This window comes from Lepisma saccharinum, chromosome 21, assembly GCF_977018435.1.
Source record: "Lepisma saccharinum chromosome 21, izLepSacc3.1, whole genome shotgun sequence".
In the NCBI taxonomy this organism is placed as follows: Eukaryota; Metazoa; Arthropoda; class Insecta; order Zygentoma; family Lepismatidae; genus Lepisma; species Lepisma saccharinum.
In genome coordinates this window covers 4,446,111-5,022,826 of record NC_139249.1, presented here as the reverse complement: position 1 = coordinate 5,022,826, position 576,716 = coordinate 4,446,111, and the positions used below count along the sequence as shown (strand labels likewise).

Genomic DNA, 576,716 nt, shown 5'->3' with positions numbered 1-576,716 from the left:
CGTATGTAAATACATATTTTGCGAATTTTCATTTTAAATACATAAAATCGCTCGTTGACTTCATCTACCTCGAAATCCTCCAAGGAAAAATGTTTATTCTCCTCACCTCTTTCATATCGAGAGTGCAAGGTTTGTTTTGTCTTTGAAAACGCTCGCTGGCAGACTTCTGGCACCTCGCCTACGATCCTATCGGGAGAAAATAGCTGTAAGTAGCTGGGGCTGGCTACAGCTAATGATAGCAAGGCTTTTTAATGAAGCAATGCAGCTATTGTGGCCAGAAGACATAAAATTTGACAATGTTCTTCTCTTGACAGATGCTGCAGCTTACATGCAGTGGTCTTGCCGTTAGCTACCCCAAAATGGTGCACGTTACATGTGTGGCGCATGCGTTGCATAGAATATGTGAAAAGATAAGAGCTCTTTATCCCAATGTCGATAAACTGGTTTCAAATGGGAAGAAAGTTTTTATCAAGTCGCCTAGAAGAATAGACATTTTTAAACAAAAATGTCCTGAGGTTCCCCTTCCCCCTACACCTGTAGTTACGCGATGCAGATGTTATGCCCAGAACTTTGAAAAAAAATGTATCTGTTGTAAATGATCTCGACAAAGAAGAATTCTGCAAGATCTGTTGATGGAGCCCTCCTTAAAAGTCGAATTGGCATACATCTCAACAAACCTGTCCATTCTCTCTAATTCCATATGAAAGCTTGAATCGTCCGCGAACACTTTGGCTGCTTCCATTGGTGAAGTCCGTATAGTAGAAACGAAACTGAAAGAACTCACTGGATCTAAATGTCTAAATGTACAGAATTTTTTGGGAAAAGGTTTTCAAACATTGTGCCAAATTGCATGTGTTTTGGAAGGAGGTGAAGTAGAGGAAGAGGAAGCTTTGGAAAACTTCAGCGTTAGTGACATTTCGTGCTTCAAATATGCAAGAATTGTTTCTTGTGACGTGGAGCCATCTTTCTCACAATATAAGATGCTTTTTAGAGATAATCGTCACAGATTTACAATGGAGAATTTGGAAAGAACTATGGTGATCCACTGCAACTCTTCCAAAAAATAGCTCGCTAAGAGGTAATCATTTAGAAACTAATTTCAGGTGTTTAAAATGCATGTTATACTTTGTTTTTGTTACCAAATGTTTTTATTTTTGTCACATATTTTCCTGTTTTTATCACATATTTTCAACATTTATGACACATAAAAAATAAATATTTCTGAGTTTTTAGCACATAAAGTTCCGTTCCCTAGTTATCATCTTAAAACTTTAGCATGAAACTCAATTCTGCATTTTTCTCCCATAATAAATTTCTTTAGTCAGAGTTTCAGTTTAAAATAAGTGTACGTATTTGGTTTGTTTATTAAAATTCTGATCTCCGGGAAATGTCTCAAATTCGTTTTTGTTATTTTTCACATTCGTACTTAACTATTCTGCATTGCTAAGGATTCTTTAAGGTGGGATTTCGCTTTTTTCACGAAAATAGTTTCAATTTTCCACATATCGACTAACTATTCTTCGTTGCTTTTTCGCTTGCATTACACACAATATGGCGGGCAATCTTGACTAGCGTTGTCTATCATCAGTGGGTATGCAGTGTTCCCAACCTTCTTCACCAAAAAATACCTACTTTCGTGTTACTGATTTTGTATTTTTTTCCGGGTTCGAAAACCCCACGAAACCATGCACAGATAGCCCGAACCATACACACGTAGCCCCACACACCATTTACAGCAAACCATTCGAATAGCCCCACAAACCATGCATGGCAAGGTTAGGTTAGGTAAGGCAAACATAGTTAAAATTGTCATCCTGTTGCTAAACAACGGTGTGGTGTGAAACACTGACCAAGGGTTACATCATCAAATGCACAGAACATTTGGTTCACATAGTGGAAGGTAATGGAGGCAAGAGCTTTTGTGCATCGGAGAGACATTAATGTCGAAAAATACATGATTTACCGGCCGAATAAATTGAACGAAGGGAGAAAACACTTCCACGACCTTTCAAAAGTCGACAGAAACTCAGTTCTGTAAGTACTTTCATTAATTGATGTCAATCGGCCGAACACCTCTAACTCGTTTATTTCGTCACTTTTTACAATCGTACTTACCTATTGTGCATTGCAAAACAGTCTTTAAGGTGAAATATTGCTTTTCTGATGTTTTGTGACGAAAATAATGTCAGTAATAGCCCCACGAACCATTCACGGCAAGGTTAGGTTAGGCAAACATAGTAATATCGTGAAAAACACATGATTTACTGCTCCAGCAGATTCTACGATGACAGAAAATATCTCCACGAAGATCCAAATGCTAGAAAAACTCATTCCAGTAAGTACTTTCTAGTGTAAAAATGAAGAAATCTGTTCAGCCGATAGGCAACTTTTACCGGTAAAACATTAATAGGAACACCATAAGCAGGTAGGAACAGGCCTGTGAACAAAGGGGAGGGGCCAAGAATGTCCCCTTCAAACCATGAAATATTTTAATGTGAACCTATATAAATTTATGGAACATACCACTGTCAATTTTCCAGATTTTGCAAGAATTTTGATTTTGTCCTTGCATAAATAGATGAGTTGTTTTTGGAGGTAGGAAGGCTCTGGAAGTCTGCAATATATGGTAATTTTAGTTTTATCACCATTGATGCAAGGCTATTGGACATCCTGATATAGTCAGGACAGTCCATTCTTTTTAACTAGGGTTACCAGACGTCCGGCTTTTCCCGGACATATCCTACATTTTAGCCTTATGTCCGGCGTGTCCTATATTTTGAGCGTCGCATAATATTAATTAGGGAAATACGTAACAGAAAAAAATCATGCAAATTACAAGTCTATGGACTGCGCTTCCAAACTCAATAGGGAAATTTATTTTGATTCAGTCATTGCACAAAAAGAAGAAAGTTTGTCCTGCTATTAAACAAACTGAAAAATGGAAGCAATTAATGAACAAAGTCTTGGGACCACTTTCTGATAATGTCACTGTTCAATGCCTGTGCAGAATCTCTTGCCTTAGGGATTATACTGATGGAACAAGGTGTTGCCATTCTTATTCAATATAATTTGATTGTAAAGCAGGGGTATTTTTAAATTATTAATGGTAATATGTTTACCGCACTTGGGACATGATTTTTTAGCGGTCACACGCTTACCAGGTACGCAGGTACGACAGTGCCTTTGGAAATTTTTAGTTGAAACGCCAGTTTCACAAGTGGGACAAATTTTTACCGATTGCATCTTGTTGAAAAAAATAATATTTGTGGGGTATGTTATTTTATATATATAGTACAATGCCACAAAATAAATGCTGTGTTTATCTTGTGTAGTAGTTATGCTGTCTAATGTGTTTCTATTTGTCTTCTGTAGTATCGGTGGTGGATATGTATGTGTCTTGTGTTGCAGTGGTGCTGTCTAGTATGTTTGTGTAGTAGTTGTGCTGTCTAGTATGTTTGTTTTGCGTAGTAGTAATTTGTTTGTGTTTGTCTTGTGTAGTAGTTGTGGTGTGTTTGTGTTTATATTGTGTTATAGTTGTGATGTGTTTGTGTATGTCTTGTGTAGTAGTTGTGCTCTCTAATGTGTTTGTGTTTGTCTTCTGTAGTAGTTCCTCCATTCATATTGGGGGTTAGGCGTAGAGCTGACAACTCTGCACTGTAAAAAGCCATGTCAAGAATCAGCAATATAAGGCCATGGATGTTCCCAAGGTAAAATATTCCGGAGGTAAAATAGTCCCCCGTTCGGATCTCCGGGTGGGGACTACTTTGGGAGGTCCCTGGACTAAGGATAAGATCTACGTTAGGAATAAGGATATTAAATTAGGCACCTGGAATGTTCTGAGTCTTTACCGGCCTGGGGCATTTCAGTGTACAGTTAATGAGATAGTTAAGTATAAATTAGATGTAGTAGCTGTCCAGGAAGTTAGGTGGCCAGGAGAAGGGAATTGTAAAACTAAAAATTATACTTTTTTCTATGGTGGTACTGAAAATCATAATTTTGGAACAGGCTTTTTCATAAATAATAGAATTATCTCGGCTCTTAAAACAGTAGAATTTATTAACGATAGGATATCATATGCAGTTTTACAGGGTAGGTGGTGTAAAATTATTTTAATAAACATACATGCACCAACGGAAGATAAAGATGATAATACTAAAGATGATTTTTATACAGAGTTAGAACAGGTCTTTGATAAATTTTCTCAGTATGATATGAAAATTCTGTTAGGTGACTGTAATGCACAGATTGGCAAAGAAGAGACATTTAAACCCACGATTGGTAAAGAAAGTCTTCATGAATTAAGTAATGATAATGGTATAAGATTGATTACTTTTGCAACCTCAAAGAATTTAATTGTGAAAAGTACCACTTTTAAACATAAAGATATCCATAAATATACCTGGTCTTCTCCAGATGGTAAAACTCATAATCAGATAGATCATATTCTCATTGATAAGAGAAGGCATACTAGTATAATTGACGTTCGTACACATAGAGGTGCTGACTGTGCCAGTGACCATAATTTAGTAATTGCTAAATTAAGAGAAAGACTCTCAGTGATAAATCATAAGCAACAAAATCTAAAAGTTCTAAAATTTGATACAGGAAAGTTTACTGATGAAAGAATTAAGAAAGATTACCAAATTAAACTGTCAAATAGATTTGATGTTTTGCAGGATTTAAATGATGATGAAAATATAAATGAAACAGACGTAAATAAGAATTGGGAGCACATACGTAATGCAATAGAATCAGCAGCTATAGAAAGTATAGGATACCATAAACCGAGAAAAAGTAAGCCATGGTTTGATAATGAATGTCATAATCTAATAGAAATAAGAAATCAGGCTAGACTTAGGTGGTTAAATAACTCTGATGATACAAATCTAAACAATTATAATAGAATAAAGCGAGAAGTTAACCGCACATTTAGAAGTAAAAAAAGAGATTACTTGAAAAGCAAAATTAACGAAATTGAAACAAACAGCAAAAATAAAAATATCAGAGATTTATATAAAGGTGTAAATGAGTTTAGAAAGGGGTGGCAACCTAAAGTAAACTTGATAAAAGATAAAGACGGTGATTTTCTAGCTGACCCAAGCGATATTCTAAATAGATGGAAGAACTACTTTAATGACCTTTTAAATGTCCATGTAGGAGATAAATCAGAAGTAAATGAAGTCCACACAGCAGAACCTTTAGTTCCAGAACCTAACTTGACTGAAGTTAAAGATGCTATTAAAAGGCTAAAGAATAACAAAGCACCTGGCATTGATTTAATACCAGCTGAGTTAATTAAATATGGTGGAAATTCATTAATATGTCAAATTCATAAATTAATTTGTTTAATATGGAATAAAGAAGAAATCCCTCAACAGTGGAAAGAATCCATAATTGTTCCTGTGTTTAAAAAAGGTGATAAAATGAACTGCAATAATTACCGTGGAATTTCTCTACTCTCAACAACATATAAAATATTATCTAACATTCTTTTAACAAGACTAACCCCATATGCTAATGAAATTATAGGTGATTATCAATGTGGATTTAAACGCAACAGATCAACTACAGATCAAATTTTTCACATCAGACAGACACTTGAAAAAAAGTGGGAATATAATCAAAATGTCCATCAGCTATTCATTGATTTCAAAAAAGCATATGATTCGGTCAAAAGAGATAAATTATATAATATATTAGTAGAGTTTGGAATACCTAAGAAGCTTGTTAGTATGATAAAAATATGCACCAGTGAAACAGAAAGTAAAATTCGTGTGGGTATTAATATGTCTGACAAATTTACAATTCATGATGGGTTAAAACAAGGAGATGCATTATCTCCATTGCTCTTTAATTTTGCCTTAGAATATGCTGTTAGGAAGGTAAACGAAACTAAAGAAGGACTAAAATTAAATGGTGTGACTCAGTTGTTAGCATATGCAGATGATGTAGACTTACTGGGGGATGATGTGAATACAATTAAGAATAATGCTAAAATATTTTTCAAAACTGCTAAAGAGATAGGTTTGGAAGTTAACAAAGAGAAAACTAAATATATGCTTACAGGCCGAAACCAAGTGTTAGATAATAATCAAAATCTAATTATTGATAACAACTCGTTTGAAACAGTTTCCAAATTCAAATACTTAGGAGTAATATTAACAAATGAAAATTATATTAAAGAGGAAATAAAAAGTAGGCTTAATTCAGGAAATGCATGTTACTTCTCTCTTCATAAACTTTTGTCTTCTCGTTTAATATCTAAGAAACTAAAAGTTAAAATATACAAAACAGTAATTTTGCCTGTAGTATTATATGGGTGTGAAACTTGGTCCCTTACATTGAAAGAGGAACATAAATTGAGAGTATTTGAAAATAGGATCCTTAGGAAAATATTTGGACCTAAAAGGGACGAGGAGACAGGTGAGTGGAGAAGGTTACATAATTTAGAACTACATAATTTATATTCATGTCCAGACATTATTAGAATAATTAAATCAAGAAGACTTAGGTGGGCAGGCCATGTGGCACGAATGGGAGAGGAAAGAGGAGTTTACAGGATTCTTGTTGGGAAACCTGATGGTAAGAGACCAGTAGGAAGGCCAAGACGAAGATGGAGGGACAACGTTGAGATGGACCTAAGGGAAATCGGTAGGGATGGAAAAGAGTATATAGATCTTGCACAAGATAGGGACAGATGGAAGGCCTGTGTTGCTGCAGCCATGAACCTTCGGGTTTAAGAAGGCTATAGAGTTAGTTAGTTAGTTAAGCAGGGGTATAGAGAACAAAGTTATTCAGGGTGTCTACCAGTCAAGAAAGTCATGGAAGTCAAGAAAAAGTAAACAATCAACAAGTAGGTCAAGAAGTCACTAAAAAGGCAATAAGTTATTCTTGTGGTCAAGAATTTTTGCTATTGATTGGTTGATTTTGTTTATTTTACTTCACTTTTTTCTGTCCCATTGGCTAGTCGCGAAGATGAGGATGAATGATGGTAAGATAGGAGGGATGAATGGATAGTCATAAATATATAGGGGCAACCGACACAAACCCCACATAAGGTTATACTGGCTGTAAGTCCAGACGCCAAAGCCTCGCTTGTCTGCCAAACACAGTTCAGGATGCATTAATGCGAAATAGAAGATCTAATTCTCTTCTTAAATTCAGCTTCAGTTTTCATCTTAACTGGCCTTTTGGTAGGGATTTTCATTAAATAAATTATTATTTTCTTAATTACTAATTTCCAACTTTACCAAAGTAGGATCTAGAAAAGTCCAAAAAAAAGTCAAGATTTCTGGATGTATTATTTTGGTAGACACCCTGTTATTGAACTAAAAACTACCAAAGGTGAAACCATTTTAAATTACAGTAATTGCTGAATATTTGTTTGCTATTACAGGTCATAATTCAAATGTTGAGAGAGTACTTTCATTACCATCAGCACAACAGACTCACGAGAGGATTATTTTTTCATAAAGTCTGTAAAATGTTTGGTATTGGTCCCTATAATTTCAACGAGTTTGACTGTCCACTCTAACATCAATATATAGTTTGACTAAACCTGAAATTTTTATAAAAATTGTCTCCTCTGAGAAGTACCACTTACATCAAGTAGTAAGAGGTGAATTAATTAGTATGATTGCAAGATTTGAAATTTGCATTTAAACATTCGTTGGGAAATATTTTTTTAAAAAGTGAAAAGTGTCATATTTCAACTACTTCCTAACGTGTTCTATAGAAATATGTATTATTTATTGAGAATGTGTTACATCCTACATTTTGACTTAATGTCCTACATTTTGGGACAGCATGTCCTACATTTCCCTTACAGCGATCTGGTAACCCTATTTCTAACACCTGTCCTGACTTTTTCGAACTGCAGTCATGATGCTAAAGTGCCCTGGGTTCATTGATTAATTCACATTCTCACATGTTTTTTTTAGTATAAGATTCATTGTTAATGCATGTAATTTATTATTTTCAAAACATTGAATGGCCCAAGTTCCAGTTTTTTAATTCCGAATTTATCATGTTGCACAGGGATTTTTTACATGGTGTGATTTCAAATTATGTCTGTTAACGCATACTTCAGAGTCTTAGTGATTACTTACTGCACGTTTTCTGGATGATTTTTTCCTTCCATGTACTCCTATGATTGTTTGTTTGCAAGCAGCCATTCGTTTATTCTTGTCTTGAATATGGCTAAGGAAAATGAATCTAGAATTACTTCTTAGCTATAAAGGCTCATTTTGGTATTATTAAGCTTATTAATTTATTGCAAATTGATGAAACCAGATGTAATTTGTTTCAGTAAAGTATTTTAAGAATTCACAATACAATTTGACATTTGAAGACTGTGGTGTTGATTTAAAGTAATAGTTATGGGCTGTAGCTACATTAGTATCATAGTATAATCTGTATATGTGTGTTATTGGGGGAGGTAATTACTTATTCAACCAGCATTCTTCTTTTTTATCTTCTACAAGCAGCTTTTCTTCAGGAAATCTAGTTCCATTGCTTGATTCCTTCCTCTAACTGTCAGGATGGTGAGAGTCTATGGCACTACACATACCTTTCCATTCACGTGGGACCAAGTTGCACAAGGTTTCTGGCAGAGATACCCCAATCCTCAGAGGTATGTGTAATTATGGTAATTGAACTGTAACGTTGATGGAGATCTCACATCAAATGAACACCTGCTGCATGGCCAAGACGTATCAGATTGCTATAAGCAAAAATTAGGATACGCCATTCCAAAATGTAGGACACAGTTACATTTACAGTGTATATATTACTGAGAAATATTAGAAAATTTTAAAATGACGTATTTTCAATTCTAAAATTATATTTTAAATGAGTACTTGGGTACGAAATTTCCCAACTAATTAGGTAGGGGTGTACGGGATAGAACATCTTTGGTTGGGACAGGACCAAGGTGAAATATAAAAAATCAGGAGTCCAAGATTGGAAATGATCACAATTTCTAGATAAAGTCTCGAAGTTTTTGGTATTTGGAAATATTCAAGATTGAATTCTAAACTCCATTTTTTTTTTGGTGAATTTCTTGCGAATAACACAATTTTACACCTGCCAACTGTTTGCTTATACTATTCTAAAACACTTGCAATTCCTGTGTATTAACAATTGTTGTCAACAATGGAGAATCAGGGATAAAGTGTCCGCTCCACTCTTACAACAACAAAATTTTGTTATCCATTGTTTTGGAATCAGAAAATGAAAACACATCTTGTGTTGTTTGACAGTTAACATCATTGTAAGCATACTGTATTTTATGTAGCTCGTGTACTGTCTTATATTATTAAAAAAGTAAATTTTTACAATTTTAAGTCCATTTAACTCCATATTTTTGTGAAAATTACTAATCGTTTCCTGCTAATTTCCAACCTTTCAATAACTGTATGTTTGATCAGGATTGAGGGATCATTTTTTAGTATTATTCTCTTTTACTTCCAGTAAGCATGTGCTGACAGAAGACACTGTTATGCGGGAAGTTAGAGGTAACAAACTGATTTCCAAGAGGCTCTTGACTAAGACGAACAGAGTGCCTAAGTGGGGGGAGTGTTTTGTAAGTTCTCGCAATGTGAAGATTGTGGAGGAGTCGATCGTGGATCCAAAAGAGAAAGTGCTCGTAACATACACAAGGAACATAGGGTACACGCGAGTTATGGTAAGTAGCTTTATTCAGTCACGTAAATTTTGTGGAGCATGCAGAGAAATTCTTGATAGGCGTGCATTGTTTGTCATGCATCATTATAATGCAGTACAATTTACTTATGAAGTATTTTTTTCCCCAGGGTGAATACTTCTACAATAATATATTTCTATAGAGAAATTTTTGGAAGTTAGGGCATAATCTATCTTTTCAAATTTCTGTTTAATGGACACACATTAAATGTGCAAATTAAACACTACAGGTGGTGCCAAAAAATCTATTCACTAACAGCTGATAATTCACATAATTTTCTGACTTTTTCATGTTTAATCAATTTGAAACAATGAATGGAGTCAGACTAAGCTTTGAACATAGGAAATTTATCCTAAAGTGCTAATGGAAGTTTGAATATGAAGTTGAACTGCAAATACAGTTTAGGAGAGAATTTCAAGCAGATCCAACTACGTGACTTGACTATCAGTGGAATTGAAGCAGATTGAACTGTTCAGCATGTCAACAAGAAATGTTCCGGAAGACCGCAGACATTGACAAAACCCATAAAGAAAGAAAAGTTGATGGAAACGTATCACCAGAGTTCAAGGAAATCTGTGTGTGGCAAATAAGTTGCCTTCATCAATTAATCCAATCATCATTAACCCTCATTATTACAATTAGCCCAAAATTGCAGAAATGCAACTTAAAAATGGCAAAATTAAAGTTTCCAAATATAAATACATCTGCTATGCAGTGTGTCCACATTGTAACTGACAGTTTTTAAATAGTTATTACATTTCAACAAACCGAGCTTTTTGTTAACAAAGCATTGCAAAAGCAATAGTACATTTGTGAGTTTGGTTCAGCAAATTTTCATTCATTTAAAATTAGCGGCGACGGCGCTAGTGTCACTCAAACATAAATGGCGTAAGCACACATAGCCCATGGAAGTTAATACAGGAGGCAAACAGGCATCTAAGAATTCCAAAGCCCACTGTTCATGAAGTTGTGCTCAAAAGTTTACGTTAGTATGCATACAAGGTGCAGTTGTTGCAAGCAGTTAAGCCAGATGACAAGCCGAATAGACATTTATTTTCCATTGATATTCTGCAAAAGATTGGTGTTCCCCTCTAGACTTCTTTGTTTGGAGGTACATCAAAGGCATGGTGTTTTCTGGCCAAAAGATAGATGATCTTCAAGAACTGGAGGACCATATTCGGAATGCTCTTGCTTCTGTAACCCCTCAGATACTACAGAACACGTGGAGCGAGATTGAATACAGGCTGGACATTCTCCGTGCAACAAACTGCTTTCAATAAAATTTGGTGAGTTTGCCTTCAAAATGTGTTTTTGTTTCTAGCTACTCCTCACCATATTAAAATAACACACTTTTAAAAACTGTTAGTCCCACTCCGGACACACTGTATATTCCAAGATAATGTACCTTCATCTGGAGCAGGAATCGCAAAATGTGATTTCAGCTGTCTGTTGTTGCACCTTGGACTTTCTACTTAAGTTTAACATAGTTGATGGTTCTTGATCTTCCACTGTTGTTCAACACTTGATTCCTATTCATAATCATCTAGGCTATGTACCCAACAGTGCACTACACCTTTCAGTGCTATCCTTATTACATCTGAATACTGTACATGCACAGTGCAACAATCAACCATCCATGCATGTGCATGATCCTACAATATTTTGTAATGGAGAGAATATATATATATATATATATATATATGGATAAAAGCAAGGAGGGCCAAAAGGGCTAAGTAAAAATCAAAGAAGGTAAAAGGAAACACTCACCGGACAGTAGAAAAATTCAAAATGTTCGCTAATTTCATAGCATCATCGGTGTGAGGAGAAATAGATGGAACCGGTTCCGTCTATTTCTCCTTACACCGATGATGCTATGAAATTAGCGAAAATTTTGAATTTTTCTACTGTCCGGTGAGTGTTTCCTTTTACCTTCTTTGATTTTTTTATATATATATATATATATATATATATTCAACCCAGTTGTTCTAAAGGGTGTACATTGCCTCTTAAACTTGGATGTGTTCCAAATGCCACAGGACACTTTCTCTTTGTACTGATTAACCTGTTTATTTTCATTGACTTAATAATTATCGAAAAAGACACATATGTAATTGTCAAATATGAGAATTAACAATTTTAGTCAATACAAAGGAAAAGTGTAGTTTTGATTTGTGCTACAATATACGTAGTTCCAGACAATACATTTTTGTCCCTTTTCCTTTATGTAATATTCAGTCTTATTTACATTAGGTACATTATTGAACCCATGAAATTTTTTATGTTAAGAATTTAAATCACAGTCCATATGTTTCATGTAAGATTGCGATATTCACAAGACAGCAAGCTTAATGTATTTTTCATACTGGAAATAATTTTGTCAGATTGTATTTACACAAATTTCACAGGATGCCTCATTTTCCTTTTTCTTTGAAAACATACTGCAACTCTGGTAATGTTCCAGATATTTATTTCTGTATTGTGACATGAGCAGAGCTTGCAATTTAATGACTTAAAAGAATATATTAAAAAATGACTTTAAAATTATAAAATTACTTGATATTTGTATGTAGCTTGAATTTTTCACAAGTAACCTACTTTGTTTGAATTGTTTTGTTAGTGAATTTTAAATCAGAATAAAATACAGGGTGAGTCAAAAGTCAGGTTACATAGGAAGTTTTCTTTGTCTGTTTTGTGCAGTTTCATGGTACATGGATCGGTTGCCATGGCCACCGAAGTCTCCAGACCTGAGATCAATGGATCACTTTTGTTTTCCTACTCAGTTAAGATTCAGAACATCCAGCATCTGAAGGAACACATTGTGCAATGTTCAGACATGATTGTGCCAGACGTTCTGCAAAAGGTTCTGGAGAACTGGAAACTTCACGTGCACAAATGCATTGATGTTCAAGGAGTACAGCCCCTGGCCATATTATTAGACGCACCACAATTTTTTTTTAAAAAATAAGAGTTTTGAAGTGGAAAATTATACAAAATTGAACATTGGTTATGTGAAAAGTTTCATGAACGTTATTTGAACCCTGGCAAATACGAGTAATACGTACAAAGCACTATCTTGCACAACATTGATAACAATAGTAATAGTAATAATAATACAAAGTAATGTAATTCGACACAGAGGACACTTTTAACAGTTCCCTTAGTTTTCCAATTAAAAGTTTTGCATTAGGGTTCTTTGTGGCTGAACTTTGATTATCGTAATGAACAATATGAAAAGAGGAGGTACTGTTATTACAAACAATACCACCAACACCAAACATCATTGTTATTGAACAAATATGCCGCAGTTCAATTCAAGCTGAGTTGAGAGGAGGACGTCTTGCGAATAGTGAATCGTATTTGTGCTAAATTTTTCAGTGATTTTGTTTTTGTACACTGCCAGTATATATTTTTAATTTAATTATCAACATTAGGGAGTCGTGGGTAATAAAAAGTGACTTGACACCGAGAAAGATTGCTGAAATTAAGACACTAATAAAGACTAAAATGTTCTCTAATCGAGAGATTTCTCGAAGATCTGATGTGTCTGAAGTATCTGTGAATCAAATAAAGAAGAAAATTGAATATGGTGGACAGTGTGAACCACAAAGGAAGGACAGATGTGTGCATAAAATAATTTTTGCTCCAAGATCCTTACGCTGTTTGAAGAACATTTGCCTCACGAATAGATTTGCAAGTACAAAGGAACTTAAAGATAAACTTGAATAGAGTGGTGTTCGGACATCTGAAAGAACAGTAAGGCGTAGGCTCTCTGATATGAACCTGAAGGCACTCGGACATGATAAGAAGCCAAAATTAACCCCTACTATGATTTGTAAACGTTTTCGTTGGGCAAAAACTCACAAAGAAAAAAGATTTGAACTTTTGTATATCTATTTGCTTTAGTGGAGAGTGCATGTTTGAAATCTTGGAGAATAAATTTGAGTTTGTGAGAAGACGTCCAGGTGAAAAATACAATCCTGATTGTGTTGGGCAGCCTGTCAAACATCCGATAAAAGTTATGATTTGGTCAGTCGTTAGTGGCAAAGGTAAATGACGTCTGTATTTGGTTCAAGGAACAATGAGGGAAGAACAGTATAGGGAAGTGCTTAGAAGAAAGTTGCAACCTCAAGTAAGAGAATGGTTCCCAAATGGAGAACCGTTCATATTCATGCAGGATGGAGCCTCATGCCATACTGCCAAATCAATGAAACAGTTTCTACAGTGTGAAAATGTCCCTCTTTGCCCTGGCCAGGAAACTCTCCAGATATGAACCCAATTGAAAATGTTTAGTACCTAGTGAGAAAAGAAGTGGCAAAGCAAACGATTACGACGAGAATTGGCCTAATTGAAAAAATAATTGAAGTGTGGAATCACCATCCTCATATAAAAGAGACAGTGCAAACATGCGTTGATAGTATGCCAAGACGAATCCAAGCACTGATAAAGGCCAAAGGCAGCTCAACCAAATATTAAAATTGACTTCCAGTCATATGTATTGTAATATTCAAGAAACACAGGAAGACATTATATTTGTAATTATTAATGTATCAAGTAATTGTGTTTCTTGTTAAGGTTCACATGCAATCAATGTAATATTTCATGTAATAAAATGAAAAACAAAAAAATAGAGAATAACAAAAAATTTAGGCGAGATAACAACATATCCTTAAAATTTTGCCTAAAACTTGGAGGTGCGTCTAATAATTTGGCCAGGGGCTGTACACGCTGAAGATATACTATAATCCCTATTTAACCTGATGTTTGACTCCCTCTCTGTAACATAATTATAGTGTCCCTTATTTTTGATTGTTTCTCACATTCCAGAGCATTATAGAGAAAGTAGTCTACAAGGTACACGACAAGAACTCAAACTGGACATGTGCCGAGAGAACAGCGTGGATTGATTCTCAGGTGTTCGGCTTTGGTCGAGCCATTCAAGCATTTGGTCTTGACAGATTCCGCAAGAATTGCCACAAGATGGTCACAGGCTTTAGCTACGTATTACATAAAATGTTCCCTCCAGACGGAGCTTCCCAGGCGATGCCGGTGACGGACAAGAAAGAGATGTTGAAAGATGCTGCAAGGGAAACCGCAAAGAAGGCCACGGAGTTGGCTCTTTCCAAGTCAAAGACTGGCACCATATATGCAGCTTGTCAGTCCTGATCTAGTCACATAGTGTTAAATGCATCTTTGTTAATCATAATCATTACTAAAACAAGTCCATGATTTTTCATGTTCTCGTTTACTGCAATTTTAATTCCGTAGTATAATTTACTTGCATTTTTTTATGTAAATAGAAAGTATAGTTTTTATTTCATTTCTACACATTCTATATAACGCCAGCAGCCAAGTAGCTTCCAGCTATGGCAGTATAGAAGAGTGAATGTAACTATTAATATAAAATTAATATTTTCATCTGTAGTGCAATAATAGTGTGCAACAAGAATAATTAGTTACATAACTCTTGTTAGCAGAGAAATTTCCAGTTATCAATCAAGACACTAAGAATGTTCTGCTGGGGTACAAAGATTTTTCTTTTCCAGGGGACTTGGTTGTGAGTAACAGATGTGTAATTGTTGTTGTGTAAATGTAGAATGATTTTGATGCTGTTCTTTGAGCAGGTATCAATTAATTTATTTTGTAATATCTCTCGATATAAAATGCCATTTATTGTAACTTTCATACAAGTTTATTCAGTTATTGCATATTGTTACACATGTTAATGTAGAACTAATAACAAATGAATAAAGACTTAACGTAGAAGTTGTAATATAAAGCACTTTTTTACTTCAGTATTTACTTCCTGTTACATGTGTATGCGTAAGTTATGCTGAATAATTTCATAATACGTATATCAATATATATTTACATAAGATATAGAATTTAGTATTATGTATATAATATAGAAGTTGTAATATTTAAAATTCTGCGGTTAAGACTAAAAAAAGGACAAAATAATTAGACAACAAGAATATCTTGCAAACTCGGCACATTTCTAGATGGTAAGACCAAATAACTTAGATGTTCCAAATTCTGGTTGATAAAACTTTGCACAGAGAGGAAACAATCCTTGGAATATTCTCTCTGTGAGATCTGATTAACATGTTGGGGACACAGGCAAGAATTCTATAATTTTTACTGTTCCATTACACTTAGGGTGACCAGACGTCCTCTTTTATCCGGACATGTCTTCCTTTTTCGGTGTCTGTCCGGCGTCCGGGCGGATTTCTGAAAAATCGGAAAATGTCCTCCTTTTTGGACCATTGTCAATATACTGCTCATGAAATTGTTCCACGCATAACGATCACCACTTGTTATTTTACGTCCAAAAACCTCACTTGGCTTGTTAAGTATTCGAGCAATGCTCACTGATCATCATCTGCGATCCGAACCACGAACACTTTACACGAATCAGTCATCAGATTCCAACTCCTCGTTGCTTTGCCCGCTGAACGCGTAGATACTGGATGCGTCCCAGATGCAAGCGGAAACGTATATAGCCTATTTCTAATCTGTGCGCATATAGCGTGTGTGCATTTAGTCTGTGCATTAACCTTGTTTACGAGTGCAGTTTTTCATTCGCCGCAAGTTTTATCTGTGATACACGTGGGTCATACGAGCGATACAGAAAAATGTGGTGAGAATTTTCTTTTCATGAAATGCCGAAGCGAAAGTGTAAATTCACTAACGATCTCTGAAGAAAATATCCTGCTTTTAAGGAAGGAAGAAACAAATATGAAGCTGAATGTAAGATATGCACTGCTGGAACTTACGTCTCAGTAGCAAACAAAGGTAGGTACATGTAATAATTCAAGTAGATAAATACGTAGTAAGAACACATGTTTGCATATGGAAAGTAATAGTCATGTTTCCAACATTGCAACCATTCATTACATTAAAATGTATTATCAAATAAAGCAAATTAAACACGACGTACTGAAAACTAAACCAAAATTTAAAATTATCGTTACAAGGGCTAGATTTAGTAGTGTTTACAATTTTAGATTGTTTGAGATTTAGTAGTGTTTATAATTGTAGATTGTTGGGTTTGGAGTGTTAGGTGTGATAAATCATTTGCAAGGTTTTTTTTTGGTTTTTTCTATAGTGTGTGCATACAGCTAAATTTTAAGAATAAATGGTGGAAGTACTTTAGGATGAAATAGCCTATATCTGTTGTTTGTTGTTTTCATACACTGAGACACATTTCATATTGCAAAAAGCATCGAAATCGATCCAAAAAAATAGTGATGGAACGAAATTGCAATTATTATTAATCATAATACTATTCATTACATAGTACTTCATTGAGTAGCTATCATAAATAGGGTCAGGGAATTGACAAATCATCTTTTTTTCTGGGCGTTGAAGAGAATACTAAACATGAAACTAGTCTGTTTCACTTCAGTCAGAACCAGAAAATATTGTTTTTATTTTGCATTTTCTGCCCTTTTGGTTTTTAGTCCATTTTTGCAGTATTATTCCTGTTTTTGTTGCATTTTTAGTATCATTTTTTTCTCCCAGTTGTTTCAAGAATTTTAAATGCATTTGCTAGCATACCTTACATAAATTACCGGTAACAGTTAGATATAGCGAAAATACATTTCTTGAAATTTACAGGAGAAAAGACGGGAAAGTACTTATGGAATTGAGTTCCTGTGCACTTTTGGAAGCTGGGAATAGTGTTTTTTCCATTCCTGCAATTTATTCGGCCGGTAAATAATGTAATTTTCGACATTCATGTATCTCTGTTGCACGATAGCTTGTGCCACCATTACCGTGGAATACGTGAATCAAATGTTCCGTGCCTTCGATTATGTAACCCCCTGTCAGTGTAGCAACCACGCAGTAGTTTTACAAGATGACGTGTGAGCATTTTTTTTTTTCCAATTTAATTTTCTGTTTGCCTAACCTAACTGAACCTAACCTAACCTTCCGTGAATGGTTTGTGGATCAATTTTAGCCTAAAAACCATTATTTTTCAGTTAATAAGTGTTAGTGTAGCAACCACACAGTAGTTTTACAAGATAACGTGCGAGTTTTTTTGCCTAACCTAACCTTCCGTGAATGGTTTGTGGATCAATTTTCGCTTAAAAAAACCTTTGTGAATAGTTTGTGCGGCAATTATCGGTTCATAAGTTTGGTAACACTGCATATCAGCTGACAATAGACAGCGTGAATCAAGATTTGAAAAAAAAAGTAATCCCAAGTTGAAAAATGTTTCACTATGCATATGAGGTAAGTACAAATGAAATTAATTTGAAAATAAACGAGTTAAATGTGTTTTCGCTATATCTAACTAGAACCAAATTACCACACATGGTCATCTTATTAGCAAGTATGCCATTAATCATAAATATGGTCAATTCAAGAGGGCACTATTATTTTTAGGCCATGATTGTGAAGCGATTTTACAATACCGGGAGTTTCTCCAATTTGTTTCAAATTCGACATACTCACTACTTTTGCTCTCCTAATCACGAATCTGCAGTTAAAATTTGGCGGTCACGCGTACAAATTGCAAAATAACCGAAATTAAGTGGTCTGTGATCAGCACAATTGCTCACGAAGCAAAACTGTATTTTCAGGTTGTGACTGACTACTGTCATGCAAGGCCCATTCTGAATGGAGGTGAATGACTTGTGGAGTATTTAAAATAACCTTGAAGTAAAATTATAGAAAATTACATTAGCACTTAACTGCTTTTTTCCCCTTTGCTTTCATAGTTTAAACCATGAAACTGATTTTATCAAATTATTCAACTACTCTTGTAATTTGTGAAAAATCAAGCTTTCATTGTTCAGGGGTGGTCTTTTTTTTTTACATTTTTTACGTCATCAACTTCCGAGCCCTAATATTAAAATATTTTGTTACAGGTAGTCAAGATTTGGAACATCATATTGCATCCCATAAACACAAGAAAAGCCTTCAGTGTTCCAGTTCATCAACTCCACTGGAAAAGATATTTCTTCAACAAGAGTCTACTTCAGCGCTAGCTCATCGTGTACTTGCAGCCGAGGGAGGTCTAGCATTTCATACAGTTAGGCACCATTTTAGCTACAGATCTATGGATTGTACACCAAAATTAAATCAAGTTATATACAGTGATTCAGATATTGCAAAGAAAGTATCGACAGGAAGAACAAAAACTCAGTGTATTATAAATAATGTTATTGCTCCACATTCCTTAGATGTAACTATTCAGTGTTTGAAGGGAATTTCTTGTTTTGGAGTATCAACTGATGGAAGTAACCATGGGTGTATGAAAATGTTTCCTATTCTAATACAGTACTACAATTACAAAGTGGGTGGCATCAAAAGAAAAGTAATTGAACTAAAGACAACTCCAAATGAGAAAGCTGAAACCATAACAAGTTATGTTAAGGAAACATTAGAAAATCTAGGTTTGTCAGATAAGTGTGTAGCTTTTGCAGGGGACAATACAAATACTAATTTTGGAGGAGTCAATCGAAGAGAAGGGAAGAATATTTACAGCAACCTAAAGAAATCACTAAATGAGAATCTATTAGGTGTGGGTTGTCCAGCTCATATTTTACACAATGCTGTACAGCATGGAGCTGATAATTTATCAATAGACATAGAGTGTATAATCTTGAAAATGTACAATTATTTTTCAATTTATACTGTTAGAACAGAGGAGCTAAAGTCTTTCTGCGAGTTTGTTGATATTAATTACAAGCAATTGCTGTCCCATTCCAAAACAAGGTGGTTGTCACTTTTCCCTGCCATTGAAAGAGTGCTGGAAATGTTCACGGCATTAAAATCGTATTTCTTGTCACAACCTAAGCCACCTGAAATTTTAATTCAGTTCTTTGAAAACAGGTTAAGTAAAGCTTATTTGTTGCATTTACATTCAATTATGGGCATATTCCATTCTAAAATCCAAGAATTGGAAAAAGAGCAAAATTCTGTGCTTGAGATTATAGACATTCTTAGTTATGTTTGTCAGGTGTTGACGAATAGATTAGAAGGTAGCTTTCTTTGTTTAAAGGTAAGAGAAATTATTGAAAGTGCTGAAAAAGATGGGTTTGTTAAAGAGGTAGAACAATTCATGAAGGATGCTATGTTGCTGTATGAGTCTTGTGTTGAATACATACAAAAGTGGTCACAAAGTTTTGATGAGTTTAAGTGTTTTAAGTGGATGAATTTAACAAATCTGAAGTACAGTGATGTTGAAGAATGTATGAAATACTTAGGTAAAAAAGGTAAAGTGTTCCCCTGTGCATAGCACCACGCCATGAAGGCGTATAGGGGGTGTGGGGGTAACGCCCCACACTTTCTTGATCCGGTCGTGAGTGGGGGTGATGTGATCAGCATCACGCCCCTGACCGCCTTTACCCCCCAGGGTTTCCCCCAGGTACCCATGTTATTCGACGCTGGGTAGGTGCCGGGGCCGCTTTCACCGTTAGAAAAGTTCCCGGATTTGAACCGGCCGGGGGATCGAACCCGGGACCTTTAGCATGGTAGTCAGACGCGTTACCGACTGAGCCACCGCGGCCTCATGAAATACTTAGGGTCCAAAGCAATTCACATTGACGATGTTAAATGTTTTGACCAATTTTGTAACTTGAAGCAGTTTGTTAGTGGTAATCCTGAATTACAAAATATGAGCTGTAATGAGAAATGGACCACATATTTCCAATCAAGCAAGTCTTCTGACTGCCATTCTGAACTTCTAAAGATAGCAGAATATTTCTTTTCGATACCTGGACATAATGCAAATGTGGAGAGAATTTTCTCACTAATATCAACACAATGGACAGATGAAAGGAACAGGTTGAGTGTAGATTCTGTAAAGGGGCTTATCATGATTCAATACAATTTCAAAGAATATTCTTGTATTGACTTCTACGATTATCTTTTAAAAACTCCAAAGTTGTTGGAAAAAATCAGATCATCTGATAAGTATGTGTAAGCAAACTGTAGGTAAGATTTTTATAGTGATTAAATTAAGATTAATGACAAATATCTTTGCATTTTTTGTGGTGTCCTCTTTTTTTGTGATTTGTCCTCCTTTTTCACCATGTCTGTCCTCTTTTTTTTAATGTATGCATCTGGTCACCCTAATTACACTTCATGTAGCTTTACAGAAAAAATAAACATCTTGGCAATATGTACATTATAGTGTTAATACTACTGTCGATAGTGCGACTCTAGTTTAGTATATTTTACTCACAAGGTGTTTACCAGACTGGAAATCCTGGAAGAGTCAGAGAATTTACTTTTTTTTGGTAATGTTGGTGAAAAATCACTTTTTTCTGGAAAAAATAAGGTTTATCATAATCGAGTGCAGCAGGTGCGGCTCGTGCATTATTTTCCTGGGGGTTCACCGAAGTCATATGACACATATTCAGTTTCCGCAAATAGGCTTTCTTTGCGAAACAAAGAGATCCGGGGGGAGGGGAGGGGACTTAAAAGATTGGTTCATAATTTTTTCATAGAATGATATTTGATAGTAGAGGTGTGCGAATAAATTTAGAGCTAAAACTAAGTACAATAAATTGTGCCTCTATGAAAGAAATTTTGGGTTTTATTAGAGAATCGTGCACGTCCTCAGGATTTGTTCCAGGGATGGGAAGCAAGATCATTTTATTTTCCAGAGGAGACAAATTAGGCACATTCTTCCAATAGTGTTGTTCTCTCAAAAAACACTCCTTCAGTCCCTGCAACACCTTTGTAACAATTATCATAAATTACTGTGACTGAAATGAAATTATATGTGGATAATAAATAGTTTTAGGTTGACATTAATTTTCCAGGCAGGTGTGGCCCCTTTTCCCCCTCAGACGTCCATGTCTGCAATTATAAAATGACTAATCACAATGGTCCTACACTTATTAAAGGGAAATGACAACCAATGGCATGTGCGTACTAGAAACCTGAGACCTTTCACTGAAACGCTACAGCTTTTTTTTTTTCTTTCTTCAAATTTGGAGTTGGTCGATCAGCACACACATTATCTCTAATTTTCTTTCAACATACGAGATAGTTTGTTTCCGTTAATTGTATGCATTTTAGCGGTCATTTCTTACCTGCGCCGACAGCAACACCTACACTGCATCAAATGACGTAACATAGTCCATCCTTTGGAGCATCAATACTTTGCAACAACTATCCAATCACTTCGAAAACTAACAAACTTGAAACATTGACCCCAACAGAGTTTGTCACATCTTTTCTTGTCTAAGATCGCGCCATTTTTTTTACTTTCACATATCCGAACTGTTTCCATCTTTAAGGAAAAAGTCTGAATGCATGCACGAGTTATTTTAGTAATGTATTTATTTTATTTTAATTCATCGTGTCTAATTCCAGCTTTCATTCATTTCTACTCATCCTTCTCTGCCACAATTTTGCGTTTATGCCAAGAAGTTCGGCACAAAAATTATTCCACAGAGAAGATTGAATATGTAACGAATGTGCTTCAAACTTGAACCTGACAGGGCAAGAAGGGTCCCACTCACAGCGAGGACGGTGCCTTCTGCTGCGGCTTCTGAGAGAGCACGAACTGCGCATGACCGTTTGTTGGAGATCGAGGTTCCTCAACATCCTCTTCCATGTATATTGCCCTTATAGCTACCCCGAGCTTCTGCCCGAACCTTCACTATGGCAGGGGTTCTCCTGTGGGGGTTCAGCTGAGAGTCTGCACTAGGGCAGCTGACTCGAGGTTTCTCTTTCTCAGCAAAATAATTTGCCGTGTTCACTGATCCTGTGCGCTATATATCCAACTGCGCCTGGTGTACAGTAAAACTAGGTTTTTAAACAAACAATAATAATAATAATAGGAAAAAGTAAGAAAATTTAAATTTGTCGTGGACAGATTGTGATATGCTAAGGTATTAGTTGTTGTAGTAGAAATTCTATATAGTACTGTATGAAAAGGAGATCATGTTTTGAACTTTCAATCATGTGCTACTACAGTACATCAGTAGTAAGGCAAAGTAAAAGGTCAAGTTCCCCATGCCATGAATGCACATTTACGGAATGTGGGGGTAAGGGCCCACACATTTTCCATCTTTACTATTTTGGAGGTGATGCAATCAGTACTATGCTCCGCCCACCTTTATGCCCCAGGTTTCCGTTGATTTGAGAGACTTTGTTCTTATATTTCGAAATACTGGGCCAAAGGTGGCAGGGGGTTATTACCCCCACCAACACCCCCTTGGGCGTGCCACTGCTCAAGGCCTACACTAATCTAGGGTGAACAGACATCTTGGTTTACACCTAGAGGTCCTGTACATTTAAGAAACTTAATTGTCTCAGTTTGTGACTCAGAAATGAAATATGAAAAACTTTTCTGAGTAATTTGATTTTATCTGATCAATGTTGTCGAATTGCTTTATGCACAAGATTAGGACTAGAATACTTTCATTGTATTTAATAGTGTTCAACAATTGAGAACTTTTTGTTTGTGTGTGTGCATCAGGTAGATTTTCTCTTTGTATTATTATAAGATTCTAGATCTCATATCTGTATGATGGGTGTGGTTCAATAACTATTATTTTAGCTGGCAAAGATGACATTACCAGAAGCTGAAATCCACTGAAAGCTTGCATGACAATATGGGAAAGTGGAAACCATGACAAAATGTACTCAAATGGGTTACTTCAAAAACAGTTTGACAAAAGTTAAGTGCCGGCCTCTGTGGCAGAGTGGTTAGCACATCGCGCTATGATGCCAGGGTCCCAGGTTCGAATCCTGGCCTGGGCATGGATGTTTGTGAGGGTTATACGTCAAAACATCGACGTAAAAACATCGACAACAAAAACATCGCCTACATTTCATCGACAGCACAAAACATCGACAGTACAAAACATCGACAACAAAAACATCGACAGTACAAAACATCGACGACAAAAACATCGACGGCAAAAACATCGAAGGCAAAAACATCGACGGTAAAAACATCGACAGCAAAAACATCGACGGTAAAAACATCGACACCAAAAACATCGACACCAAAAGAATCGACACCAAAAGAATCGACGGGAAAAACATCGACAGCAAAAACATCGACACCAAAAACATCGACGCCAAAAACATCGACAGCAAAAACAGACACCAAAAACATCGACACCAAAAACATCGACACCAAAAGAATCGACGGCAAAAACATAGACACCAAAACCATCGACGCCAAAAACATCGACGGCAAAAACATCGACACCAAAAACCGCTATTTTTTTGTCATTAAAACTGTTAATTTATAATGCAGTCATGTTTTATTATTATTGGAGGAAGGCGGAAAGTAGGAGGAGCAGAGTAGAAAGATGGGGGTGAGTAATAGGGTGGAAAGTAGATCGGTGCTAAAACTTCAACTCGCCCAGTTGAAATTTATATCTTGATTCGCTTCATGAATAGGATTTAGTGTTATGATAATAGCATCATGAAGCTACAGCTCTTCTTTGTTTCGACCAAACATGCCTACATTGGTCGATCTTGTTTTTAGATTTCTTATCAGCCATGGTTGTTGTGCAAGAGCGGTATTTTCATTGATTCGATAATTTCGGGCTGCACGCGCACCTTCTGACATCAAAACAATATTATTATTAGCACCTGATTCTTGCCCCAAAGCTCAAACAATGGAATCGTAAACAATGCGAAGTGTCATGTTTCCTTCTGCTGCTTTTAACTTCATAGACGGGATAGTTGTATGCTCGTTATATTGTGGATGTGGAAGAAATGTTCCTTTATGACTATGGTACGAACCGACTGAGGGCCCCTTTGCTTTACCTCCCCCGCCCACCTTCACACAGCAGACCCCTTGTGACAGCGACTGGACAGAAGCCTTCAAAACATCGTCTCTCACAAACATCAGGGTTTATCTGTAACTGATATCAATTCTACCAGTCACACCAGAAGGGTTTCTAGAATTTTTGTCACAAATGTAGATTGTGCATGAAGGGTTTTTAACAAACAACGTGTTTTATTTTTTAAAATACACAGCCTTATATGAACTTAAGAAAATAAGGAGAATAATTTAGCTGTAATTTTTTCTTAGTAGTTTGTGTTAGACATAAATATACAGGTTGTCGCCATACACATAGGCGGATCTAGAACTTGTTTCTGAAATGATGTCCTCCTGCATCCACATATTTATAAGAAATTTTCACTAACACGTATCAGTTCCTCTTTCGAAATTGCTTCAATTTATTTCTTCATATTTTCTTTCAATTCTTCTGATATATGGCTTCCGGTATAAAACTCGCCACGATGACGTTAGAAATATGTCTTTCTTGTGCAAGGCGTCTGAGAGATTTCTGAGGAGTATGTTTCAATCATGTTCCAACGTTGTCTATTTTATCCTCAGTAAGCACGTGCCGTTTTACCTTAACAAGAGCAGACCCCATTTTCCTAAATTTGTTCACAAGTAACAGATCACTGTCTCTGTGTGAAACAGAAACATCTGGTAATTCTGCTGCAATACGCATTCTAACTTCACTACAAGAATTCGTAATGACGTAAGAGTCATATATAAAAATTCCTTGTTTAAAATTGTACGGATAGCGTGGCATTATTAGATTGCAGAAAGAACTGGTAATACATAAACTAAAACAAAACAATCTAAAACACTTGTTAACAATTTAACACTTCACAAACACGTGCAAACTGGACAACAGCTGTTTGGATACTGAAGCACGGACGTGTCCAATGTCAAGGTCAGCATACAGTTGTGGGTTTAAATGCCGGCAGATGTGCTCTTACTTTCCGACGCGCTAGCCGCCGCCCAACGGCCACCTCGGCCGTGAAAGGCAGTGTATACGTATATCCTTATCACTAAAAATTCCGAGAGAGAGAAATACGACGTTATGAAATCAAGGAGTTAACAAACTATGAATTAGAAATATTAAAATTGAGTTCCACACCTAGGTAGTCTGGCAATAAGACTGTTGCCTTGTAACCAAGTGTACCCGTGTTCGATCCCTGGTGGGGGTACATTTCATTAAGTGGCTCGAATTCCACTATAAAATACTGCAATTTGTGCAAGAGTCAGCACGCTTGGGCAAGTTAATGCTCTTCGGAGTCTTAGGAGTATGCCTACATTCCCCAAGCGTGCTGATTTTTGCACCGTATTGCAGTATTTAGTTGGCTGGATTTATATTAACCTCATTTCTGAGGTCAGAAAATAATTTGTGCACTGTCATAGTAGGCCATTTCGATTCCAGCATGTGAAAGCAGAAGAGCTACATGTGAAGAGAATATTAAAATTATGATTTATTAATTTCTAAATTAAAGGAAAGCTTTATTAAGGACACTAAGTGATGTGTTAATTGGATTTGGCCGTTTCAGTTCAGAAAGTTCCGAATTTATGAACTACGGAAAGCTACAATCCTACGCCGCTCACTACTGTTGTGATATGGAAGGGAATTAGCAATAAGAACCCTTCAGCAACTGCTTGCAATGGTTGAAACGTTCAAAATTGCCTTTAACGAACTTTATAAGCTTTGTGTTATTCATCAACAGTTAAATGCAGTGGAGGCGATTGGGTTACAAAACTTTGGTGGGGGGACAAACAATTTACTTTCTCTTCGTACATACGATTTAGCATAATGCGGGGGCAAAAGCGGCAAAAAGTGTGGGGGGCATCTGCACCCCCATTCCAACCTAATCGCCGCCACTGCACTAATCGAGAATCGAAAAGTTGTTCCATCCCATAAAAATAATATCCAGGACTATTTTGTTAAATAACTGTTACATTTGAGGGAATAAATACAGCACTCAACCTCCAGTTACCAATCCCATTACGAAGGTAACCCATGATTTGCTGCAAAGTAGAAAAATGTTCTTTCACATTTAACTAGAGGCGGAGATTATGGGGACGTGGAGGGACAGTTGCACCATCTCATACATTTTGCCACATTTTCTCTCGCACTATGCTAAACCTTATGTACCAAGGGAAAGTAAACTGTCCTTGTCCTCCCCCTCCCCCTCCCCCAGTTTTGGAAACCAATCGCCGCCACATTTAGACATAATTTTGCCACGTATTATCTATTTTTTTGTTTGACGAGGAATTTCTCTATCCACGTTCATGGGTGTAACTTGTAATCTAACTTTAGGGGGTCACAATCGAACTTGCCGCTCAACTTTTTTGGGGAGGATGAAAAAGTTTTCTAGGCCATAAAAATAGCGTCCAAGATTATTTCTATTTTGTGAAACAACTGTCACATTTGTGAAATCATAAAAATTGCTCCTCTGGCCCGAAGAGGTCAATAAAAGTACCATTGACTTGTACATTTTAATAAACCTGAAAATTTTAGACGGCCAATGCCCCCCTTGCTTCCGCCATTCTCATTTGCGAAAGCAGTCCTCTTCTATTGCCTTCACTTCAGTTACTTTTGTATTTGAGACTATTTCCTGATGTCAAATATTTACGGAAAGAATTTATGACTGTCGTAGCATTCGCACAGCAAGCCCATCTTGTTACAGATAGGATCTTTAAAGGAATAAGTTTCTATCCTGCATCTCTTAAGATGCTTTCGAAGATACCATGCCTTGTTGGACTACTTGCAATTAAGCTATATATGTATTGCATTATTAAAAAAAGATCACACTGTTTAAATTATATGTGACTTTAAATTAATCTCTCAGGTTCAGATTCAAAACAACTACACATAATTTATTAATTTCCAAGTATGAGCCATTTATTCGCCAGCCATATTAAGCTACACAGCTCACAACTTACAGCTAACGTATAAAGTATGTGTGAGTGTAATTACAAGAAATTTCCTAGAAAACGGAGTGGAATAGTTCAATTATATAAAAAGTAATACAAGCAACCCATTCTCCCGTAGTTGCTTGGACATGTATCGACTTAAAAATAGGTAACATTCTTTTAGAGTTTAATATTATAACTGCAATAAGATTACATTGCATTTCTAAGTAAAGGATTAGGGGAGACAGTCGGCCACCTTTGCCTCCCGTGCGCACGCCTATGAAAATGAAGCTTAAAGGTTCGTTAGGTGTTGAACGTTCTCCTACTTATAAAAAAATATTTTCGCACCTGTTACACCTATTCCTAATAATGGTGATTCAATTTTTGTAGCAAGTTTGGTGAGTTATGATTGGCCAAATGGAAGTTTGTTAATGGAAAATATTGAGTGAGAAAACTTCTAGTTTTTCCTATTTTTGGTCGAAATGCGTCTAACCTACTATATAAATCTTGGGGAGAAGGGAGCCAGAGATGTTTTGTCCCCTAGCCCGCCTGGAACGCCGTCCCTGATGAGGTGGACATAAGGGAATAAGAGCGAATATTCTGAGGGAAAGTAACTCACTAGATGGACAGTTTGATTCAGATGGTCATTGATACCCATCACTGTAACATTTGTAAGAGTGCAGTGAAAAATTTAAAAATACTTTCAATCACCAATTACTTTATTTGCAAAAGAAACTAATTTTTCCAATTGTCTCTGCAAGAAACGCAGTGTTACCCTGTAATCAATGGGTCACGGGTTCGATACCCAGTGAAAGCACATGGTGGTTCAGATCCTATTTTAAACTTTGGGTCCAGTCCCGATTAACTTCTCTGTGCATAAAGAGGACTTAAAACTATTATTATTAATATTATTTTATGGGTGCACATGTAACATTGAAATTTTCGGTATTTGGAATGTTATTTATTTTGTCCTGTATATTTATTTTTAGAAACTGAAATATGCAATTCGTAGTTTTATACAATATCAATTGTTTGCAAATATATTTATAACAAAAAACAATATATATATTTAATCGTAATAATTGAGGATTTGGTGTGTTAGACCTTTAATTTAACTTATATCAAGATCCCGGTCTCTGGCACCGTGGGCGATCAACAAGAAAATTTTTCTCGTGTGACCCACGAAGGGTTAATCGGAACTGAACCTATAGTTTAAAGAATCCATACCACTGTGCCACTTTCCTCCACCGGGAATCGAACCTCGGACACCTTGATTCAAATACAACAGCGGTACTGATACACAGTGAAGGCGCTTCGTCGTGCGACACCCGGGGAAAATGTCTGGAGAGGAAGGGGGCAAGACAATATTGCAAGGGGGCAGTTATATTACTTGCACACGGTGTGTACCAGTGCATGAACCGAAAGAAAGTCACTACAGAAAAGTCAAGTTGTATATTGGTCCTTTCGGTCTCCTGCGTCTAATAAACAAGAAATAACAATAGTCGGTGGTCTTTTCATGTTTCACACGGAGGAGCCTTCCTTTCCCTTTCCCCCGACCACAAACGCTGCCGGCGAGAAGTGATAAATGGTTACCAGAAACTAAACAATCACGTTCACTGCGCAATCTCATTGTTTGTAATTTAATCAATAATAATAATAATAATAATAATAATAATAATAATAATAACGTCTTTATTGAGAGGGCGTGTTTCGGCCTCGCGGAACGTTCTTAAAACAATGACCATTATACATTGGTAGCACGGTAGCACTATAAGTTGGCAACTTGAGTTGGCTCATTACACATTGTTCGTTTCACTGAAACACTTTATAATTTAGGGTAGCCCATCTCAAAATATTCGGGATTAGATATGAATTTATTAGTGTGGAAAACTTTGTCAAAAAATGATTTTCCCGTCGATGTTTTTGCCGTCGATGTTCTTGCCGTCGATGTTTTTACCGTCGATGTTTTTACCGTCGATGTTTTTGCCGTCGATGTTTTTGCCGTCGGTGTTTTTACCGTCGATGTTTTTGATGTCGATGTTTTTACCGTCGATGTTTTTGCCGTCGATGTTTTTGATGTCGATGTTTTTACGGTCGATGTTTTTGATGTCGATGTTTTTGGCGTCGATGTTTTTACCGTCGATGTTTTTGATGTCGATGTTTTTGCCGTCGATGTTTTTACCGTCGATGTTTTGCCGTCGATGTTTTTGCCGTCGATGTTTTTGATGTCGATGTTTTGGCCGTCGATGTTTTTGATGTCGATGTTTTTGCCGTCGATGTTTTTACCGTCGATGTTTTTGCCGTCGATGTTTTTGGCGTCGATGTTTTTACCGTCGATGTTTTTGATGTCGATGTTTTTACCGTCGATGTTTTTACCGTCGATGTTTTTGGCGTCGATGTTTTTACCGTCGATGTTTTTGATGTCGATGTTTTTACCGTCGATGTTTTTACCGTCGATGTTTTTGCCGTCGATGTTTTTGCCGTCGATGTTTTTGCCGTCGATGTTTTTACCATCGATGTTTTTGCCGTCGATGTTTTTGGTGTCGATGTTTTTGATGTCGATGTTTTTGCCGTCGATGTTTTGTACTGTCGATGTTTTGTACTGTCGATGTTTTGTACTGTCGATGTTTTGTACCGTCGATGTTTTGTTGGCGATGTTTTGTCGGCGATGATTTGACGCTACACCGTTTGTGAGTGTCCATTCATCATCATCACTCATCCCCATCTTCGCAAATTAGCCAAAAGTGGCACAAAGAGCGAAGTAAAATAAAGGAAATCATAATAATAAATCATAACAAATGTTAAGTATGAAGGAGGAGCAGGATGCCTATTCACAGTCCAGTACCGACGAAAACATTGAGCAATTCAGTGCCATGATTCTGACAACTGATGAGTGTCTTATCGATGAAGTAGCAAGTCACTTGCACGTTAGTCCCTCATGTTGTGGTGTAAGTCTTCGGATTTCAGCTCCTGGTATACCTTCCCACTTTAAACAGTATATCCAGTCCCGATTAGCCTTTCTGTAAACATCAATTCAAACACAAAAACCAGATCACAGATCCCTGTTCTTCTTTGGTGTAAATGAAGATTGGCACGGTCATGCAACAACAAAAGAAGGAAATAAGATGAGTGCTGAAGATCAAACATGCAATAAAGCAATGAAAATGAATAATCTGTTGACGCATGTGCAGAAACCTGTATGGTCAACCTAAAGAAATGTGCAGTAATAGTGGAGATAATCATAGATTGGCCCTCATGTGTAGAAGATTTCCCTAAGTTTCCAGCATCTTGAATTTGAGTTGTCCATCTATTGAGGAACATTCCTAGAGAATCTTTTCTGTAGCATGTAATTCTAAGCTAGAGCAAAATTTTAGAACCAAAAGAACCTCCGCAGAACCACCTGTTGTGTGCATCATACTCATGTGGGTACATGTGAGTTGAACAGACAGGGGGGAAGATGCGGAAAGGGTCTTTTGTTTGTGATGGTTCTACATATGTTGTCTCCTGCCTGAGCTTATCATTTTGATTGATGGGAAGAAACCGAACAAGATGTTTTTAAAAAATTGAATCTTAATTTTTTCAATTTCAAAATGGGTCGAATAGAACGTACAGTCCAAAGCTCAGAGTACAAAAAATAGGAGGGCAGGGATGGTATCAAGAGTAGACTTGGCAGTCTTTCGTCTCATAGGTGAGAAAGTTTACTGAGTACCAGTACCTTCTACTGAGTCTCGTCTCGATACAGGGCGGTGTGCAGTACCTGGAGCACACCCATATCCATATGGGGCCTGTAAAAAAAGTTGTTCTCTGCGCCCTTCCCCGGTGTATTGATGCGGTGTGAGGGATTTTTTTTTGTTCGAGACTGAATTTATTTTTAATCCTGACTTTCGGGACGGAAAATGTTAGAAATTTCCCGACAATGTGGAAATTTCGAAATATATACGCCATTTCCTTATTTTTCATTTATTTTTGTGGAATAAAAATAAGAACTAATAATTTTCCAATAACCACTTTTAAACATGACAATGTGGAATTTCCTTGATCGTGTACAAGGCGTTTAAAAGTCGGGAAATCATTTTCCAAAGTCGGGATTGGAACGGGGATTCCCCCCCCCCCCCGGCTTCCGGTACCGGGTGATCGATTGATTGAGTTGATGTTTTTAGTCCGCTTTATGCACAGGAAGGCTAATCGGGACTGGACCTCCAGTTTAAAGTTGTATCCGAACCACTATGTACCTCCGCAAGATATCGAACCCGGGACCCCTTGATTACAAGGCGACGACGTTACCACTGTGCCATCGGGGAGGCCCGACTTCCGGTACTGAGTTAGGATCTAGCACACCGCTACTGGAAACAGAAGCAATGAATTTCTACCGAAATAATTAAAAGTTTCACTTGATATGCGGAGACTTTACTGTGATGCTTATATTTTCAAGACAGACATTTATGTCACGTACACTCACCTCAATTATTACTCCACATATTCTTTATACAGCATATTTGCAGAAGATAGAATTTCATTTACAGGTGTATCAATATACGCTGTATAAAATACACCTTATTAATAACGTCGTTGACCCTGTACTTGTTGAGCCCACGTTCAACAGTTCCGATTTTCGTCCGTACAGAAAGAAAGAGGGATGAGAAACTTTTATCACCGATACTGTCACTCAGTCACTGTATACAGCTGGTACTGTCAAGGTTGAGGTACGTGGTAGTTTTGGCACAATTATATTTATATTATAATTAATTAAAGTAGCATATTGTTTGCCGATGAAAGTCAAATTGATCAGGGTCGTAGTTGTGCCAATGAAAGGGGGGAAATGGATTATTCTGTAGTACACGTATTTTGTATCAACTCGCTGCGTTTTGCACTATTATTTAATGAAATAATAATTTAGTAAATGGTCTTATTGTCATCAAAAGTTTCATTTTAAGAAACGTTTCCAGTAGTGTCATAAATTTTTCCAGATTTGTGAAATAATGGTAACTTGAACGTCGGCAGGACAGTCCTTTTTCTTTTCTTTTGAGGGTCATGTCCTGCGGTTTACGACGCTACACCAAAATATCAATATGTCCTATTTTTCAACAGCGTCCTGCGGAATGTCATGCAAAATATCCGGACGAATTTTTTACCTCTGAAACTGTTCATACCCTTTATTGTTAGTTTGCAAAGAAATAATTGCAGTTCTAAAACTTGTTGGGTAAAACCTATCGGTACTCATCTGGGCCCAAGTTCCATTTGTTTTATTGCCATTTCTTCATGCTACAAATGCAATATTTACATGGTTCGATTTCGATGTACGTCTGTTAGCACAGACTGCGCAGTCTTAGCGTTTACTTAAGGTTTTTTTCAATATATGCTTTCGTGGTTAGGTTCCCTTAGCATTAAAATAAAGTCCCTAAATGTATTCTACTAAGGTTCTGATTTAGTTCTACATTCATTCCCACGCTTCTACGATATTTACTGTCGCTTGTCGACTGAGAATATATTGTCCATGAGAAATGCGTAAGGTAATTTTCAAGTTTTTTTTTTCAACATAAATAACTTTTTTTGGTACTAATTTACTATCCTTCGGACACATTTATTTATTTTTACAGAAGAAACTACTTACCGTAATTAGTTCCTGTAGCATTGTTGAACATCGGGAAGGTGTTTTGTGTGATGTGGGAATGTTTCATAGATGAAATTCATGTTGTTTGTTGAAAATTAATTCTCCGACGGAGATAGCGGTTGGCGCGTACATCTTGCTACACCATCACGTTCGTACACCATCACCTTCGTACACCGTCGTGACGCGTCGTGATTGTGTTTTGTTGGTATCCAGTGTTTCGAACTGTCTGCGTTTGCGACGAGAGTTAGAACGGTGGAACGGGAGGTAGAAGGATGGCGTGTGGTGGGTGTGTGGTCAAGTTTGTTCCGGGCGTGGAGAACCATGTGCAGTTTTTGGTTGAACACGGGGTAGTTAAGAGAGGAAAGGAATGTCCAAAATGTGGCAGTGAATGTAAGCTACTCGTTAGAAAGAATGGGATGTGGGTATATGCGTGTTCAAAGAGAGTGCAGGAACGTGGCAAGTTACGGTTTAAAAAAGTTCCGTGTAGATTTCAAGAATCAGCGAGATTGGGTACTAGCTAGTACCTAACGCTAGCCCCACGAACCATTGGCACGTGGATAGGTTAGTAGGGCCACGCAAAGGTTTCAATAGTGAAAAATATAGCCCCACGAACCATTGGCGCTAGCCCCACGAACCATTGGCGCTAGCCCCACGAACCATTGGCGCTAGCCCCACGAACCATTGGCACGTGGATAGGTTAGTAGGACCACGCAAAGGTTTCAATAGTGAAAAATATAGCCCCACGAACCATTGGCGCTAGCCCCACGGACCATTGGCGCTAGCCCCACGAACCATCGGCGCGTGGATAGGTTAGTAGGGCCACGCAAAGGTTTCAATAGTGAAAAAGATAGCCCCACGAACGATTGGCGCTAGCCCCACGGACCATTGGCGCTAGCCCCACGAACCATTGGCACGTGGATAGGTTAGTAGGGCCACGCAAAGGTTTCAATAGTGAAAAAGATAACCCCACGAACGATTGGCGCTAGCCCCACGGACCATTGGCGCTAGCCCCACGAACCATTGGCGCGTGGATAGGTTAGTAGGGCCACGGAAAGGTTTCAATAGTTAAAAATTGGTTTCGAAAAAAAAAATCGTAAATAGATGTGATTAAGTTTGTCGACGGGCATTTCTTGGGTTCCGAAGGTTGAAACACTGCATAACAATTGAAAATCGAGAAAAAACAAGGCCGATGCGTCATTCCTACGCGTTATTATTTACGAAGGTGTCCGCGCCATGTTGTGTGTGAGGCAAACGGAAAGGTAGGAGGAAGAAGTAGTCGTAATGTGAAAAATTGCTCTTACTTTCATCAAAACAACGTCAATACACGTTCAGGAATGTTCCGCGAAGCAGATACGTAAGTTCGAATGTCAAAAATTTGGCAAAAGAGATGCCGGACGCGCAATTATGTAGGAAGGTGTATTCGCGATATTGTGTCTCAGTGAAGGAAAAACAAGACGTTCTGCTAATGTGAAAAATTGCAATTAATTTCATCAAAACAACGTTAATACACCTTCAGGAATGTTCCGCGAAGCAGATACGTAAGTATGAATGTCAAAAATTGACGAAACCAAAAAAATAGAGGTGTCCGAAGGATAGTAAATTTTTACCGGTTCATTATTATTATCATCATTTCTTTTAAAGATATACACACTGAAGCATTTGTATTTTTGACATTTATTGTCTCTTTTCTTCCGCTTTAAACTAATCGCTGCGATGATGATAATGATGATTGCATAAAACGATAAGGGGAACCCCACAAAACTTTCTTAGTGCCATCGACATGGATGTAAGGAAACTTTCAAACCAATGGGACAAGCGACACGGGATGTTCACACTGTCACACTAGTGACACACACTTCCAGACTGTAAAATAGCATTCATTGCATATGAGGGTCCAAACAGCAAAAGATACGTTCATTTTTCATATTCGCGTGCTACTTGTTACTTCAGTCGGAAAGCTCCTTAAAGGAAGGGTGCTGAGACCGAAACGACGCGCTACAAGGGGAGTTCCAATTAAGTGACAAGCGACATGGTGCCTTCAGTCTATTGGCAAGCGTTCGCTGCTAATTGTGCAAACAACAGATAGGTGACACGATAAGCCACATGTGTCGCTTGTGCGTCGCTGAAACTGGGCCATTTCCTCAATAGTTTGCAACATGTTGCCGTGTTCTGTTGTTCGCGCATGCGCGATGCAATGAGTGTCTTGCTTTAGGGAGATTATGCACCAAAGCGACAAGCGGCACGCAACACTTATTGCTTGAGGATTTCACCAACCGAACGCTGGCCTGTGCTTCCCGTCATGCTGCTACGATGTGAAATGTTGCTCTTGATTGGCTCGTTTCCAAGCAACATGTGTCGCTTCGGTATGAAAGTTGCCTTGGACCAAAGGACCCATGTCACTTTGGTGTGAAATCCTCGTATCGTTTGTCGCGTGTCGCTTTGGTGTAAAATCTCCTTGAGGAAACTGTGCAGTCAGAGCTTGTGTCCCTACTGTTCGAAAGGCTGCATTGATTACGAACTGCTCGCTTCCAAGCGACACTTGTTGTTTGTCGCCTCGGTATGAAATATCTCGCAGGATACTATTTATATTCTAATAACATAGAAAAATAAAACTGTAGTACACAATCCAACATCTGACGTCCGGAATCACTTTGCGATGTTTCTTCTTGTGTTACGCATGCTATTTATTTATTAATTTTATTTTACTTTTCTTTCCAAATTAATGCCATTTCGTGACTGCAAATCACTACACAAATATAACTGTTTCCATCATTTCAAGACAAATAAATCTATACAATATATTCCAAAAACCAACTAAGCCACATTACTTTCATAAAAAATTAGCACCCGTACTGATCGCACTGCCATGTATGTTTTCATCCATCTGGGGAACTAGTTTCTTGGGTCGTTTTCCACACTACGTTATTCAAGGCGCTGTACTACAGCTGTGGCAAGATACAAATATATTCTCAGTATTGATTAATATTTTAATATTTCACAATGCATGGATGCTTTATATTGAGAAAGTAAGGAAACACAAAAATAAATCAGTAAGAACGAGAGAGGTAGAAAGGTTAATCCATAAAATTATAAAAGATAAGCAAAAGGAGGAATGAAAGGAAAATATACAAGAAAGGAAGACCTTTGTGGCGGAGTGGTCAAGGGTCCTGGGGGTCGAATCCTGGCATGGGCATTGATGTTTTTGTGAGTCCATTCATGAATTTATAAATTTCTTCATTCATATTCATTGTTGCAATTAGCCAAAAGCAACAGAAAGGTGACGTTAAATAACAAAAATCAAATGAAATCAAGAAGAAATCAGATTAAGGAGAATTGTGTTATATACTCCTAACAAAAATTTTGGAATATTGTTTTGTTAGACAATAGTGATAGACATGGCCTTGAAATGGTATCTATGGCCAACACATGGTATCTATCTGGTGGACGTTCTTGTCTTTTCGCCGACATATGCCACTGTGCCTGTCTTCTATTGCATAACATAATAATATTTCAAATTTCTTGTGCTTATATAACAATATTCCAAACTTTTTTTTGAGGAGTGTATTTCAGGAGTCATGTAAGCAGCATGAAATTTTTCTTTGCCAGAGAGGGGAGGAGGCACTTGACCCTGTGCTCTTTTAGTTATAGCTGCAATATCCCCTCCCCCCTCCCCGTATGCATCCATGGATGTCCTAGTTTTTGTTTCAATAAAATCTGGTCACCCTACTTGAACGACATAAATTAGTCTCAGTAAATGTTCCACAAATGTAGGTAGTAATCAAAGAATCATCAGTATATTCACAAGGGAAGCAGGGTAAATTCACCTACTTCTTATATGTTAGAAAGCTGACGTCTGTGGCAAAGTGGTTAGCACCACGTACTACGAAGCCAGGGGTCCCAGGTTCGAATCCCGTCCTGGGTATGGGTGTTCTTTGTGAGTGTCCCTGTCCATCATATATCACTCATCGTCATTGTCGCGATTAGCCAAAAGTGGCAGAAATGCAACGCTTAATAACAAAAGTCAAATCAGTATGTTAAAAAGTAACAAAATTACTATCACTATCAAACCTAACACTCCTAACCTGACTAGAATGTAAAATTAATTTATATAAATACCTTGAAATATATGGTTCCAACTTAAGACCTTCACCTCTACGTTAAGCATGCAACATGTAGCAATAACAGAAAATAACATGTCATAGGTGAATCACTGACGTCACCAATCATAGCACATGAAATTGCTAATTACTAGCTTATAACGCATCTCTGCATTTTGAAAACGACAAACATTCATATGAAACAATCTTCCCAATCCATTTAAATTTTCAACTTTCTCCAGAGTGCATATTCGAAGAATAACATTGTGACATCACAACTGATACTGCATAAAATTGCTAATTTTTCAGTTATAAGGCATTTCTGTGAGCTGAAAATTGCGACAGACCTTCATGTGAGACACAATCTTCGTAAACCATGCACAATTTTCCACTTTCTCGAGAATGTAGGGAGTGTCACCAACACCATCTTTGCAATTGTTCCAGAACCTTGGATAGAATAGTATGTCGAATGGCTTCATTGTGTGTTTCCTATCAGCATTGTTGTTGTTGCAGCAAGAAACTTGATATTTCAAGTATCATAGAAGTGCTTAAAAAATTTATAATTTCTAGATCTCACTATATATTTCAAAGTTAAATTATGGTTATGAAAGACTTTGTTGAAATTTATTTTGTATTGCAGATGGTCTGAAACCCGTAAGCAATAGGATGTGGTGATATTTCATATTTACAAGAGCCACCTTCAGGATCTCAATGGACATAGCAAAATCTCTTTTTGGTTCCAGGCCTCATGAAGGCTATGGTGGCAAGGAAGACTATAATGTAAGTTTGATAACTTGACAAATCTTACACTGAGAATGTAAATGTTCTATGTCCAATTTTTCATTTTGTCAGGAGAGCCCTTTAAAGTTTGACATGATATATTTATCGAACCTTTGTCACCATTGCGCTATAAAGTTTGTGTCGTTGCAAAGGCTGATATGTTTCGTTAGGTACTAACGAAAGTTAACTAAGTTGTGTGTTTGAATTACAGTTCATTGTTGATATTCTGTCATCTAAGCAGAAAGAACTAGTGCATCATTAACTTATCTTCTAACCATTGAAAGTATTCCATAGAAATCCTGGAAATTACTATTAGCACTGTAGATTATTTTATGTTTAATGCAAGACAAATTTATATCTAACTTTCTGAAATTTATAGGTATGTTTAAATAACTATCCAGTCAGGTTTAGTTATTTCCATTTTGAACAATGGAAAGTTATTTAAAAATACCTGGAAAAGCTAAAGAATTTAGTTTGTCGAAATGAGTGTGAACGGAAGTTGTGTTAAAAGCATCAGTTAGAAGATAGAGCTTAGGTTACGAAGAGATGGTGTTGAGTTATATAATTGCTTTGCTTGATTAGTTTATTTCTGTTACAGGAGAAGGTTGACACAGCCCTCTCGGAAGATGAAGGGGAGAATTATATGCCAGAGATCTCAGAGGGCATAAGTGTCCTTGCAGATGGCATAGCCCCTACGCCTGGTGGGCCCTTCTCCGCCCTCACTCCTTCCATGTGGCCACAGGATATTCTTAGCAAATTGGGCCAGCCAGAAGATCCGAATGCACAGCCTGATTATAGGTAAATACACAAGTAATTAGGAATAGGCATTGGGTGTGTTCCATGCATCCATGTGATGGATTTGACAAGGAAAAAGGGGGAGGAAAGAAATACAGCATCAAAGGACTCCGTAGCATGGAGCACAGGTAGATAGAGGAATTCATGCTTACACAGAGTTGTCTACTTGAACAGTGTAATTCTATGTTTTTAGATCTGAAATATGGGAGGAAAGAAGAAAAGGTAAAATGTATTTTAATTGGCTCACGGCACCTCATATCCACAACAGCGAAGTCCTTCATCCCGGACATTCTTGTAGACGGAAAACCCATTTCACTATCACTTTCGGTCAAAGACCTGGGAATTGTTGTGGACGAAAACCTCACCTGGAGTGACCATGTGAAGGCCATATGCAAAAAATCTTACGCAGCTTAACACTCACTGTACCGCCTAAAAACATCTTACCACAAGAGGTAAAGAAAACACTTGTGGAATCGCTAGTTTTGTCGCAAATAGACTACTGCGACTTGACGTATGTTGACCCCAACGGTGAACTAGTAAGACGTCTACAGCGAATACAAAATGCATGTGTACGTTTATTTATAACACCAAACATTTTGACCACCTTACCCCGGCTTTCAAAGACCTAGGCTGGTTCAACCTTTCAACACACCGTCGCTTCCACGCTCTTACAGCGCTCTACAAAATAGTGCATTCAAGAGAACCCCACTACCTACTTTCACGATTTCAACCCCTAAGCGCAGCACACACCTTTGCTACCCGTTCACGAAACAACTCCCTGCTCACCATCCCCTCCCACAAGACAGCGTTTTACGGAAATTCCTTCACTGTCACTGCCACCAGAGCGTGGAACGACCTCCCTAATGACATAAGAAACTCTTCTTGTCTCGGCAATTTCAAATTAAGAAAGCATCTTCTGGAGGCAACTTACCAGTACTGAAAACAAGGAAAGAAAATAAAAGGAAACCTTTTTTGATCTAAATTCGTAGAACAAACACCGAACGACTTTTCTGTATTTTAGGTATTTTTGTTATGTGTGTGTTCATGCTGTATGTGCATTTTTTACATTTCTTACAGCATATATGTATATTTTTGTGTTTTGTCTTTTTTCTTTTTGTGTTTTTCTCTTTGTGTTTTATATTTTCTTTGGTATTTAGATGTTTTATATTTTGCAAACTGTTTGATATTTCAACTAAATTTGTAAAATGTGAAGTAGAGATGGTTAAGTGTAAGAACAGGCTTGTGCCTTAACTTCGCCATCCAAAAGAAGTAAATAAATAAATAAATATGTGTAAGTTTACAGTTTCTAAAGAAAGAAATATTTGTGAAGTCCATGGTTATGCAAAGATTCAAGAAAATGACAAATTTATCATATTTAAATCCATGTCTCATACAGTCAAGAAAAAGATCGTGTCATTAAAACACACCAATAATTGAGGTATAAGGGGTGACCTTTCGAAAAGGCAGCCAAATGTCAACCTCACTTCTGCATAGTGCACCCCAGTAAGTGCAGTCCTGCAGGACAGTGAGGATCTGCCATGTGAACATGGTCAGTATAATTCTCTGTAGGGCTGTGTTTTGTCCATATATGCGCTGAGCTTTCAACTAGGTAAGGAGATTTTAGTATTAATTTTAGCTATGGTAAGGGGCTGGACCCCGTTGAATGTGACGGTTGCAAATAGCCGGAGTGTTGACAAACTCACAATTTTAATTTCAATCAATCATTGATGCCAATAATTCTATAATTTATATTATTTCATAGCAGACGAGCTAAGTAATGGTAAATATCAAGAAGTAATCCACTATGCCAAGTTGTTTTTCAGAACAGGATGCAAGTTCTAGAAATACAAGTCACTGACAACAACTCCTTTATTGTACCTTTTCATACTTCTGGTAATCACATCAATTCTATTTATAGGTTTGATGAGTTTGGCTTCAGAGTTGAAGAAGAAGATGGACCTGAGCAAAATTCAAACAAACTGCTTGGAATTCCATTTGTGGAAGATCCTCAACATAGGTATGTAGCTATGAATTGCTTGAGAAAGTAAAAGAAAGGGACTCTTGAGTATGAAGAAGAAAATAGTGGCTGCATATGCATGCCGTGCTCCAACAAGTACTGTGTATAGATTCCATGCACCTTGTACAAGGGATATTTTTTTTTCAACCTCCGATAGGGTATGAAATCAAAATCACAGTGAATAGCAAAATTGGTTTATTGGCAAAAGTTACGTACATGTATAATCTACTTTTCAACGTAATCACCAAGAAGATTCAGACATTTATCGTACTGATGCACCAGCTTTCCAATACCCTCTGCAAAAAAGGTGCTGCCTGTCTGTTGAGCCAGGTCTGCACAGTGCCCCCGAAGCTCCTCATTGGTGTGGAAGCGCACTCCTCCCAACCACTTCTTCATCTCCAGGAAAAGGTGGAAGTCACTCGACACCAGGTCTGGGGTGTAGGGAGGGTGACCAAACACTTCCCAATGAAATCGTTGAAGGTGTTGGGTTGACGCAGCAACCTGCTGTCGGGCATTGTCATGAAGCAAGACAATGTCTGAAGACAGCATGCTGCTCTGTTTGTTCTCGATGGCTCTGTGTAGTCTGTGCATGCAATGTGTCACAGTATTCAGTCACATTAATTATGCCCCTCTGCCTGTAGAAATCGTATCACACTACGGACCTCGCACTTGGGGGGAGAGTCGATTGTAGCAGACATCTCTACAGGCCCGTCGCTCAGCTTCAACTGAAGCGTTGGCCTTGGCAGTGGTCATGGTAGTGGCAGGGTGGACGCCAATCACGCTGCGTGACGCCTCGCTTCCTAGTGCTTCACAGGCCACCTAGCGGCACCACCGGAGGTTGAAAAAAAATAGCCCTCGTATATTGTTGTTAACATTATAATTCTCTGACATTTGTCGTTTTTGCTTGACTATGTACAAATTAAGTAGTATGTTAGTGTAAATATATAAAATTCTTGGCCCTGCTCATCAATGCACATGTAGATGCTGTAAGCATGATTTTTTGTAAGCTTGCTCTTGCAACATTGTTTTGCTTCTGAAAATGATAAGAAAAAAAGATGTATGTTATCCGCATGCTAAGTGTTATAAAAAGCAGTAACTTCAGTCATTGTTTTGTATTTACACTGTCACTGTCATTTTCAGTGACTGAAATGTGACAGACTGAATCTTGAAACCACTGGGTGGTACCCGCAAAGAGTGGCCAGTACTGAGTTGAGAGAAAGTGTAAAAATGTACATGTACTTTGGAGCATGCGTAACTTATGCATTACTTTCTCCATCCAGGTACAAGTGTTAATTCCTTTTGTAAATTGCAGACTTCAGTGGGTTGCCCATTTGGAGTTCAGCCACAACAAGGAAGTTTGTGATTTGACATGGGACAAAGTGGAGGTTCGTTTACCACGCACGGAGAAGTTAAGGTCGATGGTGAGAGCTGGCATTCCTCACTCCCTACGTCCTCAGATGTGGATGAGATTGTCAGGTAATCATACAATTACTGTAAGCAGTTCAACCTGATTTTTAGCTTTGTGCCTTTTCGTCAATTTTTCCATTCAATTATATAGAATGTTTATAAACAGGGAACTGATTTACATGTAATAAAAATGTGCTTAATATGTAGATATTTTAGTTATTTTGTTATTTTTATCAAAATATGGAGATAAATATGGACTTAAAATTGTAAAATTTACCTTTTTAATAATTTAAGACATAACACGAGCTACATAAAATACAGTCTCCTCATTTTCTATTACCATGACTGTCTTCAAGAGAAACCAGAAGCGAATCCTGTACATCTGCCACAAAATCGTTGCTTTTGCTGCTGATGTAAAATTGAAAATATATATGTATTATTATTTTTTGGATGACAGAAAACTTGTAATTATGACAATTGAAGGCTATAAAAACGGTCGTAAACTTTAATTTGTTTAACATCGTTTCGGACTTTGTCAGTTATTCGCAACCCAACTCTTCAGTCACATGGGGAAATGTATAGTTATTGTGCAAACATAGAGTATATGTTAAGAAATGTTCTGAAATATGTAAATAATATGTAAAAATAACTAAAATATGGGCCAAAATCTAGTATATGTACAAATATGGAAATTCAAAACTGAATTTTTGGAGTGTACATGCCATGGTGTGCAAAGATAATACAAAATACAACTGATTTGAGCTTCATACGTAAATACGTAAATATGTTCCCTGTTTATAAATATTGGATTGGTAATATAATCAGTAATTTTACTTATTAGGGGAGACCGGGGTAATTAGAACAGGAAACAGCCTGTAGAAGTTCCACTGTAAATTACTCAGAAAGTTACTGATGGATTTTTTTAAAAAATTCTACTATTTAAAAGGACATCTTTTGTATATTTTTGAAAAAAATAATGACCATACCTGCATTGCAAATACTCGTCCAAAAAAAAATTGTCATGACACCATAAAATTGTTCCAATTACCCCATTTGGGGTTAATGGAACATAAGTTAGAAATTTCAACTGAATAGCTTTAGATTGCTGTTGGGGTAATGAGAACATCATATATAAATGTCCCATTTACCCTGCAAATTTGAACACAATAGCTCTTACTTCTTCTGGAGTTATCAATGCTTGTTTAAATAAAATCCCAAGTTAACGTCTTTTTTCATAAAGTTCAATTCCCAGCTGTGAAGCAAACATGTATGAATGAAAATCAGTGTTCTATGATTTATTTGAAAGGTTACAGGCCATTCTACAATGTAGTAAAGAAAAAACTTCTAATAGTTACATGTACAATCTAGTATACCCAAGCGAAATCAAGCAAATTACGCAATGTTCTAATAACCCCTTTGCAGAAATTTTTGGGGTAATAAGAACTTTGCTTATAAAAACCAGGCAAATTGCCCATAGACAACCAAACTCACATGAAAAGATGTGTGCCCTTATGTTTTATTATGGGGGTGAAGAAAATTTTGCAAGGGTTCTTTCATTCACATCCAGTATATGCAGAAGCAGAGAAACACCAAGCATGTGTCACATCATTTTTTGCAGGTGTATAATAAAAGTAAAATAAAACTTACTTTTGTGTAGTTATTCCAATAACAAATTTTCTGCATGTAGGTTTAGTGTAGGTACATAGGTATGAAATGTTATTACACCAGTCTTTTCGTTTTAAATTATTCTACATTAACATGTTCCAATAACCCCATGTTCTAATTACCCCGGTCTCCCCTAGTTGGCCAGTGACAGAAAATCTCCCTACATTTTTAACAATAGTAATATATTGCTGATAAAGTTTACTGATAAGAACGAATATTTTTGGACTGATTCAATATATATTAGGAATGAGACAAATTAACCTTTAGTTTACACTAGGGTTTCAGGCATACACTTTTGCATTTGGATTTGATCATTTACTTCCTGTGAAAGTCCTTTGCAGTTCCACTCAGATTAAATCAAACATCAATATTCTATGACAAACAGTTCTCATTTGATAAGAGTTGTTTATATGTATCGTCATATTTGAAATGCACTTTTGAATTCAAATAGATTTATTCAAGATAGATAAAACCAGCTTTCAACAAACATTCAATACTTGCATTGTAAAGTATATATGTAAAGAAAAAGAGAAAAAACGATGCCGTAGTGGCAACAACATCACCTTGTAATCAAGGGGTCGCATGTTTGATACCCGGTGAAGGCACATGGTGGTTTGGATCCCACTGCAAACTGTAGGTTCAGTCCCAATTAGCCTACCTGTGCATAAAATGGACTTAAAACTCAAACTCGAAAAATATAACAGGAATAAAATATCAAGAGCTGTTTGGGAGTAGAGGCACGTACAGCTGGTCCCAGAAGGAGGTAGTTAGCATTTAAAGGTTCATCGGTACTCTGCCGATATATCAGTGTGTTGGTTTATTGATAACATTGCTGATAGTTTTAACGATCCAATATTTCTAAAAAATAGTTTTATCCTTTTGCCAATTTTCCATTATTAACTATGAAAGCGTAATTTGTGTATGCTGGTTTTGCAAATTGAATATCTAAATGCACAGTTCCTTTTCCTAAGGAAAACCCTATTTCAATTACTAAGTTATTACATACATTACATTCATTATGTTCTTCATGCTATTTTATAGTGGAACTTTTTTTAGTATTAAATTTTTACATCTGTCCATACTTACAATATATACTGATATACCAATATCAGCTCATACTAACACAGCACGTATTAACTTGTCCCATCCATACCATAAAATATTCGGTACCACCTTTATAGATTCAGTATCATGGAAGTATATCATAATTGTATCTGAGTTCAATATCAATTCTCCAATCATGAATTGAAAAACTACTGAATTATGCTTTCTTTTCATTAGGAGCCTTGCAGAAGAAGATATCGTCAGAAATTTCGTATAAAGACATTGTGAAAGCTTCCAGTAATGATGCTTTAATGACTTCAAAGCAAATTGAAAAAGATTTATTAAGGACCATGCCTGGAAATGCTTGCTTCAGTAACCTGAATAGTACTGGAATCCCAAGACTAAGAAGGGTTCTTCGAGGTTTGGCATGGTTATATCCAGATATCGGGTACGTATAGATATTTCATTCAGTATCAGATATGCCAGTGTTGCTGGTGAAATAAGTAGAAAAATAACCTGGTTTGTTGGGTGTAATTGCCATGCCTGCAAATGATCATGTTGATTCAGCATGTCACTATGTTTGAGAAATGTCTCATTTTTTCCATCTGAAGCCATCCACCCTGGAGACCCGGAAGAGGGGGGGGGGGGTTGATTTTTGCAGCAATGTACCTGCATGGACTGGCTCTTGTGTTTCACCCAGCCTTTACCAAAAAGGGTACCTGGGGGATAAGGTGATCGAAGCATGGTGCAGATTGCATACCTCCATATGCCTTTGCAGCAAGTTGCCATGTACAGTGGGTAGCTTTATATTTTTACCCAATTATATATATATTATTACTTTTTTGCCATTTTTGTCTAATCATGAAATTATGAAAACCAAGAATTGGGGTATATCCATGGGCGTCCGAAAGGGGTGCAAGGGAGGGCCGTGGCCCCCCCCTGGAAAATGAAATTCAACCAAAAATTATGTATTTCACACAAAAAATTTCATTTTAGCCACAACAATATGTGTTAATTATTGCATGAACACCATAAATTCAAATTTAAGCAATGTTTTTTTAGGGAACAACACTCTTTTGGGGGAAAATGTGACTTGTTTGCCCCCCCTGGAAAAAATACCTTACTTGCCCCTCCCTGGAAAAAAATCCTGCGGACGTCCATGGGTATATCGGTGTAATAACATTTTATTTCGGGTTCCACTTGACTCACAAATCTTGCTTAAAGTTAGTGTAATAAATGTAGGAGAATAATGTGCAATAACTACCATATTTACGCATGTATAGTGCGCGTATAATGCACACCATGGTTTTTGATGGGTAAAAGTGACAAAAAATTATCTCTCATACATAATGCGCAAAACAATCCAGTTTCAAGAAATGGCTTTCTTAGTTGTAGGTTGTAAAGCTGTTGCTATGCTGATCAAGAGTAAATGACATCATACCTATTCAATTGCACATTCCTTCTTTTTCAAGATATATACTTTTTCTCTCCGTGACTAATGTAACATTTATTCATGACCTTTCAAATAGCAGTCAGCACAACAAGATTTCTCCCATTAAGAAATTTACACACTCCATGTATATCATATTATTTGGCCAGTAATACATTTTAATTTTTATTATCTTTTTCCTTATGTTTTCTTTCATCCAAAGTAGCATAAAAATCAGAACGTTTCTTCAGGTTTTGATGAACTTATTTCAACCGCATTTCACATTAGTGTCGTTATCTTGTATGGAATACTGTTTCCATATTCAGAAACTGCAGGATTCAAGCTTTACAATGATATATAACATGATAGTGTTCCGTAAACATGAAAAATCAATGCGAGTGTCCCAAAATCATGGAACGACCCTGTATGGTTTCATGTTGGCTGTCTGAATTATTCCGTGCATAATACACACCACAATTTTTGGAAATTTTGGAAAAAAGTGCGCATTATACATGAGTAAATACGGTATTACCAAAATATGGTAAAATAATTATTTCATTTGTACTTACATCAAAATGTGGTAGGGTTGATAAGCAATGTGCACCAGTAAGTAAACAACGTTATCTGTTTGTTTATAGTATTTTTTGTAATTGAATGTAATCACGTTGGATGTATATGGTTGCAGATATTGCCAGGGCACTGGAATGATGGCTGCTTCATTATTGTTGCTGTTGGAAGAAGAGGATGCCTTTTGGATGATGTGTACCATTGTGGAAGATCTCTTACCAGCTTCATATTATTCTTCAACTTTGATAGGTATGCCAGTGCCAGAAATAAACATGGCATTAACTATGCTATACCTGCCGCAAAATTAGTTTGGTATTTACGCTTGTAAAGCACGTGTTGAAATCGGGTGTACGTACTGTGGGAGGGTGTGTTGCTGGTATGCGAGCCAATCAAAATCTTCCCAGTGCTTCACCCAAGCCCTGGTTACCTAGCAACAGAAAACGTTTATCTCGGTGTTGCCGCTTATCGGGCGATTCTTCCTGCGATCAGATTTCATGTTGTTGGGAGAGGACGTGTTGTTTGTTTGTTGCGTTGCGTTGCTGTGATATTTTAACTGGTCCGTTTGTTTAGTGTTTATTGAATTTAGAGTATTCTTTGTTGTATATGGCGTGTTGTTTTAGTGGGTTATTTTTTGTACATAATTTTCTGTGTTCTGCTTGAGTGTGTCGTGAGCTTGTGTGAAGAATGTCAAGCACAGGAGGCAATATTCGAGATGACAATGTACCAAAGAGGCCATGCACTAAAAGAAAAAGGAATTCTTCTCAAAGGACAAACGCGGGAGATGGTTTGTTCTGAGCGCAAATAATGTCCAATCATTTCTGTAAATAAAAGTTGGGAAACTACGCGTTTCATTGAAAGATTCGGCATTTTTTCAAGGTGGGGAAACATCTTTAAGGACAGTCATAAAATATCTGGGATTCTCATACAAAAAATAAAAATAAAATAATGGGCGCAAAATAAAGTAAAGTATGGAGGCATATGGTGATGTGGAGGTAGAGCTCCACACATTCTCGACCTTGACCTAGGCCATATTATGGAGGTGATGCAGTGATGTGCTTCACCAACCGCCTTTACCGCAGGTTTGCCCCAGGCATTCACTTGGGCTGAGTCGACCCCAGAGCCGCTCGGGATATTTGAAAAAGTTCCACAAACCACCGCGGGTCTCACGCGTGAAAGTCAGACGCTCCACCAACTGGACTTTTGTGCAATTCAGTTGCAGTATAATTGAAAGACGGGCAGATTTTAACGGCAACCTCGGAAAGAAATGATTATTGAAAAGGTAACCTGTAAACAATGCTCGTTTCGTTAATTCGTTCATGTTGTAAGGGAAATGGAAATGAAGAAAGGAAACAATAACACATTCATCATTGTTGTCATCATTGTTCCGTTTTCCTCGAAAAACAATAACACATTTCATCATTGTTGTTCCTTTTCATAACACGTTTTCCTCAACACATCGTCAGACGGCTACACTCCGTTCCGTACAGTACCGCATGATATGGCAACACCGTGACGCGTGTTCCTTCAGCTCTCAATACCAAACTAATTTTGCGGCAGGTTTAGTAAACAAATTTCCACTTTTTCTGCAACTTTACGAAATGAGTGATATTTACTAAATCTATGTTTTAGATTATGAAAATGCATAACACAATGTTCTTGAGTGACACGCCAAGGTTTCACTGAAGCACATTATTTTTTTACTAACAGTGGGATGAAGCCAAATGTTTAGCACTGTCGCCTGTGGTGCAAGCTATTCTGGGTCTGATTCTGACACCAGGTTCGTTGGGTGATGATGTGTTGACAGAGCTTTGTGCCCCATTGCTACAGTTTGTCTCACCTGGGTCTGATAATTTTGTTGTTCCGCAATTTTCTTCTTGGTACTGATCAACATCAGAATTTTGGAGCTCCGGAAGGGGGATCAAAGCCAGAACCACTTGCACTAATGTCAAAAGTTGTAACCAATTTCGATTAGCTTCAGTTCTTTTATGTATATGCAATGCTACGTAATGAAAAATAAATGTAAATTTGGAAAGTTTTGCTCAATTTTCAGCATATCCTGCTTACACATAAGTATTGTGTAGTATTTTTACAGACCTGGCCAGTATTGTTAATACATTTCTGATATACCGTTAGTATAATTGTACTCTCTTTTTTTGCATTATTTTTAGTGCCGTAACCTAAAAATGATCTTGGATGGTGTGCAGCTGTATCAGTAATCTTAACACTATACGCAAGATGAGTATTTTAGTCCAAAAAATACTCGTTACAAGTCCTGCAGTAAATAAAACATTTAATATGATGATACAAGTTGGTCCAAGGTTTGGGTCCTCACATTAGAATCATCATTTATACTCATAGTTGCAATTAGCCTAAAGAAGATAAAAAGAAACATAAAAGTATTACCTATGTGAAGTTTCGTGTTCCGTATTTCACTACCATCTCTGCTCCAGATGCCGTACCCGTAATGAATGAAGGCAGTGAGCCTTCAAAATTACGTAATTGGAAAAAGCTATCCATTTGTTCAATGTGGAAACACGAAACTTCATGTAGGTAATACTTAAACTGCTTTTACCTCATCCATCATCAACCACCTATTTAGAAAAAAATCATTTTGGTACATACGTTTGTACATGTTTCTAGATATCAAAACCAGTGTTCAAAATTTTCCTGTCCTTGGTTCTGCTGGGGTGGCCATTTTTCCAACATGGCACATGGCTTTTTTTTTTTTTGCTCATGTAACAGTTCACAGCATTCTTAATATCTCCAAAACCATTAGAGCTAGAGACCTGAATAAAATTCATTTCGTAGCTAATGAAGTATACTTTCTATGATATTCAACTATGCTTTGCTCAAAATTGCATCCTAAGTATGAAAATTATGGTGGAAATTTGGGTAACATTAGTTAAAAAATTGGATTTTTAAGCTAAATTTTTTTAATAAAGGGGTTTAGTGTAAGGGTTGAATATTTTTATGTGTAGACCTAATTGCAGAGTGTCTGCAAATCAAATATCAGTGCTTAGAAATGCTTTTCTCAGCATGGGTTCAAACATGGTACCAAATAAATCAAACCTTTTGTAATGAGATTTCACAGATCTTCAATTATCATACCTTGTGATTTCAATTTCTGGTAAGTCAAGTATTGATTTCAATTTCTGGTAAGTCAAGTATTAAAATCCTATGTTGTTATATTTTCTGATGCTTTTTTAACCCATCTTTAAAAAAGAAAAGGATTTGTTATTCTAGGTGTGCATATAGCTTAACCTTGCTCTGCAATGTCACAAATTAGGTCTCATAAACTGCCTCACCTCATATTGACCAAACGAGTTGTCTAAAAGTTGAGATTTTGTGCTATGAGTTAGGTTCATACAGGGCTTCCTTTATGTCAAATTCAGAATTTTTCATGAGGACCCATCTGAGGTATTTAACCCCAGAAACTATTAAAATTACATAAACTACCATTTATTTGTAGAATCCTGCAGGTAGGTCTACAAATGAAAAAAAAATTCGAGACTTAGACTAGACCCCTTCATTAAAAAAACCCTGGCTTAAAAATCCAATTTTTTAACTATTGTTACCTAAATTTCCACCATAATTTTCATACTTAGAATGCAATTTTGAGCAAGACATACTTGAATATCATAGATAGTATACTTCATTAGCTACGAAATGAATTTTATTCAGGTCTCTAGCTCTAATGGTTTTGGAGATATTAAGGATTCTGTGAACTGCTACATGAGCAAAAAAAGCCATGCACCATGTTGGAAAAATGGCCACCCCAGGATAGCCAAGGACAGGGATTTTTTTTGAACATTGGTTTTGATATCTAGAAACATGTAGGAGCGTATGTTCTAAAAATGACATTTTTCTAAAATGGTCATGGAACCACCATTGCATGATTTGGTATGGAATGACAGTGTAGAAATATTGCAAGGAAGCCATGCTATTGGTAGGAATATTGGATCACTGAAATTATCATACCCTTTATGAAGATATTGATACAGTATGTTGTTAGCATCAAGTAATTACTGTCTGGTAATTAAATCCACTTTACTTATTTGTACTTTGACATATGAGGTGTTAACTGTATTATACTTGAAATTCTTACTGTTCCATTGTTTTATTTCAGGGATCCAGGCAGATCAGAGAGTCCTGAGGACACTGATTTGCAACTACCTCCCCGATGTTGATTTGGTGCTGAAGGAGCATGATATTGAATTATCTCTGATAACTCTCCATTGGTTCCTAACACTGTTTGCGTCTGTTGTTCATATGAAGATTCTTCTTAGAATATGGGACCTGTTCTTCTTCGATGGATCAATGGTGCTTTTCCAAGTGACTCTAGGAATGTTGAAAATAAAAGGTACAGTGTGATAATATTTATTTTTTGTTCGACTTGACACATTGTGCTTGTGTTTGTATTAAGGTTTTGTTTTTTCTCTTTGTTAACTGTTTTGCTTCATTATTATATGTCAGGAATGGAAGTGCACTGACCCCCATCTTCAGGGATATCGGTATTAAAAAAAGAATCAATTTGAATTAAAGTGTAAATCAACAACCCTGAGACCTTCTGTAAACAAACCATCTCACCGATTCGATGTATCACTCCGCGTCAGACCTTCCCGCACGCCATGTTGAAAGTGGCACTACTTTCTTGCTGTTCACATGATTATTATAGAAAATAACCAATGTTATAAAATATCATTATGTTATATCTAAGCTCATTGAAAGTTACTATGCATATTCCTACAAAATGTTTTAGAGTATTCAAATTGGTCTACTTACGCAAGTGAGTATGTATTCTTATGTGAACGACGTTTCGGAAGCTTTACTGCTTCCTTCCTCAGGTTGTCGTTTTCGGCTCGGAATATCAAGCCACGTCAGAGAAGTGTCATATAAGGATACTGGGTGAAAGGTTTGGGTTAAAAACACTTCATAGTGCTTGAAATATACAGAATTAAAACTCCCTTTGTTAAAAACCCTTAAAACTCACAAGAAAACATGTTAAAACCACCGCTCTGGTAAACTGGAGTTAACTAACTAACTCCAGTTTACCAGAGCGGTGGTTTTAACATGTTTTCTGGAGTTAACTAAACTGGAGTTAACTAACTAACTCCAGTTTACCAGAGCGGTGGTTTTAACATGTTTTCTGGAGTTAACTAAACTGGAGTTAACTAACTCCAGTTTACCAGAGCGGTGGTTTTAACATGTTTTCTGGAGTTAACTAAACTGGAGTTAACTAACTAACTCCAGTTTACCAGAGCGGTGGTTTTAACATGTTTTCTGGAGTTAACTAAACTGGAGTTAACTAACTAACTCCAGTTTACCAGAGCGGTGGTTTTAACATGTTTTCTGGAGTTAACTAAACTGGAGTTAACTAACTAACTCCAGTTTACCAGAGCGGTGGTTTTAACATGTTTTCTGGAGTTAACTAACTCCAGTTTACCAGAGCGGTGGTTTTAACATGTTTTCTTGTGAGTTTTAAGGGTTTTTAACAAAGGGAGTTTTAATTCTGTATATTTCAAGCACTATGAAGTGTTTTTAACCCAAACCTTTCACCCAGTATCCTTATATGACACTTCTCTGACGTGGCTTGATATTCCGAGCCGAAAACGACAACCTGAGGAAGGGAGCAGTAAAGCTTCCGAAACGTCGTTCACATAAGAATACATACTCACTTGCGTAAGTAGACCAATTTGAATACTCTAACATATTTTTGTTTATTGTTAGTGAGTAACACGCACGTAACCAATATGTTACTACAAAATGTTCACATTTATCTTGCCTTGCTATGTCACCAAGTTATTTTACAAAGTGCACTATATTTGGCGGAACAAAAATCGTTATTAGGATGCTTGTCAAAGTTTCCAACCGCAATAAATTTACGAACTTTCTTTGTCTTGTTTTGATCATCATCATCAATATATTTATTGGACTTAGAGCATTGCATATGGCTGTTTATGCCAATTATATATTTTATTTACATAAGCTACAATTTACATAAAATCTACAAACAAATTTCAAATACACTCCTATCTGTATCAAACCTTAGAATATACATTACCATGTTATATTATTTTGTCTAAAAAAATGCAAGTAAAATATATTCAATTCGCATGCAAGAAAGAAGCCAAATTTATGGGAAATGATTACTGGTGCAAGGAGTTAACCATAAAGGTGAAGCAATAAGTAAAAAAGAAAGAGCATTGGGTTTAAATTGAGACGTCATTTGCGGCAGCGTATCCCATACTACAAATTGGCCGTTGTTTTACCTTACGTAATGAATCCTGTAACAACGCTGGATTTTCGTGTGGATTATTTTACTTCTATGAGTTTGCAATGCTTTCTGCATGCATGTGTGTTTCTTTACAGAAGCTCTCAGGGTTGGTGATTTGAACTTTAGTTGCTGATTCTGATGATGAGGTATCCAATGTTTTGGTTCTGTGATATTGCACAACTGAAATTAATCAATACTCTATATCAAATCAAACAGTCAGTCATCTTATCACTTTTGGTCTCCATTTTCACATTTAGGCAAGTCAATCATGGATATATTTTTTATTGAAACCAATAAAGCATCAACATACTAATAATGTCCTAATTAGACATCCATTAGGAAACATTAAGTGCAAAACTTGGATTATACTATCCCTTTTTTATCACTTTATGCAATCCAAAAGCCTTGAAAATATATACCAAATAAACTTTATCTCATTTAGTAATAAAGAAAATGAAAATTAAAAAATGACAATGAAATTTATCATTGTCCTTGCTGAATAAAAATACTTTTATTATTGTGTGTTTACAGAACCTGAGTTCAAAGAACTGGAGAACTCTGCGCAGATATTTAATGCTTTGTCAGACATTCCAGGAGATATAGAGGATGTTGATAATCTTCTTGAGGTAAGTAACCAGTTGATAAGTGAAAGCTGTTTTTCATTGGTCGAGTAAATGTGCATAATATTCACTCCAGCACTTGTCCAGGTACCCTGAGGCAGTACCACTACCAACATAACAGTATTAACTGCTACTAGTTGTACTGATACTTCTCTACAGGCCAGTTATTCTATGTGATAGGGATGGGACAAATTAATCAGTAACCTATCGGTATCAGCGATATAGGCACAACGGTGTATCGGTAAAATTACTAGGGCTGAGCTGGAAAGTATCGGTTGGAATTCATCTACCAATACTTTTCCGGCATTTTGGTCTTTCACGGGGTGCAGTTATTCTGGAAATTTTGCAAAATGCAAACTTTATTTTCATTTTGCACCAATTTTGCATGAAAAACTATATTTTGTGATTATATAATATCTATTTTAATATTCTGAATCAATTCTTGAACGTTCTGAAGGAAAATTTCTTGGTAAATTGATGCATGGTAGTTGAGGTAAATAATTACACCAATATTGATCAATATTTTGATCAAATTTTAATTATTGCAAATTTCAAGTATCGATGTCAGCGGTAATCTGTAGGAGTATTGGCATCGGTACAGTTCAAAGTGGTATTCAGCTCAGCCCTAAAAATTATCAATTATTTTACGGATCCGATATATATATATAAAGTATATAAAGTAAAATACTGACCATCTTTCATGGATTTGTGGAGTTTTAGTATTAATAATTTTTAAAATTTGCACCAAACTTATTTCTTCCAATAGTGGTACCTTGAATCTTTCTGGGGTACTCTGTGCATCAGTGTCTGTGATTGAAATTCGACCGATATTTTCTGGTATTAGCTTAATTGTAGAGATTTCTATTATTGTTATTGTGGCACTTATATGGTTTCTTAAACACAGTATTTCCACTGTTTCAGTAATGAATGACATTGAGACATGTCCTTTTCAAGTGATAACATGAATGTTTACATGTTGTTTTTTATTCTTAATAAACATGCCAATTTATTTTTCAGGTTTCTTTCCAAGTTGCATCATCATTGAATGAGGTCGTGATCGAAACCCACAGACGCCGGCATTTGGCTTATCTCATGGCGGATCAAGGGGCTCTAGTCGGCAATCCAGAAGCAGTTCCTAATTTGCCAAAGCAACATCTCAGCAGGTTGGGAAAGACATTGTTAAAAAACATATTGAGTATATTTAGATATTTATTTGGCTGTATGGTGTTTCCTAAACATAAAGATTGCAAAAGCTCAAAATAGTGCATCTGCTTTCATGCATTTATTTTAAATTTTTGCTTCCTTGATCTTAATACATCAATGCAAATTCATCTTGATGTTTTGTAAGACTGCTTTTACCATATGTATATTGCTAATTTTGTGGAGAATGGAATTTTACTGCATGAAATACTGGTAATAGAAAGAAAAGAATGGCTTGCATTTTGTCTGCTTGGTTTGGAATTCACTTAATCTGGTACGAATTTTTTTTGTAGAGTTAGGCACAGGGTGTTACATATTACATATTGTGCATGTATCAGTTTGCCTGAAGCTTTATTACTGTGCTACCAGCTTTGTTGTATTAGTTCCGTGACTCTATGCTTTTGGTAGCTTTGTATGAGAGAAATCTGCTATATTGCTCAATCTTGATCGCTTTGCTTATTTTTTGAAGTTCCGTACTGTAGCCCCGTCTAGTTTTTTATTCTCTTTGCACTCACATAACTAGTAGCTTACGAAGTGGAGCACCAAGTAGTCTACTTCTTTGATTTGGTGTCTGCACCATTTGCACTGTGTTCTTGAGTGGTGTGGTGTATGGTCACATGGTATTTGCTAATCAATCAAATGAACTTTGAAAACAGCAGACAGGCATTTGTTGAATCTTCTGAACCCGAACCCCTCTATTCTTGTATACAGCTTCTACTTTGTTGAACACAATTCCCTTGCACCAGCCTGACACTGGGATGCACGTGCACTACGCCTGGTGTCAAAAAGTGCAACAAACTAGACGGGGCTTGCAGTGGCGTATTATCCCATGAAACCTGGTTTACTGCCGGTAAACCAACTTTTTCATATATACTATAATAATAGCCAGGAAATTTGAAGTTTTCGGATTTCTGTTTTACTTGCATGCTTACATTGGTGTTTCATTTATATCTAATTAATATATAATAAATATATACAATAAATAAAAATTGTTGCAGTAAACCAGGTCAAATTTTCAGAATACGCCACTGTGGGCTTGTGATAGTATTTTTTATTGTGGAAATAAATTTGGTATACCCAGAAAAAAATTGCTACGGAACATTAGTCAGCAACTCATATTAATATGTAATAGCATGTGGTTTATGTATACCTAATGTTTTTTTATAAGTCTAGAGTTAATTCAAATAAGAACAAAAAAATTTTAGTCCTGAAATAGATGCAATAACATTGAAAGACATACCTGAACATGATTGATTGAATTGAAATTCTGTGTACATCAGCACTTAGGAAGTGAATTCTTGTTATTATTCATAATTACTGGGGCTTGGCTGATACCCCTTTGAACTGACTCCCACCTCTACCGAAACTGATGCTTGAACATTGTTACAGTTCAAAGTAGTTCAGAGTACGTTTAAATTTTAGGTTAGGTTAGGTTCTGCTTCTTTTTTCTGTCCATCTCTCGACCAGCCCTGATGATGGATGACTCTGGGATGGGGTCTGAAAAAAAATATTGATATATTTATTACTTTTATTAATTCTTCTTGCATTATTTAGGGCATTGAGTACAATGATTAAGATTATATGTATACCCTGTACCAGTTATCTGTGGAGCAAGGCTGTGCATAGGGGCAGAGGAGGAGAGGGAAGGAATCAAGTGGGCAAATCGAAGCAGTACACACTACTGGGAAGGCTGGTAACTGCAGTCACTTTCCCACCTCCACGCAATCCCATTCCTCTCACATGTTCATTGCTGAAGCCGTCTCACGTCACCACTTCGTCTGCTCCAGAGATAGCTGAAACAGAGTGTAGACAATTTTGTATAAGATTCTTTAACAGTGTATAATTGTGGAATTAACAATTTGAAACTTTACATTAGTATATGCAACTTTGTATGCATATTTTAACTTTTCAAAGATGTGTACAGTATTTGTTGATTTCTGTTTTCTGTAGCTTATTCTTCATTAATTTGCTTATTGTGCATGTTTTGCTTTTAAAATAGCTATGTATATGCAGCTTTGCAAATGTAATAATACATTTTTCAATAAGGAGTGGTGTATTTTGGGCTTGTTAGTGCACTGTCTGTCATATAAGCTTCATGTTGCACATGTTACAGCATGCTTTAAAAATTTCTGCTTTGCTTTTAAATAAAATATGTTAAGAATTGAAGGCTTATTTTATTTCTCTGGGTAATTTCAGTCTCTTCATTCTATGCACTTTCATTTCAAAATAATAAATGCCTGTCTGTGTCAGTTATGCTTAACAAGTACTATATTGTCTTTTTCTGGTAACATTTCAGCACTTCACATGGTACTTTTTTGAAAATTGGTAATTGACATTTTATATAACGATACTGTTATGTTCACAGGTTAACATCATAACAACAGTAATTGTAATTAAAATACAGCTATGTATTAATATTATGTATTCATAATTATTACCCTCATTAACATAGTTATTAGGGCTGAACCGAAATCGATACTTAAATAAAATAATTAAAATTCCTAAAAATATTAATTAATATTAGTGGGCGAGTTTTCCACTCTAATTATATGCATCAATTTACCAACATATTTGTTTTCAGATATTTGAGAATTTCATCACAATATTAAATTACATGCTATCACAAAATTCAGTTTTTTTGCACAAAACTGGTTCTAAATAAAAGGAAATTCGAATTTTGCATAATTTGCAAGATAATGAGATTCTGTGAAAATGCCATGTGGCATTTTGAAGTGGTCCGTGAGAATCAAAATGCTGGAAAAGTATCGATAAATATATTCCAATCTATACTTTCTGATACCGATACATCGGCATCGGCTCAGCCCTAATTAAAATGCATGTTATATAATCATAAAATATATTTTCTCATGTTATATTGGTACAAAATCAATGCAAACTTCAAATTTTGCATAACTCCCAGGATAGGCTCCTCATTGGCCACGTGGCATTTTTGCGGACCCTGGAAATGATCAAAATGCCAGAGAAGTATTGCCCAGTATTGGCAAATAAAATCCCACTGATTCTTTTTCGATACCTATACCAATTATATTGGCAAGTACCGATGCATTAGTATTTGCTCAAATCTAATTAGGAAGGATTATTACCTAAGGTATTGGTTTCCCCCTATAGCTCTTCATTGTACTGATTTGTGTTCTTGCTATAAACCTTGAGACATACATAAAGAAACTTCTTTCCTGGAGAGAGCCATTCAAAGTTTGTTATATGTCTACTTACGCTCAGATAGGCTCATCAGTACTGGACATACAGTTTTAAGTGGAATCCAAACCTCTGTGCCATGTACCTTCACTGGGAATCGAACCCTGGATTTCAAGGTGATAGCTTTACCATTACGCCATCAGGATCAAAAGTTTACAATATGTTCTGGCAGCATATAATCAGAATTCTCGGTAGCTTCAGTCCCGATTAATCTCTCTTAGCATAAAGGTGACAAACAAAATATTTTGGACTGGCATTTCAATATGTGCACTTCCCCAACGACATACTACTGTTACAGTGTTTCCAGGATTTTTCGACTCCACAAAAAAAAAAAATTATGCTGATTGCAAGATACCCAGACATAAGAGATGGTGATATGTAGAGGCACATATTTTTGGTAAATTAAAAAGCAAAATTTCGGTACAAAAACAAGAGTCAATTTTTATCAAAAACTGTATATAAAATGACATTTTGGTTTAGAAATTGTGAATATAATCGTAAATTTGATTTAAAAACTGCACTTATTACACAAAATAAATATATTCCTTCTTATAGCACATTTATGTAGTTACAAGAGTATTAAGTTTATTCCTGTATAAAGGGGTCAATTTTTGATTCTCAAATATTTACAGCAGAATTAATCAATTTTTCTTGAATTGCATAATTTGCAGGATAATTCAAACTTTAGAAAGTATGATATTGGTAAATAAACTTTAAATTTCGTGTTTAATTTAAGTCTATTTCGGATTTTACAGTTCATTTCGTGACAAAACAGGGTAGGAAAATGCACCTCTCAACTTTCAGAAACCTAAGAAATGGATATTACAGCATGTTATTTCACATTTCGTGTTTTCGTCAAAAACGAAATATGCATGCTTCTAGTGATACGTAATTATATCCAATGGTCAGGGGCGTAAATAACACCCCCGCCATTTTATAACCAAACATTTTATTTTTACAACTGCAAACAAACTGGGAAAATCAAATCACTAGGAAAGTAGAAATTGAAATCCCAGATTAGAAGAAATCCTTCATTAGATGAATAATTCAAGTCATTGATTACATCATCGAAGGATAGTCGACAGGCAAGAAAATTGTGCTTTTCTTCCCTGCTTCAGATATTCTAGTAAATCAAGTAAGCAGTAGATTTCAGAGTTTGAAACAAATCAAAGAAAGCTTCACCTTTTCAAGCCCCACTGCCCTAACGGGAAAAAAAAACGACGAACAGTGGAATCTGCTACTAATTTCTTGGATAAATATGAAGAAAATTCACCTTGCACTGTAGTTACAGAAATAGTTTGTTTTCGGGATGTAGTATCAACTGAAATCGAAAGATGAAACAGTCGAACATCAGCAAAGTTGCAGAATTCCTCTTGATAGAAATCAATATTCTGGCTAGTAGCATTCCTGACATATGCACTGCTTATATGCTGTATTTGGCCCTACCTGTGATGTCTTAATCAGCTGAGAGGTCGTCTTCCAAGCTAAAATTGATCAAAGATTACTTGAAAAGCACAACGACAAGAGTGAGATTGAGTGGACTGGCGATGTTAAACATTGAAAGCAATAGGGCTCGAAAACTGGACTTGACCAAACTAGAACAAGGATTTGCTTCCATCAAAAAACGCAGGGGACTTGTAATGGACATTTAACAATATCATAATTTTTGTAGTAACAGTGAATTTTCATAGAATAATTATAGTATGTAATTTTTTAGTTTGTCTGTTGTCTTAACCTTCCGTACTAGTTTTTACATTGATTCGAATTACATGAATGTATTTTCATATTTGTATATACCTAATATAAATGTAGGCATGAAAGAAAGCTTTTTTAACAGCTGAAAGTTGCAGGGGGGCAAAGAGCATGTTAGTTACGCTACTGCCAAGGGTTCATGCTTTTTTTGTTCCTTAAAAGTACCAATAGGACAGATTAATATACTGAAAAGAAGTACTCACTTATCCATGAAACTATTTAATTAATAATGGAACATTGTAAACCAGTTTCTTGATAAGTACATTTTTTGAGTTTATTGATTTGCTACTGCATCTTTTTTTCCTGAAACACAAGACAGATTGGTATCAGGAGTGCCCACAGGGGATGATATTGGTGCAGACCGTGCCATCAAAACTTTTGGGAGGGGGATCCTTGCTTAAAATAACATAAAATATTGTATTTATAAGTATATATATAAAAAAAGGTAAAGTGCTCCCCTGCGCTTAGCACCACGCCATGAAGGCGTATAGGGGGTGTGGGGGTAACGCCCCACACTTTCTTGATCCGGTCGTGAGTGGGGGTGATGTGATCAGCATCAAGCCCCTGACCGCCTTTACCCCCCAGCGTTTCCCCCAGGTACCCATGTTATTCGACGCTGGGTGGACGCCGGGGCCGCTTCCAACGTTAGAAAAGTTCCCGGATTTGAACCGGCCGGGGATCGAACCCGGGACCTTTAGCATGGTAGTCAGACGCGTTACCGACTGAGCCACCACTTATATATTTATAAGTATATATTTTTCTAAAATATATATGAAAGAAAGTTAACACCTTGGCACCATGCTGTGGTGTGTGCAATGAGGGAAGGGGAACCAGAATATATTTCCGTAGTAATTCATTTAAGTTAGTTGGTTCCAAGTCACTTTTGCTGCTAGGTGTACCATGTCTAATCTGTTAGATGAAGAAAACTAAAACTTAATGGGGGCTAAAGAAGCTTAAAAGATGTGACTTTCAGTAATGGGGTAGCAGTAGACTCGGTGTCGTAATTAAATACTTTATGGCAGTGGTTTCTAAAGTGTGCATCATGGTGCCTTTGGGTGCCGTGGCTGGCTTACAGGGGTGCAGCGAAATGTTCCAATATTTTCACTGATATGACACTTACTTGTTAGTCTACACAGTGTTATAGATATTATTGTTCCAAATATGTGCTTATTTAGTACTTTTTACATGTAAAATGTTTCTGAATTAGAAATGTGTTTATTTTTTAACTTAAGGGGAGCAACCTAACCACCCTTAGTACTGCAAGTGTTAGATAGGCTTACATTCTGGCTTGAAACACTAAGGGTGCCGTGAAATATAAGAGTTTGGGAACCCTTGCTTTATGGGGATTATGACAATGTGAAGGGGGTGGGGGGCCTGGCTGGTATGGACAAGTATTGACATATCAGCATAAAATTCCTATAATTCTCTGAATGTTAGTCACGATTTTTCTAACATGAGCATGCAGTGTTAGTTGGATGTTGAACTAATTGTTAATTGCACATTTTTTTTTCTCCTGAAGAGAAGAGAAGAGGTGCTCTCTCAATATGTAGTGTTAGAATAAGTATAGTTCAATGCATTAGGCAACGGATAATGCCCACTTAACATTGAATGCTAATAAAATTCCTGATAATATTAACCAATCTGATATTTCTGTAAATACCCTGAAATTTATTGCAAATATGACATAGTACGAGGGGGTGCTGAAAAGTTCGTAGCCCAACCCAGAAGGAGTGCACGTGGAATGATGAAACTTTACAGATTTAAAGAATATATCTTGGTATGTACACATGCAAATTTTCATATTAATAACGGAATTGTTATTGTGCTTTTCAAGCCCCTGAAGTGATCATGTGTGCCCAGCCAGCTAATTTCACAAACATCGAGATCAGAGCTGTCATCAAATTTTTGTACCACCAAGGAAAGTTGCCGAAGCAAATTCATGAGAAAATCAGTGGAACACTACGGGACTCTCCTCCATCATATGTAGTGGTGAAGAAGTGGGTGGCACAGTTTAAACGTGGCAATTTTTCAACAGATGAAGCTCCACGTGCAGGAAGACCAAAAACAGTGACTGTCCCCAAAATCTTGGATGAAATTCATGACCTATTTCTTGAAAATAGCAGAATCTCAGCAAAACGTGTGGCAGAGATTTTGGGCATTTCTCGGGAACGCGTTGGTACCATAATTCATAATGACTTGGACATGCGCAAGCTCTCGACAAAATGGGTTCCCAAAAATCTGTCAGCAGATCAGAAGTGTGAAAGAGTGAGGACATCAAGGGAAGTCATTGCCAATTTTGAACGCAATGCTGACCAATTTCTATCACGAATATTAACCATGGATGAAACGTGGTTGTACCACTATGATCCTGAAACGAAACAACAGTCAATGGAGTGGCGGCACTCAGGTTCCCCTCGCCCCAAGAAGTTCAAAAGGCAGAAGTCTGCTGGGAAAGTGTTTGCAACATTGTTCTGGGATAAGGATGGAGTCGTACTCATAGACTATCTGCCCAAGGGTCAGACATTTAATGCAGAGTATTACTCTGCATTACTCACAACATTGAAAGACAAATTGAAAGTGCAACGCCGCGGAAAAATGAAAAAAGGAATTCTGATCCTGCAGAACAATGCCCCTGTCCATCGAGCACTGCAAACACAACTGACATTGCATGATCTAGGGTTCCAATGTCTAGATCATCCCCCTTATTCCCCTGATCTAGCTACGTCAGACTATTACCTCTTCCCCGAACTCAAACAACACTTGAAAGGACGCCATTTTGGATCTGATAAGGCGGTGATCGGAACAGTGGTGTGTGGAACAGCCTTCAGAATTTTTTTCACTGGTCTGCAAAAATTGGAGCACCGTGCAAGGAAGTGTATTGAACGTCGGGGGGAGTATGTAGAATAACTGTAAAATGTCATCATTCCACGTGCACTCCTTCTGGGTTGGGCTACGAACTTTTCAGCACCCCCTCGTACAGTTTCCTACGTGTGTCCTCAAAAGTATAGTGGTATAGATGTTCGTATCTCACTTTAAAGGGGAGCTCGAGTCCCGAATAATCTCTCTTAGCATAAAGTGGACTTAAACAAAATATTTTGGACTGGCATTTTAATATGTGTCCCTCACCATTTGTTGTTGTTATTTTTACCTGTAGACGCCAAATGAAGAAATCTAAATCTATGATACAACTTCTGCTATTTGGTGATGAAGCTACGGAAGAGGACATCAAATCAAAAAATATTAGGCAAACAGGTAAGAAAATTATTATGGATTATATAATCACTACATTGTCCTTTTTTAATGACTGAGGCTACAGCAGTATGATTTAAATGATCGCCAATATATTGGTAACTGTCGGAAACTGCTTCTTGGCTTGTGTCATACTTTTCTCCATTCTGAAATGAATACATGAAAAGGGAGAAAGATTTTGACACAATTTATAAAATCCTCATGGTTCCTTGCAGTTACGTAGTAGGTAGGAAAGTTGGATTTAAAATCATTTGCTTAATTGTCAGGATTCAATACCTGCTTGATTTCACTGAATGCATTACAATATTGGTTATTATTTCTGAGCAAAGTGAAATTCAATTAAACTAGCCTTTTGCAAATTCTTCATATTTGGTATGCTCTTTTGATTTTTACCTCCAGTGAATATTTTTTTACAAATGTGTAATTTGTGTGCTCCTTTTGTATTGCATAGTGTATATCCATGAAATTCACATCCTAATAATTTCTTAATACCCTCAAATGATGAAGTAAATATTTAATTTTTAAACATCTAAGATTTCATAAGTTTTTCAAGATAAAGAGAACTAGATTTTTATGTATAAATAATAGTCCATCTCTGCTAAAATAGATGATGTTATTTATGGTAGGGGTATGAAATATTTGCCAATACAATTAAATTACCAATATAAATTTGACTGGTAATTTTTCAGTAATTTCACCAATATACTGATGTCCCTATTAATTTGTCCCTTTCCAAAAATATGAAACTGTGTTAACATGGGCATTTAAAATAAAGAACCCAGTCCCAGTTAGCCTATGTGAGCATAGACTCGACTTTTTTGGCAACCTGTGAATTTCCGTGGCAAAAGGTAAGTCAACTTGAAATAACAATTTTTAGGCTTTTAGAAAGTAATCCAAAAATTACAAAATAGTTAACACTTGATATTTGTATTTTTGTTATTTAACTTTGCTCTTCTGCTACTTTTGTTTAATCTTGGCGATGAGGATGAGTGATGATATGATGAAATTGAATGTCCAAAACCAGGCTGGGTCTTGAAAGTGGGAACTTTGGTGGCACATGGGAAGTCGACCACTGAACAGTCACAGATTGAGCAACAAATTTAATTTTGACTAGGAACTTGAAAATTTATTTCTGAAACATCATTTAATAGACAAGCACAGGAATAGAATAAGAAAAAGTGCCAGAAGGGTGGATAAACAGGAGTATGAGACGTAGGAGACAGTAAATACCACAAATGAGATATTAAACCAATATTTCATGAGCGAGCCGCATGATCATGGAGAAGAGGCACAGACAGAACATCGCAGTGTAGCCAGAAAGTAGATAGTAGACAGGCGTTGATGAAAAGGTGCTTATACCAGTGTATACTGCATTTTGATTGTAGGTTGGGTTTGGGAGGGCTGGGAAGGGGGTGGGGACATTGGGTAGCCCGTTGGGCTCGCAGTTTCATTAATACCAGTCTACTTTCTGGCTACACTGCGATGTACTGTCTGTGTCTCTTCTCCATGATCATGCGGCTCGCTCACGAAATATTGGTTTAATATTTCATTTGTGGTAAGTGTTTACTGTCTCCTACCTCTCATATTTTTTTTATTTAATAGACAAAGATCTACAAATACCCTGTGATATTATACAAGAGGAACTTGGTGATATTAGGGAGTACAAGCCATATGAACAGAAAAACATGTTTTCCATTAAATGTTTTATTTTTATGTACATTTCATATGTAGCCAAATCATTTATATTACGGACATTTACGATTTATCTAATTTGTTTATTTCAGAGATATTGGTTGACTTGCGAGAAGCTATTTTGCAAGTAGCAAGGCACTTCATGTCTGTAGATCCGAAGCATGCCAAGGTATCTCTTGTGGCAGACTATAGCATGGAGAGCCACGGTCACGACCACGAGAACTATGTAAATGTATCTCGGAATCGTAAAAGACGTGCAAAAGCATTGTTAGGTGAGTTCTATGAATAAAAAATTTCCTTGACGATTGTGTTTTTTCTAAAAAGATGGAGTGTTTTTTATTTTTATTTTGTCAAACTGTTTTTTGAAAACATTTGATTAGTAGAGCAAATAATATATGCATTTTAGTTATGTGTAATTGAAATTAGAATTTTTTTATGAGAGGGTGGGGGGGTTGAGGTGGGCATGTAGGTCAAGAAAAGAAAAGGAAATTACACAGAAAGGTGGATAAATAAAAATGGAAAGAAACAGTTATGAAATATTGTATTGGTGCACTTTTGGATTCTTATCCTAAATTTTTAAGTTCAATAATGCACAGAAAGGCTAATCAGGACTGGACTTAGGGAGGAAATTTTCGTGATACTATTTCTAATTATAATTTAATTTAATATAATTCATCTTATGTAATAATATGCACCTCTCTTTTTAGTTTAAATTAGTTAGAAGTGGGATCCGAACCACTATATGCCTCCGTCAGGGATTGAACCTTGATTACAAGATGATGATGTTAGCAAACATTCAAACATGACCAATACTGGAGCCTCCCCCATGGCGCAGTGGTAGCGTCATTGCCTTGTAATCGAGGGGTCTCAGGTTTGATATCCTGTGGAGGCACAAGTGGTTCGGATCCCACTTTAAACTGTAGGTTCAGTCCCGATTAGTCTTACTGTGCATAAAGTGAACTTAACACAGGAACTCAAACCAAACCAAACCAAACCAATGACCAATACAGCATTGTGAGATTTAGACTCGCGTGTTTAAAAAACTACTGTATACTGTAGATCATATTTCATAAAGAAGGGGTTTCATATTTTCAAAGCAGCACAAACACAGTTAGCTTTAATTCCAGTAAGAATACAGTTCATTGGTTAAATATATGTGAAGAAATGTCATGCAGTCAATGTTAGACTGATTTAAATACAATTAGGTTATGTCAGAAATTTATCAACTTTGTGTACTAACTTTTCTTCTTTCTTTTGGGTAACTGGTAGGTGCCTTTCACATACCGCTTGTTCTAAAATGAGACAATATTCTTAGAAATTAACTGAAAATATTTGACTTACATAGAGTTTTCTAACAGAACATTTGGCCTGATTAATTTCAGATTTTGAACGTCATGATGATGATGAGTTGGGTTTTAGGAAGAATGACATCATTACCATCGTCAGTCAGAAGGATGAGCATTGCTGGGTCGGTGAACTGAATGGATTAAGAGGTAAATATAATTGCCATTAATACAGGAAGTGAGTTCGAATTTAATTATACATACATTCACATACTACAGGGATGAGCAAAACCATAGTTTGCGGACATTATACGTAGGCAACACTACATTGCCTGGTGCCATGTTTTAACCTCTATATGGAAGAACACTTTATGTAAACCCAGAAATATTTACTAACCTAGATTCTACTTACCCATTTTCAGCTTGACCCAATTTGTTTTCTATTAGAGCTAGAGCTCATATCAGCATGGCTGCTGTGCGTTGGTAGCTCATTTAAAGTACATGTAGTTTCATGGATTGAGGATGTGAATTGGCCTTCGTCTTTCCATGATCTTTTCAATTTGTGCCTTGAGTTATTCTGCACACTCCAAAACCTAACACATTCAGTGACCTCAACCAATGAATAACACAAGCATGCCAGAGAATAATGTACAATGGTCAGTGTTAGTTTTTTTAATCAACACCAGTGGTGCATATGGCAAACCATTTGCAAGACATGCTGTTTAAAAATTATTAGTTAGTTCCAAGTGCTGGTAACTTCTATTGAGGATAAATTTTCCTTGTTTGTGGTTCATTTATTCATCAGAATGTTAATAACAAATGGTTCCCATTTTTTGCTTAACACGTTAACTGCCATGTTGGTCATAATGACCAAAACATGTGGCTTGATTTGCTTGATTTTGTTGTTCCTAGTGTGCCGTCTGTCACGAGTATAGCAATGATGCGCGTAAGACATGACCGACAAGGCAGAGTAGTCGAGTGCAGAGTAAAATTTTTTTTGACTGTTCTTTTTTTTTTTCCTTTTTCTTTCTTTCTTTCTTTCTTTCTTTCTTTCTTTCTTCAGGAAAGAAAGCAAAATTTTCGAATTTGTGAAATAAAGTCCAATAACCACTTTGGCATAGGAGAAAAAATTGTTGAAGCCACCCTTGCAGTTAACATGTTAATGTTAAAGATTTCACACTAAAGCAACAAGCGACATGCATGTCTCTTGAGGATTTCACCAATCCATTTTTAGGCTTGTGCAACACGTCATGTTACGGTGTGAAACATTGCTGTGGATTGGTTCATTCTCAAGTGACATATGTGGCATGTTACTTTGGTGTGAAATCTCCCCTATATACTGCTAATGTAGCTGGACTGAGAGCATTTGTCACATTGACAATTTGCCAACTTCTTTGGCAGGGTGGTTAGCACAGTGTGCTATGATGCCAGGGTTCCTGGGTTCAAATCCTGGCCTGGGCTTGGATTGATTGATCGATTGAGTTGGTATTTTTAAGTCCACTTTATGCACAGTAAGGCTAATCAGGACTGGACGTACAGTTTTAAAGTGGAATCCGAACCACTATGTGCCTCCATCGAGAATCGAACCTGGGACCCCTTGATTACAAGGTGACGACGCTACCACTGTGCCAGTGGGAAGGCTACCTGGGCTTGGATGTTCTTTGTGAGTGGCCCTTTATCAATTTCATCATATCGTCACGAATCCTTACCTTCGCAATTAGTCAAAAGTAAAGCAAAGTAAAATAAACAAAATTAAATCAAGTCACATTGACAATTTAAATGTTTGATTACATAAACGTATGCCATTAATGTCTGCTCTTAAGCCAGACAAAAGTGGCCGTGAGGGATAACGTGCAACTACATGTCATCCAATGAAAAGGAACCTTAGAGGATATTGGCTCTGCTATTGTATTGTTGTCTTTCAAAGGTAATATGATTCTTTATAATTCAGCATAAAGTATGTCACACTCTTGAGTTCTACTTTGTTGGATTGAATGTCGGAAACATTTAATGTGAAGTATTTGATGTCAAATTAATTTTTATATTTTAGCTGCTAACTGCAATTTTTTTTTTTCCATAGGATGGTTTCCTGCTAAGTTTGTTGAATTGCTGGATGAAAGAAGCAAGCAATACTCATGTGCAGGAGATGACAGTGTATCTGAGGCAGTGACTGATCTCGTTCGAGGAACCTTATGCCCTGCTGTGAAGCAAGTTTTAGAGCATGGCATGAAAAGACCTAACTTTTTAGGTAAGTTGCACAGTCTGCTTCTCGCAGGTTAGTCAGTAGGAAACACACGATCTCACCCAGGAATTGGATTGCTCGTGATCACCAATCCTCTGGAACCAGAACTAAAAACCACTCTGGAACCAGAACCTAAGAACCAATTATTAATATCATCTGAACAAAATAAAAGTCTGAGACTGAAATTACATTTTTCAAAACTTTATTTGCCATGGTATGAATGTGTACTGATTCATACTAGTATAAAAGTAATCTAATTTACTCCTAAGAATATATATTTACAATGACACCTCGATTTTACGTTCTTTAGGGGACCAAGCTGAAAAAATTTAAAATGTAAAATTGAGGAAAATTTTACAATATTTTACTGTGTTGAGATCATCAAGATTGGATGTATAATGTGCGAAAATGTAAAATCCAGGAACGTAAAGTTGAGGTTCCACTGTATATGATATTAAAAAACTACACTATGTGTTAGAAAGTCATTGGTTTCAACTCTGAAACGAACTCCTCATGGAAAAGATAGTACAGATGGGTATATATATATGGCAGCAGGAGGCTTCTCAGATCATTCGCTGATAAAATGACAGACAGGAAATAGCTCAACATGTTTGAAAGAGGGATCATAGTACGCTGCTCCATAGGAGGCATGAGTATATGTAGCATAGCTGATGCCCGACAGGTCTCTAAATCAACTGTAGCCTTTGTCATCAAGAAGTGGAAGGAAAATGGACCCTGCAGCAATGCACCACGAAGTGGAAGACCCACAAAATTGGATGACTCGGACAGGAGAGTGCTGAAGGGGGAGATTCGGAAAAACAGGACCCGTCTGATGCATTCGATTGTACAACCTTGGTGACAATGAAGTTCGACCAGAAAGGAATACGTGATTAAATGCACAGAGACATAGGCGGTGGAATGGGTGACCCGCAGAAGTGACGCATGTGTGTAAGAGGCGGCGTATGAGCAGGCAAGAATCGTGATCCCAGCATGTTGCACCCAAGGTCACGTAAAGAACGAAAACGGGGAACTATACACGTGACATTGAACTTCGACCAGGCACCAGACCCATACGGTAAATTCCAGATAGTGGCACATTCGACGGAAGCATGACGTCACGGACACGATAAGGGAGTCCGCCGTATATAAGCACGTGCTGTGCACCGAGGAACCGCAGTGCATCATCACCATGGCCAGGGGCAAACCTATTGACAACACCGTGAGGAGAAGAGTGGTGGAGTTGCAACAGGATGGACTCAGTGAACGGGAAATAGGGCGCCAACTGAACTTACCCAAGTCAACTGTCCACTGCATCATCAAACACCACCAAAATACGGGTACTACAGAGCCAGGTAAGGCCCCCGGTCGAAAACGCCTGCTGAGCGTGCGTAACCTACGGATATTTAGGCGCTATATCCAGACCAACAATCATGTTTCTGTGGCCGAATTACGACTGTGGACTCGAGAACGCTTTCACATTGAAGTGTCAACCAGAACCATTCGCCGTTACCTACAGCGATGTGGTTACCGAGTGTACAAGGTGAAACGTAAACCCTTCCTTTCCATGTTGAACAAAGGCAATCGACTACGGTGGGCACGAATGTACCGGGGATGGACATTTCGGCAGTGGAACAGGGTTTTGTGGACGGACGAATCCGTTTTCAATGTTGTGTACGGGGAAAATACGGAAAACAGTCATTTGTCGGAAGGAGGAACAGAATGAAGCAAAATGTTATGCACGTCGGGTACAGAAACCTGCGTCAGTGATGGTATGGGGATGCATGACGGCATCTGGGGTTGGCCCACTACACGTCTGTGAGGGCATTGTGAATGCACACGCCTATACACGCATACTGGAGCGGCATCTTCCCACAGTGCGAAGGCACATGTTCCACAGGCGGCGTCTCATCTTTCAACACGACAATGCCAGTCCTCATACAGCGCGGCTGACAAGAAAATGGTTGACTCGCCATCACGTGCGAACTCTGCCATGGCCACCATCGAGTTCCGACCTCTCGCCCATTGAGAATGTGTGGCGCGTTCTTAAGCTACGTGTGCAACAGAGGGGACCCACGACAGTGGCTGCTCTTATCGCCTGCCTGCAGGAGGAATGGCACCGCATCGATGTGGAATACCTTGAACGACTCGTCCGCAGCATGCCCCGACTCATTGCCACAGTTATTCCCCGATGGGGCGGCGTCACACCATGGTAAACAGGATCCCCTCTAACAGTGGTCGAACTTCAATGTCACGTGTAGATGGACGAAAATGTTTTATTTTGTGTGGACACCATACATTGCTGCGTTGCAGCGGAAATTTATGTTTTCCTTTGTTCCATGTAGCCTGCTGAATAAAATATGTTCAGCATATGCATGTGTTCTCCTTCTTTCACAACGCACTCCTATATTTGTGACTGGTCGAACTTCATTGTCACTAAGGTTGTAGAACAGTTTCAAAGTGCGACCAATTTGAGTGTTTTGACCAAGACACTTCACAAGGAGGCGCATGCGCTCGGTTATCATGGTTGAGCCACTGCTCACAAACCCCTGATAACAAAAAAACATAAACGGCAGAGACTACTCTGGTGTAAAGAGCAGAAAAACCGGACGGTGGAGTAATGGCGGAAGGTCCCATGGAGCGATGAATCATGCTTCACACTGTTTCGATCAGATGGGAGAGTGTGGGTATGGCGATTCTATTGAAACTAAGAATGTGTGTTCCAGGACAATAATGCGACTTGTCATGTTTACAGGGCGAGCATGGAGTGGTATGCAGAAAATAATGTCACCCGACTGGATTGGCCTGCTCAGAGCCCTGACCTCAACCCTGTCGAACACCTATGGGACGAACTGGAGCGCCGATTGAGGTTGCGATCGCCTCGCCCTTCTACACTTCCAAGGTTGGTGACTGCTGCAGGAGGAATGGCGGAATATTCCACTCGGTGTACTACACGACCTTGTGGACAGTTTACCACGATGAGTGGCTGCTGTTAACACTGCCACAGGCAGACCGACCTCCTATTGATTGCAAGAAAACTGATGGTATCCGCTGACATGCGGTGTCCAATGACTTTCTTCCACATAGTGTACTTATGTTGGATGACAGCAACATTCTTGTTAAACAGCATGATAAAAGATACTCTTTAAAATTCTGTCCAAGCTTTCGGCTCCATCCTGGAGTCATCGTCAGGGCTGGCCGAGAGACAGAAAGGAAGAAGTGGCCGAAGTTCCAATATCGGAACTTGGGACAGACTTTTAAAGTGCCTTTTACCATGCTGTTTATTTGTTTTATGTGATTTTTAACAGGAAAGTATCATTATATTTTTCTAGAGATGAACCTTAGGCTGAATCATCCAATACATGTTTTCTCTTGAAGGTGGTCCTTGTCATCCATGGCTTTTCATTGAAGAGGCAGCCACGAAAGAAGTGGAGAGAGATTTTGATTCTGTTTACAGCCGATTGGTGCTTTGCAAAACCTATCGATTAGATGAAGATGGAAAAGTTCTCACACCAGAAGAGGTGATTTTTTAAAAATTCTTAAATTTTTGTGAAAAAGTAACCATTTACCATATTAACTCATGTATAATGTGCACTTTTTTCCAAAATTTTTGCCACCAAAAAATGTGGTGCGTATTATGCACGGAATAATTCGGACAGCCAACATGAAACCGTACAGGCCTCCCCGATGGCGCAGTGGTAGCGTCGTCGCCTTGTAATCAAGGGATTCCAGGTTCGATTCCCAGTGGAGGCACATAGTGGTTCGGGTCCCACTTTAAACTGTAGGTCCAGTCTCGATTAGCCTTACTGTGCATAAAGTGGACTTAAAACAACAAATCAATCCAATGTAACCGTACAGGGTCATTCCATGATTTTCTGACACCTGCATTGATTTTTCATGTTGACGGAACCCCTATCATGTTATATATCATTGTAAAGCTTAAATCCTGCAGTTTCTGAGTATGGCAATAGTATTCCAGTCATAATAGTGACAGTAATGTGAAATGCGGTTAAAAAGAGCACATCACAAAATGAAGAAACATTCTAATTTTTGTGGTACTTTGGATGAAAGAAAAGATAAGGAAAAAGAAAACAATAATTAAAATGCATTACTGGCCAAATAATATTATATATATGGAGTGTGAATGTCTTAATGGAAGAAATATTGTGCTCCTAAATACTTGTTTGAGGATTCTGAATGTGCCTTCTATAAATGCTACGTTAGTCATGGAAAAATTATAGATTTTAAGTTTTGTTTAGAAAAAGTAAAGGGGAAATGAGCAAAACCATGTATAAAAGTTTAAAGGCAGTGTCCACAATTTTTTACTTTGTAATGTAATGTTCTGGAAAACCAAGAAAAGCAGTGCCGTTCTGGTGGAATTTGGGAATTCACCTCCCGTCACATGGGATACGCATCAGTGGTATTTGTTGAGCGAGAAATAATATAAAATAACTTCTTGAGCACTGCAAAGTTAATTTTGATCTCACTTTCTACTATTACAGAATAAATAAGGTGGTTAAAGAGTGTAAGATTTGGGATGCTAAACACAGTGGAGGGAGAGGGGGGGAAATGGTGTGGGTTGGTGACTTGTTGTCGACACTAGAATATTCTCCTCTTGGTCCACATTGCAACAGGTGACTCATTGAATAGATATGATGTCATTCACTCTTGATCGGCATAGCAACAGCTTTACAACCAACTAAGAATGCCATTTCTTGAAACTGGATTGTACTGCGCATTATATACGAGATATAGTTGTTTATCACTTTTCCCCATCAAAAACCTGGGTGTGCATTATACACACACGTGCATTATACATGCGTAAGTACGGTAATTATTTAAACTTTTTCAGATTTTTATAAACAGCTTTCTGTTACATTGTGAATAATGTAGAAAATATATTGTAAAATCATATAGCCAGATGAAAGCTTCATAATTAAAACTTACAGTAAAGAATTTTGCATCAGTAGCAGTTAATTCTGTCTGTTATTATTTTTTTTTATGTATAAGGAATTTATCATTGAATTGTTAATACTTTTTCATTTTATTCTAGTTGCTGTACAGGTGTGTGCAAGCAGTTAACCTAAGTCATGACAATGCACATGTTCAAATGGATGTAAAACTACGCAGCCTTATCTGCCTTGGACTTAATGAACAGGTGCTTCACTTGTGGTTAGAAGTGCTTTGCTCCTGTATTGAAGTTGTTCACAAATGGTAAGAGAGAATGCTGAAGGTTGTAATATATTAGATATGTGTTTACCATTGGGATTTTTTTGGTGGGGACCCCAAATAACATTGTCCCCCCAAGAAAAAAACATTACTTCAGTTTGAAGTTGTCATGGTTATGCAATAGTAACATAAATTGAAGGATACTTGTCAGTAAAATAGATGTGATTAAGGACCTTGGAGTTACCATTGATTGTGAGTTGAACTTTAATGAGCATTTAAATTAAATCACCAAAAAATCTCAATTTTTGATGGGAAACTTCATCAGAATGAAGAAATAAAGGCAACTTCAATATATTTATCTTTCTTTGAATAACACTTATTCGTCCATCTCTACAATAGACCTCCCAAATTGGGTTTCAAACGAAATTCCGAAGTAATAAAAAGTGTGCAAAGAACTTTGATTTAAATGGATTCATATAGAAAACAATATTATTTTATTCAGCATAGAGTCCATAATACAATGTCAGAAACCATACTTGTATCAATACAAGTTTTAGTAGACATTTCTTGTCTCTAGTCAGTAAGTTGGTTCAATATTATAATCCTATGTTTGATTAAAAACTGATATTGTATATTAACAATGTATCCAGATCATTAAAGCTATCTTTTTGTCTCTATACATGATACTGAATCTATTGGAACCATTAACTTATGCCAGATTAATTTATGGTTTAGATTTTATATGATACTGTATACTTTAATTGTATACTGTATCTTTTATTGTCTGGAGTATTTTTCCCATGTTGTATAAAGGATCTACCCTCTTGTCATGTGTCACTTAGCTGTGAAAGCTCCTAAAGAAAATCCTGCTAAATTATATGTACCAAAATATCAAGTCAAAAAACTGTAGGACATTAGTAGCAAGGTTTTGCATACTAGATATTTGAAATACACTTGCCATCATTATTGCAGGTATCATCCGTGGAGCTTCATCAACAGCCCAGGCTGGGTGCAGATCAAATGTGAACTTAGGATTCTTTCCCAGTTTGCCTTCAACCTGAATCCTGATTGGGAGTTGCCAGCCAAGAAGGAGCAATCACAGCCACTAAAAGATGGTGTGAGGGACATGCTTGTGAAGCACCACCTCTTTAGTTGGGATCTGTGATACCGTAGCAGCTCATTGATACAATATTTCACTTGCTGTGAATGGAAGTATTTTAAAAAATGTGGTCAACTTCCCAGAAACCCAGTGTTTTACCAGAATTTATTTCAGAATGAAACTGCCCAGTACCTTTTTATTATGTCAATAAGTTTTAACATATTTACCAAGACCCTTTTATATTAAATTGTTACATATGTATTATATGTAAAATTATATATTATTTTACTGTTTCTTCCTTTTGTTTATAAATGGAATTTTTTTTTTTTTAAATGCATTTATGAAATTGTATTTATTTCAATAATGTTTTAGTAGGTGAAAGGGAACTCTTAGAAATGTAGTATTTTTATATTAATGAATAATTTATTGAGCTATTTATGCTGTGCAGTGTGTCAATGTTGTTGTTTGTGAGGAACATTGTTGTTAACAAGTGTAAGTATTATAAATATATGTAATGTATGCATGAATCATATGATTTAAAGTGCATTATATTAATGCTGATGGAAATTAAATAAGTGAGGTGAAGGTTATGTTGAGAAGTTATAGAAATGTATTGTACTATTGCAACTTTTATTTTTATAGAGCAGCTTTTAAGTTTAATTTCTTGTTTTAATACAGACTGTTTTGTGTCAGGGATCATGTGATATCTTCCATATTGTTAGAACAACTTTTATACATAATTTGAAAATATTAATTGTAAAATGTGCAAACAGGATACCTTGCTTTAATAATATGATTGTCAACACTTTAAAAAATGAATTCTAAAACCAATGATGCTTTTCTCCATCATTCTGTTATGTGATACATGTAGCAAATTACAGTCATGTGTTCGATGAACTTTTTTGACAGGATTGTCTTCATTTTTATTCCCTTGTTTTTGCATAATGTGAAAATTTTTGTAGTTCTTAATGAAGAAAAGGAAAGAAATTTTACATTGTCCCTTATAGCCCTCAAATTGCCTCATTTTTTGTGTGAAAAGACATCCATAACTTTTTGTGTGTGTGTTTTAATACCAATATAGGGGCAGGTGTACAGTATGCGTGTGTGTGTGTATATAAAGTGAAAGTCGTCAGTTGGTTGAAAAGTGTCTCTGGGAGTGGGTGATTTGGAATTGAAAAGAGATGTGAGGTTAGTTCATATTCTGAAAGAAAGGTAATTTAGAATCTCTGAAAATATGTTCTGAAATATACACTGCTGTTTGTGAAAATTGCAGCACCAAGAAGGATACATGTGATTGAAATGAACTTTATACCACATATTAGGTACATGACAATACACAAATGATTAGGATTACAGAATTGTACATGATCTCTGACCTTGAGAATTCAGTATGGTGTGAAGCTCCTACGTGCTGCAAACAGAGCCTCTACACGTCGTGGCATGGAATCAAAGAGGGCCTGGACATGTTCCTGGGGAATCCCCTCCACGCAGTTTGTATGCGAGTCCACAAAGCATCAACAGTGGTTGCTGGAGGACCGTGACGAACAAGTTGCCGACCAACCATATCCCAGACATGTTTGGGGCCTCCCCGATGGCGCAGTGGTAGCGTCTTCGCCTTGTAATCAAGGGGTCCCGGGTTCGATACCCGGTGGAGGCACAAGTGGTTCGGATCCCACTTTAAACTGTAGGCCCAGTCCCGATTAGCCTTACTGTGCATAAAGTGGACTTAAAACAACAAATCAACCAACCAACCAACCCAGACATGTTTGATGGGCGACATGTCAGACGAACTTGCAGGCCAGGGAAGCAGTGGTACCCGTCGTTTTTTTGAAGCCTGCTTGCACATTCCTCGCCACATGTGGCCACTGAAATATGACATGTGGAGTTGCCTGAAGCAGGAGCAGTACCTCGGGCTCTAAAACCTCCCTGGTTTAGCGGTTGCTGTTCAGATTGCCTTCAATACATAAGAGGCGAGATCGCATGTTGCATCCAATGGCGCCCCAAACCATCACACTTGGCATTTGTCCGCTATGCCGCTCAACAATGCAGGCTGCCTGATTGCGGTCACCACTGTAGCGGCTAACATGTATACGGCCATCACTGTAGAACAAGTTGAAGCGGGACTCGTCCGAAAATACTACATTTTGCCACTCAGCACGGCAGTGACGGTGTTCACGTGCCCATTGCAGTCTGAGGCATTTGTGGTTTCTTATGGAAGCCAATGCAATGGCATTCATGCCACCAGTTCAGCCTGCAGCAGACGGCGTTGAACTATCGACACAGACAGGCCCACAGCCATTGAAGTGCTCCAGTGTTGAGTCAATACTGTGGATGAAGCTGTATGGTTGGTTACAGGTGGTCATCCAGTGCTGTGGTCACATTGCGTGGTCCAGCACCTGCCCATCGCTGTGTACAACTCTCTTCTATCCAATGGTTTCACACACGCATCACTGTCATAGCAGCATGCCCTGCACGAGCCGAAATGTTACGGTATGACAAACCTGCTTCCTGGAGACCGCTCATTCTGCCCTGTTCAAACTCGCTCACATGCTGATATTGCACCCTTTGACGTTCATGAGGCATACCATCACTTGCTTTCACGTTTCCACTTCGTTTGACGGCTCTTCACTGACTGAGCTTGGCGTAACACTGACCTTTCCGGTCACACAAGAGAGGGCGCTGCTGGGCCTACGTATACGCCATCTCTCTGCAATCTTAATCACGTATTGCTGGTATACTGTTCTACACATCCTCCGAGCTTAGATTCATTCGGGCCTTTCTTTCTGGGTGTTGCAATTTTCACAAACAGCAGTGTACATCAGCCTTTCTGTAACACAAATTACTTTCTTTATTTTGAAGATTTACATTGAAGCTGATAGTTCTGTTTCTGTTTGGCATGCCTCTATTTGTAATCAAGAGCTCCTGTATTTGATTCTTGGTATTGTGATATCACACACTTCAGTAGTTCATATCCTAAATCATAGATTGCTATCTTTAATAAGGCAAACCTAAGAAGAAAGGAAAATGATGAACTAGTTAACAATATAAGAACTGTTTATAATGTTTTTGTGGGTAGAAATTTTCTATGTACATAAACATTACCTGTAATTAAGGGTGGTATTTAATAGAGTCTGTGAGTTACGCGAGTAAGATGTTTGTTCTATCTGTTTTTATTATTTTACGTTACTTTTCTACTTCTTGGGTTAGTCATGGTGATGAGGATGAATAATGAACTAATGAAATGAATGATGCTTTAAGGCGAAGAAGAGTGACAGTTTCGCACAAGGTATGCATTTATTTCAATATCGTGGGAATGAGCACCGCTATTGAAAAAAGCAAAACATTGGACAAGAGAGAGAGAGTATGAATTCCTCATGTTGCAAGTACAAGCGGTTTTTTAAGTTGATTATTAAGCTAAAGCTAGATATGACCTGTAAAAAATATGATGAATAATTATTTATAGACTCCCATGCCTTATGGACAAACAACTTCAAGTTATGGCTAAATCAAATGGAAGTTTTAACTTTTCCTAACACAAGCAAAATCTTCAACCTGTCCTGTTCCCGCTGATGTGTTTTTCTACACCATCGGAAGTTTGATATTCCCAAGGGAACAAGCAAAACAATACTCTCATAAGCGTAATGCTAAGTTTTCTCCTCCTCCTACAACCATCCAGCGCACAGACCTCTTTCCCCAGCGGTGGGTGAGAAGCAGTTTTGGGTTCTCGTGACTGGCTGGACATAGAAAATGTTCCTCTTGCCCTTAACCAAGATTCGAATCTGAAACCCTCCGACTCCATAGTGTGCTACACTGACCACTCTCCTGCACAAGCCAGAAGTTCAATGTTTTTTGTATTAACTTATTGTAGAACAATTCCTCATTCAACTTGATAAAGAAAATATTGTAAATTTAACCCTCATAACTACATGTTACTACCATATTAAATATGCGGAAGTTATATGAACGCTCCTGGCATTCATTCTGTATTATGTATAGGCAGTGCTTTTTTTCTGGCGGTTCACAACGGTATGCCATACCAGTATCTTTTTTACAGGTGATAATTTCTGAACATAATACCACAATATTTTGAGTAGTTCTTATGATGAACAGAATAAGAATAACAAAACAAATTGAAGAGTACCAGAACTTTTCTACCCCCCCCCCCCCCCAAACAATAGTACCGTGTGTAGGTTTGTACATATTTCAAGTGACCAGAAAATGCACACACACATTAATATGCCAAGGAAAAAGTACAGAGTGATCTCAAAAGTCCCATTACCCCCTACCGCGTGTCCACATCATCATAGATGGTCGCATTGTATTAATGTGAGATCAAGGCAGAGGACAACTCGGAGGTAGTGTGACTATTTGTTATGATTTAGTCCCGAGTGTCTGTGTGTACACCATCGTTTTCATAACAGAGTATGATTCTCTGCCATGTACGATGGGAAATTCTCCTCTACATTGCTGGCGTGATGATTTAGATGTAGATCCTGCAACAATAAGAAACAACAATTCATTAACATCTATGTAATACATAGGGGGTAATGGGACTTTGTGATCACTCTGTACTTATTTTAGCCACAAATCAAAGAAGTAGGCTTAATAGTCACTGTCCTCATGAATTAAACATCAATAATGGGCAAGTTCACCACATTTGGATATCGTTACTGCATTAAACTAAAAACCATCCAGGGGGGTCCCTCGTATCATAGTGGTAGTGCCATTGCCTTGTAATCAAGGAGTTTGGGGTTTGATAATTAATCGGTGGAAGCACATAGTGGTTTGGATCTCATTTTAAACCGTAAGTCCAATCTAGATTTGACTATCTCTGCATAAGGTGGACTTAAAACTCAAACAAACCAAACTATCCAGTTACAGACAGATCAACATATGAAATAGCTCTGACAGCACACTTAGTGGCTGTTAGTAAAACTGTGTAAACTGGACTGTTGCCAAGCACAGAATCGCCAAGTTGCTAGGCGAATGGTACCAGTAAACTAACTAACTAACTCCCTAGCCTTCCTAAACCCGAAGGTTCATGGCTGCAGCAACACAGGCCTTCCATCTTTCCCTATCTTGAGCAAGTTCTATATATTCTTTTCCATCCCTACCGATTTCCCTTAGGTCCATCTCAACGTTGTCCCTCCATCTTCGTCTTGGCCTTCCTACAGGTCTCTTACCATCAGGTTTCCCAACAACAATCCTGTAAACTCCTCTTTCCTCTCCCATTCGTGCCACATGGCCTGCCCACCTAAGTACCACCAATGGTACCAGTGGCCACTGAAATTAATAAAGTAGTAATGAACAGAAATGTCGTTAAAGTAACTACTGTTTTTTGGTATGGTAATATAGATTTGTTATTTGCTGACATGAAACACAACAAAATTTAGGTTGTTGTAATGTAATTAATTTCCGGTAACCTTGGAAAAAATATTGCAATCTACGTAAGTTAAATATGTTTTCCATACGACCTTCCAGACCTTGTGAGGCTATTGAACGACTACTGACACTGACATGTCGCAAAATGTGATTCTAGTTGCAAAATGAGGCATCTCATTTAGTAGCACATACTACGTGTGGAATCTGTATTTTTTTTTAGTGTTTTCTTTATTACCTGGTGAAGGTGGGGAGGAGGTTAACTTGCACCATACTGCACAACTGTAATGCACACCATATAATAGTTAAGTTCGTTCAAAGTTCACAGTTGAATATCTTTATCATCATTTCCTCTCTAGATTTTATGTACAGATGGCATATAACTTTAACAACATGACCATTTTGCTAATTTAAAAGTAAATGTTGTATTTTTAATTTCAGAGGTACACATGCCTTTTTAAACAAATGTTAAGTAATTCCAGAATTTTTTGTTCTTTTTTGGATATTCTATGTAATGTTACATATTTCAGCGAAATTAATTCAACATTTCTTTAAACTTTTGCATGTGGAAAAAGTTGTAAGAATTGTAATGTGCTTGTGGTAGTGTTTTATATATTGTAAAATTCCATTGTTGAAATGTGTCTGTATATACATGATTAATAGACATTTCTAATGTAAATTGCGATATTCTTTGTAAATACATTACTGGAAGCAAAAATGTGTCACATTTTATTCCTTTGATTAAACAACACAAGATTTGAGTTCAGTAAAGTATTTTAAACATGCACGAATGAAGTGAATTGGTTCTCAGCTTTACTTGAAGTATATTTGTAAAAATCTATTCCTGCTAGAAAAACAAATCCTCCCCTTTCCACATATCATCATATCCTTTGCTGTTTCCAATCTCTGTCTGGGTTAACACAAAAGTCAAGCCACTCTACCAGTAGCGTACACAGGATTTCATCAAGAGGGGATGGTTATATCTAAAACTTTCTCCAAATTCACATTACCATTATTTTATTATACTTTAATTAAATAGTACTCATAATTAATTAATAATACTTATAATTAATTAATTAGTTGAATTGCTACTAATAATACTACTAATACCAATAGTACTATTAAGTAGTACAGATCTACATAAATATAGTATTTATGAAAGCAATAAAACGAAATTAATTTCTAGTAATTCGATTTTTAACAAATTCTAGAACATTTTTTCTTTCTTACAAAAATAATTGTCTACTCAACGAGATGAGACATTTTAAGTATGAAGAAAATCCATAAAAACAAGAAAATATATTAAAATAAATAGAAATAATCAAAGTACGGAACTCATCCAAGAAGCTGCGGGGGTCTGGTCAGTAGGGCATCTGACAATCATGCTGGAGATCTGGATTCGATTCCCGGAGTTGGTTGGAATTTTTCCGGCTTTGTCGCCGCATAAATATCTCCGATAATTCACATCTGGATTGTCTCACTATTGTTACCAACAAAACATTTTACAATAGTTAAGCTTATTGTCGTTTGAATTAACAAATTCAAACATGTCGCGGGAAGGTAGACTGATGACTGTGTTATTCTTGTCGGCCTAGCCTTTGTCTATACATTAGCCGCTTTCAACGAACCAAGAACTTTCTTTAGTTAATGCTCATTGTTCACACATAAAAAAATACATGATCATTGAACATTGTTGCAGCCGAGATACAAAACAACTTTTTTGCTCTTTAAAATCATAGTTGCCCTTATATATTATTTTCAAGAATTCGTGTTTATTTTCAAGGCATTCACTCTTAATGATGCATGTTTGGAATGCTGTGCTTTTCTCCGTGTTGCATAGGAATAATAATTCATATTATTATATTATTAGTAATAGTAGTAGTAGTACTGTCGCAGGTCCTTGACAGTGATAAATTGGTCATTTTTATTTTTTCCACAGCATTTTTTATATTATTTCAAAAGCTCAAGGGGGGGTTAAACCCCGTAAACACCCCCTTGTGTACGCCACTGCACTCCACCTTCCTTCCACCAGTCCTCTCGTTTTCACTGTCCAAACCTGCTCTCTCATCATGCACTACACTATTCGATCTTTCCACAGGTTCCTTGCTCTTCTCATTGGCTTTTTTTTTACCCCATTTATGTGCAGTGGAAAGCCAAGTCATGCTAGACGTCCTTCTGGCCCAATCTTCTTCTTATGCCCTAAGGATGCATTTCAGCCCCCCACCCCCCAAAGACTTATAATCCAATATATATATAGCCCCAATCCCACGACTCACTTCGACACAAATGTTCTCCATGAAGGAAGCCCCGGAGGTGAAAAATGCACGATTACGACCCCCCATGAAATCGTCTCAAAAGGCCGAGAAAATTCAAAAATCGCTCAATTAGCCCTTCCTTAAGGGTGAAAATGCCCTTTTCTCACGTCCTTAGCAACCGTTGCCACGGACATTTTTTTGCAGCACACATTGTTTCCTTCAATTCTTAATTGTCGAGATACATTATATTTCTCACAGATCAATAGCACACAGATGAATGAACTCCTGGCTTTGAAAAGGTGCCTGAAACAAGGGTGACATCTACATAATAAGGAGTTTCAGCCCAGATACAATTACATTATACTCAATGCGTAAATATCTACATCGTGCTTGTTTTAACTAAATGTTTAAGGGGTATAATGACATGCAATTCCTTAGAGCTTGCCGTGCCTGTTGTTGTCCATGGAAACGGACATTGCTAGGGAACTTAAAGAAAGTTTATTTTCACCCCGGAAGCTACTGTAAGGGAATTATGCTAGACTTTTCGAATTTCAAAATACGAGCATCAGCATTTATTACAGAGGCAAGGTAGGGATTTGAGGGGAATGACGGAAAACAGTTATTATCCAATTACGTTCAAAAATGTGAAAATAACAAAATATGTAAATATTGAATTTTCAATTTAGTCGCTATTCAATTCGTTTATGCAAAATATCCAACTACTTATCTTGAAATGGTTATTACTTACTCAGTTCATTATTCAGAAAATATACAATAATATTTTGAATATTTGTACCTTATTAGAGCCCATACACACATAAAGTTACTTTCTAAACTTTACAAATTAGTGAACTTGTACAGATGTTCCCCATCATCCAATACAACATGCAGACATTTTCAAAGTCATTAAGGTCATTGAGGAACCCCATCTATAACGTGATTCCACCCACAACGTGGCCGAAGGTCATGCATGCGAGCGTGCATACAAGACGTGGCCAACGTATTAACTCCAAAATATGCGTTTACACAAAGAATGCGAAAACTATCTTGTCTGGAATGTCTAAAATTTGTAAATTATATGTTCTTTCCCTATAAAAATGTGTTTTATGTGCTAAAGAAAACATTATATATTTTTATGGGAAACAAGACTTTGCAGATTACATTGTAATGATATGTTCGGCATTCCTACCACGTATGGTTTACATCTGAAGCAAGCAAGAGAAATGTTTTATATATAAATCCTCTTACTACTTGTTTCTGGCTTGTTTATGTTAGATTAGATAGGATTGGGCTAAGTTGTATTACGTTGTATTAGACTAGGTTTATAGTTAATGTAGAGTTAATGTGAAGTTATGCTGGCATTTAATTCAATTATAAGTCATCGTACGTATCCTGATAGACAAAAGCAATCTGTTTATCCTGAGCTAGGATATTAATTGAAATTGGTATTAAATAAGGCTCAGTAACACCTACATCCATTATGTCAGTAAACTGTCCTTCATGATCACAGGTAGGCAGGCTTCTTATGCAGACGAACTACCTTCTTACACTTGTATCTCTGGCTGTGGCTGTAAATTGGAGTAGGAAATTAGTTACAGATATGATATTCTTTTCTTCAATATCGTATCGAAGATTTAGCTAACGCATTTGAACTTTGAACTTACACACGACTATCAATACTATCAAGAGTAGCATCAAAAAAATAATAACAAAATGAAAAATGTTGAACTTCGTGAACATGCCTATTATTAAAGGTAAAATGGAAATCGGAAATTCTTCTTTAATGTATCGAAGTAGGGCATAGCATTATTGAGGGATTGCAGTGAACTACTGTTCTGCAAAGGAAAGGTGTAGTTGTAGCTACTTTGTCTAGCGTTGTCAACCCAAGCAGGAGCAAATGCTAGTAAATAGGCAGCAATTGATGAGCAGATTAACACAAATCGTATTACTTACAACTTTCTTGCGCAACTTGACTGGAGTACAGAACAGTCGTGGCTTTTGAGCGAATACGATCAAGCTGTATTCAGAATTATGAATCGTCGTGGACATGTTATCAAAACATCGATTTGCTTGATTGATTTGTTTCTTTTTACTTCGCTTTTCTGCCACTTTTGGCTAATCGCGAAGATGAGGATGAGAGATGATATGATGAAATTGATGAAGGGACAATTACAAGAAACACCCATGTCAAGGATGGGATTCGAACTCGGAACCCATGACGTCGCAGCATGTTGTGATAACCACTCCGCCATCTAGGTCGACTTGAAAATATTGATAACAGTTTGTGTTTCTTGTTTTAGAAATGGCAAGAAATGCCATTAATGGCGTCACTCCTCTGTCATTGGCTGGGGTTGGTGTTCACGCTGGAGAGAAGGACAGGGTCAGGAGGTAAGTAAAATCATGCTTTTGTTTCCTGCAGCAAACCTTATAAATACAAAAAAAAAAAATGTTAGTGAAATCCATGTGATACGTAGATTCCTTGACGTTTCTGTGTACCTTGAGCTTTATCCTTGCTTTTTTAGTTCGTCTATCCTCATAGGTAGTTTTTCTCCATGATTATTCAGCTCCTGTATGTCATACGCAACATCACCAATGAAGAGAAACGACTTGTTGAACACTTCACCGTGAAGTTGTATCTTGTACCATGAAACTCTCATGAAAAAGATTGACAGCTGTTTCGCATTTAATGTGGGACATATTTTAATTCAAAAACCTATAGATATGCTTGTACTGTCCTTTTAAGAAATCATTTTGCAATCTACTGTAATACAATTGGAATTAGGGAAATCAAAAACACATAAATCTGCACTGCTCAAAAACAGCTAATAACTAATTAATAATAAATAATAACAGCAGATATTACCTAACAATAATTTGTACACAAGTTTAATATCAGACTTGTTTCTCCTTTCAGTAAGCTATTCCATTTTTGCATTACCCGTTATATATTTATATTCGTATTACATAAAGTGCGGGGTGCTCGAAAGTAATGCCGTTTTAACCTCGTGTTTAATAAGCATAACACTTCTGTCAGTCACTTATTTTTGTGCCTTCTTACGTATCAGCATCAATTCTTTGATCGGGTGAAGTAAAGACATTTACTTTCCTAAAATAGATATTCCAAAAACAATTTCTGAGTTAAGATTAACTTGAGACAACATAAACACGAGGAAAAATATTTCTCAGTGTATCGACCAGGTGAGTTCTTGGAAGTTTTTCGAGTTTGCATCAACAAATACCTGCATGGAATATTAATGTAAATGCTCCTTGTAGATATTTGGAGAAAATTGTTTAATCGTTTGTCTCCAAGTAACCTTGCAATTGTACTTTATGGGAGAAAATACAAATATATTTTTAACAGGGATTTCGGTGCATTTTTGTTTCAGGTACGAAGAGATCGTGTGCGTGCTGTTAGGCGAAGAAGCGAACCCAAACTGCTTCGACGCAAGTGCAGAGGTGTACCCGCTGCACACGGTGGTCAGCCTGCTGTCGGAGAAGGTTGTGCGGAAGCTGATCAAGAGGGGAGCTAAGGTGAACGTCCGGGGGTACGGGTTGAACATGCCAATGCATCTGGCCGCTGCCTTGGGTGTGGATAACCTGGTCCACGCCTTGATGACGTCGCCTGACATCGTGGCGGTGATCAACCAGTGCGACGCCGACGGAAACACCCCCGTCCAAATCCCCGCCGTCAACGGACGCTATACTATCCTGGAGCAGCTGATCCCCAAGGACGCCGATCTCTCCATGAAGGATTCCAGCGGCATGACCTTGGCCGACGTCATATTCAACTACGTCCCTAGACCCGTGAAGCTGTTCGTCCACGTCTTCAACGGCTGCCTCAACTGCAACGACCTTCCGATTCGCCACAAGGCGTTCTGCGTTTCCTTGGACTTCAGCATTCTGGTGCCCGATCCGCATCAGGCCAATCAGATGACGGTGATTCAAGCGATCGTCAGCTCCAACTGCAAGGAAGATGCGAGCATCGTCATGAAGCATCCTCTCGTGCTGTCGTTCCTGTACTTGAAATGGAGGAAACTGAAGTATTGCTTCTTCACGTTCTTCAGCCTCTACTTGCTGTACGTCCTCGCGTACTCCAGCTACATCTTCCTCCAGTTCTACGATCTCAAGGGAAACAGCACCACCCACGTGCAAAAGCTGTTCATGAACGATTGCACCTTGGAATCTACCGCCATTGCCGCGAGGATCATCACCAACGTCAGCATCTCGTTCATCTTCCTCTACGCCTCCATGCTCCTGGTGTTCTTCCCCGCGTTCTACCTGAAGGAGTTCGAACCGTGGATGTTCCTGTGCACGTCCACGCTCGCGCTCACAACCGTCAACTCCGGTTTCAGGGTCGAGGGAAGTGAGTGGGTCGCTCACACGGTGGCCGTCTCCGTGCTGCTGGCTTGGCTCGAGTTGATGCACCTCCTCGGTCGCTTCCCAAACATCGGCTATTACTCCCTGGTGTTCTGCACGGTGGTGAAGAACATGCTGAGGGTTCTGATGACCTTCCTCTGCCTCATCCTCGGCTTCTTCTTCAGCTTCTTCATTCTCTTCGTGGACCTGAACGACTTCAAGGACCCGTTCTGCTCGTTCGCGAAGACCGTCGTGATGATGTTGGGCGAGTACGAGTACCTTAACGTCTTCAACCACCGGGAGACCTACGTGCCCCTCACAAGCAGGATAATCTTCGTGTCGTTCGTCCTCCTGGCATCGCTGGCACTCATAAACCTCCAGCATCTTGGCCTCCATCATGAGGACGCGGTTGGAGACCGTCACGGGGAAGTCGTCGGCAGATCTCTCGGAGGAGCCCTTCTGCCCGGAAGACAAATCGGAGCTCATCTTCGACAGTAAGAACGTGGACGGTCCCAGACTGCAGTCGGGTGACGAGCTGCTCAAGATGGTGATCCACAACATGCAAGACGCCAAGACCATGATCGACGAGTTCATAGTTCCAGAAGACGAGGAGCGAGAGGATCTCGATGACAAACTTGAAGACATCGAAGAACTGAACGCCAGGCTGGAGAGAAAGTTTTCCACCACCATGAAGGACATGAAGAGGGCCGAGATACAAGTCAATAAGATGAGACTCGACCACATGGGGGTGCTTGACTAAACTTACAAATAATGAAATTAAGAAATGTTTTGCTTCCAGACTATTGAGTGCCTGCAATTATCTTGTAAATTTTCGCAACAACGCAAAACAATCAATCCAGCAGAGTGAAAGATCCTTCCATTTTGACTTGTATACAAATCACGGTGACAGTGAAGCAGATTGCAAATTCCACTGGAATTCTAAAACATTTAGTTTACATATGTTGAAAATGACTAAAACAAATAAAAAGTTGCAGGTTTATTGACTTTAAGAGTAATATTAACTCTGTTTCAAGGTATTGAACTGTATTATTCATTTTCATGTGGCAGTAGTAGTTCAAACTCTGTAATATAAATAAATTTATTGTAAAACTTGCAAATGCTTTTGTGAACTAATGTTATGTGATAAGTCTGTGTTGTATACATGTAGGCAAAGTAGACAACTCAACAAGGTTTATTGGACTTACAGCTTTACAGGTGGCTGTTTATGCCCATCATACATTATAAAGTACATAAGATACATTTTTAGTATAAATTTTACACACAAAGTTCATAAACGCTCTTAAATACAATTTTATATAACTACATCAACTCAGTCAGTAACAGAAATATATTATAATTTTATATCAGCTTTTCTCAAAAAAGAAAGTATAACATATCCAATTCTAACATCTGGAGCATACAACATTGAAGTCATATTAATGGGGAAAGGAACATTAATTTTTGACAATGTTTTGTATAAAGTCTCTCTTCTCTCTGAGTGAATTGGACATTCCAAAATAATATGATGAGCATCACCCCTTAAATCACCACAGTCACAATTCGGAGATTTTAAAATGTGTATTTTAAATAAATGATGATATGTTCTCGCGTGACCACTTCTTAGTCTATTTATTAAAACAATTGCATTTCTTGAACCTTTACAATTATAAAACCAAGGTTTTTTCCTTGTGTAATCAACATAACGGCGATAACTTTCACCAACACTTGCTAATGCATTTTTACACCATAAGTTCCATTCTTCAAAAATTTTCTTCTTAACCCTCGGCAAAAGATCTGTGTAATGCAATGATAACTGGATTGTTTCATTCATCTGAGCAGCTTGTTTAGCATATCTGTCTGCTTGTTCATTTCCGTAAATATTAATGTGTGATTTTACCCACACATAATGAACTACTTTTCCATTGCTAATTAAGCTATTAGTTGCATGAATACAATTGATGATATATGGTGATATTTTAAATAAATATTTATAATTAGATTGTATTGCTTGTAAACCACTTTACGAATCAACAAGTATTAGAAATTTCTGTTCAGGAACTGTACCAATATAAATCAAAGCTTGATATACTGCATATATTTCTGCTGTAAATATGGATGCCTCCACTGGTAACCTAAACATTTTTGATATATTTCTTTCAGTATCATAAAGAGCTGCTCCTACTCCACTTTCAGTTTTAGACCCATCTGTATATATGTGACTCGCGTACTTTCGACTTGGCCTTTGGCCACGTCTTGTACGCTCGCATGCGTGACCTTCGGCCACGTTGTGGGCGCAATCACGTTATAGATGGGGTTCCTCAATGACCTTAATGACTTTGAAAATGTCTGCATGTTGTATTGGATGATGGGGAACATCTGTACAAGTTCACTAATTTGTAAAGTTTAGAAAGTAACTATATGTGTGTATGGGCTCTAATAAGGTACAAATATTCAAAATATTATTGTATATTTTCTGAATAATGAACTGAGTAAGTAATAACCATTTCAAGATAAGTAGTTGGATGTTTTGCATAAACGAATTGAATAGAGACTAGATTGAAAATTCAATATTTACATATTTTGTTATTTTCACATTTTTGAACGTAATTGGATAATAACTGTTTTCCGTCATTCCCCTCAAATCCCTACCTTGCCTCTGTAATAAATGCTGATGCTCGTATTTTGAAATTTGAAAAGTCTAGCATAATTCCCTTACAGTAGCTTCCGGGGTGAAAATAAACTTTCTTTAAGTTCCCTAGCAATGTCCGTTTCCATGGACAACAACAGGCACGGCAAGCTCTAAGGAATTGCATGTCATTATACCCCCTAAACATTTAGTTAAAACAAGCACGATGTAGATATTTACGCATTGAGTATAACGTAATTGTATCTGGGCTGAAACTCCTTATTATGTAGATGTCACCCTTATTTCAGGCACCTTTTCAAAGCCAGGAGTTCATTCATCTGTGTGCTATTGATCTGTGAGAAATATAATGTATCTCGACAATTAAGAATTGAAGGAAACCAGAGGCGTGGCGTGCATGTAGCCGCTGTTACCGCAGGTAACACCAAAATATAAAGAATTGAAGAACCCGTTACATAATTTAGAAGTACATAATTTGTATTCATGTCCAGATATTATTAGAATAATTAAATCAAGAAGACTTAGGTGAGCAGGCCATGTGGCACGAATGGGAGAGGAAAGAGGAGTTTACAGGATTCTTGTTGGGAAACCTGATGGTAAGAGACCTGTAGGAAGGCCAAGACGAAGATGGAGGGACAACGTTGAGATGGACCTAAGGGAAATCGGTAGGGATGGAAAAGAGTATATAGAACTTGCTCAAGATAGGGAAAGATGGAAGGCCTGTGTTGCTGCAGCCATGAACCTTCGGGTTTAAGAAGGCTAGAGAGTTAGTTAGTTAGTTAGAAGAACCCGTCTTAAAATATTATTACGTACATAAACTGGTAATATTGTCCTAAAGTAAACATTGCAGACTGACATTTTTTCTGACACCGGCAAAAGCGAAAAGAGGACTGATCCGGTACCCTCCACAGGCAACATGAGGAAGGGGCCCTGAGCCCACCCAAGGAAGACTTTCCGTCGCGGCAAAGACTGTTACGGCGGGAGGAGGAGGCGGGTTAATGGCATTCCGTTTAGCCGGCGCAGTTGCCGGTGATCCTTACCGGAAACATACCAGTGTTGCCATATTCAATTGACAGAAAAGAGCTAAGTCGCCTAATCGGGTCTATCTTACTCTGAAGGTGTCCAGTCACACTGGGGAACGATGGCGCAGTGGTAGCGTCGCCGCCTTATAATCAAGAGATTCCGGGTTCGATACCCGGTGGAGGCACAAGTGGTTCGGATCCAACTTTAAACTGTCCCGATTAGCATTACTGTTCATGAAGTGGACTTAAATCGCCAAATCAAAATTTAAAAAAATCAAATCACTCTGGGGCAAAAGCAAACTACCAAGTGATATTTTGTATTTACACTAAATATCAGCGATTATGAAAGTCCTCTTTGTCCTTCTTCGACATCATGGGCGAGAAGGAGAGGAGAGGGATGGGTATGGTCAAGGGGTCCGCTGTCCTTCTAAAAATGTCAACCTAAAATTCTATATTTCACACATAAAATATTATTTCAGTTACAGGAATTTGTGATAATAATTGTTGATAATACTGATTGAGATTGACATACGTTGTCGCAGGAATGCAATAATTTCGGATTGAAGCAATGTTTCTGAGGTGGTAGAACTGTTTTTGTGTGAAAACAATACTTACAAGCATAATTTCCCGATTGTTATCTTAGCACGCTCTGAAGTGTCAGGTGTCGTAGGTTCGAATCCTCAGCAAGAAATGGTTATTTCAATGTTCGTTGTTATTATTTTACTTACATAATTATAAAAATTAATAATTACATACACAAAGAAATAATAATTTTATTTCAATAATTCACCATGCATCCTCATCGTCACGATTATCCTATAAAGCGAAAGCCTTAAAGGTAGCAAGGGACGTAAAATATACGAAATAGTAGTGGTGTCAGAAATGAGATTTCAGTGGATTTAGCGAAACATGGGAGTGGGAGTAGTTAGGAAACAGATGAAGACTACATCTACTCTACATACGTCTTATTTGAAACGAAGCCCGACCCTGTGGCCGAGTGGTTAGCACATCGCGCTGCGACGCCAAGGGTCCCGGGTTCGAATCCCGGTCGGGCTTGGTTGTTTGTGAATGTCCATTCATCAATTTCATCCTTTCATCACTCATCACTCATCCCAAATAAGCCAAGAGGCACAAAACGCGAAGTAAAATAAACTAAATCAATCAATTATTTGAAACGAAAAGTTTCGCGATTTGGGCAAATCTGGTTTCAAAAGAACTAAGATGGCAACATTAGTAGAACTGGACTTCTTGCAGGTTCCGAGGGAAATATTGGGGAATGGCCGATGCTGGAGGGGAGGGGGCAAGGAGGGTGCTTCACGTGTTACAAAAGTAAACAACGGTTTGTGGGAGGGACTGTGCAGTGGGAGTTTTGTGACTGGTGTCTTTCGTCTTTATGTTGTTTTCGGGCATTGTCAATTAATTAATGAAGCTTGCTCCGAGTTCCGAGATGGCGGGTTCATCCTATCTGGACAGTATGTGTAATCGTGCGATAGAAGATATTTTGAAGCAATCTTTCGGTTCGTTATTTTGCAGAAAAAATTGAAATTGTGGCGAAAGGTAGGCCAAAGCCTATTTTGAACGATTTAAAAACCAAGTCGTCTGCTGGATATGACCGACATTTCAATGTTTCGTGGTATAACGACTATCCGTGGTTATGTGGATGTGTGCAGTTGTCGAAACTCTTTTGTTGGCCATGTACTCTATTTTCGGGTGAAAAAAAAACGTGTCGAATTTAGATGTGGATAACATGGACCATGACCATGACGCACCCAAAAATTCAAATTCAACAAATTCAAATGAAAAACTTCTCTTTATGACAGCATCATAGAAAATTTTTGATTTGATTTGATTGATTTTGCTTCGCTTGTGCCACTTTTGGTTAATTTGCGAAGATGGGGATGAGTGATGATATGATTAAATTGATGAATAGACATCACAAACGCCCATGCCCAAGCTAGGTTTCGAACCCGGGATCCCAGCATCATATAACAATTTTCAAAGTCGGATTGATCTGCTCTATAAGTAGCCTTCGATGTTTCTGTAAGTATCAAATTACGTATTATTGTGTCAACAACCAATGTTTGCGATTTCACTTAAGTCCAGGCGCGGAGCGTCCATGTAAGCCATGTAAGCCGGGCTTACAGTTTAATACATCCAGTAAAATGTATGTAATTATGTGGCAAAATTCGTAAACAAGTTAAAAGTTCAACTTGGGTCGACACCAGTGTTCAAGATCCTGTTTGTTAGAGATTGCAACACTTCAGCACTAGGCGGCACAGCACATGGGAACTCCCGCCTTTTGCCTGTGGGAAGCTGTAAGCCTTCTGAATTTTGCCTTACAAGTTGCTGACCGCGAGCGAGCAATGCCTACCCTCCTTCTCTCTGCCTACCCTATCTGCGTAGTGATGGGTCGTTCGTGAACGAGTCGTTCAAAAGTAACGACTCTCTCTTGTGAGCGGTGAACGACTCGTTCACCAGAATTGAACGACACGTTCAAAGAGTCGTATGTGTGCCACGACTCCTCCGCCCGCCAAGCAACTATTATTCCATTATTCCCTCTCCTTTCCACGAATTTTGCGAGGAAGGCGCATGCGCAAGTGTATACTCGCCTGGCGGCCGGAATTTTTGAAAGAAAGCAAGTCGATTCTGCGGGCAGCAAATGGGGACTGGAGAGGAGAGGGAGGAGGGGGTCCTCTCTGTTCCTTTTCCCGTAAAGCTGGCTGAAACGTGCCGTGTACGATGAGAGGGGAAGGAGCATGCTCGCGAGTCGACTCTTTCCTTCGTTCAAAGAGTCGTGGCACACCTTAGCGACTCTTTGAACGAAGGAAAGAGTCGACTCGCGAGCTCGCGAGCTCGCGACTCGCGAGTGTTGTTTGCAGAGAGAGAGCGCGCAACCTCAGCCCATGACGGGCAGCGAAGAACAGCCAACAAATTTGTCCTGTAGTTTCAAGTTCGGCCAAACCATTAGCGCTAAAATTACAAGAAATTAAATGTTAGTAAAAAATATTAGGGGAGTCTTGTAAAAATTTTGAGAAGGTGTTAGGCACAGACCTCTTGATTACAATATTCCGATTAGCCTTTATGTGCAGATAGGATAGTCGGGACTGGACCTACAGTTTAAAGGAGGATCCGAACCTCCACTTTGTATTGAACACGGTACCCCTTGATTACCGGCGACGTTATCACTACGCCATCGGGGAGACCCGATTAGCCTATTGGAGCATAAAAGTGGACTTTAAACATTGTCTGACAAAATCGTTTTCATATGACGTGAAATATTTCATTAACATTAACGTGTAAATATTTTACTAATGAAAACAGCATTAAAGAATAAATATAGAAGTTTAATCATAAATCTCATCGTACATGATACTGCAAAAAAACTTTTATTGAATGACTGCAGAATTAGGAACAACTACGTAAGATGGACATGGGTCATGTTCACGAGTGATATAAACAGCTGTTGGCCATCTGCGGTGAGCCTACGTGTTAAGGTGTTTTACTAGTAGATAGCAACATTAAAAAAAATACATACGTATAATTTGGCCCGCTTTATAGAAATTCGATCATACATTATGATATTGGCAGAAACTTATATTGAATGACTGTAGAACAACAAAAAGCTATGGATATGGGATGGACATGGATAATGTTCAAGAACGATATATATTTCTTAAACACAGCTGTTAGCCATCCGCGGAGAGCGAGCGGGTGGATCCTACTTTAAACTGTAGATCCAGTCTGCTGGCGAGACTGCCGCCGCCGCGCCTTGTGTAAGAGAGCTCGCGACTCGCGAGCGAACGATGAGTGAGCAGAAGAGTCGCTAAAGCGAGCGAGTCGTTAAGGTGCTCCACGACTCTTCGTGCCGTCTCGAGAGTCGTGAACGATGAGTGAGCAGAAGAGTCGCTAAGGCGAGCGAGTCGTTAAGGTGCTTAATGACTCTTCGTGCCGTCTCGAGAGTCGTGAACGAATGATGGGGAAAGAGTCGTGGGACTGTGCTGTGACTCTTCGTGCTGTTTCAAGAGTCGTGAACGAGCGATGATGTGTCGCAGCGCAGATCTGGAATGCATTTTGTTGACTCGCTTTCTCACATTTGTTGCGATATTAAAACCAGTGATCGAATGAAAAAAAAGGAAGAATATGTAAATGCACGTTATTACTAATAAAAGGTTGATATAATTATATAGCATTTCTGTGTATGCTATCGTACTGCATAATTTGCATTATCCGCAGCATGAAATGTAAACTGAAACAAGATACAAATATAGAAAATCTCACTCATGAGGCAGAGTAATGAAAACAAGTATGTGCAATAAATTTTGTTTGTGTGTGTGTGTGTGTTTACTGTTTACACATATATGTATATCCATACACATACAGAATCGTATTTGTATTTTTCTTATTTTATGCCGCTTTTCTTCAAATTTTAAGTAATCGCGACGATGAGGATGATGCGTGATGATACAGATGAAGGGACACTCGTAAAGAATATCCTTGACCAGACCGGGACTAGAACCCGGGAACTTCTGTGGCAAGATCAAATGTCGATTACTTCAGAATCTTGGCCATCTAGTCGGCTACACGCACACACATATACACAAAAATGAAATACAATTTATTAATCTTGAAGGACGTACGTTGTGTTCGTTTACTTAAATACAATCATCTGCTTCAACACCTCCTACCCCCTTCCCCCTCTTCAGGCATGTGTTTCGAGAAAAAGAAGCTTGGCGACTCTTTTGAACGACTCATTTGAACGACTCTTCTCAGTGAGCGAGCGCTCATGAGTCGACTCGCACAAATGAACGGCTTGAACCCATCACTATATCTGCGTGGAGAAGAGCGGGCCAGAACCCTAGGTCTGTAAACCTTCGGTCAGAGGCTTACAGCAGCGTTGCAAACCTCATGTTTAGAAAAAATGTTGTTCAGGGACGTCCGCAGTATTTCTTTCCACCCGTATTTGTTCCAGGGGGTGGGGGTAAACTAGGCATTTTCCCCCTTAATAGAGTTGCCTCCTCAAAAGATACTAATTCAATTTGAAGTTTAACATTTTTCTGCAATGCCCTTACAATAATTAACATAATTTGTTAATTCCAGGAAGGGCCTCCCCTCCTTACCCTTACCGAACATCGATTGTGACGTTTATACTCTGAAATTATGCTACATGCTACTATATTGTTCTAGGCTCTATATATTATTTATATTAATTTATAAAGAAAACAATAATTTATTATTTTCCTAAGACTAGTTTCAAGTTCAATTTATGCATCTATTTTAGAGTTTTAAAATTGCATTATTAATTAGCTACATACTATAGTTAAGTAAAATATGGAATTTCTTCCGTATAATATAAATTAGAATGGTTCAACCAACGGGATGGGTTCGACGTTAACGTGAAAAGATTGAGAAAATTCAACCCCCACGAACAGCGGCCCTCTTGTTTTATTATATCTCCGACCATCTCCGACTGTCCAACGACTTCTTAAACTTGTGCGAGATTTAGCACCATTATGCTTGGGTGGCATCACTGGCTAACCGTGAATACGGTCCAGCGAGACACCGATTGCCCCGCAAGAGGAGGGAGCCACAGCGTTGTCGGGTTTTAGCCAGGAAACAGTGGAAACTGGCCAGATGTGCATTCTGTAGTAAGGCGATCTTGATATTGATGGCGTTTTAGCAACTTACATTGTTCAAGACCACACTTGACAAAGACCAATAAGCACATCCCCCTGAAGGAAAGATCAGAAAGCTAGCAACACAGCACCACCTCCTGTCCTCACTTCAAGAACTGTATGCAGTGCACTCAGTCAAAGTGTAGCAGACGACTTTCTAAGTCTCTATCGTAACTGCAGCATCTGCAGCATCTGGCAACTATGTATGAAGAGGTGGTTGCAAAGGAAATTTGAGACGGTGGTGTTTCAAGGAGGTTTTTTTTACAGGAAAAGGGAATTTTGAAGCAAATAAATTAACAGGAATGGGAAAAAGAGAAACACCTAAAATGAGCAAAAAACGAGAAAATGATAAAATATAATGATATATACATTAATGTGCTTAACGCTTGTTTTTGCTTGTAGGATTAGTATATACATGGGAAATATTAAGATCTCTGATTTTAATTTGAACTCTGCTTGTAGTAATTGAGCTAAATAGTGCAAAAAGTTGTTTTTCTTTAAGTTAAATGTTTGATGAAAACTTAAGATTGAACCAGTTTTACAAATTATCATATCAAATGTGAACGAAATATCATTAATTAATTACATAGTCCGTAATTTAAACACTCTCCGAAAATGCACGGAAAGCTTATTTATGGTCTGTCTCTCTTTTACACTCCCCTTAGAAATCACTTACATCTCCTTTGATAGAAATTTCTGGATAAACTTCTACAATTAGTGAGCATTTATTTTATATTTTATTTTTGAATTTATTTTTTCTTTCTCACTTTACGAATTATAGGGAATTTTAAGGCCAGAGAGGGAATTTATTTATTTCCAAAAGGGATATTTCACTCTGAGTCCGGAATATCACTGCTTTGGGCAGTGGCTGCTTTTGGGTTTGGTTTGTTTCCCCTTTCTCCCCTTTCTTGTTGTGTGCATCGTTAACTTCTCGTGCTTTTTTTTTTTTTTTTTTTTTTTTTGCGAATTCCATCTATTGAAAAGTGGGCGGTGTGGTGCAGTTGTCCCTGTACTGTGGTGTGATACGAAGTGCATTATGGAAGAAAATGAGTGTGATTGTGTGGTGGAGAACTTGTTGAAGACGCCGTTTTCCAGCAAGGATTTTGCTGCAAAGAAGAAACTTGTGGATGTAGGTAGGTCCACTCCTTCTCTAGCAGGCATGGTAACGGAAACAAAAAATAAAGTGCGCCGGTTTTGTGACTCATGGTACGAAGCTGATACTTGGTTATGTGGTTGTAAAAAGTATTCAGCACTTTTCTGTTGGCCCTGCCTTCTCTTTTCAACAGAAAAAACTGCTTGGACAACAAAAGGTGTCGGCGACGCTAATAATTATCATTTATTAAAGAAAAGACATGAGATCTCCGTAGCACACGTAAATTCAAAGATTGCGTTGTTGAAATTTGGAACTACGCGAATTGAAGATTGTTTAAACCTTGCCTTCAAATTAAACCGAGAGAAACACAACGAAAAAGTCAAAGCAAACAGATACATCGTTGGTTGTTTAATCGACACTGCTTGTTTTTTGGCGGAACAAGAACTCCCTTTCAGAGGTCATTTGGAGGGTTCAGATTCAAACAATAGGTAATTACGTAGAAATGCTTCATTATAGGGCAAGCTATGATGAAAAACTACGTCATCATTTGGAATCATCTACAGTTTTTGCTGGCACTTCTCACGATATCCAAAATGAGTTGATTGACGCAATTGCAGCTTTGATGATGAACAAAATAAAAAGTGAAGTGAAAGAAGCATTATTTGTGTCTGTCATCGAAGATGAAACAGTAGACGCCTCTCAGAAATCCCAACTTTCATCGGTGCTACGTTATGTAACTTCAAATGGTAACGTAGAGGAGCGGTTCATAGGTTTTAAGGATGTCAGTGGGGATCGCACGGCTGCTGCCCTGGCAGACCATGTTTTTGGTGTAATAAATTACTTCCAGTGTGGCGAGAAATTAGTCGCTCAAACCTATGATGCAGCAGCTGTCATGGCTGGAGAACACAATGGTTTGCAAAAGTTGATAAGAGACAGGTATAAGACAGCGCTGTTTGTCCATTGCTATGCTCACAAGTTAAACTTAGTTCTCAAACAATCTGTGGAGGGCATCAAAGAATGTAAAGTATTTTTTGAAACTTTGTCGGCTTTTGCAGCATTCTTTTCTAAATCTTCAAAGAGGAAAGCAGCGCTGGACAAAATGGTAAGCAGACGTCTGCCATCAGTTGCTCCTACTCGATGGCTCTACGCAGAGAGATTGGTTGAAGTTGTTTCCCAGTTGAAAACAGATCTAATTAATTTCTTTGAATCAGTGATACAGAACCAAGAGCAGTGGGATGGAGAAACGCGTCTCTCTTCTCGTGGATATTTTGCTACTCTCCATGATTTTGATTTCAATTTTATGTTAATTGTATTTTCGGCCATTCTTCCACCAGCTAAAATACTTTTCGAAATTTTGCAAACCAGAGTGAATGACATCGGCTACTGTACTCGAAAAGTACAAGAATATCAAAGTTTCTTGAGTACTAAGAGGGAAGACTTTGAAAAAGTGTGGTCCGAAAGCGACAGTGCCAGGTTGGGAGAAGAACACTTAAAGGTGCCAAGAAAAAGACAGAGAATTGTTCTCATCAGTAATGAGAGGAAAGCTTCTTATCGAAGACTTTACTATGAAATTATTGACACAATGAAAGTCCAATTAGCCAACAGATTCTCCGATATCCAGAAACTAGAATTGCTCTCCTTGCTAGATTTTGATAATTTTCAAAATTATTCTCTGAAATTTCCAATAAATGCTTACGAATCATTATTGAAATCATATGGACGATATTTTGATCCTCTAATTTTGAAAACCGAACTTACTGCTATTTATTCGTCGCAGGAGTTTTTGAAACCTTCAGTGTTAGACCTCCATAAATATTTAATTTCAACAAACCTGTGCAATGCTCTTCCTGAAACAACAAAGCTTTCTGCCTTAATTTTAACCATACCTGCAACTAGTGCATCTGTTGAAAGAACATTCTCTGCCTTGAAGAGGATACACACCTACCTGCGCAGCACACAGACCCAGGAGAGACTTACTAAGCTATCGCTGATGGCAATAGAGAGAACTCTCTTGAAGGATTTAAAGAAGAGCCCTACCTTCCATGATGCTGTGATTGACATATTTGCCGAAAAAAATCGCCGCCTGGATTTGAACTACAAGTTGTAATGGAACAGTACCATGTAAGAGGTATGTTTATTTTAAAATTCATTTAGATAAGAGGTTCTGAATCGAACTATTTTCGTTCTATATTTTATCTAACTTTGCGTTTTTTTTATTGTTAGGTTACTCATAGTGATAGGAATAAGACTGGCGTAATTATTAGTTCTCCTCTCAATGTATTCGATACCTGGTGGAGGCACATAGTGGTTCGGATCCCACTTTAAACTGTAGGTCCAATCCCGATTAGCCTTAATGTGCATAAAGTTGACTTAAAACACCAAATCAACCAACCATTCCTCTCAATGTAGAAGAACACAGCCTAGCAATGAAAACACCACGCTCATGGATGTTTCCAGAACTTTTAATCTGGTGTAGCGTCACTTTGTTTTTAAGGGGTGTAAGGTTAAATTTAGTGCAAAAATTAGGCTTTTCTGAACAATTCTAGGGAACTGAAAAATGGAAAAGGGGGGGGGATCCTTATGCCAGCCCTGAAAAATGGAAAAGGGGGGGGGATCAATATGCCAGCCCCAAAATAAGCACAACGGGAAATAGCCTTCATCATGCTAGGCTTACACTGTTGGAAAGCTCACGCTCCGCCACTGCTTAAGTCCTTATGTCAACATTTTTTTTCCTGATTAATAACTTTACCAAAATCTAGTATTGAATTGCATACGTACCAGATTAATATTATATGAACTACTTGGAAGACATTGGGGGGGGGGGGAGCATGAGGTGGGGAGGCGCCCAAGACTCCCTTAAATGTCCTACTGATAACCGGTAACACTTTTAAAAATCCACGCCACGCCACTGAAGGAAACAATGTGTGCAAATGAAATGCCCGTGGCAACGGTTGTTAAGGACGTGAAAAAAGGGCATTTTCACCCTTAAGGAAGGGCCGATTGAGCGATTTTTGAATTTTCTCGGCCTTTTGGGACGATTTCATTGGGGGTCGTAATCGGGCATTTTTCGCCTCCGGGGCTTCCTTCATGGAAAACATTTATGTCAGTGAGTGGTGGGATTGGGGCTATATACATTTTACTCGCGTACTTTCGACGTGGCCTTTGGCCACGTCTTGTACGCTTGTATACGTGACCTTCGGCCACGTTGTGGGCGTAATCATATTATAGATAGGGTAAAATGTCTGCATGTTGTATTGGATGAAGGGGAACAAGTGTATAAGTTTGCTAATTTGAAAAGTTTAAAAAGTAACTTTATGTGTGTATGGGCTCTAATAAGGTACAAATATTCAAAATAGTATTGTCTAACTTCTTAATAATAAAGTGAGTAAGTAAGTAATAACTGTTTAAAGAAAATTAGTTGGATGTGTTGCATAAATGAATTCAATAGCGATTCTAAATTTGTAAATGCAATATTTGAGTTTTTTGTCATTTTCACATTTTTAAACGTAATTGGATAATAATTGTTTTCCTTCATTCCCCTAAAATTCCTACCTTGCCTCTGTAATACATTCTGATGCTTGTATTTTGAAATACGAAAAGTCTTACATAATTCCCTTACAGTAGTTTCCGGGGTGAAAATAAACTTTCTTTAAGTTCCCTAGCAATGTCCGTTTCCATGGACAACAACAGGCACGGCAAGCTCTAAGGAATTGCATGTCATTATACCCCTTAAACATTTAGTTAAAACAAGCACGATGTAGATATTTACTCATTGAGTATAACAATATATACGTAATTGTATCTGGGCTGAAACTCCTTATTATGTAGATGTCACCCTTGTTTCAGGCACCTTTTCAAAGTCATGAGTTCATTCATCTGTGTGCTATTGATCTGTGAGAAATATAATGTATCTCGACAATTAAGAATTGAAGGAAACAATGTGTGCTGCAAAAAATGTCCGTGGCAACGGTTGCTAAGGACGTGAGAAAAGGGCATTTTCACCCTTAAGGAAGGGCTAATTGAGGGATTTTTGAATTTTCTCGGACTTTTGGGACGATTTCATGGGGGGTCGTAATCGGGCGTTTTTCGCCTCCGGGGCTTCCTTCATGGAGAACATTTATGTCAGTGAGTGAGTGAGTGGTGGGATTGGGGCTATATATATATTGGACTCGCGCACTTTCGACGTGGCCTGTGGCCACGTCTCGTGCGCTCGCCGACGTGGTTCGCTTATTTGGAAAGTTTTGAACGTAAATTTATGTGTGTATGCGCTGTAATATGTACAAATAATCAAAATATTATTGGTTTCTTTGTTAATAATAAGCTGGGTAAGTAATAACAGTTTCAGGATAGTTAGTTAGATGTTTTATGTAAACGAAAGTAACATTTTACTTCTGTAGTGAGTTTTACATTTTTTAACATAATTGAAATAAAGAAATGTTTTCCTTCATTCTTCGCAAATTTCTATCTCTCCTCTGCAATGAATTCTGATGCTCACATTTTAAAATTCGAAAACTCTAATACTGTGCACAAAGTGGACTTAAAACACCAAATCAATCAATCAATCAATCAATCGAAAACTCTAGCATAATTCCCTTACAGTATCATTCGGGGTGAAAATAAACTTTCTTTAAGTTCCCTAGCAACGTCCGTTTCCATGGTGAACAACAAGCACGGCAAGCTCTAAGGAATTGCATGTCATTATACCCCCTAAACATTTAGTTAAAACAAGCACGATGTAGATATTTACGCATTGAGTATAACAATATATATACGTAATTGTATCTGGGCTGAAACTCCTTATTATGTAGATGTCACCCTTGTTTCAGGCACCTTTTCAAAACTAGGAGTTGATTCATCTGTGTGTTACTTATCTGTGAGAAATATAATGTAGCTGGACAATTAAGAATTGAAGGAAACAATGTGTGCAAAAGAAATGCCCGTGGCAACGGTTGCTAAGGACGTGAGAAAAGGGCATTTTCACCCTTAAGGAAGGGCCGATTGAGCGATTTTTGAATTTTCTCGGCCTTTTGGGACGATTTCATGGGGGGTCGTAATCGGGCATTTTTCGCCTCCGGGGCTTCCTTCACGGAGAACATTTATGTCAGTGAGTCAGTGAGTGAGTGGTGGGATTGGGGCTTTATATATATTGGATTATATTATTATTATTATTATTATTACTAAAAGTAAATAATGAAAAATATATTCGTTTAGCCTTTGTTGTAGGCTATAATTTCCTCTGAACTTATCGGAAGACAAGGATTATATTGGGATCATACAGGTTTGAAGAACAGGAAGGACGTATTTAGGGGTCCGGACTCCCCCACCCACTCGAAAGACTTATTAAGTACGAAAATTAAATGATGTAATTATACTCGTTTAGCATTTGTTGTATAATTTCCTCTCAACTTATTGGAAGACAAGGATTATATTGGGATAATACTGCTTTGAAGGACTTATTTAAGGGGGTGTCCAGGGGTCCTAACCCTCCAAAAGACTTACCAAGTACTAAAATTAAGTAATGAAAATATTAGCATTTGTTGCGTAATCAATGGTTATTAATTTCCTCTGAACTTTTTAGAAGGCAAGGATTATATTGGGATCATATGGTTTTGAAAGACATTACAAAGAAGATTTATGTGCACTACTACTAAAAATAATATGCATAAAATATTAATCCGAAACTTACTTTTCTCCAACTATATGTAACATGATTTTTGTTATTCGATAAATATTCAATTATTCATGTATTTGACATTTCATTGCCAGGGCACTTGTTTTTATGTAAATTATTTCGATCTTAACTACAGGTAAGCTATATAATGAATATGCGCTGTTATATCTCTATTCTTAAATAGTGTTTTACCTATTTCTGTAATAATAATATAATATTAATTTATGTATTATAATTAGTATTAATTTGATTTAATAATTTTAATTGAAACATTAATTATTATTGCTATTATTATTGTTACTACCCTTCCCACCCGAAACATATTTTTAGAACCTCAATTTATTCTATCCTGCATCTTCCATTACCCCTGACCTCTTTTCAGGGGCAATTCCTGATGAACTTTCTACAGTTCATTTACACTTATTTCCAGTTTTCTACTTTTTAGGGGTTTAAGGGTTTAATGTACGTTATAAAATTATGAGCGCAATGTACGTACATTTGACTAGGTTTGCTATCACTTGCTTGCTCCAGCTGCCGCCCAAGACGACAGTCGTCCTGCTGTTGAGGAAGCTCGATCTTCCACCTAACAGCAGGATGGGCGAGGGGTGTGGGTTGCTCGGTTAAATGGCCAGCGAGGAAGCATCGAGAGTTTCCTCATTCAGTGATGCCAATCCTAGCATTATGGTTCTAAACCTAGCATAAATTGAACTTCGTTGGCACCTAGCACCCTGTGTTTGGCAAAATGCTCTAAACACGCATCCTTGGGAGAGAGAAATTTGTACTGCTCTAGCAGACTTGTTTCAAACGGCAGAAAGTATGCTAACTATAGGGCAAGCTTTTACAATCTCATCCCAGTCCATCCTCTTGTTTTAATCTTTTCTTTATCCTCCCCGATTAGGAAATAAACATTTTATGAAAGGAAGTTGGTAGAAAGTTGGAGATCACAAATAAAGCATACAGGCTGCTGTCCCCAATCATCAAATTTTCTCAAACTTTGTCAAGCACACAATACTGAAGCCATTTCATTGGTTAAACCATTGTAATTGATTTGATGGGCAAAATTCTCAATGTTGCTTAACTGTAGTAAATTATGGATAACCCAAGTTCCACAATTCCAAAATAGCTGCATAAATTGAACTTAAAACTACGTAGTTAGTTGCATTTAGCATTATTTAAAAGTTGAAGCAGCAATTTTTCTTATCAGGATGTTTGCAATGCTCTCCTGAATACACAGGACAACATGCAAGGAGGACCCCACAAACTTCGAACCACAGATAGACAGACGTATTTGCAGTCGAACCAATCAGCTTGGTTCACTCAAAAGTTCGAGGTTGTTTTAGAAACAAGTGGTGGAGTGTCTGAATTTTTGTAAGCTAACTAGGCCCATACCCAGGTTTTTTTTTATTCTTTTAGTGGGGACAGAGTCGAAATGTTGGTAGAGTGTTAGACGCGACAAAGGTGCCATGGTAGTATTGCAGCTGGACACAATTGCAGAGTTAGAAAAATTCAACTAACAGGTAGACACCCCCCCCCCCCTTCTTCTTTTTCCGATCAGCAACACAATCACTTACAGACCAAGGCCGTCACACAGAATACAGTTTGGTGCTTCTTGTTTACACTCAATTCTTGGAAGTATTTGAATAGTGCTGCATTCTGCAAATTACCATGTTTTCAAATTTCCTTTAATTTTCTTATACCAGTATCATTGACCAGCCATGATAATTCTATGTTTAGAAAATAATATATTTATGAATTTAGTCATGTGCCATTGTTCTTCAATCATGAGTTGCGTATTCTCCCATGCCATATGGTTTGCCACTGATGAAACAACTTTTTCACATGTATAGAAATTGCAGCAAAATTTGAAGTTGTCGGACTTCTGTTTTTGTTTTACTTGCATGCCTGCATTGGTGTCTTATTTCCATTATATATAATAAATATATACAATAAATAAGAATGTTGCGGTAAACCAGTTAAAATTTTCAATACGCCACTGCTTGTATCCATACATTTCTATAAGATATCATTCTCAACTGTCCTCTTCTGTATACCCCTTCAATTTCCAAGTTATTTGACACTTTCAACTCCTCCTTTTATCCCGGCCTTTTACCTTGGAATATTTCTTCCTCCATTTGTTATTGCTTGTCAGTTTCGACACTGAATTTTATTCCGAATCTTTGGGTTTTCTTATTTCAATTATCAATATTTTTCTGTACCCTACTACATTGTTTTCCCATTTTTACAAACTCATCAGTAAACAATCATTCTTCCCCAGTTAATTACTAACATTGTGATCATCATGAAGCACAATGGGCGAGGAGTAGAAAAAAAAAGTAATATATCTATGTGTATCTGTGTGTGTGTGTGTGTGCACGCATATGTATTTATCATACTCATTTATGATTTATGCCATTACAAAGGAAAACTCCAAATTTTCTCTCACTACAATAGTTTCAATAAATTTCTATGAGAATATTCCTGGTAACATGCCTATGTAACTGCAATGATATTGGATCTGATTCCATGATTTGGAGAAGGCTTGGTCCCTTGAAAAATGTAAAATCTAGTTTCAACTGTGCTAATTGATTTATTTATTGTACCGGGCCTCCCCGATGGCGCAGTGGTAGCGTCGTCGCCTTGTAATCAAGGGGTCCCGGGTTCGATACCCGCTTGAGGCACATAGTAGTTCGGATCCCACTTTAAACTGTAGGTCCAGTCCCAATTAGCCTTACTGTGCATAAAGTGGACTTAAAACAACAAATCAATCAATCAATCAATTATTTATTGTACTTTGCTTCTCTGTGCCACCAGTGGCGGCAATTAGGAGGGCAGTTGACCCCCACTTTTGCCCCCGCACGATGCTAAATCTTATCCTATGATCTTATCTACAAAGGGAAATATACTGCCTTTCCCCCCTGGTTTTGGAACCCAATCGCCGCCACTGTGTACCACTATTGGCTAATGGACATTTCCACTCAATTTTTTTTACAACAATTTTAAAAACTACACCCTGGAAAAATGACCCCTGCAAGTTCTCGCGTTTCTCTGCGTTCAGTTTAAGGCAGAAACGAGACTTCCAAAGTTGGGAGGCTAGCGTTGCGCTGAAAACACGCCGCCGCCATGTTACTACGTCACTCCTTAGGGAGAGCTCGTTTGTCGTCTGCTTCGAGCGTCCAGTTCCGGATGGGTAGCCCACGGTGAGCGAACACGTGCAGCAGTTTTACAAATCTGTACCGATTTAAATAATGGAAGAAGGAGCGATAGGAGAAAGGAAGCTCTGCTTTGTAATGATCATTTTTCTATGAAATATCCGTGCTGCTCACGTGCAAGATAAATAAAAGGGTTCAGCTGCGTGTGCGTTCTCTGGCCATGCGAAAAATATTGCTTATACAATTGGTTACTGACCAGACATTCAAAAATATTTTTTAAATTTAGATTACGGTAAATATCGATAAATATATGTAGTGCAAAATAAGAATTTTCACTTTATTTATAAAGCCTATTTAACTTTCTTTTCCATAAAGCAATTTCAGTTTGTGTTCCATTTCTGTTGCGCAAATTATGATCAAATATTTTTGTGCAGATAAGAGAAAATACACTGAGAAGATTACATTAGTTGCACAATACATATCTATACTTAGTTTATGTATAATTATTACAAGGAAATAATGTGTATAACCATGGGCGTATTTAAGGGGGATCCAACGGGTCCAACCCCCCCTCCTTTTTTGGTTCACTAAAATTACCAGTTTCCTTGTTCTATCCTCTTGTTCATAAAAAATTCCTTCGGACTTATTTCATTCTCTTAAATTAGAGACGTATAGGACGTGATACGGATGGGAAGGAAATTTCGTAATTCAACACATCAGATGGGACTGCAGACTTTATCTGCAATTTCCTGATAGTTTCGGAATTTCTGCGATAAGAAACTGCATTGAGACTGTCAAATCAGTTATTCCCCCCCCCTCGAATCATATTAAAGAAATTTGGTTCTTAAAAACATAGCGACACAAAATGAACAGAAAAGTACCAATACTAAGTAGCGTGACTACAAACACACAACTTTGTCGGGTCCAACATCCCCTCCCCCCATGCTCCCCAACAAGCTTCCGGCCAGCAGTGTCCTGGATTTTCACTTACGAAATAAAGCAACCCTAATCATACCAAAAGTTGATCCATCCCTTCCCCCCGTGAACTATATATACGCCCATGTGTATAACAATATCCCATACTGAAATAGTACGATATAATTATTTTGAATTTTGTACTGCGAAAAAAGCCGCCCCATCTCGTTACCCCGAACGCATTAATTGGTTGGTTCACAACTTCACCAGGATCCTATCGGGACGAGACATGGCAGCCTTGGTCTCGTTCTCGTTGAGAGTTGTAAATGTCTCATTGACAGTCTCGTCTTAATTTATAAACATCCGTCTCGGTTTGGGAGGGCAATTCGCGTTCTCGTCTCAAGTCTAGAAAAATATAGAATTAACAACGTATGCAAAGGCTTATCATTATAAATACAAAAAAAAAACCTTTTTTTTTTACTCCTAGTTTCGACGGTACAGCCCTCGAAAACTAAATATTATCCTGCTTATATATGCAAACCAAACTGCAGGTTCAGAATTACCAGGAATGAACTGGCGTTGTAATTATTATACACAAAATTCATGATTTATCTGAGGAAGTCGCATGTTCCAGGTTTGACTCTCGACCTGGGTATGACTGTTTCCTTGTGAGTGACATTTCATTGAACTGGAAATTGTTACATGGGAGGATGTTTGCTCGAGACTTTTGGCACAGCTAGGGGGATGCTTCTATTGTTAATGTTAGTGTTGCTCACGAGACGAGACATTTTCCGTCTCGTCTCATAAAAGGAGATGGAACAAGTAAATGTTTTCGAAATGAGATGGGTCAGAAGAAAAAGTTCGTCTCTTATCATGGCAGTTTGGGTGATACTTAGATTGTGCAGTTGGTGGTAGTGTGTGTGGGGAGGGGGGTGTACTCCTGCACCCCGACTTCGAATACTGCTTGTAGTTATTCATCTTCATTGTAGCGATTAGCCAAAACTGGGAAGAAATGTGATGTTAGAGATGATACATAATAAATTAACCATGCGTTCTCATCGTTGCGGTTAAACAAAGTGAACGGAAAAGCGACGTAAAAGTAGGCTAAATACAAAAATTTGCAATATATATATTAACTGAAGAAAACTGTCATTTACTGCAGGAAATTAAAAAACTCAACGTACCTTTTTATACCGTATCACCTCTTATATTGCAGAAATTGGCGTGTAAACCAGTGTGTTCTAAAAGTATTATCTTAAAATTTGTGAAGAAAATATTATGACGAAAGTAATTGTAATTCCAGAAAAGGCATTCCTATAACATTACGTTCTTGCCAGTCAGAACTAACCTATGTATTAGCAATGAACAAGGCTGTTCACGTGTTCAGCCATTGACTGTTACAAGGTTTGCTTTGTCACCCTAATGGGAAAACCCTCTACCGAGTGGCTGAATTATAGTAAATACTACTATACTGCTAGGGCATAATTCATCTCCAAGAAATGGAGCACAGATTTTTGCACTGGAAGTTGTAAGATACTTGTTTTACACAGTAACAAGTGAATATGCTGTCGCTTCCGCGGCTAATCCTAAGTTGACAGGACGAGCAGAAGCCCCGCCTCCTTGCATTTCTAACTGATGACGCCAGAGGACCTCCTGTCTGTGGAGAGGACGTTTTCAAATCCGTGACAGTAGGTGAATTTCAGCGGTGTTTGAAGGAGTGTTTCTCGAGAACCGAAACAAATATCGCCGAGATATTTTGCACATCTCATGTTTATGTCATTATCTGTAAAATGAATGGATTTAAAACGTTTTTCATGTCAAAGTGGAAATGTCCATTGCGAAGATGAGGAGGAGTATGATGAAATTGACGAAGGACCACTCACAAATAATTAAAAAATAATTATTAATAATAAAATAATTATTAATAATAAAATAATTAAATAATTACAAACACGAACTTATCACCCCATGGCCAGGCCGGGATTCGAACACAGGACGGAAAATTGTAAATTATTATTGCGTGTTTTTAATAACGAATGCACAAGTTTCCTAACTACTGATTGTGATAGTTCTTCATGCAAGTCAATAAAATTTTTATTGTTCAATTTAGGGTTGTGCGGGATCCGAAAAATCTTTACCGGGATGGGAAAAAAACTGTATTCCCTTCCCCATTCCGACTTCGGCAAATTATTTGCCGACTTTTGGGAGATCCCGATCAAATTAATTAATTAATTCTCGATGTTTTCTGAACTAGAAGTGTCCAAAATATTTTGCAAATGACAGTTTTGTTATTATTATTATTATTATTATTCCAGTACTCCAAAAGCAATGATTGTGTGCTCTACAATGTCGGGAATTTTCGAACATTTTCGAAAAAGTGTCATTTCCCTTCGCCGTCCACTCAAATTGTACATTGTGAAATGAGATATTCCATTCACCACTTCTTTTTCGTTTCATGTAAAATGAATTGAAATAATAATTATTGTAGGATCAGAAAGTTAATAGCCACATTTCCATTTCAGTTTCAAATACATTAACACATGTTTGTGTTTCTCTACCCCACTAACAATATGTTCAATAGTGGACGAATTGCATTACTGCAAAAGAGGGAAAGTTTGATTTGATTTGTGTAATGCCGTAGACCTTTTATCTTGTTCTTGAATAATAAAATAGTTTCTTTAATTATAGGTAAGTGAATATCGATTTAGTATATCATTCTTAAGCTATATTAATTACTACATAAATCATGAATATATTGGTCTGAAGCATGTTCCGCATTTCATTCGGAATTTCGATTTCGAATGAACTGTAGATTGCTACCCCTTGAATATTGCATGAATTGCATAAGACTTTAGTTGCAACAATTTATAAGCATCCTATTTCTGTAGCCAGAGGCTACTATGTTGATGGAGTGTAATTCCACGTATTAAAAATGGGCAGATTGAAAATATCGCATATAATGTACGAATGGATACAAACGGGTCCACCAAACCCAGAATTTTCCAAAGTACAAATTTAGAGCCAAAATGATCATAAATTGAACCTTTGTGAAAAATGTTAAGGAAATTTGGGGGGGGGGGAAATCACCACCTTTTCATGGATTCAGACTCATTTTGGTCAAGGTTTGTTTTCTTCGTTAGGAGTCACCACAAAGTACTTCATAATTAGATTATATCAGTTCATTATGAATATTTTAATCCACCCTCATGTCTAGACGTTTACATTTTATGTGTGGAGTATGACACACGTAATGCTGGAATGTGCTGCACAGAAAAAAATCCCTTCTCAATCCTGAAATTTGCTGGTGATCTGTTCATCTTTCCATTTGCTTAAATTTCATTGGTAGGTAATGTAAATCAAAATTATTTGTATAAAATAGGTACATCTGCCAAAAGATCAATCATTGAAAGAGAATTTCACTACTATAGCCTGACTATGTCTTGAAACCTAAGCTCACATAGTTTCGCAAGTTATATTTTCTAGCAGCTAATGTTAACATAGTATTGAAGATCAGTATGCATAGAATAACTGTAATTTCAGAACAGTGGAATATTTTATGTAGGCCTATCTGTCCAAATTTAACATTAAAAAAATGTGCATATTCAAATGGGAATTTTGTATACTTTTTCAGTTGCAAACTAATTTTATCTATGGTGCAAAATGAAGTTTCCTACACATAGTTATAAATAAATAAAAATAATAGGTAACATTATAGTATAAGGGAAATTGATTTCTTCAAATTTACAGGAGAAAGTACTTACGGAAATCATTTTCTGTAGCGTTGTGGAAGTTTGTGAATCTAGTTTTGATCCATTTTAATGTGAAAACATGTCAATTTCTGTGAAAATCTGTGTCCAACACGCTGTTTCTGCTGCCTTTCTGCACGAGAGTACAATGTTCCGTGTGTTAAGATGACGCAACACCATAGTCAGTGTTTCAGCCTCGCCGTGTTTTCACTAGAACATGACGTGTCGAGTAATAGGTAACATTATAGTATAAGGGAAATTGATTTCTTCAAATTTACAGGAGAAAGTACTTATGGAAATCATTTTCTGTAGCGTTGTGGAAGTTCGTGAATCTAGTTTTGATCCATTTTAATGCGAAAACATGTCAATTTCTGCGAAAATCTGTGTCCAACACGCTGTTTCTGCTGCCTTTCTGCACGAGAGTACAATGTTCCGTGTGTTAAGATGACGCAACACCATAGTCAGTGTTTCAGCCTCGCCGTGTTTTCACTAGAACATGACGTGTCGAGTATTTTTTTTTTAACTATGCATGCCTAACCTAACCTAACCTTACCTTAAGGAAAATGGTTTTTGGGGCTAACGTCAATGGTTTGCGACGTATTAGCATAATTTCAAATCCGGGCACGAAAGTAGGTATTTTCCGGTGAACGAGGTTGCAACACTGCATAAATCGACAAAACACTCGCACAACGCACCATGAACCAGTACGCTATCGCCCGCCATAATGTGTTACAAAATCGAAATAACAGTAAGTTCTCGTAAATGTAAGAAATAGACATTATCTTAGAAATGCATTATTTCACCTTAGGAAATGTTCCGCATTCCTAAATAGTACGTTAGCAATGTAAAAAATATGATTTATAGGTGTTTCCCTTATACTATAATAGTACCAGATAATATATTGGAGAAAGTAAGGTTTTTTTTATTTACAATACACTTTCAAAATAACAGAAATGCTTTCACTCCTAAATAATAAATAAATGAGGTAGCATGACAAAACTGCTCAGGACTGTGGGAAGTACTAATGCAAGTGGCAGCGTTGACACCACAAGATCGAATGTTATATTTTTACCTAAATATAAACACAAGATTTCCAGATGTCAGCATCATTTACACTTTTTACTTGTGTTCCACTTCTAGAGTTACCTGTACCATTGTGCATTGTTGATATGTATTTCTGACCATATAGTCTTGGTTCTTTCAAAGTATACTTGCTTGTCACAAGTTATGTTATATCTTGTAAAGTAAATTAACAATAACCGCAATTTAATCATCTCTTTGTAGGTCGCAGGAGAAATGACCAAAGATGTTAAAAAATGTGAAGAAACTAACATTAAGAAATATCATAAAGTCCATCTCAGAACAGGTAAATATTTACGATACTGAAAATGTTGCCACATAGGATGGATTGCTGTGGGAAGGGGGGAGAGAGAAAGTTACATATAAGCAGGGTTTGAAAAAAAAACCACCTGGGCCCAGGTGGGTTTAATATTTTTTTTCTGGTTTCATTGGGTTTTGTCGAGCTTTTATAAATAAAATGTGAATACATAAAATAATTTACATTTGTAATTGTTGCTCAACCTACCCAATGCACTCGCTGCCCGGCACACTAACTAGCAGACCACAACAAACTGCTAAACCATAGTAATGTTTATTTTTTTATCCTTTATTCTCTTGCGATTTCCTGGTTACCTGTGTGGATAGCAAGTTTGTATGTTTGAATTGATATTAGCAGATGTATCAATAATGGTATATGATACATTGCGACTTTTGTCAGAAGCATCAAGAGATCAATTGCAGGTGTGTACTATTATCTTCAGTCACAAGCATAATAAAATAGGGATAGTATAGATAGTATACATAGTATTCCCCAATAGTAGATCGAAAGAAACTGACTTCAGATCAGATCTGAGTTCAGTGACTTTTAATTATTAGAATATATTCAATAGAAAGAATCTTTTCAACTTTTGGAATAAAGTATGCAATAGACTCAGGGTAGATAAGGCCGTAAAGATGGTGAAGGTATATAGGTTTATATGTTCAAATGATAGAGAATCTCAAAATATTGATTGGTAAGGTAGGTATATGCGACCGCCAGAAACAGAACTGATTTTTTTTTAATACTAAATTTTGTGATCGATAAATCAATCTGTTGTGTTTTTTTTTCAAGAAATATGCTGTTATGTAGAACGCAATAGTTGTGTTATTGTAATAATATAGTAATCATGTAATTCTATGCTATTTGGTATACAAACTGCAGAAACAAATGTATTCAACATTGAGCAAACATAAATACGTTGCTGTTCAACATACATATTGGAATCTTTTGTCTTAAGTACCTGCTTAATATAGGCCAAGAATCTAAAATGCAATCTTCATTAGTATACACCTCTATGACGTTCCTTCATTTCAGAAATCATTGAAATACCAAAGTTAATGAAAAAACCCACTGGGTTTTAAAATGTTATTTTTTTTTTGGGGCCCACCTTGACGAACCCTATATATAAGTAAAAATAGCTAAGTGGTTAAAACATTAAAAATGTTATGGCATCAGAAAGTCTGAATGACTGGATGGAAAGTGACAAAGGGACATTCACAAAGCCATAGCCATTGACAGATTGTGATCGAGCCCCCAACATGCTGTTTGTATAAAGTATATTTTTGCTACTCTAGCCAAAATAATATTAGAAAACTGCTGGATTACTAAGAGTGCATGTAAGACTTTAGTTTAATTCTTCACGGAATGTAATGTTGCAATTCATAGTTTGGGAAATGAGAGATGTGGCAGTAAATAAATACATAGAAACTTTGTACAGTAAGTACTAATGTAATACGAGACTTACGTAAAATTGCACTTACTTATTAACTGTACGTAGCTGTCACAAGACTTTTTTTATTTGAAAAGCGTGATTTCAGTTTGTTTTTATATTATTTTACGAAGTTACACTTAAGCAATTTATAAATTCGACTTAAGTAACTCGGGGGGGGGTTACTGTACTCACTTTTCTGTGATGCTGTTTTTTTGTTTTTCCAGCTTCGCGGAGTTGTGAGTACTGAGGTTCTCTGTAATGTTGCAAGTTTAGTGCATTTTGTAGTGTATGAACAGTACATATACTACAGACTCATTTAATAGTCTCAGTGCAATCACCTCCTAAGATTGTTACCAATTAGGTGGGAAATGAGATGGAAGCTTCCAAAGAAAGCATAACTTTGCCAGTGGGGACCAAAATATGAGTATCTTTATTATAGAAGCATTTTTCCTGCATGCAAAATTGTAAAAACCTCTAATCTTTAAATTCATGATCAAGTACTCCACTAGTTTCCTCTAACTGGTTGGGAAATTGTGAATTTTTCCTGTCCCAAATGTCGGTATTTAAAAAAAAATTCATCTCGACCAAAAAAATTCTGTCTCGCAAACATCTAGTCTGTAGTAATTCTTGGATATTCTGAAGCAAAACTGGTGGTACTAATCTGATATTCCCCGGACAGATTTGTTCATTTTTACAGAAGAAACTACTTATGGTAATAAGTTCCTGTAGCATTGTCTAACATCTGGAAGGTGTTTTGTGTGATGTAACGGATTTCTTCAAATTTAAAAGTTTGGGGCTCATTTGGGGGCAGGTGACTCCGGCCAATTTCTAACATGCCTTTAACAGGGACTCTATAGATAAAGCTGGGGAGTTGGAGTGTAGCGGAGTGGAGGCGGGGCCACGTTAGCAGTTGGGGGCGGTAGGTCAATTACCCCAGGAGCGGAGCCCGGAATCGATGGGAAATTTGGACTCAAAACTTTCAAACAAAAATATATTTTTTGTTTAAATTTCCCACCGATTCCAGGACAAAAAACGTGAATACACCTTAAAGAATGTTCCGCGAAGCAGATAGGTAAGTACAAATGTCAAAAATTGACAAAACGAAGAAGTTATAGGTGTCCGGGGAATATCAGATTTTTACCAAACTGGTAAATTGATGCTTGTAATTGAATTGAAATACCCACAAATATTAATCAATATTTTGAACTAATTTGTATATTACATTTTTCAAACATCAGTCTGGGCAGAAGCACCTACTTAAGATAAATTTTGGGGCGCAAGATCCGTATAAACAATACTTTGTTTGTGTAAATATACACAAATTGTGTCTTCTACGTGAATTTGGGGAGGGGGAGAAAGTCCCTTGCCCCCACAAAGTATGCGTATCAGTTCAAAGTGGTATTGACTTAGCTCTAGACTAAATATATATTAAATATTTTCTTTTAAAATAAAATGTATAATATTTTACATGCAATCAAAATATATTATTTTTTCAGGTGCTACAGTTTTGTAATACACTTGAAGAGCCTGATGTATGTATCAGTAAACCAGATAATGTGTTAAAGGTGATTGGTGATGTCTCCTTTCAAATATGTAAACTCTCGGCATCTTCAAAAGGGAGGGACACGCAAAGGACTGTCTCTCATTTCAGGAAGGTGGTCATGGACATCATTAATTTTCTCAAAACGTCAAAGGTAAGATTTAAGTGTGCATCTCCTTAAGAATTTGTAAGTCAGCATCAGCATATTTTTAGTTGTTACTTATGCATCCAAAAATATATTTTAAATAAGGAATATAGTTTCAACTGTGTGTATCGAGGTCTGCAGCTTTAAGTCATACATTGTGAAGACCAAATTTATTGTGCTGCTGTAATTTCTGTGCATTTTCCTATGCTATATGGGCCTCCCCGATGACACAGTGGTACGTCGTCGCCTTGTAATCAAGGGGTCCCGGGTTCGATACCCGGTGGAGGCACAAGTGGTTCGGATCCCACTTTAAATTGTAGGTCCAGTCCCAATTAGCCTCACTGTGCATAAAGTGGACTTAAAACAACATATCATTCATTCATATTATTCCTATGCTATATGCTGTGGCATAATTCTCTTCTGCTTTTTTGAAAATAAAACCACTTTTTTGTGTGTTGTGCTAATAAAGATTATATGGAAATAAAACATGGTGTTCAAAATGAAATGCTCTGGTTGAAGCGATATAGAAATCTGTGCACTTCGAATGGAGCTATGCTTGATTAATGAAATAATCCAATTCTTTTTTATTGTATCACATATTTCTTTCACCGTTGGTTTCAAGTACACTTTTCTTCACTGATGGACTAATTGCAACTGGGCATGCAGTTTAAAGTGGTTTCTAAACCACTAAACTGAGCCTTTTACGGGAATTGAACCCAGAACTTCTTGATTACAAGGCAGTATCATTAGTCACTATATTATCAGAGAGGCTGACACATGCTACTTGCCTTGCCAGGATTCTTTACATATCTCAATGAATTAGAGATACTGGTATATTTTGAATTCATATTGATATATATATATATTGAAATGGATTTGTTAATCATGAAGAAAATATTTTGTTTATATGTGGTATTTACATTTTTATTAGTAAAAGATGTAGTGAAACTTAGTATTTCCATGATGACGTATAAGTTATAGAATTTTTTTCCACAAATTATTTATTTTTTCATCTTTCTACAGAAGTGCATTGATAATTCAGAAGAGAAAGTATTATTGAAGGAGCTGTTTACCACACTGCTTCAATCCCTTTCCAAGGTTCTACAAGCATTGGATAATGCCGAGGTGGTTCAAATAGAACAGGAAATTGAACAGTGCCAGAAGTCTCTGTGGCAAATTCAAAATGACACACTTTCACCACAGATCATCAGCGAGTTAAAGGTATGGTAAGTTTATGCACAGGGTGGCTACTCACCGGGAATTCCTTGAATTATTGGCTCCGGGAATTCTGCTTGAATTTTTCTCTGCAGACTTGAAAAATTGCAACTTTTGTTAATCCAAATCCCACTGAATTTATGCATATTTATTAGGGATGGGCCGATATGAAATTTTGGCCGATACCGATAAAGTACCGATATAAAATTAACCGATATTCTACCGATCCGATATAAAATTAGAAATGGTCCTTGAAGAACCTGAAATGTTCATTGATCTCTTTAATAAATATGTGTTTCGAGGTGACTGCAGTGCAAAAGAAGTTCAATATTTAGACAATTACTTTTTTAAAAAGTAAGGCATCGAGATTATCCTTAAAAATTACAACAAAATGGCAGAATTTTGCACTAAATATAAGATATTTATCGATATATCGGATCGGTAAAATAATCGGTAATTTTACCGATAAACCGATACACTGATATGCCTATATCAGTCGATACCGATAGAGTACTGATTAATTGGTCCCATCCCTAATTTTTATTAATATCCTAAGGCAAGTTGTTTACAGTTTAGCTTTTATTTTTATCGAGGAAGGAAAGAATAGAAATCTGCATCGAAAATAAAACAGAATTCTCTCAGACTGTTTGCTTTGTTAGTGTCATTTGCAGATAGATGGAAGATATTGCAGATATATCTTCAAGTTGATTGGGTAAATTTGAAATTCTTATACAATTAACAATTTTTCGTAGATTACTATATCTTGTAATATTTGTGACTTGTGTTTCCAGATGCATTTCTAGTCCCAGTGAGTTTAATTAGAATTTTTTGATATGTTGGTATCACACAGCCTCTTTTGTTGTTAATATATTTGTGTTGGTGAGAGGTGGTAATATGTAAGGTTCAAATAGAGAAAATGTCTGCTTGTACCGTTGAATTTTTTCAAAGTTTGCCTTGAAAACTGGGAATTATACTTGAATTTTATCATGGTCTTGGAGTGGCACCCTGATACACTCTATAGTGCATACTAGACAGTACATAAACTTTACTAAACACATGTCAGTTGAAGGTAAGAGCCTTGCAGTACTTCATGCTTTCCTGTTGTTTGGCATTGTGAGAAATTTATTGTATTTAAGAAGCTAACATACCTGCATTTGTGTGCGCCATTTGTTTCTTTTTGGTGTTCAGAGACAAGTACTCAGAAGTTGCTTTTCATAGTGATTCATAGGAATAAAATTGATTCTGTGACCTATTTTCATTAAAAGAAATAATGAAAGTGTATCCTTAGATTATGAGTTTCTTTTCTTGACAATTTAGCATTCTTGTGAAATGTGCTGATTTTAAAATATGCTTCGCTGGCTCTGTGGCTGAGCTTCAAGTGGTTGACTTTTGATCTCACCACTGAAGTTCCCAGGTTCAAGTCCTGGCATGTGTGCTAATCAATTTCATCTACGTAGCTGTCCTCCAGGACAGAGTGGTTATCGCGCGTGCTGCTATGCCAGGGGTTCTGGCCCAGCCTGGGCATGGCTGTTCTTGGTGGGTGTCCCAGGGCCGCCGTTAGGAAGCGCGAGGCCCTGTGCGACCTATACCCGCGAGGCCCTTATATTTTGAAAAATGTAAATGTATACACCTTCAATTCCTTGTAAAATTCTACATTAAATTCAAAATGGTTATTAATATTGCATAATTATTACCCCACCTTCAACACAAGGATTTCCCTTGAGCCACCAACGAAATTTGGCAGTGTGTTGAGGACATGAAGACAAATAGCTTTCTGTAATTAATAAATTTTTGCTACTTCAGGACCTGTTTCGGCTTTCTATCAGCCCTCGGAAAAACACATTTTATCTTGTACGTATGTAGCAATGCACTACAGATTCATCGTTGCAAACATACATAAAAACTGCGCTAGTCTAGTCGGTCGAGCGTCTGACTGCCATGCGAGAGACCCGGTTTTGATTCTCAGGGTGGGTGATCTAAGATTGGAATTTTTCTGGCCTTGTCCCCACATAAAGCTGCTCTGGGGCCCCACCTAGCCTGAAATAAATGGGCACCTGGGGGCAGCGAGATGCTCAATTCACGTACTGTTGCTTATCGTTCTTTAGTGACTCGCTAAGTTATATTAATATCCTGAGGGCGACCCTTTCCTATCTATCCGTAGCATACTAAAGATTTCGTAGTTTTCCGGTAGAAAAAGGCGATTCGTTACTGCAAACATATAGGATAAAAATGCCGATTTTTGATGATCTGTAAAGTCGAAATGAAATCTCATCGACTTTACACCAACAAAACGTTATCAAGAAAAGTCGTTCACATTGATGTCCTCTTCATGCTGTGAAAGGTTGTCGGTGGTTCGCAGCAACAGCCTGTGTATGTAAGTACGTATATATCAATACACAAATATAAATATTTGTGTGTTACTTAAAATCTTTACCAATGCTCTAGGTGCAGTGGGGAGGAGGGTGCGAGAGAATGGTATTCCCCAGCTAAGTCCCTTTGCTTATGCAACAAATTCCCCCCAACTACCCCCAAGACTCGAACAAAATCCCCCACCTAACACTTTCTACTAGGAACGCTATTCTTTACACGTGTGTTGAAGAAGTATAAATATTTGGTATTAAATAATTGAGGGAAATTCTTTTAGAGAGCACAATGTAGATTACCTCTCAGATAAAATGTATCCCTCACGTCATGAATCCCAGAGGTCGCCATCCCCTCCTACCCAAGACCAATGGCGTTCACCCACATCATGTCATAATCCTCATAAAGCATTAAATTATGACAGCGTAACTATTACGTAACTGAAATCACTTCGCTTTACACTTTAATCTGCCTTCCCCCGAAATTCATAATTCCGTTCACCTAACAAACTAAATATGTTTGCATCTGGTAGTAAAAGTGACTTGAAACCAGCTAAAGTAAATGGATTACTAAGGATATACATTCTGATTCCCTTCTCCCCCACCTCATTGCACATATTGCAGCATGGTGCCAACTTGTAAACTTTTTTTACGTATTACAATATTACATATATTTAAGAAAAATGTATACTGTTGAATTTTATATTATTTTAGGAAAAAAAATCACCCCCAAATACGCATATTTGATAATGTGGTCCTCGCCATTATCAGCCCACCTCTGTGTGTGCCCTGGTCAATCCCATAATTGAAGTCAAATTTTGACGCTACATAACTTTCTGTCAATAATCTGGCGAGGGAGGAGAACCCATTGTGCTATTTGAGAAATTTCCAATGTGAGGAATTTCAGTTAACTGCTCCTGAAGCATTGGGACATAATAAAAATTAGAACTTACATTTGCTCCCCTAAGAGCAAAACATTAGCAACCACAGGACAAGGTTCTTCGACCTCTACTTTCCCCCGAAGCAGGCGGAAATCAGGTCAACTTTGACCAACGGGGGATAGAGAAACCAGAGAAGCAATTCACCCTCATCCACTCTTCAAATACCACCCGGGGGTTAGCCTTTTTGTGGTTCATTGGCATAGTGGTAAAATCCGCAATATCTGCAAATCCCCGCCCCTTCCTTGGTACTCAAGAAAGTAGGAATAAAAGTATCTCCAAATCTTTATTTCTATTTAGCTGCGGATCCGTTCACACAAAAGACAAAATGCCGACCGGTACAAGTTTCCCTGTCATGGTCTATCCTCTTCTTGACATCCTCAAATTTGGGGCCTGGGAGCTCGGTTTCAACACAAAGAATCACAAGGAAACTCTTATCGAACAATACAGTAGAGTTTATGACAGGGGATCGGTGCAAGGTTGGGACCACAAACAAGGAACTCCACTGTTGGTGCTGAAATTTTCTTTTCACAACAGGCTCGCTGTCCCCGTTTTCGATTTCGGTTTCCTTTTCTATAGTATTACTGCAAATAAAGCTGTATTCCTAATGTAGCTTCTCCTTTTATTTTATCTATTCTAATGTAATCAATCTTTCACGAGAAATGAATGTGAATAAAGGTGTCAAAAATATTAAATATCTCGAAGCATGGGGCCCCTCAAAGTGTGAGGCCCTGTGCGGTGGCACGCATCGCACACCCCTAATGGCAGCCCTGGGGTGTCCTTTCATCATATCATCACTCATCGTCATCTTCGCGATTAGCCAAAAGTGGCAGAAAAGCTAAGTAAAATAACAAAACTACAAATACAAGTTTAAAATATTCTTTAAATTGAACAAAATCTTATTTAACCTTCTGATGAGCATTTATTGAAAATTAACATTGTCACTGGAACATGCTTATGATTATTAGATGCTATCGAATATGTTAATTTTGCATTTCTATTTTTTCTTATTTTATGATGCTTTTTTGTTTCCTCAGAATAATTGCAACAATGTGGATTAATGATTAGATGAAATTGATGGACACTCCCAAAGCAACATGCACTGAAAAGGTTAAGTTAAAAATGACATACATTAGGCTAAAATGATGAAAAGCATAATTTCATGATCACATTGGTGTATATACCATGTACCATGTCACATAATATAATAATTAATTTCAACTTCGCTTTAGCTGGTGCTAAATCAATATCCATACTGATGCCAATACTCTTATCAATTCCAACCAATACTGAGATGCTTGAAGGTTTTAACAAGTAAAAGTTCTTCAAAATATTGAATAATGTTAGTATGCAAATATTGCACTCCAATTACATGCATCCATTTACCAAGAGTTCTTGCTGTTAAGCATTGAAGAATTACATCAGAATATTAAAATACTTGTTATGTAATCATAAAATCCAGTTTTCACACAAAGTGGTGCAAAATGAAAAGGAAACTTAGACTTTTGCATAATTTACAAGACAATAATTAGACACCCAGGTCCAGCCTAGCACTCAAATCCAGTAACTTTGGCCCCAAGATCGAAAGTCGATCACTTAAGATACTTAGCCACTTTTCTGGTATTTCTGAGTATTAGGACTACTAATCAAAGTGTTTTTTGTGGTTGTTGAACACACATGACATGAAATATTAGGCTTAGTCAATAAATAACAAGGCAGAGGATATTTCACAGTACTTACGTAAAGAACTTCAGAAGTATTGTCCGCCACTGTTTAATGCATTTATCCCATTGTGACACCAGTCGCAAAATGGCATGCTCGTAGAACTCCTTTGGGTGCTGTTGGAACCAATTGTGCATGTCATCGTCCGATTGAAACCGTTGTCCCCTGCAGTGCTTTTTTGAGCTCACCAAAGATGTGGAAGTCATACAGGGACAGATCTGGACTATAGGGGGGGGGTGGCTCAGGACTTCCCACTTGAATTTTTTCAGACATTCCTTTGATGCGTAGGCTGTGTGTGGTTTAGCGTTGTCGTGCAATAGGACGACACCACGAGAAAGGTGACCGGGACATTTCGATTAGATTACTTTCCTGAGCTTCGTTAGCGTTTCATAATACCGTAGCTCCATGCTCCAGGAAGTCGACGAGGAGCGGTCTCTTGCGATCGATGAAGAATGAAAGCACTAGTGTGGAGGATCTTGAACTTTTTTGGTGGAGGGGAATCTGCGTGCTTCCACTGACAACTTTGCCGTTTCGACCCAGGCACAAAGTGGTGGCACCAACTTTCGTCGCCGGATATATCCTTTCCATTCGTCGATGGATTTCACGACCCCCTACACCTTCTGCTGTCAAAAAGCGCACAAGACCCCGCTGCTCCTCTTTGGATGCCTCCATTATGCATCGCAGTCAAACACGGAATTACTGGACACGGCCGCTGCTCGGTTAGGAGCCTTTACGCAGACACGTAATGCCATCTAGCGGGAAAACGTGCACGAATCAGTTTCGTCACACCTGCACCTCCATTTCAGGCCTGTCGACCCATTTCTAACTACCATAGTTTTGGTGTAATATCCTCTCCCTCGTTATTTATTGACTCAACCTCATATCACTTTCTGAATTGTTATTTTCTTGTTATGTACTATGTAAATTTTATCTTAATCCTGTTTCTTTATTCCAGGAGTTTGTGCTGCATCTATCACGCTGTGTCAAACTTCTGCAAAAGCGAATAAAAGACTTGTCATGTAGGAGTCACAGGAACAGTTTAATGTTGTGCCTAAGCCAAGTCCGGAAATGCATGTGTCTGCTGAGCACGGCTTTGAAGGGAGAGAGGAAGGATCATATGGGCCTCCAAAGCAAGGTCATTAGGCTTTTAAATGCTTGCATAAAATTTTCACTGAGTAGCTTATTTTTTAATTCATAAGCATGGTTTTTGTGAAGATTTCAATTAATTACATCAGTGCTATCAATTTGATAACTCACTTAATTGCTGTTTGCTTTTAAACATAAATGATTTAATGAACTTTCCAGCAAACACAAGATTTCTAGAATACCGTTGATTGGATTAACCAAAATATTCACATAAAGTATGTCGCCTTTATGTTAAATTGGTTACCATTATCATTTGCACATATTTTAGTGCAAATCTTCCGTGCTCAGCATGAAACGGTCTATCATTTACAAAGAAGAGTTTCCCAACTTTATGGCAGAGTGGTTAGCACATTGTGCTACAATGCTAGGGATCCCAGTTGGGCATGAGTGTTCTTTGCATGTTTCATCATACAGGGTGGTGCATATTGTATCTACCAACTTCAAATGACAAAGGAAACATGGTGAGTGCTTGTAGTAACTTTATATGGCTATGAAATCAAAATGTACAGATAGGCATTTAATACAGTGCACAATATGGATAATACAGACATCAGTACATCTTGAAAACAACGTTCTCTAAATGTCCTTCTGCTTGGATGCACTGATGATGCTTGGTGATGCGGGAAGGCTTTCATGATGCACATCTCAACATGTCCTGTGGAATAGTGCGTATTTTGCAGCTTCTGATGGTTCACAACATTACCCGTGGCTCTCCACTGTCGAACCCACCTCAGAATACTGTGTGTCTCTGGAACAGTTGCATGACGATCTTCATTGTTCCGCCACAGTTCCTGGTGCTTGTTTGGATGAAGGCTTCCACCACCGCAATCCGTGTCTGCACTGTCCAACACACTATGGTATACTATTTGCCCGACTCCAAAGTTTCCACGGATGTAGATATGCCACACATGTGCACGTGCGTTCTGGCTTGGTTGCCAACTCAAATTGGTAGATACAATATGCACCACACTGTATTATCACTCGTCGGAATTAGCAAAAAGTGGCAGAAAGGGAAGAAGAGCAAGTTTTCCAGGTCTAATATTTATAATAGTAATTTTTATTCTGGAGAAATATTACGAGGGATAGTCAGAAAAGAAGTTTCCCTAGTCTGCCATCTGCAGAGAGTTTTATTCTGGCGAAAGAACATGACAGGAGCAGAAAGAGTTGCATTACACTATTTTTCCACATAGTCCTCAGTGACATTCAGGCACTTGTTACAACACCATTAAGCCTTGTTTCCATGATATGAAAAACTCAATATGCTGACCAAGGCAGTAATTTATTTTATTATAAAACATAAACTAAATGTAACGTTTCAACCTTCTAGCAAGGTCTTCTTCAGACTCTGCACCAAGTACAAATGTTGAAGACCTTGCTAGAAGGTTGAAACGTTACGTTTAGTTTATGTTTTATAATAAAATAAATTACTGCCTTGGTCAGCGTATTGAGTTTTTCAGGCACTTGTTGTATCGCTTTACAAGTTTCAAGAAATCCTGTTTGTTAAACTGCATATCCTGGTTATGGATAAAGTTGCATATACCAACTTCCACTTCTGTTGTGGTGAAATGCTTTCCTCCCAGTGCCTTCTTCAGAACAGGTAAAAAGTTGATGTCTCTGGGTGCAAGCCAAGACTGTAGGGCAGGAGGGTTCAGGCACTCCCAACCGATTGTGGTAAGATGGTTGACCGTTGCTGCCACCGTGTGGGGTGTCGCGTTGTTCTCCAAGAGCAAGATGTCAGAATCCACCAGCCAGTTTGACGTAGTGAACAACAGCTTGCGCTTCAACCTTTGTTCATAAATGCAACGCACCTGTGTTCTTGATGCCGGCCGGTCACACACTTCACAACCCTTCCTGTCTTCAAGACACAGTAGGCTGGCAAGGAAAAGGTCATGCATCGGACAACAAAAGAAGGACGATGCCCATATAACCACGACATATTAGCAACCCAATATCTCCACGCTTTCTAGAAATACAGATACTGGAATCTTTATTTCTGACTGTTCCTCGTGTAATAACAAGCGGCAATCCTCCACAATGGAAAGTGTGGCAGCACCACCTGTCATGCCCAAGCGGGACACAGAGGTCTGCCATTTATATCTGTATGTGTCATTGGCCAGGATGGTCATTAAGGGAAACAACTTTTCTTAATGCTTTTTTTTGTTTCTTTGATGATGTAAGACATCAAATATCAGGTGTGGGGAGAAATTGATTTTGCAATTAAATGATTATCTCATGTGAAATTATGAATGTGTTAAAGCAAACACTGGTACATTGATATAGTGGAGTTCCAGTAACCCTTAGATGTCCAAGCTGTTTTCCTGGGTGTTTGTGCGAGTGCCTTGCATGTTTTCAGCAGGAAGCTTAAAATTCTCCAATGTTTTAAATAAAATTTAATATCTTTGAAACAATAGAGTTAGTTACAAATCATAGCTTGTTTTGATCAGTAATCAGCAATTTTTCTTTGCCAAGTAGAAGAAGAAGAAAACAAACTTTTATTGTGAAATTTTGAACTCGATCGGCCCCAACGGAGGCATCACTGCAACATGATAGTTGACAACAGTACAATCATGTTGCTACATACGTGTTCCACTCACGCTGCAAAAATTAGGCAGTTGTTATTGATACTTTCAGAGAAGAAAAAAATTCCATAGTACTTCAATATCCCTCGTGTGTAACCAAAAGTTGTCTTTTTTTTTTTTTTTTTTTTAAATTACAGCCAGAATAATATTTCACTTCACTAATTACTAACAGCATACATCAAGGCTCACTTAACAATCCAAACTTGTATCTCCCAACATTATCTGAGATGCAGTATGTTCATAAAGTATCATACTACATGAAGATGCTGCTTGGTACAAGTATGTACCAGCTGGACATTTAAGGGTTAATATGTACTCGGAACTGTTTTGAATTGTTACAATTTCCAAGTATCGGTACCAGTGGTAATAGGTATCATCACTGGTATCTATTCCAAGTGGTATCGGCTCAGCTGTAGTAGAAAAAAGATCTATTTTTGTCATATTACTTGCATTAACAACAGAATTCCCTATTTCGTAGGAAACGAAGCGGTATGTTCTTGGATGCATTCATACCTGCCTTGAAGAAATTAAATTTGTACTAAACCAAGATCTTCCCGAAGACGAAAAGGAAGTACTTGACTTCGGTCACTTTGTGCATGGAATGGATTCAGTACTTGATTATTTGGCTACGTTCTGTGACAAGCCAGATGTTCTGGACATCATACAAACCCAAACGGAAGAGATTTTGTGTCAGGCAATGTCGCTAGCTCATGTAGCCATTTCCACGGACTCACAAGCCATATCTGCTAGTTGCCAAAAGGTAAAGTAAAAGATGTATTACTGTTTTCCATGTAGCCGCAGCCATAATAGAGCTAACGATCTTAATGAGAAGTGATTGCTGTTGTGGCTGTGACTGCTGATTTTCTGTTATTAGTTTGTAATTGAGATCAGTGCTTGAAATTAGTAGTCTCAAGTTCCAAAATGCATTTTTTTTGGCACCCACCTGAAGTTGCATTGTAATCAAGAGGTCTCAGGTTCAATACCCAGTGGATGCATATCAACCTGCATCCCACTTTACCTACCCCACAAATGGGTATTTATTACAAATTCCATATTAACTGCCTGAAGTTGACTATTTGTACTCTAGAACAGTATACTTTTCCAATGCAAATTATAAATGTGGTAAAATTTGGTGTTGCAAAAAGGAAAGTGGTAGCTGGTCTTCAGAATGACTGAGTAAGCTTAACTATGATAATTCTGAATGAGTAATTTCATGTTTGATGGCCCAGCAATGGTAGTTCAACAATTTTCAAACATCTAGTATGTTTGTGTTGTTATCCTGTTTATAAATTTTCATTTTTATCACACATGCTAATTTTTGCTGTTTCAAAGCTTTGCAGAAATTGTAATTAACAGGTTTTGGAATTTTATGTTCACTGACTATATTTGTGCCTGTTTTAGTGTAAGTTCCTACTTTCATTATAATTTGTACATTAGAATAAATTAAGTTAGACTTGGCAAAAATAAATCCAAGTTATGCCTATGGTTCTGTCCATTAACTTCCTGTGTAGTAGAAAGACCTTGAGCATTTAAACAGACATTATAATTTTATTTAACTGGCTTAGTGGCCAAGTGCGTTAAGTGGATGACTTTTTGTCTTGTCACTGAATTTCCAGGCTCAAGCCTCAGCCTGGACGTGGGTGTTTATTTTTCAGTGTCCCTTCATCAATTTCATCTGATCACCACTCATTTTCAATCATTCAGCTGGTTCCAATTAGACAGTGGTAAGCTGTTGCAAGAAGTGCCAAAATGCCTTGTGATATGTAAACCAAAGCTGTCAAGTTGTGCTATGCTGGGTGGTCTATTGGCTGACTAGCCAAAACATGTGTGTACCATCAGTATAAATTTCCCAATTTTAGTTTCTTAACTAAACTAAACTAATCTCCATTGTGCAGCAACACTCCAAGGGCCACGGCCTGCCAGAGCAGATTTTTCATTGGGTGACGCATGGTCAGTGAATTGAGTCCCAACGCCGCTGTTTTATGGTTTTCAATACCGGAGCCTGTCACTTCTTCTTATCAAGCTCCTCCCAAATTATTCTCTGCCTCCCTGATGGCGTAGTGGTAACATCGTCGTCATATAATCAAGGGGTCCCGGGTTCGGTACCTGGTGAAGGCACATGGCATGGTGGTTCGGATCCCACTTTAAACTGTAGGTCCAGTCCCGATTAACCTTTCTGTGCAAAAAGTGGACTTAAAACAACAAATCAATCAATCAACCAAATTATCCTCACAATGCTGGGTCAATTCTAAAAATTTGGGGACTCCCACTGGGAATTAAACCTGGGACCACTCACACCAAAGGCAAAACTGCTTAACATTTCGCTATGCAGGAGCCTTCATTTCTTAATACACCACTGTAATACTAACTTTCTTTAACACTACATACATGTTGCAGAAGACCACTAAATATCCGCTAGTATTTTACATAACTCAGAGATCACACAGGCTTCAGAAAAGTAATGGCAGATTATATTTAAACAGATGCTTTCCATGACTAGTACATTGGTATCAACTAAGCTCTACATGTGTAAGATATATATATATAATTGCTACATACTGTAATTTTTTCTCCAGACCCTACGAGAATTCCAGACTTTGAAGACAGTTGTTGAAAAGAATGCTGTTGAAATGTTGCAACTTCAGGTTCAAATACTTTCAGATGCTTTGACTACCCTAGAGAAGAACGTCAATACATCATTATTGAGATTAGTAGTCCAGGTACGAAACTTGTTTCACCTTTGATTATTATTGGAAAATGTGGTATTTCACATCACATGTCTTCCACATATTAAAAACTGAGACAGTCGCAACATATAGCTGTTTCTGTGTCCTAATTTTCAGATCGATCTAAATTCTTCTTTAAGGATGGGAGAATAGAATAAACGTGGAAAAGATTAAAAAAGATTATAGATGCTGCGTAACTGTTTCACAGAGTTCAGTTATCCTGGAAATTGTGCAAATTTGTCCCAAAATTGTGAAAATTGTATTTTGTGGTTTCATAAGAGGTATTTTAATATTCTGATGTAATTCATGAATATTTTGTATCAAAACTGATAAATTGATGCTTATCGTTGGAATGGAATATTCACCCACTAATATTAATCAATATTTTGAACAACTTTTAATTAAAGGGCTCGTGTGTAAAATAATGGTAAATGACATTTTGATCATTTCTGAGTTCATTAAGAAAAAAAGGTTATTAGAAGCTATGCTGTAGATAAATTGTTTTCGGGTTATGTTTACCAATTTCAGAAGGCTTCACTGAATTCAATGCAAATGGTATGACATGGCAATTTCACTCGAAAATTGAAGGATGGCACATTTTACTTTGTAACTCAAAAATGACCAAAATATCACTTACCATGTTTTACATCCGAGCCCTTCAATTGTTACAATTTCCATGCATTAGTATCAGTAACGGTAAGAGTATGGCCAAAAATTTCTTATCAGTTATTCCTGATTTCTAGCAGTGGTCAAATTTTATTGGATTGGAACCCACCTTTGACTAAAGCTATCTGTGTATAAATTCGAATTAAAACGAACTTTACTGCAAATTTTTACCTTTCTACAAATTTTCTCACTTTACACAGCTACTTTAACCTTGAGCTATTTATTCTGGTGGGGTATAAGGTTTTGTACAAGGCACGTACTGAAAGTTGCGAGCCTTATTCAATTACTCTTGGACCTTGATCATTTCGGTTGAACCAACACCTACGGCAGATACCTACGGCACAGCTGGCGCATGTGCACTTTCGCTGCCAGAGCTTTCAGTAGGAGAAAAATGGCATCTACGGACAGTTTGTTTCGTCAGTGTGCTGTCGTGAAATTTCTTGTTAGTGAAAAAGTTTGAGCTGCAGAAATTATCAGCATTTACAGAACTTCTATGGAGATGCCTGCCTCGGTTACAGCACAGTGAAAAGGTGGGTAAAACATTTTAGAGATGGTAACACAGATATTGTTGATAAGCCTCTTAGTGGCAGACCGAAAACAGCTTTCACGCACAACAACATGGATAGGATTGACAGCCTTATTCAAAGTTACAGGAGGACAACTGTACAAGAAATTGCACATTATCTGAACATTGGACACAGTGCTTTACAGGACATCATATAGGCTCTTGGTTATCACAAACACAATGTAATTTTGCATCATGACAATGCCCGTCCCCATACAGCTGGCCTTACAGTACAGAAAATTGAAAAGATGGGCTGGGAGCTAATTCCTCAACCTCCCTACATCCCAGACCTAGTGCCGTCAATTCTTTGCTCCGTTGAAGAACAGCATTCTGGGTACAAAGTTTGACAATGATAACGAGGTAAAGAGTGAGGTTCATCGGTGATTACATCGTGCCGAAACGGACTTCTACAAGAGCGACATTTTCCAGCTGCCGTTACGGTGGCGCAAATGTGTGGACTGATCTGGATGTTAAGTGGAAAAGTAACAACAAGGTCCAAATTATGTATTACCATAGGCAGATTAAAAATAGTGGTTTCTGACTTAGAGTAATATCACTTGGCTCATTATTTTCAGTACATACCTTGTATAAAATCACATAATAATGAACTCTTACTTTGAATTCAGTTTTAACTTTGTATCTTCTCTCTGCAGGTGTTTGCTGATCCAGCCGCTCCTCTGAGGCAGCTAGTGTCGATGTGTACAGATGATGCCACTCTTAAAAAGAGGTGTAGGGAAGATTTGAAGGAAATGATTGCATCCTATGACTTGCAAATGGATCGTATAATGCAAATTGGCATGTTTGCTATTGCATGCTCCAGTGACGAACAAAGTAAGTTTGAGATGAAGTACATCTTTGTATGTTAGTGGTCCCGACCTTGCCTTATTAATAGAGGCACATACCTATTTTTGGTGAATAAAAAAGCAAAATTTCGATGCAAAAACAGTCAACTGTAGGTTCAAAAGCTATAAATAATTTGGTGCTATAGCGGTGAAAAATTGGATGAAAAGCAAACTTGGAATCAACTTATCTGGCACAAAAACCAGACAACGGTAAAAACAAAGAAGCAATACTTGGTGATGGTTTCTTTTCAGGATAGGATGTAGGTTGTATGTATTTCAGCATTTTTTTAAAAAATAAAATCCTAACATTCATACATATTTTGGTTAATGAGTGATACAGTAGTAAACAAATTTAGAGAGCTGATGTAATCTCTTCTCCACAAAACTGTTTTTTGTTATTGATCTATTAATTTCGGTGGCCACTGCTGCCATCCTCATTGGAACCTACTGTGCTGTTGCTTGTACATGCCCCAAACAAGGGTTTCATAAAACATTAAAATGCTGATCAAGACAAAATTTATTGTACATGATGGCTCAATAAGTCACTTAACACCCTCAGTACAAGGCACTGCGGCATGGAATTTGAAATTGGCGATGACCAATCGTTATCTGGCTAAGGGGGAACCACATTGACGCCACCCACACGGTCGGCGGCCATCTTGATGTCCGCCATCTTGAATTCAACTTCAGAATTTTAAATGGGAAGGGGGTCGTGCGACATATCAAAATGGGCTAGAATTTCACGAGAAATGCAATGGTGAAGGTTTTTTCGACGTATCTTTAACCAGTAAAAAGTTATGGATGAATTCTTGTACCAATTTGCTCCTTTTCGAGGTGTTAGAAAAATGCCTTAAAATTTGTTTAGCGCTTTGGTAATGCATCGAGATCAAAGTGACGTCTATGGAGAGACGTTCGCATGCCATTGCACATTATTTTAATCGGATACATCCATGAAGAGCTGTGCATTATGAATGGTTGTCGCGAACAATTTACAGTGTGAGGCTTCCATTGAATTAAAAGTCCTTCACAATGCATTACCGAAGCGCTAAACAAATTTTAAGGCATTTTTCTAACACCTCGAAAAGGAGCAAATTGGTACAAGAATTCATCCATAACTTTTTACTGGTTAAAGATACGTCGAAAAAACCTTCACCATTGCATTTCTCGTGAAATTCTAGCCCATTTTGATATGTCGCACGACCCCCTTCCCATTTAAAATTCTGAAGTTGAATTCAAGATGGCGGACATCAAGATGGCCGCCGACCGTGTGGGTGGCGTCAATGTGGTTCCCCCTTGGCCTGATAACGATTGGTCATCACCATTTCCATGTTGCGCGCTGCAGTGGCCTTGTACTGAGGGTGTTAAGTGACTTATTGAGCCACCCTGTATAAGAAATATACACTAAACATGTAACGTTTTCACCCTCTAAGAGGGTCTTCTTCAGACGTGTTACAGTGTTACCAACTGTTTAATATCCTATAATAGGAAGTTTAAGTTTTGAAATAAAAACACCTAAGTTCAAATGTTGCACAATAAATGTGTTAAATTTCAGATTCAGACCTTCATGATCCACGTGTTGTAGAGCATGCTCTGAAACCAGAATTCCTCGATTCGAATCTTCAAAGTTCCCTCATCGTATCATTGTTTGTATACTTCCATTTTATTTTTATCACAAAATTTGCCTGTTGCATTTTGACCAGGTGATGCATGGCCCCTGTATAGTTTCTGAAGTAGAAATCAGGTGACTTTTCTTTACTGTCTATACACAAGGGGTGTGTTCCGAAAGTCATAACGAATCGAACGAAAGTAACTGGGCTCGTGAACTTGGTGAAACCAGTTATTTTACAGACTTGTGGGACGTTCTAGACGAAAGCGCAGGCGCAGCATTTTGTTTATAAAAATTTTCCGCATGGCATCCAGCTGAAGGCATTTCCTTCTGATAGAAATAAACTCTACTGCGGATACTGTTACTCATTTTAATCACATTGTAAGAACAGCTGAGGCACTCTCATCATTGTGCATGTTGCTTCATAATGCTCTCTGTTAAAATTATAATATAATTCCCGAACTAGTGCACTTTGAAGCCATCATCCACCCGCGGTGTCTGCAGAGAGCAGACGATTCTCACTGAACAAACCAGCTTCCTGGCTCGTGCGTTTGGTGAATCTCGTTCTTGCACGAGACGCACGGAATGCGACTTTTGGGACAGCATAGTGAACCTCACGAAATGCATGGATGCACTTATGGAACGGCCAGTTGCCCTAACTCGTTTAACGCATTAAACTCGGGCAACTTTCGGAACGGGCCCAAGGTTCAAGCAGTACATTACCATGTGAGATAGTTTTTAAAGATTATATTTATTACTTTGGTATGCTACATTGTAATTTTTCTTCTCTTTCAGGAGTACTTGGAATAAAGTGCTGTCTTGCTAGCCTAGAATCATTGGAACCAGAGTTGGTACCCTCATTAGTAGCATACTACCTTGATCCCAAAAGTTCAGCTAACCAGTCTCATTTCCAGTTTCTTTACAACCACTGGAAGCAAGAAATAAAGAACTTACAAAGCTTCTTGGAGCAAGTCATAGATCCTGCTGCTTTTGCTCAGGTATGATAGAAAAATACCAATAGAAAATTAGGGGGTGACTTATACATGCTTTTTTAATTTTAACTCCTTTCATCTTCCTAAACTGAAGACATGAGTTTGATGTCAAGAAAATGTTGTTTGTGTTTTATCTTTACCATGCTTTTTCTGTCCCAGTCATTTTAACATGTGGATATTAATACAGGGTGGTCCTAGGAAATTGTTATGAAATACGAAAGAAAATAATTGATATTAGAACTGACACATAGCTATAGGATATTTTTTCTAAGCTGTCAAATTTACTTGACTTATGATTAGTGATACACTACAATCTGTGTCTATGTCTTAAACACTACAAGACGTAAATTCTGGCTGGCTCTTTGGTCAAATTTTCATCTTATAATCGAAGTTCCTGGGTTTGAATCCCAGCCTGGACATGGGAATTATTTGGGAGTGTCCTTCATCATCTTCATCTTTAATCTAATCATGACTCATTCTCATCAGCACGATTGGCCACAAGTAGCAGAAAAGCAACCTAAAATATCTAAAATACACATACAATCAAGCAAATTACCTTCATTGATATCAATATGTATATCTGCAGGCACTCCTAGCACCAGGTTATCATTTTCAAATCCCCAATATCTTGTAGCTGCCAGGAGAAAAACTTGCTTTTGAGATACCCCTAAATAAAAAAGTCTGGGGCTGTCACATCTTCAGATCTGGAGAACTGGCTGGCCAAGGGACATCCTTAGATCTTGAGATCAGTTGATCCAGAATGAACTGTCTCAATTTTGCCATCGCCCGACCCTGTGGTCGAGTGGTTAGCACACCGTGCTGCGATGCCAAGGGTCCCGGGTTCGAATCCCGGTCGGGCTTGGTTGTTTGTGAATGTCCATTCATCAAATTTCATCATTTCATCACTCATCCCCATCTTCGCAAATTAGCCAAGAGGCACAAAACGCGAAGTAAAATAAACTAAATCAATCAATCTATCAATTTTGCCATCGTGGCATGGGTTGTGTGAGCTCCAGCCTCATCTTGCTGCAATCATGTGTGGAGAATGGATTTTTCTTGCAGGCATGGCACATGGTTGTCAAATGCGTTTTTCCTGTAGGCCTTAACAACCTGAATACGCATTTGCACGGACGACTCATGGCATACTCGTGTAAGACAGGTGGGCTCTGGGGTTGTCACTTGTTATTGTACTATTTCCCAAGGACCGCTCTGTATTTGTAAGATTGAAATGATGAAGTAGTGGCTTGAAATAACTTTCCGCTACCAGCTGGTTTTATTCCAGAATTTGGAAAATCTGTTAATTTTACAAGAAATTTCTGTAAGAATGGGTTCCTTAATGTTATGTAAGAATTGATCAATATAATGATTATCTTGTAAATGAACATTCTTTTGTTTACAATCATTTCTGTAACTACAGTACACACAAAGCCTTATACAGTGGAACCACAATTTTACATTCCCGTATTTTACATTTTCCTGCATTTAAAGTTTTTTCATCTTCAACCCCTGAAAAATCTAGGTTCTTCTGCATATAACTTATGTGGTGCAACAGGCCAAGTCCTGCCAACTGCCTTTTATTGGATGATGAATGGTCAGTGGCGCGAGTCCCATTGCTTCTGTCTTTCTGTTACTTCTTTTCAAGTTGCTTCCCAATTGTCCTCATGATGCTGGGTCAACACTGTTAACCATTCAGGTTTACAGGATCTCTGTCATATGTGTGGAAATGTAAAACGTATGCAAGTGGTGTCTGGTTCTATACCAATGGTAGGGATTAACGGCTCAGTGGCCAATCACTAGAGACATGTTCATATTTCATGTTTTTCAAAGGCCGAGGTACATTTTCCTACAATATTTTGTCACAAAATGATGTGAAATGAACTGCAAAATGCGAAATAACCTCTTAACATGAAATTTAGAGTTTAATTACTGACACGACATTTTGTGAAGTCTGAATTATCCTGTGAGTTGTGCAAAATTAAGGAAACTTGATTAATTCTGCTGTAAATATTTGTAAAACAAAAGTGGACTTCTTTACACAGGAATAAACTTAATATTCTGATAAGGGGCTCCCCCGATGGCATAGTGGTAGCATCATTGCCTTGTAATCAGGTGGTCTTGGGTTTGATACCCGGTGGAGGCACATAGTGGTAGGTCCAGTGCCGATTAGCCTTACTGTGCATAAAGTAGACTTAAAGTTACCAACTCAAAAACACCATATTTAATATTCTGATAGTACGTAAATGTGCTATTTGAAAGGAAATGTTTATTTTGTGTATCAAGTATAGATTTTAAATCAGTTTAGGATTATATTCACCATTTTAACAGCGAAATGCCATTTTATATACTGCTTTTGATCTCGAAATGTGCCCAGATTTTGTACCGAAATCTTGACCATTTATTCACCATACCCTACCGTCACATTAGGTGGTTGACTTTTGATCTCGCCACTGAAGTTCTCTGCTTCGAATCCCTGCCTGGGCATGGGTGTTATTTGTAGATGTCCTTCATCACTCATCCCCATCGTCATTTAGTCAAGTGACAGATATGTGATGTAAAACAACAAAAAATGCAGAATACAAATATCCCTGGTGGGGCTCCAAATTTAAGTGTTGACCTTGTAGTTGAGCACAATGATGGAACCTCTCAAAAGAAACTGCAACAGGCCCCGGTCTACAAGACCAGGAACAGTGGCAACAGGAGTCAATGTGCTGACCAGACTTCCCCCAATGAAAACCTTTTTGGCAGGTCTTTTCCTTCATCGTGCTCTTGCCCCATGGAGTCGTGTTTTGTTGATAGTACTTTTATTTCTTCTAATTGTTGGTATTTTTTCTGTGTAGGTAACTCATGAAGAGGCATATAAAATAGTTGCATCATTGAAGGCAAAGTTGTTCAATCAGAGTGAGGAATCAACAAGAAACGTAGTCCTTAGCGTTGTGAACAGAGCTAAGAGATTGATGTCTCTCGTCACCTACAGCGTAGAACAAATGGAAAATGATAACGATGCTCTTTTGCTTCTTGAGAAGGATTTGAAATTCGGTAAGCATTTATTGTTACATACGCTTAGTCTATCTACAGTAAGTGATAGCATTGTGACTAAGTAAAAAGTTTATTGAAAAATTATGACCCTGGCTTCCTCGGTGATGTAATGGGAAAGCTGTTGTCTTGTAATGAAGGGGTGCTGGTTTTGATTTCCAATGGACTTATAAACAAACTCAGACACTCGAAAAATAATGACTCGTTTAGGGATCAAACCTGGGTGTTCAGCACACATTCTGCAAGTTTAGTGGAACCCTGATTTTATGTTCCCGGATTTTACATTGTCCAACATTATACATTCAAACTTGATGGTCCCAACATAGTAAAATGTCATAACATTTTCCTCGATTTTACATTTTCCTGCATTTTAAGTTTTTTTTAGCTTGGTCCCCTGAAAAATGTAACATCGAGGTTCCACTGTACTTCTCTTACACATTTTTTTATGCAACTTTTCAGTTATAATTAAGACTGACCTCACAACTTCGAACTGATGCTGATGCGAATGCTTGAAAAGTTGTAGAATATTTATAAATGTTAATAACTAAGAATTCAGTTCTTTTTTATTATTGGAACAACTTCATGCTCAGGTATTTTAATCAGAACTGGACCTACAGTTTAAAGTGAAATACAGGCAGACCACTATGCAATGAGTCCTCCTCCAGGGTATGGGTGGTTAAATTGCAGTCAATACTTATACAGGGTATTGGCCAATACCAATGCTTCAGATTACTTCTCTTATGTAGTTAATTTATTTTTATTTCAGTTGAATTATTATTATTTTTTTTTCGTGTTCTTAGTTAGAAGTCAAAACCACGCTTTTATAACTTGCTTACATAAAATAAATAAATTTTAAAATTTACTGTACCTTCTTCATAACATTAACGTAGTGTAGCATTTAACACTCACTGAATATTCAAGGTATCACAAAGTCTATTCTCATTGGGGCCACATAGTGATTCCACTTTCAATTGGAAGTCCAGTCCCGATTATCCAATCTATGAATAAGGTTGAATTTAATCAAACACTTTACTATTATACACATGCATTGTCTTTACATATCCATGCATCTGTTTATTTAATTCAATTAATTTCGGTGACCTCTATTACCATCTATATCGGAACTTGTAGTAGTTCGCTTCAAGGGCTTTTGGCCTGCACTGTTATGCTACACTAAATGCACGGCCGTGAAAATAGGCGGCTGGGCAGAATTGTGCTTGTGTCACATATGGGAATAGCAAAGCGAGAGCAGAACAAAAGTAACTGGTTCCCATGCAGTGTGTGGCAACAGCAACCGAGCTGCATTGCCTAGTTCGAATGCCAGACCAACCTCTCTCTGGGGCACTTTCGAGTCCCATTCGATACAGAGCTGGTGATCATGTGCATTGAAAGTTTGTTACAGCCCCAGAAATGAAGTTCCACGTCTACACGTTGGACTGTTCTTAAACTTCAACACACGGGATTGTGCTCCGACAGCACGAACTTCTGCCATCGACCTAATTTCATGGCCATGCATTTTGGTGTGCTGCTGTTGCTGGATTGCCTGATGTGTCATCTAGAGCTGCTTCGTTTTACTTTCTCAAGTAGCGGAAGCCAAATGTGGTTGATTGTCCTTCACAATATATAGTTCATGGGGGAAGTGTATTTTAATTTAATTGAATTAAATAAGCAGGTACGAAGATATGTAAGTATGTTGCATGTGTATATTAATATCTTACCGCATCTAAAGTCCCGTAATATGAATTAATCAAATACTTTGTTATTCTTTTGTTTACAGCAACTGAAGAATGTTTAGCTGCTATCTCGCTTTCACCAGAGCAGGTGGAACCTCTGAAGGCTCGGAGACGAGTGCTTGAAAGGTGTGAGCTGATGGTGAGCATGTTGAAGAAAATTGAGCAGAAACTTATTGAAGACACAATTCTGGAGGAGGAAGCCCAGTCTTCGGAAGTTAACGTTACCTTCTGTCAAGATGCTGTTAAAAAAGAAGGTAAGTTAGGAAGAAAATTTATTGCTTTAGCTATCTTGTATTGTATTTGTATCCTGCCTCTTTTGCTTAATTGCGATGAGAAAAGATGATATGATGAAATTGATAGAGGCACTCTCACAAAAAAAAAAAAAAACCACATGCATACTGGGATTTGAATGTGTGAACTTCACTTGCAAGATTGGAAGTTGACACTTAAATAAGGTTGGTCAATGAGGTGGCATCTAACTTGTAATATACTGGAATGATGTATAGAAGAAACATCACTAAAGGTATTAAGTGGAAAATTGAATTCGTTACCCTTAGCAATTATATTCTCCTTCATGGTTGAATCTGAATCTGAGATCATCAGATATACAATGATTTTGAGACATTAGATCATGATAGATTTTTTGATTGATTTTGCTTTATTTTACTTTGCTTTTGTGTCACTTTTGGCTAATTTGCAAAGATGGTGATGAGTGATGTGATGAAATTGATGAATGAACACTCACAAACATCCATGCCCAGGCCAGGATTCGAACCCGGGACTCCTTGTGTCATAGGGCAATGTGCTAACCACTCTGCCACGGTGATCGGCTACATTCGATCATGAATATATTGAGGTGGCTAATCACTGGGAATTCTGCATGAATTATTGGCTGCAGAAAGTCTGTGTGAATTCTTTGTGAATTTTTCTCTGTAGACATGACAAATTGCAACTTTCTTATTCCAAATCCCATTGAATTTATACATATTTATAAATTCCCTGAGACACAGCAGCAGGGTGCAGTTAACCCCTTCCTCTTAAATCATGCAGTTGTCACCATCCATGCATTATGCTGCACTTTTTTATGTTGGTGTGTTTTCTCTACTATGTGTATCATGAAATTAGTATAACAAACATGCCATTATACATTTTTTGTACTGTTGCTAGCCTAAATTTAAAATCTGCAGTGATATGGTAGAATCTGCCAAATATTAGAATGTATTGCATAGCTATTCATGATGTTACCAGTTGAATCTCTAGGAAGGTCCGTGTTAGTTGTAAGAAATGGCTTGCAATACCAACCACACCAAAGTAAGACATGCACAGTCCGATAATTAAATAATGAGCCTGAGTTTATGTTGACCCACGTGTGCATTCTATGGAGCAGCGAGTGAACATCAAGTTTCGTGAAAGACATTCTGAAAACTGCTTGTGGGAATAAACATTTGTAGATTTCCATTGTTGTGGAGGACGAAACAGAGCATTTTCACTGCGGTCCTACGAAGCAACAAATTCCAGCCAAATTTGCCAAGAGGCAAGAAAAGGCAGCTCCTCAAGTCAAAGGTGACAATGAATTATTTTTTACGACAGCAAACGCATTATTCATCATGTATTTGTTTCAGAGGATGAAACTGTAATTAGCTATTATTATCGTAGTGCTCTGAATGATTATGAAAGAGAACTGACCATGTCCGACCTCAGTATCCTGAACCGGGCAGTTGGTTCATGCTCCACGATAATGCACGGTGCCAGCGAGCAGTGGTTGTCTATGTGTTCCTAGTCCAAAAAACAAGTGTGTGTGTTGAATCATCCTCTCTACTGTGAATTTTTCCTGTTCCCGAAAGTGAAGGTGCTGCTGAACACAGGAACATCCAACAGTTTGTTACGTCCAATCTTCAAGTCATACCACATGAAGACTTGCAGATGTCGTTCCAATCGTTAGTCAACCATGCCAATTGCTGTATTGATGCAGGAGGGATGCACTTTGAGTAATAAACAGGGAATGTTCAAATATTTTCATTCCTTTTCATATGATAACGACTGTCTCATTACTTAATTGTTGGACTGTGCATTATGTGGCTTTGTCTTGGTTATTTTTATACTAAATTCTCTAAGTTGAATGCTCTAACTGTTGAAAATTTGGAGCTAAAATTTCTATAGGAGTTGGAGGTATTAGAGATCTATCCTGGTATGTGTTGATTTGAGGCTTTGTGCTGTGTTCAAGTTAAGATCAAACATGTTCTTGATACCAGAACCAATTTGTTTTAAAAATACTCTTCTGCTTGTTGATGCATGGAAGATTTTTCTTTCGTGATGTTTGCATGTAATTATTATTATTGGATGTTATTTGTACTAAAATAATAATAATTTTGAAGATAGAATTCCATTCTTATCATTCTTATGGGCGATTTCAACCTTCACATAAAATGGTCATCGTCGAACTCTGGCCTATGCACAGACAATGATGACAGATGGTTTTTTGATCATTATATCAAAGCGATTGGACTTCATCAGTTTGTAGACTTCCCCACAAGACGCACAGAAACTCTCGACCTGTTGCTGTCTTCGTATACAAAGGTCAAGGCCAAGCCTGGTGAGCAATTCATCGCCTCGGACCACACCCCCGTGCATGCCGAATTCCAAGTCCCTGGAAAAGCCCCCAGGCCCTCCCCCTCCTCCAGACCTGTCTACAACTGGAAAAGAGTCAACTGGGAGCAGCTTTCTCTTGTCACCAGACTTGTACCGTGGACAATGATGGACCCCCTCCCAGCGGAAGAAGCAGTGGATTTCCTCGTGGACTGTGTGCAAGCCATAATTAAAGATCACGTGCCCCTAAGGAAAACAAGAACATCCCGATTCCCATCGTGGTATAGTGAAGAGACTAAACTTACACTAAAGAACAAAAAGAATGCGTGGATCCTGTGGAAACAAGTCCCAAACGTTCATACACGGAACACTTTTACTCAATTAAGAAAACATAGCAAAAACTTAATGCAAAGAGACTATAATAATTACATTCAAACTGTGACGGAAAGTGCTGCTAAAAACCCCAAAATGTTCTGGAAGCTAATTAACTCACGCCGACAACACGACCGTATTCCCGCTCAAGTTTCCTGGAACGATAAGTCTGCTACAAAGAAGGAGCGCACATCACTTTTTAACTCGTATTTTCACAGCAACTTTGCAAATAATACCGCTACTGCACTGCCTGAAGTCAAGCCCATCACTCCTTACACACTCTCTCAAATCTCAACTAACTGCAATGAAGTCCACGAACTATTAAAATCTCTTTCATGTTCTAAAGCTAACGCTCCTAATGATATCCCTGCCATATTTCTACAACGATTAGCCCATATTCTATCCAAACCAATCAGCATAATCTTTAACAAATGTTTTTCCGAGGGTGTATTTCCTCTTGCATGGAAGCAAGCAAATATAGTTCCTATATTCAAGCACGGAAACAAAACTCACGTTACTTCTTATCGTCCGATTTCCTTACTTCCTGCACTTGCACTACTAGCCGAAAAAATAATTTCCAATCGTATCCTTGCGCATGCTACTCCGTTCCTCTCTCCCACTCAACACGGTTTTCTTCCTCGTGCTTCATGTGACACAAACCTTGCTTGTTTGCTCACCAACGCGTTTAACTGCCTGAGTGCCAAGCAAGACATGGATGTCGTTTACTTAGATTTTTCTAAAGCGTTTGACTCTGTCCCTCATACAAAACTCATCCATAAACTTTCAAACAGATTCAACATTCACGGACCTCTTCTTAAATTACTCTCTTCTTATTTGCACAATAGAAAGCAAAAGGTTATCATATCTGGTTGCTCTTCGTCATGGCTCCCTGTAGTTTCCGGTGTGCCTCAAGGAAGTTCTCTAGGGCCCCTGTGTTTCACTCTTTTCATGGACGATATTCATGAATATATTTCTCCAGAATGCTCAATTTTATTGTATGCTGATGACTGTAAGTTATTTAGAAACATCGCTTCAGTTGAAGACACTTGTTCCATGCAAGACAATCTCACACACATTGAACGCTGATGCCAAGACTGGAATCTGAAAATAAATCCCGAGAAATCTGTTTTTATGAGGTTTACCCTCAAATCCAATTTTACAGCACCATCCTATAGATTATGCAACAAAATCATCCCGTTCGTACAACAGCACAAAGATCTTGGAGTCATTTTCGACAGCAAACTCACTTTCAGCCACCACATAGATTACATAACTTCGAGAGCCATGAAAACGCTTGGGCTAATTTACAGATTTACAGATATCACACATGTTTCTGCCCTCAAAACCTACTTTACATCGTGCGTCGTACCTATTCTTGAATATGGTTCCTGTATTTGGTCAATGGCCTGTGATAGCAATATAAAGATAACGAACAAAGTGGTAAATTTCTTTATCAGAATAGTCAAACATAGATGCCCAGCCCTTGCAAACTTTTCCAAACATGAAATTCTATCCACTCTTCAAATTCACGATCCGTCCCTTCGCCGTCAAGTTTCAGATCTAACTTTTCTTTTCAAAATCATGAATGGACAACTTTTCACTAACAAACTCTTGCCACATCTTCACATCCGGATCCCACGTACCAACAGAAAATGCAACAACTTCTTTTATACAAAAACCTCAAGGCTATCCCTAGAACAAAGGTCATTTCTCTATAGGCTACAAACAAGGTACAATACACTAATTGATCCTCCAGGCTTCCATCTATCTAAGCAGGCTTTCAGAAATGCGTGCATCAAGCAGCTGAAGAAAAATTAATATTTGTTATACCCTTGATATTGTTTTATTATTATTGTTTAATTTTTATTATTTTTATTGTATTATTCTTGTTACATATGTGTGCGTGCTTCTCATTTGTTAATTTCTATTTTTCTCGCTGTTGATATCCTGATTTAAAATGGATTCTTTCTGTATTCAGGATTTCTCAAATAAATAAAAAAAAAAAATATCATGTTTTTTTTCTGTTTTAATATATTAATTTTCACTGTACTTAGCTGTCTATGAACAGGATGAAGTTTTATTTTAATTTTTTGTTTGGTTTCAGGTGAATCTTACATTAAACTAGAAAAGCTCAATTTTCCAGATAGTATCAGTGATCTGCCAATAGATGAGCCTACTTTGGAAAGTCCTGTAATAGATAATCAGAATTCTTCTTCAGGTGAGCATAGTTTTCAGTTACTGTAAAATGTAACAATTGGGAATTCTGAATTTAGGGTGAAATATACTAAAATCCACACGATGCTGTCTTTAAGGATGTGTTGCTCGCTTCTCCATCCTACACCTGGTACACACGATTTGCATTGTTCATACATTCCACATTACAATGCACTGCCACTTTCCAATTGTATATTTCGGATTTTTGTGCTGGTCCTGCATTCTTGTGGAAACAAAAGTAGTTGCAGTGATTTATGCTCCAACCCTCGTATGTAACAAGATGGATTTTTAGGTGTGTGCAAGATGACAGAGACTTCTGGCTGAACAACAAATATAAATTATATATTCATGATTCATGCTACGTCAGAGGTCCCTGGTTCGAATCCCAGCCTGGGCATGGATGTTTGTGAATGTCTCTTCATCAATATCATCACTCATCCTCATCTTTGCGATTAGCCAACAAGTGGCAGAAAAGCGAAGTAAAAACGAAATCAATCAATACACTCATGATTCATGGTATTGCACAGAAACAAAATTTAAAATTACACTAAAAACCCATTCATAGTTTGGTGCTGTAAGTGGAGTCAAAGAATTGTATAGGTATTTGTTATTGTCTAATTAATTACAAAGGTCCACGGTCTTCATTAACATAAGTTACAGCATGTAGGATGCAAATGGTAGCCTGTCTGTCGCTGCTTAATTTGCTTCCGGTTGGTGCTGGTCCTGACTTCACCTTCCTGGTAGTGCTGGAGGATGTTGTTTGTTAGGTTGCTGTGCTCTTGATTGGCGGTAGTTCCGATTGCAGCCATCTGTCAGCACTGGTGTGGGTAGATTGTCAAGTTGGTTGGAAAAAATGGTCTTTTCCCCCAAAGTGTTTCAAATCAGTGAAAATACATGGGTTGGCACTATTTTTTTTTTGTTCTACAGCTTTCCTTTATATCTCTACTGTAAAAAGAAACTCATATCTAAATTTAAAATACACCTTACAACGTGGAATTCATAGCTAGACATAAACAGTGATATATTTTTTAAAAAAACTGCTTTTTTGAATGAGCAGTTTCTTCTGAGTGTTATCCTCATGTTTCAGTCAGCTTTTTTTTTGGGAGGGGGGATAATTCCTAGGGAATCATGTTTACATGAACCTTAAAGATTTGCCATGAGCTTTTTTTAAATCACTATGGTGATTTGCTACTTACATTATATTGCAAGAGGCTTAACAAGACAGATGTTATTACTTACGTCAAATTTTGAAATTTCGTATTTACGCGTTGCACATTTCAATGGTTATATCCTATTAATTTTGGAAACACCTCTGTCTTCATTCAATAAGGGTACGGCGTCACTGCTTTGTTTGTTCCCAGGCAGCGATGGTTGCAATTTCTCCCGTTCAGCGGTGCTGGTGTGTGTATCCTGGTTTGTGTTGTCTGCTGTGCTTTCTGTTGTCAGATGGCGCTGCCGGGTGGTGGTTGGGGGGGCAGGGTCGTGCTGCTTGGTGCGATGCAGTTCCTGTTCCCCGTGTGGCTGGAGGGGGTCGAGTATGCACACTGCATCTTTTCTTTTTCTGGTCTGGGATCTTTTTGAAGATGGTGTGCCTGTCCATTATCCAGGTTCAGTGCTGGTTTCTGTTGGATGATAGCATGGGTTTCTTTGACAGTGTTCTCTATGACAGAGCCGGTTGGGTGAAGTATGGATGTGGAGAAGATGGTGTGGTTTGTGAAGTGGAGTTGTTGAGAAAGACCTGATTTTGGTGTGTCTTCTTTGGCATCTTTTACATGTTCATCAATCCATTCTCGAACAGTGAGGATGGTTCTCCCAATGTAGATGTTGTGGCATTGGCATGTGGCCTTGTAGACACCACGGGATGCAAGTTTGGGTAGTGCTCTTCCGATTTGGGAAATAGGTTTGTTTGCCAGTCGGATGTTGAAGGGTTTGAGGGCCTTGGCAAATTTGCCTGATGTGGTGGGGTGGTATGGAAAAGTGATCTATTTAGGTTTGGGATTTTGGTTCGGGTTATCTCTGTCTCGTGGGTGTCCAAGCTGGGCTTTTGCACACCACATGTATAGCTGGCATTCGGTGTAACCATTGTTTAGTCCTATTTCAGTTGTGCATGCTATTTCATCTTGCAGGTCGTCTTCTGTGCAGCTGTGTGTGAAGGCTCTTCTGTAGAAGTTCATCCATACTCCAGCTTTCTGTTTTGGTGGGTGGTTGGATTTGGCATGATGTGCTGGGTGCCTGAACCTGGTTTGTTGTACACGGACATGATGAATTTGTCTTGGTGTCATTGGATGCTTAGGTCGAGAAAGTTGACATGGTAATTTTCTTCCCTTTGTGAAAAAATGGCTGTCTCAACTTTCTTGACTTAAGCATCCAATGCCACCAAGACAAATTCATCATGTCCGTGTACAACAAACCAGGTTCAGGCACCCAGCACATCATGCCAAATCCAACCACCCACCAAAACAGAAAGCTGGAGTATGGATGAACTTCTACAGAAGAGCCTTCACACACAGCTGCACAGAAGACGACCTGCAAGATGAAATAGCATGCACAACTGAAATAGGACTAAACAATGGTTACACCGAATGCCAGCTATACATGTGGTGTGCAAAAGCCCAGCTTGGACACCCACGAGACAGAGATAACCCAAACTAAAATCCCAAACCGAAATAGATCACTTTTCCATACCACCCCACCACATCAGGCAAATTTGCCAAGGCCCTCAAACCCTTCAACATCCGACTGGCAAACAAACCTATTTCCCAAATCGGAAGAGCACTACCCAAACTTGCATCCCGTGGTGTCTACAAGGCAGTAGCGGCTCGTGCCTAAAATAACAGGTGAAGAAGTATATTTATAGGCAATGAAAACAAATAGTAAGTGCCAGTGCCCCCCCCCCCCATTTAAAACGTCTTTTTTGTCTTCATCCGTCCATCTGGAAAATGGTGTCTGCAACAAATTACACACTAAGTCATTTACTGGGTTCATTGTAGAAATAACAGCTCAACACATGAACACAACACACGATAGGAAACGCGAAACACACACGCGGAACAAGATCTCGCGAGAACGCGAAGATTTTGCCACAAGCACTGGATGCGATGTTTTCTCCGACGAGAGAACTGATTCACGTAGAGGGCGACACCATGTTCAAGGCCAACGCTAGGTGACGTCACCGTTGCCATGACAACCGGCTAAGTCTTCCGCACCCTGGCGAGGTTTGCTCTTCGACGAACTCACGTGCGTAGCGCAGAGCGGCGTAATTTGAGTATTATCGCGTACGTTCTGCTGAGAAATAGTTTAATTTAACAAGCAAATGAAAAATGACAATATTAATTTGAAAATTAGGTGAAAACATCTGCACTTGTTGCACTTGGCCAGCCGCCACTGCTACAAGGCCACATGCCAATGCCACAACATCTACATTGGGAGAACCATCCGCACTGTTCGAGAATGGACTGATGAACATGTAAAAGATGCCAAAAAAGACACACCAAAATCAGGTCTTTCTCAACAACTCCACTTCACAAACCACACCATCTTCTCCACATCCATACTTCACCCAACCGGCTCTGTCATAGAGAACACTGTCAAAGAAACCCATGCTATCATCCAACAGAAACCAGCACTGAACCTGGATAATGGACAGGCACACCATCTTCAAAAAGATCCGAGACCAGAAAAAGAAAAGATGCAGTGCACATACTCGACCCCCCTCCAGCCACATGGGGAACAGGAACTGCATCGCATCGAGCAGCACGGCCCTGCCCCCAACCACCACCCGGCAGCGCCATCTGACAACAGAAAGCACAGCAGAGGATGCAAACCAGGATACACATGCCAGCACCGCTGAACGAGAGAAATTGCAATTACCGCTGCCTGGGAACAAACAAAGCAGTGACGCTGTACCCTTCGAAATTAATAGGATATAACCAAAATTGTGCCATGCGGAAATACGAAATAACAAAATGTCACGTAAGTAATTTTAAACCGCATCCATCATGAACAGATGTTATTATTTGCATTTTTTATTTATTCTAGTTTGTAGCAAATACATTCTAAAGATTGTATGTTTTTCTAGGTCATCATGAGGCAGTTTTCATGAATATATACCACACACCTAAATCTCAGGATCCCATTGAAGAAGTAATAGAAAACAATGCTTATGATCTTACTCCATACATCACTAAAAGTAAAGCGTATATTTCTGGGAGAAGTATTCTTTACAAAACTCCAAACCGCACTGTTAACAAGCAGCAGCTGGTAGATGTTTCTGACGACAAAAGTTCTGCTGATAATCCTGAAGATACCCTCAAGAGTGACGATGTGGAACCTGACTCAGTCTCGAGTTGTAGTGAAACGTCAACAATTAACAGTTCAATGGGTCTTCAAGTTACAGGTGAGTTAGTGATTTTTTTTTTTAATTGCATGCCTCTTATTGTTTGTGTTAACTGAAATGCCTGATCGAAAATGATCTAGAAGATTGGGCAAGTCCAGATGAACTACAGATTTCCAGTATGTCTCTGATAATACCATTACTGATAATTGGAGCATTATTGCTTAAATTTAAAATCATCAATAACTAACTATACCTCCAGAGTGACTTTAACCTGCAGAAATGTTAGAGTATTAATTTTGGAAGAAATTGTTAATATAATTGCTCTAAGGGTAAACAGATAATGTTCTCAGCAGATCCGTATTGCATTTAGCCATCTTGTGGCTGAGTGTATTCAATGTTCAACTTACATGCCAAAGGTTTTGGGTTGCAGTCTCACTTGGACATTGGTCGTACTTTGTGTATTCCCTTGTCATTTTCATCTAATCACCATCTACCTTAATTTTCCCTAGGGATGGGACAGATTAATCAGTACTCTATTGTTTGATTGAGTTGGTCTTTAAGTCCACTTCATGCACAGAAAGGCTAATCTGGACTGGACCTACAGTTTAAAGTGGGATCCGAACCAGTATGTGCCTCCACCGGATATCAAACCCAGGACCCCTCGATTACAAGGCGACGATGCTACTACACCATCGGGGAGGCCAGTACTCTATTATTGGCTGACATAGGGATATCAGTAAAATTACAGATATTCTTACCAATCTAATATATCTGTAAATATCTTACAATTTTGTGCAACATTGTACCATTTTATAAGTTTTGTGGATATTAACATAATTACCATTGTCTACTTTTTTGTTTAAAGTAAATGTCTTAATATGCAGCTTCTTGTGCATTGTGAGAGCTTGGTAATGGGTAGTACACATTTACTAAGGAAGAGCTGTTGTGGTCTAGTGGTAGGATATCTGACTGCAACATGGGAGATCAGGGTTCGATTCTCGGGTTGGGTTATCTAAGGTCTGAATTGTTCTGGCCTTGTCCCTACATAAAGCAGCTCCAGGGCTCACCCAGCCTCAAATCAGTGAGTATCTTGGGGGTAAAGGCAGCCAGAGGGTGGTGTTGATCACACCACCTGCAGATCAAGAATGTGTTGTTCCCTATCCCCACACGTGCCTTCATGGCATGCGGAACTTTATATCAGATTGATTATTGATATCAGTAAGTTTTGTATCGGCACTTGATCGGTAGCGGCCAAATTTTCATATTGGCCCATCCGTAATTTTCCCAATTTGCCTAAAATGGCAGAATAGCAATGAGTGTGCCACTCATAATTACCTCCTTTCACTCTGTTACTTTCAGCTATTCTAGAGGAACTGACCTCACTCAGCAACACACTATTGTCAAGTTGTTCGGTTGGTGGAGAGAGTGCTTTGAAGGCACGTGCAGAGAATAACAGCATGGAAGAGGAAAGATCATTTTCAGCTGAGACGAAAGAGATGTCGTGCAATGAAGGCAACAGATCAGAAATTAGGTTAGGTGACACAAGCAGATCTAGGAGATACAATGGTACGTCCCCATGTAATATGTCACTGCCGTCCATCGGAAGCGGCATATGGGGTAGCACTCTTCGGACCCTTTCCAATTTCTCCTTGAGCTCGGCGAGCAATTGCATTTACACCCCGGAAAGATTGATGGATATAGAGGTAGTGAAGGACAGAATCCGGAACCTCAAGACCCAACAAGCCATAACTGAATGAGGTCCTGCGTAGAAATTTCAGCAAAATGCAGGCTCAACCTGGGTCTCGGACATTCTCTACCAAGCCAGCCCTGGTTTTGCTATTTCTGTTTTACCTGTGTGGAAGTGTGTTCACCAAGAATCCAACCTGGGTCTCCTTGATTACAGCTGCTACACTTTCCGGGAGGTCCCTGTGTCTGGAACACAATACTAATTAATATATTGTTTATTGGTAGATTTATGACAGTTTTACTTGTCTGATATTTTTATAAATAGCCTATGACGAGAGTTGAGTAAGTTACTAAAAATAAAACATAACTATTATCCTTAATTTGTTTATGTACTTAGGACATTTATTTAGATAAGTACACACTTACTCTGTAGTGGAAGTTTTCTTACTGTGACTTACATGCACAAGTTTAAAACACAGCAAAGCTTCTTTTGCAAATAGATTTAGGTTTAGCAAATAAATGTTCATATTTCCGAATTTATGAAGGTAAAGTAAATAAAATGATGCAAACTTAGGAAGTGTAATTAGAATTACTCTTGTAATTACGATATCATATTACTAATGAAAGCACCAAAAAAGTAATGCATTACTTGTGTTATGCTACTTCCCAATTCTGCCATTTTAATTCTGATGAATCATCATCATCCTTCACAGTTTCCAGTCTCTGGCTGGGTCGACATTGCAGTTGATCATATCTTTCTGATATTCTTTAACTGCACGCCTCGGCTACGGCTACTTATTTAACGTGCCTGACGTCAGTCTGGATCTACATTACATTGGTAATGTCAAACCCACAAAAAACAATTAAACAAATAAGCAAAAGGCAATCATTAAGAACCTATTTACCTTTTGTCCCAGGGTAAGTGCCATCAGTTGGAGCCCAAGAGATTACATAGGGTAGAACGAATCACACTACAGGGTTAGTTCTATATATATACTGTAATTTCTATAAAAGAGCACATGCATAAACATTACATCATTGCCCCTTTCACTCATACTTTCACTCTCGCATTCATTTCTCGGCAATCCAAAATACATTAGTAATTAATACAATAATAGTTCGGCGGCATGTTTACAGTTAGCTACATTAATTTAAACAGTTCTTAATTTGACATTTACTTTTGCATTTACGAAAAAACATGTTCCGGTCGGAGCTTAACCTGCACTGTAAAAACACTACTCCTTTTATGTTGTTGTTGTTGAATGAATGTTAATCTATATATTGTTAATTTTGAGGTTAACGAGGATCACTGATATATAATTATGTTGACAATTTATAGCGTCGTACAATCTGAATATTAAATACTTTGGATGAATGGATAATTGAACGCTGTACGGTTTTACATGTTAAGATTATAGTTGATGCAATTTAATCACCGTAATAAGCAATGTCTGTTCGAGATTTTTTATGTAATTAAAGCGAGTTCATTGGATGTCACGACGGGGCGAACGAAGCTTATCCATTTTCACGTCCATTCCGGCTTACCTTTGTCGGCTCTGACTGAAGTCCTCGTGGTGAAGTCGTGGATGTTTGCGGCGTGGTCAATAGATGGCTTCCGGGCGATAAGATAGGATCTCCGCATCTTCAAGGTGGCAACTGGGTCGGACGCCCCCCAGCAGGGCCTTTCTCTGTCTCTACTCCATATTGATAGTACACAGACACGTGCGAAATAACACAACACGGAACGGTGCGACACAAAGCGGATACTTTCGCGGGTGGTTCTCGAAAGATTGACGATGATAACACGTCGAAGAAAATCTGAGTAAAAACTGGTGGTTTCCCTTCTCTGCGCGTCTATTTATTTGCTATTCAAAAGGTCTGTTACGGTACCCTCTCTGTCCAAGCGTTGCTAAATTGTCATCAAATCGTAGGCTCTTGTCCTGCTATCTTCGCCCGTATATTTGGAGTTCTTTGACCCTTCTCGAGCAGCACCTCGAGTAGAGGTTAGCCAAAGACCAGGCCCATTGTAACCTGCACGTTCGTTCCGAAGACAGTGCCAGGGAGTCTGTAGCTATTGTTATCCAGTCTAGCTGTTTAACCTTTAATATCGGGCTTAATTTATCTCCTATCAAATTCTGCTTTGGGGATTTCGTCGATGATAATCTGCTGCTGGGCTGTCTTTAATTTCAGTTGAATCTGACCATTGGTAACAAAGTTGTATTTTTATATTTCTTTACCCGAGGCTCGGCCTCTTCTCTCGGGAAACAGGCTAGTCCTTCGCACTCTGCCGTCCAAGTCCCGGTGAACAGCAACAATCCAATGCATATTATTGCTTATTACGATGATTAATTGATTTACCTGATAATTAGCAAGATTTTATCGTTATAACATTCCCCTCTCCTTACACATGAATTTTTTCTGAGCTTAAGACTATACGCGAAGGAGAAATTCATCAAAACACAATTACTAATTAACGTTAAATCTTGCCTAATTGTTACACATAGGCGCTCGAATAGGGACTCGAACCCTGGAATATATAGTTGTCTCTTTCTACAGACTAAATTGCACTTTTCAATTAATTTACATTATTACATTTAACATTAACCAAACATAAAATTGCAGGATTACTCAACATTCATTTTCAGTTCTTGACTCTGTAACATTGGTCATTTAAACAAACACCTTGCTAACACTTATGAGAATTATCCTATTATGTATGCATATACATATGTAAACTTACTACATTCACACTCTAAGTTATGATGAAAATTCACTCTTTGAGATATAGTTCAGAATTATTGAGTTAATACATAAAATATTTCTTATCATCAATTCAAACCTTTTAAAATACATGTTTCTTTACTAAATAATATCTATTCTGGGTAATAAGAATATAAATAATACGTTATTAATGTTGGCATTAACATAACATGATATATACTCAGATATTGATATGTATATAGATATATATATATATATATAAGTTCTCAGTTTTTTGAATATTAATAATAATAATATCATAATTGTGTTAAATTATTTACACTAGTATGCGGAATAATTTACAAGTTTAAAGGCTCGACTGGTAATCTGGCGCGTTGGGATTGAGTCCCCTACTCGTTGATGGTTGAGGCCATTGTTCGTCAGTCTCTTGCTTCTCATTGTTGTAGGCGGTTCTTACTAAATGAATAGCTTGTGTTCTGCCTTCTTTCATACGATTGTCTTCCTCCTCGCGTGAAAATCGTATGTCGCCACGCCCTCGGTAACCTGCGTTTGTGTTCTGTCCGCCTCCACGGTAGTTTCCTCGATTCGAGCGTTTGGTATCCCTGTCTCGCTGTCTTGGAGGACTGTACTGCGATTGTTCTTGTCGATTGAATTGTTGTCGACGTCCATTGTATGTATTCCGTGTAGTCGCCATTTGCACTCGTGGAAAATTTTCTCCTTTCTTCCTATCAAAATTATTATTCGCTCTTCTGCTTGATTGATCTTCCCATCGATGTTTTTCGTTCTCCTTCAGCAAATCCATGTCTTCAAGGATAAGCGACATTCGGTCAAAATTTTCTAACACATCTCCTGTAAGCTGTCTCTGTACGTAGCTCGGGTACATAGCTCTGATAGCCATGAGGATTTCTATCACTTCGGTTCCGGGCTTAAGCGAACGGAATTCATTCACCCTCTGCCAGAAAAACTGTTTGTATGTGAGCCTTCCGTTGATGTCGTACCGCTTGTTTCTTAACTGGGTAACCTTCCTCTCTACCAATGATCTGCACTGAAATTGTTCAATGAAAGCTTTTTCGAAGGTGCTAAAGGTCTTGAACGCTGGTACCTGGTGGTCTAACCAAATGCGTGCGGAACCGCGAAGAAGTTTCTGGATGAGCTTCAGGTGATCCTCTTCGTGAATCCCATATAAAATGCAATCTCTTTTGAATTCTTGAAGAAACGTGGATGGCAAAGTTTCTGTCTTCTCTTGGTCGAAAATCATAAAGTTGTCCAGTGAAAACTTCGAGAAGATGGCACGCCTGCCTATTTCCGAGGTGGCTACACTGGTCTGTACCACGGAGTGGACTCGCGAGCAACTGCTATCTTGCTCCATGACGTCATCGCCTGTGGCTTGACTCCCCGATCGAGATGGCTGCTGCGCTAATGTCGCCAGGGGCGTTGTTTCTCGCTGGTCTTCCTCGTTCCTCGTTCGTGGTGACGTAATAACGATTGAAGAAGTCTCTCTCTGCATCGTTTCTTTGATTCGTGTGACGTCTTGGCGTAAGTCTTGCGTCATGTTTTTTATCTTCCTCCATTGCTGTTCTTCCGAGGTCATCTTTGTTTCGATTTGTCCAAATCTTTCTTCCACCATTCTGGAATCCGCTGCAAGTCGACGATCAACCATTCGGAATTCCTCTTCTATTCTCTTTTCTACGTCATTCTTCTTTTCTTCTATCTTCTCTCCCAGGTGTGCCAGGTGTTCATGGATCTGCCTGACTTCAGTTTCCACCGTTTTTTCCAGGTTCTCAATGTCTTTCGAGTTATCACGATGTCTTTCAACACACTCTTCTTGGGCTTTTTCTATTTTCTCATCATTCTTTTTTAATGCTTGTAGAAACTGATCCATCATCTCTCGGTGTTGTTGTTCTTTCTCTCTTCTTCGCAATTCTTTTTGCTTTTCTTTTTCTTCTTCTTCCAATTTCCTCTTCCTTTCTTTCTCCTCTTTTCGACGTTCTTTCTCTTGTTCTTCCAATTTTCTCTTCTCCTCTTTCTCTTCTTCTTCCAATTTTCTCTTCCTTTCTTTCTCCTCTTTTCGACGTTCTTTCTCTTGTTCTTCCAATTTTCTCTTCTCCTCTTTCTCTTCTTCTTCCAATTTTCTCTTCCTTTCTTTCTCCTCTTTTCGACGTTCTTTCTCTTGTTCTTCCAATTTTCTCTTCTCCTCTTTCTCTTCTTCTTCCAATTTTCTCTTCCTTTCTTTCTCCTCTTTTCGACGTTCTTTCTCTTCTTCTTGTTGCTTCATCATCGTAGTGAAGAGCGCCATTATCGCTTGAACATCCATGGTGCCTTGGGTTGGTAACACTGCCGTTGGCTGCTCACTTTCGGGGATAACGGTATTCTCCGGAGCACGGTTGCTTTCTCCTCCCTGGTCGCCTTCCAGTAACGTCACTTCCTCTCCTTCCTTTGGATTGTCCATTTCTTCAATCTTCTTCCTTTGTCGAGTTATTCTCTCCATCACCCTTCTCCTCAGTCGTTATTCTCTCTCTCTTCTTCCTTAGATTCGATGCGTTCTCGCAGCGAGATATAAATTTCTCTTTTCCTTTTCATAAATAGACCCTACGGGGTTTTGCGTCTCCCCCCTTACCATCCTCGATCGATGCTTTATCCTTATCGCCGCATAAAAATCCAAAATCTCTCGCTATGTAAATTACTTTAACCATTGTTACTTCACGCCCCCTATATATATTGCACAAACAATTAAATACTCAATTCACATGCTAACTATGCGTAAATACACTTAAATACTCTAAACTAGAAAATTACTGATTATAGCAACACAAAGAACTAAACGCTTCATACTCTAGGCGTCCTGCGTGGTATTTTTTTTAACTGCAATAAGTGATTAATATTTGATTTTCTACCTCTATCAATCTCTTGGTTCCTGTCGAAGGCATATAGGCACATAGCTCTATAACTGAATAATTATGGCACAATAAACTCATTTTTGCGACTATTAATAACTTCCTTCCAACTATCGACACTTATTTAAACTTCGGGCCTACTCGGGCCTAATTATCGCATATTCGGGCCTACTCGGACCTACACGTCGAATGTTCGGAATTACTCGTCGAATATACATGTCACATGTTCGGAATTACTCGTCGAACCTACTTGCCCCATGTTCGGGCTTACTCGTCGAACCTACATGTCGCATGTTCGGGCGCCATCTTTTAACTGTACGCCTCGGCTACGGCTACTTATTTAACGTGCCTGACGTCAGTCTGGATCTACATTACATTGGTAATGTCAAACCCACAAAAAACAATTAAACAAATAAGCAAAAGGCAATCATTAAGAACCTATTTACCTTTTGTCCCAGGGTAAGTGCCATCAGTTGGAGCCCAAGAGATTACATAGGGTAGAACGAATCACACTACAGGGTTAGTTCTATATATATACTGTAATTTCTATAAAAGAGCACATGCATAAACATTACATCATTGCCCCTTTCACTCATACTTTCACTCTCGCATTCATTTCTCGGCAATCCAAAATACATTAGTAATTAATACAATAATAGTTCGGCGGCATGTTTACAGTTAGCTACATTAATTTAAACAGTTCTTAATTTGACATTTACTTTTGCATTTACGAAAAAACATGTTCCGGTCGGAGCTTAACCTGCACTGTAAAAACACTACTCCTTTTATGTTGTTGTTGTTGAATGAATGTTAATCTATATATTGTTAATTTTGAGGTTAACGAGGATCACTGATATATAATTATGTTGACAATTTATAGCGTCGTACAATCTGAATATTAAATACTTTGGATGAATGGATAATTGAACGCTGTACGGTTTTACATGTTAAGATTATAGTTGATGCAATTTAATCACCGTAATAAGCAATGTCTGTTCGAGATTTTTTATGTAATTAAAGCGAGTTCATTGGATGTCACGACGGGGCGAACGAAGCTTATCCATTTTCACGTCCATTCCGGCTTACCTTTGTCGGCTCTGACTGAAGTCCTCGTGGTGAAGTCGTGGATGTTTGCGGCGTGGTCAATAGATGGCTTCCGGGCGATAAGATAGGATCTCCGCATCTTCAAGGTGGCAACTGGGTCGGACGCCCCCCAGCAGGGCCTTTCTCTGTCTCTACTCCATATTGATAGTACACAGACACGTGCGAAATAACACAACACGGAACGGTGCGACACAAAGCGGATACTTTCGCGGGTGGTTCTCGAAAGATTGACGATGATAACACGTCGAAGAAAATCTGAGTAAAACTGGTGGTTTCCCTTCTCTGCGCGTCTATTTATTTGCTATTCAAAAGGTCTGTTACGGTACCCTCTCTGTCCAAGCGTTGCTAAATTGTCATCAAATCGTAGGCTCTTGTCCTGCTATCTTCGCCCGTATATTTGGAGTTCTTTGACCCTTCTCGAGCAGCACCTCGAGTAGAGGTTAGCCAAAGACCAGGCCCATTGTAACCTGCACGTTCGTTCCGAAGACAGTGCCAGGGAGTCTGTAGCTATTGTTATCCAGTCTAGCTGTTTAACCTTTAATATCGGGCTTAATTTATCTCCTATCAAATTCTGCTTTGGGGATTTTGTCGATGATAATCTGCTGCTGGGCTGTCTTTAATTTCAGTTGAATCTGACCATTGGTAACAAAGTTGTATTTTTATATTTCTTTACCCGAGGCTCGGCCTCTTCTCTCGGGAAACAGGCTAGTCCTTCGCACTCTGCCGTCCAAGTCCCGGTGAACAGCAACAATCCAATGCATATTATTGCTTATTACGATGATTAATTGATTTACCTGATAATTAGCAAGATTTTATCGTTATAATTCCATCGCTTCTCTCCTTCCACTGTGTTTCACAGAATTTCAATTACCATACTTTGAGTCCCGATTAGCATGTCAGAGCATAAAAGTCAACTTATGACAAACTTCTTTTTCTTTCATTACCTGCTCTTGCCTTGCTCTCACCTTCTGCACCGTATATCCTCTGAAGTTGTGTTGGTCCATCTGTTCTGTCTTGCTGCTTCAGCTGTTCCATTTTCTGTTGAATCTTCTCATTCCTTATAAGCAGGAGTTGGAAGTTGTTTAAAAGTCATCTTTCTTCCTGAGCTTTGACGGCAATGATAAACAATGGTAGTCTATTTCTCTTCATTTAGAAACGGAAAATGCTGTTTTTATTTTGCATTTTGGGGGGCTTAATTGCCATTTGTCACTAATTTTGAGTAGGGCTGAGCAATGCCACTTTGAACCGATGCCCTATCTCATTCCCACTGATACTGATGCTTGAAAATTGTACTCCCTCTGTCCCATAATTATAGTCCGGTATGCCAAAATGGTAGTACGGGAATGACAGACGAAGAGGCAGATGGAAAGCACAATTTGTACTGATCCTTGAGTAATAAAGTTGTATGACTCATTCCCGTGTTTCATGTTCTTCTTCTGTATACACCAATGTCACAGATTGAATATCAGGCAATTATTATGAGACAACAAACAAACGTGTACCGGACAATAATTATGGGACAGAGGGAGTAATAATTATAAACATCAACTTACCAAGAGTTTGTTTTCTTCTTTCAAATTCAAGAATTACATCAGAATATTAAAATACCCATTATGTTATAACAAAATTATTTTTTCTCATTACTGATGTGAACTAAATGAAAACTATTTTGAATTTTGCATAATTTCTAGGATAATTAGGCTCCATGAAAGTGTTGTCAATTATTTCACAATTACATAAGTCTATTAAGCTATTGAGGTCGCCGCAGTAGCTCAGTAGTTAGGGTGTCTGACTACCATGCGAGAGACCCAGGTTCAATCCCAGCAGAGGAGAACTGGGATTTTTTCCACCTGTTCAAGTGGCTCCGGTGCCCACCCAGTGTCGTATTAAGTAGGTACCTGGAGGAAATGTGGCCAGGGGCATGGTGCTGATCACATCACCCCCACTTTCAGCCAAGATAAAGAAAGTGTGGGGTCCTAACCCCCACACCCCCTGTATGCCTTCATGACATGGTGAAAAGCATAGGGGAGCACTTTACTTTAATTAAGCTATTGATAATATCTAGGTAACGGTAAAAGCAAACCACACAAAAATTCACATCAATGCTCTAGAAGGAATTCTAAGCTGGTGTAATTTTTCAGATTTTGGAATATCACAGTGATTTTTTGAAAGGAGAGGAAAATTTGAAAACAGCTGAAAAGATTTTCTCGGGTAATCGACCAGGTGAGTTGTGGAAAAGATTCCAAGCTTTCGAGAGCTAACGTCACTCTCATCTTCAGGGTAGAAGTGCAGTTCTGAGCATCAACCTGGGAAAGATGGCAGACCAATCGGGTGGCGTGTCTGCTGAATGCATGCTTCTGGTTAACTACCGCTAACCAAGCTGGTTCCAGTTCGAGTCCCATGTCGCAATTGAGATTATCTTTTTCTTCATGAATGGCAATTGCTTCCTTGATGATGAAGTCCCAGTAGTTTGAAGATTTGGCTATTATTTCTGTGTTGCTGAAATCTGGTCTATGTCCCTTGTTGATTGAATGTTCTACTAGTCTCGACTTTTCAGGATGGAAATACTTGATGTAGCTTTGGTGTTCTTTACAGTACTGTTCTATTGTCCTACTCGTCTGCCCAATGTATGCTTTCCCACATTTGCAGATAATATGGTATACTTCCGCAGTTTGAGTCCAAACTTGCCCTTGGGGTTTGCATAGTAAGCTTCTGATCTTTCGAGGTGGTTTGTGAATAGTTTTTATGCTATGTTTCTTGAGATTTCAGCTTCTTATTCTGGAGATATTTCAGATTTAAGGAAGGATGGCTATCTTCTGGTTAGCTTTGTCCGGGTTCCCTGGAGTGTCCCCTGATGTGCTGGTCTTCTTGCACAGTACTCGTTTTAATTTGTTCTGTTTGAAAGCCGTGCAAAGATGCTGTATTTCTTCTGATAGATGCTCCGCATCACTGATGGAGGTGGCCCGTTGAAATAAAGTAGAGAGTACTTTAGCTCGTTGAGACGGGTAGTGAAAACTGTTGGCATTGAGATATAGATCAGTGTGATATGATTTCCGGTATAGATTGTGTCCCAAGGTTTCCATCTGGCTTGCGTTTGATGAGAATGTCCAGGAACGGAAGGCTGTTATTCTTCTCATTCTCAATGGTGAACTTGATATTTGGGTGTAGATTGTTTAGGTGGTCCAGGAATGGCTGAAGAGTGTCTTTTCCGTGCGTTCAGACGATCAAGGTGTCGTCGACGTATCTGTAGAAGGTGGCAGGTTTCAACGAGCTGTGTGCAGCACTTCGTGCTCCAAGTTTCCCATAAAAAAATTGGCTATGGCAGGCGAGAGTGGGGAGCCCATTGCTACATCGTCGGTTTGTTCATAGTACTGTCCACTGTAGCTGACGTAGGTAGATGTCAATGTGTGTTTGAACAGACTGATGATTTCTGGTATGAAGTGGCATTCTAGATTCCAGTGAATCTTGAAGTTCCACTTTGGTAAAGAGTGACACTACGTCGAAGCTGACTAAGATGTAATCTGTGATGTTCTTATCTGCTGCAGCGCCATGATGAATTCTGCAGAGTTTTTCACATGGTTTTCACATTTCCCTATGAGTGGTTGAAGCTGGGCTGTCAGGAATTTGGCAAGTCTATACATTGGGCATCCGATGGTGCTGAGGATCGGTCTTAATGACACTGCAGTCTTATGTATTTTGGGGAGTCTGTATAGTCGTAGCGATATTGTTCCGGCCGGTGTCAATTTGTCCTGAATCGGTTTCGGAGAGGATGTTTTCTTCAAAAGTGCTCTGGTCTTCCTTTCAACCTGCTTCTGTGGGGTCTCCGGGGAGTTTTCTGTATGTAGAGTCTGCTAGAAGTTCTGAAATTTTCTTGTTGTAGTCTGTGGTGTCTGGAGAATTACTGTTGCGTTCCCTTTCTCTGCTGGTAGTATGAGGATGTCCTTATCTTCTTTTAGTGCCTCGAGTGCCGCATTCTCTGCTGGTGAAATGTTGGGTCTCTGTGAAACTGCCATTTTTAGGGCCACATATGTTTCTCAGCATATGTCTTGAGCAGTCAGGTCAGGAAGATCTTTTACGGTCTGTTCGATACTGCTGATTATGTTCCTGAGGGGGATACTTCTTGGTGCTGCACCGAAATTTAAACCTTTCGAAAGGGTAGATATTGTCGCTTCGTCAAATGTCCTATTCGTTAGGTTGACCATGGTTCGGTTAGTGTCCTGGCTGGCTGTTTCTAGATGGTGAATTTCCTTTTGTTTTGCTGTAGTCTGGTTCATTTGTAGTTCCATGCGGGCTCTGGTTGTGGAGTCAATTCATTCCCAGTCCATCGGAGATACAGAAGATGCAATTTCCAGGTGGATGCCTAGTAGGTAGATTCCTGTCAGCATGCTCAAGTTCCTGGTGTGTGGAGTGTATCCTTTCCCATCCTACTGGTTGTGATGTTCTTGATGGGGTATTTTAATGTAGCGAAGATCGGGATGACGTTCTTGTCTCTGCATCAAAGTAAGAAAGCTAAGCTAGAGAGTAGTTTCGCTTTCTTGATCCGTAAGTCCTCTAATCTACGGATGTGATATAGCATTTCCTCCCCATAGAGCTACTTGAAGTAAGACTTGAAGTTTTCCTGGCAACAAATGATGAAAAGATTTTCTCAGGTCGATAGCTCTTACCTGCTCGATAGCCCAGGAATCACTGGAATCTAGAATGCCACTTCATACCAGAAATCATCAGTCTGTTCAAACACACATTGACATCTACCTACGTCAGCTACAGTGGACAGTACTATGAACAAACCGACGATGTAGCAATGGGCTCCCCACTCTCGCCTGCCATAGCCAATTTTTTTATGGGAAACTTGGAGCACGAAGTGCTGCACACAGCTCGTTGAAACCTGCCACCTTCTACAGATACGTCGACGACACCTTGATCGTCTGAACGCACGGAAAAGACACTCTTCAACCATTCCTAGACCACCTAAACAATCTACACCCAAATATCAAGTTCACCATTGAGAATGAGAAGAATAACAGCCTTCCGTTCCTGGACATTCTCATCAAACGCAAGCCAGATGGAAACCTTGGGACACAATCTATACCGGAAATCATATCACACTGATCTATATCTCAATGCCAACAGTTTTCATTACCCGTCTCAACGAGCTAAAGTACTCTCTACTTTATTTCACCGGGCCACTTCCATCAGCGACGCGGAGCATCTATCAGAAGAAATACAGCATCTCCTCACAGCTTTCAAACAGAACAGGTACTCGAACCACAACATCAATAAATCATTAAAATTAGTACTGACCAAGAAGACCAGCACATCAGGGGACACGGACAAGCCAGGGAACTCAGACAAAGCTGACCAGAAGATAGCCATCCTTCCTTAAATTGGAAATCTCTCCGGAATTATAAGCAGAATTCTCAAGAACATAACATAAAAACCATTCAGAAACGACTTCCGAAGATCAGAAGCCTACTACGTAACCCCAAGGACAAGTTAGGACTCAAAACACCTGGAGTGTACCGTATTACCTGCAGAGGCAGGAAAGCATACATTGAGCAGACGAATAGGACAATAGAACAGCACAGTAAGAAACACCAAAGCTACATCAAGTATTTCCATCCTGAAAAGTCAGGACTAGCAGAACTTCAATCAACAAGGGACATAGACCAGATTTCAGCAACACAGAAGTGATAGCCAAAACTTGAAACTATTGGGACTTCTTCATGAAGGAAGGAATAGCCAGCCATTCATGAAGAAAAAGATAATCTTAATCGCGACACAGGGCTCGAACTGGAACCAGCTTGGTTAGCGATAGTTAACCAGAAGTGTGCATGCAGCAGACATGCCACCTGATTGGTCCGCCATCTTCACAGGGTTGCCTCTCTCCATGAACATATATACACTGGGTTGACACTGAAAACTGCACTTCTACCCTGAAGATGAGAGTGACGTTAGCTCTCAAAAGCTTGGAATCTTTTCCACAACACCTGCTTGATAGTCCGAGAAAATCTTTTCATCATTCGTCGCCGGGAAAGCTTCAAGTCGCACTTGAAAACAGCTGTCCTGGTGGGGTGGGGGCCAAAGCTCCAGCTGACACTTAACAAAATATCTTTTAGGCTATTCCAAAGTTGGTATTTATATATTGTTGTAAGTAACTGCAATTTCTGCACTGAATTAAATTAAATATAAATTATCTGAGTTAAAATTATGGTAAGTTATGTGAATAACAAACTAGGTTTCACAAATAAATGCATTATTTATTTCACTTGGAGCAGCAATATTGGCACAAAATCGTTCATATTATACATACATGAAGGGAAAATCGAAGTACATTACAACACAGAAATGCATTGATGAAGTCATATTCAATACCTCTAGCAATCTCATACTGAGGAGAGATCTCGTTTCAGTCAGATTTGATTATATGCAGAAGCCCCTGGAAGACTTATTATTTACACTTATTTGAATCTCTTGTCAACAACAATGGTAAGTTATGTGTTAACTTGCCAAATGAAGTAATACTGAGCTGTGATAAAATTGTCATGGTTTTTGCAGTTCAAGTTCCATAGTTTTTTGTACAGTCATGGACACCTTTGGGTTGTAACTATCCCGTTGAAACTGCTTGAGATTGTTACACTCCAGAAGTGGCTGTGACTGTACCATCACTTCGTTTTTTCCCAAATACTTTTGATTAGCATGTGTATCGATGCATCTGCTAACATAGTTTAAAAATTAAGTTAACGAGTAAAATTAATAATTTTCTTCTTAAAATGTGCCATAATTTGAGTAGGGTTGTTAAAGGTACAGGAATTCATAAATTCTATTGGGTTCTGTAAGAGGACCAGAACCTTTCTTTCTTGCACGATTAAAATTTGGTTCAAGTTGCATATTGTTTCATTTTAATACCAAACTTGGACTGTATTTAGATTGTACCGGAAAATAGGTTCAGGGACTGAACTGAAATACTTTACAGATAGAAAAGTTTTTTTTTTTTTTATTGTCCAGAACCCATTTACCCTTGCTGGTTCTCTCTCCCAGACTGGAATTGAATTTATTTCATATTCCTGAACCTTTAACTTCCATGAATTTGAGACTATCAGTATAAAATGATTCAAGGGTCTATATTTAAGGGCAAATTTGAGAATAACAGGTGATATTACAGGATCCCTTTGTCATGTGAGCAGGACAAAAGTGGGGGAACAGTGAGTAGGTCTGTAGCTATGGGCCCCAAGGCAAGAAAGTGCCAAACGATAAAAAAAAATGTCAATTTTGTACATAAAATATTTAGTAATGCTCGCCTCACGAGAGAGAGAGAGTTTCAACCAAGGGCACAGATAATAGTATGAAAATTGTCAATCGCTCTTTTTATTCTATAATTTTATATCCAGTATTGTTTTAATAAATGGAAGCAAAGCAGATGTCCTCTACTCATTGACATATTTATTTAAATGCATGATCACCACATGAAGCTTCAGGATAGGATAGATTAGGCACAGATAAGATGGTTCTGAAAGACTGCCAGTAAGAGCTTACAATGCACACGGAGTGGGAATAAGGCCAAGGGGGAGTGTTAGGAGAAGAAGACAAGATTGGAACACCGTGGAAAGAGAGTAGTGGTCGAAGACCAGGAAAAAAATGGAGTGTCTTGACTTCTATACTGACCCAGCCAGAGGCAGGAAACGGTGAAAGATGATGATCATCACATTGTGGAAAACATACTATTACTTGTGGTGCTTGGTGTACAAGGTACCAAGTAATACCTAACATGGGCTCAACTCTGGGAAGCCAGAATCAAAAAGTTTTCTATTCCATAAAAATATCATCCAGGATTATTTTGATATCAAATTTGTGAAATAATAAAAAAAATACTTATTACTTTGCTTCCCAGGTCCGAAGAGGTTAACAAAAGTATAGGTAACGGCTGACGAGATGGCCTCCGTGAGTTTTTGCCGAAGTAGTAAGGGTTTTCTACTATTTGGTGCAGGGGAGAGCGGTGGACTGTCGTCTGCACCACCCCTCAAATCCCTTTATCTCCCTTCATGCGGGGGTCCTACTCCTGAGCATTCACCTATACCACCAACTTGTAAATTTTAATAAACCTGCATTTTTTTTTTTTAGGGATCATTGTGTACCCCCTTGCCCCCACAAAGTTATGCCTATGATATCTAATAGCATGTGTAGGGGATTTGAAAATCAGAAATTTTCAAAATCTGAAATAAATGTTTGATGCTTGTGAAGATGCGTGTTTTGGAGATAGTAATTATTTATTTCAATTATAAAATAATACTTCACTGGAGAATGCTTTAAAGGACATAAGCATAATTTTTACAATGTTGTTCTAGTAAAAAAAATACAATTGCAATAATGATTCTGTGTATGCCATAATTGTTTGTTCTATTGAGTAACCATGCAGCCGAGATAAAATAGGCCAAATACGCACCTTGAATTTTTTGTTGCAGGACAATTTTGTCTTAATTAGCAAACTTTGCAACATCTAAGAGGGAAGAGGTTTGAGGCTAGATTTATTTATTTTTTTGCTGAGGATTCCCTACAGAGTTGGGCATGTTGGTATGTGACTATTAAAAGGAGAATACCATTTATGTACATTTTGCAGGGGGGCGCCAAATTATTTCTCACACCCAGGTCTACATATCTCTAACTTTGATTCTTTTTGGGATTTTCAGATATGCTTTTATAAGTATTGCTTTGAAGTTCACAAATATTACCTCAATGGAAATGTATTATTTCCAGATATATTCGATATACTTTGGAAAAAAAAAAGTTAAGTCAAATAACTAACAATGGACAGTTTACTTAGGACTCCACCTGGAAAAAAAGACTTAACAGCTAAGTTAGGTAGTTGAGTTATGACATCACCCAGTACCTAGTTTTCATCTAGAGATCCCCGTATCCCAAGTGATATCTTCAGGATGCTTAACTATCCTGGTTTTAAGTTTAATTAATATGCCTTGATTTAAAGTAATGTTAGTTTAGATAGTGAAGGGTAGTGAAAACTAACTTCATCTTTCCCGCTCAGAAGTTCTTTAATATATTATATCAAACAGACGCACCTAGTGCAGTTGATTCATTCATCTGTTAAATATGTTTTTCAAGTATGAGTAGGACATGGACTCTAAAACACTTTAATTTGATTTAACATTATGTAAGATTGCAGCTATATGGAATAAATACATCTAGATTATTATACAGGGCAATTCAAAATGGTTCATTTGATTATAAATGACTATCTTGTGTGTTTATGAAGATACAGCACTGAATAAAGGAAACTGTCCAGAGTTTTGTTTACATACCTTACAAATGTTCTCTGACTCCCCATTGTTAAATGTACATCTAAACGATAATCTAATTCCTGCCACCGGCTCCAGAGCACTAGGAATGCGAATCTTGAGTTTGTGTAGTGTTGCGGGCAATGGTAGCACATACACAGACAGCATCCTTAACATACCATACACGTAAAAGTTTTCTTTATTCCATGAGCATGTAATCGCACATATCTTCATAAAACATAAAATATATAGTCATTCATAATCACATCAATCAATTTGAATTGCCCTCTCAGAATATAAGTTCAGAAATAATTTTAAAATAATCAATTTTAATTTGATTTTTTGTAATCCTTTTTTTTAATAAAATATTCTAAGCTTACAGTGCTCCATGTCCTCCCCCCCCCCTGGACAATCTAGTCCCCTTCAACAGACATTTAACCTGCAACCAGTGTAAAGCCAATATTATTTTACCATTTCGAAAGTAAGAAACCTTGAAAAGTACACACGTGAAATATGCAATGCATAAAATTCTATATATTTGAAGATTATTATTAAATACTAAAAACTATGAAGCTTAGATGAATAATGGCGTTTATATCATAGTGTATTGCTTGCTTATGTTCAAAACTCCAATCTACGTCGCAAATTGATACAATTGAAAGTTTTCTACTACACTCAGAGGTGCCAGATCGACTTACCTTTCATCTACTCACCTTGGAATGCACCAGAATAAATTCAACTACCGAAAAATTGCATGTTAAGCCCCTATCAAACGGAACTGGATTTCTAGTAGGAATGCCCTAGTTAGCGCTTATCTGTGAGTGTGCAAAGGAGCGCTTTTGTTTGTGGTTTCCGAGTGTTATTCCAGCAATGTATAACGTATACAGCATGAAAGGTGCGTTGAGTTACACCATCTATGCTGAGTGCACGGTGTTTACATTTGAAACAACTAAAATATTCTTCCATACGTGTACAGTAAACGTTGTAAAGTAATAACGTTTTATACGAAACGTTATTCCTCTCGGTTGACAAGTTATCGGTTTTTAAAAATGTGAAGTGATACATTGTTTACATCTCGCGCGGCCGCCATTACAACTTCCCTCGTATGGGAACAAAAGTCTATCGACAAGTACGCTGATAAGTATCGTGTGAGGCGAAAACTAGCAAATTGGTACCAAGTCCAGCGCCAACTAGGGCATACCTACTGGAAATCCAGTTCCGTGTGATGCGGGCTTTAATTTCAAGGTAACGTTTCATCCTTAATTGAAGTCCACTCAAGTTACACCTGAGCTTGCATATAATCAAACTTGACTGCTTTCCGATAATAAAAAAATAATAATTTGTACGTAGGAAAAACAACGTAAGAAACATCACAATGAGCAACCAGTACCCACGAGAAAAAAAACGCAGAACATTCATTGGTCACAAGAATCACAGGCTCGTTTCCTTTTTCGTTCCTTTCCTTACCAGTTGTAATTCGTATGACGTCATTTTACGAATGTATTTACATGAACTGTGTACATTACATACGTATAAAGGAAGAAAACGATCATAAATAAACATTTTGTTCTTTCCAAGGCTTTTCTACGTGCGCCTTAGAGGAATGTTTCGACTAGAATCAAAGTTCTTGTTTACGTCTTGTAGGTGTCCGTTTTGTCTTGCAAATGGCGTCGTGACGCCATTGCTTAGCCGGTATGTTGAGCGGTAGGAGAAGTGGCGGGATGCAGATGGCTTCCATCGGCAGAGGATCCTTCTGAAAGCCCTTTGGAGCTCTTTGGACGTGAAGGCGTAAATGAAAGGGTTGATGCAGCTGTTGAAGTAGCCCAACCAGAAGATCACAGCAAAAAGAGTCTCTGGCGCATCACAAGATTTGCCACAGGATTTGCAGATCGTCTCTGAAATATACAAGAAAACAAATGATCGCTTGGCATACATTTCTTCCCTGCTTTTTCTGCGGTTACATATATAAACTTGGGGCAAGACCTGTCTCAAATCAAATGATTGTGTATTCAAAAGGTCACATAAAAATAAAAACGTAATTATTTGAAACGCGCAAGGTCGTTCGCAGGATCTTTTTTCAGGGTAGGGTAGCCTTTCGCCTCTGCAAAACGTCTCCTGTGTGTCTCCAAGGAATATTTGAACTGGAATCCTAGCAGGGTTGGCAATTTAAAAAAAAAAAAACAAAAAAAAACAACAGGGTTTTTGTTTTAAACAGGAACCGAAAAAAAAACATGTTTTAAACGAATAAAACATAATGCCAAGACGACTTATTTTCTAAGAATAATGATGAAAAATAATATCTTAATCATCCAAGGATGGACTGTGTTCTTATTATAAAGTAAACGCTTGACTAACTTCCTAAAATACATATTTATGTTAGTCTTAAATCTCGCATGTTAGTTGTTCGAGGATTCCACAGTTGCCAGGCCCAACTCAGACCACTCTGTTTTTTTAAACAATATATATTTTATCGTGAATGCAACTAAATATTGACATTAACAAGTGTGCAATATGTTAAGTAAGGAACAAAACTGTTTCATCCACATAGTATTTATTCAATTTTAAAAATGTTTTAATTTTAATATAGTTGATTTCAGCGCCGTCATCAGGAAGTAGCAGAATTACAAATCACCGCCCTTTGGAGGTATGTATCGTTTCCCAAAGAGAGATAAATGTGTAGTTCAACAATTTTCCGATGATGACGCTGGAATAAACTATATTAAAATGACACTTTTAACATGGAGGTTTTCAATCTTATTCTATCGGACGTAAACAATCATTAGTTCAGCCATTTCCCGACGATGGCGCTGGAATCAAATATATTAAAATTGCGCTCTTAACATGAGCTTTCCAATCTTTTTCTATGGGACGTAATTAATCTGCAGTTCGGCCATTTCCCGACGATGGCGGGAATCAGGGTTGGCAATTTTTTAAAAAAAAAACATTTTTGTTTTAAACATGTTTTTAATGTTTTAAACAAGAACTGAAAACACATGTTTTAAACAAATAAAACGTTTAAAACATAATGCCAAGATTATTTATTTTTTGAGAATAATGTTTAATTAGGAATCTGTTAATAATCTAAGGAAGGACTATGTTCGTAGTTATAAAGTAATCGCTTGACTAACTTCTTAAAATTTACTTATTTTTGTTAATCTTAAAAGTCAAATCTCGCATGTAGGCTGTTCAAGAAGCTTCAAGTAATGCACAGTTGCCAAGCCCACTCTATCCATGTGGAAGCTACTCTGTTTTTCGGAATCCGACATTTTTTTCGTGAATACAACAAAATATTGACATTAACAAACACTTGTAAAAGAAACATACCCAGACGTTTTAAGGATGTCCACGGGTACTCAACACGATATGTTTCTTTGTTAACAGATTATACATTTTCAGCCAGCCACTCGACAGATTTTTGTGCATAATAAACAAAATGACACGGAATGAATGAAAATACAAAGTTACAAAACGCAAATAACCACAAACTATCAAACATCAGTATCAAAATGTTTTATAAACAAGTCTGAATAAAACAAGTTTAAAACACATTGTTTTAAATGTTTTAAACATTTGTACAGTTTAAACAGGGATCCGAACCACTATGTGCCTCCACCGGGTATCGTCCTGCGTAGGGATGTGACGAAGCTAAAAATTTACCGATGCCGATATTTAACCGATTCCGATACATAAGATTATTAAACAGAAATGGGATGTTATTTTGTGCATGACAAAAATAAATTTGGTATGTACATTTCTATTGCATATCATATGTATATACATATATATTCTCAAGAGATGCGAATGTACATTTGCATCTACAAAATGTTATGTAAACCTTTAAGAAGAACATGGATTCTCAAAAGATTAAACATTAGTACACAAGCAGTTCTTTGAAATGCAAAATGAATTCCTGTTCTGCCAGGTTCAACTTCAGAAACACGAGATTTGGAAGCACTTCAGGAAGTAACCTACTTCTCTTATCTCAAATCTGTTCAGCAACACTGAACACTCAATCACTGAATACTGATGCAGCAGGTATGACCAAGTATTTTCTCAGGACTTGCTTCAGGTTTGAATATTCATTTTTGAATTTCCAATACAACAGCAGATCCTGGTTCAGCAATGTACTGTTTTATTTCCGATTTATAGTTAGGTTGATCCTCTGAATGAGTGTGCAATAATTTTATTACAAAAACTCTACAATAATGACGAATCATAACCTAATTTTCAATAAATCTTACAAAGCTAGAATATAAAACTTATTAGAAGGTAAAACTCTAGTATAATCGGTACCGGTTTAAATATCGGATTTTTGCCGATGCCGATGTGTCAATTTCGGCCGATTTTCATACATCTGTAATCGGCTTCGGCACATCCCTAGTCCTGCGTAATGATTTGCAACAGCTTAGACTAGTTTTTATTTGACAAGTGACGAAATTGTTCATAATATCTTGTATAATTACAGTGATAACAATCTTAGTCAACGTATTTTGTTTTCTTTACGGGATCAGAGTAAGGGAACCAGAGGAATTTTTACTATGAACCGTATAATTTACATTTCGAAATGAGAACAACACAATCGTTCTTGTTTATGGACATGCACAGAGAAAGTGAAGCGAGTCACCAAGAAAATGTTTTTTTTTTTGTATCCCCCTCTACATTTTTTTCGATTTTCGCATTTCTCAGGATATTTTTTTTGTTTTTACTCTCATGTTGATCATTTCTTTTAACTTCCTTTTAACTAATATCTTCCTCTTTTATTTCTATTTTTCTCACTTCGTTGTTCTTTCTTTTCCTTCCTATCCCTGTATCCTACTTTTATTTCTCTTCTCGCTTACTTCCTCTCTTTCACTTTATTTCTTCTCTCTCTTGTATTTATTTGTTCTCAATACTCTTTCTCCCTCTCTCTACTAGAAACGGAGGCAGGAGGGTAAAAAGATAATTATAGGGAGCGAGGGATAGAGAGGGAAGGGGATACTGTGAGAAGAGGTAGACGAAAAAAGAGAAGGGAATAGAGACAGAAGAGAACGAGGTGAGAGGTGGAGGAGAGGAGAGTAGATTTGAAAAGTGAAGGTGATAGTGAGAGAGAGAGAGAGAGAGAGAGAGAGAGAGAAGTATGGAGTGAAAGAAGGAGGAGAGAAGAGTGGATTTGAAAAGTGAAGGTAATAGAGAGAGAGAGAGAGAGGGAACTATGGAGTGAAAGAAGGAGAGGAGAGAAGAAGATAGACAAGAAATGTCGAGAGTAAAGAAAGAAGAAGTACATATACAGAGAAAGTGAAGCGAGTTACCTGTTCCTTCTCTACTTTGGAACCAAGAAAATTGTTTTTTTTTGTATTAGAATGACAGGAAAAAGGAAGTAGATGGGGGGAGATGATTCTTTCCCTCCCCCCTCCTCGGCCTCCTTTAAAATCATTTCTATCTTACGGCGACCATAAATATGACGTCAAGTTTTTTGGTGCCGTTGGACAGCAGAAGACGCACCTAGACCGAGAGAACGAATCCAAACCAGAACGGGGAACTGGAAGAACTAGTTCCAAAACTACCCTGCCGATTATATCTAAGTCGTTCGTTTTTATTATTATTATTATTATCATTATCTGAATTCTCTGCGGCAATGTTACACTACGATTGAAACCTTAATGTTTTAGCAGCATCACACGATTTTCATGAAACTTGCTGCCTGCGTTCGGCTTGCAGCTTCACTCCCATTGTACATTTATAGTAGTCCTGCAGTTCGTTTCTTTATACAGCATATTTGCAGATGATACAATTAAACCTACAAGTGTATCAATATGCGCTGTATATAACACACCTTAACTTCATTGTCCGTACAGCCAATGGCAAAGATAATAGTAGGCAAATTGTCCATCGCTATTTTCATTCTAGTTCCTGTGGTGTTTTAAAATATGGAATTCTGTTGATGTAAAGCAGATATTATCCTTTGCTTATTGAAGTTTTCATTTTATTTTATGACCACCACAGTGGAAAACAGACAATCAAAATTGTAGTGAACAATTCGTCTACTGCTACTTTTTCCGTTGGGTGTACAGTGGGATGTATGGGTATTACCGTGCAAATTGTCCATCACGTTGTTCGTGCACTTTATTTGACCCAATAAGAGCTTCAAGAAAAGAAAACTCAAAACAAGCCGTTGACAAATTCTGCACCAACATACATAAAACTCTATCGCTTAAAAACACATAGGATGTAAAAGAAAAATTAATGAAAATAATCATGGACAATTTGCAATGTAATACTCATGGATCCCACTGTACATTGGATTCGTTCGTTAGCACATGCGCGCTTCAAGAGAAGTATTTTATTCAGGAACTCCGCGCTTGTCCCAAGTGTCCCTCCCAGAGGTAAGGGTTAACAATTGAATATCGCGACCCGTGCAGGAACATTGGCAAATAGAGGAAAGAGCTAATTTAGGAAGAAAGATAATTAGCTCCCTTAATTCATTTAGAACGAGGGAAAAGAAAGGGAGCCTTGCAATACCACGATGATTGTGTTTTTGTTCGTTTCCGCGTAAACAATTGTTTGAAAAGGGAGAAGACAAAAGAGAAGTGAGATGCTTTTATTCCGAATGCAAACAGGTTTTTGGTTACTAAGGCAAACATTTCATTCGGCGCAATTTCCAGGGAGTTAATTTGAACCTGAGTGTTGACAGAAGTGGATGGAGACATATTTGGCCAGTTGCGGGCGGGTAATGGCGTACAAGCGCACAAATAAAAGGGGTCGCTGAGTCGGGTCCTTAGCAGGGTTTACAATTACCTGGGAACATATACGAACCTGTTTCAGTCAGAAATGCCTACGTGCTTTTATTTATTTATTTATTATCGCCTTGTTTTAAAGACCGTACAAAGCCTTTTCTTCCACTTAACCATACACATAAAATTATACATTATTGTATTAAATACAAAGTACATTGTCATTTCACATATAACCACACCAGGGGCGTATATTCCAGGCTATTTAGGCTATCTGCGAAGCCTGAAGCCTAGAAAGAAAAATACTGAAGAGAAATCTCTTAGAAACTGTGTGAATTAAGCTGATTAAGAAGATAATGGCGATTCTGAAGTTGGTAACCTGAAATCTTATGAGTTGGCCACCTGTATTCATAGGAGTTGGCCACCTGTATTCATAGGAGTTGGCAACCTGAATTCATAGGAGTTGGCAACCTGAATTCATAGGAGTTGGCAACCTGAATTCATAGGAGTTGGCAACCTGAATTCATAGGAGTTGGCAACCTGTTTTTTTATAAGTTTGCAACCTGTTTTTTTATTGTTTTTTTATAAGTTTGCAACCTGACTACAGTTGGGATGGTAACGTGGCTTCCTTGAAGACGTCAAGAATGAGTCTAGTCTTCTCCCTTCCTTCATAGTCAAGGACCAGGCGTCATAGTGACATACCCCAGGTCGTAGACTCAGCATACACCACTGGACCACACACAGATTATACTCGTACACACAAGTCTTAACGCGCTGAATATAGCACACAGAATACAAAATATACGGTACACAAAATAAGAAATATGTAACCTGTAACAATCCTTTTCTAAAATTCAAATAAATTCACTTTGTACAGTCTTGGACACAGCTGGCTTGTAACGACCCTATTGAAGAAGCAGTAAAGCAAGCCATGCATGTCTGACCACCAAGCGCCTTGTGACTAGACAACCCAAACATCATTGCAATTTTGCGGCTTGTATACCAGTCACGGGTATACATCTCTGTAAATTGAATAGAGATGCCAAAGAGAAATACGAGATGAAGATTGTCGATCGTAATGTCTCGTGTTCTCGACATGGAATAATACACGGTCCACGTTACGTTCCATTATTTAATGTTGTTTGGGAATGAACCTGACGGACTAGGTTTATATTTTCAATCCTTGCATTACAGTAAATTCCATATTTTACAATTATATTAATGCTTTGAACGAAAATAATGCCCAGAAAAACATCGAACACACGTTCACATCATTCTTCTCACACACATGCACGTGAAAACAAACACACAAAGCTAAGTTTTAACTTCCAAGTGAATGTCCAAATAACAGTAAATGGAGAAGCACGATGTGCGAAACATGGGATTTTTCACAGAAAGAATGCGTCTATTTGTGACATACGTGGTTTCTATTAATAAACAATGAAACAATTATGAGAGAAATTAACATGCATTTTCGTCTTCAGGTGCTGAGGAAGGAAACAGACTGACTGGAAAATAGAAAGCATGGTGCTGTTGATAGGCTGTTGGTTAGCGTACAGAGCTTTCATCAGTGAGGTCTAGGTTCGATCCCCACCAAGGACATTTATTTTTATTCTTTTCTATTAGTGAAGAAGTATGTAATGTTGTTTTCTAGGCTTTTTGACGAAAGGATACGCATCAAATTTGTTCGTTTAATATGTATTTTCATTCTTCTAATAAGTTCTCTATCGCAAGGGGATATAGAGATTCTCTATCTAGGCGATGGATATCTTCTCAATGGTTACGTAGCTGCGATTCTCCAGTCCCTTACACCCACTTGTCTTATTTATTTACTTCATTTCATATCTAACGAAAACACACAGATATAGTTAGAACAAGAAACACACCTCGCGTCGAAGGTTCCAGACTCGAGTTCTGGCTTTTTTATGCGAGGGTGATTATTCTTGTGTGTTTGTTTATCATATTTGTCAAAAAAGTATTCCTCATTATTGCTGTGATTAACCTAGGGAGAGACGAAAGCGACTGAAATAACAAAAGTACAGAAAAGGCAAGACACATCTGCCTAGGCATGTTATACCTTGGGAATTAGCAATCTGAAAATTAACTTGCGTTTCAGTCCACTACTTGCGAAAGAGTTTCGTGTTGTCTCGTTTGGAGTGTTGGTTATCGTGTCGGACCAGCATGCGGGCAACCCGAGTTCGAGCCCAGCGGATGGCAAGTTTTTTTTTTGTCTAATTTCATCCAAACTTATTTATAAAACTGAAGTTTATGCAAAACCTTTTGAATTGCATGCCACTTCGTATGTTGGTAATCTGAAAGCATCAAAGATGAAAATTTGATGTTTCGAAGCGACGATGTATTTGTGCATGTGTTGAAAAAACGCAGTTATTTATTAACGAAAAACATGCAGCCACGTGATCATTGAGAACGCTTCCTAGTTGTCAGTGCTAATATGGCAGTAACTACAGTCTGTCAACACACATCAACTTTCACGTTTCCCGTAAAATGATTACCTTTCCACTTTCAAAATCATGAGTGCTGTCTAAAGCAATACTTTGATACTTGCGTTTGCATGTTCGAATCTAAAGTAATACGAAACTTTTTTCCCAACAAATGACATTCAAACCATTAATAACATAACCCACAGCGCTACAGCCCTTGAAGGGCCTTGGCTTACCTACCGACTGCTGGTCTCCCTCCCACACTGTTCCTCCGTCACCTGTTATAGCGTGGAGGTCTTAGACCAGTATTGGGGTGATCAGCCCGACGAACCCCCAGCCGTTGTTGTAGGTCTTCTCGACCGGGTTACGCTCACTCACTCGGAGCTTCCCAATTTCCTCACGATGGTGGGTTGCCACCGGCCCTATACGTAGGCCGAATAAATTCCGACCAGAGCCGGATTCGAACCTACGCCGTCCCAGCGAACGATCTCAAGACGAGTGAACGCCTTAACCCGCCGCTCGACTACGGAGGAGGACTTCAAACCATTAATAACTGTTTGAAATGTGATACTGATATCATATATAGAAATAATAAAAATGGAGAATTTCGCTTAATACAACTTATAAATAGGGACCGGAAGTTGATGAAATGTCATTTTTTTTCTGACATCTCGGACGCGATGCCCATTAAATATACACAATATTACACTTCATCTAGAACCCAAAAAAGGTAATTTTAAAGTGCATTTTTTTGCATTTGGTGCCATTTGTTAGGTTTTAGGTCATTTTCCCGGATTTTCGGCATTTACCCGTCATTTTTTGCAATATTCGGTATATTGTTTCATAATATTTTGTCACTTCTTTAATTTTGGTAATATTCTTGAATCTTTTCACCAAGGTATATATATCTCGCAGGGTTGCAATTTACGAGCATAAGAAATGCTGAACTGGTGACAGTCTTTGTTGTGTCGGGGGAAACCACCAGGTGCCCGTCTGGGGCAAACTCAGATTTAAGATCAGAAAAGGAGAGGCTTGAAATACCATAGCTAGACCCCGTTTGCACTGAAAATCCTCGTTGCATATTTTAATTGAATGTGCATGTGCTATCATTTGGTGCCCTTTTTTTTAAAGCAAGATTGCATTTTGTTTAATTTCATTTTCATTTCAATTTTTAAACTGAAACTAACAAATTTGATGGTCATTTCTTGCATTTTACGTCATTTTTTCCACATTTTTAGGATATTCTATAGGTCATATACCTATATTTTTTAGGTCATCAACTTCCGCTCCCTACTTATAAATATATTAAATTATGTGGATACCTGATGTGAAACGTACGATGCACGATCAGAGAGCCTGAATGTTGCATTGAAAACTGCAGAGAACAATGACTGACTTATGAACAGTGAAAGGTTTTTCCATGCTCCAATGGGATTTTATTTATAACTATAAATAAACAAGGGAGAAGTACACAGGTGGGTATGATGAACTAAATTGTAATCTAAAAGTTTTAATTGAAGAAACAAAACACGTTCGCGGTTAAAAATAGGGCATTCAATTTCAGGCACATTACACTAACTGAAAGACTATTTTCAAAATTAATAATATTTGGATAACCGGCAAATCCAAACTTGATGTTAACCACGTAATGCACTTGATAATCAAAGAAACATAATTTTTCTTGAGCATGCCCTTTATTTTGTGTCTTGATTGTTGAAATAATACGTTGAAACGAACAGTAGTATGTTTTAGAGTGTGTTTAGAATCTCTTGTGTACTGCATGTAAATACTGAATCATTTCAGTATCCTAATCAAATAACAATTATTCAGTGTAATCCTTTAAAAGGAAAGCCTTTGTTTCTTTGCAGCTGTTCATGACAGAAATTCAATTGCAAGACAAGTTACCAAATTAGCAATAGTTCTCTTACATATTTGTGGTATGTGCTTGTCTGCCTTATACCGGATGATGAAGGAAGCAGATATAAAAGATAGACAATTACTGTTCTTGTGTAGCTCGTCCTGCTTTTGTCAGAAAACCTGATCAGCATACTGAACCAAGCCATCACACGAGATACGACTTCAATAATATAGTCCCGTTTCTGTGGCCAAATACCTCCAAAAAAAAAAAAAAAGGCAATGAAATTGTCAGTGTGAGGAGACGGAGAAATAATTTCCTTTTATCTTACATTATACTCTGTCTGTATGCCTAATGTGGTTTGTCTGTCCCAAAGCTGAAGACAAACCTCTGTCTGTTGTAACGCGTGGCATGTTTTCTTCCAGTTTACAAATCACGTAAAATACCTTCGTTCACTTCAGTGTGCTGGTTCTGCAGGCTCAAGGTCATGTCGACTGATAACGAGATAGACCACGTGACTCCGGGGCCAACTGTCAGCACCGAAGACAAGCTTCAGTAACTTTTGCGAGGTTCCTTCTAGTCCTTGACAGAGCGCATGCTCCGTAATTATGTGCAGAAAACCCATGTTTTCTGTGTATAAAATTTACGTATGTTTGTATTGTGTGCTCAAATGTTGCAGTAAACATAACTCCGTGACACACAACAACAATTACAAGTGCTTCAAAGATTAGAAACTTAGCAAGCGTTACTCATAAGACGATTAGATTGTCCAACTGACAGAAGACCAAGTGGTGGGTTGGTAGCGTGTAAGTTTGACACGCAGGAGATACTGGGTTCGATTCCCCTTTGATTGGCTCCAATTTTTTTTCTTAACTCGAGCGACTATATATTTGAATTTATTTATTGCGAACATTCTTATTTTATTTGCTGTGCGAATTGTTGAATTTTGTTTTCCAAACGATTACGATAATTTCTTGTGAATAATATTATATGTATTTCTGGATCATTTTCTCGAAATAAATGTATACTTTTCGCCAGGCATAACATTTTGTTGAGTATGTTTGTAAAATGATGAGATATGTGGAAAAAACTATCGCAAAAAATAATTTTCACAAATAAAATTTAAAACAGTAAAGTAAAGATAACATAACCATAACCCTACAGCTCTACAGCACCTTGGCGGGCCTTGGCTTACCTACCGACTGCTGGTCTCCCTCCCACACTGTTCCTCCGTCACCTGTTATAGCGTGGAGGTCTCAGACCAGTGTTGGGGTGACGGGTGATCAGCCCGACGAACCCCCAGCCGTTATTGTAGGTCTTCTTGACCAGGTTACGCTCACTCACTCGGAGCTTCCCAATTTCCTCACGATGGTGGGTTCCACCGGCCCTATACGTAGGCCGAATAAATTCCGACCAGAGCCGGATTCGAACCTACGCCGTCCCGCAGCGAAGTAAAGTAAAGATTTCCAGCCAAAAATAAAGTAAAAATGTATTTAACTTTTACTCAAATAAATTATTAAATAAAATGCAATAATTAGTTGCTCGAGTTATATAAAAAAACATAGGTCAATAAAACGGGAATCGAACTCAAAGCCTTCTGTACGTGAAACTTATCCGCTACCACGGGGCCACTTGACCACTTGAAAATCATGTAAGAGCTTCGCCTCATAAAGGCACTTGGATCTCATCAAAACCTTCAAGAGCTTTTCCTCGATTTTTTCCTTCTTTTTAAGTCCACTTTATGCACAGTAAGAAAACTGGATCTATAATTTAAAGTGGGATTTTAACCACTTGGAACCACTAAACCGCGTATCAAACTTTTCCTCTGTAATTGTTGGCTAGCGTGCGATATTACCAATACTCGGTTCGGGCATGGATGTGGGTGTTTGTCCCAATGAGAATACAGATAATATAGAGGAAATTGACATGTGTCACAACTGAGAAAAAGGTGAAGAACGAGGATACTATTAATTTTGAAAATACTCTTTCAGTTAGTGTAATGTGTCTGAAATTGAATGCTCTATTTTTAACCGCGAACGTGTTTTGTTTCTTCAATTAAAACTTTTAGATTACAATTTAGTTCATCATACCCACCTGTGTACTTCTCCCTTGTTTATTTAAAAAAAATAAAAAAAATCCCATTTGAGCATGGAAAAACCTTTCACTGTTCATAAGTCAGTCATTGTTCTCTGCAGTTTTCAATGCAACATTCAGGCTCTCTGATCGTGCATCGTACGTTTCACATCAGGTATCCACATAATTTAATATATTTATAAGTAGGGAGCGGAAGTTGATGACCTAAAAAATATAGGTATATGACCTATAGAATATCCTAAAAATGTGGAAAAAATGACGTAAAATGCAAGAAATGACCATCAAATTTGTTAGTTTCAGTTTAAAAATTGAAATGAAAATGAAATTAAACAAAATGCAATCTTGCTTTAAAAAAAAGGGCACCAAATGATAGCACATGCACATTCAATTAAAATATGCAACGAGGATTTTCAGTGCAAACGGGGTCTAGCTATGGTATTTCAAGCCTCTCCTTTTCTGATCTTAAATCTGAGTTTGCCCCAGACGGGCACCTGGTGGTTTCCCCCGACACAACAAAGACTGTCACCAGTTCAGCATTTCTTATGCTCGTAAATTGCAACCCTGCGAGATATATATACCTTGGTGAAAAGATTCAAGAATATTACCAAAATTAAAGAAGTGACAAAATATTATGAAACAATATACCGAATATTGCAAAAAATGACGGGTAAATGCCGAAAATCCGGGAAAATGACCTAAAACCTGACAAATGGCACCAAATGCAAAAAAATGCACTTTAAAATTACCTTTTTTGGGTTCTAGATGAAGTGTAATATTGTGTATATTTAATGGGCATCGCGTCCGAGATGTCAGAAAAAAAATGACATTTCATCAACTTCCGGTCCCTATTTATAAGTTGTATTAAGCGAAATTCTCCATTTTTATTATTTCTATATATGATATCAGTATCACATTTCAAACAGTTATTAATGGTTTGAAGTCCTCCTCCGTAGTCGAGCGGCGGGTTAAGGCGTTCACTCGTCTTGAGATCGTTCGCTGGGACGGCGTAGGTTCGAATCCGGCTCTGGTCGGAATTTATTCGGCCTACGTATAGGGCCGGTGGCAACCCACCATCGTGAGGAAATTGGGAAGCTCCGAGTGAGTGAGCGTAACCCGGTCGAGAAGACCTACAACAACGGCTGGGGGTTCGTCGGGCTGATCACCCCAATACTGGTCTAAGACCTCCACGCTATAACAGGTGACGGAGGAACAGTGTGGGAGGGAGACCAGCAGTCGGTAGGTAAGCCAAGGCCCTTCAAGGGCTGTAGCGCTGTGGGTTATGTTATTAATGGTTTGAATGTCATTTGTTGGGAAAAAAGTTTCGTATTACTTTAGATTCGAACATGCAAACGCAAGTATCAAAGTATTGCTTTAGACAGCACTCATGATTTTGAAAGTGGAAAGGTAATCATTTTACGGGAAACGTGAAAGTTGATGTGTGTTGACAGACTGTAGTTACTGCCATATTAGCACTGACAACTAGGAAGCGTTCTCAATGATCACGTGGCTGCATGTTTTTCGTTAATAAATAACTGCGTTTTTTCAACACATGTACAAATACATCGTCGCTTCGAAACATCAAATTTTCATCTTTGATGCTTTCAGATTACCAACATACGAAGTGGCATGCAATTCAAAAGGTTTTGCATAAACTTCAGTTTTATAAATAAGTTTGAATGAAATTAGACAAAAAAAAAAACTTGCCATCCGCTGGGCTCGAACTCGGGTTGCCAGCATGCTGGTCCGACACGATAACCAACATTCCAAACGAGACAACACGAAACTCTTTCGCAAGTAGTGGACTGAAACGCAAGTTAATTTTCAGATTGCTAATTCCCAAGGTATAACATGCCTAGGCAGATGTGTCTTGCATTTTCTGTACTTTTGTTATTTCAGTCGCTTTCGTCTCTCCCTAGGTTAATCACGGCAATAATGAGGAATATTTTTTTGACAAAGATGATAAACAGGCACACAAGAATAATCACCCTCGCAAAAAAAAAAAGCCATAACTCGAGTCTGGAACCTTCGTCGCGAGGTGTTTGATTGATTGATTGATTGAATTTATTTTACTTCGCGTTTTGTGCCTCTAGGCTAATTTTCGAAGATGGGGATGAGTGATGAAATGATGAAATTTGATGAATGGACATTCAGAAACAACCAAGCCCGACCGGGATTCGAAGCCGGACCCTTCGACGCGAGGTGTGTTTCTTGTTCTAACTATATCTGTGTGTTTTCGTTAGATATGAAATGAAGTAAATAAATAAGACAAGTGGGTGTAAGGGACTGGAGAATCGCAGCTACGTAACCATTGAGAAGATATCCATCGCCTAGATAGAGAATCTCTATATCCCCTTGCGATAGAGAACTTATTAGAAGAATGAAAATACATATTAAACGAACAAATTTGATGCGTATCCTTTCGTCAAAAAGCCTAGAAAACAACATTACATACTTCTTCACTAACAGAAAAGAATAAAAATAAATGTCCTTGGTGGGGATCGAACCTAGACCTCACTGATGAAAGCTCTGTACGCTAACCAACAGCCTATCAATAGCACCATGCTTTCTTTTTTCCAGTCAGTCTGTTTCCTTCCTCAGCACCTGAAGACGAAAATGCATGTTAATTTCTCTCATAATTGTTTCATTGTCTATTAATAGAAACCACGTATGTCACAAATAGACGCATTCTTTCTGTGAAAAATCCCATGTTTCGCACATCGTGCTTCTCCATTTACTGTTATTTGGACATTCACTTGGAAGTTAAAACTTAGCTTTGTGTTTGTTTTCACGTGCATGTGTGTGAGAAGAATGGTGTGAACGTGTGTTCGATGTTTTTTTCTGGGTATTATTTTCGTTCAAAGCATTAATATAATTGTAAAATATGGAATTTACTGTAATGCAAGGATTGAAAATATAAACCTAGTCCGTCAGGTTCGTTCCCAAACAACATTAAATAATGGAACGTAACGTGGACCGAGTATTATTCCATGTCGAGAACACGAGACATTACGATCGACAATCTTCATCTCGTATTTCTCTTTGGCATCACTACTCAATTTACAGAGATGTATACCCGTGACTGGTATACAAGCCGCAAAATTGCAATGCTGTTTGGGTTGTCTAGTCACAAGGCGCTTGGTGGTCAGACATGCATGGCTTGCTTCACTGCTTCTTCAATAGGGTCGTTACAAGCCAGGTGTGTCCAAGACTGTACACTAAGTGCATCAGCATATTCGTAGAATGATAGTATCAATAGATAATTACGAAATGCGTTTCTTCGATTAAAACCGTAACGGCACTGATATTGAGGCGATATATTCGGTTTATTTTGCTTAAATTTTCTGCCACTTTTGACTAATCGCGAAGGATGAGTGATGATGAGATTGATGAAGGGATACTCGCAAAGAACACCCATGCGCAGGCGGGGATTCGAACCTGGGACCTCTGGCGGGTATTGAGACTATTTGGCATCTCGTTCTCGACAGCTGAAGTAAAAGTCTATTGGCCTACTCTGGTACAGTGGGATCCATGAGTATTACCTTGCAAATTGTCCATCACCATGTTCGTGCACTTTATTTGACCAAATAACAGCTTCAAAAATTAAAAGAAAACTCAAAACAAGTTTTTGACAACTTCTTCACCAGCATACATAAAAATCCATCGCTTAAAAACACATATGATGTAAGAGAAAAATTAATGAAAATAGTCATGGACAATTTGCAGGGCAATACTCATGGATCCCACTGTACAACGGATACGGAAGGCAGCAGCATCTCTTGACTTGCCAGGTAGATGCTATTAATTGAATTTGAATTTAAAATTTTGGGAGCGTCAGCACTTAGGCTATTTTGCTCCCGTCACATTATACGGGGGCCAGCCCCTTATCATTACAACTAACAACTCTAACGTTGCATAACTAAAAATCGTAAAATCTTCTGGCTTCTGTTAAAAGCTGAGGCTGTAAATGGGCACTCGGCACACAAGAACAAAAAACAGGACAACACACACAAAATTTTACTGGTCATAGTGCCAGTCGCCAGAGCCTCGTTAGTCTTTAGTCCCGGGTGCACTACGTGGAAATGAGGTTGACCCTTGGGCGTACCATGGAAGGTACCCCTTACACCCCTAGATGCTATTAAGCATAGCGGTCACCGTTCATAAGCTTTTGTGTCTAGAGAAATTAGGCATCGGACTAATTGCTACAAGTCATTTACATCAATTCAAAGTTAAAAGTACACGACATAAGAGTATAAGTTAATTATTATTGCATTATTATTATTATTGCCTGTGGTATTGCAGATTAAATGTTCCGTGAGTTGCAACCAAATTGATGCCCTATTGTCCCCATAAGCCAACACTTTTTCCCAAAGACATTGGAATGCTAACTTAAAGTATGTTGAGGAAAGATGCCCTATGGAAAATAAGGTCCACTATTTCCCCATTGGTACCTCTTGCAGTGATGAAAGTTGGAGAAGTGAATTCATTGATAATAAGGCCTAAGCGAAATTTATGTATTAATCTAACGCCTACTTTAATTTGTGTACAGTGCGATTCACTAGTACCTATTGCTCGGCAAATTGTCCATGACTATTTTCATTAATTTTTCTCTTACATCCTATCTGTTTTTAAGCGATGGATTTTTATGTATGCTGATGCAGAAGTTATCAACAGCTTGTTTTGAGTTTTCTTTTAATTCTTGAAGCTCTTATTGGGTCAAATAAAGTGCAGGAACATTGTGATGGACAATTTGCACGGCAGTACTCATACTCTACACCCGAAAGTGTAAGAATGTATCAAATCTCTGACTAGTACCGAGCTATCATTTGAGTAAATCTTGGTAGCATCCAGTGCGTGAGGAGTAGCAAGTAACTATTTGGCGTCCGGCGTGAAGTACTCCGAAGAAAGAGGCATTGTGCGCTTGTAACGTTCGCGTTACAACACACTGTGAGGACCAGTGGCGTAGCGTGATTCTATGAAAGGTGTAAGGCTTCCTTAGATAAACCTGATCTGAATATTGGATAAAGAAAACCCAAAAATATTTTAACTAAATTGAATCTATTTGAATGTAAGTCATGCATGGGCATACTCAATTTCAAACACAAAATGCACACACTCTATGTTAACAATAATAGCATATGTATTACTTAATGAAAATTATCCGACGATCCTTTAGTCTGAACACCTTAATCACGTCGTCGTAGAATCGGGAGTTTCTGGTCAATGTCTTTAGCAGCTCCTTTTCAATGGATATCAGTCCCAAGTCAGATTTCCTTGCCTGAGTCTGTGTGCTGCGTTGAAATGTGTGAATCCTCTTCAGTGCAGAAAACTACTTTTCCACCGACGAGCTTGAGGCAGGAACAGTGAAGAACAATTATGTTAGTTTGTACACTTGTTCAACAGCTTCAGCTTCAAATGGGTAGTACGCAAGTACTCATGAAGTTCAAACACACTCTTTACTCGATATTCGGCTTCAGAATAAATTACCTGTAGCTCAACTTTCAACTGGTAGCAATTGACAAATTTCGCATACAGCTTAGTTAAGCACACAAACTCTTCTTCTGGAAAGGCCATATCATATTTTTATTCTTCTTATTATTTTTCTTTCACTAGAAAGCCATTTGTGGGAAATGCGTAGGATATAATTTGCAAATGCAAATGCATTCGAGAATATTACTCATTATCATGGTTACGATATTCGCGCACATTTTGAAAAGCATATCAAGCAACTTAGTCAAAGGAAAAGGTAAAACAAATCTGCAAATCATAACGCTAAGTATTACGCATATGCTTTTAACATTACGGGCAACTGGGATGCACGCGCCTAACTTTGCTGGCGCTGCCGGATCTAGGATTGCCAGACATCCATCTTTTATCTTTAACTTCGCTGCTTCTAATGAAGGTAATATCCAACATTAAACCATCTCTTTGTGAACTTAATAGTTAGTTTACACATTTAAAATTACACCCGTTTTGTTAGCTACACCTCCCGTCAAGCATTGTTGAAACAACACTGGAGTCGATTTTCTTGGTTCTCTTCCGACCGTGGCAAACAGACGCAGCGGGGACAGAGATCTCGCCAGTTATCACCCACTCGTAATGCGTCTTACAGTGCGTGAGAATCGGGGCGCCCTGTGATTGGTTGAGAAGATACTACGTAAGCAAACACACCCGCCATGGGCGAGTCCAAATCATTTCTTCCATTCACCCGCACGTAAGTCCTCTGAAGAAGCCTTACAGAGAAACAACTCGAATCAAAACAAGTCCTCAATTGTTTCGTTAAAAGTTCCACTTCAAGTCTGATATTGCTATGTGTGTTCAAGCGATAAATACGGGAATTAAATAAGTTTTCTTCAATAATTTCAACTTGTAAGGTGGACTTACAAGCCTTACGTGGGCACTACGCCGCTGGTGAAGACGTGCATAAATATCAGGATCTCATTATTCCATTTCATGTTCCACCCGACCCTGTGGCCGAGTGGTTAGCACATCGCTCTGCGACGCCAAGGGTCCCGGGTTCGAATCCCGGTCGGGCTTGGTTGTTTGTGAATGTCCATTCATCAATTTCATCCTTTCATCACTCATCCCCATCTTCGCAAATTAGCCAAGAGGCACAAAACGCGAAGTAAAATAAACTAAATCAATCAATCATTTCATGTTCCCTTCACGTACCAAGATATTAGCAATTGAAATTGAACAAACGTCCTTATGGAATTCTCGAATTGTAATCTGGTCTTGTAGACACCCATTCAGGGCTCCTGGGTGTCACCACTCTTCCTCCCGATTAGCCAAAGTGGCAGAACAGCGAAGTAAAATACATCAAGTCAATTAACCAATCAACAATAGTTTGGGATTTTACTAGCAGACATCAAAATTGCAACTTACTACATGCAAAATGAAACACTCGCTGCTTTACTGCGGATCTTCGTGCGTATGTAATAATAATAGGGCTGATAATTTTCTCATGTTTCTAAGTAACGCAATGCAAGTAGGAAGTTGAAATTTGGATATTCACAAACCTTTTATATGTGCCATTTTTTGAAGAGCATTTCGTGCCTTTATTTAAAAAAAAAAATGTTAAAGCAATCTCAAGAGCAAATTTGTTAATTTTGTGTGTATGATTTATGATAGAAACTTCTTGTATTCTCACAATTTGTTGTCTTAACCGGCTATTCTGTGCATCATTATCTGTTTCTTCTTTTTTTCGTTTTACCTTTATGGTTTCCCTATAAGGTTTTTGTTATTTTTTTTTTACTTGTATGTGCTTTTTTCTTCGCGATGTTTTTGCTATTTATTTATTTCCGGTTTATTTCACATTCAACTTTTGTGCTTCGAGATTTCTTTTCCTTGACCATATTCTTTTACCTCCTAGCAACGTCAATATTCAATATTTTGTGCATTTTTCTTCGGTAAAAACTTGTAAACCATCCCAGGAGCTTACATATAGGCAAGGCACGTTGCTTATATTGAATAAAGACAGTAATGGGTTGTATTGCAAACGATATTAAAACGTTCTTCGAAAACCCGTTCGTAAATCGATCAGGTATGAGCTTTCTCTTCCATCTAACATGTTTCATATTCAAAAAAGATAAAGGAAGAGGCAGCAACCGCCAACCACAGAATGGGGTTCGTTCGAAAAAGGTGGAGCGAAAATCCCAGGCAGATGTTCTTGATGCAATCTGTTGAATCCACCCAAGCGTGTCGATCCCAACGCCATCTTTGCTGCATGGCTCGAAGGTAACTTAATATTTGAACTTGGAATTGGGAATTTTGCAACCCGCTCCCTGGAGGTATATTGCACCGTTCTATTTGCATGTAAGTGGAATGTTTTGCGACACGGTATGATGTTTTGTCCTCCAGGGACGTTTATTTGGCAAGATGTGCCTCCAGGCAAGAATGTAGGCGAGTGCTTCAGATAATGGGAAGACGCTGTCAATATCTCACCAAACTACATTGCTAACCAAATATTGCTGGCTGAATCTGATCTAGCCAGGGGTGGCTTAAGATAAAATTTTCACGCGGGCGAGGTGGGTTTTGCCCGTCCGCCCCTACTTCCCACCTTCTTTCAACAAAAAACACGACCATTACGTCAAAATACTTTTAGCGTTACTGTTAAAGAACAGGTATGTGTTTATTTAATACCTTTCATAATGAAATCAAATTCAATTTCATCATGTTATCATGCATTCCCATCTTCGCCATTATCCAAAAATGACAGAAAAGCAAAGTAAGATACACCAATCGATGATTTTGCAATATTACTTAATATGCGTGTCCTCCCGTTTCGCCTTTGTGGCACGAACTTTCTAAGGCGAAACGGAACATCCCATTTCGCCTTACACACAAGAAATTTCCCACCTGGGAATATTATCGACTTTAAGGGTAATTCATAATGGGAGCTCCCATTGTCCTGTCGGTTAGGTTAGGTTAGGTTAATAGTACATTAATAAATAATAACGCCCTTTCACGTCGATAATATTTCCTGGTGGGAAATTTTTTGTGCGTAAGGTGAAACAGGATAAGGCGAAATGAGATATCCCGTTTCGCCTTTGAAAGTTAGTGTCACATAAATCACGCGAAATTGTATTATGGGGAGGGGGGGGACGCATTAAGGCGAAACGAGCCGTAATCTTACTATGCAGCAGTAACTTCAATTAATTCTTGTCGCCAGTAAATCCAACTTTTTAAAAAAACAGTCGCGTACCCGGTGGAGGCACATAGTGGATTAGGATCCCAGTTTAAACTGTAGGTCCAGTCGCGATTAAGCCTTCTGTGCATAACGTGGCCTTAAAAAATAAACTCAAACAAAGAAACAGCCACGCTTTTGTAATCAGAAATAATGTTTTGGCGCTAATCAAAGAGTGCAGCCCCTCTCTGTCAAGAAAGGAACATTTTCCTGGCCTGTTTGATATCGTGGCGTTACGACACAGTCAGGTAAAATTTAGGTCGAAGATAGAAGTATTTCTAACGGCCAATGAGCCTGGACTGATTTAAAGTTTCCTACACTCTATCCAGGGAATATGTGGAACAGGTGAACGAAGACAACGTATTGGCTCGCGATGGCTCGACCAATGATCGCGTGAGAGGGGAAGCGAGTGCATGGAGGGGAAAACGCGCCTGCAGTTGCCGTTTGTAGCAGCGTGTACTACTTTGCTCCTCCTACTAGCTTTCTCCACTTCTTTACCGTTATGAGCGGTCGATAGAGTGTAAGTTCAAAAATTAATCCGGTGATATTATATATTGGTAACAAAATTATTTTCCTTTCTAAAATTGCGGGCGGGTGGGGGTTACCGCCCTGGTCCCACAGTACAGTTCCCACATGATTAAAGATACTTAGGTGGGCAGGCCATGTGGCACGAATGGGAGAGGAGAGAAGAGTTTACAGGATTCTTGTTGGGAAACCTGATGGTAAGAGACCAGTAGGATGGCCAAGATGAAGATGGAGGGATAATATAGAGATGGACCTAAAGGAAATCGGTAAGGATGGAAAAGATTGGATTGATCTTGCCCAGGATAGGGACAGATTGAAGGCTTGTGTTGCTGTAGCCGCAAACCTTCGGGTTTAAGAAGGCTAGAGAGTTACTTGATTAAACAGATTTTTAACAGCCTACACCTGATTTTTAAAAATTTAAATCCACCTTATGCACAGATAGCCTAATCGGGACTGGACATACAATTTAAAGTGGGATCCGGAAAACCACGTGCCTTCACTGGGTATCGAACCCGGAACCGCTTGATTACAATGAGACGACGTTACCACTGCGCCATCGGGGAGGAGGTAACAGGCCGTACCTGGCAGTACAGGACCCTCTGGTATCCGGAAGTCGCCTTTGCCGACCCAGCCAAGAAGGAATTCTATCCGGGGGACTTTCCTTGAACTTTCGGCAACGAGCAGGGCCCGCCGTTTTGGAGGAAGGAATCTTCTGATTGGATGAAGGAAATTCCACGGGCTACGCAGCTCGCATGCCGCCAAAAGGAGGAAAAGAAGCCTCACCGTGCCATGCAAAGGACTTGGACCCTCCGGGGGTTCATGCGGCTTTTGAGCAGTGACGGTAGGTTATGATTGCAGAAATGCCTGAATATGTTTTCCTTTTTTACTTAAAAAAAAAACTTGTTCGCAGAAAGTTTTGTAACCATTACTTTGCCACAGTCGAAAATTTTTCGTCACAGAATTTTAAATATTGTATGGTTTATGTTATTCAACGATGCCACGTTCTCTGTACATTGTTCCAAATAGCACATTCATTTTCAAATTCATGGGAAAGTTACAAAACTGCAATGCTGTCATAAGCAAAATAGAACACGCACCGATTGCACTGTCAGCTGAAGTGTCGTCCGTATTCTGCTTTCATTTGACTACTGTGCCGCTAGAAAGTGGCCCATGCAGCGGCTGGGTACACGCTGCTTGCCGGCGAAATCGGATATACGGATCCTCTCAAGTCAGGCTCATAGCGCATTCGCTTTCATATGGACGGATGTGTCGTGTTGAATGACTTATATTCGGTTCTGTGTAGCTTGCTAAGGTGAAAACTGGTAAGCGATTTGTAAGTAAACTTTCTCAACAGATGTGAAAAATATGTGGCGGTATACAAGGACAACATTCCTACCATTATCTGTGACAATAGAGCACTGCCCAGTCTTCTCTTGTCCCAGTCCATGTGAATCATTATGTTGATGTTGATAAATGTTTTATTTCTCTTTTCTTATCTTCTAACAAAGATAGTCTTAGCGGCTTTTATTATTTCATTAAAGGTAGACTTGTAAATTGAACCGTGATCTGGTTACAAGCTGACCACCCTGCCTGAATGGATATGACCAGCCCAGCCCTTAACCGACAGGCAGAAACATATTTCATGGAGGGCTGTTGAACTAGACCCTCTGAAATGTCCTAGACTCAACAATATAAATGATCAATTCTATTAATGTCAAAATATTAACTTAATATGCGAAAATATGGGTTCAAATAATCAGTAAAGCTTCGACTTTTCTCAAAATTACTTTTAAGGCATTTTAAGAAAATATCGGGTGGGCTGAAAAGTTCGTAGGCTGACTCATAGATGGCGTTACTAGAATTAAATCAATGTGATTTTTACTTAGTACTAACCTTCAAAAGATACGTGTATAAATTTCACAGCTGCCGGATAATTAGTTCGTGAGATATAGCATTGTGAGTGAAGCAGCTTTTGTTATTGTGAAAAAATGGATAAAAAAGAATTTCGTGTGTTAATAAAGCATTGCTTTTTGGCGAAAAAAAATACTGTTGAAGCTAAGGCTTGGCTTGATAAACATTATTCGGACTCTGCACCAGGAAAATAAACCGTTGAGAAGTGGTTTGCTAAATTTAAACGAGGCGAAATGAGCATCGAAGACGATGCACGCAGTGGACGCCCCAAAGAGGCTGTTACCGACGAAAACATAAAAAAAGTCCACAAAATAATTTTAAATGATCGTAAAGTGAAGTTGATCGAGATAGCTGAGGCTTTAAAAATATCAAAGGAACGTGTTGGACATATTGTGCATGGATATTTGAACATGCGAAAGCTGTGTGCAAAATGGGTGCCGCGCGTGCTCACAATCGATCAAAAGCAACAACGTTTTGATGATTCGGAGCAATGTTTAGCGATATTCAACCGTAATAAACACGAATTTTTCCGTCGATATATTACAATGGATGAAACATGGCTCCATAACTACACTCCAGAGTCCAATCGACAGTCAGCCGAGTGGACTGCACGTGATGAACCGAATCCAAAGCGTGGAAAGACGCAACAGTCGGCTGGCAAGGTTATGGCATCAGTATTCTGGGATGCGCATGGTATTATATTCATCGATTACCTCAAAAAGGGCCAGACCATCAACAGCGATTATTACATAGCGTTGTTGGAGCGTTTAAAGGATGAAATCACGAAAAAACGGCCCCATTTGAAGAAGAAAAAAGTGCTGTTTGATCAAGACAATGCACCGTGTCACAAATCAATGAAAACGATGGCAAAATTATATAAATTAAACTACGAATTGCTTCCCCATCCACCATATTCTCCAGATCTGGCCCCCAGTGACTTTTTCCTGTTTGCAGACCATAAAAGAATGCTCGCTGGAAAGAAATTTAGCACTGATGAAGAGGTAATCGCCGAAACTGAAGCCTATTTTGAGGCTAAAGAGAAATCGTACTATAAAAATGGCATCGAAAAATTGTATGACCGCTATAATCGTTGTATCGCCCTCGAAGGCAACTATATTGAATAATAAAATCTAATTTTGTCAAAAAAATATTTTTTACTATGTTAGCCTACGAACTTTTCAGCCCAACTGTTAACATATCATGTGATACTATAGCTGCTATAATGTTTTATTATGATTTATTTATTATCTACATAATGTTCAATCTTCCTCCACACTCAAGGCGAGTAAATATAGCTATTTCATGTGATAACAACAAAGGATATGTCTATTGGTGTACAAGTCATTACTCTCTCAATTTTTTACGAATTCGCTAGTCTTGTGTTTTTATGATGGCGTCGTTCAATTGTTCGTTTATTCAGCATGCAATGGATTAAGGATCATCAGTGCCATCTATTGATGTAATGTTTAGTTACAAGATCTATATGTGAGCAAACAGACATTTTTTTCACCTATACTCCCATATCTTGGTAATAGAAGCGTCAATGGACCTTTATACCTTAGCAAACTGGGGATAACGCTTCCTTTGGACTCGTCAAACATGAAATCCACCTTCCCTGCATAATTTGGGACTAATTGAGTATTCCCTGTGATGTTGCTCCGACAGGATATGACGTCATGTTTTGCTGCTAATTAACAAAAAGGACTGCTACCGTGTCCTCGCCCATTCATCAGTCTTTTGTCTCTCTTATTACAGGAAGATGTTGTATTCTTCCTTACATAGCGGAAATGATTTCCGTTTCCCGGAAATCGCAAAGAGAAATTTAGTGCGTGGGTAGAGAGAAGACACACACACTCCTGTGCAATAAACAGCCCCATTATACAGTGTGTGCCGTAAATGTTTGTCGAATTTTAAAATGGCTTGTTAGAAATGCAATAAATTTGGAAGAGGTTCATGGGGTAGGAAAATGTACAATATATTACAAAGCTCGTTTTGTCATTCTAACATTAAATCCTTGTGCAAGAATACGTATTTGAAATATTTTTCAAAATTCATAAGAAGGCACAATAAATATTGTAACATGATCTGAATATTAGTTCCATAAAAACATCTACATTTTTTGTGTAATTTGGAAAACCACTAAATACATGCAAGTTGAAAATGTTGCCGATATAGCCGCCATTTCGGTGAAGGACTGAATTATTCATTATGTAGTTCATGTGTTTTTCATACAGTTAATACTACTAATACTAACAATAATAATGAGAATTGAATCACCTTTCCTCAAAAGTGTGACTTTCCTTCTAACCGAAACTATTTTCACCTGCATCCATGGGCGTATCCAGCGAGGGGCAAGGAGCACCCTCCTCCCCCGAACCTTGGAAAACTACTGGTGAAAATTTTAATTTGGTTCATTGTGCTTTTTTACGTGGAAACTAAAACAAATGCTATTTTTTTCAAGGAATTAAAAAAAAATGCCACAATTTGGAAGTATGCTTACCTTCCCTGGGAGTGTGTTCTTTGTTTGTTCCCCACAAAAAAGGCCTGGGGACACACATGCCTGAATCCCAAAGAAATGCAAAATGTTTATTAATTCGGTGTGTCTGATCAGCACATGATACGTGATTGTAATACATTTTGAATAATAAATAATTTACTGCAAGCGCTAATACCATACCAGCAAATTAAACATTAGAAATTTATTACCACATTCAACCAAGGAATTATGATATTTGCATTTAAATATTTTATGGCGTTAGAAAGTGAAGTATGAATATTTTATTTTCTGTTCACGCTTTTGGGGTAGTGTTCACAACTGCTCTGATGGCCTCCATTTTGTTTTGTCATGCAAGGACACCAGATTAGCAGTATCGACAGTTAAAAAATATAATTTTAACAAAGAGGAATTTTCATGCAACGGTATACCGTAGAGAAATGACACGATATGACAGAGACCTGGGTTAAAGTCCTGACCGAGCCTGCAATTTTTTAGCGTTTTTTCTTCATTGATTCTGAGAGTTGTTTAAATTTCTACGGTATGGCTCTTGGGTGATAATGATAATAATTCGGGTACATATTTTACTTTTCGAATTTGGCTAATTTTATTTTTATTCAATCGTTCCTTAGCATTATGTGCTCCTACAATCAAAATAGTGAATTGGATTAGTGTGGTATGTACTTGGTTTACCAGCACCCTTCAAACCATTGCGTATCTATGAGTATATTTCGCGAGTCTAGAATTAATTTTTATGTTTGATTGGTTGATTTGATATTTTACTTCGCTTTTGTGCCACTTTTGGCTAATTTGCGAAGATGGGGATGAGTGATGATATGATGAAATTGATGAATGGACACTCATAAACATCCATGCCCAGGCCGGGATTCGAACCCGTGATCCCTGGCATCGTAGCGCTAACCATTCCGCCACGGGGGTCGGCGAATTAATTTTTTATCTAATTAACATAAATCATAATAAAACATTAATACGTTTACTGTTACTACTTATATCACCAATTAGATAGCTTAATGTTATGCAACATGTTTGCTTTGATATTAGTTATTGGTTAATTATTCTAGTTTCGTTATAAAAAACATTTAAGGCAAATTTCTAAAAAAAAAAAAAAAAAACATATTAAAAGGAATTTAAGGAAAATCTAAGCCCTACTGTTGGTTGATTGATTTGGTGTTTTAAGTCCACTTTATGCACAGTAAGGCTAATCGGGGCTGGACATACAGTTTCAAGTGGGATCCGAACCACTTGTGCCTCCACCGGGTATCGAACCCGAAAGTCCTTCTGTTATTTGAGGACATGTTTTGACATTTTAAATGAATATTTGGAAATTCAGGGGGCTCTTGTCCAACGCCCCCATTAAATACGTTTCTGCCACCAAATTTTGTTTCCACTTGAATGGTTTTAGTGAAATCACACCATGAAATATGTTTTTGCCAGTCTGTTCCTCGTTATTAATGGTTTTAATGGTTTGTCATACCCATGCAAGCAGAGAATGGGCGATGGCCAGGTTGTAACCTGATCATGGATCAAGTAACAAGCCTATTTATAATGAAATAATAAACCCTACTAAGGCCGTCTTTGTTTGAACGAAGATAAGAAAAGATAGAATTTAAAATTTATCAACGTCACATGTTCATCATTTCCCACCGTATTGTGGAGGCTACATTGTTGTCTGTATCTTTTTCGTTTTTCTTCTGCCATCGGAAATTGATTGATTAGTTTATTTTTCTGGAGAATAGATGGGGTAAGTGTCGCATGCCATGGAGATGACACGCAAAGAGTTCTCCGAGTTTTATGAAAAATAATTTTCAAGATAATCACGGGATAGTTACAATTTTCTTGTGCTTTCAAATTTTGTTTACAAACGTATGGACATTTTCATTCAGTATTAAACAATGTGATAATCATGAATTGAAATAGCAACGTCAATAAGTAGGAAAAACATCTACTTCGTTTCAACATAATTTTATTCTCTAAAAGAACAGAGGCTGTAGAATAAAAAAGAAATAAAACAGCGATGTGCAGTTTGCCTACTATTATCTTTGCCACTGGCTGTACATTACAAACAAACATGCTGGTTATGATACCATTTCTTTACGTCTAAAACCAAAGACACTCTAACACATGCAAGGCCACGAAAGCTGGTTAGCACGTGGTTAAAATGTAACCACGAAGAAAGACATTATAGGCAGACTAAACAGCATAGTGTCATTCTTAAATTTAGAAATTTAGATTACAAAAAAAAATGCAAGTTTACAATTTTATCGAGACTATTTTCAGTCTTCCCCACCAACTAAACGAAGCGCAGAGCCTCACCGATGAAGCCATTGCATATTGCCTGAAGCATGCGTTTATATACAGACCCGTGTCTTCGAGATAATATCAATATGCGTAAAGGTTGCAATTCCAAACGAGTTGAACGAAGAGTAACGTGAAACGTGGCTTGGTGCTTGGCCAACGACAACAACATCCCGCTGCAGATACAGCAACGAACCTTTCGAGGAATGGTTGTAGCGGTGAATTACGGCGCCAGGAATGAAAGCCTCTTTTCTTAATACACGATAATATTTTCGAGATAGGATAACATCCTGCAGCTGATAAGCACGTGGTGATAACGTACACTCTTGCGCTAAAGAAAGAATACGGTTCTTCCTACCGGAAAAGTGTAAATGCCCTGTAATGTATGATAACGTGAAAAGCTACCTTGCAGGCTCCTTCTACAGATAACCAGCTCCACGAATTCTCAAAGGGAATTTTCGATTCGGTCTGGTCTTTAAATAAAGATTTTCAGCAACAAAATTAGCAGCAGCTTGATCCTCTGGCGCCAAGGATTTCGGTTTCTTTTCATTCTTTCGTTATCTTGGCAAGCTCATCTACTACAATGCTTAAGGGCAGTGGTGTATTTGCGCTGCGCTTGCGCGGAAGAACGAAAAGTGGTTTGTGGGAGGAGTCTTCCCTATGACGTCACATGAAACATGCGCAGTAGCCTTTTTGGCTTGTGCAGTAGTCTCGCTCATGCGCAGAACTAGGAGTTGAATGTGGTAAAAGTCCTCTGGTAAAGACCGCCTTTCCCGTCCATGCAGCCCCTTTTCTCTCACGGGCACACTCGAGTTACTATTACTTTTCACTGTCACATTCGTATTCAGTACCCTCCAATTATTAAAATTGAAGTAATTTGGTTTACGAACCCTTGTGGCTGTAGATCAGTGTATTATGCTTTCTATCTAGAAACTGCACCCTACTTCTTTTTATAAATGGCAGGTAGTTAAATAATTATGAATAGAAAGATATATAATAAAATGATAGTGATGAAATTTGGGAGGTATGAATAGGTAGAGTAACCCGGTCATGGAAACTTACAACAACGACTGGGGGTTCGTCGTGCTGACCACACGTCACCCCATAACTGGTTGGATGGTCTCCCACCTCGGCAGTTGGTAGGTAGGGCCTGCCCCTTACAGGCTGTTGCGCCACTGCTTATTTATTATTATAAAAACCATGTATACAAGTAGTATAATATAGTGTAATATCTCGATTACTAGTTTCTTGCCTCAGCAGCTAGCACTCTGTGAAGTAAGTTTTTTCGTATTTTACAGGTTTTACACGTGTGCCAAATTTAACGTATTTTACAGGTTTTACACGTGTGCCAAATTTAAAGTTTTTACAGGTTTTGCACGTGCGCCTAATTTAAAGTTTTTACAGGTTTTACACGTGCGCCTAATTTGAAGTTTTTACAGGTTTTACACGTGTGCCTAATTTGAAGTTTTTACGTATTTTACAGGTTTTATACGTGTGCCTAATTTAAAACTTGTATATATATTTCAGGTATCTAACGCATTTTACGCGTTTCTACGTATTATACGTGTATTTTGCACGCCAAGTAGAAACCTTTTTAATACGTAAATACCCAACCCTGGTGGTAACGCAAACATCTTGTACTTAAGGGGTTCCGGGTTCGATCTCCAGTGGAAGCACAGTGGTTCGGATTCAACTTGAGCATTAAGTTGACTTGAAACAAACTTCGATATACTTTTATTTGTCTAGCAGTGTTGCAGACTGTAACAGAATTGTTCCGCACTTGTCTACAACTGCCACTCACCTTGATCCAGCACGCACAATGGAGGCTTTACCTCGACCATTCGTAGAGATAAATTATCACATTGTGCAAGAATAACGAATCGGGGCGCCAGCAAATTGATTGGATGTTATGACTGCGATCACGTATTAATTAATCACCTGAATAGGCTGGGTTATACAAGCAATTAATCCCGGCTGACTTCAATGTAAACTTGACGGCCAGATTAACGTCCGTATTTATAAACGAGCTGTTAACATCCTTATGCAAACAGAGCGCTCATTACAAAACATCAATCATGATACGAAAGGGGGGGGGGGGGCAGGCTCCGTGTCAACGATTTCGAAATATCTGATTCAAGTCATACGTCATTGGAATTTTACATCAAATGCGTTCGAGGCGAAAGTTTTGCAGTTTTCTACGTCTGACGTGGCGTTGAAATATGGATACTCTGGTGGACATTGACATCTAGGATAGGAAGAGGGTTGCCGTCCGAAGCGCAGTAGAGAGAATCGCACTTTTGCGCATGCGTTAAGAAAGGTTTATCATACCGCACATTCTGATTTTCAGCGCTTAAGCATTTTCATTCGGATATTCACCGATGGATTCAGCGCTGAATCCATCAGATTCCACCTCTTCCACCACAAACAGGGGCTGGTGCAGTGATGTGCGTCTACGTGTAAACAACGATAGTCTACATTCTACACGTAGACTATTTTATACACGTAGATGACGTAATCTATGTAAACAACATGGCGAAAGGTATTAACTTAGCAAAGAGCGACGTGAAAGTAAATTAAAATAATACTGCGTGTCAGTTGCCGATGCGTGAGGAGAACTTTTCATGCTCTTTCTTCCAAATTCGAACAATTTCTCATCTAGGAAGAAACCTACAAGGGTCGTTCAAGGTTGACCGGGATTTTCGTACGTAAAAAATCGATGAATAGCCGGATCATGATGAAACGTGCGGGTGACATAATGTATTCCTTCGCGAGTAACTAGCGCCCGGCATGACGTATTTCGCGCATGCGCAGCAGTTGCAGCGAACATGGCGGCAAGCAGTGTGTCTGTGGCTGTGGAGCAGCGGTGTGTGATCAAATTTTTCGTGAAGGAGAAAGTGAAACCAGCTGAGATTTTCAGACGATTGCAAGCACAGTATGGTGAACAAACGATGTCGCGGACAAGAGTGTACGAATGGTGTGAGCAGTTTCACGAAGGATGGGAGCTGGTGACAAATGAAGCGCATGGACACATTCGCCCGACTGCACTCACACCAGTGAATATCGCACGTGTTGAGCAAATGATTCTTGAGAACCGGCGAGTAACAGTGCGGGATATTAATGCCGAGGTGAATATCAGTGTCGGGAGTGTTGAGACAATCATTCACGACCACTTACGCTTCCGCAAAATCTGTGCAAGGTGGGTTCCCCGCCAGCTGACATTCGATCAGAAGTGGACACGCAGGACGGTCTGTGAACAGCTTCTGAATCGGTTTCGAGCAGAAGATGATGAATTGTTGCAATCCATCATCACGTGTGATGAAACATGGTTGCACAATTCAACCCCAGAGACCAAAAGACGCAGCATGGAGTGGCGGCATAAAGGTTCCCCCCCCCCCCCCAAGAAAAGCAAAACGCAGCCGTCCGCTGGAAAGATCATGGCAAGTGTCTTCTGGGACATGAAGGGCGTTATCCATGTGGATTTTCTGGACAAAGGGAGCACGATTATGTCCAGTATTACTCCACATTGTTGAGTGGTGCTGTACGAAAGTCCATTCGCAAGAAAAGACCTGGGATGTTGTCTGGAAATGTCATTTTTCTCCATGACAATGCCCGCCCTCACACGGCCAAAGTGACAACAACAACTCTGGCTGTCATGCGCTGGGAAGTTCTGCCCCATCGCCCCTACAGTCCGGATTTAGCCCCCAGTGATTATCATTTGTTTGCACCCCTTAAAGACCATCTGGGAGGGAAGAAATTCACGACAGACGAAGCACTGCGGAGCGATGTCCTCCAGTGGCTACGACAACAACCAAGTTCTTTCTACGCCAAAGGAATTCGGGAGCTGCCAGAACGATGGCAACGGTGCCTCGGCGCGCACGGAGAATACTTTGAAAAACTGACATAGTTTGGTGTTTCTACTGCTACCTATTTCCTCTGCAGAAATAAAAGTCCCGGTCAACCTTGAACGACCCTTGTAATATAGGAAATATTCTAGTGTTTTATGGGACAAAGACCACTCTTGCCTCACGACTGCCATCTGTTGTTGTTTTTGAACACTATTTACCTTCTTCCATAGTTGATAATAAAAAGAAGAGAAATTTTGTTGTAAATAGGGTTCTTTTCATTTCGTTAGGAAGCAATATAGTTGAAAATGTCACTTTCCTTTCATGAAATCCTTTAAAATTAATTTTAATGCACTTTAGATTGTCTACGTATTGTATGTAAACTACAACCCAATGTAAACACAACGCATGAAGACGTAAACTTATAGTCTACGGCACATCACTGGGCTGGTGCAAGCGGTGGATTTTAGGAATTGTGGGTAATTATAGTCTGCTAACGATGAGCTACAATGGCGTCGATGAGAACGATGGAAGTGAATTACGGGCCGGAAATTACAGAATACAGAATAAATGTGTAATAAATAAATTAGTAATCAGCGTATATTGATTCAATTGTAGATTGAAAAATTGTATCATCTGCAAATATGCTGTTTAAAGAAACAAAACTGCCGGAGTACTAATTGAGGTGAGTGTACAAGAAATGTAATTGTATTAACAGACTGAAATCAGGCCATTTAAATACTAGGCAATATTTATTCAGATTTGGTGTAACGAACAATGAATGTTTCTGGGAAATATATTGTACTGGAATGCCCATAAGATAATAAATAGAGAAATACCTTATATAAAACTTTGTATACTAATTTAAAGGTTCAATTTCCAATGAATTTGTCAAATTTGGTGGTCAAGTTAGCATTCTTAATACAATTGAAAAGGGCAAAGTTTTTATTTTTTAATCTAATGTCCGTGAAATAGGAGGTGGCAGCACTTGTCATTGAGATTTGCTATTAGAATCCACTCATCGCCGTGGAGTTAGGCAACACACATAACGCCTTGTAGGGAATGGAGTATTTCAGGTGTCGCTTTTTTATTGCCGGTGACTGTACAATAACTATGTAATTCATCGCCTAGATGTTCGAAATAGTTTCGTGGCTACGCAAGCGTATTTTTCATCACAGATATGTAGACAACAGCGCAAGCAAGCCGCACGAAAATTCACGTGAATGGTCTAGAACAGTGTTCTCAACCTTTTCCAGTCCGGGACCCACCTTGAAGAATATTACACTCCATGGGACCAATAAGCAGGGGCGCCGGCAGAATTACTTGTAAAGGTGTGCACCCAGTTTATAATCATATTTTTGCTAACATCGAGTACTTTAAGAAGCCCTCTTTTACAGCCCCTTAAACAAATTACACATACTTCATTGTAGAAAAGTAAATATGAAATTTAAAAGACTAATTTACTCCAGTCTAACATCTAACTAAACACACATGCTGAAATTAATATATAGGGGAAGGAAGGGTAAAGTGGCCACTCTAAGGTTTGATGAATTCTTATCATACCTTTTTAATCAGCAAAGTTATAGAAACATAGACCAATAGTAAGTATAATAACTTTACTTCCAATTTCTATTTTATTATTTTAATTCTTGTTGTTTAGAAATGTACACGTTACTTTTTTTTAAAAAAAGTACGACGTGGTCACTTTGCCCGCCTAGGTTGGGTAAAGTGGCCAGCCCCTTCCCATTTTACCTGCATAGGTAAATGAACAAATCACATTGATTCAGAGTGTGTAGTTAATCATCACAAGCTGAAGTAATACACATTAAGAATGAGTATTATGTTTCTTAAGAATTATCTTATGTATGAAATCTTTACAAGAAAAAGTAAATAGTAATTCGTAATCAATAGTCTATCAATAAAGGATTAGGCGTAGGCCTATTTGCAAAATTCGCACTCAAACTCATCATCTTCTTCGTCACAACCGGCGCACTCTTCATGTGCCCACTTCTTACATTTTAAACATCTAATTCATCCTTCATTGCCTTTCGAGTCTGTTTGTTTCGTGGCCACTTTGCCCGGAATGACGCCATTACAAAAACTGTGGTCTAACGTCTAACCTACATGACTTAGCGTTTTCAAACACACATCATTTAAAAGGTTATTTCACGCTGATCAAGCAGCACAAGGGCATATAATTATAACACTTACTATTATTTAGCTATAATCAACAATTTGTACCACTTAGCTAAAAATCAGACTTGCGTAAAAAACAATACAATGAGTTCACATCTAGAAAAGTGCAGCCTCCCGCTTCAAAGTCACAGACAACACTGACAGCATCCGTGGCGACTGTTTCGCCCGGCTCCCGCGTGGCGGAAGCACTATACAGCGAAGAAAACTCGCATGGCCACTTTAGCCTTCCTTCCCCTACATATTACTCACCGAACTCATGTGATGGTTTGGGCTGCCTTTTCCGCATAAGCTGGGGTATGTTGGATTAACTTAAGTCGTAAATCTGAGTGCGCGTCACGTCATGCGATTCCCTCGAGTTCAACATCATAGAGATGCCGGTAAAAAGCAATGGTTGAGCGCGAATAACGGAAATGTAGTTTTTAAGACACAGTAAATAAATTTTCGAACCCGACTTTTAGACCCGTCAAATGCCCCCTTGGGAACCGGAAGTGGGTCGCGCCTCATAGGTTGAGAAACGATGCTCTAGAAGGAATTCCAAGTTGATGTAATTTTTCAGATTTTGTGTCTCAGAGGTTTCTCGAACGGGGAGGAATTTTTGAAAGCTGTTTCGCTGGTGTCAGCCAAAGGTTCAACAGAACCTTAAAGAGGGGTGCGTAGAACAAAACAGAAGTAGGAAAGTGCACCCCCTTGCGCCGTGTTTGTACAGTCACTTGCAATAAAAATGGGACAGCCAAATCTTGAAATACTGCAATGGGTTGTGTGTGTTGCCTAACTTCTCGGCGACAGCCGAACTCTCTTTTCAAGACTTTCAATTGAGATTCGGCCATTACTTAAATTCATTGTACGTTGTCAATAAATAATACTAGAAAGTAGTTCTTAGGTTTTTTGTTTGTTATAGAGGTAAGGAGACTGTGTTCACGGTCTTCAGCCAGTGGTACACTTTGTAAACACGTCGCCCTGAAATCAAGGGGTCCCGGGTTCGACACCCGATGGAGAGACATAATGTTTCGGATCTCACTTTAATCTGTAGATCCAGTCCCGATTAGCCTATCTGTGCAGAAAATGAACTTTTAAAAAAAAGAACAAAAGAAATAATAAATAAAAACAGCTCTAGAACAGTGTTCTCAACCTTTTCCAGTCCGGGACCCACCTTGAAGGATATTACACTTCACGGGACCCATATGCATGGGCGCCGGCAGAATTACTTGTAGGGGTGTGCACCCAGTTTATAATCATATTTGCGCTTGCTTCAACAAATTATACATACTTCATTGTAGAAAAGTAAATATGTAATTTGAAGGACTAATTTACTCTAGTCTAACATCTAACTAAACACACATGCTGAAATTTTAAAAAAAATATATAGGGGATGGAAGGGTAAAGTGGCCACTCTAAGGTTTGATGCATTCTTATCATACCTCTCTAATCAGCAAAGTTCTAGAAACATAGACCAATAGTAAGTATAATAACTTTACTTCCAATTTCAATTTTTTTTAATTCTTGTTGTTTAGAAATGTACAAGTTACTTTTTTTAAAAAAAAGTACGAAGTGACCACTTTGCCCGCCTAGGTTGGGTAAAGTGGCCAGCCACTTCCCATTTTACCTGCATAGGTAAATGAACAAATCACATTGATTCAGAGTGTGTATTTAATCAACACAAACTGAAGTAATACACATTAAAAATAAGTATTATGTTTTTTAAGTATGAAATCTTTACAAGATAAAGTAAATAGTAATTTGTAATCAATAATCTATCAATAAAGGATTAGGCGTAGGCCTATTTGCAAAAAAAATAAATAAATAAATAAAAACAGTTCAGCAAGTGATGTGATGTCCTTGACATACAAACGACGTAAGAGAACCTCACAAAAACACATCAAAGAAAGCACTACATTCCCTCGGAAACGAAAATCCAGGAAAGAGGAGAAAAACAGATTCCAATTTAATGTACATTTCCTGTTTGGTATGGCGTTTTCCAATTCTCTTTGCGACGTCAACGCTGAAATACAATTTCTTTGGCTGATCCCCTGTTCTGTTGAATAACGACCTAAGCGGTCTTTCCTTTTAATCTCTTTGGGGAGAGAGAGAGAGAGAGAGAGAAAAAAGAGACAGAGAGAAAGGGTGGAAGTGAAGGAGAGATTCCGGAAGAACTGAAGCAAGAAAGAGAGCAGGCTGACCGAACAACAATTGAAGATCAGATCTTTCAGTCTTCAACAAAGAACCCTGTTGCTCCTTCTGCCCGGCATTCGCCCAATGACATCCAGAGTGGCCTTGGGGAAAAGACCTTTGCGCCACGTTCCAACACATTGGTTAGCAAACGAGTGGGTTGACACCTGTTTCCTTTCTTTTCAAAGGAGCGAGTTTTCTTGAGCGCTTTCTTTTCAGAGACAAGTTTTCTTTAGAATCAAAAGTCTTCATTTGATACTACAGTCTGTCCCAGGAACCCGAGCACGGCAGCGCATAACGGTAGAAAAGGGGAGAAAGCGAGTGGGCCCAGCAAAGCTAAGCAAAACGGCTGGTAGCTGCAGCTGCATTTTCCTTTTCATGCACTCACTTCCCCTCTCACGCGCTCATTGGTTGGGCCGTCTCTAGTCACTACTTTGCGCAGAAACTTGTTTTCGTTTCCTTGCTCCAGAGATTGCTGGATCCATGCCAAAATTTTAAGGGGCTCGAACCCAGGACATCTCGTACTAAAGGAAAGAGCGCTACCAATTCGGCTACACCGAAGTCGAAGTTAGCATTTCATCCTTTTGTAACTGGGAACATCACGTGCCAGTGTTGCCACAACCGGAAAGTACAAATCCGCTTTCAAAGCTGCAAATATTCCCTTTATGTATTCAAGATAGGCCAAGGCTCTTAAGGGCTGTAGAGCCACGGGGGGTATGCAAAATTGAAAATGTGATCACAAGACTTTTTGTAAATATTATTGATATAGGAGTAGACTTATTACTATTATTTCCACTAAACTAGAACTTACTGATTTGAGTTTGTTATTTAGCGATTTCTGCCACCTTTGGCTAATCACGACGCAAAGAACATCAATGCCCAGGCTTGGATTCGAACCCGTGACTCCTGGCGTCGTAGCGCGATGTGCTAATCACCACGACACGGAGGTAGGCGGAATGAATGGATGAAAATCAAGGAACAATGAAGATTACTGACAGCGAATTGCGCATGTCAATGTTTTCGCGAGGTTAGGCAACCTACAATACAAACAAAGTACACTCGCAAAAACCAAATGCATCTTCTATTCCCAGTCCTCTTCAAAGCAAGAACTTTGCACCATAACCAGAGCACTGGAGTTTCTTATAAGAAGGCTCAATGTACAGGGTGGTCCGAATATCCTGTTACCCTCAGGCTCACAATGGAGCAAATTAAATTAGTTCTCTGCTGTCAGATGGCCCACACAAGCAACTTCAACGTGTAAGAGCTTTTAGTGTATGGACACATAAATGTCCACTGATTCATTAGATATTTTGTTTTACTTACCTTTTCTGTCACTTTTGGCTAATGAGTCATAATATGATGAATTTGATGAAAGGTCGCTCACAAAGAACACCTATGTCCAGACCGAGCTTCGACCTCGGGACCCCTGGCGTCGTAGTGCGCTGTGCTAACCACTCTGCCACGGAGGTCGACGAACGTCCGCAGAACGGTCAACCAATAAGGAAAAATGCACATTGGATCCGGTTTCCAACTTTCACACGGGTGTTTATGGCAGAACAAACAATGCCGTGTAATTAATTGATCTCATTTGGTTTATTTTACTTCGCCTTTTCTCACACTTGTCAAATGGCGAAGATTAGGATGAAGGGAGACATACACGCAGACCAGGATTCGAACCCGGAACACCTGGCGTCGTAGCGCGCTGTGCTAAGCACTCCGCCACGGAGCTCTGTGATCACACTGCATGTTGTAACGGTTGAGTAAAATCGTACAGACAGGTACACTGTTTGGTATGGTGAGACAGCCCAGATTTTCAGCACAGCATACGCCACTGCATCCTAATCTCACTCCCCGTCAAGCACTTTGTTTGACGTTTAGCACGTTCTTTCCGTCAAAGCTACGAGATTTGCATCTTGCATCACAATCTCCGGCTTTTCTGCCCCGAAGGACTTGAAATCCTCCGCGAAACTTCAGTGGCGAGAAAGACACTCTTGTCGAAAGTTGCAGCACTTGCAGAAGCTTTGTAAACATCGTTTCTCATTCGCCAAATCCCATTTGACAGAAGAGATAATTTCCGCTGGTTGTTGTGTCTTGTTTGCCTTAGCCACTGTCTCCTTCCAACCCAAGGAATCGCAGCCTGGAGCATTGAAACTCGATAACGCACCTCAACGGTTACGGTAAACTTCAGGGCTGTGTACACTCACTGTTCACTTAGCAGTTCTTTTCTTTGTACAACGTATTTGCAACCGATCCTATTGAACTTTCCACTCAAAGGCGCCTAGACTTCTTGACGCGCCATGCATTTCTCTTCAAGGAAGGGGACAAAAATATTTATTTATTGAGAAAATTCCAGATACAGCACAGTTGGCCATTTTACACTGAAATTGTCAACAATGAAAATGCAAAGATAATAATAATAATAACATATTTAAAAAATAATAAAAGTAACATATCACAAAAGTGAATAGCAAATTAACAAAAAATAAATAAAAGATGGCACTATTTGATATTATTTACAAACATTTCTTCTAGTAGATGACCGAAAGGCATCGATTCTTGATGATAGATCATTGTATTGTGTGGCAATTCTGTAAAAGATCGATCTTTTTTGAATTTCAAGTCTAGGTTTTTCTGTATAAAATAATCTTGTATTGCGAGTTGAGCGCATAGGTACTCTAAAGTGGAATTCCTCAAGGAGTGTGTTGCAGCGGATTTTGCCATTCACAATTTTGTATACATAACTGAAATCATTCTGCAAATGTCGCTGATAAGCAGTTTGTAAGTTTAGAAGAGACAGGAGATGCAGAGATGAAAAATTGCGTAATGAGGGAACCCTGTGACGGACTATAGCTAGGAAGAAGTGAAAGACTGAATCGATTCTGGAGAGGTGAGTGGGACATGCCATGGACCAGACTGGAGAGCAGTATTCTATTATTTGGGAAATGAATGATTTGAAGTACAAGATGAGGGCTGAGATGTCACTAATTTCAGTGAAACTGTAGTGTAAACCTAAGAGACGCATGGCCAACTGGACTCGTTCAGTGTCAAAATAGGGGTGACGGCAGAAATCACAGATCTCTAATTACAGACTGGAAACTATGCGATTTTGTTTGAAGCCGTGCATAGTCTTGGAGCTAGAAATATGGCGCAGATGCACATTAGAGCTTGTTAAGTTTTCATTTTTGTGAAGAAATTATTTGTACTCATTTGTGGAGTTATATACTTCTTAGTAAACTTAAAAAATTCAATGTTGTGTGGTGTCATGGCTCACAATTTTCAAAATAGTTGTTACAAGTAGAAATATGATGGTACTTTCGCCGCCATGATAGTATCTCCCCCTCTACGAAATTTTTGGCTTAAAGTTGACCCATATAAAAATGCTTACGTTTCCGGTCTGGTACCTGGAGGTCTGTGGCAGCAATGATATTTTGGGAAGGTAAAAACAAGCAAATCTATATAAACGAAATGTCACAGTGTGGTTTGGCTGGCGCTTCTACCTGCTTCCCCTCTCGCGTTTGGAATAGACCTTTCCAGGTAGTTTTGTCTTCCCTGTCTGGACTGTAAAGTGGTTCCCAAAGTGGGCGCCGTGGATGACTTATGGGGGCGCCGCGAAATGTTCCAATATTTTCAATGAAATTCAGTCAATGATTGTTCCAAATATGTGCTTATTTAGTACTTTTTAAAAATAAAATGTATCTGAATTGAAAATATATGATTATCTTTTAACTTATGGCAAGCAACCTAACCACACTAACTGGGCGTGGAAAGTGTTAAGATAAGCCTACATGGGCGGCGCTGAAAAAATCTTTAAACACTAAGGGCGTCGTGAAACGTAAAGGTTTGGTAAGCCCTGGACACATTCATTCATTCATTCATTATGAGCCGAAGTAGGTCAGTTGGTAGAAAATCTGTCATCTGCCTACCCGGGTTCGAATCCCGCGGCAGGTGATGTGGACCAGGAATTTCTCCAGTCACTTCCCTGTTTCTGCGCGGCTATGAGGGGTATAGGCGGCCGGGCATGGTGCTGAACACATCATCCCAACTGAGATCAAGAATATGTGGAGCTCTATACCTCCAGATTACTCCATATGCCTTCATGGCATGTGGGCACACTAGGGTGGAACGAAAAAACCTATTTTTTTAAAAAAATCTAATAGTGCGGAAAAGTTGCCTTTTGATGTAAAAACGACGAAAATAAAATTTGATGGTAATCGGAGCATGTCTTGAGGTGCCGCAAGTACGATAAAGTTTCATAAATTTGAAATGTTTTTGTTCTATTTCAAGCTTTTTCTCTAGTTTCTTATTTGCGCTATAAAAGCCCAAATCAAAAAGTTCGTACTTTTCATGACTTTTTAATAATAGAACAAACGTTTTTTGGGGGTTTTAAATTTATGGTGAGGATAAAAAAAATATTAAAAAAATAAATTTAAAACCCCAAAAATACTATTTCCTATTAATAAAAAGGCATAAAAAGTACGAAGTTTTTGATTTGGGCTTTTATAGCGCAAATAAGAAACTAGAGAAAAAGCTTGAAATAGAACAAAAACATTTCAAATTTATGAAACTTTATCGTACTTGCGGCACCTCAAGACATGCTCCGATCACCATCAAATTTTATTTTCGTCGTTTTTACATCAACCGGAAACTTTTCCGTACATTAAATATTTTTAAAAATATATTTTTATTTCCGTTCCACTATAGTGCCCACACACAGGGGTACCTATGACGTTTACCTTAAATTCAATAATTACTTAACAAGAGCAAAAACTATAAGTATCTATGAGGATAAAATCTCCATACCCTAGCGAAAAGCTGAGGCTGCACAGGGCACTCAGCACACACAAGGAAAACCACAGGATAACATGACTTCACAGAGGATTCTCCTGGTCGTGGGCCCAGACGCCAGAGCCTCGCTGGCCTGCAGGAAGCAGTTCGCGGGGTTTACTACGGGGAAATGAATTACCAGAAGGTCAACTCTTACGCACCTTGAAATTAATACGTCATTAAGAAGAGGTGCGTAAAGGGGCTCTGAAGCACACAGAACCGCAAATCAATGGGTCCATGGGGGCAACCCTGGAGGATAAAGTCGGCCGGAGCGTGGTACTGATCACATCACCTCCAAAATGATCCGAGAATGTGTGGGGCCCTACCCCCACATCCCCTAAATGTGCCTTCCTGACACGGTGCTATAAGCCCGGGGAACTTTACTAAACTCTGCTCTAACATCAACAAAAAACATTCCTTAAAGAACGCAAGATGTGGAGGAACTAAGATCGAAAATAACAATGGACAATTCCCGATGGCGTAGTGGTAACGTCGTCGCCTTGTAATCAAGGGGTCCCGAATGCGATTCCCAATGCAGGAGCATAGTGGTTCAGATCAGTGGCGTGCCCAGGATTTTCGAAAGGGAGGGGTTATGTACACTATTTTTGGTAGTCATCCCTATTTTGCCAGCTTTTTCTACATTTGACGTTCTTTTTTTTTAGGAATACTAGGCCAAAGGGGGGTTATAACCCCCCTCCAATCCCCCCCCTAGGGCACGCCACTGGTTCGGATCCCACTTTAAACTGTAGGCCGAGTCGCGATTAGCCTACAGAACTCAATCTCAAGGAATGGTAAATTTGCGTACCATTATCATCGACGTCGATTTTACCAGAACAAGATTTGACCGGTGAATTCCAATTGGTGTGTGCGCCGAAGCGCCATCCTGTCAGAGGATGTCGAGGTGAAAGCCGAACAGTGCTTCCCTCCCCAGTTTCCAGTTGGAGAAAAAACTAACTCCAGACGAATCTGGAAACGGTTGTGAAGGGGAAACGCATACTTCGGTCAGTCGGCAATATACCTTGTAAGGCTGCAACGATCTTCAAACACATCGAGGAAGGACGCGAATGAAACCTTTCAAAGAGAATGATGGAGGCGGAAGATGCTTGGGGGGGGGGGATAAGATCCAATTCCCTCCTTGGGATAGCTTCCATTCGCTTGAACCAGTAAAAAATCCATTGAAATCGTGTCAATCAGTTATTCAGTCCACTGTTCATCTTTGTATGATATTTCAGACATTTGGCATTTCAGCTTTTTTGATAAATTTATTGACGCGGTGGCTCAGTCGGTAACGCGTCTGACTACCATGCTAAAGGTCCCGGGTTCGATCCCCGGCCGGTTCAAATCCGGGAACTTTTCTAACGATGGAAGCGGCCCCGGCGCCCACCCAGCGTCGAATAACATGGGTACCTGGGGGAAACCCTAGGGGGTAAAGGCGGTCAGGGGCGTGATGCTGATCACATCACCCCCACTCACGACCGGATCAAGAAAGTGTGGGGCGTTACCCCCACACCCCCTATACGCCTTCATGGCGTGGTGCTATGCACAGGGGAGCACTTTACCTTTACCTTACAGCATGTTATCAGAAAACGCACGATAGATGAAATATTTCTCTATTTTTATTTAATTGAAAAACAACAGGCGCATGCCCAATTACAGTGTTCAATACGGGATGACACCATTACATAAACAAGAACATAACTAAGAAAATTAACAAGAAATATGAATGACGGAATATACATTTTATATTTAGAACAATTGTGAGAAGAATTTATTTATTAGAGTATAGAAACAAAGGAAACACAGAGATAATATGACGGTTATTGTCATATGGCATCATAATATTAAAAGAATGTAATGAATGTTGAGAACATTTAAATAATCTACTTACGTCCGTAAACCGGTACAATACGAAGTTCAGAAAATAACGCTAGATGGCACCATTTGTAAGTCATTATAAATTGTAAAATTCTTAAATCACATTGTACGTGAATGTTATTTTGAAGTTAAATTCAAAGTCATGGTTTTGCAAGTGCCTTTATAACAAATTTTAATCTCTTGTTGTTGAAGATCTCATTGTCGTAAAATTTACCGCCAAAAACAGTTTGCTTTCGCTATGCACAAGGACATTTTGATGTGACGGCGGCTGCACGCAAGGACAATTTGCAGTGATGGCGAAAACCTATAAAATTTACAGCGTAATATTCTCCATGCTATCGCATGAATAAAGATAGACAGTTTGTTCAAACGTTTATTACAAAAATATCTTGGACATATGCATCTGCAAGTATTGTGATAATAAACTATTTTAACTAACAAATTATCCGAGTTAAATCTGTTGTACAAAAAATACGGAGGTACAGGTTAGAAGAAGAGAAAGGGAGAAAAAAGCGGTTGGATCTGGAGAAAATGGAGCGGAAGAAGCTTGTTGGTGAAGAGAAGGGATAATCCTTTCCCGTAAAATTTTGGTGATCACACATTTGTGAGACAAGGACTGAGTGTTGTTTCCACACCGGTAATGGGTGAGGAACGTCTTCAAGATTTGGAGAAGGAAGATGCGTAAGTGATATGTTAAAAATATCGTGCCCAAATAGTCCGCAGAGGGACAACGGCATGGCGTCTTTTCCCGGCTACAGAAGGTAAGCTGTTGTTTTCCAAACTTTTAGCATGAGCTCATGTCGACGCAAATTAGGTAGATAGATCTACAAAAAATTAACAGTGTACAAATATGCATGCATTCGTGTGAGGCGTGTGTCGCAAGATAAATTACACAAATATCGTGTGCAACGTCATGATGTACATCAACTGACAGGCGACGTTTTCATTATCTGGTTCAGCATTCTTTGTTAAAGAAACAAGATTCTTGTATTTTTCTATGATTAATAGTTGAACTGTGTACAGTGTGTTTGTAACTCATTGAGAGTGCATTAAATACCATAAGTGGTAAAGGATTTATGGTAATTTAAATTTTATTCAGAGTGACCTGTGGGGGGACTTCCTCCAAAACAAAGGAAAAATACTGGTTGGGGTTCTCAGTTCTCCTGGAGCGTCATACGAAAATTACTTATACTCAGATGGGGTTTCTGACGTCATATTTTATTTGGGGTAGTTGATCTCCCCCGGCAAATTTCCTCCCACCTGCGCTTTCAGGCGCTGCGAGAGTGACCTGTGGGGGGGCTTCCTCCAAAGTAAGGGATAATACCGGTTGGAGTTCTCAGTTCTCCTGGAGCGTCATAATAATACAATAATAAATGACGCTAAACTGACTAGCTGAATGAACACCAAAATTCAATGAACAAAACAAAACATACAGAAGTTCAGCGAATAGATCTAATGTTACAATTATATTTAAATAATTCTATACTGATGTTAGTCTTACAAACTGAACGATTGCCTTCCAGTTGTAAGTACCCAAGAACAGTGTTTCTAATCTAGGACATTAAATCTATATTCAACTAGTAAAATTGAAAAAAAAATCTATTGCACGACGAGAAATGTGCGACGAGAAATGTGATCTACTTCCAACGAAAAAAAGATGACGAAAATAACTGTCCTTGCTATTGTTTCAGGATTAATAGTTTATTTAACAATGGGCAGAGTAAAGACGTTAGTCTGGGAGTTTTCTCTAAAACGTCTGCACCCGACGACAATACGAACAAGTAAACAATAGGCTATTTAAAAATTTGAACTTCAGAAGAGAAGTAGATACAATTGTTTTAAAGGTTAAATAACTATTCCCGAATGATTTTAAAGTGGCGTTTTTCGCATAGTTAAGAAATTATTGTATTTTTCTAATTCCATTTTTTTTGAGGGGGTAAAAACATTCCTGGCAGGCAGTGGCGGCGATTTGGGGGGGCGAGGGGAGCAATTGCCCCCACACTTTTCGCCACTTTTGCCCCGGCACTATGCTAAACCTGGCAGAGATTAAAGTCAAATTCTTCTGGCGGGGATAAATATTTTTGTTTGGTGAAATACCCGGCAACCCACCCCCCCGTTAATTCGCACACTGCTGGTACTTACACTATGTCCTGTCTATATCTGAAGGAAGCGAACGAAAACAAGTCTCTGCGCAAGTAGTGACGCGAGACGGTTCCACCAACGAATACGTGATAGGGAATGGGATTGCGTGGAGGGGAGAAGCAACTTCGGTTACCAGCCTTCGCAGCAGCATGTACTGCCCACTCGATTTCCCCCCTTCTCTGCCGCTAGGCGCGGCCTTGCTCCAGATATAACCGGTACAGAGTATAGTGGTTCGGATCCCACTTTAAACTGTAGATCCAGTCCCGATTAGATTTTCTGTGCATAAAGTGATCTTAAAAACAAATTCACGCAAACTCGCTCTTCCTCCACTCGACATATGGCAACCTCGTTCAATACAGTCCCTCTCTCCCCGCTAATGAAAATTATGAAAGGTTCATTCCAATAAGTCTTCATTTTTTTGTCACGCCCTGAACCATGAAATTACAGTCATAAATGTAAAGACATTACATTTTGGAGGAGAGAATTTGATTCTGAGACTTTTCACTGTTCACAAATGAAAAATGAATGCCTTCTGGATGCTTTATTTGCTTTTATCGTATTATTCTGCCTATTTTCCAAGTTTTTAGTGCCATTTTGCTTACCCTGAACGGCACTACAAATTTTCCGCCTCAGATCAGCAGCTAGTGACATCTACAGCAGCTTGGAAATACTACTAAAAGCACCACACCTGACCTGCTTAACCTACCCAAGAATGCATCTAAAGCATGCAAACAAGTTGGGCTCATTTCCCCCGTAATACAACTTTCACAAAGCGTCAATAGAGGCCACTACTAGAAAACTCCAAGGCACGTTGGAACTGTCTGTTCATATTGGATGAATAGAGAATACTTGTGTAAATGTTCTAAAGCAGAAATTTCTTTTCTTCTAATTTTTCATTATCTCATGCAGTAATTCAGTGTGTATGTTAACTTGCTTCTGTTGCATGTGTGGCAACCAGTAAGAAGGTGAATGAGCATTGCGCATAAAAGAATGGATGGGATTAGGAGTTGGTTTGAGTTGCTGTTTTAAGTCCACTTTATGCACAGTAAGGCTAATTGGGACTGGACCTACAGTTTAAAGTGGGATCCGAACCACTTGTGCCTCCACCGGGTATGGGATCAGGAGAGTGTATATATATATATATATATATTCGGTAGCAAGAATCTCGATTGAAGGCAAACAGCACAACTTTTCGCAAAGGCCCATTCGCAAATTTAGCAGGAGAGGCACCCCCCACCCCCCGTGCGATAATTGATTGATTGAATTGGAAACTTTGGGTGCATCAGCACTTAGGCTATTTTACACCCGTCACATTATACGGGGTCCAGCCTCTTACCATAACTAAAATACCGGATGTTTCATAAATAATTGAGGGGTTGTAAAACTTTATTGCAAGTATTGAACTTACGTTAATGAAAACAGGCCGGAACGAACGAGGAACTCAAACTTTTTTTTTTTTACACCTGCAAATTTTCAATTTGTGAACCACGGGTGACACGGCACACATCGACACGATAGCCTAGTTCTTGCCAAACTCGCATCAACATGGGCCTGTCGATAGTGTCTATCGCTGTGATGATACGCTCCCTTAGGGCTGCGATATTACGCGCCATCGGTGACGAACACCCTGTATTTGATGAACCCCACAAAAAGAAGTCGCAGGGTGTAAGGTCCGGTGATCGTTGGGACCAAAACATTGCACAAAACACTGAGTGATGTGGGTGATTTGAGTGCCGCCTAGCGGTAGGGATGTGAACTCTCAGCTTAACAAAACACACACGCACAAACTGTTTGCTTTCCTCCATCGTTCTGAACTGGTTTCATTAATGTAACTTCAGTAGTTTACTTCCAATAATTTTTTGAAACCACTCAATTATTTCTGAAACACCCGGTATTACTAATATAACACAACTATAATATTGGAGGGCTAAAATATTCTTACTTGGGTTAAAAACTGAGGCTATAAAGGAGGACTCGGGGATTACAATGGCCGTAGCCGTAGGTACAGACGCCAGAGCATCGTTAGTCTGCAAAATGTAGCCCAGGGTGTCCTACGTGGAAGTGAGGTTGGTAATTGGGTGTACTACATGGAAGGCTCACACTATACACCCCTAAAGGTATAACTACATATTATAAAAAAAGCAACGAACTACAAGAATTCGAGCAATTCTTTTCCATATAGTAATAGGTTAAAACAAAGTTTATCGCAAATACATTAATCGGGGCTAGATTTACCAGACACTAATTTGACACCTGAAATAGAATCCGATTTTAGGCCTTGTCTACTCTTACGGTGGGCGGCCTACAAACTGGCAAGGGAAGTGGGGAGCGGGGAATACGCCGCACACCAATCAGGCAACAGCAGTGGCGCCGAAAGTATGACGTCGTGGGAGGCTGCTGCGTTTCTCATCGCGCTCGATTGGTCGCTTCCTCGCTCTCCTTGCCAACATGTAGGCCGCCCGCCGTAAGATTGAACAAGAGTCATGCTGATTGTAATGAACGCCGTGTTCTTTGGTGGAAATTAAGGATACTAGAACACTTTAAGCAAAGAGTATGGCACACTGTCCCAAAATATAGGGCATGATCACACTGATAGATATTGGCCAAGGCAGAGGCATGCACGCACCCTCTGATTAATGGGGGGGGGGGTCAAAAGTCTTGATGGAAGTTCAGTCGTGGAAAGAAAATCTAGATTCCATCAGACTCTATATTGCAGGAGTGTAGCTAGAGTTCGTCTGGACCCCAAAAATCCCATTTAGTGTAATTTTGAGCTAAATTATATAATATCCTACCTCTGATGCAGAAATAGAACCCCTACTTATTCCATGCAAAGGAGACGCGAATCTATGAACAAAATCCAGGAATCGTCTTAAAATAACGCTACACTCATGGTTGCGAATTGAATGAACATATGTTTCCAAATATTGCATAGCGTACGAAACACTGTTGGTCCAATTGTAGTTCTTCAGTCTTACGAAAATTTCCTACCCTGCAATGCTAGTCTTCCTTCATTGTACAGTCACGGACACTTCTGGGTTGTAAAAATAGCATTCAATGTTAATGTGATTATTACAACGTACTAGTGTCTGTGACTGTACAATTGATTGATCGATTTGGTTTATTTTACTTCGCATTTATGCCACTTTTGCCTCGCGAAGATGAGCGTGAGTGATGACATTGACAAGAAAGACACTCACAAGGGGGCAGAGGGGGCGCTTGCCCCCCCCCGAGATTTCTGGAAATAGTTAGTGTAATTGGAGTGGTGAAATTGTAGCGATATTTTATAACAAAAATATTGTTTTTTGTGGCAGAATGCAAGTTACAGCAACTATTATTATTAATAATATTCATTGGCAGCTATTAGGAGGGGCGTGGGAGGCAGTTGCTTCCTCTTTGCCACTTTTAACCCCGCACTATGCTAAACCTTATCTAACAATGGAAAGTAAACTGTCCTCCCCCCACAGTTTTGGAACCCAATCGTCGCCATTGTTATTATTTGAACTAGGGTTACATTTTAACTTAGTCTATTTTACACTGATTATCTAACTATAAAAAATAGCTTTTTGTCCGACAAGAATTAATGTGTTCAGTATACAGTTATGAAAATTGCATGTAGATACAGGGTGCTCGGAAATTCCCCTTACAAACTCTTAGGGCAAGTAAAGGGGACTGAAAAGACAATATTTGGAATAGGAACCGTTTCCGTGCTACAACCATAGCAATGTGTCGGATGTGCCTGTGTTGGTATGCAACCGGATAGGTAGTGCATGACGTCAGAAGATCACCTGATGACCTAAAGTGTAATCATTTATTACAACCATGTCAAATGAGGTATTACGTAAGGTACAGAAGTGAATGACGTGTGACTCAGTCCATAATACAAACAAATTTATTTGATAACAATGCCAAGGGAACAAAAAAGAAACGTACTATTCATTGATCAACACCTGTGTCGACAGTGGAACGCAACAATTTGTAGACGTCACGTGCCATCAGGTGATCTTCTGACGTCATGTACTGCCTACCCGGTTGCATTCCAACACAGGCACATCTGACACATTGTCATGGTTGTAGCACGGAAACAGTACGTTTCCGGACGTGGGTTCCTATTCCAAATATTGTCTACTCAGTCCCCTCTACTTGCCCTAGGAGTTTGTAAGGGGAATTTCCGAGCACCCTGTATACAGAATATGGAAATTACAAATGTGTGCAATTTAAAGAAAAACATAAGTAGTAGTAGTAAAAAAGGTAATAATAACAAAAAGCATTAATAATAACACTACTACTAGTAATAATAATAACAATAATAAAATATTCTATGACTCTGCCCGCCCTTGGACACTCACAAAGACAACTCATGCCCAGACCGGGATTCGAACACTGGACCCCTAGAATCGTAGTGAGCTGTGCTAACCATTCCGCCAGGGAGATCGGCTTCAGTTGGTACAACAGTTTCAAACACCTCTACTTTATCACTGACACATCCAATTCCGCGTTGCTTGTTCATTAACGGCAATAAAAACCTGCACACTAAATTTCTAACATAAATTATTAGGAGAGCAACTGCCCCCTTGCTTCCCTCGTGCGCACGCCTATGTACCAAGGAGTCGATTTTGTCTCTGCTTTCCTGTTTGTTTCTAACTGAAAAACTTAATGTAAATTAGGTGATGCTCATAATGAAGGACATAATATCCAGGAACCCATGAATTCTAATGGGTTCTATTACTGGACCGGAACCATTTTCTTCGCACAATTTAAATTCGGTCCAAGTAGCGTATTGTTTCATTGAAAAAATAGGTCCCTGGACCGTATTCTAATTGATCCTGCAAAAAGGTTCCCGGACCGAATTGAAATACTTTACAGATAAAAAGGTTCTTTACGGTCCAGAACTGGACCTGAATTGAATTTATTGAAGATCCCTGGACCTTTTTAACAACCCTGGTTCAAACTATTGAAGCACAGCGAAAGAAGCAATGATTCATGCCCAGTTCACAGATTCCCAATTCACAGACTGCCCGAATTCCTTCCAGATTCACCGACCATGACCCCCGACGGAGTGTGACACGTGCAGTCTTATCGAAACTCTTCTTATCCACAGGTTTCTCCCCTCTCCAAAGAGTATGTGCACATGTTTTCACTGATGAAGTCTGATTCCCCACATGGAAACCTAACCTAACTAAAATGTATTGGATCGATTTCGAGACGGCGATGGTTAAAGCTGTCCGGAAGGTTTTCCCGTCATGCAAGTCACAAGGCTGTAATTTTCACTTTAACCAGTGCCTTTGGAGGAAGGTGCAGGACCTTGGTATGACCAGTATGTACAGAGACAATGCAGAATCTATGAATTCGGAAGAGGTTCTGTACATGAAGAGAAGACTGCACGTGTCACACTCTGCCGGGGGGGGGGGGGGTCATGATCGGTGAATCGGGAAGGAATTCAGGCAGTCTGTGATTTGGGAAGTCACCGAAGCAATTAAGTGTTAATGTAGTGTTCTTTATTTTTTACTTCAAGGTTACGTAAACTGTACCGTAAGCCTTTTCTATATAAGTCATTCTCTTAATTTCAGAGTGGTCCTTCCACGATAGAGTACTAAGCTATTGTACGAAGCTCAGCATCTGAAAATACAGGGTGGCTCAATAAGTCACTTAACACCCCCGGTACAAGGCCACTGCAGGCCGCAACATGGAAATGGTGATGACCAATCGTTATCAGGCCAAGGGGGAACCACATTGACGACACCCGCAGGGTCGGCGGCCATCTTGATGTACGCCATCTTGAATTCAACTTCAGAATTTTAAATGGGAAGGGGGTCATATGACATATCAAAATGGGCTAGAATTTCACGAGAAATGCAATGGTGAAGGTTTTTTCGACGTATCTTTAACCAGTAAAAAGGTATGACTGAATTCTTGTACCAATTTTCGAGGTGTTAGAAAAATTCCTTAAAATTTGTTTAGCGCATCGGTAATGCATGGAGATCAAAGTGACGTCTATGGAGAGACGTTCGCATGCCATTGCACATTATTTTAATCGGATACATCCATGAAGAGCTGCTCATTATGAATGGTTGTCGCGAACAATTACCAGTGTGACGCTTCCATTGAATTAAAAGTCCTTCACAGTGACAAGGCTAATGTTTATGTTCAGAAGGAAGTTTATAAACAGAATATGCGACCCTTGTCATCTGATAACTAACTTTGGACAAAAACTGGTTCATAACGTTCTCATAAGTGTTCTGGTGTTCTTCCCTATTGAAAAAAACTCTGTAAAAAGTACCTTCTTCCACAAGCAAGGATGAAAAAAACTGTTTATTTAACAAATCCAAGTAGCCCTAAGCATTTAAGGTTCCGTTCATGGAAAATTGACTAACCAATCGTGTTCCACACAGCACGTCACACCATTAACTTACCAACTCTAACCATTCAGCTTTGATCTGTCAAAAATGGGTTATCAGATAAAAAGCATCGAATATTCTGTTTATAAACTTCCTTCTGAACATAAACATTAGCCTTGTCACTGTGAAGGACTTTTAATTCAATGGAAGCGTCACACTGGTAATTGTTCGCGACAACCATTCATAATGAGCAGCTCTTCATGGATGTATCCGATTAAAATAATGTGCAATGGCATGCGAACGTCTCTCCCTAGACGTCACTTTGATCTCGATGCATTACCGATGCGCTAAACAAATTTTAAGGAATTTTTCTAACACCTCGAAAATTGGTACAAGAATTCAGTCATAACCTTTTACTGGTTAAAGATACGTCGAAAAATCCTTCACCATTGCATTTCTCGTGAAATTCTAGCCCATTTTGATATGTCGCACGACCCCCTTCCCATTTAAAATTCTGAAGTTGAATTCAAGATGGCGGACATCAAGATGGCCGCCGACCGTGTGGGTGGCGTCAATGTGGTTCCCCCTTGGCTAGATAACGATTGGTTATCGCCAATTTCAAATTCCATGCCGCAGTGGCCTTGTACTGAGGGTGTTAAGTGACTTATTGAGCCACCCTGTACAGTTGTGTTTCACACACACACACACACACACACAGATATATATATATATATATATATCGGTAAAAGAGGGGATGTTCGCCATGCTGGGAATTTCGCCGTACTTGTGGTTTTTGTAATCGTAGATAGAAACTATAGGTTGGAAACATTCACTGATGCCTGTATAAAATCAAATAACATGTGCCTTGTTTACACTCAAAACTACAGTGTGGTGAGCGAACTAGCAAGCAAGCAGTACAGTTTGGAATGCGCAGTTGCGTCTACACAGAAGACAAAGAAAGGTGCCGAATTTCAATACTACGTTGAAAATTGTCATTTCGTGGCAGATAAGAATTATTTTTCTTCCTTTTAATTATTGATATCGTAACCTCAAACCGTAAGAATGCCGTGAAAAGATTTGCTTTGGAAAGCGTGCATGTACAAGTAAACATAAGTTGTTTTCTTTCGACTATGCATTTGCTGGTAAATTCGCCAGAGTAACAGAAAATGTGTCGAATTTCCCTTCTTACAGGCGATCTTTCACACACAACTTGTTCATAATGCATATGAACATTTAGGCCTATGTTTCTTAAACATGTTTGTATTGTATCTTTTTAAGCAGTTTTGTATTGTCATTTGTAGGTCTTTTACACTTTGTTGTCTGACTTATTGGCAACAACTTGGTATTTCATACTGACGATAAAATGATAAATAAGTTATATGGCGAATTTACCAGCATGTGGCGGGAATTTCGCCACTTTTTCTCATTTTAGTATTTTTAATATTACGTCATAAGTATAAGTAACACAGTATTTATGTTATATTCCTCATAATCCGCAATGACTACTCTTTGTATCGTATACAGTTTGTCCTTCTCCCCCAATTCGTTTAGAAGGGAAAAAATGAAAAGCATTTTGGTGACGAACTTCCCCTCTTTTACCCTATATATATATTTATATTGCGACTAATTTTACTTTAAAACCACAGATTAAAGCGATGTAGTCGTCACCAAGGAAACTCAAAAGTAGGCTTTATCTGGAAGTTTTACTCATGTTAGAAAGATTCAACATGGGAACCACGTGTAATGCGGTAAACATCCAAACGATAATAAAGTACTTGCTATGCACGAGACAGACATGTCCATGGTTTCGAATTCACAATTGTAACTTTGGCAAATCTTTCGGAAGGGTGAATCATGTGATTACTATCAAAACGCATGTGGAAATGCCTTTGCACCATTGTGAGTGAATCATTTCTTGATGGCTCCAGCACACAATACACCTTCTACTGGTCACTAGCCATTTTGCAGCACTGGCGATCATGGTGTAACAGCGGCAAAGCAGCATAAGCCCACTTCCAGAGTTTTTCTTCATATTGACGTCTTGTCCGATTTTCTATCATAAATAGTAACGTCGTAATAACTGTGTAATTCATTTTGAATCACCCTGTATATTAAGTTTGCTGGAGGAAAAATAAATTTACCTCAATTTAATCAATTGCCAAAGATTTCAGTTAAAAATAATATTGTTTCGTTTGCATTAATAATGGCGTACTTGTTCAATGCGTAAGTTATGCAAATGCAATTAAAATTCACGAATTAACAGGGAAGGAGCAAAAACAAATCTCAACAATGATAAAAAAAAATGCAAGAAGGACAACAAGAAATACTGAAAAATGATCTAAGAGCTAAAAAGAAGTCCGCAAAATGCATAAAAATTATGTTTTCTAGTTCTAACTGAAGGGGAATGAACTAGTATCAGGTTTAGACATGATTTTTCATCAACTTCCGAGCCAAATTCATGACCAACGAGTGTGTGTATTGGTTCAGCTTTCACGAAGCTCAGTGGGCACTGAATGATACATCACATCCAAGAGAAAGTCACGAAGTTGTTCCACAAGACTGTAGTTCCCAGCTTTACATATACGCATCTGAAAAGAGGTAAAAGGGCAGAGCTAATCTCTTACGAACCGAGTCACCAAGAAGTATACATGCACGCACAGGCTCACTCGTACCACGTGAACTCTTGACCTACTTTATCCCGCACCATGCTATCTTGAGTTTGATTAAATTCAGACACGTGTAAATAATTGAAATCCCAGATTTCGTGGTGGAGGAATTTTAACCTTTCATGCACCGTGGGGATTCTTATATAGCCCTTTTTGAATTACGTACCACCATCTTCCCTAATGGAAAATTAGAGAGATTTATTTCCTCAAAGAAGGGATGGAATAACATCACGATAATCTTGGAGTATCAAGTTCACTTCCCCGTAGCGACGGAACACGGAAATTCCCTACAGGATAGCGGTTGAGGTCAACTGGGACGTCCTGAATTTAATTTCCGAAAGGTTCGTGGACTCACGGGACATGTGCTGCGGGATTTTCCTTACTCGCTTCTGCAGTACTGACACTGATTGCTACGTTCGGAAGCACACACAAAGAGTGAATGCTGTAACGCGGAGGAAAGCTCATGCCAGGGGTCGCCACTGTCCATGTTCACGAATGCCGATAAGCTGTCCGGGAACTTTATAGACCCATCTTGTATTTTTCTTTCTCTTCATCTTCCTTATCTTATCTCTTTTGTTCTGCTGTTTTATCGGTTTGGAATGCCTCAGCCAATTATAATGGGCAGCTTCACTTCACCCTGTCTCGAGAATTCGTTGAGAAAAACCGCGCATAAAGGCAGAGAAGGGGAGAAAGCGAGTAGACGGAGCAAAGGAGTGCGTGCTGGTAGCTGCTTCGCGTTTTCCCCTCGCGCGTTCATTGGCTGGATTTCGACTTCGATCGATTGATTGATTGGTGTGCTTTATTTTACTTCCCTTTTGTGCCACTTTTGGCTAATGGCGATAAGATGAGGACAATCCGAAGCACGCATGGTCAACACGCAGCACACGTCCCCCCTGAAGTTTTCAATCAACAGGCGAGCCGCTGACGTCATCTCAACCCATCTATTGCTAACCCTCTTGCCCACTCTCTACGCTGTTGCTAGGCTCGATAGCTAGGTAAAGTGAGATAATTTCCCTACCTTTTCTGGTGTTATGCATTAGGAGCTTTGAAGCGAGTCATAACCCTCAAATCCAGCAATCAGCAAGTGAGCCGATGGCGACATCTCAACCCAGCGCCTATCGCTATCACCCTTGCCCTCGCTTACGTCATTGGTAGGCTCACTGGCTAGCTACTAGTAGATTCGTGCAGTTGGCTGGAGATGTGCAAAACATAATATAGCTCTACAAGTATCTTAAAAAGACACACTTTTCTTTGTGTACACCAAACGCTCTGTCATCCCATACATAGCAAAGACAAAGAACCAAAAAAGAAATGCAGTTTCCAGGAGTTTGAAACACTGCCAGAGAGAGGAAAGAAATGGAAAAATCACTAAATAAACAATCTGAACGTAGGCGAACAGTGGCCAGGGTTAAACAAGAACAAAAAAAGAGCGAAGTCTCACGAAAATAGCTCCTTCTGAAAATAAGTGAGAAGAAACAGGAGACGAAATAAACAATGCGAGAGGCAAATGGCGGCCAACTTAGATACGTCTGCTCGGCATTTCTCGGGTTGATTTTCTTAATGTGTTCTACAGGTCAGAAGAATCCTGCAACTTTATTTGAAGACGCTCTAGCCGACTGGGTGGCCGCGCGCGTTGAGTGGTCAACTTTCGATCTCATAAGCGGTTCGACACCCGGCCTAGGTTGAAATCATCGGATTGATCATAACTGGATTGTGTGGTATTGTATTAATTAATTGCTGGTCAGCTACAAGGTGTAGAGTTAATTAATATGTTTATTTTTATATGTTATTGCATGTATGTACATGTACTTGTTTGAATATGCTTTAGCTGGATATTAGATTCCCCTTTTCTTAAGCTTCCGAGTTGTTGGGAAGCTGTCCCTCATTCAGAGCGTTTCCGTTATCATGTTGCAGACTTTCAGGGATGATGGAGGGGAGAGCGAGAAGTTTTGATTTCATAACCTATAGCCGTAACTTTGCGGGAGCAAGGGGGGGAACTTACTCTCACAAAATTTTCAGATTTACAAATGCTTACAAGTTAATGTTGCTTTTGTTAACCTCATCGGGCATGAAGAGAAAAGTGAAGAGTAATTTTTATGATTTCACAAATACAAGAGTTATTTAGTAAAAGAGTCTTTGATGTTACTTTTATGGGATAGAAAACTTTCATATTTTGCCCCCCCCACAAGTTAAGCCACAAGTTCGATTCTGCCCCACCAAAGTCAGGTCGCAAGTTACACACACTCAATGTCATAACACGTTGACCTATACTGGTAGCAGTGACGTATACGGAGTCCAAGAACTGGGCTATCTCACTATGTCACGTGGTCCTAGGCTATGAATAGAAATAAATTTACCAACCCATAAGAAATCAGTTTGCCAACTCATAGGAAATCAGGTTGCCAACCCATAAGAAATCAGGTTGCCAACCCATAAGAAATCAGGTTGCCAACCCATAAGAAATCAGGTTGCCAACTCATAAGAAATCAGGTTGCCAACTCATAAGAAATCAGGTTGCCAACGCATAAGAAATCAGGTTGCCAACTCATAAGAAATGAGGTTGGCAACTCATAGGAAATCAGGTTGCCAACCCATAAGAAATCAGGTTGCCAACCCGTAAGAAATCAGGTTGCCAACCCGTAAGAAATCAGGTTGCCAACCCATAAGAAATCAGGTTGCCAACTCATAAGAAATCAGGTTGCCAACTCATAGGAAATCAGGTTGCCAACCCATAGGAAATCAGGTTGCCAACCCATAGGAAATCAGGTTGCCAACCCATAAGAAATCAGGTTGCCAACCCATAAGAAATCAGGTTGCCAACCCATAAGAAATCAGGCTGCCAACTCATAAGAAATCAGGCTGCCAACTCATAAGAAATCACTTGCCAACTCCAGAATCAGCATCATCATCTCACTCATATGAATAATATTATTGCTGTGGAAATTCCCAGTGCTACGGGATGAACGTCCACTGACTCCCACCAGACTGTAAAAAAGCCAGTTGGGCTTTACAAAAATAAAACACTTTAACGACGACGAGGAACCTTTCCTCTGGAGTTTAGTCCACTTATGGTGGCTAGACTGATGATTGAAAGTATACAGGTATGTAGCATTTGGTAAAGCCAACCAATGTTTGAGATCCCCAAGTTTCCCCATTAGCAAAGATTTGCTTTTATAAGATATTTCCGAGCCGTACCCGAGTGCCTAGAGGGCTGAGTAAGAATGATGCGTAAAGGAAACGCAACTAAAACGCTCCTTTCTAGTTTGGCTACAAGGTTGCGTTACGGGCTGGAATATAATTAAGTCGAGGGTAGGCCACAGGGATAGTTAGGCTAACTCTGTGTTAGTGAAAGTACCAATGGTTATGCCATAGGTACGCCTTCGTTGAATTAAGGAAATTAGTTTTGGTTTGGTTTGAGTTGCTGTTTTAAGTCCACTTTGTGCACAGTAAGGCTAATCGGGACTGGACCTACAGTTTAAAGTGGGATCCGAACCACTTGTGCCTCCACCGGGTATCGAACCTGGGACCCCTTGATTACAAGGCAATGACGCTACCACTGCGCCATGGGGGAGGCCAAGGAAATTAGTTGATTTGGTCAATGCACATATGAAAAAGCTATGTAAATATGTACATAAAACAGTGTGTAATAAATCCATGTAATCCTTCAAGATAGTGTCTGATTTACTGATTTACCTGAGCTATAGTACTGATTTTTTAGTAGATGTTTATTCATTCTCTGTACTTGTTGCAGTGTTAACGAGACTAGGAACTAAAATTATAAATGTTATGTTTAACCTTTCCTTTCGTACTTTGCTTTCCTCCACAGGTCCCGAGACAGACTGTATAATAGCTCTGCTGTAAAAGTTCCTAAAAATTTCTCACATTGAAGGGGGTGGGTTAATATTTCAGGTGGGCCAGAGTCCACCCATGGTGGTTGCTCTCCTGGTTCTCGAATTAATACATTATTTATATTAAGTCTCCCAGTGTCTGGAAGAGTTCGTGACCTTAAAAGAAAGTCGAAAGTTTGAAGTGAATTGAAGAAAGAAGAAAAATTAGCGTTTCTCCTCCCACGTTCAATAAGTCGGGAAGGAAAGTTCCCCTGGAAGCGCCAAATGAGGTTTTCCTCGTGACGGAAGCTACCTGCTGTAAACCACGAGAAGATTCTTAGCCTCGCCCGGCTCCTCTGTGGATGCTGAGGCCATTCGATCACGCTCGCTCTCGACATCCCGCTGTTCCGACCACCATCCTCTTCGGGGGGTGGAATTATACCTTCCTAAGAGGCTCTTGGGGAGTAATTACGTTGCCCATCACGAGGCGCCCGTTCCCAAGCTGTAAGTCTCCAAAATCTCGAACTTCCAGCTTGATACGTGGAAGAGTAATGCAATTCTGATAGATTTACGGTCGATGGATTTCCTGGAACAGCACGAAATTAACTGAATATCGCGGCAGTTTCTGCCAACAGTGGACAAACTGGATTTGCTTTCAGTGATGTTATTCTTAGGGTTACTCAGAGAAAAATAATGCTTGTTATACTGGCCGCAGTTCCAGTTGGCGGCTGGGAAACAACGAATCAGCGATCAGTTCAATTCTCTTCGACTGACATCGGGCATTTTCGTGTCACAAGGCACCCGAACGTTGCTGGCGGGACGAAACAAATGAGCGTCGGATACACATCACTTTGCCAAACGTACTGTAAAACGGGAGAGAGAGTTGATCAGCTCTGTTACTGGATAAAAGTTGTACAATAGTACACAAAGCGCGGGAAAAAAGTACACAAAACACTTTATAAACAAGCTCATAAAAACAACTGACAAAAACAGACAAAGTAAACTTGGCAACGGGAGAGCGATGTTACCCCTACATCTTTTACTTCGCAACCGAGGTTGTTGACACTTCGAAGCCACCCCCTTCCAAAGACGATTGGTGGACATATAGAGCTATGTAGCAAAAAGTAGGCGAGCCGCCAGTTGCGCCTGCTACCAGTCAGGAGCGTATATTCTAGACTAGCTAGGCTCTCTGCGAAGCCTGAAGTCTAGAGAATAAAAAAAGGAGAAAAATCGATCAGAAATTGTAAATAGTATTATTCATATCAGTGAGATGATGATGCTGATTCTGGAGTTGGCAACCTGATTTCCTATGAGTTGGCAACCTGATTTCCTATGAGTTGGCAACCTGATTTCCTATGAGTTGGCAACCTGATTTCCTATGAGTTGGCAACCTGATTTCTTATGAGTTGGCAACCTGATTTCTTATGAGTTGGCAACCTGATTTCGTATGAGCTGGCAAACTGATTTCTTAGGAGTTGGTAAATGTATTTCTATTCATAGCCTAGGACCAAGTGACATAGTGAGATAGCCCACAGCTTGGACTCAGTATACGTCACTGCTACCAGTATAGGACAACTCAACATGTTATGACATTGAGTGTAACTTGGGACCTGACTTTGGTGGGGCAGAATCGAACTTGTACCTGAACTTGGCGGGGGGGGGGGGGGAATATAAAAGTTTTCTATGCCATAAAAGTAACATCAAAGACTCTTTTACTAAATAACTCTTGCATTTGTGAAATCATAAAAATTACTCTTCACTTTGCTCTTCATGCCCGATGAGGTTAACAAAAGCAACATTAACTTGTAAGCATTTGTAAACCTGAAAATTTTGTTAGAGCAAGTTTCCCCCTTGCTCCCGCAAAGTTACGGCTATAGGTTATGAAATCGAAACTTCTCGCTCTCCCCTCCATCATCCCTGAAAGTATGCAACATGATAACGGAAACACTCTGCTCTGCATATAACCTTATGAACAGATACTCGTAACAGCAGTATGTGATGATCACATCACCTCCAGTAATTACCGAGATTGTGAATGTGTGGGGGTCCTGCTTCTACATCCTCTTATACACCTTCACAGCAGTAGCTTTCGAATACTTACACATTTAACGGTTCTTTTTAACCATTCTTCAGTCTCCCCCCAAAGAGCCTACATCAGTGTTATTTTGTTAACAAAAAAAAAATCCTTTATTCCAAGCGAGTCCTAACTGAATGTGGAACACTGCTTTATTCAAATTTAAATTTCAGTATGATTTTCATATAAATTGCACCCGAGTCATTCACGAATGAATATTTAAATGGATTATTGTAAATTTCGTATCCTGCCCATGAGCAGTGTAAAGTCCTTATAAATCACACTTAAATATAGTTGTCAAAAGTATTATAAATGAAATATAGTTTGAATACATGCATACATAAATGAATATTAAATAGAAAATGTTCCTCTGTTTAGAAAGAGCTTTGAAATCTAAAACAAGAAAATCATGAAAAAATAAAGAAATCAACAAGCAGGTCAAGAAGTCATGAAAAATCAAGAACTTTGTGTCAAGACTGTTTGTTATCACAATCACTGATTTATTGATTTAGTTTATTTTACTTCACTTTTCTGCCCCTTTGGTAATTGACGAAGGAGCAATCACAAATATATAGGGGCGACAACACCGAGCCCCACATATGATTACGAGTATACTGTGGCTGCGAGTACACGCGCCAGAGCCTCGCTAGTCTGCCAAATGCAGTACAGAATGCCTTAAGAGATAAAGTCTAATTCTTTTGTTAAATACAGCTTCAGTTTTCATCTTAACTGGCTTTTTGGTAGAGGTTTTTCATTAAATAAATATTTATTTTCTTAAATGCTTTCCAACTTTACCTAAGTACGGGTTGTATAAATAAAGGTTAAGAATTTTGGATTTGTTATGTTGGTGGACACCCTGTAAAACCTTGAAAAACATCGAAAGCCGGGAATTCACTATTATGCAGGACGCAAAAATGCGAGCCTCATGTGTAGCGAGGGCGGCGTTACCATGTTCGGCTGTCTCTCTCCCCTTCGCAGTACAATATTCTATACTTTCCGTTATTATTTTATACTTTATTTGTAACATATCTAAAGCCCGCATCACACGGAACTGGATTTCCAGTAGGTATGCCCTAGTTGGCGCTGGACTGGCTACCAAAATCCTAGTTTTCGCCTCACACGATACTTATCAGCGTACTTGTCGATAGTCTTTTGTTCCCTTACGAGGGAAGTTGTAATAGCGGCCGCGTGAGATGTAAACAATGTATCACTTCACATTTTTAAAAGCCGATATCTATTGAACCGAGAGGAATGACGTTTCGTATAAAACGTCATTAGGTACAAAACAATTGCGCTGCTTAAATACATACTTTACAACGTTTACTGTACACGTATGGAAGAATATTTTAGTTGTTTCAAATGTAAACACCGTGCACTCAGCATACATGATGCAACTCAACGCGCCTTTCATGCTGTATACGTTATACATTGCTGGAGTATCACTCTGAAACCACAGACAGAAGCGCTCCTTTGCACACTCACAGATTATCTTCACATGGCGAAACTTTGCTCTGATTGGCTGTTCCACAGAATCCAGTCGAGGAAAGCAAGTAGTAATTAGAACATGTCATATTCCTCCAAACCAGTCAAGCAGTCAGCCAGGCGGCCATGATTGCTAGATAGAAAGTTAGTTCAGCGCCAACTACGGCATTCCTACTAGAAATCCAGAATATCAGATTTTTAACGAATGAATAAAACATTTCAAATACTGAGCAGAATTCATAAGCTTTTTTGAACATTGAATTTTTTTTTCGCCTAAATCAAATCTCGCCTTTTAAGCAGTTCGATATTCTCCACGGTCATGAAAGCTAAGACAAATCTACGCAATATTTCCTTATCAAACTCAGCTAATCCCGTTATATTCTTCTCTCTTTGCTAGTGTTTCCATGGATATGAAGTGTGCTTCACTTCCGTCCGCATTATTTATGGTTCTTTTGATGCTTCGAACAGTCGCTCTGCTCACGCCAGTCTGCTTTTCAACTTGTTTGAAATTAATTGTATTTGCCATTTCTGGAATTACGTACAACTAACGTCGCAGTACAACACTCATGTCTGAATCAGACGAGGCTAGATCTCCTACAAAATTTTCCAGTTGGACTTTGACTAGTTGTGTGGTTCTTGCTCATCTGCTAGTTTTCGCCTCACACGATGCATGTATATATATATATATATATATATATATATATAGGGTAAAGACCCCGAATATGAGGATAGGCACCTAAAATGAGACCCCCATGTATCTCGTAAACAAAAAGCTGCACCCTAGCAAAAAGAAGCTGAAACACAAGGAGGAATCGCGCCATAGCACTGGAAGTCACATGAGCTCTTTGTGTGTAGAGTTGGTGACCCAGCGAATGTGAAATAGAAAGCCTGCTCGTGGAAATTTTGCTCCCGTTTGGAAATTAGCTGCTGAAAATGGATAAGGTAAGTTGTTTCTGATCCCCTCTCTTCTGTGTTTCGTAGTGGTGAGTGTGTGTGTTGTACCATGTAATTAGTTGCTAGTTTTCGTCCACTTGTAATAGAGATAGCGTTGTTCATTTGTTTACCCTGCGAAGGTCCTATTATGAGATCTGGAAGAGGTTCAATATATGAGACCGGTCTCATAATAGGACTACCATAATAATGAAGGATCTGATATTAGGAGTCTCAAAATATATCTAATATTTTACGTTGATTTTCATCATTGCTTTTCCTAATTTGGGAGTTACGTTGCAATTATGTTACAAAGGAAATGGTTATTAATCTTTACCTTTTGTTATATGTAATGATCAGAATATTCTTGTAGCTTTTACACAAAATATCGAAATATATCGGACGATATTTTTGGGAAGGAAACTTGAAGGCAAAGTATTGCAATTTTTAATAAATTCAATGACGTATTTTTTTCTAACGAAAGAAAAGGCATAAAACCATAAAGTACTTCAATTGTTGGATGAATGTTTAAGACCCACTCATTTTCAAATGTAACCCAATTTACTCATAACTAGATTAATAAAATGTGAACAGATATTTTAGAAATGTGTAGGCCTATAGCCCTATAGCCTAGGATTTATTACGAAAATGTTCATTTCTTTGTTTCAGGGAGCAGCCTCATCCCAAAGGAAGAAGTGGAGCCCAGAAAGCATGACAAGGGCTGTAAACCACTAAAAACCACTAAAAATAACTAAAATTGCCAGAATATTGTCAGGTGCATACAACAGAGCTGCTACTATGGAAATATACGTTAATGCATTTCGAAGGACTGGTTTATTCCCTTGTAATAGATACATTTTTCATGATGAAGATTTTGCAATACACTCTGTCAGCTCTAAAAAAGAAAAGCAGAATGTGACAGGTCAGTCAGTTGAACTACCCATAAAGTGACGTGGATTCCCAACCGAGCTGCAGCAGGTTAGGCCAACTTGAACAGGAACAGGAGCCTGGAAGCAGTCCTATTCAGGCTACGCAGTCTTCAAACAGTACCACCCCTGATGACGATGCCATTGTAATGCCACTGCCCACACTAGACAGCCCATCTCTTACCAACTCCGGGAAATGTCGCGTAGTGAATCAACCAGTAGTTATAACAACAACACCATACAAAAAAAGACTTGCAGACAATTCGAAGAAATGTAAGAAGGAAGTGAAGAAGAACCTGTTTGGTAGGGGTGTTACAGGCACTCACAGTAGGAAGCCTACTGAGGTCCAGAAAAAGCAGCAATCAGATTACTCGCGTTCTACTTCACGTAAGAAGAGGAAAGTTGTATCAAAAAAATGTGAAGAATCCACAGATAAGTCGGAAGAATCTTTCTCGTTAGCAGAATCGTCTGACAGTTTAGAATTAGATGGAGATGAATATGATTCAGAATGTGTATTTTGTGGTTCATCGTATTCTAAAGATCAATGTGGTGAAGAGTGGGTAAAGTGCACACGTTGTTACAAGTGAGCTCATGCTCATTGTGGTGCAGATGACACATTTGTGTGTCCGATGTGCAAAAATCAAAAGTAAACGCATTATGAACTTCGTTTCTACCAGGTAGCTACTTCACGTGTAACATAATGTAGGTCTTTTCACAGTTTCATTTGAAGTGAACTAATTTTGGTGACAACAGGACAGCTACTAGGATAGCATAGAAGGAACATTTTGTTTTGTATTTTTAGCATGGTAGAAATAGTCAGTTTCTTTTTAGAATAGCCTAAGCTTTTTAAACATGGTGTAAAAATAATTTCGTTTCACTTATATTTGGGTAAGAAAAAAATTTAGTTCATTTAGTTCAAAAATAATTTAGTTCAAAGATTCAAATGATTTATATAACCCAACCAAGGTCGGGGTCTCTTATTCGGTACCCCCTATAAAAATAGCTCAGTAGCACTTGTGTTCACTTTTTTGTTTATAATTTATGATTGTTACTTTTCTTTATATTCCAATACCTTGTATCATAAAATAGACTCCCTACAAAATATATTTAAAAAAAAAACATAAATCGTTTATGCTTTAATCAACAAGTAAATCGAATTCTACCAAAAGGGTCTCATATTCGGGGTCTTTACCCTATATTTGTACTTCTATGTGCGAACCGTTGGCTGTACGCACTACATGTTGATTCACATTGGTTATTCTTTCAACACAATTTTGAAAATATGAAACAGAAACAAACATATATTATATATATATATATATATATATATATATATATATATATATTGCACAAGAATTTATTAATGAGAGGATATCATATGCAGTTTTACAGGGTAGGTGGTGTAAAATTATTTTAATAAACATACATGCACCAACGGAAGATAAAGATGATAATACTAAAGATGATTTTTATACAGAGTTAGAACAGGTCTTTGATAAATTTTCTCAGTATGATATGAAAATTCTGTTAGGTGACTGTAATGCACAGATTGGCAAAGAAGAGACATTTAAACCCACGATTGGTAAAGAAAGTCTTCATAAATTAAGTAATGATAATGGTATAAGATTGATTACTTTTGCAACCTCAAAGAATTTAATTGTGAAAAGTACCACTTTTAAACATAAAGATATCCATAAATATACCTGGTCTTCTCCAGATGGTAAAACTCATAATCAGATAGACCATATTCTCATTGATAAGAGAAGGCATACTAGTATAATTGACGTTCGTACACATAGAGGTGCTGACTGTGCCAGTGACCATTATTTAGTAATTGCTAAATTAAGAGAAAGACTCTCAGTGATAAATCATAAGCAACAAAATCTAAAAGTTATAAAATTTGATACAGGAAAGTTTGCTGATGAAAGAATTAAGAAAGATTACCAAATTAAACTGTCAAATAGATTTGATGTTTTGCAGGATTTAAATGATGATGAAAATATAAATGAAACAGACATAAATAAGAATTGGGAGCACATACGCAATGCAATAGAATCAGCAGCTAAAGAAACTATAGGATACCATAAACCAAGAAAAAGTAAGCCATGGTTTGATAATGAATGTCATAATCTAATAGAAATAAGAAATCAGGCTAGACTTAGGTGGTTAAATAACTCGGATGATACAAATCTAAGCAATTATAATACAATAAAGCGAGAAGTTAACCGCACGTTTAGAAGTAAAAAAAGAGATTACTTGAAAAGCAAAATTAACGAAATTGAAACAAACAGTAAAAATAAAAATATCAGAGATTTATATAAAGGTGTAAATGAATTTAGAAAGGGGTGGCAACCTAAAGTAAACTTGATAAAAGATAAAGACGGTGATTTTCTAGCTGACCCAAGCGATATTCTAAATAGATGGAAGAACTACTTTAATGACCTTTTAAATGTCCATGTAGGAGATAAATCAGAAGTGAATGAAGTACACACAGCAGAACCTTTAGTTCCAGAACCTAACTTGACTGAAGTTAAAGATGCTATTAAAAGGCTAAAGAATAACAAAGCACCTGGCATTGATTTAATATCAGCTGAGTTAATTAAATATGGTGGAAATTCATTAATATGTCAAATTCATAAATTAGTTTGTTTAATATGGAATAAAGAAGAAATCCCTCAACAGTGGAAAGAATCCATAATTGTTCCTGTGTTTAAAAAAGGTGATAAAATGAACTGCAATAATTACCGTGGAATTTCTCTACTCTCAACAACATACAAAATATTGTCTAACATTCTTTTAACAAGACTAACCCCATATGCTAATGAAATTATAGGTGATTATCAATGTGGATTTAAACGTAACAGATCAACTACAGATCAAATTTTTCACATCAGACAGACACTTGAAAAAAAGTGGGAATATAATCAAAATGTCCATCAGCTATTCATTGATTTCAAAAAAGCATATGATTCGGTCAAAAGAGATAAATTATATAATATATTAGTAGAGTTTGGAATACCTAAGAAGCTTGTTAGTATGATAAAAATATGCACCAGTGAAACAGAAAGTAAAATTCGTGTGGGTAATAATATGTCTGACAAATTTATAATTCATGATGGGTTAAAACAAGGAGATGCATTATCTCCATTGCTCTTTAATTTTGCCTTAGAATATGCTGTTCGGAAGGTAAAAGAAACTAAAGAAGGACTAAAATTAAATGGTGTGACTCAGTTGTTAGCATATGCAGATGATGTAGACTTACTGGGGGATGATATAAATACGATTAAGAATAATGCTAAAATATTTTTCAAAACTGCTAAAGAGATAGGTTTGGAAGTTAACAAAGAGAAAACTAAATATATGCTTACAGGCCGAAACCAAATGTTAGGTAATAATCAAAATCTAATTATTGATAACAACTCGTTTGAACCAGTTTCCAAATTCAAATACTTAGGAGTAATATTAACAAATGAAAATTATATTAAAGAGGAAATAAAAAGTAGGCTTAATTCAGGAAATGCATGTTACTTCTCTCTTCATAAACTTTTGTCTTCTCGTTTAATATCTAAGAAACTAAAAGTTAAAATATACAAAACAGTAATTTTGCCTGTAGTATTATACGGGTGTGAAACTTGGTGCCTTACATTAAAAGAGGAACATAAATTGAGAGTATTTGAAAATAAGATTCTTAGGAAAATATTTGGACCTAAAAGGGATGAGGAGACAGGTGAGTGGAGAAGGTTACATAATTTAGAACTACATAATTTGTATTCATGTCCAGATATTATTAGAATAATTAAATCAAGAAGACTTAGGTGGGCAGGCCATGTGGCACGAATGGGAGAGGAAAGAGGAGTTTACAGGATTCTTGTTGGGAAACCAGATGGTAAGAGACCTGTAGGAAGGCCAAGACGAAGATGGAGGGACAACGTTGAGATGGACCTAAAGGAAATTGGTAGGGATGGAAAAGAGTATATAGATCTTGCTCAAGATAGGGACAGATGGAAGGCCTGTGTTGCTGCAGCCATGAACCTTCGGGTTTAAGAAGGCTAGAGAGTTAGTTAGTTAGTCAATGCTGGTTCCACAGTCCACGTATTATAAGCTAAGGTTACTTTGTGCGGTTTCTTCGCTCTTATCGGTATCCGCTATCGCCTTTCCTCGTCGTTCTCTCACTTCCCACAAATACCTCCCCACTCGTTGCACTCTCTCACTTATGATTCCTCTTCTATCTTCTACCACTTCTATTATTTCCCTCCCTGTTACGTTCTTAACCCACTTGTCTCGCAAATCACGCGTAGAGGGGCCCCCGCACAAAGAGCACATCGTTTCCCCTGCTTCATTCTTACTTGTTTCCAATCCCCCAGTCTGAACCATGCTAACCGCCCCTTTCCTTTTTGCCTACTAAATTTATGTATCTTGATTTGCCCCATTCACTTGATTTCAGTTGGTTCCTTTGTGAAGTCTTCGTCTGGCAGTCTGCTAGTATTTCTTGTCTGTCAATGTCCAGCAGTCTCTCTCTGATTTGGTTTTCTACTGTTGTCGGTATACTGTTGTTCCCATAAGGCAGTGGTTCCCAAAGTGTGCACCGCGGCTGGGTTACAGGGACACCGCGAAATGCTCCATTGTTTTCGCTGAAATGATATGATTGTTCCATAACTGTGCTTATTTAGTACTTTTTACATGTAAAATATTTCTGAATTTGAAATGCGTATATATTTTTTTAACTAAGGCAAGCAACATAACCAAACTAACTGAACGTTGCAAGTGTATGCCTATATTCAGACTTGGGCGCCGCGGAAAAGTCTTGAAACACTAAGGGTGCCGTGAAACGAAAAACTTTGGGAACCTCTGCCATAAGGCATTGCGCAAAGCAAACAAGCTAAAAAGATTCACGAGCCACTAATGGAAGAACATCGTAGGATAGTAGCTACAAACGAAAAAAGAGCAGACGCAATCGAACGGGAATCGAACCCAGAACCTTTATCGTGTTAAACTCTCGGAAATAGCTGGCTGGCTAGTGCACGCTAGTACCTCCCTTGTCATATGAATACGTAAACTACACGAAGACTGGTTCCAATGCTCCATTTCTCAAGCCGTGTAAGATGTGCAATGCTGAACACACTTTACGCACACTCATGCCACACACTGTACCAGGAGTCTCTGGAGCAGTCGAACGAAAACCAATCATCTGCGCATTTAGCGAGACAAGACGGCTCCACCAATGAACACGTGAGAGGGAACGGTACTGCGTGAAGGGGGGGGGGAGGGAGCGACTGCAGTTACCACCCTTCCCAGCAGAGTGTACTGCTTGCCTCTGTCCGCTCGATTTCCCCCACTTCTCTGCCGCTATGCGCGACCTTGCTACAGAGATAACTGAGACAGGGTACATAATGGGACCAAAAACAAAAGAACTTCCGGCCTGAAGCCTTCGCGCATCTCCCACTCCATGCATTCAACTCGGGCCGTAAGGAAGCCTGCTTCCCTCTGCCCCTCACCTCCACGCACAGGACAAGATTCCACAGTGCACAGCGCGCACTACTTTGCTTGGCCCACTCGCTTTCTCTCTACCGTTATGCGCTGCCTTACTCCACATACTCTCGTAACAGGCTGTAATATATTGGAGGACGTACCGGAAATTGAGAATAAAGCAATGCTTCCGCTAGCAAGAACCTACAAATAATTTCAATTTTCATGCCTCCCCACTCTCCCACGCACAAAAAAAAAAAAAAAAGACTGCTGCGAGTCAATAAATTGACTCATTTCATTGCTCACGGCGATGGGACGGTGTTCGAATTTCGCTTTGATGTTTCATGAGGCGAATCTAAGTTACATGTAATTAAATTAGATTTCATTACACAGCATTGTCTTAATCATTCCACCCACGCTTTCAGTTACTGGAAAGCAAACGTGCGAGTAGCATTACATCAAGACATATATTTTGAGATTAATCAGATTTTTATTAAATTCTTGGACAGTAGGTGTGTAATTTTCGAAAATTCCATCAAATGATGCTCCATCCTATGCAACCAGTACACGCAATGCGATTACATAGCAGTGTCTACAATCACTTTACTCATAACTTAGGTTACAAAATGCACGCATAAGATTCATTGCAAGCTCACAAAAGTAGTGGTAGTGGGGGAGTTCTGCAACCGAAAATGGGGCTCGGTGGGGCTCGCCTTAATGGATTTCTCTCGTAAGGCATGAGCCCCATTTTCTGGCAGTGTTGCCAGCTCCTCACTCGAAAAAATCACCAAGGTTTTTTTTTTGGTCTAACCTAGCCTAAAGCAAGGAGCTGGCAATCTTGCTTGAGGCTCGCCTTAATGGTTTGCTCTTGTAAGGCATAAGCTCTATTTTCTCGCAGTGTTGCCAATATTTTACTCGAAAAAAATCACCAAGGTTTTTTTTTGGGTCTAACCTAGCCTAAAGCAAGGAGCTGGCAACCTTGCTTGAGGCTCGCCTTAATAGTTTGCTCTTGTAAGGCATAAGCTCTATTTTCTCGCAGTGTTGCCAATATTTTACTCGAAAAAATCACCAAGGTTTTTTTTCTTGGTCTAACCTAACCTAAAACAAGGAGCTGGCAATCTTGCTTGAGGCTTGCCTTACAGTGCATAAAGCAAGGAGCTGGCAACCTTGCTTGAGGCTTGCCTTACAGTGCATAAAGCAAGGTTGCCAACCTGCTGGTATTTTAGCCATAGCTTTTTACAAAAAAGAGAGAGGAAAGAGAGAGGGAAGAGTTAAACAACCGACAGCTGCCAACACCCACCTACAGCTTTTTTTTCTTGGTCTAACCTAACCTAAAGCAAGAAGCTGCTTGAGGCTTGCCTTACAGTACATAAAGCAAAGTTGCCAACCTACTGGTACTTTTGCCATAGCCTTTTACAAAAAAGAGAGAGGAGAGAGAAAGGGAAGAGTTAAACAACCGACAGCTGCCAACACCCACCTACAGCTTTTTTTTCTTGGTCTAACCTAACCTAAAGCAAGGAGCTGGCAATCTTACTTAAGACTTGCCTTACAGTGCATAAAGCAAGGTTGCCAACCTACTGGTATTTTTGCCATAACCTTTTACAAAAAAGAGAGAGGAGAGAGAGAGAGAGGAAAGAGTTAAACAACCGACAGCTGCCAACACTCACCTACAGCTTTTTTTTTTTCTTGGTCTAACCTAGCCTAAAGCAAGGAGCTGGCAACTTTGCTTGAGGCTTGCCTTACAGTGCATAAAGCAATTTTTGCCAACCTACACACACTAAACAAGGAGAGCCGGCAACAAACACGCACTGCCGTAAAAGAGAGAGAGATGGGTGGATGGTAATATAGTATGTGTGTGCGTGTGTGCGTATAATACAACTAAAAAAAATAGAGATGCCAATTTTGCTGTAAGATGAAGAGAGAGAGAGATTTATGGCTGGCAACAGTGGTGAGCGATGTCCTCCCTCTTCTGTGCAATATGACATTATAATGTTACTGTAGTTTTTGACGGGGGTTACGAGTTAACTAAAAAAAAAAACCTGCAACTAGAGAGAGTTGCCAACACACATACGCTGTTGTAAGAGAGATGGATGACTGGGAGAGGCAGCATTTCTGGCTATTCACAGTGGCGGATGTATTTTCTGTTTTTCAAAAGCTAACAATAATAATGGAATTTCATGCTGACCTATTTATTTTGTTCAAAAATTCGCGTTCAGCACAGATGATGCTATGTAATTTTCACATCAGCTCAGCCAACTGTTGAGAAATAATGACGTCAGGTAACAGTATTGGTGGGGGTGACGTGATGAATTTACGAAAGTAGGAAAATGATATTGCTAAAAATTGAAGTATAGAACTATTTTCTAGAGTGGATTTCTACTAGTCCATGTTGTTAACCTACATATTACTCCTCGACTAATAAAACTAGAAGCTCGAGGGCATCAGGTCTTATTTTTATTGTGAGCTGCAAGGAGAATATTGTGATTGTGATTGAAATTAACTAGCGTGAGTAAATTTGTTTGTTAGCTTGCATGAGTTGGCTTTGTGTTATAAGTAGACCCAAATGGAGAGTTTACAAACCGAAAATGAGGCTCGGTGAGGCTCGCCTTAATGGTTTGCTCTTGTAAGGCATAAGCCTTATTTTCTCGCAGTGTTGCCAACATCTTACTCGAAAAAAATCACCAAGGTTTTTCTCCACGTTCCGCGCCTTATTTATTGCGCTGACACAGCGTGATGAGTAAATGTACTTTCTCATCCTTGAAGGATGAATGCATTTTATCGTAATTTTTTTCCAAGTCCCGGGGACCAAAATGTTTATATATTGTGATTTTTTGTAAAACCTTTCTCTCTTGGGGGGGAAACGATGTGCCACACACGCGCGCGTATGCTTCTTATTATTTCCGTATTGTGACGCAAACCAAACAAATAACATGCTATTCATAATCAATTTAGCTGTGTTCTGTTTGGCGTCTATTTCGAGCAGTTTGCCCGGCGGTAAAGTCTTATTGTAACAATCGGTGGGAGGGGAGGGACGATGATCATGATCATGTTAGTTTACTCATGGTGGATGGTATTGACGCGTGTATTCTGGGTCGGATTTGTTGTTTTAAGTCTATTTTATGCACAGTAATGTTAATCGAAACTGGACCTACAGTGGGATCCGCCGGGTATCGAACTTTGGTGTTTTAAATTATACAAGTACACAGGGGGAAACTTTATTTTTTTTAATTTGTTGATACTCTGGTTTGGATTTGTTTTTTTTTATGTCTATTTTATGCACAGTAAGGCTAATCGAAACTGGACCTACAGTCACCAAAAAAATCGGCAAAGGGGGGGAGATTTTTCGATAACTCTCTCACTGTTTCCAACGTACTTAGGTTTTTTGATAGACGACAACGACGGAGTCATCAATGAGTAAACATCTGTGAACTCGGTGAACAAGTCAACTTTTTTTTTCAGTACGTCAATATTTTTTTTCTTATTTCTTAGTGAATGGGTTATGGATGACTTGCAACGACGAAGGCCTTCTAGCAACACGTACTTAGCTTATGCCTCTTCCACCGAACATTCAACACAAGAGGGCTGTGTTAAATATACAGAACAGCGATAACAAGTGTTTTTTTGGTGTATATTGGCTGCACTGCATCCTGTTTATTGCAAAAATAATCCACAGTGGGTTGGATATTACAAACAATACGAGTCCGAGTTTTGAAAGTGTAATGTCTGGCATCGAATACCCGGTGACTATTTCTGATACATCAAAATTCGAAACACGAGCACGAGATGCAGAAGGAAAACGCTTAATCATCAACGTGTATTCCTATACGTTGGATAAACATGTCGTGCATCCCCGTCAGGATAAGCGATGTCGACGATGATGATGCTCGTGTGATTAATCCTCTTCTAATTTCAAACGACAGTGTTCACCATTACTGTCTCAGGAATGTTATGCTTTTTTTTTCTCTATAAAAAAGAGAGATTTGTGTTGATTGTTTGGTTAAAAAGAATTTCCTAATTATTTGTTTTTTGTCACAAGAATTGTTTGAATTTCAAACATTCCTAAGTGTTTGCTTAAAGATTGATGCATTAACCTGTTAAGAATGTCACATTAATAATACCGGCTCGGAAATGTCATATCCTCTTCCTCTATAGAAGGTCATATAAATGTGCTAATTGGTTGGTTAGGGGGGATTTTTTGATTAGTAAATTGAGGTTATAAATACGTACGTATAAAGGTTTTGCTAATATGGAATGCTAAAGCTTAGTACTTGGCTTTCTCAGAGATTCGAATTCTATTAGGTTAAACAGCATAGAAATTTCACAGCAAGAATTCTCATATTTACTGACGATATTCTTAACAACCTGTGTTTTGATTCCACTACAAAAACTGTATACAAAATATGCAGTCCCTAGAATGAGATGGATGAGGCTTATGAACCTCGACCTATACAGTTGTACAATCTGGCAATGAATAGATGTTGTTTTTTATTAAGCAGAGCAGAGTGTTTTCGCTTATTTTAATATCAGGCAACAATGTTAGAAAGTGGCCCCAAGAATAAAATTTAAAATCACTAATGTGATATGAACTTTTTTACTTGTGTGTATTTGAGTTTGGTTTGAGTTGTTGTTTTAAGTCCACTTTATGCACAGTAAGGCTAATCGGGACTGGACCTACAGTTTAAAGTGGGATCCGAACCACTTGTGCCTCCACCGGGTATCGAACCCGGGACCCCTTGATTACAAGGCAATGACGCTACCACTGCGCCATGGGGGAGGTCCGTGTGTATTTGAATATGAAAGTGAGGTATTTTGAATAATTGAGGGGGACAATCATAAGTAAGCTTGCAATGGTATTGGGAGGTGTCACGAGTTCAAATTTTAGACGATTTCTGTTAATCTGCTAAGGCGATATCAGTACGAAAAAATTTGTAAAAAAAGAAGAGGCTAATGGCAACAATGAGGATGAATAATGATAATTATGATGAAATTGATGTGTGGCACTTAGAAAACAAAAACTTCAAAGTGTATTGCACCAACAGCTACAATTGTCCCCCTCTCCCCAAAATACAAGGCAGTTAACAGAGGTGTGTATATTTGTTGGTTTACGAGTCTGAGGGCTTAAGTTAGTATATTCACTATAGCTATACATATTAAAAAAATAAAATGACCTGAGCAATAAAATATAACAATACCGATTCTGGCTTTTTTTGTCGGATGACGTAGTGGTAACGTTTGTTGCAATCACACCTCTGATGGTGTATAAAACTTAAATGTTTTGCATAACATGAAATATTGTTAATGGGAATGTGTTGTTTCTAATGTTAAATATAGAAAGCAGATAACAAGAAAAAAGAAGAAAAGAAATAATGTTGCAGGTAGATACGGAGCCTCAGCCCAAACACATATATGATCAGACAGGATGTCAACGATGCATTCATAACTAACATGTGATTATTCAAAAATTGAAATAGTACAGTGGGAAACAACTAACTAACTAACTCTCTATGTTTTTTTTTTAAACCGGCACGAATGAGAAAGAATAAAAAAGATTTTTACAGGAATCTTGTTGGGAAACCTGATGGTAAAGGACCAAAACGAACATGGAGATGAATCTAAAAGAAATCTGTAAAGATTGGAATAGAATATATATAAATTTTGCTCAGGATAAGTACAAATTGAACTGTAACTACGAATTTTCAGAATCAAGAGTGCTAGAGAATTAATTAATTAATTAATATTTAATATAATGAAGGTAGTAATATAGTATTCTTATTGAGAAGAGAATTTCTAAAAAACTTATTTTTCCTCGTACGTTTACTAATAGCAGTTACATTTGACATGTTTGACTAATCGCGAATCAACGTACGGAAGCCGTTGGAAGCAGTTTGAAGACTGAAATGGCTATGGAAGAACACTTATTATAATGTTAATATCTTAGTATAATGTTTTTGAGAATTGCTTCTCGATAATGTTTGGTATATAATTTAATCTGTTGTTAGATAAAATACATAATTATCAGAATTTAAGGATGGAAAATATGAAGAGCGAATGAATGATACGTTTGACTAATCGTGAAGATAAGTATCACAGTACGTTTTATCGTTTCTTATATAAACGTTGAAACGTTTAAGAACGTATAAGAACGTTTACTGAAACGTTTTAACGTTGTTATCCTGACCAGGGTAACAGGCAAGAGAACAAAACTGAGAGCAACGGGCGGTGTGGGGTCTTTTGCCTGGAGTCGTCGAACAAGTAGCAACTGAGGAGATTGAGCGGTGGATCACAATTCGATTCGATCAGCTTTCAGCGGAACTTTATCATCAAAGACAGACAGGTATAGTCCATTCCAACCATGTTGATCTAGACTTGTAGGTATAAATCCAAATGTTCGTGTTTTGCTATTTCCAAGTGTGTAGTTAGTACCTCTTGCTCGTTACTATTAGACTTACCATGAAGAGCGAGTGCTCAAATCAAGATAATGAATAATACCTCGAGTTGCATCACCCACCTCAATAGTTCAAGGTTCTTGGTTCGATATCACGAACCTCGGAGTTTGTTACGATATGCCTCCAACGGGCATCAACCCCGGGACCTGTTGATTATAAGGCGACGACATTACCAGTAGACCTAGTGGCCGGGTACCAAGTCAACATTTGGGGCTCGGTGGGGCTCGCAGTGTTGACAACAGTTTACTCGAAAAAATCACCAAGGTTTTTGGTCTAACCTAACCTAAAAAGCAAAGGAACTGACAATTTTGCTTGAGAGTTCACAAACCGGAAGTGGGGCTCGATCGCCTTAATGGATTTCTCTCGTAAGGCGCAGTCTTGCCAATTCCTTACCCGAAAAAATCACCAAGGTTGTGGCGCTCGTCGTAGCCTTTTATGATGTACATTTTGAGAGCAGAGTTGGCAAGACTGTGGGGGCACTGTAGCTTTTTATGAGGGGGGGGGTTTATTGCCCTCTGTTTACATCTGGCAACACTACCGTAGATTGACAGTGTTGTTAACCTACTGGGTTTTTTCACTGTAAATTTTCATCAAAGGACCTGAGGGGTCCATGTATTTTTTATGTCTGGCAATACTGTTGGGGGCCTAGTGTCGGCAACACTGTGGGTTTACTGTAGCCTTTTATGAGGGGGGTCTTGGCAATTTTATTGGATGTTTTGTTTGAGGCTTGGGTTTTGCCAACCCATCCGAAGAAAATTCCACTATATGATCTTTCACTGGCTAAGCTAACCTACAAATAGGAATTGGCAACACCGACGAGTCTTGAATTATTATTTGAGGCTCGTCGGTGTTGCCTACCCACTCTACAAAAATTCTACTATATGATATTTTGAAACTTTTGAATGCAACTTATCGTAATTTTCCAACTGTGGGACCAAATGTTTATATATCGTGACCTTTGTAAATCTTTTTCGGGAACAATGTGTCGCACACACACACGTAAGCGCGCGTGCCTGTATTGTGACGCAAGCAAACAAAAAAAACTTTGACCGTATTCTTAAATAACTAACAAAGACAATGAATCTTTTTGGATTCCGCAAACAGATCAACATGGAGACTGCACCGCCAAATTCCAATAACCTCTTACCTTCCGTATTATCTAAACTCAATGGTTTACTGATTGTTCATCTCAACAGCATTTGGACGAAACTGAATGACGATGTGGGTAAGATGTTTTATGTTTTTAATAACAATTTACATTTCTACGAAATTCCGATCGACGGGAAACTTCGAATCACCGTGAATCCGGAAAACGCAGGCGAAATCAAAATTTCTACCGGCAAGAATATTTTTCGAATCAAGCACGACAAGATGCTTTCTAACATTACGTACGATGTGTCTGCAGGAGATTACCTATACGTGGAACTCCTCGGAGATTACGACAAACTCATTCCTCTTTTTGTAGAATTACGAATCGTCTATCCTATTATAAATAACCGTTAACCAAAAATGCCTAACGACATTTTCGGCAACACCAAGCGTGTAGACCACGCAGAAGAGATTCTCATGTTGGACATTCGAGTTAAGAAGTTGAGGACCGATTTGATCGCTTTGCAGGAGACCTTAAACAAAAGTTTAGAGTCGGAAATCGCCACGCTCCAAACGCAATGTCTCGACCCCATTCTGAAAATCGATTCCGAACTGAAAACGCTCATAAAAAATTATGTAGACGTACCTTCTTACGACAGCGTTCAAAATATACAGTTGAGCGTGGATTCGCTTCAAAATGATTTGGCCAAATTGCAGCAATTTCAATCGAAAAATGAAGATTTGGAAAAACTGAAACTCGAAATCGAAGAACGAACTTCCGCAATAGAAAAGAATTTCTCTGAACTTCAAACCGTCGTGAACGATATAGACGCAGAACGCTTGCACGTCGTCGTTTCCAAATTACAAGAAGAATTCACCAGCACGTTGGAAGAAATTAAATCCAAGTTGCAGACTTTGGAAGATACAATGACGAACCTACCATCGTCGGACGAACTGCAGGTCATCGGTAAAAGCGTCGCGAACATAAAAATTCAATTGGAGGCGTATCGAGATTTCGAACACATTCAAACCACCATCGCCACGCTTCAGGCGTCCTTGGAATTGATCAACGAAGAAATTAAAAATATTCACGCTGAAGCGAGAGCGTTGACGAGCATTCAAGACACGTTGAGCACGGTTCAGCAGAAGATCGAATATTTAGAAAATTTGAACGTCGAAACGAATCTCGCTCATTTTCATCACGTACTCGACAACATACAGGGTGACTTGGAATCGTTACGGACGAGCGTGCCTTCGAGCGAAGATTTGGAAAAATTGAAAACGGCGGTGACGGCACTATCCGATTCGAACGACATCAAAAGTTCATTGAGCGATCTCGAGAGTAAAGTGGCCAATCTCCCCACCTCCAAAGAATTGCACGCTTTGAAAAGAAACATATCTCGAATGCTGAAACGACTAGAAACGGAAACGGCGAACGTGGAACAGATTCGAGACGAAATTAGTTCGCTGGTGTCGACGCTGCCCACTTCCCAGAGCGTCGCCGACCTTCACACGCAGTTTACAGAGATGCGAAGCATCGTGAACAATCTTACCGAGAAGAGCTCGAAATTGAATCAAGTCGAGAACCTTCAGAACATCGTCGTCAACATCAGAGATCAAGTTGGAGTGCTGGAATCCACGCAGGAATCGACGCTGGCCTCTTTCGGTGCCAAGTTGCAAGAACTCAACGAAAACTACAAGCAGTTGAACGTGGAAGTGAAAATCAAACCGTCGTTTTCTACCGTAACGGATACCATAGTCGAGCATTTGCTGCCCATCGAAAATAAACTCGGACAAGTTCACAGTAATCTGCTCGGCGTCGACACTAAATTCGCTAAACTGCATTTTCTGCAAGCCATCGAAATCAACAGCGTACCCAATCAACAGAGAATCTCCACGTTCGTCGAAGGTAACAATCTGTACATGTTGCATCCTTATCATCCGTACTACAAGTTTCTCCTCGATGGCACGATTCAGATAAACGAATTTTCGTACTGGTCTCACGGTAGAAAAGCTAGCGTTCCCACCATGACCTTGATATCGAATCGTGGTGTTCAGAAAGCAGGAAACATTCCTCTGGCACGTTGGAACGAAACGCGCAACATATATGAAATACACGAAGACGAAGATCTCACCGTTTTCGACGTGAGTGCCGGCGATAAGCTGATCATTCAAAACACGAGTGAAGTACCACCCTCTTTGAATCCCATCACGCTGGTGCTTCTCTTGAAACGTAATCTCTAAACAAAAAAATGTCTAGGCAGGCCATCGTCGAAGAATTGCATAAACCTGCACGCCGCAACTACGAACGTTTGGCTGTGGTAACCAAGGGCATCGACGACCTCTGGCAAAGTGACCTCGTGGAGATGAGTAGCGGCAATTTGAAAAACGTGCATAAATTGAACAAGGGCAACAAGTACCTCCTCACCGTCATAGACACGTTTTCGAAATTCGCATGGGCTCTACCTTTGAAGGCGAAAACAGGAACGTGCGTCACGGAAGCATTCAAATTAATTTTTCGCGAAAGCGGTGGCAGACGACCACGGTTTCTGCAAACGGACAACGGTAAAGAATTTTACAACGCCGTATTCCAAAAATTTATTCAAAAACATGGCATTCGACATTATTCGAGCTTCAGTCACATCAAAGCCAGCATCGTGGAAAGATTTAATCGAACCTTGAAAACACACATGTGGAAACGATTCACGCTTCGGGGAAATTACAAATGGGTCGACATCCTGCCGGAACTCGTCGACACCTATAATGATACAGTACACAGAACAATAGGCATGAAGCCAGTTGACGTTACCAAATCTGACGAGCAGCGTTTAATTTCTACCGTTTACTGTCCAAAGTACACTCCCACGACAAAAAAAGCTAAATACAAAATTGGAGACCAGGTGAGGATCAGCAAATTCAAACGCACCTTCGAGAAGGGATTCACAAAAAATTGGAGCACGGAACTTTTTACGGTGGTTCGAGTTCTACCTGGAAACCAACACACGTATATAATAAAAGATAGTAGCGGCGAGATTTTGAAAGGAAGATTTTACGAAAAGGAACTCTCTAAAACAAAACACCCCGACACGTACCTCATCGAGAAAGTATTGCGTAGGAAAGGTGACAAACTGTTTGTCAAATGGCTGGGACTTCCAGAAAAAAGTTGGATCGACGCGGACGAAGTGATCTTGTGAGTACGTGGAACGTGGTGAAGCGTCTACCGGATCCGGAAAGTCAAACGAAGAAAAAGAACGGCGAGTTGCTTCCCGACAGCATCCGCTGTCTGATCGTAGGTCCTTCGGGGTGTGGGAAAACGACACTGCTCGCGGACAATTTTCTCCTCGCACCGAATTGGTTAAATTGGAAGAACAGGCACCTGTACGTGTTCTCGAAAAGTTTGGAGCAATCCAAATACCAGCAACTGATAAAACTGTACGATGGTCTGGACATTGCAACATTCGCCTCGGAAATAAAACCGCTCGACGATTGTCGTGAAAATTCAGTCGTTGTGTTCGACGACGCCATCCTGGAAAATCAAAATGAAATTCGCAACTTTTTCACGCAAGGTCGTCACAAAGGAATGGATTGTTTTTACCTAGCTCAAACGTTTTCCAAAATTCCAAAACAGTTAGTGCGCGACAACGCCAATTTCATATGTTTGTTTCGTCAAGATCACACCAACCTCAAGCACGCGTACGATGACTACGTAGGCGGAGACATGAACTACAATCAATTTTCGGAAGGCTGCTCTACTTGCTGGAACGGTGACGATTTCGGATTTGTGACGATCGACATAACGAGAAAACCCAACGATGGAAAATACAGAAACAAAATCAACGACTTTCTAAACGTTGCAACGTTGTGAGAAACGACGTATATAAATAACGTCATGACGAAACGAAAAATCGAAGACGAAAATCTCAAGCTTCGCGATTACCTCGCGAAACGCTTCAAAGGTTGGAAATCCGAGAATCGCGGATTCTACGAAGAGAAGAAACGTCAGGATCAACCTGTGATCGATGCCATCAGCAGTCTAGGTAAAGAAATTAAAAGTGTCACGGAACAAAATAAAAATTTGATTAATGAACTCGTACCGCTCGCAGCTAAAAGTTACGCCGTACCCACGCCTATTTCGAGCATTCCTTCGACGCCGTTCGAACTGAAGGATGCACCGGCACGACGTCGAGCCATAGGCAGCACGTCGTCGTCTTCGGATAAAATCGAGTTGGGGCCTTTGGCACGAGACTACCTGAGCACGGGGAAATTCGACAAGGATGAAGTGTTCGGATTGTATCCCAGCATGGAAACCAGCGAAGGCGGCGGTGTGGTGTGGAAGATTGGGAAATCGAAGGTGACCTTCGAAGGCAACGACATTAAAGTCAATTTAGGCGACAAGGATAGTTGGAACAGGTATCCGGGTACGGTGGGACTGTGGGAACTCGTTGCCAAAAAGCAGCCGAAAGATTACACCGACGAAGATTACCAAAGTTACAAGGAAATTCTGATCATGACGGATGCCTTGTACCAGAACAACGACGCCTCGCAGAATAGGGTGAAATCGAGCAGCGGCGAGAAGTACAGGAATCTCATCAAACCGATTTGGAACCAGGTCAAAACAGGCAGCGGCGTCAAACGCTACAACGCGTTACCCAAAGAATTCGTTTGGGTGGACGACGTTAGGAAACTCGTGGACCGATTGTTGGTGATAGCCGGCGAAGAGAATGCAGGCAATCGTAATTTCTACAACGAGAAGGTTGGCATCGTGGACATGATCAGCACGAAACTTTCCAACTTCATCGTGAACGACGACAAGGGCATAGGTTACCTGATCAAAATCATCAACACGCTGCCTCCGAAATTTTGGAACGTGGCCGAAGGAAAGGGACTCGTGAACGACATCATCAACAAGTTACCTTTCGAGATGCATCTACCTGGCTACCAGTACTGCGGACCGGGTACCAAACTCGAGAAAAGATTGGAGAGAGGAGACAAGGGTGTGAATCTGTTGGACGCCGCATGCAAAGATCACGACATCGCCTACAACACCACGCAGACGGATCTGGACGCACGTCACGAAGCAGACAGAAAGTTAGAGCACGCAGCTTTCGAAAGATTCGTGAGCAGAGACGCATCGCTGGGTGAACGGGTCGCCGCACTGGGTACCACCATCGCCATGAACACGAAACAAAAATTGGGGTGGGGTATATAAATAACATACCGTAAAAAAACTACACAAGAAAAAATCTCAGAATATATATATAAATAACATACCGTGAAAATAACACATAGAGCATCAACATGAAGCCCAAGGGTGTCGTGTACCAGATACCATACTCCAATCTTAAAAATCTAGGTGCCCTCGATGGGTTACTCACCAAGAAACAACGCGAGAAAAAACGTTCTTGCTTGTCGAAAGGACACGGAATGAAATTGCTGCTCAGCACACCTCAATTGAAAAGATTGCAGCGTTCGCGGAAACAGCAAAAGGTCGGAGGTTTCATATTCAGCATCCCGGCCATCCTAGCAGCATTGGGGGCTGTTGGAAGTTTAGCCGGCGGTAGCGCCGCCATCGCGAAAACCGTCATCGACTCGAAGAAGAACAAGGCCGAGTTGGAAGAACAGAAACGTCACAACCTGGCCATGGAGAAGAAAAAGGGGAAGGGCGTGATGAAGAAGTTTAAAAAAAAGAAACAGAAGCACTCATCAACCGAGACATTGAATCTCTGATCGGACCGTTACAAATCAAACACTTCAGAGGAGTTTTCATGTCCGACTCGTTACCTTCAAGCGTTAAAAGAAGAGAATGCGGAGTAGTCAACTTGGACGGTCAAGAAAATCCAGGCACGCATTGGATATGTTACCACAAAAATAATGGTGATAAAGCATTCGTTTTCGATTCTTTCGGAGGTGTTCCACCTACAAATTTAATTCATTATCTGAAAACGAACAAAACCTCTATATACTACAACGACGAACGCATTCAAAATTTCGGAGACGTGAACTGCGGTCATCTCTGCCTCTCTGTGCTCGCGTTTCTCTCTAAAATAAATAACCCTACGATCGAGGATTTCCAGAAAGCATTGTGGAACCTCAAACAGCATCACTAGGATGGGCGTGTTCCATCTCACGAGCGAATCTTCAATCTTGAAACTCACGCTGCACGACGACATCGTCTATCCTAAATCCGTGGCTCTGCGTGCATTCTACAGCATGTACCTCATACCTAATGTTACGCAGCACAACAACAAAATTAGCGTCGGAAGCGAACACATCGTCGTCACGCCAGGACAATACAATCTTTCCACTTTGCAAGCTCAATTACCCAAAGGCACATACCTTTCTCAAAATTCGGTCACGCACAGAGTGGAAATCCTATCCGCGACGGAGACCGTGGACCTGGGCACCATGGGAGAACTTTTAGGTTTCGAGAACGACACCAAACTCGAAGCTGGCATCAAGCACGTAGCAACCAACATTCCTAAATTCTTGGCCATAGAGACTCTGAACGTACACTGTAACGTGGCCGAAGGTATGATCACGAAATCTTCGGACGGATTGTTAGGAAGTCACAAGCAGACGGGAATCATAGCCACTTTCAAACCAAGTTCCGAGTTCATGGAACCGATCATCTACACGCCCTCTTCGCCGATCTATTTTCCAGTATGTCGCAACCGCATAGACGACATAGAGTTGGTGGTGACGAACGAGAAAGGAGACGTGGTGGATTTCGCAGGTGCCACTACGACGGCCATCGTGGAGATCAACGTATAATAAATAACCATACATGTAAAATGGAGCAAATCGAAAGTTACGAATTGCAATCTTTCCCTCCCAACCGTCGCACGTTCGCCAATCTGAACGAAGCGAACAGGGAGATCGAATACGACGTGGACGTAGGCGACGGGTTCGTTCATCCTCACAGAGCGGACCTCTACCTTCAATTCGACGTGGTGAAGAAAGAAAGCGGAGACGCGTTTCCCGCAGCAGCAAACTTGATACTCGTGGACAACTTCGTGCCTCACCTGTTCTCGCAGGTGGAGGTGAGGAAACACAACACCGTCATCAACAGAATAGATTATCCAGGCATCACGTCGACGGCGGTGGGAACGTTGAAATTATCCAAAACGGACGCAGCGTACTACCAGGCCGGGGGATTCGAAGCCGGAACCAAAATATCGACGAAAAGTCACACGGTGCTCTTTCCCATGCGTCTGCTGCCTGGTTTCTTCTCGGACTACAAGGAGATCATGTGGAAGGGAGGACTGAGGGTTACGTTTCGAAGAGCGGCCAACGACAACGACGCACTGATGCGATACGCTACTTTGGGTCCGGACGGCACCACGCCGATAGCCAACACTTTACCCGAAGCGGCGAAATGTGTCATCCGGAGCATGGAATTGAGAATGCCGGTGGTGGAATACGAAACGAACTACGCCCTCAAGTACAAAGCGGAGATCTTGAAAAGTCCGCAGGTGCCGATTCACTTTCACGGTTACCAGTGCGTGCAGAAGATGGCGTCGGGAAGTCACATGGAATTCGACGTAACAACGCAGTTCAACAACATACAGTTCGACATGCCAGATTTTGTCGTAGCGCTTTTTCAGACCGGACGCGATAACGATCAGGAAAAAGATTCCAGCAAGTTCGACGACTGCAAGATCAAGAACGTTTATCTGAAGAACGGTAGGAACGAAGTGTTCCCGCGCGAGAATTACAACCTCGACATGACCAAAAACGATTACCTCAAACTTTACGAAGCTTACACGGCTTACAAACGCGTGACCGAGGGAAGCGTGGACGTGTACTACGCGCCCAGCGAATTCAAAGCACGGAGACCCATGACCGTCATCAACACATCTAAGAGGAAGCAAGTGGTGGTCAACGATCGTACCAACATCAAGATTGTATGCGAGTTCCACGATGCCTTGCCTGCAGATACTCTGTGCAGTGTCATTCTTATTGCAGAGAAAACATTTGTGTATGACGTCAAGAATGAAAGAGTGACTGAACAGTTTTAAATAAATAAAAAAAAAATAGCACACAATAAGAAATGTGGAATTTTATATATATAAGTACAAATTGCAATTAGCAGTTTCCAGAAGTTTAATTTTGCTGTGCCATGCATGCATGTAATCGAGGAAGTGGAAGTAAATTAAAATTGTTTTTTTTTTTCGCATTGCCTATTACTTTTTGTTGCACTCTGGGCAGGCCTTACTAGTTTGGAGGCGATAGTGGCCCCACGGAAGTGTATGGACCCCACATTCAAGAATACACCTCTTGTCGTCGTGTGCATCCAGAGCAACTTTCCTGACAATATTAGTTGTAAGCACATGATCGACGCTTTGGATACGATGTTCTTTTTGTAGAATGGGCGATTTTGTTCTGAGGCACTCGAGGTAATCCTCAAACTTGAGGTGCTCCCGAACCACTTGCCTGCTTACACCCTTTGCTTTTTTTGTTACTGAACCCTCAGCCCGGATCGCATAGGCTTTGGCACGAAGTCCAGCAAACTCCACAATCACATCCCCGTTTTTCTCGTCCTTGAGTTTGCCGGGTATTTTTTTGTTCCGGGGCAGAATTCCATACCGGTTTAGCTGGGGATAGCCCGATGTGTCGAAGAGCTTGACAAGAGCTGGAACTTTGGCCATATCACCATACGCATCGGCCGTGCGAACATGGTACACCAAGCTGTCTGTGTCTGTGTAGAGGAGCGAGATATTGTGGTTGTAGTGCGCACGTAGTATGCCGTAATATGTCTCGAACATGCACAACTTGCTCAGATCCAAAACTGCAGCTCCCACATAGATGGGCTTGTTGAGTAGCACCTTGCCCCGGTTCATGTGAATCAGAGACATCTGTTCGTTGTAAATTGTTCGAGACCTGAACAGCGGGCTTGCAACAAGTCGACGACACTGTGTTTTCTTCGTCACCAACCTCACATCAACGCGATTTCGCACATTCTCCATGGTCTTCCCAAATACCGCATTGTTCATTAATTTGAAAAAATCGCGATCAAGTTCCGAAGTGGCATCAGTGCGATGGTTGGTGTTCAGTTCGATGTACGGCTTCAACCATGGAGACTGCCTGAACAAGAGCACGTGGTAAACTGCTTTGACCGAGACCCCTTGCTGCATTAACCACTGGAGGTTCCGGTAGTGTAGCACATAACGCTTTTTGGGCTCCAAGTCCATGACGAGCTTCGGTTGATCCGAGCCAGGTGGGCACTTGACTTCCGGAGCAGGCGAGAGGTCACAGAATGTATCCTGCAGCTTCTCGGGGAAGTCAAGGTCCACCTCGGCAAAAAACCCATGTTCTGAATCGTCGAAGCTTTCGATGTCGAAGTTGGAGGGGTCAGCCCACTTAAACTGTCCTGTTGGGAGTGGCTGCATCATGGAGTGCCCGTAAAGATTATTCACGTCAGTGTACATGATGTAGCTTGATGGTTGGGAGGGGTCGTAACCAGTGGCCATGTGGTGATTGTTGGCGTGTGCGAAGCGTTGCGACACTTGGACCATGCCGCCCCGGATAGCTCTCTCGATGAAAAGCATGATATCAACATCGAAGATAAGTGAAAGTTTAACTTTAGTCAGCAGGAGCATGGCCGACCATGCCAGTCCAGGAAGGCTGTAAAAATATACAGGGTCCAGGTTGTAAATGTCTATCGCAGTCGCCCGAAACGCCTGGAACACATCGGCAAGAAGCGTCACATCAAGCTTCAGGTATGCATCGTGGTAATCACCGAAAGTTCGGCCACCCAACTCGACCCACATAGACTGAGCATGCTTGTACTCCTCGTCGGTAATACCAGAACCTCTCAGCTGGCTGTAGAACTTATCCTGGGGAGGCAGCAACTCTTCTTCGAAATTGGAAGGGTCTGTGACGTATTCGTATTATTATATTGTCAACAGTATTATATTTGAGCAGGTCGCTTGTCGCCTAAACACTACAGCTCACAGGTCGGGAAAATCTGACATGAAAGCAGATAATACGCTTATGCCTTATTTATATATAATTTTCACGGGGCGTACAATATTGTCAACAGTATTATATTTGAGCAGGTCGCTTGTCGCCTAAACACTACAGCTCACAGGTCGGGAAAATCTGACATAAAAGCAGATAATACGCTTATGCCTTATTTATATATAATTTTCACGGGGCGTACAATATTGTCAACAGTATTATATTTCAGCAGGTCGCTTGTCGCCTAAACACTACAGCTCACAGGTCGGGAAAATCTGACATAAAAGCAGATAATACGCTTATGCCTTATTTATATATAATTTTCACGGGGCGTACAATATTGTCAACAGTATTATATTTCAGCAGGTCGCTTGTCGCCTAAACACTACAGCTCACAGGTCGGGAAAATCTGACATGAAAGCAGATAATACGCTTATGCCTTATTTATATATAATTTTCACGGGGCGTACAATATTGTTAAGAGCGTTAGTTTTTGTAGAGCTCTCTTTTTCCATCTTTCCTCTATACAGTGAAGCTGTAGAAGACACAATTAGCTAACCTAGCATACAACATACCTTCCTAATTAATATGGATATTGTCACACATTCCTCTTATTTTATACTGTTGTAGATAGAAAAGATTATGTACGGTAAATGTTTTGTACATTATAGGAAAAAAATGCAAAATATCCCCCAATTTTAATTCGAATTTTATCGAATTTTTACATATTTCCACGCCGCCACATATTGTCCTATTTGCTTCTTTTACTTGCCTGGCTTAATTAACTCTCGCTAATTAGCATTTTTTTTGGAAGAAGTCAACTAGAACAACATATGGCGGTATGAGAAATATGTAAATTAAAGAACATTTTAGCAATATATGGGCCCTAGCAATTAGCTTTCTCGACAAAGAGTACTCTTTTAAACGTCTTCTGCTGATCGTATTACTAAACGAGGACGTTTAAAATTTTTGGGTGTTGAAAAAGTTTGACCCTATTTTTTATTTCTATTGTTTGCTAATAGATGGCGCTAATAATACCCCCTCCCCTCCCTCTCCCCTCTTCTCCTCTGCTGTATGACAAATAGCACAAACATAAAAATCAAGATTTTGGAGAGCAAAACATAAAATTTGCATGCATCTGGTGTCGAACTAGGAACTTTTATCTTTCGGGGAGTCAACATTATTTTTTACTCAGTCGTCATATAACATGAACACACACAAACATTCACATGTGCTTGTTTATTATTTTGTGTTCGGTAAGTACAAGTATATTCTTACATAAATTATTGTTTAATTTAATAAATTGTAAACTCGGAGCCTGCTATACTAACACTCCTTCTGTCTATTGAAAGCGAATGTTGCGTGCATGCGGAAATAACACAGAAAAAAAAGCGGATGGAAGCAATTTAAAATCAGTGGTGCAAGGTCAGTATTACGAGAACGTAAAAACACGTGCTTTCATTCAACTTCGAAAAATAAGAATAAATATGTGCATACAGAACACATATGCTTTCTTTTCACAGTTGTAAAAACATATAAATTGTACATGAAGTAAGTTACGGGAAGGCTCTCTCTTTTATGTCTGTGTATATGTTGTACAATTAGGTACAAGTTGTTGTACAATTAGGTACAAATTGTTGTACAATTATTTTCCCCAGTTGTCCAGTTGGAGTTGGGGGGCATAACACTGGTACTATTTGTAATCACAGTGCTTACTCATGTATTTTGTTTAATATTTTATTTCAAATTCACTGTCAGAAACTAGTGTTGCGAGTTCCTGGATGTAGGTTTACCTACTCTGTTGGTTGTCACTGTCAAGCTTCCAGTATTCGTACAGCATAAAAAGCTATAACCCCCCCCCTTCAAAAATATATACATTGTATACGCCAAGATGCTCAATAGCCTAGCAACACATCATGAAAAAACATGCCAAGAGGACCCAGTGGGTTTATAAGTCAGTGCTGCCAATTCCTATTTGTAGGTTAGCTTAGCCAGTGAAAGATCATATAGTAGAATTTTTGTGGAGTGGGTACGCAACACCGACGAGCCTCAAATAATGATTTCAAGCCTCAAATAATAATTTCGAGCCTCAAAAAAAACATCCAATAAAATTGCCAGATGTAAACAAAAAGCAATAGACCCCCTCATAAAAGACTACAGTAAACCCACAGTGTTGCCGGCACTAGGCCCCCAACAGTATTGCCAGACATAAAAAATACATGGACCCCTCAGGTCCTTTGATGAAAATTTACAGTGAAAAAACCCAGTAGGTTAACAACACTGTCAATCTACGGTAGTGTTGCCAGATGTAAACAGAGGGCAATAACCCCCCCCCTCATAAAAAGCTACAGTGCCCCCACAGTCTTGCCAACTCTGCTCTCAAAATGTACATCATAAAAGGCTACGACGAGCGCCACAACCTTGGTGATTTTTTCGGGTAAGGAATTGGCAAGACTGCGCCTTACGAGAGAAATCCATTAAGGCGATCGAGCCCCACTTCCGGTTTGTGAACTCTCAAGCAAAATTGTCAGTTCCTTTGCTTTTTAGGTTAGGTTAGACCAAAAACCTTGGTGATTTTTTCGAGTAAACTGTTGTCAACACTGCGAGCCCCACCGAGCCCCAAATGTTGACTTGGTACCCGGCCACTAGGTCTACTATTACCACTATGTTCTCGAGGAGGGCCCTTACCCTGGGACAGTTCCTAGCACTGTGTAGTCCAGTGGTTCCCAACGTCCTCCTTCTCACGGCGCACTATAGTACTTTGTAGTAGATCCCGCGGCACACTAACGTACGAGTTGGTCACAGTGCGAGTGGTGACTGACGTTAGAATAACATGGCACAATATTTTCCCTCCATCACTGTCGACAATTATGATTGGGTGCGCAATCCATATGCTATGCCCCCAGCATCAACCACCGAACTTCCTCTGGAGAAAAAAGAGCAGCTCCCAGACCGAACACTTCAACTGAAACATGGTGTACTACCACTTACCAAGTCTTGGATGTTAGCAAAGAATGAGTACCCACCAATAGCAGCGGAACCAGTTAATACCCTGTCTAGCGTAAGACGCATTCTGAAGAGTGCACAGTGGAAAGTGTACATTCCAATACTGCTACACGCGATCAACGAGGACGATCCGGATAGTAGGGTCGAATACTGCGAATGGTTTGAGCACATGGTTCGCGAGGATAGAGAATTTGCAGGGACAGTTGTGTGGTCTGACGAGGCGCAATTCAAACTTAACAGTACTGTGAACCTCCACAATTGTGTCTACTGGTCGCCCGTCAATCCTCACGTTTATATGGAGAAGGCGGTGAATCTACCGGGGCTTAACGTGTGGTGTGGTCTGTCATCGCGTGGTTTGATTGGTCCCTTCTTCTTCGAGGGTACCGTAACCGGTGAGGTGTATCTCGAAATGATTCAGTCAAGGATTCTGCCTGCCATCCGAACCCTATTTGGCGATGAAATGTTTTACCTGCAGCAAGATGGAGCCCCGCCTCACTACCATCGCGATGTCAGGTCGTACCTGGATGATATACTCCCCGAACGGTGGATAGGTCGGCGCGGTGCTATTGAGTACCCACCTCGGTCCCCTGATTTGACACCAGTGGACTTCTACCTGTGGGGGACCGTCAAGAATAATGTGTATCGACAAAACCAACTACACTCAACGAGCTACGTGAAAAAAAATAGCATCATGTGCTGCCATTATGCCAGATACACTAACAGCCGTAGTACGGTCTGCAGTTCGGCGCCATAGGAGTTGTTTACAAGTTGCTGGTGGTTATTTTGAACATCTAACATAACTCTCTCTCAGTGCCAAAAATTGTACCCACAAGTCAATTTTGTCAGAAGATATGGACTATCAAACAGTGAGTACATTTTTTTGGACCCCCTGTATTTGTTAGCTACCAGAAAACGCTGAAGTATGTGCCATACAATGAGCTGTTCTCAATTCGTATGTGGAAAATTGTTATTAAAAAATTAGAAATTCGATTATCTCGAAAACTACTAATTTTCGGACGGGGTATCATATGGTCAAATTTATTGCAAATTGCCTCTATTTTAACCCCTTTCAGGGAATACATGTAATTATCGGTTACCCTGTATACGTACAACTTGTGTGGCTATCGTGTTGTGACGGGGCGCCTTGAATATCGCATCAGAATCCAGAATCGATTCTCGGCTAGTGTCGTGCATTGTTCGTGCGTTTGCTCAATCAAAAGCAACTCCACTTGTTGTAATAGACCTGGGAAAATTATGTAGTGAGGTAAAAGCTCTTTCTCGCTTGATAATTAGAATATGAGAAAATTAACCGGGAACCGGAGGGTGTGAAGGGGGGTGACGTTAAAGATGAACGCACTCAAATGAGAGAATTCTTGCTGTGAAATTTCTATGCTGTTTAACCTAATAGAATTCGAATCTCTGAGAAAGCCAAGTACTAAGCTTTAGCATTCCATATTAGCAAAACCTTTATACGTACGTATTTATAACCTCAATTTACTAATCAAAAAATCCCCCCCCACCAACCAATTAGCACATTTATATGACCTTCTATAGAGGAAGAGGACATGACATTTCCGAGCCGGTATTATTAATGTGACATTCTTAACAGGTTAATGCATCAATCTTTAAGCAAACACTTAGGAATGTTTGAAATTCAAACAATTCTTGTGACAAAAAACAAATAATTAGGAAATTCTTTTTAACCAAACAATCAACACAAATCTCTCTTTTTTATAGAGAAAAAAAAGCATAACATTCCTGAGACAGTAATGGTGAACACTGTCGTTTGAAATTAGAAGAGGATTAATCACACGAGCATCATCATCGTCGACATCGCTTATCCTGACGGGGATGCACGACATGTTTATCCAACGTATAGGAATACACGTTGATGATTAAGCGTTTTCCTTCTGCATCTCGTGCTCGTGTTTCGAATTTTGATGTATCAGAAATAGTCACCGGGTATTCGATGCCAGACATTACACTTTCAAAACTCGGACTCGTATTGTTTGTAATATCCAACCCACTGTGGATTATTTTTGCAATAAACAGGATGCAGTGCAGCCAATATACACCAAAAAAACACTTGTTATCGCTGTTCTGTATATTTAACACAGCCCTCTTGTGTTGAATGTTCGGTGGAAGAGGCATAAGCTAAGTACGTGTTGCTAGAAGGCCTTCGTCGTTGCAAGTCATCCATAACCCATTCACTAAGAAATAAGAAAAAAAATATTGACGTACTGAAAAAAAAAGTTGACTTGTTCACCGAGTTCACAGATGTTTACTCATTGATGACTCCGTCGTTGTCGTCTATCAAAAAACCTAAGTACGTTGGAAACAGTGAGAGAGTTATCGAAAAATCTCCCCCCCTTTGCCGATTTTTTTGGTGACTGTAGGTCCAGTTTCGATTAGCCTTACTGTGCATAAAATAGACATAAAAAAAACAAATCCAAACCAGAGTATCAACAAATTAAAAAAAATAAAGTTTCCCCCTGTGTACTTGTATAATTTAAAACACCAAAGTTCGATACCCGGCGGATCCCACTGTAGGTCCAGTTTCGATTAACATTACTGTGCATAAAATAGACTTAAAACAACAAATCCGACCCAGAATACACGCGTCAATACCATCCACCATGAGTAAACTAACATGATCATGATCATCGTCCCTCCCCTCCCACCGATTGTTACAATAAGACTTTACCGCCGGGCAAACTGCTCGAAATAGACGCCAAACAGAACACAGCTAAATTGATTATGAATAGCATGTTATTTGTTTGGTTTGCGTCACAATACGGAAATAATAAGAAGCATACGCGCGCGTGTGTGGCACATCGTTTCCCCCCCAAGAGAGAAAGGTTTTACAAAAAATCACAATATATAAACATTTTGGTCCCCGGGACTTGGAAAAAAATTACGATAAAATGCATTCATCCTTCAAGGATGAGAAAGTACATTTACTCATCACGCTGTGTCAGCGCAATAAATAAGGCGCGGAACGTGGAGAAAAACCTTGGTGATTTTTTTCGAGTAAGATGTTGGCAACACTGCGAGAAAATAAGGCTTATGCCTTACAAGAGCAAACCATTAAGGCGAGCCTCACCGAGCCTCATTTTCGGTTTGTAAACTCTCCATTTGGGTCTACTTATAACACAAAGCCAACTCATGCAAGCTAACAAACAAATTTACTCACGCTAGTTAATTTCAATCACAATCACAATATTCTCCTTGCAGCTCACAATAAAAATAAGACCTGATGCCCTCGAGCTTCTAGTTTTATTAGTCGAGGAGTAATATGTAGGTTAACAACATGGACTAGTAGAAATCCACTCTAGAAAATAGTTCTATACTTCAATTTTTAGCAATATCATTTTCCTACTTTCGTAAATTCATCACGTCACCCCCACCAATACTGTTACCTGACGTCATTATTTCTCAACAGTTGGCTGAGCTGATGTGAAAATTACATAGCATCATCTGTGCTGAACGCGAATTTTTGAACAAAATAAATAGGTCAGCATGAAATTCCATTATTATTGTTAGCTTTTGAAAAACAGAAAATACATCCGCCACTGTGAATAGCCAGAAATGCTGCCTCCCCCAGTCATCCATCTCTCTTACAACAGCGTATGTGTGTTGGCAACTCTCTCTAGTTGCAGGTTTTTTTTTTAGTTAACTCGTAACCCCCGTCAAAAACTACAGTAACATTATAATGTCATATTGCACAGAAGAGGGAGGACATCGCTCACCACTGTTGCCAGCCATAAATCTCTCTCTCTCTTCATCTTACAGCAAAATTGGCATCTCTATTTTTTTTTAGTTGTAAGTAAATTGCCAACACACTCTAGTTAATAATGCTTCATATTATACGCACACACGCACACACATACTATATTACCATCCACCCATCCCTCTCTCTTTTACGGCAGTGCGTGTTTGTTGCCGGCTCTCCTTGTTTAGTGTGTGTAGGTTGGCAAAAATTGCTTTATGCACTGTAAGGCAAGCCTCAAGCAAAGTTGCCAGCTCCTTGCTTTAGGCTAGGTTAGACCAAGAAAAAAAAAGCTGTAGGTGAGTGTTGGCAGCTGTCGGTTGTTTAACTCTTCCCTCTCTCTCTCTCTCTCCTCTCTCTTTTTTGTAAAAGGTTATGGCAAAAATACCAGTAGGTTGGCAACCTTGCTTTATGCACTGTAAGGCAAGTCTTAAGTAAGATTGCCAGCTCCTTGCTTTAGGTTAGGTTAGACCAAGAAAAAAAAGCTGTAGGTGGGTGTTGGCAGCTGTCGGTTGTTTAACTCTTCCCTTTCTCTCTCCTCTCTCTTTTTTGTAAAAGGCTATGGCAAAAGTACCAGTAGGTTGGCAACTTTGCTTTATGTACTGTAAGGCAAGCCTCAAGCAGCTTCTTGCTTTAGGTTAGGTTAGACCAAGAAAAAAAAGCTGTAGGTGGGTGTTGGCAGCTGTCGGTTGTTTAACTCTTCCCTCTCTCTTTCCTCTCTCTTTTTTGTAAAAGGCTATGGCAAAAGTACCAGCAGGTTGGCAACCTTGCTTTATGCACTGTAAGGCAAGCCTCAAGCAAGGTTGCCAGCTCCTTGCTTTATGCACTGTAAGGCAAGCCTCAAGCAAGATTGCCAGCTCCTTGTTGTAGGTTAGGTTAGACCAAGAAAAAAAACCTTGGTGATTTTTTCGAGTAAAATATTGGCAACACTGCGAGAAAATAGAGCTTATGCCTTACAAGAGCAAACTATTAAGGCGAGCCTCAAGCAAGGTTGCCAGCTCCTTGCTTTAGGCTAGGTTAGACCAAAAAAAAAACCTTGGTGATTTTTTTCGAGTAAAATATTGGCAACACTGCGAGAAAATAGAGCTTATGCCTTACAAGATCAAACCATTAAGGCGAGCCTCAAGCAAGATTGCCAGCTCCTTGCTTTAGGCTAGGTTAGACCCAAAAAAAAACCTTGGTGATTTTTTCGAGTGAGGAGCTGGCAACACTGCCAGAAAATGGGGCTCATGCCTTACGAGAGAAATCCATTAAGGCGAGCCCCACCGAGCCCCATTTTCGGTTGGTGAACTCCCCAACCTGCACTACTCACAAAAGGGACCACATTTCGAAATGCACACAGTTTGAACTGGCTTCACAATTCTAGAAGTTACCCTTTCCAATGGGTTTGAATGATTTGTTGATTTTTCGCTATTCTGCCACTTTTAGCTAATCGCGAAGATGAGGATGAGTGATGATATGATGAAATTGATGCTCACAAAGAACACCCATTCCCAGGCCAGGATTCGAACCCGGGACACCTGGCGTCGTAGCACGGCTTTGCGATGAGAAATCCAAGACTGACGCATAGGGAAACACCACCTGACGTGATGTTTGGACTGAATTTTGCTCAGTTGTCTACTCATGACGTCACACTAATGTAAGTCATTGACTTTATTCAAGTTGTATAGTATTGAAATAGTCTCATGACAAAGTGGGAAAGATTGCTGCACGAATTTAACACTTAATGATTTACTTATACAGTTTAATTTCGCAACTTGAGTTAAATATGCAACATTTCGACTACCAGCAATTCTAATAAACATTGGGCCGATGATAGAAAACTACTTCGATGTGGTTGAATGACTTCCGAAAGCAAATACTTGCACGCAAATAATGTCTCCCCATTGATAGTCTGTGCTATTCTCGTTAAATTGACTTCCTCTTTGTTGCCCAAAGACATGCAACTTTCATTGAGACTACGGTAAAGTCACACAATCCCACGCGATGTTCGAGATATCGAAATCGAACCACACTTAGTCGTCACTCTGAATCCAATTCACCATTTCCTTGCATTCATGTAAGGTAAATAACACCACCACTTAAATCTTTCTCGTGTCTTCTGTCTGTTACTTGTAAATAGGCAGGCGAAGGTACGTAACACCAGCTTCCAACTCCCACATCGTCAGCAACTTCTATCCCCCCCGCGCTCGGTGTTGCCAGTCGTTTTAATCAATTTCAATGAAATGGAATAGTATACAGCAATCTCTCTAACAACCGTACCAGTGATAACAAGAATTTCAACTGTAGCGAAGTGAAGCTTAACCTCGAAGCAAGTGGTTTTGACTGGAAAAAGAGAAAAATTATTTCGCGCCAGTAGCGGTGACAGATCAATCATTACAACCGGGAATTATTTTCCTTCACGACTGCAAATTTGAAGATTGACGGTTGAGTCCTTCTAGATTTAATTTCTTCAAGCATTTTGCAGACTAGCGGGGCTCTGGCGTCTGAACTTATGACCAGCATAATCCATCGAAGGGTTCGTGTTGTGTGCTGTCCATGTGTGTTTGTGATTTTCCTTTCATCAACTTCATCTGATTACCATTCATCCTCGTCTTCGCGATTAGTAAGAAGTGGCAGAAAAGTGATTTTTGAAGAAATTTATTGATTTGATTTATTAGTAAAATAAACGAAATCAATAAATTTCTTCAAAAATGTTCAACTTTTTTTCAGATTGGAGACTAGTATTTTAAGTTAGTACCGGTATTGACAAACATTTTGCATGGATACTGTAACGCTTGGCATTTAAATTAAATTACCGCTCTTTCCTTTCTGGGATCTACTAATTCTTCCCATCGGCTTCCGATTTCATATAAAAAGATGAAACCAAATTAAAAAGTTATAAAGTTTCTGCGAGTTGAATGGAACTTGTACGGTGATGGTTCTCTCAGCGAAAGAAGAAGAGCGAATTTTATTAAATTTGACTTTGACAAATGCTAGCGCCATCTATGCCAAGGAAAGCAAGCAAATGTCCAAAAGTTATCAGCACTAAATTTTTTAACCTCAAGTTTAAATACGACTTTTCGTTACAATATCGTAGACACTTATTTCTAAACATTTTGTTTGTTTTGTAATGATTTCACGGAAGATTGAAAAGGTAGCTGCCAGACAAAAAGTTGTATGCTTTTAGGTTTCTTCAAACAGCCGAGCCAGTTTTTTGCGCGCGATTTTTAAATTTTTACACTTATTTAAGAAAAAACGTTATATCTCTGAGACTATTTGAGCAATCTACTTCGGATAACTTTTGTTTGAAAGCAAAAACATCGGAGCACGCGATCGTGTACAATTCAGAAAGCCGAAGTGAGAAAAACGGGGTTGGAAGGGGCCAAGTCCCCAAATTTCAATGAAAAAATCTGGCGTTCGCCCCCTCTTCTCCAGTTATTTTGGAAAAAGGGCGCCAACTTTTGCATTGCTTTCAAAGAGGAGACCTTTTGCAACAAAGTGAAACTTGTTTCAAGTCCCTAGTTCTCATATAGGCTGAAATATGACGTAATATGTACAATCCTGTATTTTGGCTAAAAGTAGCTAATTTTCATATTAGAGAAATGGGGAGGGGTGAGTTTTCTTCCACATGACATTTGAAAGTCTTACCTCAAGATCTGTCAGCGTTTACAACCTCACAAACAAGTATGTGCATGTTGTAATCGGCACCATGGGTCATATATGACCCATTGTCTGCTTTCGCCTATACTTTCTATTGGTCATATATGACCCATTGGCTCTTTAAAGGTTCAAACAATGTTGTTGCTTTCTGAGAACTTTGAAAACTAGTACAAATAGAGTTTAGTTTCACATTCTAAATTACGTAACGTTCTGTAGTATCTTTTAATTATAATGTGCAACGAACTCCAACTCCCAGTCATTCAACCATCGTTTTCCAATCAGGAAATTCATTAACGTCAGAGGAATGCAGTGTCAGGCAGTACTTAAGCTCTTCCTGGTCATCAGCAGCATAAGCATGTAAACAGGCGAAATCCAGGAAGAGGCTACAGGCCTGACTCTGCATTCGCTTAGTAAATTCGATTGGAATAAATGTCCTGAGAGCAGGGACGTCAGGGGAGTCTAATTCAGTCATTGAAGGAGCGAGTTACAGACACGGAGAGAGAAGAGACGCTTTGGGCGAGACGGTGTTGTCACTAGTCGCAAGGCAGACTCACCGTACAGTCGCGAGCGTAAGCACTCACCGCAGATCTACAGCCGCAGCATAGAGACAGGTCTATTCCTATAGCCATGCTGATCCATTCTGTAGGGGTTTATACTTAAGTGTCATGTTTTCCACTAAAGTATGTTTAGTTTAGCACCTCTCGCACCTTACCACCAAGCTCGCCTAGAGCAGAGTGTTGCTCTACCGTTGTGAATGAATGATTCGGCGAGCTACGTCAACCCAAATCGATCCCAGGTTCCTGAGGGAACGATACGATTAAATCTTTCAAATTAAATATTTGGTTCATTGTTTTTAAAATTATAACTCCATAACACACACATAAAAAGCATAAACAAGTAACGATGGATGTTTCAACCCATGGCTGCACACTTAATACCCAATAATATGACCGTTTCATAAGTAACTTTTATGCTGGATTGATTGACTGATTGATTTCACTTCGCATTTCTTCCCTTTTGGCTAATCGCGAAGATGAGGGTGACTGATGATATGATGAAAGAACATCCAGGCCCAGGAACACTGGTGTCGTAGCATGCTGTGCTAACCACTCTGCCACGGAGGTCGGGTTTTCTGATAGAATTAGTACGAATTCACCGCGAGGTACATTCATTGACATTTCTGGGTTGTAACGACCCCATTGAATTTAATGAAATTTTTACAACGCATATAAAAAAGCCTCAATAACTGACCAACCCGTGGGTTGGTTGTACTACTTATTGGAAGCAATTGCGGTTTCAAACTTAAATTTTCACCACCTCGAATTTCTAATGAACTACATACATAATCTAGAAACAAGTTAAGATTTGTTGATTGCAATACAACAAATAACTTGAAATCAATGAAAAGCAAATTATTCTCTACAAGACTCAAGTTAATTTTTGTCTAAATGGGAATTAGAAAACATAATTTTAGTAATTCTGTACCAAAATCTTATGAACAACTAGTCGAGGTATATTCTCATGTGTATATTTTTGCACTAACAGCACGTGTGTTGAGAAATAATATGCTAATATGCACTCCTATATATTGGCGCCATCTCTTTAGGAAACGGTGAAGTGCTTCATATGGCTCATAGTCGCGCATGCTGTAAGAGAGGAGTAATACAGTTACATGCAGCTTGCGGTGAGTTGGTCACTGCTTACGTCATTATGTTTTGGATTGTAAGAGAGTTCCGCGATGTTGCACAGGTTTCTTGTCATTAGTGTGATAATATGGGTAAAAAATATGTGTTTTGGCTTAGGTGACCAGATGTTCCGTATTTTCGGGACAGTTCCTTTTTCAGTTTCTGTCCTGATTTTTTTTTTAAAAACATAAAACGGGACACCACAATTTTATTTTTCTTGTGACTGACCTAACGGCATAGAATTACTGCAACAACGCCTTGGAATGAATAATTTCTAATTCTAAATGGCAGCTTGGTTGGACTTTTTGAGTGATTGATTTGATTGATGTGGATTATCTCACTTAGCTTTTCTACCACTTTTGGCTAATCACGAAGATGAGGATGAGTGATGATATGATGAAATTGATGAAGGGGCACTAACAAAGGCCGGAATTCGAACCTGGGTGCTTGCCGTGCTATCACCGTATTATGAAATTTATTTACACAGTATTTACATATTTATTTAGTTTTCGAACATAAGTATTTTTGACGAAACTGCTTTATATTAAAATATATACATTTTGCGTCCCGTTATTCCTTCAGGAAAAAAAGAAAAATGTCCCGTTTTGCCGTTTTTAAAAATTGGTCACTTTAGTTTTGGCATTGAGAGAGTTTGAAGAGGCTTATTTAAAACAGTCTCCCGTATTCTAGATCCGTTAACCAGCGTGTAATAAATGTTGCATGAAAGATACGACAGATTAGTTGAAGAATCATCATCGTTTGTGTCACTAGATTATTTATCAAAGAGAAGGGGCTACGTTTCACACAGGGAAGTCGTTACCGTTCCAGCTTAGGTTTCAACGCGCATGCGCTCTATCTGCCGCTTAAGCTATTTCCGCAATTGCAAAATCTCCACGAGTCAGTTACCCTCGCGTCCCAGTGTGGTGTGCGAGTCCATATTTTGTATGTTGTTAATTATTCAAAGAAAAGCTGGATTATGTGGAGTTCTGTACTGGGTGTTCAAGCCCCAGTTAAATATTTATACGCGCACTTCTGTCTGCTCAAACCCCTGCTTCCCTCGGGGATAGCTCGCTTGCGTATGACGAAGCGAAACCCCGTGTAGGTGTTAGACATTTTTATGGTTTGCAGTGATTTACAAAGTAAGAACAGAATGTATTTGAGGGCACAGACCGGCAGATGTAGCGATTCTCTTCTAATCACGAGATCTCGGTAGCTTTATTGAATACATTGACCTGGTAGTCAGGGTAAATGGAGTTCTATTGTGCTTGTCAGGATTCGAGAATCAAACATATTTCAACCAGACTCTTTCTAGAGACATGCAAATGTCAACCTTCCCTCCACGTAGTACATTTTGGACTGCGTTTTGCAGACTAACGAGGCTCAGGCACCTGGACCTGCAGCTAGGATAATCCTCTGTAGGGTAGGACTGCAGTGGCGGCGATTGGGTTCCAAAACTGGGGGTGGGTTGGCAAGAACAGTTTCCTTTCCCTTGATACATAAGATTTAGCATAGTAAGGGCGCAAAAGTGGCGGGCAACTGCCCCCCCCCCCCCTGAGGGCTTGTGTTTCTGTGTTGTCCATGTGTTTGTGATTGCCCCTTCATCGATTTAATTTTATTACCATTCATCCTCATCTTCGCGATTAGCCAAAAGTGTCAGAATTCGAAGTAAATAAACAAAATCACCCGATGAATCAATTAATAGTGTCGTCGTTGCCTTGTAATCAAGGGGTTTCCGGGTTCGATACCCGATGGAGGCACATAAAGGTTCGGATCGTACTTTAAACAATAGGTCCAATCCCGATTAGCCTTACTGTGCATAATGTGGACTTAAAACTCAAACTCATATTAATTGTGGATTTAAGGCATCCTCCTATATTTGTAATCAACTACTATTAGCCCTACATTTGTACAACTTTTAGTGTGTTCCTTTCTTTAGCTAGTAGGCCTACTGCACACTTTGCATTGAAATGAAAACATTCACATACGAATCAGGTCTACCGTCTGTCTCGGGAATCTGTGGTGCAAGGCTGCCCATAACAGTAGAGAAGGGGAGAAAGCCAAGTTGGCTGAGTACGCGCTACTGCAAACTACTGGTAAGCTGCAGCCGCGTTTTCCCCTCCATGCACTCGCTTTCCCTCTCACGCGTTCATTGGTCAAGCTCTCTCGTTTGCTTGCTCCAGATATTCCCGGGACAGAGTTTTTATTTATTTTCTTTACGAAATTTCTGAGCACGTGCACTTTAGGTGCTTCAAACTGCGCGCGCTACCTTTGAGCATTTTTCGATGCAATATGTCCAAGCCATAGGCGCAACTTGGCGGGGGCAAGGGGAGACTTGCGCACCCAAAAAAAATTGTAGGTTAATTCAAATTTACAAGTTAGGAAACCTGAAGAGCAAAGTAATAAAGAGTAATATTTCTGGTGTTGCAAACGTCACAGTTATCTAGCAAATAATCCTGGACGCTGTTTTTATGGGATGGAAAACTTTTCGAATCTCTTCCCCCAAATTAACGCCTCAGGTTTGAGTCTAATACCTCAAAATTAGGTCCGTCTGATTGTGCTCCCTCAAAATTAGGAACCAAGTCTGATGTGCCCCCTCAAAATTAGGTCTCAAGTCTGATGTGCCCCCTCAAAATTAGGTCTCAAGTCTGATGTGCCCCCTCAAAATTAGGTCTCAAGTCTGATGTGCCCCCTCAAAATTAGGTCCCCAAGTCTGATGTGCCCCCTCAAAATTAGGTCCCAAGTCTGATGTGCCCCCTCAAAATTAGGTCCCAAGTCTGATGTGCCCCCTCAAAATTAGGTCCCAAGTCTGATGTGCCCCCTCAAAATTAGGTCCCAAGTCTGATGTGCCCCCTCAAAATTAGGCCCCGTCTGATTGTGCCCCCTCAAAACTAGGCCCCAAGTCTGATTGTGCCCTCCTCAAAATTAGGCCCCAAGTCTGGTTCTGCCTCCTCAAAATTAGGTCCCAAGTCTGATTGTGCCCCCCCTCAAAATTAGGCCTTAAGTCTTATTCTGCCCCCCAAAAATTAGGCACCAACTTACGCTCATGGTTCAAGCGATCCTCAACACGGAGTCCCTCACCTTGTTTCGACCTTTGCATGAAACAGAAGATCCCTTGGCGACGAAACTAGAGACGTGAGCTTAGTTTACCTCGCCACGTGGCTAATAAAGGCTCAGTCCTTAATTGAAACGGAGACAATTAAGAAATGAACTTCACTCGGACGGAGAATGAATATTACCAAAATGGAACTGTCTGACTGAACCTGTCTTCGAGTCACGTGTTCCAACAGTGCGAAGGTCAAAAGATCACTATCCATTGTGATCCATCCTAAAAGTCACGGCGCGAGGTCAGCGCATCGAGTCCCGTCGCCGCTGTTTTCAAGCTTCCGTGACCTGAGCACACTACTTTTTCTTTTCAAGTAGCTCCCCAATTGTTCTCAAGACGCTGTGGAACGCTAGCATTAAAGGTTCGAGTGCTAACTATTTGGCTACGTGGGAGCCCATAAATGTATGCAGTAATTCAAAGCTATAATAGGAAGGAAGTGTTTGGTGCTTTCAGACCGAAACGACACGCGTCACTGGCACCTCCAGTCTCTCAGACCGGCTTTAGACGAGAGCTTTTGCTAACATAAATGCTACGTAAATGCTTCCAAAAATCTTATACTCCCTCTGTCCCATAATTATAGTCCGGTATGCCAAAATGGTAGTACAGAAATGACAGACGAAGAGGCAGATGGAAAGCACAATTTGTACTGATCCTTGAGTAGTAAAGTTGTATGACTCATTCCCTTGTTTATGTTCTTCTTCTGTATACACCAATGTCACAGTTTGAATATCGGGCAATTATTATGAGACAACAAAAAAAATTGTACCGGACAATAATTATGGGACAGAGGGAGTAGCAGACAGTACTTGACACGAAAGTATTTCATGTAACATTTCTGTTAGCTTTTGCGATTACAATGTATAATACATACAGCACGAAAGGCACATCAAGTTACACCATCTATGGTTAACGCACGACGTTTATAATTGAAACAACTAAAATATTCTTCCATGCGTGTACAGTAAACGCTATAAAGTATGTATTTAAGCAGCGCCATTCTTTTGAACCTTAAACCAGTTAATACGAAACGTTATTCCTCTCGGTTGAATAGTTATAGTGTTTTAAAAATGTGAAGTGATACATTGTTTACACCTGACGCGGCCATTACAGCTGCACTCGTGACCTAGAGGTCGCTTCTGATTGGTTATGCTACGAAAAATGCTACGGAAATAGGACCGATCCTATCCTTGATAAATGCCATAAAATTTCTGTCTTTACACGGTAGCATTTTGGCCATGGCATAAATGTTAAGGAAAATACTTTCGTCTGAAGCGGGGCTAAGAAAATTTTCACTGAGTAGTACCTATGCACGAATACAAGACCGAGGCGACTACGATGCACCATGCACAATCTCGGCCCAGTGAGAGCGCCACGCAAGCGACAAGTGTCACTTTTTGAACAGGTTGTATTTATTTCGAAAGCTCAACCAACGGTTTTTGGGTAATGAAAACATACGAGATTTTCCTGCCGACTTCCATGGCGTAGTGGTTAGCACAGCGCGCTACGACGTCAGGGTTTCTGAGCATCGGTGTTCTTTCTGAACGTCCCTTCATCGCAAGGGTGCCCATCTCCCCCCCCCCCCCCAAGGTCTATGATGCAGTCCCCTCAAAAATGTAGAACACCCCCCATTTATCCCCAATTATTTACTCTAATTATTTTGGTCAGACAAACTTTGCGGAACAATATAATACAGACATATTAAAGCAATATATCTTAATTTAGGTATTGTTTACAATATAGACATTTACATGTGTATTGCATATTACTTTGATATTGATTGAAATAACATTTTACATAAATGCTAATAAGTTCTGACGTTGCAAAGTTGTTGCAGCAAACTTATTAATAATTTCCTCATTTTGCACCACTTTTAAAGTATCGGACTCGCAGTGTTGAATAAAGGTAGACCTAAGACATTAACCACATCAGCCATACACGAAAATAGTCTGTTTTTAATGATTCTTGTGACACTCATTGTGCAGGCTCACTGCCATTGTTAGTGTACTGAACCTTATTCCTAACAGTTTATCTGCTTGAATAACCTTGTATTAATGCGAACAGCACGTCCCCCCTTCCAAACCGATTCTAAAGGCATAAGAGGTGGTGTTTCATTTCAACTCGATCGCTGCGATCACCCACAGGTAGGTAGAAAAACTGTACATAATAACTAAAAATCCTTAACAAGTCAATCACACGATACTATCCCCCCTTTTGTGCATCCAGATACAGGGTGACAATTAATGAACTATATGAAATAAAACGGAAATTAGTGACAAACCACGTATTACACAAACTGTATTGCACATGTAAACGGCACTACAGACATTCGGATTTAGGTTACGACATGTTCGATATGTCTGCCATCTCTGGCGATGATGTGGGTCAGATGAACAGCAAAATTCTGCATGACCCGCTGATGATGCTGTCGATGACCTCCGGAATGGCAGTTTTCAGCTAGGCAATGGTTTTGGGGTTATTTCTGTACACCTTGTCCTTAACATAGCCCCCTTCCAGTGGCCTCTGGGTACCCCAGAGCCAGAATGCGGTCCCCAAAATACTCCTCCAGGACATTTTCACTTGCAAATGGACGACATCAACACGTTGCGTGCGCATACGCATACGAATTCCCATCATGCCCTGTGGCCAGCCACGCAGTTTGGACGTCATCATGCGAACCGTTCAGAAATTATGACTGTTTTATTTCATATAGTTCATTAATTGTCACCCTGTATATAGAATTGGTATGTAATTGTCCCCCCCTGTGGGCACCCCTGCTTCATCGTATAATCAGTCATCCTCATCGCCAAGATTGGCCAAAAGTGGAAGAAAAGCGACGCGAATTAGCAAAAACAGGTCAAATCAAATAAGTTTTCCTGTGAATGTTTTGATGATACTGGTGAATGCATCACAACAACATTGACAATGTAAAATGAGATGCATTCCTTCCCAAGTGAACGCGCAGGTTCCGTTGAGAAATATCGAACCTACATTAGTTATAAGTTCTAGGTCTGAATAGCGGTATTAAACAAATAGAACTCCAGATGCATTTGTATATACGAAGTATCCAAGGATAACAAACATATCTTTCCTGGCAAAATCATGTCCCTTATTTTATTACCGACATTATTGGCCTGTAGGTTAAACTCAGAAAATCATTTCTAAACCAAACACAACCATTTTGGGAGAGAGATACAAATCAGCTCGCACAGTGTGTCTTGTCTTATCAAGTCTCTCCTTGGATTGATCGACAAATTGTGCAAATGAATGCGCCGTCACGGAACGTGGCTTTTCCTCGAACTTTTACTTTCATTGCGGAAGTTTAAAAAGCTCCAAGAAACATCTTCCTTTCCGTTTTAGGGTCATTAACGTACACACGTTCTAATTTGAGCCACGAGAACGAAAGGGAAAAACCAATAAAGTAGGAGAAAAACATCTTAAAGAACCTGGCAGCAGTGGTTATCGCAGAGGGCGCTGCGAGTTGGGCAAATATTTGTGTAAGAAACACCAGCCGCCAGTTAGCGCTGCTGTTGCCAGAACGAAATACGTGAAGGAAACAAAAGAAGCCGTATTAACGCTAAAGCTTTTGTTTGGCGTTAACCTTCAAGGTCGAGGCAAGCGGGAGTCCACAGCGCAATAATGAACCATCGGAAGCACTGCGTTATGGGTTCGCTGCACGAGCAACAATTTAATTAATTATGGTGAACTGAGCGAGAACGCAGGGTGGCACAATCATGAATATTGATCCTTGCATTCTTAAAACCACGCGCCTGTAGAAAGTCAAGAGGCACCTCAATATCCCAGGCCATATTTCAAGTGTACATGCAAGTCTTGTATCTCATGTCACAGGGAAAGCTCCGCCCCTACTACGTTACTCATTCTTGTGCATGCGCATAGTACCACACTGTGCCAAGGAGAGTAGATAAAGGTTAGTCAATCATGGGTTAGTGAATGGGTATTGGTTCACGACCGATGACGTTAAACGTTACTTTTTCTATACTTTAACAGTATTTTGTTATTTTGCCTTTTGTAAATTCAGAACAGGATGGCTTATTTGCCAGGATGCAACAAGCTTTGTTGTTTTGTTTTAAACTTGTGCATGGAAAGTTATACAAGGAAAACATGCGCTACAGGTAACAGAAGCCAGGGGCGCCGACTTGTCAAAATTATTGAGGGGGCTCTGATCACTGAAATAAATTAATGAATGACTCACTCTCTCCCTTTTTTAAGTTTTGGCCTCAGTGTTCGGAATCTCATAAAAGCCCATGAATTCCTCAAAAATATCAAAATTTTTATTCACAGTTCTAATGCAGAATATTAATTGTCCACGGATGGATATGTCACAAGTTTCGTCAACCATAATAGCAAAATATTACCGACTATTAATATCTGCTACCACGGAACGCAAAACAGATCTCCCTAATATATCAATGATCTCGTTCTGAATGTCATGTTAGAGCCATTTGTAGCCCGAACGTCCCATCCACTCCCCTAGTTCATGCACATCGTCTTTTGAAACTCTTTTTAGTAAAGATGTTAACAATACTCATAATTACTTACTTAGTATATAGTAATAAGTCATGTGTTTTGCTGTCTCTGGTCATAGCCCCCAAAGTTGATGGTTTAGCGTCTCAGCCCCAAATTGATGGTCTAGAACATTTCAAATGTGTACTTAAAGTTAAGTTCATGTGGCACAATTCAGAGTAAACTTTACAAGAGAAGCAAAATAATACATTAGATCCTCTTAAGCAAAATTATTAGGGGGTCTTTGCCCCACATCGAGGCCCCCCCCAAGCCCCATGGAGTCGGCGCCTATGACAGAAGCTATACTTTTGTAAACAGTTAAATGTCGTTACCGTATGATAACTGCAACGTGTTACTTTTGGAAGCATAGTAGCAACAATTAATCGTGGATTCAGAAAATGGTTTATTCCCGCCTCTACACGTGACATGTCGTAGTTTCACAGATTTATGTATGGCGGCAGCACTGCGCTGATTGCAACTGAAACATGTTACCTTGGGAAGCAAAGCATCGGTAACTGACGTATTACTTTCTTCGAATAACATCCAACTCGGTTCTTTCTTGACACTAAAAAGGCGATGACCTCCCCAGACGTCTACAACTCTCTTTTTCTCTATTTAAAATTAAGCGATTGCTTTAGAGTTTTCTAAAATTAAAAATAAGCCGATAGTCAACGTAAGAGTAAATTGCAATGAAACACAGCTAGAATATTTTTTATATAAAATGGTCTAAAATCAAGCGTATGTTTCCGTTTCGCCTATTGACTTGTAAACAGTACGTAAGGAGATTTATAACCTGCCCGTCGTTTTAGGCGAAACTGGAATTCCAACGAAAAATGGGAATAAGTTCACTTTCATCGCAAATTCCTTGAAGAATTGGGGACTAAAAGTGGTGAACGTTGTAAGTGCCAAAAGCGAAAGTGTTGGGAAATCGCATCGTTCAGCACATCAGCCCGTAAGAACGTGTACACTAGTGACCTCTTCACACACCCTTTGAACTACTTAGAGGACTACCAGCCACATTTCACGTTTACCACATTATAAAGCATGGCACATTCCACAGTTGAACGTGGAAAACTGTGTTTGAATTATTGTGGCACTTACAGCGTTTACCAATTTTAGTCTTCAATTTACATTCGCATTTTCCAGTATGTGGGGAAAACAGAATTGGTCTCACCAATTATAAAACGTGCCATTTTCATACATGTGCGAGGCAAAAGTATAACAATTATATTGATATAAAAGGCAAAATTCCCCGTGCACATAGCACCATGCCATAAATGAACATTTAGGGGACGTGAGGGTAGGGCCCTACATATTAACGGTATCTGACAGTTTGGAGGTGATGTGATCAGCACCACACTCCGGCCGCCTTTACCCACAGGATTTTCCCCAGGTAGCCATTGATTTGAGGCTGTGTGAGCTTCGGAGCCACTTTATGCGGGGATAAGGCCGGAAAACTTAGAATCGAACCCGGGTCTCACGCGTGGCAGTCAGATGCCTAACGACTAGGCCACCGCGGCTCCTATAAAAATATATTTAAAAAGCAATAATGTTAACATGTTATCATTATAAAACCATAATTTCCCTAATTTAAAAATGTTTCAGCTAGATTAACCGAAGAGCGAATTAGGCAAAATGGGACTTCCCGATTTGCCTAAAATCACAGCACCTGCCAAATTCGATTATCTTATTCTGACAAGCCATTAAAGGAGACGGGAAGTCGCAAAATCAAGCGATCACCTACAGAGAAATCTAAAACTGGCCAAAACTTCTATCAATCTAACGGGCGAGAGCTAAAAAATGGTTATTAGAGCCCTTACGATACAGGAACAGTGGCGTACTCTCCACGCTGGTAAACCAAACCTTTTTATATTTTTTTATACGTTTATCTCTAATACATGAGTAATCGCTCATTATATATTTTGCAAACTATTAAAACAAGAAAATTATTTAAAGAACTTAAAGACTGGTTCCTGTACGCCACGGATCGTTCTTTATCGCACACCATTGTAACAACCGGGGTTCCTCCCAAAGTTGTACGAGGGGATGGGAAGGGAGCTGAAGCGAGTGGCTCAGTTCCACCGCTGCAAACTGCGTTGGCGAGAGAACGCTGCTTGTTCCTTTGTTTCTGTGCCGCGCTTGGTAGTGTTGCTACATGAACAGAAAATTCCCTTGGTGAAGGGGAATCCAGGTAAAAATGGGAATGTTATGAAAAATATAGAAATTGCAAGAAAATTTGAAGTTGCTAGACTTAATTAATCTAATTTAATCAGATCTAATTAATTTTGCTCCGTCACATTAAAAGAGGAACATAAATTAGAAAAATATTTGGACCTAAAAGGGATGAGGTGTGGAGAAGGTTACATAATTTAGAAGTGCACAATTCGTTTTAATGTCCAGATAATATTAGAATTATTAAATCAAGAAGACTTAGATGGGCAGGCCATGTGGCACGAATGGGAGAGGAAAGAAGGATTCTTGTTGGGAAGCCTGATGGTAAGAGACCAGTAGGAAGACGAAGATGGAGGGATAATGTTGAGATGGACCTAAAGGAAATCGATACGATTGAAATGATCTGGCCCAGGATAGGGACAGATTGAGGGCTTGTGTTGCTGCAGCCATAAACCTTCGGGTTTAAGAATGCTAGAGAGTTAGTTAGCTAATTAATCTAAATGGGGTGTATAATATATATATACAATAATTAAGCATTGTTGCGGTAAACCAGGTCAAATTTTCAGAATATTCTACCGTAGAGGACGTTAATCTGCCACTGATGAAGATAAGTTTGGACAATTTAGACGTATCCAAAGCATAGACTAGCTCGCACAACGGCCGAAATTAGTGGAACACGTATTTCCTGATCCACAATCGTCTGGTAATTCGGTCACGTCTCTCGAACGGAAACAAAAGATTCGTCAATCTCGTTAAATAAAATGCACTGACTGTCAGCATTCGGTTGTCGGAACCGGTTGAATTCGCTTGTTGAGTACCCACAGTGCAATGCGATGTCAAATTCAATATGTCGCTGAACGAGCCTCGAGCAGGAAATTCATTCCGGGGCCGGCAGAACTGTTGGCCGTGACACGGCGAAAGGCTCCGAAAAACGAGTGAAATGAGATTCCACTTCGGGCCCAGAGTCAGCATTTTTCGTTAGGAAGGTTCGACGATAATCCGATCACGCCACGAGGCGCGATAACTAGGGAAATTTCCACTCAAAGGACGAATCGCACAACCATTGCTTTCAATTATTAATGTAGATAGGGCCAGGGGCGGCTTAAGGGCCGGGAGACCCGGGGGGCGCCCCCTTGAGTAACACCAAACCCTTATTTCTGATTTCATAAGCGTGGTTATTTGATTTGAAGATAGTTGGTTTTGATCGAGTTGGAAGTTTTAAGTCCACTTTATGCACAGTAAGACTAATCGGGACTGGACCTACAGTTTAAAGTAGGATCGGAACCACTGCGCCATCGGGTAGGCCCGATTTGAAAGGAGTTGGATTTGTGTAGACGGGAATTTAATAACAATACGTATATTGCAAAATTATGTAGCAATTTAAGTTCAGAGATTACTGTTATTTAGATGATAATATGTAGCTATTAGGGTGCTGCAGAGAGAGAGAAGATTTCGCTAGATAGCGTACGGAATTGAGAGCTGCTTCGCTCGAACAGGCAAAACGAGTGGTATACGCTCAATCCCAGTAGTAAACGTATAATCGTAATTTGTCATAGGTAGTGGGCCCTCACATAGGCGGAGTTCTGGAGGGACCAGAGGGGGCCTGGGCCCCCAACTTAAAAAAGACTAAAAAAATAACACATGATAAATTTCAGTTACTACATTTTTGTTATGAAGCCATACCGCAAATCTTGACGTTTGGCATGTGCGGTAATTGCGCCGCAATCGCGGGACTTAGACGATTTAATTGATGTGTACAGTTTGAAGAAAGAAAAACGTAAAATGACTTTGTGTTGAGTCAACAGTTACTGCTGAAGCACCAAAAGAACTCTTCAATTTAATTTTTCTAAAATTTCTGAAGCTTACTATTGTACCGTAACTTTTTTAAAGTAATAGGAGTATTGTTTCAATAAAAAATTAATGCAATAATCGTACTATTTTGCTTATTTTAAAACTGAAAACCAATATACTAATTAATATTTGTTTACCTAAGCGAGGAAATTTAACATTTTCAAATCTAAAAGGCCTAGAAGTCAGTGTTTTTAAGTTGTTTTTTTAATTTCCGGGGGAAGGTCTCCCGACCCCTTATAAGCTAGGGGATATTCAACAACCCTCAGGTACATCATATGTTTCTCCCAGAGTGTGCTCCCCCAAAGCAAAAGCTCAAACTCCGCCCATGGTCCTCAAATTTGGATCGTGAAGTGAAAGACGAAGCGAAATTGTAACTTTGTAAACATAGTCATTATCTCCATGTTAAGATGTAGTTTAGTCTGTCTTACCAATATAGTGATATATGAAAATGAAGCAGATGATTGTGGTCTGAAACTGCCAGTACGGATATTTTTACATGTATGTGTCTACGATTATTGTCATATTAAAGTGATATTCCATTGTAAACGCTCGAGTGTGGGAAATTCGAACGAGTACGAGCCAGAAAAATTGGTTATATCAGTACTATAGTAAGTATTAAATAAAGTTATAACTACAATGAACGTGTTCTTTAACAGTAACACTTAAAATATTTAAAAATAAGGCTGTTATTTTTGTAATTAGAACTGTAAATATAAAGCTTATCATTTTTTTATTGGAGGAAGGTAGAATGTTGATGGGGTGGCAGGGTCGAAAGTAGGGAGGACGCCAAAAAAATATAATTAAAACCTCGCTCGGGTGTAAATTTTATCTTGAACCGCTCCTGGATAGGTCGAGAAATGTAGAGTGAAAATTATTATTAATAATTAAAATGGAAAGATAGTGAGAAAGAAATATACTTTGTGCTAGGAGAGCCAATAAGAACAGACACAAAATACAAATTTTGAAGTGGAAAGTAAATTTCTTTAACGATAAATGCCAATAAAAGCAAAAATTTGATGAAAGCAACGACGAATCTGTTAAGTGAGAAAGATAAATTAGTGATTGAAAAGTCAATAAAATGGGGAATATCAAAATAATAAATTTGAAGATGAAAAGGAAAACTAAATGAGGAAGAAAATTCTTCATCGGGAAATATTAATAAAAATATAAAAATGGTGAATGACAAATTTTCCTTTGGGAGAAGCAAATAAAAAGGGTTGAAGTGTAAAATACATTTTTTTGGATAGGGCATCAAAAGCGAGACGTATAGAGGTAGAGAGAAAAAAGAAACGTACAGATATAGAAAGGAAGAGGCAGCGAGAGAAATAGAAAATCATGAAGAAAGAGAGAGGTAGAGAAAGAAAAGAAACGCAGAGAAAGAAAAAGGTAGAGAGAAAAAAGACACGCAGTAGAGGGAGAGAGAAAGGAAACGCACATAGAAAGAAAGGAAGAGTAGCGAGAGAAAATAAAATAGATACATAGATAAAGAAAGAGAGGCAAAAAGAAAAAAAGATGCACGGGGAGAGAGAAAAGATGGCGTCAGGGGTGTAGTGGTGCCAGGGTGCCGTCCCGGTACTTTTTTTAACCCCTGGGGCCGCCCTGGTTCTTTATTTTGTAACAACTATTTTTTTTCCCCTTTAAAAGTCTTCCTTAAAATATACAGAGCATTCCATGACATTCGCTACGAGACTCGGCGGCAAGCGGCCCGGCATCAGCGCTTGTCTTTCCCGTTGAACGGGTCCGCGACAGTCTCTTATATTAAAACTCATAAAAAAGTTTAGAATAACAGGGTCAGTTCTGAATAAAAGTGGAAAGAAAAATGGGGAAATAAAGTATACAAAGATAATCCGCACACCATCCGTGAGTTAAAAGAGAGTATTGTACGAGAAATCGGGAGAATTACAGTAGACGAACTTGCACGTGTAAATGCCAATTTCCTTCGGAGATGCCAGGAATGTGTTGCAGCAGAGGGACATCATTTTCAACACCTTCTGTAGTCAAGGTTAGCACACAATATGAAAACTGTAATTTTAATAGCCGACTCTAGCGACTGTCGCGAACCCGTTTACCGGAAAGACAAGCGCTGATGCCGGGAAGCTTGGCGCCGAGTCTCGTAGCGAATGTCTGAATGCTCTGTATGTAGGCCTATATCGAAAACATATTAACCGATATAATAAAATACATCTACTCTGTTATGAATAGCCAGTAAAGCAACCGTTATTTAGGCGAAAGAATCAATCAGCTGGCTGCATTGTGACGACAATGGAAGTTCGAATATCCCACTCTCGAGCGTGCTACGTTCGGTCGTACTGCAGCCGACGCCGCCAGCATTTTCGCTCTCAACAATGGATTTTAGTTGCGATAAGACTGAAGCATAAAAAAGGGAGAATTTGTGGCTGACTCTCACTTGCGTCTGCTCTTTTGTTTTTAGCATTTGCATTGCAAGTTTCGAGGTGATTAAAACGTCTTTTCGGTCACGCTCCGATTTTATATTCGAAATGAAAAGAAGGTGTGAGAACAAGATTACAAATTATTTCCAAAAAGTACAAAAAACAGAAAATAAAACTGTGAGTAACAATGGTAGTGATTCTGTAGAACTGGCTGTACATAGTGTTAATCCTTCGCCGAGTGTACCACACGTAACACCAGCAACAACAACCTCAGGAACGGCAACAACACCGACATTCCAACATGAAGCCAATGCAGGTAATGTTTCGTGTTCGGATTTTCCCTCTATAGTCTGAGCAACAGTGGTTGGAGCGTAAACAAAAACATACATGGTTGATAGCAAGAAATGGGTATTTAGGTGTGATGATTTTGCTCCGTAGGTTATTTAGGGCCTATAAATGTCTAGGATTATCATTAAGTAAGGAATGGGTTAAGTGTCAAGTTTCATTTAATGGCACAAATAAAGAATAACAGTTGGAAGTCTTTAAGAACAAAAATTTCGGCCCACCAGCAGTGGCGGCGATTGGGTTCCAAAACCCGGGGGGGGGGGGCAAGGTGCTAAAACTGGGGGGCAAATACAGTATATTTCCCTTTGAAGATAAGGTTTAGCATAGTGCGGGGGCAAAAGTGGCAAAAAGTAGGGGGGCAACTGCCCCCCCTCGCCCCCTAATCGCCGCCACTGCCCACCAGCTATCTGTAGCACATCAGAAGGTAACATAAATTCATCCTGCATCTAAAAAACAGAAATTTGAAAATGCTACTTTAAAACAAGAGGAGCATTTGATTGATCCGACAGAAAAAAAATCTTCAATACTTCGTACTAGTTAGCTAAGAAGGATAGACCATTCAGTGATCATAAAGATCTAATCAATTTGCAAACAAAAAACGGTCTTGATGTGGAGTTAACTCTTCATTCTCGTTATAGTAGTACCGAAATAATTAAACACATATCATCTGAAATGAAGAAGAGGTTAAGTTCCGAAGACAATAAATTGTCTCTCCTATTAGACGAATTTAACACGTTTACTAAATAAGAAAATATGAGGTTTACATATAAAGCTGTTCTTATTTTTCGCTGCTACAATTATTACTTTAACCTTTGATTTATCCTCTATTTTGTAAGTTTTTTGATTATTAATATGCAAGTTGCATATCAAAATGTTCTTGTATTTTTATAAACCAAATTGGAATTTTGCACTTGCTGCATTATGGGAGAAATTGGAATGTTACGATAATATTTATTCAATTTATGAAATACTGTGCAGTGAATATGTCTCGAAACAGGCGCGTTAGTGACACGAAGATGTCTATTATGAGAAAAAGCACAATGCATTATCGTACAATTAAGGAGAGAGGTCTTTAGTAACAATAGTAATGTATAAGTAACGAGAAACAACATGGCAAATCATTAGATTTAGGCCTGCTGCAAGTTATGTACACGAAGTGGTTGATTGTTTCGTCGAGACCAGTTAGATTCGTTCAGTTTATTCGAACCGTAAGTAATGCAGATGTTAACGCTTCGTTGAACATAGTTCTATTTACAAACGACACATAATTTGCACATGTTCGTTCTCGTATTTCAGCAGTGTCACCGCTGGTGCTGTATGCGAGAAAAAGGTGCATTGGTTCTAGTTTTGTTGTGGTTTTACTTCGCCAGAGTGAGTTTAAATTGAACCGTTTTTTTCTTAATGGTGGTAAAATGTGTCGAGATTGTATAACAGGAAACAAAAAAGCAACGGTGGGGATAAATTCTTCTTTTTGTCACCAGAGGCGCTGCAAACAAATGCTCAAACCCTCACGAGCTCGCTTGAAACGTGTGAGCTCCAATCATAAAGTGAACGTACATGAGTATTACCGTGCAAATTGTCCATGACCATTTTCATTAATTTTCTCTTGTGTTTTTAAGCGATGGATTTTTATGTATGCTGGTGCAGAAGTTGTCAACAGCTTGTTTTGAGTTATCTTAATTCTTGAAGCTCTTATTGGGTCAAATAAAGTGCACGAACATAGTGATGGACAATTTGCACGGTAATACTTATGGATCCCACTGTACTTGATATTGGGCACCTTTTGAGGGAAAATACTAAAAATGGAAGTTATGTTTATATTAGTAAAATAAGCTTAAAAATATATTTTGCTAATGTTAATTGTACAGTGATAGGTAAAAGTCCCTTAACACATCAAAAAGTGTAAAAAGATTTATGTTTGATACAATTGGACATGATAGAAACAGGTTAAAGCCAAGAGAAACTATAGTTGTGTGTGTCAAGCGGAGGTCCGCCATATTGTTGGCCAGTTAGTAGAATGTCGTGGGTATATATACTTTCACAGTTATTGAATACGTATGTCACAATAGGTGTACAGTACTTTATTTGCAATGATGTAAAGGTTAAATGTTTCTTATAGGAATTACTAAATACTACTGAAAATTCAGGGACTCAACAATTCATAAATGCCTGATTACGCACAGACAATCGAAGAAATCGTTGTATGACGTCAATGTAATGACTCTCTCACCTTATCGCTTCCCGTTTTGAACAATAGATGGCTACGACGGTCTTTTTTAATGTCATAAATGCATTTTTAAAGCACGTTTTAAGCTTAGTAATTACAAGAATTACTTTTAGATACATTTTAGACTTACGTTAACTGTGTTTCATACAGTGAACAACCCCCCGACGTTAAAATATATTTTCAACCAAACATATATTTATGTCCGTACAACTGCAAACAGAAAATGTTAATCACTAGAAAAGTAGAAAATTACCAGATTAGAGGAAAACCTTCATTAGCTGAATAGTTCAAGTCATGGATTACGTCACCGAAGGCTAGACGACAGGCAAGAAAATACGCTTTTCTACCGTGTTTTACAAATTGTAGTAATTCAAGTAAACAATAGATTTCAGAGTATGGAACTAATCAAAGAAGATTCACCCTTTTAAGCCCCACCGCTCTAACGGAACACACCGATAGACAGTTAGTAGAATCTGCTATTTTCTGGGAGAAATATGAAGAAAATATATCTTGCACTGCAGCTACAGACATTGTTTTCGGAATGTAGTGTCACAACTGAAATAATAATAATAATAAAAAAAATCATGTCGAACATCAGCGAAGTTTCAGAATTCCTGTTGATGGAAAACAAAATTCTGGGTAGTAGCATTCCGGACGTATGAACTGATTATATATGCTGTATTTGACCATACCTGTGACGTCTTCATCAACTGAATGTTCGTTTTCGAAGCTAAAATTAATCAAAAATTACTTGAAGAGCACAATGACAAGAGTGAGATCCAGTCGACTGGCGCTGTTTAGGTTCGAAAGCAATCGGTAGGGACATTGAATTTTTGCGATGCGCGAAATCGCGAAATGTGAAAAAAAAAAAAAATGCAATTTTGAACATTCTGCACGTAACTGCACCCCCAATGATGAAATATGCATGAGTTTTATTCGCGAAGTAATGCGAAATGTGTGCTTTCCACGAAATGAACGCTTTTTCGCGAAATAACAGTGAAATATCATCAAATTAAGTAGAAAACACGCAAAAACCGGCAATCGAGGTTGTGCGCGCAAACTGTCGATTTGTAACGAAACGTTTGCCTAAAGTTTCCTACCACTTGCAGCTGAAGAACGTTTTATCTTCGATCACATCAGGAAGACGCTGCAAATTGGGATTTCCCATGAACATAATCTCAGTTCGAAAACTTCGCTCCCTGTCGAGCTGCATTCCTTTCATCCCCCGAACGTCTACTCAACTTCCAGTTTCATTGAACTTGCTAGCTGTAGCAGCGATAAGATTTGTCTGTTCCCGCACATCAAGGGAAACAATGGTGTCATTTGTGTTCAGTCATGAAGGATTTTTGTTTATCATGTGATTTTCAACATGTGTTTGTGTATGTGCAGTAGTGATTATTTTAATTGTTGGACAGCAAGGATATCCTTTAAATACATACAATGAATAAATCACTTGAGATACGCAATTTAGAAATGAAGTGATTTTGTATTGATGTTTTCTCTTTGGTTGGGCAGCTAAGTACTTGTGTATGTGTACAGTATATAAAAATGAAGTAGTTTATCAATTTACAGCTCTTTTGTATGTTGTTTCCTCTCATAATGAAAAAGTGTGTGCCAATTTTTTTTCCACCGCTGGTATATACCGCTGATCTAACATTTTATTTACCGCTCTCCTCAGTTTTTATTTACCATAAATTTGTCTCCCTAGCAATCGAGCTCGAAAACTGGACTTGATCAAACTGTCACAATAATTTGCTTACATCAAAAAACGCAGAGGACTGGTAATTGATATTTAACAATATTGTATTTTTTGTAGTAATGGAGAATCGTCGCATGTAATTATAATATATACATTGCTACAGTTTGTCTGTTGTCTTGACCTTTCGTACCAGTTTTTACCTTGATTCAAGTTACATGTATGTAGGTGTCTATAAGTCACTTAACATTTCAATGAACTAATGACAAATCTTTTCTTTTTTCCAAGTGATCTGATAAAATGTACTCTATAGAAGAGAGAATAGCCGTTGTTTGTGCTCGTTTGCGTGGAATGACGTATGAACAGGTGCGGACGGACTTCACTCGGAAATTCAGAAAACAAGGACCCACCAGGCTGATTATTAAGAACCTGATCAACAATTTCAAGAGAATAGGTAGTGTTGAGGATGAAGAACGTCCTGGTAGGCCAGCCATAACACCACAAATTATGGAAAATGTACATGGCACCACCCCATCTTACCATCATCGTTCGTGATCACCTAAACGAAGTTTTCACCGGTAGATGGATTGGTCGTGTCTCGCAACGGGGAGTTGCCTCTCCCCCTCGATCTGACCCCCTTAGAATTTTTCATTAGAGGGTTTATCAAGTCTAAGGTGCACGGGGCGATGATCCACAGCACAGCCCAGTTGAAACAACGCATTACGGCCGCAGTTGCTGAGATTACACCAGCTATGTTGGAAAAAGTGTTTTGGCCTGTGGTGGATTATTGCCATATGTGCCTAGACTTGAGGGGTGGTCACATTGAGTTATACTGATTTTGTGTACTACTGTGATATATGTTTCAGTACATATTGTATTTTGTACCATAAATCCTGTTCATGCAGTAATGTTAAGTGACTTTATAGACACCCTGTATTTTCATATTTATATATGTGTAATATAAATGTAGGCGTGAATTAATATTTTAGAAAGGAAAACTTTTTCTTTTAAAAAAACGATTAGGGGCGCACAATTGAATTTTTAGAGCCTATTTTAGGAATCTAAATGCACAGTACTCAGAGCGACAGCACGTGCGTCACCCAGATTGTTCCCCCATAGGCACTAACTCAAGTTTGTTAACACTAAGTCTCTTTCTTTAATTAGTTATCCATTACGTCTGTCTTAAAAAAAATGTGTCAGTGTAATACTTTCATGTTTGTCATGCCTGTTGTAATCTTGTGTTAAAACTGTTTGGAGCAGAATATACAGTAGTGGCATTAATTCTGGACACTTTTAGTAAAATGTTATTTTTTTTTTAAATCTCGAATGTAGAAACTATATTCTGTATATAAATATTAAACAAGTTTAAATGACATCATTCAGTAACTTCAATAATTGCATCTGAGTGCAGCATTGTAGTCTGATTATAATTGTTATTGTTATTTTGAACAAACAGAACGCTTGTGTGCGATTGTTGCATAGTAGGTCAATTTCCAACTGCTACAAACAATGAAGCTCACACTTAACCCACAGTACAATACAGAAAATACCAATAATCAGAGAACAATGCTGCAGTAAGATGAAATTCTTGAAGCTACTGAACAATCTACAACAATGATGCTCCCAGTTGACGATGTCATTTAAACTTGTTTAATATTTCTATACAGAATATAGTTTTTACATTCGAGATTTTTTTAAAAAAATAATATTTTACTAAAAGTGTCCAGAATTATGCCACTACTGTATGTCATTCACAAATCTCATTATTACTAAGATGTGACAGAAATAATTAATAGAAGGCAGAGTACTTACCCACTGGGAGGGTGATGAAGAAGGGGAACCAGCAGAGAAGAAACCCGCCGACCACAATCCCCAGCGTCTTGGCCGCCTTCTTCTGCCGCCTGAACTTGGCCAGCTTCCCCTGCGAGGCGATGGGGAACCTCCGATCGGGAGACACGGGAGGCGGTGAAGGGGTGGTGTCCCTGCTGCGGGCGCCGAAGCTCCTCTCCCCGGCGGCCCTCTTGCCCCCTCCCCGGTGGGCCCTAAGCCCCACGAAACCGTTCTTGTCCTCCAGGCTGAGGTCCTTGCTTTTCACCGCACAGTTCTGCTTCTGGAACCCGTTCACCTGTCCGCCGCAATCCACACTGTTCGGTCTGGAGAACGTTTCGGCGCTGGAACCCACGTGGTGCACTCTGAGCGTTACCATGTGGTCCGTCTTGAGCCCGTTCTCCAGGAACTTGTTGTGCCTCTCGGCGGCTTTGTATATCTTCCAGTAGAGCGCCAGGATGATAAGCATGGGGAGGTAGAAAGACCCGGTGACCGAGAACAGCACGTACCCTAGTTCCTTATTGACGGTACACTCCGTTTCCTTGCCGACCGGAGACTTCCATCCTAGTAGAGGCCCTATGCTTATGAAGAGAGACAAGATCCACGTCACCACTATAAGTATCCAAGCCCTCTTCTTGGTCATGATGCGCGAGTATGAGAGAGGCCTCGTCACGCCGATGTATCGGTCCATGGAGATCACGCACAAAGAAATAATGGACGCCGTGCAGCAAAGCACGTCCACGGCGGCCCACACGTTGCAGAACGTCTGTCCGAAGTACCATATCCCGGACACTTCCAGGACAGCGGAGAACGGCAGCACCGTTGTTCCCAAGAGGAGATCGGCAATGGCTAGATTCACTATGAGGAAATGGGTCGGAGTCCTCAAATTAGGGCTCGGCAACACTGCGAACACCACCAGCAAGTTGCCGCTTATGGTCAGTATCACGATGAACCCGAGGATGATCGACTTGGCCACCACGACCGCCAGATCTCCGCAGTCGGTGAAGTCCGTGCAGTTGTCCTCGGGCGATGCGGTGAAGTTTCCCTCCGATATGTTCATGGCGGGACAGTGTTGTGCGGATGGTGTTACATTTCAACACTAGAATGGCACCGTTTATCTTCCTATGTCGCCAAAGAGTTTAAAGTACCACACTGGACAGAACACATAGTACCTTGGCGTCGAAGTCTTCTCCATTGCAATTGGTTAGTCCTTTTTGGAAGGGGGGAGGATTCTACGTGTCTGTCACTACCTGAAACGAAAGAAATATGCAGTTGAAAATTAGAGCTTACATGTATTTGTCGTCACAAGTAAACATGTGTTGTAACTATAGCCTACTCTCACCCAGGAGTTGTTAAAGTTCCAGGAACTCATAAATTCTAATGGGTTTTATTGGGTTCCGAAACAGGACCGGAATATTTTTTCTCGCACAATTTAAATTCGGTCCAAGTTGCGTATTGTTTTGTTTCACTTCAATACGAAACTTGGACCGGATTTAAATTGATCCGGGGAAAAAGATTCCTGGACCGTATAAATTGATCGGGAAAGAAGGCTCTTGTACCGTATTTAAATTGATCCGGAAAAAAGGTTTCTGGACCGAATTGACTCTCTCTCCTTGACCGGAATTGAATTCTTGGACCTTTAACAATCCTTCTGCGGAGCAAGCGAACGAAAACAAGTCCTCTGCGCAAAGTAGTGAGTCGAGAGGGGAAGTGAGTGCATGGAGGGGAAAACATGACTGCAGCTTCCAGCGGTGCTTCCACTCACTCGCTTTCTCTCCTTCTCTGCAGTTAGGCGCGGCCTTCCTACACAGACTCCCGGGACAGACTAGGCACAAGAAATACATTTTCTTTGATGTACATGCGCCATTCAGAATAACGCATTTTACGCAAATTTAGACATATTTAGACACTCGAAAAGAACACCCATGCCGGGTCTTGAACTCGAAACCTTTATAAACTTCCATGACCAGGTCAGGATTCTAACAGGGAAGTTTAGTGGCGAAACTGAGAGTCGAACACTTAACGCGTTCGCCCACCGAGCCTGCAAAATATCGTATTTTAAGGTGACGTTAAGAGAACCGAGGCCTTAAGGAGAAAAACGTCCACCGAGCACCGTAAATGTCTGTGTGTTGTATGGCGGCACAGGGTGCGACAAGTTAAGGAGAAGTAAGCAGAGAAGAGAGAGAAGGAACACAGTAGAGAAATAAAGAAGCGCGAAACAGAGAAAGGAGATGAAGCGAGAGAATGAAAAGAAAAATAAAGAGGCAACAAACAGAGATAAAAAAGAAAAGGAAAAGAGAATAGAATGTGAGACGTGAGAGAGGGAAAAGATAAATATAAACGAGAAAGAGAGAGGGAGGGAGAGATAAAAAGAAAGGTACATAGAGAAAAGAATGAAAAGAAACAAAGAAACAACAAATAGAAAAAAGAAAGGAACAAAGAATCGAGAGTAGAAAAATAAAATAAAAGGACAGATAGAAAAGTAAAGAGAGAACCGAGGGAAGGAAAAGAGAATTGAAATTAGAGGGAACAGAGAAAGCAAGGCAGAGAGAAGCGAGAGGGGGAAAAGAAATAAACGAGAAACAAGAGAGAAGGGAATAGGAGTCAGACACACACACACACACACAGGCGCCAACTCCATGGGGCTTGGGGGGGCTCGAGCCCCCCCAATGTTAGCGATGTGGGGGCAGAGCCCCCCAAATAATTTTGCTTAAGAGGATCTAATTTATTATTTTGCTTCTCTTGTAAAGTTTACTCTGAATTGTGCCACATGAACTTAACTTTAAATACACATTTGAAATGTTCTAGACCATCAACTTTGGGGGGGGCTGAGACCGCTAAACCATCAACTTTGGGGGGGCTATGACCAGAGACAGCAAAACACATGACTTATTACTATATACTAAGTACCTATATAACTATGAGTATTGTTAACATTTTTACTAAAAAGAGTTTCAAAAGAAGATGTGCATGAACTAGGAGAGTGGATGGGACGTTCGAGCTACAAATAGCTGTCACATGACATTCAGAACGAGATCATTGATATATTAGGGAGATCCAGTGGCGGCGATTAGAGGGGGGCGTGGGGGCAGTTGCCCCCACCCCCAACTTTTTGCCACATTTACCCCCGTACTATGCTAAACCTTATCTAACCCCTAGTTTTGGCACCCAATCGCCGCCACTGGGGAGATCTCTTTTGTGCTCCGTCGTAGCAGATATTAAAAGTCGGGAATATTTTGCTATTATGGTTGACGAAACGTGTGACATATTCATCCGTGAACAATTGACATTTTGCATTCGAACTGTAAATGAAAATATTAATATTTTTGAGGAATTCATGGCTTTTACGAGATTCCGAACACTGAGGCCAAAACTTAAAAAAGGGAGAGAGTGAGTCATTCCTTAATTTATTTCAGTGATCAGAGCCCCCCAATAATTTTGACAAGTCGGCGCCCCTGCACACACACGCACACACACACACAGTCAAAGATAGAGAGATTAAAATGAGAAAGCTGGAATGAAGATATTGGAAGTAAACAAGCACGGATAACATAAAGACAAATTTTGCTATCCCATTTTGAGCATTGTTACACAAATATACAATCCGATTTCATCAACAATGGCGAAGAACTTTTGTTACCTTGGCCTTGAAACTATGAAACTAATTTTCTTTTTGGGAGATTGATTTGGTCTTAGAAGAGAGAGGTTGGCAACTCTGCTTCGGGTTCCTTGGCAGGATGAATATTTCCCCTCTTTTGATCATTTATTTACTTGTGAACAACAACCGCTGTCAGGGGTTGGGAAACAAGGTTGGCGACCTTCGAATCTGAGCATAGGTTGATCACCACGGCAACAGAGGAGGAGGTTTTCTGAAAGCTACTGCGATCGTCTTTTGTTATTACCCTTTCTCGTTTCCAGTACGTTATTGTCCGAACGACATTCTCCTGAAATGTTTTGTTCTCTGCTGCGTTGAGAATACAATGCAAGTTTCTTATAATTCTCAGAATAATTAACTTGTTCTTCAATTTTCAGCTACAACTACATGGACATTTCCTTGTTAGTCTCTCTCCGTTCATGACTACTTCCTGTCTTCCTCATCATTTCTTCTTTCTATATTTTCCTTCCCATTTTCTCATTTGAGTATATTTTCCCATCTCTCTATCTCTGTGTGTACCTGACTTCTATTACTTTCTCCCTGTTTCTCTCCTTTTTCCTTCTCTATATCTTATCCTTTCTTTTTCTTTATCTCACTTTATTTACCTTGCTTCTTTCTGTTTCTCTGTCTTACTCGCTTCTCTTTCCTTTTCTCTATTCTCCTCTTTCCATTCTTTCGCTTCTCCATTTACTTCTCGTCTTTCTCTGTTTCTGGCTTATCTTTCCATTTTTCTATTCTCACCTCTTTCTCTCTTACCATTTTCTCTCTCTGTCCACTATTTACCTTGCTGCCTTCTCTCTCTGTCCATTATTTACCTTGCTGCCTTCTCTCTCTCTGTCCACTATTTACCTTGCTGCCTTCTCTCTCTGTCCATTATTTACCTTGCTGCCTTCTCTCTCTCTGTCCACTATTTACCTTGCTGCCTTCTCTCTCTGTCCACTATTTACCTTGCTGCCTTCTCTCTCTCTCTCTCTCTCTCTCTCTCTCTCTCTCTGTCCACTATTTACCTTGCTGCCTTCTCTCTCTGTCCACTATTTACCTTGCTGCCTTCTCTCTCTGTCCACTATTTACCTTGCTGCCTTCTCTCTCTCTCTCTCTCTCTGTCCACTATTTACCTTGCTGCCTTCTCTCTCTGTCCACTATTTACCTTGCTGCCTTCTCTCTCTGTCCACTATTTACCTTGCTGCCTTCTCTCTCTCTCTCTCTCTCTCTCTCTCTGTCCACTATTTACCTTGCTGCCTTCTCTCTCTGTCCACTATTTACCTTGCTGCCTTCTCTCTCTGTCCACTATTTACCTTGCTGCCTTCTCTCTCTGTCCACTATTTACCTTGCTGCCTTCTCTCTCTGTCCACTATTTACCTTGCTGCCTTCTCTCTCTCTCTCTCTCTCTCTCTCTCTCTGTCCACTATTTACCTTGCTGCCTTCTCTCTCTGTCCACTATTTACCTTGCTGCCTTCTCTCTCTGTCCACTATTTACCTTGCTGCCTTCTCTCTCTCTCTCTCTCTCTCTCTCTCTCTCTCTCTCTGTCCACTATTTACCTTGCTGCCTTCTCTCTCTGTCCACTATTTACCTTGCTGCCTTCTCTCTCTGTCCACTATTTACCTTGCTGCCTTCTCTCTCTCTCTCTCTCTCTGTCCACTATTTACCTTGCTGCCTTCTCTCTCTGTCCACTATTTACCTTGCTGCCTTCTCTCTCTGTCCACTATTTACCTTGCTGCCTTCTCTCTCTCTCTCTCTCTCTCTCTCTCTCTGTCCACTATTTACCTTGCTGCCTTCTCTCTCTGTCCACTATTTACCTTGCTGCCTTCTCTCTCTGTCCACTATTTACCTTGCTGCCTTCTCTCTCTGTCCACTATTTACCTTGCTGCCTTCTCTCTCTGTCCACTATTTACCTTGCTGCCTTCTCTCTCTCTCTCTCTCTCTCTCTCTCTGTCCACTATTTACCTTGCTGCCTTCTCTCTCTGTCCACTATTTACCTTGCTGCCTTCTCTCTCTGTCCACTATTTACCTTGCTGCCTTCTCTCTCTCTCTCTCTCTCTCTCTCTCTCTCTCTCTGTCCACTATTTACCTTGCTGCCTTCTCTCTCTGTCCACTATTTACCTTGCTGCCTTCTCTCTCTGTCCACTATTTACCTTGCTGCCTTCTCTCTCTGTCCACTATTTATCTTGCTGAATTCTCTCTCTCTGTCCATTATTTACCTCGCTGAATTCTCTCCCCCTCTATTTTCTTTTCTCGGTTTCTGTCCGTTTTCCCTTCTTTGGCTTCTCTATTTACTTCTCTTCTTTCTGTGTTTCTCGGATCTCTTTCCATTTTTCCTCTTTCCCTTATTTCGCTTCTCTATATTTCTTATCCTTCCTTTCCTTATTTACCTTGTTCTTTATCTATCTATCTCTCTTTCTCTTGCTAGCTTCTCTATTTGCCCATTTCTTTCTGTTTCTAGCTTTTTTACCCGTACTTCCTTCTTTATTTCATCCTCTATTGCTTATCTAACTATCTTTTAAAAGAGTTTTTATTGTAGAGAAAGTAAAACATCAACATAACACAAGCACACAACTGTCCGATTCTGCCCTCCTACCTTGACTTGGAATATTTCCTGAGGGCGCCAATGTATGTATTCCAATAGGATTTCATGTTTTTGTAAATGGAGAAAATATGCAGCTATTTAATTTGATTTCCGTATTTGCACAGAATGGATCAAAACAATAGCTGTAAGAGGAAGTAATTTTGAACCGAGGTCGTTTCAGTTGGAAGTAATAATATGAAAATATTCAATATCACCCAGTAGGCAGGACATTCCCAGGTGGGGACTGCGTACATGTTACAATTCATAACATTACCTTCAGGTCTAAAAAACAAGGAAAATAATGCTTGTATGTACACAATGCAATATTTCCAGTTTCAACTGCGAACATCGATTTCAAAGAGTCAACAAAATACGATATTTGAAAACAGAGAACAGACGAACAAAACTCAGCAATCGTGCTTTCAAACTGTGTATGCACTTTGAGCAAACAGTCATTGTTTCTGACAAGTATTGTTGAGTCCAGGGGAGGAAACGTACCCGTATTTGCACGAAATCGAGTAATCGAATATGTTCTCAAAAGACACTCTCAGACCTCCGTGGTTGAGTGGTTAGCACAGTGCGCAATGACGCGCCGGGTTCGAATCCCGACCCGGGCATGAGTGTTCTTTTTGAATTTCCCTTCATATAATCACTCATCCTCATCTCGCGATTAGCCAAAATTGGCAGAAAAGCGACGTAGAATAAATATATCAATCAAATGACTATTGAACGTAAATCCATATTCCACCCTTTCATGGGAATGTGACGAAACTAGAGGTCCCACGTTCAAACCCTGGGTAAGGCATCGGTATTTTCCATATTTTTGTTATTTTACGTTGCTTTTCTGTCACACTGGGCTAATCGTGACGATGAGGTGAATGGTGATAAGATTAAATAGGTGAAGGGACAATCACAAACATATATGGACGACACAACACAAGGGCACAGAGGAATTCTGGCATGCGAGTCCAAGTGCCAGAACCTCGCTAGTCTGCAAAATGCAGTCCGGAGTGTGCTACGTGGAAGGAAAGTAGGCATTTTGGTGTCTTGAGAACGAAGTACACTCTGTACTAAATAGAAATTAGAAACTCTACTTATATATGACTAGGGCTCGAAGTTGAGGAAAATTCCTTTTTTCCCTAGTGTCCAAAGACGAGGCCCAACATAATATATGTTCATTTTGGGTCATTATAGGCCAGAAAAAGGTGGGTTTCATTTGTCCTTTTCTGCCTTTTTCGGCTTATTGGTCCTTTTTTAGCCTTTTTTTTTTAGGTCTTAACGGCTTTTTTTTTGCAACTTCACCTTCCTTCGACTACGTTTTTACTGCCCATTCTCAATTCGATTCATCATCAGTTCATCACCTCCTAAACATCCTTTCTGTAGTAAAGAAATAAAAAAAGAAATAAATATATTTGAACCATCCCTGAAACGAGAGAAAAACATTTTTGGACTGAAAGAAGATGCATTTCATTCATATAGTTTCTTCGCACTGTGTGTTCCATACCACAAGAATTTTTAAAATTTTTTATTCATTAAATATGTAATTAAAACTGAAGTTATTCATTAATTTGGATCACATTTATACGTCCTTTTTCCGTTTTTAGATCTTTTTTTGATATTTTTAGGTCTTTTGTTGGCAATTTATAGGTCTTCAACTTCCGAGCACTATATATGACCAAGATTCGAACCCGTTGTGATGTAACTAAGATGGTATAGCCTGACAAGTTAAGTCCCGATATACGCAGATCGCTGCGGAGCACTTCCTGTTACGTCATCCTCCCCACCACTCTTCTACGTACTGGTCTGGCCTTGAGAGTACGAGTGGTGCCAACTCATCAAAAATAGTCTAAAACAAATATGACAAACGATTTTTACTGTGTGGATTGACGGTGCCGGCTCATATCAGTTTATCAGTGGTTCATTTGATTTAATCCTGTCTTTGAAAATGCGTGCGGTGCGCGGATCGTAAACTGTAGTATTACGCACGCGCGTTAAGGTTTATAACGAAGATAAACTTCTGGGCAAATGGCTTCATTTTCTGAATGCGACATCGAGCAGTGACCTGTTTTTTTAAAAAAACCGACTGGGTTGGGGGTTCTTTTCTTTATCGTACAACAATCACTACGAGAAGGCAATCTGATAACACGCTTGCCTGTGTTATTTTTTAAAGCATTGAAATGTTCTTGCTCTTTACTCTTGGCTGCATATTTTTGAAATGCAAATATCAAATCATGCCGGGTGCAACGAAATCCACAATCTGCTCTGGAAAGCCCCTTAGAGAACAGGCCAGAGAAATTGTTTACAATGTTGCAACATATTTGCGAAATCAGAAGAAGTTACATAAACTTAAGTGTAATGTTGTCGAGTCCACAAGCGCCGCCACGGGAGTATCTAAATGGATGGTTTCTCAAGTTTAAAAAGGATTGGATTGATTTGTTGTTTTAAGTCCACCTTATGCACAGTAAAGCTAATCGGGACTGGACCTACAGTTTAAAGTGGGATCCGAACCACTAAGTGCATCCACCGGGAATCGAACCCGGGACCCCTTGATTACAAGGCGACGACGCTACCACTGCGCCATCGGGGAGGCCAAGTTTTAAAAGAAGGAAAAGAGTAGTTGGCGAAAGGTGAGCTGAATTTCTGTACTCCGACAGGTAGAAAATAGCCCAGGAAAAAGCGAATACAAATTTCGTTGAAAATCCTCAGACCATTCTACTCCCCCAGATTGCAACACTGCGAACCAACGTCGCTGCGGAGAATGGAGTGGGGAAATGTGGTGCGAGATGCGCAACAGCTATTTGCAGCGTCTTGTTTTTAAACTTGTCAAGTTATAAGATGGGTTCGTGGATCCGTAAACGTAGATCCAACAGATTCTGTTTTGCTCTCAAGTTTATCGTAGGCGACAGATGCTACACTGATTCGCTGATTCATGGGGGAGGGTCCCCCGAGAGGGAGGCAGAATCGAGTAGAACACAGCCAACTCCTCCGCACGGTAATTGGAAAAACAGGGCGAGCAAGTGACGTCAATGTTTCGGAAAGCAAAGTGAAGTGGCTTAGCCGCGAGACCAGTTAAGCAGGAGATAAGGGGAGAAAACAGCAAATGCTGTTTATCAACACATACTTTTACCTCCATTGACGTCACGCCCTTTTTTTTCTCTAAGCTTAATTGGACGCACGAAAGCGTGATTTCGGGCGAAGGCTTGAAAGCCAAATACAATTTAGCCTCCGCGTCTTGCAGAACCGTGGGAAGGTCAGGTTCCAGGCATTCTCGATCTCTTCACACGAGAGGGCAAATATTACGTGTCACGTACACCAAAGTTTCAATCTTGGTACATACTGTTCCTGCTTCGGTGGCGCCCGAATATTGAAGTGAGAGTTTCTGTAAGTAGGGGTGGGGAATTGGATGAAGGTGCGTGTCAAATTTTGTCGCCCCGAGCACAGAGGTTTGTAGCTACCGTTCTGGCCAATGGTATTGCACAATTTCGTCACCATATAAACCCGGATTTGAGTCATGAAATGAGCATGCATATTTCTTTGCGAGCGTACCTTTATGAATTTTATGTAAATATCGCTCATCCTCATTTGCCGCGATTAGCTCGAAAGAAACATAAGAGCGACGTATAAAATAGAACTGGTATTACGTCAGAAGAGCTACGTCATAAGAAGAGCGACGTAAATATAAAACTGGCAATCGTCAGGCGAATGTACGTTCACTTTCAACAAAAAACACGATGTTCAAATTTATGGTGTAATTGCATTTGTTTGCTATTTTACTTGTCATTTCTATCGCGTTTGTTTAATCGCGACGAAACTGACGAAACGACACTCATGCACAGGTCGGGACTTGAATTGTGGAACTTCTGTGGCGAGATCGGAAAGTGAAAATTTATAATATCTCTAGTTATAAGTGTAAAGTCAGGTTATGTTATAGCTCTTGTCTACTCTTATGGGGGGGCGACCTACATACTGGCAAGGGAAGCGGGGAAGCGACCAATTCAGCGCGATAAGAAACGCAGCAGCTTGTAGAACGAGATGTGCGCACCGCTGTTGTCTGATTGATCTGCTCCGCATTCCCCACTCCCCACTTCCCTTGCCAGCATGTAGAGCGCCCGCCGTAATACTAGACAAGGTCTGTAGTTATTTCGTTATATTCCAGTATCGGACTTTTCAAAGCCTTTGTCCTTCTATTATAGGCTCCTTGTAGATGAGGGGCCATGGCTTGCGGTCCCCTTAACCCCGAACATGTTGGAATTTCAAAGCCAAATAAACTTTGACTTGGAGAGAGATACAGAGTTTGGGGGGGGGGGGGGGGCTTTATCGCAAAAGCTACAGAATATGTAATCCCGTGAGATTTTCTCTTAAGCATCTTAAGCATAGCTTCTAAACTGCGAAGTCATCATCTGCTGAGGAAGATAATTACAAGTGCTAATGAATGAATCCTCATGGCTTCCTCAAATCGATGCCCAAGAAATTCGGTGGCGGAGGGTGCCATCAAAGCTGGTGAAGAGGTTAAGCCCAGATGGCGCACAGTTCGTTACTATGAACATTCACTTCAAAACCCCGCCTTCGATGATAACAGACAAAAACAGGGCCCAGCTTCCGTACAACGTATAATCTACACCTGCGATCGCATTCTTAACAAGATGGTTTCGAAGCTTCGGTATACACAGAGGGTCAGATGTGCAGTGTTTCCATCTCGAGGCTAGAGCAAAAATGGCAGCCCTCTCACACTTGTTTTCTGTGTCAAAATTTGAATCAAGCTTTGTTTTAAACAGACTTTAAGCATGGGCTAATCGAGACTGGACCGACAGTTTAAAGTGCAATGTGCCTGCACCGGTTTCGAACACAGGACCCTTTGATTACAAAGCCACGACGTTAAAACTTGTTTGGACTTTTGGCCGATATCAGCAAAGTCAAATTTATTCTCGCTTTCGAAACATCGCTATGATATACCAAATTCTGGACCCAACAAATGAAGGGCTTTCACGATGACGCAGTGCAATCAAGCAGTCTCGAATTCGATACCAGGTCGAGGCACATAGTGGTTCAGATTCCACTTTAAACTGCATGTCGGGTCCCGATTAGCCTATATTTGCATAATGTGTACTTAAAACAAAAACGTAAACAACAAAAAAACCATGTAATTATCAAAGGTCTGATAATGTGCAGCTTTGGGGCAGGAAAGATGGAACTTACCTGTTCGTTCATGTAGTCTCTCGCAACCGATCACCAGCCCCCCCCCCCCCCCCCCCGATGTCATCTTTGCCGATCTGACCTCTTTTCCGAGCACTGCCCTCCCCTTTTGTCCTCTCCCAATACTTCCTACTTCCGCAATTCCAACCAGATTCACTCCGGCAGTGATCGGAAAATATTACCTCAAGAATCTCTTCCTCATCATTTCTATGCTATGAGACTCATACCAACGACATGTTGCGTATAGGGAAGAGGAATCAATGTTTCCAAACTATCGACAATTCTCTAAATGTTAGTGACAATTGCAACCATAGGCGTAGCTAGAACTTTATATTTGGGTGTGTACAAAGAAAAAAAAATAGGTATTGTACCTTTTTAATAGCATATTTCGCAACAGAATCACTTGGCTCTTTAACTGCACTGATGTTTGTAAAGGAATATAAATTCACTAAATGACAGTGTTGGAAATGTCTGAATATATGTAGTAGAAAAAAATCAAATTGCATAGAAATTACACACACACAAAATGTTCATAAATGTTACAAATACATCAAAATACACGTCATCTATAACAAGAGACGTCTGTCAAAAGGTACAATGTTCTTAAACTCATCAATAACTTCATTTACATCAATAGACTAAGCTTTTCCTGTTCCACAAATAGCAAGAGGAGGGCTTCCAATGTATCCTGCTTCTGAGTTGCTCTAAATTTAGTTTTAACTTGGGTAAGCTTGGAGAAAGCTCTCTCACACGTGCAGCTTGTGACAGGATAGAAGAAAAGCGTTGTAGTACAGAGTAGAATGCAGTAAATATCTTTTCTCCAATGACATAAAAAAGTCGAAAAACTATAGACACTCGTTTCGTCAGCGATAATGCACACGTTTGTACCAAGTAATGACATTTTTAACTTCTTACAAACTGCCGCTTATTTTCTCTCTTGTTGAAATATCTGTATTTAATTCTCTTTGATAAAGCAGCCCATTAGGGTGGCCTATGATTGCAACTGTCCCCAGTGTGGAGCAGTTTGTTGCAATAATTAAATAAAATAACTTTTCAAATGTCACTTAACACATGAGTATATTAATCAATCTTTTTCAGTCACCATAGTAACGAATAATAAACAAAATAAAGTAGTACAACAGAATTTTCTTCGTTCTTTTCACATTAAAACAAAACCAAATAACAAAATATAATTACAAAAATTGTCTTTGAATTAAAGAACTGTTGAAAGCAATCCTAAACGTCTGACAGCTGGGATAATTATTTTTAACTTAGCTTGTTTAACCCATTTTTCTAACGGAGTCAAAGAGAGTATAATTTCCAATATTCTACTGCTCTAGGTTAACTAAATAATTAATAATAAAAAAAATATGGCAAATGACTAGTATAATACTGATTGTTATAGATAATGGAGTGATCACTAGTGTTCCCAGAGTACGATTTGGTGTTATTCAAAAAATTGTGTGACACATGAAGTGTGAGAGGAGGCCCCTTGCATAGAATGGCTCTGGTATTCGCCAAGCCTAGAATTAATGGGTACCTGGGGGTAAAGGCGGTCGGAGCGTGGTGCTTATCACATCTAAAACGTTCTGTTTATTTTATTTCGCTATTTTGTCACTTTTGGTTAATCGCGACGATGAGATATGTGTGATGATACAATGCAATTGATGAAGGGACACAGAGAACACCCAGGCTGACATCCGAACTGTACTAACCACACCGCCACGGAGGTCAGCACCACCAAAAATTGTCAAGAATGTGTGGCGGCCCTACACCCACCCCACCCCTACATATATGTGCCTTCATGACACGGTGCAATGCACACGGCGAACTTTACGTACCAAATGTAGAGACGAGAGCAAAATACAAAAATAACTCTTTTCATTAAAATTCTCCTGAAGGAGACAGGCATTGATTGTGCTAAGAAATTGAAGCCAGCAAGTTATATTTGGAGTTTATAAAGAGAACACATTCTATCGCAGGTGGCAGAAATGCAATAACGGTGGGCCAGTGTATCGAGTCTCAGTAGCAAAGACTGGACCAAAAAAATGATCGATTGAGGAGGTCGGTTCTTGGTTTATCACTTTGCCAGCAAAAGATCCACGTGGGATGAAACCAATATTCTCACTTCTAGAAATTGATCCATCCCGAACATCGCTTCCAGGTAGGAGCTGAAAAGACAGCGGAGAGGAGCTACACAAGAGAAGCGAGAAGTTTCATCTGCTACACCAACCAAACTTGGCGTCGTCTTTTGGAAATGCAAAGAGAAAGTTTCGAAATGGATTTATCTGCCTTCGCAGAAAGTTTGGCTTTAAATCAAGCCGGAGCGCCATGTGGGCAGCGAGATAAAGGACATCCTTCACTGAAAGGGCTTCATTCGCGTGGACATAGAAAGGACAACTTTGCCTTTGCTTCAGGCGCTAGGTGAGGCAGACCACGTTTTGGTGAAAATAGAATAAGTTTGAAACATTTTCTTTTTACTACACAGCTCGCATATACAGAGGTTGTTCGCTTTATATCAGACCATTTTTGACGGAATACCGCGAGATACCGCGCCGCCACCACCGATCATGTTCTATTGGACCTCCAGCATTGTCGCCCGGCATCGCAGTTTCCATTGCAGGAAGCTCCGGCGCAGGACAGGCATGGGACTTCTGTCCCACCCCTCCCTGCAAGCTTTCCATAGACCATCCAGGGTGCGCGGGCGGCGATGTTGAAGACGTCGTTTCAACAGTCCAAATGCGCAAAAATCCATTGGACTGGCATCTGGGCTTTTCACAGGAATATCTTCAAACGGAATGACACGAATACCTAATTCCTCTGCCATTTCCTAATAAAAACGTAGTGATGTTCTGGCGGTACGACTCGAAGCCTTGTCCATGGATCATCACCTGGTTCGCGTCCATTCCATACAATTGTGGGATGTCTCTCCGATAGATAGGTGTCAGAATGGAGTCTTGGAAGTATCTGGCATTCACCTTCATGTTTTTCTCCACCTTGCGTATCATCAACTTACCCTCATATCCGAATCCCGTCACAACCATAAAGCCACGAGGGAAACTTTCCCTGCACTGACGAACAAAGTTGCTGCGCCCCCTGCCGTCAATGTCACGGTATGTGATCGCCCGAATGTGACCACCAGCAGTGAGATGGACATATGATTCATCCATTGTGACAACTTTCTTCCATTTGGAACCCGCCAGGTACTTTTCATACAGTTTCCTGAAGTTCGTCTTACGTTCGGCAACGTGACGCGGTAGAAGGTGGTGTACACGGGCCTTCGGGTAACACTTCAACCTGAGGCGCTTGCGAATTGTTTTGTTCACAGTTGACGGTGCGAGGTGAAATCTGTGGGCCATGTCACGTTGAGTCGGGGGATTCTTGGAACGCCAATCGACGGACACCCCGTAGCACTACGGGTGACACTTTGCTTGCAGTCCTTCTCCTGGTGGTTTTCGTGGGTGAATGTTTCGCAAGGAGAGCCTGTTGTGTGTAACGGGCCACAATAGCTTTCGCAGTAGTCACCCCGAGTGTTAACCCATTCTCCCGACACTGTTTCACAATGCGTACTTATGGAAACTTAGCACGGAAAAGGGCCATTACGTAACCTTCCCAATACCGGTTGATTTTCGGCGCCATTTCATAACATTCACTACCAACACTCACGCACCTACAAGGTCAGACACAACACTACTCCCGTCAGCAGACCCATAGTTCCAGCATGATACGCCAGGTGGCAGCACCGAATCGAAAATGGTTGGATATAAAGCGAACAACCTTACTGTACACATTCACGGTGGCTGTTGAACCAGTACTCGCTAGAGAGGCACGTGACTGCGACAGACAATCCGCGTTACGGTCTGTATCGGGAACTTATTGTAACATATGTAATAACATAAATAAAGTGCAAAAATAAAATAAACCGATAAATTATGAGCAAACCGAAACCCTGGTTTATATATACAGGCACCAGGGCACAAATCTGTATCGAGAATCTGTGAAGCAATGCCGCACATAACGGTCGAGAAATGGAGAGAGCGAGTTGGCGGAGCAAACCAGCGCGCGCTGATGAGAACAAGTCTCTGCGCAAGTAGGAATTGTTAGGACCCGACCAATGAAGGCATGATAGGGAAAGTGAGTGAACGGAGGGGATGGATAAATGCAGCAACAAGCCGTTCAGAGCAGAGCTTACTGTTTGGCAAACATGTACCCTTCGTAATGATGTAGAAATATATGCCATTCCATGAAAATATAACTTTTTCATGTTATTAAATCCAGCTTCTTGTTGGGACACCCTTTATATATCTAGTGGTAATATGAACTATGCAATATAATCTAAATGTACAGGGACTTCTAGTACACTATTTACATCGTGTGGTGTTTCAAGGAACGGAATTCTGCTTCGGCTAATGTGAAGCATATGAATGGTTCGGAGCACAAGTGACGTTAACTCCATACAAGACAGTTTTGCGAAAATGGCACATTTAAACAACTTAGTACTATGTTTAGCTGTTGGAGCACAAACATAGCGGTGCCTCTACGAGCAACAATTTGAAACTTACGAGATACTTATTTCCAGCACTGAAATGTTGACACTTCCCAGTTGTAAATTATACATGTAACTCCATTTCCACGAAAAGTGGAGTTACGCCACATATGCTCTGAACCAGTCATATGGTGTCTTCTTCTGGTTTACGGTTTTACTTCGTGTCTTTACGCTGTGGAAAACACACTAAGTAAAAATGGCGAGGGACAATTAGTCTACGCGTACTTTTGTCGTTGGGTGTATATAACTCCAACGCTACACACTGAAAAACTAAAGCGATATTAACTACAGAAACAATAACGAAAAAACTCTCTTCTACCTGATTCAGCTCGCAGTGACGATCCACAGAAGAAACAAATGTAATTCATCCCCCCAACCCGGAGGGATGAAAGATAAAAGTACCCCCCCCCCCCAAGTCATCCTTTTCATACACCCACTCACGCTAAAACACACCAGTCTTTTACACAAGCAAACACGGATGTGTAAAAAAATTCAATCCAGAGATTGAAAAAAGAGAAACAATGAGGGGAGGCGTGAAGAAAAGCAATTTATTATCCTGCTAAAACCAGCTCTCAGAGGACAGTAAGAAACGTTATCCGCCTTGTTGCCGAGCAACCATCAACGCGCTGGTGTATATCGGGTTGCCAGCCTGCGAGGCGCAATGAGGTATCTCATCTGCAATACGATTCGACTTTATTATCGCCTTTTCTGTCTGCGAGTGAAAGGAAAGCGGAAGGTGCAGAAAAGAAATGCAACTCGCCTCAAGCTCAAATGAAACTTTCTTGCTGCAATTTACAGATCGTTAGGGTCCTGCGTCAAGTTTCTTTCCAAGATCTGCCAATTTAAGACACCTTAATATCTCCACGTGCATCATTTGTGGAAAATGGGATTTCCAAAGTTTTCTGCAAGATTCGAAGTCCATCATCTTGAAACTAAAAATAAACAAATAAGTTTGTCCCCTTTCTCACCCACCCCCTTTCTTTGATTAATTGTCTTCGGCCTGGATAAGTTCTAAATCACAGGAAGTATAGGTGCTCTATGCCTAACTCTGCTTTCGTAACCGGCCCCAAATGTGTCCATATACGTTTCAACTCAAGCGTACGCTAATTGATGTGGCTAGAATTTAACCTCATAGGAAGTGAGGGAGATCGATTTCAATATCGACTTTTTATTAAATAATGCGATTATGTAGATATTCGGTGCAGTGTTACCACCGACAGCAAATACAATTTCCCATTTAAGCTACAACTTTCCTCACTGAATTCCAAAAACGTCCCCCTTTCAGGTTTGCAAAACTTTTCCCTTTTAGGCTTGAAAAAAAATCCTATTAAAGTTGCAGAACCTTCCCCCCTTTCAAGTTGCAGAAACCTTCCCCCCTTTCAAGTTGCAAAAAACATCCCCCCTTTCAATTTGCAAAAAACATCTCCCCTTTCAAGTTGCAAAAAAATCCCCCTTTCAAGTTGCAAAAAACTTGGCTCAGTCGGTGACGCGTCTGACTACCATGCTAAAGGTCCCTGGTTCGATCCCCGGCCGGTTCAAATCCGGGAACTTTTCTAACGTTGGAAGCGGCCCCGGCGCCCACCCAGCGTCGAATGACATGGGTACCTGGGGGAAACCCTGGGGGGTAAAGGCGGTCAGGGGCGTGATGCTGATCACATCACCCCCACTCATGATCGGATCAAGAAAGTGTGGGGCGTTACCCCCACACCCCTATACGCCTTCATGGCGTAGTGCTAAGCACAGGGGAGCACTCTACCATTTACCTTTCAAGTTGCAAAAAACATCCCCCCTTTCAAGTTGCAAAAAACCATCCCCCTTTCAAGTTGCAAAAAAACCATCCCCCCCTTTCAAGTTGAAAAAACCATCCCCCTTTCAAGTTGCAAAAAGAAACCATCCCCCCTTTCAAGTTGCAAAAAACCAACCCCCTTTCAAGTTGCAAAAAAACCAACCCCCTTTCAAGTTGCAAAAAAAAGCATCCCCCCCCTTTCAAGTTGCAAAAAAAACATCCTCCTTTCAAGTTGCAAAAAAAACATCATCCTTTCAAGTTGCAAAAAAACATCCTCCTTTCAAGTTGCAAAAACATCCCCCCTTTCAAGTTGCAAAAACATCCCCCCTTTCAAGTTGCAAAAAAACATCCCCCCTTTCAAGTTGCAAAAAAACATTCCCCCTTTCAAGTTGATATGATCCATATTTTTATGTAACGTCACAACTTTAAAATATGTCACTAATATATTTAATTTGAACAAAGAAAGCGTAATTTCAGTGTTATTATATGTAATATTGCACCTTGTTTGTAATGTATATATTTTGTTTAATGTTTATTGTATTTTATGCTGTATTATGAGTAGTTTAATGTATCTTCATGTTTGCGAGAGTGCACTATGTGAATTTGTATTTTTAAACATGTATAGATGTAAGTTTTGTTGACACTATTCTTTTGTAGATAGTGAGTGATTCATTTGTACTTGAATCTGTGTTCTCGAAAATAGTATGAAAGCGAGAATATCGCGTACGAAACAACACACTTTCGCCACGGATCGACGAAGCTTTTAAACTTAAAAAGAACTCCTCGGTGTTGTGCATACATCTTGGTGTGGTAGTTCGTGGCGCAAGCTAGGTCTATGTGATCATAGGCATGCCGATAGCCACGTATTGAATTTATGCGTTTTTAGTTGAGTCAATTCATCGACAAAGCGAAATCTCCGCCTTCGTCTCAAGTATATTCGCATTATAATTGCCATATATGAAGAAGTAAACCTTTAAGTTTATCTACTGCAGTAATGTGGTTTTATTTCTCTGTGTTGTGAATATTGTCTTTGCCTAACACTATCCCTGTACCTGAGAGGAGTCTGTGTACTTCACCGAGTCTCATCGTTCACCGCTGATTATTATTAAGTCATTATTAATAAATATAATAATACGTTTAATAGTATAATAATAAAGCAGGTAAGAACGTGTCAAAGTTGCAAAATATCCATATTTCATCTACATTTTTCCTTAATCATTGCGTAACGAACCTTAAAGTTCGTGGGATCTTATGAATACCTAACTGGCTCAGTTTCCTTATGCAACCTGTATCGAATTTGTTCCTCGATCTGAAGTTGATCCAAGGACCCTGTAAATTCATCCTTAAATTTTTGTTGTATATCCTCGTAAGACCTATCTTGATTTTCTGGAACATCTTTCCAAGTCTGATACCATCGTAAAGCTGGTCCGGCCAGGAGAGCTGGGAACAATTCCTGCTTTCTGGCGCTGTTCCAACCATTTAAGATGGCAAGGCTATCTACTTTGTCTAAAAATTTCGAAACGTCTTCCCCGGCTATCCCCTGAAATGGGATACCCTCTAAAATAGTTGGGGGAACAAACTGAGACTGAGCCATACTTACAAATTGTGTTGGGCCTAAATCTCTATTATCCTGACCTTGGTACTCTAATTGCTTTTCCTGTTGTTCTAATAACTGTCGCTGAAGGCGTCTAGTTAATATTGGGCTACGTTTAAATTTGGGGGTGGAACTTGCAGTTGGACCGCTGACATCTAAATTAAAACTTGTAGTTCCTCGTGCTATATCTAATAATTGGTCTAATGTTTCATCGAGTTCATCAGCAAGGTGAAAGCTCGACATCTATCATGGCATATATAAATTCTTCTCCCCCCATTAATGTTAAAAACCTTTAAGCCCTATGTATTTTCAAAATCAATTGTGGCAAGGACATACCAAAAAAAGCAACTAAACAAGTGAGCAAAATTTTTGGGTGGGTTTGAATTTAAAACTGATTGTTGAAACTTCAACTTAATAACATTCTATTTTCTCATCGCATTTCCGAGGAAATGGATGGGAAGTCCAAATCTTCACCACGTAACGAAATTTGGGGTGGGGTTGAATTCTAAATAGGTTAAAAATTTCTTTTTATTTCTGAAAAAATGAAAAGACCCGCTAATCTCCACCACGTAACGAGCTATTTTCTCATCGCATTTCCGAAAAAATGCATGAGAAGCCCCAGCAAATCCACCACGTAACGAACCTTAAAGTTCGTGGGATCTTATGAATACCTAAACTGTTAACCAATTAATCAATGGGTAATGTAAACTACTCATCATTCATCCTCTGATGAGTGCACTCGTCATTGGCATGACGAGTTAACGCTTGGCAATGCGAAAGGTACAAAATCACACTAAGGAACTTAACTACAGAAAAGACAATGGTCATTCGTTGGGCTTTGTGAAACGTTGAACCTGAATCATGGCTGGGTGTTAGGATAATTACCTGTCTATCTGAAGTAGTGAGCTGACTAAAATAAGCGAAGTCCTCTGTAATCTTCTCCACTATGCTGACCAAAGCGTCCTTCCACTTCTGACCTACTGCCTTGCTGACCACCTCTTCTCTCTCCACTCAATCCCAAAAGTCAGTCCCTCTCAGCTTGTCTCACCTCTATATTACTAGGCCATCGAGCTCTTCCTCTATGCCGAATCGTGTTATTAAATTGCTACCATGCAAACCGCTGACTCTATAACCAGAAGTATTACCTGTTTCCTGAATGCTCAGGAGGTTTGCATGGCACAACACAATGCATTGTAAACATGCCTCAGAGGTTGAGACAACTGAGAAAAACAAGTGAATGCCCTGGTCAACGTGAAGCGCTCAGAGAGACTTAAATAAAATAAACATATAATCTTAGGGATTGATACGATTGTAAAATTCCAATCGCGATTTCATAGCCTTATCAACTATTATTATTATTATTAGTCGTAGAATTACTATTTAATTTGCCTATAGAAATCTTAATTCACAGAATTAATAGAAGGTACTGAATGGATGAAAATCAGGAACGGGAGAAAAATATAATGAAATTACTGATACCAAATCGTATACTTTGTGGGAAAGATAGAAAATATGAAAATTTATAAATATTATAAAAACCGTGTAATAAAATTTTAAGAGTTAGATGAGAATGGTAATACTATATATATTAATCGTTTCAAGTGAAATTTCAAATATCATTTCTGAGGTAAATAAGGTAACTGAAGAAAGGAAAATCTGTTTCACACTCTAATGAGCTTGAGTTTAGCATGTGAACTTAACATCTTAAATTTCTCTACAACTTCCATAGATTTAATGAAATCCCTTTTGCCTTTTATCATAATTCCTGCCCGAATTTCTGTGTGTCAGGTGGCAACACTGACTCTGCGCCAAATATAATGATGGTATCCAAGTATGAACTGTGAATACCAAGAGAACACGCACTAATGCACAAAATGTCACCGATTGCACCATCTGACCCAGGGCACCGCTTGGAAAACTAGAGCGTTAACCCACGTATCCATATCGCTCACGCGTATCACCCCCCCCCCCAACAACGGCGTAACAAACCCTGTTTATAATACACGAACAAAATGTTCACCATCGGAATTCGATACACGTTGGATTCGTCCACGCCTCGTTTCGACAAACAGTGTCGAGATTAGGAAGAGGACGTAATGCCACATGACGCATGTTGAACACGCACGAGCCAGCCGTTGCGTAAACGTCATCCGTAAGCTCTGTCACGTGTCCATGCTCCATACGTGAGAAACAAAACAAATAATGCAGAATGGTCGTTGGCGAAGAGAGATTCAGCGGTGCAATGCTAATTTTACACGAATCTTGCACACAGAGCATAGGTAATGATTCGGGCTCGGAAGTTGAGGAAATATCTTTTTTTCCTTAGTGTCCGAAGACGAGGCCCAACATAATATACTGTATGTTCATTTTGGGTCATTGTAGGCCAGAAAAAGGTGGGTTTTATTTGTCCTTTTTTGCCTTTTTCGGCGTTTTTTGGCTTATTGGTCCTTTTTTAGGTCTTAACGGCTTTTTTTGCAACTTCACCTTCTTTCGACTACGTTTTTACTGCCCATTCTTAGTTCGAATCATCAGCAGTTCATCAACTCTTAAACATCCTTTCTGTAGTAAGGAAATACTATATATATATATAAGGTAAGGTTTCTGAGGTAAGGTTTCCGAAGTCCTATTTCTGTAACCCTAGTGAGGTTAGGCCAAATATGATTCATCAAATATGATTTTCTAAATTATGTTAATCTAGAAAATATATAATTTCTGAAAGAAGATTATAACACCATTAAGCCTTGTTTCCGTGATATGAAAAACTCAATATGCTGAAAAAGGCAGTAATTTATTTAATTATAAGACAAACTAAACGTAACGTTTCAACCTTCTAGCAATGTCTTCTTCAGACTCTGCACCAAGTACAAATGTAACAAGGCACAAAACAGGACGATATATACACAAACATTACTCTCCTCCAGACTATTAGAAAGTTGTTCTGGAACATTCTACCAGGTGGCTTTCCCTTGTCAACTGTACTTTCACCTAAAAGGCTAAATATATTTACTTCCATCTAGAATGTGGTTGGACTCTTTAGCTCTTTCTTCTTCCTTCTTCTCTCCTCTTTCTCTCTTGTCCTTTCCACTCTTTCTAACACCTTCTTCCATTCTTTGTTTAACTTCAGCTGGAAGGTTGAAACGTTACGTTTAGTTTATGTTTTATAATAAAATAAATTACTGGCTTGGTCAGCATATTGAATTTTTTGAAAGAAGATGCATTTCATTCATATTGTTTTTTCGCACTGTGTTTTCCATACCATCAGAATTTTTTATTTTTTTATTCATTAAATATGTAATTAAAACTGGTTATTAATTAATTTGGATCACATTTATACGTCCTTTTTTCCGTTTTTAGGTCCTTTTTTGATATTTTTAGGTTTTTTTATAGGTGTCTTTTTTAGCCATTTATACGTCTTTAACTTCCAAGCCCTAGTAATCATTTTTGAACATTTCTCTTAAATTGGAGTCAGTCTCGTGTTGCTTTCGCCTCTTTAGCGGATATCGGATATTTTGTATCTGGATTCAAATATCCGGATATACAGGGTGATTAAAAAGTCGCGCGACATAGGACAACTCCGTTATTTGTGCAGATACCGAAAAAACGATAGAGGGCAAAATTGTTGTACATATGTTTGAAATCATGGCCGTGATGTTGCATTTGTATTATTTTCATTCTGTGCAGGAAACAAGAACAAAATTGTTGGAAAATACGTTTTAAATCATGACCGTAATGTTGCATTTTTCTTTTTTTCCAGTAATCAACAACAATGTCCCAGTACACAATTCAGGAAAGGGTGGAAATGGTTCTTATCCATGTTGCAAAGATGAGTCTACGGGAAGCTACGGAGGAATATCACAGACGGCATCCAGATCAACCATCGCCACATCATGCAACCATTGGTCGTTTACTGAAGCGGTTCAAGGCAACAGGCAGCATCCATGACAAACGACGGTCTGGGCGGCCACGTACAGCAACAGATCATGCAACCTCAGCTAGCGTACTAGCTAAGCTGACAGTCAGTCCAACACGGTCAACACGAAAAGTGGCTCAAGAATATGGCATCAGTCAAGCATCCGTGTCCAGGATACTATCCAGAAATCATTTCCATCCACATCGTGTGCATTTTGTCCAGGACCTGCATGGAGATGACACAGATAGACGGGTGCAGTTCTGTGAGTGGTTTACTGAAAGACGAACGCAGCAGCCACACCTTGAAGCTGATATTTTCAGCGACGAGGCATGTTTCCATCTGAACGGAACAGTGAATAGACATAACGCTGTGTATTGGGCAACCGAGAACCCATACATTGCTGTAGATGCTCATCATCAGACTGACCCAAGGTTAAATGTGTGGTGTGGCATACACGGGGATGTTCTCATCCGTCCCGTATTTCTTAACAACAAGATCACTACTGAACTGTACAGAGAGCATCTCGAGATGACACTCCTGCCCTATTTGGATAATCTACCCCTAGCAAAACGACGCGGTTTTTTCTTTCAGCAAGATGCAGCACCGCCGCATTTCGGACTAACAACTCGCGAATTGCTGAATAAAGTTTTACCTGGGCGTTGGATAGGTCGCAGGGGTCCCGTGGAATGGCCGCCTAGGTCGCCAGATTTTACACAACTTGACTTTTTCCTGTGGGGCCATCTCAAATCTGTCGTGTACAGAAACAGGCCCCGAACACTGCAGGAACTGCAGGAAAACATAAAAGGAGCCTGTGCAGCAAAAACACCTACGGTGTTACGTAATGTGCGCAAGAGTTCTGTGAACCGAATTCGGATGTGCCGTAAACAGGATGGCAATCAATTTGAACAATTCCTCCGGTAGTGTCCCAGCGGTGCAGATGCTGGACATGTCAGTTCAGGTCGTTCCTTTGTATCAGTTTGCCACTCCGTGCGGTTGCTATTGCTATTGCGATTGTCAATTTTGTTGTTCGGTCGTAAATGGAGTACGGCTATGACATTGATTTGTTTGTGTTTCTTTCCGTTTGCCATTTTGACAGTCATTTTGTTTTGTTTTGTTTGTGATTTCAAGCAGACTAATAAACAATTAAGCTCATGATTTCCAACAATGTATTTCCTACACTTATGCCCTCTATCGTTTTTTTCGGTAACTGCACAAATAAAGTCGCGCGACTTTTGAATCACCTGTATAATGTTCTGATATCAGGATTATCAGACTTATCCAAATATTCGGATTACCGGAAATATCCGAATTTGTGCATTATCTGGATGGTTTTATCGTTTATCCGTTTTACCGGCTCACCAGATATTCTATTATTTTCCATCCATCCTACCAAGAGAAAAAGTAAATATGATACAGTTTGAATATAACATTCTCAGTTTAATGTCCTTAATTAAATCGTTAATTTTAAACACCATTTTCATCAGAATAACTTTCTGAACTTAAAAAAGTAAATAGCGATCTGAATACACAGATTATCTTAATACTCTGGTATCAGGAATAACCGTATTAGTTTGATATCCATATTATCCGTTGCATCTGAAACGAATATCGGATATTTCTGTTATCTCAATGGTCAACACATTTTCGTCCACGATGTATTAACACGAAAGCATTTTTCTTAACGTTTACGCCATCACCAACATGCTACCGTGTAAAGTGAAAAATCTTATACCATTTCAGATGCCATGGCATTTCTCAAGGATAGAACCGACTATTTCCGTAGCATAACCAATCAGAAGCGATCTCTAGGTCACGAGTGTAGATGTAATGGCAGCCGCGTGAGATGTAAACAACGTATCACTTTGCATTTTTAAAACACGATAACTGTTCAACCGAGAGAAATAAAGTTTCCTATTAAATGATTTCAGGTACAAATCAATGGCACTGCTTAAATACATGCTTTGTGGCGTTTAATGAACACGTGTGGAAGAATATTTTAGTTGTTTCAGTTGTAAACAACGTGAACTCACCATAGATGGTGTAACTCAACGCACCTTTCGATTATATTACACACTAGCTGATTGCCTGGCGTTGCCCGGGTATTTATTTATCCAAATCTTCTATTAGACAGGAAAATAATGAATTCTAACTATAGTGTAAAATGAACTTGGAGTTGAACAGCATTTGGGAGTGTCACTACTCATCTTAGCGACCCCGAAAACTATCGATTCCACACTAATATCGGTCGTTTTACATGTCACCTCCTTCCCACCACCACCCTAAGGGTGCCAGGGGTGTCTTGTAGTTGAACGACATTGGGAGTGTCACTATTCATCTTTGCGACCCCGAAAACTATGGAATTCACACTAATATCGGTCGTTTTCGATAAATTTTACATGTCATCCCTTTCCCACCACCACCCCTAGGGGTACAAGGGGTGTCTTGTAGTTGAACGAAATTGGGAGTGTCACTATTAATCTTAGCGACCCCGAAAACTATGAATTCCACAGTAATATCGGTCGTTTTACATGTCGCCCCCTTCCCACCACCACCCTAAGGGTGCCAGGGGTGTCTTGTAGTTGAACGGCATTGGGAGTGTCACTATTCATCTTTGCGACCCTGAAAACTATGAATTTCACACTAATATCGGCCGTTTTCGATAAATTTTACATGTTACCCCTTCCCACCCCTACCCTAGGGGTGCCAGGGGTGTCTTACCACACAGTATTTCTTTACAGATTGCAAGTCATATGTGTACAAAGTTTGGATGAAGTCGCTCCAGGCATTCGAGAGTTATGCCGGAACAAACACACACACACACATCCATTTAATATACATATAATATAGAAGATTGCAATCTCAAAAGCTTACCAAAATTTTACATGTAATGCTTCTGTGTGAAGTTCTATCTGATTTTTGGAAGCATTTGCATAGCATTTATGTTAGAAAAAACTCGTGCCTGGCCTGGTGGTGGTTTTGTGTTCACCGCACATGAGCCTTTTCTGCGGTCACTCTCTGTGAGCGCTGTGCCTCGCCCCGAGTTATTTCACGGTTGCAGTTGTGTATACATCCACTGACTTGCTCTCACACACACCCCAGCAAACTCTGTGAAATATGCATAAACTTTTCGCTTCCTGTTTCGGTACAGCGATGAGATTCCATCAAGTCCACTCTAAAATCCCTTAAGATGCGCAAAATTATTTTGGTTCCTGTCTCAACAAGGAGAGTATAGTCTTTTTTTTAGTAGGAATGACTACGAAATCCGGATAATATGAATATCCGGGTACTACGGATATCCGGAGAGTACAGATTTGATGAAGAATTTGTATAAAATCCGTACAGTGAAATACGAACATGACGAATGAAAGAAAATGTGGATAGTCTGTAAAACGGATAAACGATAAAACTGTCCGGATAATGAACACTTCGGATAATCCTGATACAGGATAATTTGGATAATTAAGCTAATCCAAATATCCTGATGTCTGATATCGAGATATCCGATAGGCGGATATTTAAAATTCGGATAAAAAAAATATCCGATATTCTGATACAATTTTATCCGCATTTAGCCATCCCTGGTCGTTAACAGAGAAAGCCTCCTTAAGAGCTTCGAAGAGCAAATAATCACCAACGGCTAAGTCTGGAGAGTAAAGAGGATGACGGAAAACTTCCATTCGTACCAGCAGCGTCGGGCATTGTCATGTTGGACGCAAATGTCCGCCGAAGCAAATCCAGAACTTTCTCATCTCATCGTTGATCTCAAACGATCCAGCAACAGAGCACTCTTCGCAGTCGTTAATTCAGGGGTCTCAAATAGAAAAAGCATGCAAAGTTTCACCTTCACACCACCGGAGAGGTTATTTCAATATTCTGTCGCAATGGCGCTCTTGTTCTGAAAAGTTGCAGAATACGAAGTCTTGTAATTAATCATTGTGAATGGAATAACACTGTCCCAGGACTCTCTGGAGCAAGAGAACGAAAACAAGTCTCTGCAAAGGACATGGCCAATGATCGCGTGTGAGGGAAAGGGATTCCATGAATGGGGAAACGCGGCTGCAACTACCAGCCGTTTGCGCTCGCTTTCTCCCCTTCTCTACGGTTATGCGCGGCATTGCTCCACATATTCCCGAGACAAGGGTGTAGAATTACAAGGGACAGCGTAGGAAATTATCTTCAGTCGCCCATTTAGTATGTACTTTGTTAAATTTCTTGCAAGCAGAATCATATAACAGCCTAGCGTAACAGCCAACATATTCTTCCTGAAGGTAAAAATCTCGAACATATGTGCAATTTCCCAGAATGCATCAGGAGGAAGATATATACACAGAGTGCAAATATGGCCGTAATGAAAACGGGACGTGCATTGCTGTAAATCTTATGCAATCTTTTGCACATGTATGCAAGTGGGTTGGGACTGCATCGGCAAGGGTGTTGCACGTGGGTTGCTAGAACTGCGGGAGTGAAAGCTATATGGTGATTTATGCCTTGCAATTTCTAGTTCGCAGGTCGTTGAGAATCTATTAAATTGTCGGAACAGCTGGTGTCTGGAGGCGGAAAATATCTCTAAGTCGACATTAAACACGGCGTCACTCGGTTCTCTCTCGGTGTTTACACCCGTCCCCCCCCCCCCTTCGGGGGCTGATAACTCTGTTCGATCGGCAAGACTCTTCCGTATCTCATTCACTTCCGTGTCGAATTGCAACGTTGCTCTTCACACGACGATTGGGTTCCAAAACTCGGGGGGGGGGGGGGGGGGGGGCAAAGTTCCAAAACTGGGGGCGCAAGGACAGTTTACTTTTCCTTGGTAGATAAATGGGGAGGAACTGCCTCCCCTCTACCCTCATCGCCGCAGCGAGAAGGGAAAAGAAATTTAAACTTTATATATGATTTGATTTGAACTTGGAATTTTGCATGTATGAAAATCATGCTAGAAATTCAGGTTTTTTAGATTTTACTATGACTATTATACAGGGCGATTCAAAAGATCCTTAACATCCCCTCTAAAGGAGTTAAGCTGGGTACAAATGATTGAAACAGGTTAAGCCTAGGGGAACCATATTGATGTGTTCCAAGCGGACGTCCGCCATATTGAGTTCAACTCAAAAGTTTTTAAATGGAAAGGGAGTGATGTGACATATCAAACCAGGATAGAATTTGACGAGAAATGCAATGGCGAATGTTTTTTTTCGACGTATCTTTAACCAGTAAAAAGGTATGACTGCATGATTGTAACAAATGTCCATTTTCCAGATATGAGAAAACAGTGCCAGAATGCTCATAACTTGCGAGGAACACGTCGAGATTGTACTGCTGTCTGGGAAGAGAAGTTCAGTTGCCAATGCAAATGATTTTAATCAACTTTTGGAGTAACTGTGCAACTGTCACACGCGACGCTGGATCTCGTTGGGGGTGTCATTGATTAAAATTAACTCCTTTACATTTAGTGGCCGTGGTGGCTCAGTCGGTAACGCGTCTGACTACCATGCTCAAGGTCCCGGGTTCAAATCCGGGAACTTTTCTAACGTTGGAAGCGGCCCCGGCGCCCACCCAGCGTCGAATGACATGGGTACCTGGGGGAAACCCTGGGGGTTAAAGGCGGTCAGGGGCGTGATGCTGATCACATCACCCCCACTCACGACCGGATCAAGAAAGTTTGGAGCGTTACCCCCACACCCCCTATACGCCTTCATGGCGTGGTGCTAAGCACAGGGGAGCACTTTTTCACTTTTTTTTTACCTCTACATTTTATAGGGGGTGTTAAGAGACTTTTGAATCACCCTGTAAGTTGTTAGATAAACTTAATATTTCGTGCCTCTTGGATAGAAGAAATGCGAACGATTACAATTTTTATTTGCAAATTAATTAATGGAAAACTTGATATTCCCTACATATTATCTAAAATTACTGTAAAGACTCGTTAGTACGCACTCGGAACTAACTGCTCTGCAATTTCTACCTTTTTCCATTTTAGAAATAATAGGTATTTTAATTTACTTATATCACAATACACTCATATTCCGTTGGAGACTCACAACTAGAGCCCGGATGTTCAGGCACTGAAAAGTATTAAAAATGGCAGTCAGAAAGGCAACGAGAAATTGAAAAAAGGCAGTCACGTTTTAGAAGGAGGTAGTGAAAATTGAAGAGAAGGATTTAAATTCTTCTAAAATCTTTAAAAATGTATTTACAAATAATAATTTGAATAACAAGGGTTATTGAAAAACGAAATCAAATAGAAAAGAAATATAATTTTAAAAAATGCTTTGTCGGAAAGACAAAAGAGGCAAAAAAGGCAAAAATGTTTGAAAAAGGCAGCGTAAGGTGAAATAGGCAAAAAAGGCAACAAAGTATTGTTCAGAATGTTAAGAACCTTCAGATCGGTGAACTTTTGTGTTCATTTTTTGTCTACCAGCGTCGGAAACTAATTCGGGCTCTACTCATAACCCATAACCTTCTATTATTAAAATAACATTTTGCTACTTAACGTGTGTTTTAATATAAATGATGGTATTTTTTTAATTTGTACTTTATTTAATCTTAAATTTGTTTTCTTAGTATGTTTTATCATGTAGTAAGCTACACTTATTTAATTTATTGTGTATATTGAGTACATGCCAATTATATGTCTGCCTATATGTAAAAAATACGGTATTTTTGAGGAAATTAAAAATGGAAACCCTTAGAGTTCTTATTGCTTTCATTGGAAAATTTAGATTTTCTCAAAATTTCGGGAGGGTCTGTAGTCCCATCAGCAACCCCCTCTCGGCGCACTGTTGAGATAAAAACAGTTTAATATTTATTGTCCAGTACCGGACCCAAAATATCTTGGAAGCTGCCCAAAATTATTCAAAACCCATGGATAATTCTGGCAAAGGAAAGTTTCCAATTCAAAATGGTGCAGCTGCAACTTGACAGGCGTGCGGAAGGATCAGAGTGGGGCCGCAACAAGATAGCATTTCTTTTGATTTCGACTGTATATTTTCTCAGTTCCTTATTTCTCCTCACTGTACAAAAGCATGTTTGGATTTTCTTCCTAGCGGACACAAGGAAAATGGAGTTTACTTTTACAGTAATCATTATCGCAAACTTTATTGTTGATTTCCACGAGTAAGAGCCTGATTGTTAACTCTTTGTTGGAGCACAATACGTTAAGGCCGCTGGGTCAAGGACGATGGAGAGAGAAGAGCTTTCAAGAAATGAAAAAGTTGAAACATCAACTTGCTGAGCGTCAACTTCACTGTTGCCAGTTTATCCCTTTTGGAACCAAATCTGGCTCTTTTCCACACTCGTTCCTTTCCTGAAATTTCGAAATGCTTCAAGGTGCTTTTATAGCTCTATGAGGGTAAGTTTAGCCCCAAATCTAGTCCTTTTAGTATTATACTGTCAATAAATTCGTATCCACAGCATGTTTTTCATGATATCTAACTCAATTCGTTCAGAGCTGCGAGATTACATTGTAAGGATAATATATGTGTATGGCACAGTGCCGGATCTACAAATCTTGGGCCTCCTTTACACACACACACACACACATACATACATATATATACATACATATATATAAACAGGGTGTTTCTAAAGGTCGTTTACAACGCTTGGGAGGTGATTCCTCACACGAAAACAAGCAAAAAGTCTAAGTTCCATTTTTACGACTGAGGCTTCGTTTCCGAGATAGGAGCCTCGCAAAAGGTGACAAAGTGAACGTCACACCTAACTGGGACGAATACTATCACAGATAGAGAGGCGGTTCCAAGGGAATCATAAAGGAATCGTATGTGCTCAGTCCGGAAGTCACTATGAAAAGTTCACTGCACGCATGCGCAATGGAGTCCTCAAAGGAATTGGGGATTTCCAGCAACAACAATGCATGGAAAAGGTATGTAACGCAGCAAGAAGGACCGTGACAATGAGAAATGCGTTCAAGACAACACATCCCGACCTCAAACATGAAAACATGAGCATGGAACACAAAATCCGAAAAGTTGAGCACGGTTGCATACCCCAGTTACACGCGAGGAATGAACGAATCATGTCATGTGGCATACGAGAGACACATTACTCCACCAGGAGGAGGGAAAGAAAAACACAATATCAGATGATTGCGACAACGTGTATTTTTACACACGACAACTACGTAATACGCCCCCCCCCCACACACACACACACATACAACAAACAACAAATGCTCCAATGTCTTACGCACAGACAGTTAGTGTCACTGTACACCAACTGAAGATGTCACTTTCACCACACAAAGGTGGTTGGAAGCAATACCAAGAGTGTTCGCACGCGATCACTGTGATGTAAAAGAGACCAGTTTTGGAAGCGCTGCGCTGGCAAGTCTGGCTCCGTAGTCTACGTTTGACTTTCATGACTGCTGTACCGGCGAGAGGAGCTCGAAGGGTCTCTCCGGCAGTCGTCCCAGTCGTGTTGCAGGTGCTGGGATATGATCAGCAGTTCGCTATAGGTTGCCATACGCATTGAAGAGTACTAGTATTTTGTATTGAAAGAAGTTGACGTGGTGGAGTGGGCAAGCCAAGTATGGCAACAATTGGTCTGTGGTGTTCGTACGGTGATACGGCCAATTTGTGCAGTGTGCCAATGTTAAACAAAAACGATATTTTGCGGTTCCAGCTCCCTATTACACAGATGGCTGCGTATACGACCCAGCAGCTAGCAGACATGCATCTCATGTATTGGGAGGCACACGGTAATAGCCGTGAGGCAAGGCGTCTTTATGGAGAACGCTTTCCACATAGACGTTTACCGTCTCACGCCTTCTTTCAGGTTGTGGACAGTCGACTGCGTGAAACAGGGTCAGTGTTACCACCGCGGCAAGAAGTTGGAAGACCCCGAAGTGTACGCACACATCAGTTTGCATAAGATGTGTTAACAGCGGTCGCAGAACATCCTGGCACCAGTACGCGCGTGCTCGCTCTGGCACGAAACACGTCTCATGTGAACGTTTGGCGAGTGTTGTCAGAGGAAGGAATGCACCCTTTTAAACTGCAGAAAGTACAAGAACTGTTACCTCGTGACTTTCGCCCTCGTATGGAGTTTTGGCAATGGTTGTTGCATCAGCTGGACACAAACCCTCACTTCGGGGCAAAGGTATTGTGGACAGATGAAGCCATATTCACCAGGATGGATGTCTTCAATAATAGAAACAGTAATGTCTGGGATTTTGACAACGCACATGCACTTTTTGTGGCCCATCACCAGCACAGGTTTTCAGTTAATGTGTGGTGCGGGATAGTACATGATCATTTAATTGGACCATACATTCTCCCTGTTCGCCTGAATGGTCGCACGTATCATGCATTTCTTAGTGAGGTTCTGCCTGAACTGTTGGAGACCGTCCCTTTGGCACTGCGGCAAGAAATGTGGTACCAACAAGATGGGGCACCAGCTCTTTTCGATCGTAATGTACATTTCCTGCATGGCGTGTTTCGCAATAGGTTCATTGGTAGGGATGAGCCTGTGCCTTGGCCACCGAGGTCGCCAGATCTCAACCCTCTCGATTATTTCTTCTGGGGAGAAATGAAAACCCTCGTATACAACACACCTGTCACATCAGCTGAGGACCTCGTTGCTCGCATCAACGTCGCCGCCGCGACGGTAGCAGATACACCTGGCTTGTTTGCTCGTACTCGACAATCCTTGATTCGTCGCTGTCATCTCTGCGTAGAAGTGAACAGCAGACATTTTGAAAACCGTCTGTGATTATCGCCCTTGGCAAATCCCAGTGAGAACACTCTTGGTATTGCTCCCCGCCCCCTTTGTGTGGTGAAATTGACACCTTCAGTTTGTGTACAGTGACACGTACTGTCTGTGCGTAAGACATTGGAGCATTTGTTGTTTGTTGTGTGTGTGGGGGGGGGAGGATATTACGTAGTTGTCGTGTGTAAAAATACACGTTGTCGCAATCATCTGATATTGTGTTTTTCTTTCCCTCCTCCTGGTGGAGTAATGTGTCTCTCGTATGCCACATGACATGATTCGTTCATTCCTCGCGTGTAACTGGGGTATGCAACCGTGCTCAACTTTTCGGATTTTGTGTTCCATGCTCATGTTTTCATGTTTGAGGTCGGGATGTGTTGTCTTTAACGCATATCTCATTGTCACGGTCCTCCTTGCTGCGTTACATACCCTATCCATGCATTGTTCTTGCTGGATATCCCCAATTCCTTTGAGGACTCCATTGCGCATGCGTGCAGTGAACTTTTCATAGTGACTTCCGGACTAAGCACATACGATTCCTTTATGATTCCCTTGGAACCGCCTCTCTATCTGTGATAGTATTCGTCCCAGTTAGGTGTGACGTTCACTTTGTCACCTTTTGCGAGGCTCCTATCTCGGAAACGAAGCCTCAGTCGTAAAAATGGAACTTAGACTTTTTGCTTGTTTTCGTGTGAGGAATCACCTCCCAAGCGTTGTAAACGACCTTTAGAAACACCCTGTATATATATACATACATACACACACACACACACACACACACACACACACACACACATATATATATATATATATTGAGGTTTTGTTTTAAGTCACTTTATGCACAGTAAGGCTAATCGGGACTGGACCTACAGTTTAAAGTGGGGTCCGAACCACTATGTGCCTCCACCGGGTATCGAACTCAGGACCCCTTCATAGCGACGACGCTATCACTGCGCCATCGGGGAGGCCCTCACAAATACACACACACACACACACATATTTATTTCTTGATCTCATGTTGACAAAGTCGCATGTAGAGGGTGATTCAAAAGTCCCTTAACACCCCCTTTGAAAAGTAAAGAAGTTAGGCTTTGTACAATTGGTCATGATAGAAACAGGTTAGGCTCAGGGGGAACCACATTGGTGTGTCGCAAGCGGACATCCGCTATATTGGTAGCCGCCATATTGAATTCAAGTAAAAACTTTTAAATGGGAAGGGGTGATTAGGGTGTCCCAGAAATAGGTGGCATAACTTCAGGAGCGTGTTCCTTACATGTAAACAATGAAAAAAGTTTATATGAACATAGGTCCGGAAATGTTTGGTTTCAGAGTTATAGGCTGTCTGAATTTTCCCGGCTTTGTCCCCGCATAAAGCGGCTCTAGGGTTCACACAACCTCAAATTAAAGGGTCTTCCGGTGGGAGGAGGGTTAAGGCGGCCGCATTGTGGTGCTGTACATCACCTCCAAGATGGCCGACATCGAAAATATGAGGGGCCCTACACCTACATACCCTAAATGTGCCGCCCGACCCTGTGGCCGAGTGGTTAGCACATCGCGCTGCAACGCCAAGGGTCCCGGGTTCGAATCCCGGTCGGGCTTGGTTGTTTGTGAATGTCCATTCATCAATTTCATCATTTCATCACTCATCCCCATCTTCGCAAATTAGCCAAGAGGCACAAAACGCGAAGTAAAATAAACTAAATCAATCAATCAATGAATCAACCTAAATGTGCCTTCGTGGCACGGTGCTATATGCACAGGGAACTTTACCTGTATATATTGTATTCGTTTCTGTACTCCTGAGTAAGTTTATTTTTTACATACGCATATATGAACTCTCTACTTTGTCAACGGCTACAGGGTCCCCTATGGGCTTACTTGTCTCCAGGCCCCCCGCACTACGGGGTTTTTAGGCTTTAAGATCCGGCACTGGTATGACATGTGACTTGCCGAAAACTCTTTGTTGTAGGGATGTGGGAGTTCATAAAACCTGACATGGAGTAGGAAGCAAATTATATATATTCTCTCCAGTCTTTTACTTTGAAATTTTATCCTCTTATAAAACTCATTTCACCTTTGATTGATTGATTTCGTACAATTTACTTCGCTTTTCCTGCCACTTCTGGCTAATCGCGAAGATGAGGATGAGTGATGCTGAAGGGACTCGAACCCAGGACCCCAGGTGTACCTATTTTTATCTTCTACATGTTTTAAACTTTTACTATTCTCAAGGTTTGATATTTTAAGTTCACTTTATGCACAGAAAGGCTAATCGAGACTGGAACTATAGTTTAAAGTGGGATCAGAACCACTGTGTAATGTGCCTCCAACGGAAATCGAACCCGGGATCCTTTGATTACAAGCCGACGATCGTGGAGGGCCCTTTACTACGAGGGTCACTATTTATATTTTGAGCCTAACAATGAAAAGACAGGAATTTGGTATTGAAAACTGCTTTATTGTTTTTCGAAGTATTCTCCTTTATGGTCAATACACTTTTGCATTCGTTCGAACCATTTGTCAAAGCAGTTTTTCCAATCTTCTTGAGAAACCTCCATAATATGGTTTTTGAACGCATCAACGGCATCTTCCGCCGACGAAAATCGTTGTCCACGCAATTTATTCTTGACATTCTGGAACAAGAAGAAGTCATTGGGTGCCAAATCAGGACTGTACGGCGGATGACCCATCAATTCGATTTTTTGACTGTTCATAAAGTTGGTTGTTAGACGAGATGTGCGACAGCTGGCATTGTCTTGATGAAGAATGATCCGACGGCGTTTGTTTGTTTTCCGTATTTGACCGAAGACCTCTGGCAAACAAATTGTTGTGTACCATTCAGAGTTGACCGTTCTACGTTCCTCTAAAGGCACAGTTGCCAGATGACCAGTTTTCCCGAAAAAACAGGCGACCGTTTGTTTCGATGTGCTTCGAGCGCGAACAACTTTTGTTGGATTGGGTTCATCTTGAAACACCCATACAGTCGACTGCTGTTTACGTTCCGGCTCATATGCATATATCCATGATTCGTCACCTGTTACAATCTTATATACGTCCTTTGAAGCACCACGATTGTATTTATTGAGCATTTGTTTGCACCAATTGACGCGAGCGTCTTTTTGAGTTTTTGTCAAATTGTGTGGGATCCAACGAGAACATACCTTTCTCACAGCCAAATGATCATGTAATATTTTATATATGCTGGTGGAACTAATGCCTATGGTTGCCTCAACCTCACAGGATGTCACATGACGATCTTGCAGTATTAGGTTTTGCACAGCATCAATGTTTTCATGAACAACAACTGATTTTGGACGACCTTCGCGAATCTCGTCGGTGAGCGAATGACGGCCACGATTAAATTCGTTATACCAGCGTTTCACAGTGGCAAAGGATGGGGCTTCATCGCCGAATGTGGAAGTAAGTTGATCGATGCACTCTTGTCTTGATAATCCACGTCGAAAATCGTAAAAAATCATCGCACGAAAATGTTAAAGAGTTAATTCCATGTTATTGTTGTCGCGCAATCTCCAAGGCAACATAAACAACACAAATTAAGCTATTGACAAAATATTTGAAGTACTTTATGGTCAATAATGCCAGACGATTCCGTGCAAACGTCAAATCGCGCCTAACTTCAATCAGTGTTGCCAAGGCTCAAAATATAAATAGTGACCCTCGTATTCTTGAGAAGCTAAAAGAGTTATGCATGTGATTGATTGATGTGTTTTTTGAGTCCACTTTATGCACGGAAAGGCTAGCCGGAGCTGGACCTACAGTTTAAAGTTGGATCCGAACCACTATGAGCCTCCAACCGGTATCGAACGTCTAAACTGGTGTTTAGGTATTTAATAAGAGCAATACTAATTACTACAGGGATAATTGATTATTTCATTTACAAAACAACCTACATTAATAATAGTCTTAACACTAATTGAAGGGCTCGTGTGTAAAACATGGTAAGTGACATTTTGGTGATTTGTGAGTTACAAAGTAAAAAGTGCCATCCTTCAATTTTTCGAGTGAAATTGCCATGTTATACAATTTGCATTGGACACAGTGAAGCCTTCTGAAATTGGTAAACACAACACGAAAACAATTTATCTACAGTTTAGCTTCTAATAACCTTTTTTCTTAATGAACTCAGAAATCAACAAAATGTCACCACGTTTTACACTCTAGCCTTTCAATTGCCAACAGTTTATTTAACGTTAATGGTAATCCCACCCCTCCCACTTTTGATAAACTACTTACTAGAGTAATTTTATTTATCATGCCTTCGAAAAATCTGCCCTAGTTGGCGCTGAACTAACTTTCTATTTAGCAATCATGGCCGCCTGCCTCACTGCTTGACTGGTTTGGAGGAATTGGACATGTTCTAATTGCTACTTGCTTTCCTCGACTGGATTCTGTGGAACAGCCAATCAGAGCAAAGTTTCGCCATGTGAAGTTAATCTGTGAGTGTGCAAAGGAGCGTTTTTGTCTGTGGTTTCCGAGTGTTACTCCAGGAATGTATAACGTATACAGCATGAAAGGCGCGTTGAGTTACACCATCTATGCCGAGTGCACAGTGTTTACAATTGAAACAACTAAAATATTCTTCCATACGTGTACAGTAAACGTTAAAAAGTATATATTTAAGCAGCGACATTGTTTTGTACCTAATAACGTTTTATACCTCTCTGTTCAATAGTTATCGGATTTTAAAAATGTGAAGTGATGCATTGTTTACATCTCACGCGGCCGCCCTTACAACTTCCCTCGTATGGGAACAAAAGTCTATCGACAAGTACGCTGATAAGTATCGTGTGAGGCGAAAACTAGCAAATTGGTAGCCAGTCCGGCGCCAACTAAGGCATACCTACTGGAAATCCAGTTCCGTGTGATGCGGGTTTAAGTTTGATTTAAAGTGCAACTTAGCTCTTTTATGCACATCAGGTTTGGCAACACTGGTCACCTTGACAATAAACAATGATCGTACGTTGTTCTATCTTCTTCTTAACTCCGTTCTGGCCTTGTCTTTCCTGCATAACGAAAAATCCATCTACATTAATGAGCTCGAATCTTCGTTTGGAAAAGGCGGCAATTTGCATGGAAAAGCTCATTAAGTGCAGAGGAAGCTTCTAGATAGAAAGTTTAATATCTCTAAGTGCTGGAGTGTTTTTACTCCAGCTGGTCCCAGAACCTCCACGATATCAACAACTTGAACGCCACTCGAAGCCCTTACTTCCACTAATGCCAAATATTCCATAGATTCTGTTCTAACTGGTTTACTAAAATATACGTAGCGGAGATCAATCGATATTTTAAGCACGATAAAAAGTAACGGAACATAACGGCTCAATTTTCAATTCAGATGTCACATTGAGCGACCAGTAAGTTTGTCTCGGGAATCTGTGGAGCAAGACCGCGAATAACGGTAGATAAGAGGAGAAAGCGAGTTTGCGGAGCAGAGGAGTACTTTTGCAGACTTGTATTCGTTCGCTCGCTCCAGAGATTCCTGGAGGAATTACAAGTTTCTATTATAATATACTATCTGATTACCCAGCGTTGCCAGGGTATTTATTCATCACAATCTTGTATTAGACAGGAAAATAATGAATTCTAACTGTAGTGTAAAATGTAACTAATTTTAAATGTGATCGTGAATGTCACCAATTAGCTCAGCGAGTCCGAAAACTATGGATTCGACACTAATCTAGGTCATTTGTGACATTTTATTTTTCACCCTCTCTCACCACCCCATGCCTATGGTGGGATGACAAACAGGTGGATGCACGCGCATGGCTCTCAGCCATACGTCACAGCTCTGACGTCATCTGAGTGACCACAGCCAGAAGAGGGGGTGCGTTTCAGAGGGTGACAAGTGGAGTTTCCGGTTTTGTTCTTTTCTGTAGACCATTGGTGTTTCTTTCTTTTTTTTGTCGTCTTCGTTTCACTTTTAGTAAGAAGAATTTAAGTGCAGTGCGAAAGAAAATATGCCTAACTGCGCTATTTACGGCTGTAGCAATCATTAATTATTTATTTATTCCAAGTTTCAGAAACAGCACTTGTAAGGCCATTTTACACTGAAAAACTCTAATAAATCAACAAGATCAAGTCAAGATGGTTTTAGGTAATACAGAAAAGGTAAATATGAACATGATAAGACAAACAGGAAACAAAAGATTTACATATTCATTTTTAGAGATGATCGGAAAATACTTTCAGTGGCAAAAATGTCGACGTTTGTGGGTAGTTTATTATAGAAATGGGGCAGCCTGTGGATCAGAGAGCGCTGTATAAGGGAAAGCCTAGCGGTAGAGTTGTGGAACAATTCAGTGTTTCGGGTCGATCGAGAGGGAACTCTGAAGTTGAATTCTGTAAGCAGAAATCCATTGATGATTTTGTAGAAAAATTTCATATCGGCCATATCGCGTCGGGTCTGCAGTAACTGGATGTTCAAAGTAGTCAAGATGTCAGGTTTCTGAAGATGCCGCAGAGAAGGAATTCTATGACGAACAATGGCGGTAAAGAAGCTGAGGACGGAATCCATGCTAGAAAGATTTGTATTGGAAGCCATGGCCCAGACTGGAGAACAGTATTCGAGAATCGGAGAAATGAATGACTTGAAAAACACGCTAAGAGAAGTTGGAGTATCAATTTCAGTGAATCTGTAGAGGAGGCCTAAGAGGCGCATTGCACTTTTAGTTGTAGCTGCGATGTGTTCCTTAAAGTTCAGTTTTTCATCTATGATAACACCTAGATCTTTTTGGGTCGTAACTGTGGTAATATGATTGTTTTCAAGAACATAATGATAATGTATTTTGTTCTTTCTTAAAGAGGCTGTGAGGGAGGAACATTTCTGCGGGTTAAGTTTTAGATTCCACTGATTACACCATGTGACAAGTTCGGAAAGAGCATTCTGGAGAATCAAAGCATCTTGTGGGGTTGAGATTTCTTTGAAAAGTTTACAGTCGTCAGCAAACATGAGTATATTGACAGGAAGTGAGGAAAAAGATGAATGGAACGAATATCAAGTATTCTCGATTTCCTGTTAAAGAATTTTTGTCACAAATGGGTATTGGCTTGCAGGCGGAGGACAAAATAAACCTTTTTACTTCTCTATATCTTTATTATTCGTGACTATGGTTCTGTATCTGACTGGTACGCGGGACACCCGGGTTCGATTTCCGGCCGGGTGGGTGATCTAAGTTCAGAATATTTCCGGCCTTGTCCCCACATAAAGCGGTTCTGGAGTTCACCCAGCCTTAAACCAATGGGTACTTGGGGGCAACCATGGGGGCAAAGGTGGCCGGAGCGTGGTACTGAGCACACCACCTCCAAAATGGCCAAGATCGAGAATGTTGGTCCCTAGTCCAAGGTAGTAGTCCTCCCCTGCAACTCTCCCGGGAGGGAGAGTTTTCAGCATCTGCTTGCATCCACCTCTTTAGTCTTTCCACCATGCCCCATGCCGATAGGTGATGAACTTGGAGTTGAACCGCATTGGGAGTGTCACGCAAACAATGGATTCAATTCGCAACACAGCCTGAATGTTAGACAACCCGAGAAACACTATTGTTGTTGGATTGCATAGTCAAGGATGCCAGTGTGGAATTTAATATCTGTGGTTCGACTATTTTTACATTTCACTTCTTCCCACCCCACCCCTAGGGGTGTCAGGGGTGTCTTATCCCCAAAATATTATTTCCAGATTGCAAGTGATACGTGTACCAAGTTTGGTCGAAATTGCTCCAGGCGTTCGAGAGTTATGCCGGAACAAACAAATATATAAAAATGGATGTGTGTGTGTATGTATATGTATATGTAAATATAGAAGATAGATAGATTACTTGTTCCTATGAAACGTGACAAGGCCTTGAAACCTCAGTCAGGATGGCCAGTACGACGTTTGAAGCCACGACTCCACGTGTAAAGGTGACACAAGGAGGAAACCCATTTGAACGGTCGGCGCGTCACGGTTCGGCACAGACTGGAATTTGCAAGAGCGAACCTGCCCGAATGTCTACCCGAGAATTAAAACCGATTGTGGATGTTCGCCTGGGAAACTTGAGGAAATTCGCGGCCAGCAGGGCACTGTTGGGAAGGGAACAGCACGGACGAACGTTGGCAAATGGATTTAAAGGAAACCAAACAAGTAGGCCATGAGCACCTGAGCGGAACCAGAGTGCCTACACGAGAATTAAAACCGGTTGTGGGTGTTCGGTCCCGAGCGACAAACTATTTGCTTTCTGACGAGTTCTTTCAAATGCAAGTCTGGGCTAAACCAGTGCGGTGCAGACAGTCCGTAATGGGTTATCTGCCTCAGTTGCACAATAACAGACTTCCCTGAGACTGCAGGTGTGGCTTTTCAAAGTAGAGCCACAGCAATGTTTATTCATCAACCATATAATGTGCATGTTCATTATTCGAAATGTTCAAATAACATTTTACGAAACCAATAACCACCAGCTGTTGGTAGAAGTTGGAGCCTCCCAACTGAATATTCAAAAGTCACTTTGATGAGTATGGAGGCGTATTCTCATTGGCTTCTTGCTGCATGTAACGGTCGGCCCCTCAGTGATTAGTTAGGCGTTATAGCTCTGATTTCGCCACAGTTAATCTCTTACATGTTATGCGCTGATATATTATGAAATCTCGAGAACAGTAGGTACGTGACGATGACTGGCACAACACACAACACGAGCCTCATGGAGGATTATACTGCCTACTAGTCCAGACGCCATAGCCTCGCAGTCCAGGGTACTACGTGGGAGGTACAGTAGGGTGTTTTGAGAAAGGGTAACTCCTTACTCCCTCGTGACGATGATTGGTTGATTGATTTGGTGTTTTAAGAAGCGTTGTTAAAGATCCAGGAATTTTTAATAAATTCTATTCCGGTCCAGGAGAGAAAATCAGCAAGCGTAGATGGGTTCTGGACCGTAAAGAACCTTTTTTATCTGCAACGTATTTCGATTCGGTCCAGGAACCTTTTTTTCAATGAAACTATACGCAACTTGGACCGAATTTAAATTGTGCGAGAAAAAAGGTTCCGGTCCTACAGAGAGTAAGACTAATCGGGACTGGACCTACAGTTTAAAGTGGGATCCGAACCAATATGTGCCTCCACCGGGTATCGAACCCGGGACCCCTTGATTACAAGGCGACGACGCTACCACTGAAGCCCTACCTACGTGACGACGAAACTTTGCTCCTATGCAAATTATAATAGGAAGAAATTTTATAAGTTCTTTGTTAATTACAAAAGCTGTTTTCGAAGTAAAGAATCAGTGATCCAGTTGATAGGGTGTGACTTACACACGGGACACCGACGTTCGAATCCCGACATGGGCATCCGGAATGGGGGTTAATGGGGAAGCACGCTCCTCCCTTGAAAATGAATGCCAACTTAAAAATGATGTATTTCTAAAAGCTGAACAGATACCACTTTGAACTGATACCGATGTCGATATTCTTACCGATTCCCGTCGATACAGATAATTGAAAATTGTAATTTAAAGCTGTTCAAACCAGTGTTGCCACATGAAGGGAAATTTCCCTTTATGAAGGAAAATTCGAAACAAATTTTGAACGAAATGGGATGGTAAAAAGTGAAAAAAAAGGTAAAGTGCTCCCCTGTGCATAGCAGCACGCCATGAAGGCGTATAGGGGGTGTGGGGGTAACGCCCCACACTTTCTTGATCCGGTCGTGAGTGGGGGTGATGTGATCAGCATCACGCCCCTGACCGCCTTTACCCCCCAGGGTTTCCCCCAGGTACCCATGCTATTCGACGCTGGGTGGGCGCCGGGGCCGCTTCCATCGTTAGAAAAGTTCCCGGATTTGAACCGGCCGGGAATCGAACCCGGGACCTTTGGCATGGTAGTCAGACGCGTTACCGACTGAGCCACCGCGGCTCAAATATGAAAAATATAAAAAAATCCATGGAAATTTTAAGACACCAAACTCAAAAATAGTACAGATTATGTACTATTTATTATTATTTTTAAAGGTTTTTAGTGAAGGGAAAAACAATGCAAAAAGGGAAATTTTGCCCCTTGGAAAGGGAAATTATGCCCTCAGATTGTGGCAACACTGATTCAAACTATTGATCAATTGATCGAATATTGCATAATTTTCAAGATAATTAAATTCCGCGAAAGTGGGCAACATTTTTGCGTACCCCACGAAAGACGAAAAAGCCGAAAAAGTATCGGCTGGTATCCGTAGATGAATTCCGACCGATACTTTCCGATACCGAGACTATAGCAATACATCCGCATTAGTATAGGCTCAGCCCTCTAATATTTCACAGCGACTTACTGTATATTAATTATTAGAAGGGTTGCCACGTAAATGATAACTACAAACTAAATGACTGTTTTTTTTGAAGGGGCAACATTGTGATGGTAGAAAATATGATTCGTTTGACCCCATCTTTCCCGTAAAAAATCCTGTGGACGTGCATTGGCGTGGGTAATTAAGAATTTAATAACTGACGTTAAGCGTTGGACTCACGACCCAGTGATTAACTACAGAGGCGAAAAACGAAGTTAAATAACCAAAGTTAAAGAAACAAGTCTTCTATGTTTCAATCACTCGGTGAATCATTCCACGCGCAAGCGCAGGAACCAACTGCGCAACGGCTTCACGCATGACGTCACTTTAGTAAAAGCGTTCAAACATTTTTAATCACCTTGTACGTACGTGCAAGAAATTTTAACATGTTTACAATCAGCCAGGCTACAACGGAATGCATTACATGCAGAATTTCAATTATTATTTCCGCACGCGAGGACAAGAATCCAATTTGAAGAAAAGTCTGCGTTGTTTTAAACGAGAGGGCAGCAGCGTAGCTCGTTAGCAACAACTGCTAACTCCATCGTGTTTTTGAGTCAACAAATTCTGGAATTCCTCATTTCCTTGAACGCGACATAACAGTTGGGCTGAAAAGTTCGTAGGCTGACTCATGGATGGCGTTAATAGAATTAAATCCATGTGATTTTTACTTAGTACTAACCTTCAAAAGATACGTGTATAAATTTCACAGCTGCCGGATAATTAGTTCGTGAGATATAGCATTGTGAGTGAAGCAGCTTTTGTTATTGTGAAAAAATGGATAAAAAAGAATTTCGTGTGTTAATAAAGCATTGCTTTTTGGCGAAAAAAATACTGTTGAAGCCAAGGCTTGGCTTGATAAACATTATTCGGACTCTGCACCAGGAAAATCAACCGTTGAGAAGTGGTTTGCTAAATTTAAACGAGGCGAAATGAGCATCGAAGACGATGCGCGCAGTGGACGCCCCAAAGAGGCTGTTACCGACGAAAACATCAAAAAAGTCCACAAAATAATTTTAAATGATCGTAAAGTGAAGTTGATCGAGATAGCTGAGACTTTAAAAATATCAAAGGAACGTGTTGGACATATTGTGCATGAATATTTGAACATGCGAAAGCTGTGTGCAAAATGGGTGCCGCGCGTGCTCACAATCGATCAAAAGCAACAACGTTTTGATGATTCGGAGCAATGTTTAGCGATATTCAAACGTAATAAACACGAATTTTTCCGTCGATATATTACAATGGATGAAACATGGCTCCATAACTACACTCCAGAGTCCAATCGACAGTCAGCCGAGTGGACTGCACGTGATGAACCGAATCCAAAGCGTGGATAGACGCAACAGTCGGCTGGCAAGGTTATGGCATCAGTATTCTGGGATGCGCATGGTATTATATTCATCGATTACCTCAAAAAGGGCCAGACCATCAACAGCGATTATTACATAGCGTTGTTGGAGCGTTTAAAGGATCAAATCACGAAAAAACGGCCCCATTTGAAGAAGAAAAAAGTGCTGTTTCATCAAGACAATGCACCGTGTCACAAATCAATGAAAACGATGGCAAAATTATATGAATTAGACTACGAATTGCTTCCCCATCCACCATATTCTCCAGATCTGTCCCCCAGTGACTTTTTCCTGTTTGCAGACCTTAAAAGAATGCTCGCTGGAAAGAAATTTAGCACTGATGAAGAGGTAATCGCCGAAACTGAGGCCTATTTTGAGGCTAAAGAGAAATCGTACTATAAAAATGGCATCGAAAAATTGTATGACTGCTATAATCGTTGTATCACCCTCGAAGGCAACTATATTGAATAATAAAATCGAATTTTGTCAAAAAAATATTTTTTACTATGTTAGCCTACGAACTTTTCAGCCCAACTGTTACATGTTAATGTTGAGACCCGATCTTGAATTTCCGAGGGGGAAAAATGACCTATTTGCTTTGTGCGAAAGTATGACCCTTAACGATATAACTAAGATAAGAAGACAGCTTTATCCTCTGTGAACTGCACTGTGCCGTTAATTCATATAGGAGTGTGTGTGGAGGTATGGCCTCACATGTCCTCCACCTCGGCCATGGTGGTGGTGTGACAAACAAAACGTTCGGAACTTTGAAAGGAACTCAAAGAGTTTTGAAAAAGTACTTTTGCACCGAACTGAACTGGAGAAGCAGTGGAAGAAATACTGAAACAGTATTGATCACTGGAAGATGTTTTAAATAGATGGTGGTAAAGTTTCGCGCTTCTGTAATGAACTCAAAACCAATTTGACCAACCCTCGTATATTTTCCCCTCGGGAAGACAAAGAAATTATGCGGTATCCGCTCAGGTCCACAATTACCCGGGTGGTGTAAAGGCGACTGGAGCGTGGTGCTGATCATCACCTCCAAAAGGCCTTACCCCCACATTCCCTAAATGTGCCTTCATGGGAACTGCAACTTTACTTTACGATCTGAATACACATATTATCGGAGTACTCGGATACCAGGAATAACCGTGCGAGTCTGATATCCGGGTTATCCGTATTGTTCGGATATGCGGATAATTTCAAATCCGATTATCTATTGTACGGACTTTGTGGCCATTCCTACTAGACACAGAACCCAATAACGTGTGGTGAAGATATATCAATAACTATAGATCTTGTCTACTATTACGGCGGCCGACCCTCCTGCTAGCAAGGGTATACTGCTTTTCCGGATTCTCTGGAGTAGCGACGCGCAGAGGGGAAAGCTTGTGGGCGGGGCCAGACTAGGTGGAGAAAGGTGCCTGATGAAAGCAACGAAGTGCTGCGCGGTGTAACGGCCGTAAAGCAAAACGCTTTCTGCTGCCAATTTCTTCTTTTATTCTTAACAATGGCCAGTGTATTGTTTTACACAAATAACAAATAATATTGCACGTTTGTTTGTTTTTTGATGCCACGAAGAACAGAAAAAAAAGAAAAAAAAATCATACATTTTCAAAAAACATGCAAATAACCACAAACTATGAAACATCATGTATCAAAATGTGTTTTAAACAAGTCTGAAAAACATGTTTAAAACACTTTGTTTTAAACGTTTTAAACATTTGTAAAAAAACAAAGCCATGTGTTTTAAACTTTTCAAACAAGTTGTTCTCGAACACATTCAACACTATGAGGCACTCTCCTGAATGCAGAGTTCCCCTAGACTTGCGAGCTGACATGTTTACTACAAAACTACTGGACCGCGAATGAGCAGTCGAGTCGCCCCCTCCCGTGGATGCCCCTCCCCTCCGCGCGTTCATTGGACGAGGCGCACACCCTTCAACATGCGCACAGAACGCGTTCGCGTTCTCTTACTCCAGAGAATCCGGGAAAGGAATATGGTGGGGTGCGGGGAAGCAACCAATCCAGCACGATAAGAAACGCAGCAGCCTGTAGAACGAGGTGCACGTAATACTTCCTCCCGCCGCGTCGTTACTCTCGGTGCCACCGCTGTTGTCTGCGCCGTAATCCCCACTTCCCTTGCCAGCATAAGGACGGGCCGCCGTTAGAGTAGACACGACCTAGGTAAGGTCCAAGCTTTCTCAAATCGTTCCTTGTAACACTATATTCCATTATGTTGGAATAAACGGTCACTTTACAATAAACTTGAAAATCTCGATAAATCTCGAACTGAAAAATAGACCGCCGAAGTTCCTTTGCGTTGGCGCAGGTCAGGTCAGGTTTCTCCCATTCTCGATTTCGACCTTCGGGTTATTTTAGTCAGTCACGTGGGTGCCGGGGGCATAAAAAAGGGAGTTTCGAGGCGCGTCCGCGAGATGGCGTTCCGGTCGCCGAGGGGAAAAAATATTTACATAATCGAGAAGAAGGATAGCCAATCGCCATTAAAGCCCATCCAAGGGGAAATTGCTGCACGTTTGAGCCTTTCAGGTTGGCGCCGGAGGGTTTTGGGTCTGCATTTTGACTCCCGGAAATAGGGTTCGGGAATTTATTACACTCCGTGAGTAGCATTGATGTGAGATAAAGCCGGTCGGTATTGAATATTCATAATTTGTTTGATGTTCTTAGAATTTATTTGCAGGTATTTAGAATAAATTAGCATATCTAGAATAATTTACATTTATGTATTTGCATATTTATAACTTTTATGAATATATAATTATTTATTTTATGAAAAATATGTATATAGAAGGTAATTATATAATGTTTTTTCTTTGGTTTTGCTTTTACTAGTGCAAATTTTTTCTGCCGTCAAACAACGTCAATAACACAAAATGAGATCAGCAGTGAATTTTTATATTTAAGTATCTAAGTATTCATACACCACAAAATACAGTATTAATATTTATTAAAGACCCAGGCACCTGACGCCTGTGGTTTACAAACGATTTCGGAATACACAGATTAGTCAACTTCCGGTGTGAATTTGTTGAGATATTAGACCAAACTTAGTTCTTAGAGGTTATTTCACAGAGTACTTACGTCTTCGATGTAAGTACTTAGGTATTTACTTCACTTGGCGATAAACACGCTGAAAAACACTAACGTTGAACACTTAAGGGGAGTTGGGGGGGGGGGAGCACAAATCTTGCTGATACCGAGTTCGACGTCTTCAATCTTCTAATCCTCCTGTCGTTGGTTCATAATAAACATGTAGCCTCTCTTCTTTAGTAACCTTTTCTCAGGTTCTGGTAGATATACTGCACAGGCCGATAGTTCACTCACAGTTTATTCTTTAGACACTATCTCTCTTTCCGGCTGAGATCATGGCCATTAGTTCACTTACAGTTTTTCACAGCCCGCGAAACCAATAGCCAACGTAACACGGATCCTAACCGTATCAATGCTTGACTCGGACTGTCTTCTCTGCAACGCACATCAACCGTTCGCTAGAAAAGACGTTAACTTCTCTTGCCGCCCTTTCTTCTCGAACGAGGGCAGGTCAACTTTTATAAGGGGTGCGTCAAGATCGGTTACAATTAGAGGTACTAAATGTTATGCATATTGTTTTATGTTTATTACTGCAAAGTATGTAATGTATAAAACGATAATATTAATGTTTATAGTATTGAAAATAAGAGTTTACGGTTTATGAACCGCTATGAAGGGTGATAAAGGTCCAATTATAATTTAGGATGGTCCCGGTACTCGAACCCGCGATATGTAACGGTAATAAATGGTTAGGCCTATAGTGTACTATGTAATAATGTTATTATGGTATGACATAAGTTGATCCGACACGCTAGACAGAATACTGTCTCCGATTGTGAACTCCGAGGTGAGGGTAGACAGAGGAATTTGGGGAGTGTGCGGTCAAAGTCAAATGATGTCAGAACGCCAGAACAAAGAAAGAACGCGATAATCTGATTCACCAATCAGAGAACGCGTCGGTTTTATTTGAGAACCGGTTTTTTTAAGGTTAATCAGAACGCAAGAACATGGGAAAGGTATGCCACGCCGTAGGGCAGGGGAGGGATTGAACCAGATAACAAAGGATGTCTGGTAATGCGCAGTCAGGGTAGATTTTTTTTAAACTGTGCGTCGGTTGCATGCTAGAACATGTTTCTGTCAAAGTAGGCCAAAGTTTTCTAGAACACTAGAACAAAGGATGATGGGGAGGAGTTCAAGGTGAACTAGACCGCAGGAACAAAGAAAGCGTCGGTGTCATTTCAACCAATCAGAGAACGCGTCGGTTTTATTTCAACCAATCAGAGAACGCGTCGGTTTTATTTCAACCAATCAGAAAACGCGTTGGTTTTATTTCAACCAATCAGAAAACGCGTTGGTTTTATTTCAACCAATCAGAGAACGCGTCGGTTTTATTTCAACCAATCAGAGAACGCGTCGGTTTTATTTCAACCAATCAGAAAACGCGTCGGTTTTATTTCAACCAATCAGAGAACGCGTCGGTTTTGTTTATGAAGTATAAAAAAGCGCGTAAAAGCGAAAAGATGTTAGTTTGATAAGAATTTCTGAAGTATTGTGTCAGAAAAGATATCAACTTGTATCATACCATAATAACATTATTACATAGTACACTATAGGCCCAACCATTTATTACCGTTACATATCGCGGGTTCGAGTACCGGGACCATCCTAAATCATAATTGGAGCTTTATCACCCTTCATAGCGGTTCATAAACCGTAAACTCTTATTTTCAATACTAGAAACATTAATATTATCGTTTTATACATTACATACTTTGCAGTAATAAACATAAAACCAAATGCATAACATTTAGTACCTCTAATTACCTTCTATATACATATTTCATAAAATAAATAATTTTATATTCATAAAAGTTATAAATATGCAAATACATAAATGTAAATTATTCTAATGATATGCTAATTTATTCTAAATACAAGCAAATAAATTCTAAGTACATGCAAACAAATTATGAATATTAAATACCGACCGGCTTTATCTCACATCAATGCTACTTCCGTGCAACAACCGCATAAAATATTCCATGCAGAACCTAAACACTAAAAACATATAAATATGCAAAGTATAAAGTATCAAAATATTACATCCCAAAAATTAAGAGTATCGAAAATCAAAACACTACTACTCATTCGTGTCTCCCAGCCTCGAGCGTATACAATGGAATATCATTTTAATGTGACAATGATCGTAGATACAGTCTGTAACAAAATAACTGCATCACTTACCGCAATGGAACGGAGGAGACTATGTTTTAGGTGATATGTTAACAATTATACCGCTCATATATTTTACTTTAGATGAACTCTGGGACTTGTTTTATGTGTGTTAATAATTAGAGCCTGGATATTGACCTTTTTTATTTTCAGTAAAATAATCATTACATGTTGATTTTGAACAAACTGACATTATTAATAAATTGCATTTCAACCACAATTTTCGCTAGCATTGTTTTGCCACCAGTAAACACGGCTACGTGTCAGGAACATGTGGCAGCCATTTGCACACAGACAGACAGACGACAGAGACACCTGTGGAATGAGAGACAGCAGTGCAAAACTTAACAAAAGAGAATCAAGGTGTATCAAGGAACAATCCCAGGTGTAATTGCCATTGTTCTGCACCTTATCACAATGGCAATTTTAACATATTTCAATATTACCCTCATTTTAGCGGTGGCGCAGTTATTTTGTTACAGACTGAATATGCAAAATATCCGCCTTGGCAGTTTCAGCCCACAATAATCCGTTTCATTTTCATATATCACTGTATTGGTACGGTAGACTAAACTATATTTTAACATGGAGGCAATGACTATGTTCACTAAGTTACACGTGTACTACTGGGTTTCGAGCGTATATCGCTCGTTTTGCCTGTTCGAGCGTTTTCGCCGGAGCGAAGAACCTCTCAATTCTATAAGCCATCTTGCGTCGTCCGTGCAAACTATTTGGAACTCGAGCAAAATCCTCTCCATGCAGCACTCCATTAAACGCACAAACACAGAGGACAAGCGAAGAGCTACTTTAAAGGAAGAAGCAGAGGGCGTTGGTCTAGGAAGTCACTCAAACCATTGTCCTAGCAACAGTATGTGCGAAGCAACTGCGTTCTGTCCAGCTCTACTCTAACTTCAATCAAACTCCACAATTTTCAACAAGGGAGCGATGTAGTGGGAAAAAAAACAATGGACATGCAGCGCTAACTGAACCTGTAAAGAGAGTTCCTTGCTGGCCGTGACTGGTTTTAGCTCTCGTGCCACTACTTATTGAACGACCCTCGTACATGGAAAACGAGATTAACGCCACAAATGCGTCTGTGGGAAACTGAGTCACCAGGGCATGTCCTCCCACACCTCATTTTGTTTAAGCGACGCGAGGGGTTTATCTCGCGACCTTGGTCGTTTGGAGGACACCCCCCCCCCACCATGCCGGGTCCCAGATGACGGTTCTCATCGGCCTGCGTTGACAGAAATCCTGGAGAGGGACAACAAAGTATGAACGCCATGAATAATCAATCTCCGCAGATTGTAATTCATTCCGACGCCAGCTGGTTTAATTTCTGACACGCTTAAAGCGACACCCCTGCGCGGTAAACCTTGAACAACTCACCAGTGGTTATTGGGAAAGTTCGTTCCACTCTCGCTGCACAGCGCATGTAGTTTTTGTGTATGAGAATCGACCTCTGCATACCTACATAGAAAAGCTTTGGTTACGCCCTCTTAAGCTTAACAATGGCAAACATCCTGGCGTGTGGGTTCAAACGTAATGAAGTGTGCATATTCAGTTCCTTACTGTTCGACCGCGTAAGAAGAGCCTATGCTCTGTCCCGGGAAAATTTGGAGCAAGCGAACGAAAACAAGTCCTCTGCGCAAGTTGTACTCGAGAGGACTCGATCAATGAACGTCAGAGGGGAAGTGAGTGCATGGAGGGGAAAACACGGCTGCTGTTAACAGCGTGTAGTGCTTTGCTCCGTCCACTCGCTTTCTCTCCTTCTCTACCATTATGCGTGGCATTGCTCCACATATTCCCGAGACAGAACGCAGGCAAATACTAGATATTATTTGATTTGGTTTTTGTTATTTACCGTCGCTTTTTTTAGCGACGATGTGAAAGTGATGAAAGAACACTCAAACAAAACTCACTCCCAGGCCAGGATTCGAACCCGAGACGTAAGTACAATATGTTTACCATATTGTGTTATGATCTTATCTAATTCTGATTTTTGTTATTTAGCATCGTTTTTCTGCTACTCTTGTCTAATCGCGACGATGACAATTGATAATATTATGAAAGTGATGAGTGGATGCTCAGAAAAAATCACCCATGCCCAGGCCGGGATTCGAACCCGGTACCCTTAGCGTCGTAGCTAACCACTCCTGCACGGAGGTCGGCCCTGAGTAGATAACACATAAATAGAACTGGAGAATGTATTCGTTAATACCCTACGCATGGAGACTCATGCGCCACCTAGTAAATCACTTTCAACCAACTGCTTCTAAAATACATCCGCAAACACAATCCACGTCGTACAGAATAACGTTTACGTGTGTACCAATAACCTCGCTATCTTCAGTCAGCTTTTGTTCAAGAATCCTTTGGTAAATAGTGAAGAGAAGGCAGGAACGAGGAACTGTGGTACAAAGCACAAGCTCTAACGCATACAATGATTACAGCGAGCTTTAGCTATTGTGGGACTGAGATTACGTAACGATGTGTAAATCTGAGTTGCAACTTGCCACTTTCAACGTTCACATGCTCCTTTCCTCCTCGTCGATTCAAGATCTCACCACGAAAGGTTTTCTTAAACAGAAATACCACTATTTTTATAAATAAAACACAAGAAATACCAATATGAAACTCGACAGCATTCACTAGATGTCACTGAGAATACTGAAATGTTTTTTCGTTCATTCTTTCGTTCAATTTCAGGTTTTAAGGAACTCAGCTAAGTATATTTCAGTTTTTAACGCACACTATACTTACTGCTATAATACTGATTTTCTTGTGCTAACGCATCACTTTTCTTCACAATTCAACTTGAAGTTTCTGTAACATTCAATAGCTTCTTCGTTATAAAGTGTGGTTTTGGTGTACCTTCGTGCATTTTGTGACTACACCGTTTGCACTATATTCTTGAGCGTTGTACAGTGTGGTATATGGTCACGTGGAGCGTGCTAACCAATAAAATAAACGTTTAAAGCAGCAGACAGGCATTTGTTGACTACACCGCCATTCTTTCGTACAGCGTAGAAAGAATTTTCCTTAAAGCAATTTCCTTTCAACAGCCTGACACTGAAATGCACCCGCACTACACCTAGCTTCAAAACGTGCAGCGAACTAGACTGGGCCAACCATACTACATATTTGATATCTTCAACAGTGATATGCGTCTACGCGTAAGCAACGATAATCTACATTCTACACGTAGACTATTTTATACAAATTTTCATGAACTTTCTGCTTATGTATATTTTTCAGTCTTATTTTCATAATTTGGACCCGCTGAACACGAATATGACATTGGTTTTGCTGTAATGTCAGTTTTTCGGATAATATGGGTCGTTTATTATTTCTTATTCAAAGTGCAACGTGTTGCCTATGTGTCATATGTATTATGTAGAAAAACATAAAATTACAAACACAGTACAGTCAGTACCCAGTAAATTACATATATAATATTGTGTTTCCGTGTTAGTGTATATGTTTATCTGCGTGTGTGTGTGCTTAAGTGTGTTGCAAAGGGTTTTCAGTGTTCTGCAAACGTCATCTCTTCTGCCGCCTTGGTAAGTAGACTTATAATTCCTTACATAGCATGCATTTCCGGATCATCCAATAAATTGCAATTCAACTCTCTGCGATGGCTGGAACCGGTAATTTGGTCACTGTAAATTTGGCAACGCCCCCATCCAGCCCATTTGCGGAACTCTGAGACTTGTCCCTCTCCCCAGGAAGTGTGACCGACCCCTCCCCACCCCCTTCACGGCAGACGATTGTAAACTTTTTTCCCAAACCCAGGTCAACTTTCGCCGCCGGCAACCTCAATGTAGCGCACATAAATGCCCAGAGCGCCCTCAAACATTTCCTCGAGATCCAAAATATATTTTCCACGCTCGAACATATCGATGCTCTTTTAATCTCCGAAACGTGGCTGCAAGAGTCCCTCTCGAGCGATCTGGTGCATGTGGCGGGATTTAAACTCTTTAGGAGAGACAGGATCGGAAAAAGGGGCGGGGGAGTAGCAATATATCTAAGGGAAGACATTAACGCAAAAGTAATAGGACAATCTCACGGAGAATATAACTATTCTTCCGAATTCCTCATTCTCGAAGTCACCGTAAGACAACAAAAGGTTCTTTTGTCCGTAGTGTACCGACCTCCTTGCACTTCCCTCGTCAACTTCGAAAATGAAATCGGGAATTTCTTGCCCAACTATGAACATTCGATAATTTTGGGGGACTTTAATATCGATCTCTGCTGCACAAAGAAAGAAGTCACGTCGTTCCGGGACACGGTGTCTGCTCTGAACCTTTCCATCTGTCCTCTCGACCCAACTCACCACACTCCAACCTCTGAATCGTGGATCGACTTAATTCTTGTTTCCAGCCCATCACGCGTAGTAAGTCACGGACAAACCCCAGTACCCGGAATCTCTTACCATGACATGATATTTTTATCTTACGAGCTGCGCGTTCCCAAGTACAAAGCCAAACTTGTATGTTACAGAGACATTAAAAACATAAACGATGGGCAATTATCTGCCGACGCCGCCCTTCTCCCATGGCACGTAATCAGCACGTTGCCCACTCTCGACCAACAGGTGAATCTCCTTAACACTTTCATTCTCCAGTTGTACGACAAGCACGCCCCGGTGAAAAAGAAACGCGTCTCTCGCCCCCCTTGTCCGTGGTTGACGGACGACCTGCGGCAGCTCATGGCAGCCAGGGATCGAGCCTACGGCAAACATCGGAGGGACGTAAAGCGCGGCCAGTCGGCAAGTGGCAGTTTCGAAAGTTTCAGAATATTACGAAATCGTTGTAACCAAGAGGTCAGGAAAGCAAAGCGTCGATTCGCGAACGATCTTCTGTATTATGAGAAAAAGCAGTGGCGTATCCTGGTTTTAACTAGTGGGTAATCTCCGACACTTGATTCATCCACCCACTCCTCAAGTCTCCCTGCAAATTTACCTCAACATCCATACAGGATTTATGAATATATGTGATAAAAATGTTACCTTATTGTTGCGACCACTGTCGAATAATTGTTGTGATTGCACTTGCAGTTAATCTACGTTTAGAATTTCAAATAATAAAACAAGAAAATATAATAAATATATAAGAAAAAACCTGTAACAAAGAATATGAAAGGAATGCGGTAGTGAAATAAAAACCGTCAATATTAATTGAAGTCTAAAATTCAAGTTACCCCAGTGTCCAGTTACTCGTGCATTCCCGATTTTTGTTTGTATACATGGAAGTTTAAGTTCAAGACCTGTGTACAAGAGATGTTACTGGCCTACCTACATTAACTATTTCCAATTTCTCCGGAAAAGATCCCGTTCCAAATATTTTCACACGCAAATATTGTATTATATCCATTGCTTTTAACTTCAGTAAACACAGCACTAGCACGAATACAAACCACTAACAGCTAAACAAATATTACATTTTCGAATCGCTAATAGGAAGAACAGCACAAAGCCACCTACAACACGCATTCAATTCCCTGCGCCAATCTTCTATTGTGGTTCCTTACTCCTTGACTCAGAATTAAATTCCCTATGGATGCTGAAAAATTCCCTTTCCCAGCTTTAAATTCCCTGCGATGCGCAAGGTTTTATAAGTTGGAATCATTGCTTTTTTTGTTTATATATTTTATTCATACATCTTTTATCTTTATGATCATTATTAATCTAAAGCGGGGGAAAAACAACTTAAATTAACTAATTTATGTGTACGTATATATATATAATTTATTTCTGATAGCTTTCCCTTTTAAAAATTAATCATTTCTGTGAAAGAAGTACTGGTTTTGAAGGCTACAAAGAAAGTAATCACGCATCTTAAAATACAAAAATGAAAAAAGTAAGCATATAGTTTAATTACTTCATTAATCGATTGATTAAATTGTTATTTGACGTCGCTTTTCTGCCACTTTTGGTTAATCACTACGAGTGATGATATGACATTGATGAAGGGACATTTACCAAGAACACCCAGGCCTGTATTCGAACCCTGTAGCTCTGGCGTCGTAGGGAGCTGTGCTAACACTCCGCAACGGAGGTCGGTGTAATTTCTTGAATTTCTAGTTCAAATTTTAATTTATTTAATTACCTTCATTTTCAATATTAAAGTTTTTTTTCCTTTTACAATATCTGTTGAAATAGCAGAGATCAGTAAGACAGAAGCAAATGTAAAATGAGAATTAACATAGAATTGGTTCGCAAATGTTGTTCAGATTTCCCTGTTTCTCGCGCATTTTCAGATGTATTTTCTCTACTTTCTTTTTCAGTACGCAATTTGTGAACCCAGAATTCTGTTTTTTTTCCCGAGAAATTTCCCTGTCGTAAACAACACAGCTCCTACGATACAAAGGCCATCGGGGAAGAATGGCAGAAGAGGGCGCCACTGCCAGCCGAGGGAATGGCAAAGGCTCTGGGGTGGAGAGTGCGACCGATGGACTCTCTCCAGAAGGAGCTTACCCTTGCCAGGGAATAACCGCGCCTGAGAAGCAGTGTTTCCTACCCCTCCCGTAAGGGATTTAAAGGGAGCCGGTGGAATCTCACCATGACGTCACCAGATTCCACCAGCTGGAGAAAAAGCCTCACGGACATTCCGCGGCAAACGGTTGAAAACATTTTCGCGCTGGAAGCAAAGAAATATGTGACAAAGATTGGTTCGGAAGAATATTGTGAAGAAATAAAAAAACAACTTTTTAAAAAATTATAGCCGGGTCATCTCCGATTACCTAGGTGACCCAGAGTATACGCCGCTGAGAAAAAGTCGGATGTTATTTGGAAAAAACTGAAAACTTTAGGGGTTGGTAAACAAAAAAGGAACGATCAATTAAACTTCTCCATAGAAATGTTGAACGAATATTTCAGCGAAGTTCAAACACTGGACAATAATGCAAGGGAAGAAACAATACGAACGATTTCGACCACCGTTCACAGAACCGCACCAAAATTTTTCTTCTCGCCCATTCGGCCAGAACACGTTCAGTCAGCTCTCAATAAAATAAAATCCACTGCTGTGGGAATAGACGAAATCTCTGTTCTAATGATTAAAAAAATTCTCCCGTACGTTCTCGTTCCTATAACAGGCATTTTTAATTTCTCCCTGTCCTTCGGCATATTCCCGTCGATTTGGAAACTGGCTAAGGTTCGCCCTCTGCCGAAAACAAACAAAGTTCTCAGCCTCGGCGACCACCGGCCGATAAGTATTCTTCCGGCTCTGTCCAAAGCTCTCGAACACGTTGTCAGTAACCAAACGCGTAATTTCTTATCACGAAACAATCTAATGAATCCCCTCCAATCGGGATTCCGGCGCAACCATAGCACCTGCACGGCGCTCATCAACGTGACGGACGACATAAGACACGCCATGGACATTAAAGAAGTAACTATTCTTGTACTTCTGGACTTTAGTAAAGCTTTTCAGACTATTGACCACGACATCCTGCTATCCAAGCTATCCTTCCTGTACAACTTCTCTGACCCAACCGTAGCTTGGTTCCGTTCGTATATTAATGAACGCCAACAATGCGTCTTCAACTCTGGTGAGAAATCGTCAATCAGCGCCGGTGTCCCCCAGGGAACCGTCCTCGGTCCACTCCTCTTCTCTCTGTACATTAACCATATTTCTGACGCACTCGAACACTGTAAATATCACATCTATGCAGATGATGTTCAGCTGTATTTGTCATTTCCTCCAAAGAATATTGAAAATTCAATTCGCGATATAAATTATGATCTGAACAAAATCAGAACTTGGTCAGCTAATCATGGGCTACTAATTAATCCTTCTAAAACCCAAACTATTATTATAGGTTCACAAAAAATGCTTTCAGCATTTGAAATTTCTTCCCTCCCGCCCATAATGGTCTTAGGGAAAGCTATTACATTAAGTAAAACAGCCAAACATCTGGGCGTAATGTTTAATCAGCATCTCTCATGGTCAGATCACGTAAATTTAACTAGAAAAAGAGCCTTCGCTGCATTACACGCTCTTGTTCGGCTTAAACATTTTCTACCCGTTAGCATTAAAATCAAACTGGTGCAAGCACTTGTTTTTCCACACTTCGATTACTGCGATTCTGTCTATTCCGAATTACCAGATGATCTCGCTCAACGTCTTCAACGAGTACAAAACACCTGCGTCCGCTTTATTTTCGATCTGAAATATAGGGACCATTTATCCGTTTTCTTTACAAAGCTAAATTGGCTCAAATTAATTGATCGGCGAAAGGTACACAACCTCACCCTTCTCTATAGGGCAATCAGTTCAAAGGAACCGGCTTATCTCTCGAGCAGATTCTCAATGCTTTCCGAATCACCCAGCCTTGACACCAGATCGCGAGGGAGAACTCAACTACTCATCCCCCTTCATAACTCAAATTTTTATTCAAAATCTTTCACCGTTTCTACTTCTCGTCTTTGGAATTCACTGCCCCTCGAAATCCGAAACTCATCTTCAGTATATGTCTTTAAGACGCAATTAAAACATTTTTTATTGGGCACAAATAGTTAGCACATTATATTTTAGTGATAAATTGCACACAGTTAAGCGCAGAACAACACTGAAAATCCTTATTCACCTTCAAATCCCTGACTACTGTCATGAATATCTGATTGTGTGTGTGTGTGTATGTGTGTGTTTTGTTGTATGTTCGTGTGTATAGGTTAGGATTTTATTCCCATATGTATTTTTTTTCTTATCATTTTTTTCTGTAATTTTTTCTTTGTAATTTTATATTTCTCTTTTTATATTTTAAAATTTACCTTTCTATGTAATGGTTTAAATGTTGTTGTAAACATGGTTAAGTGGTAGAAAAGGCTACAAAGCCTTAACTTCGCCATGATAAACAAGACGCAATAAATATAACAATGAAAAATAGCTAAAGCAATACAATGAAACGAACAGAATACATTAATATGACACATCAGTCCCTTAATTTAGTTCATCTTATGTGACAACATGCTCAAGAGTGAATACAATTGTTGTTCGTTGTCTTTTTTGGGAAACACTCCCTTCCCCTTCGTCACGAACTAATCCCCAAATGTAATCACCCATCATGGCACAGTCCCATCTTCCCTGGTATCTGCCTTCCATGAATTGAATGACCTTTTGAAAGTGTTCGTCGTGTTCTTCGCTTATCTCTCCCAAATTCTGCCGAAAGAAATCAAGATGCGAATGAAGCATGTGTAATTTTACAGACATTCTACAGCCCAGTGCTCTATATCTATCAATTAGTGTCTTAACTTGATCGTCAAGAGCTTCACTTCTGTTGTGGGCAAGAAATCCCTTCACCAAGTTGTGGAAGGTCTTCCAAGCATTTCTTTCCAGCTCGGTCATATTTTGTTTAAGTTCATTACTATTTAGCATGAAACAAATCTGTGGTCCTGTAAAAATGCCACCCACAATTTTTGCCTCTGACAGATTAGGATTTTTTTATGTACTGTAGAGCAGCTGACTCACTATCCAATGCTGTCACAAATTGTTTTCCCAACCTCTGTTTAATGTGCAGCGTTTGTAGTAGAATCTTCTCTCTGGGCACTTAAGCTGCGCTTATCACATTGTGTTTTCCTGGAATTAGCTCTGTTAATTCAGGCCACACAGTTTGCTCGTAGTGTCCCAGAGACAGAGAAAACAAGAGTATACCCACTTTGTAACCCAAGAAGACAACGAATTATTTTCAAATCACCACATATGTCCCACTGGTATATTGGATTTTCTCCAACATCACACTTGAGTAACTTTCCTTCAAGTGGATGGAGTACGCGACTGGAATTGGTTCGTACTGAAAGCCAATTGCACTAAAGAGACCACTTATATCAAAACAGTAGCACAGCGACTCTTCAAAAACACACCTGGTGTGTCTTTCTGAATTTTGTTATTCTACAGGAAGGAAGTAGCAAGTTCCACTCCTTCAGCCGTGAAGTTAAAGTTCAGACTTATATTTTGGTAAATTCAGGTTTCGAATAACGTCAGCTAGCTCTTTCTGGTTCAGTAAATGAGGTTTCTTGCTATCCTCATCATCAGTAACATGGTCACCAGAATTGTCCAAATCACTATCATCTCCGCAAACGTGATTTGGATTCGAGGCGATGGTATAGGAAGATCTTCACTGTCAGGAACAGGTGCTCGGGAGGATGGTATGTTAAGGTATTGTAGCTGACGCCTGTTCTTCCCTCTCTTGAAATGTGGCAGGTCGATCATGCAAAAGTAACAATCATCATGACGATTTGTAGGTTCCCTCCACACTCGCAGAATCGCAAATGGCATGCCTTTCCTGCTACCACGCAACCAATGTTCCATCGTCGACCTGCAGTTACCACACGTAACATGTGGAGCTCATGGTTTGTCCGGATCACCAACAGCCATTCCAAAGCACGCTATATAGGCTTAACAAAATTTTGTCCCTGGAACAATGACATGTTTAACTTGCTTTGGTCCAATATAGTATCCACATACATAACAGAACGAGTCTGCATGTAGGATTTGCACTTCCGACCCGCTGACATGCTGTTCCATAACAAAGCAAATGAGTTTAACGCAGATTAACACACCCAGACCAGGGGCGCCGACTTGTCAAAATTATTGGGAGGCCTCTGATCACTGAAATAAATTAATGAATGACTCACTCTCTTCCTTTTTTTAAGTTTTGGTCTCAGTGTTCGGAATCTCATAAACGCCCATGAATTCCTCAAATATATCAAAATTTTTATTCACAGTTCGAATGCAAAATATTAATTGTCAACGAATGGATATGTCACCAGTTTCGTCAACCATAATAGCAAAATATTCCCGACTTCTGATATCTGCTACCACGGAGCGCAAAACAGATCTTCCTAATATATCAATGATCTCGTTCTGAATGTCATGTGAGAGCCATTTGTAGCCCGAACGTCCCATCTACTACCCTAGTTCATCTTTTGAAACTATTTTTATTAAAAATGTTAACAATACTCATAATTACATACTTAGTATATAGTGTCAAGTCATGTGTTTTGCTGTCTCTGGTCATAGCCTCCCCCTCCAAAGTTGATGGTTTAGCGGTCTCAGCACCCCGCCCCCCAAAGATGATGGTCTAGTCTAGAGCATTTCAAATGTGTATTTAAAGTTAAGTTCACGTGGCACAATTCAAAGTAAATTTTACAAGAGAAGCAAAATAATACATTACATTCTCTTAAGCAAAATTATTTGGGGGGCTCTGCCCCCACATCGTTAACATTGGGGGGGGGGGGGCTCGAGCCCCCCCAAGCCCCATGGAGTCGGCGCCTATGACCCAGACTGAAGTAGTAGACACCGTGGCGAAGAAGCAACCTTGAAACACACAACCACAAGGCCATAGTAGAAATTCAGGTGAGCGCTTGTACTCTTGAAATTTACTATGCACTGATAAAACACACACACACACACAAATAGATAAAATGTTGATATTTCGACAAAATCGTTGCCGGATTCGTGTTTAGTGGATTGAAATCTATAATAATTCATCACAAAACAATCATAAGCAAAATCTTGTTGACCAGTGTTGTGTAACTTATGTAAATAACATGGCGAAAGGTGAAAACTTAGCAAAGGTCGCCGTGTGAATTAAACGAAAATTATACTGCGTATCAGTTCCTGATGTGAAGAGAACTTTTCATACTCTTTCTTCAAATTCGAACAATTTCTTACCTTTGAAGAAACCTAATATAGGGAATATTCTATTGTTTTATGGGAAAAAGATCACTCTTGCCTCACGACTGCCATCTGTTGTTGTTTTTGCATACTATTTATCTTTTTCCATAGTTGATGATAAGAGAAGATAAATTTTGTTGTAAATAGGATTCTCTTCATTTCGTTAGGAACTAGTATAGTTGAAAATGTCACTTTCCTTTCATGAAATCCTTGAAAATTAATTTTAATGCACTTTAGATTGTCTACGTAGTCTATGTAAACTTCAACCCAATGTAATCTACGCGTAGATTACGTGTAGAAAAGGCATGTAGACGTAAACTTATAGTCTACGGCACATCACTGATCTTCAATTAAAATAAAAACAACAGAGTCCCAAGATGTATGGACTCAGGAAAGTCAATATTCTCTGACGTCATCAAAACTACGCTAAAATATTTGAATAAAATATCAATCACATGCTAAGTTACAAACAGTGGCGGAGATTGGGTGCTAAATCTGAGGTTGGAGGCAAAGATATTTTACTTTCTCTTGATAGAGAACACTTAACATTAAGAAGCCATAGTGCGGAGGCATAAAGTGATAAAAAGGTAAAGTGGGGGATGGCAACTGCCCCGCCCCTCCTCTCCTAATGGCTGACACTGGTTACAATTATTGCCAAATGACCACAAGAACTGTTTATCTGGCCACAGGGAAAGGACCTGGCGGCCTGGGATTATTCATTTTTCGTTTGATTGAGATATGTCTCGCGTTTGTTGCCATAATCGACCGTGACCAATTGAACAAGACAATCATGTAGCGGGATATGGAAAACTGTTATCTACGTATGCGTTTCTTTGCTGACGCAAAACAATACTTCGCATCATACTTCCCCTCTAGTGGAGATTAGCGGGTGCTCGAAGTTCACAAGATTCCCTACTACCCCCATTTGTGACGCATTAACAGCGATTAAGGCTCGGTTACATTCTTAACCTTCCGTTATCAGATCTTGCGATTAGATAGAGCTACTTGCTTGCTTTTCTCTGAGGATTATGGGCTGAATCAACCACATTTTTCAACCTGCTGTAAAATAGGGCTTCAGCACGTTATTTCAGTGCCAGACTGGTGGAAGGAAATTGCTTTAAGGAAAATTCTTTCTACCAAGTAGACACTGTACGAAAGAATGGCGGCGTAGAGTCAACAAATGCCTGTCTGCTGTTATTTTATTGGTTAGCACGCCCCACGTGACCATATACCACACTGTTCACCGCTCAAGAATATAGTGCAAACGGTGTAGTCGCCAAATGCACGAAGCAAACTCTGTGTTGCACTTTGTAACCAAGAGACTATTGAATGTTATAGAAACTTGAAGTTGAATTGTGAAGAAAAGTGACACAACTGTCAGGGAACTCATCCAGTGAAGAACCCAGTTCAGGACAAAGTTATACAAATTCGGACCTTATCTCCCACAGAAGCTCGACGAGGCGGGATTCACCACATGCCCCTCTGATGTTACCAATGTCTTTAAGGACACACACATGGAACCATTCATATGCGCCCAAACTAAAATAATCGCCACAATTGCGCAAGACTTATAGCATACCCAAGTCACTTCAAGAATACATCTACCTCAAGAAGGCATTCCATAGTATACAAAACAAATTATCCCAATTATCTACTCATAGGTTAAGCTCAGCTCTGAAGTCAATACTCCAAGCACAGGATTGTCTTCTCATAAAGCATACAACTCGGTACCAGCAAATCGCATCTCTCCCCCCTCTCTCACAAACATATGTATCATATATACTGTGTGTGTGTGTGTGTGTGTGTACAGGGTGTCTCATAAGTAATAGCGCAAACTGACACAGGTGAAAGTACACAATAATAGAAGCAAAAAAAGTCTCAGTAAACATGGGTCTGCAAACGAGCAGTTTTCTAGATAATCGCGAATGTGTGATTACAAGCCGCCACTGACTTCATTGTCTGTAAACGTCGTCCTAGTTGGTAAAATGCTAATAATGTGTGCGAATGTGCGGTTACAAGCCGTCACTGATTGCATTTTGTAAACACCGAGTGCTTTACTCCTTGCGCGTTCCGAGGTTTGCTCTTTGTTTACAAAACAGAACATTTCCGAGAGGTGGCGTTGCAATCAAACAGGATGGATACAATCAGTACACAGTCTCATCGTACTGTGGGAGTCACGTCAGTTGGGCTGTACTGCGTAGTGAAATGGAACCTTACAGCAACGAAGAGTACATTTTACCAACTAGGACGACGTTTACAAACAATGAAGTCAGTGGCGGCACACATTCGCAATTATCTCGAAAACGGCTCGTTTGCAGACTCATGTTTACTGAGACTTTTTTGCTTCTATTATCGTGTACTTTCACCTGTGTCAGTTTGAGCTATTACTTTTGAGACACCCTGTATATATTTATTTATTCTAATGGGGCAGCGACAATATAACAAAATTCCTCTTGCAACTACCGGGTCACTCTTCCTGATCGGAGGGAAGTAGTGGCACGGTGGCTTGCAAGCTCATCAGAAACATCCAATAAGTACCCGGGAGTCTTGGAAAACATGAAGGAGTGTGCAAACGTTCTCGTGGTCGCGCGGTCGATGTGCGCCACCATTCAGATGCCGACAGCCAATACATGTTGTTCGGGGTGACTGCCTCGCTCGTGCCGTGGTCGTCACCAGAGTCCGAGACGCCAGATGGGTGAGTGTGCATTGCTCGTCCGCCTTCCTTGCCTCTTCAACGAGGGCTATCCACAACTTCCAGAACCAAGTTGACTACGTTTTACTCAGGGTTGTTAAAGGTACACGAACCCATAAATTCTAATGGGTTCTATTGGGTTCCGATGCAGGACCGGAACACTTTTTTCTCGCACAGTTTAAATTCGGTCCAAGTTTCATATTTTTACATTGAAAAAAGGTTCCTGGACCGTATTTAAATTAATGCGGGGAAAAAAGTTCCTGGACCGAATTAAAATTCTTCCGTAAAATAGATTCCTGGACCGATTTGAAATTGATTCTGAAAAAAAAAAGGTTCCTGGACCGAATTTATATTCATAAGGAAAAAAGGTCCCTGGACCGTATTTAAATTGATGCGGGGAAAAAAGTTCCTGGACCGAATTAAAATTCTTCCGTAAAATAGATTCCTGGACCGATTTGAAATTGATTTTGAAAAAAAAGGTTCCTGGACCGAATTTATATTCATAAGGAAAAAAGGTCCCTGGACGGTATTTAAATTGATGCGGGGAAAAAAGTTCCTGGACCGAATTAAAATTCTTCCGTAAAATAGATTCCTGGACCGATTTGAAATTGATTCTGAAAAAAAAAAGGTTCCTGTACCGAATTTATATTCATAAGGAAAAAAGGTCCCTGGACCGTATTTAAATTGATGCGGGGAAAAAAGTTCCTGGACCGAATTAAAATTCTTCCGTAAAATAGATTCCTGGACCGATTTGAAATTGATTCTGAAAAAAAAAAAAGGTTCCTGGACCGAATTTATATTCATAAGGAAAAAAGGTCCCTGGACCGTATTTAAATTGATGCGGGGAAAAAAGTTCCTGGACCGAATTAAAATTCTTCCGTAAAATAGATTCCTGGACCGATTTGAAATTGATTCTGAAAAAAAAGGTTCCTGGACCGAATTTATATTCATAAGGAAAAAAGGTCCCTGGACCGTATTTAAATTGATGCGGGGAAAAAAGTTCCTGGACCGAATTAAAATTCTTCCGTAAAATAGATTCCTGGACCGATTTGAAATTGATTCTGAAAAAAAAAAGGTTCCTGGACCGAATTTATATTCATAAGGAAAAAAGGTCCCTGGACCGTATTTAAATTGATGCGGGGAAAAAAGTTCCTGGACCGAATTAAAATTCTTCCGTAAAATAGATTCCTGGACCGATTTGAAATTGATTCTGAAAAAAAAGGTTCCTGGACCGAATTTATATTCATAAGGAAAAAAGGTCCCTGGACCGTATTTAAATTGATGCGAGAAAAAGGTTCCTGGACCGAATTGAAATGATTTAAATATGAAAAGGTTATACACTGTCTAGAACTCATTTACGTTTGCTGATTTTGTCTCCCAGTCCGGGATTGAATTTATTTACAATTCCTGGACCAGGGTTGACCGATCAAAAGTTGCCTTCTAAAAATGTCCGCGAGTACGTTTTACATTAGAATGTCACACTGCGGTTGTAGAAAACGTAGCGCAGGGAATAAATCAAAGCGCTGTTGTTCTCTCGTGGGCCAGATTCAAAAACTCCCTTGTCGAGAGTTACTGTACATAACGCAACGGACTATATGGCGTTACATTGAGTTCAAACAACCCCGTCACGTGTTGCTCCGGCATCCAATCCAAGAACCGCAGCCAATCGGAGCCGTCGATGAGGTAACGTGAGGCTACTGTGTTCCCAGCAGATATTACAACAAGGAACGGCAGTGCTACTACAACCAAGTGAAGGAACGCGCCCGATAGAATGGGGCTACATGGAGAGTGGTAACGTGACTGCAGCGTTTGCGTTTCGCCCATTTCTGCCTTGTACCTTAGATTCTCGAGACAGCCAGCACCTGGATTAGTCTTTCATTCTCACAAGTTGATAATTGTTTATCGTCAGGTTCGTACTCGATCCAAGGTGCGTATTGTTTCATTTCAATACGGAACTTGGACCCTATTTAAACTGATTCGGAAAAAACGTTTCCCGGAACGTATTTAAATTGATCGGAGAAAGGTTACTGGACCGAATTGAAATACTTTACAGATAAAAAGCTTCTTTACGGTCCAGAACCCATTTACGTTTGCTGATTTTCTCTCCTGGACCAGAATTGGATTCCTGGACCAGAATTGGATTCCTGGACCTATAACAACCCTGGTTTTACTGCTACATCCCCGAGTGATATCCGTTGTACCGCGTTAAGACCTTGCCACATTACAATATATATTTGTTCTCATCCCATAAACAGTCCATTCCCATGCACACTCATCTCCACCTACACACACATCCTTTTGATTGTTTGATTTGGTTTCTTTTACTTCGCTTATATGCCACTTTTGGCTAATCGCAAAGATGGGGATGAGTGATGATATGAAATTGATGAATGGACACTCACAAGCACCCATGCCCAGGCCGGGATTTGATCCCGGGACCCCTGGCGTCGTAGCGCGATGTGCTAACCTCTCTGCCACAGATGCCGGCACACATCCTTTTTCTTTTCAATAAAACCCTGATAAAATAAATCAGCCTATTTTCTACACTATTTTTATTACTTAGGAGTAATACTAACAAATGAAAATTATATTAAAGAGGAAATAAAAAAGTAGGTTTAATTCAGGAAATGCATGTTACTTCTCTCTTCATAAACTTTTGTCTTCTCGTTTAATATCTAAGAAACTAAAAGTTAAAATATACAAAACAGTAATATTGCCTGTAGTATTATATGGATGCGAAACTTGGTCCCTTATATTGAAAGAGGAACATAAATTGAGAGTATTTGAAAATAAGATCCTTAGGAAAATATTTGGACCTAAAAGGGATGAGGAGACAGGTGAGTGGAGAAGGTTACATAATTTAGAACTACATAATTTGTATTCATGTCCAGATATTATTAGAATGATTAAATCAAGAAGACTTAGGTGGGCAGGCCATGTGGCACGAATGGGAGAAGAAAGAGGAGTTTACAGGATTCTTGTTGGGAAACCTGATGGTAAGAGACCAGTAGGAAGACCAAGACGAAGATGGAGGGATAATGTTGAGATGGACCTAAAGGAAATCGGTAGGGACAGTGGAAGGCCTGTGTTGCTGCAGCTATGAACCTTCGGGTTTAAGAAGGCTAGAGAGTTAAGTTAGTTTCTGGAGTCTCTGGAGCAAGCGAACGAAAACAAGCCTCTATGTTCGACCAATGAACGCGTGAAATGGGAAGTGGAGGGGATAACGCGGTTGCAGCTACCAGTCATTTGCAGGAGCGCGCACTGCTTTACTACGCCCACTCGCTTTTTCGCCTTCTGTACCGTTATGCGCGGCCTTGCTCCACATGTTCCCGAGACAGAGTGTAGACAATAGAATATTATTTGATTGTATGACAACCACAAATGCTACAGGTAAGTGGGTAAGTGGAATACTTCCTTGTAAAGCGGTGCTTGCTTTTACAAGATTTTTGGAAATAGCAGCAAAAAGTACTTTCGTTAAAAATGGGACTTCGGTGCTCTTTTGGACGCAAAGGTTTAGCGGCTTAAAGCATTTCATTGTCAAGAGTTGTCATCTAATTCCGAAAGCTGAAGCCAGAAAAGGCACAACCGTTGGTCCATTGTACTCGTACATTGTCCCGTTGCGCAAGACAGAATTCATTAATTGGTCGAGTAGAGAGGAGAGGGGCGAGATAATGGATTTAACAATTTCTCAAGGCTACAGAGAAATCCGATACAGAAGTTGAGGACATTTGGAAACGACAGTTGATGTTAGATATCAAAGCTTATGTGATTCAAAACCAAATAATTCGACGGAGGATAACATTTTATGGGATTATTTCATAAGAACTACTTTGCATTCATTTATTCATTGTTCTCTGTCCCAACACGGTGATGTTTTCAGTGCAACCTCCAGGATTTTCGAACTTGCGCCTTACGCTTCATGTTTAACGTTATGTGTGTGTTCATTCGTTCTTAATCTAAATGAGAAGGAGACAGACAGACAGATATATAGATATTGAGAGAGTTCATTTGTTGCTTTTTCCTTTCTTCCCTTGTATTTCCTCCTACCCCTTCTCTCTCCTCTTTCTTGAGTATAATATATATATAATAACCCGTGGCTAGACAACCCTCGAAGGGCCTTGGCCTATCTCCCGACTGCCAGCCCCTCCCACAATCCTACCTAGAGGTGTGGAGATCTTCAACCGGTAATAGGGTGACGTGCGGTCAGCACGTCGAACCCTCAGCCGTTGCAGGAGATTTCGCAGACCGGGTTACGCTCTCACTCGCAACTCCCCAATTTCCTCACGATGGTGGGTTGCCACCGGTCCTACCACAGGCCGAGAACCCAGGCGGACTCGAACCCATGCCGTCCCGCAGTCTGAGCCCAAAGCACAGGGCCCTAGACCATATGGCCACGGAGGACACTTTCTTGAGTGTGCTGCTATTCAAATCAGTGAAAACAAAGCCGGTAGGCCAGAGAACAGCATATCATGTATCCGGACATTTCTCCCAGAGAAGAAGAACGTCCCTTCCCTGCATAGAGCAAGAAGCAAGAATTTTGTCCGCGAGCTCGGCTAAGAACCGAACGCAAGTGCTGACACACACAGAGCAAGAGAAAGACATGAAAATGTATTAAAAGGCAACAAACTCTTCTTCATCCCCTACGCCAGTTGTTTTCGTAGTAAATCAAGAGAAACTGGCTTCTTGCCTAAATACATTTACACTTACGCACGCAATTTGTCTTCTGAACAGAACGATATAGTTCGCAACACTGCCGGAAATTCTTTAATTTTTCACGTCAAGCCAAGCTATTTGCTAACGTAAGCAATCGCATCCTGTAATGACAAGAATGAGATGAATTGGTCGACAGATAGATTGAGAAGGGGGTTGTGCGCGCTTTAATGCACTCATCCATCGTACATGCGTAGGTCAAATGGAGTTGTGAATGACATTGAAAGGGTGCGAAATACCCGATTCCAGGACGTACTATGTTGTGACGTCACTAGCAGCTGATGTACCGGATGTTATCTCCAAGAAAACTTCCCCCCTCAAGCCATCATCCTTTATACTTCTATCTGTAGACATAGATCGACATGGAGAAGTCGCAATCACAAAGTTGCCGAAACGGATGTGATAGGGCCTTGTACGTAATAGAAAAACAAACTTGTGAACAAACCAATTAACTTTTGCATTTTTGAAAATGGCCTGCGGAAAAGAACTTATCACTGATTCACACTTTTCCTTTGGAACTTATGGAGCAAGGCCGCAGCAGAGATGGGCGGAGCGAAGCAGTACGCGCTGCTGCAAATGGCTGCGTTTTCCCTTCCATTCACTCACTTTTCCTCTAGATTCCCGGGAGAGAGTGTAGATGTTCTGCTGGTGTTGCTGCTTAGACTGGACTAGTTGTGTAGTACTTGCTCACCTGGCAACCCTGCTGGAGTCACGTGTTACGCAACCCATGACCATTATACTTCTCGCGCTGTTCCGTTAAATGTCGTGCACCCCCCTATTACAAGAAAACATATCTAAGCTTCTCGGAACAAGTAACGGTCGGCAACCGCGTATAGCAATCACAAACAAAGCTTATGATACGAAACTTTGACACAACATATCGTATCACGCCGAAGGCGCGACTCGAACCCGAGACCCCCGGTATCTTCTCACATGCATATTACAGCGCGACCTTCATTACATTTTTAAACTCCGCTGACACAGGAATCAACCGGAAATCGTACGAAAATAAGTAAACCCAGCTTTATGCAAAAACAAAAAAAAAAAAAAAAAACACTGTTAACGACAGGACGGAACTCGCCCAACGGCTTTAACGATCCGAAATTTGAATCCCCCTTAAATAGAACATTTCTCAGCCCCAGTTGTAATCAACGTTATCGAGTGAACAGTTGTTGCCTCCAATTTATAGACTAGCTTGATACGTAAAGAGTTACAGCGAGGAGTGGTGCGCTATCCAAGTTTCATTTCAGGGACCGTGCCGTATCATCCAAATGTCCGGAGACGAGCTTCACAACTAGATCTACAGGTAAACGAACATCCTTTTCTAATACAACTTCACCCTGCCAGACCAGCCAATCGAAGCGTTAAATATTAAATGTTAAGGTGTTCTTATTTCACAGGGGTAGAAAGTAGCTTTAGGCTGGCACAGCCTAAGTTCGATCCCAAAAGCCCTAGAGGTTGTATGCGATATTTATTTCCAAAGCTGCTTTGTGGAAAGATGCTTATTATGACTATTTTTACTTCAAAAGAGGGTGACGTTAATAGGTAGGGTAAGATTATTTCCATAACATCCCTGACTATTGTGCATTTGCAGCTTGGGAGCGAGTCACAACTTCCGAAGCAGCTAATCAACAAGCGAGCTACTGAAGTCATTCCAACCCGCACCAATCGCGGACCTTCTTCCTCACGCTCCTCGCTGTCGGTAGGCTCACTAGCTAGACTCGCGCAGTCAGCCACAGCTGTTCCGAAAATAATCTGACTTCTACTCTGAGCATGACTTTCACCCTGGCAACAGTTCAGAACTTTGGACCGCCCACTCGTGCATTGTTTAGATATTATGATGAAGAATTTTCACGAACAGACTCGTGTACAGTTGCAGTGATGCGTCGACACAAAAGGTTCTCAGTTTTTAACTTTTCCGGTGAGCATTATACTCATTGAATTTTTAAGCCGCCATAACAGAAACCAACAGTGCAACTGAATACCTTTCCTTATCTAAAAATTGAAAACAACAATGCATGTGATGTAATAATATGCCAGACAAGTATTGTTAACATGAAGAGAGGATTGCATTGTTAGGTATCACTGAAACTTTGTAAAAGTTATATTCGTAAGAGGATTACGTTCACTTCATGTGAACGGATGCAGACGAAAAACTAATCTTAAGTAGCAGAGTGCAGGATTATTTCACGGAAGTGCAATTTGTCCACTTCTCTCCTCCGCCAACTAGACAAGGATGTTCGTTACTAATTTCTACTTTGGTCCACCGTATTTATAACGTGGTCTAGAAATCGTTGCAGAAAATAGCAACAATTGATAATGTGTTGCCGTGTGATGTGAAGAGAAAATGCCATTCAAAACTTATTTCCGAGTCTCAAATCATTGACTGCAACCACAGTCGTTTCTGGTGTGTTCACCAGACTGTCAAGGAAGGGTTTAAACGATTGATTGGAAAAGTGGATTGAGGGTTGGAATGAGTGCGTCACTTCTGAAAGAGATTACTTTGAAAGTTTAGTCAAGAGAGACGATAGTCTCTTAAGATAACACCATTACACGCTGATGTCTCGGAAGTCAGTGAAGCAAGGCCGCGCACAACGGTAGAAGAGGCGAAAAGCGAATCAGTGCGCGTTGCTGCAAACTGCTGGTAGCTGCAGCCGCGTTTTGTCCTCCATGCACTTCCCTCTCACGCAATCATTGGTCTTACGTTCGCGTCCTCCAGATATACCCGGAATAGAATGTAGTCCCGTTATTTATTGATACAGCCTCGCAAGAATACCAAGAAACAACCGATTGCTTTTGAGAATTTACATAGATGATAAATTACGTGGTCCAGCAACTGAATATTAAGACGAGATTAACATGAGTTACCCTCAGCACATTTTAACAGGCACGATAGTGGTTGCCGAGCATGTTCTAAACTTTATTGGTCGTTCCAGGTAAAACCCACCACCGGTTTTAACTCTAGTGGAGGAATTCCGACCCACCCGTTTTCGCTCATGCGTGATCTGAAAGGAAGTGTACAAGACAGATCCGTGCGCTCATGTGTAACATCCCTTTTGGTACCTCTTAAATCAATTTACCGATGCGGATCTGTGCTGTGTCGTTGGTATTGGTTTTCCTCCTTAATGTGAAAAGAATAGATTACAATTTTCGGTTGCGTCCGTCACAGCTTGGAGCAAAAACGGGAAAGAACTTTAAAAACACTTCAACTCCTGAACGGATATGCAACCAATTTAACTCGTGTGTATTTCGGGCTGCGAACACTCAAGGGGTCTTAAACTCCAAAACTGATTATAAACTCTCTATTTGTAAACCACACGGAAACCCGTAGCAACTTTATTTTGTTGTTGACTGTACTTGAAGTGACTACGGCTACCAGGAAAAACATGCCCTTGCACTAAAATTGCAGTCACAATTTACTCAACAGAATCTTGTTATAATGAAATGCATGCACTAAAAGATTGTTTTAAAATGTTTACAGTACTGGCAACACTTGTACTCGTAACGCATCAAGTTCGTAAATTTTCGCCTTGTATTCCGCAATGTGGGAAAACATCATGACAACTGCAACCAAGCCAAAGCAATGCAAACATAGTCTTGAGATGAATATGCAAATTTTATGCTACTTTCTAAAATTGGATCTGTATTCACTTTTAAAATTCGTGTCCTGTCTTGACAACATGAGCAATCACTAAACTCTAAATTCTGGGCATTTAGACCATTTGAGAGTTCTTCAAAACTTATAATTTCAGCTTAATCAAGGATTAAAACCCACCCTGCTTATCATTCCTGCTTCTTGCTTATTTACCACCATATAACTGCACCAATTTTATCACAGTAACAATCATGTATATATGTTAACAAATTCAGACAATTTCTTCGCTTACCTTTATCAATGTCTACTCTGCACGTGACACTAAGACGTTGCCAAATCTTGCAAACACGTGACTGCTTCTTGCTTCACATGCAGTTTTAGATTAATGACGATGGGAAAATTTTCGACGGCCTGGGGAAATTCTGAATTATTTAAATTTCCTGACATGATCATTTTGGCAAGTTCGCCATTAAACGAAAGTACGGCAATTTATTGTCATAAATGTATTTTTCCTCTAATAAACATAAACTGACCTTGCTCCAGAGTTAGCTTTGACAGGGTGTAGTCATTTCTTACACCCATGTTACCCTCTACACAGCATAAATCAATATACATAAAGCAAGGAGAGATATTTTTTTTGAAACAAGGAAAATTTTGGCCTTATTGGAAGGGAATTCTGACGAAAAATAACTTTTGCAGATAGGTTTTTTGTTGCATGGGGAGATTTTCTGGAAAATAATCTCGCCTGTGCATTAGAAGAGAACGCGAGTTCGTCGAGAAAGCATTGTTCGGCGATCTGATTGTTAGCGGAGGTAGGTTCTTTTGTGTTCGGTGCATAATTATATTCTTGCAGCGTGGAAGTTTCACAGTTATTAAAAGCTGGAGAAGTTTAATTACGAATAATGCAGCAGAATATTTGCCTTGTTTTTGGAGAGTTTACCAAGGTTGCTAAATCATTGTCCTCTTTCACACGCCTATTCCAGAATCCACACTTTCCAAGTTAATTTCAATTATTAATAAAATAATAATATAAATAATTGACTTGAATTTGAATTGATGTTTAAGTCCACTTTATGCACAGATAGGCTAATCAGGACAGGACCTACAGCTTAAAGTGGGATCCGAACCACTGTGCAATGTGCCTCTATCAGGTATCGAACCCGAGCTCCCTTGATTACAAGGCGACGACGTTACCACTACGCCATCGGAGAGGTCATAGTCACGACTTGGGAATGGGTTCTACTGGTCTACCACGACGCTATCGTTGCACTTACGACACTAAGCGAGAGAAGGAGGGATGGGGGATGCAATCAGCTGCTTCCATGTGATCCTGCCACTGCGTTGCCTAAACGTGTTGCGTCCTACAATTCGTCGTCACCTTAACTCGGTGACAAGTTTTTGTATTATCACCTAATGTAGGGACGTTGTATTTAGCGTTGTTGAATTCGTATCACTCCAAAGGCGTGATTCGAACTCGGGACCCCTGGCGTCATAGCTGGATAGTCAAATCACTTCGCCAAGGGGTGCGGCTGAAGCGTGGGAAGTAGCTTGCTACAAGCACCTTCAGATGATCTTTAAACTCCGCTGACACGGGAATCGACAGGAAGTCAGTTGAAATAAAGTAAAGTCGGCTTTATGCAAAAAGTACCGTTAACGACAGTATGGAACTGCCTCAACGGTTTTAACGATCGGAAATGTGAATCCCCTTTAAATGGATCGCGATAACAGATCTCGCCCCAGTTGTAGTTCGAAAGTTATAGAGTCAACAGCGGTTGTCTAAAAGTGATAGATTGAATATCGGTGCTAAGCTAGAGTTACAAGCGGCGAGTTGAGCTCCCTAAAAACGTCTCATGTCAGGACCGTGCCTTATCTATCAAATCAGCGGAGACGATCATCTCTACAGGAATCTACAGGTAAACGAACATCCAAGGCCCGGATTTTGATGATCTAAATTTTTTTGAAAAATGACCTTTAAAATGACAACAAAAATCCTGTAAAATGACGTAAAATCTTTGAAAAATGATCCAAAAATTCGTACAAAACTCAATCTGCTTATTGAAAATAGAAGGCTATATACGTATATTCCAAGACAAACAATTTAACAATTGCTTCTTCACCTTGGTGTGTTGTACGGACTGTGAATAAAACTCGACAATGTTGCATTTTGCGATTTTCAGACAAGCTTTGTTCCGGTGGTAGATAAACATAGAGTAAGAACAGCAAGATAACATTCAGATAAAACAGAAATTGTTGAACTTCCTATGTTTTAGCATTAAATGACAATTTTCTTTAAAAAAATGACCTAAAAATGACGGCAAATTTTAAAAAATGACCGAAAAATAAAGGAAATTGTAAAAAAAGACCCAAAAAATTACATTTCTTTAACCTGAGAAGGGTGTACAGGATATCTGTACTAGTTAGCAATGTATACGTTGCACCAGTTAAAAGATGAAATGTCAACAAAATCCGGACCTTGGATCCCGCACTGTCCAGTCAATAGAAGTGTTAAATATTGAATGTCGTTCGTGTTATCCTTATTTTACAGGGCTGAGTGCCCTTACGTATAAAAGGTACCCCTCGTATAGGCGAGTTGCCTTAGGCTGACACAGCCTAGATTCGATCCCGAGAACCCAGTGTGGGATTTTATACGAAATGATTGGTTTGATTTATTTCAATTTCTCCTACTTTTGGCTAATCGTGAAGAAGTTGAGTGGTGTGATGAATCTGATGAATGGAAACTCACAAAGAACACCCGTGTCCACGCCGGGATTCTAAACCAAGAGCCCTAACGTCGTAGCGAGCTGTGCTAACCACTCCGCCACGTACCCTGCCCATGTGTGTTGGTGTTTGAACTTTCATCGCATTCACCTTTTCACCGTTCATCATTTTCGTTCTCGGTTTTCCACTGTACCACTGCGACCACTGTACCAAATATCATAGCAATTATCACATTCATAGATGTGCTTCATGTAAAAGAATCAGACGTTGCAGCGAAAGCTACATTTATTTCCATTATAAGCAGACGAATGCCAAACAGCTGTACCGACACCAGCGCCTCTAGCGGTATCATTTTTGAGTGGAACCAGCCAGAGCGCCCAGAACCGTGCCGTTTTCCACACTACGTTATTCAAGGCGCTGTAATTGAAAGTCAACTATTCCGCTTTGCTTTAGTGCGTAGGTATAACGGTTTGTCAAATCTTCAACACTGCTATCTCTGTAGACATCAAGGATGGCCAAAAAAATCCGGATAACGGATATCCAGATTTAAAACAATCCGTTTCGGATGCAACGGATAATCCGAACATCCGGATAGAACAGATTTGATGAAGGATTCGTAGAAAATTATCCGCCGGATAAAATTTCATCCAGATTTAGCCAGCCATAGTAGACACGTGAACGAAATCCTTGACGATTTCCTGAAACATGTTTGCACATGAGCAGCGCCCAGAAGCTTATTGAAAATTCCGAGAGGGGAGGGAAAAATTTGCACACCGCCGCGTATCAAAGACCAACGCAGTTTTTTTTTATTCTCGCCGCAGCCAATCCCACGCCGCGTCCCACATCTAGGATTATTTCGATACCTGCAGCAAACCACGATTAATATTCCATCCCATGTCGAGGTTATCCTTCCTCCTCAACGATGCAGGACAGTCTATATGTCCACGAGCAGAGACTAGAGGAACGACATACATACCAGCTTACAATCTGGCTGTGACATCGCGTATTTCAAACACGAGATTAAAATCGAGATGATATGCTCGTTTTGTAGTGTGTTGCCAAACCTAACAGCCGCAACTGTTTAGCGATGGGGCGTGGGCAACTTTAAAGTGCGCCTCCTGTGTACTTCCTTCCTTGGTTCAACTGTGAACTGCCTTGCAATCAAGAGGTCCCGGGTTCGATACCCGGTGGAGGCACATAGTGGTTCAGATCCCACTTCAAACTGTAGGTCCAGTCCCGACTAGCCTTAATGTGCATAAAGTGGACTTCAAACATCAAATCAAGCAATCAACTATGAACTGAGTCCAGATGCTGACTGGGCAAAAAGGCGGTTTATGATGGAGGGTAAGGACACTGGACTCACCCTTTGCTTTCTCCTACATTTGAAGCCGACCTCCGTGACGTAGTGGTTTGCACAGAGTGCTACGACACCAGGGTTCCCGGGTTCGAATGTAGGCCGGGGCATGGATGTTCTTTGTGAGTACCCCATCATCAATTTTATCATCCTCATCGTCGCGATTAGCCAAAAGAGGAAGAAAAGCGACGTAAAATAACCTAATTCAATCAATAAATCAATTAAAGATTTACTTAAAACATCCGTCTTTTCTTTCACTCAACCATTCTTAGCCATATTTTTATTTTTAGCTAGCATTGCACACTTTGGCACAAAAATAAAAGCATTCAAATAAGATATGGAAATATCGTGAAACATGTTAAATTAGGTTTACAGACTATCTGGGGAATCAGTGGAGAAAAGCTGTGCGTAGCGGTAGAGAAGGGGAGAAAGTGAGTCGGCGGAGCAGGGTAGTGCGCGCTGCTGCAAACGGCTGGTAGCTGCAGCTCTTCCGCTCTCACGCGTTCATTGAGGGACATTACTTGCGCAGAGATATCTTTTCGTTCGCTTATTTTCGGTACATCGGGGAGCTCTGTTCCTTCATGGCATGGACTTTAACACTAGGGTTGGGCGATATATCGTCACAATATTTTAGCGATATATCGTGTCGGCGATATGTCGTCACGATATTTTAGCAATATATCATGTTGGCAATATATCGTCACGATATTTTAGCGATATATAACGTGGACACAATATATCGCCGATATCACGATGCGGAAAATATATAGTATTGTATCGTCTGTGACGATATATCACAATATCAAATTTCCGATATTGTACATTCCTATTTAACACCCCCACAAATCCCTCTGCCGACCACCAGAGACAAGAGCCGGGGGAGTCATTGATCTCGTCTTGGCAACCGCACCCTCGTCTCCAAAACGGAGAGTACCGATTCCGCTTATAAGGTTGAAGACGAATGTGGGCGTTTGACCTTGCCGCAATTTGTGGTCCACGGGTAAAGCGATTAGGCGAAAAGCTGCGGAAGTGCTAAAAATAGACATCTGAAGCGAGTGCCGAAGCGCTGGAATTCGCTTTGTCTAAATTGTTTCGCATTCAGCCGAAATGGCGCTTCGCTGTAATTTTTGTCTCCGGTTATTAACGGCTTCCAGTTATTCGATATTCAGCTGGAACTGTCGCCCATTTGAGTTTCTGTAGTTACATGACGCCCACGAGGAAATGACGGGACTGAACTGAAGAGAACAATTATAAGCTGCGGTCACAGAGACCGCTACGCTTCCTGATCTTTACAGTATTCCAGCTTGGTTTTAAATTATTCTCGAATATGGAAAACGGATTTGCGTGTTGCCAAAAAAAAAAGTTAGACGTAAATATATATTTATAGTTCTTTTAATCAAAATATGGAGTTACAATTGTTAAAAATGTCAATTTTAATTAACTAAGCGGCTTACCTAGCTACTGAAAATGCACTATGTTTGCACAACATTAATTGTAATGCAAAATTCAAAACTAAATATGCTGACCAAGGCAGTAATTTATTTTATTAAAAACATAAACTAACGTAACGTTTCAACCTTCTAGCAAGGTCTTCTTCAGACTCTGTATCAAGTACAAAAGTAACCAGATACAACAAGAAGGGTAATATATATACACAAACATTACTCCCTCCAGACTATTTAGAAAGTTGTTTGGAACTTTCTAGCAGATGACTTTCACTTTCCAACTTTACTTTCACCTAAAAGGCTAAACACAATTACTTCCATATAGAAGGTGGTTGGACTTTTTAATCTCACGCTCTTTTCCCTTCATTTTTCTTCCTTCTCCTCTCCTCTTTTTCTCTTGTCCTTTCCACTCTTTCCAACATCTTCTTCCATTCTTTGTTTAACTTCAGTCCCCCATTCCAGTTCATTGTGTCTTCACACACAGACCTTGCTAGAAGGTTGAAACGTTACGTTAGTTTATGTTTTTAATAAAATAAATTACTGCCTTGGTCAGCATATTTAGTTTTTCATAATCATGGAAACAAGGCTTAATGGAGTTACAAAATTCAAATACGAAACCATGGAACTTTCTTCTTTAAGTGCTGAAACGTGAATCTCCTAATGTTGTCATTAAGACAGCTTTATATTGACTGAACTTCGTTCAATATCGCATGAAATACAGAGAGTACATATAAAATACGCAATGAATTTTACCGCGAAAACTTATGCTTGTAATTAAAGTAAGGCTTGAAGCTTTCCTCGCGACCACCGATGAAAACATTCTCTTTTCATTATGCTTGTAATCTTATGCATTGTTAAGATTTAAATGAAGGAGAGAGTGCAAAACAAACAGAGTACAGGTGCATGAAAAATATTTAGTATATAACACAAGCGGCCCCGGCGCCCACCCAGCGTCGAATAACATGGGTACCTGGGGGAAACCCTGGGGGGTAAAGGCGGTGAGGGGCGTGGTGCTGATCACATCACCCCCACTCACGACCGTATCAAGAAAGTGTAGGGCGTTACCCCCACACCCCCTATACGCCTTCATGGCGTAGTGCTAAGCACAGGGGAACACTTTACTTTACCTTTTATTTAACACAAGAACGAAAAATGTGGTAACAACATGAACATGGAATATATGTCGGAAAATGTTTCAAAATATGGAAAAATAACTAAAATCTGCACTAAAAGCTAATTTATGTAAAACATAGCACTTTTCACGCTTCCATACCATAATACAAAATAACGTTGATTTTTGCATCATATGTAAATACGAGTTATTTACATATAACTCCGTTCCCTGATAATAATTACAGCATATTAAATAAATACATGAAAAATAACTAATTGCTTTGAAAGCAAATTATACCCATATCAGTTTTCTTGCTTCCAGTATTCCCCATTTTTTATACAGCTTTAGTAGTTCCCGTGATATCGAACAGACTACAAGCACAACTAACCCCCTTTTCTTTACTAATTAGTGCAACAAACTCGAAGCGTTATCATAACTAAAGTAAAACAACCGAATTACCACATCAGCTTTTAGTCATTTTCCGTTTTTCGTTAAGCTCTCGCCACCTTTTATAAGTCACAGGAAGAAGAAATGCTGCAGTGACCCAATATGGCTTCACCGCGAAGTTCCACTTCGCAACTCTGCAAACATGAAGCGGAGATATTACCTAAGCAAGAAACTTGATATTGTTAGTGTAGAACCATTATGAAATGCACAACTTCCACGCGAGAATTGAGCGTTATTAAGTTAATCAGTAAGAAGGGATGACATAAAAGACTGTAAACCTAACCACGTTAAACTCTTCCACCTCGACACACAAAATTACTGCATTGCCATACTTATTGTCACAGATACCCTTTCAAGTAGTAGCACCACGTAATGCATACACATTTTCTCGTTAACCTGGTCATCCAATTACTCGACTTGTGTGTTACCAGATACTGCAGTCGAGAAGACGAGAATTAGCTAAATTGAGTGAGTTGGGGACTTGGAACGGGGGAGACGGAGTTAACTTGCAACTCGCGGCCCACAGAGGATAATTTTCACTTTGTGGAAGTGGCGTTAATGAAAACACAGAATCTAATTAAGACTGTTAAGGGTACGGTAAATCCTCGTAAGATGGCACTGCTGAGATGAACCAGATGCTGCTTCCTTTTCCAAAGAAAAGTTTTATTCGAATCAACTAATCTAATCTGAGATCGTGCTTAAATAAAATGTCCATTCGTTAAAAATATGAATTATGTCACCTTAATTTTAAGTTTAGTAAGATTAAGGGAAACTTAGTCGACTCCATCGATTTGTACATTAAATAAATATTTTACGTACATACGATATATAATTGCATTGTAATAGAAGTAATTGAAAGATTTTACGATTAATTCTGATGGAACTTTCTTCTATTTTTTGTCAGTATGATGAAAAGAAAGTGCTACTAATTCTTAATAGCAATTATTTGTGTTCTAAACACATTATCGAATTAGGACTAAACTAACTTTATCCTTTAACCCTACGTACACCAAGGGGTTACGCGTAACACCGCACACCAAGAGAGGGTTAAAAATGTCCACCACACAAATCATTATTTTCTGTCCCAGAAAATTTAATATTCTTATCTATTTTGTAGTAATTATAAACTAAGACAACTGAAGGCTACGAACAGAACAGGTATTAAGTATATCACCTTTTTTGTTTGTTATTTTAACAATATATTTTAACATTATGGAAATTCTAATAAGTATATCACCATTTTTATGTGTTATTCTTACATTATATTTTAACATTATGGAAATTCTATTCACATATTTCCCGAATTATAAGAGCAAGGATGTAGTACTACAGACATACATTATTTTTGTTGTTGGAAGCTACAGAGTAAGCATTATTGCCTTATATTAATTTCCAAAAGTCATTGTTGGTTACTCTGAATCAATAGTCTTGCGTTTGCAAGAGCGGCACACGTTACTTTTTTTCACTATGCTTTCCACAAACAAAGGCTTCACATTTTCCACAAACAATTGTTATTTTTGCAAACTTGTTCAACTGTACATTTTTCGATCTGGCTTCTTTGCAACAAAGAACACATCTTCCTCTTCCTGTCTTCGGTTTTTTACATGCACATTATGGTAACACGTTACGCCAAGGGTGGGTACTTTATGTCCACCACGAATACTTTTTTTTAAATTTTGGGTTATTTTCTAGAAATTAAAAGCATTGATGACAGAAAATCAAATTTATATTATTTTTTAAAAAAACCTGAGTTATGACATGATACTAAAGAAACATCCATAAAAAATCTTATCCGAATCAAAGTGTGGACAATTTTTAACCCACCTTGGTGTACGAAGGGTTAAAACCGTTTAAAAAAATTATATAAATGATAAAATTTGAAGCACTGGACAATGAATAATGTTCAATTAACATTGCAATAAAAGAACAATTGCCACTAACATTCAGAAAAGTATTAAATAGTAATATTGAGAAGAAAAATGTTACAAAACTTATAAAGAACTGTACCCTGAGAGTGTGACTAGAAGATACGTTCTTAATACTATCTCAAGGTTGGTTTTGCTTTACATCGGAGACATCTGCTGACAATTCACTTTCGATGACGTCAAAGTTCGATACTACTCAGCGAACGCATCGACTCGTTCGAAACGACCAGTTCGTTCAGAAGTGATTAGCATATACTCATCATAACATTCATCGTTGGTGTAGTCCTAGCGGTAAACGCATAACAAAAAAACCAACATTGGTTTAGTTCCAATCGGAAAACTAACATCTGTTGGATAAGGTATCCAATCCACCATTAAACCTGATCAGTGGAATCATATCCACAATTCGACAGTTTTCAAATGTTCAAGTGTACATTTGTCACTAGGTTCCATACTTTTTCTCGATAGAATAACACGAAGGTAAATTGTAATGGAAATAAGCGTTCGTGGCTAGGGTTACCAGACGTCCTATTTTACCCAGACATGTACTCCTTTTTGGGGTCCTTAAAAAGATCCTATTTTTTGGGAATAAACTTCAACTTCAAGATTCGTAACAAAATTTGATATTTGTAAATAATTGTTAATATTGTTTCAGTGTTCAATTTCAAAGTAAGGAAATACAGTTGCAAGCGCAAAGACAAGAAACTTTTCTTGCAACAAAGAAGAATTGATGGACGTTCTGTTGTCGCCGCCATGCTGCGTGAGGTTTTTCGGTTTCAAAGCATGTGCGACATCTATTGCGGCTCGTCGTGAGTAGCAAGTTTCTAACAATAGGTAAGAATATGCGAGACGCCGCGGCTTCGTTTGATTTCAGTTTCTCGAAATCAGAATTCAACAAAAATCTCATACACACACACATATATATATATGTATATACAGGGAGGGCAAAAAAGATGTTACCACTTATATGACAATTTGAACGGAGGATAAGTTATATGTTTATATGCCTTGCAAGTGATTATTGAGGACATGTTATATGGAAACTAGTTGATATATAATTGATGTGTTATTTATACTATTCACATACCTACATACATAGGGTAAAATCGGGTAGCCCCGGACATCGGGTACCATCGGACAGTGTGAGTTCCGAAACTGCGGTATGAGCTAGCAATACTGTATCAGCAGAAAAAGAAAGGACTCTGTTCTCCCCTGCACGTGCAAGTAGTAGGAGTTGGTCGGTGAAGAATAGCGGACGTACTGCAAGCCGCTCTGTTTCTGCGTATGCGGTGTTCGTCCCGAAGTAACTTAAGGAAGGTCATTGCTATTATAAAGGTAAGTAAATGAAACACAAATAGTTGTCAGTGTACTGGTTAGGGTTTGAACAAATCGTGTGTGGAACAGCAAGTATATATTTCACTGTGTGATAGTATGAGGCATGTTATTGTTGAATGGTACGTGTCGGGTAGCGCCGGACAGGCAATTGTAGGGTAACACCGGACAAAATGTAGCAGTTCTTGACACTGTGTGATAGCGTTCCAGTTCTGCTACTTGTTGACGGACATTGCAGTCATAAGGATTTGAAAGTGATCCAATATGCGAGGGATCACAGTATTCATATGCTCAGTACTCCTCCACATACCACGCACAAGACTCAGCCCCTTGACAGGTCTTTTATGAAACCGTTTAAAGGAGTATACAATGAAGCTTGTTCGATGTGGATGCGCAAGAATGCTGGAGTAAAGGGAACCGTTTATGATGTAGCACACCTTGTTGCAGAGGCATACCGTAAGGTGTGTCGCATGGACATTGCTCTCAATGGATTTTCGTGCAGTGGAACATATCCATTCGACCGTAATATATTCACAGACATTGACTATCTGCCCGCAAACGTGACTCGCGTTGAAAGATGTTACACTCCGCAAACCTGTGAAGACCCAGAACCTTCAACATCAGCAGCGGTGGAGGCAACGAGGGCTGCTTCTTCTCCGTCGTCTGCAGTGGATCCACGTTCTCTACATGTCACCGAGGAACCTGAATCTCCTCGTCCATCAACTAGCAAAGGGCTCTCCATTATTGAAAAGTTATCACCATTACCAGAAAATCGTAAGGGACGTTTAGCGTCACGAACAAGAAGAACTGCAGTGAGCGAGATACTAACATCTTCACCATATAAGAAGCAACTTGAAAGAAAGGTGACCTCAACACATGTACTAGCACAGAAAGGACGCAAATGGGCCACGATCAGCTTGCTTGTGACAATAACAAAGAGGACATACGACCAGACGAACAGGAAAGCACAACTGAATTCATCATTTGCGGTGAAACGTTCAATGAAGGCTGGGTTCAGTGTCAATCCTACGATGGCTGGGCCCATGACTGCTGCACCGATATCGAATCAACTGATATCCATTACACATGTGATCACTGTAAACTTCGTGGATAGGTGTTCTTATTGTTCCTTCCAAGTGCAGAATATGATTTTTTTTCAATTATCTTAAGTGTCCGGTGGTACCCGCCAATATGTGAAAATATGTAAAATGTAGCGATCTGTATTGTCATTTGTTTATGTACTTGTTTTTGCATTTCTTTCGATAACTTTGCTTTGTCAATAAAGATCACATTCCAAATAAATATTTCAGGCTTGCTTTAAAACAATTTTGCATCTTCATACCAAGAAGCACATCACTGTGTGAAAATGTCCGGGGCTACCCCATTTTCCCCTACACATATGTAATTTATACTGAAAATAAATACCTAAAAATAACCTCGACGTATTCGTGGCCTCCGTTGAAGATATCGTATGGGTGAAAGACACATTGATTGTTCGAGGGAAGATTTCAAACAATAACGACGCAGGCTCGAGAGATTGCGAACTACTTTATTATTATTATATAATTCTCTGTCATGACACTGGTGTGTACATTACCATGCAATGTTAATTGGATGTTATTCATTGTTTAGTGTTTAAAACTTTACTTTTAACACTACATTTCGAGATAACACCTCTTCAAGTCAGCGGTTTCTTTTTCGCCGATGGTAATGATCGAAACTACGAGAGACCTGTGGAGATAAAAAGTACTAGAGAATGGATAATGTTCAATTTTCTTGTCTTAATTTGCTGATAATTTTAGACTTTTGTTTTTCCAATAAGGACTATATCAAGATTAGATAAAACTTAATCCTTTTCTGCTTGTTCCTGTTATCTTTGAAATATAATCCCAACGAAACAGTCATATGAGGAGCTGGATATGAGTTCCACTCAGAATAAAGTGGACTTGAAGGGGGACCAGGGCCCTGTTGGAAAATTTATGATAACCTAAAATTACAAGTATCGTAATTTCATTTAAGTAACAGAAATTTATGTTAATTGTTATTAAGGGCGCCATTAAGAATATGATAAGTTGAACTGGAGTTCTTTGAGAAGGCATTATAGCGGAAAATATGTCTCGTTGACCCCCGCCCAGGAATGTCCGTGAATGTGTATAGTGTTGTAAAGTATACAACTGCACGGCTCCTCACGTTCTCAACATATCTCTCCTCAGAGAGTTACCTTTAATAGAATGTTTGTATTAAGTCCACTTTAAGCACAAATAGGCTCATCGGGACTGGGTTTAGAGTGGGATCCGAATCAGTATGTCTGCACCGGGTATCGAACCCGGGACCCTTGATTACAAGGGGATGGCGGTACAACTTACATTATCGGGGAAGCCGAGAGTTTCGCCTTTAAAAACGCTTCCCAGAGATCAGCACATTTTTGCCTCTCCAGACCCCTTTTCTCAGCAAAGGTGTCGCCGACGATAGACAGCTCCGTCCCTTCCCTCAGAGGAGAACATGAAAACATCGCAACCTCCTCTTCATTGCTATGCATTGGTCTCCAACTGGTTGATTGATGCCGAACCTATATTCGGTTGACACTTTAACATGGCAGAAATTCCTTTGACCTCAACTGCATGAGGTCGCAGATTTATGTCGTTACACGATCTGCATCGACTTTTCTTTTGGGTGGGGGTATATTACCAATGTTTATTTCTTCTAGCATGCTCGGTAGTAGCCTATATGCTTTTTACAGTATTATACCCTGCCTCGGTTATCTCTGTAGCACGTGTCTGCGCAAGTAGTGACGCGAGATGACTCCACCAATGTACACGTGGGAGGGAACGAGTGGAGGGTGTACTGCTTCGCTCTGCCCACTCGATTCCCTCCCCTTCTCTGCCGCTATGCGCAGCCTTGCTCCAGAGATACCCGGGACAGAGTAGAGATGATGGATTTATTTTAAATCTACCGACCATGTTTCAATAGATGAACCAATTATATATACCCTGTCCATACTAACCCTGAGCCAAACCGCGCATAGCGTTAATGAAGTGGAGGACATCGAGTGGGCAGAGAGAAGCAGTGCGCCCTACTGCAAAGGCTGGCAGTCGTTTCCCCCTCCACGCAATCCGTTCCCTCTCACGTGTTCAATGGTGGAGCTCTCTTGCGTCACTACTTGCGCAATTTTTCGTTTGCCTTCTCCAGGGATAGATGGGACAGGGTACACAAATCAATACTTAATATGGGTGTGAAACTTGGTCCCTTACATTGAAAGAGGAACATAAATTGAGAGTATTTGAAAATAAGATCCTTAGGAAAATATTTGGACCTAAAAGGGATGAGGAGACAGGTGAGTGAAGAAGGTTACATAATTTAGAACTACATAATTTGCATTCATGTTCAGATATTATTAGAATGATTAAATCAAGAAGATTTAGGTGAGCAGGCCATGTGGCACGAATGGGAGAGGAAAGTAGAGTTTACAGGATTCTTGTTGGGAAACCTGATGGTAAGAGACCTGTAGGAAGGCCAAGACGAAGATGGAGGGACAACGTTGAGCTGGACCTAAAGGAAATCTGTAGGGATGGAAAAAAGTATATAGATCTTGCTCAAGATAGGGACAGATGGAAGGCCTGTGTTGCTGAAGCCATGAACCTTCGGGTTTAGGAAGGCTAGAGAGTTAGTTAGTCGACCCTACGTCACCCAACATACAAACTTCAAATTTGATATTTAACGTATTTCATTGTAATAATAATGCTAACTACTTAAATAATTATAACGAGCCTTCCCCGTGGCGTAATGTTAACGTCGCCGCCTTGTAATCAAGGAGTCTCTGGTTCGTTACCTGGTGTAGCCACATACTAGTTCGGAGCCTACTTTAAACTGTAGGTCCAGTCATAATTATAGCTCTTTCCAGTCTTACGGCGGGCGCTCTATATGCTGGCAAGGGAAGCGACCAATCCAGCGCGATAAGAAACGCAGCAGCCTGTAGAACGAGGTGCACGTAGTAGTTCCTCCCCTCGACGTCGTAACACTCTGCGCCACCGCTGTTGTCTGGTTGGTCTGCTGCGTATTCCCTGCTCCCCACTTCCCTTGCCAGCATATGGAGCGCCTGCCGTAAGAGTAGACAAGACCTATAGTCTAACTATGCATAAAAGTGAACTTAAACAAAACTCAAATTTAATCATTATAACACACACACACACACACACAAATATATTATATATATATATATATATATATATATATATATATATATATATATATATATAAACTAGCTGATTACCAGGCGTTGCCCGGGTATTTATTTATTCCAATCTTGTATTAGACAGGAAAATAATGAATTCTAACTATTGTGTAAAATGTAACAAATTTTAAACGTGATCGTGAATGTCACCAATTACCTTAGAGACTCCAAAAACTATGGATTCGACACCAATCTAGGTCATTTGTGGCATTTTATTTTTCACTCCCTCTCACCCCCCCCCCATGCCGATAGGTGATTAACTGGAATTTGAACCGCATTGGGAGTGTCACGAAAACTATGGATTCCATTTGCAACACAGCCTGAATGTCAGACAACCCGAGAAACACTATCGTTGTGCGGGATGCATAGAGTCACGGATGTCTCTCTGCGCGGAATTTAATATCGGTGGTTCTCGATTATTTTTACGTCACCCCTTCCCACCCCACCGCTAGGGATGTCTTACCCCAAAAAATATTATTTCCAGATTGCAAGTGATACGTGTACCAAGTTTGGTTGAAATTGCTCCAGGCGTTCGCGAGTTATGCCGGAACAAACAAATACACACACACACACACACACACACACACACACACACACACATCCATTTATATATATATAAACAATATAGATTACTTATACTACGATGATGTACTTGCAACAAAAAAATGTAAACTATGATTGTAGTGGAAGGCAGAACCATGATGTATTAATCGTAAAATGTTTAAACGTTTCTGCCGACCTCTGTGTTGGAGTGGTTAGCACAGAATGCTACGACGGAAGGAATCCCGGCATGGATGTTCTTTGTAAGTGTTCCTTCATCATTATCATGATATCATCACTCATCCTCATCTTCGCAATTAGCCAAAAGTGGCAGAAAAGCAAAGTAAAATAAGCCAAAAAAATCAATTAATTTAAACTTTTTCATTACTCTGTAATTACAAGAATTCTATAAAAGCACGATTTGAATAAAGTAGCATAAAGGAAAAGTGGAGGGACCACAGTTGTGAGGATGTGATCAGAACAACAGGATAGCAGCTTTCACCAGGCAGGGTTCTTAAAAGTCCAGAGAGAAAATCAGCAAGCGTATATGGGTTCTGGACGATAATGAACCTTTTTATCTGTAAAGTATATGAATTCGGTCCAGGAACCTTTTTTCAATGAAACCATACGCAACTTGGACAGAATTTAAATTGTGCGAGAAAAAAAAGTTGGGTTCCGCTCGCTGCAGGACTGGAAGAGAACCCATTAGAATATATGGATTCTTGGACCTCTAACAACCCTGTCTCCAGGACGAAAAGTACATGTCCCTGAATGTATGAGGGTGGCGGAGGGATTTGTTTTGAGTTGCCTCCCTTAAAAAATACATAGAAAACTAGGGATGTGACGAAGCTGAAAATTTACCGATGCCGATGTACTCACCGATAAGTTTTGGAACAGATGCCGATATTTAACAGATTCCGATACATAAGCTTATTCAACAGAAATGGGATGTTATTCTTAGCATGACAAAAACAAATTGGCTATGTATATTTCTATTGGATACATTTGCATCTAAAAGAAAAGTGGCTATGTGAACCTTTAAGAGGAACATAGATTCTCAAGAGATTTAACATTAGTACACAAGCAGTTCTTTGTAATGCAAAATGAATTCTTGTTCTTAATTCTTTAGATTTAATGCTGTCAGATTGAACTTCAGAAAGAGGTATGCCCAAGTATATTCTCACCACTTGCTTCAGGTTTGGATACTCACTCTTGAATTTCCAATACAGCAGCGGATCCTGGTCACGTAGAATAGCTGGTTCAGCAATGTACTGTTTTATTTCTGATTTTGAGGTAGGATGATCCTCTGAATGAGAGTTTGCAATAATTTTATTACAAAAACTCTACAAATGATGAAAAATCATAACCTAATTTTCAATAAATCTTACAAAATTAAAATATAAAACTTATTACAAGGTAAACACTAGTATTATCTGCACCGGTTTAAATATCGGATTTTTGCCGATTTTCATACATCTGCAATCGGCTTCGGCACATCCCTATAGAAAACGTTGCTTCATGAATTTAATCTAATCACCCATCCTCCTCGTCGCGGTTAGCCAAAAGTGGCAGAAATGCGATGTAAAGCAACCAAGTCGAAGAACAAGGCAAAGGAACTCCGACACGTGGAACAGTCTGTTTACTCCTTATCCTTTCTGGCGCATGTAGGCGAGCTGAATCTGTTCCTACTTTTAATAGTTCCCAGATATATTCTGGTCTACTCCCCTTCACGCACACGCACTCCAGAGGCAGCAAAACCTTCCGCGCCTGGAAGGACTACTTCCCCCGCCCACGAAAATCTGGAATTTATTCAAGTTTCCGTTTCGGTCTGGATGTTCTTTGAACGGTCTTTCCGAACGGCACTGAAAATGCTCCGTGATGAAATTATCGGCCGTTTCTATCTTCGTGATGGTCTTCTGAGCTCGTATTGTAGAGTTTTTATTCCGCGATATTCGCGTTAAAGGAGCGAAAGAGAGCTTACCTTCTGAGAGCTGGTTGACTTCATAAATAACGCTCTCTTCAGAATGGACAGCGTAAATACACTTTTGGGTGGTTCGGGTTTAAAAGTGACAGGCTTCGAAAATATGGATTGCAGTTTTTATTTTTTTTTCTAAAAAACAAAAATATCACACTGTCCTTGATATGCCACGCGAATAGATTTCACGAATATTAAAACGCTAAATCTCTACATACACATGGAATTATACACACTGTCTTGGCAATCTGTGAAGCAAGGCAGCGCATAACGGCAGAGATGGGGAGAAAGCGAGTTGGAGCAAAGCAGTGCGCGCTGCTATAAATGACTGGTAGCTACGGCCACGTTTTCCCCTCCATGCATACACTCTTACACGTTCATTGCTCGGTAGATAGTTAATTTGCATGCATTACTATTAATACAGTGAAACCCCGATTTTACGTTCTCGAATTTTACATTTTCATGCATGTTCAGCGATATCAACTTGGTCCCTTAAAAAAGGTAAAATCGAAGTTGCAGCATAGTATTTATCACAGCGCGTTACAACTCCACGGTTCCCTGGTTTATTGCAAGTGTCCCTTCATCAATTTCATCATATCATCACTTATCGTCACGATTAACCAAAAGTGACATTATTATTTCAAAGTACTTCTCAAGGGTTGAACACCCTCAAACCTTCTCCTCTCGACACACACTTCTGTTTAGTAAAATGGTGAACATCTCCTTGAATGAAAGGTACCGAAATCGAACAAATTAGAAAAGTTTTATCATTAGTCCAGCATATCTTCTTCGTTCGCTCCATCTTCAGACCACATTTAAAGAACATTTCGCTTCCGTTATCCAGCAACTGTATATGCTTACCCACAATGTAAATCCTTAATTCAGACTGTGGATTTTGTGGCAAAGTTTCATTTTTCTAAGGAACGCGATAAGAATTTTCTGGCAGGAAAATAACAAAAAGTTATCAAAGAGGTCGTCTCCCTCGCTAGACAATCAGAGAACTCTTTCATCCCTAACGATCTCCCCTTGATCAATCAACTTCCTGAAGGAATGGGTATCGCTAATGATCTCTCCACGAAAAGGAAATAGAAGAACGTTGCGACATTGAGACTAAACAAGCTCAAAATGGCAGAACCCTTACAACCTTATTATCCACTTCTAGGAAATTTACAAGCTTTTAATTTCACATTCCTACAGGCCAGAGGCGGCACCAAAGGGAGGGTAAAGTGAGCCATCCAAAATCAGGCTGACGCACCATTACAATGTAATAAGCAAATTTCGCGATGGAAATAAATTAAAACTGTATGGATAATGATGAATATTCATTTTGAATACGCAACCCTTCTAAATCTTTCACACCATCCACTGGCGGACTCGCACTGGAAAGTCTCGCTCCTCCACTGTTGCTAGCGGTACATATTTTCATGATTAATGGAAAGAACAAGTTAGATATATAGTATGTTATACCACTATTATAGCCTCAATGGAGAGATAGGAACTCTATCCCTACAGTTAGAAATTAGTACAGGATTTATGGAACATTTGGTAGGACAAAATATTGTAATAGTTATACCAAGAAATACGATTACAAACTTTTTAAAAAAATCATCAATATTACTCTTATAATAATAATGTTGAAAATATGTACATAATTTATACAGCACGAAATGTCACGACGTAAAGATTTTAATTCAATCAATGAATACAGCACGAAAGGCATGGTAAGCTACGCGGTTTTAATTTAATTCACTAATACACTGAAGGAGGAAGAGATGTAATTTAAAAGAGAAAATGGTTATTTAATTAATGATATATGGTAAATAAATTGAAACTAGACATTTCTTTGTAACATTAAGTAACCATCAATCTCACCTGTACACCGAGATATTTCTGTCCAAGAGCCAGTGTCCGTTGTTTACAACTGAAACAGCTAATGTATTCTTCCATACGCGTACTGTAGCTACAAAGTATGTATTGACGCAGTGCTATTGATTTCTACCTACAACGTTTCATAGGAAGTGCTTTTTTCTCTCGGTTGAATAGTTATCGGCTTTTTAAAATGTGAACTGATACATTGTTCACATTTCACTTGGCCGCCATTACAGCTGCACTCGTGACCTAAAGCTAGCTTCTGATTGGTTATGCTACGCGAAATGTTAAGAAAATAAGGACCAATTTGAAAAATGGTCTGGAATATGCTATGACATCAAATGTCTTCACTTTACACAGTTGAATTCGATCGTAGCACAAATGTTAGGAAAAGTGCTTTCGTCTAAAGCGGGCATTACAGGCTTGTGTTTTCTTCTGTTGAATGGCCCACATCGCTTATGTTGCAGTTTCTGGCCAGCGGTAATGTTATTTTGTTTTGCGTTTGCCGAATATTGCTTGCCGCAACATAAACAGCAATGCAGTTGACAGGAACCTTGAATAATGACAACATTTTGTTGTTGTTGAACTTACACGCGCAGGTAAACAATACTGGATCTGCAACTGGGAGGTTGTTAATGCACATAGCTGATCATGACTCTGTGGCCCACTCATTCCCCTGAGGCAAAGTTGTGGGCAAACATGCTCGGGTATTATTGTAATGGTTGTCAAGGCGGGGCTTTACCTGTCCACATCTCCTCGACCCTGCGTTACCACAAAGGAAGCATGAAGCCTATGTAAATACATTATGTTGTATGACTACAGTTTAAACGTAACAATGCGTCTCCACAGGTGACGAACCTGGAGCACATCGATTACAAGGCAACAACGTTACCAGTAGTTTTAAACCTTCGTGTGAACGCGGAGCGGTAAAATATTTTTTTTGAACGGTTTAGGCCGTAAATACCTTTCTAATTTTGACTTTATATATTAATTAGTACGTATTCTTGAAATTAAATATCAATAAGTAAATTATAGCATAATCATAGAGAAATAATTCGATTATGTCTAGGTTTGTTGACAAATAACGAATTAGGTTTAAATTAGTTAGATCAACTGGATCTAGACCTCCCCGATGGCGCAGTGATAGCGTCGTCGCCTTGTAATCAAGGGGTGCCGGGTTCCATTCCCGGTGGAGGCACATAGTGGTTCGGATCCCACTTTAAACTGTAGGTCCAGTCCCGATAAGCCTTACTGTTCATAAAGTGGACTTAAAACACCAACTCAACAACAACAACAACTGGATCTAGTTTTCTCAGGACAATGTCATTAAATTTATTTACTAAGTACTGATTTTTATTGGCATTTTGAACACCGAAAGGCTACAATTCTAACTAACAGATTCCAAAAGAGCTTATCGCAGCCAGGTATGTTTGCCAGTGACCGATACAGCACAGCGGCCAGGCGATGGAGTACGCGTAACAGCGCACTTCGCCGCTGGAGAGGCACGTCTTACGTCTCATTAAAATATGTGTCCGAGATATAAAGATGCACTTTACTTACACTTTTATTTTCAAGCCGGCCTCCGTAGCAGAGTGGTTAGCACAGCGCGCTACAACGCCATGGGTTCGAATCCTGCCCCGATAATGGGAGTTCTTTGCGAGCGTTCGATGTGCAGCCTCCAAATTTGAATTAGAACCGTAGAGACTTCTCGAGTTAGGGCCGGAAGGGTGAAGCGACTTGCAGCCTGAGCTGGCAACCGCCTGAAAATATAGCCTTTCGTTCGAGTTTGCACTGCGATAACAGGGAATCCCTTCGCACCAGTGACTAATGGATCAAACGATATAACCGGGGATGCATTGCTTCCAGTCTTCAAATTTGGTTGACAGACTGATACCACGGTCAATTGAGTTTGCGCAGCATTTTGCATTAACAAATATATTGAAGTGGAAATATTCTGATTAATTAGAATTTTTCGGTGTTCGAAATGGAACATGCCAATGAAAATAAGCACTTACCAAATTGAATGCTATTGGCCAGAGAAAACTAATAGATCCCGTTAGGCCCAGTCGTTGTCAACTAATTTAACCCAAATTTTATATTTGACAACAAGCCTAGACATAATCGAACTAATATTCTATTTGATTGATTTGGTTTGGTTTATTTTACTTCACGTCGCTCATAATTTATTTTCCTGTCTATTTTTCGTCGCCTTTCCACCAGGGTTGTTAAAGGTTCAGGAATATTAAATCAATTCAATTCCGGTCCAGGAGAGAAAACCAGCAAGCGTAAATGGGTTCTGGACCGTAAAGAACCTTTTTAACTATAAGGTATTTCAATTCGGTCGAGGAACCTTTTTTCCGGATGAATTTAAATACGGTCCGGGAACCTTTTTTCCGATAGAATTTAAATTCGGTCCAGGAACCTTTTTTTCCGAATCAGTTTAAATAGGGTCCAACTTCCGTATTGAAATGAAACAATACGCAACTTGGATCAATTACGGACCTGACGATAAACAATTATCCGCTTGTGAGCATGAAAGACTAATCCAAATGCTGGCTATCTCCAGAATCTAAGGAACAAGGCCGTGCTTAACGGTAGAAATGGGCGAAACGCAAACGCTGCAGTCACGTTACCCCTCTACATGTAGCCCCATTCCCTCGCGCGCGTTCCTTCCCTTGGTTGTAGCACCACTGCCCGTCCCTGTTCTGTTAACTGCAGCCTCACGTTACCTCATCGACGGCTCCTATTGGCTGAGGTTCCTGGATTCGATGCCGGAGCAACACGTGACGGGTTTGTTTGAACTTCATGTGACGTCACACTAACGCCATTGCGTTATGTACAGTAACTCTTCGACAAGGGAGTTTTTGAACCTGGCCCACGAGAGAACACCAGCGTTATGATTTATTTCCTTCGCTACGTTTTGTACAACCGCAGTGTGACATTCCAGTGTAAACGTACTCGCGGACATTGTTAGAAGGCAACTTTTAATCGGTCAATCCTGGTCCAGGAATTGTAAATAAATTCAATCTCGGACTGGGAGAGGAAATCAGCAAACGTTCTAGACAGTGTAGAACCTTTTCATATTTAAAGCATTTCAATTCGGTCCAGGAACCTTTTTCTCGCATCAATTTAAATACGATCAGGACGAAGTGATGGAACATAATGGGACACATGCACACTGTTACAGCCATGCTTTACCCAGGGGTATATACGAACCTCTGGCACCGTAGCGCGTTATGTTAACCACTTCACCACGGAGGCAGGCTGTCATTGATACAGAGAACGCGTGGAAGTTCCCATCTCTAAAACAGTGAAGCTAGACAAACTTATCATGCACGTTAAACAAGAACTGCATTCAATCAAGACTGAATAATCCTTGTAATGAAGGATTTTTTCAGATAAGATTTTTGGTCGGGTTCAAATTTCACAAGTTGTTAATCTAATTGCGCGTTCATCTTGACCTTGGATAAGTATCTATGCATGTGGTTACTTAGCGTTAACTTTGTCAATAGCTAACAACCTTATGTTGTGTCTGGTTTAACGTGCAACGCTCTTAAGATCCAAGTTCCGGGTTCGTAAGTTGCATAAAAGCATTCTTACGACTTATTCGCTAATGAAATTACATATTGTACAGTGGGTTCCTTGAGTATTACCGCATTAATTGTCCATCACCATGTTCGTGAACTTTATTTGACCCAATAAGAGCTTCAAGAATTAAAACAACACTCAAAACAATTTGTTGACAACTTCTATACCAGCATACATAAAAACCCATATCTTAAAACACATAGGATGTGAGAGAAAAATTAATGAAAATAGTCATGGACAATTTGCACGGTAATACTCATGGATACAACTGTACTGGTTCAATCTCGAACGATTCGAGTCCTGCGTTAAAGTGTAGAGCGGTAAATTCCACGTAACGAAAATTGTCGAGATTAATTTTAAAAACCAGAGATCTTGGCGATTTATATACCCATCCTAAATTTTTTGCACATTTTATCATTTTGCCCCCCCCCCCTAAAATTGTACGTACACCCGTCAAAATAAAAAATTCTGGATAATTTCTTGCTCATTCTTAAAGTCGATTCCATAAATAATAAACAATTATACTTTACATATTTTGTGTAATATGAAACTAGTATCAGAAATGCGTGCATCAAGCAGCTGAATAGAAATTAATATTTGTTATACCCTAGTTGTTTTATTATTATTTTTTTAAATCTTTTTATTTTATTATTCTTGTTACATATGTGTGCGTGCTTCTCATTTGTTAATTTCTATTTTTCTCTCTGTTGATATCCTGATATAAAATGGATTATCTCTGTATTCAGGCTTTCAAATAAATAAATAAATAAATAAATATGACTTTAATTGGCATTGCCTTTAGTTTGTGTACCAAAATTCAACTTTTCTTGTCTTCTTTGATGCAAGTTTCAATGAGCTTCTCGTAATCTAGAGACGAGGAATTTTTTTCTCAATGTGACGTAGTTGATCAAGTAATTTTTGATAAGTTTAAGCTTCGAGAAACTTCTTTCAGCAGTAGCTACAGTAACAGGGATTGCCAGAAAATGCAATGTCTGTGTTTGGAAAGGAGTCTGAAAGATGCCGAACGTACAGGGCAATTCAAAATGAATGGTGCAAATTTACAGTTATTATGACGTAACTATTTATGATATAAAACCAGACAAGGCCTCAAAATAAAGAAAAACTCTGGAAGTGGGCTTATGATGCTTTGCCGCTGTTCCACCAGGATTGCAAAATGGCTAGTGACCAGTAGAAGGTGTATTGTGCGTTGGAGCTATCACGAACTGATTCACTGGCAATGGTGCAAAGGCATTTCCACATGCATTTTGGTAGTAATGCATATGTTCACCCTTCTGAAAGATTTGCCAAAGGTTAGTGTCTTCGAAACCATGCACAATGACTTGCTGACTCGTGCATAGCATGTAGTTGATTATCATTTGGATGTTTACCGCATTACGCGTGGTTCTCATGTTGAATCTTTGTGAGTTATGTGAGTAAAACTTGCACAGTTTTTCTTCATGTTGATGCCTTGTCTGATTTTCTATCATAAATAATGACGTCATAATATAATAACTGTAAAATTGCACCATTCATTTTGAAGTACCCTGTATTGTAGAGCAAGAGATCACGGAACACTTTCAGTTCTGAACACAAATCACTGCCATCAATATCGCGGCATTCGCCATGGCTCAATATTATATCCAAACAAATCCTTACAATGCTTGGCTAATTCTTCCTGAGTCATACCCTGTAGTCAAGAGCCGTTACGCATTGTAAACGTAAAACAACATTATCATCTAACAAGTATTTTTAATATTGTATTTTCCGATGAGGATAACTACTTTATTTTTATTCTGCATGGAAAAGGCCTGGCGCGAGGCCCCCTGATGCGCGGGAGGAGGGGAAGGTGCCCGGGTTGAATTATTGAATTGTCGATTTTAAGTCCACTTTATGCACAGAAAGGCTAATCGGGACTGGACCTACAGTTTTTTAAAGTGGGATCCGAACCACCGGGTATCGAACCCGGGACCCTTTGATTACAACAGAGTTGAATTTAAGACCCCTAAATTTGGCTATTGGTGCATAAAAAGTGCCCATCAATTCCATCACTCACCGTCCCGATTAGCCTAAAAAAGATTGTAAACATAAACCTGAAGGCGAGAGTGCTTACCACTAGGCTTACGCACTTATCCGAAAACAATATCTAATCAATGACAAATGGATTAAGACATTGTCACTAAACTTAACGACACTTAAAAAAAGCAAATACGAACCTTTCCTCGACTCCGTCAAAGATGGGGGAAAAACACAAAAATTTACGACGTTTTTCTTGGGGACCGCAAGAACTTGAACGTTTAACACGGATAACGCGCCGTCACTGCTATGTCAAATCGTCCACCGCGAAGCGTAAGTTCAGTCGAACATCTGCTATCGCGCTCGAACCTCTGCTTACGGCGAGAAACGTGTTTTCGCGCATCGAGATTCGCCCATTAATTCGGAGAGACGTCACCAGGTGGCACTGCCAACACAGGGAGCGCTTTGACAAATGGTTTTACATCGCAGTGCGCTCTTGCTGCCGGAAGACTGGCTTCGTCTGCGCATGCGCGTAAGACAAATTGCGGTAGCTCCGCGCTGCGGGGAGTGGATTCCTTGATGTGGAAAAAAGAACAGGAACCTTACAGGAGAAAAATATGTTTTAACTCATATTTCTTGGATTTTTATTTTTAAAAATGAGGACGTTCGTTACGTATTGAAAAACTGAATAGCTCTTTTGTCAGATTTTTTGCAAGCCGTTTCTTCCCCACTAACTAACTAGGTTAGAAAATCATTAGTAGCTGTATCATTTCCTGACAATGCAATATTAGGTTACGCGCATCAAGAAGCATTTTCCGAAAAGGGGAGACGCGGTATTGTTTCTGAAAGGGAACATTATGCGAACATTATCCAAATAACACAATGGAGTATAAGGTTATTGGAAAACGGCCTCTGTATGTACCAAGTGGATCATTATTTTCCAGTGTTCACAGTCACTCACTTTATAGTTTAAACAGGATGACCGCAAAAAAATTCATTATTTTTCTAAATTGGTGTTTAAACGTACATTAAATTTGTATTTCCGTTTTGTCTATTTTAGTCTTTCAGGATAATTGTAACGATGGGGATGAATGATGAGGTGAAATTGATGAAGAAACACACACGCCAAAGCCGGGACGCGTATTTCACATATGCACATTGAAATAGAGATTGGGGGCGTGGTTTGTAATGGAGAAGTTTCTGGTTGGCTGGTCTATTTTTTCTTTATTGAGTATTTCTTTGGCGTGCCTAATAATTGACTACAGGCTTCAACTTGTTGAATGATGTAAACCACTTATAATTTCCTTTTCCATCTACTTTCTACTTTTTATACATGGCTTTGATCTTTTCTACATCTTTCTATTGTAGTTCACTTTCACTAAATCCATACTTATTCTCCAGCGATTTATTTATATTCTTTCACCTTGTGCTGCCACCTACTTTTCTTTTTTGAAACTCCTGTTTTTTCATCTTGTCATGTTGTTTCCAGTATGTAATATCTGGTTTGTAACAACTTCTTACAAAACAAATAGCCGCGCGCTTATATAGTCGAAATTAAGGTTTTGGCACTACTCAAGGTTTTGACAGATTTTTAAAGTAACAAATGTTCTTTGTTTGCATCTGGCGAAAAGCGGAAAATGACCCAATATATTTGTCTCGTATTAAATAATTGTAGCTATAAGAATTTTCATCGAACGCAACATTTTAAAAATTATTGCCTCTTTTATTTCCAATAAGAAAGTCTATTCGCTTTTCGAGTATCGATTACTATCCGATTGCGTTGTCTGTGGTTTACAGAAAGTGTTCGCACAAGTCAATGAAATAAATGCCAGTGTCCTATCCTATATCATTGAGGCAGTCTGCTAGCCAATAGGGAACATTCACACACAAACCACGCCTCCAATCTCTATTTCAATGTGCACATGTGAAATACGCAGCCGGGACTCGAATCCGGAACTTTAATTGGGAAGATCAAAATTCGTGTATGAACATGGAGGCGGTAACTGTGCACTAAAAACATTGAACTGAAAACTTGTGTATCACATATGTGCATTATGTAAAAAATATATGTTTTTATGCTGTAATATTTATTATACTTTAACTTATTTTAATTTACATGTCTCTGACGATGTTCACACCCCATGGAAAAATGGTTCAACGGATAAATATAAAGATTATGATTATGAATTTTAAGCGAACTAATCCGTATACCTATATGATATTACGTCTACCCATTCTTTAGTATGAACTAAAGCCTGTTCCAGGAGTCTGTGGAGCAAGGCTACGCGCAATAGTAGGGAAGGAAAGAAAGCGAGTGCGCGGAGCAAAACAGTGCGCGCTGCTGCAAAAGGCTGGTAGATGCATCCGGGTTTTCCCCTCCATGCACTCACTTCCCCTCTCGCGCGTTCATTGGTCGAGCCCTGTTGAGTCACAACTTGCGCAGAGGACTTGAATTCGTTCGCTTGCGGTATATATTCCCTAAACAGAGTGTAGTATTCTTAACCACTCTCAATTGTATTACTCCATGTAAACCATATACATTGGTATTTGGAGGGTTCAGTACAGTTCATATAAAAATATATATAATTACAATATTTCTATAATTTACAATCTAGATATTCACTAAAGCTATAATATTCTTTATTAACTAATAGTTTCTTTAATTTGTTTTTGAAACTTGTCATAATTTCTGCTTTTATATCATTTGGTAAATGGTTGAATATTTTAAGTGCCATCTGTTGGGGTCCCTCTTGAACTAATGTTAGCCTGGTGAAGTAAGGCTTTAAGAGCTGTTTATTTCGGGTGTTATATGTGTGTTGTATTGAACTTCGCAGCGCAATATTTTTTCTCGCATATAATGACATTTCATATATGTACAGAGAAGGGTGGGTTAATATTTTAAATTTCTTGAACAACGTTTTGCACGATTCCCTAGGCTTTATACCTGCTATAATCCTAATGGCTTGCTTTTGAGTAGTCCAGTTTAGAGAGTTCACCAACCGAAAGTGGAGCTCGGTGGTGCTCGCCTTAATGGATTTGTCTTGTAAGGCATGAGCTCCATTTTCTGGCAGTGTTGCCAACTGCTTACTCGAAAAAATCACCAAGGTTTTTTTTTGGGTCTAACCTAGCCTAAAGCAAGGAGCTGGCAATCTTGCTTGAGAGTTCTGCAACCGAAAGTAAAACTCGCAGTGTTGCCAACATCTTACTCGAAAAAAATCACCAAGGTTTTTGTCTTGGTCTAACCTAACCTAAAGCAAGGAGCTGGCAACTTTGCTTGAGGCTTGTTTTACAGTGCATAAAGCAAGGTTGGTAACCTACTGGTACTTTTACCATGGCTTTTTACAAAAGAGAGAGGAGAGAGAGAGAGAGAGAGAGAATTAAGCAACCGACAGCCTACCTACAGCCTTTTTCTTCTTGGTCTAACCTAACCTAAAGCAAGGAGCTGGCAACTTTGCTTGAGGCTTGAGTTACAGTGCATAAAGCAATTTTTGGTAACCTACTGGTACTTTTACCATGGTCTTTTACAAAAGAGAGAGGAGAGAGAGAGAGAGAGAGAGAATTAAGCAACCGACAACCTACCTACAACTTTTTTTCTTTTTACTTAGCAAAAACTACTATTTTTTGAGACTTAGCCAATTTATATACTGACGTAACATACACACACTAAACAAGGAGAGCCGGCAACAAATATATACTGCCGTAAAAGAGAGAGAGATTTATGGCTGGCAACAGTAACGAGCGAATGCGCCATATCGTAATTTTCCAACTCCGTATATCGCGACCTTTGTAAACCTCTCTCTCTCGGGGAGGGGTGATGTGCCACATACACGCACACACACACACACACGCACGCACACACATACACACGCGCACGCGCGCACATATGTATTGTAACACAAACAAACAAACAAAATAATAATTGTTGTTTTTAGGAGGCCTGGCCCCTATAACCTCGCCAGGGTGCGTGGTGCCCAACCAAAAATGTAAAAGTTTTCTAATGGCTGCGGTTATAGATTACCGCACCTCTGTAGAGTTTCACGTGTTTTTTTTTTCCCCCCAAACTTCCATGAAACCCTACAGAGGACCTCCGTAATGCATGCAACGTGTACTAACGACTCTAGTGTTATTTGATGTTGTGATATTTTTGGATATAGAGTTTTATTGTGAGATATAGATAAAAAATGATTATGTTTATTATAATATTTTCTTGATGAAGATGGAGAATGTATGTAAATAAAATTGCATGCTTTTTTTTAGTGTGTGTATGTGTTTTTGATGTTTCGACAGCATCTGAAACGATAAGAAAGAAATTTTATTGTTAATTTTCACGTGTAAAAAACAACAACAAATTTTTTTTTGTGCAAATTTTCTGATTGTCTCGTGCTATAGTGCAAAAAAGATATTGTGACTGATAACTAATGAAATTAACATTTGTAAGTGATCTGAACTAGTGAAATTCGTATTGTGCCATTGTAACTGATTGTGCTAGTGCAGAAAATTTCTTATTGTGCAAGAAAATAGATGTTAAAAAACTTGTTAAAACTGCTCTGTGACCCTCTCGTTCTTCACGTCGTAGGCGAAGGACTTCTCTGCAATCAGGATGACACTGCATAGGGTATCCTCGGGCAAGGCATCGTGGAACTCGCAGACGACCTTGATGTTGGTTCGATCGTTGACCACAACCTTCTTCCTCTTAGATGTATTGATGACGAACATCGGCCTGCGGATTTTGAACTCGCTGGGCGTGTAGTACATGTCCACGCTTCCCTCGGTCACGCGTTTGTAAGCTGTGTAAGCTTCGTAAAGTTTGAGGTAATCATCTTTGGTCATGTCGAGGTTGTAATTCTCGCGCGGGAACACTTCGTTGCGTCCATTCTTCAGATAAACGTTCTTGATCTTGCAGTCGTCGAACTTGCTGGAATCTTTTTCCTGATTTTTATCGCGCCCGGTCTGAAAGAGCACTACGACAAAATCTGGCATGTCGAACTGTATGTTGTTGAACTGCGTCGTCACGTCGAATTCCATGTGACTTCCCGACGCCATCTTCTGGACGCACTGGTAACCGTGAAAGTGAATCGGCACCTGCGGACTTTTCAAGATCTCCGCTTTGTACTTGAGGGCGTAGTTCGTTTCGTATTCCACCACCGGCATTCTCAATTCCATGCTTTGGATGACGCATTTCGCCGCTTCGGGTAAAGTGTTGGCTATCGGCGTGCCGTCGGCGTTCAAGTTGGTGTATCGCATCAGTGCGTCGTTGTCGTTGGCAGCTCTTCGAAACGTGACGCGCAGTCCTCCCTTCCACATGATCTCCTTGTAGTCGGAGAAGAAACCAGGCAGCAGACGCATGGGAAAGAGCACCGTGTGACTTGTCGTCGATATTTTGGTTCCCGCTTCGAATCCTCCTGCTTGATAGTATGCTGCGTCTGTTTTGGATAATTTCAACGTTCCCACTGCCGTCGACGTGATGCCTGGATAATCTATTCTGTCGATGACGGTGTTGTGTTTCCTCACCTCCACCTGCGAGAACAGATGAGGCACGAAGTTGTCCACGAGTTTCAAATTGGCATTGGGTGGAAAGGCTTCTCCACTTTCTTTCTTCACCACGTCGAATTGAAGGTAGAGGTCCGCTCTGTGAGGATGAATGAACCCATCGCCTACGTCAACGTCGTATTCGATCTCCCTGTTCGCCTCGTTGAGATTGGCGAACGTGCGACGGTTGGGAGGGAAAGATTGCAATTCGTAACTTTCGATTTGCTCCATTTTACATGTATGATTATTTATTATATGTTGATCTCCACGATGGCAGTGGTCGTTGCACCTGCGAAATCCACCACCTCTCCTTTCTCGTTCGTCACCACCAACTCTATGTCGTCTATGCGGTTGCGACATACTGGAAAATAGATCGGCGAAGAGGGTGTGTAGATGATCGGTTCCATGAACTCGGAACTTGGTTTGAACGTGGCTATGATTCCCGTCTGCTTGTGACTTCCTAACAATCCATCCGAAGATTTCGTGATCATGCCCTCCGCCACGTTACAGTGCACGTTCAGAGTCTCTATGGCCAAGAATTTAGGAATGTTGGTTGCTACGTGCTTGATGCCAGCTTCGAGTTTGGTGTTGTTCTCGAAACCTAAAAGTTCTCCCATGGTGCCCAGGTCCACATTCTCCGTCGCGGATAGGATTTCCACTCTGTGCGTGACCGAATTTTGAGAAAGGTACGTGCCTTTGGGTAATTGAGCTTGCAAAGTGGAAAGATTGTATTGTCCTGGCGTGACGACGATGTGTTCGCTTCCGACGCTAATTTTGTTGTTGTGCTGCGTAACATTGGGTATGAGGTACATGCTGTAGAATGCACGCAGAGCTACGGATTTAGGATAGACGATGTCGTCGTGCAGCGTGAGTTTCAAGATTGAAGATTCGCTCGTGAGATGGAACACGCCCATCGTGTTTCAGATTCCACAATGCTTTCTGAAAATGTTCCACTGAGGGGTTATTTATTTTAGACATGTATGCGAGAACGGAAAGGCATAGGTGGCCGCAGTTAACATCGGTGAAACCCTGGATGCGTTTGTCATTGTAGTAGAGGTTGGCAACACTGAGATACTTCACCAACCTGGCAGGTGGTGTGCCACCGAACGAATCGAAAACAAATGCATTGTTATCGTCAATTTTGAGGTAGCATATCCAATGTGTACCAGGATTTTTGTAACTGTCCAGGTTGACCACGCCATACTCCTTTTTCTTCACAGCAGAGGGTAGAGAATCGGACATGAAAACACCCCTGAAGTGTTTGATTTGTAACGGTCCGATCAGAGATTCAATATCGAAGTTGGACAGGGCTTCTTTTTTTTATATTTCTTCAAAGCATCGAGGTTGCTTTTTTGTTTTTTGGTTATACCTTTCCCCTTCTTCTCCATAGCCAGGTTGTGACGTTTCTGTTCTTCCAACTCTGCCTTGTTCTTCTTCGAGTCGATGACGGTTTTCGCGATGGCGGCACTTCCGCCGGCCAAACTTCCAACGGCCCCCAATGCCGCCAGGATGGCCGGGATGCTGAATATGAAACCTCCGATCTTTTGCTGTTTTCGCGAACGCTGCAATCTTTTCAATTGAGGTGTGCTGAGCAGTAATTTCATTCCGTGTCCTTTCGACAAGCAAGAACGTTTCTTCTCGCGTTGTTTCTTGGTGAGTAACCCATCGAGGGCACCTAGATTTTTTAGATTCGAATATGGTATCTGGTACACAACACCCTTGGGCTTCATGTTGATGCTCTATGTGTTATTTTTACGGTATGTTATTTATATATATATTCTGAGATTTTTTCTTGTGTAGTTTTTTACGGTATGTTATTTATATATTTTCAAGGCCTCGCAGTCGTTACACAAATTCTATAACGTGCTTCGTTTTCTTGCCAAGAAGTTCCTTTGTCCCCTTGTACACGATTCGAGTTTTGTTCTCGATTAAAATAGATAGCTTCTCGTCGCATAACATGTTAGCGTATCGATCTGGTAAAAATAGACTGTATTGTGCGTTGAGCAACAGGCGTACCTTGGGACCATACTGGGTAGAAACGATTGAACCGGAAGTTATCGTGTAAGGTTTGTCGACTTCCAATTCCTGAATTTTTACATACTCAACTGACAAATTTAGCATTTGTTTTAATGCTTGGAGATCACTTATTTTTTCAGTCGTCATATCAAAAAAAATTTCAGAGTGTTAGAGAGAAATTTAATTGTTTTTTCACGATGTGTGTTATTTACATATACCGAAGATTTTTTTTTTTTTCACGATGTGTGTTATTTATATATCAAGTTTTTTTTGGCACGTATATATATTATTATTTTTTTAACAGAGGAAGAAAGTCCGTGCTTCGGAAAACGCGATGATGTGCGTAATGATATCTTCCTTCTCCTGCATAGACTTGTACCAATCTACTGTGTACCGTCTTCTTCCCTGCATCGCCTCGTGCAGTTCGTCCGACCTCTCGTTCAATTTTTCCCCTGCAGCCGAAAGCAGAATGTTGAGATCACTGCACCTCAGGCCGCTGATCTCCCGAAGATGGTCCTTGAGAACCATTTCACAAGGGATGCGAAATTCCGGCGTTGTTCTTGCTATGATTAGAAGTTTATTAACATCTCTGTTTACTACTTTCTTGAATATTTTAGATAGTAGCTCGGGTGGCAAATCAGTTATACGAGACATGTTGTTATTATTATTATTTTTTACGGTATGTTATTTATATACCCCACCCCAATTTTTGTTTCGTGTTCATGGCGATGGTGGTGCCTAGTGCGGCGACCCGTTCACCCAACGATGCGTCTCTGCTCACGAACCTTTCGAAAGCTGCGTGCTCTAACTTTCTGTCTGCTTCGTGACGTGCGTCCAGATCCGTCTGCGTGGTGTTGTAGGCGATGTCGTGATCTTTGCATGCCGCGTCCAACGGATTCACACCCTTGTCTCCTCTCTCCAATCTTTTCTCGAGTTTGGTACCCGGTCCGCAGTACTGGTAGCCCGGTAGATGCATCTCGAAAGGTAACTTGTTGATGATGTCGTTCACGAGTCCCTTTCCTTCGGCCACGTTCCAGAATTTCGGAGGCAGCGTGTTGATGATTTTGATCAGGTAACCTATGCCCTTGTCGTCGTTCACGATGAAGTTGGAAAGTTTCGTGCTGATCATGTCCACGATGCCAACCTTCTCGTTGTAGAAATTACGGTTGCCTGCATTCTCTTCGCCGGCTATCACCAACAATCGGTCCACGAGTTTCCTAACGTCGTCCACCCAAACGAATTCTTTGGGTAACGTGTTGTAGCGTTTGACGCCGCTGCCTGTTTTGACCTGGTTCCAAATCGGTTTGATGAGATTCCTGTACTTCTCGCCGCTGCTCGATTTCACCCTATTCTGCGAGGCGTCGTTGTTCTGGTACAAGGCATCCGTCATGATCAGAATTTCCTTGTAACTTTGGTAATCTTCGTCGGTGTAATCTTTCGGCTGCTTTTTGGCGACGAGTTCCCACAGTCCCACCGTACCCGGATACCTGTTCCAACTATCCTTGTCGCCTAAATTGACTTTAATGTCGTTGCCTTCGAAGGTCACCTTCGATTTCCCAATCTTCCACACCACACCGCCGCCTTCGCTGGTTTCCATGCTGGGATACAATCCGAACACTTCATCCTTGTCGAATTTCCCCGTGCTCAGGTAGTCTCGTGCCAAAGGTCCCAACTCGATTTTATCCGAAGACGACGTGCTGCCTATGGCTCGACGTCGTGCCGGTACATCCTTCAGTTCGAACGGTGTCGAAGGAATGCTCGAAATAGGCGTGGGTACGGCGTAACTTTTAGCTGCGAGCGGTACGAGTTCATTAATCAAATTTTTATTTTAATTTCTTTACCTAGACTGCTGATGGCATCGATCACGGGTTGATCCTGACGTTTCTTCTCTTCGTAGAATCCGCGATTCTCGGATTTCCAACCTTTGAAGCGTTTCGCGAGGTAATCGCGAAGCTTGAGATTTTCGTCTTCGATTTTCCGCTTCGTCATGACGTTATTTATACACGTCGTTTCTCACAACGTTGCAACGTTTAGAAAGTCGTTGATTTTGTTTCTGTATTTTCCGTCGTTGGGTTTTCTCGTCATGTCGATCGTCGCGAATCCGAAATCGTCACCGTTCCAGCAAGTAGAGCAGCAGCGTTCCGAAAATTGATTGTAGTTCATGTCTCCGCCTACGTAGTCATCGTACGCGTGCTTGAGGTTGGTGTGATCTTGACGAAACAAACATATGAAATTAGCGTTGTCGCGTACTAACTGTTTTGGAATTTTGGAAAACGTTTGAGCTAGGTAGAAGCAATCCATTCCTTTGTGACGACCTTGCGTGAAAAAGTTGCGAATTTCATTTTGATTTTCCAGGATGGCGTCGTCGAACACAACGACTGAATTTTCACAACAATCGTCGAGTGGTTTTATTTCCGAGGCGAATGTTGCAATGTCAAGACCATCGTACACTTTCATCAGTTGCTGGTATTTGGATTGCTCCAAACTTTTCGAGAACACGTACAGGTGCCTGTTCTTCCAATCTAGCCAATTCGGTGCGAGGAGAAAATTGTCCACGAGCAGTGTCGTTTTCCCACACCCCGAAGGACCTACGATCAGACAGCGGATGCTGTCGGGAAGCAACTCGCCGTTCTTTTTTTTTTTTTCTCGTTTGACTTTCCGGATCCGGTAGACGCTTCACCACGTTCCACGTACTCACAAGATCACTTCGTTCGCGTCGATCCAACTCTTTTCCGGAAGTCCCAGCCATTTGACAAACAGTTTGTCACCTTTCCTACGCAATACTTTCTCGATGAGGTACGTGTCGGGGTGTTTTGTTTTAGAGAGTTCCTCTTCGTAAAATCTTCCTTTCAAAATCTCGCCGCTACTATCTTTTATTATATACGTGTGTCGGTTTCCGGGTAGAACTCGAACCACCGTAAAAAGTTCCGTGCTCCAATTTTTTGTGAATCCCTTCTCGAAGGTGCGTTTGAATTTGCTGATCCTCACCTGGTCTCCAATTTTGTATTTAGCTTTTTTTGTCGTGGGAGTGTACTTTGGACAGTAAACTGTAGAAATTAAACGCTGCTCGTCGGACTTGGTAACGTCAACTGGCTTCATGCCTATCGTTCTGTGTACCGTATCATTATAGGTGTCGACGAGTTCCGGCAGGATGTCGACCCATTTGTAATTTCCCCGAAGCGTGAATCGTTTCCACATGTGTGTTTTCAAGGTTCGATTGAATCTTTCCACGATGCTGGCTTTGATGTGACTGAAGCTCGAATAATGCCGAATCTTGTGTTTTTGAATAAATTTTTGGAATACGGCGTTGTAAAATTCTTTACCGTTGTCCGTTTGCAGAAACCGTGGTCGTCTGCCACCGCTTTCGCGAAAAATTAATTTGAATGCTTCCGTGACGCATGTTCCCGTTTTCGCCTTCAAAGGTAGAGCCCATGCGAATTTCGAAAATGTGTCTATGACGGTGAGGAGGTACTTGTTGCCCTTGTTCAATTTATGTACGTTTTTCAAATTGCCGCTACTCATCTCCACGAGGTCGCTTTGCCAGAGGTCGTCGATGCCCTTGGTTACCACAGCCAAACGTTCGTAGTTACGGCGTGCAGGTTTATGCAATTCTTCGACGATGGCTTGCCTAGACATTTTTTTAGAGATTACGTTTCAAGAGAAGCACAAGCGTGATGGGATTCAAAGAGGGTGGCACTTCGCTCGTGTTTTGAATGATCAGCTTATCGCCGGCACTCACGTCAAAAACGGTAAGATCTTCGTCTTCGTGTATTTCATATATGTTGCGCGTTTCGTTCCAACGTGCCAGAGGAATGTTTCCTGCTTTCTGGACACCACGATTCGATATCAAAGTCATGGTGGGAACGCTAGCTTTTCTACCGTGAGACCAGTACGAAAATTCGTTTATCTGAATCGTGCCATCGAGGAGAAACTTGTAGTACGGATGATAAGGATGTAACATGTACAGTTTGTTACCTTCGACAAACGTGGAGATTCTTTGTTGATTGGGAATGCTGTTGATTTCGATGGCTTGCAAGGTGAACAATTTGGCGAATTTAGTGTCGACGCCGAGCAGATTACTGTGAACTTGTCCGAGTTTATTTTCGATGGGCAGCAAATGCTCGACTATGGTATCCGTTACGGTAGAAAACGACGGTTTGATTTTCACTTCCACGTTCAACTGCTTGTAGTTTTCGTTGAGTTCTTGCAACTTGGCGCCGAAAGAAGCCAGCGTCGATTCCTGTGTGGATTCCAGCACTCCGACTTGATCTCTGATGTTGACGACGATGTTCTGAAGGTTCTCGACTTGATTCAATTTCGAGCTCTTCTCGGTAAGATCGTTCACGATGCTTCGCATCTCTGTAAACTGCGTGTGAAGGTCGGCGACGCTCTGCGAAGTGGGCAGCGTCGACACCAGCGAACTAATTTCGTCTCGAATCTGTTCCACGTTCGCCGTTTCCGTTTCTAGTCGTTTCAGCATTCGAGATATGTTCCTTTTCAAAGCGTGCAATTCTTTGGAGGTGGGGAGATTGGCCACTTTACTCTCGAGATCGCTCAAAGAAATTTTGATGTCGCTCGATTCGGATAGTGCCGTCACCGCCGTTTTCAATTTTTCCAAATCTTCGCTCGAAGGCACGCTCGTCCGTAACGATTCCAAGTCACCCTGTATGTTGTCGAGTACGTGATGAAAATGAGCGAGATTCGTTTCGACGTTCAAATTTTCTAAATATTCGATCTTCTGCTGAACCGTGCTTAACGTGTCTTGAATGCTCGTCAACGCTCTCGCTTCAGCGTGAATATTTTTAATTTCCTCGTTGATCAATTCCAAGGATGCCTGAAGCGTGGCGATGGTGGTTTGAATGTGTTCGAAATCTCGATACGCCTCCAATTGAATTTTTATGTTCGCGACGCTTTTACCGATGACCTGCAGTTCGTCCGACGATGGTAGGTTCGTCATTGTATCTTCCAAAGTCTGCAACTTGGATTTAATTTCTTCCAACGTGCCGGTGAATTCTTCTTGTAATTTGGAAACGACGACGTGCAAGCGTTCTGCGTCTATATCGTTCACGACGGTTTGAAGTTCAGAGAAATTCTTTTCTATTGCGGAAGTTCGTTCTTCGATTTCGAGTTTCAATTTTTCCAAATCTTCATTTTTCGATTGAAATTGCTGTAATTTGGCCAAATCATTTTGAAGCGAATCCACGCTCAACTGTATATTTTGAACGCTGTCGTAAGAAGGTACGTCGACATAATTTTTTATCAGCGTCTTCAGTTCGGAATCGATTTTCAGAATGGGATCGAGACATTGCGTTTGGAGCGTAGCGATTTCCGACTCTAAACTTTTGTTTAAGGTTTCCTGCAAAGCGATCAAATCGGTCCTCAACTTCTTAACTCGAATGTCCAACATGAGAATCTCTTCTGCGTGGTCCACACGCTTGGTGTTGCCGAAAATGTCGTTAGGCATTTTTGGTTAACGGTTATTTATAATAGGATAGACGATTCGTAATTCTACAAAAAGAGGAATAAGTTTGTCGTAATCTCCGAGGAGTTCCATGTAAAGATAATCTCCTGCAGACACATCGTACGTAATGTTAGAAAGCATCTTGTCGTGCTTGATTCGAAAAATGTTCTTGCCGGTAGAAATTTTGATTTCGCCTGCGTTTTCCGGATTCACGGTGATTTGAAGTTTCCCGTCGATCGGAATTTCGTAGAAATGTAAATTGTTATTAAAAACATAAAACATCTTGCCCACATCGTCATTCAGTTTCGTCCAAATGCTGTTGAGGTGAATGATCAACAGACCGTTGAGTTTAGGTAACACGGAAGGTAAGACTTCATGATCTGGTATGGTTTCCATAATGATCTGTTTTTTGAAACCGAACAAATTCATAGGCATGCTGGTTATTTAAGAATACGGTCAAAGTTTTTTGTAATGACAGTCAAAATGTTTTTTTTTGTTTTGTTTTGTTTTTATGAATCTTCTGTTGAAGATGGACATATGTTGCAGGTTTTGCTTTCTGCTAAGCGATAGTGCCCCCACGGCAATGTGTGAATACCACACTCGAGGACGCACCTCTTGTCGTCGTTGGGATCCAGCGCAATTTTTCTAACTTTGTTTGTGGTCAACACATGGTCGACGCTCTGGATGCGCTGTTCTTCTCTTAGAACCGACGACCTGGTCTTGAGGCAATCGACAAAGTCCTCGAATGCGAGATGCTCCCGAACCACCTGTCTGCCGACACCCTTGGCCTTCTTGGTAATGCTGCCCTCGGCTTTGATGGCATAGGCCTTGGCGCGAAGACCCGCAAACTCGAGAATTACATCACCGTCCTTCTCGTCTTTGAGTTTGCTAGGCACTTTTTTGTTTCGGGGTAGGATGCCGTACTGGTTCGGCTGGGGATAGCCCGAGGTGTCGAAGAGGTTGACCAAAGATGGTACCGTGACTATATCCCTGTATGCATCGGCTGAGTGGACGTGGTACACCAAGCTGTCCGTGTCCGTGTAGAGAAGCGAGATGTTGTGGCTATAATGTGGACGTAATATGCCGTAGTACGTCTCGAACATGTGCAGCTTGCTCAGGTCTAATACTGAGGCACCAACATAAATTGGCTTGTCGAGCCTCACCTCACTCTTCCTCATATGCACCAGAGCAAGCTGCTCGTTATAAATGGTCCTCGATTTAAATAATGGGTTTGCTACGAGCCTGCGACATTGTGCTTTGCTCGTTACCAATTTTATGTCCATGCGATTCCGTACATTCTCCATAGTTTTGCCAAACACCGCATTATTCATTAACTTGAAGAAATCGCGATCGAAATCAGAAGTGGCGACTGTGCGATGTTCGGTGTTGAGCTCGATGTATGGCTTCAACCATGGAGAATGCTCAAACTTGAGGATGTCGTGAACTGCGTGGACCGCGACCCCTCGCTGCATCAACCACCGGAGATTCTGGTAGTGTAGGACATAACGCTCTTTGGACTCGAAGTCCATGACGAGCTTCTTCTGGTTGGAATCCGGTGGACACTTGAACTCGGGTGCAGGGGGAAGATCGCAGAACAAATCCTGCAGCTTCTCGGAGAACTCAAGGTCCACCTCGGCGAAGAACCCATGTTCCGAATCGTCGAAGTTTTCGATGTCGAAGTTGGAAGGGTCAGCCCACTCGAAGCCTCTAAAGGGGAGTGGCTGCATCATGGAGTGTCCATAGAGGTTATTGACGTCCGTGTACATGATGTAGCTAGACGGTTGTGAGGGGTCGTAACCGGTGGACATGTGGTGATTGTTGGCGCGCGAGTGTCGCTGCGACACCTGGACCATTCCACCCCGCACGGCACGTTCCACAAACAGCACCATGTTCACGTCCGAAAGAAGCTCCAGCTCGATCTTCGTCACCAGAAACATGGCCGACCACGCCAGTCCGGGGAGACTGTAGAAGTATGCAGGGTCCAGCTGGTAGATGGTCTTCGCAGTCGCACGGAACGTCTGGAACACGTCGGCGAGGAGTGTCACATCAAGTCTGAGGTAGGCATCGTGGTAGTCCCCGAGAGTTCGACAGCCCAGCTCGCGCCACATGGACTGGGCGTGGTGATATTCCTCGCCGGTGATGTTCGAGCCTCGCAGCTTGCTATAGAACTTCGCCTGGGGAGGTAGCGACGTCTCTGCGAACTTGGTAGGGTCTGTGACGTATTCGTAGGGATAGACCCCCTTACGCCTGAAGAGACCTGCGTCCAAGTTCGGAAAGTTCGCGGAGGTGATGAGCATTTGCTCGTCGCTAAGCTTCCCTGCGAGAGCATCGAGGCTGGCCGGGAGGAACCTCAGAGAGTCGAGGAAGCGAAGCTCGACGGTAGAGCATAATTCCGGGATTTGAACCCACTTGCTCACACTGATGTAACGCTCCTCGTTCTGCGCCAGGACGTTGATTCGCATGCCGTCGTACCCAAGATGCTTGACGAGGTGGTGGAAGTCGTATCCCGAGCCATTGTGAAAAAACACAGGGATGAAGTGCGGGTCCCGGGCCATGAGGTTGCATCCGTTGCACCAAGGACCAACATACCTACCGTTAAAGTGATCATGGTGTTGGACTTTACGGTTGTTGGCGGTGTACTCCTTGACGCAGACAGGGCAAGCGATGGCCTCGTCGTGTCTACGTTGATCATCGGGGGACAGTGGGAGCATAGACTTGGGGGCCAACAGTACCTTCCCTATCTCGTTGGCCTCGACAACCATCCTCTCGAGGAAGTGTTCGGCTGCGTCGGGACCGCGATACACGTAGGGCTCGGGTGCGATGTGCAGGTCACGTCGCACCACAACGTATGTATAACTCGAAGCCTCGTGGAGTTGGTAAGGGGTGGTGGAAGAAACTTCAGGGTCGGGATCGCAAGTGGACAGGGGTTTGAGGAAGGCTTCGAAATCCGCGATGATGATAGCGGGGTGCTCCACCATGCCACCGTGCATGTGGAAACGCTCCACGGTGCCAGGTTTGGGCAAGACTGCCACCCCAGGCTCGTTGTTACTGCAGTAGATCTTGTGGCGAGCGAGCTTCTCTGCAGCGATGTTAGAACCTTTGATGTGCTGATAATCCTGCTGTTTTTGATTGTCAAAAGTTGACAAGCACCTGCGACAAACTTCTATGCCACCATGATGCTTGCTTGTTTGGCTCGACACCAACCGGGACAGCGAGCGGATAAGGGTGTAGTGGTGATGGGTCTCGTCCTTGATAAGTAGGAGATGGATTTCCTGCGCACCATCAACATTTACGTCGCTCACCCTGATGGGGTACACCGCATTTTCGTCAGTGAGACCGTAAACGTTGATAGCCAACCGCGCACGAACCTCGAACTTTCGAATGTCCGGGACCTCTACCGGGTAGTCGATCCCAGCCATCGCAACTTCCAGCTCTGCCTCGTAGGGTCGGTAGTGGTTAACTCGGTGTGGTTGGTTTTTCCAGTGGACAGGGTGCAACGCTGCAAGCACCGACCATACGAAGCACTTGTTATCTTCATTTTGGATGTTCAGGACGGCCTTCTTTGCCACAATGGTAGGTGGTAAGGGGACGTAGCTGGAGGCGGAGAGAGGTATGAACTTACAAAGTTTGACGCACAGTTCGTGAGGCTCGCCACACAGCGAACCCCCCGAGCCTTTAGCTTGATGTTCTTCTTGTTTTGCCACCAGCTCATCGGTAAACTGGTTGTAGATGACCTCGAGGTTGTCGACATCCGCCAGATGCAGCGTCTTCGCCTTGGTGTTGTGGCAGAAGCTGTAAATTTCATCGGACGGCTTCTTGTACTGGCAACGTAGCGATGCGTAGAATTTGGTGGAGTACGTAGCCAGTGCATCGCCGAGGATGGAAATGATTTCGGCTCGCACGTTCTCCAAAAAGCTACGCACGTCGCATGAGCCCTCCGAAGTGAGGACAAAGTCCTCTAACAACCGCTCGAAAGCAGTCTGGTTCGCTTTCGCCACAGGCTTGACGCGTTTGGCGGATGGTGGCGAGTCGGCTTCCGCTTTCCTCTTGGTCGAGCTGGTCGACGGTTGGGGGACAGGTGTTCCGACGACAACTTTGCATGATGTTATATGTCTCTTCAAATTATTAATAGTAATATGTATACCGCACCTGGGACATGATTTTTTAGTGGTTACACGCTTGCCTGGCACGCAGGTGGGACGATGTCTTGCAAAACGTTTGCTTGATATGGTTCTTTTGCACACAGGACAACTTTTCATGGAGCGCATTTTTTGGGGGGGTATGTTTATTTATATGTGATCTGTTGGTGGTAGAGTGTTTACAAAAAAAATACCTTACGAGAAAAATTTTGTAGGCTAATTCTAATTAGTGTTAGTTTGAGGGGTTTATTTATATATGGGTGGCGTTGTTTTCCTCAAATATGTGTTTTAATAGTTTGAGAAAAAAAAACACGTGAAACTCTACAGAGGTGCGGTAATCTATAACCGCAGCCATTAGAAAACTTTTACATTTTTGGTTGGGCACCACGCACCCTGGCGAGGTTATAGGGGCCAGGCCTCCTAAAAACAACAATTATTATTTTGTTTGTTTGTTTGTGTTACAATACATATGTGCGCGCGTGCGCGTGTGTATGTGTGTGCGTGCGTGTGTGTGTGTGTGTGCGTGTATGTGGCACATCACCCCTCCCCGAGAGAGAGAGGTTTACAAAGGTCGCGATGTACGGAGTTGGAAAATTACGATATGGCGCATTCGCTCGTTACTGTTGCCAGCCATAAATCTCTCTCTCTTTTACGGCAGTATATATTTGTTGCCGGCTCTCCTTGTTTAGTGTGTGTATGTTACGTCAGTATATAAATTGGCTAAGTCTCAAAAAATAGTAGTTTTTGCTAAGTAAAAAGAAAAAAAGTTGTAGGTAGGTTGTCGGTTGCTTAATTCTCTCTCTCTCTCTCTCTCTCCTCTCTCTTTTGTAAAAGACCATGGTAAAAGTACCAGTAGGTTACCAAAAATTGCTTTATGCACTGTAACTCAAGCCTCAAGCAAAGTTGCCAGCTCCTTGCTTTAGGTTAGGTTAGACCAAGAAGAAAAAGGCTGTAGGTAGGCTGTCGGTTGCTTAATTCTCTCTCTCTCTCTCTCTCCTCTCTCTTTTGTAAAAAGCCATGGTAAAAGTACCAGTAGGTTACCAACCTTGCTTTATGCTCTGTAAAACAAGCCTCAAGCAAAGTTGCCAGCTCCTTGCTTTAGGTTAGGTTAGACCAAGACAAAAACCTTGGTGATTTTTTTCGAGTAAGATGTTGGCAACACTGCGAGTTTTACTTTCGGTTGCAGAACTCTCAAGCAAGATTGCCAGCTCCTTGCTTTAGGCTAGGTTAGACCCAAAAAAAAACCTTGGTGATTTTTTCGAGTAAGCAGTTGGCAACACTGCCAGAAAATGGAGCTCATGCCTTACAAGACAAATCCATTAAGGCGAGCACCACCGAGCTCCACTTTCGGTTGGTGAACTCTCTAAACTGGACTACTCTTTTGTTTTCTAAATGCTTCTAAACTTGCCGGTGAGTTCCCCCAAAATTCTATTGCATAAGTTATTAGTGAATGAAACATTGCATAATATACCTGAATTAGTGAATTTGTTTGAAGTGTTTGTGTTAATAACCTCAGTGCAAATATTTTGGAATTTAATTTTTTAACAAGTATTTTTACGTGGTTTGACCAATTTAGATTTTCATTTATAGTAACTCCTAAAAATTTTGTTTCTCTAACTAATATTACTGGAAGGTGGCTATTCTTTACTACATCTTTAATTTTATTGTTTTGTTTAGTGTGAAATAGCACGTAATTTGTTTTCTGTTCATTCAATAGTAATTTATTACTGTCAATCCAAGATTTCATTTCTTCCATTGTTTTTTCAATGTTGGCTTCTAACTCATTCACATCATTGCCCTTTATTATTGCGCTAGTATCGTCTGCGTACAACAAAATTTTTGTATTCTGTATATTAAATGGTAAATCATTTATGCAGTTATTTTTCGGGTTTAAATGCTGCTTCTGTTTTAAGTCTACTTTATGCACAGATAGGCTAATCGAGATTGGACCTACAGTTTAAAGTGATACCCGAACCACTATTTACTTTATATCTACAGCACTACTATCGGATTAAAAATTATAGATACTAGAGTTTCGACCAATTAAAAATTAACCAGTAGACGTACATTAAAATTGAGTAACATCAAAATTGAGCTTATTCAATTCTTGGGTTAATCTATATTAACGAATTTTCTTTTTGAGTATGCCTTCTATTTTTATCGCCGTGAAAACCAAAAAAGGACATTTTTTTTAAATTTCGCAAACTGTCTCTCTCTTTTAAATTCTGTAAATCAAAAACTGGTTGTCCAATCGTTATGAAATTTTAGTATGGTGCAGGCAGAAAGGATTTAAACACAATTATTAATTTTCAGGATTTCAAAATTTCTGTAAAAAGAGTTCTTCGCATTTTTGCGAAACAACGTTTTCTTGGTATTGGGTAGTTCTACAAATACAATATTGGTCTTGTTACGAAGCTCTTTGCATCTGTTTTATGCATTATCATTGTCAATTCACATTGCCAAACCGATTTTATACAGATTTTTATTCAGCGGAGTAAAGTTGTTTGCGGAACGTGTCAACACTGCTCGCAGCGCGGGCGCTGTGAGCAGTGTTGCCAACAGCTTGAACGTAAAAATCGCTAAATCTCCTTAGAAAAGCCGCTAGGAAGTCGCTAAATGAAATCTAAATGCTCTAGAAAAAGTCGCTAAATCAAATGTACTTCTAAAAAATAGCAAAAAGGTGAAAAATTCGAGTACTTGCTTTCCTCTTCCTCTGAACACTGCACTTCACACTGATTACCGACGTCAGATACTAAATCATCGAGAAAATGCACTGCAAGAACGTTGTTTATTATTTCTGTCCACTTGGTTCTATGCAGACGAATGCCTACTGCACTGCAGCTGTCACCAAACCTTTGCATACATAATTCGGACAAGTGATTCACGGTTAGCAAATAATAGTGTTCGGCAATGAATAAAGTTAAACCAGTTTCAGCACTAGAAGTATTTAAATTTTCCAGTTTGAACTGTATTTTCTGCTGTTTTGCAGAACAGAAGTAACCAGATCTGACTTTATGCTTTTGTGTTTCCGAATGTTTTTTTTCAGATAAGTAGTTTGGCATACGCTTTCGCCTTGTCACTATTGACAAAGTTGTATCTGGTTACTTTTGTACTTGATACAGAGTCTGAAGAAGACCTTGCTAGAAGGTTGAAACGTTACGTTAGTTTATGTTTTATAATAAAATAAATTACTGCCTTGGTCAACATATTTAGTTTTTCATAATCATGGAAACAAGGCTTAATGGAGTTATAATATAAATTCATTACAGCCACAATAATATGTGTTAATGATTGCATGAATATGATATTCAAATTTAAGCAATGTTTTTGAGGGAACAACACTATTATGGAGGAAAATGTGCCTTGTTTCCCCCCCTGGATAAAAGCACCTTCCTTGCCCCTCCCTGGAAAAAATCCTGCGGACGTCCATGCGGAGACCGAGGAAGACGACGAGAGCGGTGATGAATAAATAAATACCTTCAAGCTTCTTTCAGGTATGGGTTTCTCGTATATGCTACAGTGATATGATATTATAATCACGTGTAGAAATATGCACTATATTATTTCACTGGACTCATATATACCGTGCATGCATTATCAAAAATAATGGACACATCGCGAATTTTCTGTCCTTCCCTTGCGCTAGCAGTTAGTTTGGCAACAGCGCAGTAGCACTGGCTGGGTATTGGCCGAACTCATGTTCCTTCTAAAAGCGTGCGCCGTATAGCACTTCCTTTGTCACCGCACACTACACAAAAGAACTCCAATCTGAACTCCGTTCCCTCTTGCCTGGCAGTCGCAACGGTGGCACGAGGAATGTCTGATACAAACATCACAAACCGTCCTGAAAAAGGGGGTACGCTTTGCTTCAGTTTCTCTTTGTGTATCAGAAGCTAATTGCGAGGGTTTTTCCTTATTTAACAACTATGAAACGGACATTTTTAAGCATTTAGACGTACCTACGCAGGTATTTTGTGAATTCTCCAGATTAGTCCCTAAAGAGCACGCGAAGTAGCCAGAAAAGTCGCTCGTCACTTTTTCACGTCTTTTGTCGACAGCTAGCATTACAAATCCGCCAGATTTAGCGACTTCTCACTAGAGTTGACAACACTGGCTACGAGTCAATGCTTGCAGTGTTGCCACGTTCCACGTACAGCTTTACTCCGCTGAATAAAAATCTGTATAAAATCGGTTTCGCAATGTGAATTGACAATGATAATGCATTTCAAAAACAGATGCAAAGGGCTTTGTAACAAGACCAATATTGTATTTGTAGGACTACCAATACTAAGAAAAAGTTGTTTCTTAAAAATGCTAAAAAACTGTATTTTGAGAATTGGTTAGCATAGATTAACGCAGAATTGAATAAGCTAAATTTTGACGTAAGTCGTTTTCATGTAGGTCCACTGGTTAATTTTTTAACTGCAGTCCAAACTCTAGTATCTATAATTGTTAATCCGATAGCAAGTGACAGGGTTCATATCTCTATCGGGGAAAGACGCGTGGGCGGAGTATAACGTTCATAACGCAACTATGAAACATGCAGCTACCAGCGGACATTGTTGAGAAACCGTCAAACCACCTGCTGATAACGGAATTCGTTAATTAGACACGCGATTAGGTCTCGCTTTGGTGTTCGTGTTGCGAGCAAAGCTCTCTGCATTGAGGAGCTCATGCTTTACTGGGATTAACCATCTCGAATCATTTACCTCGAAACCTGACGGGGAAAAGAGCGCTCAAGACATCATAATGGATAAACATAGAGCCCCTTCACACACACAAAATGAAAGATTGGTAACATTCACATGATCTCTTTGTTGTGGATATGTTTATGAGTCCACTATATGCAGAAAAGTTAATCTGGACTGGAGTGACGTGGTAGCACACTTAGTACTGCTGCAATTCTGTGTTTTATACATTATTATCGGCCAAGGTGCAGTTCGACAGACATTATTCCATTGGTTTTAAGTAGAATGTTCTATTACTTTCTGTAATTACACTGTCCCAGCTATCTCTGGAACAGGTGAATTAAAACAAGTCTCTGCGCAAGTAGTAACGCGAGACGACTCCACCAATGAACACGCGAGTTGTACAGGGTGAGCATAAAGTCTTTCCCTGATTATGAATATTTATATCTCAACTACCACGGTAGATAGGCAAATAAAACCTATGGCAATAAGTAGTGCAATACATCAAGTTCTTTTCCATTTCTTTGTTTGATTCTTATTCTGATTCCCATATCATGGCCACCGCGTTCGCCGGACATAACCCCTCGACTTTTTTTTATGGGGTTACGTTAAGGACACACTGTTTAGTTCACCAGTTTCTGATATGCAAACTCTTCAGACACGAATACGGGATGCTATAGAGACGGTGACGGAAGAGATGTTGGCAAAGACATGGAGAGAAATTGAGTATCGCCTAGACGTTCTAAGGGCAACAAAGGGAGCACATGGCGAAGTGCACTGAAGTGTACTGATAACAAAACATTAGGAGTTAAGCTACCATTTCCAACAAACCGCATATCTGTATCTAGCATAGTTCTTTAGCAATAAAAGTTTGTAATCAGGGAAAGACTTTATGCTCACCCTGTATGTTGTAAAGGAATTTTGATCTAAACGCACGGCCATGAAAACAGGCGGCTGGGCAGAATTGCGCTGGTGCCACATATGGGAAGAGCAGAGCGAGAGCGCGACAAAAGTGGCTGGTTCCCGCGCACTGTGTGGCAGCGTCAACCGGGCTGCGTTGTCTAGTTCGAGCGTCAGACCGACCTCTCTCCGGGACACTTTTGTGTCATCCCTCACCTCTCGAGCAAATACTGTCAGTTTGTATCACATGGATTACGAACACCATCAATACAACGAGATCTTTCATTCTCTTAACCATTAGTCGGCCAATAGTCCACCAGTGGACCATAGAAAATATAGGTGTAGTCCGCCGATGGTCCACTGGTGGACCATCGTGCTGATAAAAAAGTGCATGTGCTTTTAGGACCTTCACACTTGTATGTGAGGTTGTAAACGCTGACAGATGTTGAGATAAAAATTTGAAATGTCATGTGGAAGAAAACCCACCCACCTAGGACCCCCTCCCCCGACTCCAAAGTTACGTAGGGAAGCTGGCGCGAATTTTAAATTCGTACACTTATTTGACAAAAAATGTTATAACTCGTAGACTATTTGACCAATCTACTTCGGGTAACTTTTGTTTTGCAGCTAGAACATCAGGACATGCAACCGTGCAGGAATCAAAACGCCAAAGCAAATAAGAGGGGTTGGGTGGGCCGCGGCCCCAACTTTCAATGAAAAAATCATAAGAATGGGGAGTTTGCCCCCTCTTCCCCCACTATTTTTGGAAGGGGCGTACTTTAGCTTTATTTTCAAATAATGGTCCTTTCTCAACCGAATGAAAGTAATTTCATGTTCCTGGGTGCATTACATTATAGAATATGTGAAAAACTCCCCATTTTATGATATTTTTCATAGAAAGTTGGGGGCCGCGGCCCACCCAACCCCTCTTATTGGCTTTGGCCTTTTGATTCCTGCACGGTTGCATGCCCTGATGTTATATCTGAAAAACAAAAGTTACCCGAAGTACATTACTCAAATAGTCTCCGAGATATAACGTTTTTCTGAAATAAGTGTAAAATTTAAAAATCGCGCGCAAATGCGGCGGCCAGAGAAAGGCTACTTTCGAAAACACGCTCGGCGGTCTAAAGGTTAAACCTCCGAACAAACGAGGTTGTGCTCCGACGTGGGAATAGCGCGAACTTCTGCCACCCGCCTAATTTCATGGCCATGAGTTTAGACGAAATTTTCACAATATAATTTACTACAGCTTCTAAAGAGATAAGATTCTGGGACACTAAGGCACGGTCTGTTCTGGTCTCGACAAATCCTATTCCAGATTTTCTACTTCAGATTATCTCTGTGAAAGCTACTTCCAGTTTATTCCGAGTTTGGTTTCTTTAGTATAATCGATGTGGCAACCCTGCCAACACAGCACGGATTTCTTCACGGTCCGCGCGACTTTGCGAACGATAGGTCGAATCGGAAGGGGAAGGAGAGCTGTGGTGTCCAATAACCCCCGTTCCAAGGCGATGCTCGAGATACGTAAATAGCTTTCTTGTTTGCTCCTCCTGTCTTCGATGACGCGTCGTGTGACAAGAACTTGCTAGAGTTCTTGAGACAAAGTTCGTTGCAGCCTGTCATAATTCAAACTGCACGACTAGCTCTGCCAATAAGCACAAGAAAGTGGCGGATTTGGCAAATTTTTCTGCTCTTTCTTTTCTTCACAGATAAATATTTTACTTATAAGATTTAGATTATGTTCGACTTGGGTGTCAGACCAATCTAATTAACTGCACATTCCAATTTGAGTACAATTTACCCTGCTAAAAAATGCACATTTCTTCTTTCTTTTTAGCTGCATTTACCCTATTAAAATGAACATTTCTCCATTTTTAGTGCCATTTAATCTTTAAAGAATAACATTTCTCCTATTTAAGTGCCATCTAATCTTTTAAAATTAACATTTCTCCTTTTTTATTGCCATTTAATCTTTAAAAAGTAACATTTCTCCTCTCTAAGTGCCATCTGATCTTTTAAAATTAACATTTCTCCATTTTTAGTGTCATTTAATCTTTAAAAAATAACATTTCTCCTATTTAAGTGCCATCTGGTCTTTTAAAATTAACATTTCTCCTTTTTTAGTGCCATTTAATCTTTAGAAAATAACATTTCTCCTATTTAAGTGCCATCTGATCTTTTAAAATTAACATTTCTCCTTTTTTAGTGCCATTTAATCTTTAAAAAATAACATTTCTCCTATTTAAGTGCCATCTGATCTTTTAAAATTACCATTTCTCCATTTTTAGTGTCATTTAATCTTTAGAAAATAACATTTCTCCTATTTAAGTGCCATCTGGTCTTTTAAAATTAACATTTCTCCTTTTTTAGTGCCATTTAATCTTTAGAAAATAACATTTCTCCTATTTAAGTGCCATCTGGTCTTTTAAAATTAACATTTCTCCTATTTTAGTGCCATTTAATCTTTAGAAAATAACATTTCTCCTATTTAAGTGCCATCTGATCTTTTAAAATTAACATTTCTCCATTTTTAGTGTCATTTAATCTTTAAAAAACAACATTTCTCCTATTTAAGTGCCATCTGGTCTTTTAAAATTAACATTTCTCCTTTTTTAGTGCCATTTAATCTTTAAAAAGTAACATTTCTCCTATTTAAGTGCCATCTGATCTTTTAAAATTAACATTTCTCCTTTTTTAGTGACATTTAATCTTTAAAAAATAACATTTCTCCTATTTAAGTGCCATCTGATCTTTTAAAATTAACATTTCTCCTTTTTTAGTGCCATTTGCCATATTAAAATTAACATTTCTCCTTTTTAAGTGTCATTTAACCTATTAACATTAACATTTCTCCTTTTTTAGTGCCATTTGATATTTTAAATGCACATTACTTCTTTTAGTGCCATTTGCCATATTAAAATGCACATGTCTTATTTTTAGTGCCATTTTCACTACTAAAATGCACATTTCTCTTTTTAGTAGCATTTGCCTTGTATAAAAAAGCGTGAACATGTGCAGCTCCCGGACATCACCACTAGAAAAGGCCAAAACAATATCAAATAAAAAAATCTGGTATCACTGACATCAATTGAGGGCTGGTGCATCACAGGAAACGACAGGGGACGCCATGCAAGAGAAATCGTGGCTGGCATGAACTTTAGCAGATTTCATTTCGAATTCCAAGAGTAGGAAATTTTTGCAATATCATTCGACAGAAGATGAGGACCTCTTGTGGTTTGAAACTCTCTCTAAGAAATCCCAACCATGCACGGATACGATAGAGTTCCCTGAGCAAACTGTAAAATTCAGAAGATTGTCTACGACTGAAGTAAGTTCTTGAACCCTGGAGAGAACGGGAAAAGATTGGACAGGGTTTTCTGAGGAGTAACAAGTTCCATGCATTCACTGTGAGGGAATATCGTGGAGGAACCTATCATGATGTACAGCATCGAAAGCTTTGGTAATGTCAAGTTTTGTATTCTCCCCTTAAGTGCAAGTAGGCGTATGAAGAAAAGTTTCAGAAATTTGTATTGATGCGCACGGTTTTGGTTCCCTATTGACCACAACTTGCTTCTAACATCAGATTTCTTTCTCCTTGGATCGTATAATCATCTTAACGCCATCCCACACGTGCATGGTCTCGGAGTTGAATGGTGGAGTTTGAAGAAGTCATTCACCCAGTGTAGTTCGTTGCACTTTTTTGGCACTAGGTGTAGTGCATGTGTATCCCGGTGTCAGGATGGAAGGAAAGGACGTTCAACCAAGTAGACGGAAAGCGGTGTTCAAGTTCAGAAGATTCAACAAATGACTGTCTGCTGCTTTAAACGTTCATTTGATTAGTTAGCAGGTACCACGTGACCATACATCACACCGACCCAGAACGTAGTGCAAACGGTGCAGACACCAAGTACACTACTTGACACTGACAAGGGAGGTTATCTAAGTGTCCCCCTGGATTTCCATGAAACTTGGCAGGTGTATAGAGGGACCCTATGCCCCCTGTTTCTTCATATGCCATATTTATGTGGTTTCGGGGTCAGATCCCCACTTCAATTTCTCCTCATCTTGACATTTGAGCGGGGGGTTACCCCCCGCGTCAATTTGTCTTCATCCTGACATTTGATGGGGGTTGCCCCCTAAAACAGCTTTTTAGCCGAAACAAAAAAAAAAAAAAAACACGTATTTCTTCTTTTAGGGCCCTCTATACACCTGCCAAGTTTCATGGAAATCGGATGGGGACACTTAGATAATCTCCCTTGTGAGTTGACTTTATAAACATTTTCGAGCAGGCCTCATCTCCAGGAAGGTATCAACTCGGGGCAAGCCCTGGCACCTACCAAACTGAGGAGTGAGAAAGTCAAGGCAAGGACTTTCAATATTATTTTTTTTGCCCCCATCAAAATAGACAAGGGTTAGGCTGGAGAGTTAAACGAACTATCAGATTCTCTACCTACGCACTGGTAATGCCGACCAGACTCACTTCTGAACAACTAAGATAATTTGCATATTCCTTCCTCTATTGGTAACCTCTTGGCTGCCTCCGGGTATCGCAGTATGGTAAGTTTATCGTATCATCTTTTGAAGCTTTGATTGAAAACACCGAGGAAGGAAAGAGTTTCACAGGCATCGATCAGTCAAGTCTTCTGCAGACTTACCTTGCTATTGACAGCTTGGTTATTGTCTTCCTGCAACACCCACCAGGGGCCTGCGATGGAAATCCTCTTCCCGTGCGTTTCTTACCAGGAAGATGCTTCCTCGCTCGCTGGCAGGTTGCAAATTAACTGCCTGAAACAGAAATCAGAGAACATCACTTGTGAAGTTGAAGAGATCGTGGAAGTTACATGATAACAGTTGATCCATCAAACAAAAAGAAAGTGAGATACGTTACTCCACAGCAAAACAAACTTCGGATACATATAGAAAAGTAAATGCATTATTTGAGTTTGGAATACATAAGAAGCAGGCATGTATCTAGAAATTCATTTCGGTGGGTTTGGGGTCCGACCAAGTGTGCCTAATAATAAAATTTGAATAAATAAATAAAATTAAAATAATTAAATTTGTAAATTAAATAATGTTGTATTATTATTACATGAATAGGTAAAAAGACTAAGAGAATATATATACAAACAGCATGTATTCATTATCTATCTTACGTGTAGTAGTTAAGATCGCCAAAATTTGTACAACAACAATTGCCCTGGGAAGGAAATTAATGTCAAATAGATAAGGAATTGAATATTTATTAAATAACTAGAAAGGAGTTCGAGGTTTAAACCTAAGAAGCCTAACCTAAGCACGAAAGCATTCTGCGCTTACGTCAGAAGATTAAATACGGCGCTTGAGCATTGAGTTTGGTGCAATGGGTCATACCCAGTGAAAACACTGGTCCGCCGGAAGCATTTCCTTTAACATTGTTGCTAGCATGAATGCTATGTAAATGCTTCCAAAAATCTTATAGCACACAGTACTTTACACGAAAGCATTTCGTGGAACATTTCAGTTAGCTTTTGCGAATACAATCCATAATACAGTAAAACCTCGTTAATCCGGAGTAATGGAGGGGATAAGTTGACCGGTTTAACGAAAGTCCGGATTAACTGAAATAACCTAAAAGATCAGTAGAAAGTGCATTAAAACTCTGTATATAGCAACAAAACAAATTTATTGTGGTGTATTTAAAGGGCATAGGCCTAAATACACTGTTCAGTACAGTACAAAGTCTGCGGGAACAGAATTTTTTCAGTGGTTGACTGTTTTTCTTTGGGAAGTTCTCGTTGACTTCTAGCCACATTTAAAACCTTGCATTTTTTTGCCTGTCCGGATTAAGCGAAGTTCGGCTTATCGGTTCCGGATTAACGAGGTTTTACTGTACATACTGCACAAGGCACATCGAGTTACACCATCTATGGTGAGTGCACGGTGTTTACAATTGAAAAAACTAAAATACTTTTCCATATGTGTACAGTAAACTCTGTAAAGTATGTATTTAAACAGCGCCATTCTTCTCTACCTAAAACCATTTAATACGAAACGTTATTTCTCTCGATTGAATAGTTATAGTGTTTTAAAAATGTGAAGTGATACATTGTTTACATCTCACGCGGCCGCCATTACAGCTGCACTCGTGACCTAGAGGTCGCTTCTGATTGGTTACGCTACGAAAAATGATACGGACCGAGCCTATCCTTGGGAAATGCCATAGGATTTCTCACTTTACACGGTAGCTTCTTGGTCATGGCATAAATGTTAAGAAAAATGCTGAGGAAAATGCATTCGTCTAAAGCGGGCCTTACACACAGAAAACTAAATGCATCATATCGACTGATGCACCAGAATGCATCGATTGATGCACTAAAGTGTGTTTTGTAGCTTCTTCAAAGTATCAGATTCACATTTGATACTTTTGGGTGCATCTTGTATGTCGTGAATGAAACACCAAAGTGCATCATTTGATTCAAGTGAGGATTTCTTTCAGTTGATATGCACTTTAATGCATCAGTTCTTGCACTTTGCTGCATCTTTTTGGATGATGCACGTAAACGTGCTAATGACTTTATGTAGCTCAGACGAAACGTTTAAGTGCATCATCAAGAAAGATGCATTCTGGTGCATCAAAACGCATCAAGGGGCATCAAAACGCATCAGCTGATGTATTAAAGTGCATCTCGACTGAAAGAAATCCTCACTTGAATCAAATGATACACTTTGGTGTTTCTTTCACGACATACAAAATGCACCAAAATGCGTCAATGTGAATCTGATTCTTTGAAGAAGCTACAAAACACACATTAGTGCATGAATCGATATGATGCATTTAGTTCTTTGAGTGTACGGTAAGGCCGAAACGTGGATCAGTTAGCAACTCAGCTCTTCGTGAAGAGTAATGGATTAAACGTGACTTTGCTAAAGGAATTAATCGCGAAATATTTTAGGGGTGCAACACCATGCTACGATTTATTTCCTTGCCTGTACAATATAATACCGAAAATGCCTGAAAATGTGACCAATGGGCAATCTTGCTTTGTTCCAGAGCTACCTGCATTGAAATTTCGTATTACTTGATACGAATCTCTGTAAAAATGGATGTGAATCCCATTTCCCAACAAAGAGCTGGACTGCTTCCGGGCATTTTAATTTTTCAACGTCTGGGTATAAACGAAAGATAACGTCACTGTATAAGAGAACATTACGCCACCGTGATTTGCTGCTTAATGAGGGCTTGCCCTGTCAGGCGTTACTCAACCGAGACAATCCTGTCTTGAGTGTAGAGCTTCTACGAAAGGACTGGCTGCACAAGTATTGCTCGGCAATTTGTACATAACTAGACTCGTTAATTTTTCTCTTGCATGATACGTGTCCTTAAGGGATACTATACAGAGTGATCACAAAGTTCCATTACCCCCTATCGCATGTCCACATAGATGGTCGCATTGTATTAATGTGAGATCATGGAAGAGGACAACTCGGAGGTAGTGCGACTATTCGTTATGATTTAGTCCAGAGTGTCTGTGTGTACAGCATCTTTTTCATAACAGAGTATGATTCTCCGCCATGTACGATGGGAAACTCTCCTCAACATTCCTGGCGTGATGGCAGTAAATGCACGTCGAACAGCATCCTTAAGTTCATCAACTGTCTCGTAACGTGTGGCAGAAACCTTCTGTGCTCACTAACATCTATGTAATACATAGGGGTAATGGGACTTTGTGATCACTCTGTATATTATTAAGTATGCTGATATAGAGGTTGTCGTTGTGTTTCCATGATCGAAGTTCTCATTGGATAAACACACAATAAACGTGATGGATAATTTATATGGTAATACTTATGCATCCAACTGTACAAGAGCGTTGCAGACTCATATTCAGATAAATCATGTCCCTTATGGAACTAGAGAAGAAAAGAAAATAAGTAAATAAAGAAAACCCCGTTAAGAGTAAAAAAGAATGGACAGACCTGCGGTGAAATTCCTCAATTCAAATTCCTGCCTGGCAAGCTCGGTAGCGGATTAACGAGTTTCTTTTCTGGGAGTCCGAAAGGACAACATTTTCAAGCACTCTATATTTGTAGTGCGGCAACAATTTGAGACACCAAGGTAAGAGGTATTTCGTTGGAGGAATCTATTGAACTTCCCAAGTATTACCAGGTGATAGAACACCCACTCAGCAATAAAAAAGGCATATTTACTTCGAGCGAAAGTGGGATTAATTTAGTGACCTCAATCTGGAAAGTTTTTAGGTGGGATATTTACGAACATCCGCAGTGTAGTCTAGACCCTGCGCTCAGCAAATTTAACTTGTTTCTTCACCTCAAAAATACATCTCTGTTGGAAACTGTTCACTAACTCTTCTTGTTCCTTTATTTCTCTCTCTCTCTCTCTCTCTCGGGCCTCCCTCATAGTGTAGTGGTAACTCTGTTGCCTTGTAATCATAGATCACAGGTTCGATCCCCGGTAGAGGCTTACTGCACTGTTGTTCGCGTCACACTTTAAACTGTGGGGAACTCATGTCAGCAAAAATGCATCTACAGCAAACTTTAACAAAACTTTTCCTCTAAAAATACAGCAAGCTATACAGCCGCATTGTTAGAAGATCTAACAGAGAGGCTACAGTGACAGCCAGAGACTGCAATTAGGGGGGCGTGTGGAGGCAGTTGCCTCTCACTTTATGCTATTCTCCCCTCCGTACTATGCTAAACTTTTATCTACCAAGGGAAAGCAAACTGTCTTTGCCCCCCCCCCCCAGATTTGGCATCTATCCCCTCCCAGTTTGGAACCCAATCGCTGCTACTGGTGACAGCACAGATATATCAGCCAAGTCAGTATTTCTCGTGTAATCTGCCCCGGACCAATCAGCGTTGGCCTTGAAAGCTGCAAAAACTCCGTGCCTTGCCTGAAAATTAGAGAGCTGCTTGTTTTAAACACAGATTAACAGGAATAAATTAAAAATAGTTTGTCTTTTGTTATGAGAAAGAGTTATAACACCATTAAGCCTTGTTTTCATGATATGAAAAACTAAATATGCTGACCAAGGTAGTAATTTATTTTATTAAAAACATAAACTAAACGTAACGTTTCAACCTTCTAGCAAGGTCTTTTTCAGACTCTGTATCAAGTACAAATGTAACAAGGTACAAAAACAGAGCATTATATATACACAAACATTACTCCCTCCAGACTATTAGAAGAAGACACAATGAACTGGAATGGGGGACTGAAATTAAACAAAGAATGGAAGAAGGTGTTAGAAAGAGTGGAAAGGGCAAGAGAGAAAGAGGAGAGGAGAAGGAAGAAAAATGAAGGAAAAAGAGCGTGAGATAAAGAGTCCAATCACATTCTAGATGGAAGTAAATATGTTTAGCCTTTTAAGTGAAAGTACAGTTGACAAGGGAAAGCCACCTGCTAGAAAGTTCCAGTACAACTTTCTAAGTCTGGAGGGAGTAATGTTTGTGTATATACCGTGCGTCCATTTCGATCTGCAGCCGAGAGATCGGGAGAAGCGTGGCGGGCGGCGCTGGCGGAGATGCCGACATTTGCGGCCTGTAATGCTCGCTTATTTTTACGGACATATCCAGACATTTATATAAATATTGCAAAACGAGCACTAACCTGGGTTATAATTCATCATCTGTAATTCATCCAAGTTCTGCAATTATATACACAAAAAAATACGCTTTAGAAGTGACGATAAGAGTCACAGATAATAAAACATTTTAATCATAGTTCTGACCAGCAACGTCCTGCTTAAGTTTATATCCTTGAAAGAGTTTTGTGTCGATGGGGATCGTTTGGAGGTTTCGAATGTGCAACACTGTATCAAGATTACGCTGCCGACGAAACCATTAAAAGTCGATGGTTTTCGTGAGCTTCCTCGATGAACTCGATGAAATTGGGGCAGGGTTAGAAAGTTATCCAAACAAACCTCTACGCCGTGTTTCACAGGAGATGGTAGTGTCAAAATCATCAGCACATACAGCCACTAAGCTACTAAAATTAAAACCATACTCTTATAACACAGGTTAGTGCTCGTTTTGCAATATTTATATAAATGTCTGCATATGTCCATAAAAATAAGCGGGCATTTCAGGCCGCAAATGTCGGCATCTCCGCCAGCGCCGCCCGCCACGCTTCTCCCGATCTCTCGGCTGCAGATCGAAATGGACGCACGGTATAATGCCCTGTTTTTGTATCGTGTTACATTTGTACTTGATACAGAGTCTGAAGAAGACCTTGCTAGAACGTTACGTTTAGTTTATGTTTTTAATAAAATAAATTACTGCCTTGGTCAGCATATTTAGTTTTTCATGAGAAAGAGGCGACTTCGAACATACTCCGCGGGCAATGTAATACAGAATTGTGTTCTTCGAAACCATATTTCAATTTGATTAACAGGAATGAGACACCGTACATGGCAAAATAGTTTCATAACCATAAAAAACTAAAAAAACATATATGTCTGAGAAAGATGTAGTCAGAGAAGATAAGAAAAATATGAAAGTGTGTACCTCTATTTGTGCGTTCCTTAAGGGTGGATTGCTAAGAGTGTATTTTATTGAAATACTGACAATATTAGAGGGCAGTGTAGGTTGAATATAGGCAAAATTGAAGTTGATTTTATATTTGGCTCACACTGTGCGGGTATACGTGCGTGCAATGGTGCTTCCGGTTTTGTGCGAAGAATTGCAAATATGACCAGGGGCGTATTATGGTTCATCACTTTTTATTTTGTTTGTTGTAAAGCAATTTGCCAAGGTAAGAGGCACTCAGAACACCCTCACACTACACACAAGTATGACGAGACACGATTTCATACCATCTACCATCATTTCACTACCGTGAACCTGGCAGCATGTAATGAAATTATTATCACGAAATACTTAAATTAAAGGGCAGAATGTCTAAAGTACTCCCACTTTTAATTGATTCAATTAAAACGGTTGAGTGCGTCGGCACATATGGCCATTTTGCACCCTTCAGGGGGAAATTTCTCCTTGTCTAAAATTCTTACTTTAAAGGTTTTCAAGGGGTGTAAACAGTCTCTTGGTAAAGGTTAAAACTGAGAGGTTTTAAAAGCAAACACAATACATTAAAGAGCAAAAATAAACTACATGCTTCCTCACACACAGTGGAAGAGTCCAGCTCTCTGGAAAAAGATCAAAACATTTGGTAAAACACTGTCGTCATCTCTCAACAGGGATGACAAACAGTTGGGAATATTACTGTCTGAAGAAAGCAAAACCGACACATTAAACAAGAATATGCCGAATACTTAAAATGACTTTACAAGCACGACACATTGGAGGGTCCAGCCCTTGCAGCAAGTGAGCATAGGTTAGACGGCTGTGCCCAATACGCAGTCGAGTAAGAAGAACGGGTAAGAGGGACGGGACGAGGAACTCCATGCACCTAGCGTGAAGTTTGTTCCCCGTTTCCTTATCCCAATCTTCCTGCCAAGTGTCAAGAACAGATTTCGAGAGACCAGTCCTCATGAGGCCCGGCCTCAGCCTCTGCCTCCAGGAGCCTTCCGAGGTTGAGGCCGTGTGAGGCCAAGTTGGAGTTCGGAGGCTGAGGCTGTGCGAGGCAGAGATGGAGTTCGGAGGCTGAGGATATGTGAGGCAGGGATGGAGTTCGGAGGCTGAGGCTATGTGAGGCAGAGATGGAGTTCGGAGGCTGAGGCTATGTGAGGCAGAGATGGAGTTCGGAGGCTGAGGCTATGTGAGGCAGAGATGGAGTTCGGAGGCTGAGGCTATGTGAGGCAGGGATGGAGTTCGGAGGCTGAGGCTATGTGAGGCAGGGATGGAGTTCGGAGGCTGAGGCTGTGTGAGGCAGAGATGGAGTTCGGAGGCTGAGGCTATGTGAGGCAGGAATGAGAACAATGGAAGTGCCCCGTTGTTGACTGTTTAACCAGATGTTTAATCCTACACGTGTTTCTGTGGACTCGCAAAAATCCTGAAGTAGGTCAATCCGGCAACGGCGCGTCAGTATCAGAGCGGGTGGTTCCACGCCGGTTGCTAGCGCGTCCCGACTGTAGCATTTTAGTATAGTTTTATACTCTGTCCCGGTAATCTCTGGAGCAAGCAAAGGAAAGCAAGCCTCTGCACAAGTAATAGGGTTCGACCAATGAACACGTGCGAGAGAACGGGATTGCAGCCCCCTGCTCTTTATACAACTTTGCTCCGCCCACCTCATTCCTATCCTACTGTACGACCTTGCTCCAGAAATTTCCGGGATAGAGTATAGTTCTTGTTTAGTAGTAAATGAATGAATTAGTTTTAAAAATGGAATAAGGACCTTTTTAAGCGACATTTTCTCGTTAGGATCTTGTTTTCGTTAAGGGGCATATCTCCATATTACGTGCGGAAGTGCTTATAATATAAAAATCAAATCAATCAATTGATTATATCCGTTCTTGTCTCGCAACTCGAAGAACCCAGTCACTGTAGAACATTCAAGAATTTGTGGTCGATATGGACTCGCAAACGCTGATACTACTCGTACTAGGAAAACAAGGGACACCACGACACCTACACAGCCTGTCTCTAAGGCGACGGATTCCCAGAAGCTGTCATTCAGTACACGTTCCTTCCTATATATGACATGTCTTCAGTAAAGAACTAATGGCAATCTATTAATATCTCCCTAAAGAAATGTAATGATCGACGGGAATTCTGCGAAAGGAGACTTTTAAATGGAAGTGCTGGGAATCTGTTCGGCTTTTACCGCATCGAGGGAAAGGATATAAAACAATTACACTTTTCTTTTCCTTCTGCCCAAGAAGATACTGGCGGAAACGGATACACAGACTCGCAGACAGAGAGGGGGGGGGAGAGGGGCTACAGTTAGATGGAGAGAAGATATGGCCAGCTTCTTATTGCACTTCCTTTACAATTATTCACTAAGAAATATTGTTCTTCATTAGGACAGAAGGCTGCTTGCAACTGAAGTCGGTACATTATTTGACGTTTTTTAAGCACTCTAGGCGTAATGCACCAATAATACACGTCACTTTGCTTCGGTAAAACACAACCTGGGATAAAGAAATAAGATACTTACAATTTTTTGATCTTTTTTACATCTTTTCTTTTTAGTAGTGGTCATGATAATTTTTCACCTCATTCTTTATTGATATTTTTTCTTTCCAGAATCGAATACAAGTGGACATAATTTCTACAAAGTTTTATATTAACAAATTTGAATAGTTTTTTTTTACAATATTGTCTCATTTTAACTTATGGTACTATCATCGTATGGGTGAAACACCTACGAATCATATATTTCGGACTTCTTTACATTGCTAACGTGTTGCGGAACATTTCTTAAGGCGAAATAATGCATTTCTAACTAAGATAATGTTTATTTTCTCTATTTACGAGTACTTACTGTTACTTGTTGTTTCGAATCTGTAACACATTATGGCCGTGATAGCATACTGGTTTAGGGGGCGTTCTGAGAGTGTTTTGTCGATTTATGCAGTGGTGCAACCTCGTTCACCGGAAAATATCTACTTTCGTGCCCCTATTTGAAATTATGCTAATACGTCGCATTTACGTGTAGAACTTGTAAAATAACCTTGCGATTTACCACGTTCATTGTCCATAAACAGCAATTCGGAACCATCTTCCTTTCGCAATTCGGAACCATCTTTCTTTCGCAATTCGTTAATGCTCTTCCTTTACGCACAACTCTCTTGCAACCTTGAATATTGACGTCAGACGAGGAATGCCTACGTGGTTAGGTTAGGCTTGTTAGGTTAGGTTCCATTAGCATAAATACAAAGAAAAAATAACATTTTCGCTAAGAGACGCGTTACCTTTGTATTGCCTAACATGAAAAAGGTCTCTCCTGTGACGTCAGAACACAATGTTGCTACAGTGTTGTGCGATAAGTGACACCCATTCGGGTCGGAACCATCTTTCTTTCGAAATTTGTTAATGCTCTTCTTTTACGCACAACCATCTTGCAACCTTGAATATTGACGTCAGACGAGGAATGCCTACGTGGTTAGGTTAGGCCTGTTAGGTTAGGTTCCATTAGCATAAATACAAAGAAAAATTGTAAAAACAGCTCTCTCCTGTGACGTCCGAACACAATGTTGCTACAATGTTGTGCGATAAGTGACACCCATTCGGGAAAAATGGCTTGTTCCGAACTCGACAGGTGGTTCTAGTGAAAACACGGCGAGGCTGAAACACTGGCTACGGGGTTGCATCGTCTTAACACACGGAACATTGCACTCTCATGCAAAAAGCAAATGGCGGGAGCAGAAACAGCGTGTCGGACAGAGATTGTCGCAGAAAACAAAACGCATTCACATTAAAATGGATCAAATCTACATTCAGGAACTTCCAAAACGCTCAAGAAAATGATTTCCGTAAGTACTTTCTCCTGTAAATTTGAAGGAAATTTGAAAGAATCCGTTTTACCCATACGATAATGTTGCCTAACTTATTATTGAATAATTTGAAATAAAATAGGTTTTAAAAGAATCACTGTTGGGATATGGTTTGCTATGGTGAACAATAGATGGCTCTGGATTTATGAGTATTTTTCTAACATTTTTGTTTATTGTTTCTGAATGTTTTACTGTGGTGGAAATGGGTTAATATCTTGATCCTTTTTACAGAATTTAGAATTTTATTTGAAATTGAGAAGATAAACCACATGTAGGAAGATAATAAAGTTTAATTTCTAATTGCCATAAAGAAAAATGTATGTATTTTCCTTTTATAGAAGTAATAAGAAAGCTAAGTTTTTCTTGCCAAATGGCTTTCATATCAATATTATGATGATATTGATATAATTAACCTAGCAGAAATATATAGATATGGCAGTGGAAGGCTTAACCGGAAAATTGTAAGTTTAGAAATTATACATAAAAGGCTTTATAGTATAGAGGTTTATTTAACAACAAAATGCCTGAAGGGCTTGAGACTACAGAATTGATATAAGCCCCCAATATAAATACAATAAATAATAAAGAAACAATTAAATTAACCAATTAAATCTTTACATAATTTTAGACTTCCTTACAAGTTATTTAACCCAAAAGAGATTATAGTAGTAATGTCATTTTAATATTAATTTCCCCCCAAAAGACACATCTCTGAATAGAACAAAGTGTGCAGCGCTTTAACTAAAACTCCCAACTAAATACTTTACATAAACACTTAACATACTTTGTTCCATTCCAAGATGAGCCCTTTCAACACTCAAAGAGAACTCAACGTGCTTAAACCTCTGCTAATCAGTGGGAAGTGAGTTCCCACACGAGGCTTGCTTTCCTCAAGCCTTCGGTATTTTTAGCAACGCCCCTTTTTCCAATTTAGAGCCATCTGGTGGCAAACTAACTAAACATTTCTTGTTCTTTACTCGCACACCTTGAATTTGGTTATAAAGAGAGCGCCATGGAAAGAGAGCTGAAAGACAGACAGAACGTGTATAGAAATGAGAGAGTAGTTGGAAAAGTGAAAGAAAGAGGGAGAGAAGAAAACAAAGCAATAGAGAGAGAGAGCGAGAACGAGCGAAAGGGAGGTAGGTGGAACATTGTAACAGAAAATAGAGAAACGATGTGTTTGGCAAAGAGAGAAAGGAAGAGGTGAAAGAGGTTGGGATAGAAATGGAAAAAGATATGGCCATGCGTATCGAAAAGAGGAAAAGAAATACAGGGTAAGTCAAAATGATGGACCCGATTATAGAAATTTATTCTGTGAAATCTAATAAACATATGTTATTGTGAGACATGCGCTTCGAAAGATTAACTTTCAAAGTTTAGTTTCCATGCAGTGTTTCCACTTTCTACCGCTAGAGTCAGCAGCGAGCATCGAGAAGGAAAATGGCGTTGACCGGAGAACAGAGATCTTTCTGTGTGTTTGATTATCATGTGAACAAGTCTGTGATTAGTGTGCAACAGCATTTCCGTACCAAATATCGGAGAGAACCACCTACGGGAAAGGCCATTCGTAAGTGGTATGAACATTTCAAAGATTCGGGCTGCATTTGTAAACGAAAATCGACTGGTCGTCCGTCGACTGAGGAACAGACAGTTGAACGAGTTCGCACATGTTTCCTCCGAAGTCCACCTACCGGGCAGCGAGAGAACTTCAACTTCCACAGAAAACTGTCTGGCGGGTTCTGCGGAAACGTTTACAAATGAAACCCTACCGCTTCCAACTAGTTCAAGCCTTAAAAGACACTGATTATGCTTTGCGCTCGTCCTTCTGTGCTGATTTCCTTGCATTCATGGAAACTGATGGGTTCTCTGAGAGGTTAATTTACAGTGATGAAGCAACTTTTCACCTTTCAGGGAAAGTGAATACACACAACGTAAGGATATGGGGAACTGCTAACCCCCATCAATTTGGAACAAGAACGCAATTCTCCCAAAGTGAATGCCTTTTGTGCCATTTCCCATGATAAGATTTATGGGCCCTTTTTCTTCCATGAACGTACTGTGACAGGACTTGTTTTCCTTGATATGCTGCAACTATGGCTCCTTCCACAGCTTGCAGAGGATAGCGCAGATTTCATTCTCCAATTGGATGGTGCCCCTGCGCATTACCATGGCAGCGTTCGGGACCATCTCAATGGGGCATTGGAACAACGTTGGATAGGTCGTGCATCTCCGGAGGATCGACCTCTCCTTCAATGGCCACCTCGTTCCCCCGACTTGACCCATGTAATTTCTTCATGTGGGGTTTTGTCAAGGATCATGTTTACGTACCACCACTTCCAACAACATTGGATGACCTGCGTGCCCGCATCACAGCAGCCATTGCTGATATTGACCGCAACATGCTACACAACACAAGGTTTGGCAGGAGATAGACTATCGGCTTGATGTGTGCCGTGTTACGCGAGGTGCTCACATAGAACACTTGTGATTTGTTTGAAAAAAACTTTGACAGTTTACCTTTCTTAGCACATGTCTCACATTAACATTTGTTTATTATATTTCACAGAATAAATGTCTGAAATCGGGTCCATCATTTTGACTTACCCTGTAGAAAGACAAGACAGAAAAGCAACGTTTAAACAAAAGAGACAGGAATAGAGGTTGGAGAGTAAAAGAAAGAGGGGGAAAATATAAATATATAGAGAAAGGAAGATTGAAGAGAAGAGAGAACCAGCCGTGGCAGAGTTGTTAGCACAGCGCGCAACGATGCATGAGGTCCAAAGTTCAAATCCCGGCGTGGACAAGGGTGTTCTTTGTGAGCGTCTCTTCATTAGTTTAATCATATCATCACTCATCCTTATCTTCGCGATTGGCCAGGAAGTTGCAGAAAAGCGAAGTAAAATAAAGCATGGCAATCGTTGCACGTACCAGCAGATTACTAATCTCTGACATCTTTAGTGGCATAGCTGTAGTCACTTTGTGCAAAGCTTATATTTTCACTACGTGACTGAATTTGAATTGTATTTGTTGCCCTGACTCGGGGGCAGGGATGCCCCCGAGTCAGGGCAACATATTTTACGTCTACTTTATGCACAGTTAAGCTAATTAGGACTGGACGTACAGTTTAAAGTTGGATCTGAACAAGTATGTGCCTCCACCGAGTATCGAACCCGGGAAACCTTGATTACAAAGTGACGACGCTACCTCTGCGCGATCGGAGAGACAGTTCATCCCGTGACGAGGGAAATCTTATGGATATCTCTGTCTCTGTAATGTGTGGAGCAATGTCACGCATAACTGTAGACAAGGGAACAAAGCGAGTTGACGGAACAAAGCAGTGTGCGCTGTTACAAACTGCTGGTAACTGCGGACGCGTTTTCCCCTCCATGCGCTCATTGGTCGAGTCACTACTTGAGCAGAGACTTGTTTTCGTTCACTTGCTCCAGAGATTCCCTGGACAGAGTGAAGGAGGACTGTTTCGAAAGTGTCCCGCATGGGGCATGACAGTCGACCGCGTTCCACGCCTGATTTTGTGACTGCAGATGCTATGCAGCTAGTACAAGTTTATTTGCCGGACAACATTAGGAAAACCTGACCTCACGAATGTTACATTTCGTTTCTTTTAGTGAGAATCATTTTCAAATTATGCATGTTTGGCTTAAGTCAATTACTGAAATTATAACATGTTGGCTCTAACTAATCTAATTTTCTTGTTAAATAATTATTTTTTCGAATAAATTAATCTGCAGTGTAACACGTTTGATTATCCTCCGTCCCGGGAGTCTATGGGGGAATCGAGCGAGAGCAATTCTCTGCGCAAGTAGGACCCGAGAGGGCTTGGCCAATGAACGCCATGGAGGAGAAAACGCGGCTGCAGCTACCAGCAGCGCGGATTTCTTTGCTTCACTCACTCGCTTTCTCCCATTCCCTTCCGTTATGCGCGGCCTTACTCCACATTTATTTTTTCTCTTATGTCTCTCTTTATGCCACTTTTGGCTAAGTTGGGCGATAAGTGGTGGTTACATGAAATTGGAGAACGATTTGCCACAGTTGTTCATAACACAAGACGCATTTTCTTTTGTTGGTAATTGTGATACGATACAACACAAGTAAAACGATGCTATGGCTGTAGCTGATGCTTGCAATGTACCATAATAAAAACACAACAGAGGTTCTTTCAGTGAAGGTTTTCGGTTGCTGTGTAGAGCACGAAGAGAAAATGTTTCATGCTTGCCAGAAAGTAAAATTCATACGGGAAGTTAACGTTAACCTACAAGAAACTTCAGATTCAAACTTCTAGATTCGTTAATTTCTCACTTTACGACGGAAATAACATATATTAGCATACTGATACGTACGTGCTTAATTTCGCGTGACGTTTTATTTTTTCCCGAGCTTGCCAACAGCTGATTAGTCTGTCCGCCTGTTTGTGAGAACGTGGCAACGCAGAAAATCCCCAGCCACATGGCAGCCAACGAGGAGACAGAATTTGGTCACGTTCTGCCGTTCTGCGTTCTGATTGCACACCGCTTCTTATCGCGGACCGACTGTAGGTTAAATGCCGAGGCTGTAAAGGGCAACACAGGACAACACACATTCCTGTACATGATTATACTGGTCGTATGTCCAGACGCCAGAGCATCGTTAGTCTGCTAGAAGCAGTTTTTACCGACTATAAGATAGCCGCGGTGGTTCAGTCGGTAGAGCATCAGGCCTCGTTTCCGAACAGGGGTTGGTGTCCTCAAATGGGATTTTTTTTATCAATTTCCCTTTATACAGTGGATCTGGGAATCACCCAGCCTCTGACCTGGCGGTATTGGCGTCGTGAAGAGAGTCGAACATATCCGTCGACCCTTCTAAATTGCCATCTTTCATTTCAATTTTAAAAATAGAAGAAAGCTTGTTATTTTTATTGTTAATAACAAGGAAAAAGTTCTGTTAGTTCGAACAGAATATTTAGCGTTGCTTTTCTGCCACTACACGCCAGAGCCACGTTGGCCTGCAAGAAGTTGCTATTTCACACTAAACAAAATAATGAAATTAAAGATGTAGTAAAGAAAAGCCATCTTCCAGTAATATTAGTTAGAGAAACAAAATTTTTAGGAGTTGGTATAAATGAAAATCTAAATTGGTCAAACCACGTAAAAATACTTGTTAAAAAACTAAATTCCAAAATATTTGCACAGAGGATATTAAAGCAAACACTTCAAACAAATTCACTAATTCAGGTATATTATGCAAGGTTTCATTCACTAATAAATTATGCATTAGAATTTTGGGGGAACTCACCGGCAAGTTTAGAAGCATTTATAAAACAAAAGCAAGCCATTAGGATTATACGAGGGTCACTATTTATATTTTGAGCCTAACAATGAAAAAAACAGGAATTTGGTATTGAAAACTGCTTTATTGTTTTTCGAAGTATTCTCCTTTATGGTCAATACACTTTTGCATTCGTTCGAACCATTTGTCAAAGCAGTTTTTCCAATCTTCTTGAGATATGGTTTTTGAACGCATCAACGGCGTCTTCCGCCGACGAAAATCGTTGTCCACGCAATTTATTCTTGACATTCGGGAACCAAAAGAAGTCATTGGGTGCCAAATCAGGACTGTACGGCGGATGACCCATCAATTCGATTTTTTGACTGTTCATAAAGTCGGTTGTTAGACGAGATGTGTGACAGCTGGCATTGTCTTGATGAAGAATGATCCGACGGCGTTTGTTTGTTTTCCGTATTTGACCGAAGACCTCTGGCAAACAAATTGTTGTGTACCATTCAGAGTTGACCGTTCTACGTTCCTCTAAAGGAACAGTTGCCACATGACCAGTTTTCCCGAAAAAACAGGCGACCATTTGTTTCGATGTGCTTCGAGCGCGAACAACTTTTGTTGGATTGGGTTCATCTTGAAACACCCATACAGTCGACTGCTGTTTACGTTCCGGCTCATATGCATATATCCATGATTCGTCACCTGTTACAATCTTATATACGTCTTTTGAAGCACCACGATTGTATTTATTGAGCATTTGTTTGCACCAATTGACGCGAGCGTCTTTTTGAGTTTTTGTCATATTGTGTGATCCAACGAGAACATACCTTTCTCACAGCTAAATGATCATGTAATATTTTATATATGCTGGTGGAACTAATGCCTATGGTTGCCTCAATCTCACAGTATGTCACATGACGATCTTGCAGTATTAGGTTTTGCACAGCATCAATGTTTTCTTGAACAACAACTGATTTTGGACGACCTTCGCGAATCTCGTCGGTGAGCGAATGGCGGCCACGATTAAATTCGTTATATCAGCGTTTCACAGTGGCAAAGGATGGGGCTTCATCGCCAAATGTGGAAGTAAGTTGATCGATGCACTCTTGTCTTGATAATCCACGTCGAAAATCGTAAAAAATCATCGCACGAAAATGTCCACGAGTTAATTCCATTTTATTGTTGTCGCGCAATCTCCAAGACAACATAAACAACACAAATGAAGCTATTGACAAAACATTTGAAGTACGTTATGGTCAATAATGCCAGACGATTCCGTGCAAACGTCAAATCGCGCCTAACCTCAATCAGTGTTGCCAAGGCTCAAAATATAAATAGTGACCCTCGTAGTAGGTATAAAGCCTAGGGAATCGTGCAAATCGTTGTTCAAGAAATTCAAAATATTAACTCTCCCTTCACTGTACATATATGAAATGTCATTATATGCGAGAAAAAATATTGCGCTGCGAAGTTCAATAGAACACACATATAACACCCGAAATAAACAGCTCTTAAAGCCTTACTTCACCAGGCTAACATTAGTTCAAGAGGGACCCCAACAGATGGCAGTTAAAATATTCAACAATTTACCAAATGATATAAAAGCAGAAAGTATGACAAGTTTAAAAAACAAATTAAAGAAACTATTAGTTAATAAGGAATATTATAGCGTTAGTAAATATCTAGATTATTACCCTCCAAATACCAATGTATATGGTTTATATGGAGTAATAAAAATTGAAAAAAAAAGTTGAATATCAGACAGCCGCGTCTGACTGCCAAGCGGGAGACCCGGATTAGATCCCCGGGGGTGGTTGATCTAAGGTCGGAATTTTCTGTTCTTGTCCTCGTATAAAGCGGCTTCGGGGCTCAACCTTGGGAAAGGGGGGGGAGGTAAAGGCGACTGGTTCTGATCACATTAGCTCCAAAATGACCGAGATCGAGAATGCGTGACGCCCTACCCCCACATCCCCGAAATGTGCCTTCATGGCACGGCGCTATATGCACGGAGAACTTTACCTTTTCTGCCCCTATTGGCTAATCGCAACGACGGGGATGAGTGTTGAGATGAAAATGATGAAGGGACGCTCACAAAGCACACCCACCCATTCTCAGTCCAGGATTCGAACCCGGGAGCTTCGGAGGCGAGATCGAAGTGCATCTCTCTCTTGCGTCACCTTGTATGTAACTCTCAGATACACGTAACAGATATCCGTGACCTATGCTACTCTATATGAGACACACACATTTCAACAATACAGCTTGGGTTACAACAATATTGCCAAAGCATTGAAAAAAGTTTCCAAATAGATATCAAGTAACGGTGAAACAATGATTGATAAAATCAACAATAGAGGCAACTTGTGTACCATTCATACACAAGTTTCTTTGTTGATTTTTAAACTTAATGGTTCCGCGGCTGCAACCATTCCGGGCATTGCACCCGAATATTGTACATGAATGCAGTTGTGGTTTATAATCCATTGAAATCCCGGAGATATTTTAGCTGTGTTATCGGGACAAGCTTTTTTTTCGGTGAACGTCCTTTTCAACCTTCAAACTAACAAGATCCACTTTTAAAAACCCAAACAGAGTTTCAAAAAACCTAACGAAAGAGAAATCTTTTGAAACAGGAAAAAAAATCACTTTCTTTTCAATACCACTTCCTCAAGCCAGAGCGTGGTTGCATCTTACGATGGTTTGAGGAAACCCACGCATGGATTACGTCGGTCGTTTGCAACCATTAATTGTTCAACAAAACTTTCAAATTGCAGTGGGTGGTTCAAATCGGATTATTAGCAGACCATGAGAACTGTTCTATGTTTGAAGTTATTGAGTTGTAATTTTGACACCCGTCAGATAACTTTGAGCACAGGCGTGCGCAGACACTGATTAAAGGGGAGGGGGCAAAAACCTTGACGAAAGTTCCGTCGGAGAAAGAAAAACCTCATTCCATCTCACCGTTGCACTAAACAGGGGTGTAGATAGTGCGAGTCCGGATCAACCGAAAATCACAATATTAAAAGAATTCCAGCTTTCGTGGCACAAGTTCTCTGTTCCCCTTTATTTTCCATCTCTGTGGTTCAGACTAATTTACTTATAAACATGATTTCGTGCATCAGATTCAAAACAACTACACATTATTCATTTCCAATGTGTGACCAATTTATTCTGCGACCACGTAGGTGTAACACAACTAGGCTAACGAATGAAATGGGTGAGTCATAATAACACGTAATTTGCTGGAGAACAAAGCGAGGTAGTCCAATTACATAGGAAATAAACTCGCCGTAGTTGCTTGAAACTATCGTCGGCTTGAAAATACTTTATGTTTTAAAAGAGAATAATACTAATTTATAACTGTAATAAGATATCTCTACATTAAAATTCTAAGTGAGAGTATCAGAAGGAGCAACTGCCCCCCCCCCTGACTTTGAGGATTCGCCTTTCAGTATGGAAAAGTAGTTTCCTTCGCACAGAAAACTGAATGCGTACAATTTATGCTGATGCACTAAGGAGTATATTTTGGAATTTACCAATGATTCCGGACTTAGCCGCCGGATTGTGAAACACACACTTTCTTGGCACTATCCTCCATTTCGAGACACATGATATGGCATTTATTTCATTAAAATACATTAAGTCTTGCATCGTTTTAAATCTTGTAAATTAGGCTACAACTTTTATTCCAAACAATTTGCTGTCACTTCATTTATTCAAAAGTTCCAAAATAAAAACCTTTAAAAGTACTAGAAAAGTTACATTTCTTAAAGATTATTTTTAAAATTACGGCAAAACCACGGGCATTTTTCTAAAAATTATACTGAACCTTTTGTGTAGTTCATCTAATGAGGATTAAGTATAAAAAAATAGATTATCTTCCTATAAGCATTGGTTACGGAGATGTAGGTTATTAACCGAGAGTTTGCAAAATTGATGTTGGGGGGACTAAAGGGAAGCACACCGGTGAGGGGCGGGGACTTTTGGGATTTAGCACTACTAGTAGCAGAGAGCATACTAGTAGTGTTCTCACAAATATTCCAAAAGTGAGGTATTCACATACGTACCTATTAATACGCGTAAAGTATCACTTCGTTGAATACTTCTTTATGCGTGCCTAAGAATTCACTATAGGCTTGAACTTGTTGAATAATGAAAAGATCTTCTAATTTCCCTTGCATCTATTATCTATTTTTTATACATCGCATTCATATTTTCGAACATTTTTGACGTGTTTTTACTATCACTAAATCGATACTTATCGTCGAACAGTTTACTTATATCTTTTTATCTTTTGGCGCCATCTATCCTTCATTTTTGAAACTCCCTTTCTTCCATATCTTGGTATTGTTTCCAATATGAAATATCTAGTGTGTAAATTTAAATCGGATTTTTTAAAATTTAAACTGATTTTTTTGTTTAAAAAAACTTAAAATTGCTTGTACGGTTTTTGGCACCATGCACATAGACACGTATATGTTTTTTATGGAAAGTCTTTCTAGTAAAGAGGCTTGTATATTTGAACAGTTTGATTAAAGCAAATACAAAATATATGTAAACGTACATTATTCTGTTTCTGATACTGTAACTACTATGGAAACTAACACATTCTGCATGTTCTCTATAATTGTAACTAAAAATAATGAATACGCGACAAAACTTACCTACCACCTGGCCGCCTACCTGCGAAAGATCTTCTAATAAGTCTTAAAATATTTGCGATGCGACAAAATGAACCACTTCAAAGTCCTATATCTTGAACTTTACGCCAAAGGCATTTCTTATAATGGAAGAAGCACCCATGGATTTCTGTCGAAGGAAACATTTGGCGAATAGCAGATATGGCTGCCAATTCAAAATCCACGTTCACTCTTCCTGGTTTCTACTCCGGAACAGCCTGAACGATGAGTCGAAACAAGCGAATATAGATCTCTCTATCCTTATTGGGCAATAGAGCAAAAACTACGGGGTTGATATTTGTTTCTCCAGCCGTGCTTCCAAAATCTGCATGGATGCTGTAAATCTGAGAAAATTGTTTACTACAGCAGTTAAAAGCCACGAAAAATGAGTAAAGTGTTTCAAACCCTAACATAAACTAAACTAAACTAATATGAAGGCAACCAACCAGGAAATTAGCATGAAAGCTATAGTAACACTTAGTTCTATTTCCATGTTCATGCTCCCAACTGAATATTCCACCTAAGAGATCAAAGTCGTAATGATTAATGGGGTAAAACGAATAACCTGGCTGGGTGCTGGATAGCGCACCGTGTTGTAATGTCTGACATGTCAAGGGCAAGTTCAAGCGTTTTCCTTGAAGTGGTACCTTTTGTCGCGGAGTAAATATTTTGAAGTTATAAGTGGACCCTTCAAAGGTAACTGTTTATCTGAGTGGTACGTTTCGTTGCGAAAACACAAGTGGTACGTTTTGTCGCTGGTACATTTTGTCGGGACACCAAAATAATAACTTAAATACACTATCTACCAAAAATAATTGGGCACATGTACAATATGGTTGTCTGGTGGTGCGCACCCTGTTAGAACCTCGTGGAGACACCTCTTGCTGCTATAACAGCAGCCACTCTGTCAGGCATGCTCTCGACTAGTTTGTGGAGGACGTCCATTGGAATGTGTCGCCATTCCTCTTGGACAATGGAATTTGGCCGCATCTCCCGAGACCTCACCCGTCAGTCCAATGCCTCACAAAGGTGTTCTATGAGATTGAGATGAGGACTCTGTGCAAGCCAGACCAATCGGTGAACATTGTTGTCGGCATACCACTGCATAGTAGCCTCCGAAACATGCCACCTAACATTGTCATCCTGGAAGCAACAGGGGTCCATTCCGTAAAAACGCCACAAGGTTGGAAGCATTTTATTGTCTAGTATTGTACAGTATGCCTGCGAGTTCATTGTGCCACGAACAACCACCAGTGGTCCCACTAAATTAGGGTGACCATCCGTACTGATTTTCGCAGTACAGTCCTTGTTTTTGATTGGCTGTCCTGCAGAATGCGAAGCTATGTATAAAATTAAGATATGTCCTTTCTTTCACACGTGTCCTGCGAAATGTCCTGATTTCTACTCAGGTCTCCGAAGTCCAAATATTTTAAGGCAAAAGCGATAGTGATGTTCACTGTGAATAATGTTCAGGTGAGTTTTCAATTGCAAACAGTGGAAGGTCTGAAATAACACGACATCTGCAAACGGCAAAACACAAATCTGCCGACGCTGCTGCTGCATCTTTCTACATTTTTTCGAAACAAGAATTTTGGGCCTAAGGAACTAAAATTGTAAGCAGAAGAAGCGTGTTTTGCATTTCATACAGTGCAACATAATCAATCATTTCGTTCTACAGATTGTAGTTCGAAACTTGTTAAGAAGTGCTTCGAACCACAATATGCTTGTGCAACAACAAAATGTGAAGCGATCGTGACAAATGTGATAAGCCCCTATGCAATTGCAGAGCTTCAGAAAGAGTTGGATCAGGTAAATTACATTACAGTTTACGCAGATTCGTCGAACCATAAAGCTACGAAATTGTTTCCTTCCTTTGAGCGGAGTGCACGTTAAAGTTCTGGATTTTCAATATCGGTGTGGTGAAACGTCCGATATTGTGTCTTTGTATATCCTGAAGACATTAAATGAATACAACATTGAAACTAAAGTTGTTGGATTATGTGCTGACAACACCAACTGCAACTTTGGAGGAGCAGCAAGAAAAGGTAAAAAAAAAAATGTTTACAGTATTGTTCAGGAATGCTTAAACAAACCAATTGTAGGTGTAGGTTGTTCTGCACATATAGTGAATAATTGTGTACAAACTGCGATGGACTGTTTACCGATTTGCATAGAAAGAGTGGTGCACAAAATATACTCATATATACAGTACGTGAACATGCTTTACGTGAATTTTGTGACTTCGTGGAGCTTCTTTCTTATAACAAAACTAGGTGGCTCTCTTTGTAGCCAGTCGTAGAGCGCATACTTAAACTCTATCCAGCATTGAAATCATACTTTCTATCACAGGACAAGTGTCCTACAATCATTAAAATGTTCTTTGAGGACCCCCTATCTGAAATATGGCTTTATTTTATCCATTCCAATGCAGCACTTTTTAATGACTTTGTTTACTTTCTAGAAGGTCAATATGTCTATGATAGAAGATTCTGCATTGATTGCAGAACTTAAACAAAAATTAGTTGACAGATATAACTGCCTTTTTTTGCCTCCTATAGTGCAGTCGAAACTGAAAAGTCTGGAGGAAAATGGGTTTGAAAATGGGTTTGTTTGTATGTCAAGTTTTAAGGAACATGTGCGTTCATTTTATTCAACTTGTATTTAATATATTAAGCAGTGGTCCTCTCCCTTTTCTGAAATGACTGTGTTGGATTGGGTAAAACTTGATTCGATGATCGAATGGGACAGGGTGCAAAATAGCGTACAATGTTTCAACAAAAGGTCAAGAAGGCAACTTAATGATTCATATCTCTTGGATGAAATTTCAAATGTAAGAGCGTATGCTACTCTTGAAAAACTGAAAGCATGGAACACTGCTCAAATGAGAGTAGATTTAAAATGGGTTGAGATATTAAAATATTTTCAGGAAAAATGTATTTCCTTTTATCAGGTATTTGATATTGTAGAGTTCAGTTTGTGCTTTCCAGCCACAAATGCACCCACTGAGAGAGTTTTCTCATTAATGAATAACATGAGGACTGCTGAGAAATCTCAATTGAAAACAAACTCTGAAACACCTAATAATAACTAAATATAATTTCAGTTGTACCTGTAATGAAAAAACATGATATGGATATGGGAAATACAAAGTTATTACATGCCATTCACTCGAAGCAAAAGTACAGAACCATTAAGGATGATACTTAAATATTGGTACATATGATTATGAAATATCTGTTAATTTGAAGTTATTGGAATTGTTTTAAAGACTTAAAGTGTATTGACATGTTCTCAACAAAATTTTGCTCACAACTGTAGTTTGTTTAATATGTCAAATTTTAAATACATTTAGTTTTCATTTTTGTTTTATGCCACTCATATATTTTGGGGATTCATCAATTAAAAGAATAATTATTTTTAAAACTTTTGTCCTTTATGTCTTTCCTTTTTTTAAGAAAGTTTGTCATGGTAGTGTGTGTACTGTTTTTTGCTGGTAAGGATCTGGTCACCCTACACTAAATGATACTAAATGATTCAAATTAGATACTAAATTAATCACCATCATAGGTGCCCAATTACGTTTTGGTAGATAGTGTACTTTTATAGTCTTGTACCTGAATTTTGGATATATTTGTAATGATAGTTTGGAAAATATCAGCAATCATGTTTATTTACAGTTTAATGATAATGACACTTTTCATGGTTTAACATGATTAGTAGTTTGTATATTTTTCTACATAAAATGTTTGTGTTGGAAGGAGGAGTCCATTTACTGCGAGGTAGGTTAGGTATCAAACTAACAAGTGGTATAAGTGAGAAGCACCGGTTCCGTTGCATGGCGTATATACAGCAGTGTTGCCGCTATTAAATTTCCAATCCACGTAAATATGTTGGGCAGGCTAAGTTTTTGTTTATTTAAGCATAAGTGAATAAGTTAGGCTATTATATATCTTGTATAGTCTTACGGCGGGCAACCTACATGCTGGCAAGGGAAGTTGGGAGCGGAGAATACACCGCACACCAACCAGACAACAGCGGTGGCGCCGAGAGTTACGACGTCGCGGGAGAAGGTGCTGTGCGAATCTGGTTCTACAAGCTGCTGCGTTTCTCATCGCGCTGGATTGGTCGCTTGCCCGCTCCCAACTTCCCTTCCCGGCATGTAGGCCGCTCGCCGTAAGACCAGACCAGAGCTGTCGCATGAATTTCCAAGTTGGTAAGGCTGTTGACCGGTTTCTCGGAATGACCGCCAGGAGCGGTGAAGTAGCAAAGGTATCGAGCGTTCATCCAATAAAGCGTGTTCGAACGTCAGGCGCTGATAAGCTATCTCTCATTCTGTGGCATATGTCATGGTGGATTCAAGTGCCGGAAGGGAAGGACAAACATGTGCAAATAAAAATCATATGCGCAGGGAACGTGAAACAATCAACCGGGACTGCAAGGACACGGCAATGGATCCGGTTTCAGCCGGATTTTTACACTTCCGTACACGGCCAAAGAAACGGCCGACTAAACAACATCCTGTAAATACGTTTTGGCGGATACTGGGCTCAAGCTAGTGTACGTTTGTTTTTCTGTTATTTAGCGTCTTTTCTGTCACTTTTGGTTAATCGCTACTATGAGGTTGAGTTATTATATGATAAATTTGAACATGACAAAACTTGGATTCGAACCCGGGCTGTTGTAGCGTGCTAAGCGTGTCGGCCCTAGTCTACTACGAGTTTTTAAAACTCTAATTGAGTCATCTGCGTAAGAATAATCTGGGGTTAATTCAGTTTTCTTTGAGAGATGTTTAAAAACTACTTTATTGTTAATATCAGTTTGCCCAACTGATTTCTTGCTGAAAAAGAATGTAAAAGATTTTGGTATTTTTCGAAAATACAAGAAAATTGTAAATCATTGTAAAAGTTCGGTAACTATGATGATGATATATAAACAACTATAGGGTTGACTTGGGAAAAAGTAAACAAATTTTCTGTATGATAGGAGAAAGCTCTGTAAACTCATGGGACACTCTCCTGGTTGCTGAAAGGCTGGTGGTTCAGAGGATGTCTGGGGAAATATCTTGCCGCGCTCTTCGGGGCGGCTTTGGTGTACCAAGGCAAATATTTCTAACACAGATTCTATGCATCACCAAAGGACCATAGTTCTTAACTGCGGTATAACTAATAGGTTTCGGTCTACAACTTATATCGGGTGAATTGGCTGTTTAAAGAAATTTATGTATATCGTCGAAAGCTTGAATAAAGCTCTAAAGAAGTATTTATAATAATATTTTATTTCAAATAACTCTAGGTAAAAACAAACAAATCCTACACCACAGACCACGTAGGAGCTTGGTGCTCCATACCCATCGATGTCCTTTAAGAAGTCCCCTCCAAACCCATCGATGCCCTTAGAGAAGTCCCCTCCAAACCCATCGATGCCCTTAGAGAAGTCCCCTCCAAACCCATCGATGCCCTTAGAGAAGTCCCCTCCAAACCCATCGATGCCCTTAGAGAAGTCCCCTCCAAACCCATCGATGCCCTTAGAGAAGTCCCCTCCAAACCCATCGATGCCCTTAGAGAAGTCCCCTCCAAACCCATCGATGCCCTTAGAGAAGTCCCCTCCAAACCCATCGATGCCCTTAGAGAAGTCCCCTCCAAACCCATCGATGCCCTTAGAGAAGTCCCCTCCAAACCCATCGATGCCCTTAGAGAAGTCCCCTCCAAACCCATCGATGCCCTTAGAGAAGTCCCCTCCAAACCCATCGATGCCCTTAGAGAAGTCCCCTCCAAACCCATCGATGCCCTTAGAGAAGTCCCCTCCAAATCCATCGATGCCCTTAGAGAAGTCCCCTCCAAACCCATCGATGCCCTTAGAGAAGTCCCCTCGAAACCCATCGATGCCCTTAGAGAAGTCCCCTCCAAACCCATCGATGCCCTTAGAGAAGTCCCCTCCAAACCCATCGATGCCCTTAGAGAAGTCCCCTCCAAACACATCGATGCCCTTAGAGAAGTCCCCTCCAAACACATCGATGCCCTTAGAGAAGTCCCCTCCAAACCCATCGATGCCCTTAGAGAAGTCCCCTCCAAACCCATCGATGCCCTTAGAGAAGTCCCCTCCAAACCCATCGATGCCCTTAGAGAAGTCCCCTCCAAACCCATCGATGCCCTTTGAGAAGTCCCCTCCATACCCATCGATGCCCTTTGAGAGGTCCCCTCCAAACCCATCGATGCTCTTTGAGAAGTCCCCTCCAAACCAGGCCCGTAGCTAGAACCGACCTCCAGGGGGGCTCACGAGATATCAGGGGGGGCTTTGTAAACCAAGTCAATTTTTCAAAAGTTTAATAGTATTAAATGAAGGTAAAATATCTGTGTCGAGGGTCATTAAGTTAATTTAAAATATAAAATTTAGAAATATCATGTACAAATACTAGTTTTTTTATCTCTCTTGAAGTGCTAATGACTGCTACTGACACCATCCCTTAATACACACTCCATACTAGTTTTGATAATACAGATATTTATATCATACATGTTAAAATGTACAATATTCACTTCAATCATAGTGCCTACCCTACATTCCACACCCGGCCAAAGCATTAAAACTTGGGATCTGTTCACATTTGACGCAGATGCAGAAGGAATGTGGATAATGACATCAAAGTCACAGATTTCTGTCAAACAAGAGGCTGCAACAGGGGTAGGGAAGGTACAGATAAAGAAGGCTCCCTATGAAAGAAGTTTCTAAAGTCTAGAGAATCTTCTAAATACTTGCCGCTGCTTAGACTTCTGCTCATAAACAAGATGAACGAAGTTGTGAACAAAATAATATATTCTGTCTACATTTTCACTGTTCACCTCAAACAAATTAGAATACAAAATAGTTTTACCTAATGTCCAGGGAGCTCGCGGAAATTCCTAGGGGAGGCTGGTGATCTTGTCAGGGGGGCTCAGCCCCCCTGGCCCCTGCCTGGCTACGGGCCTGCTCCAAACCCATCGATGCCCTTTGAGAAGTCCCCTCCAAACCCATCGATGCCCTTTGAGAAGTCCCCTCCAAACCCGTCGATGGCCTTTGAGAAGTCCCCTCCAAACCCGTCGATGGCCTTTGAGAAGTCCCCTCCAAACCCGTCGATGGCCTTTGAGAAGTCCCCTCCAAACCCATCGATGCCCTTTGAGAAGTCCCCTCCAAACCCGTCGAGGCCCTTTGAGAAGTCCCCTCCAAACCCGTCGATGCCCCTTGAGAAGTCCCCTCCAAACCCGTCGATGCCACTTGAGAAGTCACCTCCAAACCCGTCGATGTCCTTTCAGAAGTCCCCTCCAAACCCGTCGATGCCCCTTGAGAAGTCCCCTCCAAACCAGTCGATGCCCCTTGAGAAGTCCCCTCCAAACCCATCGATGCCCTTTGAGAAGTCCCCTCCATACCCATCGATGCCCTTTGAGAAGTCCCCTCCATACCCATCGATGCCCTTTGAGAAGTCCCCTCCATACCCATCGATGCCCTTTGAGAAGTCCCCTCCAAACCCATCGATGCCCTTTGAGAAGTCCCCTCCAAACCCATCGATGCCCTTTGAGAAGTCCCCTCCAAACCCATCGATGCCCTTTGAGAAGTCCCCTCCAAACCCATCGATGCCATTTGAGAAGTCCGTTAAGAGTTTGTATACGGACTGACCTAAAAGTCCCAAAGGCAGAAGTTGCGTGCCAGTAGTACTAACTACTCCACGGAGGTATGTGTTATCGGTTCGGAATTCCTCCCAACCCTCAATTTTTGCGCATCCTGATTGAAAGTACATGCTATTGGTTCAATCCGAATTCGGAGATATCACGTGCAAACAAGACGCGAAAAGAGACGCGATTGGTTGCGGCAATCTGTTTGATTTCGCCGAGGCAGGAGCTCTGCGGTTCCTCAATCCGTTAGGCGGAAATTACAGAAGTGGTTGGTCTGTTTACGCACGCTCTCTTTGTTGCCCACCGATAATTTATTCTAGCACAGATGAGGGCGATCTCTCGCTCAAATCGGAAGGTTGATGTTCGGCACGAAAAGGCAATAATCAGAGAGAAGTGCTTCGTGTCGCTGCATTCATCATTCATCCCCTTCTTTATTTAATCTGCCAGATGATGAAATAGAGAAAGTGGAGGGGTGTGTGGAAATTTGATCAGACAAGTACAGGCAAAGAAATTCGAGATCGATAGAGATGAGATCCTTTGAGGGTTGTAGTGACGATTGATTGATTGATTTGTTATGCTCGTATCTCGCCAAAGGCGTGATTCGAACCTAGGACCCCGGCGCCATAGCTCGATAGTCAAATCACTTCGCCAAGGGGTGCGGCTGAAGCGTGGGAAGTAGCTTGCTACAAGCACCTTCAGATGATCTTTAAACTCCGCTGGCACGGGAATCGACAGGAAATCAGTTGAAATAAAGTAAAGTCGGCTTTATGCAAAAAGTACCGTTAACGACAGTATGTAACTGCCTCAACGGCTTTAACGATCGGAAATTTGAATCCCCTTTAAATATATCGCGATAACAGATCTCGTCCCAGTTGTAAGCCGAAAGTTATAGAGTCAACAGCGGTTGTCTCAAGTTATAGATTGAATATCGGTGCTACTCTAGAGTTATAAGCGAGGAGTTGCGCTCCCTAAAGACGTCTCATTTCAGGACCGTGCCTTATCTACCAAATCAGCGGAGACGATCATCTCTACAGGAATCTACAGGTAAACGAACATCCTTTCTATTGCTATCATGACCCCGCCCTGTCCAGTCAATACAAGTGTTAAATATTGAATGTCGTTCGTGTTCTCTTTATTTCACAGGCGTGAGTCCCCTTACACATAAAATTTACATCTCGTAGAGGCGAGTTGCTTTAGGCTGGCACAGCCTAGATTCGATCCCTAACAACCCTGTATAAGCAGGATGCGAAATCCTGGGGGGATTTCCCCCCACCAATAATCTTGGCCTCAAAAATCCTTCCCCGCCAAAAAATTCCCGGGAGGGGGCAGAGGTCTTGTTATAATAAACAAAAGATAAGGAATTACTTTTAATTTCCAATATACAGGGAGTCCATAAAGTCCTGCACAACACTAAAACTCTATAACTTGAAAACTATTAAGTTTATTAACAAAATATTTTGTGTGTTTTCTTTTCCCGACACATGAAATGTGGTCTCATCTGGGAACAGAATCCGAGACAGAAGGTTACCATCACCTTGTAAACGTGTCAGCATTAACCCACAAAACAACATTCTCATGTCACAGTCTTCGTCTATCAGCTCGTGTACAAATTTTAACTTGTAGGGCCGGGCCTTCACCTTTTTGCGTACGATCTTGTGTAATGTTGACTTCGGTATTCCCAGTTCCAAGGATCTTCGTTTCAGCGATTTCATTGGACTCCGATGCACGCTGTCCTGCACTGACTGAATCACATCGTCACTCGATCCTGGCCTTCCACTGCGTGGCAAATCTGACACACTTCCCGTTGCCTTGAACTTTTCATTCCATCTCTTGATACTTGAATTTGCTGGGGGTTGTTTCCCATATGTTGTCTGGAACTTTCTCTGCACTGAAACACAAGATTTTTAACTCAGCAAACCACAGAACACACTGTGCCTTTTCCTGGATGGACGCCATCTTAAGTCACGTGATCATGTGATTACCAGTGCAAGCGTCAGTGAACAGTGTGGCCAGAACGAAACTTTAAACTTCCACCCTTCTCACCCAAAAAATGTGTATTGTTAAACGCAACAGCTAAAAAGTTATAGAGTTTTAGTTTTTTGCAGGACTTTATGGACTAAGAATAATATGGGAAACACGCACAAATTAGTGTGGTAGCGAGTATTGAATGCAAGAAAATAATAACTAAGAAATCTAATTAATAAATCAAAACAAAAGCTTACACATAATAAAACCATTTCAACTGTACCATAATTTATTAACATCTTTAACCAGTTACTAAAGGAATTAGTTCGCTGCCTTGCAATATCTGATATGTATAAAAGTAACAAATTAATTTACTTTATGTGGAGATTGCCATTGATTACGGCCCGTTTTGCCTTATCCCGTTTTCACCCCCACCAATACAATTTCGCGTGATTTATGTGACACTAACTTTCTAAGGCGAAACGGGACATCCCATTTCGCCTTATCCTGTTTCGCCTTGCACACAAACTTCTCTGAAAGGAGATAATTTGTACTGCAGTTAGTAAATAAAATAATAATTGAAAATAGTAAATATTTCAACTTTCCACTGCGTTAACCTAACCTAACCAAGGCGAAATGGGATGTCCCGTTTCGCCTTAGAAAGTTCGTGTCACATAAATCATTTGAAATTGTATTGGGGAGGTGAAAACGCAATAAGGCGAAACGGGAGGACACGAGGAAATTCTCCATAACTTATAGTTGGCTAGACGCTGGCAAGGTCATGTATGTCTTGCACTTGTTTTTTGTTTTTTAAATCTTATTGAATTTTATTTTCGGCAAGCGATCTGACAAGACGTACCATAGTAGCTAGGTGTGTTTTTTGTTACGTTGTGTTTTATATGGCCCGTAACTCATTTTCATATTACGTGGAACTACGTCTCTTGACAAAATAAAAATGTAGAAATTTTAATAATTTGGAATTTCAATAACCTAAAGGAGCCATTATTGCAATTTTTGACTGATTTTTCCCTTTTTGCATAAAGTACGTTCGTTACGTTTCTTTAACTAAACAATATTAATTTAAAATTGCTTTACAATAGATTTCTATAACGGGCCTCCCCGATGGCGCAGTGGTAGCGTAATCAAGGGGTCCCGGGTTCGATACCTGGTGGAGGCACATAGTGGTTCGGATCCCACTTTGAACTGTACATAAAGCGGACTTAAAAAACTCCAAATAAATCAATCAATAGATTTCTGTAAACATGTAGTTACGTGAAACGCGTCAGAAATTGTAAATAGCAAATCGGCTAGTTTACAGGTCAAAATCAAAACAGCGGTCTAACAAACCTCTCCATAGAAGTCATGTGATTGATTAACCCTTAAGTATATGAAAGTTGGTATAAAGAAATTCAAGAAGGAAGTTGCCCATGAGCGCTCGCTTCAAGATCTGGTCACTTCGCTTCAGCTCGCACTTGAGCGAAACTAACAGAATGCCTCCCCGAAAATTAAAACCGGTTGCTCGTCCAGAGTGAAAAGCTAAAACTTAAATTCTGTCTCAAAGGCTACAAACCCTTGTAAAGCTATATTCCTATCCTGTATACATGCAGCCAAGTGGTACAGATTTGTGTTTGCCACAGTCATTTATTTTTCTGTCGGGTTGGAACGGTACGACAAATTTAAACTTCATAGTAAGCTTCTTGTTTTGAACCAAATAGCTCTTCGTACTTCTAACAGATTCGTTGAACCAAATAGCTCTTCGTATTTCTAACAGATTCGTATTAGAATCGATGCGAGGTTTCCTCTTATTACTCAGTCCGGACTCCGAATTGAGTATTGACTAAAAAAAATTAGACTGTGTTTTGTAGTTGAGTAACTATGATTTTACGTGTTTCTTCTGTTACTTATTCAGTTATATTTACTTCTTTCTTTTTACCAAAAGATGTTAATATTGTGCTGCGCGACATCTGTAATCTAGAATAATAAGCGCAAGAAATATTTCTAATTGTGAATTTCATAATAATGTTATTTAGTTTTATTATATTTTGGGGGAAAAGGTCTTCTCAATTTTCTTAGTGCTATGTAATTTAGAGAGCGTAGTGGTTGCTCCCTGGTCTGTTTCATTTTGTGGTTTCTAGTTCACTGAGCGACGCGTTGATTGGTCGAGACCCAGTGATGTGCCGCAGACTATAAGTTTACGTCTACACGCAATCTACGCGTAGATTACATTGGGTTGTAGTTTACATAAACTATGTAGACAATCTAAAGTGCATTTTCAAGGTTTTATGAAAGGAAAGTGACATTTTCAACTATATCGTTTTCTAACGAAATGAAAAGAATCCTATTTATAAAAACAGTTCTCTTCCCTTCTATTATCAACTATGGAAGAAGATAAATAGTATCTATGCAACGAACTAGACGGGGCTAATAATACACTTTGTAATATAAATTAATATTATGCTCGTTTGCTCTGTCAACTACCGTACAGTGGGATCAATGAGTATTACCGTGCAAATTGTCCATCACCATGTTCGTGCACTTTATTTGACCCAATAAGAGCTTCAAGAATTAAAAGAGAATTCAAAAACAAGCTGTTGACAACTTCTGCACCAGCATACATAAAAATCCATCGCTTAAAAACACATAAAATGTAAGGGAAAAATTAATGAAAACAGTGATGGACAATTTGCACGGTAATACGGACAAAGCTTTCGTTCCACATATCGCACCCGATTGACCAAGTAAGTTTGACCTTGAACGGAAAAAAATACTCTTCTCCCTCAACGTACTGTAACTTAGCTGTATGTTTTTGAATTCAAGTCTCTTAACATGGCAACAGGGAAAATTCTAATTACGATATTTTTAAGTACAGTCATTCGTTGTGAATACTTTTTCCGGCAGTGAGAATACAGAAAATGCGGTATTTTTTTCCCCAACAGTTTTTCTAATGCTTTTATTTTTATATCACTTCTATAGCAATTATGTGCAAGGATACATATAAATTAAATTGATTTCGAAATTTCAACTATTCTCTCTCTCTGATTCATTAATGGGCTCTGAACGTTCATGCATTCTGATATTAATGGTTGATAACGTGATATCCTATTCATAATCGCCAGCGGGATTTCCGAAATCAATCACAAAGGGTAAAACGTGACGGATAACCAGGGAATGGGGGGGGGGGGGAGGATGCATGTGTGAGTTTGTGCGTGTCGTACAGAGTTGCAACTGAAGCGGAAGAAAATATTAATAAAAAAACCTTGTCGGTCGAACACTGTGATGTTTCGGCGGAAAATTCAACACAAAAGGCAGTGATCACTGGACGTGTTAACACCAGCGGCAATGCAGGGGTCCTTTAGTGGGAGTGGCTGGCAGGGGGAACACGTCCTGGGAATCTATGCAGCAAACGAACGAAAACAAGTCCTCTGCGCAAGTAGAGTGCCACACACATAAATTTGCCGTTGCGTAGATACCAATTTTCGTTTCGTCTCCGTCTCTCTTAGTATCACGTGTTCTACCCTGCTCGAAAACCTTCGCTATTGTTGCCATATTGTCATTCCATTCCTGGACACACTCGCGCAAACATCATTGAAAACAATTGAATAGCGCTCCAGCTCGCGGTTCCCACCGTTCGGCAGGGACGGTAATGTGGCAATATAGCACGGCGTAGTGCTTGCTTCTTTTATGCAGTGCATGTTCATTGGCTAGCTAGTAACTAGTGTTGCCAACTGTAATAATGAAGCACTATTTCTGTCACGGAAGGGGAAAGGCAGGTAAAGTGGCGGTGAGTTTTGTTGGATTGGAAGCACCATATTTTTATTTTATACTAAGTATTTGACCGGTTTGACGTTGTGTGCGTGTATTGCGTGTGTGTATGTAAAAGTGTGTGTTTGCTAATGAACGTTAAATTCCATAATGCCTCCAGTTCTGTCGAAGTTGAAATCAAAAACCTTGCATAGCCAAGCTCGGGAAATTCTAAGCAACGTGCACGCGTTCATGAAGGAGGAAGCCAGTCATGGTGTTAGCATCCCAATAAAGCATTTTGGCAAGAGAGCAGCGAACAGCAGCAACAAATTGTTCATATTTCATAAGTTTGAAATTATTCAAAGCAAAGATATCTGCAGTCACCGCGGGCATTTCGGATTCAGGACGAGATTGCAGGAATGCATCGATGTGAATGGTGCCCAGTTGGAGGTGTTGTGGCGATGAGGACGACAGACATGCAGTGTTGCCAGGTAAAATTTTCAAGATTGCTGTGAAGTACAAACTTTTGTTCACTGAAATGCCTTTGTTCGATTCAAAGTTATATAGCTCTTTTCCAGTCTTACGGCTGGCGTCCTACATGCTGGCAAGGGAAGTGGGGAGCGGAGAAGCGACCAATCCACCGCTGCTGTCTGGTTGGTCTGCTGCGTATTCCCCGCTCCCCACTTCCCTTGCCAGCTTGTAGAGCGCCCGCCGTAAGACTGGAAAAGAATTTAAATGTGGGAAGGACTTTTGACAAATCAGCCGAATTGTTACTTTGAGTAACAAGACATCTACCTGATTATTTATAAAGAGATAAAGTACCCCGTGTACTACACATCATGCCATGAGGAATATACAGGGGGAAGTGGGGATACGGCCCCACACATTCTTCGATCTAGGTCATTTTGGAGGTGGTGAGATCATCATCACGCTCCGGCCACCTTTACTCCCCCTCCCCAGGTACCCATTCATTTGAGGCTGGGTCATCCCCAGAGCAACTTTATGCGTGGACAATATCGGAAAAGTTCCAACCTTATATCACCCACCTCGGGAACCGAACTTCAGTCCTCCCGCGTATTACTCTCTCGCAATATCATCACGTACCAGGTTCAGCAGGGGAAAAGAGAATTCAAAATGCAGCGAATTATTCTGCCGGAACTTTCGCTAAAAGCGTGCATTAGGGGAGCAAACTCTGGCACACTGACAACAGCAGGGATTAACGAGTAACGTAGGCGGCAAAGCAATCACCCAATGAAGCTTTTGACTTGGGGCGCTTCAGATCGTTCGTTTGTTTAACGTCAAGGTCGTTCAACTGGCTAGAGACTATGCCCTTTGTAATATACCAGGTACAGCGTGTCCCAAAATGATTATCGGGGTTTCAAGTAGTTGCAAGAGACGAAGGTGAATGTTCACTACCCCTGAGCGCTTATCATTTGTTTGCCATCAGTCACAGCGGCGTAGGTGTATTAAGCCTGGTGTACATTGTTCGAGTAGACGGGAAAGTAGCTGGAGCGAGAAGGGTAAAGGTAGCTTTCAGCCCTCTCCCCTCCCCCTTCTTTCTTTCCCTGTCATACTCGGAACAGGGTAAGAAGGTCAAGATACCATCGAAATTTCTCTTTTCTTTTGCAATGTTGTGTAGGTTTCCTCGATTCCCTCACACGGTCTCAAATAGGGTAAAGCGAGCAACTCTCCTCGTGTAAACAACTGGGGAAAACACTGGAGCCAGTACTCGCTCCAGTAGTCAGGACCAGTGATGCCAACCATAGGGACTTTTCACTATATTTTACCCCCGTAGGGACAGATTTTGCCAAATGAGGGAAAACGTAGGGACTTTTTTTAATGTTGGAAAATAACATTTCATTGCGCAAAGGTGCAAAGCTTACTCGCCAGTCAGTTGCACTTTCTTCGCGCTCCGTTTCCCTTTGTGTATGATTATTGCGCAATAGGGGTGTGCGGGATCACGAAAAGTCGGGACCGGGAAAAAAAATTCCAGTCCCGATCCCGACTTTTCTTGATCCCGAGCAGTCGGGAAATACCGAATGGTAATTTTAAAAAGTCGTTATTTCTCGACGTTTTCTGATGTGCTAAGTGTCTGGAACTTATAGGAAAGTGTTAATTCTTATTCCAGAAATGCAAAAATAATCACTTGAGGTGAAAATGACATGTAGAATTCGAGATTTCCAGAGCTTCGAAAAATTTCGAACATTTCCAGTCCCGAAAATTTTCCGACATTGTCGGGAAGTTGCGAATTTTTTCCGTCCCGAATGTCGGGATTTAAAAACTTTCCCGTCCCGACCAAAAAAAATTCTGTTCCGCACACGTTGGCACATCTTGCATTGCAGTTGCAGACTGCAGAATTGTTAAATTCTTTGCTAGTGATAAAGTCTTTCCTTAAAGCACGTGAAGAGACTGCATGTGTTTTTTTTTAGTAGCTTTACTTGGAGTAGGGAAGGGATATTTTGACTACGTATGTAGGGACGTTGCCGAAAAGTGGTTGGCAACACTGGTCAGGACAGTCGAGTGGCTGTCCACGGAGGACAGTGGCTCGACCGAGTTGCTTCCTTTCCCATATATATTTTTTTTTACTCGCGCGTAAACTCCACAGACCAGTCTGTCAATGTAAACATTTTCTGAGGACAGTATAGTCTCTGTGTTGTGTGTGTCTATGGATTTTGTGTCGATTATAGGAACAAACAAAATAAACTACGGGCATATGAGGCTATAAGTGTAGGAGATGAGACGATGTTTTTGGCGTAGGAGAAGTAAAATTAAAAATAAAGAATTTACGTTTTACGTACAACCAAGAACGATTGAAGATAGAAACATCAAGGAAGTTAGTTGTCTTTCTAGACATGTCCTGGTGCATTATTGTATTAATTTCTCGTGAATAAAAGTGTGTAAACCGTTTCAGAACTTTTTCTTTTTATCGCCAACGACGTCGATGTGTTCATTCTGTCAAAAGAGCACCAAACAGCTGCAGCCACTATCCCACTTTGCTAGAGCAGACAGACCAGTAACTCTCTCGCTCACTCGACCAAGGTAATGCAGCCATTATGGACCATTTACAAGAGGGAAATTGTGAAGACATTCCACTAAGGCCATCCAACATTGGCATCGTGTGAATTACTATTTACTTTATCTTGTAAAGATTTCATAGTTAAGATAATACTTAAAAAACATAATACATATTCTTAATGTGTATTACTTCAGCTTGTGTTGATTAAATACACACACTGAATCAATGTGATTTGTTCATTTACCTATGCAGGTAAAATGGGAAGGGGCTGGCCACTTTACCCAACCTAGGCGGGCAAAGTGGCCACTTCGTACTTTAAAAAAAGTAACTTGTACATTTCTAAACAACAAGAATTAAAAATAATAAAATAGAAATTGGAAGTAAAGTTATTATACTTACTATTGGTCTATGTTTCTATAACTTTGCTGATTAAAAAGGTGTAAGAATTCATCAAACCTTAGAGTGGCCACTTTACCCTTCCTTTCCCTATAAGGGAAATTAAACTACTATGAAACCCGGATAATCATTTTGAGGTACTGTATGTGTGCGAGAGAGGTGAGAAGAAGACGGGAAGATTCTTGCTTGTTTTAAGCGTCGCTTTTCTGCCACTTTTTGGTGGATTTTTGGCGCCTCACCTTCTTTCCACTAATAAAACCTTGCCCATATTAGATATTTACTGTTTTAAAAAAAAATGATAAAGACTTATTTTTAAATATTTCAAGTAGCTATTACTATTAACGAATACGTTTTTTTGTAGGTATCCGTTTATTAAATACTTACACAATGATATCAATACAACAGGAATCTCTAAATTAAATTGATATATGAATTTGCAGCATTATGTCATTTAGCAGGAAATTCATTTTTCTCTGGAAGGATGCTAGTGGAGGGAGGTTATATTCAACTGTGCTTCTATTGTAATTAATAGCAAGGTTAAAACGACTTATTAAGCTTAACTTTGAGTACAAGTTCGCAAATTTTTACTTCATTGATTACTTCTTTATACGTTATTCTTTTAAGAATTGACTAAAGACTTTAACTTGCTGAAGGATGAAAACTATTTATATTTTACTGCCCATCTATTATCTATTTTTTGTACAGAGTATCCATCTTTTCTACGTCTTTCCATCGTATTTCTACTTTCACTAAATCCATATTTATCTTCCAATAACTTATTTATATTTATATACTATGTGCTGACATCTTTGTTTCATTTTTGAAACTATCCTCTTTCCATTTCGTGCTACCGTGAAAAATCTGGTTTGTGACAACTGTTTTTTTTTAAAGACAAATAGCCAGGCTTATATAATCAAAATTAAAGTATTGGTGCTACTCAACGAGGACACCCAACATTGGCGGCCTCTGGCATTCTGTGCTAACCGCTCTGACAGATGGAAAGATTGATTGATTGATTTGCTTTATTTTACTTCGCTTTCTGTGCCACTTTTGGCTAATTTGCGAAGATGATGATGAATGATGAAATTGATGAAGGCCCTTGTTGTTGCAGCCATAAACCTTCGGGTTTAAGAAGGCTAGATAGTTAGTTACTGTATATGTATATTTTGAGTTTTGGAGGCAATTGTTTTCCTTTTTTAAAATACGAGTACTAATACTAAGGAGTTATATATCGTTTTGTTTCTACAAACGATACATTCATTCCTATCTATTAAACACGAACTTCACTATAAGTTGATCTATGTAAATAATTACGTTTCAGAAACTCTTGTTTGCATCTTCAGTAGTTCGTATATTAATTCACGAGGTTCCTTATCAAAGGCTTTCTCTAAATTTACCAAGGCATTATGAATAATTTCCTTGCAAGCTTCACGTTTCTTGTGAGCGTTTTCTCCTCCCAAACAATTCAAACTTCAAGTATGTCAATATCTTGTTCTTAGCAGCGGGAGTTACAATACAAAGTCCAAACAATCAAAGCAACATTTTGCATAAGCTATAGAATTACCGCGTATGTTTATTCGTAACAACAATTTCGATTCGACATGTTTACATTTGTTTAGTGTTGCATCACATTTATGTTTGTTTTGGAGTGTTTTGGCTGTTTACAATTTCCTGATATAGTTGATCCTTTCGTAATGAAACAGCCTGAGTCATACTCATGTTTTTTTTTTAATTTTCTTCATTTGGACACAATAGTGAGCAGTATATACGAAGGTAGATAGCTGTTCAGGTGGTAAGATAGGGCTATTTTCGACAGGGTTGCCAGTAATTGCAGTCTTACAGGCCAACGAGGCTCAGGCGCCCTGACTCATAACCAGTATAATCTTCGTTTGACCGTGTGTGTGTTGGGGGGGGGGGGAGGGATACATTTTTCTTAAGATGGTGTTGCCCCTCAAAAACTCACACTTGAGTTTGACATTATATTCCTGTAACTCTTATAACAGGGTGTCTACACCAAAATAACAAATCCAAAATTCTTGACTTTTTTCCTTTTTTTTAACATTCATTCATTCATTTAATCGTCCCCTATTTAGGTACAGTTAGAAATTATGAAAATTTACATTGGTATGTACCTGTGCTGGGATTTATAAAATATTTGTACAAATATTCAATTTTACCAAATTCCAGTACAGGTAGCTCAATAACAATGTAAATTCACTATACTGTAAAAATAGGAAACATTATTGACCACAAGCATGATTTCTTGACCTACCTGTTCATTTCTTGACTTTGACATTCTTCACTGGTAGACACCCTGTATAATAATAATTAAATCACTGTCAACGAATATAATTATTCGATAGTACGTCGACATTCGCTTTCCACGGGGGAAGCGTTTCCCCCTTCCAGACAGCCATGATGTCATCCAAATAACAATAAAATTATTCAAATAAAGTGCACTTGTTGCGATCTACAGGGTGATCCAAAAGTTCCTTAACACCCCATGTAAAAAGTAAAGGAGTTAGGATGGATACAATTGGTCATGATAGAAACACGTTAGGCCTAGGGGGAACAATATTGGTGTGTTCCAACCGGACGGCCGCCATATTGAATTCAACTCATTTTTTTAAAAATGGGAAGGGGGTGATGTGATATAACAAATCAGGCTAGCATTTCACGAGGAATGCAATGGTGAAGGTTTTCCCGACGTATCTTTAACCAGTGAAAAGTTATGACTGCCACCACCTCCATTTTTTTATTTTTCAACTGAAAATGTTTATAAAAATTGAAAGTAAATTATATTTTCCCTACGGTACTCTCAATATTTCTATATTACTTTTGTTCATAAAACATAAATGTAATGCAAATTGGACTCAAAATGCACTAGGTGGGCCTATTAGGCGCCATCTTTGAATGTGTTATTCGAGACACTCATCCCAGTGAGTGTGTACAATTGGTTGGTAATTATGGTAATTTTTGTAATTATTATAATTAATGAACAACTACTCCTCTATAAACACAAAGCATTAATAAAAAACTATTTTGGTTTTAGTGAGTTTTAGCGAATGGTTACATATGTGTGCGACACTCATGCAATAATTGGTTCTATTTTTTATTAATGTTTGTAATTCTTGAAGTTGTTACATAACTGCACATATGTAATCAACGAAACAAAGTGGTTTCTTGAATTTTGATGATTGAAAATAGTGTGGTCTGTGAGCACCCCCCCATTCAAGTAAGTAAGTTTCTCGTACGGCATGGATAAGCTAGGGTTAAGTCGTAACAATGCGTAAATAAACCAACTCTAGAATTTGAATCATCATTAGTTTTTCAAAACAGGTAAATTTTCAAAGTGGAAAATTTTCCTCCACAGCGGCGGAACGTAAGAAAGCGTACGTCTGTACATTTTCTAAAAGCTACAATCTGACCAAAGTTCGTTCACTTATTCTACCAGCCAGTTGCTCTTCTTAGGCATGTCAAATATGCAGAATCAAGTGTAAAGAGAGTTCCTGAAGTTCTGCTCGCAGGTAAACAGGTTGTAATTTTGCTAAGATATAGGAAGTCGAATCTTGACGAATCGGCGTGGAGGAAGTCTCCACTGGTAGAGGAATAGGAGGAGGTAGAAGTGACACTCTTTGAATTGGCTGGGGATCGTGAACAGCGCTCTTCCATTTTGGTCTGCGAACAGTCAGAGTTACTGACTTAGCCTGCCAAGCAAGCCTTCAGGACAGGCTTACACTTCGTTCTATAACTTCATCATCAGAGTTCACGTTAGACAGGTAATTAGCCAACCCTTACCATGTCTGATTCAGGTTCGAAGGTTTTAAAATCCAAGTGTTAATTGTTTGTCATTTCTAGTTGTTGGTTAGTGTATCTTATTACTCTAGTACCTCTAGCTCCTTACCATCGAGCTCACAATGAGGAGCTAGTTGCTCTACCATCAAGGATGAATGATTGAGTGAGCTACATTCCCATTAAGATCCCTCATGATAGATACGAAGTTATAATGATGAAAATTATGAAGAATGAGAAATAACCGTGAGGGGTGAGGGGAAAGGGGAGGATCTCCCCCTCCTACTCCACACGCCAGTTCGAGGAAAGATTAGCAGAGCAAATAAAAGGAAATAAACTTACTTTTGAAGTGCTGAGAGGGGAAAAAGGCTCCCAGAAGATAAATCCTTTTCTCCACTCGCATAAGCTGCCTCATGCAGCGCGGGGTTACGCCAAACACCCAGTTAGACGCTGAGCACACAAATCACACTCGCGAACGGTAAACCCAACAAATCCGACCAACGCATCGCAGATATACGGATAAGCTTCAACAAACGTATCTTTTTTTATCGTTTCGAGCTTAGAATGGCTGTTCAGCGGAGAACGGCAAAATCCAGACACGATCCACGACGGATATTGATCACGAACTACCTCACCACGGCAAAAATGAACAAATCTTCAACACACACAATTGAAGAGTTTCTTATCTAAGCAATAATTCCTCTTCTTTCCGTGCCGTTTTGTCACTTCGGATTTTGCCATGCAATGTCGAAGATAAAAGGATTAATATCACTGGCATTATCTTATTGTCAGTCCAAAGTTTCCTAACAACGGTAGCTATGCCTTTTTAAAACGAGTACGCATCGGGTTGAAACACATAGTAATATTATAGGCAATTCCTATGTTGAGTGTGCAAAGAAAGCAGTGTGTGTCGAAATGAACTTGTGACAGTTGGAGAAGCATACAAACCATTTCCAAAAACTCAATATGCTGACCAAGGCAGAACTTATTTTATTTTAAAACATAAACTAAACGTTACGTTTCAACCTTGTAGCAATATCTTCAGACTCTGTACCAAATACAAATGCAATAAGGTACAAAACAGGAAGATATGTACGTATATTTACACACAAAAATCACTCCCCTCCAAACACAAGATTATTAGAAAGTTATTTATCTGGAACATTCCTTTCCAGGTGTTCCAGCAGGTGGCCTTCTCTTGTGAACTGTTATTTCACCTGAAAGTCGATTTGGATAAATATTTCCTTTTATCTGGAAAGTGGTTGGACTCCTTACCTCACGCTCTTTTTCCTTGTCCTTTCTTTCTTCATTCCCCTTCCTTCTTTTCTCCTCCTTCGCTCTTGTACCTTATATCATTTGTATTTGGTACAGAGTCTGAAGAAGACATTGCTTAAGGTTGAAACGTAAAGTTTAGTTTAGTTTTAAAATAAAATAAATTCTGCATTGGTCAGCATATTGAATTTTTGGTTATCATGGAAACAAGGCTTAATGGTGTTAATAAACCATTTGCTGAATTGAAGCCACAGAAACCATGGTCTCATCATGTCAGTGGTACAAGAAATGTAATTGCATTACTGGGCCAACTCAGTCTTTTTATCCCACTAGATATAACACAATTTTTGAGAATATTGCTTGAAAATAAAGTCTAATCTTCAGTAAACACGTATGCGAAATATTATTTTCAGAAGTGAAATATTATTTCTGTAGTAATCGTTTTAAAATGTGTGAAAACCTTTAAAGCGCTCTCCTGAAGATGTGCAAACATTGAGATACGACACTTTGTGATTAGGTTGACGGTATATGGTGCGTTACAGGGTAACTGGTAATGCCACCATTTTCATTTTTTGAACTTGCAATTATGAGATCGTTAGTGGATCTTTTTTATGTTATGAATTGTATGTATGCGTATTTCTGTACTGTTCTTCTTTTGAGGCGGGTGTGCCGCTGGACAGCCGACCAGCGGAAGATTCCTGTAACAGGTTAGTTCACTAGCGGGACCTATCGATAATAAGGGGACAGCTGTGGGCTCTCAGATTTTTGGCGGGGTGCTGCGATGTAAGGGATATCTTCTTCTCTAAAGGGAGCGGCTGGGAGAGCTTTCCTTTACTATGTGATTTTAACCTCCTTTCTTCTAATGCACACGCACACACACTGGATGTCTTCACACTATATCAATTACCAATCATACTAATACCCAGTAAAGAAGCAAAATATTGCAAAATTTGTTCCGGTCACCACAACGGGCAAATACAATAATACAAACTCAAAATTACTAAATGCAGCTATGTATAGAATCACCATCTATTCTATGTTCTTACTGTATATGTATTTTATGTATGAAAATTTAAAATAAGGACTATAAAAAGGAGGATAAAAACTGTTTAAATTCAGGAAACTGACGTCTTGGTTTATTTAAAGGTACCAGGACACTAAGCGAATACCCTCGAATGTATGTGGGAGGAGGCGGGCTTACTTCGGGGGTTCCCCCTTTTTATGTTCTTTTCCTTCTTGCTATTCATTTCAATAGTTTATTTTGTCACGTGCCAGTTCCGACGACACAATGAGAAATGCAAGAAAGAAATGTTTCCCGAGAGCGACGATAGATGGCAGCACGCTATATAAAGAAGAGCATAGCTAATTGTAGAAACTAGGAGAGGAGAAGAGCGATTATATATATTATAGTAAATAAAAAATATATATAAAGGAAGAGTATAAAAATTATAGAAGGAGTGAATGAAATGTTGTATATAGCCAATTAAAATAAATACAAGGTGTACAACTTTGCTTCCGCCGTTTTTCCCCAAAAATATGACGCTGGAATGAAAAACATTGCTTACCCAGGCATTATTCAAAGTATTGTCCATCGCTGGCCACTACTTTCTCCCATCTTTCGGGCAGCGTACGCAAGGTACATAGAGATTAGGTAAAGCCATCCGAAGATTGCCGATCTTGCACGAACGCGTGACGTCACCGGAGAAGCAGTGAGCTCGGCTGAAGCAGACGGCCCCTAGCATTTATATGGGAGATTCAGAGAGCGAAAGTATATTATTACTTTTAGGAGGAGGAAAATAATAATTGTCATCCTCAAAGATGGTATTGAGGCATCCTTTTAATCATTAGTAACATAATTGAAAACGCGCTACTTTGAAAAGGGGGCAAAGTACATGTGAAAAAATGTATTTTGAAAATCCATTTTCCTGAAACTTTCTGACCGATGCTCTACGAAGAAAGTTGCGTGTTCTCATTTAGAATTTTGTCATTTTACAAATCGTAATATAATTTTAACAAAAACGTGGCATGCTAAAGAAGAATTAAAGAGTTTTAAAAAATAATTGATTAATAGACTTAGTTTATTTTACTTCGCTTATCTGTCACATATGGCTAATCGCAAAGATGAGGATGCGTGACGATATGAAGAAATTGAAGAAAGGAAAGTAGACCCATGCCCGGGTGGGGATTCGAACCTGGGGACCCTTGGCATCGTAAAGTGTTGTGCTAACCACTTCGCCACGGAGGTCAGCATTACAACGAAATAAACAAAAAATGGCATTTATGTTTTAATATGCGAGAAACATTTGCGAGGAGGTTATTGAAGTAACAAATAATTATTACTAGACTTTGTAATGAAAATTATTAATATATCTGAAATATCGAGAGTTGACCTTGCAGTCTCTAAATGTAGTTTTAGGGTTACGCAAAACCTTTACTCAAAATTGCTAGTGTAAATTTATAAGCTATTAAAATTTAAAACTTATTCCTGTTCGAAAAAATAAACTGCAAAGTCAAATTAATATTTCGTAGAAATACATATATTTTTCTTTCATGAGGCCAAGAGAGTATTTGGATGGAACGGTGGCTTGGGAAGGCTATAGCCCCGGATCTCGATCTGCAAAGGGACTTCCAGTGGGAAAACATTGCTATGAAATAGTCCAGAAGAAGGGGCGAAATGATTTTTTTTAATGGCTCAAGAATACAAAGATATAAGTGGACATTTGACAAGTTTAGTCTAAAACTTACAACTGAAATCGTACGTATGTGTTGGGGGGGGGGGGTCCTACGTGAGGTAACACAGTGGAATATGATTCACAATACTAAAATTAAAATAAATATGTGGGAACAATAGAAATCAAAATATTTGTAACTAGTGACGGCGCAATAGTAAAGATGGAGGGGTAAATCATATTTTCCCGGGACAATCATGTTTATTATTCCGTTACATACGATACAAAAATGCATATTTTGGATAAAAGAGCATCCATTCATTCATTTATTAATTTTTATCTTTTTACTGGGGACATATAAGAGAGAGAGAGAGAGAGAGAGAGAGAGAGAGAGAGAGAGAAATTGTAGAACGAAAATAGGGGGCGTTCCTGCCCCCACCCCTGTAGTGTGGTCACTGCATATAGCTATGCTGGAGAAGAATGCACCAATTAATACGCTATTAAATAAAACAGATACTTTTAAAACTTTTAATCAAATTATTTGTGAACTATGATTTAAATTTAGAGAGAGCACATTTAATTTGGATGAGTTAACTTCTGAAACCTGCCATTTCCGAGCCTTCTTCCGGTGTAACTGCACTGCCCTTTGAGCCCTAGCTGCTGCGTTCAGGTGGCGGAACGAGCAGAATACTAATTAAAACAAATATGTGACAAATATATATATATATATAAAAACAACGTGTTGAAGCTATTGACGGCGCCAAAGAAAATACAGAAGAGAAACGTGGAGAGTGCAGTGATATTTTACGGGAAGCAGCAGGCACGTATCCAGGAAATCCTTTCGGGTCGGCGGCTGAACACCATTTTTTAAAGGGGTATCACAATTGTATGTTTAAGGGCAGTGGTGGCAATTGGGTTCCAAAATGTGGGGGGGTGGGGGGTGGACAAGGGTACAAGCATTAAGAGGCCATAGTGTGAAAGTGTGGAGGCAAAAGAATGGGGAGCAACTATCTCCTAAATCGTCGCCACTGTTTAAGGCTGTCATTTTAATCAGAACGTGAAATCGGGACATTTTCTACCACTCAACTCCTCTGTTTCCATGCATTAACATTGTGTGCCGGAACCATCTCAGTATGTGTGTTTGTCCATTTCTTCTCATCAGGCATCAAAACATCTATGTACCAGAAGTGTTTTTACGAAGGTGTTACACATGCACGGAATGCACAATCCACTCGACAACGCGAGATTCAAACTGTGTGCTGGGAACTGGACGCAGACAGTTCACGAATATTTCCCTCTCATTCGAGCCTGAACACCACTAATGTGTCTTGTCCTCCCATGTTTGCAGCTCTTATAAAAGCCGAAACCCACCAAATTGTTCATATTCATGCCTAAGCACTCGCAAGTGTTCAAAATTGTCTGTTGAGTGTGTGTCGAACCCAGTAGCCTTAAACAAAAGTATTTTTTTATGCCATGAAATTCTCGGACTGCATACACAAAATTTGGTCTTGGCACAACCAAATCATCACTCAAAACTTTGATTTTCAGTTGATCTGTGCAGCTTATTTCTCTTTTAATAAATCGCTCCAATGCCGAAATATTCACTTTAGAGAGAGAGACCTTCGATCTCTTCGTCTTTCGACCCGAACTACTCGTAGCACTACTCGAAGTTCCGCTGTCGTCAATGTCTTTGGCTTTGGGACCGAACTGGAACTAGTGGTAGACTTCGTTACTTTACGGTATTTAGTCCATTTCATTTTCGAATCACTAGATCTTATAAAGCAACCAATGGACACTGACTGATCACTAATCGACCTATTCTGTTGTACAGATCAACCGGGAAATTGAAGCCGCGTATTAATATCCTCATTATATTCTAGAACGTTCCGCAGATAAAACGATTCGTAAATATTGCCAGAAGTTCGACTCCTTCTCTTATTCAAGAACGTTCCCTCTCGCGCTTTCCAGAGATTAAAAAATTACAATGAATCCGAATCGCCCTACCTGTGTCGCTACCTTTGTTGTGCATCTTCCAAATGCTGACAAGTCTCTACATAGTGTTCAAGTTCGCTACGACAACACCGAAAGCGTAAGAAAAGTTTACGTGCAATAATATCAACAAGAGGGTTATAGAACATTCTCCGTCTTGCCTTGATAAGTATTTCTCTCCTAAAATTATCGTCACATTATTCAAGAAGACAAAAACCTAATTTTATCTAGTGTTAACTGAAAAATTTCCTGGTGGGGAGAGGCATGAGTTACAATCCCCACCTTGGATACGCGCTATAAACAATAACAGGGTTATAGAACATTCTCCGTCTTGCTTCGATAATTATTTATCTCCTTAAATTATCGTCACATCATTGAAGAAGACGAAAAATAATTTTATCTCGTGTAAACTGAAAAATTTCCTGGGGGAGGGGGCTCGAGACACCCGATGCCCACCTTGGATACACACTATTAACAATAACAACAGGGTTATAGAACATTCTCCCTCTCGCGTCGATAATTATATATATATCTCAAATTATTATCACATTATTCAAGAAGCCAAAAACCTACGTAATTTTGTCTAGTGTAAACAAAACAATTTCCTAAGGGGGGAGGGCTCGAATCCCTGATCCCCACCTTGGATGCGTGCCATTAACAATAATAGGGTTATAGAACATTCTCCGTCTTGTCTCGATAATTATTCCTCTCCTTAAATTATCGTCACATTATTCAAGTCAAAAACCTAATTTTATCAGTGTAAACTGAAAATTTTCTGAAGGGGGCTTGAGCCCCCTTATTCCCACCTTGGATACAATCTGTTACCAATAACAGGGTTATAGAATATTCTCCGTCTTGCCTCGATAATTATTTCTCTCCTTAAATTAACGTCACATTATTTTATTTGACACCACAAGAAACAAAATCTCATTTTATCTAGTGTAAACCGAAAACTTTCGGGGGGGCTCGAGCCCCCTAAGCCCCCCTCCTTGGATACGTGCCTGGGAAGCAGCCACGTTTATTACACCCTTACATATACATACAATATTAAAAAGTTCTGCTTTTAGATCTCGCCTAATGCCTTTTTCACAAAAATGGGCAATCCCGCATTTTTTATATCAATCAAGCTGTGATATTTTAGATTTCTTCCGTTAGTTTTCTGATAATAGTTTTCACAGCTTTCCATAGCTTTTAGGCACGATTTCAGTTGACAAGAACAAAATAATCTTATTTCAAAACATAGAGCAAATATAAATCCAATGCGCTTAAGTTAAAACTCCCTTACATTGGAAGCCTGGAGAGAACAAAACAGGGGTTCCTTCGTAACACCATTTCTTGAAAAACATTTTACAAATTTGAATCAACTTTGTGATAAATTGATTAGAAAGGATGAATCTTAACAGTAAAAGTTGTAACTTTTCCCCTGCTACTATATTTTAGAAGATATTCGTTGTCAAATATCTCAATATTTGCATAAGGAACCAGCCTTTTCTGTGCCGAGCGTTTCGACGATGACGTAATGCATCCACGGACAACTGCGCATACGATCTGCGCCGCCGAACGAGCACCCCCTGCAGCGTACGAATGCCGCGTCTAAAAAATTGTTCATCTTTGGAGGCGATCCACGAATCGATCCACTTTTTGACTTCTTCATAAGATCGGAAGTGTTGGTCAGCCAGTTCATGAGCCATTGATCTAAACAGGTGATAATCAGAGGGAGCGATGTCTGGAGAATAAGGCGGGTGGGGTACGACGTCCCATCTTAATGTTTCCAAGTACGTTTTCACCACTTTGGCAACGTGGGGTCGTGGGTTGTCATGCTGAATCATACCCATGGCTTTCAGACGTTTTGAAATGGCTTGCTGTGTCACTCCCAATGTTCGTGCCAATTCTTCTTGAGTTTGACGCGAGTCTTCACTCAGCAATGTCTCCAATTCTGCATCTTCGAAAACTTTCTGTCTTCGACCACTATGCCGGTCTTCGACGTTAAAGTCACCGTTCTTGAAGCGTTGAAACCACTCACGACAGGTTCTCTCACGTATAGCGTCCTCACCATACGTAGTGGAGAGCATTCGATGAGCCTCAGCCGCCGTTTTCTTCATATTGAAACAAAAAAGTAGAACCTCCCGCAAATGGCGAGAATTTGGCTCGTACACTGACATTTTCAATCGCGAACAACTTCACGATGCACACACCACTCGACTAATGTTTGAATGGGGTTATCTTGACAGAGGTCCAAGCTAACTGCGTGACGTCTGCGATCTGCTTCTTTCGACCGCTACTTCCTGTTGTTGCCACCTGTCGGAAAACGGCGGAAGCAAAGTTGTACACCTTGTAAGAATATGCTCGTATATGAAACAATCAGGAAAGTTAATAAGTGAGCAAATGAATTCAGAAATGTATCTCTCTCCTTTTTGATCTTCTGACGAGGAGAATATCGTCAGCTTTTGTATTTGTCCGTCCCTCGGTGGCGCTGTGTCCAAATTAGACGCCCCGAAGCACTTACGGTTGCTATTCCCCTTTTGGTCGTTACATAGGAGGTGGCGTGTCAGTTTAGACGCCCCTAATCTTTCTATAAGTATAGCTTGTGAAGCGGGGAAAGCGAGCGCATATATGTAATAAATAAGATTACGCTTTAAAAGGAAAGACAATAAATTAGAAAGATAAGAAGAAGCCTTTTCCTAAATAGAAAGAAGAAAAGAAGAAGTATTTTCCAAAAATAGAAGGAAGAAAAGAAGAAGCCTTTTCCCAAATCAAAGATAGGAAGGAAGAAGAAGCCTTTTCCAGAAATTACGACAAGAAAGAAGATTTCAAGAATTTAACCGACATAAATTTGGAATCAGCATATATATATATATATATATATATATATATATATTTCAATGTATATACAAGCTTCCTTATATATTATCTCTGTATTGTATACAGTTTTCAGAATATAGATCCGCATTTAACTATATCCTCTTGGCTATAAAACGCTTTCTTATTTGGAATTCTCGAATAAAGAACCTATCCCCTGAGATTAAGATATCTGTAACCGTGGTATAAATAAAATTTTAGAAGTGCACTAGAGGGACGTTGCAATTTCATGCGGGAGACCGGGTACACAACACACATACAGTACCTTCGGCCACCTCTTTTGGTACTGAAGGGTTATTTCATTTCTCATTGGCTACACGAGTCTACAAACTCCCTTCGGGACAGGACACACTAAACTGGGATTTTTTGTGAATAACGGCCAAGTTTTAACTTTTTCTGTAAATATGCTAATATGAATAAACCTCCATATATCAGAAATGGACGTTATGATGATTTGAAGAAATACCTGTCTATTGCCAATAGTTAGTGCTATATTTCCACAGAACGTCAGATACTGCATGTTTTTTGAACCTAGGCACAAACGTAAAAAAATGTATGCGAGTGTATATGGAAGGTGTGAAGTGTACATCGCAGTGAATGCACAAAATAAACCCTATACAAACTATTTAACCTTTAATACCGCAAGAAAATAATAAGGTTTACATGCTTTCAGTAGCTTAATATCTCGTGATTGTTACTGATATAGGGTGTTCCGTACAGGACGGAGAATTCGAAAAGTAAATAAAAATAGGGAAAATAACATGAAAATAGTTGTATTTCACATATATGTAAGCAGTAACATCTCTCATTTATGAAAGACAATATGTCCACCCCTACTGAGTGTGCATGCATTTATACGCTCCACAAAATTATTGATAACCCTCTCGCAGATGTCTGTCCCGATGCCTCCAATCACCCGTATGATTTCCGCCTTCAGTTAAAAGGGTTAGTGGTTTGTTGGCGTACACCTGTGATTTCACAAACCCCCATAAGAAGAAATCGCAGGGTGCAAGATCACGCTTTCACCACTTTGGTAAAATGTCTTCACAATGAGAACACGTTGCTCAATCGTAAACTGTTCCATATCGTAACCACAACAAACGAGTCGAAACAATTGAGGCTACATTAATCGGCATGACAACAGATGCCAACATTGGTAAGAACAGGTCTGCCAACCTCGAAACCAAACAATAGCACTAGATTCAAATTCGGCGTCCTATACGGAACACCCTATATGTTACTTGGAAAATATAGGAATAGGCAATAAAACATTGTAATGCCAGTCAAAATGAAATTGCTGTATTGCTTAATTTATTTAGTTTATTTTACTTTCCTTTCTGCCCCTTTTGGTTAATTACGAAGATGGGGATAAGTGATGATACTGATGAATGGAAACTCACAAACACCCATGCCGGGATTGTAACCCGGGACCCTGGCGTTGTAGCGTGATGTGCTAACCACTCCGCCACGGCACCAATGAACGCGTGAGGGGGAAAGCGTGTCATGATGGGGAAACAATAGCTGCAGCTACAAGTCGCAACGGTCGCTGCATTGCTCTGCCCACTCGCGCTCTCCCCTTCTCTACCGTTATGCGCGGCCTTGTCCCACAGATTCCAGCTGGATACAAAAATAATATGAAAACACAAAATAAACCAAGACAACAGAAGGAAACCAAAATTACTCTGACTTTGCTCAAGGAATTACCGCAGATCGAGGTCGATCGCCAACAATCAGCATTTCCGGCATTGTTATCTTATCTCCTGTCAGCGTCACGAGAACTAATCGTCGTCATTATTTAGCAATTTGATTAATTGCATGTTTGCCAAACGAGGCTCGCTCTCGAGCAACGTGACGACACCAACCACCACGGTGGAGACACAGGCGTGCGCACGGGGGTGCCAGGGGTGTCTGGGCACCGCCTATTGTGTCTTTTAAAATGGTAAAATGTAGGAACTACCATGAAAATAATATCCATGTTTAAAACACAAATTATTTTCAGTTAGCTATTTCGTTGCATTTGATATTTCCTGCTCTCTGCCTCTTTCCCCAAAACAATGTTAGAGTGAGATTACTTTCGTAACATCTCTGGCTGTTTTGCATTGGCAGCTTTGGAGCGAGTCATAAGTCCCGGAGCAGCCAATCAACAAACGAGCCGCTGGCGTCATCTCTACCCAGCACCTATCGCTATCCCTGTTGCTCGCGCTCTGGACTGTTGGTAGGCTCACTAACTGGACTCACGCGGTCAGCTGGAGTTATGAAAATAATCTGACTCTACGTGCTTACTATAACAGTCAATAATAACGTGGCAAAGATGTTTTTCGCTCTCTAAGTCGTACAGAGTATATTTCATGAATTTCCCCGTGCATATAGCACCGTGCAATGAATGCACATTTAGGGGATGTGAGGTAGGGCCCTACACACACTCTATCTCGCCCGTTTTGGAGATTATGTGATTAGCACCACGCTCCGGCCGCCTTTACCCCCCAGGATTGCCCCCAGGTACCCATTGATTTGGGAGTGCCCCGGAGCCACCTTATGCGGGGACAAGGCCGGAGAATTTCCGACCGTAGGTCACCCTCCCTGGGAATCGAACCTGGGTCTCCCGTGTGACAGTCAGACGCCCTACCGACTTTTCTTTTTGTTAAAGGAATTCCCCTAAGCGGTAGTTTCCCCAGATTTTCACAATTTTAATTTCTAAGTTTTTGTTATTAGGACAAACAAGTATCCATGCCTTACCCGGGATTCGAACCCGGAACTCCTGTCGTCGCAGCGCGCTGTGCTAACCATTCCGCCACGGAGGTCGACTAGACCACTGCGGCTCCTTATGAAGATATTTGCATTAGAAAACGTGAACCTACGAATTATACAGGGTGTCCGCAATTGGACTGACTGTTTTTAAATGTATGTTATTTTAATACGGAAAGGAGTAGCTAGAAACAATAACATATATTTTGAAGGCAAACTAACCCTGTTTTATTGAAAGCTGTTACAGTTCAGAATAGCTTAGTATAGCTCCCCATGAGCTCCGTTTGTTGCAGGGAGGATGTCCAGCCTGTATTCAATCTCCCTCCACGTGTTCTGTAGCATCTGAAGGGTTACAAAGACAAGAGTTTTCCGAATACTGTCCTACAGTTCTTGTAGGTCATTTATCTTTTGGCCAGAATACACGTATGTACCCCCAACGTAAGAAGTCTAGAGGGTAACGTAAATCTCTTGCAGAATGTCAATGGAAAATAAATGTCTTTTCGGCTTGACATCTGGATTAATTTCGTCCAACAACTGCACCTAGGATGCATACAAATGCAAGCTTTTGTGCACGACTTCGTGAACAGTGGGCCTTGGAATTCCCAGCTGCCTGGCCCCCTCCAGCATTGACTTCCATAGGATACGCCTGCTTTTTCCTGTACCGACGCAATACTTGCTTGAGCGACAGAAGACGTGGATGGAGATTGAATACACATTCTCCGTGCAACAGAGCTCATGGGGAGCTGACAAGGGAGGTTATCCAAGTGTCCCCCTACGATTTCCATGAAACGTGGCAGGTGTATAGAGGGGCCCAAAGGAAGAAATACGTGTTTTTTGTTTCGGCTAAAAAACTGTTTTAGGGGTCAACCCCCCCTCAAATGTCAAGATGAGAATAAATTGAAGTGGGGATCTGACCCCTGTCCCTAAAACAGTTTTTTAGCCGAAACAAAAAAACATGTATTTCTTCATTTGGGCCCCTCTATACACCTGCCACGTTTCATGGAAATCGTAGGGGGACACTTGGATGATCTCCCTTGTCAGCTATAACTGCTTCCAATAAAGCTTGTTCAAAATGTATGTTTTTGTTTCTAGCTCCTCCTTACCGTATTTAATTAAGATACATTTAAAAACTGTCAGTGATTCCGGATACCCTGTATAATGAGAGAGATTCAGCAGATATTACCTGTAGTAATGTGGCCTTGTATTGTAAATTTCAGTGATGTGCCGTACACTATAAGTTTAAGTCTACGTGCGTTGCCTACACGTAATCTACTCGTAGATTACATTGGGTTGTAGTTTACATAGACAATATAAGCTACAATAAAATTAATTTTGAAGGCTTTCACGAAAAGGAAAGTGACATTTTCAAATGTTCGTAATGAATTGACAAGAATCCTATTTGCAACAAAATTTATGTTATCTTCCTATCATCAACTGTGAAAAAAGCAAAATTGTATGAATAAGACAGGTGGCAGTTGTGTTGAATATTTATTACGTTAAGTTTTTCCTCTGTGAGAAATTGTTCGCAATTGTAAAGAAGTGTATATAAGATTCTTTTCACGCATGAACAGCTCCATACTCAGTATAATTTTGTTTTAATTTAAAGCGCCCTTTTCTAAGTCATAACCTTTCGCAATGTTGATTACATAGATTACGTTATCTACGGGTATAAAATAGTTTACGTGTAGACTATCGTTGTTTACGCGTAGACGCACATCACTGATTGTAATGCATGTGTTAAGAGTTGATTTTCAATTGTTTATTCCTCTTTATTTAAATCGTCACAATGAGGGGAACAACATGTGCTAAAGCGACAACGAATATTCAGACGCAAAATTTCATCTTTATTTACCTAATAGTTTCTGTCACAAAGGAACATAAAGTTATAATTAGTCTAGCATTGTCAAGATAGGTAATTCAAAGCCCACTTAAGACACTCCAGAATTTTATTTTGGGGGGGGATCATCCTTTATCAACAGCCGTAATCTAAAGGCGCAAAAAGTGGGGGGGCTCTGTAGATGAATTTCTCAGTATATTACAATTACAACTTACAACAGTCTCGTCTGGACTTCTAATTCGCGCTCTCAGTAGTTTCGAATTTCTTAGGACTGTTGTGAGCAGCTGTTTTCGCCCATAAGTAAGGTCTTACCCAAATATCGCTAATGCAAAGTTCGGAGAAAGTAGATGGTAGCGAATTGAGGATGAGTGGGCCCCTAGAGGCAGCCATGTTGACCCAGTCTGGGAGCGTGGAAAATGAGTTCGTGACTTCAACCCAGGAAAACAAGATCAGGCTGTAAATTTTCATTAGGGAGGAAACCGGAACTCCACATGTGACGTCAGCTATGACGTTGATTAAGGGATGGGTGTTCCCTTGCACGGCACCGCGTTGTTAGTCCAAAGGTTTATTAATTTGTCATAACTTGGAATTTTGATTGTTTTGTTTCTCATTGTCAGCATTTGCACTCTTTCTTGATGGCCGACATAAAAAAAGGTAAAAAAGGTAAAGTGCTCCCCTGTGCATAGCACCACGCCATGAAGGCGTATAGGGGATGTGGGGGTAACGCCCCACACTTTCTTGATACGGTCGTGAGTGTGGGTGATGTGATCAGCATCACGCCCCTGGCCGCCTTTACCCGCCAGGGTTTCCCCCAGGTACCCATGTTATTCGACGCTGGGTGGGCGCCGGGGCCGCATCCATCGTTAGAAAAGTTCCCGGATTGGAACCGGCCGGGGATCGAACCCGGGACCTTTAGCATGGTAGTCAGACGCTTTACCGACTGAGCCACCGATGGCCGACATTCAAAGTTGAATTGGACTTACTTTATTCCTGGACGAATTTCCAGGTATACCTTGTTTCGGCTATCTCTGGAGCACGGTCGCGCATAGCGGCAGAGGAGGGGGGATCGAGTGGCTGGTAAACTGCAGTCGCTTCCCCCTCCACGTAATTATGTTCCCTCTCAAGTGTTCATTGGTGGGGTAAGAATGTTGAATCGACCCTTCCTAATACAAATATGTATGATACATCGTTGGAAAAGGTATGAATCAAGGATTCCAGAAATGTAGGATTTATGGTGAGGAAACAATCTGAAGTGGAAGAAAACATATTTTTTAGTTTGAGGAACCCCCCATTAAAAATCAAACATAATGAGACTAATTTGCGTGAGGATGTAACTTGAACTACTAATTTGTTATGTTAGTTATCGTAGCATAAATAATACTTTTACAGTGTATTTATGCTAAGACAACCAAACCTAACGGACCTAAGATAACAACGTAGGCATTCCTCGAGTGACATCACAACCAGTGTTGCCACATGAAAGGAAATTTCTCTTTTTCAGGGAAATCCGGACAGAAATTTTAGCCAAAAGGGATAAGGGATTTTCTATGAAAAAAATCAGAATTTCAGGGAAATTTTAAGACTTCTGACTTTACATTATTACAGTCTATGTTAAGTTCCAGTTTCATAACAACATTTTTATTTTTTTCTGATTCTTCTTATTTCTGCTCCCTTGAATATAAGCTTGTATGTATGTATATTTCTCTTAAGTTTATTGTACGTCGCTTTTCTGTATCTCCGGATAATTGTAACGATGAGAATTAACGATTTTATAGATTCCTGATCATGATTTAAACCTGGGACATCTGACCAGAAAGCGATGAAGCTGATATGTATGTGAAAAATTTGTGTAACATTTTTTCTTCATACGAACATGGACCAACGGAAATTTGACTACTACTTCCACTAATAATAATAATAATTATTATATTTGTTTAGGTGAAGGGAAAAAATAGTCCAAAAATGGAAATGTTGCCCCATGCAAAGGGAAAATGTGCCCTCAGATTGTGGCAACACTGATCACAACCCAAGGTTGTCCTCACGTTGTGCGATAAAGAAGACAAGTGAAGTAAGGGTCTCCCTTATCGCACAACGATCAGACAACCTTGAACAATAAAATAACGAAAAAACATATATTTCCCAAACTAATTAAAGGAAAACAATTTAAAATAAGGAAAATATTAAAGAACAGAAACTTCAATATACAAAAATAAAATGAAAACCATAAATATGGACGAAAACACGAAATACAGAAAGTTGAATCCTAGTGGAAATTAGCATCTATATCCACGTTAAAAACCAAAGTTCGACCTGGCAATACTGTGTGCTTACAACATGAATGTGGATGCAGGAAAGAAGCTATGGTAAGTAATGTAAGAAAGTTTGTATCATTTCACAGAACAGGAACATCTAATTGAAAAATGCACAGTGCCAAATCCAAGCTCGAATTAAGTACTACGAGTGAATATTTAAGCCGGAATGGTAAAACACAAGGGTCGATTGTGCAGTATAGCCTTTGGTGGAACCGTCTCGCGTCACTGCTTGCGCACGGACTTGTTTTCGTTCGCTTTATTCAGAGATACCTGGGACGGAGTATAATAATTGACTTTATTGCTGGATCTACAAGGCAAAGTTCTCCCTTGCACATTGTACCGTACCATTAAGGCACCACATAATGGGCGGATGAGCGGGCAGGGTCCAACACATTCTCATTTTCGATCATTGTTTATGGAGGTGATGTGATCAGCACCACGCTCTAGTCACTTTTCGCCCTAAGTTTGCCCACAGGTAGCTATTTGAGGCTGAGTGAACGTCTGAGTCGTTGCATACATGGGACCATGCCGCAGAGGTACTACCGACCTTATATCACCCACCCAGGGAACCAATCGTGGGTCTCCCACATGGCAGTCAGACGCCCTACTGACTACACCATCGTGGCTTCGCTAAATTCCCACCTAGCCCCAAAAATATAGATTAAAATCATTACAAAATTATAAATTACAAAGCAATTAAACAAGAAATTAAATAAGATTGATTGAGTTTGTGTTTTAAATCACTTTATGCGCAGTAAGGCTAATCGGGACTGAACCTACAGTTTAAAGTGGGATCCGAACCACTATGTGCCTCCACCGGACATCGAACCGGGGACCCCTTGATTACAAGGCGAATACGCTACCATTGCGCCACCTGGGAGGCAAGAAATAAAATAACAATAAAATCATTATATAATAAAAACAATATGAGCCTTACGTTACGAAGTAAAAGTAATGTGAAAATACTAATTTCTGGTTACTCATATTTTGATTTATCTTGCTTATGATCGCTAATAAGCGAATAACGTAGCGTGCCTTGGGTTCGAGTCATCGCATGAGTCATTTCTTCTAATCATCATTCATCCTCATTGTCGTAATTAGCCAAATCAACAGAAGAGCGACGCTAATTAACAAAAATACAAATACTGTGCTCAGCTCTTCAAAGTTTAATCTCATTTTGCATAGATGGGCTAATCGGGACTGGACCTATAGTTAATTAAAAGTGGGATCCGAACCACTACGTGTTTCCACATATTGGTATCGGTGAGAACACACAGTATACAGCGGAGTTAAGACGATATCGGATCCAATGTGACTACGGTGACACATTAAACTCCTATGACTTTCGGAATACCCACGTATTTCTCACGTCTTGATACCGACTATTGAAACGCCCCCGTAAGTCTGTCTCGTCTTGACACCGACTTACGGATCGTACCCGCAAGTCCGCCTCGTCTTGACACCGACTTTCTGAACGCTCAAGTAAGTCTGTCTTGTCTTGACACCGACTTTCGGATCGCCCCCGCAAGTGTGTCTCATTTTGACACATGATTTTCGGAGCGCTCCCGTAAATACGTCTCGTCTTGACACCGACTTTCTGAACGCTCAAGTAAGTATGTCTCATCTTGACACAGACTTTCGGATCACCCGCGCAAGTATGTCTCATTTTGACACAGACTTTCGGATCGCCCCCGCAAGTATGTCTCATCTTGACACCGATTTTCGGATCGCCCCCGCAAGTATGTCTCGTCTTGAAACAGACTTTCGGATCGCCCCCGCAAGTATGTCTCATCTTGACACCGACTTTCGGATCGCCTCCGCAAGTATGTCTCATTTTAACACAGACTTTCGGATCGCCCCCGAAAGTATGTCTCATCTTGACACCGACTTTTGGATCGCCCCGCAAGTGTGTCTCATCTTGACACATGACTTTCGGAGCGCTCCCGCAAGTCCGTCTCGTCTTGACACAGACTTTCTGAACGCTCAAGTAAGTATATCTCATCTTGACACCGACTTTCGGATCACCCCCGCAAGTATGTCTCATTTTAACACAGACTTTCGGATCGCCCCCGCAAGTATGTCTCGTCTTGACACATACTTTCGGATCGCCCCCGCAAGTATGTCTCATCTTGACACCGATTTTCGGAACGCCCCCGGAAGTATGTCTCATCTTGACACCGACTTTCGGATTGCCCCCGCAAGTATGTCTCATCTTGACACCGACTTTCGGATTGCCCCCGAAAGTATGTCTCATCTTGACACCGACTTTCGGATCGCCCCCGCAAGTATGTCTCATCTTGGCACCGACTTTCGGATCGCCCCCGCAAGTATGTCTCATCTTGACACCGACTTTCGGATCGCCCCCGCAAGTATGTCTCGTCTTGACACCGACTTTCGGATCGCCCCCGCAAGTATGTCTCGTCTTGACACCGACTTTCGGATCGCCCCCGCAAGTATGTCTCGTCTTGACACAGATTTTCGGAACGCCCCCGGAAGTCTGTATCATCTCAGACTTTGCTCATCTCGACATCAACCTTAATGTGCTTTAAAGTATGAAGTAAAGTATATCCACATTCCTGTTTATAAACTAACAATGGAAATTCTTCGGTCGCCTACTGGAAGTGCACACATAAGTACCAAACATATTAACAAAAACTCAAGAAGCCGAAACAATGATCAATGACTAGTGCTTTCTGAAGATACACGATAATGTTTGATGTGCGATAAGGAAAAATGATTTATCGACAAATGAATCTTCGCTCAGCGGTACAATGAAAGAAGCCCTTCGTATAATTAAGATCTCTACAACACATGTAGACATGTGTAGACCTTGTTCTCTCTAGCGGCCACTTGCGATGTATTACGTGTTGTGTTCTTTATCGTCCAGTACTACTAATAAAGATAATTCCTTGATAACATTCTTAGTTAAAGAACTGTTTTTTTTTTTTTGTTGACTGTTCACAAATGCTTCCAAGTAATAGGTAGTGCTGTATCGTAAATTTAATTCTCAATCAACTTTAGCTAAAGTCAAGGCTGGCTATGTAATGTTGCTTGATCATTATGTGCGTTTGAAGTGTCTTTTGTTAAGAAATAACAAATGAAGGTCTATGCGAAGGATGTTTTTTAAGAAATGCTTACACTCTGTCTCGAGAATCTTAAGAGCAAGGCCGGGCATAACGATAGAGAAGGGGGAGAAATCGAATGGGCGGAGCAAAGCAGTGCAGACGGATGGTAGCTGCAGACACGTTTTCCCTTCCGTGCACACACTTCCCACCACAAGCTCTCGAGTCGCTACTTTAGTAGAGGACTTGATTTCGTTCGCTTGCTCCCAGATATTTCCGGATCAGAGTGGAAAGACGAATGAACAACCATGCCCAGGTCGGGACTTCAACCCGAGAATCCGACCTCTGCTATCACCGAGCGCTACGACGCCAGGGGTCCCCGATTCGAATCCCGCCCTGGGCATGGGTTTTCCTTGTCAGTGTCCCTTCGTCAATTGCATCCCGTATCGTACCCAAGGGTTGGGTAGAAGTGACAAGCCTGCTATTATTCTTAACATAGCAGGAAGCAGAGAAAGGAATGCTGCACCACGTAACGCAATGTTAATACTGCGTTGGGGTCGAACTAGAGACCCTGAATTGTCCATTAGGTGGCGTAGCTGCTCATCATTCATCTTCTAGATGGTTATCACTCGCTTGGCCTAAATGCGAGATATACAAGAGGTTACTTCAAAGGAATGGCGATAGAATTGACTTAAGCTGGATATGTGTTTTAAACTCTACATGACCGAAACGAAATGAATACTGTTAGGTAAAGGTCTTACTTGCCTCACATTTGGATGAGCTTGTCCTTTCACATACTTTGGTAATTGTCACACATCTGACTCCCTGTCAGAATTCACTCCCTTCACGCACTACTGTCCAATAATCGTTCCCCAATTTGCTTGCTTTCTCAATCCGCGATCCTTACTCTGTCTCGTACACTCGCCAACTGTCCCCTCTCTCTCTCTCTCTCTCTTTCTCTCTTTCTCTCTCTCTCTCTCTCTCTTTCTCTCTCTCTCTCTCTCTCGATTCCACCTTTTATTCCACAGCCGCCTGTCAAGTCAATAACCTAACATTTTACTTATTCAGCGTTCCTTTCTCTGCTTCCTGCTATGCTAAGGATAATAGAAGACTTGTCACTTCTACCCAACCCTTGGGTACGATACGATCCTATCATGACTCATCCTCATCTTCGGGATTAGCCAAAAGTGGCAGAAAAGCGAAGTAAAATGAACAAAATCAATTAATAAATCAATCAATCGAACCCGAGAACATCGGTCTCAAGATGTAACACGATATAGAAAGTAATATTTTAATCCTATAAATAGAGTAGATTGTAGGTTTTCTGTATTATTGGCCACTATATGAGCATAGAATGTAAAAATACCGAAGTCCAATGTTCACTACACCAAAGTTGTCGACACATGATGTGCTTTCGTGCACCATTTAAAAGTCTCGCATATATCGACATACTGGCCGCGACGCGAGGACCAGATTTCCCGTGGGAATGCAATTTATCTTGTTCGGCTTTCCCACTGGAGCAGCCTTCGTCATTTTCCACCTCGCTTCCCCGAAAGATGCCCCACACTGGAAAAGACTGGAGGCGATAATTAGTCAGGCTTCGTTTGCCATCCATTCTGCTCGTCTTCTCTTCTTACCCTTTCTTCTCCGCATTTAAAAGAATGGGATTTCTCCAGAATTTCTTATTTTAATTCTTTCCCACTAGAGTTGAAGCTGTAAACATGAAAATATTGCTCTATTAAAGCATACGCCGTTCTCGGCTGTAGGGATGGCCAAATAATTTGGATAACGGTTATCCAGAGTTCAAAGTATCCGATATCCGTTTTGGATACAACGGATAATCAGAACACCAGGATAATCCGAATATCCAGATATTTCGGATAGTACAGATTTGATTAAGTATTTATAGAAAATCCATACCGTGAAATACGGTCATGACGAATAAAAGCATATGTGGATAGTCTGTTAAACGGATAAACGATAACACTATCTGGATAATGCACACATTCGGATATCCGGACATTTCTGATAACCTGAACATCCAAACAATCCGGATACCGAAATACAGATAATTCGGATATCCGGACATTTCTGATAACCTGAACATCCGAACAATCCGGATATCGAAATCCAGATAATTCGGATATCCGGACATTTCTGATAACCTGAACATCCGAACAATCCGGATACCGAAATACAGATAATTTGGATATCCGGACATTTCTGATAACCTGAACATCCAAACAATCCGGATACCGAAATCCAGATAATTCGGATATCCGGACATTTCTGATAACCTGAACATCCAAACAATCCGGATATCGAAATCCAGATAATTCGGATATCCGGACATTTCAGATAACCTGAACATCCAAACAATCCGGATACCGAAATACAGATAATTAGGATATCCGGACATTTCTGATAACCTGAACATCCAAACAATCCGGATACCGAAATCCAGATAATTCGGATATCCGGACATTTCTGATAACCTGAATATCCGAACAATCCGGATATCGAAATCCAGATAATTCGGATATCCGGACATTTTTGATAACCTGAATATCCGGACAATCCGGATATCGAAACCCAGATAATTAGGATATCCGGACATTTCTGATAACCTGAACATCCGGACAATCCGGATATCGAAATCCAGATAATTCGGATATCCGGACATTTCTTGATAACCTGAATATCCGAACAATCCGGATATCGAAATCCAGATAATTCGGATATCCGGACATTTCTGATAACCTGAACATCCGAAGAATCCGGATATCGAAATCCAGATAATTCGGATATCCGGACATTTCTAATAACCTGAACATCCGAACAATCCGGATATCGAAATCCAGATAATTCGGATATCCGGACATTTCTGATAACCTGAGCATCCGAACAATCCGGATATCGAAATCCAGATAATTCGGATATCCGGACATTTCTGATAACCTGAATATCCGAACAATTCGGATATCGAAATTCAGATGATTCGGATATCCGGACATTTCTGATAACCTGAACATCCGGACAATCCGGATATCGAAATCCAGATATCCTGACATTTCTGATAACCTGAATATCCGGACAATCCGGATATCGAAATCCAGATATCCGGACATTTCTGATAACCTGAATATCCGAACAATCCGGATATCGAAATCCAGATAATTCGGATATCTGGACATTTCTCATAACCTGAACATCCGAACAATCCGGATATCGAAATCCAGATAATTCGGATATCCGTTGAACAGAATATCCGATACCCGGATATTAGATACCTGAATATAAAGTTATCCGATATACTGTGAAAATGTTATCCGGGTTTGGCCATTCCTACTAGGCACTATAATCGCTAGGGATAACCGTTTAATGCACAATGAAATGTTCTACAAAATTGAAATAATGCCAAAAAACCAAAAATGGTGTTCACTGAATTGGTACTGGAATACGTCCTGACGCTGAGGAAGAGAGGTGGTTAGCGTGCCGAGTAAGAGGAACGTTGACGACGGAAGTGTCGTTGCAGCGGATGAACCCGAGGGCCTGACCTGATTGCGGTCCACGGCTTCAGGCTAGGGCGAAATCAAATTACCCTGCAAGGCAATGCTCCAGCACATTCCCCCATTTTCCAACGGCTGAAATTGGATTTCATGAAAGACTGTTACGCCGTGGTGTTCCAAGAAGTGTGTTGATTGGGTTACATCCCGCCTTAACCTCAGATATCATTAAAAATATTAACGTTGGGTGACCGAGATGATGAAAATATAGGGCTCACATGTTACGTAAGGAGTCGTATCCCTATCCTTTCTAGGAAAGCATAATGTAAGTGGGTTGCTGGAATATGTCAGGTGAAAGTTTCATATCTCATACCATACACGAAAGATGATACATCGTCAAGTTTCATCGGGGATTCTTGCATTATTTAAAAATGCATCGAAAATTTTGTGCCTCTCTTACCCAGAATGTTTAAAGCGAAACCGCAAGAAGCAGTAAACGCCTCTGTAAATGCTGTTATACAGGGTGAGGCAGTCAAAATGGAAGATTTAAAAAAATATGAACATGAATATACTGTACATGAGTGGAAATTACTAGTGTACGTGAAAAATGTTCTTTTTAATATGGTGTCAGCAAGATGGCGTCCTTGGTGTTGCACACATTGTCGGAGTCTCAGAGTAAAACCGCCCATGACGTTGCGTAGCGTCTTCAACGGAACGTTGTGGATCTCTTGCCGAATTGGCTCCTTCAAATCATCCCTGGTTCTTGGGAGGGTTGTCCTTGAATCTTTTGGATTCGAGGTAACCCCAAAGGAGCTGTGAAGTTGGGTGAACGGGCAGGCCACGGAATATAGCCGAATCTGCTGATGAGCCGACCAGGAAATGCAAGTCCAAGCACATCCATAGACACTCTGGCAGCATGGCTTGTTGCACCATCTTGCTGGAAGAGTGCTTCTTCATTTGGGTCATAGTGATCGAGGGAAGGCAGGAAAAATGTGAGCAAAACCAAGGACGTCGTCTTACTGACACCATATTCAAAAAATGAATATTTTTCAGGTACACTAGTAATTTCCACTCATGTACAGTACATTCATGTTGAAAAATAACTAATATTTGCTCTCAATTTTTGTGATTTTTTAAAATCTTCCCGTTTGATTGCCTCACCCTGTACTAATCGCAGCCCCAATTGACGGCTGACTTACATAGCTCCATCTGTCCATCAATCGTCTCCGAGCGTGTGTGCCTCGATGAGTGTCAACAACCTCACTTGCGAAGTAAAAGATGTAGGGGTAACATCGCTCTCCCGTTGCAACGTTGCCAAGCGCACATCTATTTGTGTCAGTTGTTTTTATTAGCTTGTTTGTACAGTGGTTTGTGTACTAATCTTCCGTGCTTTGTGTACGATTGTACAGCTTTTATCCAGTAATGGCGCTATCAATGGCCACACCGACGCTTGTTTGTTTCGTCCCGCCAGCAACTTTCAGTGCCTTGTGACACAAAAATGCCTGAAGAGCCTATGCGCAAGTACTGAAGCGAGACTGCTCCAGCGATGAGTACGCGAGATGGGACTTTCTTGCGTGAAGGGGAGGAAAGCGACTGAAGTTAGTGGCTTTCGAGGAGCGTGTATTGTCGATGCGCTAGCTACGTTAACGACCGGCTGGCTTTGACGTCCACCGTGCGCGCCCACCAGCTGCAACAATCACATTCAACGCACAGTGTTGCCACACATCTACTCTACGCCACCTTGTCCCTCCACGCACAAGCACCTTCCCTGCAAAGTACGGCAACAGCGTATCCGCAGTCATGTGACTGAGACTACACGTGGAGTAGACGAGCAGAATGACAGCTGCGCCCATTGGCTGAAGGTTGAGTGTCACTGGACGAAAACAACTCGCCCGCTATTTATCCCCACCCACGCTAGTGGCGGCGGCTTTCTTTAGTGCTATGCGCGGTCTTGCTCCAGAGATAACTGAGACAGGGTATAGCTGCAGTCGCTTTTCCCCCTCCACGCAATGTCGTTCCCTCACACGTACTCATCGGTCGAAGCCTCTCGAGTCACTACTTGCGCAGAGACTTGGTTTCGTTCTCTCGCTCCAAATATTCCCGGGACATGGTATACATCGCAGTTAACACAACGCAACCTGCCATCCCTTTGGCCCGGCAGAGGACCCTACAGCTCCACCCGCAGCTAACAGAGGAACATGAGCCTCCTCCCGCCAGACAATCACGATGCTCCGAAGGCCGAGGCTTTCATCAGGGCTTATTAATCTCGTCCCCCGTTGTTGTGGCATCGGCGAGTCAACACTCGGTTGCAACGGAAACAAACGAGCATCCGTCTCCTCCTCCCACGCCTCTCGCTCGGGCCGCTGACTCACATCAGAGGAACCCGCAGAATGCACAGACGCTCCCTTTGTAGTCGGAACAGTTCGCTCACGGCTTCTCGTTCAACAATGGATCTCTGATGGTCGTAATCTAAACCCTCTTCTGATTGTTTACTTGGCGTTTTCTGAACGCACGGTTCGGGATTCTCCAACTGCAAGTGTGGCGGGGTGGTTAGCACTAGGGATTCCCAAATCGGATAATTCTCTATCCGGATTTCCAATATCCGAACATCGGATATTCTGATATCCGAATATCCGATATTCGGAATATAGAATGGATTATCCTAAATGTCTGGATATTCGAATGTGTGCATTATCCTGAGCGTCTTATCGTTTATCAGTTTTACGGGCTATCCACATATTCCTTTATCCGTTATTTTCGTATTTCACTGTACGGATTTTCAGGGTGCGAAATCATTGAAAACTTATGGGGGGGGGGAGAAAGTTCATCTTCAAACCCCCTACCCCACAAACATGTGTATATTATACGATATACATATTTGTAATGTTAATACAAGTAAAAATAAATTACTCAATTAAAAATATATTATTATTATTATTAATTACATAAAGAAAATTAATTTGTTACTTTTATACATATCAGATATTGCAAAGAAGCTAATTTCTTTACCAACTGGTTAAAGATGTTAATAAATTATGAAATAGTTTAAGTGGTTTTATTATGTGTAGGTTTTTGTTTAGTTTGTGCATTATGTTAATATAAATAAATTACATTTCATAGTTATTATTGTTTTGTATTCTTGTTTTACTATTTTTGTGCGTATTGATGTAGATTTGTTAACGATCTCTTGAGAGGGAAAGCATTCAATTCTCACAACTACACTCATTTGTGTGTTTTTTCGATATTATTCTTAGTAAAGTATATTTGAAATTAAAAGTAATTGCTTATCTTTTGTTTGTTATAACAAAAACTCTCCCCCCCGGAAATTTTTGGTGGGGGATTTTTCAGGCCATACTTGTTGGAATCCCCCCAGGATTTCGCACCCTGCGGATTTTCTGCAAATCCATCACCAAATCAACTCTCTCGTATTATCGTACTATCCGAATATCTCGATTGTGCAGATATCGGAATTGTTCGGTTTTTAATTTTCATCCGAAACTGATATCGGATAATTTGACGCCAGGTATTCCGGGCTCGAATCCAGGCATGGACATGAGTGTTATTTGTGAGTGTCCTTGCATCAATTTGCATATCATCACTCATCCTCATCGTCGAGATCACCAAAAGTGGCAGAAAAGCGAAGTAAACCAATCATTTCGGTTGCGAGTGCAGACAATGCAGCGAACTGGCGGGGTAAATGAAAAAAATAATAATTATGATTGATTGATTGATTTCGTTTATTTTACGTCAGGATGAATAATGAAATTAATGAAGGGACACTCACAGAAAACATCCATGCCCAAGTCGGGAGTGCCTCCTCGATGGCGCAGTGGTAGCGTCGTCGCCTTGAAATCAAGGGGTCCCGGGTTCGGTACCCGGTGGAGGTACATAGTGGTTCGGATCCCACTTTAAACTGTAGGTCCAGTCCCGATTAGCCTTACTGTGCATAAAGTGGACTTAAAACAACAAATCAACAACAACAACAGCCCAAGTCGGGATTCGAACTCGAGCCCCCTGGCGTCGTGGTTAGTTGTGATAACCAAGCTCCGACCGGTTGCCCTCAGGTACCCATTGATAAGAGGCCGGGTGAGCTCCAGAGCCGCTTTATGCAGGGACAAGGCCGGAAAAATTCCAACCTTAGATCGCCCATCCCAGGAATCGAACCCGGATCTCCCGCGTGGTTGTCAGACGCCCACCGCGGCTCCACTATCTTTCGTGAATATTTTTTTTCCTGTTTAAATGCATGGACGTAATTTTAGAATGATCATTGCACAGAACAATATAAGAAGATATCGTTTCTTCTCTATAATTGAAGCAATGGAAGGATCATTGACTTCAAGATGGCGCCACGTAATATATTTGTTGACAGCAACTACTAACAATCAGGGACCTAAAAATATCTGAAAAATTATCAATAAAACCTTAAAACATCAACAAAATAACCTAACATGACTTAAAAGATGTTGTCCTTATTTCAGGGCATGACAGTACGTCACTGTTCTTACTTCTGTAACGTTAAACTGAAATTACAAAGTGTATGTGAATGTTAGGTATAAAAATCTTACCTTATCGTATCAATCCATAAGATTATATTTTATTTAAAGCCTCTCTGATGCTTCATGTTGACCAGGGCATTCACTTGTTTACTTCAGTTGTCTCAACCTCTGAGGCATGTAAACGATGCACAGTGTTGTGCTTTGCAAACTAACTACTAACTAACTCCCTAGCCTTCTTAAACCCGAAGGTTCATGGCTGCAGCAACACAGGCGTTCCATCTGTCCCTATCTTGAGCAAGATCTATATACTCTTTTCCATCCCTACCGATTTCCCTTAGGTCCATCTCAACGTTGTCCCTCCATCTTCGTCTTGGCCTTCCTACAGGTCTCTTACCATCAGGTTTCCCAACAAGAATCCTGTAAACTCCTCTTTCCTCTCCCATTCGTGCCACATGGCCTGCCCACCTAAGTCTTCTTGATTTAATCATTCTAATAATATCTGGACATGAATACAAATTATGTAGTTCTAAATTATGTAACCTTCTCCACTCACCTGTCTCCTCGTCCCTTTTAGGTCCAAAGATTTTCCTAAGGATCTTATTTTCAAATACTCTCAATTTATGTTCCTCTTTCAATGTAAGGGACCAAGTTTCACATCCATATAATACTACAGGCAAAATTACTGTTTTGTATATTTTAACTTTTAGTTTCTTAGATATTAAACGAGAAGACAAAAGTTTATGAAGAGAGAAGTAACATGCATTTCCTGAATTAAGCCTACTTTTTATTTCCTCTTTAATATAATTTTCATTTGTTAATATTACTCCTAAGTATTTGAATTTGGAAACTGGTTCAAACGAGTTGTTATCAATAATTAGATTTTGATTATTACCTAACACTTGGTTTCGGCCTGTAAGCATATATTTAGTTTTCTCTTTGTTAACTTCCAAACCTATCTCTTTAGCAGTTTTGAAAAATATTTTAGCATTATGCTTAATTGTATTTATAACATCCCCTAATAAGTCTACATCATCTGCATATGCTAACAACTGAGTCACACCATTTAATTTTAGTCCTTCTTTAGTTTCTTTTACCTTCCTTACAGCATATTCTAAGGCAAAATTAAAGAGCAATGGAGATAATGCATCTCATTGTTTTAACCCATCATGAATTGTAAATTTGTCAGACATATTAATACCCACACGAATTTTACTTTCTGTTTCACTGGTGCATATTTTTATCATATTTGCAAACTTGCTGATGTATTCAGGATATAGGAAGTTCCATCAGCCTATGGAGTCAGCTGTTTGCAATAGAGGAAGTAAAAATCACGATTCGGCATGGAGGAAGGTCTCCATGGCCTGTGTGATATAGAGGTGAGACTGACTTTTGATTTGGATTGAGGAGAGAGAGGAGCTTAGAGAAAGGAGTTGAGGGAAAGTGAGGCGAGGCGCTGGTCAACCTGCAACGAAGCCTAGAGAGGACTTAGTTTATTTTATTCTTCGAAATTATCATCTCTCTTCAGATAGACAGGTAATTATCCTAACCCAGCCATGATCAGGTTCAAAGGTTCATAAATCCCAATGAGTCTTTTCTAATTGTTAAGCTGTTTAGTTTTAGTTGTGCCTCTCGGTTGTACGTTATTCAGAATTATTGCAGTAGGTAATGTCGAGAGGCATGTTCCTTTATCCCTTCAATCGTGTGACGATAGAATTCTTGTTTTCATTGTTACCGACCCCAAAGCGATAAATGTCAATTCCTGACTAAAAACAAGTGCAATCACATTACGCCTTTTTGCAATTACGCAAAAAGAAAGACACGAAGAAGACGTAAAATACGAGGAATGGCCAAAAAATGAAGCGAAACTTTAAAAAATGATCAAAAACTTAAAAATGACCAAAAATACACAATAAAATTCACATTTTTATACCCAGAGATTCGTATTCAGGATTTTAATATTTAAGAGCAATGCATAATATAAGAAAAAAAGATGACATCAAAATTCGGGTCCTGGTAATAATGCTACTTTTATTTCCTTCTGTTTTCGGTGCTGAATTTCAGTTAAAATTCCAGTTTTTACTGTAAGATGTTTTCAAATCAAGTTTTCTTAATGTGAGATAGCAGCTTAGTTCATTATAGACTTTGAAGGGAATTTCCGTTTATTAAGAAGAGCAAAGAATATGATAATGAGGCAGTCCACAATAATTACGGAAAATTCTGGACTCTGCAGACCGGAAGCGTGTTGGGGAATGTACGGAGGGGGGGAGGGCAATAATGTACACATACCGTGTCCCCTCTGTACCTTCCCTTCCCCCACACGCTTCCGGTCAGCAGAGCCAAGGATTTTCACTCATGAAATATAACAGCCTTAACCCAAGTACTCCTGAAAACAACAGTTAAACTCCACCATTCACAAAACTCCTTTGACTGGTTCTTTTTCCGCAACGAAATTAGAACTCTGTCAAAAAATTCACACTGACTTCTGTCATTCAATAATTTCTTCACTTGAATTACAGTTATTTAAAAAAATGTCAATAGATGACGCTTCACAATGTAGAAAACTTCTCAAACCATCTCCCAATTATCTTGTTATATGCGATCAAAATTTTGGTTGTGCCACTTACAACTTATTTATGCACCTAACACCTGAATTTAATTTAAGTGAGTTATGCATTTAATTTTGATGACTACAGCATGCAACAGCAACTCTTGATTACTACTTATAAGAATGAGATCATAAATGATCTAGAATTCTCGGTAGGGTACGGAATGTTCTTGAAACACAGTTGCTATTGCTTGCCACGTTCCACGTACAGCTTTACTCTGCTGAATAAAAATCTGTATAAAATCTGTTAGTTAATGTGAATTGACAATGACAATGCATTTTTAACAGATGCAAAGGGCTTCAAAACAAGACCAATATTGTATTTGTAGGACTACCCAATACCAAGAAAACGTTGTTTCGCAAAAATGCTAAGAACTTTTTTTTTTGAGAAATGTTGAAAACCTGAAAATTAAGTGTTTAAAACCTTTCTGCCTGTAGCGTACTAAAATTTCATAACGATCGGACAACCAGTTTTTTATTTACAGAATTTCAAAGAGAGCTATCGTTTTCAACTCCCCCCCCCCAAAACGGTTCTTTTTTTGTTCTCGCGGCGATAAAAATAGAAAGCATACTCAAAAAGATAATTGGTTAATACTGTATAGATTAACGCAGAATTGAATAAGCTAAATTTTGATGTAACTCGTTTTTTATATAGGACTACTGGTTAATTTTTAATTGTAAAAGTATTGTAGTATTATCACAAAGCAGAAAAATAGACGAGACTACTATCGGATTAAAAATTAAGGTAAACCTGCATAATATCGGATAGTTTTTGAAATCACCATAATTAACCCATGAAAATGAACAGAAATGCGTAATTTTTGGTAATATGAACTATTGGTACCTTACCTTTTGCCTTGTGATGTGTTTATCTCCTTTATTGTTCAATTCTTTGTTGTACAGTACAAAAGTAAAAACAATGCAAATTTGAGGAATCGAAAAAAGCCGTCCTAATATCTGATAGTGGGTATACATAATAGCTATCGGATAGGAATTTAACATTATATAATATATATTAACATATATTAAGCAACCTATTATTTACTTTGCTGGACAGATCCGGACGTAGTTCAGTGAATTGCTGCAGATGGCAGCATCCACAATCCGAGAAACAAGGGTATCAGATATTGGGCGGTATCAGATATTATGCAGATTGACCTTTTTAATCCGATCGTAGTCTCATCTATTTCTCTGTTTTGTGATAATAATACAATACTTTTCATAATACTTAATCATCCCATTTGGGAAGGCATGAGTTCCTCTCACTAAATCCACCAATGCATGAGATAATAGTTAAAACAAGTATCTAAGCTCTATTTTCATCATAAATTGTGCATGAAATGATGCACATGGCATTTCCTGTGACTATACAGTCTTTCCTGTCAGTCTACTTTTAATTTCATGTATTTCTTTCATAGAGAACTAAATTCAAGATGTGCAACTGTCCTTTGAGGACGAAGAACTGCCAAATGACTTGTCATTGATTAGAATAGGTTACATTAGATTAAATTCATCAATGAATCACGTTTACATTTTCATGCTGTGATATTGGACATGTCAATTTATGTGCCGGCCTCCGTAGCGGAGTGGTTAGAACATCGCGCTGCGACGCCAGGGATCCAGGGTTCGAATCCTGACTTGGGCATGGACGTTTGTGATGTCTATTCATCAATTTCATCATATCATTACTCATCCCCATCTTCGTAAATTAGCCAAAAGTGGCACAAAAGGCGAAGTAAAATAAAGCAAATCAAATCAAATGTCAATTTGTGTACACACTACATTTGTGTTCACACTACAATACACTACACTAACAAAATGAAATAATATAATATAGGAAGTTGATGCAATGAAATGATACCTCAGCCCATCACAGTCTCATGCAAGAAGGTGTGTACAAGTAACGCCAGTAAGTACATCATTACAACATGAGGAATGACTCCAATCTTGCAGTTTCAATGCATAGCATATCACTATTCGAAAAAGGTCCAAACTCCACAAACTCTAGTTGCCAGATCATATAAAATCTATTGAACCAATAGCGAAATTCAAAAGGAACTAACAAATCATCTGTTGTGTTTACAATATATAAACAATACATGTTTTCCATAATGGATTAAAATATTAAATGAAATATTGTGAAACATTACAAAGGTAAGACCTACATCGTCACAAACTGATACTAAAAGTTGCACTCAACTGACTCAAACAGATATGACATGCGAGATGCATATTGTGGGTCTATGTTCGAACTAGTGATTATATTTTCCATTGAACTCTTGTGGATGAATTCATGAACCTACAAGTGAGTTGATGGAATAAGGGTTCATAAATCCACTCGCTGAGTAAAAGCAATGACACAACAGATTTGTTAGTTGCTTTTTGAATTTGACTACTGGTTCAATAGATTTATATGATCTGGTAACTTATTGTATAGGTGGATACCTGTGGAGCTTGGACCTTTTCCGAATAGTGATGTGAAATGCATTGAAACTGCAAGATTGGAGTTATTCCTCATGTTGTCAGGTCCATTTTCACATGCCATAATAAATTAAGTATATATAGGCAGGGTAGTGATAGAATGCCATGTTCTTTGAAGATTTCCCTACATGGTTCATTCCATTTCTTTCCAGTCATAATTCTTTATACTTTTTTCTGGTCAGCACACATCGCCAAAGTTATTTGGTTTTCCAGAACTGAGTCTGACACTACTTTGCAACTAGACTTCCCAATTGTCCTGACAATGCTGAAGCAACGTGGAAAGTCATCAAACCTATATCCGTGACAGTAAAATACGCGAACCATTAAGCTACATGAGAGCCCGTAAACCAAATGTCGTGCAAATAGTGTGGCACGCTAGCCAGTATCTTTTCAAGTAATAATCTAGGTCCGTTGCTAAATTGAGCGGAACAGAAAAATATATATGATTAAACGTAACGGAAAATCACAATCGTATTGGGTGTTCAACAGCCCCGGAACCAAGGTAAAAGAACCGCCACCGACTTTATACCTTGTCCAAGCTATCCTTGGATGCAGGTCGCGCATAGCGTCAGAGAAGTGAGGGAAATCGAGTGAGCAGAGCGAAGCAGTACATGCTGCTGGGAAGGCTGGTAACTGCAGTCGCTCTACCCTCCACTCAGTCCCGTTCCTCACACGTGTTCATTGGTGGAGCCGTCTCGCGTTACTACTTTTGCAGAGACTTGTTTTCGTTCGCCTGCTCCAGAGATAACTGGGATAAAGTGCAGTTTTCAAGTAATAAATCTCTTGTACGTCGCTAAGAAACGTAAGGTGCAAAGCAGCGCTGTAGGAGATTTAATCGAGTGTTCACAAGCCCCTGAATCACGGTCAACGAAACGCCACTGACTATAATATATTGCACATTGAGTGTGTTCTTTCTCAATCCTCGCTTGGAAGAGAAAGAAAGTGCCACAGCATGGTGTGTATAGAATCTACAGTAACATGTTTTGACGTGCTGGCGATACACAAGCGTCGACCTGCGTGTCAAACAGTCCAGACGATTTACATAAACCTGCGTTATTAAACTGCCAACTGGCAACCTTCAAGCCTGCGAATCTGAATTGTAAAGTTGGTGGCTGGGGTTATATCTGACGCAGCCGGGCTGACAAGTTCTTTGATGTCGAGATTTTGCATCCACCTAACAGTCTTCCCATTTCTCTCCATTTTGGTAGGAAAAAAGTTGTCATCCTTCTCCACACCATAAAATTGATTTTTCAACTGTACGCTTAGTGATGGCCTTCAAAGATTTGTAAGCAAATAATGATCTCTTTATTAAAATGAGGAGAAGTGTAAAGTTTCTCTGAACTTCGAAAGTTTTTTTTGTTTCTACCCTTGCTTTTAAATCCATCTCTTGCTCATATAGGCTAGTCGAAATTGGCACTTCCGGTTTAAAGTTTAAAATGTACCGGTACTATTGAAACGTGTGTCTATCGTAAATTGAATCAGAGATTTCATGATTTTCAATTTATCGCCTATTCTGGTTTTCTTTCTCTGTTTTTCTCTTCTGATTTCCTACTTATCTATATCTGTTAATCCTTTTCTTCCCCTGTTTCTCTATGTTATTCTCTCTTGCTTTCTCTGTCTGTTTCCTCCTCTTACTTCTATATTTATCGATTCTTCTTATTCTTCTGTTTCTATGTTATTCTTACGCTCTTTCTATCTCATGATACTCAATTTAAAGATATTCCTTTCTCTTTTCTGTTTCTCTACTATTCTTTCTCTTTTTGATTCTATATTTATCAACATTCCTCTCTTTCTTCCTCTGGTATTCTGTTTTATTTTTCTCTGAATCTTTCCACTTTGCGTCATTCTCCATTTACCTTTCTTTGGTTTTCTATCTTGCTTCCTATTTCTCTGTTATTTTTTTCTGGTTCCATTTCTTCTGCTTGTCTATTTATCTATCTTTCTTTCTCTTTATCCTCCTGTGAGCGAAATTCTTGCTCGACCAGTAATGATACAGAGATATACAGAAAGAGAGAGAAAGCGAACATATATAGAAAGAGATACGGAGAGAAAGATATGTATTAAGAAAGAGAAATAGAAAGGGAGAAAGAGATAAAGAAATAGATAAATATATATCAAGAGAGAAAAAGGGATAGAGACAGAGAGTACACAATCTGCACAAACACACAAATGAAGTCATTTTATAGTTACAAGAATTTGCCACTTCATTAACCCATTTAACAATGAATTTGAATTTTTTAAAATTTGAATTTAAAACATTTTGGGTGCGTCAGCTCTAAGGCTATTTTGCACCCGTCACATTATACGGGGTCCAGCCCCTTATCGATACAAATAACAACCCCAACGTTGCAGAACTAAAATCACAAAATATTAAAATCTTCTGACTTTCGTTAAAAGATGAGGCTGTAAAGGAGCACTCAGCACACATAAGGACAAAAGAACAGGACAATATAAACAAAATTATACTGGCCATGGGGCCAGTCGCCAGAGCCTCGTTAGTCTTCAGTCCAGGGTGTACTAACGTGGAAGTGAGGTAGACATTTGGGTGTACTACGTGGAAGGCCACTCACCCCTTACACCTCCATTTAACAATGAAATGGTCATTAGTCCTTCAAATGAGCCAGAACACACAAATACACTCATTGTTGCAGATTAATTATTATGAAAACATTATGTTTTTAACACATACATATACATTGAAGTCGGTGATGTAATGCCTTATGCTTCAGGAGAAGTCTTCTTTAAATGCTTGCGTGGATATTGTGTTGATCTCTGTTTAAAATGTTAAAGATTAGTTTTTGATAACAATAGTTCGTTCAATATAACATGAACATTACAGTGAGCTTGAGACTTCTTAAATTAGTCGTGTGTGGTAAAATACAGTCCCTTTTCTCTAGAAGTTTCAAGGTGGTACCATTCAACTAAGAAATATGTAATCAAGATATGGCGAACAGAGGTAAACAGGATAAGAGATAGGCAGTTTCAAGAACTGAAATTACCCATTTCAATTTGAAGACACTATTGTCGTAATGTTTTACTTGACAGCTTCAACTCTTAAACCTTGTAAAAAGCTAGAAACTTTGGAACAACATTGAAGGTATCAGCAACTTTCTTCTTCTGTAACAAACATAAATTTTGCAACAAAAAGACGCATAACTCTTGAGCTGAACCTAAAACTGCTGATTCCAACAAACGTTTATGCACCCTGTGCATCTGAAGTGTAACGCACAATTCAGGAAAAGTACTGCGCCGAATAAGTTTTGAATATGTAGGAATATAGAGATAAAAGAATACAGCAGAAGATACCAAAGAAGAGAGAAGGAAATGAGAGAGGAAAGCAAAAGAAAGGAACGAGAAAAGAGGGAAAAAGAGGTGAAGCAAAAGAGGGGAAAAAGAGGTGAAGCAAAAGAGGGGAAAAAGAGGTGAAGCAAAAGGGGGGAAGAAGAAAGGAGACAAAGAGAGAGGGGAAGAGGGAGAAAGAGAGAGGGGAAGAGGGAGAAACAGAGAGGGGGAAGAAAAAGGGAGAAAGAGAGAGGGGGAAGAAAGAGAGAGGGGGAAGAAAGAGGGAGAAGGAGAGAGGTGGAATAAAGATGGAGAAGGAGAGAGGTGGAATAAAGATGGAGAAGGAGAGAGGTGGAATAAAGATGGAGAAGGAGAAAGAGAGGGGGAAGAAAGAGGGAGAAAGAGAGAGGGGGAAGAAAGAGGGAGAAAGAGAGGGGGGAAGAAAGAGGGAGAAAGAGAGAGGTGGAATAAAGATGGAGAAGGAGAGAGGTGGAATAAAGATGGAGAAGGAGAGAGGGGGAATAAAGATGGAGAATGAGAGAGGGGGAATAAAGAGGGAGAAAGAGAGGGGGAATAAAGAGGGAGAAAGAGAGGGGGATGAAAGAGTGAGAAAGTGAGAGGGGGATGAAAGCGGGAGAAAGAGAGAGGGGGATGAAAGCGGGAGAAAGAGAGAGGGGAAAGAAAGAGGGAGAAAGAGAGAGGGGAAAGAAAGAGAGGGGGAAAAGGGGGAGAGGGGGTAATAAAGAGGGAGAGGGGGAAGAAAGAGGGAGAGGGGGAAGAAAGAGGGAGAAAGAGAGAGAGGGGGAAGAAAGAGGGAAAAAGAGAGAGGGGGAGAAAGAGGGGGGAAGAGGGGGGAAGAAAGAGGGAGAAAGAGGGGGGAAGAAAGAGGGAGAAGAACGACAGTCCTTGTGTCAGATGTTTCAGTTATTCAGTTTCAGTAACAGTCTTAAGTCCACTTTATGCACAGTAAGGCTAATCGGAACTGGACTTACAGTTAAAGTAGAAACAGAACCACTTGTGCTTCCACCGATGTATCGTACCCGGGACCCCTTGATTACAAGACGACGACATTACCACTACGCCATCCGGGAGGCCATCGTGTCAGATGTGCTCAAAACGTGAAGCAATGTCTACATATATTCAGTACGTAAATAAATAAAACTTACAGTATAGGGTGTCCCAGAAGTCACCGTACCCCTACTTGTATGTATCCTGTCGCGACCGTGATGAAAATTGGCCGCTATTCGGTTGCTAAGGAGTTACTTCGTTTTCGTGGTTGGCATCCCTGCTCTGAAGGTCATATGGAACGCTCGCTAGAATTCTTATGTCAGTTGTTGCGATATGGCTGATGTGGTCAGACACAGTTCCAGTGATGAAGAACGGCTAGTGAAGTGTGCGGGTGTAAAACAACGCACGGAGCAAATTGTGTATTGTAACGTAGTGTAGAGTTCGCAAGTATATTATAATTAAATACATACATATGTTGTAATAAATAAATATGTCACATACAGTGTGTACCAGAAGTGATAGCGTAAACTGAAGCTATCATTAATTGATTTGCTTAATTTTAATTTGCTTCTTGTGCCATGTTTGGCTAATTTGCGAAGATCGGAATGAGTGATGATATGATGAAATTGATGAATGGACACTCACAAACATCCATGCCCAAGCCGGGATTCGAACCCGGGACCCGTGGCGTCGTAGCGCGTTGTGCTAACCACTCCGCCATGGGAACCGGCAAACTGAAACCATGTAAAGTACACGATAGTAGAAGCAAGGACGTCTTATGGGGTTGCAAACTAACAGTTGGCAGATGGTTGCAGCTACTGACTTGATTCTAGGCGTAATGCTTGCAGGCCAACCTGGTCGCATAGCATGTGCGAAGCTCCCATGTTCCCTTCGGCTCTGATGCATCTTTGTGAATGCATCTTCTTGGTACAAGCCTGCAGCCTCCTGTTAGCCCCACCATGACATGCATATCCGCGTATTCTTCGTTGGTATGAGGTTGTTCCATTTTGACTACAGCAGTACAATTGACACTTCTCAGACAACCGACGTGCCCGTTATGTCTTCCTTCCTGTACAGAACGTGTGGTTTGTTTACAACGCGTCCATTCGGCAGTGTTCAGTTTAGACAACGAAATCTTGGAGTGCGCAAGGAGACAAGCGTACGATGTGTACAAACAAAAGTCAGTGACGGATCTAACCATACATTTGCAATTATCTCGCGAACTGTTCGTTGCGACCCTAGAACTTTTGCTTCTACTATCGTGTACTCTTCACCTTTTCAGTTTGCGCTATCACTTCTGGTACACCCTGTATATCTAGGAGTAATATGTTCAGTACTATGTATCATAATCAAGGGTCAGGGGTCCTAGGTTCGAATACTGGCCTGAGCATGGATGTTTGTGAGTGTCCATTCATCAATTTCATTCATATCATCACTCATCCCCATCTTCGTAAATTAGCCAAAAGTGGCACAAAAAACGAAGTAAAATAAAACAAATCAATCATAATCTAGAGGTACGGGACGGGGACTTCTCGGATACCCTGTATATATGTTTTGAGTCTCTCTCTCTCTCTCTCTCTCTCTCTCTCTCTCTCTCCTTTCTATCTCCCACTTTCCCTGACACAGTTGACAGGAAACCTGGCTGCAACGCAGGAGACTAGGGTTTGATTCCCGGGTTGGGTGCCTTCAGGTGGAGAATTTTCCCAGGAATGTCCTCGTATGAAGAAGCTCTGGGACTCTCCCAGCCTCTAACAAATGGATAGTGGGGTAGGAACCCGGTGGAGGAGAGGTGAAGGCGGTCGGAGCGTGGTGCCTATCATGTCCGCAATTGATCGATATTGTGAATGTATAGTTTCATACCTTCCCCTCCAATATCCAATCATGGCATATTGCAATGTGCATGAGGTATCTTTGCGCGTATATATACATACACATATTACGTATACTGCATATCGTTGCGTGAGAATCAGAGGGACGTAGCTCCATTTATCAAATTTACAGAAGAGACGAAATAATGTATTCTTAGGAATATATCTGACTCTTAAAAGAAGTCAGTAAATTGGAGATACCTTACTGCTAAGAATTAGAAGTGGAGATACGTCTATCTGGCTTTAAATCCAGCTTTCAGAGGAGATTATTTGAACAAAACTGAAAAGGAATGAGCTCAAATACGTTTTCAGCCTAACCATTATGCATCCAGCACATCCACAATGTTTGTTGGGTTGCATACCGTTCAGGGAACTACTGAGAACCTGGAGAAATAAATCAACCAGACACACCACGTTGTTGGAAGCCCTCAGGTCATGGCGCGTCAGTGAAGATGCACCGTAGACAATATGTTTGGTTGACCGTCTACACTATAGCAATTGTCCAGTCTTACGGCGGGCGGCGTACATGCTGGCAAAGAGCGTGGGGAGCGGGGAAGCGACCAATACAGCGCGATAAGAAACGCAGCAGCTAGAAGAACGAGGTGCACGTAGTACATCTTCCCTCCACGTCGTATCTCTCGGCCCCACCGAGAGAAACATTGTAAATTCCTTCAATATTATTCATTAAAGAAGTAAACGTAGACGGGGAGTAGCACATTTTCTATTTCCCATATAGTGTCAACATTTTTTGAATCACCCTGTATATGCATAGAGTTCTTGTTAGCTTAGAAACTATGCAATTTCCCTCCTTGAAGTCAGTAGCTAATCTCAATTAATAATTTAGAAACTTGGGGCACACATGCAATCCCGTTGCCAAGGTAACAACAAAGGAATGCAGATTGTTCGGAAAGTGCACGAGGAACGCGGGGATACGAACCAGAAGTTCGCATAGCCTGAACGGAGGAATGTGTTGCGGGAAAGTTTGGGAATTGCATTATACGCATCATCATGCTTTGTGGCGAGTCAATGGACCTCAACGGATCAAGTGCATCCTTAAAAGCTGGGATGAACTGAAGCTTCGAGAGACACACACTGTATTCTCCAGGGAGAATTTTGGAACACAAAGTATATTTAGGGATAAATTCTACCTCGTACTGAGACGAATGAGCTGAAAACAATTCGCATCAGAATACAGGATGCACTAAAGCAAAGAGTGGACGTTTTGCGCATGCGTCATAGCGTAACGTTCTACCTTGTAGACCTTGGGATCGAACCATTACGGTTGTAACTCACCCTTAAACTACAACACTCGCTGGTTGCGATGGCCCTAAAAGGGCCAGATGTGAAGTACTAAACTAATACGTAATTAAATGACATGATTGATGTTCAAGCCCCAACACTTCTGTCTGAGAATGGCAGGTTACAGGAATAAGGGATAACTCGCCCCGTTCGGTACGAATAGCTCTCCCCTAGCAGTGTTCCTCCCCTCAGCGATGACAATCAAAAGACCTCTGCTTCCTAGATTCCCCAGGTTTTGTCAATCTTGCCGCCACCTTCAATTCCCCCTCCGCCAGGTGAGTTGCGGCAACTTTCTGTCTAAAACCCCATATCTGAACAGAATCTAGGAGCAGGTTGTGACAAGTTTAGACAAGATTCTACTCGTACGGATGGGATATGTTACGATAGCTATCCGAAGCACATTGTAGCATCTTACATTTTGTGTGGTAGCAGCGGAACAGCTTTGTCCAACTCAATAACCCTAATCGTATATGCACGATAAGTTCAATTTCCGTGGGGATTACTGTTCAGTGTATGGTCTTGCAGAGAATTTTAGATATTGCTAAGGTTTCTCTTCAAACGTACTGTCATTCTATTAATCCTTTGGGATGTAAGGTAGATCCAAACGACCACATGAATGCCAAAACTTTACTTGTCACACAGACAGTTTATTTACAAACTACTAATTGAAAAGGCAAGGCAGTAATTTATTTTATTATAAAACGAACTAAGTGTAACGTTTCAACCTTCTAGCAAGGTCTTCTTCAGAGACTGTATCAAGTACAAATGTAACAAGGTACAAAACAGGACGATATATATACGCAAACATTGCTCCCTCCAGACTATTAGAAAGTTATCCTGGAACTTTCTAGCAGGTGGCCTTCCCTTGTCAACTGTATTTTCACCTAAAAGGTACTTGCGCAGAGACTTGTTTCCGTCCGCTTGCTCTGGAGATAACCTGGACAGGGTATAGTATCAGAAATTCTAGAAGTAGAGGAACCAACTGACAATAGGATGCAAACAGTGGCGGCGTTTAGGGAGGCGAGGGGGTGCACTTGCCCCGCCACTTTTCGTCACTTTTGCCCCTGGACTATGCTAAACCTTATCTACAAAGGCAAATATACTGTCTCGGCCCCCCCAGTTTTGGCACCTTGCCCCCCCCCGGTTTTGAAACCCAATGCAATTTCAATTAACAAATTAATTTGGGACACAAATCATCTTTGCGGTGTAGTTTCTTTTATCCATTCAATGGAGCACGAGAGAAACAATAGGAAATGACGGACGATCCATTTTTTCCCCAATTGCTCCTGGCGAATTTGCGCTTTCCGCACTGCAGCAGTGAGGCTATTGTCCTCGCAATAGATAATGACATTCGCAACAATGGGAGCCGAGTGCTGGGATGTTTTTTTTTTTTTTTTGGCAGACAAAATGTCCGTTGCACATTGTCACACCATATTTATCATTAAACGACCAACTGTCTGGATTCAGCCATGTTCAATTGCGTTCACGTAGATCTGGCTCATTCACGGTTTAAAACAAATCATTGAGAGATAATGCATCCATGCTCTTTTATTTTAGTTGTGGTAAAAAGTTCCTTTGGGGAATAATGTACACTCAGCGGCAATAAAAATGGGACACGAAGACCCTGAAATACTCGCTTTCCCTTCAAAGCGTTGTGCGTGTTGCTTAATTCTACGCATAAAAGAAAGTATACTTTGATAGCAAATTTTCAATGACAACGCCGTCAGGTTAGACAACACCCATGACGCTTTGTAGGGAAGCGAGCATTTCAGGATCTGGGTGTACCATTTTATTGCCGGTGAATGTACATGCTTTTTGAAACATTTGAACCGATTTATTGATTGATTTAGTATATTTTACTTCGCATTTTTGCCACTTTTAGCTAATCGCGAAGATGGGGATGAGTGATAATATGGTGAAATTTATGAAGGGACAGTCACAAAGAACATGTCCAGTCCGAGATTCGAACCCGAGACCCCTGGCATTGTAGAGCACTGTGCTAACCAAAAACGAAACTTTTCATCCAAAAGACTGAAGATACAAACTTCAAAACTTCCATATTTCTGATACGTCCACGAATACACCGCTATTCATAAGTCCATGAAACATTTTAGAAATTCACCACAGATAAACTATGAAACAGATAGAACAGCAAACTGTCCAAGATTACTATGGTTTGCCCTAAGAGGCAGCAGCAGCAAACATGGCGCTGAGTAAGCTTGAGAAGGCGTTTTGTTTGTTGGAATACGGAAGAACCTCGCCTGGTGCGACTTCTTGCTCTGGGAATTCGTGAATGATACTGTATTTGTGTCGTCATAATGCCGCTGATGTGACACTGGTCGACCGTGATATACTAACACGCGTGTGGGACGACATTTGAACATATAGAGCATTGATGACGTGTGTTCAAAAAATTGGCGAGTTTGTCGTTCTATCTGCATCAGAATTGCCACTGCCAGTTGTATAGTTTATCTGTAGTAAATTTTTAAAATGTCTTCCAGATTTATGAATCACCCTGTATTTCGTAACCACCGGTACATAAATATTTGTTTGTAAAATGATAAGAACACGTATAATACTGAATAAATGTAGAGCATATTCCATTTACTCCAGATTAGAGAGCAGCAGGAAGAGGATTTCGCTCTAGCTCGAAATAGTTCGTACGGACAACGCTAGATAGCGTATGGAATTGAGAGCTTCTTCTCTGAAGCGAATAACGTTCTAACAGCCAAAACGAGCGGTATACGCTCGAAGCCCAATAGGTACTACACGTCCGTAATTTGTCTCTGGGCCCTCAAATATGGATCGTGAGGTGAAAAATGCAGTGAAATTAAAACTTATGTAATCAAAGTTATTATCTTCATGTTAAAATGTAGTTTAGTCTATCTTACAATGCAGCGACGTATGAAAATGTAAATGATTGTGGGCTGAGACTATCAAGGCGGATATTTTACATATATATGTAAAATACATATTATACATATACAGTAAAACCTCGTTAATCCGGACTAATGGGGGAATAAGTTGACCGGTTTAACGAAAGTCCAGATTAACCTTTTGCTGCCCAAGCGTCTCGATCGAGATATCCAAAAGTAACCCTCACGGAACCAAGCGTCTCGATCGAGACGCTGTGTCAAGGTCGTAGTTTTTACGTTATAACTTTTCTATTTTTGGCTAGAATTTCGATTTTATTTTTTTATATTGTTCCTAACACATGTATTTAACAGAAATGTTTTTTTGCATTTTTTTTGTCTTCATGAAAATGGAGGGGGAAAGGCGGGATAAGGGACTTCTCTTTTGCGTCTCTTTTCAAGGTCAATTTTTTGCCGACAAAGGAAGACCGGCTTTGTTGTTCTAAAGCAATGCTTTTCACTCCCTCCTGCTAAGTGCTTTCGAAGAAAGCTTGTTTATCAGTATCTGATGTCAAAATGAAAGTTTTCCGTGAGGGCGCAAGCAGGGGGCTGGGGGAAGGGGGAAGACTGGTTGTTGAATCTGCGTTGTGAGAATGGAATTTCGAAGCGCGCTGAAGGAAACCTTTGTTTCTTTTAGCACAAGTGTCTACAAGTCGCAACAGGGGTTACCCAGCATTGTCTAAAAATAGAATTTCAAGCAGCTGCAAGAATTGGCGCTCATTTGTCACTACGTTCTAGCTTTTCGTCCGTAAATGTTGTGCGTAGGTGTCGTTTTGTGCCCAAGTGCGAGGACATTTTTTGGGTGAAGTGACAATTTTTTAAAATAATTTTTGGGGGTTTTCTCCCTTCCCACTCCATATATACACCACATTTGCATAAATTTTGCATTTTGTGCATTTTGACATTTTTTTCGGGGCGGGGGCGGGGGGAAACACCATTTTTTTTATGAAAAGTATTTTTGAGGGGATTTCCCCCCTTTCCCCCTCCATATGTACGCCGAATGTGCATAAATTATATATCGTCTGAATCTGTGATTCATTCTGCGTACAACGGTATATCTTTCATATCTCTAGGGCATTTAATTTCTGAGCTATAGTCATTTCAAGGTACCGCTGTATTTTGAAGCTTGAATCAGTGGCGTCCCGGCCATTCGTTTTGTGGGTACAACTCAAGTTACATTAGTCATACGACAATGATGCAAATATTTTTCTGTTTCTTACATGCCAGCAATAATTTCTATGTGCATTTTGAACTTTTCATATCCTTTTTTTGGGGGGCGGGGGGGGGGCGAAACCCCATTTTTTTAAAAAAAAAAGTATTTTCAGGGGATTTCCCCCGTTTACCCCTCCATATATACGCCGAATGTGCATAAATTATATATCGTCTAAATCTGTGATTCATTCTGCGTACAACGGTATATTTTTCATATCTCTAGGGCATTTAGTTTCTGAGCTATAGTCATTTCAAGGTACCGCTGCATTTTGAAGCTTGAATGAGTGGCGTCCCGACCATTCCTTTTGGGGGTACAACTCAAGTTACATTGGTCATACGACAATGATGCAAATATTTTTCTGTTTCTTACATGCCAGCGATAATTTCTATGTGCATTTTGAACTTTTCATATCCTTTTTTACGGGGGGCGGGGGGACGAAACCCCATTCTTTTCCAAAATTTTGGAATTTTGAGAGTTAGCCCCTCCCCCCCGCCACATATACGCCGAATTTGCAAAAATTTCATATAGTCTGAATCTCTGGTTCATTCCGCGTACAACGGTATATCACTCATCTCTCTAGGGCAATTAGCTTCCGATCTACACTCATTTAATTGAAACTCTGCATTTTGCTCAAAATCGGCTTGGGCAACCGAGGCTTACTTCTGAAAAAGGGCTTGGGCGGCAAAAGGTTAACTGAAATAACCTAAAAGAACAGTAGAAAGTGCATTAGAACTCAGTTTATAGCAACAATACACGTATATTGTGGTGTGTTTAAAGGGCATAGGCGTAAATCCACTATAGAGTACAGTACAAAGTCTGCAGGAAACAGCATTTCATCAGTGGTTGACTGCCTTTTCTTTGGGAAGTTCTCTTGTTGTCTTCTAGCTACATTTAAAACCTTGCATTCTGCTTTTATTGTGCATGTCCGGATTAAGTTAAGTCGGGCTTATCGAGGTTTTACTGTATATTATACATGTGTGTCTACGGTTATTTTTGAATGATTGATTGAATTAAAATTGTTGGGTGCGTCGACACATTAGGCCATTTTGCACCCTTCAACGTATACAGGGAAATGCCCCTTATCTAAAATTGATACTGAAAATATTAAAATAAGGGGTGGTGGGAAAACGTAGAAGTGCAAGGGTGTAAAGGGACCTAAAGAAGACAAACACAACACATTAAAAGTAAGAATTTTCTAAAAACTTCCTCAAGGACAGTGGAAGAAACCAGCTCTTCGTAAAAAGGTAAAAACATTTGATAAAACACTGTCATCTGCCAACAGGGATGACAAATAATTGGGAAGATAAAGAGTCTGTCTGAGGAAAGCAAAGTCGGCACATTCAGCGAGAATATGCCGGTCTACGATTATTGTCACATTAAAATGATGTTCCATTGAATACGAGCAAGGAAAAGTGGTCCCATGCAGCACTACTTCAGAAGATAAGAACAGAGTACCAATCTCAATGTTAGAAAAAACACTATTATGTCACTATAACTCGATTCTCTTGCCAATACTAGAAACAAACGACTAGCTATTTGGTCGAGAAAGAGACGTTAGCATAATTTTCGGATCTAGAAAGGATGCATCTTTGATCCCACCCCTACAAAAGTCTCCTCAGTTTGGTCTCATACAATGAAGCACAACCACGTGCAATTGTTTGTTTCCGATCTCTGTAACTCTCCCGTTCCGACAGAAATTTCTCCTTTTCTCTCCCTCCTGGACCTACAAATGTTCAAATACACGGTCCGTGAGAGAAATGGAGTATGTCGTTGAAGACTTTAGAGAAATTATTCTCTTAATAGCATCATCTGGACGACCCGGAGTGCCACGAAATGATGCAGTATAGGAAGAGGAAATCGGATCCCATTTTTCGGAGAGGACAAGAAACGCCTGGAGCAATGGCTATTTGTTACTTCCAAAGAAGAAGCTGAGCTGATAAACTGCACAGTCAGATTAGCATAGCAAGAAGAGGCAGTTTCTGAAGGTTTTTGTACAACGATCTAAGCTTATCTTGACTGGATTGGGTGCCACTGTAGGAATGTGCCATGGAAGATGCTCATGGTCTATTGGAGATAAAGAGTGTGAATCCGGTTCTTAATATCGTGCTGCTGGTAGCGCAGGTTTGTCCTTCCTCCGATACCTAACGAATGCAGACATTTCCTTGTACAAAACCACTAATTTAGAAACGTGACAAGCACACTATATACCGGGTGGCCACAATAAAAGTTGCCCTACTCACAGTCATTCGTAGTAACTTATTGCACTGAAACTTAGTGTACTGAAACTTAGTGTAGATGCTATGGAGACCATGGGGAAGCGAATGCTGACGGAAAAAATAGTTCAAAATTTCACCATCAGGTGGAAATGTGGCGCTTAAAATTAAATTCCCCAAACTCAGAGCCCTCTGGAGACCGTTCGTAGTAACGGATTGCGCTGAAACTTGGTATGGAGGCTATGGAGACAATGGGGAAGCGAATTCTGGCGAAAAAAATATATTTCAAATTTTCGCCACCAGGTGGAAATGTGGCGATTAAAATTAAATTCCCCATACTCAGTGCCCTCTGGAGACCGTTCGTAGTAATGTATTGCACTGAAATTTGGTATAGACGCTATGGAGACCATGTGTAAGCGAACGCTGACGAAAAAATTGTTCAAATTTTCACCACAATGGCGATTATGAGGCGCTGAAATCTGATGCACAGTGAACAACATCTCTGGCAACTCTTCGTCCGACCATCCACCACACTGCCTTACGCTTCCAAAGGGCCATTCACGTTGACATACGAGTGAACACTGCTGTATGGACATAAACTGAAATTACTGGTTGTTACTTCAACGCCACATTTCAACCTTGTGGTGAAATTGTGAACTGTACCAAGTTTCAGCTCAATCCCTTGCTTCGACCCAGCTACAGAGGGCTCCGAGTACGGGAAATTTAATACCAAGCGCCACATTTACACCTGGTGGTGAAAATTTGAACTATTTTTTTTCGTCAGCATTCACTTCCCCTGTAGGAGTGTAATTCATTTGATAACACTTCGTATGAAGGAGGAAGAAAACGCTACACGATATGCCCGTTAAGTAATGAGACTGATTTTTTACAGGACAATTTTTATTATGCAGAGCGCCAAACATGGTTATACTTTTGACCGCTAGACTGTGCTCTAATCACCGGTGCAACTGTCGAGTGGTGTGACGCAGCAGTTTTCGAGTGGCAGCCGGAAAGTGAAGAGTGTGCGAGTGAAGCGTGTCAAAGCAAAAGCATCGAGTTGAATCTTGTCCAAATTTCATCTACGCAGTTGATCAATATCGTGTGTTGCAAAGAATTGCCACTGAGGATGAACGTTTGTGTTTTCAGTTCGATCCAGAAGATGAGCTGGCGTATAGCTCGACCACAAGGAAAAAACCTTCCGTCAAAAGTGTTCGCGCATCTTCCCTGCCGTTATCGGTGTTCGGGGCAGTGTTGCCAGGCCAGACTTGAAAAAATCGGGAGATCGTTCCTTGGGAAACCAGAAGATCTGCTACAAAATCCGATGAGGGGGAAACAATGTATTTTTATCAGGCGGGTAAACGAAGCATATTACCCCGTAATAATGTTGCACTCTCAGAAAACACCACTTGAGTTTGAAATTATCACGTTCCTACATTCCTATTATAATAATGGATGTAAATTACTGTGACTGAAATCAACTTATACGTCTGAAATTATAGGCACTTTTATGTCAACATTCATTTTCCAGAAGGGGAAATAGCAATGCAGTAATAGCATTACTATGGAATTCTCCCGAGAAATCAATAGGTCTGGCAACACTGACGTACGCCACGCTGAAGGCTCCTTCCCCCTGTCCTTTCCCCCATCCTCCAGCGCGATGAGATTCTGCGCAGGTTTCTTTGCTTGTGGTTCCACTATAGATTATCAGAAGAATATCAGGTTGCAGAAATCACGCATCAAGACAGTGGTGATTGTCTTTTGTAAATGTTGCTGAAGTGATCCACCGCGAATTTGTTCCTGTGGGCACCACAGTGAACGGGCAACATTACCTAGGAGTAATGCAACGTATTTTCCCCCGCATGCGACGTGGCAGAAAAGAACTGTTCCAAAAGAACAGCTGGATTTTGTTACATGACAACGCTCCAGCGCACTGTGCTCTGCGTGGAACAGGCTAATAGGCACTGGACCTACAGTTTAAAGTGCTATCAGTGCCTCCACCGGATGTCAAATCCTGGTTCCTTGAGATTTAATTTTTGTTATTTAACGTTGCTTTCCTCGTTGTTGTGTCTAGTCGCGACGATGAGGATGAGATATGATTAGATGAAATGAATGAACGGACGATCGCAAAGAACACCCACGTTTGGATTCGAAACCGGGACCCCTGGCATCGTATCGAACTATGCTAACCACTCGGCCACGGAGCTCGTCGGAACCTTTTGAGGATGAAGAATAGTGCAGGAATTTTCAGTAAAATATACAAATTTGAGTTGAGTTGTTGTAGTCCACTTTATGCACAAAAAGGCTAATCGGGAACGGACCTACAGTTTTAAATGGGATCCGAACCACAATGGGCCTCCACCGGGTACCGAACTTGGGGGAAGCCTTTGATTACAAGGTGACGATGTTACCCCTACGGCACCGGGGAGGCTCTCATACAAATTTGAATAAACCATTGTAACATTACTATGGAATTGGCAACACTTTGTATTTCGAAATGCTTTATGATGCAAACGATGTTAAGACATGAAAAAAATGTTGCGGAGCATTGTTCTTCACAAATTCAGTTTCCATACTTTTCGCCATTGTAAGAGAGTTCGGTGAAGAGACAAATTAGCTTACCTTATAAAAGTCCTCTTTATGAATACAAGATAACGATGAGAAAAGGGGAATCGGGTTAGGAGAAAAAAGCGCGAGATGAAGGAAGATCGGAGAATCTGAAGGAGCAGGATGAATGAAAGCATCGTTAATCAAGGTTGACACGCCATGTCAGCGTTAGTCATAGATTTCTCAGAACACCGGATCTGACACTCCCTGTCACCGCAAGGAACTTTTGCAGGTGGAGAAAAAAAAAGGGGGAGGCACGCAACGACCCATGGAGACCAGACATTAGAGTCCAGCGCAGATAATTCTGCCGTGCGATGCGCGAAACAACTAAAGAAGCAGTGTTGCTAATGGAGCAGATAGAAAAATCGCTGCAGTGCGCCGATGCACAGCTGTTACGTACAACAATAAAATTAGAGAATTCAGGTCTATCTAACGTTGAGTTTTAAACGTCATGCATTATACCAGGACTAGGATTAATATGTACTAACAAGTGGCTTTGTATGTAGCTACATACATATGGACTAAAAATTTGCAAAATATGAACTAACACATAAGTAAAATTACCAAAAATGCTGCAAAGAAGACTTCTTCATACGATTCCTTATTTGAGTGATTTCAAACAAAATAAAAAAATATATATATTATTTTTCATTGCATTAATGCACTGGTGGCGTTCTAACTTTTCACTCCCAAAACCCGTATACACTGGTATGGAACTGCAACGGCAGATAATAACATGCCAACGTGTTAAACCGCTACAATTGCACCATAACACTCCTCCTGAAGCAGTATTATTATTTCCTCTCTGAGATCGGCGACAGTCGGTTGCCTTTGTTGTACATTTACAAAGGATGCCGGCTTCCACAACAATAACAAGTACATATACTGCCACTAGACGATAAGCTGCGCGGCTTTTTCTTTTGTTATGAACCAGGGCAGGCGCTAGTCATTTTGCCTCCCTGGGAGGTGGCGGCAGATGCCGCTCTATTTCGACCCCCCCCCCCCGGTCATTACGCAGCAACGGAAAATTGAAAATCAATATATTCCTAACTAAAACATCAAAATATAAAATAAATAATGAGACTTCTTATGCTATTTCAATACCATTCAGCGCAAAAGAATATCTCGCTCGATCACAGTTTTCAATAGGCTTATTTTTTTCTTCTCTTCAAATTTTGCCGCTCTGGGCGATGGGACGGTTCGCCCTCCCCTTCCGCCGGCCCTGCTATGAACTTGGTCACCCATCAAAGCATGGCAATTTTAACACAGAAAACAATATGTATCGCATTAAGCAGCAAAAATGACAGCCTCCTCTATGCAATTTCTACAAGAACACGTGCCGGAGCCAGAGTTGAAATGATGTTGGAGCCACATAATTTATTTATTTTGAATAATTCCAAAATTATGAAATATGAACAATTTGTTGCTGCTGTTCGCTGCTCTCTTGCCAAAATGCTTTATTGGGATGCTAACACCATGACTGGCTTCCTCCTTCATGAACTCGTGCACGTTGCTTAGAATTTCCCGAGCTTGGCTATGCAAGGTTTTTGATTTCAACTTCGACAGAACTGGAGGCATTATGGAATTTAACGTTCATTAGCAAACACACACTTTTACATACACACACGCAATACACGCACACAACGTCAAACCGGTCAAATACTTAGTATAAAATAAAAATATGGTGCTTCCAATCCAACAAAACTCACCGCCACTTTACCTGCCTTTCCCCTTCCGTGACAGAAATAGTGCTTCATTATTACAGTTGGCAACACTAGTTACTAGCTAGCCAATGAACATGCACTGCATAAAAGAAGCAAGCACTACGCCGTGCTATATTGCCACATTAGCGTCCCTACCGAACGGGGGGAACCGCGAGCTGGAGCGCTATTCAATTGTTTTCAATGATGTTTGCGCGAGTGTGTCCAGGAATGGAATGACAATGTGGCAACAATAGCGAAGGTTTTCGAGCAGGGAAGAACACATGATGCTAAGAGAGAGGGAGACGAAACGAAAATTCGTTTCTACGCAACGGCAAATTTACGTGTGTGGCACTCTACGAGCTCTGACTGGAAATTTCAGCGGTGACGCTCCTTCTCGTCAAACTGTCAGAAGGAGTTATTGCGGTGAGTTACAATAAGCAAGACATCTGTTCGAGTCCTGGGAGAAATATTTTGGATGAAACTTGTGTAACAGATCACAAACTTCACATTGATGCAGAAGAGGAAAGACAGCAAAACAAAAGTTTAAAGCTGGAGCAATGACAAAAGGTTAAAGCTGCGAGAGCAAAACAAAAGCTTAAATTTGGTACAACAAACAAAAAAGTTTGAATATAATACAACAAACCAAAAAGTTTCAATCTGCGACAGCGAAACAAAAGTTTCAATCTGCGACAGCAAACAAAAGTTTCAATCTGCCACAGCAAACAAATGTTCAAAGCTAAGACAACGAAACAAATGTTCAAAGCTGGGACAACGAAATAAAAGTTTTGAAATGAGAGAGCAAAACGTAAGTTCAAAGTCGGGACAGCTAAACAAAAGTTTAACTTTGGGACAACGAAACAAAAGCTTAAAGCTGCGAGAACAAAACAAATAAGCCTATTTGAAACCGCGACAACAGAACAAAAGTTTCAAGTAGCGACAACACTAGGTAAGTTTGAAACACTTTTGTCCTGTTAAAATATCTGATGTCATAACACCCGAATCCGCCAATCAGCAAGTGGGTGGTTGACGTCATCTTAACTCTGCACCTATCGCTAACCCTCTTGCTGACGTTCTACGCTGTTGAAGATAGGAGTGTGTCGAAAAGGTGCTGATGTTACTAAATGTGCTATAAATTCACTTCATTTGATTACCTGTACTAACGACTATGCTTAAAAGTAAATATGTTCTTTACAAATGCAGGAAACCAAATGTAATACAAAAGAGATAAGGAAAGACAAAAGAATATGGTACTCACTCAAGCTTCATGCCTCTTCGTGTAGAAGGAATTGCAGTAACTCGAACTGAAATGAAGAGAAACACAATAAGTAAACAGGTACAAAGTTGCTCATTTGTTAAATCAGCTATAGAATTATCTTTATTATTAACACTTGAAAATTTATCACTGATTAACAAATGTGACTACATGGTATAGACAGACGATATTCCAAAATAGATAAGTCTATGGCTATTGTAGTTTTGGCTAATCGCAAAAATGAGTGATGTTTAATTGATTTTATTGAAGAAATATACAACACTCAAGCCCAGGCCGGGATTCGAACCAGGGAAATTCGATAGCAAGATCGAGGGTCGACTATTTTACGCGCATGGCCAACGGGTCGACGATATTGTCGACGGGTCTCGCTTATTGCACAACACTTGAGCAACCTTGTGTTCTGAAGTTATGCAGTATGGAGACCTTGGGAGTATAACATCGCAGTGAATGAATGGATGTCTAAATACTGAAGGTAAAAGTGAAAAACAGGTGCTGACTCAAAACCATATACAGTACGCGTCCGGTCGGGCTTCTCTAGAGCTGTGTCAAAGATACCGTACTGACGTTCCAATGAAGACTTAAGCTATACCACACGTTTTCAGCAGCGCGCAGTGCTTTGCTCCGTTCACTCGCTTTCTCCCCTTCTTTACCGTGATGAGAGGCCTTGCTCCACAGATGCCCGAGACAGAGTGTAAGTGATCTCGCACACAAAATATACCACACTCACGTTTTCAGCAGCGCGCAGAGCTTTGCTCCGTTCACTCGTTTTCTCCCCTTCTCTACCGGGATGAGAGGCCTTGCTCCACAGATGCCCGAGACAGAGTAAGTGATCTCACACACAAAATATACCACACTCAGGTTTTCGGCAGCGCGCAGAGCTTTGCTCCGTTCACTCGCTTTCTCCCCTTCTCTACCGGGATGAGAGGCCTTGCTCCACAGATGCCCGAGACAGAGTGTAAGTGATCTCGCACACAAAATATACCACACTCAGGTTTTCAGCAGCGCGCAGTGCTTTCTCCGTTCACTCGTTTTCTCCCCTTCTCTACCGTTTTAAGAGGCCTTGCTCCACAGATGCCCGAGACAGAGCGTAAGTCATCTCGCACACAAAATATACCACACTCAGGTTTTCAGCAGCGCGCAGTGCTTTACTCCGTTTACTCGCTTTCTCCCCTTCTCTACCGTGATGAGAGGCCTTGCTCCACAGATGCCCGAGACAGAGTGTAAGTGATCTCGCACACAAAATATACCACACTCACGTTTTCAGCAGCGCGCAGTGCTTTACTCCGTTTACTCGCTTTCTCCCCTTCTCTACCGTGATGAGAGGCCTTGCTCCACAGATGCCGGAGACAGAGCGTAAGTCATCTCGCACAAAAAATATACCACACTCATGATTTCAGCAGCGCGCAGAGCTTTGCTCCGTTCACTCGTTTTCTCCCCTTCTCTACCGGGATGAGAGGCCTTGCTCCACAGATGCCCGAGACAGAGTGTAAGTGATCTCGCACACAAAATATACCACACTCAGGTTTTCTGCAGCGCGCAGTGCTTTATTCCGTTCACTCGTTTTCTCCCCTTCTCTACCGTGATGAGAGGCCTTGCTCCACAGATGCCCGAGACAGAGTGTAAGTGATCTCGCACACAAAATATACCACACTCAGGTTTTCAGCAGCGCGCAGTGCTTTACTCCGTTTACTCCCTTTCTCCCCTTCTCTACCGTTATGAGAGGCCTTGCTCCACAGATGCCGGAGACAGAGCGTAAGTCATCTCGCACACAAAATATACCACACTCACGTTTCAGCAGCGCGCAGTGCTTTGCTCCGTTCAGTCGCTTTCTCCCCTTCTCTACCGTTATGAGAGGCCTTGCTCCACAGATGCCCGAGACAGAGTGTAAGTGATCTCGCACACAAAATATACCACACTCACGTTTTCAGCAGCGCGCAGAGCTTTGCTCCGTTCAATCGCTTTCTCTCCTTCTCTACAGTGATGAGAGGCCTTGCTCCACAGATGCCCGAGACAGAGTGTAAGTGATCTCGCACACAAAATATACCACACTCACGTTTTCAGCAGCGTGCAGTGTGGTATATTTTGTGTGTGAGATCACTTACTCTGTCTCGGGCATCTGTGGAGCAAGGCCTCTCATCCCGGTAGAGAAGGGGAGAAAACGAGTGAACGGAGCAAAGCTCTGCGCGCTGCTGAAAACGTGAGTGTGGTATATTTTGTGTGCGAGATCACTTACACTCTGTCTCGGGCATCTGTGGAGCAAGGCCTCTCATCACGGTAAAGAAGGGGAGAAAGCGAGTGAACGGAGCAAAGCACTGCGCGCTGCTGAAAACGTGTGGTATAGCTTAAGTCTTCATTGGAACGTCAGTACGGTATCTTTGACACAGCTCTAGAGAAGCCCGACCGGACGCGTACTGTATATGGTTTTGAGTCAGCACCTGTTTTTCACTTTTACCTTCAGTATTTAGACATCAATTCATTCACTGCGATGTTATACTCCCAAGGTCTCCATACTGCATAACTTCAGAACACAAGGTTGCTCAAGTGTTGTGCAATAAGCGAGACCCGTCGACAATATCGTCGACCCGTTGGCCATGCGCGTAAAATAGTCGACCCTCGATCTTGCTATCGAATTTCCCTGGTTCGAATCCCGGCCTGGGCTTGAGTGTTGTATATTTCTTCAATAAAATCAATTAAACATCACTCATTTTTGCGATTAGCCAAAACTACAATAGCCATAGACTTATCTATTTTGGAATATCGTCTGTCTATACCATGTAGTCACATTTGTTAATCAGTGATAAATTTTCAAGTGTTAATAATAAAGATAATTCTATAGCTGATTTAACAAATGAGCAACTTTGTACCTGTTTACTTATTGTGTTTCTCTTCATTTCAGTTCGAGTTACTGCAATTCCTTCTACACGAAGAGGCATGAAGCTTGAGTGAGTACCATATTCTTTTGTCTTTCCTTATCTCTTTTGTATTACATTTGGTTTCCTGCATTTGTAAAGAACATATTTACTTTTAAGCATAGTCGTTAGTACAGGTAATCAAATGAAGTGAATTTATAGTACATTTAGTAACATCAGCACCTTTTCGACACACTCCTATCTTCAACAGCGTAGAACGTCAGCAAGAGGGTTAGCGATAGGTGCAGAGTTAAGATGACGTCAACCACCCACTTGCTGATTGGCGGATTCGGGTGTTATGACATCAGATATTTTAACAGGACAAAAGTGTTTCAAACTTACCTAGTGTTGTCGCTACTTGAAACTTTTGTTCTGTTGTCGCGGTTTCAAATAGGCTTATTTGTTTTGTTCTCGCAGCTTTAAGCTTTTGTTTCGTTGTCCCAAAGTTAAACTTTTGTTTAGCTGTCCCGACTTTGAACTTACGTTTTGCTCTCTCATTTCAAAACTTTTATTTCGTTGTCCCAGCTTTGAACATTTGTTTCGTTGTCTTAGCTTTGAACATTTGTTTCGTTGTCTTAGCTTTGAACATTTGTTTCGTTGTCTTAGCTTTGAACATTTGTTTGCTGTGGCAGATTGAAACTTTTGTTTCGCTGTCGCAGATTGAAACTTTTGTTTCGCTGTCGCAGATTGAAACTTTTTGGTTTGTTGTATTATATTCAAACTTTTTTGTTTGTTGTACCAAATTTAAGCGTGACGGGCGGCACTGACGGAGATGCCGACATTTGCGGCCTGAAATGCCCGCTTATTTTTATGGACATATGCAGACATTTATATAAATATTGCAAAACGAGCACTAACCTGTGTTATAAGAGTATGGTTTTAATTTTAGTAGCTTAGTGACTGTATGTGCCGATGATTTTGACACGCCCACCTCTTGTGAAACACGGCGTAGAGGTTTGTTTGGAGAACGTTCTAACGCTGCACCAATATCATCGAGTTTTGCTTCGGTTAGAATCCGTCTTTTTGCTTAGGTGTTTTAAAATTTAACGATACAGTTTCTCGTAATTTAAGGACAAGATGTCTAACCGTATCTCTGTGTGGAGTTGAAACGCATGGGAATTTCTGTACAAATTACCTACACACGTCTCGACACGAGTTTGTTTTCACGTAGGTACGTGTCATACATAAAAAAATCTTTGTTCTAACGTGAATCTTGCGGCTGGCATTCCAATCGTCTCACTGACACGTCACACATACACATTACAATAACACAAACAAGTAACTGCAAGTAACCAAGAATAACACTCTTGCGCACAGTACGAAATTAACACGCTCTTGGTTTACATTGCTCGCCACTATATTTACAACTCTGTCTTCATCTAGTCGCGAAGGAACAAAACACTCGAGCTCGGAGATTTCGGATTGCAAGGAAGCTCACGAACACTATTGACTTTTAACGGTTTCTTCTACAGCGTAATCTTGATACAGTGTTGCACATTCAAAACCTCCAAACGATCCCCATCGGCACAAAACTCTTTCAAGGATATAAACTTAAGCAGGACGTTACTGGTCAAAACTATGATTAAAATGTTTTATTATCTGTGGCTCTTAACATCGTTTCTAAAGCGTATTTATTTGTGCATATAAGAGCAGAACTTGGATGAATTACAGAAGAACTTTTGCGTGTTATAACCCAGGTTAGTGATCGTTTTGCAATATTTATATAAATGTCTGCATATGTCTATAAAAATAAGCGGGCATTATAGGCCGCAAATGTCGGCATCTCCGTCAGCGCCGCCGGACACGCTTCTCCCGATCTCTCGGCTGCAGATCGAAATGAACGCACGGTACATACTGAGACATTTATAACTATACACATGTAAATACTCATATATAAACAAATATACACACATACAGGGATAATTGAATTTACAAACATACCCATGTACACAGAAAACATCCATAAGTGTTTGATTTGTTCATGATATTCTTCGAAGGACTGACAGGAATTGCATGTATGGCATGGCGAAATCCAAGTCTCCACCTTTTCTGACTATTTCATTATGTTTCATACATAGTCTTAGAATGTTGCATTCCAAAGCTGTGCCTATCACCTATTGCCTAACAAAACAATATTCGAAACTTTTTGTGAGGAGTGTATAAACACTAAGAAAGTTACATATAATACTAATGGGAATTTTTTTTATGGAAATGATAAAAGTATAATGTGAATTAGTAGGTATAATGATAATAGTAAAGAAAGAACCCAGAGTGGTTCCATGACCCCTTTCCTGTTCCAACAGGCATTGTTTAAGGCTTCTTTTATATTTGGTATGGTTTATAATAAAGTTTAATGCAGTCCAAGTTGTGATTACTTCCTAAGGATTAATTTCTCCATGCGCAAATTTTTACGCACCTTTCTACGACTGTTTAATCTTGCAGAAGACAAAGTTCGTCAGTTCCGTACGTTACGTCCTGCTGCTCTTGGTCTCTGAACTTTAATTTTGGTTTGTTTGAGAAGAAATGGTCCACACAGATGGTCGTCGATTTGAGAAAAAGATGCAATTACGTTGAAAGATGAAATGTAATTAAGAGCTACATTGTCCTTCCTTAATGAGTCTTACAGAGCAGAATTAGAGGCTTGGGACGTTTAAAAGGTATCTATCTTTCCGTTCCTACAAGTTATAGAGGAAGAGAACGTGCGCTAAGGCAAAGCGGAAGTAATAGTCTGGGGATATCTTTGTTTCCTGCAGATCCGTGTACGAAGTTTCCAGACGTATATATTTCCGAGTTGCATATTTGTTCGTGTTGTTGATATTGTTTTTGTTTTTTTTTACGTTCCGTTTATTTGGATACCTATTGTGCCCCTTGGAAAAGGGGCGGAGCGTAAGTCATCTCGCACACAAAATATACCACACTCAGGTTTTCTGCACCGCGCAGTGCTTTACTCCGTTCACTCGTTTTCTCCCCTTCTCTACCGTGATGAGAGGCCTTGCTCCACAGATGCCCGAGACAGAGTGTAAGTGATCTCGCACACAAAATATACCACACTCAGGTTTTCAGCAGCGCGCAGAGCTTTGCTCCGTTCACTCGCTTTCTCCCCTTCTCTACCGTGATGAGAGGCCTTCCTCCACAGATGCCCGAGACAGAGTGTAAGTGATCTCGCACACAAAATATACCACACTCACGTTTCAGCAGCGCGCAGTGCTTTGCTCCGTTCACTCGCTTTCTCCCCTTCTCTACCGTGATGAGAGGCCTTGCTCCACAGATGCCCGAGACAGAGTGTAAGTGATCTCGCACACAAAATATACCACACTCAGGTTTTCAGCAGCGCGCAGAGCTTTGCTCCGTTCACTCGCTTTCTCCCCTTCTCTACCGTGATGAGAGGCCTTGCTCCACAGATGCCCGAGACAGAGTGTAAGTGATCTCGCACACAAAATATACCACACTCAGGTTTTCAGCAGCGCGCAGAGCTTTGCTCCGTTCAATCGCTTTCTCTCCTTCTCTACAGTGATGAGAGGCCTTGCTCCACAGATGCCCGAGACAGAGTGTAAGTGATCTCGCACACAAAATATACCACACTCACGTTTTCAGCAGCGCGCAGTGCTTTGCTCCGTTCACTCGTTTTCTCCCCTTCTCTACCGGGATGAGAGGCCTTGCTCCACAGATGCCCGAGACAGAGTGTAAGTGATCTCGCACACAAAATATACCACACTCACGTTTTCAGCAGCGCGCAGAACTTTGCTCCGTTCACTCGTTTTCTCACCTTCTCTACCGGGATGAGAGGCCTTGCTCCACAGATGCCCGAGACAGAGTGTAAGTGATCTCGCACACAAAATATACCACACTCACGTTTTCAGCAGCGCGCAGAGCTTTGCTCCGTTCACTCGCTTTCTCCCCTTCTCTACCGTGATGAGAGGCCTTGCTCCACAGATGCCCGGGACAGAGTGTAAGTGATCTCGCACACAAAATATACCACACTCACGTTTTCAGCAGCGCGCAGAGCTTTGCTCCGTTCACACGTTTTCTCCCCTTCTCTACCGTGATGAGAGGCCTTGCTCCACAGATGCCCGAGACAGAGTGTAAGTGATCTCGCACACAAAATATACCACACTCACGTTTTCAGCAGCGCGCAGTGCTTTGCTCCGTTCACTCGTTTTCTTTTTTTCTCTACCGGGATGAGAGGCCTTGCTCCGCAGATGCCCGAGACAGAGTATAAGTGATCTCGCACACTATCTATACCACACTCAGGTTTTCTGCAGCGCGCAGTGCTTTGCTCCGTTCACTCGTTTTCTTCCCTTCTCTACCGGGATGAGAGGCCTTGCTCCGCAGATGCCCGACACAGAGTATAAGTGATCTCGCACACTATCTATACCACACTCAGGTTTTCTGCAGCGCGCAGTGCTTTACTCCGTTCACTCGTTTTCTCCCCTTCTCTACCGTGATGAGAGGCCTTGCTCCACAGATGCCCGAGACAGAGTGTAAGTGATCTCGCACACAAAATATACCACACTCAGGTTTTCAGCAGCGCGCAGAGCTTTGCTCCGTTCACTCGCTTTCTCCCCATCTCTACCGTGATGAGAGGCCTTGCTCCACAGATGCCCGAGACAGAGTGTAAGTGATCTCGCACACAAAATATACCACACTCACGTTTTCAGCAGCGCGCAGAGCTTTGCTCCGGTCACTCGTTTTCTTCCCTTCTCTACCGGGATGAGAGGCCTTGCTCCACAGATGCCCAAGACAGAGTGTAAGTGATCTCGCACACAAAATATACCACACTCAGGTTTTCAGCAGCGCGCAGAGCTTTGCTCCGTTCACTCGCTTTCTCCCCTTCTCTACCGTGATGAGAGGCCTTGCTCCACAGATGACCGAGACAGAGTGTAAGTGATCTCGCACACAAAATATACCACACTCACGTTTTCAGCAGCGCGCAGTGCTTTACTCCGTTTACTCGCTTTCTCCCCTTCTCTACCGTTATGAGAGGCCTTGCTCCACAGATGCCGGAGACAGAGCGTAAGTCATCTCGCACACAAAATATACCACACTCAGGTTTTCGGCAGCGCGCAGAGCTTTGCTCCGTTCACTCGCTTTCTCCCCTTCTCTACCGGGATGAGAGGCCTTGCTCCACAGATGCCCGAGACAGAGTGTAAGTGATATCGCACACAAAATATACCACACTCAGGTTTTCAGCAGCGCGCAGTGCTTTCTCCGTTCACTCGTTTTCTCCCCTTCTCTACCGTTTTAAGAGGCCTTGCTCCACAGATGCCCGAGACAGAGCGTAAGTCATCTCGCACAAAAAATATACCACACTCAGGTTTTCAGCAGCGCGCAGTGCTTTACTCCGTTTACTCGCTTTCTCCCCTTCTCTACCGTTATGAGAGGCCTTGCTCCACAGATGCCCGAGACAGAGTGTAAGTGATCTCGCACACAAAATATACCACACTCACGTTTTCAGCAGCGCGCAGTGCTTTTCTCCGTTTACTCGCTTTCTCCCCTTCTCTACCGTGATGAGAGGCCTTGCTCCACAGATGCCGGAGACAGAGCGTAAGTCATCTCGCACAAAAAATATACCACACTCATGTTTTCAGCAGCGCGCAGAGCTTTGCTCCGTTCACTCGTTTTCTCCCCTTCTCTACCGGGATGAGAGGCCTTGCTCCACAGATGCCCGAGACAGAGTGTAAGTGATCTCGCACACAAAATATACCACACTCAGGTTTTCTGCAGCGCGCAGTGCTTTATTCCGTTCACTCGTTTTCTCCCCTTCTCTACCGTGATGAGCCCATACAGCACAACATGGTTTCAGATATGTTACGGATATGTAACTCGTGAAACATTGTAACATTGCAGCAACATTGCGAAACATTACTGTGATGTTTCAGGTATGTTTCAGCAATGTAAAAATGTCCGCGAATCTAACATAACATTCGTAATGTTACAGAAACATATCAGTGCAACATTACAGAAACGTGTCAATGTAACATTGCAGAAACATGTCAGTGTAACATTACAAATACATTTCCGTAAGGTTTTGTGATATTTCAGCTACATTACAGTGATATAATTTTACATTACGGTTATATTGAATCGAATCAGTACTGTATTCACGAGTGAAATATTTAAGGGGGCCTATTGGGGTTAAGCCCCTTTATTTCAATATTTATTTGTAAATCATTTCCTGAAAATAAAATTCACAATGTTTGATACCTAATTAGGAATGATATTTAATTATATTTATTTTACCTCTCCTCAAATGACCACGTATCTCAATTGCTACAATTATTCTCGAGGGGGGAAAAAGTGCATAAAATTACGAAATACACATTCATTCAAACCAGACAACAGTTACAACTAAAAAAAAGAAAAATACTCGTATTCGCCACCAAATCCTAAACTACCTTCAAATGTGTGTAAAGTTTTATATGTAATAAAAAGCTCTCCGTGGTTTGTTGCACCATGTCACAAAGAAGGTGGGGCCTCTCCCATGGCGCAGTGGTAGCGTCATTGCCTTGTAATCAAGGGGTCCCGGGTTCGATACCCGGTGGAGGCACAAGTGGTTCGGATCCCACTTTAAACTGTAGGTCCAGTCCCGATTAGCCTTACTGTGCATAAAGTGGACTTAAAAGCACCAACCAACAAAGAAGGTGGGATTTGAGTGCTGTGATCAGCATAATGCTCCCGTCCCCTCTACTAATAGATGCGAAGCTGGAAGCATTTTAGTGTTGTATGAAATCCATTCATGATTCTATGAGTCACGGTCATCTGAAAATTCTACTCTAATGTGTCTGTATGAATAAAAACAATTTTCCTGGACAGAATACATGTTCCACATGTATGGTTTTCAACCTATATGGTGTTCGAACTTTCAGAATTACACAGCAATAATTCCAAATTAATTTCAAACATCACAAATTGAGCACATGTCTTCAAATATAACTTTCGGATACTAAAATTTACTATGTGACATTCTCACCTTTTACGTATCTCAAATAAAAATTCAAAATGAATGTAATAATATCCTATATACTTACATAATTGGAGAAATGTAGATACACTTTGACCACAAAATAAATTCAGTAAATGAACCAGTAACCACAACTGGGAAATAAATATCAATTCACAGGTGTAAAATGGAGACAAGCTAAACTTTAGCAATTTTTAGGCAGTAACAATACGAATAATATAATTGAATAATAACTAAAAATTTATAAATCAATGAAAAGTTTTGACATTCTCTATAATATTAAATGTGCAGCGTCTATCAGAGGTTGTGGTTACTAGTTAGAGAAATTAATTCTCTTAATGTTACTTGTGAGCAATTTCCATTGAATTATTACTTCAAAGATATAATAATACGTTCTCATATCTATTATTTTTTAATAATTTATATTTCACCCATGTTTGACTTTCAACGTTGTTATAGTAGTTAGGATGGGTTGGTCAGTTTCAGAATACACTGAGAAATTGAATTAAGCTCCTTGTAATGAAGGGATTTCTGGTTCGAAACTCTGGTAGACGCACATTGCAGTGATACGGATCCCATTTTGAATTGTAGGTCCAGTCCCGATTACCCTATTTATGCATAAGTGGACTTAAAGCATCAATTCAAAGAACAAATAAATATAAATAAGCATTCTTTGATACATTTTTTTACACCAGCGAGTGATCAGACACTATCCATGTCACCATTGAACTCTAAAAATTGGACATGCATCACATCAAAGAAACATTATTATACGTAAAAATAATATTTTTTTCATAAAATATATTCTTTATTTGTCTAAATTTGTCAAAATACAATTGCTTCTGTTCTGTTAAGAAGTATTTCATTGCAGGTTCTCCGCTATAACCTCTTGTTGGAGTGCAGTAACATTCATCTTTTCCTGAAAGGAAATAATGTCATAATATCAATTCTGGTCAGAATTTTCATTTCAAAAAACAATATTTTGCACAAGTAAAATACACATCTTAGCCTTGAAGAAAACTGCAAAGCAACATCAAGAATTTACATTCTTCATGTCAGCACCAATCAGTTTTTTTATAAATGTAACCTCGGAGAATGCCGTAAAACAGATTGAATTTTGGCATGAAAAATTGCTTTTACTTCATATTATTTGCTCAGAACTACCATAAAGGTTTTAGTGAATGCTCAATATGTCATGTAACATCCAAATCGTTAATATTAGTGAAAATCAGTGTTTCCATCTACTTTTTTTAAAAATTCCTCGGTATTCCGCAGAAAAAAAATTTCATGTTTCATCTTTCTTTTAGCATGTCAAGTTAAATACAACATCTGCAACTTGTGCAATCGTGCAGTATCATAATTTGATTTTAACCTTTTATTTTATTTCTGTCAATAATCCATAATTCTACCTACCTAATTACAAAGAAATGATGATTGAATGGATTTTTAGCATAAAAACAACTAAATATTACCAATTTTTTACCTCTTCAAACTTAACAATTGAACAATTGAACCACAAATGACCCAAATCTAGTATATTAAACTTGTATTGTTTCATAGTTTTGAATTACTGTAACTTGAATTCCAAATTTTGTCAAAAAATGATCATTCTTGCGAAAGAAACTCATCTTAAATCAGCCATAAAATACTCAATTACTGCTAAATCTGCATAAAAACTAACTGTGGGAGTCATAAACATCATAGCCTTAAAGAAAATTGCAAAGCAACATCAAGAATTTACATTCTTCATGTTAGCACCAATCAGTTTTTTTATAAATGTAACCTCGGAGAATGCCGTAAAACAGATTGAATTTTGGCATGAAAAATTGCTTTTACTTCATATTATTTGCTCAGAACTACCATAAAGGTTTTAGTGAATGCTCAATATGTCATGTAACATCCAAATCGTTAATATTAGTGAAAATCAGTGTTTCCATCTACTTTTTTTAAAAATTCCTCGGTATTCCGCAGAAAAAAAATTTCATGTTTCATCTTTCTTTTAGCATGTCAAGTTAAATACAACATCTGCAACTTGTGCAATCGTGCAGTATCATAATTTGATTTTAACCTTTTATTTTATTTCTGTCAATAATCCATAATTCTACCTACCTAATTACAAAGAAATGATGATTGAATGGATTTTTAGCATAAAAACAACTAAATATTACCAATTTTTTACCTCTTCAAACTTAACAATTGAACAATTGAACCACAAATGACCCAAATCTAGTATATTAAACTTGTATTGTTTCATAGTTTTGAATTACTGTAACTTGAAATCCAAATTTTGTCAAAAAATGATCATTCTTGCGAAAGAAACTAATCTTAAATCAGCCAAAAAATACTCAATTACTGCTAAATCTGCATAAAAACTAACCGTGGGAGTCATAAACATCATAGCCTTGAAGAAAATTGCAAAGCAACATCAAGAATTCACATTCTTCATGTCAGCACCAATCAGTTTTTTTATAAATGTAACCTCGGAGAATGCCGTAAAACAGATTGAATTTTGGCATGAAAAATTGCTTTTACTTCATATTATTTGCTCAGAACTAGCATAAAGGTTTTTAGTGAATGCTCAATATGTCATGTAACATCCAAATCGTTAATATTAGTGAAAATCAGTGTTTCCATCTACTTTTTTAAAAATTCCTCGGCATTCCGTACAAAAAAATTCATGTTTCATCTTTCTTTTAGCATGTCAAGTTAAACACAACATCTGCAACTTGTGCAATCGTGCAGCATCATAATTACATTTTAACCTTTTATTTTATTCTTGTCAATAATCTATAATTCTACCTACCTAATTATGAATATAGTATATGGAGGGCATGACAAGCCTCATGAGAAACAAAACTATACAAGACTACATGAGAGAGAAAGAGAGAGATTATTAACATAAGTGAGTAACCTAACAAGTGATTAAGAGAGAAATATAATTAGGAATTTAGTTTTGTCTCACAAAAAATTACCCATGTGGTGATTGATGGCTGGAAATATAGGAAAAGCTAGCTTTACATATTATCTACCTGACCTGATAAGGAGCATGAAAAGATGAAAGTATACAATAAAATCTCTTCTGATTTTACATGTATTTCATCACAAGAATTTCTCACATTATAGTGGATAATGAGACAGGTCAAAATACTTATATAAACACTAGCTTGATAGCCTGGCATAGCTAGTCATTCTTTTATAATATACACTGTCTAGTCATGGCACTGTGACACTACTATATTCCTTTCCCGGATTCTCTGGAGTAAGAGAACGCGTTCGCGTTCTCGGCGCATGTTGAAGGGTGTGCGCCTCGACCAATGACCGCGCGGAGGGGAGGGGCATCCACGGGAGGGTGCGACTCGACTGCTCATTCTTGGTACAGAAGTTCCGTAGTAAACATGTCAGCTCGGAAGTCTAGGGGAACTCTGCATTCAGGAGAGCGCCGCATAGTGTTGAATGTGTTCGAGAACCTATTTGAACGAGGTGGTAAAACAGTACTTGAATGTGTTTTGGAGACAGCTGCCCTAACGGGAATTGGGAAATCCACCGTCTATAATATCCGGAAGGAAGCGAAACAATCGCGAGGAAAGGATGGAACATCCCTGTTGGAAACGCCGGGCAAGAAGCATCCGAAACGAGCTCAACGATTTGCAGACTAGAGGCATTACGAAGGCTCATTCACAGGGAATTTTTCGCCAAGCAGCTGCCACCGTCATTGAAGGAGGTTAGTTTTAAACGTTTATTTCATTATATAAATATATTTAACGTAATAATGTAATGTAATCTGGGTTGGCATGTTTAAAACAAAAGTGTTTTAAACAACTTGTTTTAAAAATTTAAAACACATGGCTTTGTTCTTTACAAATGTTTAAAACGTTTAAAAGAAATTGCTTTAAACATGTTTTTCAGACTTGTTTAAAACACATTTTGATACATGATGTTTCATAGCTTGTAGTTATTTGCATTTTTGAAAATGTATGTTTAAATTTGTTTTAATTTTTTTCTGTTCTTGTTTAAAACATAAGAAACATGTTTAAAACAAAAAAAGTTTGTTTTGTTCTTCTATAATAAAACACAAATTTTGCCAACCCTGAATGTAATGTACAAATGAAATAATGTCCAGTTTTCATGTGCGTGAACACCTTGAGATAAGAATAATAATTGTTGCCAATATTTCAGATTCTAAACATCGTACGATCAGATGACACATTTCCAAAAGTTGCCATGACCACGCTGTACAGAATCCTGACCCAGAAACTGGGTTTCAGTTTCCAAAGGAGGGGAAGAAACAGTCTCATGATCGAAGACAATAGCACCCGCACCCTTCCCCACCCAGTCTGGCCCCGCCCACAACCTTACCCCTCTGCGCGTCGCTACTCCAGAGAATCCGGAAAAGCAGTATAGTAGTCATGGCATACTGTCACTTTCAGAGGGCTGTGTTTTTTTTTTTTAAGCCAGCATCATGTTTGTTTTGTTTATAATTGCACTTCATTGTAAACAGAGTTTTGATTATGACTGCTATGTTCATTTGAGCTATTATTAAAGGTTTTTTCAGAGGATAATTTTATTCTTGATAGCTTGTGCAACCAATCGAGAGCTGATCTAACAAGTATGACCGTGCCTGTGGTGCTGCCGTAGACTTACATTACGTAACGATGTCACAGAACAAATCAGTTGATTCGTAATTTGTATTAGATAGAGGATCTGAACGTAACAACTTACGTGGTATTCTACGCACAGCGAAGTGAGAAACAACATTTTTTAAAAAGAAGAGGACAAACTTTGTGCAAAATTTACGGGGGGTGGGGTCATATACCGTAAACGAGAACTATATAGCTATTTTTAACAGTAAAAACATGCAGGGAAATACTTTGCGTCTCGACCATTCACTTTTTCACTACACACAACGTAGACAACTTATTTCTCGCGATTATAGTTTCATGAAGTGGAGAAGTTCAGTGCTTCTTTACGTCCACATATTTTAATTAAACAAACAAAACAAAATACTTCTTTAAACACTGGCTTGAACTGCCTTGTTTCCACTCACTTTTTCACACACGTTATACAACACGGATTAAATATATAGCGTGCATAAGTATAACACAATTAAACACACTTTGGCATTAATAATATTCAACTTACCACGCAATAAACAACATTATTCTTCATAAGATGTGCACGACTCCCGGTCAGCGTTGAAGGTAACAACATGGCCGCCGCAGAAAATGTCCCGGATGGCCGCCACGCATGCATGATGACCGAATCCAACGTTGCGGAAATGTCTCTGAAACATTTCTCAGAGATGTAAGAAAAATGAGACGTTGCAGAAACTAGACAATGAAACTATAACATTCCAATGTTTCAGAAACAAAACTGGGACTTCATGTGATGCTTTCTGTAATGTCAACGCGAAACCAGAATGTTAGAAACATTAATGAAAGATTGTAATATTTCTGAAATATGTCTGAAACTTTGTGTGCTGTATGGGTTGCTCCACAGATGCCCGAGACAGAGTGTAAGTGATCTCGCAAACAAAATATACCACACTCAGGTTTTCAGCAGCGCGCAGTGCTTTGCTCCGTTGACTCGCTTTCTCCCCTTCTCTACCGTTATGAGAGGCCTTGCTCCACAGATGCCGGAGACAGAGCGTAAGTCATCTCGCACACAAAATATACCACACTCAGGTTTTCAGCAGCGCGCAGTGCTTTGCTCCGTTCAGTCGCTTTCTCCCCTTCTCTACCGTTATGAGAGGCCTTGCTCCACAGATGCCCGAGACAGAGTGTAAATGATCTCGCACACAAAATATACCACACTCACGTTTTCAGCTGCGCGCAGTGCTTTACTCCGTTTACTCGCTTTCTCCCCTTCTTTACCGTGATGAGAGGCCTTGCTCCACAGATGCCGGAGACAGAGCGTAAGTGATCTCGCACACAAAATATACCACACTCAGGTTTTCAGCAGCGCGCAGTGCTTTGCTCCGTTGACTCGCTTTCTCCCCTTCTCTACCGTTATGAGAGGCCTTGCTCCACAGATGCCGGAGACAGAGCGTAAGTCATCTCGCACACAAAATATACCACACTCAGGTTTTCAGCAGCGCGCAGTGCTTTGCTCCGTTCAGTCGCTTTCTCCCCTTCTCTACCGTTATGAGAGGCCTTGCTCCACAGATGCCCGAGACAGAGTGTAAATGATCTCGCACACAAAATATACCACACTCACGTTTTCAGCTGCGCGCAGTGCTTTACTCCGTTTACTCGCTTTCTCCCCTTCTTTACCGTGATGAGAGGCCTTGCTCCACAGATGCCGGAGACAGAGCGTAAGTGATCTCGCACACAAAATATACCACTCAGGTTTTCAGCAGCGCGCAGTGCTTTACTCCGTTTACTCGCTTTCTCCCCTTCTCTACCGTGATGAGAGGCCTTGCTCCACAAATGCCCGAGACAGTGTAAGTGATCTCGCACACAAAATATACCATTTTCTCCGCCCCTTTTCCAAGGGGCACAATAGGTATCCAAATTAACGGAACGTAAAAAAAAAAAAACAATATCAACAACACGAACAAATATGCAACTCGGAAATATATACGTCTGGAAACTTCGTACACGGATCTGCAGGAAACAAAGATATCCCCAGACTATTACTTCCGCTTTGCCTTAGCGCACGTTCTCTTCCTCTATAACTTGTAGGAACGGAAAGATAGATACCTTTTAAACGTCCCAAGCCTCTAATTCTGCTCTGTAAGACTCATTAAGGAAGGACAATGTAGCTCTTAATTACATTTCATCTTTCAACGTAATTGCATCTTTTTCTCAAATCGACGACCATCTGTGTGGACCATTTCTTCTCAAACAAACCAAAATTAAAGTTCAGAGACCAAGAGCAGCAGGACGTAACGTACGGAACTGACGAACTTTTCTTCTGCAAGATTAAACAGTCGTAGAAAGGTGCGTAAAAATTTGCGCATGGAGAAATTAATCCTTAGGAAGTAATCACAACTTGGACTGCATTTAAACTTTATTATAAACCATACCAAATATAAAAGAAGCCTTAAACATTGCCTGTTGGAACAGGAAAAGGGTCATGGAACCACTCTGGGTTCTTTCTTTACTATTATCATTATACCTACTAATTCACATTATACTTTTATCATTTCCATAAAAAAAATTCCCATTAGTATTATATGTAACTTTCTTAGTGTTTATACACTCCTCACAAAAAGTTTCGAATATTGTTTTGTTAGGCAATAGGTGATAGGCACAGCTTTGGAATGCAACATTCTAAGACTATGTATTAAACATAATGAAATAGTCAGAAAAGGTGGAGACTTGGATTTCGCCATGCCATACATGCAATTCCTGTCAGTCCTTCGAAGAATATCATGAACAAATCAAACACTTATAGATGTTTTCTGTGTACATGGGTATGTTTGTAAATTCAATTATCCCTGTATGTGTGTATATTTGTTTATACGTATATGAGTATTTACATGTGTATAGTTATAAATGTCTCAGTATGTATATAGATATGTACCTTGTTCTACCTCAGTGAATATCACTTTTGGATTTATGTTCTCTACAATACTTGTGCTGGTGTTCTTTATGAAACGATTATTGTAGTTTTGCTCTCCTCCTTCATTTGTATTGTTGTAATTGTATTTTTTAATTGTTTAAAATATATGAAGGGCCAGGGGGAAAAACGATGAATGTCGATTTTTCGCCCATTTTGAGATCGCAACTCCATCTGATAGTTCAGAAGCTGTACTATAAGAATGAGAACGGCCTTGGTTGGGAAAGGATGAGAAGTGCCTGAAAAACGCATTATTATTTTGGCATATATTAACGTACTTATGAAAAGAAATACTTTGTTTTTCATTTCCTGGCAAATTGTCTCGAATGAACATTCATCGTTTTTCCCCCTGGCCCTTCATATATACCAGGTGGTTATAATTAAAGTGACGGTGTTCAGAGTGGTACAGCACGGGCTGTAATGAGAGTAGCAGTCTGAAACTTCGTAGATATGCTAATGAAGCAATGCGCTCGCGAATTATGAAAAAAAAAAAAAAATAGTTCCAATTCTCGCCACCAGGGTAAAAAACGGCGCTGTAAGCAGTCAAAACGTGGAATTTTCCATAACTCTGACGTCAAAGTCGGTGAAATTGCCTAACCATTGTGTGAGCTCCCTGGTTGTTGTTGGTGACGCTTGTTGCTTTTTCCTTTAGTAATGTTCATGTAATTCGAATAGTGAAATTGTAGCGATATTTTATTACAAAGAGTATTGTTTTCTGCGATTTATAGTGTTTTTCCTGTAACTATACCAAGTTTTGACTGCTTACAGCGCCATTTTTACCCTGGTGGCGAGAATTGGAACTATTTTTTTTTTTTTTTTTCATAATTCGCGAGCGCATTGCTTCATTAGCTTATCTACGAAGTTTCAGACTGCTACTCTCATTACAGCCCGTGCTGTACCACTCTGAACACCGTCACTTTAATTATAACCACCTGATATATGTAAGCCTATTGTAACTGGAGCGAAAGCTCTGTTATAGGTGAAATAAATAAATAATAAAAAATAAACATCACGTCGTATTTGTCTGTTGGACCTTCTCGTGTTTTCACCGACATATACCACCGTGCCTATCACCCATTGCCTAATATAACAATATTTCAAGCTTTTTCTGAGGAGTGTATTATTGGCACTTAATTAATTCTATATTTTTAAATATATTATCATTCTTCATTTTTCTCTTCTCTCTGTCGGTTCCTTATAGACAAGGGTGGTTTGTAAGAGCGCCCAAAGAGGACGAAAAACGCCTGATTCAATGAAAACTATTATTATTTATCCCAATGTGACAGTTATTCTGTTACTTAACCTGATTTAACGTCTTTTTACCTGGCTAGTAACCCGAGAACACTTGTTCGAATCGCGTCGCCAGGAAAGCTACAATTCCTACATGTGATAATCATTGTTTTATTTTTGTTATTTAGCCTCGCATTTCTGCCACTTTTGGTTAATCGCGACGATGAGGATCAGGGCCACGAGTAACACCCACGCCGTCACTCCAACCCGGATACTTCGGTGGGAAGTCCGAAAGTTGAAAACTTCACGAGCTCGGCAAACAAGAATACACGCACATATTCATAATTAGACGTCGGATTTTAGATTTAAACCTATATTTTTTCCTTTACAGGTATGTAAGAAATAATAAGTTATGTCAGCGTTTCGTTAAAAAAGCAACAACTGATGAAGTTTTATAGGACCTAAGAAGACCTATTTTGCTTGTTAGAACCTATTTTAGGTTTATGCGCCTAAATCGAGCCTTTTTTAAAGGTTTTTATATATTTTTAAAGGTTTTACAGGATTTTTATGTCACACAGAGGCATTTGCTTTGTTTGGTTACGAAAAAATTCAATGACGAATATGTTTGAAACGTGCTCTCTGTCGATTTCCCTTCCTCCAAGTGGATGGTGATTTTTGAAAGCTCTAAAGAAAGGAAACTATCTGGTGCCCCTGTTACCTCTACAATCCAAAGTGGTCTGATCTGTGTGGTCTTGCTCACTTTCGCGTCACTTTGGTGCTTTGTGGCATTCACGCCTTGCAAACTAACATTTCAGCATTGAAGTTTGCACCACTGACTATGTTTTTCGTAAAATATTATTTTCAGCATGTAAGATGATCCTCACAGACAAAATTGCGAAGTTTGACTGTGGATAACATGAAAACACATTGTTGCCTAACTATACGGCGAAGAGTGAATTTTAATTGCAAATTTCCAATGGTAAGTTCTGCCATCGCCGTAGGGTTAGGCAACACACATAACGTTATGCAAGTTAGTGCGTATTTCAGGATATAGGTGTCCTATTTTCATTGCTGGTGACTATACATCAGTATTTTTCAGGAATTTTGAACTATTTTAAGTTTTTTTTAACCTATTTCAGGATTTTTCGAGCCCAATTTCAGATTTTTAGGACCTATTTTAGGATTTTTAAAACCTATTTTAGGATTTTTAAAACCTTATTTAGGACACCATTAAACCTTGTTTCCATGATTATGAAAAAAATATAAATATGTTGACCAAGGCAGTAATTTATTTTATTAAAAACATAAACTAAACGTAACGTTTCAACCTTCTAGCAAGGTCTTCATCAGACTCTGTATTAAGTACAAAAGTTAGTTATTTAGGGTTGTAGAGCCTATTTTAGGATATTTAGAGCCTATTTTAAGATTTTAGAGCCTAATTTAGGATTTTTAGAGCCTATTTTAGGATTTTTAGAACCTATTTTAGGATTTTTAGAACCTATTTTAGGAATTTTAGAGCTTATTTTAGGAATTTTAGAGCTTATTTTAGGAACCTAAAAGCACACTTTTTAGAACCTAAAAATCCGAGGTCTATTAATAATACAGTACGTTACGATGTGAAGGAGTTTATAAATGGGAACACCACCAACATAACAAAACTTGCTTTGTTTGTATGATGAATGTGTGTTTGTTGTTTCAAGCGGGAGTTCTGTTCCAGAAGTTCAACAATAGATTCATGTGTTCAATTATTTCTTGTTTACTCGTCTATAGCCTCCGTAAGCTTCACGTTTTTTCTAACACCCTATAATGAAATACAAAACCTCGCAAACATTAGGAAATGGATAGGAGGGTTGAGTAAAATATTCACATCAATGACATACATTCCATTCTCCACATACTTTATGCCGAACTTATTAGCGGAGTGGTTAGCACTCGTACGCTACGACGCCACGGGTTCCGGGTTCGAATCCCGGCCTGGGCATGGGTATTTTTTGTGAGTGTCCCTTCATAAATTCCATCATAGCATCGCTCATTCTCATCGTCGCGATTAGCCAAGAGGAGTATAAAAGAAAAAGGAAATTCACATACTGCATTATTGTTATATCGTTTCTTTTCCTTTCGTCTCTTCCGATTTTCACTGCGTTTTTCCTTACTGTGTGTCGCCCCTGTCAACACATGCTTTTTCAAGCAAAAAACTATTCAATCTGTATTGTATTAATCTATGTTGGAATCTCTTCTTTAAAAATGTGTTATTGTTGATGTTACAATGGGTAATGAATTGTTTAACTTAAATCAGGAAAAAATATTGAAACTATAGAAATATAAAACAACTATGTAGTAACCATGGTAAATTGTAAACAAAATTATGATATAAAAGAGCTAGACTTTTGTAAGCCTACGGGACATTCGCCGAAAGGCTGATGGTTCAGGGGACGTTGGGTAATATCTTGCTTCAATTTTCGGATTGGCTGGTGTACTTGTACTCCCTTTGGCAGATATTCCAGAACCCAACTCTGAATAAGGCGTTCTCCTGCATCATCAAAAAGACCAGGGTTATAAACTTCGGTACAACTAATAGATTTTTGGCCTACAAGTGTTTCAAACTCGCCGTGTTTTCACTAGAACATGACGTGTCGAGTATTTTTTTTTTTAAACTATGCTTGCCTAATCTAACCTTACGGAAAATGGTTTTTGGGGCTAACGTCAATGGTTTGTGAGGCTAACGTCAATGGTTTGCGAGGTATTAGCAAAATTTCAAATCCGGGCACGAAAATAGGTATTTTCCGGTGAACGAGGTTGCAACACTGCATAAATCGACAAAACACTCGCACAACGCGCCCTTAACCAGTACGCTATCGCCCGCCATAATGTGTTACAGAATCGAAATAACAAGTAACAGTAAGTACTCGTAAATGTAAGAAATAGACATTATCTTAGTTAGGAATGCATTATTTCACCTTAGGAAATGTTCCGCAATCCAAAATAGTACGTTAGCAATGTAAAAAAGTGCGAAGTATATGATTTATAGGTGTCAACCCCATATACTACGTATAATAGTACCTTAACTTCTACAGAGGTATATCCTCCAGTGACAGAAGGCGTACATAATAATAATTATAAATGTATTACATAATCTCAAATTTCGAGTACATGTTCTGTGGACGCACTGTATAGAGAGACAAACAACTGAACGTGCCAAGGAACCATGCTCGTCCAATCAAAAATTGAGACCATCATCCTCTGACTTAGTTACTATGGAATAAATGTCCTTTGTAAGATACACGAGGTAATTGTGAACTACGCTATTTGCATCTTACTCGTTTCCCATCTTTTGTTGGGGAAGGAAGAAACCTCCTAATGAGAGCCTGACGTTCTCTCCACTTCAAAGCTAATTAGATTACGTAATTTGCATTGCGTAACATCTGTCACTTCTTAACATCTTATGAAGATAACTGATAACACTACGACTCCGAAGTTGAAGACGTATAAATTACAAAAAAAGACCTAAATATATAAAAAAGGAACTAAAAAACGGAAAAGAGGACATATAAATGTGATCCATATTAATTAATAACTTCAGTTTTAATTACATATTTAATGAATATTTTTTTTAAAAAAATTTGGTAGTATGGAACACAGTGCGAAAAAACTATATGAATGAAATGCATCTTCTTTCAGACATTATATATTTTTTTAGATTAACATAATTTGAAAAATCATATTTGCAACCTTCCAGACAAGTTGCGGGTAAAGGACCTTGTACCATACCTTACCTGCTTCAGTCGTCCAAAAATGTTTTTCTCTCGTTTCAGGGATGGTTCAAATATATTTATTTATTTTTCTTTACTACAGAAAGGATGTTTAAGAGGTGATGAAGTGATGATTCGAATTGAGAATGGGCAGTAAAAACGTAATCGAAAGAAGGTGAAGTTGCAAAAAAAAGCCGTAAAACCTAAGAAAAGGCTAAAAAAGGGACCAATAAGCCAAAAAACGCCGAAAGAGGCAAAAAAGGACAAATAAAACCCACCTTTTTCTGGCCTACAATGACCCAAAATGAACATATATTATGTTGGGCCTCGTCTTCGGACACTAGGAAAAAGAAGGATATTTCCGCAACTTTCGAGCCATACTTATAATGAATTTTGTTCAACGTAAATTTCATAACAACAAAGAAAACTGATAGTGAGAAAATAAGCAAGGTGCAAGAGACTTCAATCTTGTAGAGCCACGGAGAGTTATGGGTTGTAATGATCGCATTGACGCTCAAGAGAGTCAATAGGTGTGTTTCACCTACGTCACAAACTTGCATTGTGGCTTCGAGCAGCCATGATTGAGGCTAGTTCTTGTAAGCATAAGGAATTCAAGCTGGCGGGCGAGAGATAATAATACAGACATCCGTGAATTGAAACAAACGTACAGTTGGCGCAGATGTAAATAACGTTACGTGGTTTCCTTACAAACAACAAATAATATTGGTCGCAAACATGGCGGTTGTGTGCATCCTGACGTCACATGAAACCCACATATATAACCAAGAATTGTCTGCGACTGTACCCCAGATTCGAATCTCCAGGACCGCACCTTTATGATCTGGACCGAACATCTGCATGGGACACGGAAATATCACACATAAGGGAAATCGTTAAGGATGGGAAATATTGGATTGATCTTGCCCAGAATAGGAACAGGAAGGCTTGCGTTGCTACAGCCATAAACCTTCTGGTTTAAGAAGGCTAGAGTGTCTAGTTAAGTAAGGACCGTATGATTGGAAACGCTGAAGAAGGAATTTCGGCCGCAAAAGAAGTGTGTGACGAAAGACGTCATAAACCAGTAAAGTGTGTATTGACGACAGGTACACGCTTGGTCTTCTTATGTAACAAAAGGCCTCACAAAGAAGCAAAAGCTTGTTTACAGAACTTGCCGACTCTGCTTGTAATTATGGAGGGGAAGAGGCAGCGCTCTCAAAACAGAATCTCTCCATCGAGATGAATAGATTGGGCAGATGGGGAAGAAAATGAACTTCGAGAAGATTTTGCGTCTTCCAATGGAATTGCAGCACCAATCAACGCTTAGTTTCGAACAAATCAAAACAAACAACTCCAGTACGCATAGAAGTGGTTATTTATATCCTGAACTACGCACTTGCTTGTGTGCTGTTGCTTCATAGCCTAAGAACGGTAGTACAATACTAGGGCATATACAGGGTGAGCATAAAGTCTTTCCCTGATTATGAATATTTATATCTCAACTTCCACGGTTGATAGGCAAATAAAACCTATGGCAATAAGTAGTGCAATAAATCAAGGTTTTTCCATTTCTTTGTTTTGTCTGATTCTTATTCTGATTCCCATATCATGGCCACCGTGTTCGCCGGACATAACCCCTCTCGACTTTTTTTTTTTGATGGGGTTACGCTAAGGACACAGTGTTTAGTTCACCAGTTCCTGATATGCAAACTCTTCAGACACGAATACGGGATGCTATAGAGACGGTGACGGAAGAGATGTTGGCAAGGACATGAGAGAAATTGAGTATCGCCTAGACGTTCTAAGGGCAACAAAGGGAGCACATGTCGAAGTGTACTGATAACAAAACATTATGAGTTAAGCTACCATTTCCAACAAACCGCATGTCTGTATCTAGCATAGTTCTTTAGCAATAAAAGTTTGTAATCAGGGAAATACTTTATGCTCACCCTGTAGGTTTTGTTATGTTTACGCAGAGATAGTGTCCGTAGGTGTGTGTGTGTGTGAGAGAGAGAGAGAGAGAGAGAGAGAGAGAGAGAGAGAGAGAGAGAGAGGAGAGAGAGGGAGAGAGAGAGGGAGAGAGAGAGAGAGAGAGAGAGAAGAAAGGGCAGAGACAGAGTAGTATATTGTTGTGCTGTTTTGTATTGTACACACACACACACACACACGCACGCATACAGATACAAAGACACGTACTGAAAGTCGTGAGCCTTGCTAGGTTACTCTCTTCCGTAAAGAGATCAAATGACTACAAGTACTCTCTATGGGTAGCGAATAAAATGGTATAATAGTTTCACACAAATATGATTGAGCAGGAACATATAAGAAGTTGGACAAGCATGGTAGTATACTTCAGATAATTTAACAGACCACAAGAGGCTTCGGGTTCGAATATCCCGTGCAGCAGTTTTATAACAGTAGAATGCCAATTAATGTAACTGGAAATTATTACTATTCTGGGGCAAATATTTTTATTTTTAAAATAATAATTACAATTGGTTTTGAAATCTCCTTATTCCAAACTTTTTAAAAAGCTGTAAGGTCTTGAAATGAGACAAATGAGAGAAACGGCTGGTGCATAATTTAAGACTAGTGTTGTTTATGGAATTGACTTCCCTATACAGGGTGTCCGAAGTGTGACTGACCGTTTTTAAAAGTGTGTTGTTTGAATATGGTAACGAGTAGTTAGAAACAAAAGCATACATTTTGAAGGCAAACTCACCCTGTTTTATTGAAAGCTGTTCCAGTTCAGAATAGCTCAGTATAGCTCCCCATGAGCTCCGTTTGTTGCATAGACAATGTCTAGCCTGTATTCAATCTCCCTCGACGTGTTCTGTAGCATCTGACGATTTACAGAAGCAAGAGCGTTCCTAATACAGTCCTGCAATTCTTGTAAATCATAACACCATTAAGGCTTGTTTCCATGATATGATAAAGTCAATATGGTGACCAAGGCAGAAATTTATTTTATTATAAAACAAACTAAACGTAACGTTTCAACCTTCTAGCAAGGTCTTCTTCAGACTCTGCACCAAGTACAAATGTAACAAGGTACAAAAAGGGACGATATATATACACAAACATTACTCCCCTCCAGACTATTAGAAAGTTGTACAGGAACTTTATAGCAGGTGGCTTTCTCTTGTCAACTGTACTTTCACCTGAAAGTGAATGTGGTTGGACTCTTCTCTCACGCTCTATTTCCTTCATTCTTCTTCCTTCTTCTCTCCTCTTTCTATCTTGTCCTCTCCAATCTTTCTAACACCTTCTTCCATCCCTTGTTTAGCTTCAGTCCCCCATTCCAGTTCATTGTGTCTTCTTCACCTTTATTCTCTATTTCCTTGTCCTCCTTCCATTTTCTCACTAGTATTCTCTTCTCCCTTCCTATCTGCTTAGCCTCATGCCACTCTATGTCATGTCCTGTTTCTCTCGTGTGTTTAAATATTGCATTTCTCTCTCTCTTAAGTCTTACATCATCCCTTTGTTGTTTGAAAATGTCTTTCAGCCTCTTTTTTGTTTCTCCTATGTACACACTCTGACATTCTTTACATTTCACTTTGTAGATAATCTCTTTCTCTTCCATGTTTTCCTTTTTCTTGTTTGCATTCTTCGCTATTCTTAAGATGCTTCTACCTCCCTTCCTGTAAGTTTTAATGGCGCTTTCCTAAGCACTTTGCATATCTTTTCTGTGGTCTTCCCCACACTCCTTATTCCAAACCTCCTCTCTTTTTCTCTCTCTTCAAATTCTCTCTTGCCACTTTTTTTCCTTCTTCTGTTAATGTCCAGTCTATCCTCCTTCTCATAGCCATTCTTTTCCAGCTGTTTCCATACGCTATTTCTTTTGCCTTCTTTTTCACATTCTTTCGTGCATATTTTCTTGATTCTGTCCTCAATATTGGAAGAGAAAGAAAATATAAATAAATTTCTGCCTTGTAGATCATCTATCTTTTGGCCAGAATACACCATGTCTTTGATGTACCCCCCAAAGATAGAAGTCAAGAGGGATAACATCAATCTTCTGCTGACTGTCAATGGCAAATAAATGTCTATTCGGCTTGTCATCTGGCTTAATTTCTTGCAACAACTGCACCTTGTATGCGTACAAACGTACCCTTTTGTGCAAGACTTCGCGAACAGTAGACCTTGGAATTCATAGCTGCCCTCCCGTATCGACTTCCGTGGGCTAAGAGTGTTTTTTCCTGTACCGACGCCATTTTTGTTTGAGAGCGACACTAGCGCCGTCACCGCTAGTTGTACACGTATGAAAATTTGCTGAACCAAACTCACAAATGTACTCTTGCTTTCGCAATGCTTTGTTAACAAAAAGGTCGGTTTGTTGTAATAACTATTGAAAAACTGTCAAGTTACAATCCGGACACCCTGTGTAATATATTTTATGAGCCGCGGTAGCTCAGTCGTTAGTCCGTGACCGAGTGGTTATCGCAGCGCGCTACGACGCCAGGGGACCCGAGTTCGAATCCGGGATAGGACATGGATGTTGTGTTTGTCGGGGGATACTTCATTAGCCATGCGAGAAATCCGGGTTCGATCCCCGGCAAAGCGGCTTCGGCGCCCGTCCAATATTTTATATAGTGGGGACCTAGAGGATACTCTGGGGGGTAAAGGCTGCCAGGGCGTGGTGCTGATCAGATCATCCCCACCTTCGGTCGTGATCAAGAAAGTGTCGGGCCTTAACTTCACACACCCTATATGCCTTAATGGTGTGGTTCAAAGCACAGAGGAGCACTTTACTTTTACTGTATTATATATTTGCTTTACTGAATTAGATAATATAAAATCTTGCCTCGAAGTCCATAAACAGACGAAAACGTTATTGCTAGAATTGTTAATAACCTGACGGTAAGGTACCATTTCAAGAAAAAACAATAAAAAGGGGGGCCTCCTCCATAAAGGAGCCGGCCCCAACCACATTCTTTCAGGTATACACGCTCGATGCTCTGGTGGCTATGAATATATACCAGAGCCTTCAAATCGTGTATTCGTAATACTGTAGGTCTTTTCTACTCTTCTGGTGGCCTACATGCTGGCAAGGGAAATGGGGAGCGGGAAATACGCCACAGACCATCCAGACAACAGCGGTGCGCCAAGAGTTACAACACAAGAATACATTAAACACACTGGATAGATTTCGCACAACATTTTGTCATTCATTCGTCTTATGTTTCTCCATTTTGCTTTCTATCCTCTTATCTACCTCCCTCCGTTCCTTCGTCTCTATTTCTCTTCCTCTCTATTCTCTCATAATCCAACCTCAGATTTCTCTATTTTCTTCTTTCTATTCTTCTCTATTCTCTCATTATCCAACTTCAGATTTCTCTATTTTCTTCTTTCTATTCTTCTCTATTCTCTCATTATCCAACTTCAGATTTCTCTATTTTCTTCTTTCTATTCTTCTCTATTCTCTCATTATCCAACCTCAGATTTTTATCTATTTTCTTCTTTCTATCCTTCTCTAATCTCTCATTACCCAACCTCAGATTTTTCTCTATTTTCTTCTTTCTATCCTTCACTATTCTCTCATTATCCAACCTCAGATTTTTCTCTATTTTCTTCTTTCTATTCTTCTCTATTCTCTCATTATCCAACCTCAGATTTTTATCTATTTTCTTATTTCTATTAGAGCCTCTCCGATGGCGCAGTGGTAGCGTCGCTGCCTTCTAATCAAGGGGTCCCGGGTTCGATACCCGGTAGAGGCACAAGTGGTTCGGATCCCACTTTAAACTGTAGGTCCAGTCCCGATTAGCCTTACTGTGCATAAAGTGGACTTAGAACACTAACTCAACAACAACAACACTAACTCAACTCTTCTTTCTATTCTTCTCTATTCTCTCATTACCAAACCTCAGATTTTTCTCTATTTTCTTCTTTCTATTCTTCTCTATTCTCTCATTACCAAACCTCAGATTTTTATCTCTATTTTCATTGTTCTATTCTTCTCTATTCTATCATTATCCAACCTCAGATTTCTCTTTCCATTTTCTTTCGATTTCATCACTAGCGAAGAGTACTTTCTATTCGCTCATTCTCTTTCAAATGTGCTTGGTTGTAAGACTGTTGCAAGTTTTCACTTTCTGCTGGCTACAGAAATCTTTCAACGTAGCACATATTTAGACCACTTCAATAAAAGGCAATGTGCTTCAAAGAGTTTTAAGTGGGAATAACACGTTCCATTCGTACGTATTTGCTGGTAAATTTTTTCACACTCGAGTTTGAGTTTTTGTTTCAAGTTCACTTTATACATGGGCGAGGAAAGAAGAGTTTACAGGATTCTTGTTGGGAAACCTGATGGTAAGAGACCTGTTGGAAGGCCAAGACGAAGATGGAGGGATAACGTTGTGATGGACCTAAAGGAAAACTGTAAGGATGGAAAAAGATTGGATTAATCTTGCCCAGGATAGGGACAGATGGAAGACTTGTGTTGCTGCAGTTATAAACCTTCTGGTTTAAGAATGGTAGAGAGTTAGTTAGCTTTAGCAGTAAATACTCTTTGCCCACCACTTCAAAACCCTCCTCATATCGATTCTAAATTAAACGAATGTGGTTCGATAAGCATTTTAACCTTTACGTCTAATTATAGACCCAAGGTCAACCTAGACCGACAAACCATACAGCAATTGCAATGGATAGCAATGTGATGAGATTTACTAGCTGTGTTCTACGAATCAGTGTTGAAATCTGTTCTTTGTTAGATTTCTTTCTATAAAAATGTGTTATGGTTAATATCTCAATAGGTACAGGATTGTTTAACTTAATTCTTGCAGAGATGCTGAAACTATGAATGTATAAACGACTATGGAGTTACCTTGGTTAAATGTAAACTAATTTTTTGTATAAAAGGGCAATAGCTTTGTAAGTCTGTGAGACATTCTCCTGGTTGCTGAAAGGCTGATGATTCAGGGTACGTTGAGGAACTCGTTTTTCAGTTCGGCTGGTGTACTTGTACTCCATCGGCGGATATTTCACTACCCAACTCTTAATAATGTGTTCTCCTGCATCATCAAAAAGACCAGGGTTATAAACTTCGGTACAACTAATAGGTTTAGTTAGGCCTACAAGTTGTATCGGGTGAATTGTCTGCTTAAAAGTGTTTGTATATCATCGGAAGTTCAAATAAATCTCCGAGTAAAAGATCTTAATCATTTTTTATTTCAAACCTACGAGGCGATAATTAAAAATAAATCCTGGGTAAATTTCTTATCGTTCATTGAATTTTGCCGGTAAATCATTATTTTTCGATATAAATGTGTGACCGATGCACGAAAGCTGTTGCATCCATTTCCTTCCAGCCGGATGTTGCCTGTGTGTGATGACGTAATCACGGTCAATACTGTCAGTGTTTCCAAACACGTGTTTTTGTAACTGAAGAAGGTACGTTTCCGCAAATGGTTTGTGGGGCTGTGTGTCGATGGTGTGTGGGGCTACGCATTTTTTTTTCTAAACCAATTTTTAACTATTCTAACCTAAACGTGACCCAATCTAACCTTACCTTACTGGAAATGGTTCGTGGGGCTATGCGTTAATGGTTTGTGGAGCTACGTAGGTATTTTTGGGTGGAGTGGGGTGGAAACACTGCATGCCGAGTACGGTAGTGAAACTGTGACCGCCATTTTGCGTGTTGCCGAAGGCAAAAAGAAACTAAGAAAACTTGCTCGATATGTCGCAAATAGAGCTTATTTCCGTGAAATAAGCGAAATGCCACCTTCAACAATGTTTCTCAATGCAGAATACGTAAGTACGAATATTGAAAATACATGAACTAGCAAATTTCAGCCGTTGTCCGGAGATAAGAAATTAACCTAAATCCTGCACCACAGACCACGCAAGGGCTTGGTTCTACTAACCCTAAGAAGCCTCTGAGAAGTCCGATAAAAGGGTTGGAACCAGACTAACAAAGCCCTAAAGGCAGAAAGTGCGTGTCACGCTGGAGATCCGGGTTCTATTCCAGGAGTGGCTGATCTAAGGTCGGAATTTTTCCGGCAGCTCTAAAGCTACTCTGGGGCTCATCCAGCCTCAAATAAATGAGTACCTTGGGTTTAAAGGCGATCGGAACGTGGTGCTGATCACATCCCCTCCAAAATTTGCGTAGATCGAGAATGTGCGAGGCCCTATCCCCACCCCATATTCCCTAAACGTTCCACGGGGAGCTTACCTATCTTTACTGACGATTTAGTTTCAATTTCTGAAACCCACATTACGTGAAACAAAAGAACGTCGTGGCGAATAGTTTCGGTTCGTCTATCTTTGAACTTCGCTGGACTACGCGTATTTTATCAACAAGGAAAGAGCAAGCAAAGTACGATGCATCTTGGGTGCTCTTTTGTGAAGCAGTTTGTGGGCGTCGCGTGGCTAGGAGATGCTTTAAATGAACCAACTGATATGCATGAAGCCACAGGCGGTGTCCACTTATGCAATACGGGGTCTAGACAGTGTTGCCACAGCAAGTGAACACAAACTCCCTTTCGAAGATACAAATTTCCCCATTTCACATAAAAATCCCTTTCATCTGAAAATCTCTACCACAAAGCTCCATATATTAGTATTTCTGCTCACCCCCAAAGGCAAAGGAAAATAAAGTGGTAATAATAAAATAATTAAGATTAATGATACGGCACTGTACAAAAATATTGCAGTTAATATTAACTGTTTCTTTACAATCATTTTAAACATTAGATATTAGATAAGGTATTGCTTGTTCCCAAGCCAAATTATAAATTCCAATTACATGTAGGTAATTTTGAGAGAATAAATTACGAGCCTACTTCCCTGGCGGAGTGGTTAGCACGCGCGGTACGACGTCAGGGGTCCATAGTTCCAGTCTCAACTTGGGCATGGGTGTTCTTTGCGATTGCCGTTTCATCAATTCCATTCTATATAAGGGTCTGACTTGTTTGAATTTCGCTGCAAGTGTGGCAGTTTTCAAAATTCCCTTTTACATGTAATTTTTCCCTCCATATTGCAACACTAAAAAAATCCCTCCGAGGGAAATTCCAGTCCATGTTGCAACACTGTGTCCACACGACGCCTTAATGCATTCGTAGTCAGACACACTTTTCCCCCACCAAGTGGGGCTCGTAAAAAAAAGGGGGGTGTTCCAGCCTGTCCATAATCTATCACGGGCAGGAGAGCAGGGAGTGAAGAAGAGGACAACTGGATCTCAGGGAAGATGGCTCAGGAACCAATCCAAACAGGGTGGACGGGAGATACCAGATGCACATCTTGGAAACAAGGTCATCCGTAGAGGTTATTTACTATGCTTTCAGAGGACAAACGAAGGTTCGTGGCTCGGAATTTTTGAGTTGCGGTTTGGAACAAACATTTTGTCTCTGGGACATCATCATTCATTCCTATTTGTTTGTTTCGTGATTTTTCTGGTGTTGTGAAATTTTGTGAACTAGTACGAAAACTTTTTTGTAGTAACAACGTTAATGCAGAGAATAATTTTCAACCTTTTTTATTTTATGTGGTTGATTACTTAGTTTCTAATTTTACTATTACTTTGATTGTTAACCTGATTCGGCTTGCGAGCTCTGGGTTTATAGTAACAGACCGACCAGTGACTCGCAAGTCTTAAGTTAGCTAATTAGTGAACAGTAAATAAGATTAACACAAAAGGAAATAAACTACTAATAATATCTAATTTTTACCTTGTATTTGAAAATAAACTTTCAAATCCAATATTCACTACATTTTACACTATAAACAGCGGTATTTCCAATAATCAATATCAACTTTTCTTCTTATGCCAGAGAATGTGGTGTGGGATTAAAACAATTTGTTTCAATAACAACTCTTCACAAGCTTAACTTTACTAACGATTTAAACTAGCGTCTAATGCGTTTAAAAGTATTTTCTTGACGCCCGGATAAAGTTTGGTCAATCGCGGGGACTCGCAACACGACGTCTCATGGTACTACGGCCAACCGAGGAAATCTTTGCTCACCGAGTAACTTGATATTTAGCCTTTTCTGTTACCAACTGCACTGCTCTCGTCCTTTTTGCATTACTCACCCCATTGCAACTCTAAGGCTGTAATTGGTCTTAGCATAATCACACCATGTAATGTTAACCAATAGCATTCAAGCTCTTACCCGCCTATCTACGGCTTCTGTTCCGACACTATGCAAAACACGCTCACTGCAATCCAACACTCTTCCTACGCACTATTCCTGTTCCTCGTAATCACCCTTTCGTCCTACGTGTGCGTTATTTTACGTGGCCCAAAGTAATCGGTCACAAATTTTCCTGTTTAATGTTTAAAAAACATCCACGTAGACAAAGTTAATATATAGTGCAAGGTTCATGTTTCTATCGCATCTTGTACAAAAGTTACGTACGTTCAAAATCTCAGTTGCGTGACCTTTTTGGACACACTGTATAATGTACGTGGTGCATAAAATTTTTGTGAACTCGATAAAGCTCAGATGTTACACGATTTTTTTAAATTTTGATTTACTGGTTTATTTTACTTCGCTTTTGTGCTACTGTTGACTAATTGCGATGAAGAATGATGATACAATGAAATTGATGGAAACACACTTACAAGCACCCATTCCCAGAGAAGAGGTAGATAAAGAGTATAGGACCAATACTCAAGTCATACCCTTTTGCTTCGAGGAGATCACTGTAGTAATGGATAAACTGTAAATCAGGAAAGCGCCTGGTCCAGATAGAATCAAAAGTGAGTTAATAAAGATGTAAAAAATGAATTGGCGTTACGTCTACAAGTAATTTACAATGAGTATTTCCTTCAGGGAAAAATTCCATATGTTTGGAACAACGCAAAGATTTTATGAATCTAACTATAGCTTGTCCATCGAGTATGCCATATATTTCTTAATTTTTCGATTCTCCATTGATCCTTACGGGTCCATCCATTTTCCTGATTATTCTTCTTGCAAGAACTCTCAGATGATTTTCAACTTTCTTCGAGAGAGTCCACACCTCAGAGCTGTACGTAATTACTGGTCTCACTAACGTTTTATACAGGGTGTTTCCGGGCTGATGATACAAACCTTCAGAGATGATGGAGAAGGGCACATGTATCGATTTGAGATAAGGAACGCTGGTCCGGAAACGACTTAGTCGAAAGTTATAAGCGAAAATCGGTGGATGAAGATGTAATACTTTTATTACCTGCACAAGTTTCACAAGCTGTTACATTCACAACAGTTGTTCAAAGTGGCGTCCCCCGGCTTCCCTGCAGGCACGACATCGTCGCACAAAGTTCTGGGGTACCCGTTGGAACAACCCAGGGGTCGTTCGAACAATGTCACAGGCAGCGAGAAATCTTGCCAGGAGATCCTCTTCAATCCACTACAGGTGTCTCGTACACAAGACTTTTCACATGACCCCACAAGATGAAATCGAGTGGGGCAGATCAGGTGACCGCGCTGGCCACGGAACAGCTTGTGCAGGTAATAAAAGTATTACATCTTCGTACACCGATTTTCGCTTATAACTTTCGACTAAGTCGTTTCCAGACCAGGCTTCCTTATCTCAAATTGATACATGTGCCCTTCTCCATCATCCCTGAAAGTTTGTATCATCAGCCCGGAAACACCCTGTATACTTTAATTTTAATTCTCCTGTCGCGATTAGCCAAAAGTGGGAGAAAAGTGAAGTAAAATAAAAAAAATCAATCAAGCAAACAAAGAAAAGACTCCGCAGCTTAAACTTCGCTATGCAAAAGATTAAAATTAAAGAAATAAAGCCTTCTGTAATCTTATGGCACAGCTTTAGGACCCCAACAGGCTTTTAAGGTTATCAGCAAGGCCGAGACCTTTTGATTGGCGACTACAGCATCAGGCGTTCCAAGTCAAACTAGACGCACACTGACAAGGCATCATGCAAATTTGTGATAAGAAGTCAGCATGTATCGCAATCCAAAAAATGCCCATTCCATTCGACTTGTTTACAATATTTGTTTACATAATTCGAGTCCTTCAACTTTAAAGATTAGCCTCTGGGTGATAAAAAAGATCTTTCCTTGGCGGATTCGTAATAATATCGCAATCAGGTGCTTGTGGATGGAGCGATGACAACCCCCGAGGAGCGACTCAACTGTTTGGACTGGTATCGCTTCGTGCTTGGATCGTCAGCCAACGGGGCGTGCATCCTGTTCTGCGTTGCGAGGTTTCCCGACGGGACTGAGGAGTTCGTGGAGAGGAAGGGACACAGTCAAGATGGGACGCACGTGGAGGAATCTGCCCTCAAACGCATACAGGTCTTCTGCGACGGCAAGGGGAAGCAGCCAAAGTGAGTACGAAGTCTTGGTACTACGGTTCGTTGCAGTGTTGCCACATGCATGGAAATTTCTCTTTTCCATGGCCCAATTTTAAGAGAAAAGGAAATTTCTATTCAAAACACCACAATTTCTGGAGTCTCAGACTCTTAGAACATATCATACAGGGTGTCCACATGAAACCTCCTCGATTTCAAATTACAATTGTGAGAAACTATTCGACATTCGGCCATGGGCTCCGTAGCCACTATATGAAGTTTCACCACAATCAGTTGCTTCGAACGGTCTCCAGAGGGCTCTGAGAACTTTAATTGTGACCACCCGCTAACAAGTTGCAGAGACTAGAGATTATCAAAATGAATATTTGTCCAACTGAAAACGACGTGTCCAATTTCAGCATGAAGCTTTTCACTAGAGATGGACGATATCATAAATTTGATATCGCGATATATCGTCAAGAAAATATCGTCACAGTCGATACAATATGGGCGATATATCGTATCGACGATATATATCGCCAAATATCGTGACGATATATCGCCGACAAGATATATATCGCCAAAATATCGTGACGATATATCGTCTAGTTCATATCGCCTGGACGATATTTTTTTCAATATCGCGATATATATTCTGGAGAATATATCGCCCAATACTACTTTTCACCTTCTCGACTCTGCCCCATTCAACCATCCCCGAACGGTTCGATGTTGACATAGGCCTTCCCCCATTGGACGTTCCCTTCGACCTTAAACCGAACGACCAGGCTTCATCACGAAACGAGAGACCGGACGTTCAAAGGCAAAAGATCCCGACTGTTATGTCGCCGAATAAACGACCTGCTCGTTTCCTTCGCTACATCCGGATCGACTGCAGCCAAAGATTCCATACATCGGAATCAGAGTTGCCAACCTCCCGATCAGAAAAAGTGCTGATTAAACTCGGATCTTAAGTTTTGAGTTCAATTTATGCATCTATTTTGGGAGAGTTCCGAACGTGCGTTATTGATTATAGTTAATATATATATATATTCGGAATTTCCTCCAATCATTTAATTACAATGGTTTAACCAATGAAATGGGTTCAATATGGCGCTTGAAAGAGTTTCTATGAATTAAAAGAAGAGGGTGAACCAGGGTTTGACTGGAAAAAATTGCCCCTATATGAAACACGTCTGCATAAATAAGATCGTCGGATTAAAAAAAATATATCAATTTTTCAAAACATATTTCTCTGAATTCAATTTATCTGTCTCCCAGGTACACTACACTTTACCATTATACACACAGAACCCAAAATGTGTCAATTGACACATATATCTTGATTTCAGTAACACGTTAACGTGCATAAACTGCAAATGATGCACCTTTCTATGTACATAGAAATGTATAAAAGGGTATTTTAGATAGATGAAGTTCCGTGTGATGCACTAAAATGCATCAATTTGGAAGATCAGACAAGATCATTTCGAATATAACAAAATTACACATCTATCTGTGTCAATTGATGCATTAAAAGTGAAATTTTGTTATCTTCGAAATGATCTTGTCTGATCTTCCAAATTGATGCATTTTAGTGCATCACACGGAACTTCATCTACAATATTAAAAATACCCTTTATACATTGCTATGTGTATTTTGACACATAAAAATGTGCATCATTTGCAGTTTATGCACGTTAACGTGTTATTGAAAAGAAAATATACCTATGTGTCAATTGACAAGTTTTGGGTTCTGTGTGTACCTGCTGGGAGCCAAACAAGTTCAAATTGTGCTAGGTTTAGCGCCATTATGCTAGGGTTGGCAACACTGATCGGGATTTATTTATGACCACGGTGCGTCTTTTTTTTTTTGCACCCAGAAGGATGAAAAATACATTTGAAGGAGTGGGCGTACCTGTATATTTGCATATTGCACCTGCGTCACATGTTTCGCTGCGTTAACCCACAGCGGAAATGCATTTCCCGTGCAGCTCGTAAAAAGACCATGTTGTAACATGTGATGCGGCCAGATTAAACACTGGATTCCGTGACGAACATGGTTTAGGCAGGAAGGGGGTGGTCGGAAAGTAAGGTGACTACTAGGTGTATGATTTTCATGACTAGCATATTTCTTCCCTAAATATATAGAAATTCATATTATGAAGAAACTAATAAAATTAAGGTGTTCTCTACTGGCATATTTAGGCATATTTGGCAATTTCTACCTGATAAGAACATATTTTGATAAATGTTTGGTCATATTCACCATATTTACGCTTTTTCAAGGAATATACAACCATTTTCTAAGTGGACTCGTTCTTACTTATTGGTTCTAAAATATGCTCCTCTGGTGTCAGCCGAAGTAGAAAAAATACTTATTCAGTTCAAGGCTTTCCTAGCTGACAATATAGGTGGTCCAATAAGGAATAAAATCAGGGAAAGCTGGAACAAATTGCATTATCTTCCTAAAAGGATTCTTAGCAACATATTACTTTTGCACCCCTGGACCACCCCGGACTTGGCCGCCATCTTTGAAAAATTGCGTCCAAAATCAGTTTTTTGCAAATATCTCGCTTGGAAAGCAATTTACAGCAAAAGAGGTTATGATAAAAAATAATCTATATAAAATTCTCTACAAGAAAGGTTCTGTCCATTTTTGTTCTAAGAAGCACCGTTAGGGTGCTAGAGGAGGGAGTAATATCACTTATTTTTCTCCACTGTATTTTGCAAGAGCGAAATACAAGGAAACTTTCTTAGAAGATAACTTGAGGGTTTATTTCTTATTAAAATACCTATTCTAAATGTATGAGCCGCGGTAGTTCAGCCCTCTTGACCTCCGTGGCGGAGTGGTTTTCACAGCAGGCTGTTCTATACTCTGTCCGGGGAATCTCTGGAGAAAGGCCATGCATTGCAGTAGAAAAGGGGAGAAATCAAGTGGGCGGAGCGAAGCAGTACAAGCTCCTGTAAACGGCTAGTAGCTACAGTAGTTTTTCCTCATCACGCAATTCTGTTCTGAATTTGAATTTGAATTTAAAATTGTGGGTGCGTCAGCACTAAGGCTATTTTGCACCGGTCACATTATGCGGGGTCCAGCCCCTTATTGTTACAAATAACAACTCTATCGTTGCAACTAAAATCATAAAATATTAAAATCTTCTGACTTTCGTTAAAAGCTGAGGCTGTAAAGGGGCACTCAGTACACATAAGGACAAAAGAACAGGACAACACAAACAAAATTATACTGGCCATGGGGCCAGTCGCCAGAGCCTCGTTAGTCTTCAGTCCAGGGTGTATTAACGTGGAAGTGAGGTTGACATTTGGGTGTACTACGTGGAAGGCCACCCCTTACACCCCGCAATTCTGTTCTGTCTCACGCAGAGGTGTGGAGTTGGGGGGGGGGTGGAGTTAGGGCCCCACACTTTCTTGAGCACGGCCTAAGGTGGGGGTGATGTGATGTGATCAGCACCATGCCTCTGGCCACCTTTACCTCCAGTTTCCTCCAGGTGCCCACGTTATGTGACGCTGTGTGGGTGCTGGAGCCGCTTGACCAGGTGGAAAAAGTGTCTGTTCTCCCCCACCGGGGATCGAACCCAAGACTCTCGCGTGGTGGTCAACATACCCTAACTACTTTTTAAGGAATACCCCTACGCGGCAGTATTCCCAGTCATTCACCATTTTCTCATCTTTCACCTAATATTCTAGGTTTTCTCATTACGGACATACACAATATTCATGTCCTAGTCGGGATTCGAACCCGGGACCACTGGTATTGAAAGCCTGCTGTGAAAACCACTCGGCCACGGAGGTCAACAGGACTGGGCTACCGCGGCTCATACATTTAGAATAGGTATTTTAATAAGAAATAAACCCTCAAGTTATCTTGTAAGAAAGTTTCCTTGTCTTTCGCTCTTGGAAAATACAGTGGAGAAAAATAAGTGATATTAGTCGCTCCTCTTGCACCCTAACGGTGCTTCTTAGAACAAAAATGTACAGAATCTTTTTTGTAGAGAATTTTATATAGATTATTTTTCATCATAACCTCTTTTGCCGTAAAGTGCTTTCCAAGCGAGATATTTGCAAAAACCTGATTTTGGGCGCCATTTTTCAAAGATGGCGGCCAAATCCAGGATGGTACAGGGGTGCAAAATTAATATGTTGTTAAGAATCCTTTTAGGAAGATGAAATTTGTTCCAGCTTTCCCTGATTTTTTCCTTATTGGACCCCAAAGTCACCCCTTGTTGACTGGCCTAATAGGCAATCATCTTCGTTTGAAAATTTACAGAAAGTATTCATTGTATATTGCAACTCAGGGCTCACAAAGTGAACTAAAGAACAATGTGAAAATATCTCAGCACATGTTAAATATTGATGTTTGATTGATTGATTGAGAAATCTTGGCGAAATCTGAGAGACTCGCCAAACACATCGAGGAGCAAATAAGTCTACTCGCGAACAAAAGCTGCTTTTAAAAAAAAAATCACTACGTATTTCCCAGATGCGGAGAAGAGCGAGGAAAGGGGGGGGGGGATTTAACCCTTTCTTCGCAGAATCCGTTCGCTTCATCTGAAGGCATTATTGTTTGGAAAGTTGACAGTGCAAAAGGAGGTGCTGATAAACGAAGGAGCAAAGGGGATGTTTTCCACTGAATTTCCGTGCCACGAAATAGAGATTGAAGAAGAAAAGGAGATTTTGGTGGGGAAATCCCCGATTCTTCCGCTCCAATGAGCGAAACTAAACTAATTTGAACTTTCTTCGCCGTTTCCAGGCCTGGGACCTCTCACTTGGTCTAATCTCCTCCCGGACAAAATCCGCAGCCGAGGCTTTTGGCAGCTGGTTTGCGGTCGGCTAACCTTTTCGCTTCCAAACCGTACCTGATTTCTCCTTCACCAATTAATATCGTCTTACCTCTTCTACAGAGCGAACGCTGTCGCCCAGAAATCGGTGTTGAACTTATGGAGGATATGGTGGTCATGTTAATCTAGAGAACCAGTGTGGCAAACAGTTTCAAATTGTATCTGAGGATTTCGAAAAAAAAAAAAATTCTCGCGAGTCATTGTGCGAAATTTTCGTGTTACGCTGATCTTTCCGTCATTGAGACACAGGGGTGTCCATCCCCGCCTAAGCCAATGGCGCATACCCAGCAAAATCATGTCATGCATCCCCCCAAATCATATCATTCGCGCCCTCAAACCATATCGTTATCCCTTCAAAGTATTTAATTACGACAGCTTGTCTACCGGAAGTAATTTTTTTCTTAACTTCTAGTTACAAATTTTACCCTTGCTTTAAATTAAGCAGTATACCAACAACAAGCATTATATTTTAAGAAGTGATGTTATAAATTAATATCGAGAATATCGCTTATGTCTTGTAATTCAGCTATACTTTAAAACTTATGATGAGTAGTCATAAATGGACATTTAATTTAATTGGGTTTTTTGGAGTTATGTTATTCCTGTTTTCCTCAGTAGGTTATGGTAATCGCATCGATGAAGAACTATGGATAATAATAATATCGAGAACACACAAATGAGTGTAGTTGTGAGTATTGAATGCATTCTCTCTCAAGAGATCGTTAACAAATCTACATCAATACGCACAATGAAAGTAAAATAAGAATGCAAAACAATAATAACTATGAAATGTAATTGATTTATATTAACATAAAGCACAAACTAAACAAAAACTTACACATAATAAAACCACTTGAACTATTTCATAATTTATTAACACCTTTAACCAGTTGGTAAAGAAATTAGCTTATTTGCATTATCTGATATGTATAAAAGTAACAAATTAATTTTCTTTATGTAATTAATAATAATAGTATTCGCGGTCGACCGCATTTGTCCTCCAGTGTGGACCCCAGGTACGTATATTATATATATATGAGACTGGGTGGGCCTCAAAGCCGGGCAGAAACAGGGAAATAACTGGAAAAATTCCTGGTCCAGATAACCATCCCGGGATTCGAACCCTTGTGTTCTGCGAGGGTAGCCAGGTGCTCTACCAACTTTCTTTTTAATGAATACCCCTATGCTGTATTATCTTCCGTTATTCACCTTTTCTCAGTTTTTAACATGCGTCAATTTCACTGTTTTCCGTTCTCTCATTTCTGGACACACAAACATCCATGTCCGAAGCGGGATTCGAACCTCGGACCTCTGGTGACTTAGCGCGCTGCGATGACCACTCCGCCACTGATCTACACCGGCTCTTTCTAATACTATAGTTACAAATATTTGAAACCGCTCCAAGCATTTATAGATACCTTGTATTTTAATAACCGAGAATACATATTTTACACTTCAAGTGCTATTCTCAAGTCAGGACTGTAAGCAGGATCCTCTGGTCTCTTTCGCAGGTCGGTCACCTTCTACAGCAACGAGTCTCCGTGCGCGGCGTGTGCAGAGAAGATCACGTCGTTCGTCTCCCGCCTGGACATCTGCTCCTTCGTGATCCGCTGCACCTCCCTGTACCAGAGCGAGGGGGAGGAGAACGTGGAGGGGCTGCTGGCCCTCGTCAGGAACAACGTGAAGGTCGCCATCTTCGACGAGAACGACTGGTTCTTCCTGGCCAAGAAGTCCGGCCAGATGTGGCAGATGAAGAGGCACATTGAGGAGAGGAAGGAGATGGATGAGAAGTGGAGGCAGAGGCTCAAAGAGATCCAGGACATGGTCGCCGAGAGGCACAAGTTCCAAGAACGGTGAGTGAAGTTACTACGATTGGTAACAGTTCGTTATATCTGACACACATGGTTCGTACTTACGAATTGTGTATTGCGGAACATAGTTGAAGGTGCCATTATGCTTTTTGCACGAAAATAACATCGATTTTTGACATTACGAGTAATTCTTTTGGTTCCTTTCTTCCGTTGCGGAACATACAATATGGCGCGCACAGCTGTGGATCATCGCGCGTCGTGCTTGTGTTTTGTCGATTTGGAGTGGGTATGCAGTGTTTCAACCTTCTTAACCGAAAAATATCTACTTTCGTGTTCATTATGTCATCACAAACCATTCACGATAGCCCCACAAATCATTGACGGAGCGCCTCACGAATCATTGACGGAGCGCCCAAAAAACCATTCACGATAGCCCCACGGACGATTTCCGCCAATGTTAGGTTAGGTAAGCAAAGTAAAAAAAAAAATCTCGTAAAAAAAGGCACGTTTGGAAACACTGGCGAGACCGCGTGACTTTCGACGCTCGCGCTATCTGCTGGTACATAATGAAAACAACGGCATAATGTTGTCGCTTTGCACAAAATGCAAGGTTAGTATATCAAAAGTGCTTATTTCTTGTTGTGCAGATTTCTACGGTGAGAAAATACCTCCACGAACTTTCAAAATACTACAGAAATTCATTTCCGTAAGTAGTTTCTTCTGTAAAAATGAAGAAATTTGTCTCCGATATAACGAACTGTTACCCTACGATTTAGAGTAATAAGCAGATAACGGCTTTGTTTTTAAATACAGTGCCTTTTAATTCGAACTTGTATAATTCGAATTATTTGGTAATTCGAACAGAAGTTTATTCCCTTTCAAATTCCTATTGAAACCAGTGTTAAAAATTCACATGAAATTCGAATTTTTGGAACTTTTCTTTTGGATACTTCGAAGGCAGCTAACCAGAGATAGCCACAGGGAAGAGAAAGTTTGTTTGCTCGTATGCAGCCTCCACCCTCTCCACAATAACGTGTGATTGCTCAGCCCATTTGTATTCGGTGCTAGTCCTTCAAACCCCTCCCCCACCAGCCAATGATTTGCGAGTCTTATCTGCCCTCAGTTGTTGCTTGTGATTAGTCATGGTACGTTGTTTGCAAATAGCGGGGGGCAACAGCACCCCTAACCGCCGACACTGATTAACATAAATTACTGACAAATTAAATTATACGTGTGACATATATAACTTTAGACTGACATTTATTTTCCAGGGAGCCTGTGCCCCCCCTCTTTACCCTCCCCATGGACGTCCATGATGATATGTATTAGGTCTTAAACTCCAAGAAAGTGGTCACACAGTGTAAACATTCAGATGCACATTACAGTCTTATTGAACTACGTAATGAAATACAAAAAAGTTGATCCTTTTCAATGTAACCAATACACAGTACATTCTGCCAGTGACATTTTCCGTTGGGGAAGCATTGCTTCTACATGGTACGTTATAATGAAAAAATTAGCACTATCTGATACAGTTTCCATAACGCCTCTAAGGGAAAGATCAATATCCTGGCGAAGATGTTAATTTTTTCGAATTTCAGTTGGTCTGTTGTCAAACGTATTTAATGCAACAAACGATCGCGGATAATTGAAAAAAAATTAAGATTTTCACACATTGCAATATTCACAAATCCACTTTGGCACCACGCAGTTCTTTCCGCAGTAAATAGTAAACAATCCCAATATAAAGTTTCTGAAGCAAACAAATAGAAATTCACCCGCCTGAAAAACTGTAACTTTTCACCTTTCAAGGCGCTTGAAAAAAGTGCGACCGCGGCCAGCGAGTTTTACCAACTCTATTTGGTGGATGTGTCCATGGACATGTTAGCTGTCTTAACAGACCGAACGCTCGAAAACGTTTATCTTCACATAGAATATGTCATCCGTATGTTAGCTATCATATTTTTGTGTTTTGAAACTTTATAGTTTATTTATGAATATAAATTTTAACTAGCTTGGTGGATATGCTACACCGCTGACAGTATACAGTACACTTGGACACTTAATCGTGCAGTTCGCAACATTGAGGACATCAGTAGACTGAACCGATGGCGCTCTGTTTTTTTTTTTTCAGGCTTATCGGTTCGAAAACAAAATTTGCCTCCACACAACCTATACCCTCCCATTGGATCCAACGTCGCCGGGGATTGCTTGGGCTCCTGGTGGCATTGTAAGCTACAGGATGGCCAGGGTGATACCAGCAGATGTTTTGTCAACACGCCGCGAGAGGGTGTTGATGGCCCCATATCGGAAAAGGACGAAGCTTGGAGGCTTGCAGGTTGATATTCTGTTGAGGCAACCCGGAAGAATTAATTTGTAACAGTTATGCTGTGTGCCACCACTGCTGCCCTTGCTGTACCGGAGTGCACGCGCATGCATTCTAGATTGTACATAATGTGTACCTTCCATCTGCCACTTCAGGACAAAACGCGAGTGCACAGCAACTTAGTTTTCATTAAAATCCCTTTTGCCGCACTATCCCAACAAACAACTGAAAAATTTCTTCGTGAACATTAGGCCTATTCCTAACTGTTTTCGATAAAGCCTGAAGTGGTACGTTTACTAGACATGTTACATGAATCAAATACATAGAGTATATTAACAATAAAACTCCACTTCATGTTACAACTCTTATAAAATAATTTCCCGAGCACGACGTGGTGATAAGGTGGAAGCACATAGTGGTTCGGATCCTACTTTAAACTGTAGGTCCAGTCCCGATTAGCCTTACTGTGCATAAAGTGGACTTTACACCAAATCAATCAACCAACCAACGACCTGGTGATACCTCGAAAGCAGCTGAAATGTTTGCTCCAGTATGAGGAAGAACGAGTAGGTGGAAAATAAACATCAATGTTTGTCAACAATGCAAAAAAGAAAAAAAACACTCACATTATGCTATAGGCAATTATCAAAAACCAGGAACACACCACTTGGAGAAACAAAGAAGGAAAAATTCATTTTGATCTTTATAGAGGTTTCCGCCAGTGAAGAAAAGTATGTATATCGGCATCTCTTTTAGTGCTTGCCTGTTGCATACAATAATAACGGCCTTACTTCAGTACCTAACATTCGGTGCTCAATATGACGACTATGATGACATGGCTTAATATGACACTCTAAGGGTTAGTGTTTTCAATTTAACGTAGGGGGTGCTGAAGGGGGTGCGGAAGAAAATTAAGGGGCGCGCAAATACCCCCTCGCGATCTCTTGGCGCCGCCCCTGTGCAGAATGACGGAATCTGCCAGACGGGTCGTGTGCAAGGACATGTTTACCTGGCGACATGACCGGCGCAACCCAGATCGAGCTGAACCGAGAATGGTTCACTGATTGATTCGGCTTATTTTTACTTCCCTTTTCTGACACTTTTGGCTAATCGCGACGATGAGGATAAGTGATATATGATGGAGGGACCATCGCAAATCTCAGCCATGACCAGGCCGGAATTCGAACAGAGGATCCCTCGTGTCGTGGCGCGTTAAGCTAACCACTCCGCCGCTGAGGTAAGCTAGGATACAAATACCGAGTGTCCCACAAAGGGGTTTACACTATTTCAATGTTATAACAGAGAAAGTATTAAGATAACCTGATGGAACTTGTTGTATCTGGATCTGTCATAATTAGTGCTTGTTGCCATTTATTTATTTTTATTTAATTTCAGTTCAGTTGCCTGTAGTGACAAGTAATTGAGAAGATGGCTGGGAACCTTTCCGTTGAGCAACGGAAGTGGATTTTAAAGTGTTTTTGGAAATGTGAGGACATGACAGAAGTGCAGAGACGATGGCGGGCTTCTTGGTGGATATTGTCAAAGTTTGTACCACTGCTTCGATCCCTCTTTCGTCCGATATCGATTTCTTCCTGCCACACCGTCCCAGACCACACACAGTTCCTTCCATCTCATACTTGTCGCGTAATTTCGTAATTGTTACACGTGACGATGGCGCAATATCAAATTCTGCCCGCCATCGTCTCTGCATTTCTTTCATGTTCTCACATTTCCAAAAACACTTTAAAAGCCACTTCCGTTGCTCAACGGAAAGGTTCCCAGCCATCTTGTCAATTACTTGTCACTACAGGCAACTGAACTGAAATTAAATAAAAATAAATAAATGGCAACAAGCACTAATTATGACAGATCCAGATACAACAAGTTCCATCAGGTTATATGTAATACGTTCTCTGTTATTAACTTTCAAGTAGTGTAAACCCCTTTGTGGGACACACTGTATGATGACACACATTCATTACCTAGCTCATTTCTTATTAAGATCACTAAAATGTGTATAAAACTGATGTTCTATGAAGGAAGTTGATGTCAAAATAAATACTAGGTGATGAAAAGTGCCAGACTGTGTATGTATGGAGGTGTGCTTTTATAATGAATTGTCATATATTCATTCTCGCAGACAATGTAGAACTTATATATTCATATCTAATCTTATGTTCATGAAATTTTGCCAGAAATAAGTCCCCCTGGACCCCACTCTAAGTATGTTCACGGTGAAGTCATTTCTTCCATTTCCCGCGCGGATAGTATCAACACGTTCAATCCTGCAACTCGAAGAAGGTTCACAGCGTGTTGTAATTCCGTCCGCAGACGTTCAACAATATCAGCGGAACGAACTCTCTAGGACTGGGGAATTCTTTTCAGTCCACGACGTGAGAAGATGGGCATCCACCACCCGTCGTCTCGAGTGCAAAAAATCCAGAGATGAATTTTGCCAGAGACGCAGAGCAAGATCGATTCTCGGGCATCTCGCACAGCCATTATTTGGATCCATCCTTCACTGTCATTGACCTTCGCCTCGGTTCACATCCAACTATCAAGAAATCTTTCCGAACTCGTCCAGTTCCAAATAATGCTCTCCCACCTTGATGCACTGGCGCTAGTGTCGAATCAGAAAAGTTCGATATCTTTTACGGGGTGTAAGGGTTCCTGGCGTACGCAGGATTTTTTTCGGGAAGGCTGGGATTGTGAATGTGGATAGTTCATAACTGCTTTCTAAGGGGAAGGTATACACATGGACGTCTGCAGGATTTTTTCCAGGGGGGGGGGGGCAAATAAGTCACATTTTCCCCCAAAAGAGTGTAGTTCCCTAAAACAAAATTGCTTAAATTTGAATTTATGGTGTTAATGCAATAATTAACACATATTATTGTGGCTAAAATGAAATTATATGTGTGAATTACATAATTTTTGGTTGACTCATTTTCCAGGGGAGGGCCACGGCCCCCCTTGCCCCCCCTTCCGGACGCCCATGGGTATACACAATAAGATATTTCGTATATCTAGAACTTTGTCTCAAAAATTGAAATAGAGGCACTCGGATTTTTCCATCGGCCTTCGCTGCTTTTATTTGAAAATGTTGATTTTCTCAATTTCGGAAGGCACCGTAGCCCCATCAACCCCCTCTGCGTACGCCAGTGGTAAGGCCCCTTCAGGATACATCCTAATGTCAACCTCTCTTCCACAAAGTACACCCTCAACTGTATTCTTGCAGACTAACGAGACTCTTGCGCCTGAACCAGAGGTTACCCTCTGGAGGAATTGTGTTGTATCGTCCATATGATTGCCCCTTCATCCATATTGTATCACCATTCCGTATCATTCCCTCAGGAATGGAGATCTTATAAGGGAAATGTAGTTCAGTTCATCATTCATCCTCGATGATGTAGAGCACTCGCCCCTTACAGAGAGGTTAATTATACACATCCACTCGGATTTTACACTTTCAAGTCTGGATCAACATGAGCCTGTGCTGGTTCACTCAATCTTTCCTGTTCCTTTCAGCTCCCAAAGATAAGACCCCTCACCACCCGTTGCTCTCTAACTTATTCCTTCTCTATCTCCCTGCAATATCTGTTGATCGGCACCTTAACTGCCAATAATCCAGGAAGATTTGTTAACTACTGACATGACATTCTTTGAATGCCTGAGAGAGCAACGGCTGGTGATCGAGTTTATGAATTCTGGCCTGATACAATTCATCCCCATCGTAAAATAACCTCATTTATTGATTCATACGTAGTACATGGCCTCCCCGATGGTGCTGTGGTAGCGTCGTCGCCTTGTAATCAAGGTGTCCCGGGTTCTATTCCCGGTGGAGGCACATAATTGTTCGGATCCCACTTTAAACTGTAGGTCCAGTCGCTATTAGACTTTCTGTGCATAAAGTCGACTTAAAAACAAAAATTCAACCAATCAATCAATCAATCAAACGTAGTAAACTCTGTACTAAATTTTGAACGCTTCATTTACGATTTGATTTTATATTAAGCGTTGCTTTTCTGCCACTTTTTCCTAATCGCGACGAAAAGGATTAGTAATGATGTTATGAAACTGACTAATGGAAATTCACAAACAACATCTATGTCCAGGCCGGGATTCGAACCCAGAACCCATGGCGTCGTGGCATGCTGTGTCAACTATAGCCTGACAAGTTAAGTCCCGATATGCGCAGATCGCTGCGGAGCACTTCCTATTACGTCATCCTCCCCACCGCTCTTCTACGTACTGGTCTGGCCTTGAGAGTACGAGTGGTGCCAACTCAGCAAAATTAAGCTAAAACAAATATGACAAACTATTTTCACTGTTTATCGTGACGGTGCATGCAGGCTCCTATTATATCAGTGGTTCGTTTTATTTAATCCGGCCTTTAAAAATGCGTGCGGTGCGCCAATCGTAAACTGTAGTATTACGCACGTGCGTTAAGGTTTATAACGAAGAGAAACAAATGACTTCATTTTCTGAATGCGACATCGAGCAGTGGCCTGTTTTTTTAGTTTGTTTTTTTTTTAAAAAAAGAGTGGGGTGGTGGTTCGTTTGTTTATCGTACAAAAATCACTACGAGAAGGCAATCTGATAACACGCTTGCCTGTGTTCTTTTCTAAAGCATTGAAATGTTCATGCTCTTTACTCTTGGCTGCAAGATCAGTGGCGCAGGAACGGGGGGGTACAGGGGTACATTGTACCCCCTCAAATTTTTGAAGGGGGTACTGTACCCCCCTAAATCCGAAAATCCCGTTGTACCCCCTTAGATAATTTGACAGACGCAAGGTGCTACTGTTAAAGGAACATATTTTCAATTCGCTCAATAAAAAAGGTTTAGGTATATTGTTTATAACTTACAAGCATTATCTAATTTATCTTACTTAGCTACCACAGAAATTCAAACCATTGTAAACTTATTCTACTACACTGTGCTTGCTACTATGTAGTTAGTTCATTGACCTGTGTTCTTGGAAACCTCTTTAAGGAGATGAAAATGGTGTAAATTTCTGTGAAACAGTTTACTCTCAGAAAATCACGCTCCAGATGAATGCTCCTTTGCGTAAGGTGGGGGGGTTACACTTTTCTAAAGAAATGGTCGCGTGGATTCAAAGATAATATAAAAATCTTCATCAGAAGAGTATATGACTGACCTTTTCTTTTGAATTTTTCAAATGGAATTTTCCGAAACGAAATACTTTCACACATGAGACGAGACATTGGGGGGTACAATGTATTCCTGTACTTCATAACTTTGTAATAGGGAAAACTAGACTTAAACCTATATATTAAGAGATTTTGGAATATAGAGATGATACTGAGACAAGAAAAGTCTGTGTTTCCTCTCAAATTTCGAAACGAGACTGAAATAAATCTCTGCGAAATCAAAGCGAGGCCATACTTGATGTCCGAGATGATCTCGTTCGAAACTCTGGTATCATATTTGAAGAAATTGGTAAAAATACATTTAAATTACTGTGTGTCTTATCAGACATACCAAGCGTTTAAATTTATTGACTTATTTTTTTTCAAAATGTCCTGTATTTTGTTTACTGTAATTGCAAAGTTAATGCATTAGTAATAATTGCGAGCATGTGCTGCCCGGTTTAATGTATTTATAATATAATTCCGAATTTCGACGGTTCACAGCATCGAAACAAGATATAAAGCAGAAAAACGTTATTAAGAAAAGTTTTGCTTTAATGACATATACGTTGTGAAACTTTGAGTGGTGACACAATGTACAATCAACAGCAAATGAATTAGGAAAAAAAAGATTTTCTCGACGAAAAATGAGTTGGCAATGCTGCGAACACCGAGGCATTTGCGATAAGACGCTTGAGGAGCTTCAAGGAAAGTTTTCTCAACGCACAACATCAGTACCGAAGGTCATGTCGATTGGCAACTTTCGGGAGCATGTTGTCTGTCTACCTCTACACAGTTCTCCCCAAATGCCTGTTTGAAAATGATCTGGTGTTCACTTTTTTTGCCAACTTAGTTCTGACATTGCAGTAATGTTAAAATATTTTTTTTTCTTATTTTGCTTTTTTTTTTTTACCATGACACATTTATAATTTGTCGCAACTATGAGGATGGATGATAATTACATTAAATTGATAAGGAAACACTGCAGAGATAGAACTCCATGCTGAGACCAGGAAATGACAATTTTTCCATCCCATGAATAAGCTATAGCGTCCCTGGGCTAGTGTGCTGCAAAATTTCTACATTTAATTTGAGAAATCATTTTAAAAGATCTATATTTTTGTTCCTCAGGTCCCAGGAGCTTAATAAAAATATCCTTAACTAGTAAATGTTAACAAACCTGAAACTTTTGGGGCCAAGTGCCCCTCTTTCAGATGCCAGAATTTGAACCCTAAAATAATAATTCTGAATTTACGAATAGTAGCGTGTTGAATGGCAGTGGGTAATTAGAGGTGCTGTGCGTATTATTGCTTTACGAATTCATTTTCGTTCTGAAGAAAGTTGCCATTCCGATACAGACAGAATATTTCGAAAAGTGGGCTGAGTCTGAGTTTTATGGACAAATAGGCAAACCGGGACGAGATCTACAGTTTAAACTAGAATCCGAATCACTATGTGCCTCCACCGGGCATCGAACCGAGAACTCTTTGATTACAATGCGACGACGATTTCCTTGCGCCATCGTGGAGGCTCTCTTAATCAGTTGCATATGAATAAATTAGTATAAATTAAAGTATATTTCTCATACTACCTAGAATTCATTATAACCACAGTCGGGGAAAATAGTTTTAGAGAAAATTGAAAATAGAGGAATATCTATCGCTCTTCCCGTTTTACTATTTCTTATAAAATCAGAAGTATTTCACATCACTGTCACAATCTAGAGCCGCTATTGAATGCAGAAACAGCAATACTTCAAACTTTGAAATCGACACCGAGGGTGATATTTTTGTTATTTCACGACACTGTTCTACCAGTCTAGGATAATCGCGATGATGAAGGTTGAAGATGTGATAGATGGAAGTGGGATGCAGACAATGACACATCCTCATCTTACTTCGAAGCGCGTGCGCTAACCAATTAGCCACGGGGTTGGCTTTTTTGTGTTTATCAGTTCACCAAATTAATTTATTCGTCATTCAAGATCCAGGGGTAGAAAAGCAACGTAAAATAACGAAAACAGAAAAAATATCATTCACTTATCATCACCCAACAATTTCATGCTGACCAAATCCACACACGAACCTCTTTTGGCATTCGTTTTGCAGAATGGCCTTGGGGATTAAACATCGCCCATTTACTGGTTCAGCTCGAGACAATCCAGGTGACCATCTTATCGAAGCTTATCTTCAATCCTTCACACAACTTCGCTATTTGCTTCTTACAGGTTTGACATCTTAACAGAACTTCTATCGAACATCGCTCATAGAGTATATTTTACCTATCAGCTCTTAATTAACCTTCTAATTTTCACATATTTTTTTATTTTTATTTAGCGTCGCTTTTCTTCCACTTTCGGGCAATCGCGAAGATGAAGATGAGTGAAGATAAAATAAATAGAACATTCAGAAACAACACCAATGCCCAGACCGGTATTCGAACCTAGGATCCTTGACGTAAAACCGTCTAGTGCTACCACTCAGTCAATTTTCACATAGAAACTTACACTTACACACCTCTTCCTTACATATGTGTTTTGTTTTACCTGCTGCACTTCTCTTATGGTGAATTCTATCCCCTCATTTCAGGTTTATCTCGTGTTTATAGCTTTGTAGTGAATGATAATCCTATTACGCCATGTGAATCTTACTCCAACAAAAACCCTGTTAGAGGATGGAAACGTTACGTGTGTAGTGTTGTTAAAAGTCTGCTTTGGTTAGCTTTTTTAGTGTATTGAATGAATATTGCATTTTCATTTCGTGTTGCATATTTTCGTCACATAGATTTTGCATTTAAAATATGTAGGTCCAGTATATATTAGTCATTGTGAATTCGAGTCAATTAAAACATTTTGCGTTGTTGCGAGATTATCTATGAGGCATAATGAATAAGTAGAGAAAATGCAACTTGTATATCAAAATTGCTATGTCCAACTGATCTCCGAAAGTATTGTTTAGCACGTCACATTTCAAGTATAGTCCATGATTTATCTAGTATATGAACGAGATGTATCCCTCCTCTCAAACAATACGTGGCTTGTCCCCACCGAACGAAGTGTGTCACTTATAAATTAAGTGTCCGAAAGCAGGTATTAGTCATGAACAGAACAAAAAATACTCAAATTACAAATTTTATACTCCAGTTCATGGCCGGGAGTTATTGACGGTCAGCCCACCTTATCCGCTTTAGGTTCCGGGTTCGAGTCCTGGTCTGGCAATCTCTTTTTTAAGTGTCTCTTCATCAATTTAATTTCATTATCATCCATCTTCATAGTTTCGATTAATTGTAAAGGTGACATAAAAGCAAAGCAAAATAAGAACAAATACAAATAATTATAAAATGACTACAACGTCAGAACTACATTTGAAAAATAAAATGCGAGCAGAAGGTACATCTTCAAACAGGCATTGGGGGAGAATTGTGTAGACAGACAGCATGCTCCCGAAAGTTGCCAATCCACGTGTAGCATGACCTTCGATACTGGAGTTGAGTTGTGCTTTTCAGGAAAGTTAGCTCGATGCTCCTCAAGCCTCTTATCAAGATTGCCTCGGTGTTCGCAGCATTGCCAACTCATTTTTCGTCGAGAAAATCTTTTTTCTCCTAATTCCTTTGCTGTTGATTGTACGTGTTGCTTAAACTAAACATTTCGTGGGTCAGGACGAGATATCTCGCCTTGTATTTGAAGGATCCAACATGCACTGAGCTATGGATTCCACTTTAAACTGCAGATTCAGTCCCGATTAGCCCATGAAGTGGATATAAAGTACATAGAATAAGTTTTAACAACTTCTGAGTGGACACCGAAACACAAACAAGAACGAGAAGTACCTCAGCACACCGGAGGGCCTCCCCGATGGCGCAGTGGTAGCGTCGCCGCCTTGTAATCAAGGGGTTCCGGGTTCGATACCCGGTGGAGGCACGTGGCACAGTGGTTCGGATCCCGATTAGCCTAACTGTGCATAAAATGGAGTTAATACACCAACTCAAACAAACTCAAACTCACCACACAGGAGACGAGATGAGGCTGTGACAATTCTCCTCTCGTCTCATCTCGATGTCATTCCTAGGTCAAATGAAAGGTTCCCCTTTCCTAGACATTAGAACAGGGTGCAATTTGTGATTTTATCCGAGGACGACAACTTACTTTTACCTAAGTATTAGATATAGTACTTAGAATTGGACATTTATCGCTTAAAACCTAATTTTGATATCGAATGCAACACAAACACAACGCCATTTGAAGTTAAACCCTAAAGTCAAACTGGAAGAAAATTACATTAGTCAAATGAATACACGGGATAAATGAGACTCGCTGCAGGTCCTATAGTTGTCAAGGCCACTGTGTTATCTTCATTCAATTTCTTGCAAATTTTTCTGCATGAAAAATTATGTAAAAGTATGTTTAAAACTTCTAAATTATTTTTCTAATCAGTTAAGGTTAGGTTTATGACATTTCACATTCGGTTGGTAGATATTGGTAAATTTTTGATTGAATTCACAAGGTCTTTGAGCAAGATGGGAATGTTTGATTGAGTGATTTGGTTTATTATACTTCAAATTTCAGCCACTTCTGGCTAATAGCGAAGATGAGAATGAGTGATGGTATGATGGAATTGATGAAGGGACACTCACAAATAACACCCATGCCCAGGCCGGGATTCGAACCGGGGACCTCTGGCGTCGTAGAACGATATGTTAATCACTCCGCCAAGGGGGCTGGCGAGGTGGGAATGTGTTTTGGATTTTCTTTGTAGATGCGAAAATATTTAACTGTGACGCGCACATGCTTCTGCTTACATTAAAGTTCACCTTTTCACGAAAACGAGGAATTGACAAGTCACCTTAAAACATACATGTATATGCATTTAATACTACTAAATACGAAAAGAAACCTTGGCCGGCTCTTCAAATTATCCACCGAAGATTGAAAAGAGAAATAAAACAACTTTCGAGCGTTTGGCTTTTCCTTGCTTGCTCCGAGATCTGAAGGATTTCGGTTTTGTTATAATGATAGTATTTTCAGTGCTTGAAGAACGTCGTTAGGCACACATAATTATGCTACAAATAAATACTTTGTCAAATGTTTTACAAACATTCCAAACTTAGACCTCTTACGAGTTGATCGGGAACCATCTCAAATCAATATTTTTTTAAAAAAATACAACACCCTATAGATGTCTGAGGAAATACCGAATACATGGCTTCTAAAAGACACATCTGCCATAAATTATTTAAATATATTTTTATGCTTAGCTATGGGATTTTAAAATTAAAATGAACTGAACTGATGTGGACTCTATAAGTATGATATATTCAGTAATATGGTTTCTATATCCAGTGGGTGAGAGACGATTATTCCTTGTTGGGATGGCTGAAGATAGAGGAGAGGGGGGAATCCTCCTCAGCCCCTTTAATCTCACACTGCATTAAAAATCAATAGCTGTATCTTTGTTCGCAATTTTCACATTTCGAACTCATGATATTCCGTTTCGTTAAATTCAAAACGAGCCCATGAACAAGGACCAGAGCTTTATATTTTTCAGGATTGTTATCCGGTTAAAATCTGTTTTTAAAATGACAATAAATACTAAGGAAAACAAAGAAATAAAAATTATTTATGCCAATATTTCCGATGCCTTCACATTATACCTATAGGTACTACCTTTGAAGTAGTACTATATGCGTAGTATATATATATGCGCGCGCGTGTACGTATATATATATATATATATATATATGGGAGGCTGAATTTTGTACCCCCCCAAATGAAAAACGTTCCTGCGCCAGTGTGCAAGATTCTTACTTTGAAAGAGATGGACTTATGGACGAGCGTGTAGATGAACTGATAATTAGACTTGGTGAAGCCGATTCAGACACGGACACAGACTCGGATGAGTGGGAGAGTGAAACTGAAGAAGGAGAACTGGAAAACATTTAGAAGGTGAGCTCAGTTCTATCGTTTATATATTTTTCATTTTTCTATTGTTTTATTTCATACATTTCTTATGCTGGTAAGAAATATCCCTAATATAACTTAATTCAGGTTTAAAGGGGAAATATCAAAATGTATTTAGAATTTAGCGTAATCAATAGGTAGCGTAGGTGAGGGGATACTAATTCATGCCTTTCACATTCAAATTTCGTTGAAAATTCTCAGACGATTCCTCTCCCTCCAGGTTGCAACACTGCGAACCAACGTCGCCGCAGACAATGGAGTGGGGAATGTGATGTGAGGTGCGCAAACAATGGATTGCAGCGTCTTGTTTTTAAACTTGTCAAGTTATACTCTGCCACAGAAACTGGAACATTTTGGAGACTAGCGAAGCTTTGAGTCTGAACCGACAACCAGTAGAAACCACTGTGGAGCTCGCGTTGTACCTTACCTGCATTTGTGATTTTCCCTCATTCATCTCACTATTACCATTCATCCTCATCTTTGCGATTAACGAAAAGATGCAGAAACGCGAAGTAAAATAAATAATTCATTCACTCATTCAGTCGATGCTTTTAGGATACGTGAAGAGGCTGTTGGATTCAAGTACACATGTGAGAAGAAGTGGTACCGAACATTCATTGTTATTATTTGAAGATAAAGATGTGTCCGTGTCAAGTAGCGACTTCCTGTTTACGAGGGGGTATCAAAAAGTTCGTGCAATCAACTGGAAGGAAACAACTTTGGACAAGTACAAAATCATGGTGGTATTAGTCCTTCTCCACATAGTCGCCATGCTTGGTGACACATTTCTGCCAGCGGTCTTTCACTTTGCGTAAGCCGTTTTTAAAGAACACTGCATTTTGGGCCTGAATCCACTGTTCCACCTCAGAAATGACATCAACCTTCGTGTCAAAGTGGCGTCCTTTGAGTGGACGCTTCATTTCCGGAAAGAGGAAGAAGTCACTCGGAGCCAGGTCTGGGGAATATGGAGGGTGGGGCAAAATTTCGTATCCTAATTGAACTGTTTTCGAAATTTATGCATGGGCAGAATGGGCTGTTGCGTTGTCTGCCAATAGCAGCACTCCTTTTGTGAGCTTTCCTCACCTATTCACCTTCAATTTTTGACGTAACCGAGCTAGGAGATCACAATAATAGTCACTTGTGATTGTGTGAGCCTGTGGCAGGTACAGTTGGGAGCTGAGGAGACTGCCAGCGCGGGGTGAGGTTCGGGGGTGAACGGGGAGGATGTGTGGGGAGGGAAGCTTCGACTTGGTGTTCAATTTTTCAGTTTTGCCAGACATGCAGAAGTCCCTGTAGGAAAGGGTGAGAATCTGATAATGGAATCGGGACTTACAGTGTGAGGTGCAGTCTGGCATTCGGAAAAGTTCGGAACCATTCGTGAACCTCCACGGATGATGTCAGCCACGGAACATCTCAAAGACCAGCAACGGCATAGGAATTCACACTTCTTCCGTGTTTTCGGAAATAAATTTGTTTTAAAAATCGAATGAATGTTCTGGCGTGTGTGTATAAGTAAATGTATATGTATAGAGCAGACTATATCTAGTAAACTGGGTCGCTGAAGGATAACTATCAATAGAATTAACATGCAACGAAAAGCGGGAAAGCCGACTCGGGGGTTGAGCAAAGGTATATTCAGGATTTTTTTTTATTTGAGGGGCGTAAGTTTGCGTTTATGTGTGTGAAAAGGCATACTTAGAGCCAAAATGACCATAAATTTGTCCTTTTATAAGAATTGTGTGGGGTGTTAGGGCGTAGTTGGTGGATAAATCAATGGGGCCGAGACATTACAACTTCATGTTCCATAATCCGAAAGTTGCAGAAAAGCGATGCTACATACCAAAATGTAAATACAAACGAGGGAGAAAATGTACTACCCTGCATAAGTTAAAATTAATTGATCCATGTCCAGGAAAGAAGCATTAACAAGACGCTAGGAAATACACAAAAAGCACGGCGGTGAGGAGCTGTGTTTCCACTGCTTACTCATCTCCTTTGTTTCTGGGTCATAAAGGTAGATCCAGCTTTCGTCCATTGTAACCAGTCTGCTAAAAAAATCCTCTTCATCCAGCTCAAAGCGGCCCAACATGTCTAGTGCTGCTTCCTCTCTAGTCCTCTTCTGGAAAGGGGTGAGCAATCGTTGCATCCACCGTGCCGACACTTTATGAAGGTGCAGCTGGTGATGGATGATATTCCAGATGGACCCATAACTAACACCGATTACAGCCATCACACTTCAATGGTGATCCTCCTGTCTTCCATTATCATATTCTCCACTTTCTCCATCAATGTGGCATCATTTGTGAAGGACGGTCTCCCTGTCCTAAGGGCATCGGAAATTACCATGCGACCGGTTTGGAACAGCCGTTTCCACTTGAAAATCATCTCATAGGATGGGCTTTCCTCCCCGTACACTGCTTTCATCTCATCGTGAATTTGCTTCGCTGCTTTCCCCTGGAGATGCAGGAATTTGATGACGCTCCGTGCCTCAATTTTGTCAATCATGACACCTTCCTTTATTCACCTGTTAAAACAGGATAGCAATAAACATCCAAAACAGACAAAAATTTGTGTGCTTAACCTAGAAGCACCATTGTGCAATACACATATCCGAGGGGGTTTCTAGTTTGTTTTCTGCCAGGAGATTGCACGAACTTTTGGATACCCCCTCGTATTAGCTTAGTGTTTATAAGGATTGATTGATTTAGTTTATTTTACTTCGCGTTTTGTGCCTCTTGGCTAATTTGCGAAGATGGGGATGAGTGATGAAATGATGAATGGACATTCACAAACAACCAAGCCCGACCGGGATTCGAACCCGGGACCCTTGGCGTCGCAGCCCGATGTGCTAACCACTCGGCCACAGGGTCGGGATGTGTTTATCAGGAATTCAAGTATGGAAAATATTCCTGCTAGCATACATACCCACACACCATCTAAACGCACGGTCATGAAAATAGGCGGCTGGACAGAATTGCGCTTCTGCCACATAATGTGGGAAAAGCAAATCAAGAGCGCGACAAAAGTTGCTTGTTGCCGGGCACTGTACCTAGGTATGACAACGACAACAGGGATGCGTTGCCTAGCTCGAGCGTCAGGGCCTCCCCGATGGACCAAGGTAGCGTCTTCGCCTAATCAAGAGGTTCCGGGTTCGATACCCGGTGGAGGCGCATAGTGGTTCGGATCACACTTTAAATTGTAGGTCCAGTCCCGATTAGCCTTTCTGTGCATAAAGTGGACTATTTCGAGGATCAAACCAACCTCTCTCTCTGACCTTTTGAGCAATATACTGTCAGTTTGTATCACATGGATTACAAAAACCAACTCTGCAACAAGATATTTTATTCCCTTAAACCTCCGAACACACGGAGTTGTGCTCAGACGTGGCAACAGCGCCAACTTCTGCCACCCGCCTAATTTCATGGCCGTGTCTTTAGTGAATCTCTGGAGCGAACTAACGAAAACAAGTGTCTGCGCAACTAGCAGCTCGAGAGGGGGTGGGGACGCGGGTGCAGCTATCAGCAGTTTGCAGCAGCGCGCGCAGCTTTGCTTCTCCTACTCGCTTTCTCCCCTTCTTTACTGTTATGCGCGTCCTTGCTCCCTACACTCCCGAGTCAGAGGGTAGAAGGGAGCAACCATTTAAGCAGCACCAGTGTGTCAACAAGGGAAGGCGAAGGCAATGATCCGAGATTCAATTAAAGTTTGAGAATTTTGTAGGTATAACTCCTGCTCATTCCCAGAAATGTCCCGAAAGATGTTGCGGGCCATTTTGGAAAAGAAGTTCGACAAACTGGATATCTGCATCTCTATTGAAAAAAATGGTTGTATGAGAACTATATTTGTCCTACACGGACGCTACGTTTTGTAAATTTACTCTTGAATGGAAGAATCATTACGTTTTGATTTGTTGTCAGGGTTCGCGACTGTGGGAGAAAATTTTGAAAAATGGTAAAAGGTTGCGTTGCGGTGTCCCGTGTGAAACTACTGTCGCCTCTTTTTAAGTGTGAGAGTTAATAAGCAAGTGAATGATTTTTTTTATATATTTTTAAAAGTAAACTTAATGGGTCAATGACACAGGTGTAGGTGTTTCTTGTCTCCACCATCGGCAAAGAAGGTCGCCTTTGAGGAACATTGCGGGGTTGGAATTTATGTCTCTGCAGGAAGTGCAACGTGACTGAGAGTGAACGCCCGGCGTCGTCCGGGCGGAAATGTCAGAGAAATAGGTCCTCAGGTTCTACAGAAGGTAGAGAAAGGGTGGGTAAGAGAGAGAGAGAGAGGGAGGGGGAAGTGTGTGTGAGAGAGAGAGGGGGGGAAAGTGTGTGTGTGAGAGAGAGGGGGGGAAAGTGTGTGTGAGAGAGAGAGGGGGGGAAAGTGTGTGTGTGAGAGAGAGGGGGGGAAAGTGTGTGTGTGAGAGAGAGGGGGGGAAAGTGTGTGTGTGTGAGAGAGAGGGGGAAAGTGTGTGTGTGTGAGAGGGGGGAAAGTGTGTGTGTGTGAGAGGGGGGAAAGTGTGTGTGTGTGAGAGGGGGGAAAGTGTGTGTGTGTGAAAGGGGGGAAAGTGTGTGTGTGTGAGAGGGGGGAAAGTGTGTGTGTGAGAGGGGGGAAAGTGTGTGTGAGAGAAAGGGAGGAAAGTGTGTGAGAGAGAGAGGGGGGGAAAGTGTGAGAGAGAGAGGGGAAAGAGAGAGAGAGAGGGGGGGAAAGTGTGAGAGAGAGAGGGGGTAAAAGTGTGAGAGAGAGAGGGGAAAGAGAAGGGAAAGTGTGAGAGAGAGAGGGGAAAGAGATAGAGAAGGGAGGGTAAGAGAGAGATAGAAAAAGGGAGGGTAAGGGAGAGAGAAAGGGTGGGAAAGAGAAAGGGAGGGTAAGAGAGAAAAAGAGAGAGAGAGAGAGGGAGAGATAGAAAGGGAGGGAAGTAAGACAGAAAGGGAGGGAAGTGAGACAGAAAGGGAGGGAAGTGAGAAACAGAAAGGGATGGAAAGAGAGAAAAGGAGGGAAACAGACACGGAGAGAAAGAAAATGGAGTGAAAAAGAGGGAAATTGATGAAAAGAAAGACAAAGGGAGAAAAATGGAGTGAAAAGACAGAAAGGGTGGTAATGAGAGAGAAAAGGAGGATAAGAGAGGGTGGTAATGATAGAATGGAAATGAGAATAAGAGAAAGAAGGGAGCGAGAGAGGGAGAAAGAAACTGAGGGAAAGAAAGAAGGGAATATATAGAAGGAGAGATGGAGAGAAAAAGCGATGTAAATAGGAAGCGAAAGGGACGTGAAGAAGAAAGAGATAGCAAGATAAAGAGATAAAGGGAGAGATAACGAGAAGTAGAGAAAGTGCAATTTGGAGAGGAGAAAAAGAGGGTAAAACAGGTGGCCACACAGAAAGCGTTATTTGTACGAAACTCATCAGTTTTGTTGGTGGGTAATATACCCTTGGAGTACTATGATGATTTTCACGATGGTGTACACGGCGTGAATTTGAAAAGAACCAAGTTTGGTTAATTTCATCATTTGATAAATCACTTACGTGCATATGAATTAAAGTTTAAATACTATTTTTTTAGTTTATCAGAAGCTGGTGCTTCCAATTAAGTAACCAATCTGCTATGGTCGTGGAATATTTTGACATACTTAAAAATTTCCAAAACCTTTCACACAAAGTAGGCTACTATAGGAAAATTGTGTTCAAATACTTGCATCAAATATAGTTAATATCTATTATTCGTTTCCTTATAAAATGAAATCATGATATAGCAATATTATTTAATATGAATCAATGTAAATTCATTACAGCGTCGAAATACAATGGAAAGTTGACACGTCCTTTCCCATTGCACTAATATTTATTGTTGTTAATTACCTTTTCTCTTGTACAAATGTTTATTGTTCTTTAATCTTAATTTCTGTAATTTACCTATCATTGATAATGTCAGAATAGTGACTAACCTGTATATACTTATCTTGTTAAGAGCTGTTGCCATGGCAATTACGAGTGTGTTTTGTCTTGACTTGGAAGTTGGGGCTCGGTTTTTGAATAGAGTGATCAAGTTGAATTATAAGAAGTTTAATTTCTTTGAGTGCCATGGATTATATGTTAGGCATATAAGTATTTAGTTTGCAAAGAAGTAAAATAGACTTCCTTTTTCTTAGTGCAAACTTAACTTTGATTTTTATTTGACGAACTAACAGAGAGATATTACCCCATACCCTGAGAGGCATCACGTGTATGCTTTCGAGTCTTTCATGTGAACTTATTATTTGCTCGTTTAGTTAAATCATGTTCTTTTGACTAAAGAACGTGTCAAAGTAAAAATAAGTATGTTATTGAATATGACTAAATATTGCCATTTTTATAGTTCGAGTAACGACCAGTTTTGTAATTAAATACAATGAACATCGAACCAACATCAGAATTGAAATAAAAAGAATTTTAAAACTTATTAGCCTGACATAATTCTCACCTCTAACCTTCAACATGTTCAGCTTATTGCTCTTAGATAATAATACGAAACATAAATAAATTAAATATAATAATATTTTCATTCAGAAAAAGGAACAAAATCTGATAAATTTTGATTATAGGTCCCAGTGGCGGCGATTGGGTATCAAAACCGAGGGGGCAAGGTGCCAAAAGTAGGGGGGGGCAAAACAGTATATCTCCATTTGTACACTGCTGTTTGTGAAAATTGCAACACCAAGAAGGAAACGTATGATTGAAATGAACGTTATACCACAGATTAGGTACAGTCAACAGCAAAGATAATGGTAAGCAAATTGTCCACCTCTATTTTCATTACTTTTTATTTTACATCCTGTGTTGTTTTAAGGAATGAAACTGTGTTTGTTCGAAGAAGGTATAGTTCTCTGCTTATTGACGTCTTTATTTCAATTCATTGTCATCACATTGTGTAATTCAGACCAAATGAAAATGATGGTGGACAATTCGCCTACTGTTTCTTTCGCCGTTGGGTGTACATGCCAATACACAAATGATTAGAGTTACAGACCTGTATATGATCTCTGACCTTGAGAATTCAGTATGGTGTGAAGCCCCCATGTGCTGCAAACGGAGCCTCTACACGTCGTGGCATGGAATCAAGGAGGGCCTGGATATGTTTCTAGGGAATCTCCCTCCACGCGGTTTGTATGCGAGTCCACAAAGCATCAACAGTGGTTGCTGGAGGACCATGACGAACAAGTTGCCGACCAACCATATCCCGGACATGTTCGATGGGCGACATGTCGGGCGAACGTGCAGGCCAGTGAAGCAGTGGTAACTGTCATTCTTCGAAGACGGCTTGCACATTCCTCGCCACATGTGGCCGGGCATTGACCTGCTGAAATATGGCATGTGGAGTTGCCTGAAGGAGGGGCATTGCCCCGGGCTCTAAAACCTCCCTGACGTAGCGGTTACTGTTCAGATTGCCTTCAATACGTAGGAGGGGAGATGGCATGTTGTGTCCGATGGCGCCCCAAACCATCACACTTTGCGTTTGTTCGCTATGCCGCTCAACAATGCAGGTTGCCAGATTGCGTTCACCACGGTAGCATCTAACACCTATGCGGCCATCACTGTAGGACAAGTTTAAGCGGGACTCGTCCGAAAACACTACATTTTGCTACTTAGCATGCCAGCGACGGCATTCACGTGCCCATTGCAGTCTGAGGCGTTTGTGGTTTCTGGACAATGGAAGCCGACGCAATGGCATGCGTGCTACCAGCCCAACCCGCAGCAGACATCGTCGTACCGTCGACGCAGACAGGTCCACAACCGTTGTAGTGCTCCACCGTAGAGCCAACACTGTGGACGAAGCTGTAAGGTCCGTTACAGCCATGCAGACAAGATTGCAGTCATCCCGTGCTGTGGTCACATTGCGAGGTCCAGTACCTGCTCGTCGTTGTGTACGACCCTCTTCTATCGACTGGCTCCACACACGCATCACTGTCGTAGCAGCATGCCCTGTACGAGCCGAAATGTCATGGTATGGTATGACAAACCCGCTTCCCGGAGACCGCTCATTCTGACCCGTCACAACACTGACCTTTCCGGTCACACAAGAGAGGGCGCTGCTGGGCCTACATGCACGCCATCTCTCTGCAATCCTAATCACTTATTGCTGGTACACTGTTCTACACATCCTCATAGTTTGGATTCATTTGGGCCATTATTTCTGGGTGCTGCAATTTTCACAAACAGCAGTGTAGATAAGGTTTAGAATAAGTGCGGACGCAAAAGTGGGGGACAACTGCACCCCGCTGGCCCCTCCTTAATCACCGCCACTGATTCCTATTATTTGAAGATGGCAAAGAGTAATGGACACTACAGCCTATAAGGTTGAAGCTTGTTTTTTTTTTCCAGCATACAATAACTTGAGCAGTTCGTTTATAAAATTTGCGGACAGATGTCGCGTCAAGCAGCAGAAATACTCGTATTTTAAAATAACTGCTATTTTCAGTAAATTTTTATTACAGTAAAGAGTTTGTATGATTAAATTGAGTTCTATATAAATCCTCTTTCAATTGCGATATTCTACATAGTGTGTACATTTATAAACAATAGTTTTTCCTTGCGTAAATCAGTCTTTTGTTTTTGTTAAACTAAAAAAATGCAGTTTATTTATGTCTACATAGTGAATACTTTTGCTGGCTCTTTGCCGTGTAGACATAAACTACATTATTTTAGTTTAACAAACATAAGACTCTGTGTGTAGTTTATAAACAATAATTATTCTTTGCTTAAATCACAGTGTAGAATATGGCAATTGAAAGAAATGCAAGTTCTATCTCTGGAATACACATTACCCCACTCTGCTATCTAATAACACCAACAGTATCCATGTACCGAAATACAACAAGGCAAGATAGGGATCAAAATATAACCTACGAAATACTGTATCATGATATCCAATAACTTCGTGGCTACGTAAGGCCTAATCAATTATGGATATTATCTAGGCGAGTTACCATTCACGATTACGGTCGAATTCGAATGTATTTCATATTATTTGACGTCTATGTAAATATTTTAATATTAACTATTACTAATTTCAATATATTTACTAGCCGTTAATCTCATCGCTGTATTTTTATCGAAGGCAATAAAAAGGCAACGCCATGTTAACGAAACAAAAGCGTTCCTTCTCGTAAAAAAAATCATTTCCAGTCCTGCAACCAGCGTTGTTAATGGTCCAGGAATCCAAAATTCTAATGGGTTCTCGGTTCTACAACAGGACTGGATCCTTCTTTCTCGCACAATTTAAATTCGGTCCAAATTACATTTTGTTTCCTTGAAAAAAGTTGTTTTTACCGAATTTAAATTGATCGGGAAAAAAAGGTTCCTGGACCGAATTTAAATTGATCGGGGGGAAAGGGTTCCTGGACCGAATTCAAATTGATCGGGGGGAAAGGGTTCCTGGACCGAATTCAAATTGATCGGGGGGAAAAGGTTCCTGGACCGAATTCAAATTGATCGGGTGAAAAAGGTTCCTGGACCGAATTCAAATTGATCGGGTGAAAAAGGTTCCTGGACCGAATTCAAATTGATCGGGAGAAAAAGGTTCCTGGACCGAATTCAAATTGATCGGGTGAAAAAGGTTCCTGGACCGAATTCAAATTGATCGGGGGAATAAGGTTCCTGGACCGAATTCAAATTGATCGGGTGAAAAAGGTTCCTGGACCGAATTCAAATTGATCGGGTGAAAAACGTTCCTGGACCGAATTCAAATTGATCGGGTGAAAAACGTTCCTGGACCGAATTCAAATTGATCGGGTTAAAAAGGTTCCTGGACCGAATTCAAATTGATCGGGTGAAGAAGGTTCCTGGACCGAATTCAAATTGATCGGGTGAAAAATGTTCCTGGACCGAATTCAAATTGATCGGGGGAAAAATGTTCCTGGACCGAATTCAAATTGATCGGGTGGAAAATGTTCCTGGACCGAATTCAAATTGATCGGGGGGAAAAGGTTCCTGGACCGAATTTAAATTGATCTGGTGAAAAAGGTTACTGGACCGAATTTAAATTGATCGGGTGAAAAAGGTTACTGGACCGAATTCAACTTGATCGGGGGGAAAATGTTCCTGGACCGAATTCAAATTGATCGGGGGGAAAATGTTCCTGGACCGAATTCAAATTGATCGGGGGAAAAAGGTTCCTGGACCGAATTCAAATTGGTCGGGTGAAAAAGGTTCCTGGACCGAATTCAAATTGATCGGGTGAAAAAGGTTCCTGAACCGAATTTAAATTGATCGGGTGAAAAAGGTTACTGGACCGAATTTAAATTGATCGGGTGAAAAAGGTTCCTGGACCGAATTTAAATTGATCGGGTGAAAAAGGTTCCTGGACCGAATTTAAATTGATCGGGTGAAAAAGGTTACTGGACCGAATTTAAATTGATCGGGTGAAAAAGGTTACTGGACCGAATTTAAATTGATCGGGTGAAAAAGGTTCCTGGACCGAATTTAAATTGATCGGTTGAAAAAGGTTACTGGACCGAATTTAAATTGATCGGGTGAAAAAGATTCCTGGACCGAATTTAAATTGATCGGGTGAAAAAGGTTCCTGGACCGAATTTAAATTGATCGGGTGAAAAAGGTTCCTGGACCGAATTTAAATTGATCGGGTGAAAAAGGTTCCTGGACCGAATTGAAATTTATCGGGTGAAAAAGATTCCTGGACCGAATTGAAATTGATCGGGAAAAAGGTTCCTGGACCGAATTTAAAATTATCTTGAAAAATTCCTGCACCTGGACCGAATTTAAAATCATGCGGAAAAAATTCCTGGACCTAATTTAAAATTATCCGGAAAAAATTCCTGGACCTAATTTAAAATTATCCGGAAAAAATTCCTGGACCTAATTTAAAATTATCCGGAAAAAATTCCTGGACCTAATTTAAAATTATCCGGAAAAAATTCCCGGACCGAATTTTAAATTATCCGAAAAAATTCCTGGAACGAATTTTAAATTATCCGGAAAAAATCCTGGACAATTTAAAATTAATCGGGACAGAATCCTGGACCGAATTTAAAATTATCCGGAAAACAGGTTTCTCGGCCGTATGTAAATTGATACGGGGAAAAAAGGTCCCTGGACCGAATTGAAGTACTTTCAAACATAAAAAGGTCCAGAACAGATTTTCGCTTGCTGTTCTCTCCTGGACCGGAATTGAATTTATTTAAAATTCCTGGAGCTTTTACAACTCTGCCTGTACATAACTGCCTTCAAGAAGCTGTCCATCAGAGATTAGAATACTCACCACTTGCCATCTACGTTCCGCTAGCTACTGGTGACGGATTTCTTTGAAGTCCTGCTAGATTCATTTCGAACTTAACTGTTCGTAAACAGACACAAACACACGAATTTCGGATGAAATACATCACAACATTCGAATGCGCACTAGGTAAGAAAAAAATCTTCACTCACGACAAGAGAAAAGCAGCGAAGTGAACTCCTATTGTTTCTGTCGAGGGTCGCCCATTCGGTGCCAAAAACCGATTGAAGGTCACGCATCGCGTAGGACACTTCAAAACGAACATGGCCCACTCATTTTAATAGCGGCTACAGACGTGGAAGTGTTGCCAACTCTGTATTCATAAAAACTAGTAAATTCCTGTTCACGTTATGTGGCACAGTTTATAAGGTTGGGCAGTTAGAGTATCTGAAGAAGTTTCAGTCGGTAGGGCGTCTCGCTACCACACGAGAGATCCGGATTCGATTCCCAGGGTGGGTGATCTAATGTCGGAGTTTTTACGGTCTTCTCCCTGCATAAGGCGGGTCTGGAGATCACCCAGCCTCAAATATATGGGGCAAAGGCGGCAGGAGCGTGGTGCTGATCACATCCAAAAATGAGCGACACCTAGAACGTGTGGGTCCCTTAAAATGTACCTTCATAGTACGGTGCCATGTTTGACCTTTTTACCAAGCCATGGTGTCCTTTTTTTTTAGCCGGATAGGTTTTATAGATGTTCAATGTGATCACCCTATCATTCTTTCATTTTATTTTTTCTGCTTTCGTTTATCTCTCTCTATCGTGTTCTCTCGCTTTACCTCCCTATTTCTCTCTCTCTCTCTCTCTCTATCTCTCTTTGCGTATTCTTTTCATTTAAATGCAGTTTATACTTTATGCGCTGTCAATGCGTGCAGTACGAGGGTCACTATTTATATTTTGAGCCTAATAATGAAAAAACAGGAATTTGGCATTGAAAACTGCTTTATTGTTTTTCGAAGTATTCTCCTTTATGGTCGTCAATACACTTTCGCATTCGTTCGAACCATTTGTCAAAGCAGTGTTTCCAATCTTCTTGAGATACCTCCATAATATGGTTTTTGAACGCATCAACGGCGTCTTCCGCCGACGAAAATCGTTGTCCACGCAATTTATTCTTGATATTCGGGAACAAGAAGAAGTCATTGGCTGCCAAATCAGGACTGTATGGCGGATGACCCATCAATTCGATTTTTTGACTGTTCATAAAGTCGGTTGTTAGAGGAGATGTGTAACAGCTGGCATTGTCTTGATGAAGAATGATCCGACGGCGTTTGCTTGTTTTCCGTATTTGACCGAAGACCTCTGGCAAACAAATTGTTGTGTACCATTCAGAGTTGACCGTTCTACGTTCCTCTAAAGGCACAGTTGCCACATGACCAGTTTTCCCGAAAAAACAGGCGACCATTTGTTTCGATGTGCTTCGAGCGCGAACAACTTTTGTTGGATTGGGTTCATCTTGAAACACCCATACAGTCGACTGCTGTTTACGTTCCGGCTCATATGCATATATCCATGATCCGTCGCCTGTTACAATCTTATATACGTCTTTTGAAGCACCACGATTGTATTTATTGAGCATTTGTTTGCACCAATTCACGCGAGCGTCTTTGAGTTTTTGTCAAATTGTGTGGGATCCAACGAGAACACGCCTTTCTCACAGCTAAATGATCATGTAATATTTTATATATGCTGGTGGAACTAATGCCTATGGTTGCCTCAATCTCACAGTATGTCACATGACGATCTTGCAGTATTAGGTTTTGCACAGCATCAAAGTTTTCGTGAACAACAACTGATTTTGGACGACCTTTGCGAATCTCGTCGGTGAGCGAATGGCGGCCACGATTAAATTCGTTATACCAGCGTTTCACAGTGGCAAAGGATGGGGCTTCATCGCCAAATGTGGAAGTAAGTTGATCGTTGCACTCTTGTCTTGATAATCCACGTCGAAAATCGTAAAAAAATCATCGCACGAAAATGTTCACGAGTTAATTCCATTTTATTGTTGTCACGCAATCTCCAAGGCAACATAAACAACACAAATCAAGCTATTGACAAAACATTTGAAGTACGTTATGGTCAATAATGTCAGACGATTCCGTGCAAACGTTAAATCGCACCTAACTTCAATCAGTGTTGCCAAGGCTCAAAATATAAATAGTGACCCTCGTAATATCCGTATTTAGAAAAAAAAACTCTTTGAATTCAACACAATGAATAATCAATTCATTTGGGCGTTGTAGAAGCAGGGCGCTCAAGCCGTTCACATAAAACTAAATAGTAGCAATAATAATAAATTTCAAATTAACAATTATTATAATCAACTGATAAAATATCATATTGACAAATGTATTACTATTATACTTGTGAAAATACTTTGCACGATCCACGAAACGAGCGATTGTCCAGCACAGCTGTTTTTCCATATTACTTACATTTCATGCAGTTATGGACTAAAGAGCAAAAAATTATTACATTTTGTTACCAACAGCAGATTAATAGTCGTCGGCCCTAAATTGTCTGAATTTTGAATATTTGTATCCTGAGTTGGCAACACCTGATGAAGACGTGTTAATATCACTGTCACTTTGCAGACTACGTACAGAAAACATATGAGCTTCGGCTTTAGAATCAATCATTCCCTTTCTGGGTGCTTGAAATGATCATGCGTCTTCCCGGCTTCCGGTTATTGGTGGTTGTATGCTTCAATGATTCTCAGAACCTGAGAACTGTAGGTGCATGGCTGTCGCCACCTTCTGCCAACCCAAAAAGGTTAGATGTGGAATTTTCATAAATATTTATAGCAGACATACTGTAGAGGGATAAAGAGAGTTAACATGATAGAAAGAGAGAAGCAGAAGAAGGCAGAGAGAGATGTAAAGTAAAACAGAGAAAGATAGAAATAGAGGAAGGTAGAAAGAGAGAATAGCAAAGTAAACCAGCAAAAGATGTAAATAGAGGAAGGTAGAGAAAGAGAGAGAATAGCAAAGTAAACCAGAAAAGATGTAAATAGAGGAAAGTGGAAAAAGAGAGAGAGAGAAAAGCAAAGTAAACAAGAGAAAGATGTAAATAGAGAAAGGTAGAAAAAGAGAGAGAGAGAAAAGCAAAGTAATCAAGAGAAAGATGTAAATAGAGAAAGGTAGAAAAAGAGAGAGAGAAAAGCAAAGTAATCAAGAGAAAGATGTAAATGGAGGAAGGTAGAAAAAGAGAGAGAAAAAAGCAAAGTAAACAAGAGAAAGATGTAAATAGAGAAAGGTAGAAAAAGAGAGAAAAGCAAAGTAAACAAGAGAAATATGTAAATAGAGAAAGGTAGAAAAACAGAGAAAAGCAAAATAAACAAGAGAAAGATGTAAATAGAGAAAGGTAGAAAAAGAGAGAGAGAGAAAAGCAAAGTAATGAAGAGAAAGATGTAAATGGAGGAAGGTAGAAAAAGAGAGAGAGAGAAAAGCAAAGTAAACCAGAAAAGATGTAAATAGAGGAAGGTAGAAAAAGAGAGAGAGAAAAGCGAAGTAAACAAGAGAAAGATGTAAATAGAGAAAGGTAGAAAAAGAGAGAGAGAGAAAAGCAAAGTAATCAAGAGAAAGATGTAAATAGAGAAAGGTAGAAAAAGAGAGAGAGAGAAAAGCAAAGTAAACAAGAGAAAGATGTAAATAGAGAAAGGTAGAAAAAGAGAGAGAGAGGAAAGCAAAGTAATCAAGAGAAAGATGTAGATAGAGAAAGGTAGAAAAAGAGAGAGAGAAAAGCAAAGTAATCAAGAGAAAGATGTAAATAGAGAAAGGTAGAAAAAGAGAGAGAAAAGCAAAGTAAACAAGAGAAAGATGTAAATAGAGAAAGGTAGAAAAAGAGAGAGAGAGAAAAGCAAAGTAAACCAGAAAAAGATGTAAATAGAGGAAGGTAGAAAAAGAAAGAGAGAGAGAAAAGCAATGTAAACAAGAGAAAGATGTAAATAGAGAAAGGTAGAAAAAGAGAGAAAAGCAAAGTAAACCAGAAAAAGATGTAAATAGAGGAAGGTAGAAAGAGAGAAGAGCAAAGTAAACCAGAAAAAGATGTAAATAAAGGAAGGTAGAAAGAGAAAAGCAAAATAAGCCAGAAAAAGATGTAAATAAAGGAAGGTAGAAAGAGAGAGAGAGAAAAGCAAAGTAAACAAGAGAAAGATGTAAATAGAGAAAGGTAGAAAAAGAGAGAGAAAAGCAAAGTAAACAAGAGAAATATGTAAATAGAGAAAGGTAGAAAAAGAGAGAGAAAAGCAAAATAAACAAGAGAAAGATGTAAATAGAGAAAGGTAGAAAAAGAGAGAGAGAAAAAAGCAAAGTAATCAAGAGAAAGATGTAAATAGAGAAAGGAAGAAAAAGAGAGAGAGAAAAAAGCAAAGTAAACAAGAGAAAGATGTAAATAGAGAAAGGTAGAAAAAGAGAGATAGAGAAAAGCAAAGTAGACAAGAGAAAGATGTAAATAGAGAAAGGTAGAAAGAGAGAGAGAGAGAAAAGCAAAGTAAACAAGAGAAAGATGTAAATAGAGAAAGGTAGAAAAAGAGATAGAGAGAAAAGCAAAGTAAACAAGAGAAAGATGTAAATAGAGAAAGGTAGAAAAAGAGAGAGAAAAGCAAAGTAAGCAAGAGAAAGATGTAAATGGAGGAAGGTAGAAAAAGAGAGAGGGAGAAAAGCAAAGTAATCAAGAGAAGGATGTAAATGGAGGAAGGTAGAAAAAGAGAGAGAGAGAAAAGCAAAGTATACAAGAGAAAGATTTAAATAGAGAAAGGTAGAAAAAGAGAGAGAGAGAAAAGCAAAGTAAACAAGAGAAAGATGTAAATGGAGGAAGGTAGAAAAAGAGAGGAAAAAGCAAAGTAAACCAGAAAAAGATGTAAATAGAGGAAGGTAGAAAGAGAGAAAAGCAAAGTAAACCAGAAAAAGATGTAAATAAAGGAAGGTAGAAAGAGAAAAGCAAAATAAACCAGAAAATGATGTAAATAAAGGAAGGTAGAAAGAGAAAGAGAGAAAAGCAAACTAAACAAGAGAAAGATGTAAATAGATGAAGGTAGAAAAAGAGAGAGAGAAAAGCAAAGTAAACAAGAGAAAGATGTAAATAGAGAAAGGTAGAAAAAGAGAAAGAGAAAAAAGCAAAGTAAACCAGAAAAAGATGTAAATAAAGGAAGGTAGAGAGAAAGGCAAAGTAAACCAGAAAAGATGTAAATAGAGGGATTTAGAAAGAGAGGAAACAGCAAAGTAAACCAGAAAAATATGTAAATGGAGGAAGGTAGAAAGAGAGAAGAGAAAAGCAAACTATATCAGAAAAAGATGTAAATAGACGATAGAAAAAGAGAGAGAGAGAAAAGCAAACTAAACAAGAAAAAGATGTAAATAAAGGAAGGCAGAAAAGAAAGAGAAAATAGACAAAGTTAACCAGAAAAAAGATAGAAATAGAGGAAGTAGAAAGTGTGAGAGAAAGAAAAAATGGAAATAGAGGAAGAGAAAGAGAGAGGAAGATAGTAAGACAGAAAGAGAGAGAAACCGAGGAAGGCAGAAGAAAAATAAAGAAGAGAAGCTGAGAAAGGCACAAAAGGGGAGGGAGAAGCAAGGAAGGCCGAAAAAGAAAATGGGAAGACAAACAGAGAAAGGACGAAAGAAAGTGGAAGAAAGGAAAGAGATAAAAAGGGATTGGCTGATTAAATTAGATTTTACGTCGCTTTTCTGGCACTTGTAACTAATCGCGACGATGAGGATGGATGATATGATAAAATTGATGAACGTCATAATTAAAATTAGTATTGTATGATCATGAAAAAAGTATTATCTGTTCTATAGATGGAGATGTTCAATCTTGTAATCTAAATTGGTTTCAGGTTTAAGAATGGGTATCCTTATATTTGAAGCATAAATAGTATAGGGAGTTCTGAATGTGTGTGTTCGGATGGAGGAGCCGCTCATGTCATTTGATTGAGGATGTTTATTGTGCATTAATAGAATAAGACGGGCGCTTGCTATGGCTTCTCAAGTACTCCCTCTGTCCCATAATTATTGTCCGGTACACCTCATAATAATTGCCCAATATTCAAACTGTGACATTGGTGTATACAGAAGAAGAACATGAAACAAGGGAAAGAGTGATACAACTTTACTACTCAAGGATCAGTACAAATTGCGCTTTCCATCTTCCGTACTACCATTTGGGCATACCGGACTATAATTATGGGACAGAGGGAGTAATAATTACTATTATGATAACTGCTGTAAATGATAAAATTTATTCTAATCTTGACACAATATTTTATGTTGTGTAAACATATGGATAATCTGAATATCGTCGTGGTGTTCCTCTTAATCATAGAAAGGGTTGTGGAAAGTATGTTTAAATTAACTACAATAAATATTTAAATTAATTGTATTTTTAGTCAATTTAGGTTTATTTTTATAACAGTGGGTTAAATAAAATTAAAATATTTTTTGTTCTTGTGTTTAATAAGTAGAATACATTGACTTTAAAGTAAAATTATATAATACAGTAAAACCTCGTTAATCCGGACTAATAGAGGTGATAAGTTAACGAAAGTCCGGATTATCTTAAATAACCTAAAATAACAGTAGAAAATGCATTAAAACTCCGTTTATAGCAACAAAACATGTTTATTATGGTATATTTAAAGTGCATAGGCTTAAATACACTATACAGTACAGCATTTCATCAGTGGTTGACTGCCTTTTCTTTGGGAAGTTCTCTTGTCTACTTCTAGCCACATTTGAAAACCTCCCATTTAGCTTTTTTTCTTTGCCTTTTGCCTATCCGGATGAAGCGAATTCCGGCTTATTGGGTTCCGGCTTAACGAGGTTTTACTGTAATTGTTTAGAGACAGCTAATTCCTCGTCCAATGTTTCATACTAACCTCCAATTAAAAGACTAATGATTGTGCTACCTTCGAAAGACCGCGACCATTAAACATAGACTTCCCACGATTATATAATATGATATTTTGATTACTACCCGAATCATTAACTCTTCTATTATCAGGAAGAGTTGTAGAAAGAGGTGTAGGAACAGGATGAACATCTTCCATTATCTACACATGTAGATTTATCAATTTTCTCTTTACATTTAGACTCGCAAAGAAAGCCCATGCCAAAATCTGGATTCGATCCCGGGACCCCCTGGCGCATGGACGTCCGGAAGGGGGCGCCCCCCCTGAAAAATGAAGGTCCACCTAAAAAGTATATGTTTCACACAATTTAATTTCAGTCACAGTAATTTATGTTGTTGAAGGAACATGGTCATTTCAGACTAAAGCAGTGTTTTTTGAGGGGCATCACTATTATGGGGGAAAATATGCCTCCTTTGCCCCCCTCGGAAAAAATACCTTGCTTGCTTGCCCCTCCCTGGAAAGAATCCTGCGGACGTCCATGCCCTGGCGTGGTAGCGTGCTGTGCTAACCACTCTGCCATGGAGGTCTGCGGAAGGAATATGGAGGCCATTTTGTTCTCCTAAAAAGAAAAAGTTCTTTGTAAACAGCACTGTTTAGGTCCAATGCCAATCAGCACGTCTGTGCGCAAAGTTAAAGTAAACAATGAGAATAACGTGAAATATCGCAGAAAACCAAATGGTTGGAAACACTGACGCATAATCGACATGGAAACCCAGGTGGTCCATAGTTTTCGCAAACCAAATTTGGCTCCCAAATTCATCGTTTTGTTGTTCCTGTCCCGATGTACATTATTGCTTTCGGAAGGAAGAGAGGAAGCGTCGTTTTAGAATTATGCATCGTAAAAAGTGCATAAAACGCAAGGAACAATAGAGGCCCACCGGCGTCCTGCGGTTCCCTATCTATTACGTATTACATAGACTCCCGAAGCACGGGAAGAGGTACGCCGGTCACGTGACTGAAAAATGCACTCGCGGCGTTTATTTATTGCGTCATGTGCTTAATTTGCGTTGTGAAATCTCCAGCGTTACCCTGGCTCTACCCTGATTATTGGCATAGGAGTGCGTACACCCTCTGAAATGGTGAGGGGCCAAAGTCTGGATGAAAGTTCAGCCGGGAATTCCCATTATTTCCCTCCCTGCGTTTCAGATACCAATTTATATATAAACATGTTTCCTTACAGTGGATTCAAAACAATTTATTATGCAGTCAGATAAAATTGATTCAACTTGACACGTCCTTTCCCATTGCACTAATATTTATTGTTATTAATTAACTTTTCTCTTGTACAAATGTTTATTGTTCTTAAATCTTAATTTCTGTAATTTACCTATCACTGATAATGTCAGGATGGTGACTAACCTGTATATACTTACCTTGTTACGAGCTGTTGCCATGGCAATTACGAGTGTGTTTTGTCTTGACTTGGAAGTTGGGGCTCGGTTTTTGGAATAGAGTGATCAAGTTGAATTATAAGAAGTTTAACTTCTTTGAGTGACATGGATTATATGTTAGGCATATAAGTATTTAGTTTGCAAAGAAGTAAAATAGACTTCCCTTATCTTAGTGCAAACTTAACTTTGATTTTTATTTGACGAACTAACAGAGATATATTACCCCATACCCTGAGAGGCATCACGTGTATGCTTTCGAGTCTTTCATGTGAACTTATTATTTGCTCTTTTAGTTAAATCATGTTCTTTTGACTAGAGAACGTGTCAAACTCAGGTTATTTTACGTCGCCTTTCTGCCCATCTTGACTAATCGCGACGATGGGAATGGATGGTGATAAGATGCATGACGACAGTCACACACAACAGTTCGTACAGAGGATTATCCTGGCTGCAAGTTCAGGCGCCACAGCATCGTTAGACTGCAAAACGCAGCCCAGTGCGTACTACGTGGAGGAGGGGGGGGGTGACATTTGGCTGCCTTTACAAAAATGTCACCACCTACACCACGCAGCCAAGACAGCAACATGGAATTTGCTAGGGAACTAAGCGAGAAGGCCCAATTACATAGGAAATAAGTTTGTTTAGGCAAGACTAAGCATATTTTTCAAATCCTTTATCTCATCCATTCTTGAATACTTCCAAGACTAATCTTTCCAGGATTGATTCTGTCCTCAGCTCTTTCCTAGCCACTGCACGCCATAGAATACCTTCTCTCAGAAATCTCAATAAAATAGAAATAATGTCTACTTTGAATATCCAGTCACCATACACTCGTCGCGACCTAGCAGACATGAAATTCTTGCATAATATCATCAATGGTAACATTAAAACCGAATTCCTAAACAATTTCATCTACAAGTACCGTATCACGCCAAAGACGTGATTCGAACCCGGGACCCCTGGCGTCATAGCTCGATAGTCAAATCACTTCGCTAAGGGCTCCGGCTGAAGCGTGGGAAGTAGCTTGTTACAAGCATATTACACCGGCGACCTTCACAGGATCTTTAATCTTCGCTGACATGGGAATCGACAGGAAATCAGTTGAAGTAACGTAACGTCAGCCTTATGCAAAAAGTACGTTTAACGACAGGATTGAACTGCCTCAACGGCTTTAACGATCGGAAACTTGAATCCCCTTTAAATAGATCGCGATAACAGATCTCAGCCCCAGTTGTAATCTGAAAGTTATGGAGTAAACAGTGGTGGTCTCCAAGTTATAGATTGAGTGTCCGTGCTACGATAGAGTTAGAATCGGGGAGTTGCGCTCCCTAAAGACGTCTCATTTCAGGACCGTGCCTTATATACCCAATCAGCGGAGACGATCATCTCTACAGGAATTAGCCCAGTCAATGTAGGACAAAAAAGGCAAATCCGCCCCTCCCCGGAGTGCTCCCCCCCCAACATCAATTTCGCAGACTCTCAGTTATTGACCTATATCTCCGTAACCAATGGTTAGTTGTAGGCAGGAAATCTTTTTTTAGTCTTAATCCTCATTAGATCGGCTACAAAAAACATTCTGTTTAATTTTTCGACCTGGAACGAAGGCCTTTCGTTTGGGTTTCGATTGCAATAAGAGAAAATCCTCTCCCGCCAGTGGCGGTGAGGAATCAAATATTCTAACCGGGGTGTTGGTTCTTTCATACCCCCAAAAGTCACTTTTCCACCCTCCAACGTCTCAACACTTAGTTAAGATACCGCTGGGCAAAGAACGGCTCACAGGGCTGGCTCTACTGAACATTCATTTTGATGCAATTCCAAGTGTTGACAAAATACTACAGAGGTGTCCCAAGGACAAGAAGAAGAGATTAGACATCCTTCTCTAGATGTCAAGGTCCTGAAATATTATCTCTAACTTGTTTCTTTTTGTAATAAGTCAATATCTAGCTCTATTTTAATTAATAAAAATGACTTCAACTGCCATAATCAAAATTGATAACCAAAAATAAATATCTCCAACGTCATCAGACGATAAACAAAGAAGCAAAGAATGAAACGCTCAACAGCAGCACTACTCCTAACTGAGTTGGCAACACTTCAGCTAGTTGTGCTTGCAGACAGCATGTAGCACGTAACCTACAGCTTTTTACTGTGAAAGCTACTTGCGAAACATTTGCATAGTGTGAGCTAGTGAGAATTTATTTTCTGTTATACTGTCTCGTCATTAACAGCATCAAAAGGAATTTATGATTAATTTAATTAATTTGACTTCGCTTTTTTTCTTCTTTTGGCTAATCGCGAAGATAATGTCATTTGTTTTTATGTTCACTTTATACACAGTGAGGCTAATCGGTACTACAGTTTAAAGTGACATCCGTTCCACTGTGTCTCTCCATCGAGTATCGAACCCGAGACTCATTGATTGCAAGATAACGACATTACCATGAGGTCATCGGGAGGCCCTAATCGCGAAGATGAGGATGAGTGATGTTATGATGAAATTGACAAAGAGAAACTCGCAAAGAACAACCATGTCCAGGCCGGGATTCGAACACAGGACCCCGGGCGTCGTAGCCACTTCTCTGGTCAGGTCAGCTTAACAGGACAATATTTTTGCACTATTTTG

The 576,716-nt window shown here is 39.9% G+C and overlaps 6 protein-coding genes across 9 annotated transcripts in view; 5 read left to right on the top strand and 1 right to left on the bottom strand.

The window, feature by feature from the left end:
- The window catches only part of prel (preli-like), a 19,312-nt gene extending 3,835 nt beyond the window's left edge, over positions 1–15,477 (top strand). Inside the window, exons 2-4 of one of the 2 annotated variants that reach the window (XM_083142893.1) lie at positions 8,487–8,632; positions 9,472–9,685; positions 14,528–15,477. In XM_083142893.1, coding sequence (XP_082999019.1) covers positions 8,541–8,632; positions 9,472–9,685; positions 14,528–14,866 — 645 coding nt within the window. In that variant the 5' untranslated portion in view covers positions 8,487–8,540 and the 3' untranslated portion in view covers positions 14,867–15,477. The remainder of the gene's footprint in view (positions 1–8,486; positions 8,633–9,471; positions 9,686–14,527) is intronic. The other variant, XM_083142894.1, reaches the window with a different exon arrangement.
- Positions 15,478–32,014: 16,537 nt separating this feature from the next.
- Positions 32,015–80,634, top strand: LOC146004229 (small G protein signaling modulator 3 homolog). Its single transcript, XM_083142905.1, has 17 exons — positions 32,015–32,077; positions 37,723–37,862; positions 38,461–38,660; positions 40,576–40,674; positions 41,987–42,150; positions 45,028–45,238; positions 46,905–47,035; positions 50,913–51,146; positions 53,592–53,686; positions 54,698–54,843; positions 63,003–63,100; positions 64,882–65,061; positions 66,172–66,282; positions 68,153–68,320; positions 71,690–71,832; positions 73,365–73,525; positions 74,453–80,634. The coding sequence occupies exons 2-17, from the start codon at positions 37,794–37,796 to the stop codon at positions 74,643–74,645; spliced, it is 2,403 nt and encodes an 800-aa protein (XP_082999031.1). The 5' UTR covers positions 32,015–32,077; positions 37,723–37,793; the 3' UTR covers positions 74,646–80,634.
- LOC146004446 (transient receptor potential channel pyrexia-like) lies at positions 76,806–87,067 on the top strand. The gene is made up of 3 exons (XM_083143301.1): positions 76,806–76,923; positions 84,514–84,601; positions 85,600–87,067. The coding sequence occupies exons 1-3, from the start codon at positions 76,806–76,808 to the stop codon at positions 87,065–87,067; spliced, it is 1,674 nt and encodes a 557-aa protein (XP_082999427.1).
- On the top strand, positions 84,547–148,666 carry LOC146004523 (uncharacterized). 2 transcript variants are annotated; one of them, XM_083143404.1, is made up of 14 exons: positions 84,547–84,601; positions 111,766–111,847; positions 114,788–114,985; positions 116,000–116,197; positions 122,167–122,346; positions 125,415–125,696; positions 127,513–127,656; positions 129,547–129,724; positions 132,137–132,339; positions 135,171–135,369; positions 137,144–137,353; positions 142,162–142,275; positions 146,350–146,667; positions 147,967–148,666. In XM_083143404.1, exons 2-14 carry the CDS (start codon positions 111,788–111,790, stop codon positions 148,362–148,364), a joined length of 2,682 nt encoding a protein of 893 aa, XP_082999530.1. In that variant the 5' UTR covers positions 84,547–84,601; positions 111,766–111,787; the 3' UTR covers positions 148,365–148,666. The 2 variants fall into 2 exon arrangements, with proteins under 2 accessions (XP_082999530.1, XP_082999529.1); XM_083143403.1 differs by lacking the exon at positions 84,547–84,601 and adding an exon at positions 109,338–109,423.
- On the top strand, positions 97,503–99,107 carry LOC146004445 (zinc finger MYM-type protein 1-like). The gene has a single exon (XM_083143300.1). It carries the CDS (start codon positions 97,503–97,505, stop codon positions 99,105–99,107), a length of 1,605 nt encoding a protein of 534 aa, XP_082999426.1.
- Positions 148,667–165,161: 16,495 nt separating the features above from the next.
- On the bottom strand, positions 165,162–499,819 carry LOC146004009 (alpha-1A adrenergic receptor-like). 2 transcript variants are annotated; one of them, XM_083142562.1, is made up of 4 exons: positions 499,781–499,819; positions 408,347–408,476; positions 283,794–285,058; positions 165,162–166,194 (listed from the first exon to the last, which is right to left on the bottom strand). In XM_083142562.1, the coding sequence occupies exons 3-4, from the start codon at positions 284,866–284,868 to the stop codon at positions 165,884–165,886; spliced, it is 1,386 nt and encodes a 461-aa protein (XP_082998688.1). In that variant the 5' UTR covers positions 284,869–285,058; positions 408,347–408,476; positions 499,781–499,819; the 3' UTR covers positions 165,162–165,883. The 2 variants fall into 2 exon arrangements, with proteins under 2 accessions (XP_082998688.1, XP_082998687.1); XM_083142561.1 differs by lacking the exon at positions 499,781–499,819 and adding an exon at positions 448,933–449,154.
- Positions 499,820–576,716: the final 76,897 nt, after the last annotated feature.

Bases quoted from the DNA above. Each gene is read 5' to 3' on its own strand.
- LOC146004229 (XM_083142905.1), top strand. From the start codon at position 37,794: ATGGACATAGCAAAATCTCTTTTTGGTTCCAGGCCTCATGAAGGCTAT. The intron at 37,863-38,460 runs GTAAGTTTGATA...TTTCTGTTACAG, and splicing joins GTGGCAAGGAAGACTATAAT to GAGAAGGTTGACACAGCCCT. The intron at 73,526-74,452 runs GTAAGAGAGAAT...TCATTATTGCAG, and splicing joins ATTGAAGTTGTTCACAAATG to GTATCATCCGTGGAGCTTCA.
- LOC146004446 (XM_083143301.1), top strand. From the start codon at position 76,806: ATGGCATTCATGCCACCAGTTCAGCCTGCAGCAGACGGCGTTGAACTA. The intron at 76,924-84,513 runs GTTGGTTACAGG...TTCTTGTTTTAG, and splicing joins ACTGTGGATGAAGCTGTATG to AAATGGCAAGAAATGCCATT. The intron at 84,602-85,599 runs GTAAGTAAAATC...TTTTTGTTTCAG, and splicing joins GAGAAGGACAGGGTCAGGAG to GTACGAAGAGATCGTGTGCG.
- LOC146004445 (XM_083143300.1), top strand. From the start codon at position 97,503: ATGCTTCATTATAGGGCAAGCTATGATGAAAAACTACGTCATCATTTG.
- LOC146004523 (XM_083143404.1), top strand. From the start codon at position 111,788: ATGTTAAAAAATGTGAAGAAACTAACATTAAGAAATATCATAAAGTCC. The intron at 132,340-135,170 runs GTATGATAGAAA...TTTTCTGTGTAG, and splicing joins ATCCTGCTGCTTTTGCTCAG to GTAACTCATGAAGAGGCATA. The intron at 146,668-147,966 runs GTGAGTTAGTGA...TGTTACTTTCAG, and splicing joins AATGGGTCTTCAAGTTACAG to CTATTCTAGAGGAACTGACC.
- LOC146004009 (XM_083142562.1), bottom strand. From the start codon at position 284,868: ATGAACATATCGGAGGGAAACTTCACCGCATCGCCCGAGGACAACTGC. The intron at 166,195-283,793 runs GTAAGTACTCTG...TGTATATTTCAG, and splicing joins CTTCATCACCCTCCCAGTGG to AGACGATCTGCAAATCCTGT.